General features: G+C 42.6%; 10 protein-coding genes, 3 long non-coding RNA genes, 2 other non-coding genes and 9 pseudogenes across 67 annotated transcripts, besides 47 other annotated features; 9 read left to right on the forward strand and 15 right to left on the reverse strand.

The window, feature by feature from the left end:
• Nucleotides 1-11286: 11286 nt before the first annotated feature.
• OR5AU1 (olfactory receptor family 5 subfamily AU member 1) lies at nucleotides 11287-12485 on the reverse strand. Its single transcript, NM_001004731.3, has one exon. It carries the CDS (start codon nucleotides 12292-12294, stop codon nucleotides 11359-11361), a length of 936 nt encoding a protein of 311 aa, NP_001004731.2. The 5' UTR covers nucleotides 12295-12485; the 3' UTR covers nucleotides 11287-11358.
• On the forward strand, nucleotides 18844-20229 carry SMARCE1P3 (SMARCE1 pseudogene 3; annotated as a pseudogene).
• Nucleotides 40763-41382, reverse strand: LOC100129923 (myoneurin pseudogene; annotated as a pseudogene).
• Nucleotides 49251-49751: an enhancer, noted in NCBI's record as "H3K4me1 hESC enhancer chr14:21660988-21661488 (GRCh37/hg19 assembly coordinates)". NCBI's record gives its function as "activates a minimal SCP1, AML or CMV promoter by ChIP-STARR-seq in naive H9 embryonic stem cells {active_cell/tissue: H9 hESC(naive)}" and the evidence as "EXISTENCE:reporter gene assay evidence [ECO:0000049][PMID:30033119]".
• LINC00641 (long intergenic non-protein coding RNA 641) lies at nucleotides 56501-63322 on the reverse strand. 2 transcript variants are annotated; one of them, NR_038971.1, is made up of 2 exons: nucleotides 63033-63322; nucleotides 56501-58355 (listed from the first exon to the last, which is right to left on the reverse strand). It is a non-coding gene; the product is annotated as a long intergenic non-protein coding RNA 641 (long non-coding RNA). The 2 variants fall into 2 exon arrangements; NR_038970.1 differs by lacking the exon at nucleotides 63033-63322 and having other exon boundaries at nucleotides 56501-61925.
• Nucleotides 65569-125864, reverse strand: HNRNPC (heterogeneous nuclear ribonucleoprotein C). 18 transcript variants are annotated; one of them, XM_011536712.3, is made up of 10 exons: nucleotides 125720-125864; nucleotides 119733-119758; nucleotides 92795-92882; nucleotides 90375-90651; nucleotides 87419-87494; nucleotides 86741-86788; nucleotides 69382-69539; nucleotides 68232-68345; nucleotides 67828-67988; nucleotides 65569-67728 (listed from the first exon to the last, which is right to left on the reverse strand). In XM_011536712.3, exons 4-10 carry the CDS (start codon nucleotides 90613-90615, stop codon nucleotides 67645-67647), a joined length of 882 nt encoding a protein of 293 aa, XP_011535014.1. In that variant the 5' UTR covers nucleotides 90616-90651; nucleotides 92795-92882; nucleotides 119733-119758; nucleotides 125720-125864; the 3' UTR covers nucleotides 65569-67644. The 18 variants fall into 18 exon arrangements, with proteins under 18 accessions (XP_011535014.1, XP_011535010.1, XP_047287287.1 ...); XM_011536708.2 differs by having other exon boundaries at nucleotides 87380-87494; XM_047431331.1 differs by lacking the exon at nucleotides 92795-92882 and adding an exon at nucleotides 122815-125090 and having other exon boundaries at nucleotides 119733-121970.
• Nucleotides 75122-75665: an enhancer, noted in NCBI's record as "H3K27ac hESC enhancer chr14:21686859-21687402 (GRCh37/hg19 assembly coordinates)". NCBI's record gives its function as "activates a minimal SCP1, AML or CMV promoter by ChIP-STARR-seq in naive H9 embryonic stem cells {active_cell/tissue: H9 hESC(naive)}" and the evidence as "EXISTENCE:reporter gene assay evidence [ECO:0000049][PMID:30033119]".
• Nucleotides 110732-111669: an enhancer, noted in NCBI's record as "H3K4me1 hESC enhancer chr14:21722469-21723406 (GRCh37/hg19 assembly coordinates)". NCBI's record gives its function as "activates a minimal SCP1, AML or CMV promoter by ChIP-STARR-seq in naive and primed H9 embryonic stem cells {active_cell/tissue: H9 hESC(naive and primed)}" and the evidence as "EXISTENCE:reporter gene assay evidence [ECO:0000049][PMID:30033119]".
• Nucleotides 122683-123263: an enhancer, noted in NCBI's record as "H3K27ac-H3K4me1 hESC enhancer chr14:21734420-21735000 (GRCh37/hg19 assembly coordinates)". NCBI's record gives its function as "activates a minimal SCP1, AML or CMV promoter by ChIP-STARR-seq in primed H9 embryonic stem cells {active_cell/tissue: H9 hESC(primed)}" and the evidence as "EXISTENCE:reporter gene assay evidence [ECO:0000049][PMID:30033119]".
• Nucleotides 123264-123843: an enhancer, noted in NCBI's record as "H3K27ac hESC enhancer chr14:21735001-21735580 (GRCh37/hg19 assembly coordinates)". NCBI's record gives its function as "activates a minimal SCP1, AML or CMV promoter by ChIP-STARR-seq in primed H9 embryonic stem cells {active_cell/tissue: H9 hESC(primed)}" and the evidence as "EXISTENCE:reporter gene assay evidence [ECO:0000049][PMID:30033119]".
• Nucleotides 125343-125967: an enhancer, noted in NCBI's record as "NANOG-H3K27ac-H3K4me1 hESC enhancer chr14:21737080-21737704 (GRCh37/hg19 assembly coordinates)". NCBI's record gives its function as "activates a minimal SCP1, AML or CMV promoter by ChIP-STARR-seq in primed H9 embryonic stem cells {active_cell/tissue: H9 hESC(primed)}" and the evidence as "EXISTENCE:reporter gene assay evidence [ECO:0000049][PMID:30033119]".
• Nucleotides 125605-125864: an enhancer, noted in NCBI's record as "active region_8100". NCBI's record gives its function as "activates an Ori minimal core promoter by ATAC-STARR-seq in GM12878 lymphoblastoid cells {active_cell/tissue: GM12878}" and the evidence as "EXISTENCE:reporter gene assay evidence [ECO:0000049][PMID:35858748]".
• Nucleotides 125955-126034: a silencer, noted in NCBI's record as "silent region_5582". NCBI's record gives its function as "represses an Ori minimal core promoter by ATAC-STARR-seq in GM12878 lymphoblastoid cells {active_cell/tissue: GM12878}" and the evidence as "EXISTENCE:reporter gene assay evidence [ECO:0000049][PMID:35858748]".
• Nucleotides 125955-126593: a biological region, named in NCBI's record as "NANOG-H3K27ac-H3K4me1 hESC enhancer GRCh37_chr14:21737705-21738330".
• Nucleotides 125968-126593: an enhancer, noted in NCBI's record as "NANOG-H3K27ac-H3K4me1 hESC enhancer chr14:21737705-21738330 (GRCh37/hg19 assembly coordinates)". NCBI's record gives its function as "activates a minimal SCP1, AML or CMV promoter by ChIP-STARR-seq in primed H9 embryonic stem cells {active_cell/tissue: H9 hESC(primed)}" and the evidence as "EXISTENCE:reporter gene assay evidence [ECO:0000049][PMID:30033119]".
• RPGRIP1 (RPGR interacting protein 1) lies at nucleotides 136505-207723 on the forward strand. Of its 18 annotated transcripts, NM_020366.4 has the most exons (25): nucleotides 136505-136581; nucleotides 144361-144483; nucleotides 151099-151231; nucleotides 157388-157659; nucleotides 158910-159006; nucleotides 159753-159965; nucleotides 164153-164258; nucleotides 167006-167029; nucleotides 168246-168392; nucleotides 168855-168928; nucleotides 174118-174272; nucleotides 176439-176599; nucleotides 177681-177824; nucleotides 178276-178426; nucleotides 181040-181492; nucleotides 181654-181805; nucleotides 182253-182595; nucleotides 184045-184229; nucleotides 184846-185049; nucleotides 186671-186809; nucleotides 191027-191127; nucleotides 199458-199650; nucleotides 201535-201619; nucleotides 204594-204724; nucleotides 207526-207723. In NM_020366.4, the coding sequence occupies exons 2-25, from the start codon at nucleotides 144399-144401 to the stop codon at nucleotides 207636-207638; spliced, it is 3861 nt and encodes a 1286-aa protein (NP_065099.3). In that variant the 5' UTR covers nucleotides 136505-136581; nucleotides 144361-144398; the 3' UTR covers nucleotides 207639-207723. The 18 variants fall into 18 exon arrangements, with proteins under 18 accessions (NP_065099.3, XP_011535281.1, XP_005267936.1 ...); XM_011536979.1 differs by lacking the exons at nucleotides 136505-136581; nucleotides 144361-144483; nucleotides 151099-151231; ... (5 more) ...; nucleotides 168246-168392; nucleotides 168855-168928 and having other exon boundaries at nucleotides 173975-174272; nucleotides 181040-181147; nucleotides 181364-181492; nucleotides 191024-191127; XM_005267879.2 differs by lacking the exons at nucleotides 136505-136581; nucleotides 144361-144483; nucleotides 151099-151231; ... (5 more) ...; nucleotides 168246-168392; nucleotides 168855-168928 and having other exon boundaries at nucleotides 173975-174272; nucleotides 191024-191127.
• On the forward strand, nucleotides 147661-148005 carry MRPS17P6 (mitochondrial ribosomal protein S17 pseudogene 6; annotated as a pseudogene).
• Nucleotides 165306-165833: an enhancer, noted in NCBI's record as "OCT4-NANOG-H3K27ac hESC enhancer chr14:21777043-21777570 (GRCh37/hg19 assembly coordinates)". NCBI's record gives its function as "activates a minimal SCP1, AML or CMV promoter by ChIP-STARR-seq in naive H9 embryonic stem cells {active_cell/tissue: H9 hESC(naive)}" and the evidence as "EXISTENCE:reporter gene assay evidence [ECO:0000049][PMID:30033119]".
• Nucleotides 165656-165815: an enhancer, noted in NCBI's record as "active region_8101". NCBI's record gives its function as "activates an Ori minimal core promoter by ATAC-STARR-seq in GM12878 lymphoblastoid cells {active_cell/tissue: GM12878}" and the evidence as "EXISTENCE:reporter gene assay evidence [ECO:0000049][PMID:35858748]".
• Nucleotides 205594-205773: a silencer, noted in NCBI's record as "fragment chr14:21817331-21817510 (GRCh37/hg19 assembly coordinates)". NCBI's record gives its function as "represses an EF-1alpha promoter that drives an FKBP-Casp9 reporter gene in an ReSE screen in phorbol 12-myristate 13-acetate-treated (for megakaryocytic differentiation) K562 erythroleukemia cells {active_cell/tissue: K562(+PMA)}" and the evidence as "EXISTENCE:reporter gene assay evidence [ECO:0000049][PMID:32094911]".
• On the reverse strand, nucleotides 207898-240441 carry SUPT16H (SPT16 homolog, facilitates chromatin remodeling subunit). 2 transcript variants are annotated; one of them, NM_007192.4, is made up of 26 exons: nucleotides 240284-240441; nucleotides 229760-229852; nucleotides 228296-228466; nucleotides 226758-226910; nucleotides 226172-226318; nucleotides 225626-225777; nucleotides 224691-224863; nucleotides 222861-222951; nucleotides 221492-221565; nucleotides 221249-221361; nucleotides 219860-219925; nucleotides 219655-219750; nucleotides 219456-219571; nucleotides 219216-219369; nucleotides 218619-218746; nucleotides 217500-217635; nucleotides 217268-217394; nucleotides 216837-216955; nucleotides 215906-216031; nucleotides 214737-214849; nucleotides 214349-214424; nucleotides 213619-213788; nucleotides 210833-210962; nucleotides 210125-210254; nucleotides 209910-209987; nucleotides 207898-209240 (listed from the first exon to the last, which is right to left on the reverse strand). In NM_007192.4, the coding sequence occupies exons 1-26, from the start codon at nucleotides 240347-240349 to the stop codon at nucleotides 209095-209097; spliced, it is 3144 nt and encodes a 1047-aa protein (NP_009123.1). In that variant the 5' UTR covers nucleotides 240350-240441; the 3' UTR covers nucleotides 207898-209094. The 2 variants fall into 2 exon arrangements, with proteins under 2 accessions (NP_009123.1, XP_047286855.1); XM_047430899.1 differs by lacking the exons at nucleotides 229760-229852; nucleotides 240284-240441 and adding an exon at nucleotides 228891-229118.
• Nucleotides 208406-209605: an enhancer, noted in NCBI's record as "BRD4-independent group 4 enhancer chr14:21820143-21821342 (GRCh37/hg19 assembly coordinates)". NCBI's record gives its function as "activates an origin of replication core promoter dependent on BRD2, P300/CBP, MED14 and CDK7 cofactors, and independent of BRD4, by STARR-seq in HCT116 cells {active_cell/tissue: HCT116}" and the evidence as "EXISTENCE:reporter gene assay evidence [ECO:0000049][PMID:35650434]".
• On the forward strand, nucleotides 240695-248228 carry LOC107984643 (uncharacterized). The gene is made up of 2 exons (XR_001750627.2): nucleotides 240695-241135; nucleotides 247832-248228. It is a non-coding gene; the product is annotated as an uncharacterized LOC107984643 (long non-coding RNA).
• On the reverse strand, nucleotides 241621-312545 carry CHD8 (chromodomain helicase DNA binding protein 8). Of its 2 annotated transcripts, none has more exons than NM_001170629.2 (38): nucleotides 312454-312545; nucleotides 287223-288280; nucleotides 285386-285757; nucleotides 284291-284676; nucleotides 282550-282664; nucleotides 272147-272329; nucleotides 271996-272064; nucleotides 271360-271415; nucleotides 270723-270840; nucleotides 269335-269418; nucleotides 266273-266410; nucleotides 265126-265247; nucleotides 264734-264977; nucleotides 263278-263454; nucleotides 262143-262286; nucleotides 261631-261886; nucleotides 259875-260085; nucleotides 259439-259634; nucleotides 258758-258925; nucleotides 258379-258558; nucleotides 257825-257935; nucleotides 257297-257493; nucleotides 256835-257034; nucleotides 256573-256729; nucleotides 256403-256492; nucleotides 256024-256127; nucleotides 254245-254374; nucleotides 252239-252314; nucleotides 251720-251774; nucleotides 251334-251541; nucleotides 250699-250907; nucleotides 249898-250617; nucleotides 249528-249676; nucleotides 248929-249231; nucleotides 248255-248368; nucleotides 247885-248064; nucleotides 247369-247485; nucleotides 241621-242598 (listed from the first exon to the last, which is right to left on the reverse strand). In NM_001170629.2, the coding sequence occupies exons 2-38, from the start codon at nucleotides 288063-288065 to the stop codon at nucleotides 242035-242037; spliced, it is 7746 nt and encodes a 2581-aa protein (NP_001164100.1). In that variant the 5' UTR covers nucleotides 288066-288280; nucleotides 312454-312545; the 3' UTR covers nucleotides 241621-242034. The 2 variants fall into 2 exon arrangements, with proteins under 2 accessions (NP_001164100.1, NP_065971.2); NM_020920.4 differs by lacking the exon at nucleotides 312454-312545 and adding an exon at nucleotides 293616-293697 and having other exon boundaries at nucleotides 288233-288280.
• Nucleotides 247490-248689: an enhancer, noted in NCBI's record as "CDK7 strongly-dependent group 2 enhancer chr14:21859227-21860426 (GRCh37/hg19 assembly coordinates)". NCBI's record gives its function as "activates an origin of replication core promoter dependent on BRD2, BRD4, P300/CBP, MED14 and CDK7 cofactors, with strong dependence on CDK7, by STARR-seq in HCT116 cells {active_cell/tissue: HCT116}" and the evidence as "EXISTENCE:reporter gene assay evidence [ECO:0000049][PMID:35650434]".
• On the reverse strand, nucleotides 248573-248675 carry SNORD9 (small nucleolar RNA, C/D box 9). The gene has a single exon (NR_003029.2). It is a non-coding gene; the product is annotated as a small nucleolar RNA, C/D box 9 (small nucleolar RNA).
• Nucleotides 253715-253823, reverse strand: SNORD8 (small nucleolar RNA, C/D box 8). Its single transcript, NR_002916.2, has one exon. It is a non-coding gene; the product is annotated as a small nucleolar RNA, C/D box 8 (small nucleolar RNA).
• On the forward strand, nucleotides 255310-255649 carry UBA52P2 (ubiquitin A-52 residue ribosomal protein fusion product 1 pseudogene 2; annotated as a pseudogene).
• EIF4EBP1P1 (eukaryotic translation initiation factor 4E binding protein 1 pseudogene 1) lies at nucleotides 276022-276829 on the forward strand (annotated as a pseudogene).
• On the reverse strand, nucleotides 285930-286228 carry RN7SL650P (RNA, 7SL, cytoplasmic 650, pseudogene; annotated as a pseudogene).
• Nucleotides 293584-294127: an enhancer, noted in NCBI's record as "H3K27ac hESC enhancer chr14:21905321-21905864 (GRCh37/hg19 assembly coordinates)". NCBI's record gives its function as "activates a minimal SCP1, AML or CMV promoter by ChIP-STARR-seq in primed H9 embryonic stem cells {active_cell/tissue: H9 hESC(primed)}" and the evidence as "EXISTENCE:reporter gene assay evidence [ECO:0000049][PMID:30033119]".
• Nucleotides 293915-294074: an enhancer, noted in NCBI's record as "active region_8102". NCBI's record gives its function as "activates an Ori minimal core promoter by ATAC-STARR-seq in GM12878 lymphoblastoid cells {active_cell/tissue: GM12878}" and the evidence as "EXISTENCE:reporter gene assay evidence [ECO:0000049][PMID:35858748]".
• Nucleotides 294105-294284: an enhancer, noted in NCBI's record as "active region_8103". NCBI's record gives its function as "activates an Ori minimal core promoter by ATAC-STARR-seq in GM12878 lymphoblastoid cells {active_cell/tissue: GM12878}" and the evidence as "EXISTENCE:reporter gene assay evidence [ECO:0000049][PMID:35858748]".
• Nucleotides 297312-297606: an enhancer, noted in NCBI's record as "tiled region #12162; K562 Activating DNase matched - State 5:Enh". NCBI's record gives its function as "activates a minimal TATA promoter and a strong SV40 promoter by Sharpr-MPRA in K562 cells {active_cell/tissue: K562}" and the evidence as "EXISTENCE:reporter gene assay evidence [ECO:0000049][PMID:27701403]".
• Nucleotides 298340-299258: an enhancer, noted in NCBI's record as "H3K4me1 hESC enhancer chr14:21910077-21910995 (GRCh37/hg19 assembly coordinates)". NCBI's record gives its function as "activates a minimal SCP1, AML or CMV promoter by ChIP-STARR-seq in primed H9 embryonic stem cells {active_cell/tissue: H9 hESC(primed)}" and the evidence as "EXISTENCE:reporter gene assay evidence [ECO:0000049][PMID:30033119]".
• Nucleotides 308718-309217: an enhancer, noted in NCBI's record as "H3K4me1 hESC enhancer chr14:21920455-21920954 (GRCh37/hg19 assembly coordinates)". NCBI's record gives its function as "activates a minimal SCP1, AML or CMV promoter by ChIP-STARR-seq in primed H9 embryonic stem cells {active_cell/tissue: H9 hESC(primed)}" and the evidence as "EXISTENCE:reporter gene assay evidence [ECO:0000049][PMID:30033119]".
• Nucleotides 312288-312977: an enhancer, noted in NCBI's record as "active region_8104". NCBI's record gives its function as "activates an Ori minimal core promoter by ATAC-STARR-seq in GM12878 lymphoblastoid cells {active_cell/tissue: GM12878}" and the evidence as "EXISTENCE:reporter gene assay evidence [ECO:0000049][PMID:35858748]".
• Nucleotides 312288-313393: a biological region, named in NCBI's record as "H3K27ac hESC enhancer GRCh37_chr14:21924579-21925130".
• LOC124903283 (uncharacterized) lies at nucleotides 312819-322292 on the forward strand. Its single transcript, XR_007064064.1, has 2 exons — nucleotides 312819-312899; nucleotides 321939-322292. It is a non-coding gene; the product is annotated as an uncharacterized LOC124903283 (long non-coding RNA).
• Nucleotides 312842-313393: an enhancer, noted in NCBI's record as "H3K27ac hESC enhancer chr14:21924579-21925130 (GRCh37/hg19 assembly coordinates)". NCBI's record gives its function as "activates a minimal SCP1, AML or CMV promoter by ChIP-STARR-seq in primed H9 embryonic stem cells {active_cell/tissue: H9 hESC(primed)}" and the evidence as "EXISTENCE:reporter gene assay evidence [ECO:0000049][PMID:30033119]".
• Nucleotides 313008-313057: an enhancer, noted in NCBI's record as "active region_8105". NCBI's record gives its function as "activates an Ori minimal core promoter by ATAC-STARR-seq in GM12878 lymphoblastoid cells {active_cell/tissue: GM12878}" and the evidence as "EXISTENCE:reporter gene assay evidence [ECO:0000049][PMID:35858748]".
• Nucleotides 313068-313117: an enhancer, noted in NCBI's record as "active region_8106". NCBI's record gives its function as "activates an Ori minimal core promoter by ATAC-STARR-seq in GM12878 lymphoblastoid cells {active_cell/tissue: GM12878}" and the evidence as "EXISTENCE:reporter gene assay evidence [ECO:0000049][PMID:35858748]".
• Nucleotides 313394-313945: an enhancer, noted in NCBI's record as "H3K27ac hESC enhancer chr14:21925131-21925682 (GRCh37/hg19 assembly coordinates)". NCBI's record gives its function as "activates a minimal SCP1, AML or CMV promoter by ChIP-STARR-seq in primed H9 embryonic stem cells {active_cell/tissue: H9 hESC(primed)}" and the evidence as "EXISTENCE:reporter gene assay evidence [ECO:0000049][PMID:30033119]".
• Nucleotides 315442-333381, reverse strand: RAB2B (RAB2B, member RAS oncogene family). 5 transcript variants are annotated; one of them, NR_028074.2, is made up of 8 exons: nucleotides 333249-333381; nucleotides 332950-333021; nucleotides 331289-331356; nucleotides 325092-325130; nucleotides 324779-324871; nucleotides 320078-320189; nucleotides 318772-318840; nucleotides 315442-317725 (listed from the first exon to the last, which is right to left on the reverse strand). NR_028074.2 is itself a non-coding variant. In NM_032846.4 (8 exons), the coding sequence occupies exons 1-8, from the start codon at nucleotides 333292-333294 to the stop codon at nucleotides 317618-317620; spliced, it is 651 nt and encodes a 216-aa protein (NP_116235.2). In that variant the 5' UTR covers nucleotides 333295-333381; the 3' UTR covers nucleotides 315442-317617. The 5 variants fall into 5 exon arrangements, 4 of the variants coding, with proteins under 4 accessions (NP_116235.2, XP_016877201.1, NP_001156852.1 ...); NM_032846.4 differs by having other exon boundaries at nucleotides 325092-325174; XM_017021712.2 differs by lacking the exon at nucleotides 333249-333381 and adding an exon at nucleotides 325608-325638.
• Nucleotides 332798-332917: an enhancer, noted in NCBI's record as "active region_8107". NCBI's record gives its function as "activates an Ori minimal core promoter by ATAC-STARR-seq in GM12878 lymphoblastoid cells {active_cell/tissue: GM12878}" and the evidence as "EXISTENCE:reporter gene assay evidence [ECO:0000049][PMID:35858748]".
• Nucleotides 333498-333567: an enhancer, noted in NCBI's record as "active region_8108". NCBI's record gives its function as "activates an Ori minimal core promoter by ATAC-STARR-seq in GM12878 lymphoblastoid cells {active_cell/tissue: GM12878}" and the evidence as "EXISTENCE:reporter gene assay evidence [ECO:0000049][PMID:35858748]".
• TOX4 (TOX high mobility group box family member 4) lies at nucleotides 333617-355592 on the forward strand. 2 transcript variants are annotated; one of them, NM_014828.4, is made up of 9 exons: nucleotides 333617-333706; nucleotides 333918-333986; nucleotides 343873-344115; nucleotides 345012-345272; nucleotides 345595-345825; nucleotides 348718-348798; nucleotides 348930-349679; nucleotides 351651-351814; nucleotides 352968-355592. In NM_014828.4, the coding sequence occupies exons 1-9, from the start codon at nucleotides 333701-333703 to the stop codon at nucleotides 353026-353028; spliced, it is 1866 nt and encodes a 621-aa protein (NP_055643.1). In that variant the 5' UTR covers nucleotides 333617-333700; the 3' UTR covers nucleotides 353029-355592. The 2 variants fall into 2 exon arrangements, with proteins under 2 accessions (NP_055643.1, NP_001290452.1); NM_001303523.2 differs by lacking the exon at nucleotides 333918-333986.
• METTL3 (methyltransferase 3, N6-adenosine-methyltransferase complex catalytic subunit) lies at nucleotides 354560-367762 on the reverse strand. 4 transcript variants are annotated; one of them, NM_019852.5, is made up of 11 exons: nucleotides 367546-367762; nucleotides 360086-360303; nucleotides 359595-359999; nucleotides 358150-358325; nucleotides 357335-357551; nucleotides 356917-357104; nucleotides 356186-356224; nucleotides 355914-356022; nucleotides 355728-355793; nucleotides 355447-355559; nucleotides 354560-354791 (listed from the first exon to the last, which is right to left on the reverse strand). In NM_019852.5, the coding sequence occupies exons 1-11, from the start codon at nucleotides 367643-367645 to the stop codon at nucleotides 354680-354682; spliced, it is 1743 nt and encodes a 580-aa protein (NP_062826.2). In that variant the 5' UTR covers nucleotides 367646-367762; the 3' UTR covers nucleotides 354560-354679. The 4 variants fall into 4 exon arrangements, with proteins under 4 accessions (NP_062826.2, XP_011535270.1, XP_006720269.1 ...); XM_011536968.3 differs by lacking the exon at nucleotides 355728-355793; XM_006720206.5 differs by lacking the exons at nucleotides 360086-360303; nucleotides 367546-367762 and having other exon boundaries at nucleotides 358150-358246; nucleotides 359595-359678.
• Nucleotides 355094-355183: an enhancer, noted in NCBI's record as "active region_8109". NCBI's record gives its function as "activates an Ori minimal core promoter by ATAC-STARR-seq in GM12878 lymphoblastoid cells {active_cell/tissue: GM12878}" and the evidence as "EXISTENCE:reporter gene assay evidence [ECO:0000049][PMID:35858748]".
• Nucleotides 355214-355263: an enhancer, noted in NCBI's record as "active region_8110". NCBI's record gives its function as "activates an Ori minimal core promoter by ATAC-STARR-seq in GM12878 lymphoblastoid cells {active_cell/tissue: GM12878}" and the evidence as "EXISTENCE:reporter gene assay evidence [ECO:0000049][PMID:35858748]".
• Nucleotides 367805-368044: an enhancer, noted in NCBI's record as "active region_8111". NCBI's record gives its function as "activates an Ori minimal core promoter by ATAC-STARR-seq in GM12878 lymphoblastoid cells {active_cell/tissue: GM12878}" and the evidence as "EXISTENCE:reporter gene assay evidence [ECO:0000049][PMID:35858748]".
• Nucleotides 375790-376289: an enhancer, noted in NCBI's record as "H3K27ac hESC enhancer chr14:21987519-21988018 (GRCh37/hg19 assembly coordinates)". NCBI's record gives its function as "activates a minimal SCP1, AML or CMV promoter by ChIP-STARR-seq in primed H9 embryonic stem cells {active_cell/tissue: H9 hESC(primed)}" and the evidence as "EXISTENCE:reporter gene assay evidence [ECO:0000049][PMID:30033119]".
• Nucleotides 377502-393543, reverse strand: SALL2 (spalt like transcription factor 2). Of its 8 annotated transcripts, none has more exons than NM_001291446.2 (4): nucleotides 393271-393543; nucleotides 381759-382076; nucleotides 379255-381353; nucleotides 377502-378666 (listed from the first exon to the last, which is right to left on the reverse strand). In NM_001291446.2, the coding sequence occupies exons 1-4, from the start codon at nucleotides 393341-393343 to the stop codon at nucleotides 378430-378432; spliced, it is 2727 nt and encodes a 908-aa protein (NP_001278375.1). In that variant the 5' UTR covers nucleotides 393344-393543; the 3' UTR covers nucleotides 377502-378429. The 8 variants fall into 8 exon arrangements, 6 of the variants coding, with proteins under 6 accessions (NP_001278375.1, NP_001278376.1, XP_011535366.1 ...); NM_001291447.2 differs by lacking the exon at nucleotides 393271-393543 and adding an exon at nucleotides 382483-382768; NR_111966.2 differs by lacking the exon at nucleotides 379255-381353.
• Nucleotides 379999-380185: a silencer, noted in NCBI's record as "fragment chr14:21991711-21991897 (GRCh37/hg19 assembly coordinates)". NCBI's record gives its function as "represses an EF-1alpha promoter that drives an FKBP-Casp9 reporter gene in an ReSE screen in HepG2 liver carcinoma cells {active_cell/tissue: HepG2}" and the evidence as "EXISTENCE:reporter gene assay evidence [ECO:0000049][PMID:32094911]".
• Nucleotides 380701-381528: an enhancer, noted in NCBI's record as "H3K27ac-H3K4me1 hESC enhancer chr14:21992413-21993240 (GRCh37/hg19 assembly coordinates)". NCBI's record gives its function as "activates a minimal SCP1, AML or CMV promoter by ChIP-STARR-seq in primed H9 embryonic stem cells {active_cell/tissue: H9 hESC(primed)}" and the evidence as "EXISTENCE:reporter gene assay evidence [ECO:0000049][PMID:30033119]".
• Nucleotides 382359-383186: an enhancer, noted in NCBI's record as "H3K27ac hESC enhancer chr14:21994071-21994898 (GRCh37/hg19 assembly coordinates)". NCBI's record gives its function as "activates a minimal SCP1, AML or CMV promoter by ChIP-STARR-seq in primed H9 embryonic stem cells {active_cell/tissue: H9 hESC(primed)}" and the evidence as "EXISTENCE:reporter gene assay evidence [ECO:0000049][PMID:30033119]".
• Nucleotides 382646-382705: a silencer, noted in NCBI's record as "silent region_5583". NCBI's record gives its function as "represses an Ori minimal core promoter by ATAC-STARR-seq in GM12878 lymphoblastoid cells {active_cell/tissue: GM12878}" and the evidence as "EXISTENCE:reporter gene assay evidence [ECO:0000049][PMID:35858748]".
• Nucleotides 383187-384014: an enhancer, noted in NCBI's record as "NANOG-H3K27ac hESC enhancer chr14:21994899-21995726 (GRCh37/hg19 assembly coordinates)". NCBI's record gives its function as "activates a minimal SCP1, AML or CMV promoter by ChIP-STARR-seq in primed H9 embryonic stem cells {active_cell/tissue: H9 hESC(primed)}" and the evidence as "EXISTENCE:reporter gene assay evidence [ECO:0000049][PMID:30033119]".
• Nucleotides 390452-391317: an enhancer, noted in NCBI's record as "OCT4-NANOG-H3K27ac-H3K4me1 hESC enhancer chr14:22002164-22003029 (GRCh37/hg19 assembly coordinates)". NCBI's record gives its function as "activates a minimal SCP1, AML or CMV promoter by ChIP-STARR-seq in naive H9 embryonic stem cells {active_cell/tissue: H9 hESC(naive)}" and the evidence as "EXISTENCE:reporter gene assay evidence [ECO:0000049][PMID:30033119]".
• Nucleotides 398319-398820: an enhancer, noted in NCBI's record as "H3K27ac hESC enhancer chr14:22010043-22010544 (GRCh37/hg19 assembly coordinates)". NCBI's record gives its function as "activates a minimal SCP1, AML or CMV promoter by ChIP-STARR-seq in primed H9 embryonic stem cells {active_cell/tissue: H9 hESC(primed)}" and the evidence as "EXISTENCE:reporter gene assay evidence [ECO:0000049][PMID:30033119]".
• Nucleotides 398371-398571: a silencer, noted in NCBI's record as "peak2116 fragment used in MPRA reporter construct". NCBI's record gives its function as "represses an SCP1 promoter by STARR-seq MPRAs in K562 erythroleukemia cells {active_cell/tissue: K562}" and the evidence as "EXISTENCE:reporter gene assay evidence [ECO:0000049][PMID:32103011]".
• Nucleotides 398821-399320: an enhancer, noted in NCBI's record as "H3K27ac hESC enhancer chr14:22010545-22011044 (GRCh37/hg19 assembly coordinates)". NCBI's record gives its function as "activates a minimal SCP1, AML or CMV promoter by ChIP-STARR-seq in primed H9 embryonic stem cells {active_cell/tissue: H9 hESC(primed)}" and the evidence as "EXISTENCE:reporter gene assay evidence [ECO:0000049][PMID:30033119]".
• Nucleotides 402410-402610: a silencer, noted in NCBI's record as "peak2117 fragment used in MPRA reporter construct". NCBI's record gives its function as "represses an SCP1 promoter by STARR-seq MPRAs in K562 erythroleukemia cells {active_cell/tissue: K562}" and the evidence as "EXISTENCE:reporter gene assay evidence [ECO:0000049][PMID:32103011]".
• Nucleotides 413974-414517: an enhancer, noted in NCBI's record as "OCT4-NANOG-H3K27ac-H3K4me1 hESC enhancer chr14:22025683-22026226 (GRCh37/hg19 assembly coordinates)". NCBI's record gives its function as "activates a minimal SCP1, AML or CMV promoter by ChIP-STARR-seq in naive H9 embryonic stem cells {active_cell/tissue: H9 hESC(naive)}" and the evidence as "EXISTENCE:reporter gene assay evidence [ECO:0000049][PMID:30033119]".
• Nucleotides 414518-415061: an enhancer, noted in NCBI's record as "H3K27ac-H3K4me1 hESC enhancer chr14:22026227-22026770 (GRCh37/hg19 assembly coordinates)". NCBI's record gives its function as "activates a minimal SCP1, AML or CMV promoter by ChIP-STARR-seq in naive H9 embryonic stem cells {active_cell/tissue: H9 hESC(naive)}" and the evidence as "EXISTENCE:reporter gene assay evidence [ECO:0000049][PMID:30033119]".
• Nucleotides 415080-415266: a silencer, noted in NCBI's record as "fragment chr14:22026789-22026975 (GRCh37/hg19 assembly coordinates)". NCBI's record gives its function as "represses an EF-1alpha promoter that drives an FKBP-Casp9 reporter gene in an ReSE screen in HepG2 liver carcinoma cells {active_cell/tissue: HepG2}" and the evidence as "EXISTENCE:reporter gene assay evidence [ECO:0000049][PMID:32094911]".
• Nucleotides 420179-422753, forward strand: RBBP4P5 (RBBP4 pseudogene 5; annotated as a pseudogene).
• OR10G3 (olfactory receptor family 10 subfamily G member 3) lies at nucleotides 424942-436498 on the reverse strand. Its single transcript, NM_001005465.2, has 2 exons — nucleotides 436208-436498; nucleotides 424942-427183 (listed from the first exon to the last, which is right to left on the reverse strand). Exon 2 carries the CDS (start codon nucleotides 427164-427166, stop codon nucleotides 426225-426227), a length of 942 nt encoding a protein of 313 aa, NP_001005465.1. The 5' UTR covers nucleotides 427167-427183; nucleotides 436208-436498; the 3' UTR covers nucleotides 424942-426224.
• A 5012-nt stretch (nucleotides 436499-441510) lies between these two features.
• ACTR3P1 (ACTR3 pseudogene 1) lies at nucleotides 441511-442848 on the reverse strand (annotated as a pseudogene).
• Nucleotides 445240-446439: an enhancer, noted in NCBI's record as "BRD4-independent group 4 enhancer chr14:22056937-22058136 (GRCh37/hg19 assembly coordinates)". NCBI's record gives its function as "activates an origin of replication core promoter dependent on BRD2, P300/CBP, MED14 and CDK7 cofactors, and independent of BRD4, by STARR-seq in HCT116 cells {active_cell/tissue: HCT116}" and the evidence as "EXISTENCE:reporter gene assay evidence [ECO:0000049][PMID:35650434]".
• Nucleotides 458142-459336, reverse strand: OR10G1P (olfactory receptor family 10 subfamily G member 1 pseudogene; annotated as a pseudogene).

Consider the following 466989-nt stretch of genomic DNA (forward strand, 5'->3'; position numbering starts at 1 on the left):
GAATAGTACTCCATTGTGTATTAGTAGCTACGGTGAACAGTGCTACAACACACAAGGGAGTGCAGATACCTCTTCAATATACTGAGTTCCTTTCTTTTGGGTATATATCTAGCAGTGGTATTGCTGGATTGCATGGTAGCACTATTTTTAGTTTTTTGAGAAACCTCCAGACTGTTCTCCATAGTGGTTACTAATTTACACTCCCACCATGTTTGGGTTTTGTTGTTGTTGTTGTTGTTTAGCTCTAGAAGTTCTCTATATATTCTGGATACTAAGCCCTTATCAGATATATGATTTGCAATTGTTTTTTTTTCCCCATCCTGTGGGTTGCCTTTTATTCTGTTGATATTATCTTTTAAGGCAAATTTTTTTAATTTTCATGAAGACCAATTTGTCTATTTTGTGTTGTTGTTGCTTATGCCTTTGGTGTCATATGCAAGAAATAATTGGCAAATCCAATGTTGTGAAGATTTTTCTTTATATTTTTCTTTATATTTTCTTCTAAGAGTTTCATAATTTTAGGTTTTACATTTAGGTCTTTGTTGATAGCATTAGGCAAGGCTCCAACTTTATTCTTTTGTGGATATACAATTTCTTCAGCACTATTTCTTAAAAAAAAAAAAAAAACTCTCCTTTCCCCCACTGAATAGTCTTGGTACCCTAGGCAAAAATTATTTTACCAGGCTGGGTGTGGTGGCTCATGCTTGTAATCCCAGCACTTTGGGAGGGCGAGGCAGTGGATCACTTGAGGCCGGGAGTTCGGAACCAGCTTTTTCAACATGGTGAAACCCCGTCTCTACTAAAAATACAAAAATTAGTCTGGCGTGGTGATGGGCGCCTGTAGTCCCAGCTACTCAGGAGGCTGAGGCACAAGAATTGCTTAAGCCTGAGAGGCAGAGGTTGCAGTGAGCCGAGATCATGCCACTGCACTCCAGCCTGGGTGACAGAATGAGATTCTGTCTCAAAAAAAAAAAAATCATTTTACCATATATGTGAAGATTTATTTATGGGCTGTCTAATCTATGCTGTAGGTTTATATGTCTGTCTTTATGCCAATGCCACACTGCGTTGATAAGAGTAGCTTTGTAGTAAATCAGAAATCAGAAAGTGTGAGTGCTCCAGTACTGCTGAAATCAGGAAGTGTGAGTGCTCCAGTACTGTTCTTTTTTTTTTTTTTCAAGATTAATTTGACTATTTAGGGTCTCTTGAAGTTCCATATGAACTTTAAAATGGTTTTCTCACTTCAACAAAAACATCATTGGGAGTTTGATAGGGATCACATTGAATCTATAGATTGTATTGTGTAGTATTGACATCTAACACTATTAAATCTTCCACTTGATAAACATGGGATATGTTTTCATTTATTGATGTCTTCTTTAATTTCCTTCAGCAATGTTTTGTAGTTTTGGTTACAAGTCTTTCATCTCCTTGGTTAATTCTTAAGTGTTTTATGCTTTCTGCTGCTATTGTAAATGAAATTGTTTTCATAATTTTCTTTTCAGATTGTTCCTCATTAGTGTAGAAAAATGCAATTAATTTTTGTGTATTGACTTTGTATTTGGCTACTCAACTGATTTTGTTTTTTAGTTCTAACAGTTTCTGAGTGCATGTGTGCAATCTTTAGGGTTTTCTACAAATCAGATTATATCATCTACAAATAGAGGTAATTTTACTTCTTCCTTTCTAATTTAGATGCATTTTATTTTTTTTTCTTGCCTAACTGCTTTGTCTAGAACTTCCAGTACTATGCTGAGCAGAAGTAGTGAAAGGAGGCAGCCTTACCCTGTTTCTGATCTTTGAAAGTAGCTTTCAGTCTTTCACCATCGCACATGATGTTTGCTGTGGGGTGTTTGTATATACTTTTTATTATGTTGAAGTAGGCTACTTCTATTTTTTGTTTGTTGAGTGTTTTTATCATGAAATGGTGTTGACCTTTGTCAAATGCTTTTTCTGTATCAATTGAAATGATCATATGGTTTTTTTCCTTCCTTATGTTAATATGGTACATTATATTGACCAATTTTTATGTGGTGAACCATCCTTGCATTCCAGGAATAAATCCCACCTGGTCATGGTGTATAATCCTAATAATATGCTGCTGAATTCAGTTTGCTAGTATTTTGTTGAGGATTTTTGCATCAATGTTCATAAGGGATATTGGTCTGTAGTTTTCTTTGTAGTGTCTTTGTTTGGCTTTGGTATCAGGATAATGCTGACCTCATAGAATGAGTTAGAAAATGTTTTCTTTCTTTCTTTTTTCTTTCTTTCTTTCTTTCTTTCTTTCTTGTTTTCTCTTTCTTTCTTTCCTGCTTTCTCTTTCTTTCTTTCCTTCTTTTGTTCTTTCTTTCTTTCTTTCTTTCTCTTTCTCTCTCCCTTCCTTTATTTATTTCTCTTTCTCTTTCCCTCCCTCTGTCCCTCCCTCCCTCCCTCCCTTCTTTCTTTCTGTCTTTCTTTCTTTCTTTCTTTCTTTCTTTCTTTCTTTCTTTCTTTCTTTTTCTTTCTTTCTTCTTTCTTTTTTTAAAAAACAGGGTCTCACTTTGCTATCCAGGCTGGAGTCCAGGGGCATAATTATAGTTCACTGCATCCCTGAACTCCTGGGCTCAAGGGATCCTCCTGATTCAGCCTCCCAAGTAGCTAGTACTAGAAGCATGTGCCACCACGCCCAGATAATTTATTAACATTTGTGGAGATGGGATCTCACTATGTTGTCCATTCTGGTCTCAAGCTCCTGGTCTCAAGTGATCCTCCTGCTTCGGCTTCTCAAAGAGCTGGGATTGTAGACATGAACCCCTCCCAAGCAACTGGGACTATGGGTGTTCACCAACTTGCCCAGCTAATTTTTTGTATATTTTAGTAGAGATGAGGCTTCACCATGTTGGCCAGGCTGGTCTCGAACTCCTGGCTTCAAGTGATCCCCCACACCTTGGCCTCCCAAAGTGTTGGGATTACAGGTATGAGCCACCGCACCCAGCCTAATAATTATTAAATATTTGGGTCTTTCTTGTCAATTGTGTTTTAATATCTGGAAGTATGAGTTCAGTATATTGAACTGGCAGAAACAATTAGATTAGTAGAGATTATGCAAAACAAAGAATGGAGGAAAAAAAGAATGGAGAAAAATAAGCAGAGCCTCAGGGGAAAGTGGGACATAATTATTAAGCTCACCAACATATGTGTAATGGGAATACAAGAAGGAGCAGACTCAGAAAGGAGCAGAAACAATTTTTTAAGAAATAACGGCTGAAAATTGCCAAATATCTTGAAAATTGCCAAATATATTGAAAACCAATGAGTTCACGTCCTTTGCAGGGACATGGATGAAGCTGGAAACCATCATTCTCAGCAAACTGACACAGGAACAGAAAACCAAACACCACATGTTCTCACTCATAAGTGGGAGTTGAACAATGAGAACACATGGACACAGGGAGAGGAACATCACACACCAGGGCCTGTCAGCAGGTCGGGGCCTAGGGGAGGGATAGCATTAGGAGAAATACCTAATGTGTATGATGGATTTATGGGTGCAGCAAACCACCATGGCATGTGTAAACCTATGTAACAAACCTGCACGTTCTGCACATGTACCCCAGAATTTGTGGTATAATAAAAAAAAATAATAATAAAAATATATTAAGCTTGTTAAAAAAATCTGCGCCTGGATGACACAGTGAAACCCCATATCTGCAAAAAATAAAATATTAATCAGGCATGGTGGTGCATGCCTGTGGTCACAGCTACACAGCTACTCAGGAGGTTAAGGCAGGAGGATCGCTTGAGCCCAGGAGTTTGAGGCTGCAGTGAGCTATGATCATGCCACTGAACTCCAGCTTGGACAACAGTGAGACCCCATCTCTAAAAATAACATAAAATACATTTTAAAAACATTCGATAAACTATGACTACATAGGGACTTCTTCAACCTGATAAAACCGCACAGCTAACATTATATTTAATGGTGAAAGGCCAGATACTTTTCCCCTAAGGTCAGGAACAAGACAAAAAATGTCCAGTCTCGCCAGTTCCATTTAACATTGTACTGGAGGTTCTAACTAGGGCTATCAGGCAAGAAAAAGAAATAACAGTTATCCAGACTGGAAAGTCAAAAATACCCACAAAACTATGTCTATATACAGATTACATAATCTTACACATGGAAAATCCAATGGAATCTGGTAAAAAAACTATTGGAACTAATAAATCAGTTCAGCAAATTTGTAGGAAATAAGAGCAGTAGGCCAAATTTTTATAGACTTGCAATGAACAATCTGAAATGAAACTAAGAAAATTTTGGTCAGGTGCAATGATTCATGCCTGTAGTCCCAGCACTTTGGGAGGTGGAGACGGGCAGATCACTTGAGTCCAGGACTTTGGAACCAGCCTGGGCAACATGGTGAAACCCCGTCTCTTAAAAAAAAAAAAAAAGGAAAGAAATACAAAAAATTAGTAAGGCATGCATGGTGGTGCATGCCTACTAATCCCAGCTACTCCGGAGGCTGAGGAGGGAGGATCACTGAGCTCAAGAAGTCAAGGCTGAAGCGAGCTGTGATTACACCAATGCACTCCAACCTGGGTGACAGAGTGAGACATTGTATCAAAAATAAAATAAAATAAAATTTTATTTATTATAATGCATCGAAAACTATAGTAACACATTTGACAAAAGAAGTGCAAAACCTATACTCTAAAGACTATAAAACATTGTTGACAAAACTTAAATATCTAAATAAACAGAAAAAATCCATGTTCATGGATCAGAAGACTTAATATTGTTAAGATGGCAATATTCCCCAAATTGATCTACAGATTCAACACAATCCATTTCAAAATAGCAGCTGACTTCACTGTAGACATTGACAAGCTGATTCAAAAATCCACATGGAATTGCTAGTAAGCTAGAATAGCCAAAAATATCTTGAAAAGAAGGACAAAGTAGATGGACTCACATTTCCTGATTTCAAAACTTACTAAAAGCAACCGTAATCAAGACAGTGTGGTTCTGGGGTAAGGATACACATATAGATCAATGGAATAGAATAGAGAATCCAAAAGTAAACCCAAACATTTATGATCAACTGATTTTTGACAATGGTGCCAAGACCATTCAATGTGGAAAATATTATTTTCTGCAAATTGTACTGGGACAACTGGATAGCCACATGCAAAAGAATGAAGTTTTTCCCTTATCTCACACCATATAAAATCAACTCAAAATTGATCAAAGACTTTAATGGAAGAGCCCTGCGTCACCTACCTTTTGCACTAGAAATGTCCCATTTTGCAGGTTTGTCACGCTGCCTCCTGACCATAAAAGTTTGGGAGTTTTGAAGGCTCTTTTAATTTTGAACTCTGCCCTTTTTAGCCCAAGAGATCACCCTTCCACCAATATAATCCTTTCTAAAAACTTTGTGGGGTTCCTAGGAATCCAGTTTGGGTTCATTCTATTAGTCAAAAGCCATACTCCCCAATCTCTTCTAGACAGGCCATTCCTAGTTTGGACTGTGGGTCAGGAGGCTGCAAGGTGTCCTTAAGATTCTTCAAAGTCTTTTTTTTTTTCTAGTTAAAAGAGTCTATAAGGAACTGATTAAAGTCTTAATAAAGGGCCTCTCAGCAACACCCTTAAGATTGTCTTGACTTTGAGTTATTTTTGCTTGTTTTGGTTTTTAGTTTGAGAACATTTTGCCATCTGAATAAGATGGGAAAGAGAAACAGTTTTTGGATTTTTTTCAATTAAAAAAATTTTGGGGTAGAAATGGGGTCTCACTATGTTGCTCAGGCTGGTCTTGAAATCCTGGCCTCAAGCAATCCTCCGACCTCGGCCTCCCAAAGTGTTGAGATTATAGGCATGAGCCTTCACACCTGGCCCAGTTTCAGTTTTAATCCTAGCAAGCTCTGGCTACTTTATAATCCCTCTAAATTTTGCATACTGAACAGTTTCTTTTGTATTTCATCCTTTTTTAGCCATATCTCTAGTGTAGCCATATCTCGAGTGTGAATCTAATGTAGCCGTATCTCTCAGTATATGCAGCCAAATAAACCATTTGGCACCTTAAACATTCTGCTTGAAAATCTCCTTTGTCGGATCTACCAGTTCATTAGATACATTAGGTACATTCTATTTTCGATGTTACCAAAATCAACAGTTTCACAAAACTTCTTATCACCACATAATGTGTCATATCTTCTCCAGCTCCAATAACATTCTCCTCATTGACCTTCAAGCTTTCACTATCAGTCTCTTCATGGCCCTTCCAGTTTCTGCCCACTGCCCAGTACCAATGTCAATGCCACATGTTTTTGTTACAAAAGCACTCCCAACTTCCAAGTGACTAATTCATTTCTTGTTATCTACTGCTGCGTAATAAACTGCTCCAAAACTTTCCAATGACTTCAAACAACAGGGATTTTATTGTAACACATCTCACAGTTTCAGAAGTTAGGAATTCAAACAGGGCTCAATTGGGGTGATATTTTTTTCCATATGACAGTAACAAAGGTTACTTTGTGGTATTCAGCTGGCACCTGGGCTGGTGTGAGCTGGTCACCCATACATCTGGCACTTTGATGGAGAAGGCTGGGCTCAGCTGGGAGCCTCAACTGGAGTGTCTACACATGGCCTCTCTAGCATTACAACCTCAAGGTAGCCAGACTTCTTATGTGGCGGCTCAGGGATCCCAGAGAGTGTTCCCAGACAGCTGTGCCAAAGGTGCAAGTCCTCTTATGACCTAAGCTCAGAAGTCCTAATATCTGCTACATTCTAATGGTCAAACCAGACACTAAGGCCAACCCAGACTCAGGGGAAAGAGAATTAAAATCCATCTCTTACTGAAAGCAACAGAAAAGAGCTTGTGGCCCTATTTTGACATCTAGATTGATGTATAATTGCCATGAAATAAACACAAATATTTATAGTGTAAAATTTGGTTAAGTTTTGACACATGTATATCCACGAAACCATCACCACTATTATGATAATAAACATATACCTCATCTCCTACAGTTTTCTTGTGTCCCTTTGTAATCTTCCCTTCTTCCCCTTATGTCTCTTCAGGCTCCATCACCATCGCCTGACCTGTTGGTCTTCTAGAATTTTATACAGATGAAAATGTACAATATATACATTTTGTCTGTTTTCTTTTATTTGGCATATTTTGAGATTCTTTTGTGCTGTAACATGTAAATAATAATTCATTTCATTGCTGAGTAGTATTGCCTTGTAGGGACCAGGGGTTTTTCCCCTCATTTACCTGTTAATAGACATTGGGTTATTTCTAGTTTTAGAGTATTCCAAATAGAGCTGCTAAGAACATTTGAACACAAGTCTTTTGTATAGTTTACCATATACAACTATTCCATTTATTATATTCCACCAAGAGAAATAAAAGCATATATCATAAAGCATATATATCGTATGCTTTTATTTCTCTTGGTAGAATATAACGAATGGAATAGTTGTTTTATATGGTAGGTATCTATTGAACATTTTGTGAAACCACCAAACTGTTTTCCAACGTGGTTTTACCATTTCACATTCCCACCAGCAGTGTATTAGAGTTCCAGTTGCTTCTCATCCTCACCATCACTTGCTATAGTCAATCTTGTTCATTTTACCTATTTTTTAGGTGTTTTGTTGTCTCGTTGCATTTCATTTAACTTGCATTTTAATTTGCATCTCCTTATGATGTTAAACATCTTTTCATGTGCTTTTTTGCCTTCTGTATATCTTCTTTGGTGAAGTGGCTGTTCAAATCTTTTGCCTCTTTTCTTACTGAGATGTTTTTATGGAGCTTAGGGAGTTTTCTATGTATTCAGGATGCTAGTGCTTTATCACATATACAATTGAAAATATTTTCTTATAACCTGTGGCTTCTCTTTGTGTGTGTGTGTGTGTGTGTGTGTGTGTGTGTGTGTGTATGTGTGCGCGCACACATATATATTTTCAGAGACAGGGTCTCATTATGTTGCCCAGGCTGAAGCGCAGTGTCTATCCACAGGTGAGATCATCACACTGCAGCCTCCTCTAAATCCTGAGCCCAAGTGATCCTCTTGCCTAAACCTCTCATAGTGAGGACTATAAACACGTACCACTGCACTTGGCCTTTTTACTACTGTAAGTCTCTTTTGATGTATTTTAGTTTGAATGAGGCTCAACTTATTAATTTGTTCTTTTATAGATCATGCTTCCTGTGTCATATCTCAGAAATCTTTGGCTACCTCAAGGTCACAAAAGTTTTCTCCTGTTTTCTTTTAGAAGTTTTATAGTTTTAGGTCTTACGGTCAGGTCTACGATCCATTCATAATTGTTCTTATTTGATGTGATGTATGAATAAAAGTTGATTTTTATGCATATAGATAACTAAATATTCCTATGCCATTTGTTGAAAAGACTGTTCTTTCCCTATTAAATTGCCTTGGTAACTTTGTTGAAAATCAGCTGTCCACATTTTGTTTGTGGTCAAATTGTGGTCTCTCTATTCTGTTCCATTGATCTATTTCTACAGCAATCACACTGTCTTGATTACTGTAGCCATATAATTCTTGAAATCAGGTAGTCAGACTTTCAACTTTGTTCTTTTTCAAAGTTGCGTTGGTTATTCTAAGTCTTTGCATTTCCATATGAATTTTAGAATCAATTTGTCAGCATCTATAAAAAGACTGGTGGGATTTTGATTGGGATAGAATTGAATCTCAAGATCAATTTGGGGAGTATTTACATCTTAACAATATTAAATTTGGTAACCAATAAACTTGGTATATATCTTCATTTATTTAGGTGTTCCATATCTTTAAACAGTATTTTGTTGTTTTAAATATACAGGCCTTTTATACTTTTGTCAGTTTTTTTTTCAGATAAGTCAATTGAGCATAATCCAAGGGATTATTTCTTGATTCTCAATTATGTTCCATTACCCTAAATACTCATCCTTACGCCACTACCCCCATTATTTTGGTAATTATAGCAGTATGGAAAGTTTTAAAATTGGGTCTGTATTCTTCCAACTTAGTCAATGTTTTTAAATTTTTATTTTTAAGACAGGATCTTGCCCTGTTGTCCAGGCTGGAGTCCAGTGGCACAATCACGGCTCACTGAGGCCTCGACTTCCCAGGCTCATGTGATCCTCCCACCTCAGCCTCCGGAGTAGCTGGGATTAAAGGCGTGCACCACCACAACCGGCTAATTTTTGTATTTTCAGTAGAGATGGGGTTTTTTCCATCTTGCCCAGGCTGGTCTCAAGTTCCTAGCCTCAAGCAATCCACCTGTCTTGGCCTCCCAAAGTTCTGGGATTACAAGCGTGAGCCACCAAGCCCAACCTCTCCTTCTTTTTAAAATTGTTTAGGTATTCTGGTTTATTTGTATTTGCATATACATCTTAGGACCAACTAGTCAAATTTTTAAGATACAGCCTCTGAGATTTTCCTAAGGATTATATTGAATCTATAGAACAGTTTGGGAAGTATTGCCATGTTAATGATATTGATTATTCCAATCCATGAATATTGAAGGTCTCTCCATTTATTTAGATCTTCTCTAACTTTTCTCAGGAACGTTTTATGATTTCCAGTATATGGAAATGACAACATTTTTGTGAAAGAATTGTTTTCTTAATTTCATTTTTGGATTGTTTCTTGCCAATATATAAAAATATAATTAATTTTTCTATATTTTTTATATGCTGTAATTTTACTGAACTTGGTTATTAGTTCCAGTGGAGTTTTTTAATAGATTACTTGGAACTTTCTATATTCAGGATCATGTTATCTACAAATAAACTCAATTTTTCTTCTCCCTTTCCAATCTAGATGCTTTGTTTGTTTTAATGTACTTGCTACAATCTTCAGAACAATTTTAAATAGAGATGGCAATAGCAGAAAACTTGCCTTGCTTCAAATCTTAAGGGGAAAGCATTATTTCACTAGTAAGTATAATGTTGGGTGTAGATTTTTCATAAATGCCCAGATATTAGGAAATTTTAAAAAAATCCACTCATGGATTAAAGAATAAATGATAATAAAAATTAGAATATACACAGAACTTAATACTAAAAACACCATATTTCAAAACATATGGGATGCAGGCTAAATAGAATTTGAAAAAATTTGTCTTAAATGCCTATATTTAAAAAGAAGACAGCCAGTGCGGTGGCTCATGCCTGTAATCCCTGCATTTTGGGAGGCCGAAGTGGGCAGATCACCTGAGGTCAGGAGTTCAAGACCAGCCTGACCAACATGGAGAAACCCCATCTCTACTAAAAATACAAAATTAGCCAGACATGGTGGCTCATACCTGTAGTCCCAGCTACTTGGGAGGCTGAGGCAGGAGAATCGCTTGAACCTGGGAGGCAGAGGTTGTGGTGAGCCGAGATCACACCATTGCACTCCAACCTGGGCAACAAGAGCAAAACTCTGCCTCAAAAAAAAAAAGAAGAAGAAGAAAAAGAAGAAGAATGACAGGCCAGCATGGTGGCTCATGCCTGTAAACCCAGCACTTCGGGAGGCCAAGGTGGGAGAATCACTTGAGCTCAAGAGTGCAAGACCAGCCTGGGCAACATAGGGAGACCCCATCTCTACAGAAATTAAAAATAGCCCTCTGAAGATGAGTCTTATTTAGGGCATTTGGCTTTGTAGATGAAACTCTGTCATAGAGAGGGTCTTCTCTCCTTGGTTGGCTGGTTGGTTAGCTGACAAGCATTACCTGAGCAGCAATGGAAAATATAAGAGCAATATCCACAATTTGGTCTTGGGGATCTTAAAAATTCTAAGTAATGAAACAGTCACTCACCAAATATATATTCATAGTTTTCCATTTGCTTAGCTCTGTGTTCTCCCTATCAGGAATTTAGCCAGGTGTGGTGGCATGCACCTGTAGTCCCAGCTACTCAGGAGGCTGAGGCAGGAGGATCGCTTGAGGCCAGGAGGTTGAGGCTGCAATGAGCAATGTTCATGCCACTGTGCTCCAGCCTCGGGGGTGGAGAGAGAGAGAGAGACAGAGAGAGAGAGAAAGGAAAGAAGGAAAGAAGGAAGGAAGGAAGGAAGAAAGGGAGGTGGGGAGGGAGGGAGGGAGGGTGGGAAAGGAAAGGAAATACACTAACTGGGAAAAATGAATGAAGCATCTCAACATGGATTACTAAATCTTGCCAACAGGTTGAATTATGCAACAAGCAGACACACCCTTCTCACTTCTTAGTCTCTAGGACACCATCATTTCTTCTGTGGCAGGTAGATGCAGAAGCACCTGCAGACCAGAGGGCATGCCCAATATTCACAGGGGTGGGCATGGGAATGTGCTCAGGGTGACACCACCTAAGGTAAAAGTTCCCTTGACTTTCTAAAGATATGTGGTAATGCATTGAGAAATCATTCCATTGTTTTCCTACCCCAAACCTTTATTAAAGCTTTCTTCACATCCTTGTTTCTCAAAGAGTACATGAGGGGGTTCAGCACTGGGATCACCACTGTGTAGATGACAGCAACTGTGCGGTCCTGGGTCAAGGAGTAGCTGGACCTGGGGCGCAGGTACATAAAAAGTGTTGTGCCAAAGAAGAGGCAGATGGCAGTGAGGTGGGATGCACAGGTGGAAAATGCCTTAAACCTGCCCTGGGCCGAGCTCATTTTCAGGATGGTGTTGAGAATTAAGAAGTAGGAGATCAAGATGGTGAGGGTGCAGCTCAAAAGGTTGAAACCAGCAAAAATGAAGAGCAGGATCTCACACAGTGAGGTGTCTACACAAGACAAGGACAGGATGGGTGGCCCATCACAGAAGAAGTGAGTGACGACATGAGCACCGCAGAATTTCAGACTAAAGATACAGCCAGTGTGGATAAGAGAATTGAGGAATCCTGCACTGTAGGAGCCCACAATCAGCGAGGCACAGACCTCAGGAGACATGATGGTTGAGTAGAGCAGGGGGTTACAAATAGCGGCATAGCGGTCATAGGCCATGGCAGCGATGAGATAGCACTCACTGGTGGCAAAACCCGCATAGAAGAACATCTGAGTCATGCAGCCAAAATAAGAGATCACTTTCCTCTTGGCCAAGAAGTTCACCAGGGTCTGGGGCACAACCGTGGAGGAGTAGCAGAAATCCAAGAAGGAGAGGCTCTTCAGGAGGGAGTACATGGGTGTGTGCAGGGTGGCACTCACATGGATCAGGAGGAACATGACCAGGTTCCCCAGCAGAGTGGCTGTGTACATGCCCAGGAACACCACGAAGAGCAGCCTCTGGAGCTGGGGGTCAGTGGTGAGGCCCAAGAGCTCAAACTCCATCCCTTGGCTCAGGTTTGCCCCTTTCATCCTTCTCCAGTGCTCTGCGATGGAGAAAGAAGGCACCACCATAAATGAGGTTGAACACCTGGGGCTCTGACTGGGTTTAATTCTGCCTAAGGACAGCCTTCTGAAGATGAGTCTTATTGAGGGCATTTGGCTTTGCAGATGAAACTCTGTCATAGAGAGGATCTTTTCTCCTTGGTTGGTTGGTTAGTTGGTAAGCATTACTTAAGCAGCAATGGAAAATATAAGAGAAATATCTACAATTGGTCTTGGGGATCTTAAAAATTCTAAGTAATGAAACAGTCACTCACCAAGTATATATTCATAGTTTTCCATTTGCTTAGCTCTGTGTTCTCCCTATCAGGAATTCAAGAGTGCCTGACCTTGGGAAGCTTATATTCTACAGACAGTATATTTTGTGTTTAAGCCACACATACTGTGGTATCAGACTGCTAAGGTTCAAAGTTAGGACTTTGCCATTAACTAGCTGTGTAATCTTGGGAATGTTACTTTACCTTTCTGAGTTTCCATTTTTCCATCTGTGAAATAGGGATAATAGCAACTGTCTATAAAGATTATTATAAAAATTCAATGAGTTATTTCATGCAGAGAAGTTGAACAAATTCCAGCACGTTGAGGAAGTTCAAAGAAGGTTAGCTATGAGCATGCTCACTAAGAAGATAGATCCAAAACCTAAATAAACATGATAAATGAGATGAACCCACAACAAAGCTTAGCAAGCAACCTACCACCTAACAGTATAGACAGAGACACACGTGCTATGCAAGCGTGACTAAACAGGCTTTCAGAGAGGCTGTAGATGGCTGATGGGTCAGCTATAAAACTGGCCCTGTGAAATCAGCACTACCCAGGCAATAATGTGAATACTTAAGGTAACAAGGGCTGAGAGTGTGGAGAGATGGAGGTAGTGTAAGACTGCATGTGGGAGCCTCCACCAACGGGAGAGTCTCCTCATCATCCATAAAGCTGCCCATCATTTCCAGAGAACAAAATCACCCTGGACTCAGAGGATGTTATGGCCAGTAGGAAAGGAACGAAGTGAGTGAGTCTTTGTGAAAATGCCTTTTCTATTTAGAGAGTGAACAAAGCTTGAATGCATCACCTAAACACCACACTCTCCTCTGTTCCATTGGCTCCTCTACCACGTGTCTTCCCAAGTTACCTCTGGGTGCTGAGCCAGTTAAGCACCCTGTGCTCTTGGGTGAAGACTCTCAGTTACAAAGACTTTGAAGCTAACAGATGTGGCTGAGTAGGACAAAAAGGGGCAAAAGTGAGCTGCCTCATCCTGCCCTGAGGAGAGTAAGCGAATAACACACCTGTGAAAAGTGTTGGGAGAATTTGGAGAGGAAAGAGCTGGATTGAGCAAGCAAACATTCTGACGAATTCCAATGACATAATTTCCAGAATCATCAAACTACCTGGGCAGGAGAAGATTCTGGACATATGTATAACTAAATTTAGTTGTCAGGCAGGGAATGAGGCACCATTTGTGTTGATAGAATACTGTGACTGGTGACAAGAAAAAGGCTTTTAGAAATGCCCAAAGAGGTAACATGCCCTAATAAAATTGAGACACAAAATATAAGTGCAAATTTGAACACAGAACATTAGCAACTGCTTTTAGAACTCATGGAATGCAATTCTGTGACTTATTTCATGTCACTTAGATGTAACATTCAGCTATCCTTACTCTAACAGCTGTCATTTTATAATAAATCTCACTATTGTAGAATGTGGGCAGTCCTAGATTTGGGTTGCAAATGTCTTTGGCGCCATTGGTGACAAAGGCCAATTCGACTTCAAGGCAAATTAGAGGAATTCAGATAAATGACTGTAAAACTCCCAGAGTGGAAATAACTTGCAGGCACTTTAAGAAAATAGAAAGGTGGTCATTAGGAGTGGAGTAGAATTTTCAGACCCAGCTTCCCATCTTCTTTCCTTGGTGGGCTGTTTCAATTTAGGTAATAGGTCTGCAAGTATCTCTCTGATTAAAAGAACAAAAGAAGAGAAAAATAGAAATATGTGCAATGCTCCAGACAGTATGGATGAGGCAGGAAGCATACACTGGGGTGGAGTGGTGGGATGGGATGGGGTAGGGTGGTGGGTAATACAGTGGATAGCTGATCAGAGCCTCCAGATTTATCATTTACTTTAAACCCACACTCTCTCTTCTGCTCCCCTCTCCTCTTTCATCTCTCTTCACCAATCTGCACTAAATTCAAAATTCTTAAGAATATAGAGTGACTCAAGGAAAGGATTATGGAGAAATTGGCATCTCTGACAGTTGTTCAAAGGATGCTGGAATTACCACTATTTCTATTGGCTATTGTTTGTACCTGTGAATGAAATGTAGGAGGAAAACTTAAAGATGATCTTATCATATGGGAGTGGATTATGGAGTGGAGTGCATAAGAGTGAGAGCAAATGCCTGGGGCCTGTGGATGAGGGAGGCATAGGAAAGAAGCTCTGTTTATACCCGACTCATTGCCCCCATCCCTGGGATAGCACAGTGAGAGCACATGTGGATATGAAGGGCAGGCAGCCAAGAAAAGCAGCCAGTGAGATTCCCTGAGCAACAGTGATCCCAAACAATGGTTCTTAAACAGTAAGCTGCCTTGCCCAAGGTTCACAGGAGAAGCTTGTTACATGTGCAGATTCCAGGTCCCAACCCACAGAAAATTTGATCCAATAGGTCTATAGCTTGGCCCCAAAGTCTGGTGATTCTGACTGAGACAGGAGGTCTCTGAACCTCACTCTGAGAAACACTAAACCATGGGGTACTTGCAGGAGCAAACAGATCTTCCTGAGCCACATATACGTATCTCTTCCTAGCTTGCTGGATTTGTCCGTGTCCTGGGAAATCAGCCTGTGGGTAGGATGGTCATCCTGGACATGCTCTTCCCTCCAGAAGACCTATCTGTGGTTAACCATTTCCGGAAATCTGGGTTACTACCTGATGATAATCTAACACCAGAGCATTTCTTCCTTCAAAGTAGCTTCAGATGTCCTTCAGCAAACCATGTAATTCCAGCAAAGCACCTGGCTTGATGTCAGAGCTGTTGCTGTAGGGGTCAGAACACAAGTCTTCCATGGAAACACAGCAAAGACAAAGCCAGACTCTGCATTCATAGACTGAGTCTGGGGATCAGAGCCTGTCACCGACTTTAGTCTTTCACGTTGTCAGAGGTGTGAGGCAGCCCCACTCCCTGTGAGCTCCTCACAGCTGATCTTGTGCTGGCAGGAGCAACCCCAGAGCCATCTTTTCCCCTGGCAGCCCAGCAGCTCACCACTGGGGAGGAGGATGTGTTCACTGATTAAAGTTTAAAAGGCAGGTGAGGAAGTGGGACTAATTAGCCCCATGAAGGCCCATTAAAGTGTTTGAAAAGTTACTAGCATCTCTGAGAGTCTACCCATGAGGAAACAAGTGGCTGGGAAACTGGGAATGAGGGGACTAGATCCACACAGATCCCTGCAAATATGCTGCTCATTCGCCCCAAAACACTACTCCACCTTCACTCTAAACTTAACTCTTACGTGATTATCTGTATTTCCTCGACACTGGAAAACCAGGTTTTTCTTTCTTCTATGCCAGTTACCCAATGTACATTTGTGCTGTAGATGAGAGCTGAGGACCTTCCTGCCCTTCAGGGTTATAGTAAAGTTAGAGGCATGTTATGTGGTTCCCAAATATTTGGGAATTTTCTAGGTATCTTTCTGTTATTGATTTCTGATTTAAAAGCATATGGTCAGAGAATACATTTTGTATGACTTGATACTTTTGAATTTATTGAGACTTACTTTAAGGCCCAGAATAGGACCTATCTTGGGAAATGTTCTATGTCCACTTGAAAGGAATATATATTCTGTTTTGTTGAGTGGAGTGTTCTATCTGTAACTGCCAATTAGGTCAAGTTGGTTGATATTGTTGTTTGAGTCTTTCTAATCTGCTGCTAATCTCATCCAGTGTATGTTTTCATATCAGACACTGCAGTTTTCATCTACAGAAGTTTGTTTTCAGTCTCTTTTTATATCTTCCTGTCTACATTTTTTGTACATATGGAATACCATTATAACTGTTTTAATGTGCAGTACAGCTTTGAAATCAGACAGCTTGTTGTCAAATCCCTGCTTAACAATTTGTTAGCTAGGTGACATCTAGAAAGTTTATTAACTTTGCTGATACTCATTTTTCTCACCTGTAAAATGTGGATAATAATAGTACCCACCTCATATACCTGTTGATAAGACTGAATTTAATAAGACAACATTTGTAATGATCCCCACAATAAATATTTCTTATTTATTACTGCTTAACAAAGCACCCTAAAACTCAACGTTTTAAGCCAATCACATATTTGCTCAAATATCTGTAATCTTGGCTGGGCTCAGCTGAGTGGTTAGACTGCTGATGTTACCTGAAGTTACTCATGCAGCTACAGTCATCTAGAGCCTCAATTGGGGCTGGATGGTTCGGTATGGCTTCACTCACATACTTCAGTGTGACGGGCTGGAATAGCTGGAGGCTGCCTAGACCTTTCCCTTCATAGTATCTTCAGCAGAATTATCAGACTTTTCATCACATGGTGGCTCAGGGCCCAAAGAGAGATACAGAAGCTTCCAGGCATCTTAAGGCTGGACTCTGGAACTCTTCAAGATTATAATAAAATCAGAGGCATCTTACATAGTTTCCAAATATTTGGGAATCCTCTAGGGATCTTTCTGTTATTCGTTTTTAATTTAATAGCATATGGTCAGAGAATACACTTTGTATGACTTGATACTTTTGAATTTATTGAGACTTATTTTAAGGCCCAGAATATGATCTGTCTTGGTGAATGTTCTATGTCCACTTGAATGTTCTATTTCAACTTGAAATGTTGAGTGGAATGTTTTATCTATAACTTTCCAATTAGGTCTGTAACAACCAATTAGGTCAAATTGGTGGATACTGTTGTTGAAGTCTACTGTATCCTTTCTAAATCTGCTGTTAATCTCATCCAGTGTATGTTTTCTTATCAGACATTGTAATTTTCGTCTACAGAAGTCACCAAGGTCACTTGGGCTGCATTCTACTGGTCAAAGAAAGTCAAAAGGCCAGCACAGATGCAAGGAGGAAAGAAAACAGACTCTATCTCTTGATGGTGGCAATGGCATGTACGCATAGCATTGTGAAGAACTGTTAGCCACAAGAGTGTCAGTCAGAAGAATTGCCATCTTTGCAAAAGATTTAGCATAATAGATCGCAGTCGATCATAGTAAATATTAGCTATCATTATTCTTGAGTTTATGTAAACTTGGAGTTGAAGATGTGGCCAAAAGGGCATGAATATAGGTAGGAACTGAACTTAAATTTAAAAAAAGCACAAACTGAGACAAGGAAAAAGATTTGTGTTTGGGGTTTTGTTTTGTTTTTTTTGTTTTTTTTTAGACAGAGTCTCACTCTGTCAGCCAGGCTGGAGGGCAGTGGCACAATCTTGGCTCACTGCAACCTCCACCTCCTTGGTTCAAGTGATTCTCCTGCCTCAGCCTCCTGAGTAGCTGGGATTACAAGCACGTGCCACCACGCCTGGCTAATTTTTGTATTTTCAGTAGAAACAGGGTTTCACCACGTTGGCCAGGCTGGTCTCGAACTCCTGACCTCAGGTAATCCACTCACCTCGGCCTCCCAAAGTGCTGGGATTACAGGAGTGAGCCACTGCGCCTGGCCTGTGTTTGAGTTTCTTAAGAAAGCCTGGAGGAGAAAAGAGAAAAAGAGGAGTGAAGGGAGAAAAATGATAAAGAGAAAGAGAAGAAAAGAGAGAAGTCAGAATATACTTCTGACTTCTGGGTGAAATTCAGAGAGCTATCCTAGGTGTCAGATAGCCAAAGAGAATTTTAAGTACAATAAAGCCTTAAAAGCAATTTGGCAATGTATGAATAAATTAAATATAAACCTCTCTTTTATCACCCACAAAAATCTTTGATAGATTCTCAACATGAATGCTTTGTCTAAGAGGTATGTGTGTGTAGCAAAGAAGGTATTAGATTTCTGTTAGATCTGCACAGTGCTGAATGAAGACATGATGGGCAAAAACAGAAACCAACAGATAGCCAGACCATGGTAAGTTTTCAAATTTGCGGAAATCTTATAATCGAATTTACCCATGGGAGACTTTAACTTCTGGCCAAGATGGAGTTGTGGGGATCAAATTTACCCCCCTGCCTAAAATCACATCAAAAATTAAAAAGAAAATAAGCTAAGATACATAAAACAGTTTTTAAGACATCAGACACGACACAATGAAAGACAATGACCCCAAGAAGTGGGAAACAAATGAGGTGAACACAACAGTTGCCCCAGCTTACTGCCTTTGGGGAGTTTCCAGACCACAGGGCAGAGAAGGTGGACTGAGAAGGATCCTGGAGGACACTCTGACTTGAGAAGGAACTGGGACTTTGGAAAGACCTATGGGCCAATGTTCCTATGACAGAGTACTAGACAGAGAAATTTCCATAGAGGGAGAACCCCAGAGGGCCGTCTCTCAAGTATTCATTAGAGTAGTGATGAGAGGACAAAGGGAAGCGAAGCCAGAGCTGCGGGCGCTTTTTCTGCCTGCAGGGTCTCAGATTCATTCTTAGGAACTGAGAATTTAATCTACTAAGATGTCAAAAAGACCATCTTATGCCTCACCTCCCAGCCCAGCTCCTGCAACACAAATGCCCAGCACATCAGGGTTTGTGGGATACAATCCATACAGTCATCTCACCTACAACAACTACAGGCTGGGAGGGAACCCGGGCACCAACAGCCGGGTCATGGCATCCTCTGGTATTATGATTCCAAAACCACCAAAACCATCAGATAAGCTGCTGATGCCCTACATGAGGTACAGCCGAAAGGTCTGGGACCAAGTCAAGGCTTCCAACCCTGACCTAAAGTTGTGGGAGATTGGCAAGATTATTTGATGGCACGTGGCAAGATCTCACTGATGAAGAAAAACAAGAATATTTAAACGAATACAAAGCAGAAAAGATAGAGTACAATGAATATATGAAGTCCTATCATAATTCTCCCATGTACCTTGCTTACATAAATGCAAAAAGTTGTGCAGAAGCTGCTTTAGAGAAAGAAAGTCGACAGAGACAGTCTTGCATAGAGAAAGGAGAACCTTACATGAGCATTCAGCGTGATGAAGATCCAGATGATTGTGATGATGGCATTTCAGTGAAGCAAGCATACAGCCACTGCCTGTTTCCAGAGAAACCACAGCCTCATCAATGAAATCCTTAGTGACAGTGTGGTGCCAGACATTCAGTCAGCTGTCACAACAGCTAGAATGCAGGTCCTCAAACAACAGGTCCAGTCCTTAATGGTTCATCAGCAAAAACTAGAAGCTGAACTTCTTCAAATAGAGGAACGATACCCGAAGACGAGGAAATTCCTGGAAAGCACAGAATCATTTAGCAATAACTTAAAAGTTTGTGTGGTCTGAAGGTAGAAGTGGATATGGAGAAAATTGCAGCTGAGATTGCACAGGCAGAGGAACAGACCCACAAAAGGCAGGAGGAAAGGGAGAGGGAGGTGGCAGACCAAGCTAAGCGCAGTCAGAGCGGCATCGTTCCTGAGCAAGAGCACGCGGCCAACTAAGGTGAGGAGAAGAAAGACGACGAGAACATTCCAATGGAGACAGGGGAGACACACCTTGAAGAAATGACAGAGAGCCAACAGAACAGTGAAGAAGGCACATCTACTCCTTAAGACAAGGAGAGTGGGCAGGAGGGGATTGACAGTATGGCAGAGGAAGGAACCAGTGATAGTAACACTGGCTCGGAGAGCAACAGCCCAACAGTGGAGGAGTCACCAACAGATCCCATACCAGAAGATGAGAAAAAAGGAGAAATGTTGCCTTGTTTTGTGTGTTCTAAATACTTTTTTAAATGAAAAAATTTTGGTGTAAAAAAAAAGAGTCGTGATGAGTACATCATATGGAGAAACTACCCAAGGACAGCGAAGGAACAACCTGAAAATACTGGAGGGAACACGGCCCAGTGCTTACAGAGGGCCAATTACAGTGCCGGTTCTACCAGCTGAACAGGAAAAGCTCATAGCTCATGGGGGTTTGGGTATTCCGGAAGTTATTTCCTCAGTATTGGGGAATAATTAGCCCTAGATTGACCCTGCTGTGGACCTGCCTAACAAATCACGAAAGCAAGACCAAGAGGCTCAGACTGTTGCCAAATAACTTTAACTGCATCCCAGAACCAAAGATACTTATAAGACTATAAAAATATCCACCACCCAACAAGATAAAATTCACAATCTCTAGTATCTGAAAAAAGATTATTTAGATTTGTAAAGAGGCAGGAAAACATGACCCATGAAAAGAAAAATAATCAACCAACTGAAACTGACCCAGACATGAAACAGATGTTAGAGTTAGTACAGAAGCACATTAAAACAGTTATTATAATTGTATTCCATATGTACAAAAAATATGTAAAGACAAGAAGATATAAAAAGAGACTGAAAACAAACTTCTGTAGATGAAAACTGCAGTGTCTGATATGAAAACATACACTGGATGAGATTAGCAGCAGATTAGAAAGACTCAAACAACAATATCAACCAACTTGACCTAATTGGCAGTTACAGATAGAACACTCCACTCAACAAAACAGAATATATATTCCTTTCAAGTGGACATAGAACATTCTCCAAGATAGGTCCTATTCTGGGCCTTAAAGTAAGTCTCAATAAATTCAAAAGTATCAAGTCATACAAAATGTATTCTCTGACCATATGCTTTTAAATCAGAAATCAATAACAGAAAGATACCTAGAAAATTCCCAAATATTTGGGAACCACATAACATGCCTCTAACTTTACTATAACCCTGAAGGGCAGGAAGGTCCTCAGCTCTCATCTACAGCACAAATGTACATTGGGTAACTGGCATAGAAGAAAGAAAAACCTGGTTTTCCAGTGTCGAGGAAATACAGATAATCACGTAAGAGTTAAGTTTAGAGTGAAGGTGGAGTAGTGTTTTGGGGCGAATGAGCAGCATATTTGCAGGGATCTGTGTGGATCTAGTCCCCTCATTCCCACTTTCCCAGCCACTTGTTTCCTCATGGGTAGACTCTCAGAGATGCTAGTAACTTTTCAAACACTTTAATGGGCCTTCATGGGGCTAATTAGTCCCACTTCCTCACCTGCCTTTTAAACTTTAATCAGTGAACACATCCTCCTCCCCAGTGGTGAGCTGCTGGGCTGCCGGGGGAAAAGATGGCTCTGGGGTGGCTCCTGCCAGCACAAGATCAGCTGTGAGGAGCTCACAGGGAGTGGGGCTGCCTCACACCTCTGACAACGTGAGAGACTAAAGTCAGTGACAGGCTCTGATCCCCAGACTCAGTCTGTGAATACAATGAGTCTGGCTTTGTCTTTGCTGTGTTTCTATGGAAGACTCGTGTTCTGACCCCCACAGCAACAGCTCTGACATCAAGCCAGGCGCTTTGCTGGAATTATATGGTTTGCTGAAGGACATCTGAAGCAACTTTGAAGGAAGAAATGCTCTGGTGTTAGATTATCATCAGGTGGTAACCCAGATTTCCGGAAATGGTTAACCACAGATAGGTCTTCTGGAGGGAAGAGCATGTCCAGGATGACCATCCTACCCACAGGCTGATTTCCCAGGACACGGACAAGTCCAGCAAGCTAGGAAGAGATATGTATAAATATGTGGCTCAGGAAGATCCGTCTGCTCCTACAAGTACCCCATGGTTTAGTGTTTCTCAGAGTGAGGTTCAGAGACCTCCTGTCTCAGTCAGAATCACCAGACTTTGGGGCCAAGCTATAGACCTATTGGATCAAATTTTCCGTGGGTTGGGACCTGGAATCTGCACATGTAACAAGCTTCTCCTGTGAACCTTGGGCAAGGCAGCTTACTGTTTAAGAACCATTGTTTGGGATCACTGTTGCTCAGGGAATCTCACTGGCTGCTTTTCTTGGCTGCCTGCCCTTCATATCCACATGTGCTCTCACTGTGCTATCCCAGGGAGGAGGGTATACATAGAGCTTCTTTCCTATGCCTCCCTCATCCACAGGCCCCAGGCATTTGTTCTCACAGATAGAAACCAAACTCCTTTTAAGAAGGGTCTCTATGATGAGGGTTATAGATATACAGTGAGAGACCCTTTTTAAAAGGAGTTTGGTCTCCAGCTGTGAGAGGAATGAAAAATGTTATTCCTTAAATACATAAAATAAGGATATCTTTTGACATCATGTCATCTAAAATACTAGACTTCAGTTGTCCAAGCAACTGGTTCCCTTTCTTCTTAGCTGTCACCTCAGAATTTTGCTTTTGTCTTCTAAGACAGTGATTCATAAAGTATGATCCAAGGGCAATAGCCATGAATTTGTTTTTTAAAAATAAAAGTTCTTTCTATGGTTTTTTTGGAACCAATTATACACCATTCTTTAGATTTTAACTTCTATGTAAATCTAAGAGTTTTTTGCTGGTAATTTTCTACGTGATTAATTGAGAAATACTAAAATTTTGTGAGGGTTATGGTTTTTTAAAAAGGCAGTATTTTTCAGATTTTTGAGAAGCCATATCTTTCCTCAAATAAAAGGAGAGGGAGTCCCTCTATGCAAAATAACAGAAATAGGAGCCTCTTTCAATTTTTTTTCTTCCTCATAGGTGGGACATGAAAAAGTCCCCGTGTAACTCATAATGACCCCTCGGAATAGTTTGAACAACTGCTCTAAAAAGTTTACTGTTTTGTATTTGAGGGGAATGACCAGCAGGTAACAAAAATAATAGCTATAGAAAAGTGAGAAAGATCAAGAAGATGAGTTTGAATTAAAATATTACTGACAGATCAAATTAACCCCTCTCCCAAAGTGAGGATGGGGAATTTCTGAGACTGGAAGAGATAGAAAAAAGAACAAAGTGAAACCTGAAGATAAAATTGTACTAGTCAAAAATTCTCTGTAGGGAAATAATACCAGGATAATCCATTAGTAATCAATGATGACCTATTGAAAAAAAATTGTAGTTTATATCTGCTGCAGCAGACTCCTCTGGAAGGAATAAAAATTTACCCTTATCACTAGTAAGTAATTGAGTAGGAGAGGAGTTGTGGAGACTACAAAGTCCGGGGAACTGTAGGACAGTAGTCCCCAATGTTTTTGGCACCAGGAACTGGTTTTGTGGAAGACAATTTTTCCATAGACTGGGGTAAAGGGAGGGAAGTGGCGGGATAGTTTCAGGATGAAACTGTTCCACCTCAGATCATCAGGCATTAATTAGATTCTCACAAGGTGCATGCAACCTAGATCCCTTGCATTGCACAGTTTGCAATAGTGTTCCAGCTCCTATGACAATCTAATGCCGCCACTGATCTGACAGAAGGCAGGGCTCGGGCAGTAATGGAGGTGATGTGGAATGGCTGTAAATACAGGTGAAGCTTTGCTCACTTACCCACCATTCACCTCCTGCTGTGTAGCCTGGTTCTACAATATCAGCCTGTGGCCCAGGGGTTGGGGACCGCCTTCTGTAGGACCTTAGGAGAAAATAGCTGCAGGTTCTCCTGGATAGAAACACCATGGCCTTGGGACCTAACGTATTGCAAAAGGGAGAGGAGATTCTAGCAGAGCAGCCAAACTTGAAAAAAACACTTGGATTTACTAAAAAGAGTAAGCAAACAACATGCTTGCCTCTGACAGAATAGCAACATGAGAAGAGGGTCTTGTGATATTAATTCTGAAATTTGTGGTTTAATACATGGTCTCTCTACTAAGTTCTGATATAGGTATATGCAATTATACATATAAAATAGGTAAAGGTATATCTTCCTAATTGAAGGATGAAATGTTCTACACTACCAAATTTTTAACAAGTCCATTTCAGATAGAAAAATATTAAAATCTTCTAATGACTTTGGATTATAAATTTCTCCCTCAAGTTCTGTTGTTTTTGCTTTTTGTATTTACAGGCTATGTTGTTAGGTGCAAAACGTTCATGATTGTATCATTTTGGTATATCATTAATTTAGATAAATAAATAATGTTATTTCTGATTTATTTTTTAAAAAAATAGCTTTGAAGCAGGGCTAGCCAAGATGGCTGACTAGAAGCAGCTAGTTTATGTTGCTCCCACTGGGAGAAAAGAAGGGGCAAGTAAATACAGCATCTTCAACTGAAACATCCAAGTACGTGCATTAGGACTCGTCAAGAAAACAACTCGACCCAGGGAGGATGGAGAAAAGCAAGGCAGGACAACTGTCCACCTGGGAACAACATGGAGCAAGGGGAGCCTCCCCAACCCAGGGAAGTGGTGAGTAAGTGAGTGAGCAATCCTGGGGACTCATGCTTCTCTCAAAGATCTTTGCAAACCTCAGGTCAGGAGATCCCCTTGTGAACTCACTGCACCAGGGCCTGTGGTCTGACACTCAGAGCTACGTGGAGTCCCAGCAGAGCAGCCACTCAGGCACACATGGAGCCCCAGGAGCTTTAGATATCTGGACTTCCCAAACAAAAGCAGCTGCAACTCTGGCCAAGAAGGCTAGACCCGGCCGGGTGCGGTGGCTCACGCCTGTAATCCCAGCACTTTGGGAGGCCAAGGCAGGCAGACCACCCGAAGTCAGGAGTTCGAGACCAGCCTGGCCAACATGGTGAAACCCCGTTTCACTAAAAATACAAAAATTAGCCGGGCGTAGTAGCAGGCACCTATAATCCCAGCTACTCGGGAGGCTGAGGCAGGAGAATCGCTTGAACCTGGGAGACAGAGGTTTCGGTGAGCCGAGATCATGCCATTGCACTCCAGTTTGGGGCACAAGAGTGAGACTTCGTCTAAAAAAAAAAAAAAAAAGAAGCCTAGACCCCTGTACATATCTCTAGGAAACGGGCTGAATCTAGGGGACTGAGCGGCAATGGTGTGCAGGCCCTACTTCCGTGGCACTTCACAGGATAAGACCCACTGGCTTGGAACTCCAGCCAGCCACGGTAGCAGCATTTCATCTTCCTGAGATGGAGCTCCCAGAGGGATGGCACGCCACCATATTTGCTGTCTCACAGCCTTAGCTGTTGTTGCCATCTGGCTCTGGGGAGTCCAAGATGAGTAGGGACTGGAGCAGTCCCCTGGCACAGCACAGCAGCTCTCCGGAGAGATGGCCAGGCTGCTTTTTCATGCAGGTCCTGGATCCCATTTCTCTTCACTGGCTGAACCTCCTGACCGAGGTCTACATCCACCCCCTCAGCTGTTTTCCAGCTGGCAGCAATTCCAAACCTCCATGGGACAGAGCTCCCAGAGGGAAGCGTGGGCCACCATCTTGGTTGTTTTGCAGCCTTCACTGTTAATACCTTCAGATACTAAAAAAATATGAGGTGACTAGGGACTGGAATGGACCCCGAGCATATTATAGCAGCCCTACAGAAAAGTGGCTAGACTATTTGTTATGTGGGTCCCAATCCCATAACTCCTCATTGGGTGGGTCCTCCTGGCCTGGGTTTCCAGCCACCCCCCACTGGGGCTATAAAGCCAGTAGCAGCACTGAAACTCCCTGAGACAGAGCTCCCAGTGGGAAGGGTGGGTTGCCATCTTTGCTGTCTTGCAGCCTTTATCCTTACTGTCTCCAGGCCCGGGAGAGTCTGTGGGGACCAGAGGCTGGTCAAAACCCCCAGCACAGAGCACCCACCTTGCAGAAAAGTGGCTGGGCTGTTCTCCACCCTGGTCCCAGTCCTCACTTCTCCTCACTGAGCAGGGCCACCCAACCTGGGACTCCAGCACAACCAACCTACTCCCGCCTGACCACTTCAATCACAAAGGCAGCCCGGCATTTCTCCAAGGAGGAAATCCCAGAGTCAACCCACAACCCCTCCACTACTGCAGTTGAAGTGGTACAACCCTAACAGCCCTCGGGCTGGGGAAAGAACAAAGGGCCTAGTCACTACACTGGCACCTCCAGCACACCACAGCCACAATACAGAGAGGAGCCCAGCCCTCTTCCCTGGGAACCCCTGGCACCCATTCTCCACTAGGCAGGGCCCCCAGCTCATGACTGCAGAACAGTTGCCCCACCGACAGCTGATTATACCCATTGGAAGTGGCCCAGGGTTTTCCCTGGGGAGAGAACCCCAGAGGCATCCAAGAGCCCCTCTGCCACGACCACAGCAGCAGTTCTATCCCTGCTGCCTTTGGTCTGGGGAAGAAACAAAGAGCCTGAGGGGTACACCTGCGCTTACAGCACACCACAGTAACCATATGAAGAGGAGACCAGTCTCTCTTCCAAGTGAGCCCTTGACTCCCGATCCCCAAGTGGAGCTCCAAGCTTATGCCAGCAGTTCAGCTGCCCCACCCCACTGGCTGAACACTCCCAGTAACAGTGGCTCCACATTCCTCAGAGGTGAAGCCCTCAGGGGCAAATGAAAGCCCCTCTGCCAGTGCCTCTGCAGTGGAACTGCCTTTGCTACCCTGAGACTAATGAAGGAGCAAAGACCCTAAGTACCTTATCCACACCTCCAACAAGCAGCAGTCTACCCAAGGAGAGGAGGCCAGTCCATCTCCCATGGGTCCCACCTACTCCTCACCTTCCCCTACCCCACACACTTATCACCCAGCAGGGAACCCTCAGGTTGGGCCCACAGCCCCCATTCAGGGCTGATTGCACTAAGTGATTGCTGACCTGTATCTCTCTGGGGTAGGGCCCCCAGGAGATAAGTGAAAGACTTTCAGCCACAGCCACTGCTAAAGTTCATTCCTCTGATGCCTCCAAGTTAAGGAGGAAACATAAACCCTAAGAACACCCCAGAGCTGCAGTGGGAAGCCTGGGAGTGTCAAGCCACAATCTACAGGCAGCACTCAAGTGGGAGAGGAGGGCACACTTTCAGAGCATTGAGAGGGAACATGGCTGCAACTGTGAGGAAATATAGGGGAGCCACAGGACTGAGTAAGAGCCTACCAACTGACCACTACACCTAAGTGCCACCTACTGGATCACACCCCAAAGCTTCAACACCAAAAATACCTCACTAACCTACCCCTCTGTGAAACCAAACATAAGTCAGCTACAAATAATGACCCTGCACAAAGCCTCAGACCTGTGAAAATACCCAGAAAAGAAGTCAATTTTCTGTACTCAATCTACACCACAGTTAAAGGAATACCCACGTACAGAGATAAGAAATAACCAATGCAAGAACTCTGGCAACTCGAATGGTCAGAGTGTCTTATGTCCTCCAAATGATCACACTAGTTCTCCAACAAGAGTTCTTAACCAGGCTGAGTTGACTGAAATGACAAGAAATAGAATTCAGAATGTGGATAGGAATGAAGATCATCAAGATTCAGGAGAACAGCAAAACCCAATCCAAGGAAACTAAGAATCACAATAAAACAATACGGGAACTGACAGACAAAATAGCCAGTATAAAAAAGAACTTCACTGATCTGATAGAGCTAAAAAACACACTAAAGGAATTTCACAATGCAATCACAAGTATTAACAGCAGATCATGCTGAGGAAAGAATCTCAGAACTTGAAGACTGGCTTTCTGAAATAAGACAGTCAGACAAAAATCAAGAAAAAAGAATGAAAAGGAATGAACAAAACGTCCAAGAAATATAGGATTATGCAAACAGGCCAAATGCATGACTCACAGGCACCCCTGAAAGGGGCAGAAAGAAAGCAAACAACTTGGAAAACATATCTCAGGATACTGTCCATGAAAACTTTTCCAGCCTTGCCAGAGAGGCCAACAGTCAAATTCAGGAAAAACAGAGAATCCTTGCAAGATTTACACAAAAATACTATCCCCAAGACACATAATTGTCAGATTTTCTAAGGTCCAAATGAAAGAAAGAATGTTAAAGGCAGCTAGAAAGAAAGGACAGGTCGTCTACAAAGGGAACCCCATCAGGCTAACAGCAGACCTCTACAAGCCAGAAGAGATTGGGGACCTATATACAATACCTTAAAAAAAATCTTAAACCAAGAATTTCATATCCAGTCAAACTAAGCCTCCTCAGTGAAGGAGAAATAAGATCCTTTTCAGATAAGCAAATGCTAACGAAGTTTATTACCACCAGACCTGCCTTACAAGAGATCTTGAAAGGAGCGCTAAATATGAAAAGGAAAGACCACTACCAGCCAATACAAAAACACTCCTACAAACACAGACCAGTGACACTATAAAGCAACCACACAAACAAGCTGACATAATAACCAGCTAACAACACAATAACAGGATCAAATCCACACATGTCAATACTAACCCTAAATGTAAATGAGCTAAGTGCCCCATTTTAAAAGGCAGAGTGACAAGCTGGACAAAAAAGCAAGACCCAATGGTAGGCTATCTTCAAGAGACCCATCTCACACACAGTGACACCCATAGGCTCAAAATAAAGTAATGAAGAAAAATCTACCAAGCAAATGGAAATCAGAAAAAAGCAGGGGCTGCAATCCTAATTTTAGACAAAACAGACTTTAAACCAACAAAGATCAAAAAAGAGACAAAGAAGGGCATTACATCAGTGTATTAGTCCATTCTCATGTTGCTATGAAGAAATACCTGAGACTGGGTAATTTATAAAGAAAAGAGGTTTAATTGACTCACAGTTCTGCATTGCTGGGGAGGCCTCAGGAAACTTAACAATCATGGCAGAAGGCACCTCTTCACAGAGTGGCAGGGGTGACAATGAGTCCCAGCAGGGGAAATGCCAGACGCTTATAAAACCATCAGATCTAATGAGAACTCACTCACTATCATGAGAACAGCATGGGGGAAACCACCCCCAAGATTCCATTACCTCCCACCGGGTTCCTCCCATGAAATGTGGGGATTACGGGAACTACGGTTCAAGATGAGATTTGGGTGGGGACACAGAACCAAACCATATCAATCAATAAAGGGTTCAATTCAACAAGAAGACCTAACTATCCTAAATATATATCCACCCAACACAGGAGCACACAGATTCATAAAGCAAGTTCTTAGAGGCCTACGAAGAGACTTAGACTCCCACACAATAATAATGGGAGACTTCAACATGCTACTGACTGTATTAGGCTGATTTTTGAGGCAGAAAGTTAACAAAGATATTCAGTACCTGAACACAACATTGGGCCAAATGGATCTGATTGACAGCTACAGAACTCTCCACCCAAAAACAACAGAACATACCTTGTTCTCATCACCACATGACACATACTCTAAAATTGATCACACAGTTGAACATAAAACAATTCTCAGCAAATGCAAAAGAGACAAAATCATACTAAACACACTCTCAGACCACAGAGCAATAAAAATAGAAATCAAGACTTTAAAAAAATCACCTAAAACCATGAAATTACATGGAAATTAAAAGTCCTCAATGGCTTTTGGGTAAGTAAATAAAATCACAGCAGAAATCAAGTTATTTGAAACTAATGAGAACAAAGATACAACATACCAGAATGTCTTGGACACAGCTAAGGCAGTGTTAAGAGGAAAATTTATAGCACTGAACTCCCCAAGTAAAAGTTAGAAAGATCTCAAATTAACAACCTAACATTACAACAAAAAGAACTGGAGAAGCGAGAGCAAACCAACCCCAAAGATAGCAGAAGACAAGAAATAAACAAAATCAAAGCTGAACTGAAGGAGACTGAGACATGAAAAAACCCATTCAAAAGATCAACAAATGCAAGAGTTAGGTTTTTAAAAAAATAATAATAACATAGATAGGCCACTAGCTAGACTAATAAAGAAGAAGGAGAGAAGATCCAAATAAACAAAATCAGAAACAACAAGAGATGTTATCACTGATCCCACAGAAATACAAATAACCATCAGAGACTACTGTGAACACCTCTATGCACACAAACTAGAAAACCTAGAAGACATGGATAAATTCCTGGATACATATGCCCTTGCAAGACTGAGCCAGGAAGAAACTGATTCCCTGAACAAACCAATAATAATCTCCAAAATTGAGTCAGTAATAAATAGCCTACCAAACAAAAAAAGCACAGGATTAGATGTATGCACAGCCAAATTCTACTAGATATACAAAGAAGAACTAGTATCACCGCTACTGAAACTATCCCAAAAAATTGAGGAGAGATTCCTCTCCAACTCATTTTATAAGGCCAGCATCATGCCGATACCAAAGCCTGGCAGAGACACAACAATAAAAGAAAACTTCAGGCCAATATCCTTGATGAACATTGATGCCAAAATCCTCAACAAAATACTTGCAAATTGAATCCAGCAGCACACCAGAAAGATAATCCATCACAGTGAAGTAGGCTTTATCCCTGGGATGCAAGATTGGGTCGACATACACATTTATTGATATAAATGATTAAATGTGATTCATCACATAAACAGAACTAAAGACAAAAATCACATGATTATCTCAACAGATACAGAAAAGCCTTTTGATAAAATTCAACATCCCTTCATGTTAAAAACTCTCAATGAACTAAATATTGAAGGAACATAACTCAAAATAATAAGAGCCACATATGACAAACCCGCAGCCAGCATCTTCCTGAATGGGCAAAAGCAGGAAGCATTCTCCTTGGAAACCAGCACAAGACAAGAATGCCCTCTCTCACCACTCCTATTCCACACAGTATTGGAAGTCCTGGCCAGAGCAATCAGATAAGAGAAAGAAATAAAGGGCATTCAAATAAGAAGGGAGGAAGTCTAAGTACCTTTGTTTGCAGATGACATTATTCTATATCTAGAAAATCCCAGTCTTGGCCCAAAAGCTCCTTCAGCTGATAAACAACTTCAGCAAAGTCTCAGGATACAAACTCAATGTGTAAAAATTACTAGCACTCCTATACATCAACAGCAGCAAAACCAAGAGCCAAATCAGGAATGCAATCTCATTCACAATTGCCACAAAAAAAGAATAAAATACCTAGGAATACAGCTAACTAGGAAGGTGAAAGATATCTACAATGACAATTACAAAACACTCTTCAAGGAAATCAGAGATGATATAAACAATGGAAAAACATTCCATGACCATGTATAGGAAGAATCAATATCATTTAAATGGCCATACTGCCCAAAGCAATTTATAGATTCAATGCTATTCCTATAAAACTGACAATGACATTTTTCACAGAACAAGAAAAAATTATTTTAAAATTCATATGGAACCAAAAAAGAGCCCAAGTATCCAAGGCAGTTCTAAGCAAAAAACAAAACAAACGAACAACAACAACAAAAAAGCTGGAAGCATCATGTTCCCCAATTTCAAACTATACTTACAGGGCTATGGTAACCAAAACAGCATGGTACTGATAGACATACAGACCAATGGAACAGAATAGAGAGCTCAGAAATAAGGCCACACACCTAGAACCATCTGATCTTCAACAAACCTGACAAAAACAAGCAATGGGGAAAGGATTCCCTATTTAATAAACGGTGCTGGGATAACTGACTGAGAAGTCATATGCTAAAGACTGAAATTGGACCTCTTCCTTACAGCATATACAAAAATTAACTCAAGATGGATTAAAGACTTAAATGTAAAACCCAAAACTATAAAAACACTAAAAGACAACTAGGCAATACCATTCTGGATATAGGAATGGGCAAAGATTTCATGACAAAGACACCAATAGCAATCACAGCAAAAACTGACAGAGGCTGGGCATGGTGGCTCATGCCTGTAGTCTCAGCACTTTGGGAGGCCAAGGTAGGAGGATCACTTGAGGCCAGGAGTTCAAGACCAACCTGGCCAACGTAGCGAGACCCTACCTCTTTAAAAAAAAATTGAAAAAACTGACAAACAGGATCTAATTAGAGGTAACAGCAGGCCAGGTGTGGTGGCTCATGCCTGTAATCCCAGCACTTTGGGAGGCCAAGGTGGGCAGATCACCTGAGGTCAGGAGTTTGAATCTAGCATGGCCAACATGGTGAAACCCCGTCTCTACTAAAAATACAAAAAAATTAGCTGGGCATGGTGGCAGGCACCTGTAGTCCCAGCTACTTGGGAGGCTGAGGCAGGAGAATCGCTTGAACCCAGGAGGTGGAGGTTGCAGTGAGCCATGATTGTGCCACTGCACTCCTGCCTGGGTGACAGAGTGTGACTCCGTCTCAAAAAAACAAACAAACAAACAAAAACCCAAAAAGGTAAAAGCTTCTGCGCAGTAGAAGACACTATCAATAGAGTAGACAGACAACCTACATAATTGGAGAAAATATTTGCAAACTATGCATCTGACAAAAGTCTAATATCCAGCATCTATAAAGATCTTAAATTTACAAGAAAAAACCAAACAGCCCCACTAAAAAGTGGGAAAAGAACATGAAAAGACATATTTCAAAAGAAGACATGTAGCCAAAAAGCATATGAAAAAATGCTTAATATCACTCATCATTAGAGAAATGCAGATCAAAACCTTAATGAGATACCATCTCACATCAGTCAGAATGGTTATTATTAAAAAGTCAAAAAATAACAGATGCTTTCAAGGTTGTGGAGAAAAAGGAATGTTTATACACTGTTGTTGGGTGTGTAAATTAGTTCAACCATTGTGGAAAGCAGTGTGGCTATTCCTCAAAGAGCTAAAAACAGGACAACCATTTGACCCAGCAATCCCATTACTGGGTGTATACCCAAAAGAATATACATTGTTCTACAATAAAGACACATGTATGCATATGTTCATTGCAGCACTGTTCACAATAGCAAAGACATGGAATCAACCTAAATGCCATCAATGGTAGACTGGATAAAAAAAAATATGGTACATATACACCATGGAATACTATGCAGCCATTTAAAAAAATGAGATGATATCCTTTGCTAGAACACAGTTGGAGCTGGAGGCCAACATCCTTAGCAAACTAACACAGGAGCAGAACACCAGATACCACATGTTGTCACTTGTAAGTAGGGGCTAAATGATGAGAACACATGGACACAAAGAGAAGAACAACAGACACTGTGGCCTACCTGAGGGTGGAGGGTGGGAATAGGAAGAGGATCAGAAAAAATAACTATTGGGTACTAGGCTTAGTACCTGGGTGACTAAATAATCCGTACAAAAGAACCCCCAAGACACGAGTTTACCAATATAACAAACCTGCACATGTATCCTTGAACCTAAAATAAAAATTTTAAGAAAAGTAAAAACAGCTTTGAGGTATAATTCATGTATCATACAATTCACACACTTGAAATGTACAAAACAACGGTTTTTAGATTAACTCAACGTGGATGGAAAGAAAAAATTTTTTAAGAAATGGTTTTTAAAATATATTTACATATATGTGCAACCATCACCACAGCCAGTTTTAGAACGTTTTTATCACGTGAAAGAGAAACACCGTACCCTTTAGCTGTCACTTTCCTATCCCTCTGTCCCTACTCCCACTTCAGCCTTAAAGAAACACTTATCAACTTTCTGTCTCTGTAGATTTCCCCATTCTGGACATTCATTTGAATGAAATCATAAAGTCTGTGGTCTTTTGTGGCTGGTTTCTTTCACTTTGCATAATGTTTCCAAGGTTCATCCATGTTGTAGCATGGATCAGTACTGCACTCTTTTTATGACCAGATAGTATTCCATTGTATGGATATACCATATCTTGTTTATCCATTCCTCAGGAGATGGACCTTTGGGATGTTTTATCCTTTTAGCTAATATGAATAATGCAGCTACAAACATTTATGCCCAAGTGTCCATGTGCGCATTTTCATTTCTCTTGGGTATATACCTAGGAGTGGAATTGCTGGGTCATATCCTAACTCTGTTTAATCATCTGAGATACTGCCAGACTGTTTTTCAAAGCAGCTGCATAATTTTACATTCCCACTACCAGTGTAAGAGGGCTCTAATTTCTGGTAAGGCACAGTGGCTCACGCCTGTAATCCCAGCACTTTGGGAGGCCAAGGCGGGCGGATCACGAGGTCAGGAGATCGAGACCATCCTGGCTAACACGGTGAAACCCCGTCTCTACCAAAAATACAAAAAATTAGCCGGGCGTGGTGGCAGGCGCCTGTAGTCCCAGCTACTCGGGAGGCTGAGGCAGGAGAATGGCGGGAACCCGGGAGGCGGAGCTTGCAGTGAGCCGAGATCGCGCCACTGCACTCCAGCCTGGGCGACAGAGCGAGACTCTATCTCAAAAAAAAAAAAAGAGAGGGTTCTAATTTCTCCACATCCTCACCAACACTTGTTCTTTTCTGACTCTTACTCTAGCCATCCTAGTTGCTATGAAGCAGCATCTCACTCTTGTTCCTAATGACTAGTGATGTCAAGCATCTTTTCATGTGGTTTTGTTTTGTTTTGTTTGCTATTTGTGTGTCTTATTTGAAGGAATATCTATTCAGATCCTTTGCCCATTTAAAATTGGGTTATGTGTTTTTCTATTATTGACTTATAAGAGTTTCTTATGTATTCTAGATACAAGTCACTCATCAGATATAGATGGTTTACAAATATTTCTCCCATTATATGAGTTGTCTTTCACTTTCTTGATGGTGTCTTTTGAAGCACAAAGGTTTTCATTTTGATGAAGTCCAATTTACCTGTATTTTCGTTTGTTGCTCATGCTCTTGGTGTCATATCTGAGAATTCTTTGCCAAATTCAAGGTCATGAATATTTACCTTCTAAATGTTTTCTTCTAGAGTTTTATACTTTTTGTTCTTACATGTAAGTCTTTGGTCTATTTTGAGTTAATTTTTGGTGTGAAGTCAGCATTCAGCACTGGCTGGAAATGAAGAGGAGAGAGAGGCGTGTGTTCTCAGCTGCAGTAGTCTGGAATTAAATATTCCTCTCTAGAGCAGTCTTGTTTCAAATACCACAAACTCTCACCTTTCTTACCAAACTTGTGTACATTTTCTGAAATAGATATTTGTTCTTTTCCTGCTTACCCTTAGGACCATTTCCAGAGGCTTCATATGGCTTGTTTGTGCATGTGCATGTGTGTGTGTGTGTGTGTGTGTGTGTGTATGTTTTTAATAATTTTCTTTTTTTTATTTTTATTTTTGAGACGAAGTCTCACTCTGTCTCCCAGGCTGGAGTGCAGTGGCACTATCTTTGCTCACTGCAACCTCTGCCTCCCAGGTTCAAGCGATTCTCCTGCCTCAGCCTCTGGAGTCGCTGGGATTACAGGTGTGTGCCACCACGCCCTGCTAATTTTGTATAAAATTTGTATTATAGAGATGGGGTTTCACCATGTTAGCCAGGCTGGTCTCGAACTCCTGGCCTCAAGCAATCCGCCCACAGCCTCCCACAGTGCTGGGATTACAGGCGTGAGCCACTGCGCCCGGCCATTTAAATAATTTTCATCAGTTTCAATGAAGGCAAGGTCAACAGAGCGCCTCATGCTGTCATGCCAGAAGTCTATCTCTTACTGGTTTCTCAGTAATGATGTTTATGATAAGTTATATTTTGTCTTATGTTAATATTGCCACACTAGCTTTATTTTGGTTAGGTTTTATTGTTTGTTTGTTTTTGTTTTTAGAGGGAGTCTTGCTCTGTCTCCAGGCTGGAGTGCAGTGGCGCGACCTCAGCTCACTGCAACCTCCGCCTTCTGGGTTCAAGCAATTCTCTTGTCTCAGCGTCCCAAATAGTTGGGATTACAGGCGTGTAGCACCACGCCTGACTAATTTTTGTATTTTTAGTAGAGACAGGGTTTTGTCATGTTGGCCAGGCTGGTCTTGAACTCCTGACCTCAGGTGATCCGCCCATCTCGGCCTCCCAAAGTGTTGGGATTACAGATGTGTGCCACCACACCTGGCCTATTTTGGTGAGTATTTGAATGACACATCTTTTCCTATTCCTTCATGTTCAGCTTTCTTGTGCCATTATGTTTGCAGAATTTCCCCAAGCAGACCTGAAATCTGCTTCTTCTAGGATGATGAAACATTTATTTCAGATGTAACTTGCCTCACAGTAAACATTCAGAAATATTCTGAGCCTTTATTAAAAGAACTGGTATGACTAGGCAGAGATAAAACAAACCCTATGAAAGAAAACTTTATTAAGGATGGAATGGAATTTTCACTTCAATCAGATGTATCACAGGCAGCTGAACACCTTTGTGAAGATTTGCAAGCCAAGAATAATTGCCACATTGATAGAGTACTGCTGCCTCTTCTCTATGCAGGTATCTTATGTAGTTAATTTCTCAGATCCCTTACTTAGCATAAATAAATTTGTGTCTTAAAAGATTTTACCATCACTCTCAGCTTCATCTTTAGACAGTTTTCCTAAAAGTACCCTAAATTTAATATTTCCTACTTGCTGTTTTTTAAAAATTGACTAGTAGGAAGTGTATGTATTTATGATGTACAACATAATGTTTTGATATATGTATATATTGTGGAATGGCTAAATCAAGCTATTTAACATATTCACTACCTCATATACTTATCATTTTTTGTGGCTAGAATACTTAAAATCTATTGTCTTCACAATTTTCAAGTATACAATATATTGTTATTAACTATAGTCACCATGATATACAATAGATGTCTTGAATTTTTTCCTCCTGTCCAGATAAAATTTTGTGTCCTTTGACCAACATCTCCCCAATCCCTCCACCTCACAGGTTCTGGTAACCACCACGCTACTCTCTGCTTCTATTGTTCATACTTGTAGGTTCTTGAAAAAGTTTGTTGATTGTATCTTCCTTTTTTTAATCAACTTTTTTTTTTTAAGACAGGTTCTCTCTGTGTCACCCAGACTGGAGTGCAGTGGCACAATCTCAGCTCACTACAACCTCCACCTCCTGGGTTCAAGCTATCCTCCTACCTCAGCCTCTTGAGTAGCTGGGACCATAGGCACATGCCACCACACCTGGATAATTTTTGCATTCTTTTGTAGAGACAGGGTTTCGCCGTGTTGCCCAGGCTGGTCTCAAACTCCTGAGCTCAAGCAGTCCACCCACCTCAGCCTCCCAAGGTGCTGGGATTACAGGTGTGAACCACCTTGCCTGGCCAAAAAAAAAAAAAAAAAAACCCAACTCAATATTGTTGATATTTCTTATTGTTTCTCTAGTCTCTATTTCATTTATTTTGCTCTTATCTTTATTTTTTCCTTCCTTCTACTAACTTTGGGCTTAATTTGTTTTTCTTTTTCTAGTTCCTTGAAGTGCAATGTTAGGTTGTTTATTTGGGATCTTTCTTCTTTTTTGATGTAGGCATTTATTGCTATAAATTTCCCTCTTAGAGTTGCTTTTGCTGCATCTTATGCGTCCATTTTCATTTGTGTCAAGATTTTCAGAGACTGGATTTCAAAAAGGAAGGATATTTCTAAATTTCCCTTTTAATTTCTTCTTCGACCCATTGGTTGCTCAGGAGCATGTTGTTGAATTTCCACATAGTTGTGAATTTTCTGAAATTCCTTGTTATTGATTTCTAGTTTCTTTTTAAAAAAAAAATTTATTTCCATAGATTTTTGGGGAACAGGTGGTATTTGGTTACATGAGTAAGTTCTTTAGCGGTGACTTGTGAGATTTTCGTGCACCCATCACCCAAGCAGTATAGACTGAACCCTATTTGTAGTCTTTTATCCATCACCCGCCTCCCACCCTTTCCCTCGAGTCCCCAAAGTCCATTGTATCATTCTTATGCCTTTGCATCCTCAAAGTTTAGCTCCCACTTATGAGTGAGAACATATGATGTTTGGTTTTCCATCCCTAAGTTACTTCACTTAGAATGATAGTCTCCAGTTCCGTCTAGGATTGCTTTGAATGCCATTGATTTATTCCTTTTTATGGCTGAGTAGTATTCCATCATGTATATATATTGGTATATATATTTCTTTATCCACTCTTTGATTGATGGGCATCTGGGCTGGTTCCTTACTTTTGCAATTGTGAATTGTGCTGCTATAAACATGTGTGTGCAAGTATCTGTTTTGTATAATGATTTCTTTTCCTCTGGGTAGATACCTAGAAGTGAGATTGCTGGATCAAATGATAATTCTACTTTTAGTTCTTTAAGGAATCTCCACACTGTTTTTCACAGTGGTTGTACTAGTTTACAATCCTACCAGCAGTGTAAAAGTGTTCCCTTTTCACTGCATCCACACCTACATCTATTATTTTTTTATTTTTTAATTATGGCCATTACTGCAGGAGTAAGGTGGTATCGCATTGGGGTTTTGATTTGCATTTACCTGATCCTTAGTGATACTGAGCATTTTTTCATATGTTTGTTGGCCGTTTGTATATCTTCTTTTGAGAATTGTCTATTCATGTCCTTGGCCCACTTTTTGATGGGATTGTTTGTTTTTTCTTGCTAATTTGAGCTCCTTGTAGATTCTGGATATTAGTCCTTTGTCAGATGTATAGATTGTGAAGATTTTCTCCCACTCTGTGGGTTGTCTGTTTACTCTGCTGACTGTCGCTTTCATATCATTATGGTCAAAAAAGATACTTGATATAATTTCAGTCTTCTTAAATCTGTTAAAACTCATTTTGTGGTGTAACATATGATCTATCCTAGAGAATGTTCCATATGCATATGTGGTTGAGAAGAATGTGCATTCTGCTGCTGTTGGATGGAATCCCACTTGTCATTTGTTAATGTTAGCTTTACTTGCCATCTGTAGATGCTAGACATTTTTTGACCCACGAATTATTGCTCCTTTTTGTTTTAAAAAAAAGACTGTTTTATATAAGGTCTTTTCAATAGCTTATCTCCCTTCTCTCATATTTTACTCTAAGAAGCCAGAAGAATCAGGAAATGCTTTTGACATCCATCCTGAAAACCTTCTTAGATCACCCATTTCACTAGGTACATTTTCTACCTTCCATTTTACTGCAGATTATACTGGTGCTAAACTTTTTGCCACTAGGTGACCAGAATCCATGTTTTTCTAGTTTTTTCAGTTTATTTTTATAGTTTAAGGGGTACAAGTGCAATATTGTTACATGGATACATTACATAGCAGTGATGTCTGGGCTTTTGGTGTAGCCATCACTTGAATAGTGTACATTGTACCCATTAGTTAATTCCTCATCCCTCACTCTCTGGTACCCTCCCCACCTTTCCGGTCTTCAATGTCTATTATTTCACTATGTCCATGTGTACACATTATTTAGCTCCCACTTATAAGTGAGAACATGTAGTATTTGACTTTCTGGTACTGAGTTATTTCACTTAAGATAATGGCCTCCAGTTCTATTCATGTTGCTGCGGAAACATGATTATATTCTTTTTTATGGCTGATTAGTATTCTATGGTATGTGTGTATACACACACACACACACAAAGTTATATATGTGTGCATATACTCCATATATACATATGTGTGCATATACTCCATATATACATATGTGTGCATATACTCCATATATACATATGTGTGCATATACTCCATATATACATATGTGTGCATATACTCCATATATACATATGTGTGCATATACTCCATATATACATGTGTGCATATACTCCATATATACATATGTGTGCATATACTCCATATATACATATGTGTGCATATACTCCATATATACATATGTGTGCATATACTCCATATATACATATGTGTGCATATACTCCATATATACATATGTGTGCATATACTCCATATATACATATGTGTGCATATACTCCATATATACATATGTGTGCATATACTCCATATATACATATGTGTGCATATACTCCATATATACATATGTGTGCATATACTCCATATATACATATGTGTGTATATACTCCATATATACATATGTGTGTATATACTCCATATATACATATGTGTGTATATACTCCATATATACATATGTGTGTATATACTCCATATATACATATGTGTGTATATACTCCATGGTGTGTGTATGTATGTATATATGTGTGCGTATGTATATACACAATATATATGTATTTATAACAGATACATATATGTTATGGAGGTGTGTGTATGTGTATATATATGTGTGTGTATTCCATGGTGTGTACACTACACACATATATATAAAATGTTCCTAGCCGCACGTGGTGGCTCACACCTGTAATCCCAGCACTTTGGGAGGCCGAGACAGGCAGATCACGAGGTCAGGAGTTCAAGACCAGTCTGGCCAACATAGTGAAACCCCATTTCTATTAAAAATACAAAAAATTGGCCAGGCGTGGTGGCAGGCACCTATAATCCCAGCTACGCAGGAGAGTAGACCAGCCTGGCCAACGTGGTGAAACTCCGTCTCTACTAAAAATACAAAAATTAGCCAGATGTGGTGGCACACACTTGTAATCCCAGCTACTTGGGAGGCTGAGGCACAAGAATCTCTTCAACCCAGGAGACAGAGGTTGCAGCCTAGGCAATAGAGTGAGACTATGTCCTAAAAAAAAAAAAATCCCAGTACCATTTATTGAAGAGTGTCATTTTCTCAGTGTATGTTTTTGTCAACTTTGTCAAAAATCAGTTGGCTATGAGTATATGGCTTTATTACTGGGTTCCCTATTCTGTTCCATTGATCTATGTGTCTATTTTTATACCACGTTGTTTTGGTTACTATAATCTTGTACACTGGCTATATTAGACATGAGTGTTCTTTCAGAGCACAGCTTGGCTGTGATTTTCCACATTTCTGTTTCACTGTAACAGTTTGCACATCTTGTGCTAGAAAAGAATTTTCCACAGCTTATGTCAGCTCAAGTTCTGAATTATTTCTTTGTGCAACTTGTTCTACTCTGGGTGTGGACAATTTATTTGCATCTAGGAATGATTCAATAGATGCATTCTCTAAAATGTCACTGAGATATTACACTGTTTTATTCTATTCTGTCTTCTGGGAGTTGAAAGACTTCTTTTTCTTTTTAGTTTGAGGTGACTTCTTTGCCAAAACCTCTTGTTCACGATTTGCCTGAACTAAATTTGTAGATACTTTTGATTTCTCCCAATTATTACGATCTTAAAATAGAGTAAGAAGACAAGTCTGTTGGTTCAATTCAGTGTTTCCAGTAATGCTAAATATCTCTGTCAAGATTTAATGTCTCTATGTATGTAAACTCCAACTGTTTCTGAAATTCATCAGCCTGATTCTGATCAAAAAGACATTATTCTCAGAAGTGCTTTTGTAGATAACACCAAAATACTCACTAAAAGAAGCAAGCGTATTCCTATGAGCTTTAAACTGGTCTCCAGTTTTCAGTAACACCTTCCTCATGTTTCTTTAAGTGCACACTTGTAGCCTTCTCAAAGGCTATCAGAATTTAACTAACAGTCTCCTCAAGAAATTTTAGGCTTTCAGTGACACTTTCCTCAAGGTTCTTGCAGCTTGCTGCCACTATGAATGCCACTCCAACTTTTTAGACTTTTACTATGGCAGCATCTCACATCCATGTACCAAAATCTGTATTAGTTACTTATTACCATGTAATAAATTGCCCTAGAAGTTAGCAGCTTTTAAAAAACAATAAAACATTGGCCTTATGCCTATAATCCCGGCACTTTGAGAGGCTGAGGAGGGCAGGTCATCCTGAGTTCAGGAGTTTGAGACCAGCCCAGCCAATATAGCGAAACCTCGTCTCTACTAAAAATACAAAAATTAGCTGGGTGCCTGTAGTCCCAGCTACTCAGGAGGCTGAGGCAGGAGAATCGCTTGAACCCAGGAGGCAGAGGTTGCAATGAGCTGAGATCGCACCACTGCACTCCAGCCTGGGCAACCGAGCAAGACTCCATCTCAAAAAAAAAAAAAAAAAAAAAACCATAAAACCGATAAACGTTTACTATTTCACACAGTTTTCTATGAATCAGAAATTTGGGAGCATATAGTTAGGAAATTGTGCCTTGGCAGTTAAGTTGTCAACTGGGGCTGCAGCCAATTGAAAACAGGAAGGATATGCTTAGAAGATAACTTGCTCATATGGCTGGTGTCAGTGCTAACTGTCAGCAGGAGGCCTCAGCTTTTCTCCACAGGGCTGAGTATTCTCATGACATGACGACTGCCTCCCCACATGGAAAGTAACAATGTATTTTATGACCTTGGAAGTTCTCAGAAGGCACACGTAGTTATTTTTGCAATATCCTATTGGTTCTCAGGTTAACCCCGTTCAGAGTTGGTCAGGGTCAAGGGGTGCCCGCTACCAGGGTCAGATGCGGATGATAATAGGAAATGCATTTAATATCTTGAAAACTAGCAAAAGAAAAAAAAAGGAAAGGATTAAACGTGTATCCTGCATTTCTTTAGATGCAGCATCTAAAATATAAGGGAAAAGATTGAAAGTAAAAGAATGAAATATATATATATATATATATATCGCATACATTAACCAAAAGAATGCTAGTGTAGCTATGCTCATATCAATCATAGTAGACATAAAGGGGAAGAGCAATACTAGACACAAAGAAGGACGTTTTATAATGACCAAGGGGCCAATGAAACAGAAGGTTATAGTCATCATAAAACCATATAAATTTACTAACATAACCTCAAACACATATAAAGCAAAACCCAACCAGACGTAAAGGAGAAATGGACAAATTTTCATTCATAGTCGAGGAGTTTAACACCTCTCCCTTGGAAAACGATAGATTGATAGGACAATCTGACAAAAATATTGGTAAGGATATAGAGATATGAACAGCAAAATTAATAAACTTGTCATAATTGACATATATAGAACACTAATAGCATCTAATATATGTTAGAATATATGTTCTTTTCAAGATTTATGGATATTTACCAAAATAGAGCATACATCTATCTGTTGTGGAAAGTCTCCAAAAATTTCAAAGGATTGAAATAATACTAACTATGTTCTCTTCATGAATACTGTGAAATTGAGCTGTAAATCACCAAGATAACTATAAAATCCCCAACTGCATAGAAATTAAGTAATAAACTACTGTATAGCCTCAGTTCAAATTAAATCACAATTCTTCACTGTTAAATAAATCAGTCAATCACAATGGCAATAAGATGCTACAAAGATTATAAAGATAAAAGAACACTATCAACATTATGTCAAGTTTAGAATTAAAATATTTAAAAATTCTTGAAAAACATAACTTACCAAAACAGACAAATAAACTGATAATTTGAATAATCCTATACCTAATAAAGATTTAAATCTTTTATGTAAAATTTCCTTACAGGCCAGGCAAAGTGGTTCACACCTGTACTCCTAGCACTTTGGGAGGCCAAGGCAGTAGGATTGCTTGAGCCCAGGAGTTTGAGACCAGGCTGGGCAATGTAGTAAGACCTCATCTCTACAAAAGAATCAGAAAATGAGCAAGGCATGGTGGCGTTCACTTGGAGCCCCAGCTACTTAGGAGGCTGAGGTGGGAGGACCACCTGAGCCCAGAAGGTAGAGGCTGCAGTAAGCCAAGATTGCACCACTGCATTCCAGCCTGCACAACAGAGTGAGATCTGTCTAAAAAAAAAAAGAAAAAAAAATCTTACAAAAAACCTCTAGGTCCTGGTAGGTTTATCATTAAAATTTCCAGGGGAGGGCTGGGCGCGGTGGCTCACACCTGTAATCCTAGCACTTTGGGAGGCCAAGGTGGGTGGATCACCTGAGGTCAGGAGTTCGAGACCAGCCTGGCCAATATGATGAAACCCTGTCTCTACTAAAAATACAAAAATTAGCCTGTCATGATGGTGGGCGCCTTTAATCCCAGCTACTCGGGAGGCTGAGGCAGGAGAATCGCTTGAACCCAGCGGGAGGAGGTTGCAATGAGCCGAGATTGCACCACTCGACTCCAGCCTGGGCGAAAGAAACTCCATCTCAAAAAAAAAAAAAAAAAAATCCAGGGGAACATGTTCTTAGGACCCCCTGAGGTCTGTGTCACGAAAGCAAAATTAAAAGAAAAAAAGTAAAAATTGCCAAACACTTAAAGAATAAATGATATTTATATTACACAAAATCTTCCAGGAATTAGAAAAAGAGAAAATACTGCCCAATTCATACTAAGAGGCCAGCACAACCTTGATACCAAAACCTGGAAAAGAACATTAAAAGGAAAGAAACCTATAGGTCAATTGCTCTCATAAACATAGACACAAAAATTCTAAATAAAATATTAGCAAGACAAATCCAGCAATCTATAAAAGGGTAAATGTTGTATGATATTGAGTTTATTCCAAAAATATAAAGTTGATTTAACATTTAAATTAAAGGATAAAAATGCACTTGTCACAGGCGGTACAGGCCGGTCAAAGGGACGCCGGCGCTGAGGGACACCGCAGCATGAAGCAGAGGTGGGGAAGCTGAGGCAGGAAGCCCTTTAGTCACTTGCTGAAGGCCACGCTGTTACCCGTGGGACCGGATTTGGGCGGCCGAAGAGCACTCATCCGACAGTGGGGCCGGATTCACGCCCCGGGCCCGTTCCCTCCTGCTCCCTGGTGCTCCTCACGCCATCGGCCCCACTGCCTCTCACTGCCCGGTGTCCTGCTATGTCAGCCTCTGCTGTCCACTTCAAGAAGTGTCTCAGGATGCCGAGTCGAAGCTGGACTGTACTGCTGCCATCTCGGCTCACTGCAACCTCCCTGCCTGATTCTCCTGCCTCAGCCTGCCGAGTGCCTGCGATTGCAGGCGCGCGCCGCCACGCCTGACTGGTTTTCGTATTTTTTTGGTGGAGACGGGGTTTCGCCGTGTTGGCCGGGCTGGTCTCCAGCTCCTAACCACGAGTGATCCGCCAGCCTCGGCCTCCCGAGGTGCCGGGATTGCAGACGGAGTCTCGTTCACTCAGTGCTCAATGTTGTTGCCCAGGCTGGAGTGCAGTGGCGTGATCTCGGCTCGCTACAACCTCCACCTCCCAGCAGCCTGCCTTGGCCTCCCAAAGTGCCGAGATTGCAGCCTCTGCCCGGCCGCCACCCCGTCTGGGAAGTGAGGAGCGTCTCTGCCTGGCTGCCCATCGTCTGGGATGTGAGGAGCCCCTCTGCCTGGCTGCCCAGTTTGGAAAGTGAGGAGCGTCTCTGCCCCCCGCCATCCCGTCTAGGAAATGAGGAGCGTCTCTGCCCGGCCGCCCATCGTCTGAGATGTGGGAAGCGCCTCTGCCCCGCCGCCCCGTCTGGGATGTGAGGAGCGCCTCTGCCCGGCCGCGACCCCGTCTAGGAGGTGAGGAGCGTCTCTGCCCGGCCACCCCTACTGGGAAGTGAGGAGCCCCTCTGCCCGGCCACCACCCGGTCTGGGAGGTGTACCCAACAGCTCATTGAGAATGGGCCATGATGACAATGGCGGTTTTGTGGAATAGAAAAGGGGGAAAGGTGGGGAAAAGATTGAGAAATCGGATGGTTGCCGTGTCTGTGTAGAAAGAAGTAGACATGGGAGACTTTTCATTTTGTTCTGTACTAAGAAAAATTCTTCTGCCTTGGGATCCTGTTGATCTGTGACCTTACCCCCAACCCTGTGCTCTCTGAAACATGTGCTGTGTCCACTCAGGGTTAAATGGATTAAGGGCGGTGCAAGATGTGCTTTGTTAAACAGATGCTTGAAGGCAGCATGCTCGTTAAGAGTCAACACCACTCCCTAATCTCAAGTACCCAGGGACACAAACACTGCGGAAGGCCGCAGGGTCCTCTGCCTAGGAAAACCAGAGACCTTTGTTCACATGTTTATCTGCTGACCTTCCCTCCACTATTGTCCTATGACCCTGCCAAATCCCCCTCTCTGGGAAACACCCAAGAATGATCAATAAATACTTAAAAAAAAAAAATGCACTTGTCACAACTGATGGAGAATAAGCATTTGATAAAATGCTATACCCATTCAGGATTTAAAAAAAAAAATCTTTGCTATGAATTTGTTCAGCAGCAATAGAAACAAAATAAATAAAAACTTTTTTAGAAACCTTTTTAAGTAGTGATGAAAGAGTATTTCCTTAATTAATCTGAGAAAAGATTACTATAAAAAAGCATAGCAAACAAAATATTTATTGCCAAATATTAAAAGCTTTCCCACTGGCCGGGCGCGGTGGCTCACGCCTGTAATCCCAGCACTTTGGGAAGCCAAGGCAGGAGGATCACGAGGTCAGGAGATCAAGACCATCCTGGCTAACACGGTGAAACCCCGTCTCTACTAAAAATACAAAAAATTAGCCGGGCGTGGTGGAGGGCGCCTGTAGTCCCAGCTACTCAGGAAGCTGAGGCAGGAGAATGGCGCGAACCCAGGAGGCGGAGCTTACAGTGAGCCGAGATCCCGCTCCAGCCTGGGCAACAGAGCAAGACTCCGTCTCAAAAAAAAAAAACAAAAAAAACAAAAACCAGGTGTGGTGGCGGGCGCCTGTAGTCCCAGCTACTCAGGAGGCTGAGGCAGGAGAATGGCATGAACCCGGGTGGCAGAGCTTGCAGTGAGCCGAGATTGCACCACCGCACTCCAGCCTGGGCTACAGAGCGAGACCGCGTCTCAAAAAAAAAAAAAAAAAAAAAAGGTTTCCCCTTGAGATATGGAATAAAATGAGTTTATCCTCTGTCACTATTTTGATTCAACATTAAACTGGACAATTTATATTTAACAATGTGCAATGAGGCAATAAGGAATAAGTATGTAAGTTCTGGAAAACAAGAAACAAAATTTTCATTATTCACAGCCAACATAAAAAACTCAAAATGAGGCCGGGTGCGGTGGCTCATGCCTGTAATCCCAGCACTTTGGGAGTCCGAGGCGGGTGGATCATGAGGTCAGGAGTTCGAGACCAGCCTGGCCAACACAGTGAAACCCCGTCTCTACTAAAAATACAAAAATTAGCTGGGTGTGGTGGCAGGTGCCTGTAGTCTCAGCTACTCAGGAGGCTGAGGCAGGAGAATCGCTTGAACCCAGGAGGCGGAGGTTGCAGTGAGACGAGATAGGGCCACTGCACTCCAGCCTGACAACAGAGGGAGACTTCGTCTCAAAAAAATAAATAAATAAAAATAAAAAAATAAAAAAACCTCAAAATGAATATACAGAACAAATAAATTTAGCAGGACCTGAATACAAAATCAACACATAAAAATAAATTATTGTTAAAAAATTAATTGGAAAATAAGTTATCTTAAATTATAGCATTTACATCAGTATCCAAAATAAATTAATTCTAATGAAAGATGTGCAAGATCTGTATGCTAAAAGCGAGTAAATAATATTAAAACAATTAAAGACCTAAACAAATGGAGGGTTATAACATTTTCATATATTGGAAGAATCAGAATTCTAAAGATTTATTCCATTTTGCTTATACAATCCCACTTAAAATCCCAGAGGCTTGTTTTTTAAAATTGCCAGCTGATTATTATATGGCAGATAAAACTGTCCCCCAAGCCCCAATTCTTTCTCCAGCCAAAGAACTGGAAAATGGGTGGCCTAGTAGGAGAGAAAATCTTTTGACAGCATTTACAGTACTCCAGCCAAACTTCATGGCAAAAACTGCAGTCAGAGCTGAATGAGGAGCCTATACTTCCACCTTACCTAGCAATAATGAAGCACCATTCTGCCTTCCTGCAGTGTCTCCAGAAGCGGAGCTGGGTGTCTAGATTTCCACCCCTGCCTGGCAGCAACAGTGCCCCCCTCCCTATACCGGTGGTAGCAGTGGAGGCTGAATCGGGTGTCTACATTTCTACCCCTACCCAGCAAAAATGAGGCACCTTTCCTCATGTCAGCAGAGGCTCAGGGAGAAGCATGGACTTCCACCTCCACCCAGTGGTAACAAGATGGTGTCCAGGCCCCGCATGGTGGCTCATTCCTGTAATCCCAGCACTTTGGAAGGCTGAGGTGGGTGGATCACCTGAGGTCAGGATTTCAAGACCAGTCTGGCCAACATGGTGAAACCCATCTCTACTAAAACTTCAAAAATTAGCCAGGTGTGGTGGTGGGCATCTGTAATCCCAGCTACTCGCAAGGCTGAGGCAGGAGAATCTCTTGAACCAGGGAGGCGGAGGTTTCAGTGAAGCAAGATCGTGCCACTGCACCCCAGCCTGTGCAACTCTGCCTCAAAAAAAAAAAAAAAAAAAAACCAAGATGGTGTCCCCTTCCTTCCTCCACTAGCAAGGTGTCAGTGGAGGCCTGCTAAAATATAAAATTTCAGTAAGATCCAGAAAATCATAAAATAATACCAGTATGTCCAAGATACAATAAAAAAAATCACTTGTCATACCAAGAACCCAGAAAAACCTCCATTTGAATGAGGCAATGATGGCAGCGGCTGCTCCAGATGGTCTGCCACTACCATCACACCAGCTGCAGCAGGGAGGCACCTGGGGCTGCATGCTTAGTGGAGCCGGAGGGAACAAGCGGGAGCCCTGCCCCTTCTGAACTGGGGCAGGACGTCCCTGGGCGCCGCTGCGGCTACCCAAACGGTGGCTGCAGACCGGGCCTCCCACTTCATGGAGGAAACAGGAGCCCCGCCCTCTTGGGCGGAGCTGCAGCTGCACAAGTTGTGGCTGCAGATCCGAGCCTCCCTGCGCTCTTTCGGGGCTGGGAGCAGGCAGGATCCCTGTCCTCCAGGGCACAGCTGCAGCCACCAAAACTGCAGCTGCAGACCTGGGCCTCCCACTCAGAAGAGCAGGCAGGAGTCCTGTCCCCCCTCCCCCAACCCCACACGCAGCTGCCGCCACCCAAACCCTGGCTGGAGACTCAGACATCCCTGCACTCTTGGGGACCCGGGAATGCCCCCCTGCCCTCGTAGGCTTGAAAGCGCCTGCTCTCACTGCCTGGCTTCTCCCTGCTGTTCCCCCTTCCCATCTCAGAGCAAAGTCTGGGAGGATACCATAAATGACAGCAGGAGGCAGACAGATTCCTGGGTGGAAGAGGGTAGGTCCCTGGTGAGACCCCACCTTCAGGCCAAGGAGGACTGGGGGCTGGGCTAACAGTCCCATGGAGTAGGAACTTGTGGTGCCTTTTCCCAGTCACCCATGGCTGCCCATGGACCAATAGTGCACACTTCCTCCCCTCTGAGGGCTTTTATGAACCCATTAAAGCCCTGGATTCAGCCAGAGCTGAGCAGACGACAGGACAACCAGCTGCAGAGAGGAGCTACCCACTCCAAGTCCTCCTCTCTACTGAGAGCTGGGAAGAGGACTGGAAGACCTGCTTGCAGAAAAGAGAAACCCACTTTAGTGCCTCCTCTCTACTAGGAGCTGAACACTCTTGGGACACCCTGGCTGCAGACCCCGCTGTGGGTCTCCAGTAAGTTGTCTATTGCTCAATAAAGCTCCTCTTCATCTTGCTCACCCTCCACTTGTCTGCATACCTCATTCTTCCTGGTCACAGGACAAGAACTCGGGACCCACCGAATGGTGGAGCTAAAAAAGCTATAACACAAACAGGGCTGAAACATGCCCCTTGCTTGCCATGTTGCAGGTGAAGAGGAGAGAAGAGCTGTGACTCCTCAGGGAGCCCAGACCTAGGAGCTCCCCAAGCCAGGACTGTGACTCCCTCTTTGGGGTCCTGCAGTGCCTGGCGTCTCCAGGCTTCCAGACACCACTGCATTTCCTGGTGCTAGCCAGGGAAGCTGCTTGCAGTGCGCCTGGTCCAGCCACAGCCTCGCAGAGAGCCAGGGCCCTTGCCAGCACCCGGAGCTGCTGGCCCCACTGCAGCAGCTAGCATGTCTGACTGCAGCAGTGGCTGGACCCCATGCTTGCTCACACACCCCTCACCACTCCATGCCTGACTCACCCTTGGCAGATGTGGGATCCATGCTGGTAGTGTGAGCTGAGTGCAGCCTGCAAATCCAAGTGGGCAGAATGAGCCCAGCAGGCCTGAGCAAAACTCAGGCAAAGGCACCACTGGCCAGAGGTTTCAGGCCAGAAAATTGACACCCCAAGGATCTCGTAACAGCAACAGATGCCAACACCAAGATGACACAAATCTTATAATTATCTGACAAGGATTTTAATGTAGACATAATAAAATGCTTCAATGAGCAATTATAAATATGCATACAACAAATGAAAGATTAGAAAATCTACGCAAAGAAATAGAAGACATAAGAACCAAATGGAAATTTTAAAATTTGAAAACACAATAACTGAAATTGAAAACAAATTGGATGGCTAAAAATAGAATGGAGAGCTGCGGCTGGGAGCGGTGGCTCATGCCTGTAATCCCAGCACTTTGGGAAGCCGAGGCAGGCAGATCGCCTGAGCTCAGGAGTTTGAAACCAGCCTAGCCAACATGGTGAAATACTATGTCTATTAAAAATACAAAAAATTAGCTGGGTGTGGTGGCGCACACCTGTAATCCCAGCTACTCTGGAGGCTGAGGCAGGAGAATCACTTGAACCTGGGAGGCGGAGGTTGCAGTGAGCCAAGATGATGCCACTGCACTCCAGCCTGGGGAACAGAGTGAGACTTGGTCTCAAAAAAAAAAAAAAAAAATAGAATGGAGATAACAGAAGAAAGGACCTGTAAATATAAAGACAGAACAGTAGAAATTACCCTACATGGACAACAGGAAGAAAAAAAAAAAAAGAACTGAGCCTTAGGTACCGTTGGAAAATAACAAAAGAGATCTAGCATTTGTGTGATCAGAGTCTTAGAAAAGAGAAAGAGAGTGGGGATGAACAAATTTCAAAAAAATAATGGCTGGATGTTCCCCAAATTTGGCAACAGACGTAAACGTAGATTCAAGAAGCTGAGGAAACTCTTGACAGATGAACCCAAAGAAATCCAGAACAAGGACATCATAATCACACTTTTGAAAACTAAGGACAAAGAAAACATCTTGAAATCAGCCAAAGGTGCATTACCTATAAGGGGACAAAATCCATTTATTTTTATTTTTATTTAATTTTATTATTTTTTAAATTCAAATACCAACTCGAAGCAGAGGGGAACAACAATTCAAATGTCATGAGAAATCATAGAGGCAAGAAGGAAGTGGCACACTTTTCAAGTGCTGAGAGAATAGTCAACCCAACATTTTATGTGCATAAAATATCCTTCAGGATGGAAATTCAGTTACACACATTTTCTCTTTCTCTCTTTCTTTTCTTTCTTTTTTTTCCTTTTTCTTTCTCCTTCCTTCCTTTCTTTCTGGTTTTCTTCTTTCCTTTCTTTTTCCTTCCTTCCTTCTTTTCTTTTTCTCTTTCTCCTTCCTTCCTTCTTCTCTTCTTTCTCTTTCTTCTTTCTTTCTCTTTCATGTTCTTTTCTTTTTTTTTTTTTTTTTTGCAGGGTCTCAATCTGTTGTCCAGGCTGGAGTGAAGTGGTGCAATCAGAGCTCACTGCAGCTTTGTCCTCCCAGGCTTAATTGATCCTCCCACTTCAGCCTCATGAGTACCTGGTACTACAGGCATGTGCCATCATATCCAGCTAATTTTGTACAGGGTCTCACCATGTTGCCCAGGCTGGTCTTGAACTCCTGGGCTCAAGCGATCTGCTCACCTCGGCTTCTCTAAGTGCTGGGATTACAAGTGTGAGCCACTGCATCTGGCCAAGACATTTTCAAATAAAGGAAAATTAAGAACTTTTGCCAGCCAATCTATCCTTTAAAATGGCCGAAGGAAGCTTTCGAAACAGATGGAAAATGATAAAAGAAGGAATCTTTAAATAGCAGTAATGAGAAAAGAACAATGGAAAGGGTAAAAACATGGTTAACAACAACAAAAAAATTATCTTCTTGGTTTTTAAAAAGATTACATTTGACGGCAGTATTACAGGTAGTCAGGCATGAGTGGCACAGGAGAGGACTGACTCTCCCTGCACCCATTAGAAATGTCTGGTGATGGTTCGGCAGTTACCACATTGCCTCTCTAAAAATGATAATGTGGCAGGGCCAGGGAGAGGCCATTTCCTGATGGTCCACACCTGTTAATTGAATGCAGGTTCCAGGGAGAAGCAACTTCCTGGTCATGGATGTTAAGAGACAAAAATGGTGAAGTATGATTTTCTGGGGACGCACCACCAGAAAAAGGAAGAAAGCCTCAGATTGGGCATGCATATAACTCCCTAAACACACTGAACAGGCTCGGTTCCAAAGGGTAAGGAAAGCACTGGGCATGCGGAAAGCCCACCCTATGGGAAGAATCCTGGGAAAGAGGCAAACTTACGAAAGTCCTAGGATCATGGTTAAACGGCATTTGACCTTCTCTATTAAACTTCATGTGCCTGCTTTTTTTTTTTATTCCAAGCGCACCTTCCTTTCTTTCCTATTCTAAGGCCTTTTTAAATAAACTTCCATTCCTGCTCTGGAACTTGCCATGGACCCATACAGATAGGCTGCTGGTACCTTGGGGTAACTCAGATCTCTGCCACTGCTAACAGTAGAAGCAAAAATCATAAAATTATTTAATGAGGTTCTCTAATAGGTAGAGGAAATATTTAATACAATTGTATTATGAATGGGGAGGGTAAGGTATATAAATAAGGTAAATTTTCTACATTTCACTTGACATGGTAAAACAATAGTAGTATACTGTAATCCATTTTGTATGTATAAGGCAACACCTAGAGCAACCACTCAAAACAACTATAAAAAGAGATACCCTCAAAAACACTGTAAAATACTACCCACAGAGTGAAAATGCAATCCACAAAATGGGAAAAAATATTTGCAAGTCATATATCTCATAAAAAATTGCTATCCAGACTATATAAATAACTGCTACAATTCAACAACATTAAAACAAACAACCTGATTTTGAAATGGGCAAAGAACTTGAATTAACAAACATTGCACCAAAGAAGATATACAAATGGTCAATAAGCACATGAAAAGATGCTCAACATCATTAATAATTAGGTAAATGCAAATCAAAGCCACATTGAGATACCACTTCACACTCATTAGGATGCTATTATAAAACAAACAGTGCCGGACATGGTGGCTCACGCCTCTAATCCTAGCACTTTGGGAGGCCGAGGTGGGCAGATGACCTGAGGTCAGGAGTTCAAGACCAACCTGGGCAATGTAGGGAGACCCCATCTCTTAAAAAGAAAGAGAAAAGAAAAAAAAAAAAAAAAAAGGCTGGGCACGGTGGCTCATGCCTGTAATCCCAGCACTTTGGGAGGCTGAGGTGGGTGGATCACCTGAGGTCAGGAGTTCGAGACCAGCCTGGCCAACATGGTGAAACCCCATCTCTACTAAAAATACAAAAATTTGCTGGGCATGGTGGCGGGTGCCTGTAATCCCAGCTACTTGGGAGGCTGAGGCAGGTGAATCGCTTGAGCCCAGGAATCGAAGATTGCAGTGAGCCGAGATCATGCCACTGTACTCCAGTAAAAAGAGTGGTAGAAGAAACAGTAAAACCAGTAAAAGGGTTCAGTAAGGTTGCGGGATACAAGATCAACATATAAAAATGAATTATATTTCTTTTCTTTTTTTTTTTGAGACAGGTTCTTGCTTTGTTGCTCAGGCTGAAGTGCAGTTGTATGATCTCAGCTCACTACAACTTCTGCAACCCAAACTCAAAGGAGACTTTCACCTCAGCCTCCCAAGTAGATGGAACTGCAGGCATGTGCCACCACATCTGGCTAATTTTTGTATTCTTTGTAGAGACGGAGTTTCACAATGTTGCTCAGGCTGGTCTCAATGAATTATATTTCTATAGACCAGTAATAAACATGGAGAAGATGAAATTAAAACACAATATCATTTGCAATCATTAAAAAAATACTTAAATACTTAGGTGTAAATCTCACAAAACCTGTACAGGATCTGTATGCTCAAAACTACAAACCAATGATAAAATAAATCAAAGATCAAAATAAATGGAAGGACATACCATGTTCATGGATTGGAGGACTAAGCATGGCAAACATGTTCAATTCTCCCAAATTAATATACAGATCTAACATATTTCCTATTATAATGAAACCATCATTGCGAAATTATAACTAAGACAGTGAAAGAGATCTGACCTAACCTCCATCTTGCTTCTAACCTCTAAGCTGCTCTTGTTCATTCCTGACAGTAGGCCAAACTAAGTTTGGGAGGAACTTAATGTACAGTCTATAGTTTGAAACAAACATAATAACAGCCCTTTCCCAAAACAAACCCCCTTCTTGCCTGAGGACTAGACTGCCTTTGTAGGACCAACAAATTAGCCAAAAGATCAGAAATTATGGTTTAGGATTCACGCAGCTAGAGGCTACAAGATTCTGACCCTTCCCAAGTTGATCCAGTGGATAACAACACTATTATAAAACCTAAGATAAGTACTTGAAATATTTTGCAAATCCTGTACTCAGTGAATCAACTGATACCACCCAGATCAATAAACTGGCTCATTTGGTTTTGTGGCCCCTACCCAGGAACTGACTCAGCACAAGAGGATGGATAGCTTTGACTCCCTATTATTTCATCTCTGGCCAATCAGAACTCCCTGTCTGAACTCAGACTCACTTTCTCCCTACCCACCAAATTATCCTTAAAAACTTCAATCCCCAAATTCTCAGGGAGACTGATGAGTAATAAAACTCCAGTGTGAATTACTCTTTCTCTATTGCAATTCCCATCTTGATAAATCGGCTCCGTCTAGGCAGCGGGCAAGATGAACCTGTGGGGCTGTTTACAACCTAGTCAATATTTTTAGAAATAGACAAGCTTATTCTAAAATTCATATGGAGGCCAGGCACGGTGGCTCACGCCTGTAATCACCACACTTTGGGAGGCCGACGCGGGTGGATCACGAAGTCAGGAGAGCGAGCATCCTGGCAAACACAGTGAAACCCCGTCTCTACTAAAAATACACACACACACACACAAAAAGCCGGGCGTGGTGGCGGGCACCTGTGGTCCCAGCTACTTGGGAGGCTGAGGCAGGAGAATGGTGTGAATCCAGGAGGCAGAGCTTGCAGTGAGCCGAGACTGTGCCACTGCACTCCAGCCTGGGCGATGGAGTGAGACTCCGCCTCAAAAAAAATAAAATAAAATAGGCCAGTTGTGGTGGCTCACGCCTGTAATCCCAGCACTTTGGGAGGCTGAGGTGGGTGGATCACCTGGGGTCAGGAGTTCAAGACCAGCCTGGCCAACATGGTGAAACCCAGTCTCTACTTAAAATACAAAAATTAGCCGGGCATGGTGGCAGGTGCCTGTAATCCCAGCTACTTGGGAGGCTGAGGCAAGAGAATTGCTTGAACCCAAGAGGCGGAGGTTGCAGTGAGCCGAGATCGTGCCATTGCACTCCAGCCTGGGGGACAAGAGTGAGATTTTGTCTGAAGAAAGAAGAAAGAAAGGAAGGAAGGAAGGAAAACTGGACTTCATAAAAATTAAAAACTTTTGCTCTGCAAAAGGCTCTGTTAAGATGAAAAGATGAGTTATAGACTGGGAGAAAATATTTGCAAATCACATGGCAAAGGACTTTAATCTAGAATATATGAAGAATTCTCAAAACACAATGGTTAAAAACAATCCAATTATAAAATGGGCAAGAGGCATGCAGATACATTTCACCAAAGATGACATATGGATGGCAAATAAGCACATGAAAACATGTTAAACATCATTAGCCATTAGGGAAATGCAAACAAATGAAAACCAGTATCAATACATCTCTGATAGAACAGTGAAAATAAAAACTAGTGCTAATCCTATATCCTGGCAAAAATGCAGAGGAACTGCATCTCTTATTGTTGGTAGGAATGTAAAGTGAGATAGCAACTCTGGGAAATAGTTTGGCAGTTTCTTATAAAACTAAACATATACTTACCATATTATCCACCATCACACTCCAGGACAATTATCCCAGAGAAATGGAAACTTATATGCACAAAAACTTATACACAAATGTTCATAGCAGCTTTATTTTTAATAGCCCAAAACTAGAAACAACCCAATGTCCTACAATAGATGAGTGAGCAGTCAGACAAACTGGTACATCCACAGCAATCTGTTAAAAAACGAAAAACTATCGGTACATATAATAAAACTTGGATGGAATTCAAGAGCATCATACTGTGGAGGGGAAACCCATTCTCAAAAAGTTAACATATGCTATGTTTGTATCACATATATTATGCCATTCATAACTTCTTGAAATGACAAAATTACAGTGAAGATTAGTGATTTCCAGGGGTTAGGGAAGGTGGTGAAAGGATGGGTGATAAGGTGTGACAATAAGTGGGTAGTACAAGGGTTCCTTTGTGGCAACGGAACAATTCTGTATATTATGGTGGTGGTTAAAGTGCACAACTACACACATACACACACACACACACGAACTGGTGAAATCTGAATAAGACCTGGAGTTTAGTTAATAGTAATGTGCCAGTCAGTGTTGGTTTCTTAGTTTTGACAAAGTTACCATGTTAACATTAAGATATTAACATAAGGGGGAAACTGGATGAAGGGTATATAAGGAACTCTGTACTGTCTTTGTAACTTTTCTGTAAATCTAACATTCCAACATAAAAACATTTATTTTATAAAAGCAAAGAAAAAATGCTAATATGACACTATTACACATCAACCAGAATAGATGAAATTACAGTGAAAATAGCAGGTAGGTAACATGAGGCAATACTCTTATTTTCCAGTAATTTCCTTTTTAAGCTTTATACCCAGCAGAAATACATATGTTCAACAAGACAATTCTAGAATGTTCATAGCAGCTTTATTCATAATAGCCAAAACTGGAAACAGCCCAAATGCATAGTAACAGAATGAGTAATTTATACAATTCAATACTGTATACAACAGTATGAATGAACGAACTACAACATGCAACAATACAGATGAGTTGTATAGACATACTGTTGAGTCAAAGAAGCCAGACACAAGAGTGCATATTATTTCATTTATTTGAAGTTGAAAAACAGGCAAAATAAATCTATGCTGTTGAATTAATAGACCATCCTTGGGATAGTGGTATAGTAACTGGAAGAGAACATGCATGGGGCTTCTGGAGTACTGGTGATGTTCCAACTCTTAATTTCATACTAGTTTTTGCATGTATTCACGGTGTGAAAAATCACACCTGTACACAATTTGTGTGATTTTCTGTATGTAAATTATACTTCAATAAAAAATTTACCAAAAAGCAAACAAACAGCAAGTGAGATATCACTACACACGTATTAAAAAGCCTAAAATTAAAAGAGAAATCAATCAATACCAAGTGCCAGCAAGGATGTGGAGCAACAGAAATGTTCATTTACAGATAGTGAGAATATAAATTAGTATAATCACTTCAGAAAAATGGTTGGCAGCCTCTATATCTAAAGGTGAATATGCACATATTCTATGAACCAGTAATTCCACCCCATTACATACCCATCACAAATGTACACATGCGTGTTCTCAAAAGACATGTACAGGAATGTTCATAGTAGTATTATCCCAAACTGAAAATAATCCAAACGTCTTTCAGTGCTGTTGGAGCTTATTAAAGTCAATTACAGCTCAGAATTGCAGTGAAGTTAACTTCCTTGGGGGCATCCCTCAATCAATTGGAAACAGGAGCCAGCGGATAAATATTTCAGCCTCCTGTTCAGTCAGACAATTCTGGGAAGCATTATATATCCAACCTCCGTAATACCTTTCTATTGATTTTTCTTCTGTCTCTCTACCATCTTTCCCACTCCTGCATCCTGGAGCCAAACGCCAAATAAACTACTGCACTCAAGTTTTTTTTCTCTGAAGATCTGCTCTCAGGGAAGCCCAAACTTCCATGATTCCATTTATAGATGGCTTCAAAACAAGTAAAACCTATCTATGGTGATACAAGTCAGAAGAGTGGCTAGGATAACCAGTGGTGGTAATGATGGCAGAGAGATTTCTGGAGTGCTGGTTATGTTCCACATCCTGATCAGAGTGGTGTTTCAACTGGCATGTTTACTTTGTAAATCTTCATCAAGCTGTATGCTTAAGATGTGTCCATTTTATAGTATATAAGTGTTTTAACTTTAAAAATTAAGGAATGTAGGTGTTAAGTGGTACAAGAGATTCCCACTAAGAAAAAAGTGGGCTTTGTAAGGGAAACTGAACTTAAAGGTATTGAAAAACAGATGAACAGCCGGGCACAGTGGCTCACGCCTGTAATCCCAGCACTTTGGAAGGCCAAGGCGGGCGGATCACAAGGTCACGAGTTCATGACCAGCCTGACCAACATGGTGAAACACCGTCTCTACTAAAAATAACAACAACAAAAAAGCCGGGCGAGGTAGCAGGCGCCTGTAATCCCAGCTACTCAGGAGGCTGAGGCAGAATTACTTGAACCTGGGAGGCGGAGGTTGCAGTAAGCCAAGACCATGCCACTGGACTCCAGCCTGGGCAACAGAGCAAGACTCAAAAAAAAATGGACACACCCAACTTTTTGGATAATGCCCCTCTCTCATCCTTGGCATGAGATTACTGATTACGAATTACTGAGGGATTTGTTGGAGACTGACACTAGGAGAGGAATGTGAACTATTACAGTGAAAGCTGGACTAGTAAAACTTACCCATAAGAATGCACCCATTTGAGACAGGCACAAGACATTACAACGCTCCTCTAGGTGTGTGTTGAATAGTTAGTTCTTCAGCTTTGCTTTGCATTTCTGCTGTTTGCAAGACTGCCTCACAGAGGGTCAATCCTTCCCTTTTTCCTCTCCCTTTTCTATTTATTCATTCAACATATATTTGTCTAGACACTGTGCTAACCACTAGGAATATATTAATCACAAGTAATAGATGTGGTCCCTGCTCTTGAGTTTCATTCTAATTTTTTAAAAAACCCACATTAATAATCACACGTATCAATGAGTATGACTGTAGTGCTACGAAGAAGAGATTCCTGGTTTTGACAGCCTATCGGCCTGGTTAAGAAAGAAAGGGTAGGCTTTCTGGAGGAAGTGACACAAGTTGAAATCGAAGGATGAAGAGAAGTTAACTAGGGAACCAAATAGGTGGGGAGCATGACTAGTAAGAGGAACAAAGTCCAATGTGGTTGGAACAGAGAAAATAAGGGGACATATAGCAGAGGCTGGACAGATCAGCAAGGGTCAGGCTATCTCTGGCCTTGTGGACTGTGTTAAAAAGTTTTGTCATTATCCTAAGGGCAAGTAATGCCAGAAATGGTTTTAAGTTGAGAAGTGCCCTGATTATATGTGTGTTTTGAAAAAAACCCAATATGGCTGTTGTATGAACAAGTGATTGGAAAGAGATAAAAGTGGATGAAGGGTAGACAGGAGGATACTGCAGTAAGCCAGGAGCAAGGTGATGGAAGCTTGGATTGGCATGGTAGCTGTCAAGATGGAGAGAAGTAAAACTATTCAAAAGATATTTAGAAGGCACATGGGCACTAACAGTAGCTATAAAATATGTTCCATCTTTATTTCTAAACAGAACAAATAGACTAATGCATTTACATCCGATTCAGGAGTATGCACGTTCTTAACCTTGGCTATTAGTCTTGAGTAGCACATTTCTTCCTAGGGAAAAAGTTATGTGACCAGATTGTACCTTAATTGTGGGTGGGATATTCAGAAGCTGCTAAGTATGAATGTGCTCAAGAAGAGAACTGAGAATTGCCTTCAAGTTGCAAAAGAGAGGGGGACAAGGCTATGGAACCACCAATGAAGTATTAACACCCAAAAGGCATTTAAAGAAAGAGAAAATAGACAAGTGTACAAACAGAAGGGCAAGCAAGAGGCTGCTATCTGTGTGGGACAAGTTTAAATAGGACTATTCAGATAAACCAAAGCTAGGACAATGCTTCTCAAGACCTACAGAGATTTCTGGAAAATGAGCCATCAAGACATTTGAATGAAGACTACAGACTCCTCAGGAAGTGAGAAGCTCTTGAGGAAAGATGTCCTTACACATTCAGGTGAGTGCTTAAAACAAAGCAGCATATACTTCACTGAGGAGTACTGCCATATTTCTGATCCCCATGCTGGGGGAGTTGGTGAGGGAACAGTAGGGCCATTATGTTGCAGGGGCAATTGTATTCCCAGGTGAGAGGGGATAAAAGAGCAAACACTAAGGCTGTCTCCAGAGGTGCTTGGCTAACAGTGAGAAGATAAAGCTGCTTTGATTTCCCCTGGGGAACTAGATTCTACCAAGGGCTACTCCTGCTGCTCAAGGCAAAGAGCTGGGTCACCACTCAAAGGAAAAATACTGAGGGTCAGTCCAGGATGGGGACAATGGCAGGGCAGATCACAGCATTTCCAGCACGTATGAAAACAACTGTTTAGGCTGCTTTCATACTGCTGTATAAAACCCCCCCAAGACTGGGTAATTTATAAAGGATCTTGTTTGACAGTTCTGCGTGGCTGGGGAGGCCTCAGGAAACTTAAAATCATGGCAGAAAGTGAAGCAGGCACGTTTTACGTGGCAGCAGGCGAGACAGGGTTTGTGTAGGACGCAAAGGGGGAAGAGCCCCTCATAAAGCCATCAGATCTCATGAGAACTCTCACAAGAACAGCATGGGGGAAACTGCCCCCATGATCCAGTCACCTCCCACCGAGTCCCTCCCTCAACCTGGGGACGGGGATTATGAGGATTACAATTACAGATGAGATTTGGGTGGAGAAACAGCCAAACCATACCAACAATTTTGTCAACCAGACCCCAGTGGCACCTGGGACCTTGGGACTGACCAAGCTGGTGCTACAGAAGCTTTTATGGAGAGTGGATATAAAGTTCTGGGGGAAAGCTAAGTTTGGGGGGATGAGTAAACTAAAGTAACGAGAATAATATTGTAGATCTGGGCAAAGTTGGGCTGGCAGCTAGCTCTAGCTGGTTATTTAGCAGACTACCCTGTGGTTTGAGGTAATTTCCCCCAGGAGGGCCAATGGGGACTTTGAAGTATTTATGCCTCTTTAAAAACTTAAGTATCCTTAAAACAGGGAGGGACAATAAATGCAGCAGACACCAAGACATTATGGTCCATAGAAAGGTTAAGCCTGGATGGAAACTAGTAAAGTTGTTAACCAACGACCACACTAGAAATGGAGTCTGAGTCATTGAACTTGACGGGTGGATTCTTGGATCAAGAATTTTGGGGAGGGAAGGCTATGTCCCAAATTCACTGCAACTTCATTATTGTGGCTTGTGAGGGTCTGCAAAAGTGACTGAATCTTTGTCACTGGACCTCTTTCACATTAATGTCCCTGTGGGAAAGACCAAGTCTTTCTTTAGAACTCGTGCAATGTCACTGCCAGGTGCTTGTAATAGTCCATGGCAGGCATCAAGAGTAGAAACTTGGCTAGACACAGTGGCTCACACCTGTAATACCAGCACTTTGGAAGGCTGAGGTGGCCAGAGATCAAGACCAGCCTGACCAACACGCGAAACCCCATCTCTACAAAAAACACAAAAAAATTAGCCAGGTGTGGTGTCGAGTGCTACTCACGAGGCTGAGGCAGGAGAACCACTTGAACCTGAGAGCAGGGGTTGCAGTGAGTTGAGACTGCACTCCAGCCTGGGTGTGAGAGTGAGACTCTTGTCTCCAAAGAGTAGAAACTGTGGTTTTCCCAAGATATTTGGAAAAGTTTGTCTTCTGGGCCAGAAGAAATGGTTTAAAATACACGTTGTGGGTGGGAGAAGCTGTATTTTCTCTATATTCCTGCTTCACTTCTAAAGCCTAACAAAGTTGCATGAAATGGCAGACTTTCAGCTGTTAGCCAGGCACTGCTCAATATGCTCTTGAAACTATTCAATCTATGAAACGACTCTAGCCCTCATTAATAGAATGAAGAGAAAAATGGTATGGGGATATTTTTCCCCTTTTGTTAACTTAGAGAAGTTGCTAGGATCCTAGTCTCTTACCTCTATTTAGGAAATAGTTTATTCAATTTCTAGGACTACAGACTACAGTTCAAAGACACCATTTCCTCTGCCAAGGTCCAAAGCCCATGGAGTTAAGTCAGAACATAGATCAAATTTTTGGCTCTACCATTTGAATAACCATAGGGCTTTGAACAAGGCAATCTCTCTGAAGCTCCTTGAAGCACAGAAATTATTTGCATACGTACGTAATAGAACTGTTGTTTGAGAAACAACAGTCTATGTCAATTAAACGCTGGCCTAACAGGCTGCACACAAAGCCTATAAAACATACTCTCTTCCCTGGGCATGAAGCAACTGATTGACAAGATGGGTTCCTATTTAACAATAGTTTATTCTGTAAGAGGCACTGCTATATGAAGGTGTGAGCAACATGGATTAAGCCTGCAATATCGTCCCATTGAAGACGCCCTCACTAGGGAAATCTTCAATATTAAAGCCTAAGGTCTAGGAAAGAAAACATCAATGAACTCAGGACACACAAAATATTGGAGTCACATTTGTTCATGTACGTTTGAGTTAGTAACCACTAGCAGTACTTGTGTGGAAACTTCTCAATATTCTACAGCACTTAACTATCCAATAAAGTAGTCTCACGTCACACGTCTCTAAATAAAAATTTAAATCTAACTCTTCACACTAGCCACATCTCAAGGCTCAGTAAAGTCACCAGTTGTTATACTGGTCAATGCATCATAAAACACTTCCATCGCCACGAAGTGTTACTGACAGTACTATAGCTTTAACAGCTCACTGTAACATGCGTTGATAACAAGGAATTTTCCCCCTCCCTAACCACCAGATGACTCTTTGGGTGCCTTCTTTACTCTGGGGCCTAGACTTTAATGAGGGTACACCTTGGCCCTTTTAGCTGCCTTCAGTTCTTTGATGAAAACATACCACTCACACATCCTCTTACTGCACTTAATTCTGACATATACAGTCATCCCTCTACTAAACTTATTGGCCAGCCACCCAGCCACCGTTTCTTGAAACCCGTGTCCTTTCCTAATCCTCACCCCTCTTTATCACACAGGGTTTTTTGTTTTGTTTTGCCTTTGGTGAGTAGTTCACAATTTGGGCCAAAAATTGGAATTATGGCAACTTAAAAAACAACGAAGAGTCCCAACCCCAGAGATTTAGTAGGCCTGGAGCACACACCTGGACATCAGAATTTAAAAGCCCATCCCCCTGCTCCCAGGAAATTTTAATGCACATTGACAGTTGAAACCTATTAAACTCCACAAATTTGGTAATGTAATAATCCAAAAGCCACAATTTTCCTAGACTTCTGAAAGTCTTGTAGGAGTTATTTTTGCAAATGCAAATTTGTCAGAGCTTCAGAGCCATGTTTCTCCAAACTTTTATTTCTGAGTGCCACTTGAAAAAAACAATCCAAACATGCTTTCCTCTTCCTATCTGCATTTATCTTGGGTTCTAACTCCTTCCTACTAATCCCTTTGTCATTTGCATTCACCCCCTTACACTGTTCTCCCCTTCCTCTTACTATGCTTTGTAGTTCTACTCACAAAGGGCGTTAACTCCAATGAAGAAGCCCTGCTTTTCAAAATTGAGATTTAACTTGAAAGTTACTAATGCAAACACAAATTCTGCAGTTTTCTACTTTATTTACTTCCTGTCTCCTAACACTTGGAAAGCTTTTGTCTGGTCAGGTATGTCTACGTTCTTTTACTCTGCAGTTCAACTGGCTACATTTTTACTTTATACCAAGTTCTCTCCAAACACTAGAATTCTCCAACAGAGTGCTCCTTCTTAGTGTGAATGAGGTACTCAGACCATAATCCACATATTATATGTAACTCATTTACTGGTCAATCATTTCTACATCATATGTTTACTACTGTCGACTGGTTTTCTGGTCAGGGTACTTTTTCTTGGATGCTTCTAAATTCCTATGAAATGCATTTTTTTGGTCAATGTGATGTGAACTAGGGTCCAGAAACTGAAACTCCATTTGACATCAGTGTAGCTGAATTCCCCTAATAAATAAAAAGGTCAACTGTCAGTAGGAATAAGTATGTTTTCTGGTTTTCCCCTGAAATAAAATTGGTCAGTCAATGCTGACAGGCCAGGCATATGTTCCTGAGCTGATCACATTAAATATACACAATTTCTCTATCCTGCGACTACTTTCAAAAGCACATTGTTTCATCAAGGTTATCTCAAAACACTAGTACTTGCATATAGTGTATCATCTGCTCTACTTCTGTACTTTCTATATTATACACTGGGTTTTGCTTCCCCTAACACTTGAATAAAACATACTGCCAAGTTATAGTAGATTCGTATGTTCACACTTCATGGTTATCTTATGGTTTAAATGATGGTTACGTCTATTGTACTATTACATTCTTCCCAATCCTAATTTGACACCTGTTCATTTCCTTCCAATTTACCACCTTTTTGTTCCCATTTACATTATTTTCCTTTTCTATTACACCCGGTTCCCTCTGAAAAAGAGGATTTAAACCACGTAAGTAATAGGTACTAATCACACAATCTTTGCATGTTGGGGTAATATTAACATCAGAAGTGAAATACAAGAGGAGCCCTCCTTTTGAGAATCCCAAATTTAGCATCCATTCCCACCTGACAGCTTCCAGTTAGCTCATCCCACTGAGACAGCAGCAATTTATTAATTACCCTAGAAGAAGTTTCCCAATTATACGTTATGCAGCACCAGAAAAAAATGTTACTAAGGATTTTTTATCTACCTCCTCTCCTGCTTTCTAACCCTGAAATGAAAACTGCATTCTTGAATGATTGCAGGACATTTTCTTAGATTTCATGGCATATTGAGAAACTTGTGTTCTGAATTTTATCCCAAATTAAAATGTTTTTACTTTTAAATCTTACTTCCACTACTGCAGTGTAATCAGACTATCAATCTGAAATCCCTCAATTATTAAATCAGAAATCACTCAATTATTACCGTCAGATCTAACCCCTTTACCTGCACTGCCATGCCTACTATTCTGAATTTCTATTGAGCCAACTCAATTCTTACTTTGCAGGGCCCAGGGTTAAGTAATGTCACACTGACTATAAGCATATCATCTGATAAATGGCCTTTAAAAACACTAGCCCCTTTCCCAAAAAGCCTGTACTTATCTGCATTAGATCAGATTTTTAAAAGCCTTTTACCATGTGGTATTTCAATCCTGGTCTCTTTACTTTGCTACAGTTTTGGCCTAGGAACCTAAATGTCAAAGTACTCAATGAGTACACCTGTGATTATAGAAAACCTAGAGTACTGTTGTCTTAAACACGAGGAAATTTAAGCCACAGTAGCGTAGCCTAAAACCAAGAGCGTGAAATGACTTCCCCATCAACACAAACTAGACATGTCAGTATTCCAACAACCCTACCATATGTGTGTATAGATTTTCAATCTGTGATCATGCTCTACGGCTATTTGCAAAAGTAACTGCAGCTAATTAAAAGTAATGGCAAAAGCCACAATTACTTTTGCACCAACCTAATATTAAAAAGCGCTCTCCACAGCTTCATTCAATACCTGCTTTCCTAGAATAAAATGTATAGTTGGCCCCCCATGTTCATGGGTTCTGCACATGCAGATTCAGCCAACTACAGATCGAAAATACTAGCAAAGAAAAAAAACTAAAAAAAGTTAACAAAAATATAAATAAAAAAAGTTACAACTATTTACATACCATTTACATTTTATCAGGTATTTTAATGTAGAGATGATTTAAAATATACAGGAGAATATGCATAGGTTACATATAAATACTATGCCATTTTATGTAAGGGACTTGAACATCTGCAGATTGTGGTGTTCACAGCTAAACAGACTGCTCTGTGCAGGGAGAGGCCCTACAGTGAAGGGAAAAGTAGACACTTGATTGTGGACTAATTTGTTCAGTATTTCCCAAAAACTTACAGCTAACAATAATATTAAACAGGTTTTATTAGCATCTTATACATCTGACACTCTCTCCTAAGCATCCAGTTTATTTTCTAGTCACGGGTTACTTACTAAAAGTCTGTGTAACATGAGCTCACATCAGATTAGAAAACATCAAGTGGGTAGTATTTTTGACTGAATTAACATACAAAAGAAATTGCCTATATCATGTATATGGGCTCCAAGGGTAGTTCATACTTCAGCCTCTTCATTCTTTTCTGCTTTTGTCACCTGTTACAGAAAATGATCTATAAAATCCTCATAAATAAGACATGAGTTTTGCCTGTAATGAGTAGGATGAAAAAAGGCCAGTGCCGCATGCTATGAAACAATAGCAACTTTACAGGGGAATCCAAGGTTTGTGTGCACAAAAATTATAAGCGGCATTTTCTGCTATGCTGGAAAAACTGAAGTATAAAACACAAATGAACTAAGCCTTTCAAGGATGAGGTATCACCAACACTGGTAGCTGTTTAATATATTCATCTTACAACTGGATGCTAAAAATGCAATCACTGTAATTAATAAAGTTGAGGAAAACACAAAGATTAGCTAACAGGGGTAAAAGATCATTTAGAGTAAAATAAATGTGTAACATTCTCTATGTTCTCAATCACCTGGGAAGGCAGTCTATGGAATATCAGGAAGTAAGAGTTTTCTTGTTTTCAGGAACATGGAGGTATATACACTTCAGAATTCAGAAGGTAACTGGGGCTATAAATAGTAATTAAAAGAACAAAATAGAAGCAGGGGGGTTCCATTATGCAGCTGTCGCCATTTTCCTGAAATCTTGATGTTTTTGAGCCTCTCCTATTTAAGGACAAAACCATTTAGCACAAAACACAAACCTCAGAAAGGGTGCCAGCTGGACCACAAAGCACTGATGAAAAGGCAGAGAGGATATACTTCCCAAACTTTCATTAGGATGTAAAAGCCATTTTGAAAAAGTCTCCACTCTATGTCAAGTTGACTCCTCAATGCAACATGCATCTCAATGAAATATAATTTGAGTAGTGTTGTGTTGGTATGCATCATGATTATGACTCCAAGAAAAATATATCTAGTGCATTCTAGAGGTTTTGTGGAGGACGCTGTAAAACAAAGTTTGAAGTAAACAATAATAAAATACAAAAATAAAAAACCAGGGTTTTTTTTTTCTCCAAATTCCTGGTTTAATAAGGACTTGTTTATTTTGAGGAAAAAAGGTCCCAAACATCAGGCTGTTCACAAAAATAACCCACAGTATCAACTTTAGAAAACAAATCTTAAGACTATAACACTAATTATTTTTCTAGAGGATGCATTTGACATGCCAACTCTCATTCACAAAAATACATTGTTACATTTGTGTTGAACTGCCCCACACAGCACACTAATGTGAGGGTGTAACACACATACTTCTAACTCAAAGCTGCTTTCAAGAGCTACTCAACTAAATGAGATTGCCTTTGCAGTTAGGGAAGCAACTACTGAACTTATGTATGAATGAAAAGAACTGTACTCCCTGCATAACAAGAGATTATTTTGGAGACAGTTGATAAAAACCATACATCCTTTTTATTGTTAAGTCATAAAGAGGTATCAAAATTAAAAGCAAAAATTACAGGGTAAGACTTAACAAAACTACTAGGAGCGTCAAAGGAAGTGAAAATGGGACTAGGCGCGGGGCAATATGAATTAATGAACATGGGAAGGACAAGGATGGGGAGAACAGTGAGCATGTGCTGAAGATACTAGGGGAGAGGATCTGGTGAAAAATTTGATCTTAGACAAGCGCCTAGGTAAAGAAATAATGGGATAAGATTTCTAAACCCCACTATGTGCTTAAGAGTCATCCTCGCCATTGGCGCTGTCTCTGTCATCCTCTCCTTCCTCAGCCTCTTTTTCATCATCCTTGATCAACTCCAGCTGTGAGAAACAGACACAAACAGGATGGAGTTAGAGGCACTCCATGTGTCCCTGAGCCCCCCTCCACCACCTTTTTCTTTCCTTTCCCGTGGTTTTCACCTGGTCATCCCCCCGATCTTCATTATCATCATCATCCAGTAGGTCCCCCTCCTCAGCAGAGTCATCTGCACCCCCCTCAGACTCCATCTTCACATTAGTCTCATCTTTCTTCACGGAGCTGCTGCTCTGCTCCTCTTCTGACTTATCATTCTTCATCTCTACTGCGGATGAGAAGGACAAGTCTGTCTAGGGGCAGTAATGTCCACAGGACGTAGACAATCCCCACTAAGGATCACAGAACTGCAGCACAAATCTAAATCCTCCCACACAAATACCCTTCCCAATTCACACTCCCCAAGTTTCATATTACATTGCTTTATATTCCACTATTCCAACATGTACTTTCAAGTGCCTTATGTAACTAACCCAACTGTATACCAAGGGCAAGCAGAAAACCCATTTACCTGCTTGTTTGCTCTGTTCCTTTTCAATTTTTTCCAGGTTTTCCAGGAGAGAATCCACTTTTTGTTTTATCTGGGTCAGCTCCTTCTTAATGGCCTGAAGGTCATCTCCTTTCACTTTAATATAAACAAAATACTAGATTAAAATCAAATGTACCGAAGATATGAGTTAGCAAATACACTGCCACCAGACTACATCAGGAGCTCACAGGAGATACCCAGGGAGAAACAGAGCCAGTACAGATTTCTCGGTAATAAAGGCCCTTGGTTCTATTATAAAGCACGTTCTGTAATGGTTTTTATTGTTTTTAATGTCTTTTAGATCAGGGCTGTCGCTATGTTGACCAGGCCTGAGGACAGTGACTATTCACACGTATGATCACAGTGAACTTAAACTCCTGGCCTCATGAAATCCTCCCACTACAGCCTAGATCCCCAGGGTCTTAGCCTCCCCCTAAGCATCTGGGGCTACAGGCACGCACCACTGCATCAGACCTTCTGTAATGTTTTACTGCCTTCCATATTTCCAGTTACAGGAGGAGTTCAATATAGAAAAGTTAAAAAAAATCAACATACTGAACACTGTCTGAATTTTAGTTTTTAAATAACACAAAAAAATCTCAGGAACTTAACGCACACCTCAACTACATAAAGTCAAATGACATTTTTTAAATTACCTAGCTGTTGCAGTCTAGAATTGGCCACTCAATCACAATCTTGTCTCCTCTGTTATTTTGGATTTTTTTTTTTTTCTTGAGATGGAGTTTTGCTCGTCACCCAGGCTGGAGTGCAATGGCATGATCTCGGCTCACTGCAACCTCCGCCTCCTGGGTAAAAGCGATTCTCCTGCCTCAGCCTCCCAATTAGCTGGGATTACATGCACGCACCACCATCCCCGGCAAATTTTTTGTATTTTCGGTAGAGATGGGGTTCCTCCATGTTGGACAGGCTGGTCTTGAACTCCTGACCTCAGCTGATCCACCCGCTGGGCCTCCCAAAGTGCTGGGATTACAGGCATGAGCCACCACACACCCAGCCTCTTCCATTATTTTGAATACACAAAGTCATGTGGCACAAAAATATTGTAACTGCATTAGCTTCCCTATCTCAAAACACAAGAGATACCAAAATCACAAAATGAAATAATACATACACTTTCCAGACTTGGAAGATCCCCGCTGTCCACTCTTAGAATTGAAGCCACTTTTGCCCCTTCGTGAAGTGTTTCCTGATACACGCTGACGTTTCGAGGGCACTACAGCCCGAGCAATAGGAGGAGGAGGAGGTACACGTGCTGGGTAACTGTACATCCTATTGGATAAGAGGAAAATGGAATTCATTCAAACCTAACATTAACTCAGCACAATTCAACAGACCTTATGATAAATAGTAAGTGAATATTGTCTCTAGTCGTTTCCTTTTATTAAATTTCATTAAGAAGGCCAGCAAAAACCTCCACAGTGGGGTTTAGAAATCTTATCCCATTATTTCTTTACCTAGGCACATAAAATAGTTGTAATACTGTAGCAACTTTTCCTCAGGAAAATAAAACATATATCAAATTATATGGTTGGCTGGCCTTTGGCACTGGATATAAATGATTCCTCTGTACTAGTGTCAGTATTAACAGGGCATTTATTATAATGAATAGCCTTTGGATCTTATTATTTTCAAATATACATTACAATAAACAATTCACATACGGTCAAATACTCTTTAAAATGTTCCAATTAAAAGGGTATATAAACAGTGGTATATGGCATTAGCGAAATCTCTGATTCTTTTCACCCACAGAAGCACACGAATTATTACAACTAGTGATATAAGGTTGAACCATATAAAATTTCAGATCTATAAAATCAGGGCAATTTCATGTAACTGAGGGAATCATAGCAAAATGTGTTGGCTGGGTATAAATACTACTGATAAAAAATACCTCATATAAAAACAGGTAGTATCATTTCTAACTAAATTTACGCTTAATTCCAACAGGGCAGAGACCACTGTCTATCTTGTTCACTACTCACCTATGTCTAAATTCACTGGCCAGTACACACTTAGCACTCAATAAACACTGGTTGCTCAACTAATTGCTGTTTCTATTAGAAATCTTAATTTCAAATGTCTTAAACTTAGTATCCCAGTGATTGATAAAGATACACCAAAGCAGTGGCTTGGTACACTTACATTTGTAAAGAGAAAATTCAAAACAGAACAAAATACTTCTTACATGGACATCAGTTCTAAACTTTCTACATTCCACATTGTCATTTCCATATAAGAACCTATGGCAACGTATGAAAAGGTCTTCAATTCTGCAAGCTTTTTAAAAATGCAACTAACTTAATGCAAAGGCCCAGGTACTCTATAAAAATACACCTACCAACTGTTCTAACTCCAAATATTTCTTAAAAAACAAATGTGATAGTCAAGAACTTTAAAAATATTATTAATCACCTTTGTCATGATTCTCCCTCTTATATATATACAATAGTGGCAAGTTATTCTGAGTTGTAATATCTCCAATCTTCCTGTAGTGAAAACATTTACAAGATCTCATTGCTAATTCTCTCCTCTGTTAACTTAAAAGTGTTTCCACACTATTTCAACAAAGCAATGTTTAATCTTGTCCCAGGAGTGGCTATGGACAGGAACATTTTCCTAAATTAAAAGAGCAAGGAAAGCTGAGATGGAAAGACAGGTTGAGCCCAGGAGGTGAGAGAACCATGACTGCACCACTGCACTCATGCGGAACAGAGCAACACTGTCTCAAAAAAAAAGAAAACAGAAAAAAGTTTGCATTTCCCCTAAGTATGGTTAATCTCTTAGTTTAATCCATTCATGGGAATTAATGCAAAGAAAAAGATACTGAGTAACTTTTTATTATCACTACTTTCCCATTTTGACATAAAGCTTTTGGTCTTTTTGACCAAAATCTTGCAAAGTATAATGATACAGAAACTATAAAATATCAGTGTTCAGAAACTCATATCCTTTGTGAGAGATGGTAACACTTGCACAAACACAAATTGCTTAACGACAATTTCTGGAGGTGAATCAAAATAAGTTATCCATATCCATGAGCATTAAACTGAGCTTAAGCCTCAGTCCAATGGAAATAAATATCTAATCTACCTCCTAAGCCACAAACCTTCACCGGCACCCGTATCTAAACCAATGAGCTAGCTAGCTAGTTCTGTACTATCACTGGAATTTCTTTTTAAAACCTACTATTTCGTCTGACCACAGCCAAAATAAAGCAAGTAATACAGTTTTGTTTTGAATCTATGTAACAGTCTCATGAACACAATTAGGAGTCAAATTCTCTACTTTTCTGAAGAAAAATATTTCAAAATATTTCAGCCAGTTAAGGCTTTTAGTTACACAGAATGCTGCTCAGGCAGAAATGGACTCTCATTCACATCTGAGGAAGTAGTCCTTGCCTCGAAAAATGTTGAGGACGGTAAGTGTGAAAATAGAAAAAAAACATACATAGTGTGACAACCTTTAAGTTAAAAGGGATATATATTAAGAAGCTCAGTATGACTACTTCAAGCACCAGCTAAAAATTAAGCGGAAATTCTCACTATGAGAAAGCTATACAATAGATGAGGCAACAATAGCTGATTACTTACTGATTAAGGCTAGGCTGTTTAAAATCTTTTACCAGGGGAACAAGGACTAAACCCTAGGAGAATTGTAACTGCACCCATAATCAAACTTGATGGTGTTGGTATAAAATCTAGTCAGATTAAGAAATTAAAACACTCTAGAGACATTAATCACCTGAACAGATTAAGACAAAATACACCAGCCAGGTGTGGAGGCTCATGCCTGTAATCCCAACATTTTGGGAGGCGGAGGCAGGTGGATCATGAGGTTACGAGTTGAGACCAGCCTGACCAACATGGGGAAACCCCGTGTATACTAAAAATACAAAAATTAGCCGGGCATGGTGGCACACGCCTGTAATTCCAGCTACTCAGGAGGGCTGAGGCAGAAGAATTGCTTGAATCTGGAAGGCAGAGGTTGCAGTGAGCTGAGATCATTCCACTGTACTCCAGCCTCAGTGACAGAGCAAGACTCCGTCTTAAAAAAAAAAAAAAGAAAGGAAGAAAGAAAGAAAAGGAAAAGAAAAAGAAAAAAAAAACAACAAAACACACCAGCTGGATGCAGTGGCACACCTGTAATCCCAGCTACGCAGGAGGCTGAGGCACGAGAGTTGCTTGAACCCAGGAAGGAAGTGGGGGTTGCAGACAGCCATTGCACTCCAGCCTGGGCGACAGAGTAAAAACTTTTGTCTCCTCCACCACCAAAAAAAAAAAAAAAAAAAAAGACAAAGAATGTCTACCCCAATTCCAAAGTAAAAGCATTACAAGACATGTACTAAGAAGAGGTTTTCAAAGGGAAGCTTCTTAAATGGAAATTCTGACCATAAGACATTAGCTGCAAACAGTGACATTTCCTGGGTCTCAAAAAACCTAGTAATACATGTCAACACTACACCAGAGTAGACGTTAATCTATTAATAATAAAGCTATCATTTGGTACATGGACCATTTAATGGACCACAGCTGATTCTCATCTTAAAAATGTGAACAGATTGAAATAATCTGTTTTGCCGGACAGGGTGGCTCACACCTGTAATCCCAGCACTTTGGGAGGCTAAGGCGAGCGGCTCATTTGAGGCCAGGACATGGAGACGGGCCTGACCAACATGGTGAAACCCAGTGTCTACTAAAAATAGAAAAAATTATCCAGGTGTGGTGGCACATTCCTATAATCTCAGGTACTCCGGGGGCTGAGGGACAACAATCGCTTGAACCTAACAGGCGGAGTTCATAATGAGTCAAGATCCCACCACTGCACTCCGGCATGGATCACAGAGTAAGACTCCGTCACAAAACAAAAATTAAGAGAACCAAAGGAGCAGTTTTTTCCATTCTATCTCCAGTAAATACTAGTTAAATGAACTACCAACTGATGACAGACATCTGCCTCAAACTTAACTATGTAGATAAAAAAACTGATATAAAAAAGTTTAACACAGGTTTACATTAAAATTTAAATAACAATATGTCAAATTGTGACCGAAAACAATAAATCCGTTAAACTAGCTAGCTAGCTAGTTCCGTACTATCACTGGAATTTCCTTTTAAAACCTACTATTTCATCTGACCATAGCCAAAATGAAGCAAGTAATAGTTCTGTTTTGAATCTATGTTAACAGTCCCATGAACACAATTAGGAGTCAAATTCTCTACTTTTCTGAAGAAAAATATTTCAAAATATTTCAGCCGGTGGGGCTTTTAGTTACAAAGAATGCTGCTCAGGCAGAAATGGACTCTCATTCACATCTGAGGAAGTAGTCCTTGCCTCAAAATGTTCGTAACATAGTTGGAATTCTTGATTTTGTGCTTAAAAATAAATCAACCAGCAAAATTTTTGTAGCTTGTGTTTTATTTCTAAACTGAAATCAATGATTTCTAATGTTATTTGCAAGTACTTCACCACAAACATGCTGTCTTAGTCTAGCATCAGTTTACCCGGATACTATCAACTGCAAGCACCACTCATTTAAAATATAAAACGACTAAATGGTAAACCAGTATGCTCATTTGCTCACCACTGGAGCTATACAAGGTATTCACCACATGGGGAAACTCTAACATAATTTTTAAAGAAAATATAATTCTGGTAATTAAGGGGGAAAAAATGGAAATAGATTATTACCACATTGTTGGGTTAGCCTTGTCCAAAGATCACTGATATGGGTTGGGGAACACCATAAACATACCTACTACCAAAGAATAGGTAGCAATAGCTCCTATACTGAGCCAATGGCATCAATCAATAATTGGTTCTGTAATATTCTATCAGAAAGAATTACAAATATTAGTATTTAGGGATATTTTTGTAAATTCTAAGCCATTTGATTGAAAATGGCTCCACGAAGAAAAAATACATTAAATGTACATACTTATTTTAAGAGGAATAAAATTTGACATCTTAATGAAATGTTGCATATTAAGGGAAAAAGTGGTGTGTCTTGATGGTTTCATTAGGAAACTATCTTAACACAAAACCAGACATTTCATGGGAAGACAATTTGAAAATGCACCTGAAAACTTTCTCAGTCAAAAAGAATCTAGTCTGTAACAGGCAGGTTGCTTGAGTCCTAGATCAATCATCAATTCTGAAACTTGACTGGATTCAAGACTGTTTTAAGAAAGGGAAAAAAAAAATCCCTGGCTTTTCTTGTTTATATGCCTCAGTCTCCCAAGTAGCGTGGATTACAGGTACACGATACCAAGCCAAGCTAGTTTTTGTAATTTTAGTAGAGATGGGATTTCACCATGTTAGCCAGGCTGGTCATGAGCTCCTGGACCTCAAGTGATCCACCAGCCTCACCCTCCCAAAGTGCTGCAATTACAGGCATGAGCCACCGTGTGCAGCCACAAATAACTTTAACATTACTCATTTGTCATGGTATTCAACAATACACATACTCCCATATGTCAGTGTTGATCTTTACCAAAGATAAAATTTTAAACTGACAATGTGGTGCAATTTTATTTTTTAAAAAACTAAAATTGAGGCTGGGCATGGTAGCCCATGCCTGTAATCCCAGCACTTCCGGAGGCCGAGGCAGGTGGATTGCCTGAGATCATGAGTTAAGAGACTAGCCTGGCCAACATGGTGAAACCCGGTTTCTACTAAAATACAAAAAAATCAGCAGGGTGTGGTGGCATGCACCTGTAGTCCCAGCTACTCAGGAGGCTGAGGCACTGCTTGAACCTGGGAAGCAGAGGTTACAGTAAGCCAAGATCGCACCACTGCATTCCAGCCTGGGAGACAAAGCGAAACTCTCTCTCAAAAAAAAAAAAAAAAAAAAAAAAAAACTGAAATTGAGTCACATGCAGTGGCTCTCATGTGTAATCCCAGCACTTTGGAAGGCCAAGGCAGGCAGATCGCTTGAGCCCAAGAGTTCAAGACCAGCCTGTGAGACAAAGAAAAAAAAATTGCTGGGAGCAGTGGCTCATGCCTGTAATCCCAGCACTATGGGAGGCCGAGGAGGGCAGATCATGAGATCAGGAGTTCAAGAATAGCCTGGCTAATATGATGAAACCCCATCTCTACTAAAAATACAAATATTAGCTGGGCATGGTGGCACATGCTTGTAGTCCCAGCTACTTGGGAGGCTAAGGCAGGAGAATCGCTTGAACCCAGGAAGCAGAGGTTGCAGTAAGCCAAGACCGCACCACTGCACTCCAGACTGGGAACAGAGCGAGACTCTTTCTCAAAAAAAAAAAAAAAAGAAGAAAAAGAAAGGGGAAAAAAAATTACATATTTTTAAAATTCTCATTTTATCAACATAGAAGAGTAAGAAGTTCTTTCACTTACAATAAAATTCCTTTTAAGGAACAGATATGATTGCTAGGCAACAGAGTGAAGGTGCATTTCAGAGAACTGGGAACTATTTCTATCTTGGTTATAGTTATGGTTATATGACTATGCATTTTGTAAATCAAATCTGATGTAGGAATTATACACCAAAAGGGTGAATTTTATTGTGTGTTTTCTATGCTGACTCCAATTTCTATCTTTCCATTCACTTGAAATCTGTGTAAGATTTCTGCCTTTAACAGTACCTACCTTTGTCAAAGGTCACCAATGACACCGCTAATTCAAAAAGACGTTTTCTAAATTCTCATACTACTTCAACTATTAGTGACATGAAAGACCTTGTTTGCCTTTCTACTCTTTTGACATATATTCATACAGTTTCCAAGATACTTCATGCTTCTCCATTTTTTTCATTTTGGCATTTTCAATCTCCTTTGCTCATTTCTTCCTTACCGCCACATTCTTTAAAGGTCACAGTACCCCCAGAATCTCTCTTCTGTTTCCAATCATCCAGTATTGCGGTTTTATAAACTCTAAGCAGATGACTCCCTTAGAACCATATAAACAACTGCTTACTTAATATCTCTCCAAACGGATCAACTTTAACATGTCCACAACTGATTTATGATATCTGCTCCTCACCTTAGCTCCTCCCAATCACTGTCACTGTAAATTCCATAATTCCAGTTGTCCAGACAAAAACGCTGGCCACATCTGATTCCTCTCTCAAGCCTCACAACATAAGCAAATTTCTCAGCAACACCTTTAAGATCCATCTGCTTTTCATCACTCCCATTGCCATTTCTCTGGTCCCACCAAAAATCACTGCTTCTCTGAACAGCCACCCATTATCTTTCTCAGTAAGAGTGATCTTGTTAAAATATGAGTAAGACCCTCCCATTCTCTTCACAAAGCCCTCTAATAGCTTCCCATCTCATTCAAAGTAAAAGCTAAAGACATTATGCCTTATGCGTCACGTGATGTCTTTAACCCAACCCCTTTTCTCTGAGGCCATCTATTTCTGGTTTTTTTTTTTTTTTGGAGACAGAGTTTTGCTCTTGTTGTCCAAGCTGCAGTGCAATGGGCACAATCTCAGCTCACTGTAACCTCCACCTCCTGCATTCAAGTGATTCTCCTGCCTCAGCCTTGTACTACAGGCGCCCACCACCACGCCCAGCTAATTTTTTGTATTTTTGGTAGAAATGGGATTTCACCATGTTAGCCAGGCTGGTCTTGAACTCCTGACCCCAGGTGATCCGCTCGCCTCGGCCTCCCAAAGTGCTGGGATTACAGGCGTCAGCCACCACTCTCGGCCTCTATTTCTTATTATAGTATTCCTGCTATATACAATGCCTCACAGCAGGATCATAACAAATATTTGTTGAGTAAATAAATGAAGTTCCCAACTGACTTCTAGGAAATAATAATCCATAAATCACACAATCAACAACGTGTAACAAACCGAACCCTATCTATGTAATAGCTGAAAAGCCAGGATTGGTGTTTTGATTTTCTGGCTTAATAAAGATCAAAGCAGGGGACTTCCCAATGAAAATCGAATAAAAGTTGAATATCATACTTTACCAAAAAATTCTATCTGTTTTCAAGGTATTTATTTAAAAAAAAAAAAATCAGCTATTGGCCAGGCCCAGTGGCTAATACCAGCAGTTTGACACCAGCCTGGGCAACATGGTGAAACCCCGTCTCTACTAAAATACACAAAAAAAGTCAGGTATGGTGGCGCGCCGGTATTCCCAGGAACTCACAAGAGGCTAAGGCAGGAGGATCCCTTGAAACCGGGAGGCAAAAGGTGCAGTGAGCTGAGATCGTGCCACTGCACTCCTGCCTCAGCAATAGAGCAAGATCCTGTCTCAAAAAAACAAAAAACATGCAAAAAACACAGCTATTGTGCCTGTGATGAACGTGAATTTGGAGGTGAAATCATATGCCTGCTGTAAGGACATCACAAATACCAGTTTATTTCTACAGATGACTTTCTCCTATTTACTCTTTCAACATTCGCTCTACAACTGCAGTCTGGGTTATTTCCTTCCTGAAGAGTAGGCTTTAGTCATTACATTTCTTATAACTTACACAACTCTAGACTTATTCTACCCAGTAAAACTGATTTTTGCAGCATTCTAGACCTGCACTATCCAATTCTATAGTCACTAGTCACATGTGGCCACTGAACTTAAATGTTCTACTGAACAGCAAGCAATGTTCTAGTTTGTTGCCTCCACAAACTTCCATCTACCGCTTATATGTAATTACCAGAGTCCAGTAATCTATAATTTACTGTCTATTACAAAACCCATAATCCTTAAAAACTCTACAAAACGACTTAGCACAAATGGATAGTTACATATCTCCTATAACTACAGAGCAGGATGGTGGAATTATAAGAAACAGTTAAAATTTTCTAACAGTATCAGATGTTGTACTCAGAGTCTTGTTTCCAGAATATATAACGAATCCTACAACTAATTCTACAACCTAATACAAAAATGGGTAATAATCTGAATACATGTGTGGAAGAGTAAACAAATGGCTGGGCTGGGCACGGTGGCTCATGCCTGTAATCTCAGCACTTTGAGGCCGAGGCAGGCAGATCACGAGGTCAGGAGATCAAGACCATCCTGGCAAACATGGTGAAACCACGTCTCTACTAAAAAATACAAAAATATTAGCCGGGCGTGGTGGCGGGCACCTGTAGTCTCAGCTACTCGGTAGGCTGAGGCAGGAGAATGGTGTGAACTCAGGAGACGGGGCTCTTGAGATCACACCACTGCACTCCAGATTGAGTGACAGAGCAAGACTCCGTCTCAAAAAAAAAAAAAAAAAAAAAAAAAAGCTGAAAAACACATGAAAAGACATTCAATATTTTTAAACAAAATGCAATTAAATCCTGACTGAGATACCACCACACTCTCACTAGACTAGAATGGATAAAAGCAAAAGACAGATATGAATGTAAGTGGAGCAACTGGAACCTTCCACATGACTGATGGGAATATAAAAGGGTACAGCCACTTTTAGCTGTTGGTCAGGTTGACCATATAATCACCATACAACCCAGCACTTCTCCTAGGTATATATACTCAAAAGAAATGAAAACACATGACCACACAAAAATTTGCATACCAATCTCCATGGCAGAATTTGTTTTTGTTTTTTTTTCCTGTACGGATTTGCCTATTTTAGGCATTCATATAAATGGAATCGTACAATGTGTGTCTTGTGACTGGCTTTGTCTGCTTAGAATATTTTCATGGTTCATCCGTGTTGTACCATGTATCAGTACTTCTTTCATTTTATGGTTACTACATTTTGTTTATTCTTTAGTCAGTTGATGGACATTTGAGTTTTTCTGGTACATCTTTAAAAATGCTGCTATGGCCGGGCCTAGTGGCTCCCGCCTGTAATCCCAGCACTTTGGGAGGCCGAGGCAGGCAGATCATGAGGTCAGGAGATCAAGACCATCCTGGCAAATACGGTGAAACTGCGTCTCTACTAAAAATAACAAAAAAATTAGCCGGGCCTTGTGGCAGGCGCCTGTAGTCCCAGCTACTGGGGAGGCTGAGGCAGGAGAATGGCGTGAACCAGGGAGGCAGAGCTTGCAGTGAGCCGAGATCACGCCACTGCACTCCAGCCTGGGCGACAGAGGGAGACTCCGTCTCAAAAAAAAACCAAAACAAAAACACCAGCTGGGCGTGATGGCTCACGCCTGTAATCCTAGCACTTTGGGAGGCTGAGGCGGCCAGATCTCGAGGTCAGGTGTTCGAGACTAGCCTGCCCAACACGGTGAAGCCCCATCTCTACTAAAGATACACACACAAAAAAAGAGCCCGGCGTGGTGATGCATGCCTGTAATCCCAGCTACTCCGGAAGCTGAGCCAGAAGAATCACTTGAAACCAGGAGGCAGAGGTTGCACTGAGCCAAGATCTCGCCATTGCAATCCAGCCTGGGAAACAGGGTGAGACTCCATCTCAAAAAGAAAAGCAACACCAAGGAGGCTAACAAAATCTACCTGAAGAATGCCCTCAAGAAGATTCATAAAACACCAGGATACCTTAGTGTTGGGTAAAAATGGAATCAAGACCGCTCAACTCAGTCATACAGCAGATTGATTCAGACCCAAATGCCTCTCCTACAAAGAAATATCTCCCACCTACTAAACGAGTCTAGGACACAATAAGAAACTAATCTAAAAGGAATACTAAGAAATAAATATTTAGCAAAATTTAAGTCCAGCCAGATGCTATAGCTCATGCCTATAATCCCAGCACTTTTGGAGGCCAAGGTGGACACATCACTTGAGCTCAGGAGTTCAAGATGAGCCTGGGCAACATGACAAAACCTAATCTCTACTAAAAACACAAAAATTAGCCAGACATGGTGGCATGTGCCTGTAGTCCCAGCTACTCAGGAGGCTGAGGCAGGAGAATTGCTTGAACCCAGGAGACAGAGGTTGCCGTGAGCAGTGATGCGCCACTGCACTCGAGCCTGGGCAAGAGAGCCACATCAGGTCTCAAAAAACAAAAAACAAACAAAAAAGACTAATAACTGATTTGTTCCAAAAGTGTATACTAATCTATGTCACCATCTAAAATCCTTCTGGCACCTATATGTATGATACACAGGTTCCCAAAAGAAAGATATAATTAACAGTGGAGCTGTGAGCAAATCCAAAACTTCCAAGCCCAGAGTACCCTCTCCACCTAAAATGACACCTCTGAGAGTCATCTGTTAGCTTTTCAAAGTAGCCTAGAAGTCTCCTGCTCTGTGAAACACATGCCTTTCAATGCAGAATGTCCCCAGTTTTCAAACTTCAAATAACCTAAGTATTTTGGCACTCTCTCCCTTCATACATATATATAAACAAACCCATCTCTCAGGTACAGTGTTACTCAAAAACATCTGAAAAATAGAAAAGGAGGTCAAAGTGTCTGCTAATCTAAACTCAGTAAGGTGAAGGTTCTCCTTCAACCCATATTGTTAATCCAAAGCCTCAGGCTTTGTGTGCCCAGAACAAAATTAGGGATATTAACTATTAATAGTTGAAGAAATGATGGTTTGACAGTTCTGTCTTGAATTTCAATGGTTTCATTTCAACTAATTTTCTCTCTCTACCAAGATACATTCCTAGAAAAGTCAGGTAGAATAAAACCAGCAGCAAAATTGCTTGTCTCCTTGAAATTCTGACAGCACAAACTCTGTGAAACCCCCCTTCATGTAACCATTAATGGCATAATCTATCATCTAGTCACGAAGACAAAATCTCAGCTTTTGACTATTATTTTCCTACAAGCACCTACTTTCATACCTTTAGTCCAACCAATCACATCAAGACCAATCTACTTCAGAAATTCTCCCAACCTCCTCTCCATTCCAACATTTACAATGTTTACCATTTAACACATCTTTTTTCCTCTAGCCACAGGCCTGTTTCTAAAATACCATCTATAGGACACAATCCCAGAACATGTAATACAAAGCCCTTTACAACTAACATTCTTTACAATTTACTTTACAGCTGGCTGCTCCTCAAACACATCAAGGCCCCTCACAACTCAATCTTTGTTACATGTGTCATCTTTGACCTGTGAGTTCTTGAAGATTTGTCTATTTCTAATGCACTGACATATTAATATATTTAGCCATGGAGTAATAACAGCACTCTGAAAACCTCTAAGAATTTCATACTCGTTACTTATATACTGTATTACTAGTCATGCACCACATACAAAATGTGCTAAGTTTAAAAAGTCCTCAGAAAGACCATTGAACTAAACCAGTCTTTTTGAACCAGGTTTCTTGCTCACCAAGTCTCCGCTGTCATAATAAAGCCTGTTATCAAACCTGCCATTTATTGGCAGTTTCTATTTCGTGTTGCCCAAAGTTCTCCAAATAAGAATTAAAGAGGCCAGGAACGATGGCTCACATCTGTAATCCCAGCACTTTGGGAGGGCGAGGTGGGCAGATCACCTGAGGTCAGGAGTTTGAGACCAGTCTGGCCAACATGGTGAAACCCCGTCTCTACTAACAATACAAAAAAAAAAAAATTAGCCACGCATGGTGGCAGGCACCTGTAACCCCAGCTAATTGGGAGGCCGATGATGCACAAGAATTACTTGAACCTGGGAGGTGGAGGTTGCAGTGAGCCGAGATCGAGCCACTGCACTCCAGCCTGGGCAATAGAGCAAGACTCTGTCTCAAAAAAAGGAAAAAAAAAAACAGAGAGAGATGAGACGACTCAAGAAAAGAGCTGACAGTAAATCAGTCTCTATGAAGGCTAGCAAGATGTCCCACAATGACTGAGAGTTCTTTTAATTCTAAAAGGTGTCCATCCTCAGGCGTAAGAGTTACCTTTTGAGGCTGGTAGCACCAGACGGGTTTCATCTATGTCTCTAACTGGCAAGTATCCTGATGTAGGTAGGGTCCACGAGATATGACAAAAAAGAATGACTGTCCATAAGACAGTGATGTATCCTTTTTCAATTGTAATGTCGCATCCATTTTCAATCAAAACGTCATTCACATACCATAAAATTCACCATTTAAAAGGGTGCCACTCCGTGGTTTTTATTAGTTCTGCAATATCACCATTATCTAATTTGAGAACAATTTCATGGGTGATCAATTATAAGGGAAAGTGGGGTTCCAATTTATTACAATCTGAAGAAAATATATCTAGTTTATATCTAGATATAGTTTTAGTATGAAAACACTGCAGTATTTGTGGCACAAATCAGAAAACACATATAGATCAAGACTTTTATGAGAATTTTTTAAAGAATTATAAGAATAGTGCCAGGTTGGGCCAGGTGCAGTGGCTCATACCTGTAATCCCAGCACTTTGGGAGGCCAAGGTGGATGGATCATGAAGTCAGGTGAGGAGTTTGAGACCAGTCTGGCCAACATACTGAAACCCCATGTCTACTAAAAATACAAAAAATCAGCTGGGTGTGGTGGTGTGCACCTGTAATCCTAGCTACTCAGGAGGCTGAGGCAGGAGAATCTCGAGAACCTGGGAGGCGGAGGTTGCAGTGAACCGAGATCTGCACCACTGCACTCCAGCCCGGGAGACAGCACGAGACTCGTTTCCAAAAGAAAAAAAAAAAAAAAAAAGAAAGAAAGAATAGTACCAGGGTAGCTGTTGACGAACATCAATTTCATGTATATGCCAGCCTACCTAAGGACTTAAAGATCTATTTTTAGAGTACTTCCCAATCTCGCTTAATTCAACAACTACAGCTTTGAATACTTGTGCATTCCCAACATTGTGATAAAAATTCACTTTTATTACAACACCTTTCGCAAAACAAAACCAGCGCCTTCAAATGAATATTAAAAAGAGGGCCAGGCGTAGTGGTTCACACATGTCATCTCAGCACTTTGCGTGGCCAAGGCAGGGAGATCCCTTGAGCCCAGGCGGGTGGACCACCTGAGGTCAAGAGGTCAAAACCGGCCTGGCCAACGTGGACAAACACTGTCTCTACTGAAAATACAAAAATTAGTTGTGTGTGGTGGTGCACACCTGTAATCCCAGCTACCTGGGAGACTGAAGCAGGAGAGTCGCCTGAACCCAGGAGGCAGAGGTTGCAGTAAGCCAAGACCAACCCACTGCACTCCAGCCTGAGTGCCAGAAAAGACTCCATCTCAAAAAAAAAAAAAAAAAGGGGGGGGGGGGACAGTGATTTTTACTCCGATTTACATATGAAGACCCAGAGCTTTCACTCAGAGCCAATTTCCCATCTTCTTTGATTAAACAATTTAACATAGTCAATGAAGTATCGCTGTTACCATTTAAAATAAAAATCTAAACCTTATGATAATGAATCTTCAGAATGACTTCTTAGAAGATATTAATACCATTTTTCTAAGTTGTTATTCCACCAGGTCATACCCAACCTATTTCCCAGGTCCAAATTGACCTAACATTTTCCAAACCAGCAAAAAACTCCTGTATCTGCCCCTCTCCCCACTAAACAAACACTCCTCCTCCTTTCACCTTCATTAACATCTATCATGTAAGACACACACTCAATTCCTCAATTCTCCAACCCAACTTGAGTAAGTTCCCATCATGTGGACACCTCCTAAAATTCATTTTCCCAACAAAGATCTCAGTACTCTAAAAGTCAGCTCTTTGCCAGCTATTACCTAGTTGCTCCACTAGTTATCAGTAATCATTATCTACTGGCTGACGTTAGAACAATAGAAGACATTACTTTTCACTGACAATAACATGCAGCAATATATCCGACAGTAACTACTAGTATCGGCTGGTGCAAAAATAATTGCGGTTTTGCTTTTTACCGTTCAAAGAAATGTCAAAAACGGAATTACTTTTGCTCAAACCTAATATATTGTTGTCTATTGAAAATCTGAAGAGGCCACCAATTTCTGTGAAGATATTTCTGCAAACGTGATTTCTTTAGATTTCTCTGCAGTATATATCTCATTGTCTCAACTAATGTTTTCCAAATTCCCTGCTCAAATTTTCAAATTTCCCCATTCACAATGTGCCTTGCCAAGAAAAGACTTTTTAATGAGAACTATTTTCAAGAAGACTGTCACTGTATACTGCTAAAACTTGATACACTCATAAAAAACATCAACTAAGAGTCCATGACATCCCTGAAATTATACCAACAAAAGTGTGAGTTTATTAAACTGGTCTGAATTGAGCCATGACAAAGAAATAGGATAATAATACACAGAAACACAACCACGTCCTTAATCTTTTATTAATGATTCTCAACTCTGACTGGACAAAAGAACACATAGAAAGCACTGAAAAATATACTAGTACTTAAGAAAGTCTGCATAAGACCAGTTGTGTAAGAATCCCTATAGGAGAAGCTGGCATGAGTATATTTTAAATGTGGTCAAGCAATTACCATGTGCAGAAAGGGTTAAAGGGCAGATGCTTCAGACAAACTCACTGGGTTTCAGTGCCTTCAAGACACCTGACCAATAATTAACCCATCTATGCCTAATGTTCCATTACTGGAATGCTAAGCTTGTCGGAGTTATTTATATCCTACTGCATTAGGTCATTACCAAGGTCTGATTGCAAAAATTCAAAAAATTGCAATTTCAGGAATAAATGGGCTGAGTTCACTAGTAATGTCCTGATTTATTTTCAACTGGAAGTTCTCCATTGATTTTTATTTTGTTTTATTTTTTGAGAAGGAGTCTCACTCTGTCACCCAGGCTGGAGTGCAGTGGCGCGATCTCAACTCACTGAAACCTCCACCTCCCGGGATCAAGCAATTCTCCTACATCATCCTCCTGAGTAGCTGGGACTACAGGCGCGTGCCACCACGCCCAGCTAATTTTTGTATTTTTTTAGTAGAGACGGGGTTCCACCATATTGCCCAGGCTGGTCTTGAACTCCTGACCTCATGATCCACCTGCCTTGGCCTCACAAAGTGCTGAGATTACAGGTGTGAGCCACCGTGCCCAGCTGATTTTTATTTTTTAAGAATTTCAAAAATTTCAACAAAAATAAAAATGAAGAATTACAGAACTCCTTAGTTTTCAAAATGTTCACACATAACTGTAAAAATCTGAGGAAAGGGCTGGACACAGTGGCTCACACCTGTAATCCCAGCACTTTGGGAGGTCAAGGCGAGTAGATCACCTCAGTTCAGGAGTTCGAGACCAGCCTGGCCAACATGGTGAAACCCAGCCTCTACTAAAAATACAAAAATTAGCCGGGAGTGGTGGTGCATGCCTGTAACCCCAGCTACTTGGGAGGCTGAGGCAGGAGAATTGCTTCAACCAAAGAGGCGTATGTTGCAGTGAGCCAAAATCACGCCACTTCACTCCAGCCTGGTGACGAGAGGAAAATTCCGTATTTAAAAAAAAAAAAAAAAAAAATCAGGCCAGGCGTGGTGGCTCACGCCTGTAATCCCAGCACTTTGGGAGGCCAAGACGGACGGATCATGAGGTCAGGAGATCGAGATCATCCTGGCTAACACGATGAAGCCCCGTCTCTACTAAAAATACAAAAAATTAGCCGGGTGTGGTGGCGGGCGCCTGTAGTCCCAGCTACTCAGGAGGCTGTGCCAGGAGGCGCAGCTTGCAGTGAGCCAAGATTGCGCCACTGCACTCCAGGATGGGCGACAGAGCGAGACTGTCTCAAAAAAAAAAAAAAAAAAATCTGAGGAAACCGCTAATGTCAAATGAAAAAAACATTTTGATGATGCATTAATGATGCTCAACCACACCATTTTATTATGGCATTCAAGGCCCTTTACAATCTGGATTTGAATTCCTTTTCGGGCCTTACTCTTCTGGCCTTCTAATGACTACGTACCATATTCTGTGAGGTTATTTCTCAAACAGAAAGTCTATACTTTCATGTCTGACACTTTCAGTGTATACTTTATGGTATTTAACGGCTGACTTGATTCCTTTACAACTCCCATGCATGACTGATTAACTCAGTTCAAATGTTAAGCATTCCCCAATCAGTAATTTTTATTCCAAAATCAGACTGAATTGTTATATACAGTAATAACATTAAAATACTAATGACTGGAATACTGGCATTATAAGACAAATAGTATATAAAGTAATATGCTTTATATATTGCATGTTTAAAGTCTATTGCATACAATAGTTTGCTCCATATACTTACATATACTGCATGAGTTTGAACGCGACAAGCCAAATAAGTCTTAACATTTCCTTCATGTTAACTGAGACTGATGTTATCAGAATGTCAATGTGGTAACACTCTTAAGCACATCATCCTATTTCCTGTTAAGCATTTGCTATCAACAGTTCTAAATCTGTTACCCAAAGCCACCCATAACCCAGTCCCTAGTCACCACACTCAGCGAATTTTTTTGTATTTTTAGTAGAAACGGGTTTCACCACGTTAGCCAGGGATTATGAAATAATGCATTAAAATCAGTATCACCCTACCTAATAATCTACTTAATGATTTAGAAAAAGGTGTTTTTTTGTTTTGGAGTTAGGGGAGTATGTTTGAAAACATCTTTGATGTTCATCACCACAAACCAGAAGAACGAAATGGTTCTCACTAAATAGCTGTTTAGCAGAAATACAAAACATTTTAACATACCTATCATAATAGTCCCGTTGAAAGTCATAGTCCAAGTCAAAAGAGGAGCTGAAAAATAAATACCGAAAAGGGTTAATTTGGAAATGTTTCTACTAATTCACAATGTCAGGTGAGGGGAGAACCATGCCAAATAAACCACAACAAATAGATCAACAAGATTAGCACTGAATGATCCCCAATCATTCATACAATAAATCACTCAATTCCAATCACCTTAGACCACTGGAAATGTAGCGGTCAAATTGGAAATTCAGGTTAAAATTCGCTAAGATTTCCACATACGACATAGCTAAACTAAACACTGAAAAACAGAATGGTAAACTAAGCATTCTTATACCACACTTCTACCCTCTCTTACTCTCTAGTGTCTTAGAAGCTCAACGATCCTGTATAAGTATTTCAGGTTATGCTATAAATATCAAACTACTCTTTAATATCAATAGCAAAAACCTCAGGGATTTTTAATTCTCTAGAAATTTTCTCTAGGGCAAAAAAGAGACATATTAACACAAAAATAATAAAACCTTATTTATACACAGATAAAACACAGTACACTTAAACCTCCCCACACCCAGAAAACAGAAAGAGAAGATGCCCACTGATGGACACAATGCAGTTATAAATAATAAAGTTCCGGACCTGAGTAGAGGGGACGGAGAAGGGTGTTCTGTTACTGACCCGTACATCTCCGCTGCAGATCGTTTCACACCTGCTTTTCCTCGGTTCACTTTTGGCTCTGCAGCCAGGTTAATATCTGAAAAACAAAAGTAAAAATGTTAATGACAACTTTGTATCCGGGTAAAACAAACTACAAAGTTTATTTTTTTTATTTTTGAGACATAGTTTCGCTTTCTCGCTCAGGCTGGAGTGCAGTGGTGTCACCTTGGCTCACTGAAACCTCTACCTCCCGGTTCAAGCGATTCTCCTGCCTCAGCCTCGAGAGTAACTGTCACTACAGGCGGGCACCACCATGCCCAGCTAATACAAACTACGAAGTTTAGAAAATCACACAGACACATAAATTAGAAAATGTGGAACAAAACAACTCATCTTTCCTTAAGACACTGTCTCACTGTCATACAAGCTGGAGTGCAGTGATGCAATAATGGCTCAATACAGCCTAGACCTCCGAAGCTCAGGTGATCCTCCCACCCAAGTAGCAGGGACCACCACGCCTGGTTAATTTTTCTATTTTTCGTAGGGACGAACTCTTGGGGTCACGTGATCTGCCTTGACCTCCCAAAGTGCTGGAATCACAGGTGTGAGCTATCAAGCTCAGCTTCATCTCTCCTTTTAATATTAAAAAGGCTCACAAATTTTTACAAGGCTAAGGCTTCATCTTCCGTTTCTTTGTAGTCTGTTCTTTACCATTCAAGTGTTCCTGAGACTAACATTAAGTCTGTCTTTGGTACTCTCCACCCTCAGATACCACTTCAACTCAACTCTCCCCATTCAAGGTACTGACTGTTCACTCAGTTACTATTACAAGAGAAAACTATCACTGGTTGCCTTTCCAAGAATGGTTCAGCTCATTCCGAATTATTACAAATATATTAGAATGAAATATATTAAAATATATGCCAATTCACAAATTAACATAGTGAAGTGTGACAACCTCAAATCATCCTCAAAGGCAACTTCAGATTTTCTTTATAAGTAAGGATTAGCTGTTCTACACGTAAAATATCCTGGGTTAACGACTGCTTTCTGAATAATTGATCAATTGCTTAAACAACCTTTACACACACCAAAAAAAATAAAAGAGCAAAGGGAAACAACCCTGGTTTTCAAATACAATTTGTAACACGTATGCCCAGCTACCTACCCTGCCACCCACTGCCTACCAAACAAGAATTTATCTTCTCCTTGTTCTAAAAAGCCCATGTCAAAAAGCCAAAAACTCTCTAAAATTCAGTTTACCTTCCCAGTCATGCTACAGCACTCGAGTCAACAGTAACTCCATTTTCATATATACTGCTTTTATTAAAATGAGCTTCATTTTAATATACAAATGCCCCAAAATATAAATTCCAAATTCCACCTCAAACCATTAACTAGATGAGTGTGGGTATTTTTTTAGACAGAGTCTTGCCCCATTGCCCAGGCTGGAGTGCAATCACGGCTCACTGTAACCTCCACCTCCCGGGTTCAAGCAATTCTCCTGCCTCAGCCTCCTGAGCGGCTGGGATTACCGGTACCCAGAACCACAGCCTGCTAATTTTATTTTTTAATAGAGATGGCTTTTCACGGTGTTAGCCAGGATGGTCTCCATCTCCTGACCTCATGGCCTGCCCAACTCAAGCCTCCCAAAGTGCTGGAATTACAGGCATGAGCCACCGAACCTGGCCAAATGTGGATATCTTAAACTTAATCTTATTTATCTTCCCTTTTTATACAAAAGCAGCTCATCAAATGACCAACTGAAAACTGACTCAGGCCAGGTCCAATGGCTGACGCCTGTAATCCCAGCACTTTGGGAGGCCAAAGCGGGAGGATCACCTGAGGTCAAGAGTTGAAGACCAGCCTGGCCACCATGGTGAAACCTCACCTCTACTAAAAAATACAAAAATTAGCCAGGTGTGGTGGCACATGCCTGTAGTACCAGCTACTCGGGAGGCTGAAACAGGACAATCGCTTGAACCCGGGAGGCTGAGGTTACAATTAGCCAAGACTGCACTACTGCACACAATCCTGGACAACAGAGCTAGACTCTGTCTCAAAAAAAAAAAAAGGACTGAATATATTGTCTATTTGCTGAACACCATTACATGAATAACCTTCAGGTTTTGGTACATTAACCTCATTTACAATTCTGACTTTGAAACCATATAAAGTGTTTCAAAACTAAAGAGAATTAAATTTCTGAAAAAGCAATCCAGTAAGATGTAAAAACAATGAAATAGACCCAAATTATGTATCTGGTTGGTTACATAACATTATCAAAGAATTGTTTCACATAACTCTAACCTACCATGCTTTGAGTCAATATACATAGTAGAATGTATACAAAGAATAAACTAAATCACAAATATAAATTTAAAAATAATCATCTTAACTTTGTAAAAACAAAGGTATGATAATTTTGAAACTGAGGCACAAGGTACACATAAAATGAGAAGTTAAAACAGACATCTAGTACAACTAATAAAATAAACATGTGGACACTGGATTCTGGCTTGAATAAACCAAATCATAGGTAGTAAGTACTCTGAGGTGTCATTACATTTTAAAATACAAGAAAATCTAACACTGAGCCAAACTGCAGTCGGCCCAACGGATGGAGTGAAATCCCAATGGGGAGACAAGCAATCAACACTAGAGGGCTCCTCCAGTCTGCTGTGGGCAGGACACAACCATTTAGGCAACGTTTTTACATTGTGAAGTGTCATTCCCAGCTCCCCCTACTCACGATTGTAGTAGAGTTGTCCTAGCTCTACTACACAAAATGGTACAATGAAGAATATCCTTTACTTAGCCAATTATAACTATAAGCCTAATGTATTTTTATTAGGCTAAACAGTCGCAATATCCAGAATATCTCATGCTGTCAGTTTTACAGACATAAAGACAAAAAAAAAACGTGAATAGAAAAACTCAGGCCTGAATTACATCATCAATGAAAAAATTCACTTACCTAAAACCTGGCCAGCAATCATTCTGCCATCCTCTCCTGCTACAGCAGCCCGGGCATTTCTCTCATTAACATACTGAACGAAGGCAAAGCCCTTATGAACAGAGCAGCCCACAATTTTGCCATACTTCGAAAAGATTGCCTCCACATCAGATTTCTTGACCACAAGAGTGTTGAGATTCCCAATGAATACACGGGAGTTCATGGAGCGAGGATCTGTCTTGTTGGTAACGTTGCTGGCCATCGTGTTTGATGGTAAGGTTTCTCACAAAGCCGAAAACTGTAAAGCAAAAAAAAGTATACAGGTGAACAGATGCTAAAAACAATATTCCTTGATAAAACATTCTCCACTCTCACTCTGAATCACTGTTAACTGCCCAGAGTATTAGGCAACTTAAAGGGACTCACAGCATTAAGTATGTATTTGCTAATAATTTCAGAGACTCCAGCCTCTGAATATACTCTAGAAAGTCAACTTCTTCCTCTTCCATTCTATTTCAGCAGCACTAAACTCTAAATTCTCAGGAAAAAAAAATTCTCCCTGGCAGATCATTGGCAATATAATTTCCTTGGACATAATTCCAAGTGGCCCTCCTCTAAGTACTCAAGCAAATTAGATTTGCCTAAATTCTCTGACACCAGTTTCTGCTGTTTTTCACATTACAGGTCATGCTAACTATTCCCTGCCATCAATAATCTTGATTCACGTTGCTTTTATTGAGTTTCACCGGTTCTGTATATATACACACAGCATAGCAAACGTCAAATTCTGTCCCAAGCCATTCATTAGCTAGATTAATATGGATAGCTTACACTTACCCATTAAGTATAATTTTCTTCAAAAGGCAATAAATAGAATCAATTCATTTACACTGGAAACACCTATTTCCAGATACTTCAATTAATCTGCAGTATGCTTTAGATACATAAGTATCAATACCATCTTTTTACAGACTGCAATGACTCGAAGGCTACTTTTTATATAACCTAAAATATAGGACATTTAATAATATCGGATGGTGATGATGATAAAACTAGCCAGTGGAACACGGCATGAATCAAATTAAAGATTGGGGAATTAAAGAAAAATACACAACTTTCCACGCATTATTTAAAACCAAAAATTATCTGTCTTTATGTATGTGATGGAGGCTCAATCCTACCATAACCATATGCAGATTCACAATACCATCTCAGGTCCCGTAAAGCGAAAATGTTTTATTTCATTCTTTTAGCATTTTGTTTCCTGCCTCTTCCCACTCCAACCCCCAATCTTGAACAAGATTTAAAAACATTCTTAAGATTGATTTCCCCTTCATCCCTTTGAAAGGTACTGATAAATCTCAAAAGATTCCAGTATTTGTTATCCTTCCAATCCTCAAGTGAATCATGACAAACTAGTTCTCACGGATGATGTAAAAAAGTCTAATGTATACATATATGTACATAAAAACAGGTAGTTTAACACCATTTCATATATACATGACTCCTATCATTCTGATGCTTAATACAGTCATTTAACAGGCAGTACTGATTTAAAAGCTCAAACAAAACTTCACTTCCTTCCAAATCTTTCTGAAATTCAAAAGTCTGTCTTTGTTACTTTCTAAAGTATATCTTTACAAAAACTTCTTAATATTTTAACACTAAGCAATAAAAATTAACAAACAGTAGCCACTGAAATCCACCAACAGCCTTTCAGCTATTAAGTATGCCAGAAAGTCTGAGGACACTAAAAAGAGGAATTAAAACAAAAATCTGCATTGAGGCCTAACTGGTTTCAGATACTACTGCTGGTTATTAAGATTTCCCATTATTACAAGTGGAGGTATAATCTGGTTTTAAGCAACTATTTTTCACAAATAGGTTTATCAATAGAAAATATAATCTCCATAGGTTTAATGAGAAGAAATTACCAGGGGTGAGGGGCTCCGTAAGCCAACACAGAATACTGACCATAAGGGAAAAAACCCATCAAACCACAGTCCAATGTTCCAAATGGACATTTGCAGAAAAATACAGATGTGATTGAAAGGGGTACCCTTTGGAATAAGACAGAAATGGATTTAAATGACCATTTTCTCAATTTTCACAAGTCTGAGTACATAGCTAGTATTATTTTCACAAGTCTGAGTACATAGCTAGTACTAATCAAGATGCAAGGAATTCATACCCCACGGCATTTTTCATGTGTATCAGGCCTTAATTCTCTCAAAGATCCACAAAGGAAAAACTCAGTAGAAAAGCATCCAGGCATACAAGGATGCTAGCAATGGTTGTTATGAGTTTAAGGATATGATTTCTCATTTTCTTTATGGTCTGGTTATTAAATTTGCTACAAAAATCATCAACTACTTATTTTTAAAATACAAAAATCCCAACTTCCAAAGTTTGCCTAAAATTAATAAAATACCCATACTTACTATGAGGACTTAAATTCAAGATGGAGGCAACAGTAAAGACAGACGTACTCACAATACGGATTAATTCCACTCTTAGTAACGTGTCCTCCTAAGGAATGAACAGTCACTACAAATTCATTCATTTTGGGGATCAAATATTTACTAACCATGTGCTGAGTACCACATTTCAGGGAAAATCCAGGGCACAAATAGTAACAAAGACTGTCCTGAGAGCTTCCTTAAATTCCAGTGGTATTGCTACTTCAAATTTTATGGAAGAGGTACATTTCCTGAAGTTTTAGAAATAACCAAATGATGTCAAGTCACACTTCATTCTACTTCAAAATTTTAAAGTATCATACAGGTGAAATTTCCATAAAGGGAGGACGATACTGTAACACAAAGAAACTACTGGAAAAGAACTGGGATTCTTGGAAGGGGTCAGCAAGAGCAGAGTAGTTTTTGAATCTCTGACTCCCAAAATAAGACTCAAGATGGCAAAATCACTATCCTACAGACAGCATTTAAATCAAAATTCCAAAATGCAAGGCAGTAAAGGCAAGCCAGCATATATGGTTTCACTGACTGTGGGAGAAATAAAAGGTAAGCAACTTGGAGAATAATAGACTTAGAAATACAAGAATACCAAAATAACCAGCAGTTATTTATTGAAAAGCAACAGGAACGAAATTTTAGAAAAGCAGTTAAAACTTAGAAGTTTCACCTGCTCCAATAGTGGGTGAGCACAAGGGACTTCAATAAAAATGTGTGAAGGTGCAAGAGCAGTTGCATCCCTGTAAAGTCTCATAAGTAAACAAACCCTATGTGGTTGATTCCACTGCCAATCCCCCTTCCTCTCACCAAAAGGTAACAACCATTATGACTTTACTAGCACTTTCTCACTTTTAAAATAATTCTAATGCCTAAATGTATAACTATAGACATTCTAGTCTTCCCAGAAAAATAAACGTGATGCATTTGAAGCATTTTTGTAGGTAAGTTCCGCTTCTATTGCATTAGGTTAAAATTTATCTGTTTAAGAATCCACAGTATTAACTTGTAGTTTCCCAGTCTGTATTTTCCAGGATTGATACTCTCAGAACAATTCCACATATTCTTCTGTAACTCTTGAAAGCAGCAGCTGGGACCAAGGCTTACTCAGCTTCATCTGCAATATTTTGTCAAGACTACCTCGTCCTACAAGTGGCAATACCTTTTTGTGGTGTTATTGATGCTTAAACAATACCATTTCTCTCTAGGTAGTATGGTGTGGTTTCTCGAGCACCACTTTTAACATGTTACGCAGACTGTTGTTAGAAATCCTAAGAACAGTCCCTCAGTTCTTTCATGTAACAGGTTGCCAGCATCCTTTTATAGTAGTACAATAGTTTAGATAAGTAAAACAAACTCCTTGATCACATTTTTTTTTTAATTTTTTTGAGTTGGAGTTTCACTCGTTGCCAAGGATGGAGTGCAATGGAGCAATCTTGGCTCACTGCAACCTACGCCTCCCTGTTCCAAGTGATTCTCCTGCCTCAGCCTCCCCAGTAGCTGGGATTACAGGCATGCGCCACCAGGCCCGGCTAATTTTGTATTTTTAGCAAAGACCAGGTTTCTCCATGTTGGTCAGGGTGATCTTGAACTTCTGACCTCAGGTGATCCGCCTGCCTCGGCCTCCCAAAGTGCTGGGATTACAGGTGAAAGCCACTGCACTCGGCCCTGATCCCATTTTCTTGCCTTGTTACTCCCTTTACATCTGGAAGGTGTAAAAACCACTTGTAGAATGAATAGGTCTACTTTTGCTTTTTGCCTCATACAGATCTAAATTACTTGGTCATATTCTATATGAATTTTTATAACCGAGTTCTAACAACTAACAACCCAATAGTAATAAATGTCCAGCAATAATAGTCTTTTAAAAATACAACTTCAAGTGATGTGCAAATTATAATTTGAGTCAAAAAAATAGTATCTGAAAACGTACAATACATAGGAGACATAAATGAACTACATAAAAATCATTTAAGAACGGACAGTACAGAAACACATCAAAATATCTTAAAATGTTCTGTGGGTACTCTGCTTGTGATTAATCTTTACAATCATTTTCACAGTTTCTCTGTATTTCCCAAATTCACTACAATGTACATACAAGCTTGGGATTTCTGTAGGAAAAACTCATTTAAGCCAAACAAATATTCCTTAAAACAGAAAATCCATTTGGTAGAAATTTTAAAAGGTTAATCACATTAGTAATAATAGTCCAAGTCTTAATGCACCTGTATATACTCAAATATTTTGAGGTCAATGCCCCTCATCATCATATTTCCCCTCTTCTAGTTGAAGGGGTCTAGAATTTTTCTTTTTTTAATGCAAGCTAACCCAGGGATCCTACTCTATCACCATTTACTAGTATGTAATAGTCGAATAATGCTGTTAGATAATAAAATGGCACTAATTTACATGAACTAGATTTAACATTAAGAAATCTGGGGCTGGGTGCAGTGGCTCACACCTGTAATCCCAGCTCTTTGGGAGACTGAGGCAGGCAGTTCACATCAGGTCAGGAGTTCAAGGCCACTCTGGCCAACATGGTGAAACCCCATCTCTACTAAAAATACAAAAATCAGCCATGCGTGGTGGCCTGCACCTGTAGTCCCAGCTACTCGGGAGGCTGAGACAGGAGAATCGCTTGAACATGGGAGGAGGTTGCAGTGAGCCGAGATCGTGCTAATGCACTCCAGCCTAGGCAACAGAAGGAGACACTGTCTCAAAAACAAACAAACATACAGTTCAAATATTCCAGCCTCCATTATTTGTAAATCAGAAGGTTAAATACTTCAAAAGTGAAGCAGTAGTTTAGTCACATTTCCAGCCAGGCACTTTGGGAGGCCGAGGCAGGTGGATCATGAGGTCAGAACGAGACAGTATCCTAGCTAACATGGTGAAACACCATCTGTACTAAAAATATGAAAATAATTAGCGGGGTATGGTGGCACACACCTGTAGTCCCAGCTATTCGGGAGGCTGAGGCAGGAAAAATGCTTGAACCTTGGAGGCAGAGGTGCAGTCAGCGGAGATAGCGCCACTGCACTCCAGTCTGGGTGACAGAGTGAGATTCTACCTCAAAAAAAAAATGTCCTCAACAAATGAGAACCTTAGGTGCTATTTCTTTCTTAAACTCAACATGTCATGAAAAGCTCTGTCATGAAAAGGATAGACTTTAAAAACCTAAAATTAGGCCAGGCACGGTGGCTCACACCTGTAATCCCAGCACTTTGGGAGGCTGAGGCGAGCAAATCACCTGAGGACAGGAGTTCGAGACCAGCCTGGGCAACATGGTGTAACCCGGTCTCTACTAAAAATACAAAAACTAGCTGGGTGTGGTGGTGGATGCCTGTAATCCCAGCTACTTGGGAGGATGACACAGGAAAATCCCTTGAACCCGTGAGGTGGAGGTTGCAGCGAGCCAAGATCATGCCACTGCACTCCAGCCTTGGCAACCGTGTGAGACTGGGTCTCAAGAGAGAAAAAGGACAAAAAAAGCGGAAAAATAGTGGTTAGCACTCAAATTTCTATTACACACATGGACAAATGCGTTTGTATATTATATACTATAATTTCATTACAGGTTCTTATTCCTGTTTTTAATCAAAGGATCACAAAAGACCTGTTTTACCTAGAAAACAAGTCAAAACCAGGAATACTAAGTTATTTCTAATGCCCAAAAATCTGTGTTTTTGTCTGATATGCTTGTCTGTTTTATCATATGCTCTATCCTGAAGCAATAAAAGCGATACAAGATTTTAATAGTAGTGGGAAGGACAAGAAATTTCCTGAATATAGAAATTTGCCTCTACTCGCACTCTCACCATCCCAGCCACAGCTTAAAAGCAAAAAATAAGTAAAAACTCTATCTAGTTGGGATATAGCCAAACTGTAAATTTTATTTCCAACTGTTCATTGTAAGTGTGAGGTGCTATCATGCCTCTTCACCCTTTTAATGGAGGGAAACCAATCTTGGATTGTCAATCTAGCTAAAATTTTGAAAATATATTTATAAAAATACTTCATTACCATTACATTAACTTTAAATCTCAAGTAATTCAATTCTACTTGGAAAAGGTACGGCAGTTTGCATTATCTGAAGATTTTTTACATAAATAAAGTTCAAGTGGTCCACAAACAGGTTGTGAGAGCCCTGGAATTTGCTGAGAGCTGAGCCAAAATGAATTTGAACATGGAGTCAAGACTTCAGCTTCCTTTTTTATCTGGGCACTGTATGCCAGCTTTGATAGAGTTCAGGTCACAGGAGATAGGTGCCGTTCAACCCAACTGTTTTCAGTATATCTTGGCTTATTTAGTGCAAAAGTATACAAGTTAAACAAAGTACAAGATGTTTCTACTGGGCATTTATTTCAGCAAGCCCTGGCCACCTCTCCACATGGGTTAATCACATTATACTTAAAACACATTATCCAATGGTCCAGGAGAAAAAAATTAAACATGCTGTCACTTTCACTTACCAGACATTATCTCACACTAGAGACAAAGGAAAATATATATTACCTCAGATTTGGAAATTCAAAACCCTGCCTTACAATTTCCTTTATTACTGTATCTTAAAACCTCAACTAGGCCAGGTGCGAAGGCTCACGCCTGTAATCCCAGCACTCTGGGAGGCCGAGGTGGGTAGATCATGAGGTCACGAGTTCAAAACCAGCCTGGCCAACGTGGTGAAACCCTGTCTCTACTAAAGACAAAAATTGGTGGTGGCAGGCGTCTGTAATCCCAGCTACTCGGGGGGCTGAGGCAAAGAACTGCCTGAACCCAGGAGGCGGAGGTTGTAGTAAGCCGAGATTGCACCCCTGCACTCCAGCCTGGGAACAGAGCAAGACTATGTCTCAAAAAAAAAAAAAAAAAAACCACAACCATAACAACAAAAAAACCTAAAGTAGCCCCTGCATTCAATTCAAATTAAATGCCAATTCTATATACTAAATATGCTATATATGTAAAATTTCCCTTCTTTGCAGAATTTCAAAGACAAAAGTGACACTAGATGGCAGCAATGAGTTGTCAATTTTCTAAAAGGTTTACTAAATTTTCTGTATTCCAAAGTTTTCAGTCATTCACAATTTCTTAAGTTTCTGAATACTCTTTGGATACTATAAATTCCTCTGCATACTTGGATGATCTTCATTTGATCTAAGTTGTTGAACACACTTCAAGTCTTATTTTGCCTATTTAGGTCCGGCTACCCTATCCCACATTACTCTCTATCTGGTCACCATTTTTGTACCCTGCTTCCTATGGATCTTATTGCTTTCAACTACTTCCCTCTGGCCTCTTCAGAGGCCAACAATGCCTGGAAAAATATGTGCATTTTAATTTGCTGAACTGCCAAGAATCATTAGCTCATTTAATCAAAAACAGTATCTCAAGGTAAATACTGTGAGAGTAATCTCTGAGAAAACAGTAATACCTGGGGATATTACTAAGACATTTTCAGCCTATGAAGAAACAAAGTTGGCTACTTTTAGAACACATTATGTTAACTGCTATGTTTAAGTATTAGAACTAAGAATACCTAAGACCTTGTACATCATGGTGGGAAAATGAATAATTCAATACATGGTACTACTAGGTAGCCATCTTTTTCAAAAATTGGAACCAACCTCACTCTAAATCCTAATATAAATACAAATCGTGTAAAACTGCACACGCAAAGGTCAAAACCCAAATGAAATAAAACAACTCTCAAAAGGAAGAGTAACAAAATTTAAAAATGGCAGGAAATCCAAACAAATGGATCATAAATATAATCATATATAATAATAATAAGGTGTGGGGCCAGGCAAGGTGGCTCACGCCTGTAATCCCAGCACTTTGGGAGGCCAAGGCAGGAAGATCACGAGGTCAAGAGGTGGAGACCAAACTGGTCAACATAGTGAAACCCCATCTCTACAAAAAATACTAAAAATTAGCTGGGCGTGATGTCAAGCGCCTATAATTCCAGCTACTCTGGAGACTGAGCTAGAAGAATCGCTTGAACCCAAGACGCGGAGGTTGCAGTGAGCCTAGATCGTGCCACTGCACTCCTGTCTGGTCGTCAGTGCAAGACTCCGTCTCAAAAAGATGTTAAGACACATTATTTAAAATTTATTTACATTGGTGAGGACTTAACACCAATTTAACATATGAGAGTACTGTCGATGTATGCTAAAAGCGCCAGGTAAAACTTGGTGAGTGGAGTACAGGATTTGCAAACAGATACTCTATAATTACATAGGGGGAAAATGTATCTTTACAATGAAGACCTGGAGGTCTCAACCTAAACTAAGGGATCATAGTTAGAAAGTTGTAGGACAACCTAACATTGCATGCCTCCTGATGTGACACACTTAAACACGCATTATCACCTACGCATTATTCTCACCAAGCTATCTTTCTAGAATCTATATATGGGGGAAACAATCAGACAATTTCAAGTTTGTGGGCAATCACAATACAACTGGTTTGGACACCTCAAAAAATAAAAACTAGGGGCCTTTTTCTAGATTAAAAAAGCAGTGCCGGCATGGCCAATGTGGTGAAACCCCATCTCTACTAACAATACAAAGATAAGCTGGGTGTGGTGGCACATACCTGTAGTCCCAGCTACTTGGGAGGCTGAGGCAGGAGAATTGCTTGAACCCTAGAAGTGGAGGCTGCAATGAGCGGAGATCAAGCCACCTCACTGTCTCAAAAAGGAGAGGTGGGGGGGTGGGCAGTGTGTGAATTCTGACTGAACACTAGACTGGGCAAAAGAGACATTTTTATCTAGATAATTTTACTATCAATTGTTTAATTACTGAATTGATGTTCATTATTCTTTTGATAATATTTTGGTGGCATGTATTTCCTTTATTCTTAGGAGATGCAGCCACATGGAAGCTCCTAACTTCAGTGCGTATCATGTTTGCTGAAGTATCATGTCAACAAACTTTGAAATCATTCAGGAGAAAAGTGTAGAGGACAAACATGGCAGTTGCTATCCGAAGAGTGGGGCTTACACAGGAATGGTTTATTCTATGTATGTATATATTGTGTTCAAAAGTTTTCTTAAGATGCTATATATAGCAGATTCAAAAATGATATACACCAGATTGCACACTTCACCAAATTTCCAAAGAAAAGATTACATCTTTTTTTCTGTCAAATCTGCTTATGTAACAATGATCATGCAATGAAGTGAAGGAAAAGAAACTGGCATTTCCATTGTTTTAACTAACTAAACCAGTACACGTTTTGTAGGCTCATATGAAAATTCTCAATAAAAGGTATCAAGCAATGGGACGGTAGGTCCCTATATCTGTATTCATTAATCAACTGAGGATATTCAATTTCAAGTACTTCCATGTTTGCTTGGAACTGAATCTTTTATATAAATCTGTGACAAAAGATACTTGACAGCCATTAAACAAAAACATGGTAGAATACTTACTGACTGGAAAACATCTACCACGTAGAGGTTCTAACACTATAATAATTACATATTAGTAAAATATACATATATATATACCTGTAGCTACATAAGACAGAGAACAAAACATAAAAATGTTGATGGTGGTTACCTCTGAGTGCTGATGACATAAGTAAATGAGTAAATACTATTTTTATCTGCATATTTCCTCCAAGTTTTTTTTTTTTTTAAGACGAAGCTTAGCTCTTGTTGCCCAGGCTGGATTGCAGTGTTGCGATCTTCGATCACTGCAACCTCTGCCTTCCGAGTAGCTGGGACTACAGGCGCCCGCCACCACATCCGGATAATTTTTTGTACTTTTAGTAGAGATGGGGTTTCACCATGTTGACCATAGCTGGTCTCCAACTCCTGACCTCAGGTGATCCGCCGACCTCCACGTTCCAAAAGTGCAGGGATTATAGGCGTGAGCCCCCACGCCTGCCCGCAAGTTCTCTCTATAAAGCACTTTTATAATCAAAATTGTTTCCTTTCAATGTATGAGTGATGTAATGCAACAAATAAAAAATTAAGGTCTTAAAACATCTCGATGTAAAAAACTAATTCATGTCATTTAATTTCCCCCGAGGTCCCTCAAAAGATGCTAAAAATTCCATTTAAGGTATCCTTTCTCACTTACCAATGGTGGAGCTTTTGAATTGCCAAAGTCAGAGAACTCACAATCTAATGATATACGATTCTAAATCATAGTTGACTCTTTAATTCTTCCCTTAGCTCTATTCTTGGAATTACATTCATCAGTAAACCAATTAATCACACATTGCTTAATGACAGGGAAATGCATGAGAATTGTATCGTTATGCAATTTTGTCACTGTGTTAATGTCGTAAGAGTGTAGTTACCCAATACCAAGCTAGATAGTGTAGCCTACCACACACCTAGCCTGTATCGTATAGCCTATTGCTCCCAGACTACAAACCTGCATAGCATGCACAGTACTGAACACTATAAGAAGTTCTAACACAGGGCGGGAAAGGTGGTTCACGCCTGTAATCCCAACACGGAGTTTGAGACCAACCAGACCAATATGGTGAAACCCAGTCTCTACTAAAATAACAAAAATTAGCCAGGCGTGGTGGCATGCGCCTGTAGTCCCAGCTACTCAGGAGGCTGAGGCAGGAGAATCGCTTCAATCCCGGAGGCAGACGTAGCACTGAGCCAAGATCACACCACTGCACTCCAGCCTGGGAGACAGAGCGAGACTCCATCTCAAAAAAAAAAAAAAAAAAAAAAGCAAAAGAGAAAACAAGGGCTGAGTCTAAGTTCTAACACAATATTATTTGTGTACTTCAAAAAAGAAAAGGTACAGTAAAAATACAGTATAAAAGATTTCAAAAATGGGCTGGGAGCAGTGGCTCACGCCTGTAATCCCAGTACTTTTGGAGGCCGAGGTGGGTGGATCACTTGAGGTCAGGAGTTCAAGACCAGCCTGACCAACATGGAGAAACCGCGTCTCTACTAAAAATACAAAAATTAGCCAAGCGTGGTGGTGCATGCCTGTAATCCTAGCTACTCGCGAGGCGGAGGCAGGAGAAATCGCTTGAACCCGGGGGGTGGAGGTTGCAGTGGGCTGAGATCGCACCACTGCACTCCAGCCTGGCAACAAAGCGAGACTGTCGCCAAAAAAAATATATATATATTTCAAAAACGGTATACCTATATAAAGCACTTACCATGAATGGAGCTTTTAGGACTGAACGTTGCTTTTGGTGACTGTACTGAGTGAGTGGTGGGTTTGAAGCCCTAAGACATTACCATACACTACTGTGGACTTTATAAACATGGTACACTTAAGGCTACAGTAAGTTTGTAAAACAAATTTTTCTTTTCTTTAATATACTAACCTTATTTAGTTTACTAACATTTTTACTTTGAAAAAACTAAGACATAAACATTAGCCTAAGCCTATAGGTGTTCAGGATCAGCAAGATGTCACTAGGCAACAGAAATTTCTCAGCTCCATTATAATCTCTTTTACTTTTTAGTTTTTTTTGAGGAGTCTCCCTCTGTCACTAAGGCTGGAGTGCAGTGGCGCAGTCTCAGTTCACTACAACCTCCACCTCCCAGGTTCAAGCGATTTTGCCACCTCAGCCTCCTGAGTAGCTGGGAACACAGATGTGCACCACCACGCCTGACTACGGGGTTTGACCATGTTGGCCAGGCTGCTCTCAAATTCCTGACCTGAGGGGATCTGCTTGCCTCGGCCTCCCAAATTGCTGGGATTACAGGCGTGAACCACCACACCTGGCCTGCTCCATTATAATCTTAAGGGGCCATAATATATGTGGTCTGTCATTCACCAAAACATCTATGCAGCACACGGCTCTATATTTTTCTTTGACAAAACATTTCATTCAAACTCTTCCCCATCCTAGCCATCTATGAAAATAAATGATGCCTCAAAGGCTGGGCGCGGTGGCTCATGCCTATAATCCCAGCACTTTGGAAGGCCGAGGCTGGTGGATCACGAGGTTAAGAGATCAAGACCATGCTGGCTAACATGGTGAAACTCCGTCTCTACTAAAAATACAAAAACAAAAAAATTAGCCGGGCGTGTTGGCGGGTACCTGTAGTCCCAGCTACTTGGGAGGCTGAGGCAGGAAAATGGCGTGAACCCGGGAGGCAGAGCTTGCAGTGAGCTGGAGATTGCGCCACTGCACTCCAGCCTGGGAGACAGAGTGAGACTCCGTCTCAAAAAAAAAAAAAAAAGTCGTCTTATAACAAATAAAAGTCTGCCAATTTCCCTTTAACACAGTACTCCAAATTTTGAGTTCCCTTGGAAAAGAAAGGAATAATCTGGATGCTCTCCAGATGCTACTTTTCTGTTTACTTTGGCACTGTCAACACATACAGGAACAATTACAACTGACCTTGAACAATATGGGTTTATACATGGATTTTCTTCAGCCTAAACCACCCAAGACAGTAAGACCAAGCCTTCATCTTCCCCTCAGCCTATTCAATGTGAGGACAATGAAGAAGACATTTGTGATGATTTACTTCTACTTAACAAAGTCAATATATCTTCTGCTCCTTAATAACTTTTTCTTTTCACTAGCTCACTTTCTTGTAAGAATACAGTATATAATGTATAATATACTGAATCTGTGTTAATTAACTTTATCAGTAAGGCTTCTACTCAGCAGGAGCTCATCAGTAAAGTTTTTGGAGAGTTCAAAGTAATATGTGGATTTTTTATTTTTGAGGGGGTGCTGGCAGCTGGTGCCTTAATACCCCTTGTGTTAAGGGTCAACTGTAAATATAAGAATCCTTATTTATCAATGTAATCCTAACCTCTATGTTTTGACAACTCTTGTTGGACTTTTCATTAAGTACAGGGCTTAGCAGTTCGTATTTCATCCTCTTCTACCTAGTTCATAATCACTAAAGATCACATATAGCTCCAGCGTTAAGAAAATTTCAGCCTTTGATTTTGCTGTAAAGTATAAACAACCCCTCTCAATTATGTATCCTTCACTGATAGGACATAACCTCATGAGTCTCATCATTACCGAATTTTCCTTCAATACAAAAGTTTTTCGTGACATATTTCAATTTTTGAACAATAATAATTAGTAAAGTCAATCTCAAATAAGAAGCTGTCCTACATTATTTTTTGTACCCTGAAAAGTTATACTCTGGTTTAGTTTTCTATTTTTTGTACCCCGAAAAGTTACACTCTGGTTTCATTTTTAGCACAACTGAGTATGTTTAAAAAAATAAATCAAAATTTTAGGTAACTCATACTTCCAAATTGAAGTAAACTGAAAGTGGATACAAAAATACCTATCCTTGGCTGGGTGTGGTGGCTCACACCTGTAATCCCAGCACTTTGGGAGGTTGAGGCCAGTGGAACACTTGAGGACAGGAGTTCAAGACCAGCTTGACTAACATGGTGAAACCCCATCTCTACTAACATGGTGAAACCCCATCTCTACTAAAAATACAAAAAAAAAAAAAAAAATTAGCCAAGCATGGTGGCAAGCGCCAGTAATGCCAGCTACTTGGGAGGCCGAGGCATGAGAAAGAATCGCCAGAACATGGGAGGCGGAGGTTGCAGTGAGCCGAGATCACGCCACTGCACTCCAGCCTCGGCGATGCAGTAAGATTACATCATAAAAAAGAAAAAAAAAACCCGTATCATCACAAATTCAAGCCATGTCCACTATGACCGAACCTTAAAATGAGGTCACATTTTAAATAGAGTATAAACAAAAAACTTTTGGAGGCTGAGGTGGGAGATTGCTTGAGCCCAGGAGTTAAGAGACCAGACTGGCCAACAACGTAAGCAAGACCTTATCTCCACCAAAATTAAAAATAAAATAACGCCCAGGTAACTTTGTTGTACTTTTAGTACAGACGGGGTTTTGCCATGTTGCCCAAACTGCTCTCAAATGCCTGGTTTCAAGTATCTCCCCATCTCAGCCTCCAAAATTTGGGATTACAGGCGTGAGCCCCTGCAACCAGCCTAGACACATGTGTTTCAAGATCAACAACTTGCTAGTGGCATGCACTTTCTTTGGGAAGTCAATCTCTTTGAAAATCAGCTTCCTTATCTGTAAAATGAGTATCATTGATAGTATTTGTCTCACAGGATAGGAATGAAGCATAAATGAAACAAGGTACACAAAACACTGGAAAAGATGGTAACTGGCACTTAACAAGTGCCGCTGCTGCTACTGTTATCATTTACTGTTATTGGCACATACCAACAAAAAATGGCCCAAGGACACAAACAGGTGACTAACAATACTAAAGGTATATGAAGATTAAAAAGATTAACACTATCAAGGAAATATAAATTAAACCAAGTACCATGTTCCACCTACCAAACAAGCAAATACATTTTTAATTACAGTGTCTACTGCAAGCAATGGTCAAAATAAATGGTCCGTATGAACCCATACTGCATTTCCAGAAAACGGGATCATTACATCAAAAGTTTTAAAACTGCGTGTTTTTTGACTCAGTAATTTTAACTTTGAGAATTCATCTGAAAGAAACAATGGTGTGGACACATTAACAGTAAAAAAGGAGAAAACAAGTGCCTGACAATGAGTACAAATTATTTCAGTGCAGCAATCCAATGGAATGCAATTTAAATGACACGTGACATTGACGTGGAGGAGCATAACCAAAGTATGTACAAGTTATCTAGAAGATTACATACCAAGGTGACATCTAAGGATGGGATGGGGTTTTGAGTTTTTTAAATTTTTCTCAACTTTTCACTAATAATACATAATGCTTTTGTAATTTTTCCTTCTGCAAAGATAGCAAAATGCTACCCTGAAACTTAGTCATCATGATACACAGATAACTGAGTCAGCAAAGCTCTTCTGCAAAACCCTAAGCAAAAACTGGGCCCTTCTCTTCCCCAAGAGCAATTCAGAACTAAACAGAATCAAGGAATTGGGGCTGGGCGCAGTGGCTCACGCCTGTAATCCTGCCAGCACTCTGGGAGGCCGAGGCAGGTGGATCACCAGAGGTCAGGAGTTTGAGACCAGCCTGACCAACATGGTGAAACCCTATCTCTACTAAAAATACAAAAAAAAAAAAAAAAATTAGCCAGGTGTGGTGGCACGTGCCTGTAATCCCAGCTACTTGGGAGGCTGAGGCTAGAGAATTGCTTGAACCGGGAAGCAGAGATAGCAGGGAGCCTAGATCTCGCCACTGCACTCCAGCCTGGGCAACAAGAGCGAAAACTGTGTCTCAAAAACAAAAAAAAAAAAAAAAAAAAAAGAATCAATGAATTGGGTACCTCTAGATTCACTGAACATTGTATTACATATTTTGGGGTCTATTAGCCATTGGAAGTCCCAAATTACATAGAAATTTCTCTCTACATTCTCAACCTTCACATTTCATTGTGCCATCATTAAAGTGTTTCGGGGGTGTTACGACATAAAAGTCCATCATACTCTAACGTAGAGCAACTTCTGTTTGGAAAACACTTTTTAAAGAAAGGTTCCAGAATCTGTAAGTATCCAACAAACACCAGGAATATTTTAAAGAATGCTTTACCTAGGTTAAGATTTAATATTTCAAAATGACTTCAGTAAGGTCAATACATCTTTACTGAGAACTGAATCAAGAGAATATGCAATATGCAAAAATAATAAAACACAGGAAGGTCTTATTTCTAATATAACTGATAATCTATATGAATGAAAATAACAGCATGGTTAGTATGACTACCTGTATACTAAATTCATTAAAAAATACAAAAATTAGCTGGAGGTGGTGGCGCACACCTGTAGTCCAGGCTACTCGGGAGGCCAAGGCAGGGGAATTGCTGTAACCTGGGAGGCAGAGGTTGCAGTGAGCCGAGATCGCACCACTGCACTCCAGCCTGGGCAACGGAGCGAGACTCCACTTCAAAAAAAAAAAAGAAATCCACATTTAAATACTTAGGGGTCTTTTGTCTTCAGTCAGCAATTTCCTTGCAAATGGTTCAGCAAAAAAATAAAATGAAACATGGCAATCCTGGTGGAAGGTATATTAAGAATTCATTAGACTGTTCTGTATGTTTACATATTTTCCTTAAAACACTCAAGGAAAAAAATTATAACTATGACAGATCTACCTTGATTCACAAGGTATTTTGAATGTTAATCTCAGCTTTCATAACCAAGAATGGTTATATCACGCCAAGATATATGATCTGCATTAAGAGTTCAGATAATTCAAAGCACGTATTTCAGAACAGCATATGTATCTCCAGCCTGCCAGCTTTGAAATTTTTAATTCTGTTTGTAATTTAGAAGTCATTATTTCAAATTTTGCAAATAAAATGTCATGTTTTATATTGTATTATTTCCAATGTAAAGTAAATGTGGCTACACTGTAGTCTTCAACATTCTCCACAAACATCAAAAACCACTCCTGCCAAAAAGTCCACCGAAATTTGTAATTCCCAAGCCAAGTAATAAAAAAGGAGTGAAAAGTGTTCTAGATTCGTTCTTTTCAATGTGCATATCGGTACCACTGGGGTAGGGTGAGACTCTATTCCTAGGTAGCTCCCAGATGGTGATGATGCTATGCTGGAGCACAGGCTATTTTCTGAATAGAAAGGGCCAACATTCATTCTCAAGACTTCCATTTCCGGCCGGGCGCGGTGGCTCACGCCTGTAATCCCAGCACTCTGGGAGGCCGAGGCGGGTAGATCACGAGGTCAGGAGATCGAGACCGTCCTGGCTAACATGGTGAAACCCCATCTCTACTGAAAACACAAAAAATTAGCCGGGCATGGTGGAGGGCGCCTGTAGTCCTGGCTACTCGGGAGGCTAAGGCAGGAGAATGGTGGGAACCTGGGAGGCAGAGCTTGCAGTGAGCCGAGATCGCACCACTGCACTCCAGCCTGGACAACAGAGCAAGACTCCCTCTCAAAAAAAAAAAAAAAAAAAAAAAAGACTTCATTTCCTTGTTATCTTACAGAAAGTTTCAATTTTATCAGTGACCTCAGACTGAGCATGAGTTGTAACAAAGTATACTTTAAGTCTACTCTGGTCTACAATGCTTGCAGCCAGGTGTGGTGGCTCACACCTGTACTCCCAACACTTTGGGAGGCAGAGGCGGGCAGATAACTTGAGGTCAGGAGTTCCAGACCAGCCTGGCCTACACGGTGAAACCCTGTCTCCACTAAAAATACAAAATCTAGCCAAGCGTGGTAGTGGTGGGTGCCTGTAATCCCAGCTACTTGGGAGGATGAGGCAGGAGAACTGCTTGAACCCGGGAAGTGGAGGTTGCAGTGAGCCAAGACTGCGCCGCTGCACTCCAGCCTGGGCAACAGAGACTCCGTCTCAAAAAAAAAAGACACACGTATTAGGAAAAATAGTCTCAGATTTTAGAAATACTATGCTTTTTTTGTTGTGTAGCATCTGGGAGAGCACAGTTACCACATCAAATATTTCTGCAGGAATACATATAAATTTTCAGTAAATTTCACACATAGAACATAAATAATCTCACATCAGTTAAGATCAGTTTTTTTTGCCAAATTGAGTCTTGGTGTCAAATGCAAAATTTGTCAGAGATTTTAAAATTTCTAAATTATGGATAAGATTTTAGACAGGTATAACAAAATAATAACCTAGCAGCCCAGAATAATTTTTAACAAGGATATTTGGCTTAAAGTTATTACAGTATTCTCTTAAACAGCCAAAACAGGAGATTATATCTAAATTTGAGAATAGTAAAAGGTTTGATTTTTATCACCAATGAGTATAACCATAAGACCCCCAACTCCTAAGAAAATTTCAAAACCTACCTTTAGTAAACAACACTTCCAAAATTCCATACAGGACTGTTAGCAAAAGAACAAATAAACAAAAAGACCCCACCAACCATGTTATCCCCGTAGAAATAAAACAGCATTGAGGAATGCCTTACTCAGTTCTCAGGGTAGTACTTCTGATACTAAATGGACTTGTTGGTCTTTTTTTGTTGTTGTTTTTGTTTTAAGTCTCACAATATCACCCAGGCTGGAGTGCAGTGGCAGTATCTTGGCTCACTGCAACCTCTGCCTCCTGAGTTCAAGGGATCCTTCTGCCTCAGACTTCCAAGTAGCTGGGATTACACACATGCACTGCCCTACCCAGGTAATTTTTTTGTATTCTTAGCAGAGACAGGGTTTCACCACATTGGCCAGGCTGGTCTCGAACTCCTGGCCTGAAGTGATGTGCCCACCTTGGCCTCCCAAAGAGCTGGCATTACAGGCATGAGCCACCATGCCAGGCCTCTAAATATGTTTAGTATTAAAATAGTTAATTTATTAAACGTTTTTGGTGGGATAATTGTGGTTAAGTCCTAATTCTTTTTAAAATACACACTGAAATATCTACAGATGAAATGTATCAAGAATTTGCTTCAAAATAACATGGGAAGGGGGTGGATGGGGAGATGTAGATACAAACAAAAAGGCTGGCCAAGGATTATTAAAGTGAGACAAGTACATGGAAGTTCATTATACTATTCTCTTTTGTGTATGTGAAATTTTTTCACAATTAAAAGATAGCACCAGGCGGGTGCAGTTGCTCACACCTGTAATCCCAGCACTTTGGGAGGCCGAGGCCGGCAGATCACAAGGTCAAGAGATCAAGACCATCCTGGCCAACATGGTGAAACCCCATCTCTACTAAAAATACAAAAATTAGCCGGGCGTGGTGGAGCGTAACTGTAATCTCAGCTACTCAGGAGACTGAGGCAAGGGAATCGCTTGAACCTGGGAGGTGGAAGTTGCAGTGAGCCGGGATCGCACCACTGCACTCCAGCCTGGCAACAGAGCAAGACTCTGTCTTTAAAAAAAAAAAAAAAAAGACTGGCCAGGCGCGGTGGCTCACGCCTGTAATCCCAGCACTTTGGGAGGCCAAGGCAGGTGAATTATGAAGTCAGGAGATCAAGACCATTATGGCCAATATGGTGAAACCCCATCTCTACTAAAAAAAAAAAAAAATACAAAAAATTAGCTGGATGCCTGTAGTCCCAGCTACTCCAGAGGCTGAGGCAGTAGAATGGCGTGAACCCAGGAGGCGGAGCTTGCAGTGAGAGAGATCACGCCACTGCACTCCAACCTCTAGACTCCATCTCAAAAAAAAAAAAAAAAAAAAAAAAGATAGCACCAAAGATGTGCATGCACCTGAAAACAAAAATTACATGTGAATCTCAAACTATACACAGAAATATAGACAACATTGTATCAATGTTTCACTCAAAATCTATCAACATTTTTACTATTCAACTTAAAAACTTAGCAAATCCTTCAGAATAATACAGGGTCAAATCTTAAAGCAAAAGATCCAAAGTAATTCACAAAACTAGAAATTAAGTATTAGTGGCCGCTAACACTGCCAATAAATTGCTAAACTTATTAGCTTCTGGAGAACAAACTTAAGAACTTTTTAAAATGTGCGGCCAGGCGCGGTGGCTCAGGCCTGTAATCCCAGCACTTTGGGAGGCTAAGGCGGGCAGATCACGAGGTCAGCAAATCGACACCATCCTGGCTAACACGGTGAATCCCCGTCTCTACCAAAAAAAAATTAAAAAATTAGCTGGGTGTGTTGGCACGCACCTATAGTCCCAGCTACTCAGGAGGCTGAGGCAGGAGAATGGCATGAACCCGGGAGAGGGAGCTTGCAGTGAGACCATGCCACTGCACTCCAGCCTGGGCTAGAGTGAGATTCCGTCTCAAAAAAAAAAAAAAAAAAAGTGCATACTCTGCCCACCTCCCCGGCAAAAAAGATGTGCATACCCTTGAATAATTATATTTCTGGGGCTTAAATGTAAGAAAATAAAGATATGCACAACTGTAGTTTTGACTGTCCAAAGCTTTGTTTACAAAAGAAAAAATGGGGACGAGTACAACAGTGTATTGGTAAAATAAAATATAGTACAAGTATACAATGTACCATGTAGTATTATAGAGTATATAATACTATGTAACTACTACAAATTTTTCAGAGATCTGTATCTACTAACATAAGCTATTCAGGTTAAATTTAAAATTATTACTTAAATATATATGCTGTATGACAGTGCTTTTTGAAGTTTATATAAGCCCCAAAAAGCCTGGAAGAACACCCCAAATGTTATCTTTGGATAGCTGTATTTTCTAAAAATGTTCTATGAGCATGTATTACTTTATTCGGATCAAAGGTAAGATAAAGATGAGGTACCTCCTCTCCCAAATCCACATCAATCTTCAGTCACTTGACTAGTATTCCTTTTCAAAGGAGTAATAAAACTCCATTTTAGCAAGCTGCGGTGGCTCACGCCTGTAATCCCAGCACTTTGGGAGGCCGAGATGGGCGGATTGCCTGAGGTCGCGAGTTCGAGACCAGCCTGGCCAGCATGGTGAAACCCTGTCTCTTGTAAAAATACAAAAATTAGCCAGGCGTGGTGGCAGGCGCCTGTAATCCCAGCTACTCGGGAAGCTGAGGCAGGAGAATCACTTGAATCCGGGAGGCGGAGGTTGCGGTAGGCGGAGGTTGCGGTGAGCCAAGATCGTGCCATTGCACTCCAGCCTGGGCAACAGAGCGAGACTCTAGTCTCAAAAAAAAAACAAAAAAAAAAACCAGAAAAACTCCATTTTAAACAGCATAGCCATAACTCTAGCATGAATTCCACAAACTTAAGGGTAATAGCATGAGAAAACTTTTCTTCTCGCTCTGAAGCTAGAAAACCCACTTATGTGAAGATTTTATTTAAAGGATCAATATAGGGAGTGACAATGCATTATGAATAGTTTATCCTCTTCAGAATACCTATTTTAGTTAGAGGACTGGAGGAAAATTTTTGTTCAAAATGTACTCTACTAAACTCCTAAATGTTATTCAAGACTAGCCAGAAAAGCCTAAATCTGGTTCAATGAACTCCTGGAGTTTTTTCAGTTTTAAAATCAACTCAGGAGCCATAGGTCAATATAATTAGAAAACAGGAAGAATATTTCAGACTGGTAAAGTCAGAATCAGATTAGGTAGAAATAATAAAAAAAAAGTTCTCTAATTCACTCTACCTCTTACAAATAGCCATGCTTTCTCAGTAGAGAATACATATTTTTAAAATGGTCAAGCTCTCCCAAATGTTGATACAGGCAACACGGTAGTCTATGTGCTCAAATGCTAACTCGACTCTATCACAGCTAAACCTTTTAAAGCAGTTTCTTCAACTATTAACACTGCTTACTAAACCCCTATTACACAGACTAGCTATGCTATTTATGCCCACACAGAATCACAAGAGTTGATGTACATTTTTAAGCTTTTTAATTAGAAGGAAAATACTACCACATTGATCATTATAATAGTCTTAAGCACATAGTACACAAGTTTCAAATCTCCTAAATCCCACTTCTTGCCCAGAGGCAATCAATGTTAATTGTTTGGCATATGTATTTCTGGACATATCTCTTATGTCTTTACATAGAAAAAAACAAATTCTACAGTTGGTGATAAGTGCTAAAGAGTATTTAGGAGAAGGGGAGCTTAAAGCGCTAAATAAGGGAAGACACATCACTAAGGGGGTAGCTTCTGAGTAAAAAGTCTCAGAGGAACTGAGGAACCAAACTGTATGAGTCAGAGAAAATTCCAAGGAAAAGCCCTAAAGTGGAAACATATCCAATGTGTTCAATACAGTTAAGAAGGCCAGTGTGGCTGAAGCACAGTATATTAACAGCAAGGGAAGGGACACAACAAATCACGTGGGATGCCCTGTAAATCACAGAAAAATTTTTGACTTCAATGCTGAAAAAGGCAGCCATTAGGTTGTTTGTTTTCAGGCAAAACATTTTTCAATGGCCAGGCGTGGTGGATCACGCCTGTAATCCCAGCACTTTGGGGAGGCAGAGACGGGCAGATCACAAGGTCAAGAAATCGAGACTATCCTGGCCAACATGGTGCAACCCTGTCTCTACTAAAAATAAAAAACAAATTAGCTGGGCTTGGTGGCTGGTGCCTGTAATCCCAGCTACTTGGAAGGCTGAGGCAGGAGAACTGCTTGAACCCGGGAGGCAGAGGTTGCGGTGAGCCGAGCTCGCACCACTGCACTACAGCCTGGGCAAAGAGAGCAAAACTCCATCTCCCCCCCAAAAAAAAAATCCTTCAAACAATACATTTTAGGATCAATCTAGCTATCACTTTTAAGAACAAAACTAGTGGGGAGGGACAAAAGAAATACAAACCTATTATATATAATAATGCACAGGAGACAAGGGTGGCTTGAAATTGGACCAAGTGTCGACAGTATGAGTAGTGGTATATTTTGAAGAGCTGACAGCATTTTTTCCTTTCTTTTTTTTGTGATAGGGTCTTGCTCTGTCACCCAGGCTGGAGTGCAATGGTGCGGGTGCGATCTCGGCTCACTGCAACCTCTGCTTCCTGGGCTCAAGCGATTCTCATGCCTGTCTCTCAAGTAGCTGGGACTACAGACACTTGCCACCACTCCTGGCTAATTTTTGTATATTTTTGAAGAGACAGGGTTTCACCATGTTGCCCAGGCCGGTCTCAAACCCCTGAGCTCAAGCGATGCGCCTCCCTCAGCCTCCCAAAGTGCTGGGATTACAGGCCTGAGCTACCACACCTGGCCAACATGATTTTCTAATAGGCCAAAGGTGAGAAGAGTAAAAGTCAAGGATGGCTAGCCAAAATCTTTGGCCCAAGAGACACAAAAATTGTTTCATTAACTGAAAAAGGCAACAGTACACAAGAGACTGGTTTGAGGCATGAACATCAGGAGCACAGTTTTGCACTTTTAAGTTGACATATTGGATATTCAACAGAGTTGTCATGCAGGTAAACTGAATTGGTATGACATTCGAAAGAAAAGTATAGGCTGTTGATCTTAAGTGTCGAAATCAGCTTATAGGTGGTATATTACATCATGAATGAATCTGAATGAAATTGGACCCAGAGTGTGGACAGAAAAGAGAAGTGGAAGGACTGAACCATGGGGCACTCCAACAGAAAGAAGTTTAACATGTAACAGAAACATGTAACAAAAACCTGGAAGCAAAGTAAAAAAAAAATAAAAACGTTTCAAGGAAGAGATCTGGTTAAATGGAACCAACAGGTCAAGTGAGATGAGGATTGAAAAAGGACCCCTGGGCTTAGTTAATGCATCCGTCTCCGTGGTTCTTTTTTAACCACAAATAATTTTTTTCTAACTGAAGTTCACTTCGGTTTTATAAGTCTTAGAAAAAAAAAAAAGATAGCTCACTTTTGTTTTTTTACTTTAAGAGATAGGGTCTCACTCTTGTCACCCAGGCTGGAGTACAGTGGCGCAATCATAACTCACACTGACCTCAAACTCCTGAACTCAATTAATTCTACCGCCTCAGCCTCCCAGGGAGCTACACTACAGCTGTGTGCCACCGTGCCCAGCTTTTTGTAGACAGGCTCTTGCTATGTTGCCAGACTTTCCTGGCCTTAAGCTATCCTCCAACTTCAGCCTCCCAAAGTGCTGGGATTATAGGCATAAACTGCTGCAACTGGCCTAAAGCTCACTTTTAAAATGTGCTTGCTTCCCTATTAACAATGCCATCACAACCATGGTAACATTTTACCAAGATACATCTACCTAAACATTAACTACCTTGCACATATACACATCTTTAAGCCATTTAAGGTGTTGGGAAATCAAGGGCAAAAATATAAACATATTTAGTTTTAAAATTTTAATAATAAAAGTCCAAAGTTGTTCTTTGGAACTTTAACCAAACTAAAATCTGTTTTTCTAGAATGCTCAGCCGGACACAGTGGCTCACGCCTGTAATCCCAGCACTTTGGGAAATCGAGGTGGGCGGATCACGAGGTCAGGATTTCTAGACCAGCCTGGCCAACATGGTGAAACCCCATCTCTACTAAAATATAAAAATTAGCTGGGTGTGGTGGTGCATGCCTGCAATCCCAGCTACTCAGGAGGCGGAGGCACAAGAATCGCTTGAACCCAGGAGGCGGAGGTTGCAGTGAGCCAGAGATCATGCCACTGCACTCCAGCCTGGTGACAGAGCGAGACTATGTCTCAAAAAAAAAAAAAAGTTCAACATATCAAAGTGACGAAAGGAGTCTACTATCATTAAGTGTTGAAATCTGCACCCTTAATCCCAGGGTTGAATCCATGCTAAACCACTAAAGCAGTTTAACTTTAGGCAAGTTATTTAAATTCTGTACTCCAATATTCTCACCTCTAAAACATGAATAACAGTATCTACTCCTACTCAAGGTTTTGATGATGATTAAGTTAACACAAACTCACAACTTTAACAGTGTTGGACATAGTCAAGTGTTTAGAATACTTCCATAAATTAATGTCCTGCTACTTTTTTCTGCCAAATCAGAAAGCCATTATATGACCCAACAAGGTATCAGAAATAATTAGTAATTTCCTGGAGCCTCATCAGTTCTCAACCTATCTTACTCAGACTGATTTTGCTCATTAATACACCCAATAAAAACTCATTTGAAAAACCAGGGCAAGTTATTGTTAGGCTTGGGATGATTATTTTCTTCAAGAGATTGAGACAGTGGCCTACTCTAATAGGTCTCCAAACTTACTGCCCTACTTGCCCTCTTAGTTCTCATCACTAATATTCCCTACACAACAGAAGATAAACCAGACCTCTTCTTCAAAATCCTTCAATAGATTCTACTTGTGCCCAAGACAGGATCTTAAACAAGACCCTCTAAGGTCCCGTGCTATGAAATGTTTGGTCCTTGCCTACCTCTCTAACTCCATCCCTCATCTATGTATTCTTGGTAATTATTTTCCAGTATTATTTCTTACTTGGAGGCCAAGTCTTGTTCCCCCTCATTATCTGTGCTTTCACATATGGTTTTCTTACAGAATGAGCTTCACCATTAGCTACTTCCACGTAGCTAAGCTTCCCTGGCAGCATCCCCCAAATTCCATGTTCTAATTTTGGTTCCCTTGCCATCTTCTCATCCACGCTCTTCTTTTCCTTCATCGATCCTTACTGTGAAAAGTGCCATTTACTTTGTTTCTTCCCTCAATGATCTATAATATCTAAGAGGGCAGGGGACATGTTTTGTTCATCCCTATATGCCCAAACCTAATGATTTTCAAATAGTACTCAGATACTTAATAAAACATCTTATACTTGAATGTTCCTTGAATACCTCCAAGATGTTTAAAATATTCTTTTTCCCACCCTCAAACTATAATCTGCTCCCTTCATTCATTCCCCAATATCTATCCCTATCCCAGAAGCTAGAAACCAGCAATCATGCCAAATCTGTGTTCTTGTCCACCTTATCACATCCATCCTGAGATGCTCCTAATTTTACCTCCTAATCTCTAATCTCATAGCATTACCTTTGTCCAAGCCAGGTCGTTATTCTTTCTTGGATTTTAATATCTCCTTTATTAATCTCCTACTTCCAATCTCATTTCCTCTACACCATTTCCATACTGTTATTAGAAAGACATTCCTAAAAATTAAAATCTTCCAGGAGTTTTTGAGACCAGCCTGGGAAACAAAATGAGACCTGTCTCCACCAAAAAAAAAAAAAAACAATAAAAAATAGTCAGGTGGGCCGGGCGCGGTGGCTCACGCCTGTAATCCCAGCACTTTGGGAGGCCGAGGCGGGCGGATCACGAGGTCAGGAGATCGAGACCATCCCGGCTAAAACGGTGAAACCCCGTCTCTACTAAACATACAAAAAAATTAGCCGGGCGTAGTGGCGGGCGCCTGTAGTCCCAGCTACTTGGGAGGCTGAGGCAGGAGAATGGCGTGAACCTGGGAGGCAGAGCTTGCAGTGAGCCGAGATCGTGCCACTGCACTCCAGCCTGGGCAACAGAACAAGACTCCATCTCAAAAAAAAAAAAAAAAAATTAGCCGGGCATAGTAGCAGGTGCCTGTAATCCCAGGTACTCGGGAGGCTGAGACAGAGAACTGCTTGAAACCAGGAGGCAGAGGTTGTGGTGAGCCAAGATCACACCACTGCACTCCAGTCTAGGTGACAGAGCGAGACTCCGTCTTATTTAAAAAAAAAAAAAAAAAAAAATCCCTTTATGTGATTAAGGTAGAAGGAATAAATTTATAAATTTAAAGTTATAAATAAAAATAATAAAAAAAGGATTCCCTGACCTCTCAGGGTTAGTTAGGTAACCATTTCTGCATGCTTTCTTTTTTTAAAAAGAGATGGGGTCTCGCTGGGTGCGGCAGCTCACACCTGTGATCCCAAAACTTCAGGAGGCTGAGGCGGGTGGATCACCTGAGGTCAGGAACTTGAGACCATCCTGGCCAACATGGCATCTCTACTGAACCCTGTCTCTACTAAAAATAGAAAAATTTAAGGCCAGGTGCAGTGGCTCATGCCTGTAATTCCAGCACTTTGGGAGGCCGAGGCGGGCAGACCATGAGATCAGGAGTTTGAGACCAGCCTGGCCAACATGGTGAAACCTCGTCACTACTAAAAATACAGAAATTAGCCGTGCATGGTGGTCCGTGCCTGTAGTCTCAGCTACTCGGGAGGCTGAGGCAGGAGAATCGCTTGAACCCGGGAGGTGGAGGTTGCAGTGACCCAAGATGGCACCACTGCACTCCAGCCTGGGAAACAGAGCGAGACTGTCTCAAAAAAAAAAAAAAAAAAAAAGATGGGGTCTCATTATGTTGCCCAGCCTGGAGTGCAGTGGATAATCACATCACACACTACAGTCTCTCAAATCCTGGGCCAAGGGACCCTCCTGCCTCAGCCTTCCAATTAGTTGTGACTACAGGCTTACAGGCAGGTACCAACGCCCCCAGCTTATTTTGGCATGCTTCTATAGGATATGTGTTTACCTCTCATCATATATGGACATTATTTCATTCATGTGTCTCCCTCACTAAGCTGCGAAGCCCTTAAACATAATAAACTATTTTTTATATCCCCAAACACAACATGTCCCATAAAAATAATAAATTTGTAGAATTAACAAGGAATAAATCAAACTGAACCTATAGTGAACAGCTTCCGTACACTGACAGCAGCAAAGAAGAAAAAATAGCTCTCATACAATAGAGAGCATCAATAAAACTTGCACTTATTTAAAAAATAAAGATTCCCATTCTTTTTCTAGATAACTTCCAGGAATCTTTTGCTTTTTCTCCCATTCTGTTTTGAGTGTACCTCTGGTGTTCACTTTAACTAGATTTCACTTTTCATCCGAGTATGGTATAAGGGGGCAAGTTTGTGATTTACCCTAGTACAACAGTACCGAATATGCCTTCAAAAAATTATTCCAGGTTAGGTGCAGTGGCTCATGCCTGTAATGTCAACACTTTGGGGGTGTCAAGGCAGGAGGATCGCTTGAGCCCAGGAGTTCAAGACCAGCCTAGACAACATAGCGAGACCCTGTCTCTACAAAAAATAGAAATATTTTAAAATAAAATCTAATTATCTCCCAGCTTGAAACCTATCAGAGCAACTCTAAAATGGTTATCAAAACATTTTGCTGCAGTGAGTAAAATACTACGGGTTGCTCAACTTCTCTTTGGCTATCCACATCTTTACTAATCTCTACACCATTCCTGTGAATAACACAGAATACACTCCTTCTTAACATCAGAACACATTAGAGTTCCTAATCTAGCATTAGAACTCTATGAATTCACATTAGAATTCCCAAAATCTAGCTGGGTCTTGAGTCACCACTGTAAAAGGGGTCAGCCTTAGACAGTTCCTAATTTGGATGTAGAGGTTAAACAGATTTCCCTGCTTTGTGAGGTCAAAAAGCCTACCTTTTTTCAAATTTTTAAAAGCCCTCCAGTGAGACAGCATTTTAATATTATGTTGTATCTCCTATGGTTTGACTCTTGTGAAATATTAATGAGATAAAAAGTCTAAATAGAATATAATCCAAAAATGTCACAAACCCAAGGAATATGTTAAATGACAGAAAATGTTTACTGATTTGTAACAATCTAAAAAAAGGGACTCCCCAATATGTTTTCTTGTTGCTAATCATTAAAACAAGCCACTTTCATTTTAAACTTCAGCTGCTCTTTCCAAGTATCCAAAATGTTCTAATCAGCCCAAGTTAATTAGCAACTCATATTATTCCATTAGTTTACAAATAACTGAGGTGGTCCCCCTTGGGAAACACCTCAAGATGCACACACAAAAGTTTCAAACACTTCCAGATGCTATGACCTATACACATCAGCTAAACTGTTAAACGGGTTTATTTCCTAGTCTTTGTAATGAATCCAAGTGGACCTCACACCTCTTACCATCACCCAGGAAGGGTGTGCATCTGTTCCGAAGGCCCCCCTGGCTCCAGGTCATCCTGGCTGCTGCTGCTCCAGGCTGGGCATCCATGTTGCTGCAGCTTGTGGTTTGTGAGGGGTAGTGTACAGGAAAAGCAGGATGGGATTTCAAGGGAAACAGGAGGAAGATGGCTTTCAGGGAAAATGCCATCACGATCATAAGTGTTAAGTAGTACCACACACATTTTATTGCAGCACAGTTTAAAAATTTAACAAATGAAAGATTAAAAATAAAAAAACAAAAATAAAAAAAATTAAAAATACAGACGTCCAGAGATGCTCTAAAACAGTTAAGTTAAAGATCAGGAAAAATAAGGTCATAGACTTAACAGCCAGTAAAATTCTTTTCAGTGTGGGGAAGGGGATGAGGGCAAGGGTGGGGTTGGGAGAGAAAAGGTTTACGTGATCAAACCACTTAAAAATACTAATGCCTTCGCTTTCTCTCCCAAGATGCAAAACTCCAAAGTCAATCAGGAGGCCGGAGAAATTCTTAGAAACATTCAGAAAAACTCGATTTTAATCCGGTTAAAAATCATCAGTGTCATTATCATCATCATCATCACCATCATAAGTATTAATATAATAATAATAAGTAATAGTAACTAGTAACAACAATAAAAAGGAAATCAGCGGAAAGTCAGGAAAAATGTTAAAAAAAAATTGGAATAACTTACTGTAGCTGAAGATCAAAAAAATCTCACTGTAAAAAAACAAAAATAAAAATAGCCCAGATTAGAAAAACGGGAGGTGCAAAAATGTCAAGTCAGTAAAGTTCATTTCTTTTCTCTTTCCAAAAGCAGTTTCCACAAAAACCGCAAGGATAAAGTTTTCAGTAGCAGACAAGCAAAGCCCTTTCCACATCATCAATCAATCTTAAAAATACACGAGGAAGTAGAGAGGTCAGTTTATGAGAGGCTAAAAGGCTCCTCCTCCTCTAACCCAACTGCTGCAGAAAAAATAGAAATAGAAATTTTAAAAATTACATCTTAAATCCAGGTCCCGGTTTTGGAAACAATTAAAAAAAAAACACCTGTACATTTGCTGTAGTGCACACCAAGTTGCATCATTATGTTTAAAATGTCTTTATAAAATCAGTTTTGGAATGGAATGTGTGTGTTCTGGAAGGGTGGGGAAGGGAGGTTAAAAATCAAAGCTGAGCTCCAGTGAGTAGGGATGGGGTTCGCCTTGCTGCCCTGTGAAAGGAGAAGGGACAGATTGAGTCAGAGTTCCTCAGAAATGTTGTGCCCTAAACCCCCAAGACAGAAACATCTGTCTACTGCAGCTAACACATTTTGGTAAAGCATTAACATTCCACTGGGATGGGATAGCCTCCATAGAATCACCTCTACCAGTGACTGTCTTCACAATTCTTCAACATCAATAGATGACTAAAATTAACTAAATTCATGTCAATATGCCCTTGAGGGTCTCAAAAAGAGTATATCCCAAATGTTCATCTTGATAATGAGCAGTTTGGGCAAAGAAAATACAGAAAAACCGGGCCAACAAATAGAGATGAAATAGTGAGCAAATGTCAAATACTGAGATTATAAAACCTAAGCAGATTCATGGGTTTTAAACTTAAAAAAGTCCGTGGAGTTTTTGCTATGAGTAATAGACTGAAGGTGAATGGCCTACCATGAAGATCTATACTAGAGATGACTCATCTATTCTCAAAACCAGTGAGTGATCAAACCACAAGACCTAATAGGTTCTACTGTTAGGGGAAAAGATGTTTTAAATAAGGAGCACATTATTCCACTCACTGACAAAACGAAAATACAGATGGAATTAAAAAAATACTGAATATTTAAGGTCATAAAATAGGTGAAAAAAATTAAGGTCCTTATGTTAATACTTTTGTTTCTGTAGTCCACTATTTACTATGTAGCGTGTAAAGCTAATTTCAAGTTATGGATTCTAAAAATCTGGTACATAATACCACACTAAAATAATTTCCATGACAAACTGGTTGTTTCATCAGCTAAAATAGGAACTGCAATTAGACTGTAGTTCCTTGTGCAAACAATGAACTAGCTGCACTCACTGTTCAATTTAGCCATGAGGTCTTATTCTCCTTTGTAAATTTGAGGAAATTAAAATATTTTAAGGCCAAGTGTGGTGGCTCACACCTGTAATCCCAACACTTTGGGAGGCCAGGGTAGAGCACGGCTTGAGCTCAGTAGTTTGAGACCAGCCTGGGAAACATGACGAGACTTTATTAAAAACAAAAAACATTAGCAGGGTGTGGTAGCCTGAAATCCCAGCTACTTAGCAGTCTGAGGAGCGAGGATCACTTGAGCCCAGGAGTTCGAGGCTGCAGTGAGCTCTGATCACGCCACTGCACTTCAGCCAGGCCAGAGAGAGACCCTGTCTCAAAAAAAAAATTTTTAATTGAGCTTTTAGAAGTGTTCCTTGAGCCAACTATACATGAATGACTACAGCAGCAACAAGTACCATACATTTTTAAAAAGAACAGTGTAGGAATGACAGTTAATTTTTACATTTGATGTGTGAAAACTGTATGAATGTACAAATTGCGGAAAAAGTTTGTGAAGAATTGTAAGAAATATACATCTGAATGTTCTTTTCCTGTTTATGAAATACAGTTATGGTGAAACATTTCATTTTCTTATTTGGAGCCACAGCCCAAACCTGGTAATCAATTTTCAAGATACATAACTTTATAGCTCAACCACAACCAAGTCCTTTGTACAGGTGCCACAAGACATAAGCTTAAAAATAAAGAAAAATGTGAAAAGAAACCAATTCTATCTTTCAATATCAAAAAGCTCAGTATCTCCCAAGATGTTATTTATGTTAAACTGAAGAGCTACCACTCATAAAAAGACCAACTTTAGCACCATTTTCAATCAAGAATATTCCTTGAGGCCAGGCGGCGTGGCTCACACCTGTAATCCCAGCACTCTGGGAGGCTTGGGGCGGGTGGATCACCTGAGCTCAGGAATTCAAGGCCAGCCTGGCAACATGGCGAAACCCTGCCTCTACCAAAAATACAAAAAATTAGCAGCACTACTCAGCAGGCTGAGGGCACCCCTTGAGCCCGGGAGGCAGAGGGTGCAGTGAGCTGAGATGACACTACTGCACTCTAATCTGGGTGACAGTGTGAGGCTCTCAAAGAAAAAAAGTATCCTTACCTAAAGCTCAGAGATAGTTTTAGAAAAAAAGTATCTCTAGGTTATTCTTTGTCAAAACCTGCCTGAGGTTTGGATCCCTTCTTCTAAAGGGGCACCTCTCAGAATGAGTGATGCATGAGCATCATCACCTGGAACTTACTAGAAGTGCAAACTCTCAGGGCCCACCCCAGACTTACTTAATTAGAAACCCTTGTGGTAGAGATCATAGCAATCTGTTTTAACTAGCCCTATTGATTCTGGTGTTGGCTAACGTTTGAGAACCACTGTGAAGATTTTAAATTGGGAATCTCTCTATTCCCCAGTTTAGAATCAATTATTATCATTTTTTTGAGATGGGGTCTCACTCTGTCGCCCAGGCTGGAGTGCAGTGGTGCGATGGCTCACTGCAACCTCCACCTCCCAGGTTCAAGCGATTCTCCTGCCTCAGCCTCCCGAGTAGCTGGGACTACAGGCGAGCGCCAGCACGCCAAGCTAATTTTATTTTCAGTAGAGATGGGGGTTTCACCATGTTGGCCAGGCTGGTCTCAAACTCCTGACCTCGTGATCCACCCGCCTCAGCCTCCCAAAGTGCTGGGATTACAGGCATGAGCAGCCACACCCGGCCTTAGAATCAATTCTTTAAACAAAATGCCTGACCTTCCAGTGTACTGTGACAGAATCAAGTTAGAGCACCAAATAATGTTTTCCTGATACAATATAAATAAATCCAAAAACACATAACCTATGATAGTAAATGTACCAAAGAAACCTTTTTTCCTTTTATGTTAATAAACTCAAAATTTCCAATATCGAGAATACCTGTAGTTATGCTACACCTCAAAGTTCTGGTTCTCACCAATCCTCTAGTAAATCTAGTATGCACAAAACCAAAACCTTCCCATTTCCAATGAGAATACATGAATATGCATATTAAGAGCAAATAATGCTCCCCAGAGACAACTACTAATAAAGTACTTGAAGACTGAAATAATGTGGTTAAGAATAGTAATAATAACTACCAATTTAGAAAACCGGGGCCGGGTGCGGTGGCTCACGCCTGTAATACCAGCACCTTGGGAGGCCAAGGCAGGAGGACTCCCTGAGCTCAGGAGTTCGAGACCAGCCTGGCCAACACGGTGAAACCCCGTCTCTACTAAAAATATAAAAATTAGCCCGGTGCGGTGGCACACGCCTGTAATCCCAGCTACTCGGGAAGCCGAGGCAGGAGAATCGCTTGAACCCGGGAGGCGGAGGTTGCAGTGAACCGAGATTGTGCCACGACATGCACTCCAGCCTAGGGCGACAGAGCGAGACTCCGTCTCAAAAAAAAAAAAAAAAAAAAAAAAAAAAAAAACAAAACTGCTTTTAATAAAACTCAATCTGTACAGTTTTTAGGCTTCTGGCAACAAAAAATTTGAATTAGAAACTAAAAATTCAAATAGGTTTTAAAAAAAAGTCTAAGTCCCCTTATTTGCCTAAGGAGGATTAAAATCTATTTCTCCTAACTCCTAGGCAAACTTACTCCCCAGCCAACACCTCTCACATTCAACACTTTATTAAGATTTAATAATTTGCCCCTTAGTCTTTAAAATTAGAGCAACTAGCTATTTTGGAGTTTATTCTTTGCTTGTTTCGCACAGCCATTCCATCCAAAACAAGGTCGAATGCCATGTCAAATCCTCTAGAGATTTAATTACAAACGTAAGCTGTTTAAATTCTCTACAGAAGGAACATCAACCACCAAGTATTCCCGAGAGTGGCACTAGCATGAGGGGGAAAAAAAAGGTCAGAAAACCTGCAACCTGGCCATCCTTCTTCAACTTTTCCCCCTAGCCAATATGAAAATGTTACTAAACGCCTATCTAGTTGAGAACACACCTAGAATTGTGATATAAATACCGTGGCAAACAGTTTCGGATATTAACTCAAAGAATTTTTGGTGCGCTGATATACATACTGACCGGAAGGAACCCATTTTCGAAAACCTCAAAGAAAAGTGCCCGTCAATCAATTTCAACTACTATTAACAGTTCTTAAATACTAATTTCTGACATTTCTCCTTGCCAACATTTTTACTTCATGATTTCCCATTTTTACCCTAACCTCATTTCTAACAGTTCAGCACAATGATAAACTTTAGTTTTAAGTTCCTGTAATAATATACATGTTTAAGCCTTAAGAAAGGGGTCGCGATGTTTTTGACCCTTATTTTACTTCCTATCAAATAGATTGCCTTACAGATGAATTTCTTACCCTGCAGAATGGGTTTAAACTGTGCTTAACAGCTTTAGTTTTTGTGAGATTAACAGATTGTGAAAAATAAACTTAGCCAAATCTCATGTGAGGATTAAAAAAAGCGATGTCCCAGATAAGTCAATGTGACACTAAAGATCTAAACAATTTTTTTTAACTTTTAAGTTTTTTATCAAATTTCAGCACCCAGCAAATAATAGGCACTGTTAATATTTGCTTAATATAACGTAGCTGTGAATTTTTGCCCACATTTAGGCGGACGGGAAAATTAACGCCAGAATATCCCGAAAGTCAAATTTTGTCATCTTACACTTAGGAAGTTACGTTAAAAAATTCTCAAGTCTCGTAGTATTTTTCTTAAGCGCAATTTGGGAATTTCCAGTTACCTCGTGGTTTCCGTCATCAGGTTCTTGGCAAAGATTGCAATACAGTAGTTTTAGAACTATATTAACTAGGTATTCCATTAACTAGGTAAAAACCACTCGACTGACCTCGTGGTCAAATTCCTTACTAGTGCTGCTACTGACTTAATATGACCCTAGCAACCAACACTTTTCTGCCTCAGTTTCCGTCTGAGAAAGAGAGTTAATACCTACCTCAAGCAAAGTTCCACTAACTTATATATTTCAAGTGTTTTGTAACCTGCAGATGAAAAGTCAGCTGTAAATATTAATATAGTTATATCACAATATTTCCTTTTACAAATGTAAGTGAAAATAACTACTTCGAGCTCCATCATTTGCTCATAGAGAGAAATAAAATAAAAAGTTATCAGTAAAATGCTGAATCTTTTGTTAAACCTTTCTCGTAGGCCACGCGGCACGATCCAGGATTTAAAGGCTCGCGATACATCTACTTGGTAACCTTCCCCCTTCCCCTCCCCCACTTTTTACATGTAAGAAGAACGGAGGTAATAGAAGGCATCGGCGCTACGTTAACTTCGACTATATTAATGAGCATCACGATCTTCATTTTCATGATCCCGTAGTCCTCGCGGTCGTAGAAAATGAAAGGAAAGCAGCCGTTAACACAGGAAGAGCGAAAAAAGGACATTTTCCCTGGCGATCGTGGCCTAGAGGACACCAGGTTAAACCTATACAGAGGCTGAGGCCTATAAAACTGCCCCCGGCTTCAACCTAATCCCCCAAAACAAGCAGAATAAATGAGGGCCCGGTTAGTTAGGGGGAAGGATTCCCACATCTTCTCTCCCACACCCCCTCTCGCTTCCCGAAAAACCCAGCGCCTTCCCTGCGTCCGCCCTCTCCACTTACCAAGAAGGGGAGGGAGAAGAGATTCGATTCTGAGTCTCCTACTCCCGGGTTCTGCGTAGAGAAGCCGACTGCTGCTGGAGGTCGGCAACGCGGCCACAACCGCTCAGTCTTCGTCTCTTCACAAAATGGCCCCCGAGTCTCCTCTGCCGCCGAGGCGAAGGCCTAGTCCCCGCCCCATTCCTGAGAATCTTCCTATTGGCTGTGCGTTTTTTCGCTCCCGCTCCTAATTAGACAGTTCAACCGCTCCTCACAATGATATCCAATCACAATTAGCAGTGGGTTAGACTAAGCAGGCGAATTTCCACATGCGTGAGAGAAACTAGTTTATAACTGGTTAGTTTTCCTGTCATTTATTGCCTGGAGAATGCTTATTGGCTATTGCACGGGACGACCCTCTGGGTGGAAACTCGCCTTTGTATCGCGCACCGTCTCACATCCGGGTATCTGGGAGGCCTGATTGGCGGCCGCGGCGTCCTATCGCTGCCCCTTAGAGTGCCTAGTAGAAGATCCGCCCAGACCTCGGATTTCCGGCTGCGCGGGGGCGGGGAAAGGGTTGAGGGGCGTAGTTAGGTGACGGGCGCAAAAGACCTGCCCCAGCCCCGGGCCTAGGGAAAAAAAAGCGCGAAATGAAGCCTCCGTTGTGCAATGTGAATAAAGAAAGGACTTTTCTTAAAATGAGGAGGGAGCAGCAGTGACTAGGCCTTGTTAAAGTGTGTAGAAAACTAACCAGTCCTGCAGTTTTTCCAACCCCAGACCCTTTCTCAGTTCCAGATTCGAATGTCAGCTACCTCGTAGACATCTGCTTCTTGGCCTATTAAACCCTTCTTCAGACAACACATGTTCCATCGAAACCAACTGACTTCCTTATTCCTCTCCAATATAAAAAGGAAGTGCAGAATCCTGGCCTCTGGCCCCAGGGCATCTAATATCTTAAGTGCCAGCAAAATTGGCCCATCCTTCCAAATCTGGTCCCTTAATTTCCCTCCTCTTGAAATGGCTTGTCTCCTACCTACCCCCGTCACCTGCCAGTCTCTCTGGTTACATTATAGGAACTGCGCACGCAGTGGGGTAGCATCAGCTCTACTAAGCCAGCGGTTTCTTTTTTCTTTTCTTTTTTTTTTTTTTTTTTTTTTTTTTTTGAGGCAGAGTCACTGTCGCCCAGGCTGGAGTGCAGTGGCGCGATCTTGGCTCACTGCAACCTCCGCCTCCCGGGTTCAAGCGATTTTCCTGCCTCAGCCTCCTGAGTAGCTGGAACTACAGGTGCGCGCCACCATGTCCAGCTAATTTTTGTATTTTTAGTACAGATGGGGTTTCGCCATGTTGGCCAGACTGTTCAGGTGATCCGCCCGCCTCTGCCTCCCAAAGTGATAAGATTATAGGCGTGAGCCACCACGCCAGACCACTTTAAACTATTTTAAAAAGCAAAGACGAAAAATATGGGAGAAAGTATACACTAAAGTGTTAGTAGTGGTTCTCTCCTGGTGGGAAAATTACATGTGATTTTTTTTTTTAACTTTTTTTTTTTCAAACGGAGTCTCGCTTTGTCACCAGCCTGGAGTGTAGTGGCGCCATCTTGGCTCACTGCAACCTCCGCCTCCTAGGTTCAAGCGATTCTCCTGCCTCAGCCTCCCGAGTAGCTGGAACTACAGGTGCGTGCCACCACGCCCAGCTAATTTTTGTATTTTTAGTAGAGACGGGGTTTCACCATGTTGGCCAGGATGGTCTCCATCTCTTGACCTCGTGATCCGCCCGCCTCAGCCTTCCTAAGTGCTGGGATTACAGGCGTGACCCACCGCGCCCAGCCTTAAAATCTTATTGTACTTTTCTATATTTTCCAAATCATCTACTTTGAGCAAGTAATCAGAGGGAGAATATCCTACGAGTGCTTAAAGCCTCGACTCAATTGCCACATTGCAATTTATTTAAAATTATCTCGTAGCACTGTGGGTAGTTTTACACTCCTCTCCCTTCCTGGATGGTAAGATTTTTTGATGGCAGAGTTTAATTCTTACTCTTCAATATATTTTCCTTGTTTACTACCTATTAATAAATTAATAAAATATTAACCATTAACTTTTATTTATCAGGGGAAATTTTTATTTTTCCAGGACAAGCAGATAGACTGTCCTTTTTTTCTCTCTCTTTCTTTTGAGATGAGGTCTTGTTCTGTTGCCCAGGCTGTAGTGCATTGGCATAATCCCGGATGATTACAGCTTCAACCACCCAGTCGCAAGCAATCCTCCCACCTCAGCCTCTGGAGTAGCTGAGACCACAGGTGTGCACCACCACATTGGCTAATTTTATTTTTATATTTTGTAGAGACAGCGTCTTACCATGTTGCCCAGGCTAGTTTTGAACTCCTGGGCTCAAGCATTCCTCCCTCCTTGGCCTCCCAAAATGCTGGGAGGCACCATGCCAGCCCTGTCTTTTCTTTCTTTTCTTCTTTTTTTTTTGAGACAGAGTATTGTTCTGTCGCCCAGGCTGGAATGGAGCGGCGCAATCTCGGCTCTCACTGAAAGCTCCGCCTCGCCGGGTTCAGGTCATTCTCCTACCTCACTCAGCCTCCCGAGGAGCTGGGACTACAGGCGCCCGCCACCGCGCCCGGCTAAATTTTTTTTGTATTTTTAGTAGAGACGGGGTTTCACCGTGTTAGCCAGGATGGTCTCGATCTCCTGACCTCGTGATCCTCCTGCCTCAGCCTCCCAAAGTGCTGGGATTACAGGCGTGAGCCACTGCGCCAGGCCCTGTCTTTTGTTTGTTGTATGTTTTATGTAGCACTTACTCAGAGAGGCCTGGAGTCTGTCGGGTCTGGTTGACATGTAATTTATGTTATTATTATTACTATTATTTGAGACAGGATCTCACTCTGTCGCCCAGTCTGGAGTGCAGTAGCACCATCAAGGCTCACTGCAACCTCGATCTCCTGGGCTCAAGAGATCCTCCCACCTCAGCCTCCTGAGTAGCTGGGACTACAGGCGTGTGCCACCAGACTCACTAAGTTTTCTAATTTTTGTGGAGATGGGGTTTCACCGTCTTGCCCAGGCTGGTCTCAAATTCCTGTGCTCAAGCAATCCACCGGCCTGGGCCTCCCAAAGTGCTGGGATTACAGGCTGACCCACGTCTGGCCTCTTGACTTAAGTAAACAAAACTGTCTCAAAAATAAAATAAAATAAAATAAAATTTTATAGAGCTCTCTCGTTTTAGCTAACACTGCTTTATACTTTTTTTTTTTTTTTTGAGATGGAATTTCGCTCTTGTTGGCCAGGGTGGAGTGCAACGGGGCGATCTCGGCTCACTGCAGCCTCTGCCTCCCAGGTTCAAACGATTCTCATGCCTCAGCCTCCTGAGTAGCTGGGACTACAGGCATCCGCCACCATGCCTGGCTAATTTTTGTATTTTTAGTAAAGATGTAGTTTTGCCACGTTGGCCAGGATGGTCTTGAACTCCTGTGCTCAAGCAGTCTGCCCGACACACCTCCCAAAGTGCTGGGATTACAGGCCTGAACCACCGCACCCGGTTAATATCTTTTTTTTTTTTTCCTGAGACCGAATCTTGCTCTGTCACCCAGGCTGACGTGCAGTGGCGTGATCTTGGCTCACTGCAACCTCCGCCTCCCACGTTCAAGCGATTCTTCTGCCTCAGCCTCCCGAGTAGCTGGGATTACAGTCGCCCACGACCACGCCGGGCTAATTTTTGTATTTTTAGTAGAGACGGGGTTTTACCATGTTGGCCAGGCTGGTCTTGAACTCCTGACCTTAGGTGATCCACCCACCTCGGCCTTCCAAAGTGCTGGGATTACAGGCTTGAGCCACCAAGCCCGTCCCCAATATCATTTTTAAAAACCAATCCCCTCTTCAAGACATTGAAGTTGTTTCCAGTTTTTCAGTATCATATATCAATTATTTTATTATTTTATTTATTTATTTTTGGGGGGTGGGGGTGGGGATGGAGTTTCACTCTTTCCCCCAGGCTGGAGTGAAGTGGCACGATCACAGCTCATTGCAATCTCTGGAGCGGTGGCTTACGCCTATAGTCCCAGCACTCTGGGAGGCGAGGTGGGTGGATCACCTGAGGTCAGGAGTTCGAGACCAGCCTGGCCAACATGGTGAAACCCTATCTCTGCTAAAAATACAAAAAATTAGCTGGGCGTGGTGGCAGGCGCCTGTAACCCCAGCTACTTGGGAGGCTGAGGCAGGAGAATCACTTGAACCCAGTGGGGTGGAAGTTGCAGTGAGCTGAGATTGCGCCATTGCACTCCAGCCTGGGCGACAGATTGAGACTCCATCTCCAAAAAATAAATAAATAATATGAACAAACAGGCAAAAAAAATCTTTGATCACAGTCCAAGTGTGGCGGGCCATGCCTGTAATCCCAGCACTTTGGGAGGCCGAGTTGGGCGGATCACCTGAGGTCGGGGAGTTCGAGACCAGCCTGGCCAACATGATGAAACCCTGTCTTTTCTTAAAATACAAAAATTAGCCAGACGTGACGCGCACTTGTAATCCCAGCTATTCGGAAGGCTGAGGCAGGAGATTCATTTGAACCTGGGAGGTGGAGGTTGCAGTGAGCCAAGATCATGCCACTGCACTCTAGACTAAGGGACAGAGCAAGACTCCGTCTCGAAAATTAAAAAAAAAAAAAAATCCTTGTCCACAAAGCTTTAGAACTGGGAGAGATAGCTGGGCGCGGTGGCTCACACCCATAATCCCAACACTTTGGGAGGCCAAGGCAGGAAGATCACGAGGTCAGGAGACGGAGACCATCCTGGCCAACATGGTGAAACCCCGTCCCTACTAAAAATACAAAAATTAGCTGGATATGGTGGCGCATGCCTGTAATCCCAGCTACTTGGGAGGCTGAGGCACGAGAATCGCTTGAACCTGGGAGGCGGAGGTTGCAGTGAGCCGAGATTGCACCACTGCACTCCAGCCTGGCAACAGAGTGGAAAAAAAAAAAAAAAAGAAGGAAAGATAAAGTCTGGATTATGACATCCATTCGTGGTTTTGAAATCAAGTAATATTTGCTTCTAAGTATTATTGACTACCCTTATATTAAATATTAATAGTAAAAATAAAAATTTACTGAGCAGATACCATGTGTAAAGCACTTTTCTAAGTGTTTCACATGAATTAGCTCATTTGATAATTTTATTATCCCCATTTTAAAGATGTAGAAATGAAAGCACAGAAAGGTTAAGTAATTTGCCTAAGGTCACACAACTAGTTTTTGGTGGTGCAAGATTCTGACACTATAGCTAGACACTCGGAAGCCTGTAATCCCAGCTACTCAGGAGGCTGAGGCAGGAGGATCCCTGGAGACCAGGATTTAGCTACCAGCAGCAAGACCGTGTCTCAAAAAGAGAAAAAAAAAAGATTCTAATGCTAGGAGGTCTAGTTCTAGAGGATATGCAAATAACCATTACACTATTATTAATAATGTAATGTATGCCAAGGTGGGAAAATCCTACCCATTCACTCAACAATACTTGTTAAACGTACTATGTAATTAGCTGATGCCACAAGAGCATAGAAGTAAACAAAACAGACATGGCCCTGCCCTTCAGAACAGAATCAAATATTAAATGGATAATTACTCAATTAATTGTTTATACTAAATTGTGAGTGCTACTGAAAATAAGTAAGAAGGTGCTATGAGACCTATATAATAGAGACTTCAAGCCCCTTCAGAAGATATTTGAAAATAAGTGACTTTATTTTAAAAACATCCTCCAGCTTGGGCAACATCTCTTAAATTTTTTTTTTTTTTTTTTTTGAGACAGAGTATCGCTCAGTCGCCAGGCTGGAGTGCAGTGGCACGATCTCGGCTCACTGCAGCTTCCACCTCCCAGGTTCAAGCGATTCTCCTGCCTCAGCCTCCCAAGTAGCTGGGACTATAGGCTTGTGCCATCATGCCCAGCTAATTTTTGTATTTTTAGTAGAGATGGGGTTTCACCATGTTGGCCAAGCGGTCTCAAACTCCTGACCTCGTGGTATGCCCACCTCGGCCTCCCAAAGTGCTGGGGTTATAGGCGTGAGCCACCACGCCCGGCCAAAATATTTTTTTTTAATGAAAAATAGTGGGGCATGGTAGTGGGTGCCTGTAGTCGCAGCCACTCAGGAGGCTGAGGCAGGAGAATCCCTTGACCCCCGGAGTTCCTGGCAGTATGCTATGATTGTGTCTGTGAGCAGCCACTGCACTCCAGCCTGAACAACATAGTGAGACCTCATTTCTGAAAAAAGGAACATATAAACTTCTAATTTCTTTCTTGTTTCTTCAATTTCTCTTTTCACTTTCTACTTAATGTTTTTCTCCTACTTTTCCTTTGTCTTCTTTGTTCCTCTGCTAATTTTCATCTCAGCAGTGACCTAAATCTGGCTTCCTGTAGGTTAAGCCTTCTTTAACGTATTTGCCATCTGTTCTCATTCTGGCTCTGAAGCACAGGATTTTATCCTCTGGTAATTTTTCATTAAGCTAATCTTTGTACAACTTACAAAATGCTTTTTTAGTTGACAAAGGTCACATTTCATTGTCAGTGCTTATTTTACTATTATGGTACAAACTGAGCTCTTGAGCAAATCTAGATGGCATAAAAATACTATGTGAACTATCTGGCCCACATTTTCAAATATAAAATTTATGCAGGGTCTTTTCCTTTTTTTTTTTTTTTTTTTTTTTTTTGAGAGGGAGTCTCCCTCTGTAGCCCAGGCTGGAGTGCAGAGGTGCGATCTGGGCTCACTGCAGCCTCCCTCTCCCAGGTTCAAGTGATTCTCCTGCCTCAGCCTCCAGATGCTGGAAATACAGGAGTGCGCCACCACGCTCAGCTAATTTTTGTTTTGTTTTTTTTTGAGATGGAGTCTCGCTCTGTCGCCCAGGCTGGAGTGCAGTGGCGCGATCTCGGCTCACTGCAAGCTCCACCACCCAGGTTCACGCCATTCTCCTGCCTCAGCCTCCCGAGTAGCTGGGACTACAGGCGCCTGCCACCGCGCCCGGCTAATTTTTTGTATTTTTAGTAGAGACGGGGTTTCACGGTGTTAGCCAGGATGGTCTGGATCTCCTGACCTTGTGATCCACCCGTCTCGGCCTCCCAAAGTGCTGGGATTACAGGCGTGAGCCACCGCGCCTGGCCTGTATTTTCAGTAGAGACGGGTTTTCGCCATGTTGTCCCGGCTGGTCTCGAACTCCTGACCTCAAGTGATCCACCCGCCTCTGCCTCCCAAACTGTTGGGATTACAGGAGTGAGCCACTGCACCTGGCTTGTTTGGTTTTTCTTTTGTTTTTGAGATGGAGTCTTGCCCTGTCGCCAGGCTGGAGTGCAGTGGTGCCATCTCCACACACTGCAACCTCCGACTCCCTGGTGCAAGCTAATCTACTTCCTCAGCCTCCTGAGTAGCTGGGATTATAGGCAGGCACCACCAAGCCCAGCTAATTTTTGTATTTTTAGTAGAGACGGGGTTTCACCATGTTGGCCAGGATGGTCTCAATCTCCTGACATCATGGTCCACTCGCCTCAACCTCCCAAAGTGCTGGGATTACAGGAGTGAGCCACCGCACCTGGCCTTTTTTTTTTTTTTTTTTTTTTTACAGGGTCTCCCTCTGTTGCCCAGGCTGGATTGCAGTGGCGCCATCTCGGCTCACCGCACCCTCCACTGCCCGGATCTAATCCATCTTCCCACCTCACCCTCCCGGATAGCTGGGATTACAAGTATGCGCCACCACGTCTGGCTAATTTCTTTGTATTTTTAGTAAGACAGATTCTGCCATGTTGGTCAGGCTGGTCTTGAATTCCTGGCCTCAAGTCATTGGCTGCCTTAACCTCCCAAAGTGCTAGGATTACAGATGCGAGCCACCATGCCAGGCCTCAGGGGACCTTTGTATTTTAACTTTTTTTTTTTTTTTTTGAGCTGGAGTCTCGCTTCGTTGCCCAGGCTGGGGTGCAGTGGCAAGATCTCGGTTCACTGCAACCTCCACCTCCATGATTCGCCCACCTCGGCCTCCCAAAGTGCAGGGATTATAGGCATGAGCCACAGCACCTGACCTGAAATTTCTGTTTTTTTTTTTTTTTTTTGAGACAGAGTTCTGCTCTGTCGCCCAGGCTGGAGTGCAGTGGCGCAATCTCGGCTCACTGCAACCTCCGCCTCCCCGGTTCAAGTGATTCTCCTGCTTCAGCCTCCAGAGTAGCTGGGATTACAGGCACTCACAACCACGCGCAGCTAATTGTTTTTGTATCTTTAGTAGAGACAGGGTTTCACCATGTTGGCCAGGCTGGTTTCAAACTCCTGACCTTAGGTGATCCACCCACTTCGGCCTCCCAAAGTTCTGGGATTACAGGTGTGAGCCACCAAGCCTGGCCAATGACTGAAATTTCTTTTTGTTTTTTTTTGAGATGGAGTTTTGCTCTTGTTGCCCAGGCTGGAGTGCAATGGTGCAGTCTCGGCTCACTGCAACCTCCGCCTCTGGGGTTCAAGTGATTCTCACTGCCTCAGCCTGGTGAGTAGCTGGGATTACAGGTGCCTGCCACCACGCCCAGCTAATGTTTGTATTTTTAGTAGAGATGGGATTTCACCATGTTGGTCAGGCTGGTCTCGAATTCTTGACCTCAGGTGATCCACCCACCTCAGCCTCCCAAAGTGCTGGGATTGCAGGTGTGAGCCACCGTGCCCGGCCTGAAATTTCTTTAACACAGAACAAAGTCTTACTGTCTACATTGAGAAGTACATTAAGCCTAGTGGAAAAAGTATCACGTAAATTCACTCCAAGATGTAATGAGAATGTTAAGGGAAACTGGTTGCCTGAAAGAGGTAGGAGATGTTTTAAAAATTAACAAAAGTCAGCCGGGAATGGTGGCTCACGCCTGTAATACCAGCACTGTGGGAGGCTAAGGCGGGTGAATCACCTGAGGTCAGGAGGTCAAGACCAGCCAGGCCAACATAGTGAAACCTCATCTCTACTAAAAATACAAAAAATTAGCTGGGTGTGGTGGCGGGTGCCTGTAATCCCAGCCACTAGGGAGACTGAGGCAGGAGAATCTCTTGAACCCGGGAGGCAGAGGTTGCAGTGAGCCAAGATTGTGCCATTGCACACCAGCCTGGGCAACAAGAGCAAAACTCCGTCTCAAAAAAAAAAAAAAAAAAAAATTAACAAAAGTCAGAGGTTCAGAAAAGAGAACACGATTATCAAACACAAACTTGGCTTACTTCAAAATTAATTTTGTCCTGCACTGTCTCTGGCTAGAGCATCTTAAAAAAGGACAGAAAATCCCAGATTTATCAAGAAATAGCTTGGGCAAGAAGCAACCTTAAGTGCATAAAAGCCCAGCTTTTAAATTTTATAAATCTGTCATTTAAACCTGGTAAAATATTATATTGAATTTTCCTCTCTTCACTGGGAAATGTATGTGTCCTGGATACTTTCTCTACTTCCTAATTGTCTCCCTAGCTTTATTTTATTTTATTTTATTTTATTATTTCATGGGATTTAGAGGAAGTCACATGGGGCCCATTAACTATGTGTTCATCCTCCTGGAAATCCCCGAACCTCATGCCAATAACCAGAATGGAGCTTTCTCAATGCACCCATTCAGTGCATTAAAGAGAGGATTTAGGCCAGTCGTGGTGGCTCAGGCCTGTAATCCCAGCACTTTGGGAGGCCAAGGTAGGTGGATCACCTGAGGTCGGGAGTTCGAGACCAGCCTGACCAACATGGAGAAACCTTGTCTCTAGTAAAAATACAAAATTAGCTGGGCGTGGTGGCGCATGCCTGTAATCCCAGCTACTCAGGAGGCTGAGGCAGGAGAATTGCTTGAACCCGGGAGGCAGAGGTTGCAGTGAGCCGAGATCGCACCATTGCACTCCTGCCTAGGTAACAAGAGCGAAACTGCATCTCAAAATAAATAAATAAATAAAGAGGATTTTATGTAACAATTGAGACCGTATTCCACTTAATATATAATATGAATGCAGTGACCAGCCTTGCAGAATTTTTAAGAACATTTAATTTTCTTATATCAAATCCTATTGCTTCATAATTACATCCCAAAGTTTGGTTTCAAAACGGTGGTCACGGTGAAATGGAAGATATACATTCTCTTACTCGAAAGCACTGGCACATGTGGACTGAATAGGCATGTTGATCCCACCAACGGTGCAGTGTTTGTTCTCTTCAAAGGGATCTCAGGGCTTCAGAACAACTCCCACTGTTGTTGCCCTTCAGATAAAGATTTAAAGAATATCGGCCGGGCGCGGTGGCTCAAGCCTGTAATCCCAGCACTTTGGGAGGCCAAGGCGGGCAGATCACCTGAGGTCAGGAGTTCGAGACCAGCCTCAACATTGAGAAACTCCATCTCTACTAAAAATACAAAGTGAGCTGGCTGTGGTGGTGCATGCCTGTAATCCCAGCTACTCGGGAGGCTGAGGCAGGAGAATTGCTTGAACCTGGGAGGCAGAGGTTGCGGTGAGCCGAGATCGCGCCATTGCACTCCAGCCTGGGCAACAAGAGTGAAACTCTGTCTCAAAATAAATAAATAAATAAATAAAAGATTTAAAGATCATCCTCTGAATACCAACAAATTTCTTTTAATCTCAAATCCCGCAAATGTGTTCTCAGCTTTAGTTTTAGTTGAGAAGTGGATCTGTTAAGGACCCTTTAAGCTGCTCTTTCTCCAAGTCAAACATGCATAGAGAAAAAGCACAGCCTTCACACACTCTGATCTACAAAGAGTTAACATCTTAAAAGCTAAACAGAACTGGATTAGCTCCTCTTTTAACAAGCCAGAAGGACAAGCTTATTGGAACCTAGAGTACTAAAGGACACCAGAACATTGAGAGAAAAGAATTAGCGACAGCTATCTGGAGCAAGCAAGAACTGTAAGTTTCTATCTGATGCATATTTATAGTTTCCTATGTCTTCCCTAGGGGTGTTTTTGAGAAGAATGAAATAAGTTTATTCTTTTTTTTTTTTTTTTTTTTGAGACAGAGTCTTACTCTGTCGCCCAGGCTGGAGTGCACCGGCACTATCTCTGCTCACTGCAACCTCTGCCTCCCAGGTTCAAGCGATTCTCCTGCCTCAGCCTCCCAAGTAGCTGGGGACTACAGGCATGCGCCACCATTGCCCGGCTAATTTTTGTGTTTTTAGTAGAGACGGGGTTTCACCATGTTTGCCAGGCTGGTCTTGAACTCCTGACCTCAGGTGATTCACCCGCCTCGGCCTCCCAAAGTGCTGGGATTACTGGCATGAGCCACCGCGCCTGGCCTGGTTTATTCATTTTCTATTGTACCACCAGTCTCCCAGGCATCCAGCACAACATTACCAAGTCATCTTTAATCCTGTCACCCTCTTAACTCTATCTCACGTCCAACCAGTTGTCACATCTTTTGATTCTCCTTCCTCAGTGTCTTCATGATCCATCCTATTCTTCCATCCCCCACCCCCCTCCTTCCCTAGTTCAAGACTTCTTGCCTGAACTATAGCAATATCCTCTTAACACTGTTCTCTCCCCAATTTCCAAATCACTAATAGTAGATGAATCTTCCTAATGCTCTTCCATAGCTCTAATTATATTGCTCTTTTGCTCAGAAATGTATCCACTATCTGCAGAATGAATAAAACTCCTTTTCAAATTAATTAATTTTTAATTGACAATTTGAAATTGTATATATTTATTGTGTAAAATTTGTTGCTTTGAAATATATATATAGAGAGAGTGGAAAATGGCTACCTTGGGCTTTTCTTTTTTTTTTTTTTGAGACAGAATCTCTCTCTCTCGTGAGGCTGGAGTGCAGTGGCTCAATCTCGGCTCACTGCAACCTCTGCCTCCTGGGTTCAAACAATTCTCCTGCCTCAACCTCCCGAGTAGCTGGGACTACAGGTGCGCACCACCATGCCCAGCTAATTTTTGCATTTTTAGTAGAGACAGGGTTTTACCATGTTGGCCACGGCCAGGATGGTCTTGATCTCTTGATCTTGTGATCTGCCCGCCTTGGCCTCCCAAAGTGCTGGGATTACGGGCGTGAGCCACCACACCTGCCCAATCTTGGGCTAATTAAAATATGTATTACCTCATATGCTCATCAATTTTTTGTGTTTGATGAGAACACTTAAAAATCTACTCTTGGCCCAGGCGTGTTGGCTCACACCTGTAATCTCAGCATTTTGGGAGGCTGAGGCGGGTGGATCACTTGAGATCAGGAGTTCAAGACCAGTCTGGCCAACATGGCAAAACCCTGTCTCTACTAAGAATAGAAAAATTAGCTGGGCGTGGCGGCTTGCGCCTGTAATTGCAGCTGCCTGGGGGGCTGAGACATGAGAATTGCTTGAACCCTGGAGGCAGAGGTTGCAGTGAGGCGAGAGCATACCGCTGTACTCCAGCCTGGGCAACAGAGTGAGACCTTGTCTCAAAAAAAAAAAAAATAAATAATAATAATAATAATAATAATAATAATAATCAGAGTAAGGGGAACTGGCTACAAAATTTTAAATGCTTGCCCAGTGATACAGAGTGTAAAAAAGAAAAAAAAGAAGTCTGGGCAGGGTGGCTCATGCCTGTAATCCCAGCACGTTGGGAGACCGAGGCTGGCGGATCCCAAGGTCCGGAGTTCGAGACCAGCCTGGCCAAAATTGTGAAATCTTGTCTCTACTAAAAAATACAAAAAATTAGCTGGGCATGGTGGCAGGTGCCTGTAATCCCAGCTACTCTGGAGGCTGAGACAGGAGAATCGCTTGAACCCGGGAAGCGGAGGTTGCAGTAAACTGAGATTGCAACATTGCACTCCAGCCCAGGCAACAATGTGATACTCTGTCTCGAAAAAAGAGGAAAAGAAAATTTTAATTGCTGATGTCATCAAGCTGGCTTTATACGTCTATCCATCTATCACTAGTAAAGGGTTCTTCACCCTCACTAACCTATACTTGTCCAAGTGCACTGCAATTCTGAATATCACTGCAAGGAAATTTTTTTTTTTTTAAGACGGAGTCTTGCTCTGTCACCCGGCTGGAGTGCAGTGGCGTGATCTCACCTCACTGCAATCTCTGCCTCCCAGGTTCAAGCAATTCCCCTGCCTCAGCCTCCTGAGTACCTGGGACTACAGGCACGCACCACCATGCCTGGCTAATTTTTTTGTATTTTAGTAGAGACGGGGTTTCACTATGTTGACCAGGATGGTCTCGATCTCCTGACCTCATGATCAGCCCGCCTCAGCCTCCCATAGTGCTGGGATTACAGGCGTGAGCCACCACGCCGGGTGGAAGTTTCTTCAGTCTTTCATCCTGTTGAGTTCAAAACAATTGATAAACCCTTTTAGAATCTACATTCCATTTTTTTTTTTTTTTTTTTTTTGAGACAGAGTCTCGCTCTGTCTCCCAGGCTGGAGTGCAGTGGCGTGATCTCGGCTCACAGCAAGCTCCGCCTCCCAGGTTCACGCCATTCTCCTGCCTCAGCCTCCCCAGTAGCTGGGACTACAGGCGCGTGCCACCACACCCGGCTAATTTTTTGTATTTTGTAGTAGAGATGGAGTTTCACCACGTTAGCCAGGATAGTCTTGATCTCCTGACCTTGTGATCCACCCATCTCGGCCTCCCAAAGTGCTGGGATTACAGGCGTGAGCCACTGTGCCCGGCCTACATTCCACTTTTTCATTCCTGAGAAATTAAATCTGGCCACTGGATGTTCAACACGCCTTCACTGACAGTCTCAACTGGCTTTTCTTCTCTAGCATTCCAATAAACTCCATTTCATTCTTAGAGCTTCTGTGACTTCAGTTTTAATGATACTTTTCAATTGCTCCATAGTGCCATATAGCATTGGTGGTGCGTCAATGTGCTCTGGGCCCAGATATTAAGAACAACAGCATCCCTTCTACTACAGCTCCATTTTTGCAAATGGCTTCAGGTCCAGAGGACCAAGCTTATGATGCAGTCACCTTTCCTTTTCCTTCACATTACTTTTCTACAGTAGGAAACTAGGAAGGTGGGTGACTAAGTAAACCTGTAGATGCTACTCTATTTATTTTATTTATTATTATTATTTTTTGAGAAGCTGTCTCACACTGTCGCCCAGGCTGGAGTGCAATGGTGTAATCTTGGCTCACTGCAATCTCCGCCTCCTGTGCTCAAGCGATTCTCCTGCTTCAGCCTCCAGAGCAGCTGGGACTACAGGCATGAGCCACTACACCCAGCTAATTTTTGTATTTTTAGTAGAAATGGGGTTTCGCCATGTTAGCCAGGCTGGTCTCAAACTCCTGACCTTGTGATCTGCCCGCCTCGGCCTCCCAAAGTGCTGGGATTACAGGCATGAGCCACTGTGCCCAGCCCCTATATATGGTACTTCAAATGGAGATTTACTTGTAAACTAAATGCAGATTTACTTTTTTTTTTTTTTTAGACAGAGTCTCACTCTGCTTTGCCCAGGCTGGAGTGGAGTGCAGTGGCACGATCTTGGCTCACTGCAATCTCCACCTGCCGGGTTGAAGCGATTCTCCTGCCTCAGCCTCCCGAGTAGCCGGATTACAGGCGCCTGTCACCATGCCCAGCTAACTTTTGTCATGTGGCTGGGCTAGTCTCGAACTCCTGGCCGCAGGTGATCCATCCGCCTCAGCCTCCCAAAGTGTTGGGATTATAAACGTGAGCCACCGTGCCTGGCCTGAGATTTACTTGTAATCCTAGGTCTAACATGCGAAAGTACTTAAACTTTGGGGTGATTATTCAGCTTTCTTAAAATAGGCATGCTATGAAATCTGTATAGATCTATTTAAGACTATGACATTGGAAAGATGCTCTCCATTTATTGTGATTTTTAAAAATGAAATGTTACAGAACAGAGTATGAATTATCCAATTCAAGTTAAATTGCCCGGAAAGCAGATCAATACAATGTTTACATTTTCTCTAGGTGATAGAATTTCTCCATTATACTTTTTGCTTTCTTCTTTATATTTCTCTGTTTGTTCAAAATAAGCTTCTGAACACCCTTCTCCAGTTGACAAGTCAAGCTAGCTTCAACAAAAAGGGAGAATTTGTTGTATAGGGCACAAGACTCTACTATAGAACCTAAAGGTAGGAACAGAGCCAGACAGTGGCATTTATGGAAATAGGGAAAGACTGGGAAACAATCAGACTGGTAAGAGAAATTACAATTCCTCTTTGGGAAAGGTGAGTTTCAGTTGTCTAGTATGTTTACTAGGGGAAACATTTGAAAGGGGAAATGTTTAAAAAGAATTTGTACAAATCTGAAAGTCAAGGCTGGAGAACTAAATTTTTTTTTTTTTTTTTTTTGAAGATGGAATCTCTCTCTTGTCACCCAGGCTGGAGTACAGTGGCACGATCTCTGCTCACTGCATCCTCCGCCTCCCGGGTTCAAACTATTCTCCTGCTTTAGACTCCTGAGTAACTGGGATCACTCTGTCGTGGCACATGTCACCGCGCCCAGCAAATTTTTGTATGTTTAGTAGAGACAGGGTTTCACCATGTTGGCCAAGCTGGTCTTGAACTCCTGACCTCAGATGATTTGCCCGCCTCAGCCTCCCAAAGTACTGCGAATACAGGCGTGAACCACTGCTCCCAGCTGAGACATAAATTTTGGAGACAAAACTGGAAAAGACTGGAATCAAGAACAGAATGCTTTAAGAACTTTTTGACTCACTTCAGTCCCTCAGTGTCATTCTCTCTCTTGTTCGTTCATTCTACTTTTCATACATTCGGTGTTTATTTGTTGAGTACCTGCTATGTGCCAATAACTGTTCGGGTACTGCATCTATAGAGGTAAACAAGATAAACCATTTTTCTGCCTTCAAAGTCACTATGTTTTAGTGAGAGGGGACAGACAATAAACTAGTATAAATAAATGAAGGTAGTTTCTGTGTATAGTAAATGTCACAAGGGAAATAAACAGGGTGAGGTGACAGAGTATAAGACTGGTAAGAGAAGGGGAAGTGCTCAGTTCAGCTACCAAAGTCAGAGAAAGGCCTCCTGGCAAATGAAAAGATGCTTGAGAGACCAAAGGATCAGATGGAGTCAGCCAAATAAAGAGCAAGAAGGAGGCCAGGTGCAGTGGCTCAAGCCTGTAATCCCAGCACTTTGGGAGGCCAAGGCAGGCAGATCACAAGATCAGGAGATCAAGACCATCTTGGCTAACATGGTGAGACCCCGTCTCTACTAAAAACACAAAAAATTAGCCGGGCATGGTGGCACGTGCCTGTAGTCCGAGCTACTCAGGAGGCTGAGGCAGGAGAATCACTTGAACTCGGGAGGTGGAGGTTACAGTGAGCTGAGATCGCGCCACTGCACTCCAGCCTGGGTGACAGAGTGAGACTCCATCTCCAAAAAAAAAAAAAAGAGCAAGAAAGAGCTTGATGGTTGGGAGAGCAAAGAGAGGGCAAGTGGTGAGGAGTGTTGTGAGCTAGAGGAAGGAAGGTACAAGGTGTGATTGGAGGAATAAGAAGCGGATCAGCTGAGGTTGGGCTTTACAGGCCCTGGAAAAAAAGTGTAAATTTTACTTTAAGTGTAATGAAAAGCCATTTGGAGACTTTTGGCAAAGAAATGTTATGAACTGGGTTGTTTTATACAGGTCACTCTGGGTGTTTCAGGCAGAAATAAGGGAGGATGGGAGAGGAAAATGGGGAGAGCATTAAAAAATGTGGTAGTTGAGGAAAGAGACACAGATCACTTGAATTTTAGTGGCGGAGACAGGCTAATATATGTTGTTTTTGTCTGTGTTTGTTTTTTAGACAGTTTTGCTCTTGTTGCCCAGGCTGGAGTGCAATGGCACAATTTCAGCTCACTGCAACCTCCGCCTTCCAGGTTCAAGCAATTCTCCTGCCTCAGCCTCCTGAGTAGCTGCGATTAAAGGCACCCGCCACCACGCCCGGCTAATTTTTTGTATTTTTAGTGGAGACAGGGTTTCACCATGTTGGCCAGGCTGGTCTTGAACTCCTGACCTCGGGCGATCCGCCCGCCTCAACCTCCCAAAGTGCCGGGGTTACAGGCATGAGCCACTGCACCTGGCTGATACATGTTTTAAAGGAAGAACCTGGAGAACATGCTAATGGGTGAGGGAAAGGGAGGAATCAAAGCTGCAGGATTGGTAGGACGGTAGTGGCATTTATGGACCTAGGGAAAGACTGGGAAAAGATGAGACTGGTAAGATAAATCAAAATTCCTGTTGGGGAAAAGTGAATTTGAGATATCTAGTAGCCATGCCAAGAGAAATGTTTAAAAAAATAAGAAATTGGGCTGGCTGCGGTCTGATGCCTGTAATCCCAGCACTTTGGGAGGCTGAGGCAGGCAGATCACCTGAGGCCAGGAGTTCAAGACCAGCCTGAGCAACACAGTGAAACCCCATCTCTACTAAAATTACAAATATTAGCCAGGCATGGTGGCACATGCCTGTAATCTCAGCTACTTGGGAGGCTGAGGCAGGAGAATTGCTTGAACCCAGCAGGTGGAGGTTGTGGTGAGCTGAGATTACACCACTGCACTCCAGCCTGGATGACAAAGCAAAAAACAGAAAACAAAATTGTACAAATCTGAAGCTGGAGACAAAAATTTTGGAGACAAAAGCATATACATACATAGTATTTAAAGTCAGGAGACTGGGCCTGGCACGGTGGCTCATGCCTTTAATCCTAGCACTTTGGGAGGCAGAGGCTGGAAGGTCGCTTAAGCCTAGGTGGAGGCTGCAGTGAAACGTGGTTGTGCCATTGTACTCCAGCCTGGGGGACAGAATAAGACCCTGCCAAAAGAAAAAAAAAAGAGGAAAGAAAGAGAGGAAGGAAGGAAGGAAGGAAAGAAAAGAAAAAGAAGAAAAGAAAGAGATGAAAAAAAGAGAAAGAGGCCAGGTGTGGTGGCTCACGCCTGTAATCCCAACACTTTGGGAGGCCGAGGCGGGCAGATCACCTAAAGTCAGGAGTCCAAGACCAGTTTTGCCAACATGGCAAAACCCTATCTCTACCAAAAATACAAAAATTAGCCGGGTGCAGTAGTGGGTGCCTGTAATCCCGGCTAGACTGGATACTATCATCCAGGAAAAAAAGTGTTGGCCAGAGTATGAGGCAACTCTATAGACAGGATTTCCTGATTATTCAGGCCACAGAGCTGAATATGGTCATTTCAGAGCTCCCAAGTTTACATAGTAGTTCTAGCCATCCCCAGAGGCTAATTTAAACTTCTCAGTTTTATTTTCAACCTCCTAGGAGATAGAATCTGATTGGTTCAGCGAGGGTCATTTGTCTTGGGTCATTCGATTAACCCTGGTCCAATCAGCAATGGCTTCGGGGACTGGATTGTAGGCTATAAACTGATTCCTGGGGAGTCAGTCCCTGTAAATTGAGTGGAGAGAGGGATAGAGGCCTATTTCGCAGAGAAAAGGGATGGTCATCGGCTTCCAGGCTGAGCAGACACTTAAAAAAATGATCCGAAATGATATCCATCAATTCCATAATCATAAAAACTGATTTTCATTTTGGATCAAGTCATTCCTACTGAATACTTGTTGTTACTCTTTAGTGTAGAGTTGTCCACACTACCATGAGAATGACTCTGACATGTCATATACCATCATGAAAGTGCTGAGAAATTCCTGCTACAACTTATGTACACGTTTCAGAAGACATCCTAAAGTTGCATGTAACTGACTGGACTTTTCCTTTATTTCAGTGTCCTCTGGGATCTCTTACAGCTTGGGAACAGAGATCATGTCACATCTGGTGGACCCTACATCAGGAGACTTGCCAGTTAGAGACATAGATGCTATACCTCTGGTGCTACCAGCCTCAAAAGGTAACTTCTACGCCTGAGGATGGACACCTTTTAGAATTAAAAGAACTCTCACTGTGGAACATCTTGCTGGCCTTCACAGAGACTGATTTACTTTCAGCTCTTTTCTTCAGTCTTCTCACTTTTTTTTTTTTTTTTTTGAGATGGAGTCTCGCTCTGTCACCCAGGCTGGAGCACAGTGGCACAATCTCAGCTCACTGCAGCCTCCGACTCCTGGGTTCAAGCAATTCTCCTGTCTTAGCCTCCCAAGTAGCAGGGATTACAGGCGTGCACCACCATGCCTGGCTAGTTTTGGGATTTTTAGTAGAGACAAGTTTTCACCATGATGGCCAGGCTGGTCTCAAATTCCTGACCTCAAGGGATCTGCCCTCCTCGGGCTCCCAAAGGGCTGGTATTACAGGTGTGAGCCACTGTGCCTGGCCCTCTTCTCACATTTTATTCTTAAGTTCTTTTTTTTTTTCTTTTTTTTGAGATGGAGTTTCACTCTCTCTCGTCCCCCAGGCTGGAGTGCAGTGGCCCAATCTTGGCTCACTGCAACCTATGCCTCCCGGGTTCAAGCAGTTCTCCTACCTCAGACTCCTGAGTAGCTGGGACTACAGGTGGCCACCACCACGCTTGGCTAATTTGGTATTTTTAGTACAGATGGGGTTTCACCATGTTGGCCAGGCTGATCTCGAACTCCTGACCTCAAGTGATCCGCCTGCCTCGGTCTCCCAACGTGCTGGATTACAGGCGTGAGCCACCGTGCCCAGACTTAGTCTTAAATTCTTACAGTAAAAGTATTACTGTGTGGGTTTAGGAGGTAAAGCTAAATACTACCACCACAAACAGCACAACAAAAGCCAAGAACAACTAGTGGGTTTCACTCATCTATCCTTGTGATTAGCCCTTAGCCCTTCACTGTCACTAAGCAGAAGTGTTCAATTTAAGATGAAAGGGCTCAGCCCTACCAGAGCTTCTTCCACACATTATTTAAGATATCTTTAGGGCTGGGCGCAGTGGCTCATGCCTGTAATCCCAGCATTTTGGGAGGCCGAGACGGGCAGATCACGAAGTCAGGAGATCGAGACCATCCTGGCTAACATGGTGAAACCCCGTCTCTACTAAAAATACAAAAAAATTAGCTGGGCGTTGTGGCGGGCGCCTGTAGTCCCAGCTACTCAGGAGGCTGAGGCAAGAGAATGGTGTGAACTCAGGAAGTGGAGCTTGCAGTGAGCCGAGATCGCACCACTGCACTCCAGCCTAGGCGACAGAGCGAGACTCCATACCACCCCCCTCCCCCAAAAAACCATATTTTTCTAACTTTGGCCAGGCTTGGTGGCTCACACCTGCACCAGCTACTCGAGGCTGAGGTGGGAGGATCACTTGAGCCCGGGAGTCCAAGATCAGTCTGGGCAACATAGCAGTACCCTATCTCTAAAACAACAAAAAAAGGTATTTTTGTAATTTTGCTCCACTTTCCCATCCCTCAATCCCAATCATGGCTACCGTTGATTCTATTTTCACTTGACTTCACTTCTATAAAATTATTTTTTGAGGATAGGGCACTTTATGCACTGCCCATAAGTGTATAAATGATGCAACCACTTTGGAAAATATTTGCCATTATCTAGTAAAGTTGAACGTGTAACTCTACTTTTGAGTATAAAATTGGCAGAAATTGCCTGGGCATAGTGGCTCACGCCTGTAATCCCAGCACCTTGGGAGGCCGAGGCAGGTGGATCACCTGGTCGGGAGTTAAAAATTTGCAGAAATTAACTCTTGCCCATATATACCAGGAGACATTACCAGAATGTTCATAGCAGTATTTTTTTTTGAGACAGATTCTTGCTTTGTCACCTAGGCTGGAGTGCAGTGGCGTGATCTCAGCTCACTGCAACCTCTGCCTCCCGGGTTCAAGTGATTCTCCTGCCTCAGCCACCCAAGTAGCTGGGATTACAGGCACCTGCCACCACACCTGGCTAATTTTTATATTTTTAGTAGAGATGGGGTTTCACCATGCTGGCCGGACTGGTCTCCAACTCCTGGCTTCAAGTCATCTGTCTGCCTCGGCCTCCCAAAGTGCTGGGATTACAGGCAGAAGCCACCACACCTGGCCCCTGTTTTTATTTCTCCTGGGCACAAATCTAGATGTAGAATTGCTGGGTCATACGGTAACACTAGTTTAACATTTTGAGGAACTGCCAGGCTATTTTCCAAAGCAGTGGCACCATTTTACATTCCTACCAGCAACGTATGATGCTTCTGATTTCTTCACTTTCTCAGCAACACTTGTTATTGTTTGTAACTGAGGTGTTATCTCATTGTATTTTTAAAAAAATATATTCTTTCTTGGCTGGGCAAAGTGGTTCACGCCTGTAATCCCATCACCTTGGGAGGCCAATGCAGGTGGATCACCTGAGGTCAGGAGTTCAAGACTAGCCTGGTCAGAACAGTGAAAACCCATCTATTCTAAAAATAGAAAAAGTTAAGGCCGGGCACGGTGGCTCATGCCTGTAGTCCCAGCACTTTGGGAGGCCGAGGCGGGTGGATCACGAGGTCAGGAGATCGAGACCATCCTTCCTGGCTAACACAGTGAAACCTCGTCTCTACTAAAAAATACAAAAAAAAATTAGCCAGGCCTGGTGGCGGGCGCCTGTATTCCCAGCTACGTGGGAGGCTGAGGCAGGAGAATGGCGTGAACCCGGGAGGCGGTGCTTGCAGTGAGCCGAGATCGCGCCACTGCACTCAAGCCTGGGCGACAGAGTGAGACTCCGTCTCAAAAAAAAAAAAAAGGAAAGAAAGAAAGAAAAAGTTAGCTGGGCCAGGTGGTGCACACCTGTAGTCCCAGTATTTGGGAGGCTGAGGCATGAGAAAAACTTGAACCCAGGAGGCATAGGTTGCAGTGAGCCGAGATGGTGCCACTGCACTCCAGCCTGGGTGACAGAGCGAGACTCCATCTCAAAAAAAAAAAAAAAAGGATTCTTTCTCGTTATGGTTTTGATTTGCATTTCTCTGATGAATAATCACACTGACCATTTTTCATATGCTTATTTGCCATTTGTATATCTACTTGGGAGAAATGTCTATTCAGGTCCTTTGCCAATTTTCTTTTTAATTCAGGGGCCAGTTTTGCCAATTTTTAAATTGGATTATTTGTCTTTATATTGTTGGTTTTAAGAGTTCTTTGTATATTTTGGACACAGTTGAGAATTTTGTGCTTCTGAAAGCTTTAACTGTTCCACAAAGTCCATGAAACATGAACTGACTGAGATAATTTTTCAAGTTAGAAGAGTCATAGTGATAGGAAACCGTTGTTCAGGAACTACCTACCTGGAGTTCCAGTCAGTTTGGAAGCCACCCACATATCCAAAAAGCTAAAAGAATTCAATATTTTTCTTCAGTATCATAAAAGAAAAATAGAAGATGAGAAAGGGGAATATTTACAAGTTTATTTTATGAAAAAATAAGCTTTTTTAGGTTTCATTACAAACATGTCCAATTTCACTTCTGTCATTTATGAAATAACTAAAAGTAGATGAAGTACCTTTTTTTTTTTTTGAGACAGGGTCTTGTTCTGTCACCCAAGCTGGAGTGCAGTGGTGCGATCTTGGCTTACTGCAACCTCTGCCTCCCAAGGCTCAAGCGATCCTCCAGCCTCAGCCTTCCAAGTAGCTAGGACTACAGGTGCACACCACCATGCCCAGATAATTTTTGTTTTCTGTTTTTTGTTTTTTGTTGAGATGGAGTCTCGCTTTTGTTGCCCAGGCTGGAGGCAACGGTGCGATCTTGGCCCACTGCAACCTCCACCTCCCAGATTCAAGCAATTCTCCTGCCTCAGCCTCCCGAGTAGCTGGGATTACAGGCACGTGTCACCACACCCAACTAATGTTTGTATTTTTAGTAGAGACGGGGTTTCACCATGTTGGTCACGCTGGTCTCAAACTCCTGACCTCGTGATCCTCCGGCCTCAGCCTCCCAAAGTGCTGGGATGACAGGCATGAGCCACTGCACCCAGCCAATTTTTATATTTTTTGTAGAGAGGGATTTCACTGTGTTGCCCAGGCTGGTCTCAAACTCCTGAACTCAAGCTGTCTGCCCACCATGGCCTTCCAAAGTGTTGATATCACAGGCATGAGCCACCGCGTCTGGCCTAAATATTTGTCATATATAAATATTTTTATAAAGGCATATGGTCATGTTATAATTTTCTTCCTAGTGACCTTACCTTCCTAGTTGACCTAGCAACATTATTTTGCAGGTTCTTTGGTTGGGAAGTTGTATTTTTTTTTTTCATTCTAAGCACCTCAGAAACACTGTTTTCGGAGAAAAAAAAATTTTGATGTCACAAATAGATAAAACCACATTAAGGGAATATTTTTATAGCATATATTCAAAAATTAATCTAGCCAGTGACTCATGCCTGTAATCTCAGCACATTGGGAGGCCAAGGCAGGAGGATCACTTGAGCCCAGCCTGGGCAACATGGTGAGACCTTGTCACTATAAAAAATTTAAAAATTGGCCAGGCATGGTGGCTTATGCCTGTAATCCCAGCACTTTGGGAGGCTGAGGCAGGCGGATCACCTGAGGTCAGAAGTTTGAGACCAGCCTGGCCAACATGGTGAAACCTCATTTCTACTAAAAATACAAAAATTAGCTGGCTGTGGTGGCCCATGCCTGTAATCCCAGCCATTCGAGAGGCTGAGACACAAGGATTGCTTGAACCTGGGAGACAGGGAGACGGAGGTTGCAGTGAGCCAAGACAGCACCACTACACTCCAGCCTGGGCAACAGTGAGAGACTCTGTGTCAAAAAAATAATAATTAGCCGGGCGCAGTGGCTCACGCCTGTAATCCCAGCACTTTGGGAGGCCGAGGCGGGTGGATCACGAGGTCAAGAGATGGAGACCATCCTGGCCAACATGGTGAAACCCCATCTCTACTAAAAATACAAAAAATTAGCCAGGTGTGGTGGCAGGTGCCTGTAATCTCAGCTACTTGGGAGGCTGAGGCAGGAGAATTGCTTGAACCTGGGAGGCAGAGGTTGCAGTGAGCCGAGATCGCACCATTGCACTCCAGCCTGGGCAAAAAGAGCGAAACTCTGTCTCAATAAATAAGTAAATAAACGCAAAAAAATAAAAAATATGGTTCCCATTCACCATGAGATCAGAGCAGACCTGGGCCAGTGAACACTCACAATGAAAAGTGTGCTCCAGTTTCCTCTGCTTAGACCAAGCAGAGGCTCTTGTCCTAGGAGGCAGCTTTGGGGACAGTTTCTCCTGACCAAAAAAACAAACGAGATGGTTCTTGGAAATCAAAAAAAGTTTTTATCCTTTTCCTTACTGGGTTTTTGAAGACAGTCATGGGAACAATCCTTGTGTAGGTCCAAATTATCTAATAAGGAGAAAAAAATAGAAGAATAGGCTGGGCATGGTGGCTCATGCCTGTAATCCCAGCACTTTGGGAGGCCGAGGCAGGTGGATCACCTGAGGTCAGGAGTTGGAGACTAGCCTGGCCAACATGGTGAAACCCTGTCTCTACTAAAAATACAAAAATTAAGCTGGGCACGGTGGCTCACACCTGTAATCCCAGCACTTTGGGAGGCCGAAGCGGGTGGATCACAAGGTCAAGAGATCGAGACCATCCTGGCTAACATGGAGAAACCCCGTCTCTACTAAAAATACAAAAAAATTAGCCAGGTGTGGTGGCTGGCGCCTATAGTCCCAGGTACTCGGGAGGCTGAGGCAGGAGAATGGTGTGGACCTGGGAAGCGGAGCTTGCAGTGAGCCGAGATGGCGCCACTGCACTCCAGCCTGGGCGAGAGTGCGAGACTCCGTCTCTTAAAAAAAAAAAAAATGGAAGAAATTAGCTGGGTGTGGTGGCAGGCACCTGCAATCCCAGCTACTCTGGAGGCTGAGGCAGGAGAATCACTTGAACCTGGGAGGTGGAGGTTGCAGTGAGCCAAGATCACACCAGTGTACTCTAGACTGGGTGACAGAGCGAGACCCTGTCTCAAAAAAAAAAAAAAAAAAAGAAGAAGAAGAAACTAAAAAGAAAAATTAAGTAAAATAAAAGCCTAATTGGATATTTTTATCTAGAGAATGTACTTTCTAGACGGAAGGTCGAGTTATACCTCATGCTGTGATAATATAGAAAGGGTCTCCAGGGACCCAGTAGGAGTCATTTCTGTTTTTGTTTTTTTTTTTTTCCAAGGCAGAGTCTTGCTCTGTCACCCAGGGTGGAGTACAGTGGCACGATCTCGGCTCATGGCAACCTCTGCCTCCCAGGCTCAAGCAATTCTCCTGCCTCAGCCTCCTGAGTAGCTGGGATTACAGGCACGTGCCACCACGCCCAGCTAATTTTGTATTTTTAGTAGAGACCGGGTTTCACCATGTTGGTCAGGCTGGACTCGAACTCCTGACCTCACAATCTGCCTGCCTCAGCTTCCCAAAGTGCTGGGATTACAGGTGTGAGCCACTGCGCCTGGCCCAGAGTCATTTCTCATACTTCCTGATTTCCTCATAAATACTTGACTCAAGATAGATTTATGCTCTCTGGACAAGATGTGATGAGACATCTAAAGGGTTCAAAAAATAGGTGTAAAAATACTGTCCATTTACTGTTTTCTGGGACTTTAGGTAAGAATATGAAAACTCAACCACCCTTGAGCAGGATGAACCGGGAGGAATTGGAGGACAGTTTCTTTCGACTTCGCGAAGATCACATGTTGGTGAAGGAGCTTTCTTGGAAGCAACAGGATGAGATCAAAAGGTACTTAGAGTTCTCCTTAAATTTTTTTTTTTTTTTTTTTTTTTTTTTTTTTTGAGACGGAGCCTTGCTCTGTTGCCCAGGCTGGAATGCAGTGGCATGATCTTGGCTCACTGCAACCTCCGCCTCCAGATTCAAGCAATTCTCCTGCCCCAGCCTCCCAAGTAGCTGGGATTATAGGCATGCGTCACCATGCCCAGCTAATTTAGTATTTTTAAGTAGAGATGGGGATTCGCCATGTTGGCCAGGTTGGTCTTGAACTCCTGACCTCAGATGATGCACCCACCTCGGCCTCCCAAAGTGCTGGGTTTACAGATGCGAGCCACTCTGCCCGGCCCAAAAATAATTTTTGAAGCAATATTTCTTTAGTCAATTTTTTTGCCAAACATGTCGATAGACTGTGACCACAGGACACAGAGCATCATTAAGAGCTTGGGTGATAATATTTCAGTCCACAGAATAAGAGACTGGACAGGTTCCTCCCCTGGTCACAACTGAGGGGATGGAGATAGGTGGAATGGTCAAAATTTCAGAGGAGAAAAGCCTGCAGGGGCAAGTAAAAGAAGGGGTCTTTATTTACAAAAGAAAACTAAAGATCGTATTGATCCCTGCAGGCATGTTGTAAGTGCTATCTATACATTTATTTATTTATTTATTTATTTATTTTTGAGATTTTTTTTTTTTTTTTTTTTTTGAGATGGAGTTTTGCTCTTGTTGCCCAGGCTGGAGCGCAATGGCATGATCTCAGCTCACCGCAACCTCCGCCTCCAGGATTCAAGTGGTTCTCCTGCCTCAGCCTCCCAAGTAGCTGGGATTATAGGCATGCGCCACCACACTCAGCTAATTTTTAGTATAGACGGGGTTTCTCCATGTTGGTCAGGCTGGTCTTGAACTCTTGACCTCAGGTGATCCGCCTGCCTCGGCCTCCCAAATTGCTGGGATTACAGGCTTGAGCCACCACGCCAGCCAATTTTTATTTATTTTTGAGACAGAGTCTCACTCTGTTTGGGCTGGAGTGCAGTGGTGTGATCTCGGCTCACTGCAACCTCTGCCTACTGGGTTCAAGCGATTCCCCTCCCTCAGCCTCCTGAGTAGCTGGAATTACAAGCTTGCACCACCACGTCAGAGTAATTTTTTTTGTTGTTTTGAGATGAAACCTCGCTCCGTTGCCCAAGCTGGAGTGCAGTGGCGCAGTCTCGGCTCACTGCAACCTCCACCTCCCAGGTTCAAGCAACTCTCCTGTCTCAGCCTCCCAAGTAGCTGTGACTACAGGCACACACCACCATGGCCAGCTAATTTTTTTTTTTTTTTTGGAGACGGAGTCTCCATCTGTCGCCCAGGCTGGAGTGCAGTGGTGCGATCTCGGCTCACTGCAACTTCCGCCTCCCGGATTCAAGCGATTCTCCTGCCTCAGCCTCCCGAGTAGCTGGGACTATAGGTGCCCACTGCCACCACTGGCCGTGCTGCCCAGGCTGGTCTCGAACTCCTGAGCTCAGGCAATCAGCCTGCCTCGGCCTCCCAAAGCGCTAGGATTACAGGTGTGAGCCACTGTGCCCAGCCATGCCTGGCTAATTTTTTTTTTTTTTTAGTAGAGATGGGGTTTCACCCTGTTGGCCACGGTAGTCTCAAACTCCTGACCTCAGGTGATCCACCCACCTTGGCCTCCCAAAGTGCTGGGATTACAGGCATTAGCCAACACGCCAGGCCTTAATATTTGTATTTTTTGTAGAGATGGGGTTTCACCATGTTGGCCAGGCTGGTCTCAAACTCCTGACCTCAAATGATCCCCCCATCTTGGCCGCCCAAAGTACTGGGATTACAGGCATGACCCATCGTGCCCAGTTAATTTATTAGAAATAGTATTAATTAGCCAGCCACAGTGGCTCACGCCTATAATCCCAGTACTTTGGGAGGCCAAGGCGGGTGGATCACGAGGTCAGGAGTTCAAGACCAGCCTGACCAACATGATGAAACCCTGTCTCTACTAAAAATACAAAAATTAGCTGGGCGTGGTGGTGGGCGCCTGAAATCCCAGCTACTCGGGAGACTGAAGCAGAATCACTTGAACCCAGGAGGCAGAGGTTGCAGTGAGCCGAAATTGTGCCATTGCACTCCAGCCTGGGCGACAAGAGCAAGACTCCATCTAAAAAAAAAAAAAAAAAGTATTAATTCATTTAATAGTCTGAAGAGGTATTATTAAGAGGAAAAGGAAGCATAAAGAGGTTAAATAAGTTGCCTGAGATCATACCTAGTGCATAACAGAGGTGGAATCTCTTTTTGTTTTGTTTTGTTTTGTTTTGTTTTTGAGACAGAGTCCTGCTGTGTCACTCAGGTTTGAGTGCAGTGGCGCAATCTCGGCTCACCGGCAATCTCTGCCTCCCGGGTTCAAGTGATTCTCCTGCCTCAGCCTCCCAAGTAACTGGGATTACAAGCATGTGCCACCATGCCTGACTAATTTTTGTATTTTTAGTAGAGACAGGGTTTCACCATGTTGGCCACGCTGGTCTCGAACTCCTTTCCTCAAGTGATCCGCCTGCCTCGGCCTCCCAAAGTGCTGGGATTACAGGTGTGAGCCACCGCGCCTGTCCCAGTGGGAAAAACTCTTAACTTCAAAACATATTATTATATACAGTGATCTTAGATTTCTTTCTTTAGAAAATGGGGACCTGGAAAGAAATCTGAGACGGAGGTGAGGGAAGGTAAACAGATGGGAAGAATGGGAGTTCTCAAAGTCTGGAGTCTATCTCTAGGACACATTTTGAAGATACTGGTGTCAATGCCTTCCAGCCAAGGACCACCAGGAACATACCAACAGTTGAGCAAGCTGGGCTTATTCATTACAGCTAGAGAATATGCACACCAGGGGAACTAAAGGCATCTCAGCAAATGTGTTAGAACTTATTATAGTATCTAAGCTTTGTTTGATTGGGTGATTTTGGGGGAGGATCCAAGGAAACAGAAGTTTGCTCCAGATTTCATGCTGTCAGAAAGCAAGCACAATTCTATGTTTCGGTATCTCAATAAATTATTCTTTCTTTCTTTCTTTCTTTCTTTCTTTCTTTCTTTCTTTCTTTTTTTTGAGATAGGGTCTCACTCTGGCACACAGGCTGGAGTGCAGTGGTGCAGTCTCAGCTCACTTTAGCCTCAACTTCCTGGAATCAAGTATCAATAAATCTTATCTACAGGGAGGGTAAACTAGTGCAAGGCTGAAGCCATGATTGGTAAAGAAGTTGCAGTCACTCATATTAACCTGGAGAGAAGGATGTTTGGTATTTTGTGGGTGGCAGTGACACTAATTTTGTCTGTAAGCAGACAAAATTAGGCAGTGGACTTGTTTTGTATCATTCTATCATGGTTTTGGAGTGAACTTGTTTCATGTTGATGTTCTGTGAGGTGTCCAAAAGAATAGTGGCTGGGCACGGTGGCTCATGCCTGTAGTTCCAACACTTTGGGAGGCTGAGGTGGGCAGATCACCTGAGGTCAGGAGTTCAGAGACCAGCCTGGCCAACGTGGTGAAACCCCGTCTCTTCTAAAAATACAAAGATTATCCGGGCGTGGTGGCAGGCGCCTATAATCCCAGCTACTCAGGAGGCTGAGGCAAGAGAATCGCTTGAACCCAGGAGGCGGAGGTTGTAGTAAGCAAGGATTGCGCCACTGCACTCCAGGCTGAGTGACAGAGTGAGATTCGGTCTCAAAACGAAAACAAAAACAAATGGAGATAGCACAGACTAGCTTCAAACAACACTGAGGACCAGTTGTGTCAGACCAGTTTCCTAATGTCAAGGGCAGTGTTTTGCTTTCTCATTGTAACCCCCAGGAGTGATTAAGATCTTCGTTTAGAATCTGCAGGATTGGCCGGGCGTGGTGGCTCATGCCTGTAATTCCAGTACTTTGGGAAGCCAAGGCGGGTAGATCACTAGGTCCGGAGTTCAAGACCAGCCTGTTCAACATGGTGAAACCCCGTCTCTACTAAAAATACAAAAATTAGCTGGGTGTGGTGGTGGGCGCCTGTAATCCCAGCTACTCGGGAGGCTGAGGCAGGAGAATCTCTTGAACCCGGGAGGCTGAGGCTCTAGTGAGCAGAGATCGCACCACTGTGCTCCAGCCTGAGCAACAGAGTGAGACTCTGTCTCATAAAAAAAAAAAAAAAAAAAAAAAGAATCTGCAGGAATGCAGGCCTCCATTGTGGATCAGCACTCTTCAGAGTTGGTGATTTTTTTTTTTTGAGATGGGAGTTTCGCTCTTGTTGCCCAGGCTGGAGTGCAATGGCGTGATCTCGGCTCACCGCAACCTCCGCCTCTCAGATTCAAGCGATTCTCCTGCCTCAGCCTCCCAAGTAGCTGGGATTACAGGCATGTGCCACCACGTGCAGCTAATTACAGACAGGGTTTCTCCATGTTAGTCAGGCTGGTCTCGAACTCCTGACCTCAGGTGATCCGCCCACCTCAGCCCGGCAAAGTGCTAGGATTACAGGCGTGAGCCACCGCAAAGGGCCGATTTTTTTTTTTTTAATTGTTGAGAACTTGAGAATCTAGTGACTTGAGTGAAGTCAGAAGGTTGTATGGGCCAAAAAATCTAGTTTCTTGGTTGATAATCAAAGAGTACTTGAGATTATGGATGCTAAATGGTTAATCTGGATTCTATGCCCCTGGCTTTGGGCAAGTTACATAGCTATTTTACACCTTGTTTTCTTTATCTGGGTATAATGATATGTAATAATAATAGCTCACACCTGAAGCCCTTACAGTGTAACCCCACTGTTCTAAGCATTTTACATATATATTTATATATAAGCTTATTAATCCTCACAACAATCTACTGCTTTTATCTTTTTCTATTTATCTTTATTTATAAATGAGGAAACTGAGCACAGAAAGGTTAAGTGGCATGGCCAAAGCTACAGTTAGTAAATGTCAGAACAGACGGGCAGTGTGTCTTAGTCAGCTCAGGATGCCATAACAAAATACCACGGACTGGGTGGCTGAAACAACAGACATTGGTTTTCTCAGAGTTCTGAAGCTGGAAGTCTGAGATCAAAGTGTCAGCGTGGTTGGATCCTGGTAAGGGCCATCTTTCTAGCTTGCTGACTGCTGCTTTCTCACTGTGTCTTGGGAGGTGGGAGAGGGAGATCTCTTGTTACAAGGCCACAGTCCTATCCAGTTAGGGCCCCACCCTTGTGAACTCATTTAAACTTAATAACCTCCAAAGGCCGGGCGCGGTGGCTCACGCATGTAATCCCAACACTTTGGGAGGCCAAGGCGGGCGAATCACTTAAGGTCAGGAGTTCGAGATCAGCCTGACCAACATGGAGAAACCCTGTCTCTACTAAAAATACAAAATTAGTATTTTGTGGTTAGGCGTGGTGGCGCATGCCTGTAATCCCAGCTACTCAGGAGGCTGAGGCAGGAGAATCGCTTGAACTTGGGAGGCAGAGGTTGTGGTGAGCTGAGATCGTGCCATTGCACTCCAGCCTGGGAAACAAGAGAAAAAGTCCGTCTCAAAAAAAAAAAAAAAAGCCTCCGGAACACCCAATGTCCAGATACAGTCACACTGGGGGTTAAGGCTTCAACATAAGAATTTTGAGTGGGGACACAATTCAGGCCATAGCACAGTGAGAGCATAGAATCAGATAGTAGCAAAAAAACCATGATTTTAGGTCAAGATAACAAATAAAAATTGTTACTAAAAGTTATAAAGGAGTTATCCTTAATTTGGAGCACATATACAGGGGTGTGTAGACAAGTGGGATAGAAAAAGCAAATATTAAAATTGTTATTTATATTTGTCACCCATTTAAACATACATATTTTGTTTTATAATGACAATTTATTAGTACAAAAACAAGTCTATATATAATTTTTTTAAATGCACACAAATACTATTGGGGTAGTGGCTCAACTTTTTTTTTTTTTTTTTTTTTTTTTTTACTAAGATAAGGGTGTAATCACTGCAATAAAATAAAGACAGGTATCACAATGGCCCTGCCCTCAAAGAGTTACAGTGTACTGGGGACAGAAGGCTAATCTTTTTAAAGTGTGGTTAATAGATCACGGTAGATGAATACATATTATAGATCAATTCGTGATTATATGTCCCAAATAACCCGTAGAAATAATAACTGTCATGAAAGGAGAAGCCACGTGCTCTATTTGTCCACAGGCTGAGGACCACCTTGCTGCGGTTGACCGCTGCTGGCCGGGACCTGCGGGTCGCGGAGGAGGCGGCGCCGCTCTCGGAGACCGCAAGGCGCGGGCAGAAGGCGGGATGGCGGCAGCGCCTCTCCATGCACCAGCGCCCCCAGATGCACCGACTGCAAGGGCATTTCCACTGCGTCGGCCCTGCCAGCCCCCGCCGCGCCCAGCCTCGCGTCCAAGTGGGACACAGACAGCTCCACACAGCCGGTGCACCGGTGCCGGAGAAACCCAAGAGGGGTGAGATTTAAGGCTACATCCCCTACAGGGCTAAGACACTGGGAAGGACTGATGTGCCAGCCACGTTTTCCTCACTGCCTTCTTCTGCCCACCACCCCATTTTGTTCTTTTGTTCTCACTCCCTCCTTTCTGCCTCCCTAAAATCTTTATTTCCTGAGTTGGGATATCAGATTCAAAATTCTAAATTCACCATGGAGTGTCGCTGAGGGCAGAATCAGACAACAGGTCAGGAGATGGAGACCATCCTTGTCCAACATGGTGAAACCCCGTCTCTAATAAAAATACAAAAATTAGCTGGGCATGGTGGCGCGCACCTGTAGTCCCAGTTATTCGAGAGATTGAGGCAGGAGAATCACTTGAACTCGGGAGGCGGAGGTTGCAGTGAGCTGAGATTGCACCACTGCAGTCCAGCCTGGCGACAGAGCGAGACTCTGTCTCAAAATAATAATAATAATAATAATAATAATAATAATAATAATAATAATAAAAAATTAGCCAAGCCTGGTGGCACATGCCTGCAGTCCCACCTACTTGGGAAGCTGATGTGGGAGGATCGCTTGAGCCTGGGAGGCGGAGGCTGCAGTGAGCCCAGATGGCACCACTGAACTCCAGCCTGGGCAACAGAGTGACACTCTGCCTCAAAAAACAAACAAAACAAAACCCCCAAAAAGAAAACTCAACGTTGAATCTCTAGAGTAGACACCTCATTCTCATGGCCCTAAATCAGGAATGAGTAACCTAGGTAAAGGAAATCTACACACAGCATTTCATTAAGTACTCTTATTTTATTAGTAAGTACTCACTTATTTTGCTTAGTGTGGTCCTATAATTTCAAGTTCCATACTCCAGACAACCAAACGCATGCAAAAACAACTGAAAGTAGAAAACTTGCATGAATTTAAATTTCAGTTCCATTTAACAGTTCAGCATAGCTGGCCACCTGTTATGTACTGGGCACTAGATACAAAGATGGTTAGAGTTAGACACACAGTCTCTGCCCTGGACAAGCTTCCACCTTTCTTTTTTCTTCCTATTTGTACTTACTCACTTGAGGATCTATAGTCTGGCTGACTTTAGTTGCAGTTTTTTGCAAGAGTAAAAAAAAAACTGCTCCTCGGGGACCATTTGTCATACAAGGGTTTCACCCAGGTCTCAAGACTCTATGCCCAGCCCTTCATGTTCCAGTTTCAGTACTTGGTGTTCCGGAGGGTACTGTTGCCCGAGTCTGCATCTTCTGTCTAAACTTTTAGGGCCAAGGGACAGGCTGAGCTACACAGCCCCTCCATCGTTTAAGGAGCATGCGACAAATGAAAACAGAGGTGAAGTAGCCAGTAAACCCAGTGAACTGTGAGTTCTTCTCATTTATCCCATGTTGTTATTCCTGCCACTTTAATTAGAAAGACATCATTTAGGGAACAAATGAATGTTGGTGATTTGAGTCTTTTCAGCATGATCAGGGAAGATGAAAGTCGACCCTAGGTCAAATTCCAACTTCATTGCTTAAAAGTGGAAAACAAGCGTCTCTCTGTTCTCTGAGGAAATGAAAATAAAGGTCCATTTCTCAGTTGAAGGTATTCCCTCTATTTACATTTATATTTTTTTCCTTAGGTCATAATTCCTTTGTTGTGTTTTTTTTTTTTTTTTTTTTTTGAGATGGAGTCTTGCTCTGTTGCCCAGGCTGGAGTGCAGCAGCGTGATCTTGGTTCACTGCAACCCCTGCCTCCCAGGTTCAAGCAATTCTCCTGCCTCAGCCTCCTAAGTAGCTGGGACTACAGGCATGTGCCACCATGCCCAGCTAATTTTTGTATTTTTAGTGGACACAGGGTTTCACTATGTTGGCCAGGCTTGTCTCCAACTCCTGACCTTGTGATCTGCTCGCCTTGGCCTCCCAAAGTGCTGGGATTACAGGTGTGAGCCACCACGCCTGGCCCATAATTCCTTTATGTTTTGTTTGACATTTGAAAGCTGTATTTTATAAGATTTTCCTCGACATGTACCAAGGTTACTGATTCACTTAATTTCTTTTTATATGTGTAAGAACCCAATTCTAAACTCCTGTAACAACAGTTTCTAAGTATCCTTTTTGTATTTAGTGTTTCTGGTTCTAACAGCATAATTTCTTTCAGCAGTGTCATAAGTATGGCTAAACCCATTGGTCTATGCATGCCTAACAGTGCCCACATCATGGCCAGCAATACCATGCAAGTGGAAGAGCCACCCAAGTCTCCTGAGAAAATGTGGCCTAAAGATGAAAATTTTGAACAGAGAAGCTCATTGGAGTGTGCTCAGAAGGCTGCAGAGCTTCGGTAAGAGTGTGGCACTCCATGCCTCAAACCAAAACGAACTGAAAAAGCTAAGAGATTCTTATTTATACCTTTCCTCCATCTCAGAGGAAAAGAGTGTTTGGGATTAAATTCAATCGGAGTAGTAGACACGGAGTCCCTCGTAGGTTAAGAAATGGATTAACCTGCGGGCACCATGGATCACGCCTGTAATCCCAGCACTTTGGGAGGCCGAGGCAGGCCGATCACCTGAGGTCAGGAGTTCGAGACCAGCCTCGCCAACATGGAGAAACCCTGTCTCTACTAAAAATACAAAAATTAGCCAGGCATGGTGGCAGGCACCTGTAAATCCCAGCTACTAGGGAGGCTGAGGCAGGAGAATCACTTGAACCTGGGAGGCAGAGGTTTCAGTGAGCTGAGATAACGCCATTGCACTCTAGCCTGGGCAACAAGAACAAAACTTGGTCTCAAAAAAAAAAAAAGAAAAGAAAAGAAAAGAAATGAATTAACCTTCTGGGCGCAGTGGCTCACGCCTGTAATCCCAGCACTTTAGGAGGCCAAGGCAGGTGGATCACCTGAGATCGGGAGTTCAAGACCAGCCTGGCCAACGTGGTGAAACCCCGTCTGTACTAAAAATACAAAAAAACTAGCCAGGTATGGTGGCCGGTGCCTGTAATCCCAGCTACTCAGGAGGCTGAGGCAGGAAAATCCCTTGAACCTGGGAGGCGGAGGTTGCAGTGAGCCGAGATTGCACCATTGCACTCCAGCCTGGGCAACAAGAGCAAAACTCTGTCAAAAAAAAAAAAAAGAGGAAAGAAGGAAGGAGGGAGGGAGGGAAGGAAGGAAGGAAGGGAGGGAGGAAGGAGAGAGAGAAAGAAAGAAAGAAAGAAAGAAAGAAAGAAAGAAAGAAAGAAAGAAAGAAAGAAATTAACCTAAAGGAGATAAGTTTATGTATAAAAGGATATTTGCTGCCTCACTATATAGAAGGAAAACGACTTCATCCTCATCACCAGATAGGGATTCTTAGCCCTCTCTGTGCATAAATTCCTGGAAAACTTTTTTAAAAATGTATTTTTCAGACAAGTTTTAGTTTTATAGCAAAATTAAGCAGGAAATAGAGTTCCTGTATACCCATTGCCTCCATACACACACAGCCTCCCCAACTATCAGCACCCCGTACCAGAGTGGTGCATTTGTTACAATCAGTGAAACTACATTGACACATCATTATCACCTGACCATCATTTAATAGTTTACATTAGGGTTCATTCTTGGTGTTGTACATTCTTTTTTTTTTTTTGAGATGGAGTCTCGCTCAGTTGCCCAGGCTGGAGGGCAGTGGCGTGATCTCGGCTCACTGCAAGCTCTGCCTCCTGGGTTCATGCCGTTCTCCTGCCTCAGCCTCCTGAGTAGCTGGGACTACAGGCGCCCGCCACCATGCCCGGCTAATTTTTTTGTATTTTTAGTAGAGACGGGGTTTCACCATGTTAGCCAGGATGGTCTCGATCTCCTGACCTCGTAATCCGCCTGTCTCAGCTTCCCAAAGTGCTGGGATTACAGGCGTAAGCCACTGCGCCTGGCCGGTGTTGTACATTCTATGGGTTTTGACAAATGTGTAAGGACATGTATCCATCATTATAGCATCATACAGAATAGCTTTACTCCCCCAAAAGTCCTCTGTGTTCCACCTAGTCATGTCTTTTACCTCCAGTCCTGGCAACCACTGATCTTTTTACTGTCTCCAGTTTTGCCTCTTCTAGAATGTCATATAGTTGGGATTACACAGTATGTGGCCTTTTCAAATTGGCTTCTTTCACTTAGTAATATGCATTTAAGCTTGCTCCATGTCTTTTAAGGTTTGAAAGCTCATTTTTTCAAAACACCAAATAACATTCGATTGTCTACATGTACCAGTTTATTTATCCATTCAGCTACCGAAAGATGTCTTAGTTGCTTCCAAGTTTTGGCAATTATGAATAAAGCTGCTATTAACATTATGTGTCGTTTTTTGTATGGATATAAGTTTTCAACCTGGAGATATTTTAAAACCACAGATCCAGGCCGGGTGCGGTGGCTTATGCCTGTAATCCCAGTACTTTGGGAGGCCAAGGTGGGTGGATCATTTGTGGTCAGGAGATCGAAAACAGCCTGGCCAACATGGTGAATCCCCATCTTTACTGAAAATACCAAAATTAGCCGGGTGTGATGGCTCATGCCTGTAATTCCAGCTACTTGGGAGGCTGAGGCAGGCGAATAGCTTGAACCCGAGAGGCAGGGGTTGCACTGGGCCAAGATTATGCTACTGCACTCCAGCCTGGGCAACAGAGCAAGACTCTGTCTCAAAAACAAAACAAAACAAAACAAAAAAAGACCATAACAGATCCCTGGGCCCCATCTCTGAGATTCCCTTTCAATTATTTGGGGGGTAGAATTCAGGCAGTGTAATTTTAAGATCTCTCCAGGTTATTCTAATCAGCAGCTAGACAGGGAATCAATGAGATAGAGTGGAGTGAACCCAAATCCTCCCCAGTATCTCTTTCAATCTTTCAAACAATAAAGAAAACGTGAGCTCCTAGGTTCAGGAATAATAGTCTTTTTTTTTTTTTTTTTTTTTTTTTTTTTTTTTTTTTGAGACAGAGTCTCACTTTGTTGCCCAGGCTGAAGTGTAGTGGCACCTTGTCAGCTCACTGCAATCTCCATCTTCCGGGTTCAAGCAAATTCTCCTGCCTCAGCCTCCTGAGTAGCTGGGATTACAGGCACCCACCACCACACCTGGCTAATTTTTATATTTTTAGTAGAGAGGGGGTTTCACCATGTTGGCCAGGCTGGTCTCGAACTCCTGACCTCAGGTGATTCGCCTTCCTCGACCTCCCAAAGTGCTGGGATTACAGGCGTGAGCCCCTGCGCCCAGCCTAATCTTCTTTCTATTATTTTATTTTATTTTATTTTTATTTTCCGAGACAGAGACTCACTCTGTCACCCAAGCTGGAGTGCAGTGGCGAGATCTCAGCTCACTGTAATCTCCACCTCCCAGGTTCAAGTGATTCTCCTGCCTCAGCCTCCCGAGTAGCTGGGACTACAGGTGTGCGCCACCATGCCCAGCTAATTTTTGTATTTTTAGTAGAGACGGGGTTTCACCACGTTGGCCAGGATGGTCTTAATCTCTTGACCTCGTGATCCACCCGCCTCAGCCTTCCAAAGTGCTGGGATTATAAGCGTGAGCCACCGTGCCGGGTGTATTTTACTATTATTATTATTATTATCATTATTTTTTGAGACAGTCTCACTCTGTTGTCGCCAGGCTGGAGTGCAGTGGTGCAATCTCGGCTCACTGCAACCTCCCCCTCCCAGGTTCAAGCAATTCTCCTGCTTCAGCCTCCTGAGTAGCTGGGACTACAGGTGCGCACCACCACACCCAGCTAATTTTTGTATTTTTAGTAGAGATGGGGTCTCACTATGTTGGCCAGGATGGTCTCAATCTCTTGACCTCGTGATCTGCCCGCCTCAACTTCCCAAAGTGTTGGGATTACAGGCCTGAGCCACCGCACTCGGCCACTATTGTTATTTTTTGAGACAGAATCTCACTCTGTTGCCTAAGCTGATTTCAGCTCACTGCAACCTCCGCCTCCCGCAGTTCAAGCGATTCTCTTGCCCAGTGTCCATAGCTGGGATGACAGGCTTATGCCACCACACCCATCTGACTTTTGTGTTTTTAGTAAAGACAAGGTTTTGCCATGTTGCCCAGGCTGGTCTCCAACTCCTGACCTCAGGCCATCTGCCCGCCTCAGCCTCCCAAAGTGCTGGGATTATAGGCGTGAGCCACGGTGCCTGGTTCATAATCTTCTTTTTAAGTTTTCTAGCACGTTCAAACCTCACTGGTTTCTCTAAGGAAACGGCTGAGACCTAGCTTGACATTGCAAGGTTTGTGGGAAATTATGAACACCATCATTTAAAAAAGTAGTTATTATCTTTTCTCATAACATAAGCTTAAGGTTAGTGATCTCTATCAAATCTTGGCTGGCGTGATGAGAAATGGGAGAAAGGAGATTATTTACTAGACTGTACATACACCACATACTTGTGTTCTAGTGTGGGTAAGACGGGAAGGCAAGAGACAAGAGGGAGGTATTCTTACTAGGGCATAGTCAAGGAGAAAATGTCTTTAATTCTATCCATGTTCAGACAGAATAATTTAGCGCCTTTCTCTGCAGAGCTTCCATTAAAGAGAAGGTAGAGCTGATTCGACTTAAGAAGCTCTTACATGAAAGAAATGCTTCATTGGTTATGACAAAAGCACAATTAACAGAAGTTCAAGAGGTGAGTTGCCATCATCAGCTGTGCTTTCTTGGTGGGGGGAAACCCCAATTAAGAGATTCATATTATTTTCTCCATTTTAAATATGAGAAGCCACAATTCAGAAAGACAATTTATAAGTGATATCACACAATTTATAAGTGATATTCAAATCCAAGCCTCACAACTCGGAGTCTATGCTTTTCCCAGTATTTCCCATTAGTTCTCTATTAAGAGGAAGGCTCAAGCTCTGCCTGCTAAGGTGAAATAAAGTGGAGTTAACTTGTGTAAGGGTTACGGTCCCCTACGAAGACCACAACCAGAATGTGATTAAATTAGGAAGCCAAAAGCAGTCACAGGGAAGGGAAGGAAACTAGCCTTTTAATTAGCACTTTCTGTGAGCTGTACTCTGTCCCAGATATTTACAGTCATGATCTTTTTTAAGCCTGACAACAGCCCTCAAGGTAAGTATATTTAGCATTAGCACACATTAGAAACTAACATCTGATTGGTGGAAATAGAGTATCAAGGGTCAAAGTAAGGTCAGCACCATCCTTTTATTGAACAAATATTTATCCAGTACCAGGAATTGCAAAGCACTGGGATACAAAGATTCCAAGGGTAAGTAAGAAAAAACTGCCTTCAAGGAGTTTATAGGAGTGAGAAAACAAGTAAACAAATTCAACTATCCTATGCAGGGTATGGGCAGGACACAAAAGAGAGAGTAGTCAGACCCACCAGTGGGTGAGGTGCTGATATGGCTGATAAGTGGAGGAACACCAGGGCTCTTGTCTCACGCGAATTAGATAAAACGACACGGACACAGGTGGAGCGGCTTTAAGGAGCGGAGAGTTTAATAGGCAAGAAACAAGGGAGAAGAAAGACGGAAGAAGCTCCCCTGTACTGAGACAGAGGGAGAAGGACTCCAAAGCAGAGAGGGGAGACCTCATGTGCCGGGAAAAGTGGCTGCTTATATGAGTAGGCAGGAGGAGGTAGTGTCTGATTTGCATAGGGCTCAGGGGATTGGTTTGACCAGGCATGTCACTCATGTAGCCTGTGGAAAAAACTGGCCCTCCTACCCTAGTCTTTTAATATGCAAATGAAGGGCGCCATGATGTTCTACACACGTGGGGATATGTGGGGGTGGCCATGTTGCCAGGTACAGGTCGGGGAAAGGACAGGAAGACAAGGGCGGGAATCGCCATGTTTGGGTGGACCCAGTTTCTAAAGACCTGTATTTGCATATCAAAGGTTGCCTTCCCGGCTGTAAGAGCCAGGGCTTTCCTGCTAGACAAAAAACGTTTCTGGAGCTGCTTTAAAGGACGAGAAAACTTTCCAAGGACCCCTTTTCCTCTCTATCTGCCTAAAATTATTTTTAATAACTCCTTTAACAGTGCCAGATCAGAAAAGGATTAATGACTGGGTGCGGTGGCTGGAGCCTGTAATCCCAGCACTTTGGGAGGTCAAGGAGGGAGGATCACTTGAGCTCAGGAATTCGAGACCAGCCCAGACAACATGGCGAAACCCCATCTCTATCAAAAATAGAAAAATTAGACAGGCATCGTGATGTGTGCCTGTAGTCCTAGCTACTATGGAGGCTGAGGCAGGAGGATTGCTTGAGTGCTTGAGCCCAGGAGGCAGAGGTTGCAGTGAGCCGAGATCCCGATACGGCACCTCAGCGTGAGACTTTGTCTCAAAAAAAGAAAAAAGAAAAGGATTAATAAAGGAATAGATTTGTGAGTTAAATACTGAAATACTAAAAGATTAGCTTGTGTTAATAAGTGTGTAAGAGAAGAGGGGGCTTTCCATGAGAGCAGAGGTGAGAAACATCAGGTCTGGTCATGAAGGACACACTAAGAATTTTTTTTCTCGTTGTCATTAAAGACAGAACATGCTAGGAATTTAGACTTTATCCTACAAACAGCAGAGAGCTATGTGAAAGGGTTTTAAGCAAGTTGATATGATCAATTTTTTTCTCTCTCAAGATTATTTGACCTTTTTTAAAAAATAAAAAATAAATTTAAAAAAAAAGTTTGGGAGGCTGAGGTGGGTGGATCGCTTGAGGTCAGGAGTTTGAGACCAGCCTGGCCAACATGGTGAAACCCCGTCTCTACTAAAATACAAAAATTAGGTGTGGTGGGGGGCACCTGTAATCTCAGCTACTTGGGAGGTTGAGGAAGGAGAATTGCTTGAACCTGGGAAGCCGAGGTTGCAGTGAGCCAAGATTGTGCCGCAGCACTCCAGCCTGGGCAACAGAGTGAGACTGTCTCAAAAACAAAAACGAAAACTTACCTCTCATATTTGCTACAAGGATTAAATGAGATAATATGTGTGAAATGATTATAATGATCATGATGTGGCAGGTAATGAAACACATAGTAACACATAGCAACTACTCAACTAATTATAGCTGTTGTTATGATCATTCTTTTTTTTTTACTAAAACTGAAGAGATCTTTCTGAAGTGTGCTAAGTAACAGTACCTAATTTAAGATTAAACATTTTTCTTGGATAATCCACCAAGTACAATGCAAATGTTAATAAATGACCCTTCATTCTTTTTTGAGAAATGGTGTGAATGATTGCAGTCACAGACTACTTGGCAAGCTAGGGCAGGGGAAAAATAGCAACAATTAGTAAACAAGTACACAAATTGATTTGTTTTGTGGGATTTTTATAATGTCTTTAAAAATGTTAAGCATTATATTACAGTGATAAATATATCATGAAATTGATAAATCAATAAAATAATAATAATTTCTTTCTTCCAGGCATACGAAACCTTGCTCCAGAAGGTACTTAATGAGAATTGAGTCTCTGTTTCTTAGTAACCAGAATAATCAAACCCAAAGAAATCTATGTTCATCTCCAAGTAACATAACACCAGAATTTAGCTAACTAAATCAATGTTATTATGTCATATAGTTTCTGTTAAAAATGATACTATTATGATTATCAAAAGATACAGATACTTATTGCACTGTTTTCATAAAAATTGAAATATGAAATTGTAGTTGAGAAATATTTGGCATGGTATTTTTAAGCCTATTGCTGGAGCAAATTATAGCATTTGCTCAAAACTTCCTAAGAGTATTCTTCTAGCATGTGTGAGGTGATGAGATATAACAAAGTTGTTGCAGGTATTCTCAGATGGTCTTAAATATTTGGCCCTATTCACCACTGTGAGTGGGCTGCATGTGAAGCTAGGTGAATGTCTGTGCTTAAGAATCACCACTAAGACAGAGTTCCAAACGAGACCACCCAGCTGTGCCTCACCAGAGGAGTCCGCCAGAAACACACACAGAACTTCTGGAGTTAACATGTCACTTGTCTAGGTACAAACGTAGTCATCATAAAAAAGCAGTCAAATAGCTTAGAAAGTGAAGGCAGCTTTGGAAGGTGGCAACTAATTTAAAGCTAGGGATTAATTTGAACCTTGAGAAAATTAAGGCTCAAGGGCCAGGCGCGGTGGCTCACGCCTGTAATCCCAGCACTTGGGGAGGCGGAGGCGGGTGGATGACCTAAGGTCAGGAGTTCGAGACCAGCCTGGCCAACATGGAGAAACCCTGTCTCTATTAAAAATACAAAAATTAGCTGGGCGTGGTGGCTCATGCCTGTAATCCCAGCTACTCAGGAGGCTGAGGCAGGAGAATTGCTTGAACCCGGTAGGCAGAGGTTGCAGTGAGCCAAGCACTATTGCACTCCAGCCTGGGCAACAGAGCGAGACTGTCTCAATAAATAAATAAATAAATAAATACAAGAAAAGAAAATTAAAGCTCAAATGATGAACTACAATTGCCCAGAATGGAAACCCTACCTACCAGGGAAATTATACTTCCAGAGAAATGCTAGGGTGAAAAACAAGGTTAACGAACAGTACAAAGGTAATAAGCTATTAATCAAAGTCATTCTTTGTGACATCTGTTAGAGAATGCTAGGGTTGCTGGTGTCTGGAGACCACTCGTGCTGAGTGATATGACCATTCCCAGAGGTACTTTCCTTTTGACCCAGAATCAGGGAATCCTGAGTGCAGCCCATGAGGCCCTCCTCAAGCAAGTGAATGAGCTCAGGGCAGAGCTGAAGGAAGAAAGCAAGAAGGCTGTGAGCTTGAAGAGCCAACTGGAAGATGTGTCTATCTTGCAGATGACTCTGAAGGAGGTAAATAATAATAGTTGAAAGATACCATCTACATTTCAACTTCAGGGATGTTAGAATGTGTATCTTAGCAACAATATGAGTATTGCATTTTTTCAAATGACAAAAACGAAGCTCCGAGTAGTTAAATCATTTGCTTAAGATTACACCATTAGAGGGAAAGCTTGGATTTGTACTTATGTCTGTTTTTCAAAGTCCTTGCTCTTTCATAATGTTTTGCTGCTTCCCTAGCAGTAGAAACCCAGAAACAGTGAAGACTTATTTTGGAAAATCCTCATTAATCCCAATACAAGTTTCTAGCCGACCTTCAATTGGTTCAAGTCTTTCTAGTTGGATGGCTTCTCAGACACTGGAGATGGTGATAGAAAGCCTCTCACCCACGCCCCTCCCTGCCATGGACAGGGGAAATCCTGTGCAGGGGAATAGATTTTAACATTTTATCTCAAGGGCTACTATCACTCTTAGTTTCAGGAGAGAGTTGAAGATTTGGAAAAAGAACGAAAATTGCTGAATGACAATTATGACAAACTCTTAGAAAGGTGAGTACCACATTTGGGTCCCAGAGCAGTGTTACTATGAAAGACATTATAGAAAGTTCATTCCTAATACCTAGCATTAATAAATATATGGGGAAATTGGTACTCAATATTGTTAGTGAGAATATTAATCGGCAGTCTTTTGGAAGGGAATTTGACACTATTAAAATGTTAAATGTGCATATCCTCTTTTTTTTTTTTTTGAGATGGAGTCTCGCTCTGCTGCCCAGGCTGGAGTGCAGTGGTGCGATCTTGGCTCACTGCAACCTCTACCTCCCGGGTTCAAACGATTCTCCTGACTCTTCTTCCTTTTTATTTTTTTAACCAGCAATTCCTTTTTTCTTTTTTTGAGATGTAGTTTCTCTCTGTCACCCAGGCTGGAAAACAGTGGCATTCTAGGCTTACTGCAGCCCCAGTCTCCCAGGCTCAAGCAATCCTCCCACCTCAGCCTCCCCAGTAGCTGGGACTACAGGTGTGCACTGCCACACCTGGCTAATTTTTTTCTATTTTTTTGTAGAGACAGGGTTTTGTCAGGTTGCCCAGGCTGGTCTCAAACTCCTGGGCTCAAGTCATCTGCCTGCATCAGCCTCCTAAAATGCTGGGATTACAGGCACGAGCCACCATGTCTGGCCCCCAAATTTTTTGGGGGGCTGGGGGGAATCAAAATGAAAAAATTCTCTTGTGTATGTGCAAATATATGTATATAATAAGAATGTTGCTGGGTGCAGCAGCTCACACCTGTAATCCTAACACTTAGGGAGGCAGAGGTGGGAGGATAACTTGCGCCTAGAAGTTCGAGACCTGTCTGGGCAATATAGTGAGACCCTGTTCTCCACAAAAAGAAAAAAAAAAAAAAGAATGTGAATTACTGCCCTGATAGTAATAGCAAAAAAACAAAAACAAATAAACAAATAAAAAGGAAACCACTGATAAGAGATTGATCACATAAAGCATGTTGCATCCTCACAATGAAGTGCTATGCAGCTGTTAAAAATGAGATAGATGGCCAGGCGCGGCGGCTCATGCCTGTCATCCCAGCACTTTGGGATGCCGAGGCGGCCAGATCACGAGGTCAGGAGTTAGAGACCAGCCTGACCAACATGATGAAGCCCTGTGTCTACTAAAAATACAAAAATTAGCCAGGCACAGTAGCGCGCACTTGTAATCCCAGCTACTCAGACAGCTGAGGCAGGAGAATCGCTTGAACCCGGGAGGCGGAGGTTGCAGTGAGCTGAGATTGCGCCACTGGACTTCAGCCTGGGTGGCACAGCAAGACTTCCTCTGAAAAAAAAAAAAAAGATACATTGTAAAAAGAAAAAGCAAGCTGAAAATGAATATGTTAACTCTGACATGGTTTATGTTATGTATCTTTATGGTTCCACAAACCTTTGATGAGATAAGAGGATTAGAATAAGGCAAAGGGGCACCTTCACTTTTATTCTTTTTTTTTTTTTTTTCTCTTGAGATGGGGTTTCACTCTGTTACCCAGGCTGTAGTACAGTGGTGTCATCTCAGCTCACTGCAACCTCCACCTCTCAGGCTCAAGCAATCTTCCCACCTCAGCCTCCCAAGGAGCTGGGACCACAGGTGCACACCACCATGCCTGGCTAATTTTTGTATTTTTTGTAGAGATGGTGTTTTGCCATGTTGCCCAGGCTGGTCTTGAACTCCCAGGCTCAAGTGATTTTTCCACCTCAGCCTCCCGAGTAGCTGGGACCACAGCCACACGCCACCACACCCGGCTAATAGTTTCTATATTGTGCAGAGACAGGGTTTCGCCAGATTGCCCAGGCTGGTCTCAAACTCCTGGGCTCAAGTGATCTGCCTGCCTTGGTCTCCCAAAGTGTTGGGATTACAGGCATGAGCCACCGACCCTGGGCTATTCTATATGCTGATGTATTATTCTAATTTTTCACAATGAGCATGTATTCATGCATTAATTTTATAATTAAAAAGAACTGGAAGTGGCCTGGCATGGTGGCTCATTCCTGTAATCCCAGCACTTTGGGAGGCTGAGGCAGGAGGATCGCTGGAGCTCAGGAGTTCACGACCAGCCTGGGCAACATGATGAAACCCCTTCTCCACAAATTATTTTAAAAATTAGCCAGCCAGGCGCGGAGAATCACTTGAACCCAGGAGGCAGAGGTTGGGGTGAGCTGAGATCAGGCCATTACACTCCAGCCTGGGCAACAAGAGCAAAACTCTGTCTCGAAAAAAAAAAAAAAAATAGCCGGGCAGCTGGGCGCAGTGGCTCATGCCTGTACTTCTAGCACTTTGAGAGGCCAAGGCAGGCAGATTGCCTGAGCACAGGAGTGTGAGACCAGCCTGAGCAACATTGCAAAACACTGTCTCTACTAAAAATACAAAAAATTAGCTGGGCGTGGTGGCAGGGGCCTGTAATCCCAGATACTTGGGAGGCTGAGGCAGGGCGAATTGCTTGGACCCGGGAGGTGGAGGTTGCAGTGAGCTGAGATTGCACCACTGCACTCCAGCCTGAGCAACAGAGCAAGACTCTGTCTCAAAAAAAAAATTTGGCTGGGCATGGTGGCGTGCATCTGTATTCCCAGATACTCAGAAGGCTGAGGCAGGAGGATTGTTTGAGCCTAGGAGGTCAAGGTTGCATTGAGCCATGTGCAGTGCAGTGCAGTGAGAAAGTGAGACTCTCAAACAAAAAAAAAACCTGTAAGTAAAAGAAAAAAGTTTTTAAAACTTAAAAGTGCCAGGCTGTGCGCGGTGGCTCATGCCTGTAATCCCAGCACTTTGGGAGGCCGAGGTGGGTGGATCACGAGGTCAGGAGATCGAGACCATCCTGGCTAACACGGTGAAACCCCGTCTCTACTAAAAATACAAAAAATTAGCCAGGCGTGGTGGCAGGTGCCTGTAGTCCCAGCTACTCGGGAGGCTGAGGCAGGACAATGTCGTGAATCCGGGAGGCGGAGCTTGCAGTGAGCCGAGATCGCGCCACTGCACTCCAGCCTGGGCGACAGAGCCAGACTCCGTCTCAAAAAAAAAAAAAACAAAAAACTTAAAAGTACCTTTGATCTAGTAAAAGGCAGCAGGGGGTAGATTGAGGAGGTCTTACGGGAGCATCTGGGAACAACTGATGTTCTTCAGCTCAGTGAAATAAAGCAGTGTGGGGAGTATCCACTTCGATAGACATTACTCTGTGATAGACATTACTATTTGCCTCTCCCCTTCATCACTCAAAATACTATTTTCTTGAGTCCTTACATGATATATGGTCAGGCAATGCCAAGAAATGTTAATACTTGCCTAAGTAGGTTATTATTATTATTATTATTATTTTTTTTTTGAGGCAGAGTCTCACTCTGTTGCCCAGGGTAGAGTGCACTGGTGTGATCTTGGCTCACTGCAACCTCTGCCTCCTAGGTTCAAGTGATTCTCCTTCCTCAGCCTCCCAAGTAGCCGTGACCACAGGTGTGTGCCACCATGCCTGGCTAATTTTTGTGGTTTTTTTTTTTTTTTTTTTGAGACAAAGTCTCACTCTGTTGCCCAGGCTGAGAGTGCAGTGGCGCAGTCTCGGCTCACTGCAACCCCTGCCTCCCGATGTTTAAGCTATTCTTCTGCCTCAGCCTCCTGAGTAGCTGGGATTATAGGTGCCGGCCACCACACCTGGTTAATTTTTTGTATTTTTAGTAGAGACGGGGTTTCACCATGTTGGGCAGGCTGATCACCAACTCCTGACCTCGAGATCTGCCTGCCTCAGCCTCCCAAAGCACTGGAATTACAGGTGTGAGCCACCGCGCCCAGCCAATTTTTGTATTTTTAATGGAGATGGGGTTTCACCATGTTGGCCAGGCTGGCCTCGAACCCCTGACCTCAGATAATCTGCCCACCTTGACCTCCCAAAGTGCTGGGATTACAGGTGGGAACCATCCAGCCTGGCCGGTAAGTTATTTATTTATTTCTTGAGACGGAATCTCACACTGTTACCTGGGCTGGTGTGCAGTGGCACGATCTCAGCTCGCTGCAGTGTCCGCCTGCTGGGTTCAAGCAATTCTCCAGCCTCAGCCTCCCAAGTAGCTAGGATTACAGGCACCTGCCACCACACCCAGCTAACTTTTTGTATTTTCAGTAGAGACAGGGTTTCACTATGTTGGCCAGGCTGGTCTCGAAGTCCTGACCTCATGATCTGCCCTCCTCGGCCTCCCAAAGTGTTGCGATTGCAGGCGTGAGCCACTGTGCCCAGCCTGGTAAATTATTTTTAAACCACATTTACTAAAATGATAAATAAGAAATAAGACATAAAAAGAAATAATTGTTTGATTATTAGTGTCATTTCATTTGTATGAATGACCAAGAACTAGCCATGTGGCTGGGCATGGTGGCTCACACCTATAATCCCAACACTTTGGGAGGCCGAGGCAGGTGGATCACCTGAGGTCAGGAGTTCAAGACCAGCACAGCCAACATTGTAAAACCCCGTCTCTATTAAAAATACAAAAATTAGCTGGGCCTGGTGGTGGGTTACTTTAATCCCAGCTACTCAGGAGGCTGAGGCAGGAGAATCGCTTGAACCTGGGAGGCAGAGGTTGCAGTGAGCCAAGATTGCACCCCTGCACTCCAACCTGGGTGACAGCTCGAGATTCTGTCTCAAAAAAAAAAGAAAAAAGAAAAAAAAAGGAACCAGCCATGTGTATTTTATACTCAAAATGGGTCTGCTCTGACAGCTTGATACAATAGGGTGGAGGATACAGTTGTTGAAAAGTTTAATTCCCGCCCTTCAGCATAGTAATTTATAATCTAGGTCAAAGACAAATATTCTCTAAACTCACCGTTGGTGAAGGTAGATGGAGGCATGGGGTTTGAGAAAAGGAAGATTTTGTTCCTCATTTCTAATCCGGCAGGCCTGAGAAGGTCTTGATACATAGTTCCCTGACTAAAGAAAGCCATCATGGTGGAGAAGTTCCTTGGGAAATGGATATGACTTGGGGTGTTTGCTCAGTCAGATATCTGAGACCTAAACAGAAATGGTACTGAGCAATAACTCAGTAGGACTCAAAAGTTCCAAGGCAGTTGGTAAATGACAGTTATGAATAAAGCAAGGGCAGAAAAAAACATGTAGGGGAGAGAATGAGGAACTAGGTCCAGGAGATGCTGAAACTGGATAATAAAGACGTCATATCACACCCCTTGGGGTATCCATCTGAGAGCTTGCTTTCCATTGCCAGCATGCTGGACAGCAGTGACAGCTCCAGTCAGCCCCACTGGAGCAACGAGCTCATAGCGGAACAGCTACAGCAGCAAGTCTCTCAGCTGCAGGATCAGCTGGATGCTGAGCTGGAGGACAAGAGAAAAGTTTTACTTGAGCTGTCCAGGGAGAAAGGTAGGCTGGACCTTGAAGAGCTCTCTCAAATGTGGCATCCTCTACCTCTGGTTTGGGAGAAGATAACTTGAGCCATCATTTCTTTAATCCCCTCACTTGATCCTATTCTTTTGTGGGTTGTAGGTAACTAGAATGAGAACACTAGCAATAGATCAGATCTACAATCAGGAAAACATGACACTTACCTACCTCTCATGTATACTTTTTCCTATATAATGTCTTTCCATTTGAGAAGATGCTAGTTTTTGTTTGTTTGTTTGTTTGTTTGTTTTTGAGGTGGAGTTTCGCTCTTGTTGCTCAGGCTCGAGTGCAATGGCACGATTTCAGCTCACTGCAACCTTCACCTCCCAGGTACAAGCGATTCTCCTATCTCAGCCTCCCAAGTAGCTCGGATTACAAGCATGCACTACCACGCCTGGCTATTTTTTTTTTTTTGTATTTAGTAGAGATGGGGTTTTACCATGTTAGTTAGGCTGGTCGTGAACTCCTGACCTCAGATGATCCACCAGCCTCAGCTTCCCAAAGTGCTGGGATTACAGGCGTGCGCCACTGTGCCCGACCTGCCAGTTTTTAATTTATTATGTTTTTTAAACGTTCAGTTTATTGAAAGTTTTCTTTTGTTTGGTTTGGTTTGGTTTTGTTTCTGAGAGAGTCTCACTCTGTCACCCAGGCTGGAGTACAGTGATGCGATCTGGGCTCACTTCAACCTCTGCCTCCCAGGTTCAAGAGATTCTCCTGCCTCAGCCTCCCGAGTTGCTGGGATTGCAGGTGCCCACCACCACACCCAACTAATTTTTTGTATATTTTAGTAGAGACGAGGGTTCACTATGTTGGCCAGGCTGGTCTGAAACTAACCTCAAGTGATCCACCCGCCTCAGCCTCCCAAAGTGCTGGGATTACAGGTGAAAGCCACTACACCTGGCTGAAAGTATTGAAAGTGAATTTCTTTGTCTTTTATCCTTCTCATCATTTTAGAGGTAACTGGAATACTTTTTTTTTTTTTTGCCATCCAATTCTTGAAATTGAGTAGCAAATTACTATTCTTGGTTACCACTGCCAGTTCACCCCCGTCTTAACTCTTGGATCTCAGGAGATAGGTATTTGGAACATTTTTAAATACTGTCAAAAAGACCTTCATCTTACTACTTTTTCCTAGCCTGGACCTTAATATTTAGTTTTATCAAATTTATATCTCATCAAGTTTTAGTGTATTCAAATAGGGAACGGAAGGAAAAGAAATGTGTGAAATCAAGAAAAATAGAGGCAAGAACCATGTTTAGGAGCACATGCCAATTAGTATGTTTGAAGCACAAATGAAGTCTTGTAAGGACCTTCAGGGCAATCTAATTTAATCCCTTCTCTAATGCATGATGGAAATGATCTGCTCACTAAACACCGATTACCTTTATTCCCTGAAAAACACACACACAGCCTGGTGTGGTGGCTCATGCCTGTAATCCCAGCACATTGGGAGGCCGAGGCCAGCAGATCACATGAGGCCAGGAGTTTCAGACCAGCCTGGCCAACATGGTGAAACCCCATCTTTACTAAAAACACGAAAATTAGCCAGTCGTAGTGTCGTGCGCCTGTAATACCAGCTACTCAGGAGGCTGAGGCACAAGAATCGTTGAACCCTGGAGGCATAGGTTGCAGGGAGCCAAGATCGCACCACTGCACTCCATCCTGAGTGATGGAGTAAGACTGTCTAAAGAGAAAAACACACACACACACATTGGAACACAGAAATGCCCATCCTCCATCCAGGCCAGGGTGGGTGTGAAGATGGGTGCCACAGAGAGCTAGTAACCTAGAAGTCAGAATGGAGTGGGGGTGGAGTTGGTGAGATACTGGTTTCGATGCTGCTGTCAAAAAGTTTGGATTACCCTAGTCAAGTGATTCCCTTTCTGTTTTGTGTTGTTATTGTTATTCCACTTTCCACTCTACCATTCTGCAGGTGTCTTTTGTTTTCGGAGTGCAAGTAGTATCACCTCAGTTTACTGAGTCAATAAGCTAGAGTCCTCCTCTGTAGAAATAATAGAGAATTGCTTCTCAAATTTATAACATTAATTAAACCTTAGTGGGAAGATTAAATTCACACTTGATCCAACTCTGACCATGGTGATAAATAACTACAGAATTTCACATTTCTGGATTATTTTTCCCCAGCCCAAAATGAGGATCTGAAGCTTGAAGTCACCAACATACTTCAGAAGCATAAACAGGAAGTAGAGCTCCTCCAAAATGCAGCCACAATTTCCCAACCTCCTGACAGGCAATCTGAACCAGCCACTCACCCAGCTGTATTGCAAGAGAACACTCAGATCGAGGTAAGAGCCTCTTTAAACAAACTAGTCCACTCTGCAGAGAGATCTCTGGCAAATATCTCTAGGGAAGATGATGAGATTAGAAAACTAACTAAATAATATTTTGTCCTGACTGAGGACACTCTTTTTTTTTTTGAGACAGAGTCTCGCTGTCGCCCAGGCTGGAGTGCAGTGGCGCGATCTCGGCTCACTGCAGGCTCCGCCCCCTGGGGTTCACGCCGTTCTCCTGCCTCAGCCTTCCGAGTAGCTGGGACTACAGGCACCCGCCACCTCGCCCGGTTAATTTTTTTGTATTTTTAGTAGAGACGGGGTTTCACCGTGTTAGCCAGGATGGTCTCGATCTCCTGACCTCGTGATCCGCCCACCTCGGCCTCCCAAAGTGCTGGGATTACAGGCGTAAGCCACCGCGCCCGGCCCACTCTTTTTTTTTTTTTTTTTTTTTGAGATGGAGTTTTGCTCTTGTTTCCCAGGCTGGAGTGCAATGGCGCGATCTCGGCTCACTACAGTCTTTGCCTCCCAGGTTTAAGCAATTCTCCTTCCTCAGCCTCCCGAGTAGCTGGGATTACAGGTGCTTGCCACCACAGCCGGCTAATTTTTTGTATTTTTAGTAGAGACAGGGTTTCGCCATTTTGGCCAGGCTGGTCTCGAACTCCTGACCTCTGGTGATCCGCCCAACTCAGCCTCCCAAAGTGCTGGGATTACAGGCACGTGCCACTGTGCCCTGCTTGAGGACACTTTTTGGAAAACTGTGAGAAGGCAGAGCGTAGAGAACTTCATGAGCTCCACCCATTTCTTCCACTCTTTGCAGCTCATAAAATTTAGAATCTTTTTCAGATGAGGACTTGAAAAGATCTGTGGAAGAGCAAACAGCCATTAGTGGCTGTATCATCTCCCTTCACTGCTGCTACTGAACATGAGAACTAGGGGAAAGAGCACTTGTGAAGTCATACAGGTCCTTGTTTACATTTTGGAGTAGTTTCTGCTGCTGGCATTTTACTACTACCAACAACTGTTTTATGGAGAATCATTATTACTTTACCTGTCATATTTATACTCCCTTTTACCAATGCGTTTCCCTCTACAGCCAAGTGAACCCAAAAACCAAGAAGAAAAGAAACTGTCCCAGGTGCTAAATGAGTTGCAAGTATCACACGCAGAGACCACATTGGAACTAGAAAAGACCAGGGACATGCTTATTCTGCAGCGCAAAATCAACGTGTGTTATCAGGTGCAAGGAAAGATGGTACAGGAAGGGGATGGATAACAGGAACGTGGGAACCACTCACAGGACTGGGAATGAAGCAAGACCTAAGTTTCCAGGGCTGATACCAGGTGATGTGCTATCCTGAGCAAACACACAATGGCTGTCCTTTGAAGAACTTGAGGACTCACACATGCCCACGGCACCTTGGCACTAGGAGCCAGTGATGGGGCCAGCCCATGCCAATGGCAAGCGTAAGGCTTCTGGGTTCAAATTTTGCCAGTCCTAGGAACCACCCTACCTCAATGATAGCACAACTAGTCTTGGAGGGGTCTGCAAGGAAATCAAACCTTCTTCTAGTGGGTGAACCTGCCCAGCTAAGGATAGCAGTCTTCTTGACCTAGCCAGTGCCACATTTTTTATGCTCTTTGGTTTTAGGCCACTGAGATAGAAAAGTTCAGACATTATTTTGTTTCAGGAGGAACTGGAGGCAATGATGACAAAAGCTGACAATGATAATAGAGATCACAAAGAAAAGCTGGAGAGGTTGACTCGACTACTAGACCTCAAGAATAACCGTATCAAGCAGCTGGAAGGTATTTTAAGAAGCCATGACCTTCCAACATCTGGCAAGTCTTAGTCCTTTGTTCTCCTCACTTCGGGACCCTTCCACAGCTAACGCCTGTGTTCCACTCTGTGTACTTGTCAAGAAGGGTGCCTCTCATACCCTTAGCATATGACTTATCCTTCTTGTTCTTTATCCTATCATTTTTGTTGTTTTTTTTTGCTTGTTTGCTTTTGAGATGGAGTCTTGCTCTGTCACTCAGGCTGGAGTGCAGTGGTGCGATCTTGGCTCACTGCAACCTCTGCCTTCCAGGTTCAAGCGATTCTCCTGCCTCAGCCTCCCAAGTAGCTGGGATGACAGTTGTCCACCACCATGCCTGGCTAATTTTTTGTATTTTTAGTAGAGATGGGGTTTCACCATGTTGGCCAGGTTGGTCTGGAACTTCTGACCTCAGGTGATCCACCTGCCTCAGCCTCCCAAAGTGATGGGATTACAGGTGCGAGCCACTGCGCCCGGCCCATCTTTGTTGTTTTAATACATGTTAGCAGCTTCTTTCCCTCCATCATGTTTTTCTGATTTCTCTGTAGAGTTTCAAGTGGGCCCAGCAATTGCTTCCAGGGGCTTAATTCTGTTGTGAGAATGAGTATCACTGTTGGCTCTCAGGGTGGTGGTGTAACACACAATCTCTCTCTCTCTCTCTCATTCTTTCTCTCTTGCTCCTCTCCCCTGTCCCTCTCTCCTAGTCACTGTTTCCTCAAAGCAGTTTTAGTCGGATAATAGAACTTCATCACTCATCTCCTGTTATTCTTGTCAGTGATTTCTCTCTTAAAAGCTCTAAAATCTTTGTTGCAATTTGAGGATGCTGACAGTGACAGGGCAGCTGGCTGGACACTGAATGCAAGTTTCATATTGTGGTGCCTCCTATACTTAGTGTAGTCACTGCTGACCAGAGCCTGGTCTCAGGCTTGTTTGTCAAGACACTTGGCTTTGTTATTATACCCAGTGGTGAAAGATCTGACTCACGAAAACCAAATTAACCAGAAGCTGATATTTAAACCCAAATGTTTGTTATTTTACAATAGTGGCTATTCCACTGCTTCCATGAGGAACTTGGAACCACAGTTCAGGGCAGCCCTCTTTCGGGAAGCAAAATCAGTAAGTAGGTTTCTTAGTGAGCATGGAATAGAATAAAGGGACATGGCTGGGCACGGTGGCTCACACCTGTAATCCCAGCACTTTGGGAGGACGAGGCGGGCGGATTGCCTGAGGTCAGGAGTTCGAGACCAGCCTGACCAACATGGTGAAACCCCATCGCTACTAAAAATAGAACAATTAGCTGGGCATGGTGGCGGGCACCTGTAACCCCAGATACTTAGGAGGCTGAGACAGGAGAATCGCTTGAACCCGGGAGGCAAAGTTGCAGTGAGCCGAGACCAGGCCATTGCATTCCAGCCTAGGCAACAAGAGCGAAACTCTGTCTCAAAAAGAAAAAAAAAAAAGAATAAAAGCACATAAGTGTCTCTGGGCCGTGATTTATCCATGTCAGCGTGAGTCTGATAAAAGATCACTGCTTCTACCTACGTCTGAAGATTTATTTGCTTTAGCTAATAGTTCTTTGATCACTGGTAAGACTAAAGAGTTTTTCTATGTTCACCAGTTATTTGTATTATTCCTTTTGAGAATTGACCGTTCCTATCCTTTGCCTACTTCTTAACAGTATCCTATTGATTTATAGAAATTCTTTTTATGCTGAGATTATTACTCCTGCATCATGTAATGCAAAATTTTAAGTATATTATATTTAATTATATTAATCTTGTTAATTAAGAAAGTAGTCTCCTTATTCGTGTGTGTGTGTGTGTGTCATGAAGACATTCCGATGTGTCCAGAATATTTTATTCTACTGCTTTAACTCTTAAAATAGGACCTTCGGCAGCAGCACACTGTGTTGACTCAAATATTCCCCAATTTGAAGCAGGCTATATATCAAAGTTTCTGATTGGTTGGACTTGGGAGATAATACCCAGATTTGCTAGACTGTCTACCTATCTTTGCGTCCCACTGCCAATATTTCCTACCTCTTTCCAGTAAGTCTCTTTTCCCACTTTTTACTCCATTACTCTTTAACTTATAATGTACTTTTTGCCTTCTTATGTTGAAACCAAATTCTGAACAGAATGAAAGATCTCCTGACTGACCTGGCTAGAGAAGGAGAAGCATTTCTTGGTGGGACTCAATGTAATGTCATAGACACTATGTCTGCAACTTGCTATTATCTCCACGGCCAATATACCAAACTTGTAGAAATATTCATGTTTTTGTGTTTCTAGTACTTCTCTTATGGAATTACCAGTTAATCATAGGGCCACGATGTACACCAAAACAATGTCATATATAAGATAAAATGTGCCCCCAGTGTTTTCCTAAGTTTAGCATCTACTTTCCAGTCACTCCTTTTGTACCTTCTCCCTAAAGCTGGCATTGGATTATTTGGCTATCGGAATTCAATGCTCCTGGTTGTCCTTCTGTTGCTTTTCCTTTTGAATCACGTGGTTTCTTGAAATAATCACAACTTGGACTTCCACCATGTGTTTTATATTTCTTTTGTCCACCCTCCTCTACCCTAAGAAAGAGCTCCCTACCCTTTAACGGATAGGCAGCTTTCTTTCCCCTCTAGAACAGCTCAAAGATGTTGCTTATGGCACCCGACCGTTGTCGTTATGTTTGGAAACACTGCCAGCCCATGGAGATGAGGATAAAGTGGATATTTCTCTGCTGCATCAGGGTGAGAATCTTTTTGAACTGCACATCCACCAGGCCTTCCTGACATCTGCCGCCCTAGCTCAGGCTGGAGATACCCAACCTACCACTTTCTGCACCTATTCCTTCTATGACTTTGAAACCCACTGTACCCCATTATCTGTGGGGCCACAGCCCCTCTATGACTTCACCTCCCAGTATGTGATGGAGACAGATTCGCTTTTCTTACACTACCTTCAAGAGGCTTCAGCCCGGCTTGACATACACCAGGCCATGGCCAGTGAACACAGCACTCTTGCTGCAGGATGGATTTGCTTTGACAGGGTGCTAGAGACTGTGGAGAAAGTCCATGGCTTGGCCACACTGATTGGTAAGTGCCGTTGGCTTCCTGCGGCTCCTAAGCACCAATGCAGAATTTCCCAAAGCCTACAGTTGCTTTTCTGGTGGTTTCTTATTTTCTTCCTTTGTCTTGTTCTTGATCCTTGCCACACCATCTGTATTCCCCCTGCTTTCACACTTTCTGCTACCCAGGAGCTGGTGGAGAAGAGTTCGGGGTTCTAGAGTACTGGATGAGGCTGCGTTTCCCCATAAAACCCAGCCTACAGGCGTGCAATAAACGAAAGAAAGCCCAGGTCTACCTGTCAACCGATGTGCTTGGAGGCCGGAAGGCCCAGGAAGAGGAGGTGAGAAAAAAGATGTGCCGAGGCATCTCAGAGGAGCCTCAGCCAAACAGCTCATGAGCACAGTTCAGTCTTCCACTCTCAATAAGTGTTTGTTGAATGTGAATGAAAGAGAAAACTGTCACACCACAACTAGTCTGGATTATTCCCTTGGTCAGGCTTGAGTCTGAAATGAAAGTATGCCTTTGGAGCGAGCTACATCCTTCATCCTTGCTGTGAACAGAATAGCTTCTCTGTGCCATTCTCTAAGTTAAGTCGTGAGTGCCAGTATCTCCCTGAAATAACTGCCAGAGCCAGTTTGCAGGCAGGTGAAGATCATTAGGTTTCTTCCTGATCCAGTTGGGATAGCTGTTCTCTAGATCATAGCTCTTCCTCACCACAGATCCTAGGCTTCACCTACAACAGTCTCAAGCTGCCCTTTTCCTCAATCCATGACCAACATCTTTCCAGTTCAGATCGGAGTCTTGGGAACCTCAGAACGAGCTGTGGATTGAAATCACCAAGTGCTGTGGCCTCCGGAGTCGATGGCTGGGAACTCAACCCAGTCCATATGCTGTGTACCGCTTCTTCACCTTTTCTGACCATGACACTGCCATCATTCCAGCCAGTAACAACCCCTACTTTAGAGACCAGGCTCGATTCCCAGTGCTTGTGACCTCTGACCTGGACCATTATCTGAGACGGGAGGCCTTGTCTATACATGTTTTTGATGATGAAGACTTAGAGCCTGGCTCGTATCTTGGCCGAGCCCGAGTGCCTTTACTGCCTCTTGCAAAAAATGAATCTATCAAAGGTGGGAGTTCGAGGTTATTACATCTTCACGCCCTCTTCCCAGTGTTGTCTCCCTGTCCTGATTCTACTTTTCTTTGATTACTTGCTTGAAACAGTCTCTCTTAAAACCTGAAGATAAAGGATTTAGAATATTGTCAAGAGCAACAGAGCAGAAGACTTAGAGCCTCACTACTTGTGTGGAAACACTGGCTTCTTCTGCTTCTTTTCAGCCACAAAGACAACATTCCTAAGTGGGTAGAGCCAGCAACCTGAATTCTATACCTCTGTATCTGAATAAACTTCTTTGTTTTTTGAGATGGAGTTTCGCTCTTGTTGCCCAGGCTAGTAGCTGGGATTACAGACATGCGCCACCACACCCGGCTAATTTTTGTATTTTTAGTAGAGATGGGATTTCTCCATGTTGGTCAGGCTGGTCTTCAACTCCCGACCTCAGGTGAACCTCCCACCTGAGCCTCCCAAAGTGCTGGGATTACAGACGTGAGCCACCGCGCCTGGCTGAACAAACTTTTTCAAGCTCTGTAATGCTGTCTAGTATCTGTCTTTACTAAAGGCCTGTTGTTTCTTAGTGCATGACTACATAGATATCTGATTATAAACTGAGACCTTAACACTCCCCCATCATTCTCTCACTTCTTTTAAACACTGGACACAAGTTAGAGAGATTTCCACACCAGATCATGACAAACACAAATTTCTTGGATTTTTTTTTTCCTCCCAATGTGGAGCTGAGCTCCATACTGTCTTTCCTAACTTTTATACCTAGGATTGTGGGGGTGTACCAAGAGGGGTCAACTCTTTGACTACAGTCCTGGGAGGGTGAGGTGGGGGTATCCATGTTTTCCTTAGGAAGTGGGGATAGCTGCAGTCAGAAACAACCATATTTAACAAGATTCTGGATGCTCCAGGACATGTATGCAGCTCTCTCCTCAATACAACTGCTTAAAAAAAGGCTGACACTTCTGGACACAACTCCTTTGCCAAACAGGGGAGGCAGTATAAGCCACCTGTTAATCAGTGTTACAAATCAGACATCTGGCATTTCGAAAGAGCCATTTTGCTTAAGTTTTCTTGGGACCACTTGAGGGTAGAGGTAACAGTTTTCTTGGTACAACTAAGGCACAGTAAGCATTTGATAATAGTAATAATAATGCAGCCTTGTTCATTGGCTGGATGACTGATGACAAGCAAGCTGTACTCCTTTTCATACACCCTTCACTATCTCTTCCTGAATCCTAGAGATAACCCATCTTCCCTGATTAATATTCTAACTGCACTGCTGTTTGATTTTACTTCTGAGTGTATCATCATCGTAATTATTTAATGGATGTTAATTAATTGCTGATAAAATATGTTGAAATTAAAAATGGGAAGGAAGTAGATAAGGTGCTGACAAATGCTCACTTGCTTATTTCATGTGATCAGGTCTTATTAATATCTGTTTGTTTCTCAGGTGATTTTAACCTCACTGACCCTGCAGAGAAACCCAACGGATCTATTCAAGTGCAACTGGATTGGAAGTTTCCCTACATACCCCCTGAGAGCTTCCTGAAACCAGAAGCTCAGACTAAGGGGAAGGATACCAAGGACAGTTCAAAGATCTCATCTGAAGAGGAAAAGGCTTCATTTCCTTCCCAGGTAACTCTCCAGGACTCCACAGGTAGCAGATCTCTGCCAATCCTATGGAGCAGATTTGAAGGAGACAGTATTATAGTTGAAGTAGGTGCAGTGGCTCACGCCTGTAATCCCAGCACTTTGGGAGGCCATGGCAGGCGAATTACCTGAGGTCAGGAGTTCAAGACCAGCCTGACCAACATGGGGAAACCCTGCCTCTACTAAAAATACAAAAAATTAGCTGGGCGTGGTGGCACATGCCTGTAATCCCAGCTACTGGGAGGCTGAGGCAGGAGAATCACTTGAACCTAGGAGGTGGAGGTTGCGGCGAGCCGAGATCACGCCATTGCACTCTGGCCTGGGCAACAAGAGCAGAACTCTGTCTCAAAAAAAAAAAGAAAAAGAAATTCCCTCTGTGAGTGTCATGTGTCCTGTGAACTTAATATATATCCCTCATAATGCCATGAGACTACTGATGGAGCGAAAGCCTGGGTTTTACTGCGGAAAAGAGAGAGAAATAGCATTTCTCAGCTCCATGAGGAGAGAAATGAAGTCTAACACTAGTTCCCAAATCCCTTTCTTGTGTTTCTAGGTTGTTAAACTACCAGCTTGTAATGCTATCTCTGATCTTTCTATTCAGGATCAGATGGCATCTCCTGAGGTTCCCATTGAAGCTGGCCAGTATCGATCTAAGAGAAAACCTCCTCATGGGGGAGAAAGAAAGGAGAAGGAGCACCAGGTTGTGAGCTACTCAAGAAGAAAACATGGCAAAAGAATAGGTGTTCAAGGAAAGAATAGAATGGAGTATCTTAGCCTTAACATCTTAAATGGAAATACACCAGAGGTAAGACCTTAAAAACTCTGAAGCACTAAATTGTGGGTTGTAGTGTCCCCAGATGTATTATTCTCAGAGGTAGAAGCAGAAGCAGAAGCAGACACACAAGATAAGCACTAATCGGCCGGGCATGGTGGCTTCGGCCTGTAATCCCAGCACTTTGGGCAGTTGAGGTGGGCAGATCACCTCAGGTCAGCCTGGCCAACACGGTGAACTCCTATCTCTGCTAAAAATACAAAATGAGGCCTGGTGCAGTGGCTCACGCCTGTAATCCCAACACTTTGGGAGGCCGAGGTGGGTGGATCACCTGAGGTCAGGAGTTCGAGACCAGCTTGACCAACATGGTGAAACCCTGTCTCTACTAAAAATACAAAAATTAGCCAGGCATGGTGGTGTGTGCCTGTAATCCCAGTTACTCGGGAGGCTGAGGAAGGAGAATCACCTGAAGCTGGGAGGTGGAGGTTGTGGTGAGCTAAGATCGCGCCATTGCACTCCAGCCTGAGCAACAAGTGAGAAACTCCATCTCACCAAAAAAAAAAAAAAAAAATTAGCCAGGCATGGTGGTATGTGCCTGTAATCCCAGCTACTCAGTCGGGAGGCTGAGGTAGGAGAATCGCTTGAACCCAGGAGGCGGAGGTTGCAGTGAGCTGAGATCGTGCCACTGCATTCCAGCCTGGGCGACAGAGCAAGACTCCATCTCAAAAAAATAAAAATAAGATAAGCCATAATCATAGCTAATTGTGGCTAGCTTGTGTTTCCACAAACACAAGTAGTTTAACAAACCCCTGGACTGTTCATTTCAATGTAATTTAATTCAGCATATTATGTACTCTACAGTTTATGCTTAAAGTTTTAATACTATATATATTTTTAAACAAGTACTCACTTTTTTTTTTTTTTTGAGACCGAGTCTTGCTCTGTCGCCCAGGCCAGAGTGCAATGGCATGACCTCGGCTCACTGCAACCTCCGCCTCCCAGGTTCAAGCAATTCTGCTGCCTCAGCCTCCCAAGTAGCTGGGATTACAGGCACGTGCCACCACACCCAGCTAATTTTTGTATTTTTAGTAGAGACGAGGTTTCACCATGTTGATCAGGCTGGTCTCCTGACCTCAGGTGATCCGCCTGCCTCAGCCTCCCAAAGTGCTGAGATTATAGGCGTGAGCCACCATGCCCGGCCAACGAGTACTAACTTTTAAAAATTAAAAAGAGCCAGTATTGTCTGGGCATGGTGACTCACGCCTATAATCCTAGCACTTTGGGAGGCTGAGGCATGCGGATCACATGAGGTCAGGAGTTCGAGACCAGCCTGGCCAACATGGTGAAACCCCATCTCTACTAAAAATAGAAAAATTAGTCAGGTGTGGTGACGGGCTCCTGTAATCCCAGCTACTCAGGAGGCTGAGGCAGGAGAATTGCTTGAACCCAGGAGGCGAAGGTTGCAGTGAGCCGAGATGGTGCCACTGCACTCTGGCCTGAGTGACAGAGGGAGACTCTGTCTCAAAAAAATAATAATAATAAAAATTAAAAAAATAAAAAGAGCTAATATTTAAAAAGAAGGCAGGAAGGAAGGAATGAAGAAAGAAAACCAAGATATTACCAGCTATGTAGTATTGTTGTTCTTATTCTGAAGCAGGTGAATTACACTGAGTGGAAGTTCTCAGAGACTAACAGCTTCATAGGTGATGGCTTTAAAAATCAGCACGAGGAAGAGGAAATGACATTATCCCATTCAGCACTGAAACAGAAGGAACCTCTACATCCTGTAAATGGTATTGTCTTTTAAAATCTATTTTTTTTCCTAGCACTTTGGGAGGCCGAGGTGGGCAGATCACGAGATCAGGCTTTCAAGAGCAGCCTGGCCAACATGATGAAACCCGTCTCTACTAAAAATACAAAAATTAGCCGGGTATGGTGGCAGGCGCCTGTAATCCCAGCTACGTGGGCGGCGGAGGCAGGAGAATTGCTTGAACCCAGGAGGAGGAGGTTGCAGTGAGCCGAGATTGCACCACTGCACTCCTCCAGCCTGGGCGACAGAGCGAGACTCCATCTCAAAAAAAAGAAAAAAATATATATTTTTTCTGTTTAATCATTTAATTGTTTTGCCAAGCTAGTTATTTACTTTTCTCCTTCACCTTAGAATGCTAAAGTTTTCATGGAAAATTAGTATGTAAGACCTGAGGCCCAGTTTTGTGTTACAAGTGTGATGGTTGGGTTAACCAAGGCTGGAATTCTTAAATAAGTAACTTTCTCAGTGTTTATAAAATGTTATTTTGCCCCAGGATTTTTTTGTTTTGTTTTGTTTTGTTTTTGAGATGGAGTCTCATTCTGTCTCCCAGGCTGGAGTGCAATGGCAGGATCTCAGCTCACTGCAAGCTCTGCCTCCTGGGTTCAAGCAATTCTCCTGCCTCAGCCTCCCGAGTAGCTGGGATTACAGGTATGTGCCACCATCCCCGGCTAATTTTGTATTTTTAGTAGAGACAGGTTTTCTCCATGTTGGTCAGGCTGGTCTCAAACTTCTGACCTTAGGTGATCCGCCCACCTCAGCCTCCCAAAGTGCTGGGATTACAGGCGTGAGCCACTGCACCCGACCTAGTTTTGATTTTCTCATTAAAACTGTTTGTTGGCTGGTTGTGGTGGCTCATACCTGTAATCCCAGCACTTTGGGAGGCATGGGCGGGTAGATCACCTGAGGTCGGGAGTTTGAGACCAGCCTGACCAACATGATGAAACCCCATCTACTAAAAATACAAAAAATTAGCTGGGCATGGTGGCATCTGCCTGTAGTCCCAGCTACTGGGGAGGCTGAGGCAGGAGAATTGCTTAAACCCAGGAGGCAGAGGTTGCAGTGAGCTGAGATTATACCACTGCACTCCAGCCTGGGCAACAGAGCAAGACTCCGTCTCAGTACAAAAAACAAAAAACAGGACAGTGTTTGTCTTGATTATTGAGTTTTTGGCACCCCTTCAAATTTTATGCCTAAGGTCAGTGCCTCACATGCCTTCCTCTACTTCTGACAGTGGTCAGAATAGTGGTTACTGCTAGGAGAAGGGGAAGAGGGTTATCAGGAAAGGACACCCTTTGGGCATCTGGAGTGCTACCAGTGTTCTATTTCTTGGCTGAACGGTGATAGAGATGTTCATTTTACAACAATTTAATAAGTTGAACATTTATATTTCATGGGCTTTTCTATGTGCTTGAAAAATTTAATAATGAGAGGAAAAATATAAAGGTAGATATGGAAATATTATGAAAAGAGAGTCTTTACTACTTAAAAAAGCTTTTTTTCTAAATCTCTAGAAGCATTTTATATATATATAATTTTTTTTTTTTTTTTTTTTGAGATGAAGTCTCTCTCTGTCACCCAGGCTGGAGTGCAGTGGCACAATCTCGGCTCACTGCAATCTCTGCCTCCCAGGTTCAAGCGATTCTCCTGCCTCAGCCTCCAGAGTAGCTGGGACTACAGGTGTGCCCCACTATGCCCGGCTAATATTTGTATTTTTAGTAGAGACTGGATTTCATCATGTTGTCCAGGCTGGTCTCGAACTCTTGACCTCAAGTGATCCACCTGCCTCAGCCTCCCAAAGTGCTGGGATTACAGGTGTGAGCCACCACGCTTGGCCTAAAAGTATAATTTTTAAGCTTTTGAATGTATTTGGCATAACTTCTTAAATGGGAAGAGCATAAATGATTTTTCTCATGAGAAGGATAATTTTTCTATTGATTATGTAATCTGATTTCTCCGTCAAAGTTTACTCAATGTAAGGAAGGTTAACAAGAATAACCAAGCCCAAAATTTCCCAGAGCCAAATTTACATGACTGGCAAGAAATCCTGGTTATAAGAGAACAATTCCATTCTTATGATTTGCAGACAATGGAATATTATTTAGTCATAAAATAGTAGAATAAATAGTAACAGTGTATCTAGATAGCTTCAGTGTATCCAGACCTGAATGCGGGGTTCCAGTTATCTCCATACTCCCAATTTACATTTCTTCAGGTATTTGATTGAGTATAATCTATATCCACTAGCTTTTTCTCCTTGTAGAATGTGAAATATGGGACCAGAAGGTAATCTAAACCTCATGTACTATATGGTCATCTATTTATAGTCATAAATAATAAAAGAAGACTATTTCTGTGGAAGCCTAATTGTTAGTTATTGTTTTAATATCGCTGTTCTCCATGAATTTCAAAAGATCAAGACTGGCCAGGCGCAGTGGCTTACACCTGTACTCCCAGCAGTTTGGGAGGCAGAGGCAGGCAGATCACCTGTCAGGAGCTTGAGACTAGCCTGGCCAACATGGTAAAACCCCGCCTCTACTAAAAATGCAAAAATTAGCCAGGTGTGGTGGTGGGTGCTGGTAACCCCATCTGAGAAGCTGAGGCAGGAGAATCGCTTGAACCTGGGAGGCAGAAGTTGCAGTGAGCTGAGACCATGCCATTGCACTCCAGCCTGGGCAACAAGAGCAATGCTTCATTTCAAAACAAAAACAAAACAAAAACCTCAAAAGCACCAGTTAGTACTCGCAAGAAGCTAAAATCTGCCTGGTTTCAGATGTCTGAGTGGAGCTATCAAGCAGGATGCTGTAGTTGTTGAAAAAGAAGCTTATTAATCTTTTAGACAAAGATCTAAGGGTATTAGGTAAAGGCCATCAAGAAATGAAAAGGGCCTGATTTTAAGGCCATTTCCACATATGTAGACAAAGCCTTGTGTCTTTTAGCAGCCTTTGCTTTTGCTGCCCGCTCAGACCTTTTCCCTTTGAGACCTCAGTGAAACAGACAACCCAAGACTTTGAAATTTTACAGAAGAGGCACAGCTTGCCATCCAGTTATCTAATGCTATGTAACAATCTACTCCAAAACTTAATGACTTAAAACAATTGTCATTTCTTTGGCTCACTACTCGGCATGTTAGGCAGGTCTCATGAAGAAGGCTCATTTCTCCTCTCTCAATGTGGCATTAGATGGGGTAGCTCAGCTAGGGGGCTGATGGGTTCATCTTGCAAGATAGCTCACCCTACTAGCTGATCAGGTGGTCCTGGCTGTCAGTGGTTGCTTGGGCTTCCTCACAGGTTGGTAGCTGAGTTCCAAGACAGCAAGGTACAAGTCCATGGCATTTTTGTGTTCTGGCCTTAGAAGTCACATAGCATCACTCCTACCGTACTCTTTCAGTTGAGACAGTCCAAAAGATCCACCTTAATTGAAGGGGAGGGGACAAAGACCCCACCACTCAATAGGAGCAGCGTCAAGGTCAGTCGCATTGTAAGGAGAGCAGCTGAGATAGGAGAGACCATTTGAGGCCACCTTTTTTTTTTTTTTTTTTTGAGACAGAGTCTCTTGTCGCCCAGGCTGGAGTGCAGTGGCTCGATCTTGGCTCACTGAAACCTCTGCCTCCCGGATTCAAGCAACTCTCCTGCCTCAGCCTCCCGAGTGGCTGGGACCACAGGAGTGTGCCACCAAGCCAGGCTAATTTTGCATTTTTAGTAGAGACGGGGCTTCACCATGTTGGCCAGGCTGGTCTAAAACTCCTGACCTCAGGTGATCCACCTGCCTCGAACTCCAAAAGTGCTGGGATTACAGGTGTGAGCCACCACGCCCAGCCAGAGAGGCCATCTTTGGAAAATACAATCTGCCCCACCCAATTGCACAGCTTTACCTCAAGCTTGGCCATTTTCTTCAGCCCCCACAAAAGGACTTCCTTTCTTCCTTCCTTACTCTCACCCTTCCTTCCTGTCTTCCTTCCTTTCTTCCTTTCTGTTTTTCCTTCTTTCCCTTTCTTTTTTTGAGAAGTGAATCCTGTATGTTTGGCAAGCTTCTGAATAAGTGTACCTTTGAAAAAGAGGGTTTGATTCTTAGTAAGTGAAGGCAAAATCTAGACACTCGGAACTAGTGACCAGACAGTGGATTGGAGATGTGTGTGCTGGGTCTTTTCTTGGGCTAAAGTGCTTTGAAACAGTTCTATAACTGCAACCTCTTCTCTAGCAGACAAAGAATCCTCTGAACAAGGTTCTGAAGTCAGTGAAGCACAAACTACCGACAGTGATGATGTCATAGTGCCACCCATGTCTCAGAAATATCCTAAGGCAGTAAGTACACTGGAGTAATCATTGCATACGAGATAAGACGATAAATAATGACAGTGGCCAGTCATGGGGGCTCACGCCTGTAATCCCAGCACCTTGGGAGGCCGAGGCAGGCAGATCACCTAAGGTCGGGAGTTCGAGACCAGCCTGACCAACATGGAGAAACCCCATCTCTACTAAAAATACAAAAAAAATTAGCCAGGCATGGTGGAGCGTCCTTGTAATCCCAGCTACTCAGGAGGCTGAGGCAGGAGAATTGCTTGAACCCGGGAGGCAGAGGTTGCAGTGAGCCAAGATCACGCCATTGCACTCCGGCCTGGGCAACAAGAGCAAAACTCTGTCTCAAAAAAAAAAAAAAAAAAAAAAAAAGCAATAATGACAGTGTGCTTAGTGGCCACACAAGTGAAGGGCAATCCAGTTTTAATGAAGCTGATGGAAAATGCAAATTGTTTAGTTAAATTTATGTTTCGTGTGAATGAAGGTCGGCTGGTACAGTCAGATAAAAGGATCATTTTCTTGAGATAGTGTAAATGATGACTTGCTTCAATACTTCTGTCCTATCTGGATCCTTTGCCTCTTACTCCCATATCCTCCATTGTGTCCTGTAATTCATGCCCAGCCTGAATGGTACCCCTGCCTTTAAGTCCATCTAAGGAAAACGGGTTTGCTTTGGGAGATGGAGTCTGGAAGAGAGGACAGGATTCTTCATGGGAGGGCTCATGGAGATCATTCCATTTCTGCTGTTTTTTACTCAACCTGTAATTATCTATTAAACAGTTCAGCCTCAAAGCTCTTTCAGAACTGATTTAAGAGACACGCATCAAAAAAATATAAAAAAGAAAAAAAAGCCGGTTGCGGTGGCTCACGCCTGTAATCCCAGCGCTTTGGGAGGCCGAGACGGGTGGATCACGAGGTCAGGAGATCGAGACCATCCTGGCTAACACGGTGAAACCCCGTCTCTACTAAAAATACAAAAAAATTAGCCGGGCGTGGTGGCTGGCACCTGTAGTCCCAGCTACTCGGGAGGCTGAGGCAGGAGAATGGCGTGAACCCAGGAGGCAGAGCTTGCACTCCAGCCTGGGCGACAGAGCGAGACTACGTCTCAAAAAAAAGAGACACACATATATTAATAAATATCCACACATATATTCAGTAATCATTGTGTTCTAACCTTGTGGGTTACACATGAGGTAGAAAACAATTACTCTTAAGTCGCTGCTGCCTGACACATTTGTAGGTCCTCAATATTTGTTGAGTGAGTGACTGAATAATAGATTCAGAGTGAATTGATGATTATGAACTTCATTAGAAACATTAAATAAGAATGTAGGATGACCTAAAACCAAGGAGGTAGATTGTGTAATATAAAGTCTGTTGTAAGAAATCAGAAAAGGGAATTTATGGTTTCTTTTGTAGAGGTTGGAAAACTCTTCCTTGAAAGCTGGAACATGTGCTTGAGAACTGCAGGAAAATGAAGGATATTGGAGTGAGGAGAAAAAACTCAAAGTCAGTAGACTTAAACACTGAATATAACACATAGTTCAATTTCAGCTGAGGTGTGGTGGCTCACACTTGTAATCCCAGCACTTTGGGAAACTGAGGCAGGCAGATTGCTTGAGGCCAGGAATCAAGACCAGCCTGAGCAACACAGCAAGACAACTGTCTCTACATAAAATTTAAAAACTAGCTAGGCGTGTTGGCTCACATCTGAAGTCCTAAGTATTTGGGAGGCTGAGGTGAGAGGATTGCTTGAGCCTGAGAGTTTGAGGCTGCAGTGAGCCATGATCTTGCCACTGCACTCTAGCTTAGGTGACAGAGAGAGACCCTGTCTCAAAAACAACAGCAACGACAAAACCAGTTAAGTTTCTCTTTGTCTGAACTTTTATCTATCATATCTTTTTTTAGATATTATGTAGTTATCTGACAAGTGTTTGTAAGACAGACTGGAGCCACAGAATGTTGGAATTAGATAACACTTCTATATTACCAAGGTAAAGAAGATTAAATGATGTGTACAGGATTATTGAGTTAGTGAAAGAGCTGAAACTCCAGTTGAGGTTTTTAAACTGCGCAACCTCTCAAGTAACCAAAAAAAGCAGCCAGCTGATCAGCAAACTCATCTTGAACTGTAACAAGCCAGCCAGATTTCATTAAAAACATTACCTAAATTAAAGGCTCCTAAGTAAGATATCCTTTTAGAAAACTTCCTTGTGTGCCCCAAAGTGTTACTTGAGAAATTAAATATGAGAAAGGAGCCTATCTAAGCAAAAAATTAGTGTTATTATCAAGTTAAACGTACAACACAGGCACATATATATTAAATTATTGTTATATTCCAAAATGTCCAGGCATGAAAGGTAGAGGGGGTTGAAAGCTCAGAGTCAAAACTTGAGTTCTGTCACTCTTCTGCCTGGGGTCAGCTGGGATAAATGGAAATGCAGTAGAGTGTAATGTTTAAGAGCATGGAGATTTGGTTGAGACAGTGATTTAGATCCCAGCTCTGCTACTTAACTAGATATACAGCTTTGAGAGAGTTTTTTAACCTCTATTAGGCCTTGTCTCCTTATCTGTAAAATGGTAGTATTAAGTATACCCATCTGATACTGATGTGGCAAGATTAAAATAAGGGTTTAATACAGTGCCCGAGACAAATTAAGCCCTAAATGATAGTGAGGATGAGTGTGATGATAATAGTAGTCTCATTTCTCTGACCTACTGGAGTTCTCAATGTTAAGCTTTTTTTTTTTTTTTTTGAGATAGAGTCTTGTTCTGTTGCCCAGGCTGGAGTGCGTGCAGTGGCGCAATCTCGGCTTACTGCAACCTCTGCCTCCCAGGTTCAAGAGATTCTCCTGCCACAGGCTCCCGAGTAGCTGGGACCACAGGTGTGTGTCACCACGACCAGCTAATTTTTGTATTTTTAGTAGAGACGGAGTTTCACTATGTTGGCCAGGCTGGTCTCAAACTCCTGACCTCAGGTGATCCACCCACCTCGGCCTCCCAAAGTGCTGGAATTTACAGGTATGAGCCACTGCGCCCGGCCTAGGTTAAGCATTTTTTTTTTTTTTTTTTTTTTTTTAGAGTCTCGCTCTGTCACCCAGGCTGGAGTGCAGTGGCACCATCTTGGCTAACTGCAACCTCCGCCTCCCGGGTTCAAGCGACTCTCCTGCCTCAGCTTCCCAAGTAGCTGGGACTACAGACACACGCTGTCACGTCCAGCTAATTTTTTTGTTTTGAGACCTAGTCTTGCTCTGTCACCCAGGCTAGAGTGCAGTGGTGCGATATCGGCTCACTGCAACCTCCGCCCCCCAGGTTCAAGCAATTCTCCTGTCTCACCCTCCCGAGTAGCTGGGACTACAGGCGCACGCCACCATGCCTGGCTAATTTTTTGTATTTTTAGTAGAGATGGGGTTTCACCGTGTTAGCCAGGATGGTCTCAATCTCCTGACCTCGTGATCTGCCCGCCTCGGCCTCCCAAAGTGCCGGGATTACAGGCGTGAGCCACCGCTCCTGGCCTCCCTCTTCTTAACAGTTACTAATGAGGAGGGAGCAATCATTTTCATTTGCTCTATGGTCCCAGATTACTGTTTCTTTAGCAATAGTGAATATCGAGAACCTCAAAATTTTTTCTCTTATCGTGTCAATTTCAGGTGTCAGGAATTTCCTGACCCTTATGTATGCCAGGTAGTAAGTTTTGGCAGCCCTGCCCCCCAGCCAAATTAGGTGGCACATCTGAGCTAATAAGCCAAAGGGTGTTATCTGGCACTAATCCTTGCAGGGTTTCTGCCAGCAAGTTCAAATGAGTTGATATATATTTCAATGGTTAATATTACTAATTGCATACTTTCTTTGCTGTTCAGCCCCAATAAAATTACATAATGGAATTAGCTCATGTAAAGAAAGTATTCTGAATCCAACAAAAAATATTAGATTGAACCATATATTGTCATACTCATAGATAAAAAATGGTTGACAATTGTCAGTTCTGTATAGTCCAACCTAATATGAATGAATAAAACATCTGTGTGTACTTGGATCAAATTTTAATCTTATTCATCCTCCCATTTCACCATTGTTACCAGAATAAACTTGATGTAGTCTGCATGAATATGGACTTCTGATTATTGTCCCAGGATTATTAGCAAGTTTAAAAAATTTGCTGGGTGTGGTGGCTCACGCCTGTAATCCCAGCACTTTGGGAGGTCGAGGCGGGCGGATCACCTGAGGTCAGGAGTTCGAGACAAGCCTGGCCAACATGGTGAAACCCTGTCTACAAAAATACAAAAATTAGCCGGGCGTGATGACGGGTGCCTGTAATCCCAGCTACTCAGGAGGTTGAGGCAGGAGAATCGCTTGAGCCCAGGAGGTGGAGGTTGCAGTGAGCCAAGATTGCACCACTGCACTCCAGCCTGGGCGACAGAGCAAGACTCTATCTCAAAAAATTGTTTTGTTTTGTTTTTTTAACTAGGCAGGTGTGGTGGCTCACGCCTGTAATTCTAGCACTTTGGGAGGCCGAGGTGGGCTGATCATGAGGTCAGGAGATCGAGTCCATCCTGGCCAACATGGTGAAACCCCGTCTCTACTAAAAATACAAAAATTAGCTGGGCGTGGTGGCGCGTGCTTGTAATCCTGGCTACTCGAAAGGCGGAGAAAGGAGAATGGTTTGAACCAAGGAGTCGGAGGTTGCAGTGAGCCGAGATGGTTCCCCTGCACTCCAGCCTGGTGACAGAGCGAAACTCGGTCTCAAAAAGAAAAAAAAGAAAAATAATTTTAGATGTACAGGAAGGTGCTATGTAATGTTTATTTAGTTTTACTCTTTTTTCTTCTTTTTTGGTAATGTTATGAAACATGTATTTTTCAATCAATAATGTTTTGGGGTTCTATCCATGTCGATATATTTAGCTTTTTATAGTTCCTTCGTCTTAACTGCTGATCGATATTGCATTAAAATAATACATGACCTTTCGTTTAGACAGAACTCTAATGGGTAATGATTGAGATTTCATACTGTGTGCCAAGTGCTTGATATTCATGACTCTCTCGGGCTTCACAGCAGCCTTATGAGTTATTCTTTCCTTCAAGTAATTATGAAGTGCCTGTTTTAGTAACTGCCGGGCTCTGTGGGCACAAAATGGTGGATAAGACAGACTTGGTCTCTTCTCTCTTGAATCTTACATACTACTGAGGGAAAATATGTACATCAGTGAGCAAATAAGTAAAGCAGATAGCTCTGAGATTCTAAGTACTATGAAGGAAATAAATAGGGCGATATAATAGCAATGCGAGGAGTTGAACTAGGATAGGTGTTGAGGAAAGATTTCTCTGAGGAGGGGACGTTTGAACTGAAATCTGAAGAACGAGAAGGGAAGAGCTACCCATGTACTGGGTAGACTGTACTCATCTCAGGCAAAGGAATTGGTAAGTGTAAAGGCCCTGAGGTAGGAAAGAGTTTGATTTACCTGAGGAGTGGGAAATCAAAAGAAAATTAAAGTTTCTCTTGCACACATGTATATTATTATTCCCCCACCCCCTTTCAAAGGAGGACAGTGAAGTCTAGGGAGAAGAGCTTGCTCAAGGGAATATTTAATACAGTTTTACTGAGTGTATACTGTGTGCCAGACATTATGCCAGGCATTGTGCCAGGCACTAGATACTCGGTAGAGACTTTAATGGGGCCGGGCGCAATGGCTCACGCCTGTAGTCCCAACACTTTGGGAGGCCGAGGTGGGTGGATCACTTGAGGCCAGGAGTTCGAGACCAGCCTGGGCAACATGGTGAAACCCCGTCTCTACTGAAAATATAAAAATTAGTCGGGCATGGTGGCACATGCCTGTAGTCCCAGCTACTCAGGAGGCTGGGGCAGGAGAATCGCTTGAACCTGGGAGTCAGAGGTTGCAGTGAGCCGACGTCGCACCGTTGCACTCCAGCCTGGGCAACAGTGCTAGACTCCATCTCTAAATAAATAAATACAGATTCCCAGGAGCCACTCTAGACAGTCTGATATAACACAGAGGCTTTTATACATTTTTTATAGCAATCACTATGAGAAATACATTTCTGCAGTATCCAATACTCTTATAAAAGAACAAGTTTCAAGAAACCAGGCTTACTATTAACATTTGCCATGCATTCTCCTATTCCACTAGATAGTGTCTTATCCTGTCTATCCTATCCTATTGTTTCTTTTTTAAAAAGCTAGTGAAACCCGCTAATCTGACCCATCAAAGTGTCAAAAAAAAACCAGATTTTTCAAAACACTGTATAGTCAATAGTTTTCTTGATGTTTGGGAGAGTTGGATGTTATGGGAGGGTTATTAAGAGAAAAACATCAAATATCGTTTTTTTGTTTGTTTGTTTGTTTTTTGAGACCCAGTCTCACTCTGTTGCCCAGGCTGGAGTGCAGTGGCACTGCAACCTCCACCTCCTAGGTTCAAGTGATTCTCATGTCAGCCTCCCGAGTAGCTGGGATTACAGGCATGAGCCACCATGCCTGGCTAATTTTTGTATTTTTAATAGAGATGCGGTTTCACCATGTTGGCCAGGCTGGTTTTGAACTCCTGACCTCAGGTCAACTGCCCGCCTCGGCCTCCCAAAATGCTGGTATTACAGGTGTGAGCCTCTGCACCCCGCCAAATATCTTCATTTTTAAGAAGCACCCCAGATGATTCTGATGCAGAATCATTGAGAGATCTTGCCTGCTGAATTTCTTAGGGGCAGGCACAGGAGCTCCACTTGCTTTCTAAGAGAAGAAAAGATGGGGTAAGAGCCGGTCTTTGGAGAAGTAAGGGCATTGGCCTGGCCAGCTAGTGAAAAGAAGCATACAGGAGGGCACTCACAGATAGAGGGGAGAGCGCTATGGCTGGTAGGGAACCATCCTGGATTGACTCATTACTGGTGTCACGATACTGACTTGCCTGCCACACTGTGGAAGGAGGAGACTTCTGTTGGCCTTGGTGTACTTCTGGAAACTTCCTCCTGGTATCCCTGATGCCAACATGGACACAGGGACAATTAAAAGAAAGGACAGGGTGATGGCAGCGACTGTGAAGTGGGATTGAAAATATTGGAGTTCCTGGCCAGGCGCGGCGGCTCACGACTGTAATCCCAGCACTTTGGGAGGCCGAGGCGGGTGGATCACGAGGTCAGGAGATCGAGACCATCCTGGCTAACTAAACCCCGTCTCTACTAAAAATACAAAAAATTAGCCGGGTGTGGTGGCGGGTGCCTGTAGTCCCAGCTACTCGGGAGGCTGAGGCAGGAGAATGGCGGGAACCCGGGAAGAAGAGCTTGCTGTGAGCCGAGATCGTGCCACTGCACTCCAGCCTGGGCGACAGAGGGAGACACTGTCTCAAAAAAAAAAAAAAAGACTGGAGTTCCTGTGGGAGGGCAGGGTGGTCTGGTGGCCTCCTCAGTGGCATGCACTTGAGTGGGCATGGGAAGCCCTGGGCAGCTCTTTGCTATAGTGGCTGAAGCAGCTACTGAATCTCCAGTATCAGTCAGGAGGTCTTTTAGGTCCTAACCTCAGGAAAATACTAGCTTGGTTTTCATGAAGAACACTGTGGCCAGTTGCAGTGGTTCATGCCTCTCATCTCAGCCACTTTGGGAGGCTGAGGTGGACAGATTGCTTGAGTCCAGGAGTTCTAGACCATCGTGGGCAACATAGCAAGACCATATCTCTATTAAAAAAATAAAAATAATTGTCCCTATGTGGTGGTGTACCTGTGGTCCTAGCTACTTGGGTGACTAAGGTGGGAAGACTGCTTGAGATCAGGATGTCAAAGCTGCAGTGAACCATGATCACACAACTGCCCTCCAGCCTGGGCAACAAAGCAAGACTCTGTCTCAAAAAAAAAAAAAAAAGTTGAGAAATAGCTGTTTAGAAATTTATTTATTTGTATATAATCATCGGGTACAAGCACAGTTTTGCTGCATTTATATATTCCACTGTGGTGAAGCCTGGAGCGACGCACATTGTTCCCACCAAGCAACCTCCCATCATCCACCCTCCCCGCCGCTCCGAATCAGACATTTTTTTTTATTCTTTCTATATGTGGAGATGACTGAGAAAGGCTGTCCTGGAGAAATGATCCACTGGACTGTGAGAGAGAAGAGCTGGGTTCTCTTTATAAATTTCCTATCAATTAACTATGGCAATTAAGTCAAGTTGTCTTTTGATGCCAGTTTTACCTATAAAAGGATTCTCAGGGAATAATATAGTAGATAGATTATACCTATGGTTGATTTCTAGAGAGTACCGTAATGGGTTAATTGGATGGCGTATAAGCACTTGGAGCCTCACTAACCTTTAGGAACTAAATAAACATTTTCCTTATCAGGATTCAGAGAAGATGTGCATTGAAATTGTCTCCCTGGCCTTCTACCCAGAGGCAGAAGTGATGTCTGATGAGAACATAAAACAGGTGTATGTGGAGTACAAATTCTACGACCTACCCTTGTCGGAGACAGAGACTCCAGTGTCCCTAAGGAAGCCTAGGGCAGGAGAAGAAATCCACTTTCACTTTAGCAAGGGTGAGGCATCCTGTGTGGTTACTGGGGTGAGGAAGTCTGATGAACATTGAGACTGAGGGTCAGAATTACTCTGGATTTTTGTGGGGTGAATCCAGCCATTTCACTTTATTATTTTATTGTTCAAAGTGTTGTGTGCATGTGGTTTAAAAACATCGAATGGGGCTAAACATTTTACATGAAGCAGGCCTTTGTCCCAGCTCTTCACAGATCACTTCGCCTGTTCCCACCCTTCCTCAATCCACGGCTTCCCACATTTCAGCTATATTTATTTTTACTTTTTGAGGTGGAGTCTCGCTCTGTTGCCCAGGCTAGAATGCAGTGGTGTGATCTTGGCTCACTGCCACCTCTGACTCCGAGATTCAAGCGATTCACGTGACTCAGCCTCCCAAGTAGCTGGGATTGCAGGTGTGCGCCACCGTGCCTGGCTAGTTTTTTGTGTTTTTAGTAGAGGCGGGGTTTCACCATTTTGGCCAGGCTGGTCTCAAACTCCTGACCTCAAGTGATCTGCCTGCCTTGGCCTCCCAAAGTGCTGGGATTATAGGCGTGAGCCACCAAGCCCATCCTATCTCAGCCATTTCTTCTGTTATTTACTTCCATCATATTTCTGAGTATTGATTTTTGTTCTTCCTCTTTTCCTGTTTTTTTTTTTTTTTTTTTTTTTTTTTTTTTTTTTTTTTTTGAGATGGAGTCTGAACATGTTGCTCAGGCTGGTTTCAAACTCCTGGACTCAAATGATTCTCCTGCCTCAGCCTCCTGAGTAGCTGGAATTACAGGCGTGAGCCACCATACCTGGCTTCTGAGTAACATTTCTATTGCAATCTCCTGATTCACCGGCTTTAGACTTCCTATCTCGGACCTTAAAAGTTAGCTCTTTTGCACTACACTCATGTCCCTTTCCTTCCCATCGTAATTGTATCATAATTTTTATTTAAATCCATTTAAATTGGTTCTGTTATTATGGATATGTAAATATTAATTCTTGCAGAACCAAGTAGTATGCAATGATTATATTTCTTTACACGTATTTTTTGCAGCAATTTTTCATTCGCCTTATTTTCATTATACATATTGTAATTATTTTCGTGTCCTTCAACAGTCTTCCCAAATTTTGAAATAATCAAACCTGTCAAATTATCTACTCATCTATTTTTTTCCTGAAGACCTCTCTCCATCCTCTTGTTCTGCTCTAGCCCACTGTTTCATTATTACTGCTGCTCATGGAGAATACGATCAAATTCTCTCCTATACCAGATTTCTTATCTCCTGGTTATCCTCTAATTTATTTTCTTATTTTAATGGATCATATTTTCAGTAGTTTTTAAAGAAAGGGCATATCACAAGTGAAAATTTGAGAAAGTCGTGCATGAAATCTTTTTTTCCTACCCTCATATTTGATTCAAGTGTGGAAATCTTTTTCATTCAGAATTTCGAAGGAGCCTGGGTGCAGTGGCTCATGCCTGTAATCCCAGCACTTTGGGAAGCCAAGGCGGGCAGATTACTTGAGGTCAGAAGTTGGAGACCAGCCTGGCCAACGTGGCAAAACCCTGTCTCTACTAAAAATACAAAAATTAGCCGGGCATGGTGGGGTGCACCTGTAATCCCAACTACTCGGGAGGCTGAGGCAGGAGAATCGCTTGAACTTGGGAGATGGAGACTGCGGTGAACCAAGATCACGCCACTGCACTCTAGCCTGACACAGTAAGAATCTGTCACACACACACACACACAAATGATTTTCAAAGCAGTTGGTCCATGTTATTCTAGATCCAGGCAAGGAGTCTAATCTTTTTATGAAAACTACCATGAATACCACTAATGAAAGTCTTGGGGCTCACACTGCAACAGTATATGATTCTTTGCTTTTTTCTCTTACCCTTAATACAGTAATAGACCTGGACCCACAGGAGCAGCAAGGCCGAAGGCGGTTTCTGTTCGACATGCTGAATGGACAAGATCCTGATCAAGGACAGTAAGCATCTGCTTTCCACTTTGAAACAAAGGAGATATTGAGACAGAAATTCAAAAGTTTGAGTTTGGTTTTGTGCTGATGCTGAATATTTTAATAACTTTTTTGAGTTAATTTACTCTTAATGAATTTCCTATGTACTTGAGTATAATTTATATTTGTGACTACCTAATCCATTACCTAATCTTATAGGTTATTTATTTATTTATTTATTTATTTATTTTCGAGACAGGGTCTCACTCTGTCGTCCAGGCTAGAGTGCAGTGGTGCGATCTTGGCTCACTGCAACCTCCACCTCCCCAGGCTCAAGGGATTCTTGTGCCTCTGCCTCCCAAGTAGCTAGGGTTATAGGCATGTGCCACCATGCCTGGCTAATTTTTTGTGTTTGTAGTAGAGATAGGGTTTTGCCGTGTTGCTCATGTCTGGTCTTGAACTCCTGCGCTCAAGCGATCTGCCCTCCTCGGCCTCCCAGAGTGCTGGGATTACAGGCGTGAGCCACCGTGTCCAGCCCATAGTCTTATAGGTTTAGTTCATTTCTCACCCATGCCAGCCTGATGGGCCCTTTTTTTGTAGCAGCAGTTTACTTGAATATTGACAATGCCCAAATGGAATAACAAAAAGTGTTGACATTCTTCTTTTTTTTGAGACAGTGTCTCACTCTGTTGTCCAGGCTGGAGTGCAGTGGTACAATCTTGGCTCACTGCAACCTCCACCTCCTGGGTTCAAGCGATTCTTCTGCCTGAGCCTCCCAAGTAGCTGGGATGACAGGTGCACGCCACTTGCCTGGCTAATTTTTGTATTTTTAGTAGAGACAGGGTTTTGCCATGTTGGCCAGGCTGATCCCAACCCCAGGTGATCCTTCTGCCTCAGACTCCCAAAGTGTTGGGATTACAGGCGTGAGTGACCACACCTGGTCAACAGGAATTTTTTGATGTTGACATAACTAAGTGAATTTTAGATCTCCTTTAAAGTTTTAGGAAAGCTGGTTGTCCTTATTATTCCAATAATCTGAAGAAGGCCTCCTTTCAGAGTTTCCAGATAAAATGTGGGACATACCCAAAAAAAAATTATTTGGTCGGGTGCAGTGGCTCACATCTGTAATCCCAGCACTTTGGGAGGCTGAGGCGGGCAGATCACTTGAGGCCAGGAGTTTGAGACCAGCCTGGCCGACATGGTGAAACCCCATCTCTACTAAAAACACAAAAAAATCAGCTAGGCATGGTGGCACATGCTGGTAATTCTAGCTACTCAGGAGGCTGAGGCATGAGAATCATTTGAATTTGGGAGGCGGAGGTTGCAGTGAGCTAAGATTGTGCCACTGCACTCCAACCTGGGTGACAAAGCAGACTCTGCCTCTAAGGAAAAAAAAAAGTTATTTGTTGTTTAGCTGAAATTCAAATTTAAATAGGCATATGGTTTTTGTTTTTGAAATCTGTTATCCATACCGCCTGTGCATGTGTGTGCATAAGAAATAATATGGGGCTGGTGTTTTATCTTATTTTTAATTTTTTTGTTTGTTTGTTTTAGAGACAGGATCTCACTATGTTGCCCAGCTGGTCTTTCAGCTCCTGGGCTGAAGCAGTCCTCCTGCCCTGCCTCCCAAAGTGCTGGGATTATAGGCATGAGCCACTGTGCCCGACCTGGTGTTTTAATTACTTTTTGAAAGGCCCAATACTTTTGTTTCATCTGCTTTTACTTTGTCTTTGGTTAGTCATAGAAAGAACTGAAAAAGGAGCCAGATGAAATAAACAGTGACTCTGACTTCAGCATCACTGTGGGCTTAAACAGATGTAAGCTTACAGAGAACTTTTGGACATGGAAAGTGATTTGGTTCTTTCCTTTCTGTGCTAATGTCAAATTTAGCTTTCACTTTTTTTTCCCCAGCATTTCCAGAACTCTCTCTTCCTTTATTCCCTTACAGTGATAATCATTTTCTACTCAATTTTAGATTCGATTGGTATTACCTTTGGCTTTCTTTTTGCCAGTATGGTCTAGCAGACAGAGCAGGCTTTGTAATCAGACCAACCTTGTTTTTATTCCAGACTCTTTGACTTACTAGCTCTTTGATCTTTTTGATATTACTTAATTTGAAGGCTCTTGTGAGAATAAAATTGAGCTAATATAGTTTACATAAAGCACTTGGTATTGTGCCCGGCACATTGTAATGCTAGTTATCATCCCTTTCCTATGCAAATTGGGATGAGGGAGTCAGCATTATCACTTCGCATTGTTGAAGTTCTCAATAATGACATAGAAACATAGTTACAAATGAATATTGCCTAATGGGCTGAGAATGGATCCCTTTAAAGTAATTCCTTTGTTTCAGTTTAATCATATTTAGCTGTGCTTTTAAAAGCTTGAATTTTTAGTCCTATTCCTGGCACTCTGTATTAGCTACCAATATTTGCTTTTAAAAATTAATAAAAATATGAAAAATCAAGAATAGGCAAATCCAGAGAGATAGAAAGTAGATTAGTGGTTCAGGAGCTAGGGAAGGAGAATGGGGAGTGACTGCTTAATCAGTACAGGGTTTCTTTTTCTTTTTTCTTTTAGAGACTGGGTCTCGTTCTGTCACCCAGGTTGAAGTGCAGTGGCATGAACACAGCCCACTGCATCCTCGACCTCCTGGGCTCAAGTGATCTCACCTCAGCCTTCCAAGTAGCTGGGACTATAGGTGTGTGCCACCATGCCCGGCTAATTTTTTATTTTTTTTGTAGAGACGGGGTGTTCCTATGTTACCCAGGCTGGTCTTGAACTCATGGGCACATCCCATGATGTTCCCTCTTCTAAAAGGACTGTTACTGCTTAAATTATACCAATTCCTGACTTTTTTGCTTATTGTCATTTTGTAAAATGGAGGCAAGGGAAAAGTGATTCAGAGAAGACGTTGTATTGTTTATGATTACTTTTATCCTTATTTTATTTTTGAAGCATTAAGAGTATCAACAGTGCTGAATTAAATGCAATTTCTTTTTAGTTTAAAGTTTACAGTGGTAAGTGATCCTCTGGATGAAGAAAAGAAAGAATGTGAAGAAGTGGGATATGCATATCTTCAACTGTGGCAGATCCTGGAGTCAGGAAGAGATATTCTAGAGCAAGAGCTAGACAGTGAGTCATTTTTTTTTCAGTTCTAATTATTTCCAAGGAAATCATCCTAATAGTGAATATATTTTATCTTCAATACATAATTATTACTATGAAGTTGATAAGACACAAAGTGGATTGAAATCTTATCCCTACAACTGTATTTATTTCTGGATCCAACATTAAAGTAGTCAGTTGTGTATTTTTACCCCCATATACCTGATTACAACTAGAATTGATTTTGAATCTACAATGTTTGAAAAGGAGATTTTTAAAAAGACAAGTTATTTTCATTTCAAATTTATACATCAGAATTTTGGACCTCTCTTGAGCATTTTCGTATAGGCAGCTGATGCCCATTCTTTATGTTATCATGCATCCAGTCTTTTTTTTTTTTTTTTTTTTGAGATGGAGCCTCACTCTGTCGCCCAGGCTGGAGTGCAGTGGTGTGATCTCAGCTCACTGCAACCTCTGCCTCCCAGGTTCCAGCTGTTCTCCTGCCTCAGCTTCCTGCCTCAGCTTCCATGGTGTGCCACCATGCCTGGCTAATTTTTGTATTTTTAGTAGAGACCGTGTTTTACCATGTTGGCCAGACTGGTCTCGAACTCCTGACCTCAAGTGATCTGCTTGCCTTGGCCTCCCAAAGTGCTGGGATTGCAGGTGTGAGCCACTGCACCTGGCCCATCTTGTCTCTTAAAAAGACATTAACTGTCTCCTCTTTCCTCACATTCACTGGTCATTAAGTCTTATCCATTCTACTTGTGAATTGACTATGCTCTCCTTACTACAATTTTTTTTTTTTTTTTTTTTGAGACAGAGTCTCTCTCTGTTGCCCAGGCTGGAGTGCAGTGGTGTGATCTCGGCTCACTGCAACCTCCACCTCCCAGGTTAAAGCGATTCTCCTGCCTCAACCTCCTGGGTAGCTGGGACTACAGGCACCTGCCACCACGCCAGCTAATTTTTGTATTTTTAGTAGAGACGGGCTTTCACCATGTTGCCCAGGCTGGTCTCGAACTCTTGGACTCAAGCAATCCACCCTCTTTTGCCTCCCAAAGTGTTGGCATTACAGGCATAAACCACTGCGCCCGGCCTCCTTAAATATAATTACTATAATTTCTTTCTTTTTTTTTTTTTTTTTTGAGATGGAGTCTTGCTCTTGTTGCCCAGGCTGGAGTGCAATGGACCGATCTCAGCTCACCACAACCTCTGCCTCTTTCTTAATCAAGCGATTTTCCTGCCTCAGCCTCCCTAGTAGCTGGGATTACAGGCATGAACCACCACGCCCAGCTAATTTTGTATATTTAGTAGAGATGGGGTTTCTTCATGTTGGTCAGGCTGGTCTCGAACTCCCAACCTCATGTGATTCGCCCTCCACTCAGCCTCCCAAAGTGCTGGGATTACAGGCGTGAGCCACCGCGCCCAGCCATATAATTTCTAAACTGGTCTTCCTGCCACCGGTTTCTTCTACCCCATTTCCATCTACTATAGTAAATACATAATACATTTGATCACTGCCTTCTTCTTAAATCCTTTTACAGTTTGCTATAGATCAGCATGTTTTAAAAACATTTGTATTTGAGTACCTTTAGTTGGGACTGCGCTGTCCAGTCTTCACTGTTCCCATTACCTTACATAGCTGGGATGTCACCTATCTTATCTGCTAGGACCTTCAGACACTTAAGATTATCCACTAGATCAATGTTTTTCAAACTTCCAGACACACACCCCATTAGTGGATGTGAAACTGAATTAGTAAATCACAAGGAAATTTGAAAAATGCAAACCAAAACTGTGGGAAAGAAAACAGGAATTAAAGGCCAGGCGAGGTGGCTCATGCCTGTAATCCCAGCACTTTGGGATGCCGAGATGGGCGGATCACCTGAGGTCAGGAGTTCGAGACCAGCCTGGCCAATATGGTGAAACCCCATCTCTACTAAAAATACAAAAAAAATTAGCCAGGCATGGCGGCGGACACCTGTAATCCCAGCTACTCGGAAGGATGAGGCAGAATTGCTTGAACCCGGGAGGCGGAGGTTGCAGTGAGCTGAGATCAAGTCACCGCACTCCAGCCTGGGTGACAGAACAAGACTCTGTCTCCAAAAAAAAAAAAAAAAAAAAGAAAACAGGAATTAAGAGTACATAGCACATATTGTCTTGTGAAACTTGTTTTATGTATTGTTTAATGAATCATGGTATAAAATTATTCTTACTGATCATTATAAACATTTTTTGAGGAATACTCCTCAGACCCTAAGGTTTACAAAGTTCAAATGTTAGATAAGATTCTAATTATATTCCTCTAGTATCTTTCCAACTGTGATCCTTAGTCTTTTTCCTCATCTATAAAACGGGAATAACAGCAGTCTCTATCTTACTGAGTTGTGAAGATTAAGGAAGCACTTAAATAAGGGATTAAGGGGCTTAGGGTAGTGCCTGGCATAAGGCAAGTGACGTTATCTTTGTGGGCTATTTTCCAACTCACTCCTATCCCCATTCCTAAACATGCTATGTTCTTCCTGACCTCCATGCCATTTGTATGTGCACAGGGAAAATCCACTTAAGACTTTTCTGGTGATTTCTCCAGAAATCCTTTCCAATTTGTCCATTCTGGTGCAGATGCCTCGTTATGTCCCCAAAGCAACTTGTGCTTCCATTTATTATATAGCACCTATACACTATACCATTTTCCTTTCTCCTTCACTAGATTGAGTCCTCTTATGAAATGGGTAATTTCATTCATTTAGCATCCCCAGTACCTAACCTGACAAATACCAAGTATCAAAGTGTTCAACTGAGTGATGCTGTTTTTTTCCCTTTCCCAACAGTTGTTAGCCCTGAAGATCTGGCTACCCCAATAGGAAGGCTGAAGGTTTCCCTTCAAGCAGCTGCTGTCCTCCATGCTATTTACAAGGAGATGACTGAAGATTTGTTTTCATGAAGGAACAAGTGCTATTCCAATCTAAAAGTCTCTGAGGGAACCATAGTAAAAAGTCTCTTATAAAGTTAGCTTGCTATAACATGAATTTGGTTTACTGTGATGTCTAGTGTCTCTCAATCTAATGATGAAAGTTTAGAATGATGAAAGTTTCATTTGTAAAACTAGCTAGCTAAAGGCATTTTTCTCCAGTACCTTAGCACTTTACCAGGCAGGAAGCAGGCTTGCTTTCAAGAACTGAAAATGAACGGTCACAGGTGAATTTACAAAAACAAACAACAAAAAAAACCCAGTTTATTCATCTTTTAGTTCTTCCAAAATTGAAAATATCAAGTCCTACTGCTAAGGAGAAAAAACAAACAAACATAAAATCCGGGACCCCTCCCCCCTTCTTCTCTTAAAGTCACAGAGCACGGAAGGAACTGCAGTGGGACAGGTGGGTGCAGAGAACCAGAAGGGGAGGATGGCAAGATAAACTCCCCAAATACTTGAAAAGCTGTTCAACAGAAACTGTGATAAATACAGGACAATGCAAGACAAAGTTAAAATAAGGAGCAGCAGTGCCGAGAGGCTGTGTTGTAGATATGGCCTCCCTTCCTCTTCTCTTTTCTCATCAGGGTATTCTAGGCCCAAGGCATGACTTGTCCCTTCCAGATATAAATGTTGACTCCTTTGAGCCTTCCTCTACATTTCACTAGAAGCGGTACATGAGGCACAACCTGATATATCTTCCTTAGATATATGAGAAAAAAAAGAAGACAGTGGCAATTTTGCCTTCTATCATTGTACCATGTGTGCATTGTATGGAGAAAATAACCGAGCCAGGGAGTATCACTGCTTCTTATGTCTTCCAAGGCAGCAGATATACCTCAGAATCTGCACGAGGCAGGAAAGCAGGAAAACTCAGACGAAGGCACCAGCCCAATCTGCCTCACTGGCTCAAGCTGTATGGTTTATCACAACCATTAGCAAATTTCCGAGAACCTTGAGTATTGCAAAGATAAAACTTAGAGATGTGCGGAAGGTCATGGCAGTAGGGTAGGTTGGAGGATTGAATGTGCTGGTCAAGAACCATGATACGGGTAATTAAGGGTCACCTTGTACCACTGTCTTGGAAATACAGCTTTGAGACACCAAATAAGATGTCAGAAGCCATCAATGTCTTGGCAGAAGGTGACAGGAAGAGAGAAGAATGAAACAATATTTATTAACAGCGGGAGCCTCCTCCTGTCTTCAAGAACACCTCCTCCCTTGCCATCTGAATGGGGCCATTGGCACGTGTCCTGGTGGGCCTGGAATTCCCCGAGTAGATTGGTCCACACAAATGGCCCCCTAAACCCATAAACACAAATGGCAAAACTTCAAATGAAAACGAAAGGAAAAATACAGTTTCTATGTCATGTAAAATTTTCAGGGGTTGGCTGGAGGAAGAATGGAGCTCAGGGCCAAAGTTCAGAAGTTACTTCCTCTTTTTCTTGGGGGGTGCAGAGCTGTGTCTGGAACCACGGTTAGAGCCACGGCCCGAACTGTGCACAGATGCCTTCCTCTTCCGGCTCATACTTCGACTTTGTTCTTCTTCTTCCTCGTAACGACTTTCTCGGTCCGCTAAATAGAAGAGGCATTATTAGTTAGCAATAGGTAAGCTTTAGGTACCTAATATTACTGGATAGCATGAGATAGTACAGAGAATACACTTTGGAATCAGACCCAAGTTTTAATATTGGGCAAGTACTTTCTGAACCTTGGTTTATTTACAAAAGGGAGAATTATTTAAGGGTTAAATAAGGTAACCTATGAAAACTACCTATTCCCAATGCTTGGAACACAGCAGTTAATATTTATTTCCTTTTAAGCTTTAAAACGTTTGTTTGGGGTTTGGCTTCAGAGTAACTAGATTAGCATTATAAAGACATGCCTAACCTGGAAGAAGCCTAGAAAATTAAAGTATTATAGGATTTAGGTTTGGAAACTGAGTAGGCTAATTCTTGAGTATTACATGAATATGTGGCTATCATGGCTATAGGAAAGATGGGGGCTTGCGCAGATGAAAACAGCATCCAGTTTGGCAGAGCACTGCCCACTGGAGAGTATGGACACATTCCACACCTCATTTTCTCCTTCAGTCAATGAAGTTGTATCTGTGGCTCCAAAGCACTTTTATAGTGTTCTTTTGTTACTTTCATTACGCCATCAATACTAACACCTCAAAATATTGAAATGTGTTAGAAATTTGTGCGTAGACAAATGAATAAAAAACAACACATTTTTAAAAACCTTTTCGGGCTTCTTCCTCCAGTTCATCCCAATCCTTTCCACTCTCTTCTTCACTACCCAATGACTCCTTAGAATAGTCTGGAAGAAAATTAATTAAGCGTTAGTCATCATGCGGGAACAGAATGGAACGACAGAGTTCTTAGTCTAAAAAAAGTAGTTTTCAGAAATGACATTAGATTAGGAAGCCAGGACGAACTTTGCTCTGTAAGACTAACCTGACTCTTCTGCTTCTGATGAATAATCTTCATCACTGTCCTCCTCTTCCTCTTCATAGTCATCTTCTGAAGGATTAAAAGTCTCATCTTCAATTTCAGACTCTGAATCCCCTTCTTCAGCATCACTCCCCTGGTGAGTTAGAGCATAATACTGATTTTTTTTTGACATTTACCTTATTAACTTAATGAATTAATTCAGCCCACATAGTATACCAGTATTTACATGAAGAAAACAAGAGCAAAATAATCTGAGGGATCAAGAGATAAAATGACTTGTTTAAAATTAGTGGTCAGGTGCAATTATTATTTTACTATTATTATGTATTATTACATTTCTGAAAAATTCACGTTAGCCTTCCTCACCCAGGGAAATTAACAACAGAAAGACTTTCTGTATTTACGTATCACACAAACGTTAAGTGGATCATTTTTTAAAAAATAATTTTTGCAAAATGCCCTGAAGGATTTTTCCCTAAATGCTAAGAAACTCATTGAGGAAAAGTTTTTGTAATTTCCAAGAAATCTTGTCAGGAGTTAGTTACCACTGCCCAATCAATTTATCAATTTGAAGAAACAATAATATCAAGTGGTGTTTAGAGCTTCTCCCAGATGGCCTAGTCCCTTATGTACTACTCATATTCCATTCTAACTGACCAAATGATAGCGGGCAACACTGTGTACCAGAAAAGAAACCCCACACTCACGCACCTCACCCTCAGGCTCCAGGAAAGACCAGCCACCTTGTTCGAAGAAGCCCTCAGGGTCATCAACAATGGTCTTCATGATTTTAGTCCAGTTGAGGGACTGTACTCCTTCTGTGTATTTCAGGTCGCAGGAACTAAGAGAAATGACATGACAAAGTCAAATCAATCTTCTGTATTTTCCATATATTCTTTCTTCTTTTTTTGAGACAGAGTCTTGCTCTGTTGCCCAGGCTGGAGTGCAGTGGCACAATCTTCGCTCACTGCAACCTCTGCCTCCTAGGTTCAAGTGATTCTCCTGCCTCAGCCTCCCGAGTATCTGGGATTACAGGCGCATGCCACCATGCCTGGCTAATTTTTATATTTTTAGTAGAGACAGGGTTTTGCCATGTTGGTCAGGCTGGTCTAGAACTCCTGACTTCAGGTGAATAACCTGCCTCAGCCTCCCAAAGTGCTGGGATTACAGGTGTGAGCCACCGCGCCCTGCCTGGGAGCAGATATTCTTTGCACTATGCCACCAGATCATGTCCCAATGGCTGCTATTTGATCTCCTAGAGCACTAGCCCTCACAACAGACCAACATTCCAACTGAAACAAGCTTTCTCCTTCACCTGAGTCTGAGCTCATCCTCTCCCATTTTCTTCCTTAAACACCAATTTCCCTCTTCTTCACTTAGTCTTCTCTCCTATTCACCCATGCTTTTCCCTCTCTGTCACTGATTCCATTCTTATTTCTAAGTAGTCTTAACTCATAACCACTTCTGCGATTCTGTTTTTCACTATTGTAGTTAAGAAATAGGGACAATTTTCAGCCGGGTGCGGTGGCTCACGCCTGTAATCCCAGCACTTTGGGAGGCCAAGGCAGGCGGATCACGAGGTCAGGAGATCGAGACCATCTTGGCTAACACGGTGAAACCCCGTCCTACTAAAAATACAAAAAATTAGCCAGGCATGGTAGCACGCGCCTGTAGTCCCAGCTACTTGGGAGGCTGAAGCAGGAGAATCGCTTGAACCTGGGAGGTGGAGGTTGCAGTGAGCCGAGATCGTGCCACTGCACTCCAGCCTGGGCAACAGAGTGAGACTCTGTCTCAAAAAAATATATAATAATAATAAAAAAAAAAAAAAAAAAAAAAAGAAAGAAACAGGGACAATTTTCAATGGCCCTAGCCTTTCTTCTTCAACCTTTCACTGCTTTCCTATGTGTTGTTTATTTGATGCAAAATCTGTATGAAGGTAGGAACAAATTTTTTTTCCCAGTACCTAAAGTGCCCTGTATTTAGACAATGCTCAAATGACTTTCTCTTTCTCACTTCTGTTGAGGAGGGCTGAATCAGTTAAGAGTGGGTAAGAAGAAAAAAATCAAAGAAATGACAATAGTAAGGATAAAAACAAACAACCATAAAATCTGCCTGAGAACCACTGGCATAAATCCACTTTAGACAATATACACGGCAACTTCTGCTTCCAGCCATGATGGAGTAACAATGACTAGATTTACTTTCCCACCTTAAACAACTACAAAACAAAATATGAAACAACAGTTTTCAGACATTGGATAAAAAGCAGCACAAGACCATAATCCCTGAAAGAAGGAAACAACAAGGGTTAATTGAACATTTGCCCCAGTTTTCTGTCTAGAGGCAATTCCTAGCCTGCTATGCAGGGAGGGAGAATCCACCACAACCTGATGGTCTCCAGGAACTGAGACAAAGTAGGATTTGGGAAGGCTGGGACAGCTAGAATTTGTGGAGAAGAGTACAGGAAGGAAGAGTTTCCCAGAGAGAAAGCTCCAGAGATCTGCAGAGGGGTCCCCTCAAGTCTTTGGTGGAGGGATGATCTACACATTCATGAGAAAACTGGAACTGCATAAAGAAGCACTGGAAAGCAGTAGGACAGACAACTCCCAATCTCACACAGAACTAGAAATAAATCGTGTTCCAGTGGATTTATTTCCACCACCTTTCCACCAGCTTCAGCAGAGAGATCTCACAATCCACAGGGCATCAGGCAGACTCTGAAGAGTATTGCCTCGTAGTAAGGCCAATTACTTGGAAGTTTTTGAGTGAAACTTTTAAAGGCTGTTCTAAATCCACACTAATAGACATTTGAGAACAAGCCTTGAAAGATCAAACAGAATCCAACTAACTTGACTGCATCCTAGAATAACCTCATCTCTAGTAAAAAAAAATTAGCTGGGTGTGGTAGCACATGCCTGTAGTCCCAGCTACTTGGGATGCTGATGCAGGAAGGTTGCCTGAATCCAAGAGTTTGAGGCTGCAGTGAGCTGTGACTGCACCACTACACTTGAGCCTGGGCAACACAGTGAGACCCTGTCTCAAACAACCACCACCACCACCACTACAAAATATGTAGAAAATATAAAGATAATGGGTGAAGAGCAGAAAAGGATGCTTCAAAAGCTATTGTAAATATGCTCTACATTGACTGGGTGCAGTGGCTTGTGCCTGTAATCCTGGTACGTTGGGAGACCGACGTGGGAGGATCGCTTGAGCCCAGGAGTTTGAGACCAGCCTGGGCAACACTGAAAACAAAAAAGATCTTAGATTTTGATTTTCTTTGTGTTAAGTATGCACAAGCTATTGTTGGGAATTCAAGAAAAAGTGAACAGCTCCGTTATCTAATAGATCTCAAGTTTTCAAGTCCTGGTCTGTAACAACCAAAAGGCAGTCTCACTTTAAGTATATCAGTAGATTTTATGCACAACATACCACATTCAAATTCTATAAAACAGGGCTCATGGGCTAAATGGGAGACTGATGGCAGATTTACTTACTTCAACCATTCCTTGATGGGGTCAAGAGAGGCTACAGGAATGGCGTTGATCATGGTCACTTTCTTGCTGTAGTCCTTGTAGACGATTACCATATCAAAGTTCTTCAGGTGAAACTGGACCCGCTCAAAGTGGATCAGCTCTACCTCATCCAATGTCACCACAAAAGGTGGCTGTCAGGGAGAAACTGAATCATTAGCATATAAGTATTTCCCCCAAAGCAATAATATTTCAAATAACTTTCATGATCTAAATCACTACATAAAAGATAACTTAAGCTGTTTTTTGGTTTTTTTTTTGAAAGACTGAGGCAGTACAACATACTAAGAAGCCACAGAAAAAGGATCTGCAAGATACAAAAATCATCCCTCAAGGAGAATAAACTCAAGGAAACTATGTGAAGGAACCATTTAAAATAAACTATTTAAAAAGACATTATCTTAAAAAATAAAAAATAAAAAAAAGAGAGATAGGTTCTTGCTATGTTGCCCAGACTGGTCTTGAGTTCCTGGCCTCAAGTGTTCCTCCCACCTTGGCCTCTAATTGTGCTGGGATTACAGGTGTGAGCCATTATGCCTGCCCTAAAGAGACTTTAAAAGTAACATTTGTTCAATGAGTTTTAAGTCTAAGTAAATATCAAAAATGAAAATGACAATAATTAGGATAAAAAACACCTATCCTTCTTTATTTTCTCTAACAATTTTCTTACTAAAAGAAAGTAAGAAACACTCACCCATTCCGTAGCATTTACCAGCGCACTACTAGTGGGCTGAAGGAGGCAGGTACTCCTATAGGGAGCTCCGTTAAATCTGGAAGAGACAAACTTTTAAGACTGAGCTCATCACGAGAGAGACTGCTCCTACCACAACAGACAAACTTCTTCCCTCTCCCCATTCCAAACAGCTCCAGCATACTCACTGGAGACTCATCCAGAGGAAGCCTCTTAAGAGTTAGCCACTCACCTAAACCCTTAAACATTTTCAAGAAAAAATGGATGTCTCAAAGATTATTAGTCATAGGAAAAAAGGATATGATATGTTAAATTATTATTAAAGGAAGAATAATTTATTGTACCAAAAGACAGACCAGTCAAACTTCAAGCCAAAAATAAGATAGGTTACCCCAAGTCCCTAAAAGGCACTTCAAATTCCAGTTCCTCCTTAGTTAGAGCCTCTACTTTCTCAATGAAATTTTTAAAGGCTGTTTTCAGTTTGTGCCTCATTTCTCGTTCCATCTGTAGAAGAAAAAAATATCAAATACAGCCATCACATTTGTTAACAGTACCTCCCCTCAAAAAGTCTGAAGTGCTTTTGTGCTTTAAAATAAAAATTCCAACTTTTAAGTTCAGGAGTGCATGGGCAGGATTTGCAGGTTTGTTACACAGGTAAACGTGTGCCATGGTGGTTTGCTGCACAGATCATCCCTGAAGTGCTTTCGTTGCCCTTCATTCTCTCGTAACTATAAAACTAACATGTACATACACCTTTAATATTTAAGGTCACCATGCCATTACCTGTCAAGCTGAGTCTGCAACCTAAGCCTAAACTCTTGTAATACCCTATCTCAGCAGATACTTGAGTTGCTCTGCACAAACAGATTCAGGGTTGTTTATTTATTTATTTATTTATTTTTGGAGATGGAGTCTTGCTAGTCGCCCAGGCTGGAGTGCGGTGGCGCGATCTTGGCCCACAACCTCTGCCTCCCAGGTTCATGCCATTCTCCCGCCTCAGCCTCCCGAGTAGCTGGGACTACAGGAGCCCGCCACTACACCCGGCTAATTTTTTTGTATTTTTAGTAGAGACAGCGTTTCACTGTGTTAGCCAGGATGGTCTTGATCTCCTGACCTCGTGATCTGCCTGTGTTGGCCTCCCAAAGTGCTGGGATTATAGGCGTGAGCCACTGCACCTGGCTATTTATTTATTGAGATGGAGTCTCACTCTGTCGCCCAGGCTGGAGTGCAGTGGCGCTATCTCAGCTCACTGCAACCTCTGCCTCTTGGGTTCAAGTGATTATCCTGCCTTAGCCTCCCGACTAGCTGGGACTACCACCACCCACCACGCCCAGCTAATTTATGTATTTTTAGTACAGACAGGGTTTCACCACATTGGCCAGGCTGGTCTCGAACTCCTGACCCTCAGGTGATCTGCCCATGTTGGCCTCCCAAAGTGCTGGGATTACAGGCGCGAGTCACCACGCCAGCCCAGTTTGTTTATAAAATACAATCCCTGAGCTTGGATTTGGCCTCATCCTCCCTCACTATCCTGCAAATACAATACTAAATTTCACAAACCTGCTCAGCATAGAGGTCATCTCGGTCATGCATATGCTGATGTTTCCCCAAGTCCGTGGTTATCTCTCCCACTTCTGTGTAGAACTGCACATCCGTGTGCCGCTTCTTCCCAAACATGATGGCATTCTGTCGGCATAAAACAGAAAGAACACAGAAGTCAGAAACACAAAGGTATCTGTGATGGAAATGGCAGTGATCCAAACTTGGGCCTCCACAGCATGCATGCAAAAATAATTAAACCACCCCTGGTGTCATCATAAATAATGATGCTTGGGAATGGAAACAGTGTACATTTGAAAAAGTGCTGTGCTCCTACTTATTACAGGAACTTTGGAAATCATGTTGGTAACAAATCTTATCTAAAGCAAAACTTCATTTTAGAAAGAGAAATCTGGAGATCTCGTATAAAACATTTGCTGGCCACCATATAACACACCAAAGGAACAAACATGCTTATGAGCCCCTTCTAGATGCCAGGCCTTGTGGCCTTTAGAGGCATTATTTTATTTAATCCTCTTAAATGTTCTTAAGTGAGAGGTGATTTTTTCATCACTTTTTTGTTTTTTGTTTTTCACACGCTGTCGCCCAGGCTGGAGTACAATGGCGCGATCTCGGCTCACTGCAACTTCCGCCTCCCAGGTTCAAGCAATTTTCCTGCCTCGGCCTCTCAAGTAGCTGGGATTACAGGCGCTGGCCACTACGCCTGGCTAATTTTTGTATTTTTAGTAGAGACGGGGTTTCATCATGTTGGTCAGGCTGGTGTCGAACTCCCGACCTCAGGTGATCCACCCACCTCGGCCTCCCAAAGTGCTGGGATTGTGGGCATGAGCCACCGCGCCCAGCCCTTTCATCACTATTTTATAGGAAAGAAGCTGAGTGAAATGAAGTGTCTTGCCCAAGAGCTGACAGCTAGTTAAGTAGAAAGGTATACCTTGAGGTGAAAGTGCAAGACAATAATCATTTCTCCATCACAGGGCTGGAACAAAGCATGCTTAATATTATTGTACAAAATATCCACTTTGTCTCCTCGAACAGATGTGAAGCGGAAGCCTGGGGAAAAGAATGAAGAAATGTCAAGCAGTATAATTAAGTTAGGCCAAAAGGCACTGCAACTCTTCTGGCTGATTTGCACAGGGTCAGAGGAAACACCAACAGCTGTATAGAGCTTTCCTTTCCTTCTGGCCACACAGCAGTGTAAGTAGATTCCTCCCAGCATTTCCTTGTCATACTTTATTAGCACCATGCTTTAACCAACTGAGCTAACCGGCGGATGGCTCTTTGTCATATTTTATTATCTGATCTGTCATTCCTAACAAATGTGCCCTGAAGAGAAAGCCTAGGTACAGGAGAGATCATCCATACCATTGACATGGGCCTCCAGTGAGCCTTGCATCCTCTTTTGGGCAATATTTGGGCGAATGTATAGATCTTTCAGTTTCGGATTACTCCGGTTTAGATTGATCACCAGTGAGTCTTGTTTTACAATCCCCTAAGCAAGAAGAAAATTAATGTGAATTGTCACATATCCTTACAAGTCTCCAAAAAATACATGTCCTTCTTTGTGTAAGAATGTTTTGCCTGTGTTCAGGCTCACCTCCTTCTCTTTCTCTTCAGCTTCTCGAGTTTTATAACGTTTCTGTACTTCTTTAATAATTCGGAAAGCATTCTGAAGGTTCAAGGCTGGTACTGTCTGTTCTCCGGGTGCCTTAATATTTGATGCTCGGTATGTACTGCAGAAAAGCAACAGCATTTATAGACATTTCTTTTTCAGGCCAGGGAAATTGTACTGATTTACTTTATCTTCTAAGCAGCTTAATCTCTACTTTGCTTTTTTTTTTTTTTTTTTTTTTTGAGACAGGGTGTGCCTCTGTCACCCAGGCTGGAGTGCAGTGGCCCAATCTTAGCTCACTGCAACCTTCGCCTCCTGGGTTCAAGCCATCCTCCCACCTCAGCCTTCCAAGTACCTGGGATTACAGGTACACACCACCATGCCCGGCTAGTTTTTGTATTTTTAGCAGATACAGGGTTTTGCCATGTTGACCAGGCTGGTCTTGAACTCCTGGCCTCATGTAATCTGCCTGCCTCTGCCTCCCGAAGTGCTGGGATTACAGGCGTGAGCCACCATGCATGCCCATTCCTTCTTTTTTCATTTTTCAAATCTGGTATAACATCCCCAAATTATCCCATTTCACACCATGAAATCATAGAATCCAATGTGGCACCAGTTTTCTTATTTGAAGATTCTACTGCAATATATGTTTATTACTTTTAACACTTATTTTCATAATTATTTTTTTTTTGAGACAAGGTCTCGTTCTGTTGCTCAGGCTGGATGGAGTACAGGCAAGATCAGGGCTCACTGCAGCCTCAACCTCCCAGGCTCAAGGAATCCTCTCACCTCAGCCTCCACAGTAGCTGGATGACGGGTGCACACCACCACCCCTGGTTAATTATTTTTTAGAAGAGACAAGGTCTCACTATATTACCCAGGCTCAAAATATGTTTAGTAAATATATAGTATCTTCAAGAAGATTCTAAATTGGGATCCATCCTGAAAATAGTACAAAGTCAAGAAGGCGATCCGAAACAAGTACCAATGAGGAAGGCTTTGACATTTACTAGGTAGGGAAAATGTAGCACAGACAATGAAATGTTTCTGAGAGTACCACTCCAGACAAGATGAATCTGGGTATGACTTTTCTTGGGGACTCACATTTCCTTGACAAAAGTCGCTTCAGGGTTAGGAAAGATGTTGCCTTCATTCCTGCCCAGAGCACTGCCTGGGCAATAAAAGTTGATTCGCAAGTAAGTATAATCTCCTTCCACGGACATACTTATATTCTGTTCAAAGGAAAAGCATAAAAAGTAAACAGATTTCTTTCCTAGAGATTAGTAGTTACAGAGATGTTAAAATTAAGTTAGGAGTTACAAATTGACCGCTCTTAACCTTAATCTAAATCTAATAAATTTACATAATTTATCTTTTTAATAACGAAGTATCCTTTTCCCAAAAAAATCTCTGAATTCTCAAAGTACCTTGTACCATGAATACAACTAAAAGTTAAACAATGATTAAACGAAGTTGAAAGAAAGATAGGCAAATTATGTTTCTAGACTAGTTTAGCTTTCTACTAAGTGAAAAAAACTGAAAGAGGAAGGAGAATGACAAGACAAGAGGGATGTCAGTAACTGAACAGAGTCTGAAGGAGTCAAAAGTGGGAGACATGATGAATGCAGATTATTTATGGCAAATACAATTACTATTTTAAGCAACAGTTTGGATGAAACCTGATGCACTGAATGTCAGTACCTTGATTGTGGCAATGTGAAACGGTGTTGCAATGCCAAACACGGGCATTATTACAGTCTCATATTTCTTATCGATGTAGATCTTCATTTCCCGAATATGTGGTTCCTTAGGCATCAGAGATGGGTTTTTATAGGACACATTAGACTTGCGAGCTCTGGAGTGGGATAAAAAAACAACTGAGAAATTTCTGCAGTCCCACAGAACCCTCAGATGATCTCACTGCTCAGTGAAAACTCTTACTTCTGAATCTGCTGTTCTCCCTTTTGTTCAGTCAATCGCCTCTTTGCTTCTTCATTGAGTTGAGCCGCTAGTTCTTTCTGATGTGCTCTTCGCTTCTCTTCTGCAGTCATTTCATTCTGGTGAATGGAAAATCCAATTTATCACAACACGTGAGCCATATGACAGCCGAGATCAATGTAATTTAAAATAGTAAACTTACTCTTGTTCTTTCTGTAAGTAATGCTGCCCGAGAACCTCTTCCCAAAAGGTCCTCTGCCTCATCTTTCTCCTCCTCCTCTTCTTCCTCATCTTCATTCTATGGAAAAAGTCATAATCAAAAAATGAAATTTTAATTATTTTAGCCAATATTATTTAACTTCTTTATATCCTAAACTTCCTATACTACTTATCTATCTTCTTCCTACCTTTAGGAAAATCCCCACATTCTTCACTTTCTTCTTCACAGAAGTGAGAACAGTAGCTGGGCCATCCTAGAATTAAAAGGAGAATGAAGACACATTATTTAAAAGAGGCAATTTCATTTTCTAACCTAGTAAACGGCTGGGCAATGCTTTGAATCTTTTGGACACTAAAATGTTTGACAATGAATAAATATAGTTTTTATCCTTCTAACCTCTAACCTCTCGTCAGGAGCTACAATTTTTTTTCTTTTTCTTTTTTTTGAGACAGAGTTTCACTCTTGTCAACGAGGCTGGAGTGCAATGGCGTGACCTCAGCTCACTGCAACCTCCGCCTCCCGGATTCAAGTGATTCTCCTGCCTCAGCCTCCCGAGTAGCTGGAATTACAGACGCGCACCACCACACCTGGCTAATTTTTGTATTTTTAGTAGGGCCGGGGATTCACCATGTTGGTCAGGCTGGTCTCAAACTCCTGACCTCAGGTGATCCACCTGCCTTGGCCTCCGAAAGTGCTAGGATTACACGCGTGAGCCACTGCGCCCAGCCAAGAGCTACAATTTGGGAGGCAACATTGGGTAATCACTAATACAGGTTTGATTTGAAGCCTGGCTCAGTTGCTTTCTACCTCAGTGACATTTGGCAAGTTACTTAAACTTGTCTGTGCCTTCAATTTATCTGTAAATGGAGGTAATAAGAGTATCTACTTCACAAGGTACTATTTCAATGAATTAATGTAAACTGCTTAGCTTATGATAAAAACACTGAACTATCTGTGCTCACTATTATTAAAAATCAGTTCGCTGAGGGAAAGAAGCCAGTCACAAAAGACCACATAGGGTATGACTGAATTTACATCAACTGCTCAGATATTTAGCAAATCCTTAGAGAGAACGCAGTTTAGTCATTGCCTAGGCCTGAAGAACCAGTGGGGGAAGGGAAGGGGGATGGGGAGTGACTGCTAATAGGTTCAGGGTTCTTTCCTGAGGTGATGAAAATATTTTCAAATTAGATTGTAGTGATGGTTACACAAATGTGAAAATACTAAAAATCACTAAATTGTACATATCAGGTGGGTGAATTGTATAGTATGTGAATTGTAGCTCAATAAAGCTGTTATTAAAAAGAAAAAAGAATAACCGGTTTCATTATTAGTATTAGTTCCTGATATTATCATTATCAAGGTTCAAGCCACAATATGACAATATGATTTAAAGGTTTATATCATTCCCTATACCTGGGCTACAGTCTCTATTCCTAGCTGCATTAGGTTAGGCTGTCACACGGATTCTTCCCCTTAGCTAGCATTTAACAAAGCAAGAAAAAAACCACAGGGTCCACAAACGTGCCTCAGAAGTTAGTTCATGAAGACTCCAAAGTTTAGACACAATACACACCTCATCCACAAGCACTGTGTCACCAATGAACAGGGCATAGGTTTTCTCTTCTGGCTTTTTCCCCTCCTTGTTAGTCAGGTCTGAGAATCCTAAATTGATGCTGAAAACCATTCCTAAAACAGCAAAACAAGGATCAGTCTGTGGCTGTGACAATGTGGAGAGGTGTGAGACATATGCCTAAAAGAAAATAAAGCTAAAGGAAGTAACTCACAAAAGCATTTTCCTATTGTATGTGAAACTTACCTTTCTTCAGTTTGTATTGATTTTTGCTATTGATTACTAGGGAGCCTTCACGGAATTCAATTCCCATCCCAAACCTGAAAAGAAACAGATAAACATCAGCAAAAGGCTAAAGATCTCTAACATGGATCAAGCATAACATATTCATTTCAACTTTCACAATAAGACAGGCAAACATGTTTGAAATGATTTACCCCTGCTGACCGCTCAGTTAGAAAAGAGGATTCAAAGACAGTCTTTGGCCTCTAAACATGCTGTATAATCCCATGGCGAAAAATAATTTCCTAATTGATTATATCGAGCCTTTTTAATTTTAGCTTATTTGCCCACATTTAAACTTTAACCTTCTACCATAAAATCAAGTCAGTAGTACTCCTAGAAACAACATAGAGATTATTAAGGGGTACATTACTAAGACAGTAATTACTAGATTAAAAGGGGCAATTTTTAGTGGAACACTGGTAAACCAGATTCGTAAGACTTGTTATATAGGTATATATTTCCATGAGAGAAGTCTAGAAACTATATACCATAGACTAGTTTTCATCTAAAGAGAATGCCTACATAAAGCTTTGTTTCCCAAAATGTCCTTTGTTCCATTACACGTTATTAGGTATTTCTAGGTGTTCAGTGATAAAATACATTTGAGAAATGTATAAAATACATTTGAGAAATACACTGGATTGAATAAACAAACCAAAACCAAAACCAAAACCAAAACCAAAACAAAAAAAAACCCCCAAAACAAACAAACGGCCAGGCACAGTGGCTCACATCTGTAATCCCAGCACTTTGGGAGATCAAGGTGGGAGGACTGCTTGAGCCCACGAGGTCAAGACCAGCCTGGGCAACATAGCGAGACCCTGTTTCTACAAAAAATAAAAAAATGAGCTGGGTGTGGTGGCACGTGCCTTGGTCCCAGTTATTGGGGGAGCTGAGATGGGAGGATTGCTGGAGCCCAGAAGGTCTAGACTGCAGTGAGGCACGACTGCACCACTGCACTCCAGCCTGGACAGAGTGAGACCCTGTCTCTAAATAAAATATTAGGACATCTCAGAGTACTTAAGTTGCAAATGTGCACGGAGAGAGGAGATATAGTATGTATTGATAATATTTCCTAACATCTGTAATTATATCCTGGAAAACCTATGGGCTGGAACACCACACTGGTCTAGAAAAATCTCTCTTATACACTTGGGAGAACTTAAATCTGTCTCACCTTCTCTGATAACATCATGTGCCTGGCACATAGTATAGTTTGCTAGTCCATAAATGTTGGCTGAATCAATCAATTAGCCTAAAGAAATAAGACTGACCACTGACAGTCTAACTGAAAACTGACTCAAGAATGACAATAGACATCATGGCATACCCTAGGTTTTTGGTAATTTTGTTCAGCAGTTCTGGCTTCTGCTTTTTAACCACGTCCATGACAGCGTTATACACGTCACATATCTTCACACCTAATAACAAGACACAAAGGAGATATTAAAGTATCTTTTAGGAAAAAAACTCAGTAACATTTTAAAATCAAAATTTATGTCCCCTAAAGCAGTGTTTCTCAAAGTGTGAACTAAACAGTCCACTCACTTTTTTTTTTTGAGACAAGGTCTCACTCTGTCACTCAGGCTGGAGTGCAGTAGCATGATTACGGATCACTGCAGCCCTGACCTCCCAGACTCAATGATCCTCCCACCTCAGCCTCCCAAGTAACTGGGACTATAGGCACACACCACTATGCCCAGCTAATTTTTTATTTTTTGTAGAGACATGGTCTGCCATGTTGCCCAGGCTGGTCTCAAACTGGACTCAAGCAATCCTCCCACCTTGGCTTCCCAAAGTGCAGGAATTATAGGTGTAAATCACTCCACCTGGCCCCATTCTTTTTTTTTTGGATGGAGTCTCACTCTGTTGCCCAGGCTGGAGTGCAGTGGCGTGATCCTACTTCACTGCAAGCTCCACCTCCCGGATTCACGCCTTTCTCCTGCGTCAGCTTCCCGAGTAGCTGAGACTACAGGTGCCTGCCACCACGCCCGGCTAATTTTTTTGTATTTTTAGTAGATGGGGTTTCGCCGTGTTAGCCAGGATGGTCCTGACCTCATGATCCGCCTACCTTGGCCTCCCAGAGTGCCGGGATCACAGGCTTGAGCCACCATACCCGGCCCCGATCCCATTCTTAATCATACTATTTGAGAATCACTGATCTAGGAGGACAGTGGTCTTAATAAAATACTTTAAGAGTTGATAAATGGTATCACATTAAAGTTATTATACATTTTCAAAAACAGATCCTTGTGGTGGGCCTGTTCCATTTATCACTAAATGGGTGAATTATTGTTATGAGGGCTGTGGCCTTAATTTTTCAGGATCTAGACTATGAATGGGTATGTCAAGCTAAAAAGTAGTCTAGATATGGTGGCCTCAGAGGGATCTTTATCTTCATTAAACTATCTATGGCTATGATTTCCAATAGGACTTCTTAAGACCGACTTAGAGATAATGTGGAAGAATGGTGTCTGGAAGCTCAGTATCCTTCGTATCGTTTTGATGTAGGATTAACAGTATATATCCTGTAGGTAGAGATACTAGTTCTCAGAACTTTCTATAACTAAGGAATAGTAATAAGGCCAAGGTATTTTGTGATGATCTGGACACAGAGGGCCTAACAAGTCAGAGAGGTTTCTATAAACATCAATGTAAACCACAATGATCACTCATGCTTGAAAGAAATGCAGATTCAAGACCTAGATGCTAGGATGATTCAACATTTGTAAATCTTATTCTGTTTTTAATATGAGAGCCTCAGAGACATAAACATAACACTAATGACATTTCTTTTTTGAGAGAAGGTCTCAACTCTATTGCCCAGGCTGGAGTGCAGTGGCGCAATCATAGCTCACTGCCGAGGTATAATCGCAACTCACTGCAGCCTTGACCATTCAGGCTCAAGTGATCCTCCTCAACTTCAGTCTGAGTAGCTGGGACCACAGGCGTGCACCACTATGCCCAACTAATTGTTTCATTTTTAATTTCTTGTAGAGATATGGGGGCCTCATTGCCCAGGCTGGTCTTGAACTCCTGGATTCAAGTGATCCTCCTGCCTCGGCCTCCCAGTGTAGGGATTACAGGTGTGACCCACAGCTCCCGGCCAATGACATTTTTGTTACACAACTTTCAAACCTCCTTTTCTAAGGCACCTCACCATGTCTTAATTCCTTCAGCAGCTCCTCTTGAAGCTGGAGCAAAAAGTTATAATTTTCTTGAACTTCTTGAGAAGGATCAACCATCAAAGTGCGAACAAGGTTGGAGCAGTAAGACTTGAAGCGAATACCCATGGCACAAGTGATAGCCCCAAAGTGCATATGATTCTTGTCACTAGAGACCAACAAAGAAAGAAAACATTTCATTACCAAAACTAGCAAAGTCCTTGGTATCAATGGGACACGGTATCAATAATCATTACTTTTCCCTGCCATATCCCAAAGCTGTGGCTGAATAAGGACCTAAACTTTTTTGTGTTTTGTTTTAAATAAACTAACCAGTTTATAAAGGCTCTGGAGTAAAAGTCAGTGACCAAAACTTTTAGGATAAAAATTCAGTGAGTAAGTGAGTACTGGATTACAAAAATGCAAATGATATCCTGAATTGTATCCATTATAGTCTAATTGTGGGGTTGTGAGGAGTCACTTATCCATTAGTCCTCTATGAATTGTGAGTTGTAATTAGTCTTAAGTTAAATGAGCCAGACATAAAAGGACAAATACTGAATGTTCTCACTTATATGTGGGAACTAAAAAATTGGATTACATGGAGATAGGGAAAAAATAGATAACAGAGACTGGTAAGGGTAAGTGTGTAGGGGGGCAGGCGAGGATGAAAAGAAGTGGGTTAAAAGGTACAAACATAAAGTAAGATAGAAGGAATAAATTCAATGTTTGACAGCAGAGTAGGGTGACTATACTTAACAAAAATGTATTGCACCTGGGTGATGGACACCCAAGATAATGACTTGGTAACACTATACATTATATACTTGTAGCCAAATTTCAGTGTACCCCACAAATTTGTACAGATTTAACAAAAAGAAAAAATAGGCTAAAGTCAAAATGCTATATTATGAAGTCTTCATATACTTACCTCACCACACTGAACTTGAGATTATAGTTGCCACCACTCTGAATGATAGGAGGGTAACACATTTCCACAGTAGAAGGGTCTGCCCCAGCAAGGTATTTTTTCTCTTCAATGGCCTTTTCCACAGACTCAGCCAGTTTGCTGTGTCGAACTTTCTGTAAGAGCATCCAGAAATAAAGTAACACTTACTAGAGGGTAGCAAAGCGGGGTGTGTGGACACTATGATTTGAAGACAAAATGTATCCTTGTATAAGTCTTAGGAAATGATTTATGCGCCAGGTAATATATTGGTATGCAGGCAAAACACATTTGGAGAACAATATGTAGGACTTACAGCTATTCCTATGATTCTCAAGTAAAATAATGGGTTACCTCAAGAAAACATAACGCAGGCTTACCATTATTTTGAAAGGGAGATGATGTAATTACCACCAACTTAAGTGTCAGTCTTAATTTCAAAGGAAGCTGAAGAACACACCAACAGATTTGCATGGTAGACTTATTACTGCTTCATTAAAACAGTAAAAAGACCCTCTCATCTCCATTTACCTCATCTGCATCAACTATTTCCATGACTCTTTCCTTGAAGAATTTGTTGAAGACTTCAGAAGTGATGCTGGCTGCTTTCTTCATTAGGTTGAGCTCCCCATCCTCCTTTACAGCGATGGTATATGCCACAACTGCACTGATATCTATCTGCAGTCAAAGTGACAAGAGTTTCTAACATGCAAGTACAGAATTACAAAATAAATGCATCTCTCCAATTTGAATATTACCAGTGATATTTCTGTTATTTAGCAAACTATCACTGGTTTGCAGAATATTCAAACATTCTCTTCTTGAACTGAATAAACATTTGAAATAGCTCTTTGCCAGGTCATTGTGTGTACTACAAGAGGTGTTAAGCTAATGTACCACTTAAAATGTAAACTGCCCTCTAGACGTTTTTTGTAAAGGCAGATAGAAGAAAGGCAGGGAAAAAAAATAAAACTGGCACACTGCTCAGCCAAAGGGGATAAAATGTAAACAAACATACAGTTTTCCCAAAACAAACGTCCTGCACTATCTGTTATGGAAGCCCATCACATTTCTGTCTTCTCAACTCTTGATTTGCTATTTCCAGTAGTATTCTTACTTTGTCAAAGCCTTCTTTGTTGAGGCAGTCATTCCAGCTCTTCATGAACTCTCCAGGGAATTTGTCTTTGCTGAACACTCCAATCTTCTTGCCATTCTTGCTTTCTTTAATGGCTTCAATCATTTTGTCAAAGCTACTCTTATTACTTTCATTCTGTCAGTGTCATAGGGAAGAAAAGACACATATGTTTTACCAGTTCATTAGACACGTTTTACCAGTAACAGGTAGAATAATATTCTAAACTACGGAAAAAATTAATTCTCCTCCCATCCCCACCTACTTTTTACTTTTAAAGAGACAGGGTCTTGTTCTACTACCCCCAGGGTAGAGCACAGTGGTGTGATCACAGCTTACTGCAACCTCGAACTCCCAAGTTCAAGCAATCCTCCTGCCTCGGCCTCCCAAGTAGCTGGGACTACAGGTTCATACCACCATGCCTGGATAAATTTTTTTTTTTTTTTGAGACAGACTTGCTCTGTTGCCAGGCTGGAGTGCAGCGGCGCAATCTACACTCACTGCAACCTCAGCCTCCCGGGTTCAAGTGATTCTCATGCCTCAGCCTCCCGAGCAGCTGGGATTACAGGTGTGTGACAACATGCCCGGCTAATTTTTTATATTTTTAGTAGAGATGGGGTTTTGTTATCTTGCCCAGGATGGTCTTGAACTCCAGACCTCAAGTGATCCACTGCACCCAGCCTTCCTGAATAATTTTTGTATTTTTTGTAGAGATGGGGTTTTGTCATGTTGCCCAGGCTCATCTGGAACTCCTGCGCTCAAGTGCTCGCCTCGGCCTCTCAAAGTATTGGGATTACAGCCATGAGCCACCATGCCTGGCCTACCTGTAAGATGCCTTCCCATCTTTAAGGAAGATTGTAATATATCAAAAGTGAGCAAAACATTTCTTTAGATATTTTTATATACTCAGGTGAAAGTGCTGCCGTAAGTTGACCAGACTATTCCTTTTTTTAAGAGAAGGGGTCTCACGTTGCCCAGGCTGGTCTCAAACACCTGGGCTCAAGCAATCCTCCCATCTCAGCCTCCTGAGCAGCTGGGACTACGGGTGTGTGCCACCACGTCTGATACAACTATCCTTTTTCTTCAGAAACAGTTAAGAAACTCAAACACATAAGTGAACAATATTCTGAGAAAACATCCCATGTTAGGTGGGCAGTATGACAAAAAAAATTCACATTTGATAAAAACTGGAAATGATGTATATCTAAGTTTCCTTAAGGATATTTAAGGTTATTTGCTCTAATCAAGGCATACAGATGAAAACAAACTAACAGTGTCCTCAAGAATGGAGACATAAAATCAGTGTTCACCAGAATTTCATAGCTCATTTGTTTTACAGCAGAACTGATAGGATTATTGAATTCTTTTCCTCCTAACAATGAAGACGTGACAGAACTTTGTAATTACAACCACAGCCACCTATAATTTCCCCTGCGCATTCTTTCAAACTCCTATAAGGCATTTCTGTTCATCCCTTTTGAAGATTCTTCCACATTTATGACACATTCTTTATTAATCCTGACCTTTTCTCGTATTAGCAGTGTGATGGCAGGGGCTCCATTAGCATTCTCATTGCCCTTAGTGTTGGCAATCTGTTTCAAGAACTCCACTTTTTTCTTGCTGGCCATAAAGATGATTTTGTCATCACAAAAGACCATGATAGTATCAGTTAGTTCATAACCAAAGAGCCATGTCTATGGAAAAAGACAACAGTGACAACGGTATTTACAGATACAAAAATTAATGGACTCATATAGATATACAGAAATACTTATAGACAAAAATAACATGTCTGAAATTAACTCCAAGGTAATCAGGCTGGGGAGTCTGGAGTGGATACAAATTAAGCAAGATCGGCCAAGAGTCGACAATTTATTAGAACAGGACAATGGGGTTCAATGTATTATTTTCTCTACGTTTATATGCTTGAACTTTCTATAATTAAAACCATCAAATCAGTTAAACGATTTGTGTTTATAGGAAGTATATCAATGTTTAGTGATACAGAAATGCATAAAACAAGGGACAGAGTGATACAGAACCCTGCGTTATTACCTCCTCAATTACCAGTTCCCTACCAATTATTCATTTCTCCTTCTCAAAGAACTGATATTTTACCTTCCTTTCAGGTAAGTATGGTCATTAGGATCAAATTTTGGCCAATAGGTAAAAAATGGTAGTGTGTGGAGCTTCAAGCAAGTCTTCTTAAAAAGAAAAGGTGGCCTCCTGTTTTCTTCTCTGTCTCTTTTTGCTTGGAATGTAGATGAAACACCTGGAGTTCTAGAAGCCATTCTGTACCACGTGCAAGAGGGCTATGTTCTTTGGGTGGCAGAACAGAGAACTGGAAAAAGCCTGGGTCCCTGAAGACTATACATAAGGAAAAGAATATTTTGTTTAACTCACTGTTACTTAGGTTTTTGTGTTATAGCAGCTAAATCCATACTGATATTAATACTTCTTTTTCCTTATGTCTTAAATCACTGCTAAATCCAATTGAACTTTATGTGATGGTGAAAATACCATTTATCTGCTCTGTCCAATATGGGGTAGCCACTGCTGAGTACCAGAAACACAGCTGATGGGACTGAGAAATTGAAATTTTTTAAAGTAAGAGACAGGGTCTCACTGTGTTGCCCAGGCTGGAGTGCAATGGTGCAATCTTGGCTTACTGCAACCTCTACCTCCTGGGGTCATGCCATCCTCCCATCTCAGCCTCCTGAGTAGCTGGGACTACAGGTGCACACCCCCACATCTGCTTAATTTTTTTGTATTTCTTGTAAAGACAGGGTTTTGCCATGTTGTCCAGGCTGGTCTTGAACTCCTGGGCTCAAGCAATCCACCTGCCTCGGCCTCCCAAAGTGCTGGGATTACAGGCATGAGCCACCGCAGCCAGCCAGGAATTTAAGTTTTAATGTGGCTACCATACTGAACAGTGCAGTAGATAATCCAACAACTCTAAGAGCTAAAAATTGCTGTAAATCTCTCACCTGTAAGGCAGTTGATTTGGCATAAACAATTTCTTCATCAACACCCACTGATACAACAATGGCATCAACGTTGGCATACTCATCTTCTCCTTTCTGAAAAGAGTGGGTAATCATCACTTAATTTTTCACACTAGCAAAACAGGAATACAGCCTTCAATATTTATCTAGGACAGGCATAATTTTCTCCTGATAGAAATTTCAAGTTTAAGGTACATGCCTGTTTGGCAGTCTTACGGCTATTCTATTTTTTGTTTTTACAGTACTTGCTAATTGTTGATAAATATCAAGAGAAATTTTTCCTTAGCCCCCAGATCTATGTTTCATAGTTCAGGAACACAGATCAGTGACAAACGTCCTGTGTAATTCAAAGAAATATTTTATTTTTTAAAATTTTATTACTTATTTTTGAGATGGAGTTTGACTCTTGTTGCCCAGGCTGGAATGCAATGGTGCAATCTCGGCTCACTGCAACCTCCGCCTCCTGGGTTCAAGCAATTCTCCTGCCTCAGCCTCCCCAGTAGCTAGGATTACAGGTGCCCACCACCACACCTGGCTAATTTTTTTATTTTCAGTAGAGACAGGGTTTCACTATGTGGGTCAGGCTGGTCTCGAACTCCTAACTTCAGGTGATCCACCTGCTTCGGTCTCCCAAAGTGCTGGAATTACAGGCATAAGCCACCATGCCTGGGCCAAACTAATTTTTTATATTCCAAAATCATCTTGCACTCTCAAAGATAAGCCACCTTCATCTTAGAATCTTTCAAGGAGTCATAATTTATGCAGAAATCTACATATGCCTTCTTTTTTGGTTCAGCCACAGAAATTTTAATAGAGAGATGTAACCCCAGGGCAAAATGAACACTTCAACAACATGAAATCACAGATGCCTGGCCAGAAGGCCACATATCTGAGGTTTCATGAAAGCACTGGAAGCCATGGTAGTTTTTGTCCTTGTAGGTTTTGTCAACCTCAATACCAATGTCCTTTCTGGCTGATGGAGAGACGGGAGTTCTTTATTTTTTAAAAAAGTTTTATTGAGACAGAATTCACATAAAATTCAAAAGCATACAATGTAATGATTTTTAGCAGAATTATGCAACCATCACAATTTTGGAACATTTTAATCTCTATGTCCTTGAGTACAATCATTCCCCAACTCCCCTATCTCCATCTCAGCCCTAGACAAACCACTAACCTGTCTCTATGGATTTGTCTATTCTGGACAATTCATATACATGGAATCAAATAAAATGTGGCCTTTGTGTCTGGCTTCTTTCACTTGTTTTCAAGGCTCATCTGTGTTGTGACACGTATCAACACTTCATTCCCTTTTACTGCTGAATATTTCATTGTGTAGATATACCACATTTTATCTATCCATTCATCAGCTGCAGGACACTTGGGTTTTCACTTTCTGGCTATTGTAAAAAATGTTGCCATGAACATTTGAATATGTTTTGTATGGACATTTCTCTTGGGTATACATATACCTAGGAGATGAACTGCTGGGTCATATGGTAACTTTTCGAGGAATCATCAGACTGTTTGTCACCATGACTGCACTAGTCACTATTTCACATTCCTAAGAATGTATCAAGGTTCCAATTTTTCCACGTTAACCAACAGTTTTTATGTCGTTTTGATGACAGCCATATAATGAGTGTAAATTAGTATCCTGCTTTTTTTTTTCTTTTGAGACAGAGTCTCGCTCTATCACCCAGGCTGGAGTGCAGTGGTGCAAACTTGGCTCACTGCAACCTCCGCCTCCTAGGTTCAAGCGATTCTTGTGCCTCAGCCTCCCAAGTAGCGGGACTTCAGGTATGCACCACCACGCCCAGCTAATTTTTATATTTCTTAGTAGAGACGAGGTTTCACCATGTTGGCCAGGCTGGTCTTGAACTCCTGACCTCAAGTGATCCGCCCCCACTTGGCCTCCTGAAGTGCTGGGATTACAGGCATGAGCCACCACGCCCGGCCCTCACTGTAGTTTTGATTTCATTTCTCTGATAGCTAATGACGCTGAGCATCATTTCATATGTTTACTGACAACTGTATGCCTCTTGGAGAAATGCCTGTTCAGATCCTCTGCCATTTTGTAGCTGAGTTGTTGCTTTATTATTGAGCTGTAAGAGTTTTCATATTCTAGACACAGGATCTGCAGACATTTTCTCCCATTCTGTGCATTTTATTTTCACTTTCTTGATAGTGTCCTTTGAAGCACCAAAGTTTCTAATTTTGAAGTGGTACAATTTATCTATTTTCTTTTTTATTTTGGAGACAGAGTCTCACTCTATCCCCCAGGCTGGAGTGCAGTGGCACGATCTCGGCTCACTGCAACCTCCGTCTCCTGGGTTCAAGCAATTCTCGTGCTTCAGCATCCCAAGTAGTTGGGACTCCAGGCAACTGCCCCATGCCTGGCTAATTTTTGTATTTTTAGCAGAGACTAGGTTTTGCCATGTTGGCCAGGCTGGTCTTGAACTCCTGACCTCAAGTGATCCTCCTGCCTTGGCCTCCCAAAATGCTAGGATCACAGGTGTGAGCCACTGTGCCTGGCCTATCTATTTTCTTGTGCTTTTGGTGTCATATCTAAGAAGGTTCTGCCTAATTCAAGGTCACTCAGATTTACTTTATACTTCTTCTACAAGGGTTTCATAGCTTTAGCTGTCACAGTTAGGTCTATGATTCATTTTCAATTAATTTTTTTGTATGGTCTGAGGACTAACCCAACTTCATTCTTTTACATTGAATATCTAGTTATTACAACACCATTTGTTGAAAAGACTATTCATTTCTCATTGAATTATCTTGACATCCCTGTCAAAAATTAAATGACCATAAATGTGAGGATTTATTTCTGAATTTTCACGTTTATTCCACTCTTCTATATGCCTATCCTTAGGCCAGTACCGTGATGTTTTGATTACTACAGCGTTGTAGTAAGTTTTGAAATCAAGATGTGTGAGTTCTCCAACCATCAGATACTCTTCAATAGCTCTATAAAGCCAAAACACTGGTCATTCTGAGCTATAATTCTGACTTCCCCTATAAAGTCAAGATAAATGCATACATAAGACTCTTCCACATTTTTAAGGCTTCTGCTTGTTAATAAGGATATATGATAGCAACTGAGTGTTCTGTTGTATTTCTCTACCACAACAAAATATATTATGCAAAGAAGTCACTACATAGAAATTATATGCCTTTTCTCATTGATTTTCAGTAAGAAATGTTTTCCTTCAGGTTGGTAAAAAGTTTTACCATTAGTTCTCACCAATAGTGAAATAGTAATGGCACTTAAAACTGCTAGTCCCTTTGTATGAGTCAAGGTAGTGGCGCCAAACTACTTCTCCATTACTACACACTCAGGAAAAAAGGCCAGTTTCACGTAAAAGTCCTTGATGAAGTAAAAATGATTACCATTATAAAATCCCAAACCCTTGCATTTGTCTTTTAATATTCTATGTAAAGAAATAAGAAGTTATAAATAAAGCACTTCTGTGTGCAGTGAATTTATGATGGTTGGCTAAGTAAAAGCACTTGAATACATATTTCAGTAGCAAGATAACTAGCCATTTGAAGACCTGGATTAGCCAGGCATGGTAGTAGGCACCTGTAATCCCAGCTACTCGGGAGGCTGAGGCAGGAGAATCTCTTGAACCTGGGAGGTTGCAGTAAGCCGAGATTGCATCACTGCACTCCAGCCTGGGCGACAGTGAGACTGTCTCAAAGAAAGAAAAAGAAAAAAAAAAAAAAAAAAAAGATCAACAATGAACAGATTTAACCAAAGAGGTCTAAACCTTACTGAATAGGAATTTCAGAAACAAAAGACATCACTAAGGAAATGCAGGGACCAAAATGATCAAATAATGCACCATCCTAGGACTGAAGAATATGAGCTTGAGACTAAAAGGATTTCCCCAAAAGAGACATATCAAAGCACATTGCTGTGCAATTTCAAAACAGAAGGGATGATTCTAAATTTCAGAGAGAACAGGCTATGTATGTATACTGGAAATAGAATCATATCAGCCTTCTCAAAAGTAACACTGAAGTCTTTGACGCCAAATAATGGCTTCAAAATTCTGAGCAAAAAATGATTTTCAACACAGAATTTTATACCTACTGCATTAACAAAGCCAATAGAGTTGACTTTGGTTAACTATATTATTAACCAAAAGTGAGGGCAAACTAGCACTTTAAGACATGCAAGGGCTGAAGACATTTATATTCTATGCATCCTTTTTTTTTTTTTTGCATGGGGTTACAGTGGAGCTAGTGGTGAGCTTTTTATTTATTCTTTTTTTGAGACACAGTCTCACTCTGTTGCCCAGGTTGGAGTGCAATGGCACGATCTCAGCTCACTGTGGCCTCTGCCTCCTGGGTTCAAGCGATTCTCGTGCCTCAGCCTCCTAAGTAGCTGGCATTACAGGAATGTGGCACCATGCCTGGTTAATTTCTGTATTTTTAGTAGAGATGGGGTTTCGCCATGTCGGCCAGGGTAGTCTTGAGCTCCTGGCCTTAAGTGATCTGCCCACCTCGGCCTCCCAAAATGCTGATATTACAGGCGTGAATGAACCACTGCGCCTGGCCCATCTTTTCTTACGAAGTTCTTAGAGAAAATGTGCTAAAGAAAAAACAAAGCAGAGGCTCTTGGATATAGGGGACCCAATATTGCAAAGTCCCGAGGTTCAACAGGCCTAAAGAGTAACCTATACAGATGGAGCAGGATAATGTGGGGGGTGGAAGTGGGGAGTGAGGTTGCTTTTAAGCAACAGAATAAAATTCTGAGTGTGAGAAATTTAGAATAAAAGACTGGTAACAGGATAATGTGGGGGGTGGAAGTGGGGAGTGAGGTTGCTCTTAAGAAACAGAAGAAAATTCTATGAGTGTGAGAAATTTAGAATAAAAGACTGGTAACATTATAATAGATTTATTGGAAAAAATTAAGGCTAGGGAGACTTTTTTTAAAGGAGAAAAACTGAGGAAATCATTAATGCCAGGAAAAATAAAAAACTGTAGAAAAAAAGGAAAGTTAATCATACTTTATTACTTCACCCAGCAGTGAAAACATCTATATGAACATAAACAATGTAAATAGTAACTACTTATTTTACTAAAAATTGTGGGGAAAAGTTATGAAGAAGGATGGATGTGTGATAAAGCAAGTACAACAAAATGTTAACTGTGTGGGGTGGTGGGTATAAAGGGTTTACTTAAAATTCTTTCAACTTTTCTGTCTTTAAAATTTTTCATATCAATGTGTCAGGAGAAAAATGTTAAGGTATCAGGAGGTAGGGAAGTTGGAATGAGTGTGATGACACAAAGAAGTTAAATTCAGATTTACCATAAGTTAATAACCGTTAAAAATTCACAAATCAAGAAATAGCAGTATATATAGATATTATTTAGAAATATGAAAGAAACAAAAAACTCAAAGTGGTTGCCTCTGGGATAGGTGACTTTTTGTTTTAAGGCTTTTATTAGAACTATGACTTTTAAAAAACTATATCTATTACTGATTAAAATAATTTTGAAAGTGAGAGTTAAATAAAATATAAAACAGGTGGCAAAGAATCTGCAAAAATTGTGAAGGTGGTATCTGGATGATAAAAGTTGGAGAAATAGTGCAGCAGCAGAACAACTATCTTCCTTTGAACCAAACTGATACTGCCTTAAAAAAAGAAAGTATTTTTGCAGTCTGGTTGTAGCTAAATACCCATATAATCAGTTACCACTGTTCACTGAGTGACTTCTATATGCCAGGCACTGTAGTTGTTAATAGGGATAAAAAGTAAATATAAAAAGTAGAGATCTAGGGCTGGGTGTGATGGCTCATATCTGTAATCCCAGCACTTTGGGAGGCTGGGGTGGGTGGATTGCTTGAGGCCAGGAGTTAGAGACCAGCCTGGCCAATATGGTGAAACCCCATCTCTACGAAAAATACAACAATTAGCCGAGCATGGTGGCACACACCTGTAATCTCAACTACTCAGGAGGCTGAGACACGAGAATTGCTTGATCCCGGGAGGCAGAGGTTGCAGTGAGCTGAGAATGCTTCACTGCATTCCAGCCTGGGTGGCACAGTCAGACTGTCTCAAAAAAAGAAAAAAAAAAAAAAAGTAGAGAACTAGACTATAAAAGCTGAGTAAGCAATATTTAAAAAAAAATCTCAATCCATCTGGGCATTTATTTCCATCTAACCCTCCTTACTCAGCATTATTAAAAAGTTTCTTGGCCAGGTGCAGTGACTTACACCTGCAATCTCAGCACTTTGGGATGCCGAGGTGGGCGGATCGCTTGAGCCCATGAGTTTGAGACCAGCCTGGGACAACACGGTGGAACCCTGTCTCCACAAAAAATACAATAAAATAAATAACAATAATAATAATAATAAAAATTGGTCAAGTGTTGTGGCATGCACCTGTGGTCCTAGCTACTCAGGAGGCTGAGGTGGGAAGATCACCTGAGGCTGGTTTGGTTGAGGCTGCAGTGAGCAGTGATTGTGCCATTGCAATCCAGCCTCAGCCACAGAGTGAAACTCAAAAAACAAACAAACAAACAAACAAACAAACAAAAAAACCTTTCTCTATCCCACTCCAGAGATAAAGGAGCTATTAAGAGCTGAGTGTGAGTGGAAGTAATCCACTGCCTGACTGAAATAACAGGAAATGCCTATACAGCTGGCTCTCCTTATCTGTGGATTCAACTGTGTACTGAAAATTAAAATGGCCAAACATTTTTCTATGTCATTACCCCCTAAAAAATAAGTATAACTATTATTTACATGCACTTACACTATATTCGGTATTATAAGTAATCTAGAAATAAAAAATAATGGGAGGATATACATAGGCTATGCAAATATGCCATTTTGTTATCAGAGACTTGAGCATCCTTTGATTTAGGTATCTAGGTATGTCCTGGAAGCAATCCCTGACAGATACTGATGGAAGACTGAATTTTTTTTTTTTTTTTAAAGAAATGGGCTCTCTCTCACTATGTTGCCCAGGCTGGTCTTGAACTCCTGGACTCAAGCAATCCTTCCACCTCAGCCTCTGGAGTAGCTGGGATTATACAGGCATAAGCTACTATGTATTTTTTAAAATCCTTCCTGAGCCACAGAACATAGCTGTTGAATCTTAATAGAACAACCCAGAACAAGAAACTAAGCCACCATAAAAATCTGCAAAGAGCCAGAAAGCTCCACTCAAGAGAAGCACTGACACTTTAATTCATTAGTTTCTTCAAAGGCATAAAATTTCTTTGGGGTCAGTCTTCCACTACCCCAATCCTGACAGTTGGTGTATGCTCACAAGAATGTGAGTATTCCTTCTGAAAACAAATATTTTTGACATTTTATGGAATTCTTCAAGAAAAAAGGCAGATGAAGTCAAGGTCCACTCATATCAGAATGTCCCAACAGGTAGGTCTCAAATGATATACAGATATGCCTGGATATTGTACCACTCAGCCCTCAAGGCAGCTGGAACCCTGGGATGGTAGATAACCTCTTTTGTTTCTCCCAATGACCAGCACTAATCATATTACTTGGTTAAAAATAATCGTAATCATGAAAAGGCTGGCAATCCCTGAAGAAGGATCTAGTAGGCATAAGAGGACAAAGAAACATGCAGCCCATTTCCAGGAACCACCACTACCACCTGCGATATTCTAATAATACAGAGAAGGTGCTGCAAATCCTTTCTGCTCTTAGCAGCTCTCACTTAAAACATAAGAGGCAAGACTGGATCTAGACTCAAACCTCCAGGAGTCATAAAACAATAGTACGTTCTAAGGTCTCCTGTTGATTTTTGACTGACTCCATTTTCCCATCTCTAAAATGACACGATTTACTTAGATACAGGGCTTAATATTTTTGAAATTTCTATTCAGTTAAAAGTACATGGTAACTACAATTGTTTTTAGGACATAAGTTATGAAAATTATAATTAAAAAATATTTTATTTGCAATAGCCTCAAAATATGTACCTAACTGAAAATTAACTTGCAGATAGGTAAGGTTAATTCCTATTCTTATTTTTAAAAAAGGGAAGAAAAAGCTTAGTAGCCTATCAGTTCTCTACAACCCTGTGTACTTGTATTTGGACTGCTGGAACTACCAGGTTCAACCACTACAGCTTTTAAGGGCTTATAATCAAGAGTATTTAAAATTAAAAGTGGGTTTGGAGCCCAAATCATTTTTTAGTTAATTTTAGTCATAACAGTTTTTTTTTTTAAGATGGAAGCTGAAAGCAAAAGGCTTGGGATTTATTTTTTTTTTTTTTAATTTATTTTTTAAAGACGGGGTCTCATCCAGGCTGGAGTGCAGTGATGCGATTACAGCTCACTGCAGCCTCAAACTCCTGGGCTCAAGGGATCCTTCTGCCTCAGCATCACAAGTAGCTAGGACTATAGGCACACACCACCATGCCTGGTTAATTTATTTGCCTTTTTTTTTTTTTTGTAGAGACGGGGGTCTCATCATCTTGCCCAGGCTGGTCTTTAACTCCTGGCCTCATGTGCTGGGTACAGGCATGAGTCACGGTGCCCAGCCAGGTTTGGAATTTTTACCATTAACTTCAACTTATTCTATTTCAATCCCAGTTTTCTTATTAAAAAAAGGAAAAGGTGTAAAAGAGAAAAGTTATACAACACACCTATATATCCCACTATCTTTCTGCTATATCCAGGAGGATAAGCGACTAGATTTAACCCAGAAAACTACTATCTCTGATTAAGTGTATCAGAATGAAAGCACTGTAGGGTGAAAAGACTGCATACACAAAGAACTTCTACAGGTGGGTTCTGGACACATTAACACAAAAGCAGAAAGTCTTATTCAAGTAAGTTTTTCATAATAGCCACAGGTTTTGTTAACTGGTACATTTTTACATAGATTTGGCTCATAACTTTACACCATCAGTGTCTTATCAATATCTAACATTCTCCCAAGATGATGTCATTAAGGTAGTAAGAGGGCCAAGATAAACTTTAAAGATTTTTGAGATACAAAAAAAAATGGTGGGTGGGAAATAACTTTCATGGATTTAAAGACTATCAGTTTTATTAGGTTTGCCAACCTGTCTTCAGGCCACAGTTAATTTGTCATGTAGAGGAAGTGAGAGCTATAGATTAGTTTTCATGAATGGTATAGAGAGAATGAAATTATTTGATGAATCTGAATCACTGGGACTAGAAACAATTTTCATACCAAAGGTTCACAGTTTCAGGGTTTATGGGTACAAGAGAGGGCTTCGGATTTTTAGTACTTACTGATCATTAGAAAGTATCAAGGTTTTAAAATGTTTTTCTAACATCGATTATGTTTGAATAATATGACACTGAGAGAAGCTGCAAAAAATCATTTGGTAGAAATTAATCAAAAAATTAAAAAAAATAAAATGTTCAGTATTCATCTAGCATTTAGTTCTTATTTTTCCTTTTCATAAAATGCAAGAGAATCAATTTTATTTTCAATTATCTAATGTATTTAGCCCCAAAAGATGAAACATGCACAGACAGCTTTAATATGAATGGCAAGGAAACGACCAATTTTAATGGCTTGGTTTTAGTAGATGACCAGTTTGAAAGATAATTTACAATGCTGAAATGAGAGCTGATCATTTTTCTCAAAACGTTTTTCAGGTTAAAAAAAAATCTTTATTAGCTGTATCTTCCCTTGATGACAGGGTTCAGGGGCAAGACTTAAGCTAGCCAACTCAGACTGCATCACAGAATGCAACCAAATGTTTGCTCAATTAGTAAGTTAACATCATAAAAATAAGTTTTAACTGTGGACGTTTTTAGAGCAGCAAAACTGCCGAATCTTTAAAAAACTGGGAACTGCCACAGCTCTTTTAATGAACACGTGCCCCGGATACGCTACCAAGGAACTAATAAGGTTTTAGGCATCGTTTTGTTTTGTTTTGTTATTACTAATGCCTGCAGGCTTTCAGCGTTAGGTCCCTCTCTGTAACCCACAGCAGGGCCTAGAACATGAGGCGGTTGCGCGTGAGCAGTATTTCTTTTTTTAACTCCAGCAAAAGCCCCGCAAACGATAAACGCTAAAAGCCCGATTGACATCCTCCTTGCCCTTCCATCTCTCCTTTACGAAGACGGTTATAATCCTGGCGGGACCAGGGGTGGAATATTGTGGTTCTGGAGGGACAGAGCGAGTGCGTGAGAACACGGCAGGGGAGGGCAGCAAGACGTGACCACGGAGTAGGAGGGAAGGATGTTGCCTCTTCTAGGGCGGGAAGAGACTGCGAGAGGTGCTGCTATGCATGACCAAGGCTGGCACGCGGGGAAGATGGTGATGGCCGCAGGACAGGGTGAATGCGGGGGATTCCCTGTTAAGGGGCAGCGTTCGTGGCCGCCTCCGGTGAATGATTCGGGAGCAACGAAAAGGGTGAGGCACAGAACCCGGGAATTCCTGACCGAAAGAGAAAAAAGGGCGCCGAGAAACAGGGTTATTATGGGATGGCTAAGGGGGCTCCCTAGGAAAAATTACAGGATCTTCCTCACCCGCCAATTGCTGTACAGTCTCTTCACTCGCCGATAATAAGCGTCTTTGTCCAGAGTCACAGCCATAGCCCCGGACGCCGCTTCTCCTCGGGTTCCGAGAATCACGCGAGGTCCCGGCTCAGCCACCCGCTCTCGGCCCAGGAATCCCGCACTCTCCCAATGACCCGGAAGTATCGACCTCAAAGATGCCCTTTCCGCTTCCGGGTCCCAACAGCGTTAGGTTTTTTTTTTGTTTGTTTGTTTGTTTTGTTTTTTTCCAACCCTCTTTCGGATGGACGGGGGAAAGAGAGAAAGAAAAACGAGGGAAAATCAACAAAATGTGCGATGCAAAGAGTCGATTTTCGCGGGGTTTGTCAACTTCGCCACTGCCGCACGCGAATCGACGTCGTCACGTGACGGTCTGCCTCCGCCCTTATTAACTCTCAGCCCAGCGGCGGTTTCCAGGACCTCAGACTTTTTGCCGAGGCGGCAGTCCCTAGACGAAGCGAAGGAGGCGGCGCCTGCCCCGCCCACAAGAGCTGCCGCGCGCGGGTGTTATAGCTCCACCCCATCTGCAAAGGAAGGGGGAGCGGAAAGAGCGGGATCTAGCGTGGGATAAAAGTGGGACTACTACAGTGTAACTGGGCATGCGCCCCTCCTAGAAATGATGGGAATGCAAAAGCCCTTGACTGCTCCAGGACTCGAGGGATCCTCGGTGCCAGGATGCTGGGTCAAGCGCTCCGCCGGGACAGAGGACTCATACCAGGGAAATGGAGCCCAGCCTCGTGATAAACTACGACCCAAGCTGGGGGAGGAACCTAGTTTTCGAAAGGAAAATAATATGCGCAAGCTTTAACTGAGCAGTGGGATGGTGTAAGTCAGAGGAAACAGATGACTTGAGGGGCTCTACAAACTTTTAGTTCCTTCCCACAACCCCACCCCCTGAGCCCAAGTCGCGGCAGCATCCTTCCAGTCGGCCAGTCCCCTTGCTGCAGTTCATGAAAACTGGCACTATTCTATGGCTTCCCCCAAATAACCGTTACTTCAGTTAATTAGAAACAAAACATAAATGGTTCCTGATGACATTCTTGCTCCCTGTCTCTTCTAAAAACTTGGAGTTTGAATCCAGAAGTTTGCCTACCTACCATTTACCTTAAATAATTCCCTTGCCTTTAGCCAGCTGGACAGTCTACATTTGTATATACCCTTTAGAGGAGTACAGATGACTTGTCTGCTGTAAGGCAATTTAGTATAAACAGTATTGAACTTAAGGAAAGTGGTGCTGAAATTACCCACCATTAACAACTCAAAATCAATACACTGGGTTTGAGCAAACATAGAACAAAGGAAGAGTGGAAAAGGATTAACTTAAATTTATTAATGCCAAGGGGAAAGAAGGTAACAGTTCCTGACCCTCCAGCTGTATCCACAGTTCGGCCAGGAACAGGCTCTGCCAGAGGCTAGGGCCAGCGCTACATAGTCTGTGGTTAATGGAGGTGACTAGGGAGGGGTGAGCACACCAGCTGCTCTAGTCTCCTTTCCTTCCCCAGAAATGAGGAAGTGGTCATGTATTATTTTAGGAGTTCCCCTGCCCACCCAATCCTCTCATAATTGGGAGCAATCAGGTACATTTTTTTTTTTTTTTCCTTTTCACCTCCTGGAGTCCTGGACTTCCCCACATCTCCCCTGCCCCTCCCACGTTTCCATAGTCCAAGGGCCAGAGTAAATGAAAATACAGCAGCCGCCCAAGCAATGGGGCCCATGCTGGGGCTTCAGTCATCAGCATCTTCACTGGAGTCTGAGTTAGCTGGCATCATAGGATCATCAATGAGTGAGAAGTCCCTTTCTGAGCTATCATAGCCCTGAGATAAGTCATCATCATCTTCTTCATCCTCATCGTCATCCTCCTCAGGTTGCAGTGGTGGCAACCGCAAGGTAGTACCAGAGGCGGTAGTCACTGGTGAAGAGGGGTAGCCAGGGGCTCTCAAGCCTGGATGGTGATGGTGGTGATGGTGGGGGTGGGGGTGGTGGTGGTGGTGATGAAGCATGGTGCTGGAGTCTACATGAGGGGATGATGGTGCACCACCCATCACAAATGGCATAAAAGGCAAAGATGCAGAAGTGGCACTGCTGTGACCCAAAGATGACACAGACTGTAGGCCACTACTGCTGTGTTGGAACGTGTTATGCAGAGATAGAGACCCAGTGCTTCCACCCTGCATGAGGGCCATCATCTTAGAAAGGTCTGGTCGCATCCTACGGGCCCGCTTCTTGCTGCTCTCTGGTGCAATAGGCCCTGGCAAAACCCGGTTGAACACCGTTTCAGTGTGATGACCCTAGGAGGAGGGAATAGAAGATAATAAAAAGAAAGAAAGGGGAAAAAAGAAAAGAAACCAAAGCCAACAGAGTCCTAGCTTACAATGCTTTTTTACTGAATGTACCTTAGAAGAGGCAAAACAAGCACAGCGATACTAGGCTTGATTGGTGGTAATGGGAAGGAGGAAATGCTGGACTTAGCTGGTTGAAACATTCTGATACTAAAGTTAAGATCAATGATTTTGTACCGAAACTCATATTAACCAGTTTTTGCTTCTTTTCCCCATGACTATATTGTATCTTTACTTTAGTCAACCATTTCACAAATGCTTACCTTTGTTAAGAAGGGGTCTGGGTAAGACAATGAATTAGTAAATGCACATAAAAAAAATCACTTGTGACCGGGCGCGGTGGCTCACGCCTGTAATCCCAGCACTTTGGGAGGCCGAGGCGGGGGAATCACAAGGTCAGGAGATCGAGACCATCCTGGCTAACACGGTGAAACCCGGTCTCTACTAAAAATGCAAAAAATTAGCTGGGCAAGGTGGCGGGCGCCTGTAGTCCCACAGCTACTCGGGAGGCTGAGGCAGGAGAATGGTGTGAACCCGGGAGGCAGAGCTTGCAGTGAGCCGAGATCGCGCCACTGCACTCCAGCCTGAGCGACAGCGAGACTCCGTCTCAAAAAAAAAAAAAAAATCACTCGTGTCTCCTGATGGCAAGTTGTTCACTTGTTCTTACTATGTGAATTGACATTTACAATAATATCCTCTATTAGCACATCAAAGCAGGGTAAATTCAAGACAGATCAGATAAAGATTTCTACATGTCTAGAACACCAAAAAACTGTCAGAAACTCCTCACTAAATTTAATAAAATAATTTTTGTTCCACATTGATAAAAAACTTACATATCTGAATTTTAAATGGCTTCTTCTAGATGTTCTGACTAAAAATTCTGATTAAGTTCATTGAAGATAGAAGTTATTCCTGCAGGTCCCAAGAATAACGTAGTGCTAGATTCACTGTCAATTCTATATTAAGAATTCTGGGCCAGGCGTGGTGGCTCATGCCTGTAATCCCAGCACTTTGGGAGGCTGAGGCAGGTGGATCACTTGAGGTTAGGAGTTCAAGACCACCCTGGCCAACATAGCGAAACTCTGTCCCTACTAAAAATACCAAAATTAGCCGGGAGTCAGCCAGGCGTGGTGGCTCACGCCTGTAATCCCAGCACTTTGGGAGGCTGAGGGCAGGCGGATCACCTGAGGTTGGGAGTTCGAGACCAGCCTGACCAACATGGAGAAACCCCATCTCTACTAAAAGTACAACAAATTAGCTGGGCGTGGTGCCGCATGCCTGTAATCCCAGCTACTGGGGAGGCTGAGGCAGAAAAATCGCTTGAACCCAGGAGGCGGAGATCGCGGTGAGCAGAGATCACGGCATTGTACTCCATCCAGCCTGGACAACAAGAGTGAAACTCTGTATCAAAAAAAAAAAAAAAAAAAAAGCTGGGTGTGGTCGTGCATGGCTGCAATCCCAGTTACTCAGGAGGCTGAGGCAGGAGAATCACTTGAACCCAGGAGGCGGAGGTTGCAGTGAGCTGAGATCATGCCACTGCACTCCAGCCTGGGTTACAGAACGAGACTCTGTCTCAAGCAAAAAAAAAAAAAAAAAAAAGAATTCTGTACTAGTCATATTAGGATTTTCTGTGATTTTCTATGATATTTCTTAAGAGTTTCAGTTGACTATAAGGGAGTAGCAGAAGTACTTGAGGTAAAAATAGGTAACAGTGAAGGAAAAGCCCTTCTTACAGGCTGCTCTATAATGTTAAATTAAAGACAGAGATGGCATTAGCCTTCTAGCCACCAGCCTTTCCCATATCAACCATTCTGTTTATTGCACTCTTGTTCTCATCGAGGCTAACAGGGAAAACTGAAACATTCTCCCATGGTAACACTTCCATTAATATAAAAATAAGCCTCATAAATCTACATATATTTTATGTTTCAAACTTGTTAAATGCAAAATATTGATAGTTTACTTTAAAATTAATTTTGTTAAAAGATATTCCATGTGGTTATATAGACACATAAATATATGTGTATGCACATAGTCAGCCTTCCATATCCATGGATTCAACCATCTGTGGATTGAAAATATTTGAAAACAACAAGAAACTAAAAAATAACAAGAGAAAATACTACAGATTTTAAAACAATACCGTGTAACAACTATTTACATAGTATTTATATTGTGTTAGGTATTATAAGTAATCAAGAGATTAAAGTGTATCAGAGGAAGTGTGTCGGTTACATGGAAATACTACATGATTTTATTTATTTATTTATTTATTTTTTGAGGCAGGGTCTCACACTCTATTGCCCAGGCTGGAGTGCAGTGGCATGATCATGGGTCACTGTAGTCTCAGCCTCTGGGCTCAAGTGATCCTCCTGCCTCAGCTTCCACATAGCTGATACTAGAGGACTGCACTACCACGCCCAGCTAATTTTTTGTAGAGATAAGGTCCCACTGGGGTCCCCAGGCTGGTCTTGAACTCCTGGGCACAAGTGATCCTCTTGCCTCAGCCTCCCAAAGTGCTGGGATTACAGGTAAGAGCCACCGCACCTGGCTCTACACCATTTTATATATAAAGGACTCGAGCATCCATGGATTTTGGTATCTGCAGGGGTCCTGGAACCAATCCCTCACAGATACCAAGGGATGACTGTATGTGTATAAAGATTTCTATAGAAGATCAAATGGGGGAATAATTAGATAAGGCAAGTATATACAAGTGCTAATCCATTTTAAATGACTCTATGTCATTTAAAACAATGATTTATGTATGCTTTAAAAATACAACTATTGACCAGGCGCTGTGGCTCACGCCTGTAATCCCAACACTTTGGGAGGCTGAGGCGGGTGGATCACAAGGTCAGTAGTTCGAGACCAGCCTGACCAACATGGTGAAACCCCGTCTCTACTAAAAATACAGAAATTAGCTGGGCATGGTTGCACACACCTGTAATCCCAGCTACTCGGGAGGCTGAGGCAGGAGAATCACTTGAACTTGGGAGGTAAAGGTTGCAGTGAGCTGAGATCAGTCCATTGCACTCCAGCCTGGGCAACAGAGCAAGACTCCGTCTCAGGAAAAAAAAAAAAAAATTACAACTATTGGCCAGGCACAGTGGCTCATGCCTGTAATCCCAGTACTTCGGGAGGCTTAGGCAGGTGGATCACCTGAGGTCGGGAGTTTGAGAACAGTCTGGCCAACATGGCAAAACCTTCTTTCTATTAAAAATACAAAAATTAGCTGGGTATGGTAGCATGCGCCAGTGGTCCCAGCTACTTGGGAGGCTGAGGCAAGAGAATCACTTGAACCGGGGATGCAGAGCTTGCCGTGAGCTGAGATTGTGGCACTGCCCTCCAGCCTGGGTGACAGGGCAAGACTCTGTCTCAAAAAAATAAAAGATTAAAAAACAAATACAACTATTGCAGAAAGTAAGGTAAGCATAGCCAAGAGAAACTTTTGCAGTTGAAATTTGGTGGAAAGAATAAACTGTGGGTACTTAGTCCACCAAATGGCCTATTATCCATCATAAAAGTATAAGTAAATTTGAAAATATAGAATAACTTAATGGACAAATTTATTATGAATTACAAAACAGTTTCCTCTGCTTTTTCCATTACTGACATATTATTAGTGATTCTCAACCTTTATATATTGGGAAATCTCATGACTATTTTCCTTAGAAGACCTCTCCAAACACTTCTAAAATATATAGAATTAGAAAACTTAAGGCCGAGTGCGGTGGCTGAAGCCTGTAATCCCAGTACTTCAGAAGGCCAAGGCGGGTGGATTACTTGAGGCCAGGAGTTCCAGAGCAGCTTGGCCAACGTGGTGAAACCTCGTCCCTACTAAAAATACAAAGAATTAGCCTGGCCTGGTGGTGCACGCCTGCAATCCCAGCTACTTGAGAGGCTGGGCAGGAGAATGGCTTGAACCAGGGGAGGGAGAAGTTGCAGTGAGCTGAGATGGTGCCACTGCACTCCAGCTTGGGTGACAGAGTGAGACCATGTCTCAAAAAAACAGAAAACTTAAGAAATTGCTTTAAAACCCTCACTTTTCAGGATGTAAAAACTGAAGAGGTTAAAGGATTTGTCCAAAATCCCTTAGTTATTCAATAGAAGAACAGAGTAAGATCTGAATGTTCTCTCTAACCCATCTTACTAATTCTTAAATTTTCATATGCATCAAGTACTAAAGTTAGTTTTTAGAATGTTATGCTCTCCTAGAGATGAAGATACCACAGGACTGCAAAAATACTGATAAAAATACTCTGGGCCAGGTGCAGTGTGGCTCAGGCCTGTAATCCCAACACTTTGGGAGGCCGAGGCGGGTGGATCACGAGGTCAGGAGTTCAAGACCGGCCTGGCCAAGATGGTGAAACCCAATCTTTACTAAAAATACAAAAATTAGCCAGGCGCGGTGGCAGGTGCCTGTAATCCCAGCTACTCAGGAGGCTGATGCACGAGAATTGCTTGAACCCGGCGGGCGGAGGTTGCAGTAGGCCAAGATTGCGCCACTGCACGACAGCAGAGTGAGACTCCGTCTCAAAAAAAAAAAAAAAACCCCAGAAAACTCCGGTTTCCTTATTGGTGAACTCAAGATAATTCTTCACACAAACAAACATAGGAAAAAAGATAAATAACATTAGTCACAATCATCATTGAAAGACTTGTAATCTCACATCTAGTGTGGGAATAGAGTGGTAATGCTGCAATTTCTCTCACCTTTTTCCCATTTCTAGAGTTAGCTGTCTGTACTGGTTCCATTCCCAAACAGTTCAATTCTGCCTTATTATTTTTTTTACATCTTTGCCACTTCTGTTTTCTGCGATCCTCCATATACTGCAATAGAAAAAATCAGTTATCCTAGAGGAATAGAAATCTTCTCTGGAGTAATTATTAAAGTACTAGTGTCTTTTGTTTGATAATAAACACTTATTACATAGATAAAGGATTCATCCTAGTGGAAAACTGCCATTAAGTGGGATCTCTCCAAAAAATATTAGGTGGTTTATATAATAGTTCAATAGTAAATATTTGCCTAGCACTTAAAGTACTTCAACATTATTTTATTTTGGGCATCACAACAATTGTGAGGTTGGAAGACTGGGTATTATTAATTATTACCCTTATCTTGCAGATACAGAAACGATGATACAGTATGTCATGCTTTCTCTTTCTCATGCAGCTTAAATACCAAAGGAATGACTTTAAATCTTGCTGGATGGGACTGCCACTCACCGCTAGAAATCGGGGATCAACAGCAAACTCTGGATGACCCTGTAACCACATCTCCAGTTCAGCCCGGCGAGGGGCATCCTCACCCACCAGCAAAGTACCATCCACCTTATTGATGACAGGGATCCGGGTCTCCAGGTCCACATCAAGGTGATTAGGCTCTTCCATGCACTCCACCTCCAGCTGCAAACCCAGAATCCACCCCCATGAGCACATACTCTTCTTTGGGGGAGGGAGGGAGGGGGAGCAGGGCCAATGGTAGTCATGAAATGACTCTAGTATTTTCCATTCCCCCAGTCCCACTGCCTTCATCAATTATTGGGAATAAAAAGACAATCTAATCGTCAGGTTAAAGACTTTCTCTACCACTCACCTCTACTAGCTTCTTTCTGTTCCCCTTCTTCTTATGAAACAGTGGATGTCCATCTCCCATTACTCCATTCGCCATCAACTTGTGCTTCTGGAATGTTAACTTCAATCCTTCCTCCTAGGAAGACAACCCACCCACCCAAGACATCATATGGTACATGTTTTTCAAAGTAAAGATTAAGCTTTGAGGGATGTGGGCTATAGGTCATCCTCTTGCCCAATGATGGTGAGAAGGAAGGCCATCTGACTAAAGGGTAAAATTAGAAATACAAGAAAACATACACACTTTTTCCTTAGAAAGATTTCACTTCTTCACCTAGTGCCCCTCAGCATTTACGAGAAAGAGTTTATTTCAACAACACCCAAGTTAGGGTAAAACTCCCTACCTGGTGTCTCCGTATTAGCATGGCAACTCATCACAGGGGCAAAATCCTGCTATTCCTAAGCATACTAATTTAAGAAACTTTTGTTGAATATTAATAGGATTAATAATCAATAGGGTTCAATAAGGAAAACAACCAGGAAAAATGATTCTTCCTAAATGGATCTTTGTAAGCTCTGTTTTCTCATTTTTAAAATTAGCTAACCAAATGAGTTTAGTAACCTATTAGTAAAATTAGTTACAGCAAGGATTCCAGCCTCCTTCCCCACTTCCCAATGCCCAAATGCTGAGCTTACATCTTTGATTTGAACTGTAAACTCCTTTTCATCCATGCCTCGGCGAAGTTTGGTGAACTGGGCTGCCGCTGTGCTGACTGCAGATGCTTCCTCCTCTGCCATGGAAGCTGCACTACTACTTCGTGGTGTGGGGACTGGAGAGTCACCATATTCTCCAGGAGTCAATGAGGGACTGTCTAGCAAGTGGTTGCCTGGCCCCAAAATTCCTCCTGTTACCATTTCCTGGCTCCTACGGCTAGAAGGCCACTTCCCTGAGAGTACAGCCTGGCAGACGAGGTCAATACGGTTTATCAGGACACGATCCTGAATGGGGAAAGAAAGAAATACCATTTTAAGAGTCTGAGTACTAGCTGTGTGATCCTGTGATACTCAATAGTGCCATCACTACCAGGATGGGTAAAAATCATAAGGCAGAAAAGAGGAAGTTAATACTATTAAGATTCCTAAGTCAACTGGGAAGTTTCCTGGAAAAAAAAAAAAAAACTTGCAGCAATAAACACAATTTTAAAAATCCAGAACCATATGTTCCTTTTTCCCCGGATATACTGTTACACTGTATTTCTGGACTCTACATGTCCAGGGATGAGGCTGTTTGTTACCTTGGGCCACTCAGAGGCTCTTTGTCTTTCCTGCAGTAGCAGAAGCTCAGGGGTCATTTGTTCTCCATCTTCATTTGGGAATCCATCTTGGGACATAGTGAGGGACAGGAGACTCTCTTCATCATAGAGCTTTGAGCGGGACTGGTCAGCTGGTAAGAGAGCCCATAGAATGTGTGAGAAAAGATGGAAGAATAATGTCATATGGTAATGGTATTATATGGGCTTTGAATAAAGGCCCAAAGAATGGCACTCTTTTGACATTTTATCAAATCAAAATCCAAATCTCTCTCAAGAGGATGCATTTAGAAAAGGGAAAGAGAAGAGAGGGGGAAATAGGGAAGGGGGCCAACAGCCTGTCACATGCACTCACTTAGCTTCTCTTCCTTCTCATCCTCACTCTCATCAGTGCTGGAGCTGGAGCTGGATGAGGATGAGGAAGAAGAAGAAGATGGTGACAGCTTGCTCAAGTCCAGCTCAGAGTCCGAATCATCCTCATCCTCCAGTTTGACTGGTGGAACACTCCGGGAAACCAGAGGGGTAGTATCAGAGGGGGATACTCGCATCTCATAGTCTTGTGGGGTTGGTCGGCTCCTGGCCACCACCTCGTGCTCTAGCTTTAAAGTCAGACTCTCCAGACTGGGGACCTGGGTAGCTGTCTCCTCGGGTGACTTTTCAACAGGAGCATCTGGGCGCAGGGGCAGTGGTGAGGCAGTGCGTGAGGTATACTGCTGGTGCAGCAGTGGAGTAGAGCAGCGTGACAAGGATGGAGCTGGTGCTCCTGCTTGATGGTTCTGCATATAATTCATACGGGCAGCCAGAAAAGAGAAGTCTGGGTCCTGCATGATGTTGCAGTCTGTTTGGCTCACCCCATGGCGGGCTGCCCCTCTTAGAAGCTCCCCATCATGCCGAACAGGCTCCCACCATTTGGGCAATTCAGGACCAGGAGGCTGACACAATGCCAGCCGATCTTCCAAAAGGGGGTGGCATAAAACTTGTTCCCGTAAGCGCCGAAGCAATTCTATACGGTAGAGAGTCCGTGAGGCTCTCTCCTCAGTGATGGGCTCAATGAACAGGTTAGGGTCGGGGGGTTCTGCAAGAGACAGGAGTAGAAGAAATTAACAGAGTTGCTTCTGTTGGCATCCATCCTCACCCACTCTGCAATCTTGCTTACCATCTCCAGCTGCTGGGGGAAGGCGGCATACTTGGCGGCACATGGCCACAAAGCCATGGAAGTACTTGGTAAGGCTTTCATCTGTCTTTTTGTCTAGTCGAGCAAAAGTGCGGAAGCGATCCCAATGGAACTGCATGGTGTCAGGGTCATATTCCACACCAAACGTAGACACCACTCGATAAAAATCAGTTTGTTCACGCCTTGTCCATCTACAAAAGGAAAAGTAGGGCAACAATAATCAGAAGAACACATCAGAAGAACACAAGAAAACTGGTTATTTTTTAATGTGTTTTAGAATATCTGAAAACACAAAAATTGAAAGTAGACGCAAAAAAAAAAAAAAAAAAAGGCCCAGAAGAGGTAGTGAGAGGTACTCTGTAATGAGTAAGAATTACAGAGCCAAGGGGGAAAAGACACAGACAAATATCAATGAAAATGTCTACACAGGAGACCTACCTGAGAGTTAATGATTACTGCATGCAAGTGAGGTTTTAATTTCTACAGGTTTAACTACCCAAGGCAGAAAAGATGGTCCCTCTGTAGAGAATTCCAAATAAATCCTTCCTGAGATGGCTTTCAGTATAGGGACCATAACTGAAAACACAGATCAGCACAAGTTCCCAGCTATATTTTACCGTTGTTGTTTCTCCCGCCGTGCAATTTCTTTCAGCTTGAAGGCTGCTTCACAACGCCGCCTTCGCCGGTCCCCACGTTCTGCAGCCTCTATCTTCATTTGTTCTCTCTTGTAGCTGCGCTGATACGCTGTTACTAGACGCCGAAGCCTAGCTGTTAGGGCAGAGCCCGGAGGCCAGAATAAATGGCCTGGCTGTTGGGTCACCTGGGCTGTGGAAAACAAAGTAGAATGAATAGGAAGTATAGCAAGGGTAGTAGAGGCAATACTAGTATTTTAACCCACCCAAAGGCAAAGCTCTTAGAAATCCCAGGATAGGACAGAATTCAGTGAATAATTCCCCAACCCACCACCCCACACAGAATTATACTAGTTGACCTAGAAGTTTACCTTCATCTCCATCAATCACTGAGATCTCCTCATCCATCATCATCAAGGGATCACCCTAGAGAAGGAGATCCACCCAATAGGATGGAGCGGGGAGGGAAAGGGGGGGAAGTTGGCACTCTGAAATCACTTTCTTGTGTGTGTCCTTCTATGGCACCAAGGGATCAAGAAAAACTTCTAAAGAAATATATCCCCACAAAAACTTGGAAACAATCAACTAAAAGAACAAGAAAGTAGAACCTGAAAGGTCAGTTCCTATTAACGACTCAAAGATAATAGAAGTCAGGAATTTATTAGTCAAATAATATCTTTCAGTGTCCAGCTCCTCCATAAAGTTATCCCTGATCTCCCCCTACTGGCATTACAGTCCTTTCCATTAATATTTTCTATTCTCAAATGGTATAATTCATTTTCCATTTTGTATTATAAATTAACCAATATATTTCAAGATTCAGAGAATGGTTGAAGACTTAAAACTATTTAGTAATAGAGAAAAGTGAGACTCAAATGAGAATTCCTTACCTCATCATCTTGGTCCTTTGGGGGACCTTGGAGTGGTTTATATTCAGGATCTTCACAATCTTTATCAAAGTCAACCCTAAAATTATGGAGAGGCACAAGAAAATGTTAATAATGTATCTTCTATCACTAAGGGAACCTAGGATGAAGACCTAGCCACACATATATCCAGCATGAAATAATCTTTATTAGTATTATTTTTGAGACAGGTCTCACTCTGTCGCCCAGGCTGGAGTGTCATGGCCCTATCACAGCTCACCGTAGCCTCAACCTCCTGGACTCAAGCGATCCTCCTCCCTCAGCCTCCTGAGTAGCTGGGACTACAGGTGTGTGCCACCGCACCCGGCTAATTTTCATATTTTTTTAGAAGTGGGGTTTTGCCATATTGCCCAGGCTCATCTCAAATTCCTGGGCTCAAATAATTCACACGCCTTGGCATCCCAAAATGCTGGGATTACAGGAGTGAGCCACCATGCCTGGCCTTATTTTTATTTTTATATATATATTCTTTGACACAGAGTCTCACTCTGTAGGCCAGGCTGGATTCCAGTGGCATGATCTCAGCTCACTGCAACCTGTGCCTCCCGGGTTCAAGCGATTCTCCTGCCTCAGCCTCCTGAGTAGCTGGGATCTACACATACCCACCACCATGCCAGGCTAATTTTTGTATTGTTAGTAGAGATGGGGTTTCACCATGTTGCTCAGGTTGGTCTCAAACTCTTGGGCTCAAGTGATCCCATCCTGGCCTAGTCTTTTATTTATTTATTTATTTATTTATTTTTTGAGATGGAGTCTTGTTCCATCACCTGGAGTGCAGCAGTGCCATCTCGGCTCACTGCAACCTCCGCCTCCTGGGTTCAAGTGTTTCTCCTGCCTCAGCCTCCCAAGTAGCTGGGATTACAGGCATGCGCCACCACTCCTGGCTAATTTTTTTTGTATTTTTAGTACAGACGGGGTTTCACCTTATTTGCCATGCTGGTCTCGAACTGATGACCTTGTGATCCACCCACTGTGGCCTCCCAAAGGGCTGGGATTACAGGCATGAGCCACAGTGCCTGGCCTAGTATTTAATTTCGTGTTTACAGGAATGGCAGGCCAGGTGCAAAACTTTGGGTCAGTCTGGTATAGCATCCAATGGAATACAAATAATTATAAGAAATTGACAATGTACCATTCGTAATTGCTTGAATTTGAAACACTTTGATCAACACAGTTCCTTTTTCTTGACTTTTATTATGTAATTCTTCCTCCTACCCAACTATTTACTTTTTATTATTTCATTTGTATGGTTCACGCTTTTTTGTTTTTATTACTGTGTTCTTCTGAGCAGACAGGTGGCATAAACGATTTGCAATGAATAAATAACCCAATTTCCTTTGAGGGTCCTACACTAGGCAAACTGAGGGTGTGATCGTCAAAGAGAAATTTCTCAGTCATGATGGAATGGGGAGGTATTCATTAAGCCAACTGTTTCACATGCCCCTCAGATCTTCATGTGAGAAGTTTTGTTAAACTCACTGGCACCCAAACCAGGGCAACACTGCCCTACCTGGTGGCTCAGTATTAGCATGGCAACTCATCATTGGGACATGTTTTCAGGCAAAATAAGTACCTTTATGTGTCAGGTACCATTGGGAGATGATAAACCAGGGCTGAAAGCGCCTAAGGCTCTTCCACAGAAGCAACGTATGAGAGCTGCTGGCTGTTATCTTTCAAGAGACCAGTTATCCTCTCAGCTACTGTAGCTGTACAGAAGAGTGTTGTAAACCAAACCAAATAGAACATCAAATAAGCCATTTACAAGTGACATTCATTTTCACCCTCAGATGTATCTTATGGCAACATGTGGTTTATGCAGTTTATGGAGTCCTTTCTGCTGGTCCTATTTTTGCTAAGGATCTATCACTTTTGAGTATAATTACAATTAAGAATCCCATTGGGTTCAGTCAAGGCTAGAGTTATTTCACGGCACAAGTTAGAGTTTTAAAAGAACAAATACTAATGCTTACCCTTCTACTATGTCAGAGAAGTTATCCAACACTCGATGTTCTGCTGCAATTGCTTTGTCATCTGGTCGGCCAGCCTTTTCTAGGAAACATAAGGCTGGGTCTGCCCTCATGGTATTATATTTCTCATAGCCTAGAAGAAAAAGGGTCATAGTTGAAGAAAATGAGATTTGTTTTGCCTTTATGCTTACTTTATATGCTGCTGGAATAATTAGAATATGTTCTATATTGCTCATAATGGAAAACAAAGTTAGAATGTTATCTTGGACAACTACTGGGTTTATTACTATATTTAACATTTTTATAGCAATTTAGAATCATGAAGAGTTTTTAACTAGTGACTGATAGCCTTAGGCTCCCAAAGTGTTGGGATTCCAGGTGTAAGCCACCATGCCTTGCCTGCAGTTTTATTTATTTTTATTTATTTATTTATTTTTTGAGATGGAGTCTCACTCTGTCGCCCAGGCTGGAGTGCAGTGGTGCGATCTTGGCTCACTGCAAGCTCTGCCTTCCAGGTTCACGCCATTCTCCTGCCTCAGCCTCCTGAGTAGCTGGGACTACAGGTGCCCACCACCACGCCCAGCTAATTTTTTATATTTTTTAGTAGAGCCGGCGTTTCACCGTGTTAGCCAGGATAGTCTCAATCTCCTGATCTGCACACCTTGGCCACCCAAAGTGCTGGGATTACAGGCATAAGCCACCATGCCCAGCACCTGCAATTTTATTTATCCCATTAAACGTCTCAAAAAAGATGTAGATTAAGTGCCATTACTTTTATTTTATAGAAAAAAAAGTATTCTTTTAAAAAAAAGACATTCTAATTCACAAAGTCACTTGGCTGAAAGTTAACGCTTACTGTTTTTAGTGCCTGGGATTTGGCATTAGGCAAAACTGCTATAAGAGTAAGGAAATATTCTTACCCCCACTGCATTTTTGTTTTGGCTAGTCAGTCTCCCTTCTTATACTCTACTTTTATTTCACTCAAAAACTGCTGCCTCATACCTATATCAGAGAGACTGCTGAACATTTAGACAAATGGGACATGTAGAAAAACAGAAGATTTTCAGCTCTTTCTCTTTAGTGAGGCAGCCAAGCTGACATAGAGATGCAGATCTCTGTAAAGACCCTCACAGGCAAAACCATCACCCTTGAGGTCCAGCCGAGTGACACCAGTGAAAATGTCAAAGCCAAGATCCACGACAAGGAGGGCATCCCACCTGACCAGCAGCATCTGATATTTGTGAACAAACAGTTGGAGGATGGCCGTACTCTTTCAGACTGTAACATCCAGAAAGAGTCCACCCTGCAGGTGGTGCTTTGCCTCTGAGGTGACATTATTGAGCCTTCCCTCTGCCTACTCACCCAGAAATACAACTGCGACAAGATGATCTGCTGCAATTGTTATGCTAGTGCACATCCAGAGGAAAGTCATATAAATTAAGTGTGATTATTATTAACAATAGTTGGGGTATATTACCTGCCCTGATTCATGGGACCCTAACTTACCATAGCATACAGTGCGGTAACACACTGCTAACAGTGATTAGAGAACAGATGGGAGGCTCCCTACCTTGAGATTTACCTATCCATCTGGCCCTTCTTGAACATCTATTTATAGGAACTAACTGCTCTGCTCTGGATATTTAAGAACTACTTTCCTACTCAAATTTATTGAAGATCAATCAGATAACTGAGTTATTTCTCAGGAGCATTTTGCTAAATGTTCCATCCGTGAACATAAATCTTCAGTCGGAAAGGAGTAGAATAGGAGAAGATACGTACCATGTTTAAAGACTCCAATGAGCAGCGACTTGTCAGCCTCACTGTCCCACCAAGTTGTTGGAACCTCCAGTTGATCCACTACTGGGAACCATATGTCAATCTCACTAAAGGTATAAGAGGGCAGAGTCAGCACAGAAATGCAGGAAATTAAAGTGAGAATCCTTGCAAAGGTTATTATAGGTATCTTCCTGTATCCATTAATTTAAATACTCATGCATCTACCCTATTTCCTCCCACTAGTGTCAAGTATAAGATTAAAGACCTGATATATAGATTTAAATTATCAGGTATCCCAAAGATAGCATAAAATGAAATAAGCAAACCAATCTTCCCTCAAATAAGGTAGGGCATAAATCAAAAAAATATAGCAGAATTTTACCTGGCAATCGCACCCCCTAACACCTTTTCTGCTTGGTCTCCAATAACCTCCTGCCTCAGGTAGTATAGCATTCGTACCCGCAACAGTACCCTAGAAAGGACAGAGGAAGAGCTGGCTCAGTAACACTGTAGAAGTTTGAGGTGGAAAATGTCTGCTAATTCTATGCTTACTTGTTACACTGATGTTTCAAGTGCTTCTTATAACTTTCATCTTGGAACAAAGTGTCAGGGTTATATTTCCGGATCCAATCTGCCTTATGGATATCAAAAGTGCTTTGTGACTTTACTTTTTTTCCTTTGCGTCCACGAGGCACAGGGATAGATAGACCTGGGAAAGGGGAGACATCAAAGACTTGGATTGAGAAAAACCCTTGGACCTGAAAAGGATTAGATTAACCTATAGAAAAACATAAAGTAAAGAGTTGATAATTACCTGAATGATTCTGCAATTCTTTTGTCTTGCCATTTTCAGCTGGGCTAATCAAGTCCCAGATGAAGCCTTTAATATTTTCATCCCCACGGTAGTGTAGAAGACAGTACACGAGAATGGCCCGACAAATGGTCTCCACATCTCGTTCAGTCATACGTCGCTTGAAGCGTCCATGAGATAAAATATCTCGCCATCGTCCCCAACTAAAAAACAGAAAACTATATTAACATTTTTCTGAGAAATGACAGTCCCCTGTCCCTCAGAATCATGTCTCTGAAAAGGTGTGAAACAAAGATCTTAAAAAACATGGTAACAGAATAAACAGAACAAACTCCCTCCAAGGCAAATATTTTTTCACATTATCCCTTCTTTGATCATAGCCCCCAATTTGAAAGGCAAACCAAGAGTATCTATCAGGATGGAGATGCACTATGCACTACCTCTAATGGTAAGTTGGGGTCTTACCCATATACCAGGAGATGCTTTTCCACCCGAAAGCAGTCAGTGCGCCCATAGGCATGATGACGGTCATGTCTGCGGGAGCGTGGCCGCTCATCATCCTCACTTTCCAAATCAGAGAATTCCACCAGGTCATCATCTTTCAGAGTGCTAAAGTGGCGCGTTTGTTTTCGTACTCTAGGTGTGTCAATTACCAAATTATTCTATGAAGAGAACAGAAGGAGAAGTAATTCTCTTCCTGATTTGCTCATGGGAAAAGAATAAGACAATTAGGGATTACAATAACATTGGATGTAACGTGTAGATACTCAGAGATTTTTTTAAATGACATGTAAAATAATCTACAGAAAGCAAAATTATTCAGAAAGCAACTACTTTTCTGGGGCCTCCTAGGTAGAAAGTATCCACAACAGCCCTTGTATACAATACACCATCATAAATCACAATTAGCATCAAATAATCAGAGTAGCTGTAAAGACTCCCGAAAGTAGTGTGGTCTTCTGCGATACTTCCTCCCTAAAAGAAGAAACTCACCTTGCTGTTGAGCAGATCCATGTCTAGGTCAGCCTTTTTGGCCCACTTTTGCCAAAAGTTGGGGTCATCCAAAGAAATATCTGTCCTGTTTTCAGAAGCAACAAAGCTTGCCTAGAGAAAAACAAATGCAGAGGTAAAGCTGACTTTTTTTTTTAAGTGGTGCAAAATCAGCAATTATGTTTTAAAAACATTTTTTTTTTGAGACACAGTCTTGCTCTGTTGCCCAGGCTGGGGTACAGTGGCACGATCTCCGCTCACCGCAACCTCCACCCCCTGGGTTCAAGTGATTCTCCTGCCTCAGCCTCCCGAGTAGCTGGGACGACAGGCGCAAGCCACCATTCCTGGCTAATTTTTGTATTTTTGGTAGAGATGAGGTTTCACCATGTTGGGCAGGCTGGGTCTCGAACTCCTGACCTCAAGTGATCTGCCCGCCTCAGCCTCCCAAAGTGCTGGGAATATAGGCATGAGCCACCATCCCCAGCATAAAAACATAATTAAATCCTAGAGATTCCGGTCTCTGTGTTTTTCTAGCCTCTGGCATAGACAGAACATGCCTTAGCAAAGGTGGAACCTTTTCCTTCAGATTCAATGGTGATGGTTGTAGTTCGTCTTAACAAGATCTGGTCAATGTCCTCTTCACAAAACTTGGAGCCTTCATCATCTTCCTCCATGATGGCTGCATATGCTCCTTTTCTTAAAAGATCTTCAATCTCCTTCTTAGAGAACTGTTGGATCTGTAAAAACCAATAGAAAGATGAAAAGACTATCAAGAGAATAATATCTAACCATGCCATAATATTTTAGCTATTATATTTTAAGAAATAATAATTGAGAATCCAAACAAGGTAGTCAAATCCCTGTGTACAAATAGCTTTTGTTTCCCTCTATCACAATGATCTACTACAAACTTATCTATAAACTAAGAGGACTCACTCCAGTAATGTTGCCATCCCGACCACTCATGGATTGAAGCACAGCCTTATCCAACCCCAACTTGAGGCTGGCCTTATCAAACATCTCTCTCTCGTAGGAATTACGAGTGATGAGGCGGTACACCTTCACAGCTTTGCTCTGCCCAATTCGATGACATCGTGCCTGGGCCTGGTTTAAAATAAAAACGAAAGGAAAGGAGAAAGATATCATAAAATTAGCAAGGGAAAGGATACAAAATACCAATTTATGATTCTTTCACCTCTATAGAGCAGCCATGAGATCAACTCAAAACCAAGAGTCAATTTCAAGATGAAATTATCACCCCATCATGTAGACCAGGGGTCAGCAAACTAAAGTCTGTGTGGACATCTGTTTTTAAAAATAAAGTTCAATGGGGACACAGGTGGGACCACCCACTCATTTACATATTATCTATGGCTGTTTTTGCGCTACAGGACTTGGAGATAAGCAGTTGCAACAAAGACTCGATGGCTCACAAAGCCTAAAACATTTACTGTCTTGTCGTTTACAGAAAACGTTTGCTGATTCCCTGACCTAACTGCCACCCTTAACTAAGGAAACAATTCCAAACTCTGTGAAAGGTCTTTCTAAAAGATCCTATTCTTGTTGAAAAATCTCCCAAGTTAGGTAGTTAGTCCCTAAGACAATGAATTCCTTTACCTGCAGGTCATTTTGTGGATTCCAGTCTGAATCAAAGATGATGCAGGTATCAGCAGCTGTAAGATTAATACCAAGTCCACCAGCCCGGGTACACAGTAAGAAGACAAAGCGGTCTGAGTCAGGCTTGCTGAAGCGGTCAATGGCAGCCTGTCGAAGGTTGCCTCTAACTCGCCCATCAATACGTTCATATAAGTACCTGTATGGGAATCGCAGAAAAAAAATGTAAGTGGCTAAGCAGAAGTGGAGACCAAAACAGCAGGCTAGGATCAATACCAGTACTCCCATATCAAAGCTGGTCAAAAACCCAAGTTGAGAGTGAGAATCTTAAAAACTTCTCTTATTGCAATTGGTGAACTCTAATTAAATCCAGGCCCTCCTACTTTTTGCTGCTTTATGAGGACAGAGTAACCACAGGCTAGGATGACTCTTTTCTTACCTCCTCTGGATTAAATAATCCTCTAGGATGTCTAGGCAGCGCACCATCTGAGAGAAGATCAGAACTTTATGGCCACCAGCTTTAAGCTTTGGAAGCAACTTGTCAATAAGAACCAGTTTGCCGGCTGAACGAACCATGGCCTGCAGGTGAAAGTCATGAGGTATAATATGGCAAGCTTCACGGAATTCTGTTAGGATTTTTTCTTCAGCACCTGCCAAAAGAAAAATCAAATTATGTTGAGATCCAGTGAACCATATTAAGGTTGTAGTCTATTTAACTAAGAAAGCAAAAGGAAAAAAATGTAATTTGACTTAAGACCAACATTTCTCACACACAGAATTTCAGCACAAAAAAGTCTTAAATCGGCTGGGTACGGTGGCTCATGCCTGTAATCCCAACACTTTGGGAGGCCGAGGCAGGTGGATCACTTGAGGTCAGGAGTTCGAGACCAGTCTGGCCAACATGGTGAAACCCCGTCTCTACTAACAATACAAAAATTAGCCAGGTGTGGTGGCGGAGGCCTGTAGTTCCAGCTACTCAGGAGGCTGAGGCAGGAGAATCGCTTGAATTCGGGAGGTGGTGGTTGCAGTGAGCTGAGATTGCGCCACTGCACTCCAGCCTGGGTGACAGAGCGAGACTCCACCTTAAAAAAAAAAAAAAATCAGCCGGGTTCAGTGGTTCACGCCTGTAATCCCAGCACTTTGGGAGACCGAAGCGGGCAGATCACCTGAGGTCAGAAGTTCGAGACCAGCCTGCCCCATGTGGCGAAACCCTGTCTCTACTAAAAATACAAAAAATTAGCTGGGTGTGGTAGCAGGCGCCTGTAATCCCAGCTACTTGGGAGGCTGAGGCAGGAGAATTGCTTGAACCTGGGAGGCAGAGTTGCAGTGAGCCGAGATTGCACCACTGTACTCCAGCCTGGGCGACAATAGTGAAACTCCATCTTAAAAAAAAAAAAAAAAAAAAAACTTAAATCATCCTCAGATGTGTCATACAAAATACACTAAGTAAGGCAGGCCTATGATAACTGGGTTAAAAAAAGATGTAAATATGTGGACAAGGACTAAGATGGAACACACTATCAGCACCCAAAAGAGACAGAAACAGCAAAATGGAGTGTCGATGAGGACATTTATCCAAGGAACAGAGTAACCTAAGAGTGTTTTTTCTGAGACAGGGCTAGCTTCAAACTCATGGGCTCAACCGATCTTCCTGCCTCAGCCTCCTAAGTAGCTGGGACTACAGGTACATGCCACTGTGTGGCTAATCTGAGTTCTTCTTCATGCAATTCTAAACAGCAAATCCTATTTAATCTTGGAGATTATGTAGGATCAAAGGGGTAGAAAGAACTACAGAAAAACATTCCAAATAAGAATTGTTTTTATTTACTTTATTTGGAGACAGGGTCTCACTCTGTCACCCAGGCTGGAGTGCAGTGGTGTGATCTCGGCTCACTGCAACCTCTGCCTTCTGGGTTCAAGCAATCCTCCAAGCTCAGTCTCCAAAGTAGCTAGAACCACAGATGCCTGCCATCACACCTGGCTAATTTTTGTATTTTTTGTAGAGGTGGGATTTCATCATGTTGCCCAGGCTTAGAGTCTCTTTTTTAAAAGGAGAACCATTTCCCTCCCATTCCTCAGTCCGCACCCCAAATTAGGTTGGTTGAGTCAATGCATCCATTGTCCCCAAGGAGAATCATCCGGAAAGTAAACACAGGTACTACAGAAGTTCAGGTATATACCAAGCATTCCCTCACCATTGATGAGATATGGGTGGTTGCAGCACTTGCGCAACTCCATCATTGTGTTAAGTAGATTAGGCATGTTGGTATGACCTGCCCCTTTGGAAAGGAAGGAGAAATTCTTCTCCAAAATAGCCCGATAGTATTTCTTCTGGATATTAGTCAGCTCTACTTCAATAATTGTTTCCTGTTTGGGTGCCAAGTTTTTTTCAACATCCTCTTTGAGTCTTCTCAGCATCATTGGCTTAAGAATGGCCTGTAGCTTTTGAACCTGTGGTCCATTACAGAGAGAAAAATAAATCAATAAGATGAGGGCGAACATTCTCACATTATGTAGAAACATGGAAAAATTAGAGTTTTCCACTATCTAAGAAATGTATACTTTGGATGATGCCACAAATGATGTAGGCACAAGGTTATAAGGAGTTCAGAAAGGCCCTTGAGATACCCATGACAACAGATGTCTGCCTTGTACAAACTTCACCTTCTTTGTCCTGAGTTAGTACCTCATCAGATAGATTTCCTACCTGTTCCTCTGTCTTGAGATCCCCAAAGTCCTTGAGAAACTCTGATTCTGAGGGAAATTGTGACGGTTCCAAGAAATGAAGCAAGCTAAACAGTTCTTCTACAGTATTTTGCAATGGTGTTCCTGTGAGTAGCACCTTGTGTTCCTAGAAATGGAGGAAACAAAAGAATAAAATTTAAAAACATGAAGGACTTCTGGGGTTTCCTATCAAGTATATAATCTTTAACATATATAACCTTTAATTTCTTTATCTATAAAATGATGAGAATGGACCAGTGATCTGGTCCATTAATTTTTCTTCCATTTGTCCCCTCTTTCGATAAACACAAAGCATTCAAGAAATCCCTCTGACATTAATGTATTGAAATAACATAAATATTATAAGCAAATTAAAAAACAGTAATTCTGATTATGTTTATTCCAATTACACATGTCTCTCCATATTCAACTCCCCACAGATATCCTAAAATCTGCTGTCCTCTATGGAATGTAACTGAGCTGGATTAAATATGGTCATTAATTTGCTGCTGTTCCTCCTAACAAGGTTCACCCCTAGGCTTGCCTTATTACTTGCAAGAACAAGAATGTAGCAAAAGTGACACTGTGTGAGTTTCAGAGCCTATCTCAAAGGTTACTGTTTCTACTTTTGCCCTCTTGGAATACTGCCCTGAGACTACCACACAAAGCAGCCCAATCTGGCCTATGGAGGATGAGAGGCCATGTGGAACCCAGGTGCTCCAGATAAAAACCAGCATCAACTGCCAGCTGCAGCAATACTGACTCCAGGCAAGATCATCATAAGAACCAACTAGCTGAACTCAGCCTAAGTGGTTGAGCTAGAAGATCATGAAAAATATAGTTGTTGTAGGACATTAAGTTTTGGAGTATTTTGTTATGCAGTAATAATAGGTAACCAATATAGTTTCCCACCTCCTCTTCTGGTTATCACTAAACTTCCCAATTCTAAAATGTATGACTTTTACACGACTTTCAGGTTACCATTCCCATAGGTCATCCCCACTGTTCAATACCACGATTCAGACTTTTCTTCTCTGCTAAACTAGGGTTATTTTAATACCGCAAGGAATTACGGTTTATTCCAGGTGTTTCTGCTCACAAGTCAGTGTGGAACTCACCAGGTCCATGTGCTTGAGACTATCAAGCAGCTTGCAATTACGGTTTTTCAGTCGATGGGCTTCATCAATGATAACACAACGCCATTCAATTTCACGAAGCTCAGGACAATCTGACAAAATCATCTCAAAAGTGGTGATCAGAGCGTCAAACTTGTATGCGCCTGGGATGAGGCGTCCCTAAGCATGAAGGCAGTAAAGTCAGAAAAAACCAAAAATGTACCTAAATGAGGAGCTTTTCTGAATTACTTGCCTATATTAAGGCATGTTTAATAGGCAATACAAACTGCACCACCACCCACCTCCACCGCTGTTTATCTTCCTGAAAAATAGTGCCATATCACTGAATGTAAGATACATTGCTTCCTCAACATATTCAGCTTCTTGGGAAAATGACAGACTCACTGAATGAGAGGCTAGACATTTTTTACTCTGCTGTATGCCTAGCTCATGTATCTCTGCCCCAGATCTTTTGTTGATTAACAATGAAATCCACAACTGCTGGACAATGCTGAACCATACAAGATAATAAAAATGAAAATAGCTAATACAGAACATAATATTGGCTGATGTCTAAAAATTGACAAAAGAATGAAATCATTTTAACAAAATTAAAAGCTGCAAAATATGATGAAAAGATGTGATTTGGTAGAAATAAAAAAAAGAAAACTAATAGAGAAACAATAAAATTCATGTTAATACACGATGGATAATTCCAATTTTGTTTTCAAATTTACATGGAAAAAGGAACTGATCCTTTTTTTTTCTTTTTTTGAGACACAGTCTCACTCTGTCACCCAGGATGGAGTGCAGTGTGACGATCTCGGCTCACTGCAGCCTTCGCCTCCTGGTTTCAAGCGATTCTCCTGCCTCAGCCTCCTGAATAGCTGGGATTACAGGTGCCCACCACCACACCTGGCTAATTTTTATATCTTTAGTAGAGATGGGGTTTCACCATGTTGGCCAGGCTGGTCTAGAACTCCCGGCCTCAGGTAATAAGCCCACCTCGGCCTCCCAAAGTGCTAGGATTACAGGCATGAGCCACCACGCCCGACCATTTAGAAAAAGAAACTGATCTTGATGAAAATTTCCGTAGACTAAAAAGAGGAAAAGAAATAAGCTCACCACCGCATGGATTAAGTGGCTAAAGGAATTTAATTTTTGTAAAATACTGTGATTAAAATTCATTGATGCTGACAAAATTCTACTTAAAATGTGTATGTTCATAAATAAAATCAGAACTTCTACCAGATCAAATGTCTACTAGGTAAAAAAAATAGCAAAGTCAAAAAAATGCCCTGCACACTGCTATACAAAAATGCCTTAAACCATAGGCATTTTTGCATAGGCATATTGAAGACTTTCAATAAAAGTCTTCTATTCATATATAGCCCTTAAAATACCAGGTACCTTGGCCGACTTTCTCTAACTCATAGTATTCCCAAGACATGCAACTCACCCGTGAATCTTTGCAGTACATTTCATACTGTTGAATCATCTGCCTGCTGGCCAGACTGCCATGGTACACAATAGTGTTCATTTCTGTCCATGTATTAAATTCTCGCTCCCAGTTAGTAATTGTGGACAGTGGGGCAATGACCAAGAAGGGACCATGGATGCCCACATTATATACTTCCTGCAAGAAGGCAATGGACTGAATAGTTTTGCCCAATCCCATCTCATCAGCCAGGATGCAGTTCTGCCTGCAGATTCACCATGGGAAAAAAAAAATGTTAAAAGATACTATCTTTAAAAAAAATAGAGTATGTAGGAAGAAATTGTTTCAATAGAAAACAAATAAAAATAATCCCAGAACTAAGCTTACATCTTATGGCCCATTCTTTCCTTTACCTGTTATACCAATTAAAGAGCAGCCAATTAACCCCTTCCAACTGATATTCCCGTAGCTGGTTTCTGTTTTTATATTCATGTGATAGCTCCAATTTCTTCCAGGCACTTGCCTGCGGACGATTCTAAAAAACAAGACGTTTGAATAAATGGAGTGGAGACATTATCAAAAGGTAAGACTTACTAGGTAAGTTCTAATAGTTAAAATCAATTCAAAACAACATTGTTTGGATTAAAACATGTCAAATATATTTAAATTTATGAGTTCATAACGTTACTTTATGGGTCCATAATGATCACAAATGGCTGACAACATCACAAAACACAACCTGATGGAAGGACACACCACCATCTATGAAGCAGTTACTGGCTTCCCTCTCTCATCTGATCAAGCCTGTAGAACAGTGATGTCTAATAGAGCTTTCTACAACATTAAAAATAAAAAAACAAACAAAAAAACACGGCTAGTGGCTACTGTATTAGACAGCACAGCTCTAAAATGTTTTATTGGACAGTGTAGCTCTAAACCTAAGCATTCATGTGAAACATAAGGGACAGAGAACATGTAAAAAAGTACCAAGGGTAATCAGCAAACTTCAGCCTATGGAAAATCCTACAAAACAAATCACCTGATTTCTTCATGAGAAAATTATAACGGAGGGAGAGGAGGAGATTAAGGGGGAGCTTAAAAGAAACTTGAGACATATTAACTGATAGCAATATATGGACCTTACTGAGAACCAAATTTAAATGATTTAACAAAAATTAGAAGACAATCAGGGAAATGTATGCAATGATTGGTACCAATGACTTGATGATATTAAAGAATGATTAAATTTTTTAGGTGTAATAATGGTATTATTTCTTTTAGGCAAAAACACTGTAATATTTACAGATGAAATAAATGAATCTGGGATTTGATTTAAAATAACCTGGGAAACAGGAATTAATGGGTAGGAAAATATATGACACAAGACTGGATATGTACTGATAATTGTTACGTGGGTGATGGGTACATTATACCATTTCTTCGATTTTTATATGTTTGAAATTTCCATAATAAAAAGCTAAAACAACAAAAAATTTCATAGGGGAAAAAATTTAATCATTTCTTATGTAGGCCTTTATACTTTAATGCAAATGTACTTACCACCCTTTTGAGTTCTGGGTGCCTTGACTGAATCCGTTTAAATTCTCGAATCTTGCCCTCATCAACATCTTCTTTTAGCTCCCATGTGCTATCCTCATAGGGCAGAGAGCACCATTTCACCAGGTAGTAAATAACGGGCTAGGAGAGAAGAAACCAAAGCCTTAAGAAACTGATTCTGTGTTCTCTGCTCCAGTTAAAGAATAAAAATTTGATTGTAAAATCAGATCACAAAGTATCAGTACCTAGAAGCCGTTGAAAAAGTCAGGCCAAACACATCGACCAAAAGTTCACCTTCTGATGCACTATATGGCTTTGATCATTCTTCAAAGCAATTTATCAGAATCTGTTCTAAAAGGAAAATTTCTACCCACTAGTTTCTATCACACTAAGCACTAAAACATGCTCGTCAACTAAACAGATGAAAAAAAAAAGACTAATCTTTTCCTATACCATGTTGAAATTAAAAGATATGTTTCTGTGCCATACTATTCTCCTGGAGCCAAATTTGACACAGTGGCAGCTAGGCTACCTTTAGGATGAGGACTATCAGCTTATACTGGCTTCTGGGCCCCTAGAGCTCATTGCAGATGCACCTCAAGAGCACTTACATGGTGATAAAGAAATGTCCTTGTGAGCCCCAGGAAGCTAGGAGCTAACAAGAGGTTATCACCAAAAAGAGGTACTAAGAGTAAAGAAGGAAGAGAAAATGCTAAAAAGTTCAACTACAGTAAGTACTAGTTTATGTAGGTATTCCACTGAAAGTGAAGGGGCAGTGACCAATGGTAAATGGCTCCTATTTTCACTATTCAAGATGATCACTGCACTTACTGCATCTCCATTTTTGGCTTATGAAGTATAAAGCAAGGATTAGATTGGGCCTAGTGTAATCAACAAGAATCTCTAATTATCAATTCATAGAAAACTTAAAATAGCCAACAAAATATGTGAAAGTGCCTCAAGGTAGTCACAGATCTCGAATCTCTGGAATTGATCCAGCTGCTTGCTCTTTTACCTTTTTCTTTATCATAGTAACTCAGGTCACTCTCTATATAAAGCCATTTGTCCAGGTCACATATTTCCAGCATAATATCTATTTATTTCCACCATTAGGTAATATAAAATGGATGACAAACTTATTTTGCAGAGGTGGGGAAAATGGGTATATAGAATAGTATTAGCCAATACTGGGAGCATAAATTATAGTATTAGAGTATGAAAACATTATCATCTGTCACGTCATTTGCAAGACATTCCAAAGGGGCCTAACTAAAGGCCAATTGCTTTTAGAAGGGTAGGTATGATTAAAAGCATAAGACTGTCAAGGCTGGAAAGGCTGAGATCCTGAAAAATGATAAGAATTTAAGAGTAGCTAACAACCTGCCCTAAAACCCGGCCCATTCTCCATTCAACTCACACAAACAAACACACAATACTACCACCCCAACTTCAAAAGCAGAATACGTTATGTGAAGCATGCTTGTTAGGATTTAAAGACAATGAATTCTACCGTGTCCTGGATATCTAAGATTCTGAGGCTCTGAGTGAACCTGAAGACTTATAAAGTAGAATAAACTTCGGAATTTTATAGAGGAAAGAATTTAACTCAGAGGTCCTGTTAGAATGATGTATGGGAGGATCAAGTCACTTGAAAAAGTCATGAAAAAGCCCAGCTCACCCACTGAACATTAACATCTTAAAAAGGCTCTGCTGTTCTCTACTGGTCACTGTATAAAGTGTCAGATGTGATAGAAATTTTCTTTATGATCCTGCTAAGCTAAACCAAAAAGTGCTACTGGAAGGAAAAATATAAAGTGACAAATTCTAAGAAAATGATGGTTTATAGCCTAAAAAAAAATTAGAAGTAAATTTAAAAGAAAGCTGAATTCACTGGTGGCTAAGACCTAGATGACCATTTGAAAATGAAAAAGGTGCCAGGCGTAGGCGGCTCACGCCCGTAATCCCAGCACTTTGGGAGGCCGAGGCAGGGAGATCACTTGAGGTCAGGAGTTCGAGACTAAGCCTGGCTAACATGGTGAAACCCTGTCTGTACTAGAAATTTAAAAACTAGCCGGGCATGATGGCACACGCTTGCAGTCCCAGCTATTCAGGAGGCTGAGGCATGAGAATTACTTGAATCTGGGAGGCGGAGGTTGCAATGAGCCAAGATCACACCATTGCACCCCAACCTGGGTGACAGAGTGAAGATGGTCTCAAAAAAAAACCAAAAAAAAAGAAAAAGAAAAAAGAGAAAAATAAACTAATTAAAATACAGATTCAAATGTAGATCTGCTTTTTTGTTTGTTTGTTTTTTTTAGACGGAGTCTCACTCTGTTGCCCAGGAATGGAGTGCAATGGCATGATCTTGGCTCTCCACAACTTTTGCCTCCCGGGTTCAAGCGATTCTCCTGCCTCAGCCTCCCGAGTAGCTGGGACTATAGGCACGTGCCACCACACCTGGCTAATTTTTGTATTTTTAGTAGAGACGGGGTTTCACTATGTTGGCCAAGCTGGTCTCAAACTCCCAACCTCGTGATCTGCCCACCTCAGCCTCCCAAAGTGCTGGGATTACAGGTGTGGGCCACCGCGCCTGGCCAGCAGATCTGTTTTAATGACAAATGAAGAGACATTTAACTAATGGTGAGTTCAGGAAGTAGCCCATTCTCAAGAACATGATTTGTAGAAAGCTAGGAGCGAGCCTGTAGAAGTATTTTTATATTCACAAATTTAGGAATTTGTGAAGTATCCCTTTCCCCTTCCCAACACCCCACCTCCAACTGTATGTCAAGAGTCTCCCATTTAAAATATGAGGAAAAATGAGACCAAGATGAATGACTTTTCAGTACTTAGCCTCTACATGTCTGACTTTACAGAAATCTTTCCTTTTAGCATCTCTCCCTACACTCTTACCTCCCATTATCTTTCAAAGGATTCCACAGAAAAATTTAGAAATACCTTTTCAGTCCAAGGGATTCTGCATCCATACCCGAAAAATAAAGGATTGGCAAACCCACCAGCAGAAATCTAAGAGGATGTTCACGTTACTCCATGCCTCAACAACTCACCTCCCCATTGTCCTTGTCAATACTGTGAGACTCATCCAATATCCTATCCACCTCTACGTAGTCTGGATTAAAGGGCTCTTCATCCTAGATGAGTTAGGAAACCAAACAATAAGACCAAAAGATCACTGTCCAGTAAACCCACTCCTCTACCTCACCTTTAGCAGAGAATCCTACTTCAAAATTTTTAAAGAAATTAGAAGCTATCCGATGGGTGTTCTCCTTTTTCATAACAGCAAATCCTATGAATTTACCAGGGTCTATACCTGACTTCTCACCTGCTACCAGTGAGTGTCTCTTTCTAACAGAGGTCCTTCTCTCCATATATGCTCTGCTGTTCATTGCTTCTTGTATTCTTAGGAATCCCTCTACCGAGTCATTGCCATAAATACACGTATATGTTCCACATTTCACATTTTAAAATAAGACCTCTTTTTATTCTACAACTCCCGCAACTATTTTTCTACTCTGCTTTATACCTAAACCTTTTTTTTTTTTTTTTTGAGGTAGAGCCTTGCTCTGTCATCCAGGCTGGAGTGCAGTAGAGCGATCTTGGCTCACTGCAACCTCCACCTCCTACGTTCAAGTGATTCTCCTGCTTCAGCCTCCCGAGTAGCTGGGATTACAGGTGCCCGCCACTATGACCGGCTAATTTTTGTATTTTTAGTAGAGACGGGGTTTCACCGTGTTGGCCATGCTAGTCTCAAACTCCTAACTTCAAGTGATCTGCCTGCCTTGGCCTCCTGAAGCGCTGGGATTACAAGCATGAGCCACTGCGCCCGGCCCCATACCTAAACTTTTTCAAGGGTTTAAACACATGCTATTTCCATTCCTTCATCTCTTTCACTTGTCCATCCATTCCACTTTTTCTTCTACTTGCAACATACAACCAAAACTACTCTTATCAAGGATGAACGCCGCAAATATAACAGGCATATTTCTTCACTCATCTTGCTCCAGTGTTTAGGGGTAAACCTGGATATTGGAAATTAAAGCTCCTTTATCCCTATTTCTAATCACACTGGATTAGAAATTTGAGAAAACAAATGTTCTCTCTTAATAATAGGTCTACAGAAACCATCAATAGCTAAAGAAAGACAAAGAATGCCTCAAGTGGACCAGCAGTCAGTGTATCATCAGTTTTGAAAATACTTCATGTGCATTGAGGAAATCAGTTTCAAAATATCCTATAACTAATAAATGAACCATATTTAAACCTAACAAAACAATGCAAGGGCAGTTAAGTAAGGGAAGTCAATGACCAAAATTGAAAGTTTACACCCATATATAGAAACCAATTACAAGTATTTTGAAGAATCAGCCAAGGCTGACAACCCCAGTAATTTGTGCTTCTGTGAAAGAAATGACAGGCAATACCTATTCCTAATTACCTCATGGAAGAAGTGTCTCATCTGAGCCATTTTGGTTTTGAAGCGCTTTAATTTTTGATGTATCCTCTTATCCTTCTCTAGTTGGGAGATAGTAGCCCATTCACAATGCAGATAGGAGCTAAGGGGGATGGAAAAATCCAGTCATGGTGCAAGTAAAAGAAGGTGGCAGGCTACTGTCTGAAATTTTGGGATTAGTCAGAAGCAGACATAACAAATACAGGCTTAAATTGGGAGACAGTCTCTTAGGTCAGTGCTTCTGAAACTCTAATTTGTATACAAACCACCTGGTATGGGATGTGCTTGAAAGCCCACATTTTTAAAAAGCACCCAAGTAATGCTAATTCTGCTGATCCATGGGCCATATTTTGAGTAGCAAGATCTTAGTGCTAAACTAAGGTAAAGAGAATCACATGACATTTTATCAGGAACCACCCTCACCCCACTTACCTACAAGGAAATAATAAGAGTCATGTCAATTCCTGAATTTCTCTCTGAATAGCCATTTTTCCCCATTAAAAACAGCAACCTGGGCTACAAGACTATAAAAAAGGGACACATTCCCACCCAGGATACCCAGGAGAACTTTTTACCACCCTGTGGAATTTGGGGTGACAAGCTTTTTGCACAGATCACGTACTAGTTCTTGTACTTGACAAAGAATTCTTCTGCTTCAGTATATTGTCCAGAAGGGAGCTAAGAAAAAAGAAATAAATTAGTCACTAGTCCCTTATTTGTAAAAGAATGAACTTTTTAATTTTAACCACACATTGCAGAACTTCATACCAATAATCTCTGAATATATTAATAACTCAGAGATTAAGGAACTAGTCTGGTACTTCAATAATAGAGGCCTGATAGCTGGAAAAAGTAAGCCTTTATCCACTCTAAACAGGTAAGTAAAAGAAGCACCAGTAAAGCAGTTCCTGTTTTCTAGCTAACTTTCCTCCATCATCTCTCACAACTACACCTTAGCAATATATCTGACATCCAAAGGTGCTCATTAAATAAAGCCTGTGAACATAGCATTACGGGTTAATATTAAGATAGAGAAAAGCCAGGCGCAGTGGTGCACAATGGTAGTCCCAGATACTCAGGAGGCTGAGGCAGAAGAATAGCTCAAGCCCAGAAGTTCATAGTGTGCTACGATCATATCTATGAATAGCCACTGCACTTTAGCCTGGGTAACACAGTTAGACTCTATTTCAAAAATAAATAAATAAATAAATAAATAAATAAATAAATAAAAATAATAATAATAATAAAAAGCCCTCACCTCCTTCTTCACAATCCGCATAGAAAGCACTTTGTCTACAATGGCTGCATCTTCTTCACTGGGATTCTCCTGCAGCAAAAGATGCAGTCAGTCAACAGATGATTGTGACCAGCAAGGCAATCCTCTGAAATCATTTGAGTTTACAGCTTACCACAAAGAACTGCATGGAAGGCAAAGTCTCGCCATCTGGTTCTTGCACTGGTTCAGGGAGGATAGGCTCAGGTTTTATTGGACCAGTTACATCCACCTCTTCTTCTTCTTCATCATCTGTGATCTTTATATCCAGGTCCTCTGTATATTTTTTTCGCTTAACTTGGCGGTTTGAGCGTCTCTTCTGTAGAGCAAAAAGTAGTTAGAGTGACTAGTTAGGTCTCTCACAGAGAAGACTTTTAAAATTATTTGCTCATGGTCATATACTTAGATTCTACTCCAAAATTTTCATGAAAAATCAGACCAAAAGATGATAAGGAGATTATCTGTCAAACAATGTGATTATGCTATGTACTGACCATATATCAATTTGCTTAACTGCTTTATGAAAGGCCAAGAATCCACTGAGAAAAACCTGTCCACTAGTGGCAAGAAGCTCTGGGAAATCAAAACTGGATTCTCAGGCTGCAGGGTGCAATATAATTCACACTAGAAGCAACCCGTTAGTGCAAAAATGCAAGAAGATTTTGTTTCCATTTTTTGCTTTTTTGTCTTAGTTCTGAAGTTTTTTTTGTTTTAATAAACAGAATCTACTGTATGTACTATTCTGCCACTTACTTTTTTATTTAATGATATTTCCTGGAAATGTTTTCCATATATATTTTTTATTTACCTTATTCTTTCAAGTGGCTGAATTAAACATTTTCTAATTAAGTAATTTAAGCAACACTTCCAGCTCATGATAAAAAACTGGGAAGGAGGCTTGGTACAGTGGCTTATGCCTGTAATACCAGCACTGTGGGAGGCCGAGGCAGGCGGATCACCTGAGGTCGGGAGTTTGAGACCAGCCTGGCCAACATGGTGAAACCCCGTCTCTGCTAAAAATACAAAAATTAGCCAGGCCTTATTTTTCAATTATGATTATCTCTCTGGAAAACCTCAAAGGATCAAATGAAAGAACTACTGAAACTAGTAAACTTGAATGGTATAAAACTAATTTTTAAAAAATCAATAGCATTTCTACATATAATCAGCCAGAAAATATAATAAAAGATCCCATTTATGAAAACACAAAGATTAATTATCTACAAAACTAAATTGGCTGGGAGTGGTGGCTCACACCTGTAATCCTAGCACTTTGGGAGACCGAGGCAGGTGGATCACCTGAGGTCAAGAGTTTGAGACCAGCCTGGTCAACATGGTGAAGCTCTGCTAAAAATACAAAAATTAGCCGGGCCTGGTGGCGGATGCCTTTAGTCCCAGCTACTCAGGAGGCTGAGGCAGGAGAATGGCTTGAACCCGGGGGGTGGAGGTTGCAGTGAGCAAACTTCATTAGTATAAAATTAATTTTATACCAATACAAATATAATTTTATATTTAAAAATGTTATATTTTTGTTTCACCCAACAGACTGGCAAAAATCAGCAAGTTTGATCAAAATATTTTTAAGTAAGAATTCATACATTTTTGGTGAGAGTACATATAGGCACGACTTCCATGAAGAAAAATTTGGCAACACCCTTTGAACCTATCAATTCCACTTCAAAGATACTATCCTATAAATTTGCATATGTGCACAAATCTCTGGAGCATTACTTGTGGGAGTAGGAGACCAGAAAAAACCTAAAGGCCCATCAACAGGGGATTGGTTCAATAAATTATGCTATAGCCTTAAAACTGAATACTACAGAACTACTAAAAAAGAGTGCAGGCTGGGTGCAGTGGCTCACACCTGTAATCGTAGCACTTTGGGAGACTGAGGTGGCAGGATCACTCAAGCCCAGGTGTTCAAGACCAGCCTGGGCAACACAGTGAGACCCTGTCTCTATTTTATACAAAATATAAAAATAGCCGGGCACGGTGGCTCACGCCTGTAATCCCAGCACTTTGGGAGGCCGAGGCAGGCGCATCATGAGGTCAGGAGATTGAGACCATCCTGGCTAACACGGTGAAACCCTGTCTCTACTAAAAATACAAAAAATTAGCCAGGTGTGGTGGCGGGCGCCTGTAGTCCCCGCTACTCGGGAGGCTGAGGCAGGAGAATGGCGTGAACCTGGGAGGTGGAGCTTGCAGTGAGCCGAGATCGCGCCACTGCACTCCAGCCTGGGAGACACAGTGAGACTCTCTCAAAAAAAAAAAAAAATATATATATATATATAATATATATATATATACACACACACACACATATACACATTAAAAAGAATGGGGTAGATTTATAATACCAAATGTTGAAGATGTGTATCAACCAGAACTCTACTGGTGAAGTATAAAATAACATAATCACTTTAGAAAACTTAACAGATTCCTACAAAGTCACGTTTGTATATTCATAAAGTCAAATATTACTGAAGAAAAAAATAAACTACTCATTTATTTAGCATAGATGAACTATCAAAAACATTATGCCTTTCTCATTGATGTGTGGGCAGAAGAAAAAGAACAACAAAAAATTATGCTGAAAGAAGTGAGACCCAAAAGTACATACTGTATGATACTACTTAAAGTTCAAAGCCGGGCACGGTGGATCACGCCTGTAATCCCAGCACTTTGGAAGGCCAAGGCGGGCAGATCATTTGAGGTCAGGAGTTCAAGACCAGCCTGTCCAACATGGTGAAACACTGTCTCTACTAAAAATACAAAAAAATGAGATGGGCATGGTGGCGTGCACCTGTAATCCTAGCTACTAGGGAGGCTGAGGCATGAGGATCACTTGAATGCAGGAGGCGGAGGTTGCAGTGAGCCAAGATCACGCCACTGCACTCTAGCCTGGGTGAGAGTGAGACCCTGTCTCAAAAAATAAATAAAATAGCCAGGCGCGGTGGCCCACGCCTGTAATCCCAGCACTTTGGGAGGCCAAGGTGGGCATATCATGAGGTCAGGAGATCGAGACCATCCTGGCTAACACGGTGAAACCCCGTCTCCACTAAAAATATAAAAAAATTAGCTGGGCGTGGTGGCAGGCGCCTGCAGTACCAGCTACTCAGAAGGCTGAGGCAAGAGAATGGCATGAACCCAGGAGGCGGAGCTTGCAGGGAGCGGAGATCGCGCCACTGCACTCCAGTCCAGCCTGGGCGACACAGGGAGACTCCGTCTCAAAAAATAAATAAATAAATAAAGTTCAAAAATAGGCTAAGTTAATCTAAGGTAAGAGAGAGCAGAACAGCAGTTAGCTGCCTATGCCCTGGAGTGAGGAACTGGACTGACTACAAGGGAGTACAGGGGAACTTACTGGGGTGATGGAAACATTTTCTTCACTTGGTGAAGTAACTTCGATACATTTGTCAAAACTATACAAACAAAATTTGTGCATATTTTATGATATGTATATTCTACGTCATTTTAAAAAGTCTGGGAGGATATATAAACTAAATTATTTCTAGAGAATAACAATTTCTAGAAGATACTTTCTACTTTTTACTTAATATATTTCTGGATGACTTGATTTTTATCACATCCATCATATAGTATTCTTAAAATGACCTTTTTAAAAAAAAAATTTAGGAAACACTTTAAACAAGTACTTAGATTTGGTTTAAAATAATCCAGGGTGGGCCGGGAGCGGTGGCTCATGTCTGTAATCCTAGCGCTTCGGGAGGCCGAGGCGGGCAGACTGCCTGAGCTCAGGAGTTCAAGACCAGCCTGAGCAACATGGTGAAACCCCGTCTCTACTAAAAATATAAAAAATCACCTGGGTGTGGCAGCATGTGCCTGCAGTCTCAGCTACTCCGGAGGCTGAGGCAGAAGAATTGCTTGAACCCGGGAGGCAGAGGTTGCAGTGAGCTGATATCGTGCCACTGCACTCCAGCCTGGGCAAGACAGTGAGACTCTGTCTCCAAAATATAAAAATAAAAGAAAACAAAAAAAATAATCCTGGGTGCCGTACACTGGAGACCATGTCTAGGGACAGCAACTGCAGCCAGACCCTGAGCTGGGCCATCCCTGCCACTCACTGGGTGGTGCTGGGCAAAGGCATGCAGCTACAGGACAACCCCCCAGGGGCACAGTCTTCAGCACCACCCTGGGAGGTACCAGGATCATCTACGACTAGAAATTCCTGGAGTGTCGGAACTCACCCATGACCAAAACATCCCCGAGGGATCTGCCCACCATTCCTGGGGTCACCAGCCCTGCCAGTGATGAGCCCCCAAAAGAAGCCAGCCAGGGCCACCTGTGCAATGGCCCAGAAGGTAAGTAGTCGGGCCGTGAGGAATCACAATTTGAGATGGACATTTAAAGGACCAGCCATCAGATTGCGCATTGCCTATGGGCTCCTCCAGGCCTTTCTGGGAGGAATCACACCAGCTAGGCCTTATGAAAGTTATCACACTGGGCAGGTGTGGGACATGGGGTCGGCCACCCCAGCTTTCTCTCCTTCACTCAGGGCACCTGCCCTCTCCTCTTTGTGAAAACTAGCAGATTATCTCCTAGTGCCCTAGTGCCTCTGCTGATGTGGTAGCTGCTGCCCCAAAGGGTGTGACCCCTGCCAGCACACCCTTCAGCAGAGTGCCAGGAAGTGGACAAGAATGAGCCCTTCCTTCCAAATAATCCAATGATCGGCTCTTCTAGCCCTGTGCTCTGTGGGCGCAGCCACCCCTTCTTTAGGTTGATGTGCCTGGGAAAGCTCCCCTCCCCCTCCTTCCACAAGAGAGGAAATAAAAGCCACTTTCACCACAGGGCCAAAGGCGGGCAGGACTAGAGTGGAAGTAAGGACAGTGGGAAGTGAGCCATCTGTTGATAAATATTAAAGTGGGAGAATGGGAACATGGGACTTCATTAAAAATCTACTTTTGTGTATGTCTGAAAATTTTCCTAATAAAAAAGAAAGTAGAGGAGGAGAATGGGTATATCTATCTTTTCCACTAAAGAACAACCTCCAAGACGTATCATTAGGGAAAACACACAGTAGAGAAGAGTAGGTATGGAATATTAATATTTAGTGGAAGTAGAAGTAGAGTGTTCATGAAAGTAAGAAATATTTCTAGAAGGGTATACAAGAAATTGGTAACAGAGGCTACCTGTTGTAATTTTTCTCATACACATTTTTTTTTTTTTTGAAACGGAGTTTCGCTCTTGTTGCCCAGGCTGGAGTGCAATGGCATGATCTCAGCTTACTGCAACCTCTGCCTCCCAGGTTCAAGTGATCCTCCTGCCTCAGCCTCCAGAGTAGCTGGGATTACAAGCGTGCACCACCATGCCCAGCTAATTTTGTATTTTTAGTAGAGATAGGGTTTCTCCACGTTGGTCAGGCTGGACTCGAACTCCCGACCTCAGGTGATCCACCTGCCTCGGCCTCCCAAGTGCTGGGATTACCGGCATGAGCCACCGCACCTGGCCTCATATATGTATTTTTAAACTGAAAAATCAAATGGCAAATGGTCCAGTTAAAAAATTTCACACAGGGCCAAAGGACAAAAAATTAAAGCACAATAATCATGACCCACTTACCATTCAACCCTTCTCTTCAAAGATACATATTCTTATCCATTTCTTGTATATCCTTCCAGAAAAAAATGGATGCATATACATATATATACACACACAGACACACATACATACTTTAAACATTAAAGAGATACTACATACACCTTTTTTCATTAATAAGTCTTCCTTATTAGCACATTCCAACCTACTTCATTGTTTTTAACTGCCATCTAGTATTCTACTGCCATCTAGTATTCTACTGCATGAATATTGCCAATTTTACTTAACTATTTCTCCACCAATGGACATCTAATTTTTAGACATTTTTGCTATTGCAATATTGCTACAATACATATATCACTGCATTCTTTTGAGAACATATTCATAAGGTAATTTCCTAGGTGCAGAATCATTGAGTGAAATGAAATTAACATTCTAAATTTTTCTATATATTGAAACACCGACTTGCCAAAAAGATTGTCCCAATTAACATTCCCATCAACTGTGTCTAAGTGTCTGTTCCTTAACTTCATTGCCAATATTGTCATTCTCACTTGTCATAGACTGAATTGCATCCCCCCACCAAATCCATATGTTGAAGCCCCTAACCCCCAGTACCTCAGAATGTGAGTGTATTAGGAAATTGGGAATAGGGCTTCCAACGGTCATTAAGTTAAAATAAAGCCACCAGTGTGAGCCCTAATCCAATCTGACTAATGTTCTTACAGAAGGAAGAAATTTGGACACACAAAAAGACACCAGGGATGTGTACCAATAGAGGAAAGACCACGTGAAGACACAATGAGAAGGTGGCCTTCTGCAAGCCAAGAAAACCTTCAGGAGAAAACAAACTTGCAGACCATTTGATCTTGGATTTCTAGCCTCCAGAACTATAAGGAAATAAATGTCCAGGCCAAGTGCAGTTACTCACACCTGTAATTCCAGCACATTGGGAGGACAAGGCAGGTGAATCACCTGAGGTCAAAAGATTGAGACCAGCCTGGCCAACATGGTGAAACTCCATCTCTACTAAAAATACAAAAATTAGCTGGGCATGGTGGCACACACCTATGATCCCAGCTACTCGGGAGGCTGAGGCAGGAGAATCACTTGAACCCGGGAGGTGGAGGTTATAGTGAGCCGAGATTGTGCTACTGCACTCCAGCCTGGAGACCCTGTCTCAAAAAAAAGAAAAAAGGAAAAGACAAGAAATGTCCATAGTTTAAGCCACCTAGTCTGTGGTATTTTGTTATGGTGGTCCTAGCAAACTAACAGACCACTTTCTAAATTTTAGTAATCTCTGTGTATTTTGTATTATTAAAAATTTCCTTCATTTTTTTTGTTTAACAAATACTTTATTACTTTATTTGCACAACCCTCTAAGCCTTATTTAACCTTTACTTAAAAAACAAGTTGTTTTAACAAATCACGTTCATTTTGTGTTGCTATAACAGAATACCCGGGACTGGGTAATTTATTTTAATAAAAAAAGAAATGTAGCCAAGTGCAGTGGCTCCTGCCTGTAATCCCAGAACTTTGGGAGGCTGAGGCGGGTGGATCGCTTGAGGTCAGGAGTTGAACGCCAGCCTGACCAACACGGCGAAACCCTGTCTCTATTAAAACATACAAAAATTAGCTGGGCATGGTGGCGCACACCTATAATCCCAGCTACTCAGGAGGCTGAGGTAGGAAAATTGCTCGAACCTGGGAGGCAGAGGTTGCAGTTAGCCAAGATCGTGCCACCGCACCCCAGCCTGGGAAACAGAGCAAGACTCTGTCTCAGAAAAAAAGAAGGCCAGGCACGTGGCTCACGCCTCTAATGCCAGCATTTTGGGAGGCCGAGGCAGGCAGATCACCTGAGGTCAGGAGTTTGAGATCAGCCAGGCCAACATGGCGAAACCCTGTCTACTAAAAATATAAAAATTAGCTGGGCGTGGTGGCGCCACCTGTAATCACAGCTACTTGGGAGGCTGAGGCAGGAGAATCACTTGAACCGAGAGGCAGAGGTTGCAGTGAGCCAAGATTGCGCCATTGCACTCCAGCTTGGGCAACAGAGCAGACTCTATCTCAAAAAATAAAAAAAAGAAAGAAAAATAAATTTATTTCTCACAGTTCTAAAGGCTGGTAAGTCCAATATCAAGGTGCCCATATTTGGCGAGGACCTTCTTGCCACATCATCCCATAGCAGGAAGGTGACAGGTGAGAGCACAAGTGAGAGAAAGCAAGAGAGGTCCCAACTTGATTTTATAACAAACCTACTCTCTCAATGACATTAATCCATTCATGAGGGTAACGCCTTCATGACCTAATCACCTCTTAAGGGTCCCCCCTCTCAACACAGTTGCATGGGGGATTTAGCTTCCTATCCATGAACTTTTTTTTTTGGCGGGGGGAGTCAGGGGGTGCAGTAACAGTCTCTCATTCTGTTGCCCAGGCTGGAGTGCAGTAGCATGATCACAGCTCACTGCAGCCTCAACTTCCTGGGCTCAAGAGATCCTCCTGCCTCAGCCTCCCAAAGTGCAGTGATTACAGGTATGAGCCACCATGCCTGGCTAACCCATGAACTTGGGGGACACATTCATCCACAGCATATGTATGTAAGTCTTAATATGTGTTCTTACTATGAGCCAAACACTGTTATATGTGCTTTATAAATGTGTACATTTAATCCTTGAAGCAACCCTATTTGGTAAGTACTATTACCCACATTTCAAAGGTGAGGAAATTAAGGTACCAAGAGGCTAAGAAACTCGCTCAGAGTGACAAAGCTATTAAATGGTAGAGTCAAGAAAAGAACCCAAGAAATCTGGCTCCAGAGTCTGTGCTCTCAACCACTATGCTGTTCATGGAATTTTTTTGTTGTAATACCATACATAATTTTTATATTATCAAGTGTACCAATATTTTCCTTCATGACTTCTGAATTTTAATACCGTCTTTACAAAGATTACTCCACCGGACAGTTACTTTAAAATGTATTCATGTCTTATAGACAGTTCATAAATTTCATCTTTTATATTTACACCTTCAATTCGGTTGGGATTTATTTTTAAGATGGCAAAAAAATCCAGCTTTTCCTAAATGGTTAGCCAGCTGTCCCAATTTATTGAATAATCTTTTTCCCTGTTGATTTTAAATGGTGTTTTAATCATATATAGTAAATTTCCACAAGTATTTGAGTTGATTTCTAAGCTCTACTGTGTTTTATTAATCTGTTTTTTCTTCTCCAATTTCAAAGTCTTAGTAATCATTATTTCATAATATATTCTAAAATTTTTTTTTGGCCTCATTTTCCTTTTTAAAACTTTCTCGACTATTCTTTTGTTTTGTTTTGTTTTTTTGAGGTGGAGTTTCACTCTGTCACCCAGGCTGGAGTGCAGTGGCGCAATCTTGGCTCACTGCAAGCTCTGCTTCTAGGGTTCATGCCATTCTCCTGCCTCAGCCTCCCAAGTAGCTGGGACTACAGGCGCCCACCACCACGCCCGGCTAATTTTTTTGTATTTTTGGTAGAGACGGGGTTTCACCGTGTTAGCCAGGATGGTCTCAATCTCCTGACCTCGTGATATGCCCGCCTCGGCCTCCCAAAGTGCTGGGATTACAGGCGGGAGCTACCGCGCCTGGCCCAGCTATTCTTACACAGTAATTTCCCCTAGAAAAACCCAAGTATCAGTTTGTCAATGTACCGAATGTATATTATGAAAGAGGGGAGGCACTTATAAATATTAATAGAGAAACACTTAAGGTTCATTTAGTCCAAATCTCCATTTACAGATGAGAAACTGAGACTCAAGTAAGTTAAGTTGGCCAGGCCACAGAGCTACTTAGAAGCACTATGGGTCTCCTTAATCAGATTTTTTCTATGGTTGGAAACTAGAGCCAAAGATGGTACCATAAGGCAACAAATCAGAGATGGAAGCCTACGCTTCTGGTCTGGCTTCTTTTGGTCTCTTCCAACGTCCCTCATCTTCAAAACGTAGCAAGAAACTTTGTGCCTAACTACCCTAGTTCACAGAGTCAGAATCCTGAAGTGTAGAAAAGGTAAGGCAAAAGGGATTCTTGGAGAGTTCTAAGAGAGAGTCAAGTTCTGGCCCAACCAGAAGGGCAATCAAGCAGCATGATTTCATATGATTTGCTTTGTATTTGAAACACTGGAATTTGAGGAAACGAGTATTGCTATTTTTTTTTTTTTTTTTTTGAGACAGAGACTCGCTCTGTTGCCCAGGCTGGAGTGCAATGGTACAATCTCGGCTCACTGCAACCTCCACCTCCAGGGTTCAAGTGATTCTCCTGCCTTAGCCTCCCAAGTAGCTGGGATTACGGGTGCCTGCTACCACACCTGGCTAATTTTTGTATTTTTAGTAGAGATGGGGTTTCACCACGTTGACCGGACTGGTCTCCAACTCCTGACCTCAGGTGATCCACCCACCTCAGCCTCCCAAAGTGCTGGGATTACAGGTGTGAGCCACCACGCCTGGCCAAGTATCACTATTTTTATAGTAATATGCTCTTTGCCTAAAAAAAAAAATTTAAAGACACTGACCAGTGGGAGGCCAAGGCAGGCAGATCACTTGAGGTCAGGAGTTCAAGACCAGCTTGGCTAACGTGGTGAAACCTGGTCTTTACTAAAATAATACAAAAATTAGCTGGGCGTGGTGGTGCATGCCTATAATCCCAGTTACTCGGGAGGCTAAGGCAGGATAATCGTTTGAAACCGGGAGGCAGAGGGTGCAGTAAGCTGAGATCATGCCACTGCACTTCAGGCCTGGGTGAGAGAGCAAGACTCTGTCTCAAGAAGAAGAAAACAACAACAACAACAGAAAAAAGACACTGGCCAGGTCCATCCACCTTATTTAGGCCTACGCCCAGTTTAGAAAAGCCAAAGAAATGTGTATAGACTTACGATTTCTCAATATCTGCTTGGCTTGGTTAGCCATAATTAAACATGGTTTTTTCTACTAAATTCTTTTGGGATCCTTTTACCTGAATGCTGCTTTCTTCATCTTCTCGAGGTGACTGTGCAGGCATGACTTCCACATCTGAATTATCAGATGAGGTATTACGTTTTCTCTTCTTACCCACTACAGGAGTGATGGTGCTAAAAAGGAAAAACCAAATTCATTTTCAGTGAAAGCAAAGAAAATTTAGGAGTAAAAAAACATAATTAATCTAAACCATCACATACAAAACTTCCAGACAGAAGTTTTTAGATCTTCAGTCAATAGGACACACAGCTACTAAATATGGTGTTTGAAAAAAAGAAGATATTAGGGTTTGTAAACCACTGACTGACCCTTATACCATATTTGACAAATCCTTGTTATTACTGTGTTCACAAATACCTGAAGGAAGGTAGCACAAGATAGGAGAATAAATACCAGATTAAGAATTAGAACACTTATTGCAGTTCCACTTCTGTCACTACAAGAGCATTAGTTTCATTATTTGTAAACATTAGAGAGATAATACCTGTCCTGACAGTTACTGAGGCTCAAATAAGAAACATAAAACTGTCTTTTAAAAGCTGAAAAATCCGGTACAAATACAAAGCATTATTATAATTACACCACAAAGCCTTAAGAATCCCAGGGAGTAAAAGCTAGTAAGAAAGGAGAAGATACAGGACATGGAAGGGAAAGAGAGGACACTCAATTATGACAAGAATTATGTGGCAAGCCATCACTTTTCTGTCAACACTGCTTAAAGCTAATGGTAGATGCTGAAATCTCCAATTCACAGAAGAGATGCAAGAACAGGACAGCTATGTCTCCAGTAGTTCTCTTTTTACTGATGTGGGTGGTAGGAGGTAGTGAGAAATCTCTTTCACACTACAGTAATACAAAATCAGGACAAATATATGAATGCAGAGTCACAGCTTTTAAAGGTAACTCCCAGCACAGTAACTATCTTTCCTGTGCCTTCGTGTTTTCCTCTTAAAATATGCTAATTTCAGTTTTCCATTTAACAAATCCTATAAGCATTAGGACAGAAAAAAGAAAGGCCTTATTATTTTCTATAATAGATCACCTTGAACTATGTAGCTGGTAAATACACATAAGTTCCTCAATGCTTCTTAGAAATGAGTGCTCTGCCCTCAAATGTCCCATCACAATAGCAAGGAGTACTCAATCTTGAGCTTGCTCTTGCCCGTCCCATCCCAATAGCAAGGAGCACTCACTTGAGCTTGCTCTTGCCCGTCCCATCCCAGTAGCAAGGAGCACTCACTTGAGCTTACTCTTGCACGTCCCATCACAATAGCAAGGAGCACTCACTTGAGCTTGCTCTTGCACGTCCCATCACAATAGCAAGGAGCACTCACTTGAGCTTACTCTTGCACGTCCCATCACAATAGCAAGGAGCACTCGAGCTTACTCTTGCACGTCCCATCACAATAGCAAGGAGCACTCACTTGAGCTTACTCTTGCACGTCCCATCACAGTAGCAAGGAGCACTCACTTGAGCTTGCTCTTGCCCTTTGTTTTGGAGGTACCAGATGTTTGCTCTGCCCTCAAATGTCCCATCCCAATAGCAAGGAGTACTCACTTGAGCTTACTCTTGCACGTCCCATCACAGTAGTAAGGAGCACTCACTTGAGCTTGCTCTTGCCCTTTGTTTTGGAGGTACCAGATGTTTGCTCTGCCCTCAAATGTACCATCCCAATAGCAAGGAGTACTCACTTGAGCTTACTCTTGCACGTCCCATCACAGTAGCAAGGAGTACTCACTTGAGCTTGCTCTTGCCCTTTGTTTTGGAGGCACCAGATGTTTTACTCTTCTTTGGCTTCTCCTCTTTCAGCCTCTCCCCAGCACTCTTCTTCCTGCGTTTCTTCTCGCCTTCCTCCTCTGGCCGAACGCTGGGCAACTCGTCCTCATTTAAGACTCGAGGTATGTTCTGCTCACCGCGGGCACGGGCTCTCGCAATGGCCTCTGCTACAATCCGATTTGCTTTCTCTTGCTTCTTCTGGTGTTCCAATCTGCGGTTTTCCTCCATTCCTGTCTTTCCCCCCGAATGAGGAGCAGAGCTTGCTGGTGATGACAAAGCTGCCACTTCACTGGCACTCAGAACTTTAACTACAGAGAGCCCAGAAGAGGCCCCTTGGGAAGAGCCAGCCTATAGAAACAAAGATACTACAATTTCAACTTGCTTGTAGTTAAATGGCCTAAATAAAATCCAGCTCTGAAGCAGGGGGGCTAGAAACTAGTTCTTTAATCCCTCAAGAATCAAGCTCAGACTAAATCTTATTGAACCTACACCTACTTTTTAAAATGTATTCTTTTGGTGGGAAAGGGGTGAGAAAAACCAAGAATTCTGCCAAAATAAACTTTAGTATCTTTTTGCTATGCTTCCATTAATATACATCTCCATTACCTCAGAAAAATTACAACTAATATACCCAATATTGGTCTCTGGCCTAACGGTAAAAAAATTCAAATTCTACTCTTGGCCTACCTTTTATCTGCCTGGGCGGGGAGAGGGGAGGACTGATCACTTATTTCTTCAAGTCATTTCTGAACTATCATTTAAAGGATATCACAAATCATTTTTATTTCACAATAATATTAGGAAAAGATTATAAATAAAACAATTCAAAGATAAATACTAAATAATCTCATATCCCAAACCCAACAATCCCTCTCTAATCTTTTAATAATATAATTAAAATAAGGTTTCCATGAATGAAAGAATTAAGTCTGCACCTCAGTTCAGAGATATAAATCTAGAATGGCCCCACATTCAAGAATAAGTGGTTGCTGAGGGCAACAGCAATGGACTAAGTATTTTTGTTTTCTTTCTTTTCCTTACTATGTAAGTCTCTCACCTGTGGCTGCAGTACCACCTTGACTGGTACTGAAAGTCTTTGTCCTGGGCTTTGTCCTGGTCCCATTATCTGAGCCTGCTGTACAGAGGACAGAGTCACTGGCTGGGTGGAGGGTGGCTGCTGGGGCTGTGGCTGCGATGATGGTGGTTGTGGTACAATCTGGATTTTTTGCTGTGGCTGCTGCACCTGCAGCTGGATAGTTACTACCTTGGCAGGCTGCCCTTGGGCATTCTTGGCTTGAGTCAGGGCTGCCAGCTGGTTGCCCTGTAACACTATCTTGCCTGGTAGACTCCCTAGCACAACATGCCGATGTCCTTGGGGACCTCCAGACTGTGGCTGCTGGAGGACCAGGGTGATGCGTTTCGATTCACCCTAAAGTGAAGAAAGGAAATTGCAAGAGTACAACATTAAAGAATGGTATACTCTGAAATATTTACACCAGTTTTCTTCATGCTAGAATCATAAAAACTACAGGTCAGAAGACACAGTACAACTCACTTTGTTCATCATCCTATCTGTCTTGATGCAATCTTTTTTGTTATTTTTAGACAGGGTCTCGCTGTATTGCCCAGGCTAGAGTGCAGTGGCTATTCACAGGCACAACACTACTGCTGATCAGCAAGGGAGTGCTGCCCTGCTCCGTTTCCAACCTGGGCCAATTCATCCCTCCTTAGGCAACCTGGTGGTCCCTTGCTCCTGGGAGGTCACCATATTGATGTCAAACTTAGTGCAGACACCTGATTGGCATAGCACACCACAGCCCAGAACTCCTAGGCTCAAGTGATCCTCCCGCTTCAGCCTCCTGAGTAGCTGGTACTATAGGTGCATGCCACCATGCCCAGCTAATTTTTATTTTGCTTTTTTGTAGAGATGAGGTCTATGTTTCCCAGGCTGGTCTCGAACTCCTGGCCTCAAGCGATCCTCTGGCCTCAGCCTCCCAAAGTGCTGGGACTATCAGCTGTCCTGATAGAATCTTTTCTATAATGCTTCTGCTCAGTAGGTATCAAGCTATGTTTTAAAAACTCCTGATGGAAGGCTATCTTCTAATGCAGCAGTTCATTTTTGGAAACCTAATAATACAAAATTCCTTATATTGAATTGAAATCTGCCTCCTTGTAGCTTCTTCCCACTAGTCCTACTTTTTTTAGAGACAAGGGTCTCACTATGTTGCCCAGGCTGGTCTTGAACTTCTGGCCTCAAGCAATCCTCCTGCCTCAGCCTCCTGAGTAGCTGGGATCACAGGTGAGAGACATTGTGCCTGGCTAGTCCTAATTATCTCAATGCTGCGCCCCCACCCCCACCAACTCTTTTGGCCCTTTATTCAGATGCTAGAGCCTCTACCTTCTTACGCTAGAAACTAACACTTTCACTGAGCAAAGTAGGAGGGGGACAATCTTAGTAATAAGAATAAAAGAAAGATATAAATAGCTTTTACAAGTCTTGCAAATATAAAGATAATTCTTCAAAGATGTTTCTTTGTTCCCATAGCATCCCATACTTCTCATAAAACTTTGTATCACACAATTATTGTGAACTCTTGCTTAATATCTGTCTTTCCTGGCAGACGGTGAGCTCTGTAAGGACAGGGACTGTGTTTGCCTTATTTAGCACCAGCTAGGTACAATGTAAATGTGTAGTAAGAGCTCAAAAAATATGTTAACATTAACTGCTTCCAACCAGCAAGTACTAAGTATGTGGCTGTCACACTAACTGATAAAAACCAAAGATGGAATTTAAATAGGCTTTCCCAGAGAAAGCTCTCATGTGCTCACTCTCTCAAAGAGTTGCTGGGCCCTCTATGAAACCAAAATTCACCTCCCCCTTTCACTCAAGTCACCTGGGTAGGTGTAGAGGTCAGTGTAACTGCAGGCTTCAGTGGGGGCCCTGTGGCCCCAGGGTTTCCAGCAGGAGCTGAACCCTTAACTGGCTGGAGGACCAGCTGCTTTACTGGTCGGCTGGGCTGGACAATGCGCTGAACAGCAGCCTGGTTCCCAGGGACCTTGGCGGCCAACACTGTATTACCAGAGACAATGGAAACACCTGGTCGAAGGGGTGTGCCGGTTAGCACTTTGGTAAAAGTGACTTTTCCACCATTGGCTGTGCCTGCCACCAGGGGCTGAGCTGTGCTGGTGATACCTTGGGCCTGAATTTGTGCCACATGGGCACCAGTGACTGAGGAGCTTGGTGGGGCCTTAAGGATAACAATCTTAGGGGCTGACTGAGGTGGCTGCCCTCCAGCACTACTGGAGGAGACAGCTGTGGCAGAGACACCCATGAAAGGATTCCCTTGGCTCAGGATCTCCTGGCTCTTGGAGACTTGCAAAAGTCCTGATGTTGGCGTCGATGTCTGTAAGACAGGTTGGGCTGGCTGCTCCTGGCTGGCAGGCTGAGTGGTATAATCATGCAAGGTTATGGATTCTGGAGCTGGAGCTGTGGATTCTTTGGAAAGTTCTGTGGGAGCTGTTTCCTCTGGTGGAGGGACCAGTTCACTTGCTGATGAATTCCCCACATCACCACCTCCACCATCCTGGTTCATCTGATCCAAGGAGTCCAGAGAGCTTGGCAGTCCAAGGGCTTCCTCAATGGGGTCTTGTGTGACCTGGTTAAAGCTGTCATCAGTCAGAGAGTCCAGGCCAAATAAATTTGGGTCATCGAACAGATCCATGATGGGGTCTGCCATCTTGGGAAAGTAATGGAGGGTACTTCTCCAAGGTCTAGGGAGGGAAGGGGAGGGGGGGTACTGGCTCTCCCCTCCCCTCCCCTATTAAGAAAAAAATGTACACAATGTAAGAGGACTACTCTTCAAGTATAGAGGCAAGAAACAAGTGCATGTCAGATTGTCCTGACCTTCATGGAGCAAGATGGCTACGTCTTCAGAGGAAGATGGTGGAACTCCTGTTGTAGGAATACAAATACAAATGAAAAATAGGCAAAGTTGGCGATCTCAGAGAAAATTTTCCCTTCTTACGTACTGTTCTTAATATCAAATAGCATGAATATAAGAGGGAAATGTGAGGAAATCTGAGGACGGACATACAGCAGAAAGACACTCATATTTCTGCTTCAAAACTAAAACTAAAAGAGAAAAACAATAACAACCTCCTCTTGGGCACTTACACCTACAAACTTTAAAGACTCTGTCAAGAGCATTTGGCTGTCTTTCTCCGTTTCTTTTAACAATTATTATTCTTTGGTAAAGATAAAATTTAATATTCATTTACCTTCTATTTTCAGTTTTTAAGTTAGTAGAACTCAAAAATATGCCACCAGAATTACAGTGACTCTATAGATAAAGGTTTCTGGATATATTCTATTGTATAAATTTTTCTTGTGTTTTATATATTTTTACTTACTATTGGCAAAAATAACCACCTTTAACCAAGGCTTATAGTACAATCTCACCAAAGTGATCATACAATTTTACCCAGGAAGTTTTGCAACCTTTATTCTAGTTAACATATTAATCTATAATGGGATTTTTGTTCTGAAGTCCCCTCTCAAGAAAACTTTCTCATATTTAAGATAAAAAAGGTCAATTGCAAGGGATTCAACATTGTTTCCAATTTATATTCCCAACTTCCTCTTACCATCTCTTACATATATTTTACATTCCAGTCCAACTAGACTACACAATTCCCTTAATGTGATTCCTACCTGTGTGACTTTGCTTATGATGCTGTGCTTTCTGCCTGGAACACGTCCTCTCCATCCCAATGCCAATAATCTCTCGCAGCTAAAATCCTACCAACCCTCAAAGGTCTTCTACTCCATTAAGTGAGCCCTGAACCTCTGACGCTTTAACAACTGAGCAACTTGTGATGACTTGATCCCTCCACCTCCTTTAAATACCCACACCATTGTTTATACCTTAAAACACTTATATTTAATATTTTATTATAATGACCTAAGTCTGTAATATATCCTCTGAAGGCCCAAATGGTTCCTTTGCGCAAATTGTAAAAAGTTGCCCACTTCTCAAGATGCCTGGAAAACTGCCATACTAAATATATAAAAATTTGTTATGAATGTATGCAATGTACACCCTCCACAACTCTGTACCATGGCCCAGCTCCTCTTTCTCTGGGAGAAAGTTCTTGGATGGTGGGGACTATGTTTTATTTATCTGTGGATCCCCTAAGAACCAGCAGGACATAGCACATATAGTAGCTAATCAAAAAACAGTTAATGAATTATACTTGCTCGCATTATCTGGAGTAAACCATTCGATCCTCACAGAAACTAAATGGTATCCTTTGATTCTAACATGAGATGGTAAAAAGCTTCCTATCTTGAAAACATGTCTTATGAATGGCTGAAAGTAGGTTCACAAAATCCATGTCTAGGGTTTTAAGTTCATGAAACTAGTGGAAAAAAGAAAAGCTATCAAAGACAGGGAAGTATATCACCATAAAACCCAAATATATGAAAAAGAAATATCTGTTCTTTGTATATGATGACAGTATTTGACAATACAGGAAAGTCTTGCTTGGTAAGACCATTTCTCCTAACTTTTGGAAGACACCAGATAAGAAATTTGTCAGAGGCACAGTCCTGACTGAAGGAGACTTTTCCATATAACCCCCATGCTATGTTTTTTCCTTCCCAACCCATCTCACTTATCCTTATAAAACAATATAATATGGGTTAATATATCAGATACTCCAAAACAGACAAAGAGAACAAACACGTGAGTCAAAATTACAAAGTATACATGGTATCTCCAACAATGTTAAACAAGATCGTCCTTGCTTCAGTAATTGCATACTTTTCATATCTCAACCCAAGATCCATACCATCTCCCATTCCTGGCTAGCCTATTCCACCAGCTCATTCCAGCCTCTCATATCTAATATTTGCCTCCAAATTACTCAAAATGGCAATCAGGAAAGTTATGAATGCTTCCTGATTTAACGAAAACCTACTCAATAACTTGATATTAATAAATTTCCTTCCCATTATCATCAGCTTTTTTCCAGTATACCTACTTTGGCACCAATTATTTTTCATTCTCTACTCACCGTCAGAAGTTAAAGTATCTACAGCTAGGAGTAATATAAAAACAACAGTGAAAGTTTCTTTTTTTTTTTTTTTTTTTTTCTGAGACAGAGTTTCACTCTTGTCGCCCAGGCTGGAGTGCAATGGCGCGATCTCGGCTCACCGCAACCTCTACCTCCTGGGTTCAAGCGATTCTCCTGCCTCAGCCTCCCGAATAGCTGGGATTACAGGCCTGCGCCACCACACTCGGCTAATTTTGTATTTTTAGTAGAGACAGGTTTTCGCCACGTTAGTCAGACTGGTCTCGGACTCTCGACTTCAGAGGTGAGCCGTCGCCTCAGCCTCCCAAAGTGCTGGGATTATAGGCATGAGCCACCACGCTGAAAGTTTCTACTAACCAGAAGTTTACGTTGCAAATAGTTTATAGCCTGCTCCTTATTCCATGGAGTATTTTGTCGCTTCCATGATTCCTTGCTATTTGTTAATTCTAATGCTCTTCCTTTCCCCCATAATGATCCAATCTTAGGCCCAGATTTTTTTTTTTTTAAATAGGAGAAACAAGGCTGATGGTTTCTGATGAATCTCCTTACCCCCATATGACTTAGTATAAGCTTTTTAAAGATCAATGCATTGTCATTTATCTCTCCCTTCCCAATTTTCGAACCAAATTTCTGCTTCTTCTAGTTCGGTCTATGCCTAATAATTCAAAAACCTTGCCACCAAGTATCATTACTTCTCAGTCCCATCATTCTCACCTATACTGACCCAATTCATCTCATATTTTTATGCTAGTTTCCTACTTCTTTTCTAGTTCCTATCTTTAAACTGTCCTTGACTCTTACAAGATTAAACCTTCTCCCAACATACATCTAACTTTTTTTAACCCTCCTTCTACTACTACTTGTGGGTCACCCTGGCTATATCCACATACGGCCTATTTATTCTACCAAGCTCATCTATCTCATGAATCCTCTCAACCATCTCATGAATTCTCTTTCCTTGATTCAAACCCTAATAGCAAAAATGAACAGATGTTAAGTTGGTTTCAATGCAAAGTAACTGCCTAGATAAAGAAGTCACACCAACTTTTATCATATTAAGAATGAAAAGCCAGTGTTGGCCCACCAGTCCCCAAAAGAGAAACACATGTATGTGCTCAAAAGGAAAGACAAAACTTAGTGGTTGTACTTAGTCACTTTCCATAATTACAAACTAATGACCAGAATCATGACAGAAATCTTGGAGGGCATGTAGGGGGTGAGGGATGGCAGTGGAAGGGAAAAGTAACAAACTAGTCAGTTAAGGTTAAAATCCAAGCCCATCTATCTATAATCGCCAAGTAACAATACAGTTACCTGTAGAAAAATACTTTATTATATATGCCAGTATAGCCCTTCACTTCATCTCCTTCTTAAAGGTGAAACTACTGCTTCCCCTTGAGACAAGTACAAACTGATGTTCTTCTGCAGCTTTACCACCTTTAATACAGTTCTTGATTTTTTTGGAAATCTAGAGTCCCAACTCTCTCATTCTTATTTGACATTATTCCTCACCCTTGCCCATTTCTATAATAAACTGTCTGTCCTATGATAAAGTATTTTGTTTTAATTCTACCCTATATTTTTCCATCTCAATCTCTCCATACCTTTCAACAAAGCAGTGATTCTCAACCAGGGGATGGAGACTAAGGCCCTTAAGAAGGGCTTCTGGGAACCGAGGGTGGAGATAAATGTGCAGTTCTTAAAGGTGTATTCAATATTATAATTTTATATTTATCAAGTGAAAAAACTACATCTCATTGTTTAGGCTATTTATATTTATTAACACTGGACAAAGCCTTCTTGGCCAGTGAAGATCTGTAAAAGACACGTGAGGAGTAGAGGGCAGAGAAAGAAACATTCCTGGCTTGGCAGAGTTACCAGTATCTTTGGGATGGGATAAGATTTCCTATAGCCTCTCAAAAGGAGTTTATCATCATTTACTGTTTATGATGGATGAGAAACACTGCAAGAGATTAGTTCTGTCGTCTAATAGATAAAATTATGTAAAATGAGCTACAGATATCTATTGCCCACTTATAGATTTCTCCGTAGTGACAACCTCTTAGAAGACAATGAACGAATGCAGTATTGAGCCATGCTGACCTCTTTCTGTAATGTGCACTTTTAGAAAGTACCACTCATGACCACTTAACCTCTAGCTGCTCAAAGGTTCAGAAAAGAATAAACTATTTTATTTACTTCAAAGAACAAATCTTGTTGTTGGAAACTGTATCCTTTCAAGAAGATCAGTTGCAGATAGACATAAATACATGTTACTGAAACATAAGATGGGTAGAAGCAGCTTAATTTAAATGAGAAATACCTTGAAAATAAAATAATCCAAAGGGCTAAAATGAAAATCACCAACATAATTTTAAAAGAGAAGTATTTTAAAACTGTACCATGAAGACATTCGTGAGACACGAAGGGTCTCAAATCTTATACAGAAATGAAAAATAAACATCCAAAGTGAATGCAATCACAATTTAGGGTCAGCAAAGGATCAGGATGGAAAGACATAGGACCAAATTGGAGCCACTCAGATTTCCTAAGTAGATCAAGATCCTAGGCCATTTTCTCTGTCTTCACCATTCTCACTGCCAAATGTGTGGCTACTCTGTTTCTGTTTTCCAATTACTGAAAGAGAAAGCACTCACACCTCAATCAAGGGTATGGTCATTTGGGGGAATATAAGGCTGGTAAAGTAAGACCTTGTGAATAAATCGGAAAAGCAAAATAGGCAACTACGACAGCTAAAGACATGTATTTTCAGGGGGTAAAGAAGAAACTAGAGAGATTCTGCACTCATGAAAAAAGGGAAAGGGCGAGGTGAGGAAGTGAGGGGTTGATGGAGAGGAAAACGCGACTGGGGTGGGGGTGGGGGGGACCCGGGTACATTACCTGCTCATACTGCCGGGGTTGGTGCCAGTAAGGTCCATACAGCAGAGGCGGAAGATTTCTGGTAACTGGAGACCCCAAAATGGAAATGAGGTACATGCACTTGAGGTAAGGAGCTAGCGGGGGTGCCCTCCAGGGTGGGGATGGCCAAGACGGGAAGATGCGGGGGGTGGGGGGTGTGGATGCCCGGGATAGGAGCAATGTTAGGGCGGAAGCTGCAGGCCGAGAGGCCCGACAAGCCCTGAAGGAGAAAACGAGCTGTGCCTCACCCCAGTGGAGGAGAGAGGTGGCTTTACCTGCAGTGGCTGTGGGGGGCCGGTTCGCCCCTCTCCCTGTCTCTCCAGCACCAGTTCCCCCTCCTCCTGCGCAACCTAACCTGATGCTCCTGCCCGCCCCGCGCCATCATTGGCTGAAGCGCACTGCCACTCACCAAAGGCGAAAAGACGCAAAACAGCGCAAAGGGTGGGACTATAAGGAGCTCCCTTCCCCCTCCCCCGCAGGTTAGGTTGAGAGCGCACGGAGAGGCCTATCCGGTTTCTAGGGCCGAGGCGAAGCCTGCAGCTTGCTTGAAAAAAGGGGGCTGGCCAGAGGAACAGTCTCATAGTACGCGAAACCAGTCCTGGAGATTAAATTCCCTACCATCTACTCTGAATTCTTCACCCTGAAGAGTATAAACTTGGGAGGGAGGGTTCCGCGCTAGGCCAGCTCCGCCTCCCTCTGAATCCCCGGCCTTCTAGCAGCCCTGTCAACCCCTCTCCTGTAGTGACTACACCGTATCCCACTACCTAATAAAAGGGGCCAAATCTTCTTCCCTCCATCGTGGGAGTCAGCCCAGCTGGAATATGGGGCCTTTTAAAGCACTCTTTCTGCCACAACACATAAGGTTGCCGTGCATTTTTGACACTGTGACCCTTCAATACCAATACGGCTTTTTAGACAGTAATTCCTGGGGCCCTCTAACAATTCCCGACCCTTAGCCCGCTCAAAACAAACACTCCTCACCCTCTAAACTCGGTTTCCTGTTCTCCCATCTCTTGAAACTCAGCCCATTTGACCTTTTAATCAGTGTCCACTTTGCGATGTCACTTGAAATCACTCTAATTCCCAGTGAGACTAGACAACCCCAGAATGATGGTGTGCAAGCTTAAATCCACCAAAGTAAACTTGTTTTTTCCTTTTTTGAGACAGAGTCTGACTCTGTCGCCCAGGCTGGAGTGTAGTGGCGCAATCTTGGCTCACTGCAACCTCCGCCTCGCGTGTTCAAGCGATTCTCTTGCCTCAGCCTCCCGAATAGCTGGGATTACAGGCGCCTGCCACCACACCTAGCTAATTTTTGTATTTTTAGTAGAGACAGGGTTTCACTATGTTGGCTAGGCTGGTCTCGAACTCCTGACCTCAAGTGACCCACCCACCCCAGCCTCCCAAAGTGCTGGGATTACAGGCGTGAGCCATCACGCCCAGCCAGGACACTGTTATTAAAAAGAGCAGTTTAGTCCGGGTGCAGTGGTGGCTCATGCCTGCAATCCCAGCACTTAGAGAGGCCGAGGTGGGCAGATCGCTTGTATCCAGGAGTTCAAGACCAGCTTGGGCATTACATAGTAACACCTAGTCTCTTAAAAAAAAAAAAAAAAAAAGAAAGAAAGAAAAAAGAAAGATGCCGGGCGCAGTGGCTCACACCTGTAATCCCAGCACTTTGGGAGAGCGAGGCGGGCAGACCACAAGGTCAAGAGATCTAGACCATCCTGGTCAACATGGTGAAACCCCGTCTCTACTAAAAATACAAAAATTACTGGGCGTAGTGGCATTCGCCTGTAGTCCCGGCTACTTGGGAAGCTGAGGCAGAATCGCTTGAACCTGGGAGGCAGAGGTTGCAGTGAGCCAAGATCACCCCACTGCACTCCAGCCTGGTGACACAGCGAGACTCTGTCTTAAAAAAAAAGCCAAAAAAAGCCAGGTGCAGTGGCTCACACCTGTAATCTCAGCATTTGGGAGGCCAAGGTGGGCAGATCACTTGAGGCCAGGAGTTTGAGACCAGCTTGGCCAACATAGCGAAACCCCATCTCTACTAAAAATACAAAAACTAGCTGGGAGTGGTGGCACTCACCTGTAGTCCCAGCTACTGGGGAGGGTGAGGCACGAGGATTGCTTGAACCCAGCAGGTGGAGGGTGCAGTGAGCCAAGATCATGCCAAGGCACTCCAGCCTGGGCAACACAGTGAAACAATGTCTCAAAAAAGAAAAAAAAAGGGCGGCTTATCTCCTGACCATTAGTTTCCTCTGAAAGTATCCTCAACATTGAAATCCTATTTTCTTATACTCTGAGGACACAAATTAGGAAAATCAACTTGCTTTAGATGTCTTATTTTTTAAAGATCCTAGCATTACCACTGTCGCTAAAAACACCTAATTACCACTCCTGTAAACAGCAATACTGTTTTCCCATTCACTGTGGCTCAAAACCTCAACAGTCTCTAAAACCTCCCCCCTGTAGCCACCATCCAATCATTTGCCAAGTGTCATTGATTCTCTTACAATATATAACAAAGATTTTGGAGCTGCCAAAGACTCTGTCAACCTTCTTAGTGTATAGATGAGAAAACTGAGGCTTAGAGAGTTGAATGTTTGACTATGAAACTAAGTGGCAAGTTAGGATTCATATATCTGACTCCTATTTCTGCTGCCATCTCCCTTACTTATGTAGTTGCTTATGTAAGAGAAAAGCCTCATAAAAAATCTCTCTACTCACCCTACTAATCCATTCTGCAACCAGATTAATATCCTAAAACACGGTATGGCCAAATCAAACTTGTGCTGGAAAATTTTCAAAGGCTCCCAATTACTTAAGACAATATCTTATATTTCCTGTCTTATTTTCTACCATTTGTCTACATATACTTGCTAGCCAAAAAAAGACAAATTACTATTGTCGTATTTTTTCTAATCTGAGCCTAATATTGCTGCCTTCAAATTATACACATCTTTAATTTCTTTCTTTGCATTACCAAAATCTTACTTATTATCCTCTAAGTTCAACATCAAATGCTTCTTATTACTTCAATATGTATTGAGTATGTAACATGCCAAGTAATCTGCTAGCATTAGGGATCCAAAAACAAGTAAGACATAATCCCTACCCTCAACTCACAGTAAGTAAGAGTGCATTTGTGTATGTATGTGGGAAGAGGGTAAAGAGTAGGCAGTATGACAACAGTGACAAATAAAAACAATTATAATACAAGGTGACACATTCAATAAGACCAGCAGGGGCTCAGGAGGAAAAAACATCAATAAAGTAGTTTCTCTTTTTTGTTGCTGGTTTTTTTTTCTTGAGATGGAGTCTCACTCTGTTGCCCAGGCTGGAGTGCAGTAGTGCGATCTCGGCTCACTGCAACCTCTGCCTCCCGGGTTCAAGTGATTCTCCTGCCTCAGCCTCCCGGGTAGCTGGGATTACAGGCGTCCACCACCATGCCCGGCTAATTTTTGTATTTTTAGTAGAGATGAGGTTTCACCATGTTGGCCAGGCTGGTCTCGAACTCCTGACCTCAGGTGTTCCACCCACCTCAGCCTCCCAAAGTGCTGAGATTACAGGTGTGAGCCACCGCATCCAGCCAAGAAAATAGTTTCTTAAACAATGAGGAAAAGTTACCAGGTGGGAGGGAAAGGTGGGCTGTAAGAAAGGGATATTCAGGCAGCAGGGACAGGAAGAGGGAAGGCAAAACAAAGCATAGCAATGAGAAACAGCATGAGACATGTAGAGGAAACTCTAGTTCTGTAGTTCAGCCTTGCTAAAGTGTAAATCGCGAAGAAGGAACTGGATAGAGATGAAGCCGAAGGGACAGGTAAGGGCCAGAGCGTGGAGAGCCTTGAATAACATTTTCTTACAGGTGGATGAGGAGCCACTGAAACATGGAATAACGTAATCAGAATTACATTTTGGTTAGCTAACTCTGGCTCTAGGGGGTGAGAGGACAGAGGACACAGAAGCAGTTAGGAGGCTGCTGAGACCAGAAAGGAGTTGTATAGTGAACATTTGCTAGTTTTTTTCTGCTCAGCAACCAAAAGGCCCCTTCCTATATTTTCCATGGAAAGCTGGATCTTATCTCCCCATATGGAGCCTGGGGAGATAGGGTTCAATTGCCTCCTCCCCTTCCTAGCAAAGAGGAAGTATGCATGCACATGACCTAGGCTAGTTTAAGTGGATACTCCTGCTGGGGAAGTCTTGACTTTGCAGGAGTAATGCAAAGACCCAGGACCAACCAGTTAGACAATATTTGGCAATGGCAGATATTAGAGTCCAACTGTAGCATCCTATATAGACTGGTCAGCAGTGTGACCTTGACCTTCTCTTTGGTCTTCCCTCCTTTGATTTCACACCATTCTCTAAACCAGGTTCTCTAATATTCCCATTACTTTTTTGAGCCATTCAGTATCCTTGCAATAAATTTTCTTCCTGCTTAAGTTACCCAAAAGATGATTCCTGTTGTTTGCAACCAAGAATCCTAACACAATTATTAGGGCCTAAATTATAGCAATATGGTTCAAAAGATAGTGATAGAATTGTTTATTGGCCTTTTGCTAAGATCAAGTTTAAAAAATAATAATGGGAGGGAAATGACAAAGCCAGAAACACTTAAGGGATAAAAATCAGTAGAACCTGGAGTTCAGAGGGAAAGATGAATAGTTTAGCCATATTGAAAATGAGCTGCCTAGAGCTGGGCGTGGTGGCTCATGCCTGTAATCCCAGCACTTTGGGAGGCCAAGGCGGGCATATCACGAGGTCAGGAGATGGAGACCATCCTGGCTAACACGGTGAAACCCCGTCTCTACTAAAAATACAAAAAAATTAGCTGGGCGTGGTGGTGGGCACCTGTAGTCCCAGCTACTAGGGAGGCTGAGGCAGGAGAATGGCATGAACCCGGGAGGCGGAGCTTGCAGTGAGCCAAGATTGCGCCACTGCACTCCAGCCTGGGTGACAGAGCGAGACTCCACCTCAAAAACAAACAAACAAACAAACAAAAACCAAAAAGAAAATGAGCTGCCTATAGTATGTTAAGTAGTGACATTCAGTAGGAGGTTGGCTGTATGAGCCTAAAAGTCTGGCTTGGAGATAGATTTTGAGAGTTATTAGCAACTAAGTGTTAGCTGTAAAAGTGGAGATTACCCAGGGAATGTGAAGAGCAGGTCAAGGATAGGAAAAACTGCAAGGCTGGGAGGCCAAGGCCAAAGAATTGCTTGAGCCCAGGAGTTTGAGATCAGCCTGGGTAACAAAGGGAGACTGTTTCTACAATTAGGCCGGGTGCAGTGGCTCATGCCTGTAATCCCATCACTGGGAGGCGGAGGCAGGCAGATTGCTTAAGCCCAAGAGTTCAAGACCAGCCTGGGCAACACGGCGAAACCCTGTCTCTACAGAAATACAAAAATTAGCCAGGCGTGTGACACAGGCCTATAGACCCAGCTGCTTTCAGGGCTGAGGCAGGAGGATTGCCTGAGCCCGGGAAGTTGAGGTTGCAGTGAGTCAAGACTGTGCCACTGTACTTTAGCCTGGGCAATAGAGTCTGACCCTGTCTCAAAATAAAATAAAATAAAATAAAAAATTAGCCAGGCATGGTGGCATATGCTGTGGTCTCAGCTACTTGGGAGGCTAAGGCAGGAGGATCGCTTAAGGCTTCAGTGAGCCATGTTCATGACACTGCATTCCAGCCTGGGTGACAGAGACCCTATCAGAAAGGAGAAAAGAGAAAGGGGAGGAGAGGAGAGGGGAGGAGAGGAGAGGGGAGGAGAGGAGAGGGGAGGGGAGGGGAGGAGAGGAGAGGAGAGGAGAAGGGAGGAGAGGGGAAGAGACGGGAGGAGAGGGGAGGAGAGGGGAGGAGAGGGGAGGAGAGGGGAGGAGAGGGGAGGAGAGGGGAGGAGAGGGGAGGAGAGGGGAGGAGAGGGGAGGGGAGAAAGGAAAGAAAGGAAGAAAGAAAGAGAACAACTGCACAAATATTGTTGGGAGAGACAAGAGAATGTTAATGACTGTGAAGAACTGGAGAACCTATATCCATTCTGAAGAATGTAGCTGCAATTCACCTCTAATTAAGTCCTGTCAAATACAAACACACATCCAAGGTTGAAAGAAAACTTCAGATTTTCCAAAAGCCAGAATTTTGACTGTAAATAACTAATTTTTTAAGAAAACTAAACACTATGCAGGATAAAGAAAACACTTAGCTGGGCTGGGCTCAGTGGCTCACACCTGTAATCCCAGCACTTTGGGAGGCCGAGGCGGGAGGATCACCAGGTCAGGAGATTGAGACCATCCTGGCTAACACGGTGAAACTCCGTCTCTACTAAAAATACAAAAAATTAGCCGGGTGTGGTGGCGGGCACCTATAGTCCCAGCTACTTGGGAGGCTGAGGCAGGAGAATGGCGTGAACCCGGGAGGTGGAGCTTGCAGTGAGCCGAGACTGCGCCACTGCACTCCAGCCTGGGTGACAGACTGAAAAGCTAAGGAGGAACCCAGGAGAACAACAGAAATTAAGAATCAGAATAATGCCTTCTTAAGCAGGTAGAGAAAAAACAGCTAGAGAAGCAAGACAGTGCAGTGTCACAGAGGCAGAGAATAGAGATTTGCAGGGGAAGAGTGATCAATTATATCAAACAAAGCAAAAATGTCCAACCATATAAGAATTTTAGGACTGGGCGCTGTGGCTCACACCTGTAATCCCAGCACTTTGGGAGGCCGAGGTGGGTGGATCACGAGGTCAGGAGATCGAGACCATCCTGGCTAATACGGTGAAACCCCATCTCTACTAAAAAATAACAGAAAATTAGCTAGGTGTGGTGGTGGGCGCCTGTATTCCCAGCTACTGGGGAGGCTGAGGCAGGAGAATGGCGTGAACCCGGGAGGCGCAGCTTGCAGTGAGCTGAGATCGCGCCACTGCACTCTAGCCTGGGCAACAGAGCGAGACTCCGTCTCAAAAAAAAAAAAAAAAAAAAAAAACAACACTTTAAAATGTCCACTGGATGTAATACTTGAAAGCCTTTCTGATACCTACTTTCCACTGTCAAACCAGAAGTGAATCTGTCCATGTGAGTTTTCATAGCATTATGTGTAGTCCTCTTTTAGGATAATTATCTTTTACTTTATATTTTACTTACATTTGTATATGGAAATATAATGAGCTTTGAAGTCCAAGGGACCTGGGTTCAAATTTCTGTCCCATCAAGAAAATCAACCTTTCTGAGTCTAGCTCATTCCTCTACATAAAGGGGATAGCAGTATTAAGTTACAGGAACATTTATGAGGATTAATGAAACAACTGGCACAGTGCTTGACACATAACCACTAAGTCCTAGTAGGTACTTGACAAATGTTGTTGGATAAATTGGAAAAAAAATTGTTTTTGCTAATATCTATACCTAGGATACTGTAATGAGCCTGAGAGAGGGTCACTACCCAGATTAATGGCCTCCAAAATAGTTTAGTTTCAGTTGGCTAATACCTATGAGCTTGAGTGCACACTCTAGCTCTCTCTCCCTTTATATTAAATCTAATTTAAGGTGAACAGGAATAGCTACATTCTAGATTCTAGAGTCTGAAGATCATGTTCAACTAAATGGCTTTGGTCAGCCTAAGCCTGCTCTAGATGTTCTATGTCACTAGTATCCCATTTTGAGTGGTGAGACTTCACACTCTAAAGGATCCAAGGAAGGGTCATAAAAATTGCAAAAACACCACTCCCACCCTCAAACATATTTTTTTTCCCATGGCTTACAGGACACCACACTTTTCAAGTTTTCCTTCAATCTATTTAACCACTTTTTTAAAAAAAAAAATTTATTTGCTACTTTTTTCCTATACCACCCCTTTAATTGAAGTTCACTTTGGTCCTAGACCTTCTTTTCATTCTATACTTTCTTTTCAAGGATGTTTAATTCCAATACATCACCTCAATTATTATTCATTATTTTCTTCAATAAATTATATGCTTATGTCTCTCATATCTCTGGGCAAGATGTCACCTTTGAACTCTTGGTCTGTATATCTCCCTGCTTAATCCATAGCTTTTCTTGGTAGACTCTCCAGTTCCCCCATCCCTATCCCACTACCACATGTGCACATACACAAACTGGTAATCATTCTCCAGCATCTCCTATCTGGATAGTCATGGTTGCACAGACCAGAAACCTACCTTACTACCCGTACCCAGTATTTTAAATTCCCATCTTTACCTCCTAAAGATCCCTCAAATCCATCTACTTCTGCCTTTATTACCCTTTGGCTCAAAAGATGGCTCAATTTATCATGTTCATTTCCCTAGACTACTGCAATTACCTTCTAACTGGTTCTCTTCCATTCTGCCACTTTAATTCTTACTTATCCTTCAAAGCTCATTTCAACAAAAAGTTGGGCCAGGCGCCGTGGCTCACACCTGTAATCCCAGCACTTTGGGAGGCCGAGGCGGGTGGATCACGAGGTCAGGAATTCAAGACCTGCCTGGCCAAGATGGTGAAACCCTGGCCGGGCGTGGTGGCTCACATCTGTAATCCCAGCACTTTGGGAGACCGAGGCGGGTGGATCACCTGAGGTCAGGAGTTCGTTCAAGACCAGCCTGGCCAACATGGTGAAACCCCATCTCTACTAAAAATAAAATAAAAATTTAGCCAGGCGTGGTGGTGTGCACCTGTAATCCCAGCTACCTGGGAGGCTGAGGCAGGAGAATTGCTTGAATCCAGTAGGCAGAGGCTGCAGTGAGGCAAAATCGTGCCACTGCACTCCAGCCCGGGCAACAGAGCAGGATTCGGTCTCAAAAAAAAAAAAAAAAAAAAAAAAAAAAGTCAGCTGGGCACGGTGGCTAACACCTGTAATCTCAGCACTTTGGGAAGCCAATGCGGGTGGATCACGAGGTCAGGAGTTCGAGACCAGCCTGGCCAAGATGGTGAAACCCTGTCTCTACTAAAAGTACAAAAATTAGCTGGGTGTGGTAGCGGGCACCTGTAATCCCAGCTACTCGGGAGGCTGAGGCAGGAGAATCAGTTGAACCCAGGAGGTGAAGGTTGCAGTGAGCTGAGATCGTGCCACTGCACTCCAGCCTGGCGACAGAGCGAGACTCCGTCTCAAAAAAAAGATGGTGAGATCCCGTCTCTACTAAAACTGCAAAAATTAGCCAGGTGCGGTGGCAGGCACCTGTAATCCCAGCTACTTGGGAGGCTGAGGCAGAAGAATTGCTTGAACCCAGGCAGCAGAGGTTGCAGTGAGACAAGATCGCGCCACTGCACTCCAGACTGGGTAACACAGCGAGATTCCGTCTCAGAAAAAAGAAAAAAGTTTTCCTTGATTTCCCAGACTAGTAACAGCTAAAATTGCTGAATGTACATTACATGCCAGGCACTCTAAGCAATGAAAATGTATTAACATACTTAATTTTCTTCTTCTTCTTTTTTTTTTTTTTTTGAGACAGGGTATCATTCTGTCACCCAAGCTGGAGGTGGCACCATCTCGGCTCACTGCAACCTCTGTCTCCCAGGCTCAAGCAATGCCTCTGCTTCAGCCTCCCAAGCAGCTGGGACAACAGGCACACGCCACCACACTCGGCTAGTTTTGCATTTTTGGTAGAGACGGGGTTTCGCCATGTTGCCCAGGCTGGTCTGGAACTCCTGGCCTCAAGTGATCGGCCTGCCTCAGATTCCCAAAGTGCTAGGATTACTTTGGCGTGAGCCACAGCTCCTGGCTTCTTATTTAATTTTCTTAACAAGACTAAAATAACTATCTCTATTTCACAGATGTGGAAACTGAGGCACAAAGAGATAATACCTTGCCCAATATCCTACAGCTAGTGAAAAGTAGTACCAGATGCAAATTTAGGCAGTGTAGCTCCAGAAGACACATTCTTAACCACCTTACTATACTATGCTCTAGGTTACATGCCCCATTATAAATTATCTTATAACTTCCAGTACTTCTCCTTTGTTGTAAAGATTGAATAACTGATTATATAATTGTTTGATGTCTACTCTCTCTCCCCCATTAGAATGCAAGTTCCACAAGGGTAAAGGCTTGTCTATGACTTGTCCATTACAGTATTCCCTTGGCTTATCAGGTGGTAATGGGCATTCAATGTATTTTTGTTGAAGGAATGCACTGAATTTCCAGTTGAAGGTGTGTGGGAGAGAGGTTTCTGAGCCAAAGCAATGGCTTCCCTCACTCAGACTGCATGACAACAAAAGGACAGTAGCACAGTTTCCTACCAGAAACATTCAGAAGTATCATAAAATCACAAGCACCTTCACTTTTTAGTAGCTGTAGCAGACACAGCTTTTACATAAAGCAAAAGGGGTTGTATGGCACTACACATAAAAGACTGTTTTCTAGAGTGAGGTACTCGCTGTTGACAGTAATGAAATGTTAGTTACCCCGTTAGGGTTAGGACTATAATGCCTCAGTGGTGACCAATTCCAGCTGTGGCAAGAAGTGAACGGATGACACTATATCCCTTTTTTTTTTTTTTTTGAGACAGGGTCTCCCCATGTTGCCCAGGTTTGAATGCAGTACCACGATCTCAGCTCACTGCAACCTCCTCCTCCAGAGTTCAAGTTATTCTCCCACTTCAGCCTCCTGAGTAGCTGGGAGTACAGGCACGCACCACCACGTCTAGCTAATTTTTGTATTTTTAGTAGAGACGGGGTTTAACCATATTGGTCAGGCTGCTCTCAAACTCCCAACCTCAGGTGATCAACTCGCCTCAGCCTCTCAAAGTGCTAGGATTACAGGCGTGAGCCACTGCGCCCGGCCGGATGACACTATATCCTTATGACTCAAAAATAGAGCATGGATTCTTTTTTTTTTTCTAAGTCAACCTCATTGTAGATTTTTTTTTTCCCAGTAAACCCCTCAAGTTTTGGTCTAAGTCTGAAGACAGAAAATAAGAGCCTAATCTTTGGGGAACATTAGACTTAGGTCAAGTTTGGACTGGATCTGGAGAAGTTGCTCTTCACTGGCTCATGGTCACTAAGGTGAAAATAATACTCTCTGTTCTAGATGAGAAATCTCTAACTGGGCCAATGTTCACCTTATACTACCACTTTTGCGATCCAACATAAGTAACAATGTATATTAATTTAGGTAACAGATTCATGTCCTCTTCATGCTCCCCCACATACATTCCTGCATGCCCTATTTTAACTGAGCCAAGTACACATAAATGTGTTCAGCCTAATAGAAATATATAAATATTTACTTAATAACCAGAGGCTATACGGAATTGTTTTCACTGCAACCATTATGCTAAAAGAGTATGTGTGGGAGGAGAAACATCATAAAGCACTGTTATTATCAGACTTGTGCCTAAAAACTGACCCCAGTGACATGGGATTCATGAAATTTTAATGGGCTAAACTGACTTGCATTGGCTAAAAAAGTGAATTATATGCAAGACTGACCAAGTCATTTTCCCCTGTACAGCTTAAAGTATTTCACATAATCTTATCTTCAAAATAACTAAGTTAAATAAAAGAAACAAACTATTTACTCTTTTTCCTTTTAACAGAGATACAAAGACGTAAATAAATCTTACATTCTCAAGGTTCTACAATTTTCAAAGGCACAGCTTTAACAGGCTACTGAATACCTACCTGTCTAGTGCTGTGGTCAAAGACAGTTTGCACACAGGGGTCAGCACTGAACTTTTTTTTTGTTTTTTGAGACACCGTCTTAGTCACCCAGGCTGGAGTGCAGTGGCTCAATCTCAGCTCACTGAAAGCTCCGCCTCCCAGATTCAAGCGATTCTCCTGCCTCAGCCTCCTGAGTAGCTGGGACTACAGGCGCGCGCCACTACACCTGGCTAATTTTTTTTTTTTAATTTTTAGTAGAGACGGGGGTTTTCATCATGTTGGTCAGGCTGGTCTCAAACTCCTGACCTCATGATCCACCCGCCTCGCCCTCCCAAAGTGCTGGGATTACAGGCGTGAGCCACCGCGCCTGGACCAGCACTGAACTTTTAAAAGGAGGAGGCTGGGCTGGGCACGGTGGCTCACGCCTGTAATCCCAGTACTTTGGGAGGCCGAGGCGGGCAGATCACGAGGTCAGGAGATCGAGACCATCCTGGCTAACAAGGTGAAACCCCATCTCTACTAAAAATACAAAAAATTAGCCGGGCGTGGTGGCGGGCGCCTGTAGTCCCAGCTACTCGGGAGGCTGAGGCAGGAGAATGGCGGGAACCCGGGAGGCGGAGCTTGCAGTGAGCCAAGACTGCGCCACTGCACTCCAGCCTGGGCGACAGAGCGAGACTTCATCGCAAAATAAATAAATAAAATAAAATAAAAGGAGGTTGGCTGGATAATAAATGGGGCTTTGAAGTCAGACCAGAGCTCCTCCTACTCTTGGTTGTGTTACCTAACCTCACAGTCTTTTTTTATTTTCCCTGTAAAATGAAACTAGCACCACATACATTTCAGTTATTCTTAAGATTAAAAGATAACATACAATGTTTGGCACATAGTAGGCAAATAAAAAGGAATTTATTATTCTCCATCCAATATCTTAAAACAGTACCACTGAAGGCTTCTCTCAAAGCAAAATTACTCCTCAGAGACTTGGCAGAGCTGATCTGTTAGGCAGAATGGAGGGATACCGAAATAGATGTAAAAGTTTCACAATTAGAATGGCAGGACTGCTGGGCAGGATGAAAGGACTCCAGTACTACCGTGCTGAGAAAGCAGCACAAGTCTTTAACATCATAACCATGAAACAGATTTCAACCAGCACTTGTGATCTAGAGTAACATCCCAGGTAATTCAACTAATCACTTTTATGTTTGTAGGAATATGTCAGTGTCTATTTCTTAAGTATTCAATTTACTTCACAATACCTGCTTGTGGTAACTTTTAGTTTCCAACTGACTAGACTGTCCCTTGGTAGTTCACATGCCCAGATCCAGCTTACTTAGCTTTTGACTCCAATGACTTTCAGGAGCGTAGTGAAAGGAAGTAACCACTGCCTACACTATATAGTTAAATTTTCATTTAAAAAAGCAGTCATATTTGTAAAACAGGCGAAAGCACTAAATTTTATAGGAGAATTGATATGCAAATTAAGGAAGAACTGACTAATGTGCCCCAGACCCAGGAAGGGGAGGAAAAACAAGAATGACTGAGTACTGAGTAGAAGAAATGAAAAATACTGAGTAAAAGTTCAATGTTTATGCAACTTGCTAGCCCCTATTCAAAAATCCACTAATTTGTGCAGCAGCAATAGAAAATGAAAAAAAAGATGAAAAAATTCAGAAATCCAGAAACATCTTACCATTAGTGCTGTTTACTTAGATAGATGTATATCTGATAAAATCATGTTCCATACACGAAATTCTGTTATGATTTGGGTGTATCTAAATAAGCAGCCAAACTATAGAAATCACTGGTTTCTTCCAGAACTAACCAAAAAGAAATTCCCATATCACTAATATGACAATGTACTTCTGAATAACCATATCCCAAAGAAATAATCCCCAAAGATATAGTGCATCCCCAAAGCATGTAGTGGAAGAAAAAAAGAAAGCAGGAAATTCCAAAGGTTTCTATAATAACACAAGAGACAATCTGAGAAACCTTAAACATTTTACAACTCTCAGCTGAGCACTGTGATATGGGCCGGCCTGTAACCCCAGCTACTTGGGAGGCTGAGATGGGAGGACTACTTGGGCCAAAAAGTTTGAGGTTGCAGTGAGCTATAATTGCACCACTGCACTCCAGCCTACATAACAAACACAGTAAGATCCTGTCTCTTAAAAAAAAACAAAAACAGAAAAAAAGAAAAAAAAAAGCGTAAGACCTTATAGCTGTTCAGTAGCCTTCTTCTCAAATAAAATTAAGAATTCAGTTACTATATATCCTTTATTGGAAAGCTACTGACATAGTCTTAGAAGAATTACAGACTCTGAAAACAAAAAGGTGTTATTAGGAAATTACTCATCACTGGAATATTGAGACACTACCCAAAGGATTGGCACTATCACATTTAAGGTGCTAACATACAAGGGAGCAATGAAGCACAGTCCTGGAAATTATCTGGTAATTTCAGTAGCATGCTATTTAATTGTCTTTTTAAAATGAAATAAACAACAAATAAAATGAAGTCATATACAATAAATATCTATGAAATATTAATATACAAAGGAAAGAAAATAAGGGATATTTCACTCCTTAAATGACAAGGTCAACCCTTTCTTAATAATTACACATAACAGTAAATCATAGTTCTGGAAACTCTTTCCAAACAAACTAGTGAGAATATACTACAGGAAAATCTGAATTTGAAGAGGTTAGAATGTTGTCTAAGATCCCTACACTGCTCCACTGCTTAAAATATATTCCTGGATCTTTCCCTGCTGAAGACTAATGTAAAAGTAATTATCGGCTGGGTGCGGTAGCTCACACCTGTAATCCCAGCTCTTAGGGAGGCAGAGGCAGGAGGATAGCTTGAGCCCAGGAGTTTGAGACCAGCCTGGCCAACATAGTGAAACCCCGACTCTACTAAAAATACAAAAAATTAGCCGGGCATGGTGGCACGCGCCTATAGTCCCAGCTACTCGGGGAGGCTGAGGCAGGAGAGTCACCTGAACCCGGGAGGCGGAGGTTGTGCTGAGCCGAGATCGCTCCATTGTACTCCAGCCTGGGCAACAGAGTGAGACTCTGTCTCAAAAAAAAAAAAAAAAAAAAAAAAAAAAAAGTAATTATCTATGCCAGGCTAATTTCTATCTATGCCTGCTGGAATTTTTATTATCCTGTACCATACAATTAATGGGTAGAAATTACGTGCTTTAAGTCTCCTGCTGCAACCTGAAGGCAACAAATAAGATATTTTGAAGTTGACCATTTTGCTTCATGTAACATTAACAAACTAAGGGCCTAGTGAAGGATGGAAACTATATAATTAATAATAAAAGGGCAAAAGAAATGTTACCTAGAGAACAGCTTAATGAGAAACGTCAGAGATTAAGATACTTTGTAGTTTAAACGTAAAACATTAAGTAACTACAAAGAGGTGGACTTATTTTACAATACAAATACAATGAAAACTTTAGAGTTTCATTTAAAGTTTACTCACCCACAAAACTGAGAGATTAAAGGAGAAAAAGGTTATCCAAGACAAAATCTAGAATGCAGTAAATGTTTTGTTGTTGTTTTGAGACAGAGTCTCGCTCTGTCACCAGGCTAGAGTGCAGTGGCACGATCTAGGCTCACTGCCATCTCCGCCTCCCTGGTTCAAGTGATTCTCCTGCCTCAGCCTCCCGAGTAGCTGGGCCTACAGGACCACGCCACCACGCCCAGCTAATTTTTGTATTTTTTTAAGTAGAGACGGGGTTTCACCATGTTGGCTAGGATGCCCGCCTTGGCCTCCCAAAGTGCTGGGATTACAGGCGTGAGCCACTGCACCCAGCCAGAATGCAATAAATGTTAAATAAACTTTAGGTAAAAGAAAACTTCAGGCCTGGTGTGGTGGCTCACGCTTGTAATCCTGGCACTTTGGGAGGCCGAGGCAGGCAGATCAGCCTGAGGTCAGGAGTTTGAGACAAGCCTGGCCAACATGGTGAAACCCTGTCTCTGCTAAAAATACAAAAAATTAGCCAGGCGTGGTGGCACACGCCTTAACCCCAGCTACTTGGGAAGCTAAAGCAGGAGAATCACTTGAACCCAGGAGGTGGAGGTTGCAGTAAGCCGAGATCGCGCCACTGCGCTCCAGCCTGGGAGACACAGGGAGACTTGTCTCAAAAGAAAAAAAAAAAAGAAAACTTCATACAACAATCCCATTACATAGAAATACAACTGTCAGCCGGGCGCAGTGGCTGACGCCTGTAATCCCAGCGATTTGGGTGGCCGAGACAGGCCGATCATGAGGTCAGGAGTTAAAGACCAGCCTGGCCAATATGGTGAAACCCTGTCTCTACTAAAAATACAAAAATTAGCCGGGCATGGTGGTGCGCGCCTGTAGTCCCAGCTACTCGGAAGGCTGAGGCAGAAGAATCACTTGAACTGGGAGGCAGAGCTTTCAGTGAGCAAAGATCGCACCACTGCATTCCTGCCTGGGTGACACAGCGAGACTCCATCTCAAAAAAAAAAAAAGAAAACAAAAAACAAAGAAATACAACTGTCAGGCTGGGTGTGGTGGCCCACACCTGTAATCCCAGCACTTCGGGAGGCCAAGGTGGGTGGATCACTTGAGCCGAGGAGTTCAAGACCAGCTGGGGCAAGATGGCAAGACCCCGTCTCTTAAGAAAGAAAGAAAGACAACTCTCATTTGGGTGCTAGGTACCAAAGAAAGACCACATCTTGAAAATTAGATACCCTAAAAGGTTTCAATTTTCACGAGGTCAGGAGTTAAAGACCAGCCTGGCCAATATGGTGAAACCCCGTCTCTACTAAAAATACAGAAATTACATTCCCTAAAAGGTTTCAGCTAAACAGAAGCAAAAGTGTACAACGTCAGTGAATTAAGTGAAAAGGAAAGTGAGCAAAATCACAGGAAGATGAAAAGATCACCAACTTGGTGAGACAAAAGAATAAAAGATCATAGATCATGTAAGAGGGGATATAAAAAGTTAAAGTGAGATAAGAAACATGATAGTCTGTCAATGAATCAAATGCTAAAGGTAAAATAGTAAATATTATACCACAATGGTCACAGTAATGTAAGGACAGGTCATGCGAAGACCTGCAGATCAAGGACTGGCTCAAATCCAACTCCAGAAGTAGAGAGATTCTAGAGGTGAAAGTGGAGACTCGAGAGAAATGTTTGTCTTCTGTTTTCCTCCCAAGTATTAGGCTCAATGTAAGCTCAGAAGATAGCTTAACTCTTCCAGAGCTGTAGACAAACAGTTCACTAAAGCATTTAGCATTCATCTGAATGTTACAGTCCTTTCACATATGAGAATATCAAATCTTATTTCTTCAGTAAGCAAACACAGTTTTGACACCCACAACTTAATCTTAAGTGGTAATTTTGCTTAGAAAAGTGGCTCATGCCTGTAATCCCAGCACTTCGGGAGGCCGAGGCGGGAGGATCACGAGGTCAGAAGTTCAAGACCAGCCTAGCCAATATGGTGAAACCCCGTCTCTACTAAAAATAAAAAAAAAAATTAGCCAAGCATGGTGGCGGGCGCCTGTAATCCCAGCTACTCGGAAGGCTCAGGCAGGAGAATTACTTGAACCTGGGAGGCGGAGGTTGCAGTGAGCCGAGATCCTGCCACTGCACTCCAGCCTGGGTGACAGAGCAAGACTCCGTCTCAAAAAAAAAGAAAAGAAAAGAAAAGAAAAGAAAAGAAAAGAAAAGAAAAGAAAAGAAAAGAAAACTGACAAAACCAAAAGAGCAGATGCACAGGACAGATCAAACATGGAGAATACAAAAACTGTTCAAGTACTCATACACTGTTCCATTATATCCCTTATCCCAATCCATTACTCCTTTGCTATCCTCTGGCTGTGTCGCCCAGGCCGGAATGCAGGGGCACGATCTTGGCTCACTGCAATCTCCACCTCCAGGGTTCAAGCGATTTTCATGCCTTGGCCTCCCATGTAGCTGGGACTACAGGCACGCGTCACCATGCCCGGCTAATTTTTTTTTGTATTTTTTGTACTTTTAGAGACGGGGTTTCACCATGTTGGTCAGGCTGGTCTCGAACTCCTGACTTCAAGTGATCCGTCCGCCTCCACCTCCCAAAGTGCTGAGATTACAAGCGTGAGCCACTATTTCAGTTTTAAACTTTCTCCTAAGCCTGTCTCTTCAAACTTGCCTACTCTCTCTTTGGCCAATATCTTTCACTTGCCTTCAGATCCACTGACACGCCTCTCTTGCAGCAGAAGGTCTTCTTACATGGAAAATGTTTTTCTTATCATAACTCTTTTTTTAAGGGTTGGGATAATTCCAAAGTACTTGAAATAAGTTTCTCATATCTTGCTCTATGAGGTTGACTAGAATTTGTTCTGAAACCTATTGGATGACCAATACAAAAGAAATTCCTAAGCAGAAGACACGATCTAATTAACTAACACAGGACACGATTCAAATCACAAACTCACTTTCGATATGTAATGTGCCCCACACCAGATGACTTCAGCATATGCTAACCTAGGCTGAGAATCCTTGACTGAGTCGACAAACTCAGAAAAGCATGGAGATGAAACGATCTGTAGACGCCGCTGTGATGGTAGGATGCAGCAGACACTGATAAGGCAGCTCCCCTGGCTTGTGTTTGGGGCGCTCCGCTGTTTATTCTTTAATAGAAAAAGACAGAGTTCTAAATCTTTGACTTCTGGCTCACTTTGCTTAGCCATACGAAAGAGATGGGTCCACTATATACCTTTTCTGTGAAGACCCTAACCGCTTCAAGACTGTCCCTTAAAAAGCAAGAGGCTGCTGCATTTATACAGCTGCTGCAGGGAAATTCCCTGCGACACTAGAGACAGGTAAATAAACTGCATTCGTTCCAAAGCAGGGGGAAGGGTCTTCTATCAGTGACGAGTTTACATAATGCAACGGAAAACCAGTGAGCTCTGCAGACCTGTCAAGGAGGATGCAAGGCTTGAGCTCCTCTCTTCCCACCATCTCTAAACATTCTCCAACAGCCTGCTCTTCACTGCCAGGAGACCCACAGAACTTACACCTGAGAATGAGTAACAATCTGCTTACGCTTACCCCATGCTTTCCTACCCACCTTTATTATTAAAATACAGAAGAAAAAAAAATAAAAAGAAGTAGAAAACCCTAACCACCTATTTCTGAATCCAAAGTATGGAGTAACCAAACGGGGCCGAGGAGTTTTCCCTTCTCTGAAGAGAGGAGAACAAGGCGCCGCCTCCAATCTACACTACGCCCAGTAATGCAATGACAAGCCCTGAAAACTCCACAGCGTCCCAAGCAGTCCCTCGCGGCTCGGCCCGGCTCGGACCCCGCGGCCCGGCAGCCACCCTCTCCCCCGGCCTCTCACAAAGGAGACTGGTTCAGTCCGGAGCATCACCCCGCACCTGATCCCTCACAACTGGGGGGCGAGCAGGGGGTGGAAGAGAGAGGAGAAGGAGTTACTTAAATCAAATCTCTGAGAGCCTCAGCTTTTGCTGACTCCTGGCCCAGCACTGAGGAGCGGGTGCGAGCGGGAAGCCTACCTGTGCAAGTCCTGGTACTTCCTTTCCAGGCAGCGTTTCAACTCACCCTCTCCGAGAACAAGGCGCCTTCCGGCGGAGCATGGCCAGCCCTCGCCTCAATCTAGCTTGCTAGTAGTCCATTCTCCCTAGGCTCCGCCCCCCTGCGCTCCCATCCGCCAATGGCAGCACCGAAGCCCGGCCTCTTCCAGCGAGCTAGTGTGAGCGCCATCCAGGAAGTCTCTTGAGGGTGGAAGGTCCTAGGAGGATGAGAAGGGTACGTAGGCGACCACAAATATGCCTGATTGAAAATAAAATCTGGCGGCGGCTCGCCTCTGACGACTCAGTTCACAGGCGGCCAGGCCCCTCGGCATCTTTTTTTGACCCCCGCCATTGGGGGCGCTGTGAACTAAAACAACACTTAGTTACCTACTTCTGGGAAGCCATCTTGGCTCGGACTCCGGGACTGGGTGAGAGTGCTTAAAGAATGTGAAGACCCTGTCGGTGTTCTGTCCGACTATCTAGGTCCAGCCCGAACATACTCTGCTGTATACACTTAGGAGGCCCCTCAGTCACGACGTGAAACCCTGGAGTAATGCCGTATGTGGTTACGGGCAACAACCACCACCACCCTCTCACTTAACTGTAGGAGTAAAGCAATTTTAACAAATCAAATAAGCAAAAATTAATTCTTCTAATGAGAGTGAAAGTTGCACTTTCCTAGGGTAATCCTTTATGGACACCTCACTCAAAATATCAGGACATGTATCTATTATAGGTGCTACTAAGCTTTAGGATTCACTGCAAATTTTCCAGTAGGGGCACTGTGAATCAGTTGGAAATCAAGAACAGGACTTAAGGAGGAATTCCTTTTTTTTTTTAAAGGCCTAATTTTTTTTTTTTTTTTTGAGATGGAGTCTCGCTCGGTCACCCAGGCTGGAGTGCAGTGGGGCGATCTCGGCTCACTGCAACCTCTGCCTCCCGGGTTCAAGCAATTCTCCTGTCTCAGCTTCCTGAGTAGCTGAGACTACAGGCTCCCGCCACCACGCCCAGCTAATTTTTGTATTTTTAGTAGAGACGGGGTTTCGCCATGTTGGTCAGGCTGGTTTCGAACTCCAGACCTCAAGTGATCCGCCCACCTCGGCCTCCCAAAGTGCTGGGATTACAGACATGAGCCACCATTCCTGGCCAAGAAATCTTTTTTAAAGTTGTGAGTGAGGGAATCCTTCCAGATTATTAAAGGAATTTCTCAAGGAGTAACATAATTGCATGGTCTTACATGATAGGAGCTCAGAGACATCAAGAAGTCATATGAGTGATAAGACTCGGCCTTAAGCTGGGCGCAGTGGCTCACGCCTGTAATCCCAGCACTTTGGGAGGCTGAGGCGGGTGGATCGCCTGAGGTCAGGAGTTCGAGAGCAGCCTGGCCAACATAGTGAAACCCCGTCTCTAGTAAAGATACAAAAAAAAATTAGCCGGGCGTGGTGGCAGACACCCATAATCCCAGCTACTCGGGAGGCTGAGGCAGGAGAATCGCTTGAACCCAGGAGGCGGAGGTTGTGGTGAGCCAAGATCTCACCACTGCACTCCAGCCTGGGCAACAAGAGCGAAATTCCATCTCAAAAAAAAAAAAAAAAAAAAAAAAAAAAAAAAAAAGACTTGGCCAAATACATTTCCCTGTGTATCAAAATCTGTCAGCCAAGACAGGCGCGGTAGCTCACGCCTGTAATCCCAGCACTTTGGGAGGCCGAGGCGGGTGGATCACCTAAGGTCCGGAGTTCAAGACCAGCCTGACCAACATGGAGAAACCCCGTCTCTACTAAAAATACAAAAGTAGCTGGGTGTGGTGGTGCATGCCTGTAACCCCAGCTACTCAGGAGGCTGAGGCAGGAAAATCACTTGAACTCGGGAGGCGGAGGTTGTGGTGAGCCTAGATCATGCCATTGCACTCCAGCCTGGGCAACAAGCGGGAAACTCTGTCTCAAAAAAAAAAAAAAAAAAAATCTGTCAACCAAATTCTCTCCTGGCTACTGCTGCCATTATATCAATTTGATGTTAGTATTAAGATTTATCAGAACAATGTGTTTGTCTGTAAATGCATATACAGATATAACCTTAATTATTAATAGTTTCTAGGATGAGAGCCTATTATCCATCTGGTACAGAATAGACCTGTCATCAAAGGAGCTATAGATATTATGGAAATGGGAACAGGTGTGCCTGAACCAATTTCTGGTACCTACACTGATCTTAGTATGATTTCCAATGGTCTTGGCCTTCAAAAACCAATGGACATTGGTAAGACTATAGATGGAAAAAAAAAAAAAGTGGACATTATTTCATAACTACCATTCTTCATATGGGGTGGCATATCCACTTTTTATAATTCTTCATGACCACTTCACTCAGAATACAGATGATTTTGCCCAGATACTTTTTTTTCTCATGCTTCCCTTACAATTGGTGCAATACCCAAGTACAGAAGGTCATAAGTCGGCTTGGTTAATAGAACAAGATATGGGCATTAATATTAAAAAACTGTGCTCCAAAATATCAAAATGGTATCCTTTATTGACTCTGAAAGCAGTAGCTCTAGGCAGAATGCTGTCTTTGACCAATCCTCTAATGCTTCTCAATTGCTAAAGATTGTTTTTTTGGGTAGTAAAAAAAAAAAAAACAAAAAAAAAACCTTCTGTACAGAAACTAGTTTTTATTACTTTAGTTTTCGCCCAGAGGTAAGGGGGCAGGCTAACTCCAAGTTCAACAGCTTCAAATCCTTTTTGGAATCAGATAGGATTTTAAAAACAAAACAAAAGCATAACCAAAGCAATACCCCAAATGTCTTCCAACTTCCTGTGGTGCACTGTCAACTATTACTACTACTACTGGGGTCAGAATCGAGTATAGCATGAATCCCAAAGAGGCTTCTTCATTATCTTTGATTTAATTCCCTGAGAGGAGAGTATCTACTAATGTTTGGGATACAATTAGAAATGACACATGGAGTATGAATAGCTTTGATACATGCATATATTTAATAATGAAACAATTCATCAACAGCAAAAAGAAAGTAGAAAAATTCGTAAGACCTCAGGGCTGTGGAAGAGAACGGGACATCAAGGAAAAAAGATATATATAGCAACCAACCCAGAAGGCTGCATGATGAGTGAAGCAAAGGCAAGTTTGGCTAAGATAGTATTATATGCTCTGAAAAGAGAATGGCTGGATAGGTACCCACTTATGTGACTGCTTACTAGCAGGCAGCCTTACTGTATGCCTCATGGAATGGAGGCAAAAAGCCAGGGAAAGGTGGGAGGGGAGAAGGAAGAGAACTGTATAAAACCCAGGGTAAACAAATGAGTGGGGCAGAATTACAGAGAGAGGACTCTAAAGTCTTTTGTTTCCTTGAAAGTCTAAAATAAACCTTAAGTTTTTAACTATGTCAGTCAAATTCAATGAACACATAATGAGTAGCACTAGGCACTGTAAAGGAATGATAGGGGGAATAATTTATAAAAATAAAGGAATGACATGGATCCTGCTCTCAAGGAGCTTACAACTTATACGGAAAGACAAGATTCCACACAAAAACAACTGCAAACCATATTTACATAGTAACATACATAAAAATAAATATACATATAAATAGACATATGAATAACCAACATATGAAAACTAAGGAATATTGTGTTAATAACTGCTTAGCAGTACCTAAGTCTGTTACTAAAGAAAAAATTTTTGGACTTTTAAGTATAATTAGTGGAGAGTAGGGCATGTGCAAAGGTATGGAACTAGGAATAAATATGTCACATTCAGTAAGTAGATTAGCCTGATTGGAGTAGAAAGTCTAGGTCTAGTTAAGAAGGGAGTTTGATGAAACAGTAGAAGTCTATCTGGTGAAAGACACTACAATGTTAGATCTGGCCCCTAAAATAAAATGAACAGGGAACAAATGTTTTCTTTAGGTAATAATAAGTGGCCACATGTCCCTGACCAACTTCACTGCTCTTAAAAGTTTTGAAGTTACACTAAGAGATAGAAGCTAATAATAGGATAGTAGAGAAGTACTCAGTGCTCTTGGGCAAGTAGAGGAAACTGCCTTCTACAAGAATTCTTAGGAAGTGGCAAGCAGACACCCAAAGGCAAGGAAGAAAAAAACTCAATGAAATTCCGAGGCAGAGGATCTATCAACCAAAGGCCAACTAGATCTAGGTAATTGCAAGTGTTCAAATAGAATGTCTTTGACCCTAATTCTTAGTGGGAAGTGGATTGTATATGCTTACGAAATTATTTATTTAGGCCAGGCACGGTGGCTCACACCTGTAATCCAGCACTTTGGGAGGCCAAGGTGGGCGGATCACGAGGTCAAGAGATCAAGACCATCCTGGCCAACATGGTGAAACCCTGTCTCTACTAAAAATACAAAAATGAGCCAGGTGTGGTGGCACATGCCTGTAGTCCCAGCTACTCGGGAGGTTGAGGCAGGAGAACTGCTTGAACCTGGAAAGTGGAGGTTGCAGTGAGCCAAGATCATGCCACTGCACTCCAGCCTGGAGACAGAGTGAGACTCCATCCCCCCAAAAAAAAAAAAAAAAAAAGAAAAAAAAAATTATTTATTTATTTGAGACAGAGTTTTGCTCTTGTTGCCCAGGCTGCAGTGCAATGGCGTGATCTTGGCTTAGCGTAACCTTCACCTCCTGGGTTCAAGCGATTCTCCTGCCTTGGCCTCCCGAGTACCTGGGATTACAGGCATGCACCACCACACCCAGCTAATTTTGTATTTTCAGTTGAGATGGCATTTCTCCAAGTTGGTCAGGCTGGTCTCGAACTCTTGACCTCAGGTGATCTGCCCACCTTGGCCTCCCAAAGTGCTAGGATTACAGGCATGAGCCATGGCGCCCCGCCATGAAATTATTTTTTAACTACTGTGATAATCAACTTTGATCCTAACAATTTAAGAAATTTGTATAGGAGGATAAGAAGAACCCTAATCTATAGGGAATGCTCATGTCCCTGAAGGAGGACAGGTCAGTAAGGGCCCAAATTCTCTCCTGGTCTTTAGGTGGAAAGGCAAAACATCACACTTTAAAAAGAGGCTGCTCTCAGCCAAAGCAAGAAAGACCTCTTTCATTAAGCCTATTGATCTGAAGCTATTCCAGGAAGGACAAAAAAAGTTCAAGCCAGATGTTCAGCAGCAGCCAGAGTTGGACCCTATGTCACGAGAGTTCCGCTGGGAGGCACTGGGTCCCACTGATGTTGAAATTGACTGTTGGGGCCCAATCTTGATGCCATTTGCCTGTAAAAGAAAAGAGGCAATAGTTCCCACCTCAGTGTTAAAGTGAATGAGAGACAGGAGGGGGCTATCTCTGCTTGTATCCCAGGGTAGAAAGAAAACAGAAAGGGGAGAAAGGAGAAATCATTAATTATATTTTCTAAAAGCAGATTTGACCTTGGCAGGTAACCAGATGCCCTAGCCACGCTGATGTGGAACAATAATCTGTGACAGTAAGAATAAGATGACTACCTGTGGTCTAAATATCCTAGTTGACTACAGTGGCTTTTGTGCACTTTTTTTTTCCTTGAGGAAATGAGGTCTCCCTATGTTGCCCAGGCTGCAGTGCAGTGGCTATTCACAGTATGATCAGTGTGCACTATAGCCTCAAACTTCTGGCCTCAAGTGATCCTGCCTCAGCCTCCCAAGTAGCTGAGACTATGGGTGCGCCACTGCACCCCTGTGCTCATTTTAGAGACGGAGTCTCTCTTTGTTGCCCAGGCCGGTCTCAAAGTCCTGGCTTCAAGCAATCTCCCCAGCTCAGCCTCTCCAAGTGCTGAGATTATAAGCATGAGCCGCCACACCTGGCCCCTGTGCTCATTTTTAAGGGACAATGTTATACTTAAATGTCATAGCTACGTGCAGAATCAGGGTGTGACGAGGTAGAAGTGGAGGCGGCAAAGTGCAGAAGTAGCATATGATTCTTTTTGTCTTGTTCCAGAATTTACTTTATAGAAATTACTCTCCTAAGCAATTATGAATTATACCTCCCTTACGTTCTAGAATAGTAAAAAACTGAGGTTGACAAGAAAATCTCCCATATTGTGTAAGTCTTTTAAATCACCAATAATCTCTTTAAGCATTCTGAGTGTCAGACTTGAGAAAAACAGAAAATGATGACAGGTCTCTGTGTACCTAGATTTAAAAAAAAAAAAAAAAAAGTGTTGAATTGGCAGAGCTTTTAAATTGTATAATGATAGATGGGGAATGTAAGCATTCCATTCTAGGGAACCTCCAGTTGTATTCAGAACAAGCCAAAGTTAACTGCCAGCACTTCTACCCTTTCTTACCTCATTGTGGACATCAAATAAACCCTGCTGGATCTTCCTATATATTTCTTTGGCTGTGTTAATGAAGGCCTGAAAGAGACATAAATCGTATCATCAGTCTCAAGTTCAGGTAGAGAAATGAGGGAAAGAGAATATTAATTATTATTCATATTTGAATTTCTAAGGTGAATTAGGAACCATTAGAAGACAGTAAAAAACATAGAAGGTCGGTTGGGTGCGGTGGCTCATGCCTGTAATCCCAGCACTTTGGGAGGCCGAGGCGGGCAAGTCACTTGAGGTCAGGAGTTCGAGACCAGCCTGCCCAACATGGTGAAATCCCGTCTCCACTAAAAATACAAAAATCAGCCGGGCGTGGTGGCGCATGCCTGTAATTCCAGTTACTCGGGGGCCAAGGCACGAAAATCGCTTAAACCCAGGAGCGCAGGTTGCAGTGAGCTGAGATCGCACCACTGCACTCCAGCCTGGGTGACAGAACGAGACTCAGTCTAAAAAAAAAAAAAAAAAAAATCAAAAAAGAAAAAAAACATAGAAGGTCCCCCAAATGTCCTTGTAAAAGCCATTAAGAGTAGTTTCAAACACAAAAGGATTATGGGGTATTCTGGTACTGACCCAAGATGTTCCTAGGCTGGCACCTTCCACAAATAAAACAAACATACTCTATTCTCCACTGGTTACCGAAGATACCATCAACACCAGGCCTAGGAATGACTACAGTAGAACCCATTAGACACTCCAACCAGAGTGATTTACTAGTAACAAGTGTGGTGTCTAATCCACACTTGCCAACTAATGTTACCCAAAGCAAAAGTAAAACCTTGGGAATCAGGGTAAAAGAAAATGGGACAATTCCTTTAAAAGGAATGAGACATGTAGTCACTACGATCAGAAGACATTCTTTCTTTTTTTTTTTTTTTGGAGATGGAGTTTTGCTCTGTTGCCTAGGCTGGAGTGCAGTGGCGGGATCTCAGTTCACTACAACCTCCGCCTCCTGGGTTCAAGCAATTCTCCTGTCTCAGCCTCCCGAGTAACTGGGACTACAGACACACGCCGCCATGACCAGCTAGTTTTTTGTATTTTAGTAGAGATGGGGTTTCACCATATTGCCCAGGCTGGTCACAAACTCCTGAGCTCACGCAATCTGCCTGCCTTGGCCTCCCAAAACGCTAGGATTACAGGCATGAGCCACCGCGCTCGGCCAAGACATCCTTTCTTTACCAATTTCTTATAGGAGAAGAGAATTCTGAATACAAGGACAAATAATGGTGTAATCTCTAAAGAGCTTTCCCCACTGTTTTCCAAATAGTACCTCTTCAACATTGCAGGCTGTTTTGGCTGAAGTTTCCATGAATATAAGTCCATGCTCCCTAGCAAAGGCCTCTCCTTCTTCTCTCTTCACATCCCTGCGGGACTCTAGGTCACTGCAAGAGATTAATTAAGGAGAAAATTTAAAAAAAAGATCCAAGTGAAAGAGGAAAGTCTATTTCTAAAAGAATTCCGTCGTGGTTTCAACTGCCAGTTATTTCATAAAGAATGTAGATCCTACATGATACTCTTATACAGAGTTACTGATTTTTGTAGCATCTTGGAAAATATTCTTTAGTTTTGGGACAGCTGCTGCATAGTTGAAGATAATACCTCACTCTATTACAGAGAAAATGGCTTATCAAGGGTTAGGCAAGCCCCCATAGTTACACAAAGCTTATGCTCTATTGCTTGTTTTTCCAATGAGATCAAGGAGAGCAAAGTATAGATGAGGAAAAAAAAAAACTTGGCTGGGCACAGTGGCTCATGCCTGTAATCCCAGCTCTTTGGGATGCCGAGGCAGGTGGATCACGAGTTCAGGAGTTCAAGACCAGCCTGGCCAAGATGGTGAAATCCCGTCTCTACTAAAAATACAAAAATTAGCTGAGTATGGTGGCAGGTGCCTGTAATCCCAGCTACTCGGGAGGCTGAGGCAAGAGAATTGCTTGAACATGGGAGGCGGAAGTTGCAGTAAACTGAGATCGCGCCATTGCACTCCAGCCTCAGCGACAGAGCAAGACTGTCTCTTGGGCGGGGAAGAAAAAAAGGAAAACTCTAGTTACTAGAAAGCAGAAAAGTCATAAGATGTCCCATCCAGCAGTGATGAGCATCTTCCTTTTTTACTGGAATCAAGCCACAAGAAGAGAATGAGCCAGGAATAAGGAAAACACAGTTGTCTTAAGTCTCACTGGTTTCGTTACTAGTGCATATAAAAGCAGCTTGCCACCAGGGAATTCAGAGACAGTGATATGGATAAAATTAGGTGAAAAAAAAGATAAGAGCTAAGGACTGAAAAAGGGAATAAAAATGGCAACAAAAGACCTTATGAAAAACAGGATAAAAGGCTGCAGAGCTGGGCGTGGTGGCTCATGCCTATAATCCCAGCACTGTGGGAGGCTGAGGCAGGAGGATTACTTGAGCCCAGGAGTTTAAGAACAGCCTGCACAATACAGTGAGACCCTGTCTCTACAAAAATTTAAAAATCAGCAGAGCGTGGTGACACATGCCTGTAGTCCCAGCTACGTGAGAGGCTGAGGTGAGAGGATCTCTTGAGCCCTGGAAACAGGTTGCCGTGAGCTGAGCACGTTACTGTACTCCAGCCTGGGCAACAGCACGAGACCTTGTCGCAAAAAAAAAACAAAACCAAAAAAACAAACTGAAGAATAAGGCAAGGTTGGGCTGTTTGTGATTCGTATTTTTCAATTTGAAAATTTTCATTTGGGAGGTTTCCAGTTTTCCAACTCCTTGGAAAAAAAGTGTAAGACCATTAAAGAACAACAAATCTACAATATTTTAATTTATTATACCATCAGCTGTGTGAAGACCAGGGAAGATCTAAATGTCAACCCTCCCAAATTTGTACCTCTAGCCCAGATGCTTGACTAAGCACCAGATTTGTACATTTGTGAATTCTTCATTTCCACACTGATACATAAAACGGACTTCAAACTTAACACATCAAAATGGAACTTCTTTTCCCCTAGCCTGTGTTTGCTGCAGGCTTCTGTATCTCAGTAAATGGCATAAGCCAAAAACCAAAGTGTTATTATTGATACCCTTTGCTCCCTACTCCAAATATCTAATCCATTCCAAAGTGAAGTACTTCCAATATGTACCTTAAAATTATCCTTTCTTTCTCTTTCCAGGGTCACTTCCTAGACCAAGCTACCATTCTTTCTCATGTGGACTATTGCAACTGGGATACTACTTCAGTCCTTGTTCTCCTCCAGAGTGATCTTTTAAAATCTGATCAAGCCACTTCTCTACTTAAAACTTTAAAATGCTTCAGGTGTATTTATTTATTATTATTTTTAATCCCCCATCTCCCAAGCTTCAATTTCCATGTATTTAGAATAAAATCCAAAACCCTTACTCAGGCCTCTAAGGTGCTATAAAATCTGGTCCCTACCTACTTTTCCAACCTCATCTTGCACTATTCCCTCTTGATTTAGTCCAATCACACTAGGTTTCTTTCAATAAACGTGTCAAGCTTCTTCCAAGTTCAAGGTGTTTGTATAGTTTGTTCCCCCCAAGTAATACCCTTTTAAAAAAATCTTTGCCCAGCAGGCTCTTGCCCATCCTTCAGATCCCAGCTTAATATCACTCCTAATCAAAAGTAGGTACCCTGTTATTCTTTCGTAGCACCCTTTTTCCTCCATTGCATTTATCACAATTTACAATTTGATACAAATAATTTTATATTTAACATCTATGCCCCCACTAGACTGTAAGCTGCACAAGAGCAGGGGGACGACTTTTTTCCACCTTGCAAACTCAGAATCTGGCACAGTCGTTTTCAATACATTGACTGATACACTAAAAATAATTAGCAGGATGGGTGTGGTGGCTCACGCCTGTAATCCCAGCACTTTGGGAGGCCGAGGCAGGCGGATCGCCTGAGGTCAGGAGTTCAAGACCAGCCTGATCAACATGGAGAAACCCCGTCTATACTAAAAATACAAAAAAATTAACTGGGCTTGGTGGCACATGCCTGTAATCCCAGCTACTCGGGAGACTGAGGCAGGAGAATCGCTTGAACCCAGGAGGTGGAGGTTGCAGTAAGACGAGATCATGCCATTGTGCTCTAGCCTGGGTGACAAGAGTGAAACTCCATCTCATAACAAACAAATGAAAACAAACAAACAAACAAAAAACCAATTAGCCTGTGGCCACAGTTCTCAAATAGTACACTCTGGGCACTACTACAAACTCACAAGGGTGCCATGGGATACCTCAAACTTTTGAGAAAAACACAGTAACACTCAACACAAGGATACTTACTACATGAATTACAAGCTTAAGACAGTTGCAATGTCAATATCAGACCATGATAAAATTCGTTCAATATCTTCATATCTCTGAGAAGCTGTTTCTGGCAGTTGCTGTTATAAAAAAGCAAGCACTACACAAAAATCAATATGAAATGGGAAATGAGAGTAGCAGTGTGCAATCGTGATTCCAAGGTTTGAGAAGCTATGCAGTGCCCAACAGACACATAGAGGTCTTTAGTAAGTAACTGTTGCTATTTAAGAATGAAATAATTTTTTTTTTTTTGAGACAAAGTCTCACTCTGTCGCCCTGGCTGGAGTGCAGTGGCACTATCTCAGCTCACTGCAACCTCCGCCTCCCGAGTTCAAGCAATTCTCCTGCCTCAAGCTCCCAAATAGCTGGGACTAGAGGTGCGTGCCACCACGCCTGGCTACTTTTTGTATTTTTTCAGTACAGACGGGGTTTCACCATATTGGCCAGGCTGGTCTTGAACTCCTGACTTTCTAATCTACCCACCTCGGCCTCCCAAAGTGCTAGGATTACGGGCTTGAGCCACCACGCCTGGCATATTTTTTCTTTTTTTTATATAGGGTCTCACTCCTGTTGCTGAGGCAGGAGTGCAGTGGTACAATTACAGCTTCATTGCAGCCTCGACCTCACAGGCCCAAGTGATCCTCCCACCTCATTTAAAAATTTTTTTGTATAAACAAGGTCTCACTATGTTGCCCAGGCTGGTCTTGAACTTATGGACTCAAGCAATCCTTCCAGAGCTGGGATTACAGGCATACGCCACTGCGCCTGGCCTTTTTATTTTCAAACAGTTACTAAGCGGTTATAAAAAATACTCATGTTGTTTGGGTATAACTATTTAACAAAACTATTAGGTATTTCTTTTGGCCTATGGGTGTCAAAAAAAATTTACTGATAATAACCAGTGTTGTTAAGGATGTAGAGAAACTGGAATCCTTGTACATTGCTGGAAAGAATGTAAAATGAGACAGCTGCTATGGAAAATGGTATGGTGGTTCTTCAAAAAATAAAAGAATTACCATATGATCCAGCAATCCCACTTCTGGGCATATACCCAAAAGAATTCAGAGCTGGGACTTGAACAGATCCATGTTCATAGCAGCATTATTCACAATAGTCAAAGGATGGCAGCAACCCAAGTGTCCATGGACAGATGGATAAACAAAATATTGTGGTATATGCATACAATGAATATTACTCATCTTTAAAAAGGAAGGAAATTCTGACACATGCTACAATATGGATAAACCTCGAAGACATTATGCTAAGTGAAATAAGCCAGTCACAAAAGCACAAATATTACATGAGTCTACTTGTATGAGGTACCAGTAGTAGTCAAATTCATAAAGTAGAATGATGGCTGTCAGGGGCTGAGGGATGAGGGGGATGGGGGAGGGAAGATGGAGAGTTAGTGTTGAATGTGTATAGAGTTTGAGAAGATGAAAAAGTTCTGGAGATGGATGTTGGTGATGGCTGTGGAACAATGGATATTCTTAATGCTACAGGACTGTATGCTTAAAAATAGTTAAAATGGTAAATTTTGTGTCATATATATTTTATCACAACAAAATTTTTTTTTTTTACTGAAACACTAAGACCACTATAAACTGAGAAAGTTTGGGGATCAATGTGCATAGAGTACCTAGATGACTCCTGTTAACTATTATTCACATGGATACAATTTTACCTCTTATTCCCAATGAGCATGATAACCATGTTGGAACTAGAGTGCTGCCGGGCATCCTCTAACCATGAGGTCAGGTGGTTGAAGGTTTCACGCCTACAGCAGAAAAATTTAGAATGTGGGTCAGAGACACATTTCAAAAGGCCAAAACAACTCCAAGCGTATACGAAAAGAGGGGAAGCCATACGTGTAAAGAAAAATATTAGAGAGGCCATTCCTAGTTAACATCCTTAACAGAATCAGTAGATAGAAAAAAAAAAAAAGCTTTAGAGGATTTAGGGAAGAATCTCCCTCCCATGCACCAGATCTGGCTCACCTTGTAATGTCGTACACCAGCAGTGCTCCAGCTGCTCCCCTGTAGTAGGAACGGGTGATAGAACGGAAGGATTCTTGCCCAGCCTTTCCCACCAACATGGCAACAAAAAATCCCAACAAAACCAGGTTATTTCCACAGAACCGACTTGATCACATGCCACCCTAATACAAAGGACTTAACTAAAAAAAGAATTTCTATTACGAAAAGAGAATTAGGGAAAGAAAACATGCCTGCCCGAGAAGAAACCCAAGTGGGAAATCAATATTTTTCTATGGGAGTGCATTGATATTTTGGGCAGTCACTTACTCTTCCTGAGAGACTGTCCATCAGATTAGTGGATGTTTAGCATCCTAGATCCCAGTCACTAAATACCTGTGGCACCCCAGTCAGCACGATAAAGACGATGAAGACATTTGCATACATTTCCCAATATCCTCATAAAAGAACAACTGGAAATAGGACTGGAAACGGAGTGTATGTCATTTTTTTCAATCCCAAATATGATATTGAACACACCATATTAATCTTTCTGTTCCCATTTCTTTATCTGTAAAAAGGAAAGTTATCTTAGAATGCCAAAACCTGGTCTAATAGAAATTTCATTCCAATGAATCAATATAAAAATTAGATTAAAAGCACTTCAACTGATTATCTTCTAACTGACCTTTAGTGTTCCACTGATAATGCAAGACTACCTAGATGTCCCTTGCTGGGCTTCTGTCATGGGAAATAGGAATAACAAACAGAGAAAGAAGCCCAGGGCCCAGCATAGAGTTTTCCTAGAAAAATCCAAATGTTCACACTCTAATCTCATTTCCAGTTGGACAAAGATATTAAGTTCTATTTAAAACTGAGTAATTTATTAATGCCCCCATAATACTGGGTACTTTTGCTTTCTTGATGGACTAGTTCTTTTTTTTTCCTTTAGGGAAAACAAAAACATTTTTTAAATAATATGAATACCCTGTACATTGAATCTATCCTATTAAGAAAGTTTTCACATTCTTGAAATAATTTATCCTTACATCCCTACATAACAGGAGGTAAGACTATAATTTATAGGTTACAAATGGGAGAATCATGATTAAGGATGTGGGAAAATAAATGGCTTTCTCATAGTATAATACCAGTAACAGTGGTAACACTAATTATAACACTGCAATAGTACTATAAACTACTTTTTGGCATATAAAATGTGCTACGAACTTTAAGAGACAATTACATATATTATTTCATTTACTTCTCTTAGCAACCCTGGGGCCGATATTATTATTCCCTTTTTTTTTTTCTTTTTTTTTTTGAGAGGGAGTCTCGCTCTGTTGCCCGGGCTGGAGTGCAGTGGCGCAATCTTGGCTCACTGCAACCTCCGCCTCCCAGGTTCAAGCAATTCTCCTTGCTTCAGCCTCCCAATTAGCTGGGATTACAGGCGCCCACCACCATGCCTGGCTAATTTTTTTGTATTTTTGGTAGAGATGGGTTTTCACTATGTTGGCTAGGCTGGTCTTGAACTCCTGACCTCATGACCCACCCGCCTCGGCCTCCCAAAGTGCTGGGATTACAGGCATGAGCCACCGTGCCTGGCTTATTATTTCCTTTTAAAAATGGGGAAAATGAGGCTCACACAAGTTTAATAAACGGCCCCAAATCATAAAGCTTATTAAGTGCTAGAGCCATAATTTAAACTTAGGATCTTAGTACTTCCTAGGACAAAAACTTGTCCTCTTAGCCACTATATCATATAACCTAAACTGGGGTTTGTAGGTGAGAAGAGAATTCCAGTATACTAACTCTAAGGTTAATTTTCCAACAACAGAAGAATCTCTTTCTATAAGAATCATAGAAACATGTGAGTGAGTTGCATAGCTGTTAGAGAATCAGAATCGGAAAATAAAAACTAATTCTGAAGTCCCCTGTCATAATACTAATAATATTTTAAGATTAAAAAAATACTTACAGTTTTATATTTACTCCCTAATGTCTTACGTTATTTGGGTCTTGTTTTCCTTTTAGCACTTACTTTTTCTCCTCTTCTGCTATGGTTGTAAGCCTCCCTCTACTTCCCTCACAGCCTACCAAGAACTAAAAGGGAAAGTTTGAGGGAGGCCCACATGATGGTTCAATCACATGGCAGCATTTATCTTTAGCAGCTGAAAATGCTATCAGTGGGTCATGAGAAAACCTTTTAAAATCAAATCACTCACCAGGCGCAGTGGCTCATGCCTGTAATCCCAGCACTTTGGGAGGCCAAGGCGGGCAGATCACGAGGTCAGGAGTTTGAGACCAGCCTGACCAACATGATGAAACCCCATCTCTGCTAAAAATACAAAAAAAAAAAAAAAAAAAAAAAAAAAAAAATAGGTGGGCGTGGTGGCGCACGCCTGTAATCCCAGCTACTCAGGAGGCTAAGGCAGGAGAACTGCTTGAGCCCGGGAGGCAGAGGCTGCAGTAAGCCAAGATGGCGCTATTGCACTCCAGCCTGGGCAACAGAGTGAGACTCTGTCTAAATTAAAAAAAAAAAAAAAATCACTCTACTTCATCTCATTCCAGTTCATGAGCCAAAGTTTGTGAACCAGTAAGCTAGAAAGAGTGAGCAGTTCAATTTGGTCTTGTCTATATCAGTCTCAGGTATCCTTGGCCATCCCCAGTAAAAAAATCTGAAGCAGCAGGCTGGGCACCGTGGGTCATGCCTATAATCCCAGCACTTTGGGAGGCCAAGGTGGGCAGATCATTTGAGCTCAGGAGTTTGAGACCAGCCTGGGCAACATGGTGAAACCACGCCTCTAAAAAAAATACAAAAAATTAGCCAGGTGTGATGGCACACATCTGTAGTCCCAGCTACTTGAGGGGCTGAGGTGGGAGGACTAGTTGAGCCGGGGAGGTTGAGGGTGCAATGAGTGGAGATGGTGCCACTGCACTCCAGCTTGGGTGACAGAGCAAGACCCTGTCAAAAAAAAAAAAAAAAGAAAAGAAAAGATGCAGCAGCAACGAACTAAGATGAAGGTTTTTTTTTCCTTTTTTTTTTTTGAGAGGGAGTCTCGCTCTGTTGCCCAGGCTGGAGTGCAGTGGCATGATCTTGGCTCACTGCAACCTCCGCCTCCCAGGTTCAAGTGATTCTCCTGCCTCAGCCTCCCCAGTAGCTGGCATTACAGGCGCCCGCCACCACACCTGGCTAATTTTTTTATTTTTAGTAGAGATGGGGTTTCACCATGTTGGCCAGGCTAGTCTCAAACTCCTGACCTCAGGTGATCCGCCTGCCTCAGCCTCCCAAAGTGCTGGAATTACAGGCATGAGCCACGACACCCGGCCTAGATGAAGGTTTGATAAGATAATTAATAGCTTTCTAATCTCTCCCAAGTGGAAGCATCATACTATATTAAGATATACAGTTTGAAGTATCAACTCCTAGAAAGTCAGATACACCATTTTCCTAAGAATCAAAATGCATTCCTTCCAATGAACGGTTTATTAAGGAAAAAAAAATTTTAATTGCATTCCAAAGTAAAATACAAACCAATTTGATATTATTTGATCAGTATTTTATATTACAGTAAAATACCTATTCATTAGCATGATTATTTAGGAATACGTGTATACACACACACACACGATTTTTTAAAATATGCTTCTCTAAATCCACATAAATGCCAGAACAAAGACAACAAAAACCTTTGGACAACCTGATCTCTTTAAAATACCTATCACAGTAATCCCTAAACATTTTCATGTAGGATGGGTTTGGAAGTAAGTGAGAGAATGGGTCAATAAAGTGGGAAGCTAAGATGGGTAAACAATGGGCAGGAGATCAGGGCTGACAACGGAGAAATGACCAGACTTACCCAAAAGGCGACAGACTAGATGGACACATTATTATACGTATGAATCTTTTAAAATTTTCAAAATATATAGAAAACCACAGTGTTCTGAAACTGGTTCCTTTTTATGATTTAGCAAATATTAATCTCAAGACAATTTTAAGAGGGAACAGAAAAGAACTAGGCCAGTTGGATGACCATGTAGTTCTTAAGGATTCTGTCCAAAGTCGTGGCTCTCAACTTTCCTTTTTTGTTTGTTTTTCTATGTATGCATTCTCAGCAGAATCAAGCTCTCAACTTTCTTACTTTCATGATCCAACCATGTCCCATATGAGTGCTTAAAAAAAAAAAAAAAAGGCCATTGCCATGACCATTCCATTAAATGGCACTTATTGGGTTTTTTTCCCCAGCATCAAAACATTCATCTGGGCCAGGTGCCAAGGCTCAGGCCTGTAATCCCAACACTTTGGGAGGCTGAGGAGGGCGGATCACTTGAGTCCAGGAATTCGAGACCAGCCTGGGAAACATGTTGAAACCCCCGTCTCTACAAAAAATACAAAAATTCCCCAGTGCAGGGGATCAGGGGATAGATCTGTAGAGATAGACGGATAGATGGATGGATAGACAGATGAACTTAAGCTTCAACTACTTTTAAGACATACACTTGCGTGTGGTGAGGAGCATTGGGGAGGGAAGGAGAGGAAAGGGAGGAAAAGAAAAAAGGAAAAATAATGTGTACACTGTTTGCAGATATAATGGCTTTAGCTCTCAGTTCAGAGAAGAAACAGAATCACATAGTAAGAAGTAAGCAAAAAAAGTAAGAGATTTTAGCCAAATATTATTTACTAGCTATTTACTAGCTCCCTTTAACTAGAATGGAGACTAAGGTATTATTTTACTTAGGGGGAAAAATGTACAAATCAAATGAGATAATGCACATGAAAGCAATTTATCTGGATAGGGCAAAACTACACTAAGCCAAGCTAAATTTTGGCATTACTACATGTATCAAATTTGAAAATATGTACAAGCTTTTGACAGAGTTTCCATTTCTGGGCAGATATTCCACAAAAATTCTCAAACATTGGCATAAAAACTTTGTAAATAAGGATGTTCAGGCTGGGCACTGTGGCTCACGCCTGTAATCCCAGCATTTTGAGAGGCCTAGGTGGGTGGATCACCTGAGGTCAGTTCAACACCGGCCTGGCCAACATGGCAAAACCCCATCTCTATTAAAAATACAAAAAACGTCCGGGAGTGGTGGCTCACACCTGTAATCCCGGCACTTTGGGAGGCTGAGGCGGGCGGATCACGAGGTCAGGAGATCGAGACCATGCTGGCTAACACGGTGAAACCCCCTCTCTACTAAAAATACAAAAAATTAGCCAGGCGTGGTGTCAGGCGCCTGTAGTCCCAGCTATTCGGGAGGCTGAGACAGGAGAATGGCACGAACCCGGGAGGCGGAGCTTGCAGTGAGCTGAGATCACGCCACTGCACTCCAGCCTGGGCAACAGAGTAAGACTCCGTCTCAGAAAAAAAATACAAAAAATACAAAAAACATTAGCCACGTGTGGTGGTGGGTGCCTGTAATCCCGGCTACTCAGGAGGCTGAGGCTGGAGAATTGCTTGAACCCAGGCGGTGGAGGTCGCGGTGAGCCAAGATTACGCCATTGCATTCCAGCCTGGGTGACAAGAGTGAATCTCTGTCTCAAAAAAAAGAATGCTCAGTGAAATTCTGCAATACTTAAAAATTGGAAAACAACCCAAATTTCTATCAGTAGGATGATGGTTACATAAATCATGCTACTGACATTCCATGACTACGCAGTGGTTAAAAGGAATGAGACAGATCTATATGTATTGATATGGAAAGGTCCCCACAACATAGAGATTGTTTAATATACAATCTAAGTCACACAACTAGGTCTACTCTGTCACGATTCTATACATGTAAACACTAATAAAAACAAAACTACTACCATATATTTCTATGTGTTTACATGTATGTATCTAAATGCATAGAAAAAGTCTGAAAGCATACACGTGGAATCATCAGTAATGATTTCCCTGCTAGAGTACCAACCAAGATGGGAAGGGAGAAAGAGTTTATGTATCAAAAGGGGACATTTACTTTCTATTCTATAAATTTATATTGTTTGATTTTATTTTTACTAGAATAAACTATTACTTGGATCGTTTACAACACAAAGATACAGCATCCAGAATTTGTAACTGTAACAGAATCAAAAACTTCTCTCTTTGATTTCACCTTTCCCCTACTTTATCCCCACCATTAGTTCCACCCTCATCGCCCCTTTCCTTTGCATCAGCTTTTCTTGTTATACTTGGATATTGGTCAGAGACTAAATTATTTTGTACTCTCACCGTATCCCAGATTTGCAGTTTGATTTGTTTTCCATCAATGTTGACCATACGAGCTCCAAACTCCACACCTGTCGGTAAAGACCGAGAGAAAGAATGTGATTCTCACGAACAGCAGCCACGTGGAGTGGGAGGTTCCTGCCTTTCCTCAATGTGTTATAACCATCCTTTGTCTGAACTCAATGCCACTAATTCCATTATTGCTGCCTATTTGCTCCAATTAATTTTGTGTTTCTTAAGGTTCTTCATTTCCCTTCTAGAATTAAAAAATTGTGCTCAATGACCTCAGGAATGTAACCAAAAAGCAGATATGGGAAAATAAAACCAATTAAGAAGTCAAATTTAAAAAGGTGAATACTTTTTTAGCAATGTTAGGTTAATGCTTAAATTTGGTTAGGTAACATTTAGTTTTGTAACTTTTCCAAAAAACTAAAAATTTTGGAAATATTTCCTGACACTTTCTCAGTCACTCTTTAGTCTCTACTTAAAACAATATTTATTTTTTTGCAATTCCAGATGTTTTTCTTTAAGAAAAGAGCCTAAGAAATAGGTTCTCAGAAACAATACTTTTTTTTTTTTTTTTTTGAGATGGAGTCTCGCTCCGTCACCCAGGCTGGAGTGCAGTGGTGCGATCTCAGCTCACTGCAGCCTCCACCTCCTGAGTTCAAGTGATTCTCCTGCCTCAGCCTCCCAAGTAAGTACCTTACAGGCACACGCCACAACGCCCACCTAATTTTTTTAACAATACATTTTACATTTCCAATAATTGCCAGAGGCACAATTAAGCATTGTTGCCTTGTTAAGCATTGTATCATTAGCCCCTATCGCAAAGTGAGAATTCGCTCAATATTCCCTTTAAAATACCTTTTAGTTGATACTGCCAAATCCTTTTCTAACCCCATCAATTATTTGACTCTAAATAAATCCGTTAGGAACAGTGGTAGCTTCAGGTTTCCATACAGGTGGGACTTGGAAGTAGCAATATGGTAAGAATGGGGATGTAGGGGTTTATTTAGAAACTGCATTTGCATGGCAAGAAAGCTAGTTTCATATATGTTGTTTATTTGGACTGGGGTTACGGAGATAACGAAGAGGGGGTAGTTAAAAGCCTCTTCAGGCCATGCCTTATCACAAACGTGTGGGAAAGGTTAATATTTTCCAGGATCGCCAGTGCGTTTGAGGAACTGTTAACACACTCTTTCATTTAAAAGGAAAGTTTTTAGTTTTATTTGCCTATTAATTCTAAGGCAGGGATGACTCCTCAATTTGCTTCTTCACCAATATAAAAAATGTCCATGTATTGGTGTTTACTTTTTAAAAGTAAGGCTGGTATTAATTTACCTCAAAGCACAGATGAGTTCATAAATAAGCAGTTATGCTTTCGTGGGATTTTCCATAAACATACAAATTGTATTTGAAAAAAAATTATATGACGAGTCTATACCTCACACTCTAAAAAGTTACCTTTCAATTATATACTCTCCCTTACACTACTCCCCACATATCAACGTTTCATTGGTCACTTCATTAACATAAGTTTGGACTAGTTTAAAGTAGTGAGGGGTAACTTTTTACTTCGAACACTGAAGGCTGCTAACTTTCCACTTTAGCAATTTAGCTAGTCAGGTTTTATCATCTGTTCTGGAACAAGTAGATGCACTTACCTATTGTGAGGTCGTGGACAGGCTGGAACCGCTTATCTGTAAACTGCAGGAGGAGACATGACTTCCCCACACCTGAAAGAGAAAGCACACTCCCGGAATCACGCAGCCCTGGAACACCTTCCAGAGTATGGACTTCCCGGACCAGAGAAGGGGGGCTCCCGAGCCCCGCCCCCGGCCGCCCCGAACCGCCCCGCCCGTCTCGAATCGCCCAGCCCACAAAGTGAGCCCCGCCCCCGCCACCCAATTTGGGAGCTTCGAATGCCCGCCCGAGCCTTGAAGGCGAACCACCTGAGGGTTACCTGTGTCTCCGATGATGATATACTTGAAGAGATAAGCATAAGTCATGGTGTCGCGTCCTCTGGGTTCCGGGTCCGCCCGACTTCTATAGCCACTTACCTCCGACCTCTCTAGCCACTCAATCTACCGATCTTCTTCTTCTCCCCCTTCCCCCCGCTCCCCCGCCCCTCCGGCTCCTCTAGCCCAGATCACGTCTCTATTGCACTCCCCGGAATCATCCTTAGGTCGGGAGTACCCTACGCCACCTCCAGGGACGCTTCTAGCACTTCTACATGCCCTTATCCCTCCAAACTCCAGGGGGCGATAGCCCAGCGCCTGACTCTCTGCAGCCCCACGGCGCTCCTTCCAATCAGCAGAGAGAACACACGTCCTTGCGGAAGTGACGGCAGTTCCGAGTCCAGTGGGGGCGGTGGGAGCGATGAGGGTCTGAGACGGTGGGAGCGGTTGTGTGAAGATGGAGGTAGGAACCTGATAGCTAAGAAGGCTGGCGAGAGAACGCGGCCGACCGGGTTGAAGCAGGGACGGGAAGCCGGGCGGAGAGGCGACTGACGGGAGAGGAGAGAGAGCGGGGTTTGGGGAGTGTTGTCAGAATGTCAGGGTCAAAAGCCATCGCTCCAAGCTGACTCCCTGCTCCCCCTAACTTATCCCCGCGACTTTCTTTTGGTTTCCAGTTTCCCGGAGGAAATGACAATTACCTGACGATCACAGGGCCTTCGCACCCCTTCCTGTCAGGGGCCGAGGTGAGCCAGAGCTGCCGACGCCGCGGGGGTAGGGCCTGAGGCAGCGGTGGGGTAGGGTAGTGGGGAGGAGAGCACGGACTCCGGGGACGGGGGCTGGGAACCAAGGGCCGCAATTGGTGTTTAGAGAAAAGTGGCGGTTGCTTCTAGAGCCTGTGGGGACTATCTGGGGAAGTCTTGGGAAGTTGCTGTCATCAGAAAGCAAGGTATTGGAAAGAGATAACCTGTTTAAAGAGAAAAGGGATTCTGGATTAGAAGACAGAGTGGAATTGTCTCCTTTCTCTGGGGAGAAATAGCTACAGTAATCTTAGGGGATCGCAGTGGAAAGAAAATGTTTCAGCAGCTGAAGAAATTGGGGTTGAGGGGAGGAGCTTATTGGTTTTCTTTTGTTTTGAGACAGAGTCTCGCTTTATCGCCCAGGTTGAAGTGCAGTGGTGCGATCTCGGCTCACTGCAACCTCTGTCTCCTGGGTTCAAGCGATTCTCCTGCCTCAGCCTCCCGAGTAGCTGGGATTACAGGCGTGCGCCACCACGCTCGGCTAATTTTTGTATATTTAGTAGAGATGGCAGTTTCACCATATTGGCCAGGCTGGTTTCGAACTCCTGACCTCAGGTGATCCACCCACCTCGGCCTCCCGGAGTGCTGGGATTACAGGCCTGAGCCATTGCGCCCGGCCTAAATTTCCTACTTTGATAAAAAATTTGTGGTTACCTTTACCTACATGGTGTCAGCTTGTTTTGCTAATGTCAGGAGGAAAGGAAATAGCTGCTAGAGAATATAAAAGAGTTGAGTAGGACATGTGTTTCAATTTGCCAGTGACTCAGACGTTGGGCACATTACTTCATCTTTGTATGTCACAGTTTCCCCAGCTGTCAAACAGCTGTAATTATAGTTTCTTATGCTGTTTTAAAGTAGAAGTAAAGGTTATGATGAAACCCTGAAGTGTTCGTTAAAAAAGTTTGGTTGAAATATTGTCATAATATAGATATGTATCACTTGTTTGGGAGAGGCAAAAGAGAATGGTGGAACAGACAAAAATTTCTGTCTTTGAGAAACTGAAGTCTTGAACCATCTGCCATTTTTTGAGGACTTTTATATTTATTTTCAAAAGTGGTGTGGACCATTTGCATCAGTTTTTTTTACCAAGAATTGTCAGTGGCTGTTGCATGGGCTTATCCTATAATCCTAACGTTTTCATGGATGAAAATGGGGTTGACAAGGGCCAGTTGCTAGTTTAACTTTTTTTTTCTTTCTTTTTTTTTTTGAGACAGTCTCCCTGTAGCCCAGGCTGGAGTGCAGTAGCACGATCTTGGCTCACTGCAGCCTCCACCTCCTGGGCTCAAGTGATTCTCCTGCCTCAACCTCCCAAGTAGCTGGGAATACAGGTGTGCGCCACCACACCCAGCTAATTTTTTTTTTTTTTTTGAATTTTTGTAGAGACGGGGTTTCACCCTGTTACCCAGGCTCTTTAACTCCTGGCCTCAAGTGATCTGCCCGCCTCAGCCTCCTAAAGTGCTAGGATTACAGGCATGAGCCAATGTGCCCAGTGCCAGTTTAACTTTTTTGTTGCTTTTATTTATTATTCTCATAAGCAGGATAAGTGTGAATCTAGTATGCAGCAAACTTTGAAATGATATAAAACCTAAATCTGGGCCCAGCACAGTAGCTCGTGCCAGTAATCCCAACTGTTTGGGAGGCTGAGGCAGGAGAATTGCATGAGCCCAAGAGTTCTAGACCAGCTTGGGCAACGTGATCAAACTCTGTCTCTATAAAAGATAATAATAATTAATTTTAAAAAAACAGGTGAGGCGGGGTGCGGTGGCTCATGCCTGTAATCCCAGCACTTTGGGAGGCCAAGGAGGGCGGATCACGAGGTCAGGAGTTCGAGACCAGCCTGACCAACATGTGAAACCCCATCTCTACTAAAAATACAAAAATTAGCCGGGTGTGGTGGTGCGCGCCTGTAATCCCAGATACTCAGGAGGCTGAGGCAGGAGAATCGCTTGAACCTGGGAGGCAGAGGTTGCAGTGAGCCGAGATTGCGCCATTGTACTCCAGCCTAGGTGAACGAGTGAGACTCCATCTCAAACAAACAAACAAAAACAGCTAAAATCTGCTTGGTGCTTTGCACTCTTAGTTGCCATTTTCTTCTAAGTGAGATCTTCATTTTTAAATTTCATTATTTGAGTGTTGCAAATCTCACATTGGACTTACCTGCATGAAATTCCCAATTTCTCCTCAATCAGGTCTCCACAGTTTAAATTTTGTTATTTAGAGTGTTATAAATTTTACGTTGGCCTCGTTCATGAGAAAGTGCATTTTAAAATTAAATACAAGTAGCTTTCAAGTTTACCCACTGTTCTTAATTCTCTACCCCATTTATGAAGTTGAACAATCAAGAGGTAGCCACATTTAAAAAAGTGGTTCCTTTTTGCTTTTGCTTTTGTTTTTAATAGAGACAGGATCTCACCATGTTGTCCAGGCTGGTCTCAAATTCCTAGGCTCAAGCGATCCTCCCACCTTGGCCTCCCAAAGTACTAGTATTGTAGGTGTGAGCCACCATGCCAGGACAGAAGTGGTTCCTTTTCACATCAAGAAACTTCCCATGAAGAATCATGGTGTATAGTGAAGAAAAGTAAATTTAAAGTATTAACAAGTAATATTATAATAAAAAAGAAAGAAACTTTCCAGGTTTGAATCTGTCCTTTGTTTTTGTTTTTGTGACTTAAGAAATCTTATTTTATTTTGCCAAGAAACTGATAGCTAAGTTTTAGGCTCAATTTCAGTAGCTTCCTTTGCCTAAGGCTCCTGTCATTGTTAACAGTTCTCCATTTTCTCATTACAACTTCTACACCTTCCCTTTCCCTTGGTAGCGGTGGTAATGGTTGTTTATAACTTTTATTTTAATGGGGTTATGGTTTTACTGTGAGCCATTCCAAATATATCTTAGAAGTAGGTAAAGGTAATATTAAAAAAAAGTTTTTTTTTACAAGAGAGGAAATTTTTAGACTTTGCCGACCCTCCCCCAAAAAAGTAGTTGCCCATAAAAAGTTCTAACCATTAAAAAAAATGAATAATTGGACTCCACTGTAATTAGGAACTTCCTTTCATCAAAAAACATGATTAACAAATAGGCATTCCACAGACTGGGAGAAGATATTTACAATACATATATCTAACTCATATTCAGAATATATCAAGTACTTCTGCAGAGTAAAAGAAAGAATCCAGTTTAAAAGGAAGCAAAGGCCAGGCGTGGTGGCTCATGCCTGTAATCCCAGCACTTTGGGAGGCTGAGGCGAGTGGATCACCTGAGGTCGGGAGTTCAAGACCAGCCTGAGCAACATGGAGAAACCCCTTCTCTACTAAAAATACAAAATTAGCCGGGTGTGGCAGCGCATGCCTGTAATCCCAGCTACTCAGGAGGCAGAGGCAGGAGAATCGCTTGAACCTGGGAGGTGGAAGTTGTGGTGAGCTGAGATTGTACCATTGCACTCCAGCCTGGGCAACAAGAGAGAAACTCCGTCTCAAAAAAATAAAATAAAAGGAGGCAAAAGATTTGAACAGTCACTTCACAAAAGAAGACGTCCAAATTGCCAGTGAGAGTTGGCAAGGATGTGGATAACTTTTTTTTTGAGACAGAGTCTTGCTCTGTCACCCAGGCTGGAGTGCAGTGGTGCGGTCTCGACTCACTGCAACCTCCACCTCTCACGTTCAAGCAACTCTCGTGCATCAACCTTCTGAGTAGCTGGGATTACAGGCATGTGCCACCACACCTGGCTAATTTTTGTATTTTTGGTAGAGACCGGTTTTCACCATGTTGGCCAAGTTGGTCTCAAACTCCTGACCTCAAGTGATCCACCTGCCTCAACCTCCCAAAGTGCTGGGATTATAGCTGTGAGCCACCTTGCCCAGTGGATGTGGATAACTTAATTATTGCTAGTGAGAGTGTAAGTTAATTGAGCCACTGGAAAACTAGCAGTACCTACTAAAGATAAACATGCCCCCCTAACCTATGACCAGGTAAATTCCACTCCATGATATGTACACAACAGAAATGATTGCATATGTTCACCAAAAACATGTTCACAACAACTTTATTCTTACTAGCTTAACCCTGAAAACAACTCATGTCTATCAACAGAAAAAAATGGTGTATTTGTGAAAAGGAATACTACACAGATATAAAAAATTAAATTATAAATGCAATTGGATAATCTAAACAATATTTTGTTGAGTAGAAAAAGACAGACATAAAAGAGAAGACACTATATTCGTTCATATTTTTTAATGAGGGTCAAGAATAGGCAAAACTGAACTATCAAAATAGTGATACCAGTTGTGAAGGGAAGGAAGTATTCACTGGAAAGGGGCACAAGGAAATGTTCTGCATCTTTGATCTGGATAGTGATAACTTGGATGTTTGCATATGTAAAAAATCCATTAAGCTATACACTTAAAATTTATGTACCTTACATAAGTTGTATATCAATGAAATAAGAAATAGTAATAATTTCAAAAGAGTAGCAGTCCAGAGAGAGCATTGCCTGAGGCGGAAAGTTCTATGATCTGAAGGCAATTTAATCTTTCTGTTTCTCTTTTTCAGGTTGGCTCTAATATAGTGGTATTATGCTTAGAGCACATTGGGGAAATAATTAGGCATAAAGGTACCCATCCTTCAGTAGGAAAAGTAACTAACATTAGAACCAGTTCATTATTTCTGGCTAAATAGGTAAAATTTTCACTACTACATCAGTTTTTAAGAGCAGTTATTTAAATGACCCATAGTACCAGCGTATTGTTGAATAAATAGGTGTTGGATTAAAATAAATTTCTCTAAAGTGAATGATCTATATAATAAGCTAAAGAAATAATAGATTGTATGTTTTGGGATCAGAGAATGAAAAAAGGGAGGGAAATGGTATTTTTGATTTTTTGGTTCTCTTGATATTTAAGCATCTTTGCTTATAAACTGTAATTCCCAAACCAGCCCCTCCTTCAAAAAGGCCCAGGAATTGAACAAAGGAGGAAAGGAAAGCTAAGTTAGAAGGTAACTGCATATCATGTTCCTGTTTTCTCTTTCTGTGTCCAAACCACTTCTTTTTAATATTTGCTTCAGTTTTAGTTTTGTTTTATATTTAACAGTCTAGAGTGTGATCTGGTTATGTAATCCGCTAAAATAAAGTAAGTTTAGGTATTCATTTTTGGATTTTACCCATAATTTTACAGATCATTTGTAGTGAAAAAGATTTTAGTGAATCTCTACTTTTACTATAGCATGTGGTTTACCCTATCCTTTTTTTTTAACCTTCTGTATTCTTGATAATTGTAGTTATCTTACTATTCATACTTAAAGGAAGAAATAAAACAGAACCCAGAAAACCACCATGAAAGCCATAGGTACTGAATAACAAAGCTTTTACACATCCCAAGGGGTGGTGTATAGAAAGAATGCCTTGTCGATCCTACATAATGGAATCTCAACATGTCTAATTTTTTTATCATTTCCCAGTTCATTTTATGTAGCCATGTCTAATTTTTTAGTGTACAAGGAGAACATTCCAGATGGTTTATGAGGGGTAGTCACTTGTGGAACACTGGTCCCTTGTTTTGGATATGAATTTTTATCCTTTTGGGGTTCTCATTAACAAATAGTATCATTTTTATATCCTGACAAAGTTGCTGTTTTGTTGTGGTAAGCAGAAAAGGATAGGCATCTTTGCTTTGCCAAAGCAATCTGTATCTTGAAAATTTTGGAAACTACTATTTTACTATTAGTCTAGTACAGTAAATGTTTCCCTTGATCCTTCTTCCTGTTCCTATAACTTTTTTTTTTTTTTTGGTGTGAGAATTTGGTAAAAATCTTTGTACCTTCTACCTTAAAAATGCTCACGTAAACCTAAACTGAAATATCAGAAAGAGTCATGGACTGGAAGTTAAGAACTTCCACACAATAACAAAAATTATGGGCCAGACACAGTGGCTCACACTTGTAATCCTAGAACTTTGGGAGGCCAAGGTGGGAAGATCACTTGAGCCCAAGAGTTCAAGGCTGCAGTGAGTGGTGATGGAGCCATGCACTCAGCCTGGGCGACAGGGTAAGACCCTGTCTCAGAATTAAAAAAAACAACAACAAAACAACATACATAAATACATGATTTGTGTACTACTGAGAAAAGTTCAGTTCTTGGGGAAAGTTTCAGTTTTTCCCATCAAGAACTGCGTGGTATTTTTTGTTATTTGTGTGTGTGTGTGTGCGCGTGTGAGACAGAGTCTTGCTCTGTCATCCAGGCTGGAGTGCAGTGATGTGATCTTGGCTCACTGCAGCCTTCAACTCCTGGGTTCAAGCGATTCTCGTGCCTCAGCCACCTGGGTAGCTGGGATTACAGACGCACACCACCACACCCAGCTAATTTTTGTATTTTTAGTAGAGATGGGGTTTTCCATGTTGGCCAGGCTGGTCCCGAACTCCCGACTTTTCAAGTGATCCACCCACCTTGGCTTCCCAAAGTACTGGGATTACAGGTGTGAGCCACCACTACCAGCTGAGAACTGTGTGTTCTTATGCTCCGTGTGCTACTTATATCTCAGACAACGACCAGATTTTTTACCATACCAAGTAAAATAGTAAGGAGAAGGGAAACTGTACATATATCTTTTTGTCTTTTAGGAAACTTTTACAAATGTGATTCAGAGATTGGGCATTTCACAGGCACACTTTTTTCTCCCTAGTTTCTGCTAGCTGGAAATTTTCTTTCTAGCAATGTCTTTTTTTTTTTTTTTTTTTTTTTTTTTTTTTTTTTTTGAGACAGAGTCTTGCTCTGTCACCCGGGCTGGAGTGCAGTGGCACAATCTCGGCTCACTGCAGCCTCTGCCTCCTGGATTCAAGTGATTCTCCTGCCTCAGCCTCCTGATGTAGATGGCATTACAGGCACCTGCCACCACACCTGGCTAATTTTTGTATTTTTAGTAGAGATGGATTTTCGCCATGTTGGCCAGGCTGGTCTCGAACTCTTGACCTCAGGTGGTCCACCCACCTCGGCCTCCCAAAGTGCTGAGATTATAGGCATGAGCCACGGCACCCGGCCTTTATTTTCTTTCTTTTTCTTTTTTTTTAGACATGGTCTTGGTCTGTCGCCCAGGCAGGATTGCAGTGGTGCAGTCTTGACTCACTGTGACCTCTGACTCCTGAGTTCAAGTGATCCTCGTGCCTCAGCCTCTCGAGTAGCTAGGATTATAGGTGTGTGCCACCATGCCTGACTAATTTTTTGTTCTTTTGGTAGAGACGGGTTTCACTGTGTTGGCCAGGCTGGTCTCGAACTCCTGGCCTCGTGTGATCCGCCCACCTGGGCCTCCCGAAGTGCTGGGATTACAGGCGTGAGCCACTGCTCCCAGCCTAATGTCTTCATTAAACCAGAATTAGAGGCTGGGCGCTGTGGCTCATGCCTGTAATCCCAACAGTTTGGGAGGTCAAGGCAGGGTGATGGCTTGAGCCCAGGGGTTCAAGACCAGTCTGGGCAATATGGCCAGACCCAATCTCTACAAAAAATGCAAAAATTAGCCTGGCGTCATGGCCAGGCGTGGTGGCTCACGCCTGTGATCTCAGCACTTTGGGAGGCCAAGGAGGGCGGATCACCTGAGGTCGGGAGTTCAAGACCAGCCTGACCAACATGGAGAAACCCCGTCTCTACTAAAAATACAAAATTAGCCGGGCATGGTGGCACATGTCTGTAATCCCAGCTACTAGGGAGGCTGAGGCAGGAGAATCACTTGAACCTGGGAGGCGGAGGTTGCGGTGAGCTGAGATCACGCCATTGCACTCCAGCCTGGGCAACAAGAGTGAAACTCTGTCTCAAAAATAAAATAATAATAAAAATTAGCCTGGCATGGTGGTGTGCACCTGTAGTTACTTGGGAACCTGAGGTGGGAGAATCACTTGAACCCAGGAGGCGGAGGTTGCAGTGAGCAATATCACGCCACTGCATTTTATCATGGGTGACAAAGGAGACTCTATCTCAAAAAAAAAAAAAACTGCCAGGTGCGGTGGCCCATGCCTGTAATCCCAGCACTTTGGGAGGCTGAGGCGGGTGGATCACGAGGTCAAGAGATCGAGGCCAACATGGTGAAACCCCGTCTCTATTAAAAAACACAAAAATTAGCTGGGCGTGGTGGCACACACCTGTAGTCCTAGCTACTCTGGAGGCTGAGGCAGGAGAACTGCTTGAACCCGGGAGGTGGAGGTTGTAGTGAGCCAAGATCGCGCCACTGCACTCCAGCCTGGGCCACGGAGCGAGACTCTGTCTCAAAAAAAAGAAAAAAAAAAAAAGACAGAAATGGTCATAATAGAAGAACATTTCAGGATCTAGAGGAACCTTGAGGTCTGTAAGCCCAACACTTTGGAGGCCGAGGCAGTAGGATTACTTGAGTCCAGGAGTTCGAGACTAGCCTGGGCAACACAGGGAGAGCTCGTCTCCACAAAAAATTTTAAAAATTAGCTGGGTGTGGTGGCACATACCTGTAGTCCCAGCTACTCGGGAGGCTGGGGCTGGAGGCTTGCTTGAGCCCAGGAGTTCCAGATCAGCTTGGGTGACAGGGCAAGACCCCATCTCAAAAAAAAAGAAAAGGAACCTTTAGGAACTCTATTTAAAGAATGCATTGTTCAATTATGAAAAAAAAAAATGTTGGTACCTATTGAATTTGATCTGAATCAGTTTATATTTACTATGCTATGTGTTAGATTGATAGAATTTAAAGTTTCTAAAATTCCAATTATCTGTTATAATTGGTTGGGGTGGGGGTAATCATTATTAGGATATTATCATTCATAACAATGGTTAATGATGGTGATTAAGCCATTATATGTATCAGGCAATGTGCTAAGATTTTATGCATGAAATCTCACTTATCCTCATAATAACCATATAAGGGGATTACCATTATAATTCCCATTTTACAGATGAAGAAAACTTGTTCAAGGTCTTGTACCCAGGTCTCTCTGACAGCAGTCTCTTGCTATTATTTATAAATGTCTATTGCTGTAAATGCCACCATTTAGATTTTAGTGTCAAAACAGAACCATAGCAGTTCACATCTTAATCAGACATTGTCTGTTAGCTGCATGAGTGGTGGCCTCATTCAGAAAAGAAAGAATGTGTTATTATTGACCTAGTTGGACTCAGAGGAAGAGATTGGGTCTTTAGCCAACTGGAGTAATCCTTTTCCTCTCTTAGAGAGAAGCTTGGTCAGAGCAAGACTAGCATTTTTGGCATTGTTGAGGTTTTCTGAAAATCCTATACTAATGGGAATCTTTATTTGTTGTTAACATTATAATTTCTAAAGTGGAGAAGAAGTAGGAAACTCTGCAAATATTTTAGAGGGGGTAAAGTTCCCATGACAGTACATTTTAGCATCTGTTTGAAAGGAACCTAAAACAACAAAGTATAATTGGCTGGCTGACAGCGAATTTCTGTGACCTAACAGTTTAGATGTAATAATTGTGAAATAACTGCTCTATTAGAATCTTTAGAGAGAGATTTCAAGAATCATAGTAAACAGGTTATAAAGGCTATGTCCTAAGTAATGGTACTGAAAGAATTTTTCATTAGAACCATAGGCATAATTTAAGACAAAAGAGACGGTAATGGTAGAAAAGAGATAAAAGAATTGAAAATTGTGACTGATGTTAGCAGCCTTGAATGTACCAAATGACCAAGGGTATCAGAAGAGAGATTGGTAAAAATAATAGGTTCTAAGAAATTGATTATAAAATAGGATCCTAAGCAGAAAAAATGCATCCTGAGAATCTCTAGTACCCCATTATGTTCTTCACTTAGTAGTATGCCATTTCTCCTCTTTTCACTAATTCTTTTCCCCCTTTTTTCCCCTACAGACATTCCATACACCAAGCTTGGGTGATGAGGAATTTGAAATCCCACCTATCTCCTTGGATTCTGATCCCTCATTGGCTGTCTCAGATGTGGTTGGCCACTTTGATGACCTGGCAGACCCTTCCTCTTCACAGGATGGCAGTTTTTCAGCCCAGTATGGGGTCCAGACATTGGACATGCCTGTGGGCATGACCCATGGCTTGATGGAGCAGGGCGGGGGGCTCCTGAGTGGGGGCTTGACCATGGTAAGGGGCAAGACATTGTCAGGCTTACCCCAGCTAATGGGCATGGCATTAGGGGAGACAAAGTTACTCTATTCCCTGCTACACTTGGGTATTACTTGTTTCTCTTCTTGTGGCTAAAGGCTCACCAACAAAGACTTAATTTCACCTGAATAAATGAAATTTACCATGTAGGTAGATTTTACTTGAAAAATAATTTAAAATTGTACAATGTCTGGTTTGAAAATTATTTATTGTGGTTTTTGGGAAAAAGTGTTTTCTGCTTTTATTATGGCCTTCACATCCTAGGATTCAAATTTGAATGTGATAGCTGGCACACGGAGGGATTTATTCAAAAATGGCCTGAATCACGTTGAGCAGCCAGCAGAACAGAGCTTAAAAAAAAAAAAAAAGTCTGAGCCAAATATAGTATTGTGGATTAGTATGTAATATAAATCAGTATATTGGGCTTCCAGCACATCGAACCAGTAAGCACATCTTCATACTCTATATTTGATGCCAGACTTTAATATTGGCCTTATTTATGCTGATTGCCTATGTATTACAATTTTAAAAGCTATTATTTTGGGAGAGTACAGATAGGAAGTTTTTCTTTACTCAATGTGTTGTCACTACCTATATATTACTGAATAAGTTGATAGCTCTTTGACTTGTCCAACAGTGCGACTTCTCTGATTATTTTTAGTTCTTCTTTTGAGTGCAAAGAAGTAAATTCATTAATTTCTGTACTTTTTTAAAAAGCTTATTTTTTTATTTTCATTTTTGAAGACTATTTTATGTTTTGTATTTTAAATGATACAATTTGGGTAGGCAGGGAATTTATAAGCTGTCTTAAATTTAGGGGGGAAAAGTGGTTTTTTTTATATTTAGTGTTTAATTAGTCCTTCTGCTTCTCTCAGGACTTGGACCACTCTATAGGAACTCAGTATAGTGCCAACCCACCTGTTACAATTGATGTACCAATGACAGACATGACATCTGGCTTGATGGGGCATAGCCAGTTGACCACCATTGATCAGTCAGAACTGAGTTCCCAGCTGGGTTTGAGCCTAGGGGGTGGCACCATCCTGCCACCTGCCCAGTCACCTGAAGATCGTCTTTCAACCACCCCTTCACCTACTAGTTCACTTCACGAGGATGGTGTTGAGGATTTCCGGAGGGTGAGGCATTCCCTGTCAAAATCAATTCTGCTGTGATAGTCTGGGATAAAATTTTTGGGATACAGAGCCTAATCAGTATTCTTTACCCTTGCCGTGCCATCTCCTCTGCTGTTTTCTGGGTATGGGGTTCCACCTCCCAATTTCCAGTTTATAATTCTCCTCTCAATCCCTATTCTTATTGGTTCTCCATATTTGACTAATGTCTTTTAATGCTATTTCTATGATTTTTAGCATTTCTGAAAATTCCATACATGTGGCTAGTTTCCAGACATAATACTTGTCATTGTCCATTGTGTAATTCTCTCTTTTTTCTCTCCTACAGCAACTTCCCAGCCAGAAGACAGTCGTGGTGGAAGCAGGGAAAAAGCAGAAGGCCCCAAAGAAGAGAAAAAAGAAAGATCCTAATGAACCTCAGAAACCAGTTTCAGCATATGCTTTATTCTTTCGTGATACACAGGCTGCCATCAAGGGACAGAATCCTAATGCCACTTTTGGTGAGGTTTCAAAAATTGTGGCCTCCATGTGGGATAGTCTTGGAGAGGAGCAAAAACAGGTGAGCAAATATTGAGGAACTAGTAGTGAATGTTCCAGAAGTTTTTAAAGAGATAAAAATTGAGGTTTTCTTTTTTCTTACATGTCCTTATCTAATATCAGCTGTTTGTTAATGACACTTAAATATCATCCCTTGTCTTCGAAGTTGCAGCCATACACTCACTCCAGAAAACCTATTTAAATTTTTTTTTTTTGAGACAGAGTCTCGCTCTGTCACCCAGGCTGGAGTGCAGTGCCGTGATCTCAGCTCACTGCAAGCTCCGCCTCCTGGGTTCACGCCATTCTCCTGCTTCAGCCTCCCGAGTAGCTGGGACTGCAGGCGCTTCCACCACACTGGGCTAATTTTGTTTTTGTATTTTTAGTAGAGACGGCGTTTCACCATGTCAGCCAGGATGGTCTCGATCTCCTGACCTCGTGATCCACCCGCCTCGGCCTCCCAAAGTGCTGGGATTACAGGCATGAGCCACTGCGCCCGGCCTATTTAAAAATTATTAATAGGCTGAGTGTGGTGGCTCATGCTTTTAATCCCAGCACTTTGGGAGGCCAGGGCAGGAGGATTGCTTGAGCCCATGAGTTCGAGACCATCCTGGGCAACATAGGGAGACCCCCGTCTCACAGAAAATTAGCTGGGTGTGGTGGCATGTGCCTTTGGTCCCAGCTGTGGAGGCTGAGGCGGGAGGATTGCTTGAGTTCAGGATATAAAGGCTGCAGTGAGCCATGTTTGTGTCACTGCACTCCAGCCTGGGTGACAGAGCAAGACCCCGGCTCAAATAAATAAATAATAATTGTTATAGGCCGGGCGCGGTGGCTCACGCCTGTTAATCCCAGCACTTTGGGAAGCCGAGGCAGGCGGATTACGAAGTCAGGAGATCAACACCATCCTGGCTGACATTGAAACCCCGACTCTACTAAAAATACAAAAAAATTAGCCGGGTGTGGTGGCATGCCTCAAATCCCAGCTACTCAGGCGGCTGAGGCAGGAGAATTGCTTGAACCCGGGAGGCAGAGGTTGCGGTGAGCCGAGATCATGCCATTGCACTCCAGCCTGGGCAACAAGAGTGAAACTCCATCTCAAAAAATAATAATAATTGTTACAGAAGTACTGCATCTTTACAATAACTCTCAAAAATAGCTACCATTTCCCGCTTTTAAGGTGGAAACTGGAGCCCACTGCCCAGTTAAGGTCATATAACATTTAAGTGGTAAAGTTGAGACACAATCCAGGTTCTTTAACTCTTCCCATGTACTTTCCACTAATAATGTCTCCTATAATTCCTCATGTAGTGTCCTTCTGTTCAATTTTTAGATATTTAACTTTTCTAAGTCTCATTTTTTCCCCCATTTATAAAATTAGGCTATTACTTGATAAGCTGCATGCTGTGGCTAACTCTCAAATCCACTACCAAGTTTGGATTTAGAATTACTTGTTTGTTTGTTTTTGAGATGGAATTTCGCTCCTGTTACCCAGGCTGCAGTGCAGTGGTGCAATCTCAGCTTACTGCAACTTCCACCTCCTGGGTTCAAGTGATTCTCCTGCCTCAGCCTCCCAAGTAGCTGGGATTACCGGCATGTGCCGCCACACCCAGCTAATGTTGTATTTTTAGTAGAGACAGGGTTTCACCGTGTTGGTCAGGCTGGTGCCAAACTCCTGACCTCAGGTGATCCGCCTGCCTTGTCCTCCCAACGTGCTGGGATTACAGGTGTGAGCCACCGCACCTGGCCTATTTTTTTTCTTTCTTTTTCTTTTTTGGATTTAGAGTTTAAAAACTTTTTAGAGCTAGCCCAGATTCAAAGGAGGGGGAAATAGGCTTCAGCTCTTGAAGGGAGAAAGGTCATATGGGAGGAGTTGTTGTGGCCATCTTTGCAAACAATTTACCACATTCCATAAGGGAAAATATACTGGTTAGACACAGTCCCAGGCTAAGACACAGTTTTTGGATTAGGGTTTATTTTGTATTTATTTATTTATTTTTTTGAGACAGAGTCTCACTGTGTCGCCCAGGCTGGAGTGCAGTAGCACAATCTTGGTTGACTGCAAGCTCTATCTCCCAGGTTCACGCCATTCTCCTGCCTCAGCCTCCTGAGTAGCTGGACTATAGGCGCCCATCACCACGCCGGGCTAGTTTTGTTTTTGTTTTTTTTAGTAGAGATCGGGTTTCACCAGGTTAGCCAGGATGGTCTCAATCTCCTGACCTCGTGATCTGGCCACCTTGGCCTCCCAAAGTGCTGGGATTACAGGCGTGAGCCACCGCACCTGGCAGATTAGGGTTTATTTTTGTTACAGAAGTGAGCATGGGTTGATGTTTGCCTTAAATGTAGCTATTCTCGGCCAGGCGTGGTGGCTCACGCCTGTAATCCCAGCACTTTGGGAGGCAGAGGCAGGCGGATCACAAGGTCAGGAGATCGAGACCATCCTGGCTAACACAGCGAAACCCCATCTCTACTAAAAATACAAAAAATTAGCCGGGCGTGGTGGCGGGTGCCTATAGTCCCAGCTACTCAGGAGGCTGAAGCAGGAGAATGGCATGAACCTGGGAGGCAGAGCTTGCAATGAGCCAAGATCACGCCACTGCACTCGAGCCTGGGCGAGAGAGCACGACTCTGTCTCAAAAAAAATTTAAAAAAAATAAAATAAATGTAGCAAAATAAAATAAATGTAGCTATTCTTGCCAGACTCCTGTCGATTGGTTGTCTTTCAGAGGTATGCTCAGTGGAGTGAGTCTGCCATGGAGGTTGTCTTGACTGTTAGCTTTCAGAATTGAATTCACTGATAGAGGTTGTCAGTGATTAGACTAAGATGAATTGTCATTCATTGATAAATAATACAGAACTATCAGTCTTTCCTAAGAGTATGGGGAGTTTTGTTTTTTTTTTTAAAGTCTCTTTTTTGCAGGTATATAAGAGGAAAACTGAGGCTGCCAAGAAAGAGTATCTGAAGGCACTGGCTGCTTACAAAGACAACCAGGAGTGTCAGGTAAGAGGGATAGGATAGAATGAATATTTAAACCAGTAAGAAGTTTTTTGGAAGTGTTTGTTAGCAGTTTTAAGAAGTAAATACCACCAAGTGATTGATTAATTGATAGATTGATTTATGTCTTCTTTTAGGCCACTGTGGAAACAGTGGAATTGGATCCAGCACCACCATCACAAACTCCTTCTCCACCTCCTATGGCTACTGTTGACCCAGCATCTCCAGCACCAGCTTCAATAGAGCCCCCTGCCCTGTCCCCATCCATTGTTGTTAACTCCACCCTTTCATCCTATGTGGCAAACCAGGCATCTTCTGGAGCTGGGGGTCAGCCCAATATCACCAAGTTGATTATTACCAAACAAATGTTGCCCTCTTCTATTACTATGTCTCAAGGAGGGATGGTTACTGTTATCCCAGCCACAGTGGTGACCTCCCGGGGGCTCCAACTAGGCCAAACCAGTACAGCTACTATCCAGCCCAGTCAACAAGCCCAGATTGTCACTCGGTCAGTGTTGCAGGCAGCAGCAGCTGCTGCTGCTGCTGCTTCTATGCAACTGCCTCCACCCCGACTACAGCCCCCTCCATTACAACAGATGCCACAGCCCCCGACTCAGCAGCAAGTTACCATTCTGCAGCAGCCTCCTCCACTCCAGGCCATGCAACAGCCTCCACCTCAGAAAGTTCGAATCAATTTACAGCAACAGCCTCCTCCTCTGCAGATCAAGAGTGTGCCTCTACCCACTTTGAAAATGCAGACTACCTTAGTCCCACCAACTGTGGAAAGTAGTCCTGAGCGGCCTATGAACAACAGCCCTGAGGCCCATACAGTGGAGGCACCTTCTCCTGAGACTATCTGTGAGATGATCACAGATGTAGTTCCTGAGGTGAGCCTTTGTTTTTAAGTCTTTAGTCTAGTGGAAATGTATAAAAATGTTTTTGGTTGACCCAATAACAGTGGGGGTTGCTACTAGCATTTAATGCCCAGCAACCAGGAGCACAAAACATCCTGCAGATGGGAGTTCCTTGCAGCAGTTGACTTCTCTTACCCAAGGTACTCATACTGTTTTTTTTTTGTTTGTTTGTTTTTGAGATGGAGTTTCACTCATTGCCCAGGCTGGAGTGCAATGGTGCGATCTCGGCTCACTGCAACCTCTACCTCCTGGGTTCAAGAGATTCTCCTGCCTCAGCCTCCCGAGTGGCTGGGATTACAGGCATGTGCCACCATGTCCGGCTAATTTTGTATTTTTAGTAGAGACGGTTTCTCCATGTTGGTCAGGCTGGTCTCGAACTCCTGATCTCAGGTGATCTGCCTGCCTCGGCCTCCCAAAGTGCTGGGATTACAGGTGTGAGCCACTGCACCCGCCCTGTTTTGTTTTGTTTTGTTTTGTTTTTCTTGAGACGGAGTCTCGCTCTGTTGCCTGGGCTGGAGTGCAGTGGTGTAATCTTGGCTCACTGCAATCTCCACCTCCTAGTTCAAGTGATTCTCCTGCCTCAGCCTCCCGAGTAGCTGGGATTACAGGCGCCCACCACTACACCCAGCTAATTTTTTGTATTTTTATTAGAGACAGAGTTTCACCATGTTCATTGGGCTGGTCTTGAACTCCTGACCTCGTGATTCGCCCGCTTCGGCCTCCCAGAGTGCAGGGATTACAGGCGTGAGCCACCGTGTGCCCCATAGTGTTTTTAGTGAGATACATTAAGACAGTCTTCTGCCCCAGACCACTCCTTAACTAAGCAGAGGTCACTAGTTCAACTGGACAGGATATAGCCTAAACAGTTATTATTCAGAGTTGTTACCCAAGGATCCTAAACTTTGGACATGCAAAGCTTTTCATTTCTCCTAGGTCTTAAGTTCCTTAGCTTGATGTTTTAAATGTGTGTGGGGCAGGGGGTATAGGCAGAAAAATTTAATTGGTTCATACCGTTATTTTTTAAAACAGACATAAATATGGCCAGGTGTGGTGGCTCACGCCTGTAATCCCAGCACTTTGGGAGGCCAAGGCAGGTGGATCACCTGAGGTCAGGAGTTCAGGACCAGCCTGGCCAACATGGTGAAACCCTGTTTCTACTAACAATACAAAAAATTAGCTGGGGCTGGAAGCGGTGGCTCACGCCTGTAATCCCAGCACTTTGGGAGGCCGAGGTGGGCGGATCACGAGGTCAGGAGATCGAGACCATCCTGGCTAACACGGTGAAAACCCGTCTCTACTAAAAAATACAAAAAAAATTAGCCGGGCATGGTGGCAGGCGCCTGTAGTCCCAGCTACTCTGGAGGCTGAGGCAGGAGAATGGCGGGAACCCAGGAGGCAGAGCTTGCAGTGAGCTGAAATCGCACCACTGCACTCTAGCCTGGGAGACAGAGAGAGACTCCGTCTCAAAAAAAAAAAAAAAAAAAATTAGCTGGGCACGGTGATGGGCGCCTGTAATCCCAGCTACTTGGGAGGCTGAGGCAGGAGAATCGCTTGAACCCGGGAGGCAGAGGTTGCAGTGAGCTGAGATTGTGCCACAGCACTCCAGCCTGGGCAACAGAGCAAGACTCCGTCTCAAAAAAAAACAAAAAACACTACCTCTCTATTCCCACTGCTTGACTAGCCAGGCTTAACAGGGAAAAAAAAGCATTAGCACATGGCCACCTTTCTCCTGATGGGAAGAATCTTCCACCATTCTGCTTGGCAAAGTTCTGAAGCTGGACTATAGAGGGGAGACCAAGAACTCACCTTCTTCTGCAGTTTTGCCCCCCAGTGTGAGGAATTCTAATACCTGTTGCTTCATTGGTTTCTACAGATAATTTAGCTAACTAGCTAGCTAGGCAGGGAGCAATCTAATCCACCTTGGTACTCTTCTTCTTCTCACAGGTTGAGTCTCCTTCTCAGATGGATGTTGAATTGGTGAGTGGGTCTCCTGTGGCACTCTCACCCCAGCCTCGATGTGTGAGGTCTGGTTGTGAGAACCCTCCCATTGTGAGTAAGGACTGGGACAATGAATACTGCAGCAATGAGTGTGTGGTGAAGCACTGCAGGTGAGCTTACAGTTCTCCCTTTTATAATTCAGCTACTGGTCAATTCTACTGGGAAACATAGGAATCTTGAGCATAAAATCAGCATCTCAGTGTCACCTTACCTTAGGTAGAGTAGGTTGCTGTATCTGGTCTACTAGAAAAGCTCCCCTGCTTAAGAGCTTACATTTGCCACATAAGCCAAAGATGATGTAATCAGCAGTTCACATTTTTCAGTTACCACATACCTCTCTTATGTATGCTCTTTAAAAATATAATACATTAAGCTGTTAGTGTTTGCAAATATTAGCTTTTCAATTCTTGGTGCAAATCAGACTACTTAGGGAACTAGAATTTGGGGAGAAATGGTAAGTGGAAAGTAACACATAATAATTTGCAATTTGTGAAGGAAATGGGGAGATGGTTGGAATATTTTACCCCTCTCCCCAAATTTTCCTGGGAATTTCCTATAGCTGTAGGACAAGGCATTTCTATTTCCTATTTCAAAAACTCTGCAGTAAATTAGCATTGCCTCTACTTCTGACTTTTAAGCCCACTGTTCTTATATTTTCAAGGTGATACTATCTCACCATAATGCTGTAGGAAATTATCTGGGAACCTATTTGTTTAAGACAGATAAAAAATCCAGCTGGGCCATACAGTGAAACCCCATCTCTACTAAAAATACAAAAATTAGCCGGGCATGGTGGCAGGCACCTGTAGTCCTGGCTACTCAGGAGGCTGAAGCAGGAGAATCTCTTGAACCTGGGAGGTGGAGGTTGCAGTGAGCCAAGAAGATCACGCCACTGCACTCCAGCCTGGGCAACAGCGAGACTCCATCTCAAAAAAAAAAAAAAAAAGATAAAAAGAATGTAGCGGCCGGGCGCGGTGGCTCACGCTTGTAATCCCAGCACTTTGGGAGGCCAAAGCGGGCGATTCACGGGGTCAGGAGATCAAGACCATCCTGGCTAACACAGTGAAACCCTGTCCCCACTAAAAATACAAAAAATTGGCCGGGCATGGTGGTGGGCACCTGTAGTCCCAGCTACTCGGGAGGCTAAGGCAGGAGAATGGCGTGAACCCATGAGGTCCGTCTCAAAAAAAAAAATGTATCTAGGCTGTAATTCTATTTCAGTTTGTGTATAATTCTGTTTGTGTATGTCTTTTTCTCTCTTAGGGATGTATTCTTGGCCTGGGTAGCCTCTAGAAATTCAAACACAGTGGTGTTTGTGAAATAGTCCTTCCTGTTCTCCAAGCCAGTGAAGAGTTATCTGCTGGGAAAGTGTCCAAGAGCCTGTTTTTGAAACACAAGCTGGGCTTCTGGTAGTGCCTCATCACAACCCATGATGGCTGTTCATGTTTCACCCCTTTTCTTCCTTCAGCAGAGGCCAGGCTATGGAGCAGGGCCACTGAATTTGCTGTAATCTGGAGATGCTTTTTACTTTCAACCATAAGCGGTAATAGCAGAGGAAAGGGTGAAGGGAGTCTGGGCAAGCAAAGCATAGAGATGGTGGGGTGGTGGTGGGGTTGAAGAAACTTGTTGGTATAATTGTCATAGGACTTGCCTAAAATATTATTAAAATTACGGGAGTGTACTCAGCTTTGAGCCTAGGAGAAAATGCCACTGTGTGCATCCATTTTAAAGGGTTCCCTCATAAAAAAATGTTATTCCCCATTATCACATCAGTACACTGCTTTGAAAACAAAACTTTTCAACATGGGCATACTGGGCTACATGGAAAATGACATCACCCAGGAGTGATTTCTCTTTATATATATTATTTCTGCAGTTACCATCCTTATCTGAGTTATCACAGTTCATGAATCTAAGAGGCGGAACTCTACATCATTAGTAAGAGGTTCCACCAAAGTCTAAAGTTGTATTCACTTGTGTTTGATGAACTATCTTTAAAAGACCATAGGTCTATCATTATTTCTTAGACATAATCTAAAGAAAAACAGACTAGAGAAGCCACCTGGTTGTAACAGAATAAGCAGAAGTTTACAGCATGATAGTCCAAGTGGTGATAACTTTAAATAAAACTCAAATTTTTACTGTTTGTAGACAGGAATGCTGTCCTAGAGAACCTCCTCCTCAACCAGCTACGTACATAGTTTTATCCTATGCATTCCTGTTTTCTGTGTGTTTTTTGTTTTTTTTTTTTTTTTTTTTTTTTGAGACAGAGTCTCGCTCTGTCACCCAGGCTGGAGTGCAGTGGTGCGACCTCAGCTCACTGAAACCTCTGCCTCCCGGGTTCAAGCGATTCTCCTGCATCAGCCTCCCGAGTAGCTAGGATTACAGGCGCCCGCCACTACGCCCAGCTAATTTGTGGTATTTTTAGTAGAGACAGGGTTTCACCATGTTGGCCAGGCTGGTCTCGAACTCCTGACCTCATGATCCGCCCGCCTTGACCTCCCAAAGTGCTGGGATTACAGGCATGAGCCACCGCACCCAGCCTGCATTCCTGTTTTTTTAATGGTTTTGGAGGGTAGCAGTAGAGATGGGGTCTCACTATGTTGCCCAGTCTAGTCTTGAACTCCTGGGCTACAGTTACCCTCCTACCTCGGCTTCCCAAAGTGCTCGGATTACAGGTGTGAGCCACTGTGCCTAGCCTATAATGATCATTTTAATGTTTCCCATGCACTCATTTAGTTTGAACCTTCACAGCAACCCAATGAGGTAATACTCCCATTTCACATATAATACTGAGAGATGAGTTGCACAAGATTATACACTGTTAAGTAGCAGAGCCAGAATGGACTTCAGAATCCCAACTACAATACAAATGTTTATTTAAATAAAGAAGAAAGCTATTGTACAAATATCACTCTTCAGGTTTAGCTTACAGAGCCATGGCTATGGATTCTTAGCTCTGTAAGGAAGTGCTTCTATAAATTCTTAGGTTTAGAGATGATACCATCTGGGTACCTTTGCTTGAACCGTGCAACCACATCTGGGTCTAGTAGGTGGATCCCATCCAGTTGGTTTCCAAGGGTGATCCTGAAACAGTGTAAAAGGAGGGGCAAACCAGAAATCCTGGAATTAGAGGGTTTAATATTGTTAAAAAATGCATACCAAATGAAGACTGCCTATCATCATATCAAATATGCCAATTCTAAAAAGAGCTTAACATTAGAATAGTATATGGTAGAATTACTAGTTCAGAATTGGCATAGATTCTGGTGTTAAAATAGACTGGATCTGTATTATCTGAGGGTTAGTAACTAATGCTTAGCCAGGCCTGCTTCACAGAGTTGCTACCAGGGAGTATTCTTTGGATAAGCAAAATGCTAGCAGCATGTGTTTTAAGCTCTGTTAAGGGGTGAAAGATGTAATTATTGACAGATTAAATAGATAACTTCGTAACCACCAGGGGGCAGATTCAATACATCACAGAATGGCTGAGGAAGATCCTTGGGTTGTGAAGAGAGTAGAAACCCTAGGGAGCAGTGCTTTTGGGTCCTAGAACCTGTTGAGTTTCTAATGAATATTTGTAGAATCTCATAAAACAGTTTAAATACAAGCTTAAGTGGCTTATGAATCCTGTGAAGCTCATTTATGGACTAGTGTAAAACAATGTGAAGCTCTACTAAGTTCTGTCCTTAATCATAAATAATAGCCCCTTGAGGACTAGCCTGTTCTCTGGTCACCTTACCAGTTGGGTTGCACATTGTGTGGTCGTCCAAATAACTCAATCTTGCGAGTGCCAGGAGATAGTCTTTCAATCATGCCATAGATTTCATCTGGTTTATGACTGGTGGAACGAACCTAGGAAATAAAAACTAGCTGCTTTTTAAGTTACACAAGATTGCAATTCTAGCCCTTTCTATTATGTTTATGATCTAAATGAGAAAAATCTGGGATGAGAATACACCCAACATGAATAACTGATACCAACAAAAATGTGGAAGCTTTGGAGGCCTGGGAAGCACATACCTCAGCTACGATCACATCACAATCCAGACCCTGGTTGAAGCCTTGGGGATTTCCTTTGACACCAACCTGCTCACCACAGATAACAGATTACCTTATGAAACCACACCTTTGAACTTTTTCTCAGTAAGAAATCAAATGATTCTTCTTTGTGCTCCACCTATTGAATTGGGCCCCACTGCTGCTCACCAAGCAGTGTTCCTTCCCATGGTTCAACCAGTGACCTGTACGGCCTGTCCGAATGATGCGTTGCAGTTGATTTGTCTTCACCCAAATAATTTCATCTACCCGTTCATACCTGTGGGGCATAAAAAAGAACTAGAATTTTAGCCAAACTTTTACAGTTTAGGGGTAGTACCATTTATAGAAGCAAGGAATCACAGAATAGTCTGGGAGAAGAGAACATGTATCTCACTGTAACAGTATTACCCTCAAAAGAAAGCAACACAACCACTACTTACCCCCAGAGGTTTAGACATTCTCTCCCCAACTCCATGGCCCTAGAAAGAAATGAGTTAAACAACTATTTGTATGCCCATATTTTTTTTCCCTTCAAAATATGTGATGTGTTAAAAACACTATAAACACTTTTTCAGTAGACGCTCAGTGAACATTTACATGCACACCACCAAAAGCATGGTGGATCTAAGAACGAAAAGATAAAACTATGCTCAACAACCTTACCTTTCTCAAAGAACAAATGTAGAGTTAAATATATATTCGGGGTAAAATTTGCATTGTAAACAGGCATTAGGACTCAGTAGAAAAAAAGACTGGCTGGGCATGGTAGCTCACGCCTGTAATCCCAGCACTTTAGGAGCTCGAGGTGAGTGGATCACAAGGTCAGGAGATAGAGACCATCCTGGCTAACATGGTGAAATCCAGTCTCTACTAAAAATACAAAAAGAAAAAATTAGCTGGGCTGGTGGCACGTGCCTGTAATCCCAGCTACTCAGGAGGCTGAGGCAGGAGAATTGCTTGAACCTGGGAGGTGGAGGTTGCAGTGAGCTGAGATCACACTACTGCACTCCAGCCTAAGCAACACAGTGAGACTCTCTCAAAAAAAAAGAAAAAAAGACTAAATCAGTCATACATTTAATAGTGGGGCTAGGAAAACCCAGGATTTTATCTCCCATTCAGTATTCACTCTTGTACTGTATCTGTCCATACCTACGTAACTGAATTGCATTACCTGCCTGTGACCCAGAGGAAGAGAAAGCCATCATCCTGTAGTACGGGTATGTTGAGCCTGCGCATCTCATCATCTGTCAGGGTCCCATAGGGCAGTTCCATGTGAATATCCCAGGGTGGGTCAGCCATCACAACTGCAAACTTGCCCAAGATACTGACGTCCAGGTAGCGGATATCACAACAGATCCACTGCATAAAGTGGTATTTGGTCATCTTCCCTACTTTAACTCTGAGATTCATGGCCCGAGTCCCTCTTTTCCATTTGATTTTTCCTATTCCCTTAAAAGCTTATCTATCCCCCTCCATTCCCAATAAGCAAGACAAGATTGCTGAATTATGCTCTGCTTTCTTAACGTGTATGGCTGCCCTATCAAACATAAGTCCGTAAGTTGAGACGAGTTTTCTGAGCAGACAGGTACCTGAGGTGGGAAGAGTCGGTCTGCACTGGAATCACCTCCGACACTCTGTGTAAGAGCAAGCTCCTGGCTTGGCGTGTGGTCTTTGCTGCCAGGGGCCTCAGAATCCATGCAAGCATCAATTTCATAGTGAACATACTTGCAGGTATCCATGTGGAAACATGTATTAAGGAAAGAGCAGTCACCTAAAGACTCATCAGTGTGTTTATTGATAATTCGTCTGGGAAAATAAAAAGGGAGAATCAAGATGGTGCTCCAGATGTAGATCCAACAGTTCAAATTCCAAATGATTTCAAAATGTCTATTTTATTACCCTCCCCTAATTCTATCATTAGAGCTTCCTTCAAGAGTTTTAAGGGAGGCAGGTAGCATGGAAATCCATAATTCATACTACAGAACAATTGTAATTCCTCTCTGAGTAAAGACTTGGTTTCCTGTTTTACCACTGGAAGGCAAGCAGTGCAGGAGACTTGGGTAGAACAGAATAAAACACTGACCTAAGAGTTTAGGTTCCTTTTCTCCTAAGATTATCCTCCTTTCAGAGTACTTTAACTTTCACTGTGGCTCAGAGACAGACATACTTTGCTATTCTAAGAGGGAGGGAGCTTTTAAAAAAAAAATCTCAGTTATTTGGGAGTACAGCCTGTATTCTTCCCACACAATGCACTTCTGAAAGTACACCTTCAGGGTCTGGAGGACTTACACAAACCATAAACTAAATAAGATTACAGACAGAACCCCAATGACTGGAAGGAATATGCTGAAAAGGAATGGCTGCTTCTGACAAACCCATCCCACCTCATTCCCTTCCAAGAGACCTGAAGTGCAGCTTGCGACAGGGTCGATCAGCATCACTGGCTTTCATGCACTCCTCCTTGGTTCCATAGTCACAGAATTCTTGCACTTGGGCCCGACCTCGAGAGCGAAATTTTTCAACAATGGATTGTTCCTTGGCTGTTGTAGTATTTAATAGCTCTAGGATCTCCTGACTGACCTGTGACAGAAGTAGCCTTGGACTTAAAATGTCTTATAGATCAAATTGGCTCTTAGACCAACTCCGCAAATTCTTTTTGACATTAATGTCTTCTAAGAGATAAATCAACTTTTTTTTTTTTTTTTTTTTTAAGAGATGGGATCTTGCTGTCACCCAGGCCAGAGTGTAGTTGTGTAATCATAACTCACTGTTTCTCCCACTGAACTCCCAGGCTCAAGTGATCCTCCCAGCTCAGCCTTCAATTGTAGCTGGGAATATAGGTGCGTGACACCATGCCAGCTAATGTTTTAATTACTTTACTTTCTATAGGGATAGGGTCTATGTTGCCCAGGCCGGTCTTGAACTCCTCGCCTCAGGTGATCCTCGCGCCTTGGCCTCCCAAAGTGTTGAGATTACAGGAATGAGCCATTGTGCCTAGACCTAAATTAGCTAACTTAATATTGGAAAATTGGAGCCTTCAGATAAGAGATTTGTTAGGGGTTCAGTCCTTCCTCACAAATATGCATTTGGGATGAAATTAAAATGGAAGAGGCCTGGTTCCTACCGCTAAGCATTATGTTAACATCCCCTCCCCAGGAAGGCATTCCTTCTACAAAAAACATATTTACTGGGTGCTGAACTAAAAAGTATAGTGCTAAACACTTTACTTTTTAGCTCAGAGTCTATTCAATTCTATAAGGCAGGATACGCTGGTATTATCTTCATGTTACAGATGAGAAGACTAAGGCTCAAGAGAAGTTAATTAACTTGTTCAAACTCACGCACTAGAAGTACCAAACAGATAAGAACTCATGTCAGGCCAATGCTTATACTCAGAACCAATTCACATTATTTAGTCAATTTCCATAATTGGTCTAGTATTCCTCTCCATTCATCTCCCTATATTTCTATATATTTGGATTCCTCTTCTCTTGATCCAATTCTTTCAGATTCAGTGACAGATTATCTAAATAAGAATTTGTCGACATTGGCATTGTTGACACTTTGGGACAGACAACTGTTTGTTGTGGGGGTTTGTCCCACTATGCACTGTAGGATGTTTGACAACATCCCTGGCCTCTACCCCCACTAGATGCCAATAGCACTCCCCCATGTGTGACAATAAAAATGTCTCCGGACATTACCAGATCCCCTGGGAGTTGGGCAGTAGGGAATCATCCCCAGTTGAGAACCACTGCTGTAAACAGTTCCTTGCCCTAGGGGTAAATCCCTGTCAAACAAAGCTATAATTAAGAGCATATTGTGAGAGTATTTTCACATGACCCCTACCTTCTTGCTCTGTTGTTCCTTAGTGGACTGTTGGTTCAGAAGGCTCTCTATCTCCAGATCAACATCTGAGGCAGCATGTTTCCTTGATTTCTTGGCTGGCTCCTTTGCTGGTTCCGATGCTGAAGAGTTCAGACCAGAGACTAACGAACTGGCAAAGGCAGCTACTGTAGTCGAGTCCTGTTCTGCACGCCGCTTCTGCCCTGTGACAGTCCCTGCTACCTCCCCAGGGCCCTTCTTTTCTGCCACAGCACCCATCATGGCAGAGAGCTTGGAATGGTCAGCATAGGTTACAAGAGTAGGATGTGCATCATCTTGTAGGAGACCTCGCTTTACCTCAATCAACTCCTGAGCTGCAAACTTCTGCAGGAGGCTTTCTACCCCATCTTGAGTGGCAGGAGCATCTGGCTAGAGAACGAGGGGAGGTATGGGCAATAAGACACTGACCGTGAACTGAAAATAAGTGGTAAATCCTAACTCTGTCAGGTCATTACCGTGGAGATGGCAAGACAGATGGACACAGCATCAGTGGGCAATGTTAAGGCCAGATCAGAGAGGTGGTGTAGCAACTTCTTCTCTAACTCAGGATCTGTAGCTAATTCAGGAACTGCTGAAGCTGTGCTGGGCTTAGGGCCACCAGAGGTGGGTGCAGTAGGCACTGGGCTGTCACTACGGAAGGTTGGAGACAATGCTGCCTCTGGATTCCGTAGATCTAAGAATGAAGAGAAGTGAAAATGAAAAAAGGCAACCACTGTTGGTCTATATATTTCTGAGAAGTCAAATTCTCTAGCATTCCCATACACAGATCTTTCATTTTGTGCAGGAAATTCTGTGACCAACTTTAGCACTAGATTACCTATCCTCAATCATACTAAAACATTCACTGCTTTGTCAAGATAATACTGGATTTTCTATCTACCTTTTCTCTATTGAGTGAGTAATCTTTTCCTAATTCCCTATCCTTGCTGTGATACAAAGAAAGTAAATTAGCATGATAGATTTAAATATCCCTACCACCTTTCTATCAACCTACATTTTAATAAAGGACAGGAATATACTCAACAACCTAGGCTGGGATCCAATATTCTTTTTGAGGCATGTAGTGTGAATTTTAATGAATTCAGGCCACTGATCAACAAAGTGTACAAAATGACAATGTTGGGGGCCAACAGTGTTACCTATAACACTCACAAACACAAAAATCTTAATACTTTGCTGAAGCCTTGGTTACCAAATGATATTTCCTGACTATATTATTATCATCTATTACTTCACAAGCTGGGTTGCCATCATAACCTTAATAACGATTTGAGAAACTAAAATTAGGACAAAATGTTATCTTTGAGAAAGCCTAATATCTGTGGTTAATTAAAATATAGATGAAATATTAAACTCCTAAGAACTGAACTGAAATTGCTAAATAAGTAGGCCATTAGTTTACATTTAGAAATATTTTGTTTACTTAAATATTTCCATTCTGGTAAGGCACTGGGGCTCACGCCTGTAATCCCAGCACTCTGGGAGGCCAAGGTGGGTGGATCACTTGAGGTGAGGAGTTCGAGACCAGCCTGGCCAACATGGTGAAACCCCATCTCTACTAAAATACAAAAAAAAAAAAAATTTAGCTGGGGGTGGTGATGCAAGGTTATAATCCCAGCTACTGGGGAGGCTGAAGGAGGAGAATTGCTTGAACCCACGAGGCAGAGGCTGCAGTGAGCCAACATCATGCCACTGCACTCCAGACTGGGCGACAGAGCAAGACTCTGTCTCAAAAAATATATAAATAAATAATTCATTAATTTGAAAATTTTCCACTCTAATGGAAACTGAATTTATTAAAATCTGACTCAGGGCTTGGTGTGGTGCCTTATCTCTGTAATCCCAGCACTGTGAGAGGCCAAGGTGGGAGGATCACTTGAGCCCAGGAGTTCCAGACCAGCCAGGGGAACATGGTGAAACCCAGTGTCTCTAAAGAAAATTTTTTTAAAAATTAGCCACACAAGGTGGCCTGTGCCTGTAGTCCCAGCTGCTGGGGAGGCTGAGGTGGGAGGATTCCACTCTCACCCATTTCTTCTTTCATTTTCAGTTTCTCCAGTTAGTAACTGAAGATGTTCTTTGAGTAATTAAGTGAGTGAGAAAATTTTTAAGTGAGAAATCTATAAAAAGAACCATGTTAACATAAATATTTCAGTCCTTACAAGTTGGTATTGACTTTTCTCATTGGTAATCTGACTGATTTAATACTGCTCATTCCAATATCTGGTGATGTAATTCTGGTTATGAATCCTTGTATTAATAACACCTCCTGGGAGGTTTTTTTTCCCCAACATTACATTCAGAATATTAGAGCTGAAAATACCTTTTTTAAGGTTATCAGGAGGAGGGAGCTTATGTTTAATGTGGTGGATAAAACTTAACTGCTGGTTAATACAATTGTTATTCAGGTGAAATTCCCTAAACTTTTCACGTGCAAAGTTTTGTATGTATACAGACATTTGGGGAAAAGTTTTATCATCCCTAAAACCGGTTACTGTCCAGAAAATGATAAGAATCCCTGGGTTCCAAATCCTTCATAAGGTATTTATTCATTTATTTATTCAACACATTTACTCAATGCCTCCGCTCTGCTGCAACTACACTGACATTCTGCTTCTAATCTAACGAAAATAATGTGTTCGGTTTAGCAAAATAATACATAACACTTGATTCACCCTTTAATTAAGAGAACCACTGAAATTAATATGGTCTGATTACAAATTTGCTGAATCCTTAAACGTGTCAACATCTATATGCACATCTTCAATCTCAAGAAATATACTGGAGCACTTCACATATTTACTATGTGCTAAACCTGGCCAAATATAGTTTGTTTCCATTAAAATAAAGTTTTTTTTTTTGAGACGGAGTCTTGCTCTGTTGCCAAGGCCAAAATAAAGATTTTTTTAAGTAATATTTTTCTTTTTAAAAAAATATACTTTACCAACATGAGATATATAACACCCATTAGGATGGCGCTTCCTCAAAAATCAAAAATAGAATTACCATATGATCTAGCAATTCCACTTTTGGGTATATGCCCAAAAGCATTAAAGCGGGGTCTCGGCCGGGCGTGGTTGGCTCACACCTGTAATCCTAGCACTTTGGGAGGCAGAGGCGGGCAGATCACGAGGTCAGGAGATCGAGACCATCCTGGCTAACACGGTGAAACCCCGTCTCTACTAAAAATACAAAAAAATTAGCCGGACGTGGTGGCAGGCACCTGTAGTCCCAGCTACTCAGGAGGCTAAGGCAGGAGAATGGGGTGAACCCAGGAGGTGGAGCTTGCAGTGAGCCGAGATCGCGCTACTGCACTCCAGCCTGGGTGACAGAGCGAGACTCCGTCTCAAGAAAAAACAAAACAAAAAAGAATTAAAGCAGGGTCTCAAAGAGATATTCATACACCCAGGTTCATAGCAGCATTATTTACAATAGCCAAAAGGTAGAAGTAACCCAAACGCCCACCCATGGATGAATGAACAAAATGTGTTATATACATACAGTGGAATATTATTTATCCTTCAAAAGGAAGGAGGCCAGGCATGGAGGCTTATGCCTGTAATCCCAGCACTTTGGGAGGCTGAGGATGGAGGATCACTTGAGCTCAGGAGTCCAAGACCAACCTAAGCAACATGGCAAAACCCTGTTGGGCGTTTTGCCCAAAAAATACTAAAAATTAGCCAGGCAAGGTTGTATGTGCCTGTAGTACATACAACAAGCACCTGCCACCACACCTGGCTAATTTTTATATTTTTAGTAGAGACAGAGTTTCACCATGTTGGCCAGGCTGGTCTTGAACTCCTGACCTCAGGTGATCCACCCGCCTTAGCCTTCCAAAGGCTGTGGACACCTGTAGTCACAACTACTCGGGAGGCTGAGGCAGGAGAATTGCTTGAACCCAGGAGGCAGAGGTTGCAGTGAGGTGAGATGGCACCACTGCACTCCAGCCTGGGCAACAAGAGCGAAACTCTGTCTCAAAAAATAAATAAATAAATAAATAAATAATAAAAATGCCAATCTAACAAAGGTCTCCCAATATTTTGCCCATATTATTTTCCACTATTAACGATGTGGTGGGTACATTTTAGTTCATTTTATATCCTTGTCTTTTGACACTCAGTTCAGTAGTCGGTAATTATCAGATTTCAGTAATGCTGTAAAAAACAAGGTGTGGCCGGGCGCGGTGGCTCACACCTGTAATCCCAGCAATTTGAGAGGCCGAGATGGGCGGATCACGAGGTCAGGAGATCGAGACCATCCTGGCTAACACTGTGAAACCCCGTCTCTACTAAAAACGATACAAAAAAATCAGCCAGGCATGGTGGTGGGCACCTTTAGTCCCAGCTACTTGGGAGGCTGAGGCAGGAGAATGGCGTGAACCTGGCAGTCGGAGCTTGCAGTGAGCCGAGATCGCGCCACTGCATTCCAGCCTGGGCAACAGATGTGGTAGGCAAATTTTTATTTCCGGTGAGAAACGAATGGAATAATCTGAACTTTTATCAAGTCTTGAGTTATATCTTACATGACAACATGATTCATAAACTTACAATACAGTGTTTCACAAGGGTTTCCTAAGAATCCTAAAGCTCAACAAAATACATTCTTTGAAATAATCAAAATAACACAGAAAGAACAGTGACATTCTGGTTTAATTTGTATGTTTCATCTTTACCTATTACCACAGTACCAAATGATGGGTCAGATCAAGCTCTCGGTCAGAAGACAAGATACATTTAATTACAACCCCAAAAATACTTTTATAAGAGTCTTAACTAGACTGGGATTACATCTGTAATCCCAGCACTTTGGGAGGCCAGGGTGGGAGGATAGCTTGAGCCCAAGAGTCCAAGACCAGCCTGGGCAACATGGCAAGGCCCTGTTTCTACAAAGAAATAAAAATTAAAAAGTAGGCAGGCATGGTAGGGTACACCTGTGGTGCTAGCCACTCAGGAGGAGGCTGAGGCAGGAGGATCACTTGAGCCCTGAGGTCGAGACTGCAGTAAGCTGTGTTCACGCCACTGAATTCCAGCCTGGGTAACAGAACGAGATTCTTATCTTACACACACACACACACAGAAAAGGGTCTTAGCTATATTACTAGCTAAATATACAAATCAAGAGATATTCACATCTAAAAAAGAAAAAATAAATAAAAATAAAAAAGGATATGTACATGCAGGGAGAATACAGTCTTATTGTCAAAAATATTAAACATGTTTAGCAAGGACCTGGATCAAAGTATCAAGGCTCTAGTAGTTAGGTCTGCATACAGCAGAAAGTTTGGTTAATACCAAAATGTAGTTAATGTCATAGAAAAATGAAATGAAACTTAAAATGACCAAGAGCAATTAGAATCATTCATTGAAAGAGTATGAATTTAGAAATGGAAAAGTATAAAGAAGTATGATGCCGGGCACAGTGGCTCACACCTGTAATCCCAGCACTTTGGGAAACTGAGGCGGGCAGATCAGCAGAGGTTGGGAGTTTGAGACCAGCCTGACCAACATGGAGAAACCCCGTCTCTACTAAAAATACAAAATTAGCCAGGAGTGGTGGCACATGCCTGTAATCCCAGCTACTCAGGAAGCTGAGGCAGGAGAATCACTTGAACCTGGGAGGCGGAGGTTGCGGTGAGCCAAGATCGCGCCATTGCACTCTGGCCTGGGCAACAAGAGCGAAACTCCATCTCAAAAATAAATAAATAAGTATGATGAGGAACAATTAAAACCAAGAAACAACAAACAACACCACAGATAGAGGATGGCCTGTCACAAAAACGACAGAAAGGTGAACACAAAGTAGTCAATGATGTAGTACACCAATATAGCGGCTTTTTAAAAGTTAATTTTGTAGGCCAGGCATGGTGGCTCACGCCTGTAATCCCAGCACTTTGGGAGGCCAACGTGAGTGGATTGCTTGAGCTCAGGAGTTAGAGATCAGCCTGGGCAACATGGTGAAACCCCTTCTCCACCAAAAATACAAAAAATAGCTGGGCATGGTAGCACACGCCTGTGGCCCCAGCTACTTGAGAGGCTGAAGTGGGAGGATCGCTGGAGCCCGGGAAGTCAAGGCAGCAGTGAGCCATGATCATGCCACAGCACTCCAGCCTGGGTGACAGAGGGAGACCCTGTCTCTAACTAACTAACTAAATAATTTTGCAGATCACTTTGTTGAAACAAACAACTACCTGATCCTCAGGTCCCCTTTTGCAACTGCCATTGCTGAATGGGAAAAGACTCCACAGGAAAATTAAATAGGCTGGATATGGTGGCTCTCACCTGTAATTCAAACACTTTGGGAGGCTTAGGCAAGAGGACAGCTTGATGCCAGGTGTTCAAGACAAATTTGGGCAACATAATGAGACCATATCTCTATTAAAAAGTTAAAAATTAGCCAGGCATGGTGGCATGCACCTGTAGTCCTAGCTACTCAGGAGGATGAGCCGGGAGGACTGCTACACTCCAGCCTGGGCAACGGTGAGAGACGCTATCTCAAAAACAAAAGCAAAAAAAGTCGTTGGCATCATTTATGCACATTTTTAAAAAGTTTCAAAACAGGAAACCAAAGAATAGGGGAAAAAACATAACAAAACAAAAAATTGTATCTATAAATAAATCAATGAAGTTTCTAGAGCAAGGGAAAAAAAATTCTCCCTCTTAGGTAATTCAGGAACTACTCTGAGACTTGACTACTAATTATTGCCTGACCATATGACTTGCACTTCTTACTCCACTATCCTCCCCTCTTACCTCTTTAATTATCTAGGTCCTATATAGCCATAAAGGCCAAATTCAAGTGCCAATTCCACTATGATGGTTTTGATGGCTTCACTACCTACACCAGCTCTTGTTACTTCTCTTCATTGTACAGACTGTAGATTCATTCATTTGGTTTCGTACATATATCTTATCATATTCCTCACTTTTTGTAAGCGTCTCCCCTTGAATCCTATGCTTTTTAAACTTCTTGAGGACAGGGGCAATTTCTTCCTTATTTTTGTCTAATTAGACCCATGAACACTGTAGATACTCAAGAAAGGTAATTAATTAGGTGGGAGGATCCTGCCAGTGCATCTTCTATTTCTAGGGGCCAGAATACGAGCACATGAACCTAACATGATCTAGACAAGATTTAGAGATGCAGTTGAAGATACTGACAAATATTGGAACAATCTACCACAAAGGTGATACTGAGTCACTATTTTTGCAGAGCTTTGTTACTAGTTTGCCTTAAATAATTCAGAGTTTGTCCTGAGGGTAGGGAGTGGATAACAGTGAATTTAATCTTTTAAATTTCCTTCAAGTTTTATGATCGTGACACGGGGGCAACAGGAGAAGAGAAAAAGTTTGGAAACCAAACACAAATGTTTTCAGATTCCTGCTAGGTATGTAAATGGCTAAGTCAATGCCGGTAGGGGTACTCATTCAGAAACACCCAGTGCCACTCTGTACGGGCCACTAAATTGGGCACTGCGGATATAAAGGTTCATTCCTCGCTTACTGTACCCACAGCTGCCAAGAAATGACCACTACAAAACAGTCGTTATAACTGAGGGAACAAAGCGCCAAAGCAGCAACAAAAAGGGGTTCTTGCTGCTTCGCGGGATAGGGGGCTGAGCAGCCTCACAAAGGCGACGTCCTCGCAGTCTGAAGAGGAGTGGGCAAGGCGGACGAGGGTGGGGCTCAAGCGTCCGTCCGGTAAAAGTGAGCTGGAAGAACCGAGGCCCAGCGTGAGGAGGAACCGCGAACTACTTGCAGAAGGGCGAACGTCTGCTGCTGAAGGTGGAGAGGGAGTACCAATGTACGAGGCTTTATAGAAATGGCCGTTTGGTAAAGGGCAGTGACTCTGGAGCTTTTTCTCTAGGGATCCCGCCCGTCCTCCCCGGTTGAGCCTCGGCCCCAACAGCCCAGTGCCTCACCCAAGTGCCCCGAGTCCTGCTTCCGCCTCCGCTGCAGCCTCTCCCGCAGAGAGTCCAGCTGCTTCTTGTGGGCCTGGATAGAGCTCCACGTGTCCGACATCCTAGTCTCCCAGCCCTGACACCTCTCGAATAAGGCGCGGCGGACTAGCACCTCCCAGCACTCGCTCCAGGATATAGCCAATTCTCACGCGGACACCCCGAAGGCTAACCGGAAAATGACCCCTGGAGCTGAGCAAGACAGAAAAGTCATTTCCGGTGTCGCGCTTTCTTGGAAGCTATAAAGAGCCACGTTAGGTGTTGGCAGAGCGGCCGGTATAGTCCTCATACCCGCTCTCTCATGCTTCCGGACACAGTGAGGCTGTGGTTGCCATGTTGGTGACTGGCAGAGCGGCCATGTTGCTTATAGACGCGCATGCGGCCATGTTGAATATTCGGAGAGGAGTCCTGAGAGTTGACTTGTGTTAAAGTAGCACTCGTAGAGAGCAACACCATATAGTACAGTTTTGGGGGTTTTTTTCTTTTTTTTTTTTTTGAGACGGAGTTTCACTCTGTCGCCCTGGCTGGAGTGCAATGGCGCGATCTCGGCTCACAGCAACCTCCACCTCCCGGGTTCAAGTGATTATCCTGCCGCAGCCTCCCGAGTAGCTGGTATTACAGGCGCCCGCCACCACGCCCGGCAGATTTTTTGTATTTTTAGTAGAGACGGGGTTTCACTGTGTTGGCCAGGCCAGTCTCGAACTCCTCACCTCGTGATCCGCCCTCCTTGGCCTCCCAAAGTGCTAGGATTACAGGCGTGAGCCACCACACCCGGCCATAGTACAGATTTTTAAGATGAAGGATCACTAGTTCCTTTTGACAGTTTGGTACTAACATACCTTTTCCACTGAAGGTGGTGTTGGTTTGTTTCCATGCGTTCATTTACAAAAAAATAAAAAACACAACGGTGGTCCCCAATCTGAGGTGAGGAGGGGGCGGTGGTGGGTGCGGGCATGCTTCTTTGTGTTGACGAGGCGTGGGGAAGTGGGGAGGGCTGATGAAGGAAAAATCCGAGAGGTCTTCAAATACGTGATCTCTCTCTTAGGCTAAATTTACAAAGTACGTGTAATCTATTAAAATCGGGTTCCGACACTAAGAGGGCTTTGAGGTCCTGGTTGCGTTGTGTTTTTTGTTATGAGAGCTACCTGCATGAGTGTGTTCAGTTTGTGAAATGTAATTGAGCTGAACATTTTGGTGTGCACTTTTCTGTATGTGTAGTAAACTTAAATACAAGGTTGGTGGTGGTGGTTTTTCCTACAATCCTTTCTTTCTTTCTTTTTTTGACACATTTTCTTTTTTTTTTTTTTTTGAGATGGAGTCTCACTCACTCTGTCACCCAGGCTGGAGTGCAATGGCGTGGTCTCAGCTCACTGCAACCTCCGCCTCCTGGGTTCAAGCGATTCTCCTGCCTCAGCCTCCCGAATAGCTGGGATTACAGGCGCGTGCCACCACACCTGGCTAATTTTTTTTATTTTTAGTAGAGACAGGGTTTCACTATGTTGGCCAGGCTGGTCTCGAACTCCTGACCTCGTGATCTGCCCCTACGATCTGCCCCCCTGCCTCAGCCTCCCAAAGTGCTGGGATTACAGGCGTGAGCCACCGAGCCTGGCCTGACACAGAGTTTCATTCTTACTGCCCAGGCTGGTGTGCAGTGGTGTGATCTCAGCTCACTGCAACCTCCACCTCCTGGATTCTAGCTGCCTCAGCCTACCTAGTAGCAGGTATTACAGGGACCTGCCACCATGCCCAGTTAATTTTGTATTTTTAATAGAGATGGGGTTTCACCATGTTGGCCAGGCTGGTCTTGAACTCCTGACCTTAGCTCATCAGCCTGCCTTGGCTTTCCAACGTGCTGGGGTTACAGGCATGAGCCACCGGCTTGGCCTTTTGTTTGTTTGTTTGTTTTGTTTTTTTAATGGAGCTCCCTGAATGGAAACATTTCGGGAATCACTGACTTATCCAATGTCTACATGATGCCATACGCTGTTGTCCAAAAAATACAAAAAATAGTTTGACTGGCATGGCTCCTGTTTTCAAAGAGTTTATAATCTGGTCAAGGAGCTGTGAGCCAGTTTATTAATACTGAACCATCTTCACAGCATGAGGTAGCATGGGCATAGACTTTTTAAAAAACAAAAACAAAACAAAACAAAAAAACAGGAAAAAAAAAAACGTGATTTCAAAGAAGAGGAGGACTCCAAGTTTAATGACCCAGGAAGGCATTGGAAAGAAGCTGGAATCAAGGTTCAGGCTTAAAATGACCACTAAGGTTTCAGTAGGTGAAGGTATAGGAGGGAAATCCAGGTCTGGAATATGATAAAGGCAAAGGTCTAGACTAGAGGTAGGAAAGCGTGATGTGTGTTATGCCAATCTGGATTAGTTCGCCAGAACATAAAGATTTATATTTGGGAATATTGGGAGAAATTTTAGGTTTCCAAATTTGAGGCCAGATTGTAGAAGGTACATGGTACCTGAGTAAAGACTTGGCAATTTATTCAGAATACAATAGGAAACACTTAGGGTTTGTAAATAGGAATGTTTCAAAATTGATTTGCTGTTCTAGATAAATTGAGGTGAGGAGGAAGGAGATTTTGGAGAGGACAAAGATGGTTATTAGTCCATTGTAACTAAGTGTCTGATGAGAAGAACTGTAACTAAAAGCTGGTTATGAACAGTAATGAAAAGGAAGGGGTGAATATGAAGGGAGCTATTGAAAGATGTATGTGTATTGTAATATGACTTTTATCCATTCAGTAAGTATTGAGTGTTTACTATGTGTTAGATACTATGGAGATTTAGTAGTGATGAAAATACTCATTTCCATCTCATTTTCTGAACTTAATTTACTTTTAGGGAATTTACACTATCTATTGGGATGTGTAACTTTGTTTTTTTGTTTTTGTTTTATTGAGACAAGCCTCACTCTCACTGCTGGAGGGCAGTGGTGCAAAGAAGTAGCACAAGTACTCCTGAAAGTCAATCAAATCAAGGGCAGCTCCCAGAAGTTTTTGCTTTCACATTAACTCTGGGTAAATTATTACAGTGGCATATTGGGCAAATTTTAGAAGTACAGGAAGGCCTCTTAGCATGATCTTCTTGTAGAGAGATTCTTTTTAGACTCCTCTTGACCAGTTTGCTGCTCAAAAGAAAGACATTGCTTTCTTGTCCGCGCGTAGCCCTCAGCAGTACACAGAGGAGAAGGAGGAGGAGGAGGAGGGAAAAATGCAGAATTCTTCTAGTCAAAATGGAGTGTAAGCCTAATTTTGAGCAGATGGGTGCTGCATGCATTACACTTCTCAACTTTTCCTCATATCTGCTATGGTAGATTGCTTCCAGTGTTGGCCACAACAATGCCTCTCACCTACATGCCCTTAGGCAGTGTGACTTTGCCCCCTTTCAATCAATAAGTAAAGCTTATTCCCCCTCCTCTTGAATCTGAGCTAGGCTTCTGACTAGCTTTCACCAAAAGAATGTGGCAGAAGAGATATTCCCTGAGTTCTAGACCTTAAGAGGTCTAGACCTTAAAAGGAATTACAGCTTTCGGGATTTGGTTTTGTTTTGTTTCTAATTTTTGAGAGAGAGTCCCTGGGTCTGTTCCATCTAAACACTGTTGAAGCAAGAGACAGATCTGAGGGACCTCCAGATGTGCTGCCGCGGCTTCTGTTTCTGCCCTCTTGGAACCCTGGGCCTTCATGGAAGTCCAGTCACCCTGATAGACCACTTAAAAAGAGAGACCCTGGGGGATGAAGGATGGTAAGGAGAGAGGGTTCAGCATTCCAGCCAGCCATCTGAGTAGCCAGAAGTTGAGGCCATCTTGGCTTCTCCAGTCCAGATGAAAGCTGCATGAGTGAGCCCAGTCCTCACCACATGGAACATAGACAAGCCATCCTACCAGGCACTCCATGGAATCATAAGCAAATACGTAAGTATTAAGACACTAGGCTGGGTGCGGTGGCTCACACATGTAATCCCAGCACTTTGGGAGGCCAAGGTGGGCGGATCATGAAGTCAGGAGTTCGAGGCCAGCCTGGCCAACATAGTGAAACCCCATCTGTACTAAAAATACAAAAATTAGCCAGGTGCGGTGGCATGTGCCTGTAGTTTCAGCTACTTGAGAGGTTGAGGCAGGAGAATCGCTTGAACCCAGGAGGCAGAGGTTGTGGTGAGCTGAGACAGTGCCATTGCACTCCAGCCCGGGTGACAGAGCAAGACTCTGTCTCAAAAAAAAAAAAAGAAGACATTAATTGGCTGTGTGCTGTGGTATGTGCCTGTAATCCCAGCTGCTTTGGAGGCTGAGGTGGGAGGATCCCTTGAACTCAGGAGTTCAAGACCATCCTAGGCAACATACCGAGACCCCATCTCAAACATAGCACTAACTGTATACTTCACTTTTTTTTTTTTTTTTTTTTTTTTTTGAGATGGAGCCTTGCTCTGTTACCCAGGCTGGAGTACAGTGGCACGATCTCAGCTCACCACAACTCCCCCTCCCGGGTACAAGCAATTCTCCTGCCTCAGCCTCCCGAGAAGCTGGGACTACAGGCATGTACCACCATGTCCGGCTAATTGTATTTTTAGTAGAGACAGGATTTCACTGTGTTGGCCAGGCTGGTCTCAAACTCCTGACCTCGTGATCCACCCGCCTTGGCCTCCCAAAGTGCTGGGATTACAGGCGTGAGCCATCGTGCCCAACCCTTCGCTTTTTACTTGATTCTTTGGCTGAATGTTTTTTCCCTCAAGTCTTGTTCATATCTGACTAAAAACAGAATGCCCACTAGGGTTAGTCAACCTACTGTTATTAAATGTTAGAAAAGGAAATATAAAGGGAAGTCAAAGTTGGGTCTAATTGAGAATAAGACTAGTGAAATCTGTTTTAAGGATCAGAAGACAAGTGTTTGTTGATTGACTAAGAAGTTCCAGGGATGATAACCAAAGTTACAGGTGCAGGAGTTTCTGAGAGATGAGAATGTGCCAATAAATTCTGCGCCTTATTCAGGGGTGACACAGGTTGAATTCCCTGAGAAGCAGATGCTGGGACAGAACTGGTATAAGGAAAGACAGTGGAGGAAATGGGGAGTGGAATTGATTAGGGAGAGCTGTCAGACCACAATGCAGACCTGATAAAGTCTCTGCCAGTCCAGTGGGAAGTTCCAGAGCAAATATTGTTCATTAGAGTCCTATGTTCCAATGGCTAAGCCCTTGTACCTTGCTCAGTTTTGGGCCAAGGATTGGAGAAGAGCAGTACAGCTGGAGGTTGTCAGCTAACCAGGCTCCTTGCACTTGGTAGCCAGTTCTTTCTTGAAGGAACATCTCAAAAGCAGCCCATCTCTGTGTCTGCCAAACAGAGTGTGATGGATCTTATACAGGTTTTTGTTTTTTTTTTTTTTTTGAGATGGAGTCTTGCTCTGTCTCCCAGGCTGGAGTGCAGTGGCGCGATCTCGGCTCACTGCAACCTCCACCTCCCGTGTTCAGGTCATTCTCTTGCCTCAGCCTTCTGAGTAGCTGGATTACAGGTGCCTGCCACCACACTTGGCTAATATTTATTTATTTTTGAGACGAAGTTTTGCTCTTGTTGCCCAGGCTGTAGTGCAATGGCATGATCTCAGCTCACCGCAACCTTCTCCTCCTGGGTTCAAGTGATTCTCCTGCCTCAGCCCCCCAAGTAGCTGGGATTACAGGCCACTGCCACCACGCCCAGCTAATTTTGTATTTTTAGTAGAGATGGGGTTTCACCACGTTGCCCAAGCTGGTCTCGAACTCCTGACCTCAGGTGATCCACCTGCCTCGGCCTCCCAAAGTGCTGGGATTACAGGTGTGAGCCACGGCACCCGGCCTTATATAGGTTCTTAAATGGCAACTGCATTGGTTCCTAAGTTGTATAGGTTGAGTTAATATACTTGAGAGTGGTTATTGTGAAAGCTGAATTCAAGAGAATTGGATGCTCCCTTTCCCTTCTCCATTTTTGAATTACAAGTTTGAATTCCCTCTCTGATTCCACAGGACATTGTCCATTATCTGTCATAGTTCCTGTTACCCCCAAATAAAAGTATTTGTTTAAAGCTAGGCAATATGGTATGTGCCTGTAGTCCCAGGAGGCTGAGATGGGAAGATCAGTTAAGCCAAGGAGTTGGAGTCCAGCATGTACAATACTGAGACCCTGTCTCTTAAAAAAAAAAAAAAAAAAGTATCTGTTTACATTTTCCCACTGAGACTGAGCTCCCCTAAGGGCAGAAGTTTCTCTTACAGTCAAACATCACATAATGATGATTTGGTCAACTATGGACCATGTGCACAACAATGGTTCCATAAGATCATAATGGAGCTGAAAAATTCCTATCATCTAGTGACGTTGTAGTTGCCATAATGTTGTAGCACAGTTACTTCATTTTAAATAAATTTAGTGTAGTCTAAGCATACAGTGTTTATAAAGTTTACAGTAGTTTACAGTAATGTCCCAGACCTTCACATTCACTTACCATGCACTCACTAACCCACCCACAGCAACTTCCAGTCCTGCAAACTCCATTCATGGAAAGTGCCCTATATAGGTGTATCTTTTTTTATTGTGTTTTGTATTATTTGTATTATTGTATTTTTACTGTACCTTTTGTATGTCTAGATACACAAATACCATTGTGCTACAATAGCCTACAGTATTTTGTACAGTAATATGCTGTACAGGTTTGTTGCCTAGGAACAATAGGCTATAACATATAATCTAGGTTTGTAGTAGGCTATACCATCTTGGTTTGTGTAAATACATTCTATGAGGTTTGCACAACAACAAAATTGCCTAATGATACATTTCTTGGAATGTGTCCTGGTCATTAAGCGAGGCATAACAGTATTTACCTTTGCATCTAACCAACACTTGGTCTCTTTTTTAATTTTTTTTTTTTTTGAGACAGAGTCTCCCTCTGTCACCCAGGCTGGAGTGCAGTGGCACGATCTTGGTTCATTGCAACCTTTGCCTCCCAGGTTCAAGCAATTCAAGTGATTCAGGCAATTCTCCTACCTCAGCCTCCCGAGTAGCTGGGATTACAGGCCACTACCACCTGGCTGATTTTTGTATTTTTCGTAGAGATGGGGTTTCACCATGTTGGCCAGGCTGGTCTCGAACTCCTGACCTCAGGTGATCCGCCCGCCTCGGCCTCCCAAAGTGCTAGGATTATAGGTGTGAGCCACCGTGCCCAGCCTAAAAATCATTTTGACTGGGAATTGAGAACTCTTGGTCTCTGAAACAAAGTAAAACCTCAAAAGTCAACTGAATGAGCAAAGAAGCTGTCTCTTGCTTCTTATAATAGCAATGACTTTATTCATCCAATTTGAACTAGATCCTCTGTTTCACGGAAAATAAGTGTTTTGCAAGCTGCATTTATTTACATATTCATTCCTGCAGGTTAGACTTAATTCAACTTCCAAAAAGACTGTCCAGCAAAAAGTTACTGAAAGTGGGAAGTGGTGGGGCTGAGCGTAGAGATAGGGTCAGTTATAAGAAGGAAGAAATTAAAGGCTCTAAGAAGAGAAACAATAAATTAGGGATGAAGGGAGAAAAGAAATAGAAATAAAAGCTATCAAATAAGGGGAGGTCAATGAAAGGAGAAAAAGCAGGACAGGCGAGAGAAAAGAATGAAAAGGAGGCAGAAAGAAAAGAAAGTAGAGCTGTGAAAAAGCGGGGTGGGGATTCAGGCTCAGTGCTGGCCTGCCCAGGGAAGTATCCATCAATAAAAGCCTCACTGACAGCTGTTACCATAATGGGAACTGGCACCTAAAGAGAGGGCAAGTCTGGTTTAATTAGTTAAATGGCATTATCTGTGTCCAGTGGGGGTGGGAGAGGTTAAGGGGATGGAATGATTGGTGACCCACCTCCTTCCACAGGCTGAGAGAAAAAGCAGATCTACAAAGACTTGCCAGAAAGTAAAGATTCCCATGTGTTCCTATTTATCAGTTACATTTTAAAGGGGACTTGCACTGCTCTGGTGGGGGCAACTAGAATTAAACATTGGTTCTCTATCTTAAATTAAGTATAGGTTTATACTGGGCATGGTGGCTCATGACTGTAATCCCAGCACTTTGAGAAGCCGAGGCAGCAGATCACTTGAGCCCAGGAGTTGGAGACCAGCCTGGCCAACATGGTGAAACCTTGTGTCTACGGAAAATACAAAAAATTAGCCGGGTGTGGTGGGGCACACCTATAGTCTCAGCTCCCTGGGAGGCTGAGATGGGAGAATCATCTGAGCCTGTGAAGTTGAGGCTGCAGTGAGCTGTGATTGCACCACTGTACCCCAGCCTTGGTGACAGAGTTAAGACTCTGTTCCCCCACACCCCCCAACAAGGAATAGGTTTACTCACCTCTTTCCCTTCTTACAGGCAGCCTCACATCCAGAGTCTTAAATGATGTAGCAGGAAGCAAGTGCCATCTCTGATCAGTGAAAGTAGTGCAACGACTGGGATTCTGCCTACCTGGGTTCTATTTTTGTTTGAGACAGGGTCTCACTCTGTCACCCAGGCTGGAGTGCAGTGGTGCTATCATAGCTCATTGCAGCCTTCATCTCCCACTTCAGCCTCTTGAGTAGCTGGGACTACAGGCACTTGCCACCATGCTCAGCTAATTATTATATTTTTTTGAGACAGAGTTTTGCTCTTGTTGCCTAGGCTGGAGTGCAGTGGCATGATCTTGGCTCTCGGCAACCTCTGCCTCCTGGGTTCAAGCAATTCTCCTGCCTCAGCCTCCTGAATAGCTGGGATTACAGGTGTGCACCACCATGCCCAGCTAATTTTTTGTATTTTTAGTGGAGACGGGGTTTCATCATGTTGGCCAGGCTGGTCTCGAACTCCTGACCTCAGGTGATCCACTCGCTTCAGCCTCTCAAAGTGCAGGGATTACAGGCGTGAGACACCGTGCCCCGCCAGCTAATTATTTTTTTGCAGAGACAGGGTCTCACTTTGTTTTCCAGGCATGTCTTGAACTCCTGGGCTCCAGCGATCCCACCCGCATTGGCCTTCCAAAGCGCTGGTATTATAGGCGTGAATCACTGTGGCTGGCCCTACCTGGGTTCTTAATCCAACTTTGCCACTGAGTGACTTTGGGCAAATCATTTTACCAGTTCCATCCCTTTAGCACTAAGAGTCAATGATATTATAATCTTACAAATCAGTCTCCTTGGACTCAGGTAATCCTCCCACCTCAGACTCCTGATTAGCTGGGACCATAGGTGTGCACCACCACATCCAGCTAATTTTTGTATTTTTGGAAGAGGCAGTGTTTTGCCATGTTGCCCAGGCTGGTCTCAAACTCCTGGGCTCAAGCAATAGGCCTGTCTTGACCTCCCAAACTGTTGAAGTTACAGACGTGAGCCATTGTGACAGGGAAAAAAAAATATATGTTTTATTTGACCCCACCCCTATGTGCTTCCTCTGAATTCCTAATGATAAGAATCCTCCTTTGTCTTGTTGGTAGAAATTATTAGGGTTGAATTACATTTTTTTCTTTCTGATTATGACATCAGATCTCAAGGATCATAAAGTTTAATTCACCTTGGTTCTACAGATTCGCTGATGTCAGAAGGCTGATCTGTGGTTTGAGAAAGACGGAAAAGAAACAGTTTCCAACCTCCAAACAAAACCCACAGAAAAGCCTGGTGGTGGAAGGTTCTAGGTAGAGAAAATCTAGACAATGACTGGACACAGTGGGCAAATGCCTACCTTTTGGAAATACAAACTCCACAGGGAACAATTTCCACAGAGAAGTTACATTAACTGAAGGTTGTCTTAGGACAAGGCTGAATAAAGTAAATATTTCAACACCATATGTTCAGCTTTGGCAGGAGATGTAGGTGGGAAGGGAATCTCAATTTTGGGGAATGCCCATATCACACCCCAGCTGGCTATGTAATCATGAAATAAGGAGAAACACATAAATATTTGGTTAAAACACCTTTAATGATAGAGGGAAAGACACTAATATCTCCCGTCTGTTCTTGACATTTTACTAGGTTAGGAAGCTCTGGAGCCTACAGCTTGAGGAGAAGCCATCGTTCAAGTCAGTCAATAGCAAAACCCTCACTCTCTCCTCCTCAGAACTCCTGTTCCAAATGATCCTATGTTAAGAGTAAATACTACAACTCATTACAAGACGGAGAGGCAGGGAGGACGCCACCTGGAGCTGGTCTCCCAAAGTCTGGGACTCTTAAGAACCAGACAATGACAAAGACACAAGCCCCAGCCTACGGATAGGCAAAATGGGTAGGGGTCTTGAAAGAGGAAGATAAGGAAAATACAAGGGGCCAGGGAATAAAGGAGGGAGTTATCTAAAACTAGAAGCATACTAGTGCTAGGAAATCCCCCATGATCCCTGGTACACCTCTGCACACTATGTCACTATTAGCCCAAAAGAATATTAACGAGAATGTCCAGACATTCACAAGAATTTGAGGCCTTTTCCCTTACATCATGTCCCTTTCTTAGTCACATAGGTACCAGCAAGCCCTATGTTCTAGCAACATTCCTTAACTCTCTCATCATTAGTTCATCAACCATGCTGACCAAAAATGCTCCTTAAAGATACGAACTTCACATTTCCCAAATATCTCCTGGGAGACCTCTTGGCAAGAAATCAGCTTGTTTCCCAACTTTGAGAGGTCATCATGAATGAGAAGCTGGAGAGGTCTTGGCACACTGACCAGCCAAAACCTTTACCTTAATGTGACCATCAGGGGATTTACTGGGAAAATTTTCCTATGCCCTTCCTTCATTTCTCCCTACTTCCTAGGGTTGGGTCACCAATTACTGGAGCATCTTCAGTACCGGCACCTTCTGGAGCAGGGGGAGGAAGAAGGAATGTACAGTTTGCTACTTCTTGTCTATGATGGGCTTCTCAGGCACTGCCTTGGGTGCAGGAGGCTGAAATAGGAGGGGGGCTGTCTTCTCCTTGGCTTCCCTGGATCCCATTGTTGGAGGCACCTTCCCAGCCACAGTTCCTAGGCCAAACAGCACTGGTGGGGCCAGGCTTGGAGTGGTAGTGGAGGTGGAGCTGGAATTCCAGGGCTTCATGGGCAGGCCATTTGACAGGAATGCCACATACTGGTTCTAGAAAGATAGGGGACCCATACCCACCAGCTGAGCAGAAAGGTCACCCCAGAGGAGTGGCACTGGGCCCTCCAGAGACAGCTGCCAGCCCTTTTTGGCTAGGCTGCAATGCCAAATGTAGGTGCTCAGGTGCACCTACCAAAGGGAAAGGGAGAGGAGAGAGGAGGGGGAAGAAGGGTCACACCAGGGAAGCTGGAGAGGGTTCCCCTTGAGAAAGCTGCAGAGAATCTATGTTCCTCAGGTACAAAGAATGAGGAGGGAAGAAAAATTCCTTAGGGGGCCATCCCCTTGTAAGCACAGTAATTTCCAAGCTCAGGGACTACAGAAAAGCCACTAGGGACATAACATGTTAAGAACTTAGAGAAAAAGACAAAATCAGGGCTCATAACTCTGGGAGGTCCTTTTGTGAAGCTGTTTCTGCTCTGTGGGACAAAGAGCAGCAGGTACAGAAAAACAGGCTCATGGGATCGTGGGGTCATCTTTTCGGGGAAAGGGGGAGAGCCCTGTGGAGGTGATGGAAGGCGAACAGCCAGGGACTAGAGAAAGAGCAGCAATATTCTGAGGGCCATGGGGGGCAAAGGGCTGTACCTGGTGGTGTGCCAGGAGCATATGCTTCTTGAGGGTAGCCCGCTCAAGAAAGCCCTGCCTGCAGAAAACACAAGTGAAGAGCGGCCCCTCCTTGGGGTGGGTCTTCTGATGCTCCTCCAGAGCTGCCTGGGAGGGAAAGGCCTGGCCACACACTTCGCAGGCCTTTCTGCTGCTGCTCTCTCCTGGCTCCTTTCTCATTGCCTCCTGCAGGCTCAGCTCCTCTACCAAGGTCACGCTGGTGGCTTCCCCTTCTGGGGTGAGTGCTGATGCCGGACTTGAGCTTCTCTCCGGTTTGCCCCCCTCTTCCTTGCCTCCTAAAACACCACTGCTTCCCTGCTCCATTGGCTGAGGCTGATCCAGGCTGTCAGGTGGTGGTGGTGGTGGCAAAGAAGACTGTTGAGTAGTTTTCTCATTACTGTCCATCTCCTTCCCAGCTGTGGCTGCTGCCGCCACTGTCCCCACCTCCTCCTCTGCCCCAGATGCCTCTTCTGAATCACCTCTCACTGATATTGCCTTCTCACCTCCACTCTCTGAGCCTCTCCCTGCCAGGGAATCTTCATCAGTCACATCTTCCTCTTCTTCCTCATCCTCCTCTTCCTCCTCCTCAGACAACTCCTCTTCCGGTGATGGCTGCTGGGACTGCTGCTGGGGGAAACTCCGTGCCCCGGAGACTGTAGATTGCTCGGAGCCATTCTCCTGAGCAGCTCCTCCACCTTCAGGGAGTGCAGTACCACCGTTGGGGATCTGGCCCCCCAGGTGCATCCGGACATGCTGCTGCAGAGTGACAGCATTGGTGAACTTCTTCTGGCAGATGGGGCAGGAATTCTGTGCCCGGGCAGCTGGACTGGCCTTGTGGCCCACGAAATGTGCACGCAGATTACCCCTGGTGGAGAAGGCTCTGCCACACACTTTGCATTTGAAGGGCCTCTCACCTCCATGTTGGCCATAATGAAGGCGTAGGGCCCGAGGACAGCTAAGCACTCGGAGACAGATGACACACTGGTTAGGTCCAGAAGAGGCTGAGGATGAAGGTGCAGGGGCAGAGGTGGTGGGGGCTCCTGAGGCAGCTGAGGTCACCGCCACAGCTCCTTGCCGGTCAATCTTTTCTACCAGTTGCTGCAGCTTTGATGTCTCAGAGGGTGAGGCCCCCAAGGGCTCTAGCACATAGGGGAAGGGGAAGCTGCCAGTGGACTTGAAGTGGTTGGTAAGCAGTGCCCAGCTTGGTAGTGAAGTCACCAACTTACTTAGTTGCATGCGAGTTGCCGTGCTACTTTCTGCCACTCCACTGATGGCTGAGCCCTCACTCCCTGGGGGGGTGTTTTCATCAGCTTTATTCTTGGGTTCCACTGCTTTCATGAGCACAAACTTATTGAAAGCAGGGAGTCCTGGAGCCGTGGCTGTGCCTGCACTGGTGGAGAGCAGAGTCAGGCTCTCTGTGGCACTGAGTGCTGTTGTGGAGGCCACCAGAGGCTTGCGCTCAACCCCTCCACCTGGAGTGGCTGCCTCCTCCTCGGCCTTCTCTGGTGGCACGGACATACCATAAGGCAAGCCACTGCTGGTAATGACATAGTCTAGGTGCTCTGGTACTGGGTGTGGGTTCATCTGCACATGTGGGTACTTCTCACGATGCCGGTGGAAATGCACTTTGAGGTTGCCACGGGTGGTAAAACGGTTTCCACAGACATTGCACTTATAGGGCCTCTCACCCGTGTGGGAACGAAGGTGGATCTGCAGGGCACTGTCACTGCCAAATACTTTGGCACAGAAGCGGCATTTGTGCCTTCCACCAGGCTTCTCCAAGGGACCCATCACTTCTCCGTAGCTCAGCTCACCACTTCCATTCTTTGGCTTCAGGAGCCCTGGGGAGGCAGTGGCCTCAAGGCCTCGGGCTGCCCCAAGACACTGTGCTGCCAGTAGTCCCGTGGTGCTTGGGAATGCCAGATGAGGCGAGGCAATCAGCTGATCTGTGCTGCCTGGCAAGGCTGGGGAAGGGGCAGGGGTGGGTTTGTGGCTTCGCCCAACCCCTCCAGCAGAGAAAGGATGCTGTGACCCCAGTGGGTGGTAAAGGTGGAAGAAGGCCTGCTTGGGCGTTTCTGCCCCTGAAGAGGAAGAGGAGGAGGAGGAGGAAGATGCCAGTGTCTTGCTGGTTTGGACAGGCTTGATGGGGCTGAAGAGGGGTAGTAGGGGCTTGGTGGAAGAGGCAGTCCCTGTCCCAGGTAGCTCTGAGGGACTGGCAGGGGCACCCACCGTCTGGCCTAAGGAGCCAAGCAACAGCACCTGCCTGCAGATTTGCTCAGTCATCTGCATCTGATGGATCTGCCGCTGCTGCAGCACCCGTAGCTCTTCCAAGATCAGGGGGATATTCAAGTGGCCACTGCCTACCCCTGGGGGCGGAGGGGGTGGTGGAGGAGGAGGGGGTGCAGGGGTCGATTCTGGAGGTAATGGGGTTGCTCCCAGCTTGGGACTGGCCAAGATCAGGCCCCCGCCTCCCCCAGCCGCTGTACCTGTGGCAGCGACCAGGAAATGCCCTGAAGACTCCTCTCCTCTCCTCTCTGGGCCCCAGGTGGGATCCGTGGGCACGGAGGACCCAGAATCTGGGGGGTTGCTATGCTCTGTGTCCATGACCTGAGGATTATTGTGACCCTCAGGCCGGGGTTCAGAGGAGGCCGAAGAGTTGTTGGGGTTCTCCTGGCCCCCAATTATCACCATTACAGGAGGGTCAGTAGAACATGCGTTCTGGTGGGCGAGGAATTCAGTTGGGTCAGTGAATTGTGCGCAGCACTTGGCACAGACTTGGGGGTGATCCTCCTCGCTAGCATCACCTGGGGAGAAGACAAGGAGAGAGAGCGTGGGTGGCGCAGTTGGGTTGGGTATACCGAGGCTCTAATTAACAAGGAGGCCAGTAACCGCTAGTTGGGGGTGGGGAGATGAGCTCACCATCAGGGCCATGCAGAAGTCTAGAGCTCAGGCCTGATCCGTGTGGACAGGAGACAACCCGGCATGGGGCAGGGGGGTGGGGAGGGAGGAGGGGAGGGGGGCAAGAGCATGCTACTCCCCTCCTCAGCCACCCTCCCTTCCCCAGGCCACAAGCGAGTTCACGGAATAGGTGTGGGGACAGGGGCCTACGCAGAGAATCATGCATTTTCTCCCACCCACCGAAAGTCTTCGCCGCCCCTGCGCATCCCCCTCCGCCCCCACCCCTGCCCAGCCCGACCGACCCTACCGCACCTCCGAGCTCTGCCGGCTCCCCGCAGGGCACCCCGAGACGAGAGCTCCTCTCGGATTCGTGCGCCATGGTTGTGGGGGAAGTGGAGGGCCAGGTGGGGTGGGAGACAATGGATATTGGGATTGAGGGAGGCGATGGCCGCTGGGTCTGCGGCAGCCTCTGCACCCAGCGGCCCAGACTGCGGAGATGGAGATCGGCAGCGGCGGGGGCAGGGAGCAGCGGCGGAGGGGGAGGGGAGCGAGGAGGCGGGGAGAAGCTGGAGTGAGAAAGCGGGGAGAGGGGAGATCTGGGAGGAGCTGATGAGGAGGGGAGTTTATGGGGAGGAGCTGCTGGGGAGGGAGGCGGGAGCTAGAGGAGGCGGGAGAAGGGAGCGCTAGCGGGGGCGTGGGGGCGGGAGCTCAGAGCTCGGGAGAGTTTCCGGAGGCGCAGTGACAGGTGCTGTGAAGCACTGCGGGGGTCCACCTTTCCCGGTCCCTGGCCAGCTCCCCCCATCTGCAGATGCCTTTGCCCAGGCCTACCCTCCTCCCCCCGCCCTCCCCTCCTAAGCTCTAGGGGCACAGTGGGAAACGTAGCCCTGCTCAGTGGAGCAAGGCGATAGGCTTCTCTTATTTTTCTTTGGATAAAGGATCCGCTGAGCTTGGAAAAAGTGGATTCCAGAGAGGGTCGTCTGATCTCCTCAGAGGTCTGAGGGCCAGAAGAAGAGGGGGAGATCAGAACATCCACTCCTCACCAGCACACACACCCCAAAATATTCGAAGTTTTGTCTCGTCTTTCTCACTTCCATTCCCACCCTACCCCCATCCCTCTCCACAAAAGAAGTTTCTCAGGGTGGGCGGCTGCAAGGTAGAATTTCCCAGGAAGTCATTTCAGGACTCTCTGCGGAACACTAAGCCCCTTCACTCCCCGCCCCTCCTCCCCCTGAATAATAGCTGAATGCAGGTTACTCCGCAGATCGCCCAGCCTACACAACACCTAATTCATAGAGTCCATGCTTATTTAATAAGCCATCTCCTATTTAGTACCCTCTTCCTCCTCTATTCTCCTCTTGCAACATTCCTCACACCGTCACTATTAAAGACAGTGGGTTTGGGGAGACGCTAGCCTGCAGAGGCCTACGGAGGCCCACCCAGCTCTAACCTGGGGGGGAGGGGAGCCCTCTTGAAACAATGCGGTAGGAACTACCAGGCAGCCCTCAGTGTCTAAAGCCCTTTCAGCCCCAGCCTGATTTGAATGCTTAGAAATAGCTAACACCTGCTCACCATCACAGAGGCAGCCTCCTATTCAGACAGGATAAGTAAGAATAAAATGCCTCCTGGACCAGGTATTCTGGCATTCTCTTTTTTACCTTGAAATGAGTCTTAAAGTGCTTCCCACTTCCTAAAATACTTTCTCTTACATGCAGGAAGTGACCACAAGTCCTTGGTTTTGTGGTTTCCCTGGGCATCAGTAAACCTAAATTGTTTTAATCCCAGTTCTATTCTTGCCTCACTGATAAAACTGAGACATGGTGGTCAGTCACACCATGTTATACCACCGTTTCCCTCTTCATAAAGTGGTAATATTGTAGCTGCAGTATTTTACTCAGAAAAATATTGTGGGGACAAAAAATTGAAAAATTGGACAATATTAATGTGTAAACCAGGTATGGTGGTGCACACTTGTAGCCCCAGCTACTTGGGAGGCTGAGGCAGGAGAATTGCTTTAGTCCAGGAGTTTGAGGCTGCAGTGAGCTGTGATCACACCTGTGAATAACCACTGCCCTCCAGCTTCGGCAACATAGTGAGGCCCCATTACTTTAAAAAAAAAAAAAAGCCGGGCGCGGTGGCTCACTGTAATCCCAGCACTTTGGGAGGTGGGCAGATCACGAGGTCAGAAGTTCCAGACCAGCATGGCCAACATGTTGAAACCCCGTCTCTACTAAAAATACAAAAATTAGCTGGGCATGATGGTACACCTTTAATCCCAGCTACTGGGGCAGCTGAGCCAGGAGAATGGCTTGAACCCAGGAGGTGGAGGTTGCAGGGGGCTGAGATCGTGGCATTGCACTCCAGCCTGGGCAACAAGAGTGAAACTGCGTCTCAAAAAAAAAAAAAAGTCTAAAAAAATTAATATGTACATGTGAGATTTTTAAAGTTTGGGGAGTCCTGAATTTAATCAATGAGATAATTTACATTGTCAGTAGCAAAATAATCGAAGTAACCTTAAATACACATATACTAAAATTAGATCTGTTTTCCATGTTGTTTGTTAATCTTATTAATTTCTGAGGTAAGATATTGGCTAATATCAGCAGCATATTTCAAAGGTAGGAAGTCTTTTATTGCAGTGGGTGGGGGAGCTGAAACAACCTATTTAAAATATTAGTAACATCCACTTTACTTCTCAACATAAATTTTGCCTGTGTTTTTAAACTTAAAACAGTTTACTGAATTATGTTTTGAAACTTCAGATAATAAGGCTCTTAGCATTGTGAGTCATAATTCTGAAATGGACGGGTTCTGTGCTTCCAGGCCTGGACTTACAAATGAGGGAGGGGGGTTCTATTTCAGTTTATGGCAAGTCACAGTTTTGTGCAATGTGGTTTATTTTTACAGATAAGGAAACTGAAGCTTGGAGAGGTTAAGTGACTTTTCCAAGTTCACACAGTAATTCAGTGAAGCAAGCATTCAGAATTTTGACTCCTGTCCAATGCTTTCTCAAGCACATCAACTTTGTATGGCTTCCCTAATGCTAGAGAAAGGGCCCTGTGTGGCTTCTACCTGCCATTTGCTCCCTGGCCTTAGTCAGGGAGAGGGAATCAGATGGAGGCTTTCTACTGAGCATTTGTTAATTAGCATTGAACATTTGATATCCAGTTGCTGTTTTGTCAAGTCTTCTGACAAGAAAAGAAATCCTTTTCTTTTCATCTTCTCCTGGGAAACACTGTCCCCTTTCTTGCTCTTTAATGAAATGTGCTTTCTGATGCGTAATTTGATCTAAGCTCTTCTTTAAGGTAAATTTAGTCCCTGGTGAAAGGTGACTGGATCAACAGCCACCTGTAAGAGGAACCCTCCATTTCTCAGTACTTTGCACTCACTGCACATCCTGAAAAGGGGGGCAGGATTCTTACACAAACATGAATGAAGTCACAAATGCAGGAATAAACTAAACTGGTAATGGTGTCCCTAGATAGCAGATAAGGTGAGGTAAGCTATCTCCGGTCAAATGCAAAGTCCGGGGTGGGACTAAGACCTGGACAAGCTTGTTTAAACTTATAGAGAGCTGAAATGACAAAGAAAAGGGAAACCAGGTGGCTTCCCTTCTAAATCTAGTGTCCCATCAGATTGCTTCTTTAGGCTTCAGAGAGAACTGTTCGGGAGAACAAAGAGAAAAATAGGTGAGTTGTATGTAGCAGGGTGATACATTTGAACAGCGGTTTTCAAATTTTGCTGCCCATTAGGATTACCAGAAGAGAGTTTTAAAATTTTTATGTTTAGGTGCAGTGGTCTGTTCCTTGTAGTCCCAGCTACTCTGGAGGCTGAGGCGGGAGGATCACTTGAGCTCAAGGGTTTGAGACTCCATCTCAAAATCTCAAAAAAAAGAAGAAAAAAAAAAGAAAAGAAAGTTTAAGCACAGTGGGTACCTCATGCCTATAATCCTAGCACTTTTGGAGGCCAAGGCAGGAGGATTGCTTGAGGCCAGGAATTTGAGACCAGCCTGCATAACATAGTGAGACCCCCATCTCTGCAAAAGCAACCAACCAACCAAACTTAAAAAAAATCCCTGTGTCCAGGCCACATCCCAGGCTAATTAATTCATAATCCCTGAGGATAGGATCCAGGCATTAGTTTGATAAAGCTCCTCAGGTGATTCCAATGAGAATACAAAGATGGTGACACAATGATGAGACCCACATGGAGGACTGCCCTTTCCATCATACCTTCCACCCTGCTCCTCACAGATCTTACCTGAGCTAAACTTGGCCACAATTGGGACACAGACAAAATGAACTCTCAATGCTAAATCTTCCCATCAGGTCCCCTCCCTACAGTGCCCACAACCACACATTAACTTCCTTGTATCCTTTCCCAGTGAAAAATCTGCTTCCATGAATAGAATTTGATATAATTTACACCTTACTGTAAGTTTAAGTGATTGCATTTCTTTCCCAGGTATGGGTATCTTGAAGCATATTTTTTTCTTTTTTAATTGATATTTGAGCCATATTTCTTTTTTTTTCTTTCTTTTTTTTTTTTTTTTTTTTTTTGAGACGGAGTTTTGCTCTCATTGCCCAGGCTGGAGTGCAATGGCATGATCTCGGCTCACCGCAACCTCCACCTCCCAGGTTCAAGCGATTCTCCTGCCTCAGCCTTCCCAAGTAGCTGGGATTACAGGCATGTGCCACCAAGCCCGGCTAATTTTGTATTTTTAGTAGAGATGGGGTTTCTCCATGTGGGTCAGGCTGGTCTCAAACTCCCGACCTCAGGTGATCTGCCAACCTCGGCCTCCCAAAGTGTTGGGATTACAGGCGTGAGCCATCGCGCCCGGCCACCATATTTCTAATTGTAAGGTGAAAGGCTTTGTTCTACAGAGTTCAAGCATCATCCACCCATTAAGGCTGGAGTGAAGTGGCACAATCATAGCTCACTGCAGACTCTACCTCCCAGGCTTAGGTGATCCTCCCACCTCAGCTTCCTGAATAGCTGGGACTACAGGCATGCACAATCATGCCCAGCTAATTAAAATATTTTTTTCTGTAGAGATGAGGTTTCACTATGTTGCCCAGGCTGTCTGGAATACCTGGGCTCAAGGGATCCTCCTGCCTTGTCCCCACAAAGTGCTGAGAGTACAGATGTAAGCCACTGCCTCTGGCCCACTTACTTATTATTGACACTGAACAATGCTAATTGGTAGCTTCCATAATTATGAATTGATTCTGTAACTATTGCTACTGACTACTTCTTAGGGAAATATCTCATCTTCTCCTCCTTACTCCTCTTTCCTAAATGTAGACACATAATAATCCTTTGCAACCCAGACCTACTAATGTAACTATGGCCTATGTAACACAGTAGACTAACAGGCACAATGATTGGTACACCTGGTGCTAAGTGAGAAAAAGATATTTGTTTCCAGAACAGGAATATCTTAGATCAAACATAAGAATGTTCTTTTAATGAAAATTTCTTTGACTTCAAAGGACTCAACACTTAACATGGAATTCATACCATTTTGGAGCTGGGACTTCAGAGATCTGACACTCTCATTGTCATTGTGCACAGTGATTCAGACCTGAGTTAAAGTCCCAGCTCTAGAACATTCTAATATTTGTGATCTTGGGAAAATTTCTTAATCTCTCCCAGAGTTTGTTTTCTTATTTTTTTTTGGGACAGAGTTTCACTCTTGTTGCCCAGGCTGGAGTGCAATGGCACGATCTTAGCTCACCGCAACCTCCGCCTCCCAGGTTCAAGCGATTCTCCTGCCTCACCCTCCCTAGTAGCTGGGATTACAGGCATGTGCCACCACGCCCGGCTAATTTTGTATTTTTTTAGTAGAGACGGGGTTTCTTCATATTGCTCAGGCTGGTCTCAAACTCCCAGCCTCAGGTGATCTGCCCACCTCGGCCTCCCAAAGTGCTGGATTACAGGCATGAGCCACCGCGCCTGGCCAGCCTTTTTTTTTTTTTTGAGACGGAGTCTCGCTCTGTCGCCCAGGCTGGAGTGCAATGGTCGCCCAGGCTGGAGTGCAATGGTGTGATCTCGGCTCACTGCAATCTCCGCCTCCTGGGTTCAAACGATTTTCCTGCCTCAGCCTCCCAAGTAGCTGGGATTACAGGTGTGCGCCATCACACCCAGCTAATTTTTGTATTTTTAGTAGAGATGAGGTTTCACCTTGTTGGCCAGGCTGGTCTTGAACTCCTGACCTCAAGTGATTTGCCCACCTCAGCCTCCCAAAGTGCTGAGATTACAGGCATGAGCTGCTGTGCCCGGCTGATTTCTCTTCTTTAAAATGAGGGTACTGCCATACAAAGGAAGGAAATTCTGATACATGCTACAACATGAATGAACTTTGTAAACATTATGCTTTCAGACAAATTTGACTTTAATTGAGAAAAAAAGAGAAAACATACTAAGTGCAATAAAGCAGACACAAAAGGACAAATATTGTATGATTCCATTAGTATGAGGTACCCAAACATTATATGAGTCCATTAATATGAAATTTGGCAAGGTCACACATACAGAAAGCAGAGTAGAGGCTAACAGGGCTAAGGGAATGGGAGAATGGGGATTTATTGTTTAACGGTTACAGTTTCTGTTTGATGATGAAAAAGATATTGAAACAGCAGTAATGGTTACATAACATAGTGAATGTACTTAATGCCACTGAATTGTACACTTAAAAATGGTTAAAATGGTAAATTTTATTACACATATTTTACAATAAAAAAATTTTAGCCAGGTGTGGTGGCATGCACCTGTAATCCCAGCTGTTCAGGAGGCTGAGGCAGGAGAATCTCTTGAACCCTGGAGGTGGAGGTTTCAGTGAGCCGAGACGTGCCACTGCACTCCAGCCTGGGCAACAGAGTAGGACTTGGTCTCAAAAAAAGAAAAAAATTTTTTTTGTAATAATAAGGGAGTTGGGGCTGGGCGTGGTGGCTCACGCCTGTAATCCCAGCACTTTGGGAGGCCAAAGTGGGCGGATCATGAAGTCAGGAGATCGAGACCATCCTGGCTAACACAGTGAAACCCTGTCTCTACTGAAAATATAAAAAATTAGCCAGGTGTGGTGGCGGGCGCCTGTAGTCCCAGCTACTTGGGAGGCTGAGGCAGGAGAATGGTGTGAACCCGGGAGGCGGAGCTCGCAGTGAGCCAAGATCGCGCCACTGCACCCCAGCCTGGGCGACAGAGCGAGACTCCGTCTCAAAATAATAAAAATAAATAAATAAATAAATAAAATAATAATAATAACGGAGTTGGGAGGAAAAAGAGGAAATGCAAAAAGGGCCTAGCACAGTACCTGAATGCTCCACAAATATTAGCCATGGGTGTTAGTTATTATTTGAATGTCAAAAGCTGAATGAAGCCCTGGGGTAAGAAAGGTCACATGTGCCCAAGGTCACATAGCTTCAAGGTCCACACTAGATTGAAAACCAAGTTTTCTGTTTTCTTATCTAGTACTCTGTAACACCAGGACTGAGATACTCTCTATTCCAAAATGTGTTTTTTCTGATCTGGGAATACCTAGGTTGAGTGGCCCAGGGATCAATAACCTGAGAGATGAGGCTCTTTACTTCCAAATGTAAACAGAGCCCCCAAAACTCTACCTTTGCCTTCTTTCCTCTCTTGCTGTTCTTGCTATCTGCCAACTTCCATCTAAAGTACTCCCCTCTCTCCCTCTAGATCTGTTTGGCTGCTGTCCTGGTTTCTTCTTCTCACTAAATATCTGGGTTTCTGATTGTTTCCTTTATTTCCCAGATGTACTGGTTTGCATTTTTCCCCCAGTCACATCCTTTGTGTTCTCTAATCCAGATTTCTAGACTCTGTAGGGGAGAGAGAAGGTTTTTTTTTTTCCTCTCTAGAGTTTTTAAGTGAATAGAGTATTTCCTGCCCATCACTTATATGCAATAACTGTTCTGTTAGGTTTTGATGCTCTGGTTAGGGAAGCTGAGCAAAAACGGCTGGAAAACAGATTTTTCAGACTGTTTCTTGGTGATGTCTTAGGTCACTGCAGAATTTTGGCTTTTAAAATATGTAACAAAGGCTCAGCATTTGCATGTTGTATATGGCACATATTGCTTACAAGAAGGCAAAAGACTCCTGGAAACATTACTGGCACCCTAGACTACTGACTAAATGTCTTCTGATACTCATGATGATATCCATAATTTCACAGGTACACCAAAGGATACATGTGCCCCTAAATAAGAGCCCTTCCTCCCTAACTGTGGAGCATGCTCTGGGGTAGAAGGAAGTCAGATGCCTGAAGATCACATAAGTGAATAGAAACCCTGTCTATAAAAAATTAGGGAAAAGGAGAGCTCTCATTCTGTTTTGCAGAATGGATGCTGCCCCATTCATGATTAAGAAAATTTATTAATTTAAAAGAAAACCAGAAAATGTGAAATTTATATATTATAAGCTTATAAGATCCAGGAGGAATTTTAGATACGATCAAATAGAGCCACCTCATTTTGCAGATGAGGCCCAATGACATCCAGATCATAAGTAGCCTAGGATCTTTCACTCCAGGGGAATTCTGATGAGAAAATCCTTAGGCTTTCTTACGGTAGATCTTAACAGAGGGTGCTACTGCTTCCTTGCTCCTTACATTTGTTCCTGCCTTTCATAGCTCAAAGGCAAATTTTCATCAAAAATTTGTTGATGCCATTGGGTTTAAACCTTTACTGTTTCTATGGGGATGGCTTTGTAGCAGCATTACCATGCCCCCAGGTGGAAGCTATATCTTAAAGGGCTTGAAAATCCATTCAAGACAGCCGCTAAAGATAGCTTTTGACTCCCTCACAGAAGATTTTTCCTCAGCTATGATATGGGGAATGGGTGAGCAGATGGAGGAAGTAGGAAGAAGAGGAGAGAATGCTTCTTGGGGGTTTGGAGGGGTGTTCAGCATAGTTCCACAATCAAACCAGCAGGAGAGCAGAACTGTGAGGCAACTCTGGGGAGGAGTTGAGGCTCTAGGGGAAGTCTCCTGTAGAGCACAAGCAGGAAACATCCGGCCTATAGCAGCATTAAGAAGGGCTAATGTGTCTCAGGAGGGAAGGATGCCATCACCATAGAACCTCTAAATATGGGCACAGTAGGATCCCAGAAAAGCAGTGTTTCGGGGAGGATGCGTTCTGCCCAAAACATGTCTGTTAAGGTTATTTTGTAGCACATGGAGCGCTGATTTGACCTCAAGTTTTTGTTTTTTAACAGGTGGAAAGGCAAGTTTAATCTACAATTTTAGTCGCCACCAATACACTCTCTTAGAGCTTTTCATGACACGTCTCATAAAGAAATGCTGATGGCCGGGAGCGGTGGCTCACGCCTGTAATCCCAGCACTTTGGGAGGCCAAGGCGGGCAGATTACGAGATCAGGAGATCCAGAGCATCCTGGCTAACACGGTGAAACCCCGTCTCTACTAAAAATACAAAAAATTAGCCCGGCGTGGTGGCAGGCGCCTATAGTTCCAGCTACTCGGGAGGCTGAGGCAGGAGAATGGCGTGAACCTGGGAGGTGGAGCGGGCAGTGAGCCAAGATTGCACCACTGCACTCCAACCTGGGCGACAGAGCGAGACTCTCTCTCAAAAAAAAAAAAAGAAAAAAAGAAAAAGAAAAGAAAAGAAAAAAAAAGAAATGCTGACGTTTGCCAAGAGGTTCCTGAGTTTTGGTCATACTACAGCACTTGCAGGCAGTGTCACTGCATTCACATATAATGATAATAACGATATTCACACATATTAAGCACTTATTTATGCTAGGTATTTTTCCAAGGGATTTACACATATTAACTCATTTAGATTTTCACAACAACCTAATGAGGTAGCTAGTATACACATCTTTATTTCACAGATGAGGAAACTGAAGCATAGAGAGGCAAAATAAACCAGCCAAGGTCACATAGCTAACCAAGTGGTGGAGCTGGGATTTGTCTAAAAGTCTGGTTTCAGAACCCTTGTGCTTAATCCTATACTATACTGTTGGGTGTATCAACTGTATGCTAAACAGTTGCCTGTCTGGAGCCAGGACTTCCAGACTTTCAGTCTGCACATATGGAGCCATACCACTGACAAGTATGTCCAAAACTTCTTTGATCCTAAGAATTACCTGGACAATTGCAAAATATATAGATTCCCACACCCTGGCTCAGATGTACTCACAATCAGGCAAGTTTTTAAAACCCAGGTTTAGTGGGTTTAGTGAGCACTACCAGCCAGCCCTGAGCATTAGGAAATTGAAGTTTTTGTCCTGATTTTGCTTCTGTCTCTCAGACTCTGAGCAATTTCACTCTTCAATTCCCTGCTTGCTCTACTGTCTGCCTGTCACTTAACGGAATGTTACAAGAATACATACAATTTTTCCCCCTCATAAGGGACACCTGTTGCTTCAAAAACACGGTATCCTCATAAAATGATATGCATGTAGTAACAGGTGTATTTTCTTGCACTTCTTTTGTTTTGTTTTGTTTTTTGCTTTGCTTTCCTTGAAGCACAAACCTAAGCCCCTCATCCAGACCTAGCCTTCAGCTGTCCTCCAGGTGACACGCATACACACCCCAAACCAGGCTGCATTCTGACCGACCTTAGCTCTCTCCCTCTGGGAGCTCTGATCGGCTCTCAGTTCAGCCCAACAATGAGAAACTTTTTTCTCGTCTCCCTCAGGGGAGCCTTCACGTTTATCCAATTCATTCTCTTGCAACCCAACTCTCCAGAAAGAAAAGGGGGGAAAATCCCACCCCGAAGAGACGGTCTTCAGGTCTGAGGACGTTACTTAGCAACGGCACAAAGACCAGTGAGCAAAGGGAGACCTGAGGAGAAAACTCTTGGGTGGGGAGACAGAGCCAGTTTGAAAACTCCATTTCATCCAGAGAAAAACAAGGAAAACACAAACAGAATCAATCCCAAGTAACAAGCGGGGCTTCTCCCCAGCGCAGGTCATCTCTTACTCCCTGCATCTCAACTCCTTCAAACCCCCAGTGACCAAGTCCGCCCCCGCCTGGTTTCGCCCATGGCCCGAGTGCCCTCCCCTTGCCCTGGCCTGACCCACACAGGCTTGGACTTAGGGGCCCCCACCCCTCCCCAGGCACCCACCGTTCTCAGACGCGCTGGGACCTTCGCAGTCCGAGATTAACTGTTGGGGTTTCCGCTGCTTTCGCCGAGACATTCCCGGGTAGAGAGTTGGGAGAGGGAGGGGCAACGCTCACTTGGTCTTAACCGGGGTGACCTGGTCTCGTCTCCCCCTTGGGTCCGAAGCCAATTGATGCCTCTCCCCCAGCGCAAATCACTGTGAAGCAGAGATGTTCTTCTTTCCCAGAGACACAGACTCTCTCTCTCTCTCTGATTCTCTGTTCTTGACTCTCTCTCTTTCTCTCTCAATCTTTGCAAGTCTTTAAAGGGGAGACGCCCCCTTTTTTTCTTCAGCTTCTTCCCTACGCTTCTGCAGCTCCCATTGTAAAAGCAAAAATCCTAATCTTTCCGCACACTCTTTTCTTTTGTACTGCAGAGGAAAGGATTTAACCCTCTCCTCCCTGCAAGGGCCCTGGGCCTCTCCCTGTGCTGTCTGTTCAGAAACTGTCCCTGGCTTGTTTTTCTAACTCTTCTTCCAAGATCTTCACTGTGCTTTTTGGTTCTGTCATATTTCTATGCCCCTCTGATAATGTAGCTGCTTTTAGGGTATAAACTGAAATAAGAACCTTCTGATATGCCCTGATTATGAGTAATATATGTATAGCTCTTTATAATTTATAGAATATTTTCATTTATAACGTGTTTTGAATGTTATAACTCTGAGATGAACACAGTAGGCTTTACTACTCCTATTTATAGCTGAGTCCCTTTATAGATGAATCAAAAGGCCCAGTGAGGTTAAGTAACTTCTCCAAAGTTGCACAGCTGTGATGTATCAGACACAGGCCTGGAATCCAGGTGCATCTGACAGTAGCCTAACATTGTTTCCTCTATATCAGTAAAGACACAATATGCCACCAAACTGCTATCATGAAAAACAAAAGTGATTGATCTCAAGGAATCTCATTTAAAATAGCAATGGCTGGGCACGGTGGCTCACACCTGTAATCCCAGCACTTTGGGAGGCTAAGGTGGGCAGATCATGAGGTCAAGAGCTGGAGACCATCCTGGCCAACATGGTGAAACCCCATCTCTACTAAAACCACAAAAATTAGGCTGAGCACGGTGGCTCATGCTTGTAATCCCAGCACTTTGGGAGGCCAAGGCGGGCGGATCACCTGAGGTCAGGAGTTCGAGACCAGCCTGACCAACATGTTGAAACCCCGTCTCTACTAAAAATACAAAAATTAGCTGGGCGTAGTGGTGGGCACCTGTAATCCCAACTACTCCAAAGGCTGAGGCAGGAGAATCACTTGAACCTGGGAGGCAGCGGTGGCAGTGAGCCGAGATCGCGCCATTGCAGTCCAGCCTGTGTGACAGAGCAAGACTCTGTCTCAAAAATAAAATAAAATAAAATAAATAAAAAGGAATCCCTCCATCTCCACAATACACTGTTTGGCAACAACCAGGTTTCTCCTGCTTAGCCTGTACACTGAGGGTGATTCATTTATTTTTAACTTCTGGCTGTGATGTTCCTACCTATATTTGAGTACTACTGAGCTACTGGGCATAGAATATTCTGGATATGCCCTGTCTTCTGGCAATAATGCCTGGGCCCCTTTCTTTTAGCATGATTTCTGTTTTATTCTTCTGGCTGAGATAGCATCTGAAACACCATCAGTTGGAAAAGTGGGAAGTATTTTCCCCTTTTAGGATTAGTAATGTAAATCTCTGATGGCTTTATCTTCAGAGAAAAGCAAAAGAAAGCTCACTCACAGGTTTGGGTGCAAATTTGAAGGTTTTTGCATTTCTTCCCTTACACAATTTCAAGCTAGTTTGGCAATACCAAGAAAGGAAAAGGGAGACAGCAGATGGCAGGGGTGCTGCTAGTGATAATTGAAGCAGGTATCCACATTACATCTGAAGAGTTTTGGAAAATGCTCTCATCTTTGCTTTGGAGTTCACTGAATCTCCATTTTTTTTTCCAGTCCTTTGGTGTCAGGGCCCTGGGTGGCTTTCTCAAGTCTACCCTTGGAACTCTTGTTGCTGACATTATGTAATTCATCCTATTAACTCCCCTGTGGTAGACAGGTGCCATTATTTATTACTAGACCATTGTAGGAGAAATAGGGGTACTGAGCCTAGGAAAGCTTCTGATTCCTCCGTGGAATAGACTGAGTCCTGTCATCCTCTCACCCCACTGTTTCCATCATTTATTTCCTTCCAGGAAGGGAAAGGAGAGAAGGAAAATAGCTTTCTGCTTTTCTCAGGAGTCTGAAATCTCCAAGGGAGCAGATTTCAGGGTCCACATTTGTCTTTTTTCCTGAATCTTGGCTGTCTTCATCTTTTCCTATTTTTCCCCCTCCTTCTTGTGGGTCTTATTGTGAAAGGAAGGACTCTTTCCCCTCCTCTTCTTTCTTCCTCCCTACCCAGTTTACCATTTTTTTTCCTTTTACCTCTCCACTGTGGCCTCTTGACCTCCCCACAGAGTTACAAAAGTAAAATCCTTGAAGAGATGCTGCTGTGGGAATGTTAATGAGCCTTCCCCACAAAGGGGCAAAGACTTTACTTCACTGAGTTGGAAAAAAGCCCCTTTGAAAAGGGGTTTCTGTGTGTGGTGAAGTGGAGAGGGGAGGGGAAGGAGAGGGATAGAGGCAAAAGAAGGGAGGGAGAGAAAAAGAGCAAGAGAATGAAAGGAGACAGAGAAATAGAAGAGAGACACTCAAACTTCATACTAGAAGAGAATATTAAAAATAACAACACCACTTTTCTTTTTTCAATTTGTCATCTAATTTTTGGGAAATGTTCCTTGGTCTTTTGACCTTGTAAACTCAGGGCTTACATTCCCAAGAAGCTGAAGAGGGACTCGAGAGCATGGGAGATAATAAACGATAGGAAGAAGGGACTTATCTTGGCACCCCACCCCCAGTCTCTTCCCATATACGAGAGCCAGAGCTAGAGAGGCTCTAGGGTGGTTGGGAGGGGTGTGTAATATTCTGGATTGGGGGAACTGGTGGTGAAGATGGGCTCTTTTTTCTGGATTTGTGGTTGATTCTTATGATATTTTCTAATTTTATCAACATTTCTTATTTTGGCTTCCCTATTGGATGTTGGTCTAATAATTTATCTATCTTCAGGAATCGTTTACAGCATTGTTGAGGTGTTTTCGTCAAGGAGCCAATTTTCAAGCCAGGCCACTTGTGCATAATCTCTCTTTCCTTCATTTGTGTGCACAGGTTGCCTCTGGATTAGTTAAAATGAATGTTAAGGTATTTGGGTGTCAAAATTAAATCCTTAAAAAAATATATATATGTTTTTGCTTTTTATTTTTTTACCCTCATCTTCTTCTATGTGATGGTATCTTGTTGCTTTTTTTTTTTTTTTTTTTTTTTTTTTTTGAGACAGAGTTTCGCTCTTGTTGCCCAGGCTAGAGTGCAATGGAGAGATCTCGGCTCACTGCAACCTTTGCGTCCTGGGTTCAAGCAATTCTCCTGCCTCAGCTTCCAGAGTAGCTGGGATTACAGGCATGTGCCACCATGCCTGGCTGATTTTGTATTTTTAGTAGAGATGGGGTTTCTCCATGTTGGTCAGGCTGGTCTCGAACTCCTGACCTCAGGTGATCCACCCGCCTTGGCCTCCCAGAGTGCTAGGATTACAGGCGTGAGCCACTGCGCCCGGCTCCTGTTGCTTTTTAAAGAAAGCTGGGCCGGGTGCAGTGGCTCACACCTGTAATCCTAGCACTGTGGGAGGCCAAGGTGGGCGAATCACGAGGTCAGGAGATCGAGACCATCCCAGCCAACAAGGTGAAACCCCGTCTCTACTAAAAATACAAAAAATTGGCCAGGGGCAGTGGTTCACACCTGTAGTGCCAGCACTTTGGGAGGCTGAGGCGGGCGGATCACGAGGTCAGGAGTTCGAGACCAGCCTGGCCAATACAGTGAAACCCCATCTTTACTAAAAATACAAAAATTAGCTGGGTGTGGTGGCGCGTGACTGTAGTCCCAGCCACTTGGGAGGCTGAGGCAGAAGAATCGCTTGAACCCAGGAGGCAGAGGCTGCAGTGAGCCAAGATCACACCACTGCACTCCAGCCTGGGCGACAGAGCAAGACTCTGTCTCAAAAAAAAAAAAAAAAAAAAAAAAAAAAAAAGAAAAAAAAGAAAGCTGGCCAGGTGCAGTGGCTTATGTCTATAATCCCAGCACTTTGGGAGGCTGAGGCGGCTGGATCACTTGAGTTTAGGAGTTCGAGACCAGCCTGGGCAACATGGCAAAACTCTGTCACTACAAAAACATACTAAAAATTAGCCAGGTGTGGTGGCGCATGCCAGTGGTCCCAGCTACTCAGGAGGTTGAGGTGGGAGGATCACTTGAGCCCAGGAAGTCAAGGCTTCTATGAGCCATGCATGATCAGTGATCAAACTGGTACACTCCAGCCTGGGTGGAGTGAGAACCTGTCTCAGAAAATGAAATAGCCGGGCGCGGTGGCTCATGCCTGTAATCCCAGCACTTTGGGAGGCCGAGGTGGGTGGATCATGAGGTCAGGAGATCGAGACCATCCTGACTAATATGGTGAAACCCCGTCTGTACTAAAAATACAAAAAAATTATCTGGGCATGGTAGCGGGTGCCTGTAGTCCCAGCTACTTGGGAGGCTGGGGCAGGAGAATGGCATGAACCTGGGAGGCTGAGCTTGCTGTGAGCCGAGATCGCACCACTGCACTCCAGCCTCGGGGAGAGCGAGACTCTGTCTCAAAAAATAAATAAATAAATAAATAAATAAATAAATAAATAAATAAATAAAATAAAATAGTAAAATAAAATAAAAAATGTTAGTCATTGTATTTGACTCTCAGAGTTTCCTACATGCTGTTTTGTGGTATCAGCCCAACACCCCAGTTAAAACCAGGAACTGCGAGGAGCAAGGAGAAGGTGATTGGAGTGACATCTCAGGAAGAGAAAGATGAGGAGCCAGTCACGAATGCTTATTGCCAGAGCTCTCTACTCTCTTTTGGTCTAGTGACTCCCAAACACCACAATCACATGGGGAATTTATGGAGAATTCACATTCCTGGGCTCCCCCACAGATTTACTTAATCAGAATCTCTGGGGGTGGAGCCTAAGATATTTAAACAAGCTCTTGAATGATTCCTTTGCAGGGTTAAATTTGAAACAATTATGTTTGACTGGTTTTGGATACCCATGAACCAAGCGCTGCCTGTGGACGAAATACATAACATGCTTCACAAATGTGTGTACTGCCTTTAGCCAAATGTTTTGATGTTGTTAAGATGAATACACTTGGCCTGGCGCAGTGGCTCACGCTTGTAATCCTAGCACTCTGGGAGGCCAAGGCATGTGGATCACAAGGTCAGGAGTTCAAGATCAGCCTGGCCAAGATAGTGAAACCCCGTCTCTACTAAAAATACAAAAATTAGCTGGGCGTGGTGGCGGGCATCTGTAATCCCAGCTACTTGGGAGGCTGAGGCAGGAGAATTGCTTGAACCTGGGAGGCAGAGGTCGCAGTGAGCTGAGATCTCAACATTGCACTTCAGCCTGGGCAACAAGAGCAAAACTCTGCCTCAAAAAAATAAAAAGAAGAAGAAGAAGAAATTTTAAAAAATGCTTCTGACCGGGTGCAGTGGCTCACACCTGTAATCCTAGCACTTTGGGAGGTGTAGGCGGGCAGACCACCTGAGGTCAGGAGTTCGAGACCAGCCTGGCCAACATGGTGAAACTCCATCTCTACTAAAAATGCAAAGATTAGCTGGGCGTGTGGCGCATGCCCGTAATCCCAGCTACTTGGGAGGCTGAGGCAGGAGTATCACTTGAACCCAGGAGGCAGAGACTGCAGTGAGCCGAGATTGCGCCACTGCACTCCAGCCTGGGTGACAGAGTGAGACTCTGTCTCAAAAAAAAAAAAAAAAAAAAAAAAAGCTTCTAAGCTTCTAGGGGGTTTTTCCCTAAAAATAAAATGGTAGTCATGAGGGAGTCTGGAAAACTTTTTGCCATTTCATTCAATGCCTTTTCTCTCAGGAAAACACTCTGCTCTTATTCTTCTTTTTCTAGTTTGTTTTCAGAAATGGAGGTATTGTGGAGGCATTTTCTCTACCTTCTGAAGCGTTAGAATCCTATGATCTCATGACTTGATTTAATTGCAAGAGAAATGAACTAGGAATCTAGAAACACATGTACTGTTTCGGTTGATAATAATCATAGCTGTGGTGCATTCTGTGCACCCTGCCCTTTGGACACATAATCTCATTAAATCTTTAAAATAATTTTGCAAAGGGAGCATTATATAGTCCCCATCTCATGCATGGAGAACACCCCAATTTACAAATAAGGAAACTGAGGCTTAGAGAGGCCATATAGCTTAATAGCTCAAGGTCTTGTAGCTGATAAAGAGCAGGGTTGAAATTTGTGCAAGCAATGCCTGATTGGACAGCCTATGTTTTTTTCACACAATTTAATACTTTATTGCCATCTGGTGATTTCTGCTTCTGTTATGGGCCTTGCCTTCTGGCTGCAGACCTGGAGGATAACTTAAAATTACAAATTGCAAAGAAAATTTGAAGATCTACAAAGTCAACATTTATTAAAATTATGGATCTTATAATAACATATACTGTCACATGTTCTTTGTCTTGCTAGCATTAAGGAAGTGAGAGAATACAGAGTTAGGGTAAAGCGCCCTTTGCAAAACTTTCCTAAATAAGAAAGCCTTGGCAAACAACCTCTGGTCTTATTAGATGATTTCCGCCTAACCTCTTTCAGGTGGTAGTTGCCATGGTGTTTTAGGGGAAGAGGGAGGGAGTGAAGATCAAGGAGGGTCATTCAGACTGAGTGTTGTCTGGTGTTTCTTTTCAGAGTTCATTCAGCAGAAGATGGAAGGAATTTAAACGTTCAGAGGAGGAACGATAGACTTTATTCTTTTTGCTTTTCTTCATTTTTCCACTTCTCATTCCTCATGTTAAATATAAGGGAATTGGGAGAATGTAAAGAGGACAAGGTAGTCGGACAGGAAAGGGAGGTTGTGGGGGAAGGGCCAAGAGCCTAGCAGCCAGCGGAGAGAAGGATAGGGTGGTGGCAGGGAGTTGGCGGGGAGAGAGAGAGTGCTTTCGAGGGATAAATTATAAGGATATTTGTTAAAGTTCTGGGGATCCTAAGGTTGGCCATTAGAAAAAAAAATCCTCAGAGGGTGGGGATAAAGTAGAAACCATAGCATGAGGAGAGAGGACAATAAGAAAGGCAAAAAACCACAAAAAGATAAACAGAGCAATCAAAAAGGAAAACAAATCAATGATGGGAAAGAAAGAGTTAAATGGCAGAGGCAAGTCTTTGGAGGAACTGGAACATACGGGTTGAAGTATGACAGAGAATATGAATAATTGATAACTTATAATAGAAATGTGGTCAGAGCATCCAGGAGAAACATTTAAGAAGAGAAACAGGCCAGCCGGGCGTGGTGGCCCAGGCCTGTAACCCCAGCACTTTGAGAGCCCGAGGTGGGAGGATCCCTTCAGGTCAGGAGTTCGAGACCAGCCTGGCCAACATGGTGAAACCGCATCTCTACTATAAATACAAAAAAAAAAAATTAGCTGGGCATGGTGCACGCGCCTGTAATACCGGCTACTCTGGAGGCTGAGGCAGGAGAATCTGGAACCCGGGAGGCAGAGGTTGCAGTGAGCTGAGATCATGCCATTGCACTCTAGCCCGGGCAACAGAGAGAGACTCGGTCTCAAAAAAAAAAAAAAAAAAAAAAAAAGAAGAGGAACAGGGCGGGCGCGGTGGCTGACGCCTGTAATCCCAGCACTTTGGGAGGAGGAGCAAGGTAGATCACCTGAGTTGGGGAGTTTGAGACCAGCCTGAGAAACATGAAGAAACTCTGTCTCTACTAAAAATTTACAATTAGCCAGGTGTGGTGGCGCATGCCTGTAATCCCATAGCTACTCAGGAGGCTGAGGCAGGAGAATTGCTTGAACCTGGGAGGGGGAGGTTGCAGTGAGCCAAGATTGCGCCATCACACTCCAGCCTGGGCAACAAGAGCGAAACTCCATCTCAAAAAAAAAAAAACCACAAAAAAACAAACAAAAAAAATACCTTTTAGTGAGTTAATAATCTATTCACCATTTTAGAGATCATTCCAGGAAAGAGATACTGAGAAACTTCTTGATGATGTCTAATTAATTCCTAATTATATTTTAAGTGAAAATTATTTCAATATGTCCTTGGTTGAGTTTATTCAACAAATATTTTTTGGGCACCTCCTGTGTGCTAGGTACGTAGTATACGATGGGAAATAAAACAGATTCTGCCCTGTTGATTATTATACCACCATTTTGTAATTATTTGGACTTCATTCTTTCTTTTTTTTTTTTGAGACGGAGTCTCACTCTGTCACCCAGGCTGGAGTGCAGTGGCATGATCTCAGCTCACTGCAAGCTCCGCCTCTCAGATTCACGCCATTCTCCTGCCTCAGCCTCCCGAGTAGCTGGGACTACAGGCGCCCACCACCACACCTGGCTAATTTTTGTATTTTTAGTAGAGACGGGGTTTCACCTTGTTAGCCAGGATGGTCTCCATCTCCTGACCTCGTGATCCTCCCGCCTCAGCCTCCCAAAGTGCTGGGATTACAGGCATGAGCCACTGTGCCCGGCCTATTCTTTCTTTATTTTTGGGACAGGGTCTCACTCTGTTGCCTGGGCTGGAGTGCAGTGGTGCAGTCTTGGCTCCCTGCAACCTCTGCCTCTCAGATTCAAGGGATTCTTGTGCCTCAGCCTCCCAAGTAGCTGGGATTACAGAAACACACCACCATGACCCACTAATTTTTTGTAGAGACAGAATCTCACTATCTTGCTAGGGCTGATCTCAAACTCCTGGGGTCAAGCGATCCTCTCACCTGGGTGTTCCAAAGTGCTGGGATTACAGGCATGAGCCACCATGCTTGGCCCTGGACTTCATTCTTTTGGTGATATCTCTTTGTGATTTTTATTGGCACGGTCTGGTAAAGTTAAGTGTATTAGTCTGTTCTCATGCTGCTAATAACAACATACCTGGGACTGGGTTTTTTTTTTTTTTTTTTTTTTTTTTTTTTTGAGACGGAGTCTCGCTGTGTCGCCCAGGCTGGAGTGCAGTGGTGCGATCTTGGCTCACTGCAAGCTCTGCCTCTTGTGAGACCCATTCACTATCAAGAGAACAGCAGGGGAAAGACCCAGCCCCATAGTTCAGTCTTCTTTCATCAGGTCTCTCTCATAACACATGGTAATTATGGGAGCTACAAGATGAGGTTTGGATGGGGACACAGAGCCAAACCATATCATTCCACCCATGGTCCCTCTCAAATCTCTTATCTTCACATTTCAAAACCAGTCATGCCTTCCCAACTGTCCCCCAAAGTCTCAACTCATTTCAGCATTATTTCTAAAGTCTGTAGTCCAAAGTCTCATCTGAGACAAGGCAAGTCCCTTCTGTCTATGAGCCTGTAAAATCAAAGCAAGTTAATTACTTCCTAGATACAATGGAGGTACAGGCATTGGGTAAATACACCTATTCCAAATGGGAGAAATTGGTCAAAACAAAGGGGCTACAGGCCCCAGGTGAGTCCAAAATCCAGGGGGACAGTCAAATCTTAAAGCTCCAAAATGATCTCCTTTGACTCCATGTCTCACATCCAGGTCATGCTGATGCAAGAGGTGGGTTCCCATGGTCTTGGGCAGCTCTGCACCTGTAGCCTTGCATGGTACAGCCTCCCTCTTGGCTGCCTTCACAGGCTGGTGTTGAGTGTCTGCGGCTTTTCTTTTTTTTTGAAACAGAGTCTTGCTCTGTCTCCCAGGCTGGAGTGCAGTGGCGCCATCTAAGCTCACTGCAAGCTCCGCCTCCCAGGTTCATGGCATTCTCCTGTCTCAGCCTCCCGAGTAGCTGGGACTACAGGCACCCACCACCACGCCCGGCTAATTTTTTGTATTTTTAGTACAGATGGGGTTTCACCGTGTTAGCCAGGATGGTCTCGGTCTCCTGACCTCATGATCCGCCTGCCTCGGCCTCCCAAAGTGCTGGGATTACAGGCGTGAGCCATCACGCCCGGCCTGTGTCTGTGACTTTTCTAGGTGCATGGTGCAAGCTGTTGGTGGATCTACCATTATGGTGTCTGGAGGACGGTGGCCCTCTTTTCACAGCTCCACTAGGCAGTGCCCCAGTGAGGATTTTGTGTGGGGGCTTCCACCCCACATTTCCCTTCCACACTGCCCTAACAGAGGTTTCCCATGAGGAACCTGCCCCTACAGCAAACTTCTGCCTGGGCATCCAGGCATTTCCATATATCTTCTGAAATCCAGGCAGAGGCTCCCAAACCTCAATTGTTGACTTCTGTCCACTCGCAGGCTCAGAACCATGTGGAAGCTGCCAAGGCTTGGTGCTTGCACCCTCTGAAGCCACAGCCTGAGCTCTCCGTTGGCTTCTTTCAGCCATGGCTCCATGGCTGGACTGTCTGGGATGCAGGGCACCAAGTTCCTGGGCTACACAAGGTATGGGGACCCTGGGCCTAGCCCAGGAAACCACTTTTTTCTCCTAGGCCTTGGGGCCTGTGATGGGAGGGGCTGCCACACAGGTCTCTGACATGCCCTGGAGACATTTTCCTCATTGTCTTGGTGATTAACATTTGGCTCCTCATTACTTATGCAAATTTCTATAGGTGGCTTGAATTTCTCCTCAGAAAATGGGATTTTCTTTACTATTTATTGCATTGTCAGGCTGCAAATTATACAAATTTTTATGCTCTGTTTCCGTTTTGAAACAGAATGCCTTTTTTTCTTTTTTGAGATGGAGTTTTGCTCTTGTTGCCCAGGCTAGAGTGCAATGGCCTGATCTCTGCTCACTGCAACCTCTGCCTCCCGGGTTCAAGCGGTTCTCCTGCCTCAGCCTCCCAAGTAGCTGGTATTACAGGCATACACCATCATGCCTGGTTAATTAATTAATTAATTAATTATTTGAGATGGAGTCTCGCTCTATCGCCCAGGTTGGAGTGCAGTGGCGCGATCTCGGCTCACTGCAAGCTCCTCCTCCCAGGTTAACGCCATTCTCCTGCCTCAGACTCCGGATCAGCTGGGACTACAGGCACCTGCCACCAAGCCCAGCTAATTTTTTGTATTTTTAGTAGAGATGGGGTTTCACCATGTTAGCCAGGATGGTCTCCATCTCCCGACCTCATGGTCCGCCCACCTCGGCCTCCCAAAGTGCTGGGATTACAGGCGTGAGCCGCCGCGCCCGGCCACAGAATGCCTTTAACGGCACTCAAGTCACCTCTTGAATGCTTTGCTGCTTAGAAATTTCTTCCACCAGATACCATAAATTATCTCTCAAAGTCAAATTTCCACAAACCTCTAGGGCAGGGGCAAAATGCCACCAGTGTCTTTGGTAAAACATAACAAGAGTCACCTTTACTCCCATTCCTAACAAGTTTTTCATCTCCATCTGAGACCACCTCAGCCTGGATTTCATAGTCCATATCATTATCAGCATTTTGGTCAAAGCCATTCAACAAGTCTCTAGGAAGTTCCAAACTTTCCACATTTTCCTATCTTCTTCTGAGCCCTCCAAACTGTTTCAACTTCTGCCTGTTACCCAGTTCCAAAGTTGCTTCCACATTTTTGGGTATCTTTTCAGCAGCACCCCACTCCCAGCACCAATGTACTGTATTAGTCTTTTCTCAATGCACCAGGTCTCTCTCACAACCTATGGGAGTTATGGGAGCTACAAGATGAGATTTGGATGACACAGAGCTAAACCATATCAGTAAGCATTATTTTATGTATTTATTTATTTAATTTTGAGATGGAGTCTCACTCCGGCTATCACCCAGGCTGGAGTGCAGTGGCGTGATCTCGGCTCACTGCAACCTCCGCCTCCTGGGTTCAAGCAATTCTCCTGCCTCAGCCTCCCGAGTAGCTGGGATTACACGCACCTGGCATCACGCCTGGCTAGTTTTTGTATTTTTAGTATAGACAGGGTTCCACTGTTTTGACCAGGCTGCTCTTGAACTCCTGACCTTGTGATCCACCTGCTCAGCCTCCCGAAGTGTTGGGATGACAGGTGTGAGCCACCACGCCCAGCAGTAATCATTATTTTAATACCCCTTTATATGAAACTGAGGCACCTAGGTTTTTTTTTTTTGTTTTTTTTTTTGACAGAGTCTCACTCTGTTGCCCAGGCTGAAGTACAGTGGCATGATCTGGGCTCACTGCAACCTCTGCCTCCCACATTCAAGCAATTCTCCTGCCTCAGCCTCCGGAGTAGCTGGGATTAAGGTGCCTGCCACCACGCCCAGCTAATTTCTTGTATTTTTAGTAGAGACGGGGTTTCACCATGTTGGCCAGGCTGGTCTTGAACTCCTGACCTCATGATTTGCCTGCCTTGGCCTCCCAAAGTGCTGGGATTATAGGCGTTAGCCACCACACCTGGCTTTTTTTTTTTTTTTTTTTTTTTTTTTTTTTAAGATGGAGACTTGCTCTTGTTGCCCAGGCTGGAGTGCAATGCTGTGATTTTGGCTCACTGCAACCTCTGCCTCCTGGGTATAAATGATTCTCCTGCCTCAGCCTCCTGAGTAGCTGGGATTCTAGGTGCCCCTCACCACGCCTAGCTAATTTTTTTTTTTTTTTTTTTTTTTTAGACAGAGTCTTGCTCTGTCACCCAGGCTGGAGTGCAGTGGCATGATCTCGGCTCACTGCAAGCTTTGCCTCCCGGGTTCACACCATTCTCCTGCCTCAGCCTCCCAAGAAGCTGGGACTACAGGAGCCTGCCACCATGCCTGGCTATTTTTTTTGTATTTTTAGTAGAGACGGGGTTTCACCGTGTTAGCCAGGTCTCAATCTCCTGACCTCGTGATCCGCCTGCCTCAGCCTCCCATAGTGCTGGGATTACAGGCGTGAGCAGCCATGCCCGGCCTCACGCCTAGCTAATTTTTGTATTTTTAGTAGAGACGGGGTTTCACCATGTTGGCCAGGCTGGTCTCGAACTCCTGACCTCAGGTGATCCACCTGCCTAGGTCTCCCAGAGTGCTGGGATTACAGGTGTGAGCCACTGTGCCCAGCCCTAGGTTTGGTTTTTTTGTTTGTTTGTCTTCTTTTGAGACTCAGTCTTCCTCTGTCACCCAGGGTGCGGTGCGGTGCAGTGGCAAGATCTCGGCTCACCTCAATGTCCACCTTCTGGGTTCAAGCAAATCTCCTTCCTTAGCCTTCCGAGTAGCTGGGGATTACAGGCATGCACCACCACACCCAGCTAATTTTGTGTTTTTATTCTTTTATTTTTATTTTTATATTCTCCATGTTGGTCAGGTTGGTCTTGAACTCCCCCACCCTCCTCAACCTCCCAAAGTGATTACAAGTGTGAGCCACAGCACCTGGCCATGTGATGCTTTTTTTTTTTTTTTTTTTTTTTGAGATGGAGTCTCTCTCTGTTGCCCAGGGTAGAGTGCAGTGGTGCGATCTCGGCTCACTGCAACCTCCACCTCCCGGGTTCAAGAGATTCTCCTGCCTCAGCCTCCTGAGTAGCTGAGATTACAGGTGCACGCCACCACATCTGGCTAATTTTTGTATTTTTAGTAGAGACGGTGTTTCACCATGTTGGTCAGGCTGATCTCGAACTCCCGACCTCGTGATCCACCTGCCTCAGCCTCCCAAAGTGCTGGGATTTCAGGCGTGAGCCACTGTGCCCGGCCCATGTGATGCTTTTTAAGGGATCCCAATAGGCAAGCCAGGAAGGCAGCCAATGATATGTAGCAATTGCTGGAGGCAGTGACAGTTGATGGCAGAAGGTTCTTTTGGAAGCAGATGGGAAAGAGTACCTGATAGTGACTATGAACAGGGTGGCTGGGCCATGGGGAAGTTAGACTCAAAGTTTAGTATCACTGGATTTGGTAGAAAAAAGTGGGGATTGTAGGGGAAGGACTTAATGACTACATTATGTGTCTATGAGATTTAGGACTACATTTTCCTTATTTGATTCAATGACCTCTGCTCCCATCTTTTGGTCAAGGGATAAATATTACCAGGATGTGTGTGTGTGTGTTTCCAAAAAATTGGATGGAAGTCTTGAAGAAAAGAGAGGGGAAGGAGAGAGACCTGAGAGAAATAAGCCTGTTACTCAAGATAAATTATTCTTTCCATTACCTACCTCCGTCTCTCCCTTCCAAACATCTACTATCCTTCCATACACACCATTTGTAATCTGATTACAGGTGCCTGCCACCCCACCTGACTAATTTTTGTATTTTTAGTAGAGACAGGGTTTCACCATGTTGGCCAGGCTTATCTCGAACTCCTGCGTTCAAATGATTTCTCCACATTGGCCTCCCAAAGTGCTGGGGTTACAGGTGTGAGACACTGCACCTGGCCTCATCAGATTCTTGAAACAAACCTAGGGGTCGGGTGCAGTGTCTCACGCCTGTAATCCCAGCACTCTGAGAGGCCGAGGTGGGTGGATCATGAGGTCAGGAGTTGGAGACCAGCCTGACCAACATGGTGAAACCCCGTCTCTACTAAAAATACAAAAATTAGCCAGGTGTGGTGGCGCGAGCCTGTAATCCCAGCTACTCAGGAGGCTGAGGCAATAAGAATGAAACTCCATCACAAAAAAAACCTAAATAATAATAATAATCGATGCTGTTATTATCCAAATGAACAAAACCACTAAACTAGAATCGCTTGAACCCAAGAGGCAGAGGTTGTGGTGAGCCGAGATCATGCCATTCCACTCCAGTCTGGGCAACAAGAGTGAACTCTGTCTCAAAAAAAAAACAAAAAACAAACAAAACAAAAACCGGTAGGCTGGGCACAGTTGCTCACACTTATAATCCTAGCACTTTGGGAGGCTGAGGTGGGAGGATTGCGTGAGGCCTGGAATTCAAGACGAGGCTGGGCAAAATAGCAAGACCCCGTCTCTACAAAAAATACCTACTGGGCATCCACTCTATGCCAGCTGGGCATGATGCATGTGAATATAACTTCATATCCTTTCCACTCTCCAAGAATTTATATTGAAAGTCCACTTGACAAATAGAACTCATATGACATACATTTTCATTTTTAGTGGAAAAACCATCGAACTTGGGTTCTAGTCAAATTCTTTCTATTCCCAGTTAAATCCCCTTGGGGCCAGGCATGGTGGCTCATGCCTGTAATCCTAGCACTTTGAGAGGCCAAGGCAGGAGGACTGCTTGAACTCATAGTATGAGACCAGCCTGAGCAACATAGTGAGACCTCATCTCTACTCAAAAAAAAAAAAAAAAAAAAAAAAAAAGGCCAGGCACAGTGGCTCATGCCTGTAATTCCAGCACTATGGGAGGACAAAGCGGGCAGATCACTTGAGGCCAAGACCACCCTGGGTAACATGGTGAAACCCTATCTCTAGTAAAAATACAAAAATTAGCCCGGCATCAGGGTACACGCCTGTAATCCCAGCAGCTCGGGAGGCTGAGGCAGGAGAATCGCTTGAACCCGGGAAGTGGAGGTTGCAGTGAGCCAAGATCGTGCCACTGCACTCCAGCCTGGGCAATAGAATGAGACTCCTCAAAAATAAATAAATAAATAAATAAATAGATAAAAATTATCCAGGCATGGTGGCAGCCTGTAGTTTCAGGTACTTGGAAGGCTGAGATAGGAGGATCACTTGAGCCTGGCAGATTGAGTCTACAGTGAGCAGTGATCACACCACTGCACAATCCCCTTAGGAATTTTCCCAAGTGTTTACCTCTCAGACCTCAATCTGCATTGATGGAATTAGACCCAATGATTTTCTTACCCAGCTTTAACAGTTTGTGCTTGCATATGTGAACATCTGTATCAATCAACAAGATGCATCTATTGCAACAATTTCTACATAGGGTCCTACAATAATAAATCTATGATGGTAATTTTCTTTCTTTCTTTCTTTCTTTCTTTCTTTCTTTCTTTCTTTCTTTCTTTCTTTCTTTCTTTCTTTCTTTCCTTTCTTTCTTTCTCTCTTTCTTTCTTTCTTTCTTTCTTTCTTTCTTTCTTTCTTTCTTTCTTTCTCTCTCTCTCTTTCTTTCTTTTTCTGTCTTCTTTTTTTTTTTTTTTTGACAGTCTCACTCTGTTGCCCAGGCTGGAATGCAGTGGTACAATCTCTGCCTCCTGGGCTCAAGTGATCCTCCCACCTTAGCCTCTCAACTTCAGCCTCCTGAGTAGCTGGGACCACAGGTGCATGCCACTATGCCCAGCTAATTTTTGTATTTTTTGTAGGGACAGGGTTTTGCCATATTGGCCAGGCTGGTCTTGCACTCCTGGACTTAAGTGGTCTGCCCACCTCAGCCTCCCAAAGTGTGATTACAGGTGTGAGCCACCTCACATGGCCCCTGATGGTCATTTCTAAACCATTACTTAAGACGAGGTCTAGAGTCAAAGTCGAAAAATTTCTGAGGAAGGAATGCCCAAGAGACTGCTTTTGCTCTGGTATTAGAACAAGTTCTTGTCATTTATTTGGCGAATATTGGAGGAAGTAGTTGGCCTGCATTTATTTATGCGGTAGGTAGAATAAAACTATGCACTTCTCAATATAGGATCACACTCATGCTTATATAGAGAGGGACAGGAGGACAGAGAGACTCAACCTGGGCTAACTGCATGGAATGCCAGAGTGAGATTCCGTTGCATTCTTTACATTGCTGTTGGGGAATCCTAATTATAGTTTAATTTGCATATTCAAATTTAACTTGTATTAAATTAAATTAAAATATGAAAGTCCATCAACAAACCTCAGGTCTGCTAACCTCTGTGACCTCCAGAAGTAAGTCCAATCAAAAACCAAAGCAGCTTAGACATTCATGATTCTGTATCTCCAGATGGCAGAATCACCTCAGGATTTAGCCCAGGCCATAGAAATCCTTTCCTTCTTTTGGGACATAAGCTCCAAGGTAGATCTTCTAATTTGTTACATTTTCAACAAACATTTGGCAAATGCATTTGAGATTTCACTTACCAGGCCTGCATTTAGGGGGAAAGTAGAGTGAACGAGTAGACATTTCTCAACATAGAATCACATTCATGCTCATATTAAGAGAGAGATGAGAGAACTGGGATGCTGGGGTTACAAAGGCAAATAAGACACAGGCCCTGCTTCTCCCTGGGAGGAGGGGCAATTTCGAAAAGATAAAGACGATACAACATGAGAAACTGTCGTAAAGGTATACATAAAGTTCCCTGGGAAGAAGGGAGACTTGAATAATACTACCTGAGTGAACTGAAGAGATTTTCAGAGAGGAGGTCACATGTAAGATGGATGTTATGCACAATATGGTTTAGATGAATAAAGAAATGGTGAGTCCAGTCACGGTGGCTCACGCCTGTAATCCCAGCACTTTGGGAGGCCGAGGCGGGAGGATCACTTGAGCCTATGGGTTTGAGACCAGCCTGGGCAACATAGCAAGGCCCTGTCTCTACAAAAAATACAAAAATTAGCCAGGTGTGGTGGCAGCACATGCCTGTAGTTCCAGCTGTTCAGGAGGCTGAGGTGGGAGAATTCCTTGATCCCAAGAGGTTGAGGCTGCAGTGAGCTATGATCAGGCCACTGCATTTCAGCCTGGGAGATAGAGCAAGACTCTGTCTCAAAAAAAAAAAAAAAAAAAAAAAAAGAAGAAGAAAAGAAAAAAGAGTAGAAATGTATAGGGAAAGAAAATTTGAAAAGAAGTTTGGGGTGAGTGTAAAAGACCATTTATGCTATATTAACAAATTGAATATTATGAGAAGACACTGGAAGTTTTAAAACAAAGAATATAGCTGTATTTTATTATTATTTTAATAATTTTATTTATTTATTTATTTTTTGAGACCATGTCTCACTCCATCACCCAGGCTGGAGTGCAGTGGCACAATCTTGGCTCACTGCAACCTCTGCCTCCTGGGTTCACGTGATTCTCCTGCCTCAGCCTCCTGAGTAGCTGGGATTACAGGTGCCTGCCACCATGCCTGGCTAATTTTTTGTATTTGTAGTAGAGACGGAGTTTCACCACATTGGCCAGGCTGGTCCTGAATTCCCGGCTTCAAGTGATCCACCAGCCTTGGCCTCCCAAAGTACTGGGATTATAGGCATGAGCCACTGCGCCTGGCATAGAGCTATATTTTAGAAGGTCAACCATTGAAAGTGTGGAAAATGATTTAAAATTGGAAAGAGACTGAATGGACAGAAGAGATACCAGAAATCCAGGCAAGAGATGAAGAGTGAGGCTGGCCACGGTGGATCATGCCTGTAATCCCAGCACTTTATTTATTTATTTATTTATTTATTTATTTATTTATTTATTTATATATATTTTTTGAGATGGAGTTTCACTCTTGTTGCCCAGGCTGGACTGCAATGGCACGATCTCGGCTCACCGCAACCTCCACCTCCCAGGTTCAAGCGATTCTCCTGCCTCAGCCTCCCTAGTAGCTGGGATTACAGGAATGCGCCACCATGCCCAGATAATTTTTTGTATTTTTAGTAGAGACAGGGTTTCTCCATGTTGGTCAGGCTGGTCTCGAACTCCCGACCTCAGGTGATCCGCCCACCTCGGCCTCCCAAAGTGCTGGGATTACAGGTGTGAGCCACCGCGCCTGGCCATTTTTATATTTTTTATAAAATAGAGACAGGGTCTCACTATGTTGCCCAGGCTGGCCTTGAACGCCTGGGCTCGAGTGATCCTTCCACCTCAGTCTCCCAAAGCATTAGGATTACAGGGATTACAGGTGCTCCCCATCATGCCCAGCTAATCCAGGCTGGTCTTGAACTCCTGACCTCAGGTAATCCACCTGCCTTGGCCTCCCAAAGTGCTGGGATTACACGCATGAGCCACTGCACCCGGCCACCAAGTTCACAACATTTGATAGTTAATATTATTACACTGTTCTGCATAGAGAACAAGAGGTGAGTGCTATAAGCAATGCAGATCAACTGCATACAAGTTCAGAGGAAGGAAAGGCCATTTCCAATTGGAGGGCAGGAGGGTGAGCAGATTAAATTAGAATAATGAAGAAGTCACTTAAATTGGGGATTTCAAAAGAACATAAGGGCCGCGCACGGGTGCCTGTAATACCAGCACTTTGGGAGGCTGAGCGGGGTGGATCACGAGGTCAGGAGATTGAGACCATCCTGGCCAACATGGTGAAACCCCGTCTCTACTAAAAATATAAAAATTAGCTGGGCGTGGTGGCACACACCTGTAATCCCAGCTACTCAGGAGGCTGAGAAAGGAGAATTGCTTGAACCTGAGAGGTGGAGGTTGCGGTGAGCCAAGATCGTGCCACTGCACTCCAGCCATGTGAGAGAGTGAGACTTTGTCTCAAAAAAAAAAAAAAAAAAAGAAAAAAGAAAAAAAAAAGTAAGATGAACATTTAGACGATAAAACTTAGAGAAGGCTTAGTGATCCGGAAGAAAGAAAGAAGCTTGTCACCTATCATTTGTAGAAGTGACAAGCAATAAAAATGTAAGCAAATAAATAACTACAGAATGAATGATAATTAAACAGGGTAGTGGGTCAGAAAGTGAAGAGAAAGAGTGGGGCTGGTGGTTAAGGAATTAGAGGGAAGACTTGATTCCATCTCAAGGTAGAAAGCTGTTCATATGCAGATCAACTGCTATCTGTGAATGGATACCCGAATATTGTCACAAACAAACTGAAATGCAAATACTCTTAGAAACTGGGGTATTAGTAATGCAAGTATGAAAAACATCTGATTTAAGCAGAACAACAACAACAAAACACCCTCATCATTCTTTGAATGACTTAATCTGTGAATGAAAACATTCACATCCTCATGATTTTGATGACAGAATAGATGATTTTTCTTTGTGCTGAGTTTGTTATCTCAAGCTGGAACTAAGTAAGGCTAGTCAAGGCCATCTGATTCTTATTGCTCATTCATTCATTCATTCATTCATTCATTCAACCAATATTTTACTGAGAGCTTGCTGTATGCGGAATTATGCTTTGCCTGGGGAATGCAGTGGAGGTTTTTTCCTTGGAGTTCTCTTACTCCAAAGGGCTTTAACCTTGGACAGGTTCTGACACTTGTCTGCTGACGTTTTTGTTTTGTTTTGTTTTGTTTTGTTGAGACAGGGTCTTGCTCTGTTGCCCAGGCTGGCAAAAAGATAACGGCTCACTGTGGCCTTGAACTCCTGGGCTAAGGCGATCCTCCCACTGCAGCCTTCAGAGTAGCTGGGACTATAGGTGTGAGCCACCATGCCCAGCTAATTAAAACAATTTTTTTTTTTTTGTGGAGATGGGATCTCCCTCTATTGCCCAGGTTGGTCTCAAACTCCTAGGCTCAAGTGATCCTCCTGCCTCATCCTCCCAAAATGTCGGGATTACAGGTGTGAGCCATGGTGCCTAGCCTGTTGATTTTTTTTTGGATAAGAGATAGAGAGGACCTGGTAATATACAAGGCCCAGAGTGTGTCCTAAGATGATCTATGGGGAGAGAACAGAGTATCCCTGACTGAAGAGTTTTGGAAACTATTTTAATGTTCCCCAATTTTATTTGAACTAAAAAACATTGTCTGCCTTTCACATTCCTTCGTGCACTCCACCTCACCACTGCTCCCCCGGCACCTGTTGGCCTCTTTTGCTATCCAAATTTACCAAATAAATCTTCCCCGCCTTTCTACCCATCTGCTGTTCTTCACAGCTTGTCTCTGGGCTCAGCCCCAAGCCTGGAGGGGCAGTAAATGGATTCAGAGTTGCTGCTCAAACATGGATTCCCATGGAAACCAAACGACTAAGAAAACAAATAGGGAGGAAGAGGCAGCCACTGCCTGACCTCTTACCCTCCCCCTCCAAATTCTTTTCGCTTTTCAGCATGAAAGCAAGCGCTTATTTGTATAACTAGTAGAAGGACATAACCTGACCCCTCCCCCCACCCCCAAATTCTTTAAGAATCTCTCGTTCGACAATGAGTAAATGAAAGACAGTGGGACATCGCCACCTGGTGGTAGAAATGCCAAAATACTTAAGAAGAGAGAACTCAATTAACAAGTGAAAGCCTGCGATACAGGCCAGTAAGTATACAAAGAAGTAACATTCAGATACAAAAATAAGATACAAAGAAGTAACATTCAGAAGCCACTCCTAGGAAACTGTTTAATTGTGATGCAGTTAGTACTTGTTCCTTCTCACATATACAGATTTAAATATCATCTTTATGTTGGTGAATTTTTATTTTTATTTTTTAAAAATTTTATTTATTTATGTATTTATTTTTGCGACGGAGTCTCACCCTGTCGCCCAGGCTGGAACGCAGTGGCGCAATCTCGGCTCACTACAACCTCCGCTTCCTGGGTTCAAGCGATTCTCATGTCTCAGCCTCCCGCGTAGTTGGGGATTACAGGCACCTGCATTATGCCCGGCTAATTTTTGTAGAGACAGGGTTTCACCATGTTGGCCAGGCTGGTCTTGAATTACTGACCTCAGGTGCCTCAGCCTCCCAAAGTGCTGGGATTACAGGCGCGAGCCACCACGCCCGGCCGAATTTTTTTTTTTTTTTTTTTGCATCCAATTCAAATATGGGAACATGAGGTTTAGTCTTATCTCTCCCAACTCCATACCAGATTTTTTTTTTGTTTGTCTGTTTGAGACGGAATCTCACTCTGTCGCCCAGGCTGGAGTGCAGTGATGCAATCTCAGCTCACTGCAACCCCCACCTCCCGGGTTCAAGCGATTCTCTTGCCTAAGCCTCCCGAGTAACTGGGACTAATACACGCACACGCCACCATGCCCAGCTAACTTTTGGATTTTTAGTAGAGATGGGGTTTCACCATGTTGAGCAGGCTGGTCTCGAACTCCTGACCTCAGATGATCCACCCGCCTCGGCCTCCCAAAGTGCTGGGATTACAGGTGTGAGTCACTGTGCCCAGCCATATTAGATATTTTTTATCTGAACGTCATGCTGTTGCTACAGATTCAGTGGAGTTGGACAGTACTTTTCTCTTCCCGTCCTTTCCCTTCCATAGGGTAGCATTTGCTGGCTTACAAAGGAAAAGCAGAAGCTTTGCTCCACTATCTTGTCTTGTCTTGTCTTGTCTCTTTTCTTTTTCTTTTTTTTTTCGTCTTCTGTTCAGATAGTCTCACTCTGTCACCCAGGCTAGAGTGCAGCCGTGTTATCATGGATGGGTTACTGCAGCCTCTAATTACCTGGCTTGAGCAATCCTCCCACCTCAGCCTGCTGAGTAGCTGGGACTACAAGTGCACGCCACCATACCCGGCTAATTTTACTTTTTTTTTCTTTGAGACAGAGTCTCACTCTGTCACTGAGGCTGGAGTGCAGTGGCATGATCTCGGCTCATTGCAACCGCTGCCTCCTGGGTTCAAGAGATTCTCCTGTCTCAGCCTCCAGAGTAGCTGAGATTACAGGTGCGCACCATGGCACCTGGCTAATTTTTGTATTTTTAGTAGAGATGGGGTTTCACCATGTTGGTCAGGCTGGTCTTGAACTCCTGACGTCATGTGATCCACCCGCCTCGGCCTCCCAAGGTGTTGGGATTACAGGTGTGGGCCACTGTGCCCGGCCTTTCTTTTTTTAAAGACAGGTTGCAAGGTGGTGGCTCATGCCTGTAATCCCAGCACTTTCGGAGGCCGAGGCGGGGGTATTGCTTGAGCTCAGGAGTTCGAGACCAGCCTGGCCAATGTGGCAAAACCCCATCCTATGAAAAAATACAAAAATTAGCCGGGCATGGTGGCAGGCGCCTGTAATCCCAGCTATTCTGGTGGCTGAGTCAGGAGAATAGCTTGAACCCAGGAGGCAGAGGTTGCAGTGAGAGGAGATCAAGCCACTGCCCTCCAGCCTGGGTGACAAAGTGAGACTGTCTCAAAAAACAAAAACAAAATTATAAAAAAGAGAAGAAGCTCAACAACTGATATGTTTTTCCCGGCATGAATATTTTTATATTGAGGAAAAATAAATCACTTAAAATTTTTTTAAAAGAAAGAGGGTATACTAAAAATACAAAAATTAGCTGGGTGTGATGGCTCTCTCCTGTAGTCTCGGCTACTCAGGAGGCTGAGGTGGGAGGACTGCTTGAGCCTGGGAGGTGGAGGCTGCAGCCCACAACATTCCAGCCTGGGTGAGAAGGAAGACCCTGTCTAAAGAAAACAAAAACAAACAAACAAACAAAAATGAGTGGAATTGGCCGGGCACGGTGGCTCATGTCTGTAATCCCAGCACTTTGGGAGGCTGAGGCAGGCGGATCATGAGGTCAGGAGATCGAGACCATCCTGGCTAACACAGTGAAACCCTGTCTCTACTAAAAATACAAAAAAATTAGCCGGGTGTGGTGGTGGGTGCTTGTAGTCCCAGCTACTCGGGAGGCTGAGGCAGGAGAATGGTGTGAACCCGGGAGGCGGAGCTTGCAGTGAGCCGAGATTGTGCCACTGCACTCCAGCCTGGGCGACAGGGCGAGACTCCGTCTCAAAACAAAAACAAAAACAAACAAACATAAAAAGAGTGGAATTGTTCCCTTTAACCCTCAATTCATATGTTGAAGCCCTAACCTCCAATGTGATTGTATTTGAAGATAGACCTTTAAGGAGGTAATTAAAGTTAAATGATGTCATGAGGGTAGGGCCTTAATCCAATTTGATTGGTGTTTCTTTTATTTGTTTGTTTGAGACAGAGTCTTGCTCTGTTGCCCAGGCTGGAGTGCAGTGGCACAATCTCTGCTCACTGGGTTTGTGTGATTCTCCTGCCTCAGCCTACTGAGTAGCTGGAACTACAGGCATACACCGCCACACCCAGCTAATTTTTGTATTTTTAGTAGAGACGGGGTCTCTCCATGTTGGTCAAGCTGGTCTCGAACTCCTGACCTCAGGTGGTCCGCCTGCCTCAGCCTTCCAAAGTGCTGGGATTACAGGCGTGAGCCACTGTGCCCAGCCTGATTAGCGTTTGTATTTATTTTTATTTTTTGTTATTTTTTAAAATAATTTTTTTTTAAATTTTTGAGACTGAGTCTGGCCGTTGTCGCCCAGGCTGGAGTGCAATGGCGTGATCTCAGCTCACTGCAACCTCAGCCTCCTGGGCTCAAGCAATTGTCCTGTCTCAGCCTCCCGAATAGCTGGGATTACAGGCATGGGCCACCACGCCCGGCTAATTTTTGTATTTTTTAGTAGAGACGGGGTTTCACCATGTTGGCCAGGCTGGCCTCCAACTCCTGACCTCGTGATCTGCCCGCCTCGGCCTCCCGAAGTGCTGAGATTACAGGTGTGAGTGACCGCACCCGATGTGGTTAGCATTTTTATAAGAAGAGAAGAAACACCAGGAATATGTGGTCACAAAGGAAAGGCCACGTGAGGGCACAAGGAGAAGCTACCATCTGCAAACTGTGACAAGAGGCCTCAGGTTGGTTTCCAATCCTGCTAGCACATTGCTCTTAGCCTTCCAGCCTGCAGAACTCTGAGAAAATAAGTTTCTGTTGTTTAAGTCACCCTGTCTGTGATATTTTGTTATAGCAGACTAATACCTGGCCTTCCATACCATAAGCTCCTTTCCCTATATAATTTGCAATAAACAGAGGCCTGGAGAATGGAGACAAAGCTATTCTGGAGACCCAGGGGTCTAGGCTACCTTGCCTTTGCCTCATTTCACACTTCAGGCTATATGAGCTCTATCCCCAGGAAAATTCAGCTCTTGCTATTTGGATTCATTAAGTGGAGAATAGAATGAGATCTGTTTTGGGTATCAGGCCAGAAATTATCAGCATCTTGGAACGTCAGAAAATAATGGATCAGTACCCAAGTTACTTAGTCTCACCCCATACAGTCTTCCACCACCTACAGCTGGGTACTATAACAACACATCCTAAGAGAAAAGAGGCTCAGAGACTTCTTTAGCCTAAGAACCTCTAGGACCTAACTCCCCAGAAGCCTTAGCGTCAGGTCAAGTAAAGGAGCACACACAGGATAGAGAGTGGAAATGTTTCTGTTTTTTTTTGTTTTTTTGAGAGGGAGTCTCGCTCTGTCACCCAGGCTGGAGTGCAATGGCATGATCTTGGCTCACTGCAACCTCTGCCTCCTGGGTTCAAGCGATTCTCCTGTCTCAGCCCCCGAGTAGCCGGGACTATAGGCACACACCACAACGCCTGGTTAATTTTTTGTATTTTTAGTAAAGATGAGGTTTCACCATATTGGCCAGGCTGGTCTTGAACTCCTGACCTCAGGTGATCTGCCCGCCTCGGCCTCCCAAACTGTTGGGATTACAGGCGTGAACCACCGTGCAGCCGGGAAGTGTTTCTTTCACTGGAGGGGCAGAGGTAGTTGTGATGACCCTACTGTGGCCCTGGGGAGAAGAGTGAGAGGATAACAGTGAACAAGGGGCTAAGTGAAGTTCTTAGAAGTAGGGTGGAATGAGTGTGAGAGAAAGGGGGAAGCTAGTGAGGCTTTTCTCTTATGCTGATGTAAAGTAGGTTTCCAATAGAAGAAATTTATAAGTAATACAGAGGATAGGATGATTAATCTAAATTGGACCAGAGCAGAGTTTTGTTGGCCCCAGAGGTTTTAAGATTTTGTTTAGGTAAGATTTGTGTTTAGTCCCAGCAATTTGGGATGCTGAGGTGGGAGAATCACCTGAGCCCATGAAGTCGAGGCTGTAGTGAGCTGTGATTGTGCCGCCGCACTCCTGCTTGGGCGACAGAGCGAGACCCTGTCTCAAAAACAAACAAACAACAAAAAAGAAAAGATAAATAAACCTAGATTCTTATTGCACACCATATGCGAAAGTAAATTTCAGATGGAATAAAGATATAAATGAGCATAACAAAACTATAAAAACGTTAGAATCAGGCCAGGCATGGTGGCTCATGCCTGTAATCCCAGCACTTTGGGAAGCCGAGGTGGGAGGATCACCTAAGGTCAGGAGTTCAAGACTAGCCTGACCAACATGACAAAACCCCATCTCTACTAAAAATACAAAATTAGCCGGGTGTGGTGACGGGTGCCTGTAATCCCAGCTACTCGGGAGGCTGAGGCAGGAGAATCGCTTGAACCCGGGAGACGGAGGTGGCAGTGAGCCGAGATGGCGCATTGCACACCAGCCTGGGCAACAAGAGCGAAACTCCGTCTCAAAACAAAACAAAACAAACAAACGAACAAAAACGGTTAGAAGAATATTTAGGACTCTATAAAATCTTGGGATGGGGATGTGCTTCATTTTTTTTTTTTTTTTTTTTTGAGACAGAGTCTTGCTCTGTTGCCCAGGCTGGAGTGCAGTGGCGCCATCTTGGTCTCGATCTCTTGACTTCGTGATGTGCCTGCCTCGGCCTCCCAAAGTGCTGGGATTATAGGAGTGAGCCCCTGCGCCTGGCCTGGGGATGCGCTTCTTAAACAAAATAGCCCAGAATCTATAAAGAAAATATTATTACACAAAAATAAAATCTTTGGGATGAAAAAAGGCAGCATAAACACAAATAATACAGTTGGTAGAAAATATTTGCACCCATACCACCAATTGATGAATTTTCTAATATACAAAGACCTAGTATTGGAAGAAAAAGTTGACAACTCAGTAGAAAAATAGGCAATTGATATAAACAGACAAAAGGCAGACGAGCAATTCTGAATGGTAAATAAGTCTTTTTTTTTTTTTTTTTGAGACAGAGTCTCACTCTGTGAGCCCAGGCTGGAGTGCAGTGGCATGATCTCGGCTCACTGCAAGCTCCGCCTCCCGGGTCCACACCATTCTCCTGCCTCAGCCTCCCGAGTAGCTGGGACTACAGGTGCCCGCCACCATGCCCGGCTAATTTTTTGTATTTTTAGTAGAAACGGGGTTTCACCATGTTAGCCAGGATGGTCTCGATCTCCTGACCTTGTGATCCGCCTGCCTCAGCCTCCCAAAGTGCTGGGATTATAGGCGTGAGCCACCACGCCCAGCCTTCTGAATGGTAAATAAGTCTAATAAAAGCTACCCAGGCAGCCTCCCCACCCCTCCCGCAATGCTCGACCCCAGGATTGCCCCGGCTTGCCTGCCCGCCATGGCCGTCAAGGAAGCAGCCTTCGATGATGGAGTGGAAGACGAGTGATCAACGATGAGTACAAAATACGGAAAAAAAACACCCCTTTTCTTTACCATTTGGTGATGACCCATGCTCTGGAGTGGCCAGCCTAACTGTCCAGTGGCTTCCAGATGAAATCAGACCAGAAGGGAAAGATTTCAGCATTCATCGACTTGTCCTGGGGACACACACATTGGATGAACAAAACCATCTTGTTATAGCCAGTGTGCAACCCCTAATGATAATGCTTAGTTTGACGCGTCACACTACGACAGTGAGAAAGGAGAATTTGGAGGTTTTGGTTCAGTTAGTGGAAACATTGAAATAGAAATCAAGATCAACCATGAAGGAGAAGTAAATAGGGCCCGTTACATGCCGCAGAACTCTTGTATCATCAAAACAAAGACTCCTTCCAGTGATGTTCTTGTCTTTGACTATACAAAATATCCTTCTAAACCAGATCCTTCTGGAGAGTGCAACCCAGACTTGCGTCTCTGTGGACATCAGAAGGAAGGCTATGGGCTTTCATGGAACCCAAATCTCAGTGGGCATTTACTTAGTGCTTCAGATGACCACACTGTCTGCCTGTGGGACATCAGTGCCATTCCAAAGGAGGGAAAAGTGGATGCAAGGACCATCTTTACGGGGCATACAGCAGTAGTAGAAGATGTTTTCTGGAATCTGCTTCATGAGTCTCTGTTTAGGTTAGTTGCTGATGATCAGAAACTTATGATTTGGGATACTCGTTCAAAAAATACTTCCAAACCAAGCCACTCAGTTGATGCTTACACTGCTGAAGTGAACTGCCTCTCTTTCAATCCTTATGGTGAGTTCATTCTTGCTACAGGATCAGCTGACAAGACTGTTGCCTTGTGGGATCTGAGAAATCTGAAACTTAAGGTACATTCCTTTGAGTCACATAAGGATGAAATATTCCAGGTTCAGTGGTCACCTCACAATGAGACTATTTTGGCTTCCAGTGGTACTGATCATGGACTGAATGTCTGGGATTTAAGTAAAATCACAGAGGAACAATCCCCAGAAGATGCAGAAGACAGGCCACCAGAGTTGTTTATTCATGGTGGTCACACTGCCAAGATACCTGATTTCTCCTTGAATCCCAGTGAACCTTGGATGATTTGTTCTGTATCAGAAAACAACATCATGGAAGTGTGGCAAATGGCAGAGAACATTTCTAACGGTGAAGACCCTGAAGGGAGTGTGGATCCAGAAGGACAAGAGTCCCAGACGTATCTTTACTTCTTGTGATTTTAGACTCCCCTTTTTTCTTCTCAATGCTGAGAGTGATTTAACACTGGTTTTGAGACACAAACTTTGTTCAGCTATCCCTCTATATAATAGGTACCACCAATAATACCATTAGCCCTAACAGTGGGTGTTTTCTAAATATTAATGGTGGGGCTTGATTCAGCAAAGCCACAGACTTATTACACTGAAGTTTTCTTCAGGAATTTTCTAGTAACAAAACCAGGTCTAAAGTAGCTACAGAAACGGGAATATTATGTGTGATTATTTTTCTTCTTATGCTATATCCGCAAGTTTTTCAGACTCATTTAAGTAAAGGCTAGAGTGAGTAAGGAACAGAGCCAAATGAGGTAGGTGTCTGAGCCATGAAGTATAAATACTGAAAGATGTCACTTTTATTCAGGAAATAGGGGAGATTCAAGTCATATAGATTCCTACTCGAAAATCTTGATACCTGACTTTCCAGCATGCACATGAAGACCAGTAGACCAGGAAACAGGTAGACGAGTTTCCTCTTGGTTCCTTCAGTTAAGTCAGAACTACACGTTCCTCTTTCCCCATATATTTTTGCTTGTTCGTGTATTTCTTAAGCTGTTTTCATGCTGTTTCTTTCCTTTCTGTGGAATGGTTTTTTTTTTTTTTTTTTAACTTAGGACTACCAAGTTGTAAAGATGTATGTTTTTACCTGACAGTAATACCACAGGTAGACTGTCAAGTTGAGAAGAGTGAATCAATAACTTGTATTTGTTTTAAAAATTAAATTAATCCTTGATAAAAGTTGCTTTTTTTTTTTTGAGATGGAGTCTCGCTCTGTTGCCCAGGCTGGAGTGCAGTGGCGCGATCTCGGCTCACTGCAACCTCCGCCTGCCAGGTTGATGCCATTCTCCTGCCTCAGCCTCCCGAGTAGCTGGGATTACAGGCGCCCGCCACTACGCCCGGCTAGTTTTTTGTATTTTTAGTAGAGATGGGGTTTCACCATGCTAGCCGGGATGGTCTCGATCTCCTGACCTCGTGATCCACCCGTCTCACCCTCCCAAAGTGCTGGGATTACAGGTGTAAGCCACCGCGCCCAGCCTTTTTTTTTTTTTTTTTAGGAGTTAGTCCTTGACCACTAGTTTGATGTTTGATGCATCTCCATTTTGGGTGACCTGTTTTACCAGCAGGCCTGTTACTCTCCATGACGAACTGTGTAAGTGCTTAAAATGGAATAAATTGCTTTTCTACCTTAAAAAAAAAGCTACCCAGTCTCTTTATTCATCAGGAGAAATTAAAACAAAAATGAACTGCCCATTAGATTGGCAAAAATTAGTTGATAAGATTCAGTGTGGGTGAGAGTGTGGGAATAGGCATTCATACAGACACACACAAACACACATATATATGCCTCTTGGGTGTATGAATTAGGGGTGGGTGTATGAATTAGGAGCATGAATTGCTACAATTTTGGGGGAAGAAACATAGTAATATCTACAAATATTAAAATTATGTATCCTTTGGCCAGGGGCTGTGACTCATGCCTGTAATCCCAGCACTCTGGGAGGCCGCGGGGCGGAGGGGGTGGGGTGTAGATTGCTTGAGGTCAGGAGTTTGAGACCAGCCTGGCCAACATGGTGAAACCCTGTCTCTACTTTACTAAAAATACAAAAATTAGCCAGGTGTGGTGGTGTGCACCTGTAGTCCCAGCTACTTGGGAAGCTGAGGCAGGAGAATCACTTGAACCCGGAGGCAGAGGTTGCAGTGAGCTGATATCTCGCCATTGCACTCCAGCCTGGGTGACAGAGTGAGACTCCGTCTCAAAAAATAAATAAAAAGTCAAAGGCATATACATTGTTCTGCACCTTACTTTTTCAGTTAAGTATATGTCTTAATTTTTTTATTTTTATTTATTTATTTATTTATTTATTTAATTATTTTTGACACAGGGTCTTGCTCCGTCACCCAGGCTGGAGTTCAGTGGTACAATTTCAGTTCACTGCAGCCTCTGCCTCCTGGGCTGCAATCCTCCCACCTCAGCCTCCAGAGTAGCTGGGACTACAGGTGTGCGCCACCACACCTGGCTAATTTCTTTGTATGTTTTGTAGAGATGGGGTTTTGCCATGTTGCCCAGGCTGGGTTCCAACTCCTGAGCTCAAGTAATCTGCCCGCCTTGGCCTCCCAAAGTGTGAGACCCTGTACATGGACTGCTGATTTATAAATCTGTGAGCTAATAAATTGGATATTGTTTCTTTTTTCTTTTTTTGAGACGGAGTTTGGCTCTTGTTGCCTAGGCTGGAGTGCAATGGTGCGATCTCAGCTCACTGCAACCTCCGCCTCCCGGGTTCAAGCGATTCTCCTGCTTCAGCCTCCCAGGCGTGCGCCATCATGTCTGGGTAATTTTGTATTTTTGGTAAAGATGCAGTTTCTCCATGTTGGTTAGGCTGGTCTCGAACTCCCGACCTCAGGTGATCCACCCGCCTTGGCCTCCCAAAGTGCTGGGATTACAGGCGTGAGCCACTGCGCCCGGCTGGATGTTGTTTAAGGCGCTAAATTTCTGCTGCTAACACATTGCCTATTATGTTAGATTAAATCCAAACTTCCTACATAGTTTCTGAGGCTTTACAATATCTACCCTTCACGTGTAGTATGGTCATGTAACCTCTCCCCCATATACTACCTTTCACCAACACTAGCTTTCCTTTCAAACATGCCAAGCTTTTTTTTTTCTTTTCCATCCTAGAGCCTTGTATTAGCTTTTCCCTCTATTTTTCCTGAGATTCTTGTGGCTATGGCTTTGAAAAAGTATTTTTTATTTTTATTTTTATTTTTTTGAGACGGAGTCTCGGTCTGTCGCCTAGGCTGGAGTGCAGTGATATCTCGGCTCACTGCAACCTCTGCCTCCCGGGTTCACGCGATTCTCCTTCCTCAGCCTCCTGAGTAGCTGAAATTACAAGCACGTGCCACTACGCCTGGCTAAATTTTTTTTTTTTTGAGATGGAGTTTCGAGCCCAGGCTGGAGTACAATGGCGTAATCTCAGCTCACCGCAACCTCTGCCTCCCGGGTTCAAGTGATTCTCCTGCCTCAGCCTCCTGAGTAGCTGGGATTACAGGCATGCGCCACCATGCCCGGCTAATTTTGTATTTTTAGTAGACACACGGTTTCTCTATGTTGGTCAGGCTGATCTCAAACTCCTGACCCCAGGTGTTCCGCCCTCCTCGGCCTCCCAAAGTGCTGGGATTATAGGCGTGAGCCACCATGCCCGGTCAACGCCTGGCTAATTTTTGTATTTTTAGTAAAGACGAGGTTTTGCCATGTTGGCCAGGCTGGTCTCAAACTCCTGACCTCAGGTGATCTGCCCTCCTCAGCCTCCCAAAGTACTGGGATTACAGGCATGAGCCACCATGCCTGGCCCCAGAAATAGTAATTTTTAAAAAATTGCTTTTTAAGAAAATTTTATTTCAATAGTTTTTGGAGTACAGGTGGTTTTTGGTTACATGGATAAGTTCTTTAGTGGTGATTTCTGAGATTTTGGTGCACCCATAACCCAAGCAGTGTACACTGTACCCAATATGTAGTCTTTTATCTTTCACCCCTGTGTTAGTCAGGGGTCTCTTTGTTTTTTTTTTTTTTATTTTTTTATTTTTTTGAGACGGAGTCTCACTCTGTCGCCCAGGCTGGAGTGCAGTGGTGCGATCTCGGCTCACTGCAACCTCCGCCTCCCAGGTTCACGCCATTCTCCTGCCTCAGCCTCTCTGAGTAGCTGGGACTACAGGCGCCCGCCACCACACCCGGCTAATTTTTTTGTATTTTTAGTAGAGACGGGGTTTCACCGTGGTCTCGATCTCCTGACCTCGTGATCCGCTTGCCTCAGCATCCCAAAGTGCTGGGATTACAAGCGTGAGCCACCGCGCCCAGCGTTAGGGTTTTCTAGACGGACAGAACTAATGGGAAAAAAATATATATATATTTATATATATATAAAGGGGAGTTTATTAAGTATTCACTCACATGGTCACAAGGTCCCACAATAGGCCATCTGCAGGCTGAGGAGCAAGGAGAGCCAGTCCAAGTTCCAAAACTGAAGAACTTGGAGTTTTATGTTTGAGGGTAGGATGGTTCCAGCACAGGAGAAACATGTAGGCTGGGAGGCTAGGCCAGTCTTTCTTTTCACATTTTTCTGCCTGCTTATATTCTAGCCTCGCCGGCAGCTGATTAGGTTGCGCCTGCCCAGATTAAGGGTGGATCTGCCTTTCCCAGCCTTCAAATGTTAATCTCTTTTGGCAACACCCTCACAGGCACACCCAGGATCAATACTTTGTATCCTTCAATCCAATCAAGTTGACACTCAATATTGACACTCAATATTAAATATCAAATATAATATTGGGAAATATCATATTGAACTCTACGTTTTGGTGTGGGAGAATTTATTACTGAGACATTGGAAAATACACTATTGCATTCTTTCTTCTGGATTGTTTAATGTGGTTTAGTTTGTGAGAATTTGGTCTCATTCTCTACTCTTGCAGTGGCTGAGAGTTATCTTGAGAGGATACTAAGGAACTGTTAGAAAGTTAGTATTTTACCTTAAACTGTGTTTGATCATACAGTATGGCTATATAAAAGAGAAAAAACAAGAAGAAAAGAAAAAAGTTACCGAAGCCTAAACATTATAATAAATTCTAATTGTGGCAGCTTCCCTAGTGGGAGAAAGACACTTTCAAACCTCACTCGGAGTTCTTGGGCTTCTGAGCATTCTTTTCAGGGCCAGCTTCACCTCTTGGTTCCGCAGAGTGTAGATAAGGGGGTTGAGGAAAGGAGTGATGGCCGTGGGGACTAGGGCAGCTGCCCCATCCAGGGGGCTGTTGGTTTCAGGCCTCAGGTAGATGAAGGCACAGGGCACATAGTACACGGTGACCACGGTTACATGGGCTCCACAAGTTGAAAAAGCCCGGCGCCGCCCATCAGCTGTGTGGATTCTCAGGATGGCCTGAATGATCTGTATGTAGGAGAGGAGGATCAGGGAGAAGCAACTGGCAACCACCACCCCAATGTCTACAAACGTCACCAGCTCGTTGACTGTTGTGTCAGCACAGGCCAGTCTCAACACTGCAGGGATGTCACAGAAGAAGTAATCCACCTGATTGGGCCCACAGTAGGGCAGGCGGAAGGTTAGGATGGCCTGGAGAGCCCCATGGATGGATCCTGCCATCCAGGCTCCAGCCACAAGCAAGGCGCTCAGCTTAGCAGTCATGAGCACAGGGTAGCGCAGGGGCTGACATATTGCCAGGTACCTGTCATAGGCCATTAGGGTGTAGAGGAAGCACTGGGTGCTGCCCAGGAAGTGATAGAAATAGAGTTGAGCAACACAGCCACCAAATGGGATGGGTTTGACACCTAAAGTGAAGTTCATCATGAGGCGAGGGACAATGATGGAGGAGATGCTCATATCAATGACTGAGAGAACACCAAGAAAGATGTACATGGGGCGGGCATGGAGCCTTGGGTCTGCCCAGACAGTGATTAAAATAAGCAGGTTTCCCAGCTGAGTCAGGATGTAGATTAGAAAAAAGAACACAAAAAAGAGTGTCCTTAGCCTGAGTGGATACGGAATTCCTGTCAGGATAAACGCAGTCAACAGTGTGCTGTTGATTCTTTCCATATCCCAGAGAATCTTACCTAGAGAATGGACAAAACAAGAATTAACATAGAGGTGAGAGGAAAGTGAGGGGGAACTAGAAAGAGATTGTAAAAACTAGGGGCAGTGGCAGAGAAGTTTCTTTCTTACGTGGAAAGATGACAAGTAGGGAGAAACAATGTTCTCTGGCAGGTGTTTTGTAAACAAGATCTTATTGGAACACAGCCTTGCTCATTTACTTACATATTGTCCGTAACTGTTTTGGAGCTACTATGACAGAGATGAGTGGTTGCATTTAGCTTGCAAAACATAAACTATTTACTCCCTGGACATTTATAGAAAAAGTTTGCACCGAGGGTTTTGTACTTAGAGCACTTTTTCCAATAACCTTTGGAAAATAATCATTGACTGTTGTGTTAGTACAGGCCAGGATTTCCTGGAAACATGATATATGTGAGAAAGGGTATTTGTTTCATTAGGTGCTCTGCCCGCTCAGAATCTTCCAGAGGCCACTGGCTCACTCTTATCTCTGCCAGGACATAAACTTACATAGAGTGGGGAATATGCAGAAAGGAAATGCAGAAAATAAGTGGCTGATTTTTATGTGTGACAGTGCTTGATGCTGTACAGATCTACTTTCCAAGTTCTTTACCATTAAAAGGAAGAGAATGACCATGAAGCTGTAAGTACATAAATAAAGTGAGGACTATCGCCACTATGCACTGTGGTTGGTACTTGGTGCTATATAATTCAGTTGCTTTGCATGTGATCATTTAGCCTTAAGACACAGTAAAGAGAGGAGAGAAAGAAGAAATGAGGGCTGGCTCTAGTGAGAAGTCAGAGATTTAAGGAAAATTAAAGGATGATTGGAGAGAATGAGAGGATTGCTAGACCAGAACAAACCACTCTCAGTGTGGAAGAATTATTTTAAGTTCTTAGTCCAACTCCTTGATTCGCATTTCTTTTTTTTTTTGAGACAGAGTTCTCTCTGTCACACAGCCTGGAGTGCAATAGCATGATCTCAGCTCACTGAAACCTCTGCCTCTCAGGTTTAAGCAATTCTCATGCCTCAGTGTCCGGGTAGCTGGGATTACAGGCATATGCTACCATGCCTGGCTAATTTTTGTATTTTTAGTAGAGACGGGGTTTCACCATGTTGGCCAGGCTGATCTTGAACTCCTGGCCTCAAGTGATCTGCCTGCCTTGGTCTCCCAAAGTGTTGGGATTACAGGCATGAGTCACCACACCCAGCTTACTTGGCATTTTTTAACCTAAAGAAAAGGGTTGGCGGGTGGGCTCGGTGGCTTATGCCTGTAATCCTAGCACTTTGAGAGGCCGAGGAGGGTGGATCACCTGAGGTCAGGAGTTCAAGACTAGCCTGAACAACATGGTGAAACCCTGCCTCTGCTAAAAATACAAAAATTAGCCAGGCACGGTGGTGGGCACCTATAATCCCAGCTACTCGGGAGGCTGAGGCAGGAGAATCACTTGAACCCAGGGGGTGGAGGTGAGCTGAGATTGCACCACTTCACTCCAGCCTGGGCAAAAGAGTGAAACTCCATCTCAAAAAAAAAAAAAAAAAAAAAAAAAAAAAAAGGCCAGGTGTGGTGGCTCACGCCTGTAATCCCAGCACTTTGGGAAGCCGAGGCAGATGGATCACAAGGTCAGGAATTCGAGACCAGTCTGGCCAATATGGTGAAACCCCATCTCTACTAAAAATACAAAAATTAGCCAGGTGTGGTCGTGGGTGCCTGTACTCCCAGCTACTTGGGAGGCTGAGGCAGGAGAATTGCTTGAACCTGAGAGGCAGAGGCTGCAATGAGCAGAGATTGCACGGCTGTACTCCAGCCTGGGTGACAGAGCGAGACTCCATCTCAAACAAACAAACAAAAAAAAAAAAAAAAAAAAAAAGAAGGAAAAGGGTTGGAATAATGAGCTTTTAAAATTCCTTCTAGTCCTATAATTTTCAGATATCTAAATTCATGGCTTGGAAACTTTTTTGAAAATTAACTGACCTTAAATGGATGGGTTGATTTCTGGGCTCTGTATTCTGTCATTGGTTGATGTGTTTGTTTTTATGCCAGTGCCATGCTGTTTTGATAACTATAACTTTATAATATATTTTAAGATAAGATAATATGATGCCTGTGGCTTTTTCTGTGTGTGTGCAAGACTGCTTTGGCTATTTGGTATCTTTTTGTTCCACAATGGGGAAAGGACAGTCTCTTCAATAAATGGTGTTGGGAAAACTGGATATCCATATGCAAAAGAATGAAATTGGACCTTTATCTCACACCATTAGCAAAAATCAGCTCAAAATGAATTAAAGACTTAAACATAAGACCTGAAATTGTAAAACTACTGGAAGAAAACGGGAAAAGTTCTACCACATTTGTCTGCAAAATGTCATATATATTCAACAGAATACTATTCAGCCCTAGAAAAGAAGGAAATCCTGTCATTTGTGACAATATGAATGAACCTGGAAGACATTATATTAAGCAAAATAAGCCAGGCATGGAAAGACAATATTGCATGATCTCACTTATATGTGGAATCTAAAAAAAATTGGACTTACAAAAGAAAAAAAGAGAATGGTGGTTACTAGATGCCGGGGATGGGAATGCGGATGGGGAATGCAGAGATGTTGATCAAAAGGTACAAAGTTTCAGCTGGGTGCAGTGGCTCACGCCTGTAATCCCAGCACTTTGGGAGGCCAAGGCAGGCAGATCACTTGAGGTCAGGAGTTTGAGACCAGCCTGGCCAACATGGTGAAACCCTGTCCTTGCTAAAATAAAAAAATTAGCCCAGTGTGGTGGCATGCACCTGTAATCCCAGCTACTCAGGAGGTCGAGGCGGCAGAATTGCTTGAACCCAGGAGGTGGAGGTTGTAGTGAGCTGAGATTGTGCCACTGCACTCCAGCCTGGGTGACAGAGCAAGACTCTGTCTCAAAAAAAAAAAAGTACGAAGTTTCAGTTAGACAGGAAAAGTGAGTTTTCAGGACCTATTGAACAGCATGGTGACCATAGTTAATAATAATATATATTTCAGATTGCTAAAAGAGCTTATTTTAAGTGTTCTTACTACAAAAAAAGACAAGTATGTGAGGCAATGGATATGTTAGTTTGATACAATCATTCTACAATGTATATGCATCTATCAAAACATCACATTTTTAATTTAACTATTATTTATTGATTAAAAATAAAAGTTTAAATAAAACAGGCTTGATGAAAATTTTTACTGAAAAATACTCATGACTTGAGGTAGGATGTCAAAAAAATTGAAATTGATTGATTTGGCTGGGCGCGGTGGCTGACGCCTGTAATCCCAGCACTTTGGGAGGCTGAGGCAGGCGGATCACGAGGTCAGGAGATGGAGACCATCCTGGCTAACACGGTGAAACCCCGTCTCTACTAAAAATACAAAAAATTAGTCGGGCGTGATGGTGGGCACCTGTAGTCCCAGCTACTGGGGAGGCTGAGGCAGGAGAATGGCATGTACCGGGGAGGCGGAGCTTCCAGTGAGCGGAGATTGAGCCACTGTACTCCAGCCTGGGCCACAGAGCAAGACTCCATCTCAAAAAAAAAAAAAAAAAAAAAAGAAATTGATTGATTTTTTTTTCTCTGGACTGATTTCCATCCACTCAGAAGGAGGAGAGTAAGATTAACAGGGAAATGTCAGGAGCTTTCTGATTAATGATTCTCTCTACCTTCACTCCTGTGCAGGGCAGCATTCTGCCTTGCTTGGGTCAGGGGACTGTGGAGAGCAGGGAACTGGCAACTCTGGTGAAGAAGTAAGTCATCGTAGACAGATGGTCCTGCTGCTGGCTGAGAGCAACAAATGTAAACATTATAATGGATCTCAATCGTTAGGTTGCCATCATAATGGATCTGGTCATTAGTTCACTTCTTGGTTCTGAGCGAGTCTCAAAGCTCCTCTGGGACTGGGTGTGGTGGCTTATGCCTGTAATCCCAGCACTTTGGAAGGCTGAGGCAGAAGGATTGCTTAAGCCCAGGAGTTTGAGACAAACCTGGGCAACATAGCAAGACCCTATTTCTATAAAAAAAATAAAAAAAATTTACTGGGCGTATTGGCACGCACCTGTGTTCCCAGCTACTTGGGAGGCTGAGATGGGAGGATTTCTTGAGCCCAGAAGGTCAAGGTGAACCACTGCCCTCCAGCCTGGGTGATAGAGTGAGAGACCCTGTCTTAAAACAAAAACACAAACAACATACAAAAAAGCCAACTCCTCTGGGTTTCAATTTCTTCACTGGGGCTATGAGGATGCGGAATGAGACTGTGGATCCAATTTTGACAAATAGTGAAAAACAAGGGATAGTTACATTCAAGTCTTTTTTGTTTTATTTTGTTTTTTGAGACAGAGTCTTGCTCTGTCGCCCAGGCTGGAGTGCAGTGGTGCGATCTCGGCTCACTGCAACATCCGCCTCCCGGGTTCTCGCCATTCTCCCGCCTCAGCCTCCTAAGTAGCTGGGACTACAGGAGCCCGCCACCACACCCAGCTAATTTTTTGTATTTTTAGTAGAGACAGGGTTTCACCGTGTTAGCCAGGATGGTCTCGATCTCCTGACCTCATGATCTGCCCGCCTCGGCCTCCCAAAGTGCTGGGATTACAGGCGTGAGCCACTGTGCCTGGCCTCAAGTCTTTTTTTTTTTGAGATGGAGTCTTGCTCTGTCACCCAGGCTGGAGGGCAGTGGCACGATCTCAGCTCACTGCAACCTCTGCCTCCTGGGTTCAAGCAATTCTCCTGCCTTAGCCTCCTGAGTAGCTGGGATTACAGGCATGCGCCACCATGCCCGGCTAATTTTTGTATTTGTAGTAGAGATGGGGTTTCACCATGTTGGCCAAGCTGGTCTCGAACCCCTGACCTCATGATCTGCTCGCCTCGGCCTCCCAAAGTACTGGGATTACAGGCGTGGGCCACTGCCCTCGGCTCAATAGTCTTTACATTAAACACTTAGCTTTAAAACTGCTGTACCCAAGCTCTTTCAGAGCTTAGCTCTCATCATTTAACCATCTCTGTTATGAAACTTAAAAAAAAGGCAGTAAATCCCGCCACCCCATGCCATTTTATCCTCTTTCAAGTCAATAAAATGCAGTTTATAAATTCTTCAGTTTTAAACATTATAGCCACAGGATCACAGCGATGGCTGAACTTCAAAAAGCTGACCGCAATCCTCTTCCAGATGCCAGAGCTACAGATGCTGGCCTCCTCCCCGCGTTCCTTGACTTCAGAAAGTACAGAGGCTCAAGTTCCCACACAGGTTCCTTGGGAAATTCATGGCAGTGCACAATGGTAGCCCTGGGCTGAAGGAGCTCAGGTGGCTGCTCTGGTCTGTGTGTCGTGTCATGGGATGCTATAGTTTTCTGGGGTCACTGAGGTCTGTTGTTAAAGTGTCCAGATTTAGAAGCCTGATTTGGTTAGGTCTCTCTGGGGGAATCAGGCTGAGGGAAATCAGTTCACACTATTCAAGTACCTGAGAGAATGACTTAAAAACTAAACAAATAATTTATTACTTTACAGTGGGAGATCTTGCTCCCATGTCTGAAATGATGTGTCTACTGCCCAGGGCACCCACGTATTAATACTTCATGGTCCCTGGAAATGAAATTAGGAATCAAATGTGTAATTCTGAGTTTTGAATCACAGCAAGGGGAATTTCATGAAGCACACTTAAGTTAGGTCACAGTGAACTACACCTGGTAAATCACACAGCATCTGTATCTAAGGGAATACTTCAATTTTCCCTTCAGATACAGTTATCTTTTTCCCTTGGGCAGTAACGAAGATACATCAACAAAGTTTTATTCTAATTATTTTCTCCCTGAATTTCTATCTTTTTAGATTGCCTTTGTTATTTCCATTGGCTCTTTTTCAACATTTTTCTAACTTTTTAGAGTTCCCTAATTATTTTTCCCTGATTTATTTTTCATACTGTTTTCTTGTTTGCTTTGGAGAATATTCTAAGATTTACTCCCTAAAAAGTGTTATTTCTTTTGCAAAATTTTCCATTGATAGGGAATGACAGTCCACCCATAGCATGATGATTCTTGTTTTATTCAACCAGAGAATAGAATTTTCTAACTTTGTCCTTAGATTTCAGAACCATCTTAAAGGGAGGAATGAGAGGAAAGAGTGCAGTTTTATTTGTAATACCGAGTATCTTTATTGGGTGTGATTTCATCCCAGTTACCTCTTTTTGTTTTCTTCTTTTTGTTTCTCTAACTTTTTGCTCCTCAGTAAGTTATAAATATTAATAGAAAAACTTCCCTTTACCTCTGATCTGTTAAGACCTTTCTCCCTGTGTCACTGCCATTATCATAAACCTCCAAGCATAAAGCTTAGTATTTGCCAGGTAACCACCCTTCTGCATACTCTCTGGCTCATTAATATCCCACATGTGGTTCTGAGACACTTTATTTAAATGCTTTCAAAAATAAAAGAGAGAGAGAGAGAGAGATACGGAGGGACAGAAAGAGACATGGAGGGAGAGAAAGAGACATGGCACAAGGAGAAGGAAACATGGCACCGATGAAACCTCCGGGGACCAGAGTGATAAAAAGTCATAGAATAATGGTGGCATTTTGCACCTGTGTAGTGTTTTTTAATCCTTAGAGGTTAAATGGCAGAGGAGTCTCACAGCTGTATAATGCTGGAGTAAAGGCTCCAACCAGATTGTGTTGTTCCTAGTCCAGCACTCTTTCCACATTTTACTGAAAATTCCTTCCCACAAGGAACCAAATCAAAATAATGTAGTAAATCATGTGAACTGAATCACAATTTTAAGAGTTTTATGGTTCATTCTGTCAAGGATTCTAAACTGGTGTTACTACCCTATTTCAAAATTGAGACATAGTGGAGTTAAGAGCAAGTTCTAAAATCAAACTAGAGTGAAGTTTAGTTACAATGAATTCATGAAGTTGCCCGACTTCTTTCATTGACAATCTATCACACTGAGTGTTTCTTAAAAAAGCCCGAGGGAGGCCGGGCGCGGTGGCTCACGCCTGTAATCCCAGCATTTTGGGAGGCCGAGGCGGGCAGATCACCTGAGGTCGGGTGATCAGCCTGACCAACGTGAAGAAACCCCGTCTCTACTAAAAATACAAAATTAGTGTGGTGTGGTGGCACATGCCTGTAATCCCAGCTACTCAGGAGGCTGAGGCAGGAGAATCGCTGGAACCTGGGAGGCTGAGATTACAGTGAACTGAGAGCACACCATTGCGTTCCAGTCTGGGCAACAAGAGCAAAACTCCAACTCAAAAAAAAAGAAAAAAGCCTGAAGGCTTAGTAGTGTTTTTATTTCACAGATACTTAGTCTTTGAATATATTGATTAAATGTGTTTTTGAATTCTCATCTGATATCAAATATTAAAGACCATCTAGAGGCCGGTCGCGGTGGCTCATGCCCGTAATCCTAACACTTTGGGAGGCCAAGGCTGGTGGATCACCTGATGTCAGGAGTTTGAGACCAGTGTGGCCAACATGGTGAAACCTCGTCTCTACTAAAAATACAAAAATTAGCTGGGCATAGTGGTATGAGCCTGTAATCCCAGCTACACAGGAGGCTGAGGCAGGAGAGTAGCTTGAACCCGGAAGGCAGAGGTTGCAGTGACTTGAGATCGTGCGATTGCACTCCAGCCTGGGCAACAAGAATGAAACTCCATCTCAAAATAAATAAATAAATAATAAATAAACAAAATAAAATAAAGACCATCTAGTACATGAATGTTTGAAAAATATATGAGAAATATTAGGGGACCACAAACTAAATAAAAGTGTATAATTTTGAGCAACCAAGGAGATTAGACATCTTTTCTAATGAGGCGAAGGGCACAGGCTTAACCTCATTTCAGCAAATGAATTTTACTTAATTCTGGTCCCAAACTGTATCCCTAACCCATCTTTCAAATGGCCATGAAGAAAACTTTAAAAATTTTATTATTTTCTGAAAATCGACTCAAAGCACACTTTTTTATTTATAAAAAGCATTTCAAATATTTGGAAAACTAATATAATTAATTTCTTTTTAAAATAAATTTCACAATAAGACATATAAAATGGAAAATAATTTAAAGATGAATAACAATGGAACAAATATATACATATATAATATGAGAAAAGTTTGAGTTATTAAATTGAGAGACATGAGACAATTTCTATTAAAATGTAAAACCCTTATTAGCAATGAGTTAGAATTGTCTGTTTAAAATATTTGCCAACAAAGAAATCAGGTTATAGCTTTACTCATGTCCATTTTTCAAATTTTGGGCAGAGAACTTGTCTTATAGGTGGAAGGGACCTGGTGAGGACAAAAAGAACAGAGCAAGGGTGGCACCACCACAGAACTCGAAGATGCTCTTCCTAGTCTGGTTGGTATTAAAACCAGTGAATGGACTTTTAATGGAGAATAGCTTTGGAGAAAAATTTAGCCAATTAAAGGCCTGGGGGAAATAGTGTTATCCAATATTAGCCACTATTTTTTAATTTTTTAATTTTTTTAATTTTAATTTTTATTTTTGAGATGGAGTCTCTCTCTGTTGCCCAGGCTGGAATGCAGTTGTGCCATCTTGGCTCACTGCAACCTCCATCTCTCAGGTTCAAGTGATTCTCCTGCCTCAGCCTCCCAAGTAGCTGGGATTACAGGCGTGTACCACCACCCCCAGCTAATTTTTGTATTTTTAGTAGAGATGGGGTTTTACCATGTTGGTTAGGCTGGTCTTGAACTCCTGACCTCAGGTGATCCGCCCGTCTTGGCATCCCAAAGTGCTGGGATTACAGGTGTGAGCCAACATGCTTGGCCTATTAGCCACTATTTATAAAAAGGCTAAATGGTAGTTACATAGTCATATGAGCAGAACAGCAAAGAAAATTTTTGTGACAGCAGAAAAAGAACTATACTGAGTAACTAAACAAGTAAGAATATTGAGAGATGAAGTGACTCAGAGTAGAGAAACCCCTTACACAATGTTTGGACTTAACATTTATCTCTGAAAAATGGGATTAGAACAGTGGCAGGTGCTATTTTGAGAAGAGGAACTCACCTGAAGGTGTCAGCATCCATCAAAAACTCTTCTTGCAGACGGAGAGAAAGGATACAAATCTATTCCTAAGGAATCTTGAATATCTCATAGGTCAGCAGCAATTATTGTGAAGAGCTCGTGGCAGAAGACCCAACTAATTACTTTTGGCTGGATCAAAGTAAAGAGTCAAACTATGGAAACTTAATTTATTATTTGCCTGCTTATTTGTAGAGATATCTGCTTCCAGCTTCCTTATGAACTGGGGGAGGAGCTGTGGCTCTTACTGAAGATAACTGTTAAGGTTGGTCTCTCCTGTGTTCTACTACTTCTTCTATTTCCCTCAGAGTCAGTTTTTATGTGTGAGACCTTTAGCTTGGGGAATATTGTAATAGCACTCCTGTGATAGGCAAGACCAATATCCATAGTTTGTTTCCTAGGAGACTCTCTGGGTTTCTAGCTTTTTCCAATTTTGTAACAGCAGGTGCGACAAAGTCTGTGGGGCTTAACAGGTCTCGTTGAAATCTTCAGATCTGTGGTTTTCTTTCTGTTCCAAAGCAAATTTGGAAAAAAAGAGAAGAAAAAGCTAACATGGTTGTTACTTGGCAAGAGATGTGTTCTTATTGGTGCATTCACATTTTAAGAAATTCACACTTTGAATTACTAAGGTGCTAACATAGACCTTCACAGACTAGAAGAAACAGAATTTCAGGGTTGGAGGGACATTAGAGGTCATCTGATCCAACTATCATCTGTAATGTTTTAAGTCAAGCTCCCTGAACAGTGATTTTTCTTTTTTAATTTTACAATTTTATTTATTTATTTATTTTTTGAGACAGGGTCTTGCTCTGTCGCTCAGGCTGGAGTGCAGCGACGTGATCACGGCTCACTGCAGCCTCATCCTCCTAGGCTCAAGCGATTCTTCCACCTCAGCCTCCCAAGTGGCTGGGACTACAGGCACATACCACCACACCTGACTAATTTTTAAATTTTTCGTAGAGACGAGGTCTCACTAGATTGCTCAGGCTGGTCTTGAACTCCTGGGCTCAAGTGATCCTCCTCCCTCTACCTCCCAAAATGCTGGGACTACAGGTGCAAGCCACTGCCCCCGGCCTGTTATTTTTCTTAGTATTTCTTGGTCTTGTTTCCTTGAATACTTTGAATTTGGTCTAACTTATTTTCTTCTAGACTTAAATTTGGTGTTGTCGCAACATTTTTCCCAACTGTCTTCAAATGTCCAGAGATGGTCTGTGTTGTAAAAGAACATCTTGAATATGGTTTAGTTTTATTATTTTTTCCACCAAACTTTTGTGGAGGTCTCTGTAGCTTCCAAGCCACAATTGTGTTAAAGTGTCTAAAGCAGAGGAAAGCACACTTTCTCTCTAAAGAGGCAGATAATAAATGTTTTTGGCCTTGAGGACCATACAGTCTCTGTTGCAGCTACTCAACTCTGCCATTGTATGGGAAAGCAGCCATAAAATACACATACAAATGGGCATGGGTTTTTTTTTTTTTTGAAACGGAGTCTCACTCTGTTGCCCAGGCTGGAGTGCAGTGGTGTGATCACGGCTCACTACAACCTTTGCCTCCGGAGTTCAAGTGATTCTCCTGCCTCAGCCTCACGAGTAGTTGGGATCACAGGCACCTACCACCATGCCCAGCTAATTTTTGTACTTTTAGTAGAAACAGGGTTTTACCATGTTGGCCAGGCTGGACTAGAACTCCTGACCCCAGGCAATCTGCCCGCCTCAGCCTCCCAAAGTGCTGGGATTACAGGAGTGAGCCACCTAGCCCAACCCCGGCATGGTTTTATTTATTTACTTAATTATATACTTTACTTATAGATACTATAATTTGAATGTCATAATTTTCATGTATCATGAAATATTATTTTCATTTTGCTTTTTTCAACAACTTAAGAAATGTAAGTTCTAGCAGGGTGCAGTGGCTCATGCCTGTAATCCCAGCACTTTGGGAGGCGAAGGTGGAGCCCAGGAGTTCAAGAACAGCATAGTGAATATAGTGAGACCCTTTCTCTACCAAAAAAAAAAAAAAAAAAAAAATTAGCCAGATGTGGTAGCACATGCCTATGGTCCCGGCTACTTGGGCAGCTGATGTAGGAGGACCACTTTAGCCTGAGAGGATGAGGCTGCAGTGAGTCGTGATTGTACCACTGTACTCCAGCCTGGGTGACAGAGTGAGATCGTTTGTTAAAAAAAAAAAAAAAAGTAAGTTCTTAACAGGTTGTACAGAACACACGGGGCAGGCCAAATTTGGCCCACAGGTGAACAGAGCTGATGTGGGGAAACACGAAGCATGTTTGTGGCTAATCAGTGAGGAGAAATGGCTGAAAGTCTGTGTGTGTGGCTTTTGTGCAGAGCCACAACCCATACTGATCCCTATAACTTCAGGAATTGCAGCCTAGGTTTGAGATTTGACCTTCCAACAAACTGTGGACTCATAATTCTGATTGTGATCTGTTTCCCGGGTATAGACTGGTTTGCGAATAACCAGGAATTAAGTTGGAAAGTAGGATTGCTCTGGGACTGACTTGAAGAGGGCTGCCATGTATCCTACAGGATAAATTGCATAGAACTGTGATGGTTGGCAATCAATCAAACTCATTATACCACGTGTGGGTGGAAGACTGCTGCAGGTGGGCAGGTGAAGCCACGCAAATATTGGTATTTCTCCTTGAGGTCCTGATCTTTTCTTGTATTTTGCTGCTTCTACTACTCCAGGAAGCATACTTTCAGCATGAAATGCAATACTGTATTGAGTCATGTACGCAGACATCATGTTTAAACCAGGCAGTAATTTGGAACTCAAGTTTTCTTTCTTTTTTTTTTTTTCTCCTTGTGTTTTCTTCTGCATGATCCTGGGAGATCGTCTCCAAATGAAAACATTAATAAAGATGATTGTGATTACTGATTGTTTAGATTTGTTTTTAGGTGGGAAGGAACATAGCTATATTAAGATTAGCTTAAGTAATAAAGTCTACCATATGTTTACATGTGGAAAGTAAAAAAATACAAACTACTGAAAGCCAAATTGCCTAGACAAACAGGATCTGCAGTAGAGCTGGGCCTCATGAAGATGGACTGGTCAGGAACAGGGAATGAATCAGAATATAGGGCAGCTCTGGTGACTGGGATATTTTGTTGTCCCTATCAGAAGAAGACATCATTTGGTCCAAATTGTGTGTTGCCTTGTTATGGTAACTCAATAGGTCTCCATCTCTGCTTCTTCCAGTACTCCTGTGACTGACAGACCAATTTTTTTTTTTTTTTTTTGAGATGGAGTTTTGCTCTTGTTGCCCAGGCTGGAGTGCAGTGGTGCGATCTTAGCTCACTGCAACCTCCACCTCCTGGGTTCAAGCGATTTTCCTGCCTCAGCCTCCTGAGTAGCTGGAATTACAGACACGTGCCACCATGCCCAGCTACTTTTTTGTATTTTTAGTAGAGATAGGGTTTCATCACGTTGGCCAGGCTGGTTTCGATCTCCCAACCTCAGGTGATCCACCCACCTCAGCCTCCCAATGTGGAGGGATTACAGGCGTGAGCCACTGTGCCCAGCCGCTTTTTGTTTTTTTATGTATCTCTTTGGTTTGGTTGGTCACCTTCCGTAGAATGGCTCACACTGCCTCTTGTAGGGGATTGTGGCCATTTTCATCAAATAATTTTTCTGATTCCACAGTCATCCATACTTGGCAATCTAAGCTTATGATCCTTGTTCTCAAATTTCCGACACATCTTTTTTAAGACTCTTTATTTATGCTACTACTAATAATACAGTATGGATGATGATGTTTATTATTATTTGTTGGATACCTCCCATGTTTAAGAGCTTTACAAGTGTTAATTTATTCAATTCTTGTTGAGGTAGATATGAATATCCTTATTTTATAGAAGAGGCAACTAAGTTCAGAGAGTTTAATTTGAATTTGGCACAAGGCCATATTTCCAGTAGATGGAAAAGTCAGGATTCAAATCCAGTGTATTTTTTTTAATACCTATGCTCTTTCTACTCCACTATATCATGATGTCTCTCTAAAGGACATACCAGGATTTAATCAGAGAATACTTTGTTTAAAGGCGTGTATATTTACCAGATAAAACACTGGGTCCCTCCAGTGAAGCCTTTCTCTAGCACCCATTAGCAATATGATGCTCAAATATCTTTTTTTTCCCCTGTCCCATGTCTTGCCTTGTCTTTTATTTTTATTTGTTTATTTATTTTTGAGACAGTCTCACCTGTTGCCCAGGCTGGAGTGCAGTGGCGCGATCTCAGTGCACTGCAACCTCCGCCTTCCAGGTTCAAGTGATTCTCCTGCCTCAGCCTCTCAAGTAGCTGGGATTACAGGTGCGCACCATCACACCTGGCTAATTTTGTATTTTTAGTAGAGATGGAGTTTCACTACGCTGGCCAGGCCGGTCTCGAACTCCTGACCTCAGGTAGTCTGTGCGCCTCGGCCTCCCAAAGTGCTGGGAGGTGTAAGCCACCGCGCCCAGCCTGCCTTGTCTTTAATGCAAGAAACAGAATGCGAGTAATCAGAAAGCCCTAGAAGGCATCAGTTAATACAAGATATTAATTTCTTAATTCCAAAAGCACTTGCAAAGAAAAACTTTTAAGGGGGAGGGGAGCAGGGGGATTGAAGCACATCATAATAACTGGAATCCCATGAGTGTGCCAAGTCTCATGAGGCTATTTTTTGAATTTATCCTTTACTTGTTCATTTTTTTCTCTCAAATAATAAGTATTATTTTTCTTTGATATTTCCCCTCAAAGGATAAAACATATGAAATATAAAATATAAACGAACTCTTGTATTGTACAGTTAGAAGTTATAGAACTATCCGGCTGGGTGCGGTGGCTCATGCCTGTAATCCCAGCACTTTGGGAGGCCAAGGCAGGTGGATCACGAGGTCAGGAGTTCAAGACCAGCCTGTCCAAGATGGTGAAACCCCGTCTCTACTGAAAATACAAAAAAAAATTAGCTGGGCGCGGTGGCAGGTGCCTGTAATCCCAGCTACTCAGGAGGCTGAGGCAGGAGAATTGCTGGAATCTGGGTGGCAGAGGTTGCATCGCGCCACTGCACCCCAGCCTGGGCAATAGAGTAAGACTCTGTCTCAAAAACAAAACAAAACCAAAACCAAAACAAAACAAAAAAATGAAACAAAAACAAAAACAAAAAGAAAAAGAAGTTATAGATCTACACACTGATAAACTGCATAAAATCTTGGATAACTCGTGAATATACAAAATATCAGGGCACAGAAAGAAGTAAACCCACTTTATTTTTGTCACACATAAGATTCAAATATTCAATCTGAAGAAAAGCAATCATTTTTGCTGTGTTCTAGGTTGCATGTTGATACATTTATTAAAATATTCCTGCATAATCACATTTGGTATTACTATTTCAAGTCAGATATAAAACTTCAAAATCTGCCATCCAGACAAAATGGGTAATCAGAAAGATTATCTCTGCCCCACCTCCCTAACCTCGATAAGTATAAACTCAATTTTATGACATGACTCCAAACCCTAGATTGTGATGACAAATGCTAGGTCCGATTTCTTTATAATCCTTTTCGGGGTGGCATACTTGATAGAACTCAAGCATAGAAGTCTGCATTGGTCCTCCAAACCAAATTGCATATTGCTCTACGTGGTGTGTAATGACTTGTACATCAATAGCTTCTGGCTTCAATCTACTGCTACTTAATTCCTCACTTAAGGTCAGCCTGACATCTACAGTTCTTTTCATATCTCATTGCAAGTGATGTACAAAGTCCCTGAACACAGTTGAACCTCCATAGACAACAATATTCTTGTTGAGAGGATGTCTCACATCAATAGGACAATTCTGAATTACTTCATCTGCAACATCTGAGATGGGATGTATAAAGTCTGGATTAGCAAACCTGGTTGAGAAAAGATTTCAGGTCCCAAGAATCTCTCATGTCCAATATCGATGGAAAATTATTTATTTGAGATGGCATTGATTCTTATACACTGTTTAAATCCACTGCGACCCATCTGCACCTTACTTTTTAAATTCTTTTACTAAATCTGAGCTAACATAACTATAGTGATCCTCTACTGCCTTAGCAGTTTCCAGGGATTGCTCTGGAGGGATTCCTACTTCTTGGTCTCTCAGTAGTTGCTGAGTAAGATATGTTATAGCTCATCCTGCAATTGGAATGTGTTTAATACAGCTGCCAATCACATACCCTTCAGGCGCGGAAATGCCATGAGTGACACCGTTTCAACTTGTCTATAACCTACCAGTCAACATGTATTCTCCTATTTGTCTTGTGGTCCAGGATGTAGCTACAGCAAGAACAACCTGCACAGCAATGTACAAACCTGAACATTGAAGGACCCAAACACTATTTCAGGAATATATTCCCTGCTTTCTGGAGTATTCAGCGGAGGTCCAGTCAAAAGAAAATAATGGTCTTCAGGTTCTGCCCTTAAATATTTAAAGATCACTTGCTCTATAAAGCTTTCCATTGAGTTCCAATCTTTAACTAGACCATGATGGATGGGCTCTTTGTTGTATATGTAGATTTTCCAATGCTTCATCGCCAGTAAAGACGTCTAGGTCATCAGCATGTTTCATCACCCTCCTTTTGAACTTGACCACCCACTTTTGTTGAGTTTTTTTTTTCATGGATGAATAATTTATTGGTAGAATAATACAGAGTTTACCTTCAATTCTATATCTGTTTTGTTGAGTTGTTAATGGCAGTACAGGAAGGGATGGTAAACGGAGATTCTTTATTTTGGACATATCCTGGTTTTGTATACCTGGTACCACAGTCTGCTATGTAGGCTGTCAGCTGTCAGGTCATCTTTCCTCCTTTTATCCTGCTGCTGCTGCTGCAGCGGCTGCCACTTGCTCCATGCTGGTAGGGGCCAGAAATTGGCAGTGGGAGATGGGGCATCTGACCATCCACAGCTGAGCTGCCTTCTCTGTGGGGGGTGGGTGGGATGGGGATCTGTGAAGGCAAAGCAATAGCAAGAAAGCATCAGGCTCAGTCAGCACTATTCACCACCCAGCACTATCCACAACCCAGGCAGGCAGGCCATACCTCCCCTGTCCCACTGTGGCCTCCTCATCCTCTCCCTTCCCTCCTCGTCACTCCTGCTCCCACCCTACAACTTGGTGTCCTTGTGCTGCTTTTCCCCAGGTAGCCAAGATGCCCAGGCACCCTAAATACCTTTGAAATGGTTAGAGTGTGCATCAGTTATTTTCACCTAGTGTGGCTCAGTTTAATCAGTTCCTTAGTAATGCTACTTGAGATCCTGCCAGTAAGATGGAAGCCATTTTAGTATGGATGAAAGGAAAAAGGGAAGGAAAAGAAAAGAACTGGGGAAGGGAGGAGGTTTCACTTGAAGTAGGTTTCAGAAAGGAAATTGTATATATTATGGGACCAGGTTTGTATGTGGCAACCAGAGTGTGTGTGAGGAGGTACTTTATGAAGTGGGATATGAATAGGTGCAGGTTTATATATCATTTTAAAAGTTGTTCACACCTTGGTCTAGTTTCATGTTGAAGCTAGCTGAGTCCCTGCTGGCAGCTCTGTTCCACAAAAGTCATGCTGTATTCTACAAAAATATGTTTATTGATGAAATTTGTAATGATACATATACTCCTAAAAGAGTAGTTAGGTCTTATGGATTAAACTTACATATGAACCCAAGATCTCACAGCCTTAACAGCATCTCATTTCCACTGACAAGAACAATAAGGTTTTCCAGCTTAGGTGCTATATAAAACACATGTCCCTTAACTCTGGTTTCTATCTAACATTATTTTATTTATGTCACAATTGGCAATTTAAACAAAAGTAGCTGCTCCAACCTTAATAAATTATTGTAGGTCTATGAGTTGGGATTTCTGGCTTCCAAAGGGTGACATAGAAGCAAGCTGGGGCCGGGCGCGATGGCTTACACCTGTAATCCCAGCACTTTGGGAGGCCGAGGCGGGTGGATCACAAGGTCAGGAGTTCGAGACCAGCCTGGCCAACATGGTGAAACCCTGCCTCTACTAAAATACAAAAATTAGCTGGGTGTGGTGGTGCATGCCTGTAATCCCAGCTACTCAGGAGGCTGAGGCAAGAGAATCGTGTGAACCTGGAAGGTGGAGGTTGCAGTGAGCCAGTGAGCCGAGATTGTGCCATTGCACTCCGGCCTAGGGGACAGGGCAAGACTGTGTCTCAAAAACAAAACAAAACAAAACAAAACAAAACAAAACAAAACAAAACAAAACAAGCAAGCTGGCTTCATTCCTCCCCATAAAAAACCAAAACTCAAACATGAGATGAGACTGTTCCCAGGGTCACAGAGAAATGAAAAAATTTTGAGCTGATGGTAAGATAATTGGACTTACATATCTGCAGTGCCCCACCCCATAATCTGCCCAGCACCAAGTACACAAAAATTTTCCCTTGGCTCACAATATTTACATTGAAAAAGGTGAGATTGAGGTGGACAACCTGCTTCCCCACCATCTTGGGTTCCCTGGCAGGAGACCTGTTCCATAAGAAACATCACGAGTGCCTGAAAGGAGAAATATTCCTGAGGACAGCCAGCGACAAAGGCAGGAGGTGGGACTACCATCCCCAGCCCTGGAAACTGTGCTCTGTAACTGGGCCAAATCAGAGTGGCTGTTCAACAGCACCATGTTGAGGTTTGTTCCACACCCCCTGGGTATGTGCCCTTAACCAGCCTTCCCACATTACTGAGATATCTCATTTAAGACTTCTTCAATTCAGAATAAGGGGCATTCTGATTGTTCACTAAGGCAAACCTGGACTTAAGATGCCATTTAGTACTGAAAAGGACACAGTGGCCTAGTGGGAAAAAAAAGCAAGAAAATCAACAGGTAAATTATAAACAATCTCTAAACAAACATATCTAATGAAACCAAAACAAGCCAGACAGAGAAGACTAGAATAAATAACTAATCCTTCAGTGAAAAGACATAGATGTACATCCACAAGAAACAACAGCAATCATGGAACATGACCTCCTTAAACTCATAAAACAAGGAACCAGTGACTAACCCTAATAAGATGGCAATATGTGAACTCTCTGGCTAAGAATTCAAAATAACAGCTTTAAAGAAACTCAGTCCAATACAGAAAAGGACCTCAGAAACTTATCAGAGAAATTTAACAAAGAGATTAAAATAATAAAAAAAGAAACATATATTAAAACTGAGAAATATTTTTTTTTAAACTGAAAAATTCATTAGAGACTGTCAACAGTGGAATGGATCAAGCAGAAGAAAGCATCAGTGACCTTTAAGGCAGGTTATTTGCAAAAACATAGAGGAGAAAAAGGAGCAAAATGAAAAGGAAGAAAGATCACCCACAAGATACAGAAAGTTAGTTAAAAAGACCAAATCTTAGAATTATTGGTGTTCAAGAGGGAGTTGAGCAAGGGCAAAGAGTAGAAAGCTTGTTCAAAGAACTAGTAACAGAAAACATTCCAAAACTTGAGAAAGAGATAAATATCCAGGTATGGCAAGGTCAGAGAACACCATGTTAAATACAGTGAGTTCTAAATTTCTCTTCAAAGAATCAGTATATCAGTATGTTCAGTTCTTCGTTCTCCATTTTGAAGTTTAACTTCCTCATTCTCCTTGTCTGCTTGCCCGAAGTTTCAGTAAACAACCTTTCCCAGCAGTTCTAATCAGTAGTTCACATCTATTCCCCTGGTTACCTGCTCTGTCCTGAGTCACCCCTGGTCACCTGCTCTGACCTGAGTCACCCCTGGTCACCGGCTTGATCTGAGTCACCTTTAATCACCTGTTCCTAACTATCCTTCCCACCAAACTACTCACCCTGCCACCCTGGCTCGTACCCCTGCTCTTTAAAACAGCCAATCAGAATTAGCTTAGACTGTGTGGTCCAACCCTATCCAATAGGGGAATGACCCAGCAGTAGGGGCTACCTGCATCAGGGATAAGAACCCCTTCCCCTCCCTTGTTCAGGTGTGCTCTCGCCATTGCTCCATCCATGAGATGCACCCTTCTACAGAAGTAAAATTGCCTTGCTGAGAAAATTTATGTTGGAGTGCTATTTCTTTTGTGGCACCAAAAATTTATTTCCAACAACCAAACAGATTTGAATCAAATAAGATCACCCCAAGGCATATAATAATCAAACTCTCAAAGGTCAAGGACAAAAAGAAGATCCTAAAAGCATCAAGAGAAAAGAAGCAAATAACATATAAAAGAACTCTGATTCATCTGGTGACAAAGTTCTCAACAGAAACCATATAGGCCAGGAGGGAAAGGGACAACATTTTCAACATGCTGAAAGAAAAAAAAAACCTGCCATCTGAGAATACTGTATTCAGCAAAGCTACCCTTCAAATATGAAGATGAGATAAAGCTTTCCCCAGACAACAAAAGATGAGAGAATGCATCACCATGAGGCCCACAAGAAATGCCAAAGGGAATTCTTCAATTTGAAAGAAAAAAAGAAGCACTAATGTGCAAAAAGAAAACATTAGAGGCCAGATGTGGTGGCTCATGCCTGTAATCCCAGCACTTTGGGAGGCCAAGGTGGGCAGATTACCTGAGGTCGGGAGTTTGAGACCAGCCTGGCCAACATGGAGAAGACCTGTCTCTACTAAAAACAATATAAAATTAGCTGGGCATGGTGGTGTATGCCTGTAATCCCAGCTACTCAGGAGGCTGAGGCAGGAGAATCACTTGACCCCAGAAGGTGGAGGTTGCAGTAAGCTGAGATTGTGCCATTGCACTCCAGCGTGGGCAACAAGAGCAAAACTCTGTCTCAAAAAGAAAAAAAGGAAAAAAAGGAAAACATTCGAAAGTATCAAACCCATTAGTAAAATAAAGTACATGGACACACCTAGAATACTCTAATACTGTAATTGTAGTGTGTAATATACTCATAACTCTAGTATGAGGCCCAAAAGGCTATCTATTAAAAACAATAATAGCTGCCAGGCATGGTGGCTGACGCCTGTAATCCCAGCACTGTGGAAAGTCAAGATGGGTGGATCACCTGAGGTCAGGAATTTGAGATCAGCCTGGCCAGCATGGTGAAACCCCATCTCTAATAAAAATACAAAAATTAGCCAGATGTGGGGGCGTGCACCTGTACTCCCAGCTACTTTGGGAGGCTGAGGCAGGAGAATCGCTTGAATCCGAGAGGCAAAGCTTTCAGTGAGCAGAGATTGCACCAGTGCACTCCAGCCTGGGCGACCGAATCAGACTCCATCTCAAAAAGCAAACAAACAAAACAAAACAAAAAAACAATAATAGCCGCAGCAACCTGTTAGGAGGTACGCAATATAAAAATGTTTTTTTTTCTTTTTCTTTTTCTTTTTTTTTTTTGAGATGGAGTCTTGCTCTGTCACCAGGCTGGAGTGCAGTGGCACCATCTTGGCTCACTGCATCCTCCGTCTCCTGGGTTCAAGTGATTCTCCTGCCTCAGACTTCCGAGTAGCTGGGAATACAGACATGCGCTGCCACGCCCAACTGATTTTTGTATTTTTAGTAGAGATGGGGTTTCACCATGTTGGCCAGGCTGGTATCGAACTCCTGATCTCAAGTGGTCCACCCACCTTGGCCTCCCAAAGTGTTGGAATTACAGGCGTGAGCCACCACATTCAGCAAAAATATGTAAATTGAGACAACATAAAATCAAAATATGGGGGGATGGAGTTGAAGTACAGAGTTTCTGTTTTCATATTTCTTTATTTCTTTTTTTTAAATTTTTAAAAGTTTTTTTACTTTTTTTTTTTTAGACAGAGTCTCGCTCTGTTGTACAGGCTGGAGTGCAGTGGCACGATCTCAGCTCACTGCAACCTCCGCCTCCCGGGTTCAAGCAGTTCCCTGCCTCAGCCTCCGGAGTAGCTGGGATTACAGGCTCCCACCACCACGCCTGGTTAATTTTTGTATTTTTAATAGAGACAGGGTTTCACCATATTGTTCAGGCTGGTCTTGAACTCCAGACCTCGTGATCCACCCACTTTGGTCTCCCAAAGTGCTGGGATTACAGGTGTGAGCCACCGCGCCCGACGTCATTTTTCTTTATTTCTGTTCTATTCATGATGTAAGATACATTGTCACCTCCTTAAAATAACTTGTTATATCTATATTTTTTGTAAGCCTCATGGTAACCACTATGTAAAAACGTATAATAGATTCATTAAGAATAAAAAGCAATGATTTAAAACATACTGCCAGAGAAAATAAATCAAAGGAGGACAGTAAGAAAGGAAGAAGAGAAGAGTTATAAAACAACCAAAAAAACGAGCAACAAAATGGCAGTAGTAAGTTTTTACATATCAATAGCACTAAATGTAAACAAACTCAATTCTTCAATTAAAAGGCATAAAGTGGCTTAATAAACAAAGAAATAAGACCCAACTTATAAAGACACACATAGAATGAATGTGAAGGGGTGGAAAAAGATATTCCATGCAACTAGAAAAAAAAAGGGGAGGAGTAGCTATATTTATGTCAGATAAAGTAGACTACAACTCAAAAACTATAAAAAGATACACTATATAAATACACTACAAATCAAAAACTGCAAAAAGAGACACCATAACTGTAAAAAGGTCACTATATAATGATTAAGGGGTCAATTCAGAAAGAGGATATAACAATTATAAATATCTATGCATCCAATGTGATAATTCCCAAGTATATAAACAAACATTAATAAATTTGAAGCAAGAGAGAGACAGCAATACAATAATAGCAGAGGACTTCAGCACCACGCTGTCAGCAATGGACAGATCATCCAGTCAGAAAATCAACAAAGAAACATCAGAGTTAAGCTACACACTGGACCGAATATGTCTAACTGACATTTATAGAACATTTCACTCAACTGCTGCAGGATGTACATTTTTGTTTGCGTTAGCACATGGAACATTCTCCAGAATAGACCATATCTTAGGCCACAAAACAAGTCTTAACAAGTTCAAAAAAGTAGAAATTATATCGAGTATCACATTGATCAAGTACCACATTGATCGAGTATCACATTGATCAAGTACCACATTGATCAAGTATCACATTGGTCAGAAAAGAAGTCAATAATAAGAGAAATCTTGAAAAATACACAAACACATGGAAATTAAACAATAAGCTCCTGAACGACCAGTGGGTCAGTGAAAAAATTAAGAAGTTAAAAAATTTCTTGAAACGAATGAAAATAGAAATACAGAATCCCCAAATCTATGGGATACAGGACAAGAAGAACTAAGAGGGAAGTTTGCAGCAATAAATGCCTTTATCAAAAAGGTAGAATGTCTTCAAATACGCTGGGGGTGGTGACTCTTGCCTGTAATCCTAGCACTTTGGGAGGCCAAGGCAGGAGTATTACTTGAGGTCAGGAGTTCAATACCAGCCTGGGCAACATAGCGAGACCCCATCTCTACAAAAAATAAAGAATATTGTCTGGGCATAATGGCATGCACTTGTAGTCTTAGCTACCCAAGAGGCTGAGGTGATAGGATGGCTTGAGCCCACAAGATCAAGGCTGCAGTGAGCTGTGATTGTGCCACTGCACTCTAGCATGGGTGACAGAGTGAGACCCTGTTTCAAAAAAGAAAAGAAAACAAGATTTCAAATAAACAACCTAATGATGCACCTCAAGGAACTAGAAAAGCAAGAATAACCAAAACCTAAAATTAATATAGGAAGAAAAAATATAAAAGCAGAATTAAATGGGATTGAGATGAAGAAAACAAGGCTAGGTATGGTGGCTTATGCTTATAATCCCAGTGCTAGGAGGCTGAGGTGGGAGGATTCTGTGAGGCCAGAATTTGAAACCACCCTCCACAACATAATTAGACTCCTGTCTCTACAAAAAATAAAATAAAAATATTAGCCAGGCATGGGGCAATGCACCTGTAATTCTAGCTACTTGGGAAACTGACACAGGAGGATCCCTTGAGCCCAGGAGTTTGAAGTTACAGTGGGCTGTGATTGTGCCACTGTACTCCAACCTGGGTGACAAAGTAAAACCCTGTCTCTAAAAAGAAAAAAATCCGGGCGCGGTGGCTCACACCCGTAATCCCAGCACTTTGGGAAGCAGAGGCAGGCGGATCATGAGGTCGGGAGATCGAGACCATCCAGGCTAACACAGTGAAACCCTGTCTCTACTAAAAATACAAAAAATTAGCAGGGCATGGTGGCGGGCGCCTGTAGTCCCAGCTACTCGGGAGGCTGAGGCAGGAGAATGGCATGAACCCGGGTGGCAGAGCTTGCAGTGAGCCGAGATTGTGCCACTGCACTCCAGCCTGGGCGACAGAGCGAGACTCCGTCTCAAAAAAAAGAAAAAAAAAAGAAAAAAAAGAAAAAAATGAAAAACAACAACACAGATGATCAACAAAATAAAAGTTTGTTTTTTTGAAAACATAAACAAAATTAACAAACCTTTAGCTAGACCAACTAAGAAAAAAAAGGAGAGAAAACCCAAGTAAATAAAATCAGAAATGAAAAAGGAGATGTAACAACTGAGACCACAGAACTACAAAGTATCATTAAAGACTATTATGAATAATTATATGCAGACAAATTGGAAAAGCTAGAAGAAATGGATACATTCCTGGACACATACAACGTACCAAGATTGAACCATGAAGAAAGAAAACCTCAGACCAGGAGTGATGGCTCATGCCTGTGATCCCAGCGCTTTGGGAGGCTGAGGCAAGCGGATCACCTGAGGTCAGGAGTTCGAGACCATCCTGGCCAACATGGTGAAACCCCACCTTTACTAAAAATACAAAAATTAGCTGGGCATGGTGGTGCGTGCCTGTAATCCCAGCTATTCAGGAGGCTGAGGCAAGAGAATCTCTTATCTCTTGAACTCGGGAGGCAGAGGTTGCAGTGAGCCAAGATCACGCCATTGCACTCCAGCCTAGGTGACAAGAGCGAAACTCTGTCTCAAAAAAAAAAAAAAAAAATAGAAATAGAAAACCCCAACAAAGCAATGACAAGTGATGAGATTGAAACCATAATAAAAAGTTTATCATCAGAGAAAAGTCCAGGATCTGATGCTTCACTGCTGAATTCTACCAAACATTTAAAGAAGAACTAATACCACCTGTACTCAAACTCTTCAAAAAAATTTAAGAGGAAGAAATATTTCCCAACTAATTTTTTTTTTGAGGTGGAATCTTTTGCTCTGTCACCTAGGCTGGAGTGCAGTGGTGCCATATTGGCTCACTGCAACCTCTACCTCTCAGGTTCAAGTGATTCTCCTGTCTCAGCCTCCTGAGTAGCTGGGACTAGAGGCATGCACCACCATACCGGGATAATTTTTGTATTTTTAGTAGAGGCAGGGTTTCACCATTTTGGTCAGGCTGGTCTCGAACTCCTGACCTCAAGTGATGCACCCACCTTGGCCTCCCAAAGTGCTAGGATCACAGGTGTGAGCCACTGTGTCCGGTCCCCAACTCATTTTACAATGCCAGCATTAACCTGATACCAAAACCAGATAAAGATACAACAAATGAAGAAAACTATAGGCTAATATTACTGAAGGACATAGATGCAAAAATTAATTAAAGAGATCATTCATCATGAGCAAGTGGGATTCATCTAGGGATGCAAGAATGGTTCAAAATACACAAATTAGGCTGGGTGCGGTGGCTCACGCCTGTAATCCCAACCCTTTGGGAGGCCAAGGGTGGGTGGATCACTTGAGGTCAGGAGTTTGAGACCAGCCTGGCCACCATGGTGAAACCTTATCTCTACTAAGAATACAAAAATTAGCTAGGTGTGGCGGCACACACCTGTAATCCCAGCTACTTAGGAGGCTGAGGCAGGAGAATCACTTGATCCCAGGAGGCGGAGGTTGCAGTGAGCTGAGATCGCACCACTGCACCCCAGCCTGTGTGACAGAGGGAGAATCTGTCTCAAAAAAACAAAACAAAACAAAACAAAAAAACAAAAACTAAAAGACACGAAAACCCAAAAACAATTCCCTCACAAATCAATAAATGCGATGTATGCCATTAGCAGAACCAAAACCAGCATCCATATGATCACTTCAATAGATGCTAAAAAAATTAGATAAAATTTAACATCACTCTATGATAAAAACCCTCAACTAACTAGGTATAGAAAAAAGATACCTTAAAATAATAAAGGCCGTATATGACAAACCCACAGTCAACAACCTACTGAATGGGGAAAGATTGAAAGTCTTTCCTCTAAGATCTGGAACAAGATAAGGACAACCATTTTCACCACTTTTATTCAGTGTAATACTGGAAGTCCTGGCTGGAGCAATTAGGCAAGAGAGAGAAATAAAGAGCATCCAAATTGGAAAGAAAGAGGGCAAATTAGCCTTGTTCGCAGATGACATGATCTTGTACTTAGAAAAATCTGAAGATTCCACCAAAAACTGTTAGCACGGATAAACAAATTCAGAAAAGTTGCAGGATATAAAATCAACATGCAAAAATTAGTAGCACTTATTTACACCAATAGTGAACAATCTGAAAAAGACATCAAGAAAGCAATCCCATTTATGGTAGCTACAAATAATATAAAATACTTAGGAATTAATTTAACCAAAGAAATGAAAGATCTACACAAGGAAAACTATAAAACACTGATGAAAGAAATTGAAGAGGACACAAAAATGGAAAGATGTTCCATGCTCATGGATCAGAAGAATTAATTTTTTTTTTTTTTGAGATGGAGTTTCACTCTTGTTGCCCAGGCTGGAGTGCAATGGTGCGATCTCGGCTCACTGCAACCTCTGCTTCTCGGGTTCAAGCGATTCTCCTGCCTCAGCCTCCCGAGTAGCTGGGATTACAGGTGCGCACCACCACGCCTGGCTAATTTTTTGTATTTTTAGTAGAGACAGCGTTTCACTATGGCCAGGCTGGTCTTGAACTTCTGACCTCAGGTGATCCGACTGCCTTGGCCTTCCAGAGTGCTGGGATTACAGGGGTGAGCCACTGCACCAGGCCAAGAATTAATACTTTTTAAAATGTCAATATTACCCAAAGCAATGTACAGATATCATACAATATCTATCAAAATATCAATGACATTCTTCACAGAAATAGAAAAACAACTCTAAAATTAATATGGAACCACAAAAGACCCTGAATAGCCAAAGTAATCCTGAGGAAACAGAGCAAAGGTGGAGGTATCACACTACCAGACTTCAAAGCATACTACAAAGCTATAATAACCAAATCATAGTGTTGGCATAAAAACAGACATATAGATCAGTGGAACATAATAAGGAACTCAGATATCAATCCAAGCATACAGCCAAGTCACTTTCAACAAAGGCACCAAGAACATATGATGGGAAAAGGATAGTCCTTTAATAAATGGTGCTGGGAAAACTAGATAACCAAATGCAGGAGAATGAAGCTGGATCACTATCTCTCACCACGTACAAAAATCAAATAAAAATGGACAAAAGACTTAAATGTAAGATCTGAAACTATGAAACTCCTACAAGAAGTTATTGAGTGATGCTCCAGGACATTGATCTGGACAAAGACTTTTTGTGTAGGACTTCAATAATACAGGCAACCAGAGCAAAAATGCACAAATGGGATGGTAGCAGTTGAAAAGCTTCTGGATAGCAAAGGGAACAATAAACAAAGTGAAGAGACAATTCACAGAATGGGAGAAAATATTTGCAATCTATCCATCTGAAAACGGGTAAATAATCAGAATACATAGGGAGCTCAAACAACTCAATAACAAAAAACCCCATATAATCCAATTAAAAAGTGGGCAAAAGATCTGAATGGATATTTTCCAAAAGAAGACACACAAATGGCCAATAGTTATATAAAAAATGTGCAACAACTTTAATCTTCAGAAAAATGCAAACCAAAACTACAACGAAATATCATCTCACCCTAGTTACAATGCTTTTATCAAAAAGACAGGGAGTAATGAATATTGGCAAGAATGTGGAGAGAGGGAAACCCTTGTACATTGTTAGTGAGAAGGTAAATTGGTAGAAGCATTATGGAAAACTGCATGGAGGTTCCTCAAAAAACTAAAAAAAGAATTCTCATATGATCCAGCAGTTCCACTAATTGGATATATACCCAAAAGAAAGGAAATCAATATATTGAAGTAATATCTACACTCCCATGTTTGTTGTAGCACTATTTATAATAGCCAAAATATGGAATCAACCTAAGTGCTCATCAATAGATGAATGGGTAATGAAAATGTGGCATATATACACAACAACATAATATTCAGCCTCCCCTCCGCCCCCCACACAAATCCTGTCATTTGCAGCATGGATGGAACTGGAGGCCATTATGTTAAGTGAAATAAGCCAAGCACAGAAAGACAAATATTGCATGTTCTCACTCATATGTGGGAGCTGAAAAAGTGGATCCCATAAATATAGGGAGTGGATTGGTGGAAGGCAAGAAGTAGGTGGGGATGAAGAGAGGTTGATTAATGGGTACAAATATACTATTTGGTAGACAAAGTAACACCTAATGTTTGATAGATTAGTAGTGTGACTATAGTTTATCATAAACTATTGTATATTTCAAAGTCACTATAAAATAATAATTCAAATGTTTCTGGCATAAAGAAAATACAAACATTTAAGTTGATGGACATCTCAATTACACTGATTTGATATTTACAAATTATGTGAATGTATTAAACTACCACATGAACCCTGAAAAAAAATATATCTATTATGTATTGGTGAAAAATATTGGCTTTGAGAAAAAATAAATTACTGTAGACTCAGAAGTTGTCTTAAGTGGCTTCTCTTATAGGAGAAGATATAGATATATCTTGTAATCTCACCGTAACAGTTTTTTCTCATAAATAATTTTTTTTCTTTTAAGACAGGGTCTCTCTGTTGCCCAGGCTGGAGTGTAGTGACACGATTATGTTTCACGGAAGCCTTCACCTTCTAGGCTCAAGTGATTCTCCTGCCTCGGCCTCTCAAGCTGCAGGGACTACAGGTGTACACCACTATGTCTGGCTATTTTTTTTTTTTTTTGAGAGGGGGTCTCACTCTGTCACCCAGGCTGGAGTGCAGTGGTGCAATCTCTGCTCACTGCAAGCTCCACCTCCAGGGTTCACGCCATTCTCCTGCCTCAGCCTCCCAAGTAACTGGGACTAGAGGCACCTGCCACCATGCCTGGCTAATTATTTTTTTTGTATTTTTAGTAGAGACAGGGTTTCACTGTGTTAGCCAGGATGGTTTCGATCTACTGACCTTGTGATCCACCCACCTCGGCCTCCCAAAGTGCTGGGATTACAGGCGTGAGCCACTGCACCCGGCCTATTTTATTTTATTTTACTTTTTAATTAGTAGAGATGAGGTCTTGCTATATTGTCCAGGCTGGTCATAAAGGCATTTAACAAAATTGATGTTCATATTTATTCCAGTTGTCTCAGAGATATATACATATATATATATATATATATATTTTTTTTTTTTTTTTTTTTTTTTTCTGAGTCTTTGACTTGATCTATTATTTAAAATTAGGCCAACATGATCTCTCACATACAGATGAATAAAAAACTGTTGGCAAATGAAATAACACATTTACCTTGTCCTTCATTTTTCTGGAAGGAGCGATTGACCCTGCTCTTATATTGTTCCATACTTGAGTCTTCTGAAATGTTTTCTTTTTCCTCCAGGTAAGACCAGGATAGGTCACAGAGGAAAACACAAGGGTTATTTACATCCGCCTGGCCTGGTCAGAAGACATTGCATGATTTACTCAGTGACCTACTGAATGACTGACCAGCTGGCTTCTAGATCTTTGTCTACTTGGCTTGTGATAACTAACCAAAAGTTTTTCTGGATGCTTTGGACAATTTAGATGCAGTTCAAAAGACTTTCCTGGTGCTGTTTTTGTTTGTTTGTTTGTTCATATTCTAGAGATGGGATCTTGCTTGGTTGCCTAGGCTGGTCCTGAATTCCTGGCCTCAAGCTCTCCTCCCAGCCTCAAGTAGTTGGGATTACAGACATGAGCCACCGTGCTCAGCCCTGGTGCTGTTTTAATTTAAAAAATTGTTGATTGGGTAAAGTATTAGGATGAGGTAACAAAGTAACTCGACAATAAATCAGTGGATTAAAAACTGCTCTAACAAAGTAACCCAACAATAAATCACTGGATTAAAGAAGCTAAAGTTTTATTTCCCTCTAACTTAAAATTCTGAGGTGAGTGATCCAGGTTGGTTCTCTACTTGCTCAGAAGTTGCTCCTTGTGGGTCCCCATCATGTGCCTTTTCCAGCTTAGAGCAGAAAAAGAATGTGGAAAAATTCATGTGCCAGTTTTTTTTTTTTTTTTTTTTTGAGATGGAGTCTTGTTCTGTTGCCCAGGCTGGAGAGCAGTGGCATGATCTTGGCTCACTGCAACTTCTGCCTCCAGGGTTCAAACGATTCTCTTGCCTCAGCCTCCCGAGTAGCTGGGATTACAGGCATGCGCCACGACGCCCGGCTAATTTTCATATTTTTAGTAGAGATGGGGTTTCACCATTTTGGCCAGGCTGGTCTTGAACTCCTGACCTCTGGTGATCCACCTGCCTTGACCTTCCAAAGTGCTGGGATTACAGATGTGAGCCACTGTGCCTGGTCATGTGCCAGTTTTGAGGGCCTTATGTGTATATGTAAGTGGAAGTATCTCACATGTACAGCCTTCTCATATTCAATTTGGGAAAACTTAGATATATGACTAGATCTGGCTGCAACAGACACTGAGAAATATCCACAGAAGAGCAGCCACATTCTAGCTACAGCCTTCTAACTAGGGAAGGAGAGAATGGATTTTTGTGGACACCCAGCCATCTCCTCTATAAGTGGATACTAGTAGATATTGGGGAAAAGGAGGCTACAACATAAACATCAATAAAACATACTTTCCTGGCCGAGCACGGTGGCTCACACCTGTAATCCCAGCGCTTTGAGATGCAAAGTGATAAACAGAGCAAGACTCCATCTCAAAGAAAAAAAAAATGCTTTCCTTTCTCTAGAAACTCCAATCTAAGCTATAATATAGTCCAGCCAAAGAAAAGTACTATTATAAAATTTGAAGGCCCACTGGAATACAAGGAGGAGGATATAACTTATGAGTGGAAGAATAAGAAAACTTCTTGTAGGAATAAAGATTTTTCTTGGACCTCAAAGTTAGCATAAAACATCAGTTTACCAATATGGAGGAGGAAGGCTATTTCAGATATGAGAATAACTCAAGCAAAGGCTCAGAGGCGGGGAAGTATAATGTTTAAGGAATGACAGGTAAATTAATGGGGCCGGAAGAGAAAAGGGAGGTAGAGATATGTTGGGAGATGAGGTATGTTGGTACCAGATTGTGGGGAACTTTGAATTCCAAGCTAATAGGTATGGGCTTTATTTATATGCAGTGGAAAGCCAGTAAATATTTATAGGGACAGGAAATAAAATATTTAGTTGTATGTTTCAGAAAGAAAACTCCGGTAGTTGTATGGAGGAAAGTGGAGGTGACAAGGAGACCACTTAAGAAGCCAGAGAGACATTTCTGAGGCAGGGTGAACAGGATTTGATGAATTACTACATGGAGAAAAGTGAGGGGCTGAAAGGAAACACAGATGAGCCACACAGAGATTCTAACTAAGTACCTGGAAGGATGGATTTGCCTTGATGTGAGCAAAGCAATTCTGATGCCTAGAGGCTTGGGAAGTTAGGAGCAAAGCAAATGAATGTAGGACAGTATTATGTTGGCTTTCCCCAAATTTGCTTGGAATAATTTCCCCTCCTTCTAGAAGAAAACATCAATTTCTCAGAGTCAACATATGTGCTTTCTCTTGAGAGCTGGGTCAGAAAAGGGTAAAACAGCTATGGATAACTTCTTGAGGTTGAATATAGCACCAGAAGCCTCTTTCTAGTAGAATTATGTTCATTTCCGCTGAAACTAACATCTATTTATTGAACATTTGTCACGTGCAGCAGTAGCTGAAGAGAGTGGTAGCGATGGTTATGTGGCTGTAGTTACTTATTTTCCCACCCAAGTAATAACCAGGCCCGACCCTGCTTAGGTTCTGAGATCAGACGAGATCGGGCGTGTTCAGGGTGGTATGGCCGTAGATAGTTACTTATTTTCATTCAGTCCCTTGACCTGCTGTTATCCTCTTCAGGGCAGACTTCACTTCCTGGTTCCTCAGTGTATAGATGAGGGGGTTCAGTAATGGAGTGACAACAGTGTAAAACACAGCTGCTGCCCCATCCAGGGGGCCTTTGGAGCCAGCCCTAAGGTAGATGAAAATACAGGGGACATAGTAGACTGTGACCACGATTAGGTGGGAGCCACAGGTGGAGAAGGCCCGGCGCCTCCCATCAGTGGTGCGTATCTTCAGGATGGCATTTACTATGTTGGCATACGAGAGCAGAATTAACATGAAGCAACTGGCGGCCACTACCCCGATGTCCACAAAGGTCACAAGCTCATTGACAGTTGTGTCAGCACAGGCCAGTCTCAATACTGCGGGGATGTCACAGATAAAGTAATCTACCTGATTGGGCCCACAGTAGGGCAGGCGGAAGGTCAGGGTGGCCTGGATAGACCCATGCATGGAGCCAGCGACCCAAGCTCCAGCCACAAGGACTGTGCATAACCTCCCATTCATGAGCACTGGGTAGCGCAGGGGCTGACATATTGCCAGGTACTGTCATAGGCCATCAAGGTGTAGAGGAAGCACTGGGTGCTGCCCAGGAAGTGAAAGAAATACAGTTGAGCCACACAGCCACCAAACGGGATAGCCTTGTTGGCAGGAGTGAAGTTTAAAATAATTCAAGGAACGATGACTGAGGAGAGCCACATGTCCAGGAATGAGAGCACTCCCAGAAGAATGTACATGGGGCGAGCACGGAGCTTCGGGTCAGCCCACACGGTGAGCAGAATGAGCAGGTTCCCCAGCTGAGTGAGGATGTAAATGACGAAGAAGACCAGGAAGAGGAGGCTTCTTAGATTCGGGGGGTGAGACAAACCCAGAAGAATGAAATCTCTCACCACGGTGTCCAGCGATGTGTTTTTGGTCTTTCCCATGTCTTTTTGCAGTCTGCTAAGATGAATGGTGAAGTCTGATAAGGAAAATGCAGGTGTGGAGTGATAACAGAATGCTTTTGTCTAATGATCAGAATTTGAGAGGTAAACAGAAGTCTTCTATATTTTAAATAGAAAGCATTTGCCATCAGTCACCTGGGTTTGCTTGGCAAAACAACCTTCAGAGCTGTTTAGTCTCTAGGTGCCCTGAAATGCCTCTTTAATAGGGGATACGACATACAGGTATTAGAAACCAAGCACAGGATTGTGTCTGAATAATAGTGTAAGTGCATATGATAGGTCTACGCCCCCAAAGGGGACCACAGAGAAATAGATTTTGGTGATATGAAGCAGTGTGGAACTATTACCCCACAATTATCATTCCTATTGTTGGTTTATGACTTAATATCCTTGAAATGTCTCCTCCTGAGATCTACAAGAAACTTTGTGATCTGGTTCTTGCATATTTCAATAATCTTTGTTTTAGTTCTCTCAGATCACCATACCCTCCTTCCTCTGGACTTAGGAGTATGCTGATTGATCTAATATGTCTTCATTCCTCTGTCACCTCCTTGGAAAGAATTATCCTCCACTAGAAGACAATTTTCTGGGAAATAAGAACTTATATTAAAGGGTGATTACAGTACATTATTATAAGAGCTATTTGCTTAAGTACTTACCGTTTCCTTCTACTAGATTTTAAGATCCTTCAGAGCAAAGAGCACTCTATTTTGTTCTTTGATGTATTTGCAGCAACTACTCTGGTGCTTGGCAATAATAAGTTAATAAATATTTGTTGGTTGACTGGCTAAGTGGATAGTGTCAACTCCTACTAATCCTGTATCATGTTTCCCTCCATGATCACATCTCTCATGCTTTTTCCATATAGTCAAGACTGTAGGACAGGGCCTGCACTTCAAGCAATGTGAGCCTATGCTCAGTGTAAACAAAGTCTAAGGTACCATTTGTACCTTCTGTTTGCTCTGGAATGTTATTTACATTTATTAATTGACCTAAGTAGTTTAGTAGTTTTGTTCATTTGGATGATAACAGCATTGATTATTATTATTATTATTATTTATTTTTTGAGATGAAGTTTCGCTCCTGTTGCCCAGGCTGGAGCGCAATGGCGCAATCTCAGCTCACTGCAACCTCCACCTCCCACGTTCAAGCAATTCTCCTGCCTCAGCCTCCCGAGTAGCTGGGATTACAGGCATGTGCCACGATGCCTGGCTAATTTTTGTATTTTTAGTAGAAGCGGGGTTTCTCCATGTTGGTTAGGCTGGTCTTGAACTCCCCACCTCAGGTGATCCACCTGCCTCAGCCTCCCAGAGTACTGGGATTACAGGCATGAGCCACTGAGCCCGGCCACAGCATTGATTATTATAGGATTTGTCTTTTAGTACATTGTTATTTTAATAGTTTTTGTTTGTCTTCCAACAAAAAGGATTTCAAAAAGCCTTCAAAGGTATTAAACATCTAAGCCAGATGTTATTTAAAAACTCCCTTTGGCTGGGCGCAGTGGCTCACACCTGTAATCCCAGCACTGTTGGAGGCTGAGGCAGGCGAATCACTTGAGGCCAGGAGTTCAAGACCAGCCCTGGCCAACATGGCAAAACCTTGTCTCTATTAAAAATACAAAAATTAGCCCGGTATGGTGGTGCATGTCTGTAATCCCAGCTACTCAGGAGGCTGAAGCACGAGAATCGAGACTCACCTGAGCCTGAAAGGTGGAGGTTGCAGTGAGCCAAGATCAGGCCACTGCACTCCAGCCTGGGCCACAGAGAGAGACTAGGTCTTGAAACAAAACAAAACAGAAAAACTGTCTTTGATAAATGGTTTGTTCAAAAAAGAATGTTTTAGGTATTTTTACCCATTGCTTAAACTAAAATATCTTACAGTTCTTTTTTGTTGTTGTTTGTTGTTTTTTTAAAATAAATTTTATTATATATATTCAAAGTATGCAACATGGTGTTATGAAATATATAGATAGTAAAATGATTACTACAGTGAAGTAAGTTAACATATTCATCATCTCACGTAGTTACCCATTTTATTGGGTGGCAAGAGCAGCTAAAATTTAGTCATTTAGCAAAAAATCCTAAATATACAATATTATTAACTATAGTCCTCATGTTGTACATTAGAGCTTTAGACTTGTTCATTCTGTGTACTTGCTACTTTGTGTCCTTTAAGAAACAAAAATTAAACTAGTAAGAAATTAATTATACAAAGATCTGAGCATTAACAGTTATAACCACAGGGATGCCATTAGAAAAATTCCCTTTTATAAATGTCAGACTCAAACATATTTTATCTTCATTATTATTTAAAAGGAATTAAGTGCATATAATTATTAATAATACTGCATTTGTACTAATTATTAATAATAATGCATTTATACTAATTATACAGTCCATAGAAATAAGTACAGACTTTGTCCACAAATCTCTTTATTAGAGTATATTAGATTTTTATTACCTTATTTTCAGAAGGAAGGATAATTTCTTTTGGGATGGGTGGATGGTACTTTCTTTGTCTAGAATGGAAAGAAATGGCAAAGTTTGAGCACTTGTATATGATACTAATTATGAGCAAAATTTATATTCTACCAGTGAGAGGAGATACATACTAGAGGAGATATATACTATAAATGTGAGTCTACTTTAGACAAATAATTTTTTTTTTTAAATGGAGTCTCCCTCTGTCCCCCAGGCTGGAGTGCAGTGGCACCATCTCAGCTCACTGCAACCTCTGCCTCCTGGGTTCAAGTGATTCTCCTGCCTCAGCCTCCCCAGTAGCTGGGACTACAAGCAGGTGCCACCACACCTGGCTAATTTTTGTATTTTCAGTAGAGATGGGGTTTCACCATATTGGCCAGGCTGGTTTTGAATTCCTGTCCTTAAGTGATCCACCCGCCTCAGCCTCCCAAAGTGCTGGGATTACAGGTGTGAACCACCGTGCCTGGCCAAATTATTTTTGAAAACTTTTTATAAAAATCAAAATTTCACAAATTAAATCATATTAGAATTATACTAAAATGTCAACCATTTGGATGTTCATACATAACGAACATAATAAATCCTTATGCATAATGAAAAATGTTATCTTTCTTCGGCCAGGCACGGTGGCTCACGCCTGTAATCCCAGCACTTTGAAGGCCGAGGTGGGCGGATCACGAGGTCAGGAGATCGATACCACCCTGGCTAACATGGTGAAAACCCATCTCTACTAAAAAAAAAAAAAAAAAAAAAATTAGCTGGGCATGGTGGTGTGTGCCTGTAGTCCCAGCTACTTGGGAGGCTGAGGCAGGAGAATCTCTTTAACGTGGGAGGTGGAGGTTGCAGTGAGCCGAGATCGTGCCACTGCACTGCAGCTTGGGCAACAGAGAGAGACTCTGTCTCAGGAAAAAAAAAAAAAAAGGAAAATGTTATCTTTCTTCACCAATCTGAGTTTTTCCCTGGCTGTGGTGCATAAATATGGGTACACTTTCCCAAATCCTCTGCTGAGAGAAGGTTCCTTCTACCCTCACCCTGCTTTCCTATCTGGCCCTGGGCATCCTGGTTGGCAGGACAGGGACTCTGGTGGTGCTCACAGTAGGTGAGTATAAGGGCAAGGCTCCTTTTCCAGGCAGAGGCAGCAGAAGATGGTGATTTTGATGTGGTGTAATGGGGTTGCAGAGGAAGGCAGACTGTGGGAAGGTGGGTAGAGGAGAATTTCAGAAGGAGGAATCTCTGTAGGGCAGGGAGCATGTTTGCAGAAGGACCAAGTCATTCTAAGAGAGAGAGTGTGGTTTTAGAAGAGAGAAGTCTTTTTTTTTTTTTTTTTGTTCTGGAGAAAAATGGGCCAGCCTAGAAAAATACAAAAGAAGAAAACTGATCAAATGTTTTCCTTCCTAACGTAAATGTGATATTTTATTATGAGCCTACTAATCTTTTGAAGCTGTAGAGTCTTAGGCTTCTTATATTGAGGAGTGAAGGAAACTTAGATGTATCAATTAAAAAAAAGTTGAAGTATCTACATCTTGGCTAATTTGTTACATATTCTAAAATTTCTTATTTTAAATAGTATTTAGTATTGTTAAGGTCATCTTATTAAATGGTTGTAATTTAATATCAAAATATATGATTAAAGAAAATAAGAATCTACCACTGATAGATTCAGCATTTAAAACAGCAAATAATTAGGGGCAGGGGCTTTGGTCCAGAAATTCAAGGGAGGGGGTCCTAGGGATGGAATGAAGGAGGTTAGCATTGAGAGAGCATGGTAAGGAAGGGATGAGATAGGGTTAGGTAGGAAACCATAGGATGGGCTAAGTATTGTGCTCTTCTTTACTAGGAGGCCAATTCATGTTGAACGCTTTGCAGGCAGTAGCATTTTTCACTTTGTAAAAAGTCAGATTATCCCAGAGAAAAATTGGTTTCTTTCTGGCATGTCTGCACCGAACTGGGGTTCCTACAGGGCACTTTTGAGTTGGTGCCATCCCCATTTAGAGCAGATGTGAATCGCTGAGGCTGAGAGATGAGGACTGACCCAGCGTTGAGTTGTTCACTCTTGTTTGCTTTTAGGGCCAGACTTGACCACAGCCCTTTTAGGCCATTAGGCAGCCTGAGCAAAGAGTTGAAGCAAGGAGAATGAATAGAGTTTGGGTACAGTGGGGAGGCAGAGCTCATATTTTCTTGCTCTGATTATTCTGCCAGTGTTCTTGTATTCTTAGTTAAAACAAAAAGAGCTTACTTAAGAAAAGATACTTGAAACAAAGACCTTCCAATTTTCAAGTAGGTTGAACTAACTGTGTTCTGGGAAACACAGGTTTAAATAATCCATCTCTTACTGTGTTTACACAGTAACACTTAATCTGATACATCATCTATATTGTTTATCATCTCTCCCAAAAGAGAGAAAATAAACGATAGCTCTTTAAAATTATTTTCCTCAATTCAAAGAAGAATGTTCTTTAATTGGGAGAAATAATAATTTAATTCAAAATTTATCTGCCTACCAAATTAACTCTGGGTGTAGAGGGTGAGTTGAGAAAGAAGATGGGGGAAAGAGACAGATTAAATACCGTTTTTGACAAAATTGTGAAAATGTTTAAAGTCTGGGAATTAAGTATTTGTTCCATTTTGAATTGCCCCAACCTTAGGAATGCTTTTCTTCTTGGACTCACATGGACACAGGAGCAAAATCTTGGGGAAAGTTGGTGTATTCTCAGGTGGAATGTGGAGCAGGTAAGGAAAGCATCCTTCAGAACATCGCTTTGGCTTGTGGTGATGGATTACTGAATCTCTGTTTTGTAATGGAATTAAAATCTTCCAAGGGATCAGCTCATTGACTGATTTAAGAATCGATGAGACTTGGTTATTTATGGAGTGTGACTCTTCTACTTATGATCTTGAATTGATTACCCTTATTAGCTGGATCTCCTTTGATCCAGTTTTTAAAAACACTGTCAAGAGATTTGAAGAAAACTGTCCACCTCCTTGGAATCCTACCTTGAAACATTTCCCAGATGAGAACTACATTCCCAAGATCCTTGTTATTTTTTGTTTTGACGGCAAGCAGGAATCATTTCTGCATATCTAGAAAGTGAGCTGTGAAGAACAACATGAGCTGTTTGAATGACCTCAAATTTCTGTGATTTCTTTATTTAAGTTGTTGCGAGGGTCACACATTTACCCACATTATACTCAGAAGTGAATTGATAATGTATTGAATTTTTAAGAGTGTCTCCGTTTAAAAAAATGGAAAAAGAAAAAAAGAAAATGTATCGAATTTTTAATAATTAAGCTAATCTTTCTTATATATTCCCACTTCTCTGGACACTGAGAGAAATAAAAAATCCCCTAAATGTAGGTCAATTGACTAAATTTGGTTACTTCCAGTTTATAAAATATTGGGTTGGGCAGCAATGGCTCACACCTGTAATTCCAGCTATTCAGGAGGCTGAGTTGGGAGAATCATTTGAGCCCAGGAATTTGAGACCAGCCTGAGCAACATGACAAGACCCTGTCTCACAAACAAACAAACGCCAAACAAATTTGCCAGAGATTCTAAAAAGTCTTGGATGACTCCATTGTTTCTATAACAGTGGGGAAAAAGATGGCTTCAGATTGTTGGAGCATTCCTTAGATACTTCTTCTTGTTTTGGAAATTATTTTAATTAAAAAAAAAAAAAGGCCGGGCATGGTGGCTCATGCCTGTAATCCCAGTACTTTGGGAGGCCAAGGCAGGTGGATCACCTGAGATCAGGAGTTCGAGACCAGCCTGGCCAACATGGTGAAACCTCATCTCTACTAAAAATACAAAAATTAGCCAGGCATGGTGGCGAGTGCCTGTAACCCCAGCTACTTGGGAGGCGGAGGTAGGAGAATTGCTTGAACCTGGTAGGCGGAGGTTGCAGTGAGCCAAGATCGCGCCATTGCACTCCAGCCTGGGTGACAGAGCAAGTCTCTGTCTCAAAAAAAAAAAAAAAAAAAAAAAAATGGAGACAGCGTCTAGCTCTGTTGCCCAGGCTGGTCTCAAACTCCTGGCCTCAAGCAGTCCTCCCACCTCAGCCTCCCCAAATGGTGGGATTACAGATGCGAGCCACCGTGCTCAGCCTGACTTTTGTTCTTTTTTGCTGGGGTGTGGCAGGTAGGTCTGGTAGACTTCTTGAATCATATAGGTAAGGATAGTGATGCCTAGACATTTGGGGTGCTTGCTCTTATCCATAGTTGGAATCAATCGTGTGCTGGAGTTGGTTTGTACTGGCTTGCAATAGCTGATTGTTAAAATTTCAGAAGTTTTGTGAGCTCTTTGCTAAACCTGCAATTAAAATACACATTTGTAGGCCTAGCACGGTGGCTCATGTCTGCAATCGCAGCTCTTTGGGAGTCTGAGGTGGAAGGATCGCTTGAGCCCAGAAATTTGAGACTAGCCTGGCCAAAATATCAAGACCTTTTCTCTACAAAAATTAAAAAATTAACCAGTTGTGGTGACGCATGCCTGTAGTCCCAGCTACATGGGAGATTGGGGCAGGAGGATCCTTTGAGCCCAGGAAATTGAGGCTGCAGTGAGCCATGTTCATGCCATTGCACTCAGCCTGAGTGACAAAGCAAGACCCTGTTTCAAAAAAAAAAAATATATATATATATATAACTTATATAAATTTGTACTTAATAGACATTTTCACTTAAATAAATTATATCAAATACAATACTAAAAACTCATCATTTCCTGAGTATTTTACTGTGTTTTACTAATATCTATGAGATCGTTCACATCTATCATATCTTTATGGTAGAAATACCATAAAATAGTGTGCTACTACACATCTCTTACTAAACTCATAAGTAGTGATGTCATGTTGGAGCTTGAAATTGACTATAGTGGGATGATTTACACCATAAAAATGGGCAAATACTACCTATCAGGTTTTTTTTTTGTTCTGATAGCGAGTTTTTAAATATTTAACAGCATACTCATGGCTGGAATCTCTAGCTCCTGTTCTTCCTGGAAGTCATTGCATGCTGTAGCAACTTTGCTTTGACTCTAGCCTTGTGCTGTTGCACTATTGTTCTGCATGCTTCTCTATCTTCCCTGGCAAAACATACAGGCATCTTTGATTTCCTTATTTCCAGGCACTGGAAAACTAGATTCGTATAGTCATGTCCCCTTATACAATGAGCCAGAGTTGTTTTAAGGATCTGCAGCCTCTCTGTGTCATGCCCACAGAAACATGCTACTATCTTTGGTGACCTTAG

Source organism: Homo sapiens, chromosome 14 (assembly GCF_000001405.40).
Source record: "Homo sapiens chromosome 14, GRCh38.p14 Primary Assembly".
Lineage (NCBI taxonomy): Eukaryota > Metazoa > Chordata > Mammalia > Primates > Hominidae > Homo > Homo sapiens.

Bases quoted from the DNA above. Each gene is read 5' to 3' on its own strand.
- SUPT16H (NM_007192.4), bottom strand. From the start codon at position 240,349: ATGGCTGTGACTCTGGACAAAGACGCTTATTATCGGCGAGTGAAGAGA. The intron at 222,952-224,690 runs GTGAGGTGCCTT...TCTTGTTATTAG, and splicing joins GCTGAAGGAATTAAGACATG to GTGTGAAGATATGTGACGTG. The intron at 213,789-214,348 runs GTGAGTGTTTCT...TCTCCCTGACAG, and splicing joins TGGTAAATGCTACGGAATGG to CCACCTTTTGTGGTGACATT.
- CHD8 (NM_001170629.2), bottom strand. From the start codon at position 288,065: ATGGCAGACCCCATCATGGATCTGTTCGATGACCCAAATTTATTTGGC. The intron at 272,330-282,549 runs GTAAAAGGATCC...TTTGCTCTACAG, and splicing joins ATGAAGAAAGCAGCATTCAG to AAGAGACGCTCAAACCGCCA. The intron at 256,128-256,402 runs GTAAAATTCTGC...TTATACCTTTAG, and splicing joins TTAGGGGGTGCGATTGCCAG to TGAGATTGACATATGGTTCC.
- SALL2 (XM_011537064.2), bottom strand. From the start codon at position 393,343: ATGTCTCGGCGAAAGCAGCGGAAACCCCAACAGTTAATCTCGGACTGC. The intron at 382,077-393,270 runs GTGGGTGCCTGG...TCTTCTCCCCAG, and splicing joins TCCCAGCGCGTCTGAGAACG to GTGATGCTAGCGAGGAGGAT. The intron at 378,667-379,254 runs GTACAGCCCTTT...CTATCTTTCTAG, and splicing joins TGCTCCTGGCACACCACCAG to AACCAGTATGTGGCATTCCT.
- METTL3 (NM_019852.5), bottom strand. From the start codon at position 367,645: ATGTCGGACACGTGGAGCTCTATCCAGGCCCACAAGAAGCAGCTGGAC. The intron at 360,304-367,545 runs GTGAGGCACTGG...CTTCATTCTTAG, and splicing joins GCAGGACTCGGGGCACTTGG to ATCTACGGAATCCAGAGGCA. The intron at 355,794-355,913 runs GTGAGCAGCAGT...TGTGGTGAGCAG, and splicing joins ATGGGAAGGAACACTGCTTG to GTTGGTGTCAAAGGAAATCC.
- OR5AU1 (NM_001004731.3), bottom strand. From the start codon at position 12,294: ATGAAAGGGGCAAACCTGAGCCAAGGGATGGAGTTTGAGCTCTTGGGC.
- RPGRIP1 (NM_020366.4), top strand. From the start codon at position 144,399: ATGTCACATCTGGTGGACCCTACATCAGGAGACTTGCCAGTTAGAGAC. The intron at 167,030-168,245 runs GTACTTAATGAG...CTTTTGACCCAG, and splicing joins ACGAAACCTTGCTCCAGAAG to AATCAGGGAATCCTGAGTGC. The intron at 176,600-177,680 runs GTAAGAGCCTCT...TTCCCTCTACAG, and splicing joins AAGAGAACACTCAGATCGAG to CCAAGTGAACCCAAAAACCA.
- RAB2B (NM_032846.4), bottom strand. From the start codon at position 333,294: ATGACTTATGCTTATCTCTTCAAGTATATCATCATCGGAGACACAG. The intron at 331,357-332,949 runs GTAAGTGCATCT...CTTTACCGACAG, and splicing joins TGTCCACGACCTCACAATAG to GTGTGGAGTTTGGAGCTCGT. The intron at 317,726-318,771 runs GTAAGAAAGGGT...TTTCTTTTACAG, and splicing joins TATTTGATGTCCACAATGAG to GCAAATGGCATCAAGATTGG.
- TOX4 (NM_014828.4), top strand. The intron at 344,116-345,011 runs GTAAGGGGCAAG...TGCTTCTCTCAG, and splicing joins TGAGTGGGGGCTTGACCATG to GACTTGGACCACTCTATAGG. The intron at 351,815-352,967 runs GTGAGCTTACAG...TTTCTCTCTTAG, and splicing joins TGTGTGGTGAAGCACTGCAG to GGATGTATTCTTGGCCTGGG.
- HNRNPC (NM_001077442.2), bottom strand. From the start codon at position 90,615: ATGGCCAGCAACGTTACCAACAAGACAGATCCTCGCTCCATGAACTCC. The intron at 87,495-90,374 runs GTAAGTGAATTT...TTTGTTTTTCAG, and splicing joins GATTGCTGGCCAGGTTTTAG to ATATTAACCTGGCTGCAGAG. The intron at 67,729-67,827 runs GTGAAAACCACG...TGTTTCTCACAG, and splicing joins AAGATCGGGGGGATGACCAG to CTGGAGTTGATCAAGGATGA.
- OR10G3 (NM_001005465.2), bottom strand. From the start codon at position 427,166: ATGGAAAGAATCAACAGCACACTGTTGACTGCGTTTATCCTGACAGGA.